This window comes from Plecotus auritus (assembly GCF_963455305.1).
Source record: "Plecotus auritus genome assembly, chromosome: 7".
NCBI classification, from domain to species: domain Eukaryota; kingdom Metazoa; phylum Chordata; class Mammalia; order Chiroptera; family Vespertilionidae; genus Plecotus; species Plecotus auritus.
This window is the reverse complement of record NC_137774.1, coordinates 92,322,175-92,898,890: the sequence shown is the minus strand read 5'-3', so window position 1 is coordinate 92,898,890 and position 576,716 is coordinate 92,322,175. Positions and strand designations below refer to the sequence as shown.

At 46.6% G+C, this 576,716-nt stretch overlaps 8 protein-coding genes across 19 annotated transcripts; 5 read left to right on the top strand and 3 right to left on the bottom strand.

Moving 5' to 3' along the window:
- Nucleotides 1-90,354: 90,354 nt before the first annotated feature.
- On the top strand, nt 90,355-456,249 carry CUX1 (cut like homeobox 1). 4 transcript variants are annotated; one of them, XM_080682652.1, is made up of 24 exons: nt 90,355-90,671; nt 167,135-167,245; nt 257,451-257,498; nt 290,491-290,569; nt 310,948-311,085; nt 315,256-315,379; nt 319,983-320,059; nt 321,389-321,455; nt 353,846-353,894; nt 361,462-361,566; nt 368,486-368,668; nt 377,883-377,941; nt 381,489-381,537; nt 382,284-382,380; nt 383,372-384,040; nt 385,157-385,222; nt 386,693-386,794; nt 389,148-389,998; nt 392,189-392,354; nt 392,875-392,931; nt 416,544-416,846; nt 420,107-420,295; nt 424,988-425,252; nt 429,918-440,510. In XM_080682652.1, exons 1-24 carry the CDS (start codon nt 90,609-90,611, stop codon nt 430,582-430,584), a joined length of 4,584 nt encoding a protein of 1,527 aa, XP_080538778.1. In that variant the 5' UTR covers nt 90,355-90,608; the 3' UTR covers nt 430,585-440,510. The 4 variants fall into 4 exon arrangements, with proteins under 4 accessions (XP_080538778.1, XP_080538777.1, XP_080538776.1 ...); XM_080682651.1 differs by having other exon boundaries at nt 368,480-368,668; XM_080682650.1 differs by lacking the exons at nt 383,372-384,040; nt 385,157-385,222; nt 386,693-386,794; ... (5 more) ...; nt 424,988-425,252; nt 429,918-440,510 and adding exons at nt 447,718-447,845; nt 448,466-448,532; nt 449,248-449,360; ... (4 more) ...; nt 455,089-455,153; nt 455,462-456,249.
- On the bottom strand, nt 349,651-351,856 carry LOC308255343 (ubiquitin-ribosomal protein eS31 fusion protein-like). Its single transcript, XM_080682653.1, has one exon. The coding sequence runs from the start codon at nt 351,777-351,779 to the stop codon at nt 351,309-351,311; it is 471 nt and encodes a 156-aa protein (XP_080538779.1). The 5' UTR covers nt 351,780-351,856; the 3' UTR covers nt 349,651-351,308.
- A 1,524-nt stretch (nt 456,250-457,773) lies between the features above and the next one.
- On the top strand, nt 457,774-483,401 carry SH2B2 (SH2B adaptor protein 2). 4 transcript variants are annotated; one of them, XM_080680187.1, is made up of 10 exons: nt 459,393-459,679; nt 470,267-470,364; nt 471,766-472,487; nt 475,802-475,903; nt 477,559-477,650; nt 478,893-478,984; nt 479,091-479,252; nt 479,734-479,942; nt 482,349-482,520; nt 482,892-483,401. In XM_080680187.1, the coding sequence occupies exons 3-10, from the start codon at nt 471,795-471,797 to the stop codon at nt 483,227-483,229; spliced, it is 1,860 nt and encodes a 619-aa protein (XP_080536313.1). In that variant the 5' UTR covers nt 459,393-459,679; nt 470,267-470,364; nt 471,766-471,794; the 3' UTR covers nt 483,230-483,401. The 4 variants fall into 4 exon arrangements, with proteins under 4 accessions (XP_080536314.1, XP_080536313.1, XP_080536312.1 ...); XM_080680188.1 differs by lacking the exons at nt 459,393-459,679; nt 470,267-470,364 and adding an exon at nt 457,774-457,821; XM_080680186.1 differs by lacking the exon at nt 470,267-470,364 and having other exon boundaries at nt 459,422-459,679.
- Nucleotides 483,402-513,000: 29,599 nt separating this feature from the next.
- Nucleotides 513,001-531,889, top strand: PRKRIP1 (PRKR interacting protein 1). Of its 3 annotated transcripts, none has more exons than XM_080677176.1 (6): nt 513,001-513,179; nt 514,093-514,171; nt 514,946-515,046; nt 517,291-517,376; nt 518,572-518,639; nt 528,863-531,017. In XM_080677176.1, the coding sequence occupies exons 1-6, from the start codon at nt 513,054-513,056 to the stop codon at nt 528,898-528,900; spliced, it is 498 nt and encodes a 165-aa protein (XP_080533302.1). In that variant the 5' UTR covers nt 513,001-513,053; the 3' UTR covers nt 528,901-531,017. The 3 variants fall into 3 exon arrangements, with proteins under 3 accessions (XP_080533302.1, XP_080533301.1, XP_080533300.1); XM_080677175.1 differs by lacking the exon at nt 528,863-531,017 and adding an exon at nt 531,451-531,889 and having other exon boundaries at nt 513,002-513,179; XM_080677174.1 differs by having other exon boundaries at nt 513,010-513,179; nt 528,883-531,017.
- Nucleotides 531,890-539,763: 7,874 nt separating this feature from the next.
- Nucleotides 539,764-552,619, top strand: ORAI2 (ORAI calcium release-activated calcium modulator 2). Its single transcript, XM_080677173.1, has 3 exons — nt 539,764-539,902; nt 544,423-544,660; nt 549,284-552,619. Exons 2-3 carry the CDS (start codon nt 544,433-544,435, stop codon nt 549,821-549,823), a joined length of 768 nt encoding a protein of 255 aa, XP_080533299.1. The 5' UTR covers nt 539,764-539,902; nt 544,423-544,432; the 3' UTR covers nt 549,824-552,619.
- On the top strand, nt 539,823-570,123 carry LRWD1 (leucine rich repeats and WD repeat domain containing 1). 4 transcript variants are annotated; one of them, XM_080677171.1, is made up of 15 exons: nt 539,823-539,902; nt 564,040-564,274; nt 564,370-564,486; nt 564,932-565,072; nt 565,315-565,419; nt 565,674-565,796; nt 565,877-565,991; nt 566,211-566,320; nt 566,501-566,708; nt 567,185-567,257; nt 567,356-567,496; nt 569,137-569,228; nt 569,408-569,566; nt 569,649-569,761; nt 569,854-570,119. In XM_080677171.1, exons 2-15 carry the CDS (start codon nt 564,140-564,142, stop codon nt 569,992-569,994), a joined length of 1,773 nt encoding a protein of 590 aa, XP_080533297.1. In that variant the 5' UTR covers nt 539,823-539,902; nt 564,040-564,139; the 3' UTR covers nt 569,995-570,119. The 4 variants fall into 4 exon arrangements, with proteins under 4 accessions (XP_080533297.1, XP_080533295.1, XP_080533294.1 ...); XM_080677169.1 differs by lacking the exon at nt 539,823-539,902 and adding an exon at nt 563,356-563,577 and having other exon boundaries at nt 565,734-565,796; XM_080677168.1 differs by lacking the exon at nt 539,823-539,902 and adding an exon at nt 563,356-563,577.
- On the bottom strand, nt 555,297-563,274 carry ALKBH4 (alkB homolog 4, lysine demethylase). Its single transcript, XM_080677172.1, has 3 exons — nt 563,133-563,274; nt 559,571-559,768; nt 555,297-556,196 (listed from the first exon to the last, which is right to left on the bottom strand). Exons 1-3 carry the CDS (start codon nt 563,253-563,255, stop codon nt 555,612-555,614), a joined length of 906 nt encoding a protein of 301 aa, XP_080533298.1. The 5' UTR covers nt 563,256-563,274; the 3' UTR covers nt 555,297-555,611.
- A 334-nt stretch (nt 570,124-570,457) lies between the features above and the next one.
- Nucleotides 570,458-575,042, bottom strand: POLR2J (RNA polymerase II subunit J). Its single transcript, XM_080677177.1, has 4 exons — nt 574,840-575,042; nt 573,314-573,403; nt 571,432-571,606; nt 570,458-570,685 (listed from the first exon to the last, which is right to left on the bottom strand). The coding sequence occupies exons 1-4, from the start codon at nt 574,890-574,892 to the stop codon at nt 570,650-570,652; spliced, it is 354 nt and encodes a 117-aa protein (XP_080533303.1). The 5' UTR covers nt 574,893-575,042; the 3' UTR covers nt 570,458-570,649.
- Between the last annotated feature and the right edge of the window lie 1,674 nt (nt 575,043-576,716).

Sequence of the window (576,716 nt, the reverse complement as noted above, 5' to 3'; positions counted from 1 at the left end):
GGTTCCCACTCAATACATAATGCTTGGAGGTAGGAAATGCAGGTTAGAGTTACTGTCTCCATTTTTCAGAGGAGGACCTGGGGTCGCAGGTGGAGGTCGTGGAGGAGGGGCCTGGAAGAGCAAGCTCTGGCCCCTGTACCAGATGCTGTGCCAGTTCCTGCCACCTCCTCTCTCCCGGTTTTGTGTCACCTACTCAGAACAAGCTCCAGCTGGTCTCCGGCCCTGCTGCCGGTCCAGCCCTGACCATTCTGGTCATGCTTTAGCAGGCCTCGGGCCCCAGAGCACTGGCTGGGAAATCAGGGTTACCCAAGGAGGCCTGGGTGACAGGGGTGGGAAGTGGGGGGCATTGCCAAAGCCTCTCCACAGCCTGTCCAGCCTGAAAAGCAGGAGACCTTGGTTCTAGTATCTCCCTGTCCCTCCACAACTCACCTCAGCTTCATCCTCTGAATGAAGGGGCTTCTCCAACGAGGTGAGACCCCTTACATGCATCCTCTCTGTCTCAGGAGCAACAGCACAGCAGCCCTCTATGACTTGTTGCCCATGAAGCTGCCAAGGCCTGGGGTTGAGGGGATGGGGATTGTCATCTGAGCCCATGGAACCCTGGGTAGGCCTGGTGGGCTGCAGCGAGGCATCCAGGAAGAAATGATGGTGGCCCTTCAGCTCTTCAGAACTGAAGAAAAAGTGGAGTTCCAGGCCCTCCCCAACTTTGCAAAGCCCTCTCCCCAAGAGTGAGAAGGCCCATCTGGGGGTCCTCATGGAGCCTTGGGAGGGGCAGCAAGGCTGAGGGGTGGGGCAATGGGAAGGAGGAGACAAATCCAGCACTGAGCCCCTAAAGGGAACTAGAAAATGTCTTGGATTGATTGACACTTTACAAGAATCAAACACTTTGCACGTGGTACTGCAGGCTGCAGCCATATTATTGCCCTATAAATGAGTAAGACGTATGTTGACTGATTCACGACCAGGAATCGAGCCCAGGACAAGTAAACAGGCGATTACGATGCAGCCCAATAGATGTAGTAAGTGCTGCAGTGAGAGAAGGGAGCTCAGGGTGCTTGCTGAGCAAGTTACTAACTCTGCCCAGGGCAAGGAGGTGGCTAGGAACACTTCCTGGAGGAGGGGACCACTCCGCTAATAAACATTAGGGACACTTAGGCTGCAGTTTTCCTGATGGCAGACAGTGACTATCACCCTGAGGGGTGGACAGAGGCTGGCAGGGGGTGGGGTCGGGGAGATGGGGGCAAGCTCAGATTGCTTGGATACTTAGAGTTTTATCTTGAAATGACATTTTTTTCTAATTACTTATCACACTTGTGAGTAGGCAGACCGATGGAACAGAAAGAAAGCCCAGAAACGCATCCCAAAACACTGTAATTTAGTGTTGAGAGAGGTGGCCTCTTACATCAGGGATGTAAAGATGAAAGTTCAGGAGGGGTTTAATTTTTATGAGTTTATTTGAGCCAAGCTGATGACATATGCCAGGAAGCAAGATCGCAAATGCTCCCAAGATGAGAGTGTTAATGAATGGTTTTGGCAGAACTGGGAAACCATCTGGAGACCAGTACAGCTGGAGGCCAGGACACCAGAACACCAAACTCCAAATGGACCCAAAATTTAGATGTAGAAATTAACACTGTAAGAGAATCAGAGGAAACCATGAGGGAATCCCTGTGGGAAAGTCTTCCAATAATGACTCAAAATCCAGAAACCAGAAAGGAAAGATAATGAATGAATTAATAATACTAACAACAACAAACTCCTACATGGTAAAGAACACCGTAGACACATTCAAAAGACAAACAGGGAGAAAAATGTTTGCCACTCACATCATAGCCAAGGAGCTAATCTCCCTACAATGTAAAGGGTTCCTAGGAAACAAGAAGAAAAGGATGAACTACCCAATAGACAAGTAGACACAGGATTTGAACAGAGCACTGGGACGAAAAAGAAATCTAGGGGGCCTTAAACATATTAAAAGGTACTCTCCCTCACTCATATTAAGACTTATATGAATCAAAACGATACCAGGATACCATTTCTTACCTATCAGATAGGCAACAATCCAAAAGGATGACAACACAGCCTGCTGGTGAGGCCGCTGTGTTGGGAAACAGGCACTCTCATATGTTGCTGGTGGGAATGAAAAAAGTACAACCCCGATGAAAGATGATTTAGTCATTTCTTATCACAATTACAGACGCATTTACCCTGTGGCCCAGCAATCCCACTTCTGGGAATTCACTCGACAGATACATCTTGAGCACATGATGGATGTGCGAGTTTCTTCACCGCAGCTGTGTGTAATAGCAAAGACCTGGCAGTAACCCCAGTGTCCATCCGAAAGGACTGGTGAAATTAACGATGGTACATCCACACAGTGGAATACTATGCAGCTGTTGGAGGAGAAGGGGGAGGTGAAGAGGGAGCGGTAGGAGGAGAAGGAGGAGGAGAGGGAGGATACGCAAAAGTCTCCTGCAGGTATCACTAGGTCAAAACATGAGGAGTGGAATAGCATACATGTATGCAAATATATATCATTCCATGCATCTACATGACGAATACTGGATACACCGAAACTAGGGATCAGGGGATAGGATGGCTGGGAGATGAGTGGAAATGGGACTTCTGGAGCCTTTTGATGGCAGTTTGGATTTTGAGCCACGTGAATATATTGCACATTGAACGTTTGGTAATGACATTAAAATAAAAAACATGCCATGTAAGTAAGCATGGATGTTTATCAGGTATGTGGCTGGTGGTTTGTTTAGCCCTAAGTACCAAGGCCTAGACCTATACCAACCTGCCCTCCCTCAAATTTGGGAGAAAGGGCTATAGGCAGTGGAATCACTAACGGTTCCAAGCTGGGCAGGCACGCGGGAGCCCAGGAAAGCCCAGGGCTCAGGACCAAGAACACCTCCAGGACAAGGGGACTGTGGCCGGAGTCCCTCGGGCAGCTCTAGACCAAGGTGAGACCTTCTCGGGGCACAAGCACCTACACCCCCACATTCAATTTCTAAGCTCCCAGGAAGCAGCTTAACACCCAGCTCCTGGCTTCTCTGCCGACTGCTTTCTGCATGAGGAAGAGGATTCTCTGCTTTGGGGAGAGAGGAAGCCCAGAGTCCAGGGACTGGGCGGACTGGGCCCAGGGCCCTCAGCAGATATGATGGCAGGTGGCCAAAGAAGCAGCTCTGGTGCTCAGGGGACCGAGGGAGTGTCCCTCTCCTCCCTCCCTTTCAAAATGAAGACTTCCTTCCAACTGCAGATGAGGGATAGGCCGGGAAGAAGGGAGTCCTAGATGCTTCCCCACACCCCACCTCTTTCAGGAAGCCTTCCTGGGTCCATTGGGATGCTGGGACACCTCTTTGAAGCCCCTCTGCCAAAGCATGTCCAGCACGGGGACCCTTGGTCCTGACAGTCCGCCACCCCAGAACTGGTGCGTAGGTGTCCCAATCCGGAGCACCCAGCCCCTCACCAGTGTCGGTGGGGCTCCGTCCATAGAAACACGGAGCAGGAACACTTTGCAAACTTTAAGGGTCTCTGCACTAATAATGTCTCCCTGGGGTGGGAGGGCAGGAGAGGAGGGGCCGTCTGGCTGCGGGTCCCCACCACAGGCCCAGGTTTTACTGTCTGCATTAAATGCCACGTTTGCTCGCACCCCACCCAGCAGCCTGTACACACCTGTACACGGAAGGCTGTAATTTTTCTGCATGAGTCACAGGTAGGATCACACCCAAATTACCGGCACTCCGCTCCTTAGGGCGGGCTGGCCAGGCAGTCGCCTTTGTCTTCCAATTATGCTGTTTTTTATTGCTCTTTTAACTATAACAGAAACACCCAAAGAGACAAGGTCTGGAGGGCAATTAATGACATGCGGAAAAGCCACGCAAATCTACTGGATTGGGGCCCATAGGAAGCCCTATCTGGACCCAGCACTAGCTCCTCTAATTGGGTATAAGGAAGCTATGTGGGGTAGTGGCTAGTGAATGTGTTCTGACTTCCTACAGGATTCAGATCTTGGCTCTGGTACTAATCAGCTGTGTGACCCGCACAAGTCACTTTACCTCTCTGACCCTCCATTTATATAGAATGGAACTGCTGAGGGGATAACTAAGCTGACATTCTATCTATGCTGAGTCCTCTGCAGGCCCACAGTTGGTGCTTTTAGTTTTATAAGCATATTTATTTTTCACTCAGCTTCCTATCTTTTTCTGCAGTCCCTAACATACTGTCATGCACACAGTAGGCACACAGGATAGCTAAAAGAGCAAGAGCTTTGGAGTGCAGTTTTCACCCATCATAAATATATATATATATATATATATATATATATATATATATATATATATATATATATATGTATATATATGTATGTATATATATGTATATATATGTATATATATGTATATGTATATATGTATACATACATACTAGAGGCCCGGTGCACGAAATTCATGCACAGGTAAGGTCCCTAGGCCTGCCCGGCAATCAGGGCCAATCTGCAGGGCAACCGGTGGGGTGACCAGGGAGCCCCCACTGGCACCTGCCTTGGCCGGCCTGGCGCCGCCTGCTCACTGGCCCTAGCCCCTGCCACTGCTGCTGGTTGCCTCCCTCTGCAGGGTGACTGGTGGGGCGATCAGGAGGCCCCTGCTAGCACCCATCTTGGCTGGCCTGGGGCCTGTGGGCAGCTCCTGTATTGAGTGTCTGCCCCCTGGTAGTCAGTGCGACCAGTCATTCTGCCGTTCAGTCGATTTGCATATTAGGCGTTTATTATATAGGACTAGAGGCCCAGTGCACGAAATTCATGCACTGGTAGGGTCCCTAGCGGCTGCTGGCTGCCGGCTGGGGCCTCCCTCCCTTCCCCCAGCTGGCTCTGCCCCCTGGTCGAACTCCCAGTTGAGGGGACAATTTGCATACTATGCTTTTATTATATAGAATTTTTTATTTTTATTGATTTCCAAAAGGAAAGGAGAGGGAGACAGAGATAGACACATCAATGAGAGAGAATCATTGATCAGCTGCCTCCTGCACACCCCCTACTGGGGATGGAGCCTGCTACCTGGGCATGTGTCCTGACATGGAATCAAATCCTGACCTCCTGGGTTCATAGGTCGACACTCAGCCACTGAGCCACCGTGGCCAGGCAACCCATCATAAATATTAACTAAATACTTTGATGTGAACAGTGCTGGGGATCCAGAGATCCAATCTCTGCTCTTAAGGGGCTCATCCTCCCTGAGAGAGTGGAGACCCAGAGCAGTAACAGGCGAGACAAAGCAGGTGGCAATGACCACATCCTGGAAGCAGGAAGGCATGCCTAGAGTGGTGCATGCTTGAGCCTGAGCCGTGGATGAGGAGGCAGAGGGAGCTAGGATAGGAGAGCGTGTTCTCAGGCAGAACAATGCGTGCAAAGGTCCGGAGGCAAGATACAGCTGGAGGAGGTTGGGAACAGCTGGAGCTGGGAAGAGGACAGGGGAAGATGAGGCCTGAGGCATCACCAAAGTCATACCGGAAAGGACCTTTTCACCCAGGGTAGGAGTTTGAGCTCCATCGAAAGGACAGGAGGAGCCCTTGGAAGGATGTGAAGCTTTTTGAGGCTCTGATGTTGAGGGTGGGAGAAATGTGCATTATGAGGGTGGTGGCAGAGACAGTTCAGAAGCTACAGCCGTGATCAAGGCAAAAGATGGACAAAGCTAAATCTGGAGCAACTTTGAATCTCTCCTCAGCCATGCACTAGCTGTGAGAACTTATGCGAGTGATTTACATACTCCTGGCCATGGTTCCTCATTTCTAAATCACAGTAGCAATGCCTACTTACCAAGATAGCAAGATTTAATAGGGATTAAAAGCAGGACTACTCCACACTGATGTAAATCAATAATTGGATAAATAAATAAATGAGGAAGAAAGCACAGCTCTTCTATACAATTAACACTGTAGAAGAAAATGAAAAAGTGATCTTTAGACAAATACCAGCTAATAATTGTTGCAAATGATATACACTCGAAGGCTACTAAAATTAAGACTAAGCATGTGTTGAAGAGAAACAGGATGTGCTTAGTCTCAAGTATCACTCTCCAGATACTTATTAACTAACTAGAGGCCCAGTTCACGAAATTCTGCACCGGGGGGGGGGGTGGGGCGGGCGGGATTCTTCAGCCCAGCCTGCGCCCTCTCGCAGTCCGGAAGCCCTCAGGGGATGTCCCCCAGGGGGTGTGGGCCTAAGCTCTCAGTCTGACATCCTTAGCACTGCTGCACTCGCCAGCCATGAGCCCGGCTTCTGGCTGAGTGGCACTCCCTCTGTGGGAGTGCACTGACCACCAGAGGGCAGCTCCTGCATTGAGCATCTGCCCCCTGGTGATCAGTGCATGTCATAGTGACTGGTCGTTCTGCCATTCGGTCTATTTGCATATTAGCCTTTTATTCTATAGGACTAAGGGCCCAGTGCATAAATTCATGCACCTTGAAAGGAACTGTGGGCCCTGAGGCTGCAGTGGACACAGGGATGGGTCTCAGCCCATCCTCCATGCCCCCGTCCAGCCCCTCCTGCCATGGATCCTGGTCCCCTGTCTGCTGGCAGCCCCGCTCCCACCACCTCTGCTCCCATGCGCTGACGGCGCTTTTGGGGCCAGCGCTAGCAGCAGGTTCAAGCAGCGGCTCTGGCGCCAGCAGTGGGTGCGAGTGGGGCCGGTGCCAGAAGCAGGTGTGAGCACCAGGTGGGACCGTGGCATGCGGGAGCAAAGAATTTTCAGTAACCACCAGAGGCTCGCCCTGATGACAGCAACCAGTGCCCCACCTTGGTCTGGTGCCCCTGCTCACCTGCTCCACCATCCTGCCGCAGCTGACATCCGCCATGTTCCACGCTCTGCTGCCTGCTGTCGACACCTGCCATGTTCCGTGCGGGCCCCCTGGTGGTCAGCACACGTCATAGCGACCGGTTGTTTGGTTGTTCAGTTGTTCCACCATTTGGTCTATTTGCATATTAGCCTTTTATTCTATAGGATTATATAGGATAAGGGGAGGAGAACTGTAACTTCACAGGGAGAAACCTGGCGGACACACGTTAGCCAAATGATCAAGGCTATGGCAGTAAGTCGTATTTCTATGATGAACCTACCAGGACACAACATTGTGGCATTCTCACCCAAAACGTATAACCTCACTCTAACCATGAGAAAACACAGGACAAATTAAAGTTGAGGAAAATTCGACAAAATAACTGATCAGTATTTTTCAAAAGTGGCAAGGTTATGAAAGATAAAGCAAGAACATGGACTTGTTAGCAACTAGAGTGAGGAAAAATTACAATGAAAGGCAGTGTGGGATCCTAGATAGCATTCTGGGACCGGAAGAGGATGGTAATGGAAAATCAAGGTAAATTCAAGTAAGATCTGGAGCTTACTTAATAGTATTGTCCCTATGTCGATCTCTTGCTTTTCATGATTGTTCTGTGGTTATAGAAGATGCTAAGTTTAGGGGAAGCTAGGGAGGGATATATAGGAACTCTATTTTTGCAATTTTCAATAAATCTAAAATTAGCTTAAAATAAAAAGTGTGGGTTTTTTTGTTTTGTTTTGTTTTGTTATTTCTTCAAGGACCATATCAGTGGTTCTTAACCTTTGAGACACACTTGAATTAGATAAAGATTTTTAATGATGATGCCCAGGCCACTGCTCAGACCAGTTGGACCAGCATCTCTAGGTGGGGGACTAGTCTTTGAAAGTCCTCAGGTGACGCCAATGGCAGTCCTGGTGGAGGGTGCCCTCTCTGAAAGTCACTTGGCCCATAGTAGGCCTTCAATAAGTCATCATTCCTCGGCATAACTGACACCTTTGTGCATTCAACAAATATTGTTGAGTACCTGCTAATGTGCAAGGCACAGCAGGGATGAACAAGAAAGACAAGATCTTTATATTCCAGTGGGGGAGTCAAATAATAAATACGTGAGATTACACGTATGACAGGGATTTTAAAAGAAACAAGTGGATACAGTAGGGGGAGTAACTGGAGGGGTGGGAGCTCCATTAAATAGAGTAATTCAGAAGGGCAGCCCTGAGGATTTGACATTTAAGGGGACATTTCAACTGGAAAGATGGAGCCAGGGGAAGGGATGGGGGTGAGCGAGTACATGATACAAAAAGGACAGCCAGAGTCCTGAGGCAGCCTGGTAGCCATAGAGAGGGAGGGGGCATGGGAGACGGGCCATGAGGAGGAGTCTGGATTTCACTTCAGGTGCAATGGAAAGACTTCAGGAAAGGCTTAAGCAAGGTGGAGTGGGGGGACGTTCTTTTATCTGATTTAGGATTTTAAGAGATCTCTGGAAAACAAAAAGATTACTCTGGTGGCCTGTGGAGACTGATCAGTAGGGGACCCATCAGGAGATGACTAGCTCTGTTTGGGAGAGAGATGATGGTGGCCTGGACCAGGGAGATGACAACAGAGGAGGTGAGAGGCCAACCCATTGAAACAGGCCTCTGTGTTGAACCCAGGTTTGGGGTAAACAGTCCCCTGGCTGCCCAGCTCTCCCCTCCAGCCCCTTTGCTGGACAGCTGAGCCAGTGTTCCTTCCAGAGTCAGCCAGCACCTACTGTTAGAGCCCTACTGTCCCCCAGGCCAGCACTGTCATGGCCACGAGATCCCTTCCTTCGGAGGAAGCCACACATCACATCCCATATTAACCCCCTAGGTCAGTCGCATCTCTTTGAGTCCCTTAAACTGATAGGGAAAGTGAAACTCAGAGAGAAAAAGGCATTTACTCAACATCACACAGCACATGGAACCCAGGACAGACTGTCCCACTGGCCAGACTGGGTCCCTGATTGGAGTTCACCTCTTCCTCGGAGCCAGAAGGATGGGTGGAGTTATTGGCAGAGAGCTGCCCCTGTGCTCTTGGCAAACAAGGCAAAACTAACAGCTCAAACCAGGCTGGGTCCGCACAGCCTGCAGATGGCAGCATGACAGCCCAGAGATGGAGCTCCAGGCTGCTCCCTGGATTCCTTGACACCCTAGCCCAGAGAGACTAAGCTCCCAGGAAAGTCATTCTCACTAAGGTGTGAATGACTGATAGCTTGTCCTTTCCTGAGAGAGAGAGATAGCATGGGGGACATACACTGTGTTCCAGAAGCAGGAGAAAGGGAAGGCACTAAATATAAAAACTTTGCATCTCCCCCCCCCACCACCACCACAACACACACACACAGTTGTATTCTCTTGGCAGCTGTAGGCCCTTGGGGCTCAGTTACTAGCTGCAAACTCCTCCACTTAATTTCCCAAATCAACAACAGATGCCAGAGCTCTGTGCTCATCCACCCCCACCAGTGCTGGAGTCCCCTCCACGGTTGGTGGCTGTCCCTCCCCTGGCTTTGGATGCCGCCAGTGCCAGGGTCTTGTGCTTATCAAGGGAGCTTATGCCATATGACAACAACTACTAGAGAAGTCCCTTTGTACAGGTGTGCAACAGGGAGGGAGGGATTAAAAAACTATAGGAGGATCTATTATTTTCCCGTTTATAGATTAGGAAACTGAGGCACTGGGAGGCAAAGGGTTGCCCACATCACACAGAACAGAATGGAGCTGGGATGCAAACCCAGGCCAGAGGCCTGACTCCTGGAAGCTCTCTAGCAGGTGGCCTGAGAGGTCCAGCCCTGGCCTGCTTGCCCCATCATTAGCAATCCCTTTGGTCAAAGTTCTCCCAAGACCTGGCCAGTGTGGCTCAGTTGGTTGAGCATAGTCCCATGCACCTAGAGCTTTACAGTTCAATTCCAGTCGGGGTACATGCCCAGGTTGTGGGCTCGATTCCTAGCAGGGTGCGACCGATTGGTGTTTCTCTCTCTCATGGGTGTTTCTCTCTTTCCCTCTTCCTTCCTCTCTTTCTAGAATCAATAAAAACATATTTTTTTTAAACGTGTTTTCCCAAAAGCCATGGTGAGGTTGCGGGGGTGGGGGGCGGGGGGCGGGAAGGGTGGCATGATGACGGCACAGGCCTCATAGTCACAGGCCCAATTCAAAGAGGAGACGAGGCAGGGATGGGGGCCTCAGAATATCACTTCACCTCTCTGAGCCGCATTCCTTTTTCTTTTTTTAAATATATTTTTATTGATTTCAGAGAAGAAGGGAGAGGGAGAGAGAGATAGAAACATTGATGATGAGAGAGAATCATTGATTGGCTGCCTGCTGCACGCCCCCCACTGGGGATCGAGCCTGCAAACCGGGCATGTGCCCTTGACCGGAATTGAACATGGAACCCTTCAGTCAGCAAGCTGACGCTCTATCCACTGAGGCAAACCAGCTAGGGCTCTGAGCCACATTCTGAGCAAAGTGGGGCCCATAGGCCTGGCTCCCCGTGATCCAGGCAGAACATTCCTTCCCAAGCCCTCCCACCATGCAGAGTACACACAGGTTCTCTGGTGGTGATTAGGGGACTCTGGAATGAAGGGATGGCAGAGACCAGCCTCACCTCCTCATCGGGAGGCCCTGTCTCCCCTCTGCCTGTTCCCACATTCCTCCAAGGCTCACCCACCTCCTGCCTTGTTCTCCTGGGACTCAGGCCCCAGCCCCATCCTCCCACCCAGGCACAGCTACCTCAACCCAGGCCCCCTCCCTCCTTGAAAAAGGCTGTGAATGCTTCTGAGGGCTGGAACATCTGGCTAATGACGGGGAAAGTGCTGAGACGACAGGTTATTTCAACACTGTCATCATCCGTTGGGTATTTCAACACTCAGTGCTTGTGCAAGAGACATAATGGGACCTGTCATAAACTCACGCTGTCTCGAAGCTCAGGCACGTCGCGGCGGGGCTGATGGGGAGTTGTTGGGGTTTAGCAATAGGCGCTGTCTTGGGGCCTGCAGCCTCCTTAGGGTTATTTTGGCTCCACTGTGGAAGGCCCCAGAGAGGAATCTCAAGGTGTCAGAGAAAACCCAGAGCAATTACCACTGGGGTAATTAGATGGTGGCAGAGATAGATAGCCCACCTTCCTGCCTTCCCGCTTCCCTCTGCCTGCCAGGGAGCCAGAAAGGGGAGGACCAGCCACCCCATCCCACTGGGCCAGCTCCCACCCAGCCAGCCCCGTGCTTGTGGGGAGGAGGCTGAAGATGACCTCATGGCAGCAGCAGCTGTGAATCACGGCCCTGACCACATTCCCACTTCCCTGGGGGTGGGCAAGCCTGTGGGTGCTCAGAGGTGCAGCTCAACACCCACAGCTGTGAGGAGGCTCCAGGAACCCACCGAACTCTCCACAGCAGACCAGCGTCAGGGCTGGGCTTAGAGTCCTTGATTCCGCTCATCCCGATCCAAGATTTCATCTGAATCCTGATCACCCCTTCAGGAGGCTAAGTAGAAGGTGGAGGGTAGTGCAGCACTAGCTGCGGCAGGGAGGTGAGGTCCAGAGCAGGGCCCGCCAACCACACGGAACAGCAGTAGTGGGGAGCAATGCTGGTTCCCCCCACCACACGGGACAACAGAGCCACTGCCCCGAGCTGACAAAGCTGGAGAGATGAGTGACCAGAGACCCCCAAAGCCAAGTGAAGCCCAAGCAGAGCACATCCAGGCTGAGAGCCAGCCCGCATCCTCACCCTGCCCTCCACCCATGCCCACCTCACCCCAATGCACGTCTCCAGAGTATCCGGGAGAGATAGTTCCAGGTGGGGACCTGGCGAGAGCTCATGGAGAATGGGCTGGGATGGGAGCTTAGGATGTTCACCCCTGGAGATGAGGTGTGGGAGGTGTCAGAAGAGAACGCCCAGGGAGAGGGAAGAGTGTGGAGAAGAAAATGGGGTCTGGAACACATGATGCAGGCCATGTGGGTAACACAGACTGAGCCAAGGCAGGGAGGCCCAGGAGCCTGCATTCCTCCGAGAGGAAGCCATAGGTCTTTGACCACAGGAGTTCCACATGCTCCGCAGTGCATGGAGCCTCTTCTTAGGCTCTGTCTGGCAGCAAGAAGCAGGTGGAGAGTTCTGGGGAGGGAAGAGGAAGGTGAGAGGCAGAGCATGACCATTAGGCCAGACCATAACCAGCTGGAGACAGTGGCCAGAATGAGGGGTGGAAGAGAAGGCAGGCGCCCGGTGTAGGCCTGAGGATGTGGGAGTAGATCCCAGGATTAAGTTCCATGCTGGGAGGACTAGGATGATGAGGGGCCCTTCTCAGAAACATGCCAAGGAGGTGGAGAGGGTTCACAAGGGACTCTGGGCCCTTCTCAGAAACATACCAAGGTGGTGGAGAGGGTTCACAAGGGACTCTGGGTCTTCGTGGACATTGGCCCCAGCCAGTGACACCCCTCCACCAGCAAGGTTCTGATTCTCTGCTTGATCAAAACTTTTTTTAAAATATATTTTATTGATTTTTTACAGTAAGAAAGGGAGAGGGACAGAGAGTTAGAAACATTGATGGGAGAGAAGCATCTATCAGCTGCCTCCTGCATGCCCCCCACTGGGGATGTGCCCACAACCAAGATACATGACCTTGACCGGAATCGAACCTGGGACCCTTCAGTCCGCAGGCCGACGCTCCATCCACTGAGCCAAACCAGTCAGGGCTTGATCAGAACTTTTAAGAGACAGTCAAATATTCTCCCAGGACACATTATCCAAGAAAGTGATCCTGTATGGCTCTTGGCTCATGCTCTAGGAAGCAGACTCCTTCCCTGCAAACTCCTCCCCTGATCCCACCTCCTGGCCTGTCTCCTCTTTCTCCAGTGTTCCCTCCTTGGCCTCTCCCGGACTTCATTCAAGGTCACCCATAGGGTCACCAGGACAGCCCTCCCCAGCGTGCCAACCGCCCCCCCCCCCAGCTGAACCCCACTGAGTCCTCAACACGCCCGTGCCTGTCCCTCCACTGGTGTGCCCACTGCTCGGCCCCCACCAGCCCCCACCTCCTACCTGGACTCCCACTGCAGCCTCTCCTTGTCCTCCCCTGGCTGAGCTGCAGCCCAGTCCCCCCACCTCCAGGCCTCCCCCTCTGTCCTCTCCCAGCTCCCCTGCAGGAAGCTAGTCATCCAGCCCTCAACCAGGCATCCGCTGCCTGTCCTTGGGGCAAGGACCTGTCAGCAGGTCTGTGCATCCCCTCTGCCAGAGGCCCTTTTCCAAGTGCTATTTTTACAGGAGGCAGTCACCACCTTCAGACATACAAAGGCTGGGTAGAGGGACGGTTTTCCCTGACTGGCGCCCAGGTCTCAGTGATGCTCACGCCTGTCCTATGTGGCCGGCACCATCGTCATTCCACAGGTGAGGAGCCAGCCGCCCCTCCTTTGTTTCCTGGGCAGGCAGCCACCCAGGCCCTGCCCTCCCCAGCACCTCAGCCTGGCTTCCTTTCAGGGACCTGCCGCCCCTCCAATGCCCAACACTACCCTTGCCCATGTTCACGGGCCCACAATCAAGACCCTGGCCTTGGGGTTAGCAGTCCCAGTTCCACCCTAGTTTTTTGCTTCATCATTTGGGGAAGTTTTTAAGCATTACTGGGCTTTTGAAACCCCCCCCCCCTTCAAAAGGAGGCAGTGGTCTCTGCTTCTCTGGCCAAGTTCATGGCTTGGTGAAGAACACCTCTGAGCACAGGCTGGCCGGTGGGGTAGGGTCCAGCTCTGTCTCTTGGAGCTGGGCCACCTCACTGCGCTGGGCCTTGTTTTCTCATCTGTAAATGGGGTATAATAACTTCTCTTTCTTTCAAAGCCCAGGAAGGTGTGATGGGTGCTGTGTCATGTTTTCCCTCTGGTGGTCAAGGTTCCATCTGGCTCTAGAGCCATCTGCTGTTCCTTGACAGATCACTTCCCTGGGGAGAGCTCTGTAGCTCCGAGGCTGGACCACCAACCACTCGACAAATGGGTCTGTGGTCTCAGTAAAGGCACCGCTGCAAACCCAGAAATGAGCCCATTTCCCATCAGCCTCCAGAGAGCTGCTGGGGCCAAGCCAAGGAGCTCCACACCCCTGAGGCTGGGCAAGGACTCCGGGGGCACCCCAAGCCCCTGCCCACCTAGTGCAGCAGACCAACTCCAACACACTCTCTCAGTCTCACTCACTGTCTTCCCTCCTCCCCTCTCCCCCAATGAGTGCCCCATTTAGGAACCTTCTCTGAACATGACCTATGCCCTCTCAATGTAAGGCGCCTTTGAGGCTGGTTCACATGATGACAGGGTAACCAAATGCTAGGACCTCAGGATGGGGATGAGAGAGGGGAAGTCAGCTCCACACAAGGGTTGGGATGGAGGTGGACAGGAATGGCCACACTCCCTCCTGCCTGCTCCATGCCAGGTTGCACACTGGGCCCTGGTGTCAGAGATCCCTGCTCCCCCAGCCCCAGAAGACATTCTTAGCCCAGAGGGGGCTGCACACAATATAGAAGAGGCCTCCAGCCCCATCAGAATGGGGCCCGCAGGGCAACCATGGTGCTGTGGGAGCCTAAGGAGGGCGTCCAGGCTGCCCTGATTCCCGGGGCACAGGGGCAGCCTCGCTGCCCAGCCTCCTGCTTCTCCAGAGGCAGCCGAGATGCTGTCGGTGGTCCAGGCTATGGGCCTCCCATTGTCACTTCCCCCACTGCTCTGCCGGATGGCACCGTCTCCTAATGCATCTGCCTGTTTACATTCCCCCAACGAAAAGCAGCTTTGTTTATGGAAAAAAGCTATTTTGGTTCCACGTTTTCTCTCTCAACTCCTCCGACTCCCAGGCAGAATGGCTGCTGCTCTCTTGGGGAGCTGAGGCGCCATGGAGGCCATCTCCACCTCCTTGAGGAAGTGCCTTAGGGGTCCCTCATCTGTAAATGGGGTATAATAGAGACCCAGGACAGGGGACTAGGGCACAGTGCCATCTTCTCCCACCAAGGCTCTAGGGAAAGGACCAATGTGAGAGCACAGGGCAGACAAATGTTCCTGGAGGGCAGAACAGGAGCTTGGGACACCACCCCCTCGGTGCACCACACCAGCCCTGGGCTCATCAAACAGGCACATCTCCCCTGCCGGGTAAGTAATATTATCCCCATTATACAGATGAGAAACTGAGACTCCCAGAGGTGAAGTGGCATCTCCCAAGTCTCAAAGCTAGTGAGACCCAGGGGTTTCCCTCCAGATCTCATGCCAGTTCCCCAACATGTGCCCTGGGATGGAGGGATATGTGCATATCTAATGGGGGAGTCCATGGCCATGACCATTTCTATAAAAAGCCACAGCAAACATTTCATTCCGGGCTCAGGAAAGAGTGAGCTAAGCGTGAGCAGGCATAATCAAGTCCTGTGACATGGGCACTCCTCCAGAGGGAAGCTGCCATTTTCCAGATGGGAACCCCCAAGCCCGGCAGCAGTAAGAAAAAACCAGTCATGCCATCCTTCTGAGAAAAAAACAAGAGGCGGGTTCCCTGTGCACAGTGCACCTGCCCCAGGCAGGAGACAGGGAGACGGTGTGTGTGTGGTGGCGGGGGGGGGGGGGGGGGGGGGGGGGGCTGGAGGGCACGGCGGCAGCGGCGGCAGGGGGCTCTACTGAATGCTCACTGCACTCCATGCAGGATGCCTCCCCATCCTCCTACCTCATGGCCATGCTCCCTTCCTCTGTGGAATTTGTAATTTCTGGTGCATGCACATTACCTGGACTGCCAAAGCAGGTCAACAGCTGTCACCATGACAACAAAGCAAAAGGAAAAGAAAAGCTGACAGAGGTGGAACACCCCCTACAGAGACTGCAGGACACCTTCCCTGGCCCTAAGTCCCCTACCCCAAGATGGGGAGCCCACATGGGGAGGCAGGGACAGATGACTGGGCCCCCTCCCCACGCTCGGGATGGCAATCAGGGAATGATTAGAGAACTTAAAAGTTCTCAAACCAGAAGCTGGATATGCTCATAGCCCTGTGCAGGGCCTCCCTTCGTCCTCAGGGGGGCTCAGCACGTGGCTAGAGCAGTGATGTAGGCCTGGGGTCATCTGTTCTAGAATAAAGCAATAGGCTCTAAGCCTTGAGGGGACACTGCTTCCCTCAAGGCCTTTTGCCCTGGGTTCCTCTCGCCCTGCCTTGCCCACGGAACCACATGAAAAACCACAAAGGAAACTTCCAGACCCTCAGTGGAGGAATATACAGCACCAGGGGATCTTGTTCCTTGGGCAGACAGGTGTCCACTTCACAAAGGTGCCTGGAAGCCACCCTCACACCAAAGCAGTGCTGCCCTAGATGCCTTTTCTCCATCCTCTGGTTAATCGCAGAAGGGAGAAGAGTTGCAAATCAGCATGACACGCCCCCTCCCCCCCCCCCGCTCCCCACCCCAACCCCCACCCCCACCCACCCACCCCCACCCACCCCCGCTTCCCGGGCAGAGGGCAAGCATGGAGGGGAACTTCTGTGCTCATCCGAGGGGCAGTCAGGGCTTCCTCAGTTGGACCTCAGGAGGTCACTATGGCTGAGTCAGCACCCAGGGCCCTTCTTAGAGCATCTTTTTATTTTAATATTATTTGTTGATTTGAGAGAGAGAGAAACATCGATTTGTTGCACTTATCTATGCATTCATAGGTTGCTTCTTGTATGTGTCCTGACTGGAGATTGAACCCGCAGGCGTATCAGGATGAGGCTGAAATCAACTGAGCTTCCCAGCCAGGCCAGCGTGTCTTCCAGAAGAGGAAAATGTGGCCACTTGGCCTAGTGGCCTCATGCCCCAGACTGTCTCCCCAACAGTGAATTTTTTTCCCCAGTCTAATAATAGGAACGGCCGACTTGAACTAGGCCTTCCCTGCTCCCTGGAAAGCACTGTGATTGGCTGATAGCAATAGTTTATAAAATACAGTCACAGCCTCAGCCTGCCACTGCCCTCGTCTTGCATCACCACACTTGGGAAGAAGTCCTGTGACCTGGGAGGCGCTGGGGCTCAGCCACACGCCATGGGCCCAGGGCCTGGGTTCAAAGGACCCCTCACACTTGAGTACAGTCCTGTACAGTTTACAGAAGGCTTTCCCCTGCCTCATCCCAATTCACCCTTTGAGGTGGACAAGGAAACAGAGAAGGGATGTCACACACCTAGAAAGCACAGTGCCAGAACCCAGCCCTCTTCTTTCTTCACCTCAGCTCACAAGCAAGTGCTCAATTGCCCACTCTGTGCCTAGCACTGGGTGGTAGAGGCCTGGGATGGGTGTGGACCTGGCCCTGCTCCTGGCCTCAGCCCGTGACATCCAGCCCTCCATCAGCAGAGGGTCCTGACCAAATCCAGATCAAATCCTACCCTGCCTGGCCTGCCCAGAGCCTGCAATAATAGTTCCTGCCGCCTAGATCAGTGGTCAGCAAACTGCGGTTCGTGAGCCACATGCGGCTCTTTGGCCCCTTGAGTGTGGCTCTTCCACAAAATACCACGGCCTGGGCGAGTCTATTTTGAAGAAGTGGCGTTAGAAGAAGTTTAAGTTTAAAAAATTTGGCTCTCAAAAGAAATTTCAATCGTTGTACTGTTGATATTTGGCTCTGTTGACTAATGAGTTTGCCGACCACTGGCCTAGATGATCAACCCAGTCCTCGACCTGATGTGTTGAGACCCAGTACAAAATCGTCTCTGTCTGCCTCCGCCTCTCTAATTCCCTCTTCATCACTTCGCACTCTCTTTGTTTTGGCCAAATAGACCCAATTCTTCCTTCCTGAAAATTGCTGACATATGGCAAGCACACCCTATTTCCTGTCCACGGGGACTATATTAAGCTACCAGAACGCTCCCTATGCACACTCAGTGTGGCCCCTCCAGGCCTTTGCCTTGGGTTTCATGTTCCCCCATCCATCCACATGCACTTCAATGCCTGGTTCAAATTCTACCCTCCACAAAGTCACCCCACAAAGAAGTGACCACTGCCCTGTATCAGAGCTGAAGCAGGTCACTCTGCCTGGCATCAGAGTTGCAGGCCTGTCTCTTATTCCTTCCACCAGATGGTGAGTTTCTGGGTTGGGGTGGGGGTCTGCAATGAAGAATGTGACTCCTCTCAGAGACCCTAGTACCGAGCACAGTATCCCTCAGAACACAAGAACTGCTATTGATGATTGTCCGAATGAATGAATGAGCAAAAGGACAAATGAAAGAAGAGGACGTAGAGTGGCTTGTGGCAGGCCTTTGGGGTGTCCATCATGCTCAGAGCATGCTGGACAGCGGGCTCCCCGCTCTGTGTTATAGACCTCCTGTGCATCATTCGTTTGCCTGAGAAAAGCCTCTGAACGCTTCCCCAACGCCTGGAGAATTCCCCACTTTATGAGTTTCCATCTTCCCTCACAGAAGCCACTCATCCCCCTTCTGGCCTCGCTTGCAGCTGGGGTTAATCGTGTGCCCTGGCCTCCACAAGTCACAACAGACTCAGGATGGGGAGGGGTGACCCAGGAAACAGATGCCACGTGGAACTCATCCTGACTGGCAGGGGTCAGCTCCCATGTCCAGTTTCCAAGGCAATGCCATGACTAGTGTGGGAGGGCATGGAGGCCAGCCGGGTCTGCCCACACAGCAGTCCTGTAGGGAGATTTGGGCCCGCTCCTGGTTCTGGTATTCTAGCTTTCCTGAAAATTTCGTGCTATGGCGTATCCTTGGATAAATTTCTTATCTGCCTAACCTGGACAGAGTTGGCTTCTGTGTCTGAAATTCCAGACCCTGGCGTGTTCACTTCACAATGATGAAAGTGCCCAGGAAGCCTCCACTGAGCCCAGCTTAGACAGGCATCTGTGCATGAGAAAGCTGTCCAGCCAGGCCCTGTGCGGGGCCTTGTGGGGGCAGCAGGCTGAGAGAGGGACAAAGGTGCACCAGGTCAGGCCCTCCTGGCCTGTAGGTGCCTACCCACCAAAGTGAGATCAGGATACGTTGTGAGAGGTGTTGCCAGAGGTCCTGACGTTGCCCCTTCACCCCTGCTCTTGTTTCTGCCTATCAATCCTCTCAACCTCTGCTAACTCCTTCTCATTACCCTATATAATAAAACGGTAATATGCAAATTGACCCTTGCACCCTCACATCACAAGATGGCCACAGGGGAGGGCAGTTGGGGGTGGCCAGGCCTGCAGGGGAGGGCAGTTGGGGGTGACCAGGCCTGCAGGGGAGGGCAGTTGGGGGTGATCGGGCTGGCAGGGGAGCAGTTAGGTGTCAATCAGGCCGGCAGGGGAGCAGTTAGGGGCAATTAGGCAGCCAGCAGTCCCTGATTGTGAGGGGGATGTCCTAGATTGGAGAGGGTGCAGTTTGGGCTGAGGGACAACCCCCCCAGTGCACAAATTTTGTGCACCAGGCCTCTAGTCTTTTAATACTCAGCTTCTCATCATCTCCTTCAGGAAGCTTCCAGCTCCACCTCTTCTGGGCTAGGTGCCTCCTCAGTGGTCCCAGAGCCCCCAGCCAAACCTGCCAGTGCCCTTCCACACTGTATAACTGTCCATGGCCACGTCCATCTGTGTTCTTACTGGATGGTGACCCCCAGAGGGCAGGGGTCATGTCTGGTCCATTTTGAGAAGTCTACACCAAGAGTAGTCCTGGCGCATAGGAGATGCTCAGGGAATGTTTGCTGAGTGACAGAGTGAGTGACTGCATGAGTGACTGAGTGAGTGAGTGAACATGCTCACCTGTGGAGAAGTGAGAGGACTCTGAGCTCAGTGAGACTGGAAGAGAGGCAGTTGCCCAGGTGGCCCTGGGGCTTGGTGGGTGCGCCCATCCCTACTTGACCCCCAGACCAGTGATAACCTGCTTGGCTTGTGTCTGTGTAGAGGAAATATGCAGGGCTGGCCAATGCTGTCTGGCCATTGCCTGCTACTCAAGCTACCATGCATTTCTTAGCAAATCCAATGGAAACATATTTTCCAAACCCCCTTATCCCACATTATTTGTACCTTATAAGTTTAAACCTTTCCATTTGTTTGCTTGGGACCTTTGTCAAGCAGATGTCAAGGAAAAAGGCAGCAATAGCAGTTTCCTGGACAGCTGTGAGTAGAAGTCAACCCTTTGGAATAGCTCTTCCTCCTCTGACATGGGCAGGTGGGGGAAGTTCCCAAGGGGCTCCTCGGGAGGCATCAGACCACTCCATCCCACCAGCCCTGCTGCCACGGTCAGCACAAGGGTTCAAGTTCGAGGGGACTGACGCCCTGCTGTTGCAGGCTGGGGTCAGCAAGGTCATGCTGACATTGCAAGGCTGCACCAGAATGACTCGCAGCCCAGCCTGTGGATGGTGGAAGACTCTGAACCCTTTCCCAGGATGTCTTTGGAGTCTTCAGGTGGGAGCAAGACTGGTCACATCTCACAGCTGCTCGTGACCTGTAACCCTGCCTCCACGGCATTTCAGTTTGGGGACAGTTTCAGCTTCTTGCTTAAGATGGCTTAGTCCTCCACCACAGCCATGCACGTGTGCAAATCCTTTTCCACCAGGCACTTGTTTGGGTAGAGGTTTACTGCAGTTGGAGAGACAGAAAGATCTCATTTGCAATTATATGAATCTTTCTTCCTCCTTGTCTCTCTGCTGTCTCTGCCCTGGCACCTCCCTTCTTCATCCTTCAAATCATGTCTACTGTCTACTGTCGTCTACTGTCTACTGTCTACTGTCAAAGTAGAGTTGTCCAGCCCCTGTTTTCTCCCATAGAGAGTCTAATCAATTTTCCAAAACAGGAACAACTCATTCCTAAGGGGAATTTGGTGCCGGTTAATAAAACAATGGAATTTTATCCCACTACGCTGGCACTGGACTCACCGTCTCAACAGACACAGTTCCTGGCACCTCTTGCATTCCCGGGACCCAGAACTGAGTGGAGCAGAGATCCAGACCTCACAGAGTCCAGGCAGCAGGGAGGGAAGCCCTAAGGAGACCATGGTAGGGTAGGCAGGAGATGCTGGGAAAGGGCAAGCACAACACAGACTCAGAGAGGACACATGAGGGGCAGCTCCTTCTACCAGGAGGAGCCAGAAACGGCTTCACTGAAGAGGTGATGGGAACAACAGCCTTAAAGGGGTTTCATGAGGGGAGGAGGCAGCTGGAACAGAATCACCATCAATACCTCTCTGAGATGCACCGCTCAGGCTGGGCTATAATCGTCAGTTCTTGTGTCTGCCTCCCCATCAGACCGGGAGCTCCTGGAAGGTGATCTCCTTCCAAAGCCAAGTTCAATCAACCTCAGCCTGGGAGGAAGAAAGGGAGGAAGACAAGTAGGGGTGGGAGCCCTGGCAGCAGCAAAGAATCCCTGGGCACCCAAAGCCACAGGACCCCTGACACTATGGCAGAGACAAGAGGCAGAATTGGTTGGATTTGCAGCCTACACACGGCCGTGGACACGATCACTTCAAACTGAAAGTGAGCAGGATAGGGGGTTGCGGGTCCTTGGGCCACTCCTATGAGAGGCCTTCCCATCAAGTACTTGTGAGCCACCAATAATCCCATCACAGCCCTGACAAGAGCCACGAGCTCACATCTGCCCAGCACTCTAGTTAGAAAGATGTTTTAAAGCCCATGAGCTCGGTGCAATCAAGGTGTGGACCCTACAGTCCACCTATGACCCCACAGAACTGAGGGAGGAGAGGAGAGGAAACACTGTGTGCTGTGCGGGATTATTAGTCAGTAGGTTCTCTGGTCCCCTCACCTCCCTGTTCCTGGAACTTCCAAAGTAGAGAGAGTGGGCAGCTCTCGGTGTGACAGTTAATTACGGGTTGCCTTGCATTGTTCTCTAATCACTGTGTCAGGCTTGGGAGGCGCCTCACCTGCACTGGATCCTCCAGCACAAAGGATGTGCCTCCTGCATCTTCTCTGTGCCCACCAGCCCCCCGCAGTGCCAGCCCCGAATCAGGTCCATGCACAACCTCTGATTCCTCAGCTGATTCCTCCACCTTGTTATCATTTGGGAGGTTGATAAAATATTGATGCCCAAGTCCCACCAAGGAGACTGACTTAACTGGTCTAAAGTGGTGCTTGGGCACCAGTATTTTATTAAAACTAAAATGATCAGTTTGATGTGCAATGAGGGCTGAGAGCCTCTGCTGTTACATTTGCTGCAACAAATGCAGCAAATGCCACTGGAAAGTGTGTACCTGGAAGACTGTCTCTTGATACTAGGTTTCATGCCTTTTCATATCTCTCCTACATCAATGGTTTCAAACCCCCCCCACCACACACACACACACACACTATATCAGATGACACACACACTGTATCAGATGACTCCTAAACCTCAGTGTCCAGCCAGAGAGACTTTAGGCTCCAAAATACAACCCCACAGTGACAGAGCTCCATCGTACTAGGACCTGGGTGAATAGCACCACCAGCACTGTGATGAACAGCTGCATCCTTAAGGCTATCAGTGATAGGAAACCAACGTGAACTAGTGTGGGTGTATTAGTTAGGAACCTGGTAAGAAACAGATCTGGCGCTCAAATGAAGAAATTTAATAAGGAGACTAATTACAAAGGGGAGAGCTAAAAGAATCAACAAGGGATGGTGAGGCACCCAAGGATTAGCTGTTACACCCCCCTCTCTGGGCATGAAAGGGCGCGGGGAGGCCAGCAAGAGCAGCAGCACAGGAGAGGGCTGCCCAACTAACCACGGTCTTAGTTGAACAAATGCAGCCACTGCCAAACTTGGAAGAGTAGGCATTGGGGGGATACCGAGTCTCTCTCTCTGCCTGTTTTCTGATCTCCTGCTGACCTCTCATGGACTGACCATAACTGGAAGCCAGTGAGAGCACAAGGGATGCAACCCATGGTGGTCAGCCTTCCAGGCAGAGAGCAGGTGGAGAAGCATGGAGAATGCAGCTGAAGGAACAAATGGGAAACATCCGCGCATTGGGCAGTCACCCAAGTGGAATCTGTTCTCTGGCCTCCAGTTTCCCAGCGGCAGTAACTTTTAAGTCACTCCTGCTCCCCGCATTGTTCTTCTACCATGTTCCATCACTAAGTCCTACTGAGGTCACCTCCCAAACATTTCTGGAGTCTGTTCCTTCCTCTGTCTTTATTCCTTCTCCCTTGGACTATTGCAAATTATTTCTCAACTGGCTTCTTTCTCTATGTCCAACCAAATCCACCCACCAAGATGCGATTGACTTGACCATGACCTTTCTTAGCTAATATCCTTCCGGGGGCCCCCACTGCCTTCAAGATAACGGGCAGCCTCACCCTCTGCTACAGAGCTACCCACCTGCACGAAGTGGGTTGGAGAAAGATCATCAAGGTTGGTGGCAACCTGGCTAAGGAACTGGGTCTCCTTCCTTAGGCCAGTGGTTGGCAAACCATGGCTCGCGAGCCGCAGTTTGCCGCTCTGTTGACTAATGAGTTTGCCGACCACTGCCTTAGGCAAATGGGAAACTAAAGAAGCTTTGATAGGATTTTGTTGTTGTTCTTGTTGTCAATTTTCATTTTGAAATAATTTCAGACTTCCCAAAAAGTTGCAAAAATGGTACAAAGAATTCCCATATACCCTTTGTCCAGATTATCTAAATGTTAATATCTTACACAGTACAATGTTCAAAATCAGGAGATAGTATTACCTAACTTATAAACCTTACTTGAATTTCCCAGGTAGTCCCACTGATGGATCAACTTGCTTTTAGTTGTCATGAGTCTTTAGACCCCTTTAACCTGGAACAGTTTCTAGTCTTTGTCTTTCGTGTCCTTGACACTTGTAAACAGTACTAGTCTGTTGTTTTCTAGAACGCCCCTCCACTTAGTTCTGTCTGATGTTTCCTCATTAATAAATTCAGAGTATTCATTTTTGGTAAGAAAACCACAGAAGTGCAGTTATCTCTTTCTCATACCAGGAGGCTCGTGATGTCAGTTTTCCTTGGTACTGTTGATAATAATTTTGACTATTTGATTGAGACGTTGCCTGCCAAGTTTCTGCAGTGTAAAGTTGCTATTTCCCCCTTTGTTATTAATAAGTCTTGTGGGGGAATCTATATACTTTTTGCCCACTGATTTTAACATCGTTTAATGATTCTTACCTGAAACAATTCTTACTATGGAATTTGCCAAATGGTGATTTTCAAGTCCATCATTTCTTCTACATTTATTAGTTGAAATTCCACTGTAAGGAGAAAAAAAAGGCAAGATATCTACCAAACAAAAGATGATTTCCAGGGATCAAAACAGCCTGCTCAATATATTGCAAATCATATGCCTGATAATGGACTTGTATCTAGAATATATAAAGGACCCCTACAATTCAATAATAAAAGGCAAATAACCCAATTTTAAAATGAGCAAATGATCTAAAGAGACATTTCTCAAAAAAAAAAAAAAAATTTACAAGTGACCAATAAGCACATGTAAAGATTTTCAACATAATTAGGCATTAGAGAAATGAAAATGAAAACCAGTGAGATGTTACTTGGTACCCAACTGGATAGCGATAAAAAAAAAAAAAAAAAAAAAGCCACACATATAATAAGAAGTGTGGGGGGTAGGCAGTAAAGGGTAAAGGGGTCAGCTACATGGTGACAGAAGGACATTGGACTTTGGGTGGTGAACACACAACACGATATACAGATGATGTATCATAGAATGGCCTTGAAAACTATATAATTCTATTAACCACTGTCATTAATGTAAAAATATTTTTCTCTTTTCCGTGTCCAGCGCGGCTAGAGAGCAGGTCCAGTTCCTGAGTAGAGGAGCTGGGGATTGAGAAATTAAAGAAAGAAAGAGACAAGACACAAAATGGAAGGAAAAAGCTGGGAACCGGGTGGGACCGCAGCCCTCTTCTGCTGGAGAGACAGTGACCCAGAGCCCATGCAGCATGTTTATTTTATACCCCAAACACCAAGAAGTTTCACCAAAAGTCAAGAAAAAGGAGATGGTTTGCATTCTTGAGTAGGCCCAAGCATTCCTGGTGCTTGACTGGATTTACATATCAAAACCCACTACGCGACACCTGGGCTGAAATGAAGGTCAAGCTGATAACACCCTTGCCTTTTTGGCAAAGCATGTTCCCAGGGCGTGGCTTTGCCTGTCGCCTTGGGTTCAGCTGACAATTTAAAGAAATGCCCATGTGCCTTCCCAGGCGCTCTCTACAGTCATCCCAATAATTTTTTTAAAAAATAAGTGTTGGTGAGGATGTGGTGAAATTGGAACCCTCATATGCTGCTGGTAGGAATGTAAATGATGCAGTTGCTTTGGAAAACAGCCTTTCCTCAAAAGGTTTAATATTGAGTTCCCATATGACCCAGAAACTCTCCTCCTCAGTATGTACCCAAGGGAAATAAAAGCATACGTCCACACAAAAACGTGTACACAAATGGTCCTAGCAGCATTATTCATGCCAAAAAGTGGAAACAATCCAATGTCCATCAAGTGATAAATGGATAGATAAGATGTGGCCTACCCATACAATGGAATAGTATTCTGCAATATAAAGAAATGACATACTAGCACATGTGACAACATAGATGATCCTTGAAAGCATTATGCTCAGTGAAAGAAGCCAGTCTCAAAGGACCACGTGTTGAATGATCCCATTTATGAAATGTCCAGATTAAGCAAATTTATAAAGATAACTAGATTAGTGGGGGAGGGAAAGGGGAACGATGCTCATGGGTATGGGGTTTCTTTTGGGGGGTGATGAAAATGTTTTAAAATTGTGGAAATAGTTGCACAACTCTGTGAATATACTGAAAGCCATGAAATTGTGCACTTATATGGGTGGTATGTGAGTTATAGCTCAAAAATGTTGTTATTCTTTAAAAAGCACACACACACACACCAGCAACAACCCTCCCATATCCACACCCATCCTGATCCTGAGTTCCTGCCTCTGGCTCTTCTCATGCTAAGGTGCTTGCACCCAACAAATTAGGCAGAAAAACAGCATTCTTGCAAGTCAGGCAAACCCAAAGCCAACCTGACAGAGTTGCCTGTGATTAAGATGGAGAGATCCGTGGCTGCATTATGACCTGTGATCTCTTGACTCCCCAGTGAAATATACTGAGCCAGACTGTGGTTTTGTTTTGAAGTCCTAGGCCATGAATCAACATAATCTACTTATCAAGACAAAAGGCTGTGGTCACTATGCATGTAAAAGGAACAAGTCACACTTCTTGGCGCCTTCATGCCAGAGGGCTGGGCTGCACCCTGATTGCCCATTGCGAGCTATGGCCATGGATCCTGCTGGACTGACCACATGCCACCCCGGCGATACCTTTCCCACAGCTCTTATGTGCGGCTTGGAGCCTGGCAGTCTGACTTCCCACTGCTCAGTCAGTGGCTCCTGGTAAGTTAGCCAGGCCCGGCCTGGCTCATGCTGGATCCTCTGGCTCCAGTTTTCTTGTTCTCATTTACATCATGCTGTAAAACATGACTCCAATGGGGGGAGGGGGTAGCAGAATGTAAGAAAGGGGTTAAAAAGTACAAATTCCCAGCTATAAAATGAGTGCTAGGGATGTGATATACAGCATGGTGACTATCCTATATAATAAAAGGCTAATATGCAAATCGACCGAACGGCAGAATGACCGGTCGCTATGATGCACACTGACCACCAGGGGGCAGATACTCAGTGCAGGAGCTGCCCCTGATGGTCAGTGCACTCCCACAGGGGGAGTGCTGCTCAGCCAGAAGCCGGGCTCTTGGCTGGCGAGTGCAGCGGCGGTGGCAGGAGCCTCTCCCGCCTCTGCAGCAGTGCTAAGGATGTCTGACTGATGGCTTAGGCCCGCTCCGCATGGGGAGTGGGTCTAAGCCAGGGGTGGGCAAACTTTTTGACTCAAGGGCCACAATGGGTTCTTAAACTGGACCGGAGGGCCGGAACAAAAGCATGGATGGAATGTTTGTGTGAACTAATATAAATTCAAAGTAAAGGAGCAGAGGGGAGAGCAAGAGAACCCTCCGCTCTTTCGGCTCCGCGGGCCGGATAGAACAGCCAAACGGGCCGGATCTGGCCCGCGGGCCGTAGTTTGCCCACGGCTGGTCTAAGCCATCAGTCAGACATCCCTGATGGCTCCTGGGGTGTAAGAGGGCACAGGCCGGGCTGAGGGACCCACCCCCGAGTGCAGAAATTTCATGCACCAGGCCTCTAGTCTTACCTAATCATAGACAAACATGTAAATTGACTGTACCTCCACTACACCAACAGCCAATCAGGAGTGATATGCAAATTAACCCAACAAAAATGGAAGTTAATTTGCATACACAGGTGCCGAGTGACGGGGGGACGATGCAGGCGTTCTGCCCCACCCCCGGTCTCTCAGGGCCTCTGGGCAGCGTGGGAAGGCGGGGCCGGAGCGGCAAGAGGCGGCTCCCAGAGTGGCAAGAGGCGGCTCCAGGGACTGAGCGGAAAGGGGCTGGGCTGGAGTAGAAAGGCGGTACCGGCAGTCAGGGAAAGGAAAGCCCATTCTAGCACGAATCTTCGTGCATCGGGCTTCTAGTAGTTAATGATACTGTATTGTAAGTTTGAGAGACGCTAAAAGAGTAGATCTTAAAAGTTTTCATCACAAGAAAAAAATTTTGTAACTATGTGTGGTAGTGGAAGTTAACTAGATTTATTATGGTGACCATTTCACAATATATACAAATATTGAATCATGTTATACATATAGACATAATATGTCAATTATATTTAAAAACACACAAAAAAAAATACAACTCCACTCAGGGGGCCTTCCTTTGGCTGAAAGCCTTCCCAGGATAATGACAGCTCCTAACCCTGGCCGTGCCCTCACCAAGCCTTCGTCAGCTCAGGTCACCATGGTGCCCTTACTCTCAACCACACTGGCCTTATTTCCACTCCTTTGTCTCTCACCTCCAGGCCTCTGACCAACCTCCCCGTGTTTTTCTTATACCCAGTTAATTACCTCACTGTGTCTTGAGATCTCTGCTGAAACCCATCCTTGAAGGAAGCCTTCCCTGATTCCCAGGACTCTTGCACGTCTCTTTCCAGCACTGGTCAGCGTGTCACTGTTGGTGACGTCACTGAATTAATGTCTGCCTCCGCATCCAGCTCATGCACCCCCTGAGGACAGGAGCCTATCTGCTTCACTTATACTGATACCTCCCAGAGCTGGCCCAGAGCCTGGTACACAGCACACAATGAAAAAACTTTATAGATAGAATGAAAGAATGTTGCTCTGAAGTCTCACTAGAGCCCATTCCTGTGTTCAGCTTCCTGAATCATCCCATCTTCCCCAACATAAATCAGAGCATGGCCTCCTCTGCCTAGAACCCTCCAAGAACTTCCCCTGTGGTTATAATAAAATCCAAACTCTGGCAGGGCCTGGTCCCTGCACCTCTCTCTCCTGTCAGCCTGGGAAGTGCCTGGAGGGTTATAAGCAGAGAAAGGCCTTGCCTTCTGAGCTGCCACTCTGACCTCTTGGTGTCCCCAGGCTTCTCTGAGTTCATTTCCATGTCAACCTTGTGCAGTTAAGATAGAAATCAATCAGAAAGGCAGGCCTGCACTAAGCACAAGCTGAAGAGTCACCTGTAGCTGCTCAGGGACCTGCACCCCCGAGACATAGCAAGAGGCGGCCCGTGGGTACCTGCTATCCCAGTGCGCCAAGTGTCTTATCACTGACATGGTTTAAAATTGCTGGCACACGGTGATCATATGAGCAGGCTGAGTCTGAGTCAGTTTGTTATTGTTATTAAATTCCTTATGGTGATGTGCCCCTTACCACCGCCTGCACCCGGGTAGGACCATTCACACAACCCGCCCACCACCACCACCTGGCACATTTCTGCTCTGCAGGACAGTGTCCATTGGTTACTCCCCTCTTGGTCAAGTATAGGATGCAACCTCATGTTCACCCCTTGGGGGCTCCCTGATATAGGTGAGGCAGGCACAGGGGGCTCCCTGATATAGGTTAGTCAGGACAGTCATTTCCTGCCAGGGAGGGTAGTGGGGACTGTCACTTTGTCACACTGCAGGAATTCAAGCAGTCTTCACACGACAAGCTTTCTGGATTGGAACTTGGGACAGTCATCCACAAAGGATCTGTTGGCTTTCTCTGTGATAAGTATGGGCATTCTAGATGCTTCCTGAGTCCTTGTAGAGATTAGGCTGCTGGGAGGCCACAGGAGATGCTGTTGATGGGGTAGGGGGCAGGAAGAGCCTCTGAACATTCTTCCTGGCTGTTCCTTCTGCTCGGCCCTCTCCTCGCCCTCAACCTACCCATATCTCTCCCTTGTATCAGGGAGGCTGAGTTCTCTGCTTTTTTTAGATAAGTAAACTGGGGCCATAGCCCCTGGGGAATAGCTGGTCAGACTCCAGAGGGGGTCAGTGCAGTTTGCCCAACTGCCCCCACCAGGGCCTGCCTCTGTCTCTGTCCCCCACCTCCAACAACAGAGAGGGAATGAATGACAGCAGGAAGAAGAGGCAGGATCGGGGTCCTATTCTCAGAAGGGACCAAACAAAGTCCTGCTTAACAACCAGTCAGTCGGGCAGTGGAAATCCCTGTGTATCGTAACATTGCCACAGAAACGCCAGGGACAGAAACTTTGGCCAAGTAGGCAGAGAAACCTTGGCCAGGACAACAGCCTCTCTGTTCCACTTTCCGCAGCGGGTTTCAAGAGAGATTTGGCTGCTCACATCCATCCCTTGTTAGGGTCCTGCCACTATCCCAAGCATTAGCATCCACATCATGATTCATTTTGTCCTTCCAGAAACGCTTGGGGGAGGATGAATTATGCCCATTTTACAGGTGATGGTACTGAGTCTCAGAGAAAGGCAGTAACTATGTAAGGAAGCCAGGCTCTCTGCCTTCTGGGAAACTAAACCTTAATCTCCCTACCCACCTCCTCTCTCCCCTCTGGCTCCTGGCACAAGCCCACAAGTCTTCCCTGCCTCACCCATCTGCCTACAGGCCTGTGACTGGCCACTCACTGCAGGAGGAATTTCAGGCCCCATCCCTGAATATTTTGTGAGAAGAGAGCTGCCAGAACTTTGGGCCCAACATGAAGGACATTAGTAGGTGTTAGAAAAAATATTCAAGTGTGAAATGAATTCCTGCAACCTCCCGGGCATACTGAGAACCTTCATTTCGCCATCTGACAATCCCACAGCTAATAACTCAAACAGGGAGGCCAGGGCTGAAATGACCAGAGCAGAGCTGGGGCCAGATCCACACAGAGCCACCCAAGGGCCAGAGGGACGTCGCTGGCTGCCATCCTCTCCTCTTTATCTCCAGCTCCCTGAGCTTTCTGAGTTGGAGGCCTTGCTCTCCCAGGTAAACCTAGGATCTGGACAGCCAGGGTTAGGGGCCATCAGATGTTACCCCTGCCTCCTAGAAACTTGCAGTGAAAAACAGAAAAGACTGCCTGAGGTGCTGTGTCCAACCTTGTATAAAAACAGCCTCCTTGACCGGCCAGTGTGGCTCAGTGGTTGAGCATCGACCTGTGAACCAGGAGGTCACGGCTCGATTGATTCCCATTCCGGCCACATGCCCAGGTTGCAAACTCGATCCCCAGTGCAGGGCATGCAGGAGGCAGCCAATTGATGATTCTCTCGCATCATTGTTGTTTCTGTTTTTCTCTCCCTCTCCCTTCCTCTCTGAAATCAACTAAAACAACAACAGTCTCCTAGCTAAGCACTTAGAAATACTACTACCTACCTCACAGGGTAGTGTGTGAGCAATCATTATAAAAATACAGACAGAATGATGTGATTTAAGCATGGCATGCAGTAAACAATCAATACAATCTGGCTCCTGCAGTTATTATATGTGTGACCTTGGACAAATCCCTTGCCCTCTATGAACTTTAGCTTCTCCACCTGCATAATCTGTGCAATAAACAGCACCCAGAGAGGTGGGTTTTATGAGGGTCCTATGGGGGAAAGTGTGAAGTTCTTTACAATGTGTTCAGCTCAGGGCAACGACAGAGGGTTGGGATTCTCCCCTATGCCCTACAGCAGTGGTAGGGAAAAACACTTAAAAAACATTTTAATAATGTACTAATGTCTTTAACCTGAAGTCAAAACTTCTGGGTAAGGGTAATGCCTTACAGCAGTAGTTGGCAAACTCATTAATCAACAGAGCGACAAACCGCGGCTCATGAGCCGCATGTGGCTCACGAGCCGCAGTTTGCCGACCACTGCCGTACACTATTGGTCTGCTTCAGAGAAGGCCAGATAGACAGCCTGGTAAGTAAGGGTGATTCTGGTGCTCAGAGCATTGTAACTTTTGCTGGGCGCTCTGTGTCACTCCACTTTCCAGCCTGGAAACGCCAGCAGACAGGAGAGCCCTCTGATTCACCTCGGTTTCCCCAAAGGAGAGTGGGACCTGGCGCCAAGGAGGGGCTGGATAAATATCTGTGAGATGACTGAGTGTAGGAGTGAGCGTGTCAGTAAAGAGTTAGACCCACACATATTTACTGAGTGCCTATCATGTGCCAGGCATTTTGAAGTGAGAAGTGAGTGAAAATGGCCTGTCCTTGCCCTCATGGAGCTTACAGTCTGCTGGGGTAGGATATGAAACCACACAAATAGATACAGTATCATGGAAGGCCTTCTTGTCTATGGCAAGGAATTCAGATTTCATCTTGAATCTAACTGAAAGCTATTAGAAAGTTCTAGGCAAGGAAAAACGTGATCTGATTGACATTTTTGAAAATTACTCTGGCTACTCTGTGGAGAAGGGATGGAAGGTGGATAGGTGCTGAGGCTAGTACAGGTGTCCAGACAATGGAGGATGGCAGCTCAGATGGGGTAGTGGCCATGGAAATGGTGAGGGTGCATCTTGGAGCTGGAAGGTGAGGGTGAGGGAGGTGTCAAGGATTCCCAGGTTTCTGGCCTGAGCAAGGGCGTGGAGTGTGGTGACATTTCCTGAGAGGACTGAGAGTTGAGTATGAAATCTGGGGAGTTGGGCATGCCCCGCAGACGTCCAAGCAGAGGTGTTGCAGCAGGTATGTGGGATCTGGTGCTCAGGGGTAAGTGCCAGTGGTAGAAAAGATGAATGAAGGTGAGTGACAGTAGGTGGAGAGGGGCCTGCCGTCCTTGGATCAGCTCTTCAGAGGACTAGGAGGTGATACTCTCCAGCTAGGGAGCCCTGGGTAGCCCCCACCCTTCCTCCCACATCCCACTCCTCACAAGTCTAGAACTCTGGAGCCCACTGAGGACGTTATTACCATGGTGGCACGGTCCTGCAGATTCAGGCAGAGAAAAGGCACTGACTGGAAGGAAGACACTGTGGGGCCAACTCCAGGAGCAGAGGGAGGAGAAAGGGCATGAAGTGGGTGTGGAAACCCCTTCCTCAGTCTGTTTCCATAGCTGTCCAGGCCTATAGCTTGCACTTCACTCCCTTTAGCTCCAGGGGAGGGCAATGTGGTGACACTGGCCCTGAGAACCCTCCTCTCTCCCCTGCTTCTCTGAGCCCCTCCCACTGGTTCCAGTCCCCCATCAGACAGCGAGCAGCTGAGGACACGTCCTGGATAGCTCTGCCATCTTATGAACCTCTCATCCCGCACACACTCGGTGCTTCATGAATGCTGGTGAATTGAATTAAAAGTGCTTGACCCATACTTCTCTAGTTATGATTAAGATACTCCCATCGTCTCTCTCTAATGAAATAGATGGTGTTCAGGTTGGGGGCCTGCTCAGTTTTTTCTCGCCAGATTCCAGGTCTGCAAAATGCACCAACTAGCTTGTCTCCAGCCCCCAAGCTTCACTCAGCCTCGGCTGAAAAGGATAGCAGATGCCCTTTATTGGGCGCTCATGGTATGGCCAGAGCTGTGCTAAGCTCTGCACCTGCATATCTTGGTGAGTCCCCTCAACAACCTCATGATGTGAACACTCTTATCACCACTGCACGGTTTAGGAGGTGCATGTAGAAAGGTCAGGGGACTCAGGAGAGCCAAGTGACTCCCCGAGGGCACTCAGCCATTTCACTGTGAGCCTGTCTGACCTGGTAATGTTGCCTCCAGACTGCCTGCCCCTCAGGAGAGGCCAGGTAAGGGGATCTTGGCAGGACCCAGAGGATCACAGGAGGAAATTGCATCACCTGGTGATTCCGCTCCCAGGTGCACAGAGATCTGCCCTGTGACCCCCCCACCACCACGACAGCCCGGGAGCTCAAGGCACAGCCTCTCTTGCCTGGGAAACAGACGCAACCATCACATCAGTGCCAGTAACGGTTTACCCACTTGGCTTCCTGTTAGGTTTTTTCTTCCTTCCCGCAGGGGTATCTCTTATCTTAAGCTTCTTAGAGGGGTGGGGGTTGTGCTGGGCTGTTTACCATTTGGTGACCGTTGGTGCCAGAACCAGCCTAATGGGAAAAGTGAGGTGAAGAAAAGCAAGCCCAGGTGGGCCCACAGTCATCCACACAGCTCAGGGTCCAGACTGGATGGGACAAGTAGGCCCCAGGCAGTCAATGCCAAAGTCAGGTCCAGCTGTCCTGCCAGTGTCAGGCTCCATCCCACATAGGGCCTAGTTAGGCAAGTGGAAGGGAGTTGGCTTGTCCTGAGCTCCTCTGACTGTGGGGAAGGGACAGGGAGCTGCAAATAATTCACCAAATAGGTAACCAAGGGGTGGCTAGGTCCGCTGGGCTAAGGGGCTTGTGTTGGTCCCTGAATTAGGAACTCTAGGTTGTTCATGACTAATGCAAAGTGAGAGAATCTGCTATAGAAATGGACCCTGCCTCATCCTCCCCCTCAGTTAAAGACCTCCTGCTGCTCCGTCTGATCTGTGGCCCAGTTCTACGTGTCCTGCTTCCTCCTGGGCGCTAAAGAGCCCTGGGCCCACATCACCCTAGGTCCCACCTTGCCCTTGTTAACCTGCTCAGGACCCTTGGCAGTTTGGGGCCCTGTCCATACTTGACCGTCCTTGCCCCTCCCAAACACCAGAGCCCCATCCTCAGCTTCATTCAATGCTAGGTATCTTGTCCCTCCTCCCATCTGCTCCTGCCCCCAGATACCCAGCTAGGTGAGGAACCACTTCCTGACCAAATATTACTCTCCATCTCACTCTAGGAGGGCTAGAGCCTGGAGTCCTAATCGGTAATCCTATATAATAAAGGGCTAATATGCAAATCGACTGAACGGCAGAAAGACCAGTCGCTATGATGCGCACTGACCACCAGGGGGCAGATGCTCAATGCAGGAGCTGCCCCCTGGTGGTCAGTGCGCTCCCACAGGGGGCATACCACTCAGCCAGAAGCCAGGCTCACAGCTGGGGAGCACAGTGGCGGTGGCAGGACCCTCTCTGTGGCAGTGCTAAGGACCCCTCGGGGGGATGTCCGTCTGCCGGCCTAGGCCCACTCCCTGGGGTCCTGATCTGCAAGAGGGTGCAGGCCGGGCTGAGGGACCCTTCCCTTCCCACCACTCCCCTTCCCCCGGTGCACGAATGTGGTGCTGGGCCTCTAGTCATATATAAGCCAGCCAGCCCCTCGCCATCCCTGTGGGCCTGTCCAGAGTCCAGGAGTTCAAGGCTGACCCAGATCTAACTAACCCTGAACTTCTGTCCAGCCCTCCCAACCTATGCAGCTTCTGGGCTACGTAAGGAGCAGATGCAATGAACAGAGGCGTAGCTGACTTGGGTGTAACTGAGAGAAATTCTCCAACAGCAACTAGGGATGACGATGGCCTAGGGCTGTGTTGGCCAAACTCTGACCAGATATGGAAAGAGATGCTCTCATCTGGTTACCCACAAACAGGATTCTCACAACCAGGTGGGACAAAGAAAGCCGGACCCTTGGATCCCCAACTTTAGTGGCAGTGCAACCAAAATTCAGGAAAATGGGTCAGATGAAATGCCAAGAACCTTACTAACCCACCAGACTGGAACTCCGAGATCTAGGAAAGAAGTCAGCACTGACGGGTCATGAAATCTCTCAGACCCTGCCTCACATCATGGTCACGGGGAAGGCGAGGTACACATGAAAAGCAGCACCTGAGGAGGGAAGAGAAGGTTTGAGAGCCCCAATAGGCTGTCCCTTTGTGCCTCAGCTGCCTGGCTGCCGCCACAACCAGGCAGGTTAGTGCTATCCAGGAGGTAACTGAGGGAGGTCTGAGAAACGCAAGGGAAAGAGAGAGACAGCTGAAAACGCAGAGGTGGGTGTTCACAAACCACCACTGTGAAGACACACATGGGATCGCATGTGCCCAGGGTCATGGGTAAGATGAGGACACCTAGGTGCCAGCGAGTGGGAGGAAATCGGGCATGTATTAAAGCCTCTGAAGTCACTCATTTTCCCATTCCTTCCTTCCAATATTTATTGAGCACTTTCTAGGTATACAGTACAGTGCAGAAATAAGAGCACAGATTCTAGGGCTAAATGACCCAAGTTCAAATCCTTGCTCTGCTTCTATTTTTTCAAAAAAAATTTATGGCAAAATACATATAACATAAAATTTGCCATCTTAACTATTTTGAAGTGAACACCTGACCACAATCTGTGACAGTCTGTGCTTCTGGCTCCACCTAACCATACATATCCCAGTGCTCTGTGTCTCCTGGTGGGCAAAGGCTGGGAACCACATAATATTATGGGTAGAAATCCTGGGCCTTGGGAGTGCGCCAGCTCTGCCCCACTCTTGGGCAAGTGGGGTAGTGAGCGTGGTGTGTGTGTGTGTGTGTGTGTGTGTGTGTAGATACCAGTGGGAGAAGTCCCTGCACTTCATTCCTAAGTCTCTCCAGCCCTCCACAGCCCACTTAGCTTTTTAAAAGTTCTAATACTTGCAGTACTTTGCATGAACTGAGCACTGACTGTTCAGGAAGGTGGATTTGGCCTCGTTCAGGAAACAAACGCTCCCCCAGAAGACGTCACTGGCTCTGGAATGTAGAGAGAGGGCTGTGGAGGCAATGACAGGGGCCAGGCAACCACAGGACAGGAGGGCTCCTCCCTGCCAGTTTCCCACCCAAGGGCTGGTCCTCTCCTTCCATCAGGGACACGGATAGAAGGAGAGCAGAGGGACTCTTAGAATGTCCCCAATGGAAGGGCCCTTAAAATTCAGCCACCTCTTTATACAGACTGGGAAACAGACTTGGAGAGTTGGCACCCACCCCCTTACCCATCCCGCACCACCCAGCTCGTGTCCCCGCTCCGCCCGCGCCAGGCAGGGGGCGCCCTTCCCCGCAGTCCGGGCCCGCGGCCGCCTGCACCAGGCCGGTCCCCTAAGGAAAACCTCTTAAAGAGTTTTTCCTTTCACGTGAACTCACCGCCTCCATCCAGCCGCGCGGTCTCAAAGGTGAACATCACATAAATGCGTTACAGATGTGCTTCCTCCCATTTTGGGCTACCGCGGCGCTGCGCGCCAGGAGCGTCGGCGGCGGCCACAGCGTGATCCAGGCCGTGTTTTCCATCCCGCCCGCCAACTTTTCCAGGCTGTAGTTATTTGATAATGATTTTTTTTTTTTTAACCTCTCCCAATAATTGTTATCCAACCCGCCGGTGCAGCTCAGGTGATGGCACAGACTGCAGACACCTCCTCCTTCGGGTGCCTGGCTGCCGCCCTGGGGTAAAAAGCCACAGCCTAGGCAGGAGGACTCCCAACCGCCCCCCCATGAGGCCTCTGCACAACATCCCTCAACCCCCACCAGGCCACCTCTCCAAACCGCACTCTCCAGGGGCCATGGCTGTCTGATGAATGAGTGAACAGAGAGGGTGTGCTGGCACAGAGTTCCACACTGCATTTATTAGGCACCTACTGTATTTCCAGGCCCTGAGCAAAGTGATGACCTCAAAAATAAGGCAGAACAGCTACTGCCCTCAGGACTCCCAGTTGGGAGGAGACTAGGGCCACACGCCCATTATCTGGGAAGTTGAGAGTGGCTTCCAGCTCGGATTCTGGACAAAAGCTGCTCAAAGTGACAGGGCTGGACAAGAGGGGCTTGGCTCACCGCAGGCCCATTGCAAAGCTCTCTCCCACCACCATAATCTTCACCTTTCCTCTAGCCCTTGCCAAGGGTCACTGCCAGCCTGAATCAAGGCTCCTAGAGCCTCATAAAACACTACAGAACTCAGAAAACTGGGTCCAGGTTGCTGGGGTCTCTGAAGCCGCTCTAGCAGATGGCTGAGAGGCAGGCCGCCAACAGAAGCACTAAATCCCATTTGGAGTTCACCCCACAAGGGGGGTGGGGACGGACTGGTGAGCAGCCAGGTGAGCTCCTGCTTCCTACCTGAGGATCATGTGTGTTAGAGGGAGCAGAGCCCTTTGTGGGGTGAAATGAGTCAACCCTCAGCTTGGTTACACTCCCAGAAAGCCCAAAATTCTTTAGTTAAACCTGAATTAATTTTAATATTTTAAATTAATACATTTGAGGTGGAATTTGGGCAGCCAGCAGCAGGGGGTGAAGGAGGAAGAAGCGAAAGATTAAGAAGGTGGAGGGGTAGCGTTGGGCATGCTAGGAAGAACCAGGAGCTCACAGTTTAATTCCTGGTCAGGGCTCATGCCCGGGTTGCAGGCTAGATCCCCAGTAGGGAGCGTGCAGGAGGAAGCCAAACAATGATTCTCTTGCATCATTGATGTTTTTCTATCTCCCCTCTCCCTTCCTCTCTGAAATCAAGAAAAAATATATTTTTAAAAAAGAAAAGAGCATCCCTGATAGAATCCAGAGGGTCCTGTTCCCCCACCCCTCTCACCACTGACTCTGACACAAGCCCCCCAACCTCTTAAGGAATGGTGCCCACCATTCCCCCTTCCAATGGCCTGGCTCAGAGATACAATGTCCTCAAGAGAGACCAGCCAATCCCAGTGCATGCAGGGGTAGCTGGGGAACATGATGGGAGGTGTGGCAGCAGCCCCAGTGATCACTGTGGATCACTGAGGCCCCCTGGAAGGACCTCAGCTTGCTAATTGATGGCTCCTCATCCATCACTAGATAAATCCAATGCGGTTTCATAGGTGCCTCTTCCATCTGTCCCTTAGACCTGTGTCAGCCCCTGCCTGTCAGTGCAGAGTAATAGAGTCCCTGTCCTGGAGTCACACTGGATTCAAGAAAGACCATAGAGTTACAAGAGCCAGTTACCACCAGAGTGGCACCTTCTTCCTGGGCACACCTTCATCATCACCTACCTCCAGGCAACCAGAACTCCAGCCACAAGAAGCTATTGCCAGCTCTAACACTCCCTGTGGTGCATTTTCTCAGGATATTCTGTGGAATGCCCTACACATACACACACTCACACACATACCTACACTCACTCACCTTTACAGCACAGAGTTTCCACTCAACCAGTATTGGACACATATCTGATCATTTGCACATGGTGCCAGCAGAATAAAAATAAATAAATAAATAAATAAATAAACAAACAAACAAACAACCGCAAAGATAGTAAGTTTCACTGATGAGTTTATCCAAAGTTCCAATCACAAAACCTAGAAAGTACTCTACATTTTGGTATATAAGTTTTATGACTTAGGATTTAGTATCCTTTTCTATTTTTAATTCTCTATGGGAAAAGCATACCATGTGGCCAGTGTAGGGCCTGCACAAGTCCAGATCGGGGCTACCTCATCCAGGAAGCTTTCCAGGCCACCCAGGCTGGGTCAGGTCCTCTCTGCCATGCTCTCACAGTCCCCCGGCTTCCACTGTTGCCACCCCAGCCACAGTATGGGGATTGTCTGTTTGCCCATCCCTCTCCCTCACTCCTGAGCCTGTAGCAGCAGGAAGAAAGTCTCATTCCTCCCTGTGTTCCCAGCAGTGTTAGTGCACTGTCAGGGACTGTTTGTGAAACTGAGCCTGATAACCAGGCTGGCCTACGTGATTGCCACTTGCTCCAGCTTGTGCCCTCCAGTCTTTCTGGGATAAGGCGTGCCCAGCTGGCCCTTTCACAGCCTGCCAACTCCCCCAAGAGTGGTGGCATCCTCTTCAGAGCCTTAGAGAAGCCCCTTTCTTCCTGTCTCCCTGGTTCCAGCTGTGGCCCTCACTGCCCTCCAAGAGGGGGCTCCCGGAGATGCCCCCCCTTCCAGTCCTGCCTGGACGAGTGGGATCAGATGCTGGGCTGGAGGCCCCTTGTCTGCGCAGAGGCAGGATTTATCTCAGTTTGGGGAGGTCCAGGGTCCCGGAGCCCTAGATCATCATTAGTTCCATCAAAGAGGCGGCTATGATCTGAAGGGGCAAGATGCATGGTGTCCAAATTGGAAACAGCCTAGTAGGCTGCAGGGCAGGAGCCGGGCGGGAGAGGGCTCAGCCGCCCCAGGGGAGCCCTCGGACACTGGAGGAGTCCCATAGACAGTGCACAGGAAGGGGAGGAGGAGGAGGAGGAGGAGAAGGAGGAGGGAAGAGAAAACATTCCACTCAGGCTCCAGGGAAGGAAGCCGTGTGCGGTGGAGTGAAGCCAAGTCTGCAAGTCAACATGACCTCCCCAGGGAGGCCGGTGGAGAAGGAGGCCAATCCCGTTCACGACACAAAGGGCCTCCCATGTCTGGCCCCATGCCACACACCTGCGTGCACCCTGTCTCACCTCCCACAGAAATAGAAATCATTCCCTTTCCTTTACAGATGGGGAAACTGAGGCTGGGAGGGGAGAACTGATGTGCCCAAGGGTACCTGGCCTGGAGCTGGGGCTCCAGCCCAGATGCCTTGATCTCCAGGATTTCACCACCTCCTTGAAAAGGCAGAGAGAGCAAAAGGAATATTGAACAGCTTGTAAGGCCCTCCATCCTTTCTCTCCCTGTCTACACCCAGCATGTAGGCAGTGGTTCGATTTTAAACTCCAGGTTTAACATAGAGATAGAGAAACAAGACAGAAATGTCTTCTAGATATCAGGAAATGGCAATCCTAGAGGGCAGAAATGGAATTTAAAGGACATATTCAACTATAAGAACAAATTTAAAAGATCTCTCCCACCCTACTGTTCTAGACACTCCAGAGGATGTCCTCTAAGCCCTATAGCTACACAGGCCTCCAGACAGCTGGGGGCCCCACTCTCCACATCAAGCCCCTCTCTCCAAGGGACAGAGAGCAGCTGTGCCATAATCCCCAGCACTACCTGTGGGTCACCTGGGTGCTGCCCTGTCCCTTCCTAGGCTCCAGTGCCCCACTTGAGAGGGAGGGACTCTGCCTTAGTGAGTTCATCCTCCAGCTCCAAAGGGGCCCAAGAGGAAGCCCAGGAAGGACATGAAAATGTCTGCAAGGCGGGGTGATGATTCTTTAATGGGAGATACAGCCAGAGAAATGTTCGGGCGAGGGGATGAGTGACAAGACTTCTGACCAAGGGTGTTCCAGAGCTTTATTTATAGTGGCGAAAATGGACTGGGGCCAGTTTTATAAAACAACCATAACAATAAAAATTTCATAGGAAAAGGCAGGAAGGAAATACAACAAAACATTGTTGAGTTGTGAGATTGGAGGTTTGGGAATTCATTTTTCTGTATTTTCCAATTTTTCTATAATGAGTGGATTTTTAAAATTCATTTTAATTAGTTACATTTTCCCCAACATTTTCTTATGAACAATTTCAAACATACAGCAAAGTTGAAATGGTGTTATAGGGAACACACACACACATATATACATACCTATTCCTAGATTCTACCACTAACATTTTATTATACTTTATCACATACCCATCTATTCATCCCTCCCTCCCTCCCGCCATCCATAAACCCACCTTTACTTCTTTATGCAATTGCAGACAGCAGTAGACTAGTACTTCCCCCTCTAAATACTTCAACATGCATGGGAGGGAACATTTTTTTACTAGTCATCTGGAGGATGGAGCCTGGCCTTACCTCTGAGAAAAGTAGCCCCCAAGCCCACCCTCCTTGCAGCAGGCTGGTCAGGAGCAGTGGGGCTGGTGTGGAGTGGGGCCCCGCCCTCCTGCCTTACTCGAAGCGTGAGCTGGTCAGTCTCTGGAGCCCTGTGGTTTCTCCCCACCCAAGACAGGGGTACTGAATGTAAGTAAACCTCTCCTCTCCCAATCACCTGAGGGTGTGGTGAAAGTTACCTGAGATAAGGCCTGTACTCACCTTAGGCTTCTTGCAGGGATAAGAGTGTCAGCTTTAGAAAATAAAAATACAGGACACCTGGTGAAATTTGAATTTCAGATAAACAACACATTTTTTTAGTATAAGTATGTCCCAGGCAATGTTAGGGACATACTTATACTAAAATATTATTTAGTCTGTATTTTATCTGGCAACCCTATGCAAGACAGGGGAAATGAAAGCCCCAGGAAGGGAAGCGAATCAGAAGTACAGTCTCCCACTGTGCTGTACTTTACAAAGTGGTTTCTTGTCTGTCATCTCACTGGAGACCCACTCTTACCCTCCAATAGAATATTGTTTTATTCCCATTTTGGAGTTAAAGAAACTGAGGCTCAAGAAAGTCCAGGGTCCCCAGCCAGCTGACAAGGTGCAGAGTTAGAGCTCAGCCTTCAGGAGAGGCTCATCCCCCACCCTCCTTAACCCCTTCCTCTCCCCTGCCCCCCACCAGTTCCTCTCTTTGAGACCTCAGCAAACCACGAATTTCCATACTAAAACCTGCCAGGACTGGCCTGCAAGCCTGCAGCTCCAGTGCCAAGGGTCTACCATCTCTGTGATAGTTAATTGTATGTGTGAACCTGGCTGGGATTTGGGGTACCCAGATATTTGGCTAAGGGTTATTTCTGGGCGTGTCTGTGAGGGTGTTTCTAGATGAGATTAGCATTTGATTAATAGACTGAGTAAAGCAACTTGCCCTCCCCAAGGTAGGTGGGCCTCATTCAATCCATTGAGAGACCCAAGAGAACAAAAAGGTGGAGGAAAAAAGAACTGGCTCTCTCCTTGACTACCTGAGCTGGGACATCGGTCTTCTCAAGCACTCAGACTGGGGCTTACACCACTGGCTCCCCTGTTCTCAGGCTTTGGACTCAGACTGAAGCTATACCATGGCTCTCCTGGACCTCTGGCTTGCAGACAGCAGATCGTGGGACTTCTCAACTTCCATAATCACATGAGCCAATTCCTATACTAAATCTCTTTTTAAATCTTTATATATGCACCCTATTGGTTCTGTTTCTCTGGACAACCCTAACTAATACAATCTCTCTCTGAGGGAGGGAAGGAGGTCTCTGGGGACTGGCTGCAGGCCCCACCCTAGGGAGCTAGGAGGAACAGCTGTGAGTTAACACCATCCAGCAGAGGCCTTGACAGGTCACATGCCACATGCTGGGGCTGAGGCTCCAGAGGTCATGGGGCTAGGCTACAGCAGGATAGAGGCCGCACAAGGCTTCCCATGTCATCAACACTATGTTCAGGGCACCCACGTGGATTCTGGGGGAGGACACAGCTAGAGGGAGTGGCAATGTGGAGTGAGAGGAGCTACATGCCAAGGGCATGTGAGCAGGCACTGCAAATGGAAAAGTGGGTATCCCTCAGATGACAAGTCCTTCTGAGTCCTCCTTTTAACTCCCCAAACCTGCCCTGTCTCATCCAATGGTCACTACCTAGAGCCCAATGCAACATTGTCGAAGGAATCAGACCCAAAATGCTGGGTCTGTGGCAAGGAAGCTAGGCCAGTCCTGCCCTGCTACTGACTCTCCTCCTGGGCCTAGGCTCTTTGGTCTCCAACTTACCAGTCCTTTCTGCCTGCCTGCAGCCATCCAAGAGATTTCCCATTCATTCATTCATTCATTCATTCAGTAGAATTTGTGTTTGACAAGCAGAGAATGACCATTAACTTGCAGACAGTGATAACGACCTCTCCACCAGTGAACCTAAGCAAGAGGTCAACAAGATATCTATTAATATCTTGTATTATAATCTGTAAACATTTTCACAAAATAATGTGGTGACTTCTATTATATCATTCCTACAATCACACCTCGTTCACATGAAACTGGGGCAGTCAGTTTGAGGAACTGTGAGTTAAGGCTTATTTTATTTTATTTTATTTTATTTTATTTTGTGAGTTAAGGTTTAAAGCAGAGGTGGGGAACCTTTTTTCTGCCAAGGGCCATTGGAATATCTATAACATCATTTTTGGGCCATACAAAATTATCCCAACTTAAAAATTAGCCTACTATATTTGGTCAAACATTTAATTAAGTTATTGCTAATGCCTTGGCAGGGGCAGACCAAATGATTTCTTAGGGCTTATACGGCCTGCAGGCTTACCACCTCTGGTTTAAAGGATAAAATAAGAAAAATGTCCCCTTTCAGGGCCAGCTTCCCAGAGGTGAGACGGAACTCATGAAGCCCATCCACCTCTTAGACAGTTCCATAAAGTTCTCTGAGGCACCACAGAGCTCCCTGACTTCCCTCGTTTTGGTATAGGCTCCTGGCCAGCTGTTCTCAGTGTCAGCTACCAGCTCTAACAGGTTGAAAATGAGCATCCTCACCTGCCGCAGGGCTTGGTCAAGCCAGGCCAAGTGCAGAGCCGAGATGCAGGCATAACTGGGGTGATGGTGTTGACCCCCAGCCCAGATGAGCCATCACGGCACGGGCTGAGTTCTGTGCAGCTCTGGCGAGACTCAAGCTTCAGGGTCTTTCTTACATCAGGTCTGCAAATGGATCCCATATGTCTGGTTAACTGCATTTAAACAGTTATTTAAAATATAATTTATTTTACTATAATCATTTGCTGAAAAGCATACATTTAAATGTAGTAATACAGTAACCAAACATTTATGGGTTGAATATTGTTGGATACTGTCCTGACAAAGTAGAGAAAAATTCACTATCTGAATTTCCATGATCTCTCCCCTGCCACACACACACACACACACACACACACACACACACACACACACACACTGCCTCACACCAGAATTTTTCTTCTCTGAAGGGAAGGTTTTTTTGTTTGGTTTTGTTTTTACTTTAAACCCCTGAGATTAGTTTTTGGCAAGTTTCCTTTGCTGTCTACCCAATGGTTTTCAAATAGTCATCATTTCTCTAAGATGATAAACAGTGAAGATTGCTTTTACTTTTGAACGCAATGAAAATATGTCTATGGTTTCACTTTGAAGCTCATCAGGAAAAAACAACTCCTGTAACATTTAGCACGTGTACAGGAATCCTCGATTCATGGGCCACCTGTGTATCTGATAGTCGTTAAATGCTGCTTCCGAAGTTTCAATAATCACTGGAAGCCACTCAGTCACAGCAGATAAAGCCTCGTGATGTACGACCCAATGTGACTTCAGCAAACTACCCGGCGTCCTGTGTGCTGCTTCACCACTCCTGTGACATGCGTTTTGGGTAATCGCCAGTCTTTTCACTGATGAATGGATAACGTTGAACAAAGCATTGAACACAGTGAAAGCCCTTTGTGATGTTTTCATTTTTCTGCAAAGGCCTCAACACCACAAAGTCCAACCGGTGGGCACGACAATATGCCTAAACAGCTTTGGCTCTTCCTCCTTATGCCATACTGCTGTGTGGTCAAATGTTCCCCACATTTGTCAAGCCTTCAGCTGTGGATTTGACCACCTGTGTTATGAACCCCGCTCTGATTTGCTGCAGATGGCTTTATGACCATATAGAAGTTGATCTTAATCATTTTTTTCAATACTAGCAAAATCTATGAATCTCTATCTTGGTAATAGTGATTGGAGTTTTTCTTACCTAAATGTACTATGGTTCTTTCACTGCCTTGTCACAGGTTATTTAATCAGGAAACATAGATTTCATCTGGTGTGCCATATAACATTTCAGATTTTATTTTTATAGTGACTTCATTTTAAACTAGTGGCCCGGTGCACGAAATTCGTGCACATTAAAAGGGGATTAATTAGAGGAAATAATTTAATATTGCTATTCACCCTTTCTCTATAATAGAAGTGTCAGAGATGAAAGAAAATTAGTAAAATGTATATAAAAACCTTCCTCCTGTCAGAGTCTGGGGCACACCACGGAACCCAGAGTCAAGTCCCCACCTACCCACATGCACCTCAAAATTGCGTGAGACCCAGACCCAGCTGCCCCCCCCCTCATTTGGATAGAACCAGACCTGGCTAGTCCCACCCTTGTCAAGCCCCAACAGGCAGGGAACGTAGCCTCAGGTCCCCTGGCCTGGTGCCAGAATTGGGGGACATGGCCTGAGGTCCCCCAGCCCAGATCGGGGTGGGAGGGCATGCCTTGAGGTACCCCATCAAGCCCCGCCAGGTGGGGGACATGGCCCGAGATCCCCTGTCAAGCCCCGCTGGGTGGGGGACATGGCCTAAGGTCCCCCGTCAAGCCCCACCAGGCAGGGGACGTGCAGCCTCAGGTCCCCTGGCCCAGCACCGGAAGGGGGGAACAGCCTCAGGTCCCCTGTCAAGCCCCATCGGCAGGGGGGGTGCAGCCTCAGGACCCCCTGGGTGGGGGGCGCAGCCTAAGTTCCCCCAACCCAGCACTGGGGGTGCACTTGAGGTCCCCTGTCAAGCCCCACCAGATAGGGGGGTGCAGCCTCAGGTCCCCTGGCTTGGTGCTGGGGCAGGGGGTGCGGCCTGAGGTCCCCCGGCCTGGTGCAGGAGTGGGATGCGTGGCCTGAAGTCCCCTGTCAAGCCCCACCTGGTGGGGGGCGTGGCCTGAGGTCCCCTAGCCCAGCACCAGGACGGGAAGTGCACCTTGAGGTCCCCCGTCAAGTCCTGCTGGGTGGGGGCGTGGCCTGAGGTCCCCTGTCAAGCCCTGCCAGGTGGGCGGGTGCGGCCTGAGGTCCCCTGGCCTGGCACTGGGGTTGGGGGAGCAGCCTGAGGTCCCCTAGCCCAGCACCAGGATGGGAAGCTCACCTTGAGGTCCCCCGTCAAGCCCCACCAGGTGGGGGTGTGTGGCCTGAGGTCCCCTGGCCTGGCACTGGGGTGGGGGGATCAGCCTGAGGTCCCCTAGCCCAGCACCAGTACAGGAAGCGCACCATGAGGTCCCCTGTCAAGCCCCACGGGGGCGGGGGAGGGCATAGCCTCAGGTCCCTGCTGATTGCTTGTTAAGGCTCCTTATGAGAACTTGGCCTCAGCTGTGGGTGCAGCCATCTTTGTGATGGAGTGATGGTTAATTAGCATATTCCCTCTTTATTAGATAGGATTTTCTATCTTCTACAGGCATCAATGGATTCATAAGTTATAATACTTTGTTTTCTCTCTTCCAGCAACTCCCTCCAAATTGCCTTTATTCACAGATGAAATATACTTGTCATGACTTCTTAATGATAAACACTGTTTTCCAAGGAATAAAATATGTTTAACTCTGAATTTCAGGTATGTTCTAGTTTCCTCAAGCTGTTATGAGTGAGAAGATAATAACTTGTTGGTGACAGTTTCCCCAGGAAATCAATATTCTCTGCCCCCCACCCCCATTGCAATGATTTCAGATGCATTTTATGTCTCCTGTGTTTTCAGAATTTTTACAGAAATTTTTCTCTTTTTCCCCCGAACAGAACCTCCTTGTGCGATGTGAATGATTTTCCTCTGCAGGTGTATTTTGTTGACAAAACATTGGCATGAGTAAGAGCATGCTCTATCACCCATTTCCTACTCTTGCAAATCCAAATGCCAGGAGTTTTCAAAATTTCCAGATTTGCCTTAAATTTTTCATACTTAGAAATCACAAATTTCAAGCTACATGTGGTCTTCTAGCTTGAACCCATGTTGGCATCATTTGTTTATAAATTAATTATTGCTGATAAGGAACTTGAAGCACTGGATCCCACCATTTTGACTCCATCATTAAAGAATAAAACAAACATATAATATATTATTTGTATTCCTAAGCAAGGGTCAATACCCTCAAAGTACTCATTGGAGCCACATTTCAACTATACGCATGATTTTTAGATTGCCCGAGCTGAACTCTTAGAAATATGAACACAGACTCTGATTTTCACATCTTTTTCCAATAATCGCACTTACCAAGAAAGAAACCGTAGCTGACCATGACCAATATACCCAATAATTGAAGGAGAGTAAGACATTTGTCTTCCCGGCAACACAAAGCTATGCACTTGTCAACATGAACTCGGGGTTTACTTGAGTGAGCGGGCAGAGTATTTGCCGAGAGAGAGGGCATAATTGATGGATTCTGCGGCCGTGCATGTGCCGGTGTTAGCTTTCATCTTCTATCTTGATGAGAAGATTACTATTTTTTTTATATGACTACAGCATAAAGGGAAGCATGAATTGTGTTTCACGTAGATGTAGCTGATTCCATGTCTTTTTGACTCTTCTCTGTCACATTTCTGACAGTTCAAGCAGTTTTTTCGTCTCTCTCTTTGGGAAGTTGGGGGGGCCTCCGTCCATTCTCTTACTCCTTGGGCTTTCACAAAGCACCCCCATGCCAGGCCCACAGCTAGGCCCTGAACATGCAGATGAACCATCCATCTCATGTCCTGGGAGAGCTCAGAGAGCAAGACAGATGGTGATGATTCTAAACTATTCTTACTTACAACCCTGACACCAAATGGGTGTGTATAGATGGCTCCCCGCCCCCCAACACACACAGACACACACACACACACACACACACACACACACACACACACACACACCAACCAGTTCTTTCACTTTGTGGACACCAACTGGGTGTCCTATAATTCAGTTCAATTCTGACAGTAATTACCTGGAGTTAAGGCAGACGCCACAGGTTAAGGGCTCAGTCCCACAAGACGGCCCCATTTCAGATGTCAATTGTAAGTTTTGGGTGCCCAAGGTACCTACACTTCTGTCTGACTGGGCTACAAAGGCAGGGGCTCTCATGACCCCCTCCTTGGATTCAATAATTTGTTGAAAGGACCTTATTATGAATAACAAAAAAAAGGTCCTATCTCATCTATCACTCAGGAAATTCCAAAGGTGTTAAAAGCCCTGCATTAGGTATTGAATACTGTATATTTCTTACTGTATCGTGATAACTGCAGAAGACAGGTGAGTCATTTCCTCCCTGGCTCCAGTGAGGAAGGAAGAATGAGCCAAGGCTTCACGGAAGTGACTGGCAGTGTGGTCATCCGCAATCCCTACCAAGACCCCCCAAAACCTACAACTTAAGTAAAAGGAACATGCACATTCCGTGTCAAGACAAGTTCCCAGTCCCTCCTCCCAACCAGATTTTGGCTCTCAAGTCTCCCCCCAGATAGAAATGGGTTGGGGGGGAGGGTGGTGACTATCTTTCTCAGGATCTTCTGCCACTGTTGGGGAGAGACGGGTTCCTTGCTGGCGCTAGGAAGGTGCTAGTGTCAGCCAATGCCATCCTTCACATCCAGAGAGGACCTCCTGACCCCCAGCCTGCAAGGGAGGCCTTGGCTGACCCAAGGCCTTGGAAGCCATTTAACAAACACCTGGCCCGTCCAGGGCTCAGACACAGCAACAGGATCTCTGGGCATGGGACCTAGGTATCCACACTTTAAACAACTGCCTGGTTACACGTTATACCAACCAAATATGAAAAACTCTGCACAATACATTCTGTTTGGAAAAGAAGGGAGGGGTTCTCTGGGAAGGCCCTGGACTGCCACTTAGCATGAGTGATGGCGTTAAGGGAGAGTCTTTGCACATCAGTGGGAAAGACCTCGCAACAAGAGAGATGAGATAGAAGAGATAGGAAGAAAATGTAGGAGCAAAGCCTTTGAGAAGGTTGGCTTGGGGGAAGGGTTCAACAGCAAAAGGGCCTGAGGGAATCTTAGGGGATTGTGGAAGAATCTAGAACCCAATTTGGGGAAAGTTCTAGAACTTGATAAGGGTGATGGGTACATGAGTGTATACAACTGTTAAGATGCACTTAAAATGGGTATGTTTTATTGTATATAAATTATATGTCAATAAAGTTGGATTTAAAAAATGTTTTTGAGAGGAAAAGAATGATGGTGGTGCTTATCAGCACTGTGGGGAACAGAGGTGAAGGGCAGGAGGGGTGTGGAAGGTTCTAACATGTTAAGTTTCAGGTTCCAAAGTCTTGGACTAAAAGAGTGGTCCCTGGGCCTGGAGCATCGGTATCACCCAGTGACAAAGATTCTATCCTTGACCGAAGTCTACTCAAGCTCCCCTGAACTCTTTTTTAAGTAGGCCCCAACTTTTGGACTTCCATGTTTATTTTCTCCATGTCCAATATTAGCAGGAATCCTGCTAAGTCAGTTTAACCAGAATCCCGAGTCCTCCATATCTGACCCCCTCCATAGCTGTCCAAATTCCTCATGCTCTACCACCTCTAGGCAATGCCTGCCTTCAGCAAGAACCCTTTTGGGTTAGTTGAGCCAGAACTCCTTGCCCCTGGTGTTCCCTCTCAATAATTTTCCATCCACTGACCCTTCCCTGTTTCTTGGTGATAAATTCCCACTTTTCTTTGTTGTATTAGGAGTTGAGCCTAATCTCTCTCTCCTACTGCAAGACCCCACGGCAGTGGTCTCTACACCTAGCTCAATAGTACCCCCTTGTATACAGTCTTTCTTATTGTCTTTAACAAGTGTCACCTAATAATTTTTCTTTAACACTGGGGAGCTCTTTGGAAATTGGGGATCTCAGGCGCCACCCCAGGCCTGCGGAACCAGAGTGCTTACGGTAATGAGATCCCGGGTGATTCACACACACGTTAAAGTCTGAGAAGCGCTGAGTTAATGGGCCTGGAATGACTCCTTAAAGTGAAATGCACACAGCTATGAAGATTAAAGGCCACAAGAAAAGCAAAAGGAATGGCAGGGTGGCAGGCCTACATGGGCACCCAGCCCTTACGTGGCAGCCTGGTCAAAGGGAGAGGGCAGAGTACAGAGCCCAGGACCCCGATTTGGGTCCTGTTCATTTTCCCAGTGAAAACCAAGCTGGGCATAGGACTGTTAAGTTCACCAAGGGCTCTCCACATGCGTGGTCTCATCTGAGTCCGGCTTAATCCTGCAAGACCAGAAGGAGCCTGTTGTCAACTTTATAGATGAAGACGCTTCAGCCCTGAGCATAGGGACTTCCTCACAAATGCCCTGTCAGGGAGGCCAGATGCTTTGCTGCAAAAGCTGAGAGGCTGGGCCAAGTGGTCCTCATTAGCAAGGGCAAGAGTGCCCTGAAAGGAGGGGACCAGTCCTGGCATGGAGGGCCTCCCTGGAACAAGCCCTTGCTTGCCCAGTTGCCTTGCTGCAGCTGGCTGAATTTCCAGGAAAACCAGGGCAGTTCCCGCAACCCCCACTCAGACCCAGAAGGCTGGTATCAGGCCTGATCCAAGCAAATGGCCAGCCACCTGGATGTGTGGGGCACCTGGGGGAGCTTTACTTCAGCTGCCAATGCCTGTTTTGATGCCTGTCCCTGCAGCAGCTGAAACTGGGGAGAGAGAGGACTGGAGCCAGGGGCCCCCTGGGCATCCCTGTGGCTGCTGAGCACAAGAGCCCATTGCAGCCTCAGCAAGGGCTACTCCCCTCCACTTCCAATCCTCACACACCACAGTTCCGTTTGCTGGTCTCCAGATTCCAAGTCACGCATGTTAGAACCCACCCTTGGAGCTCAGGATGCCCCTTCAATGTGCAGAGAGAGAAACAGTGCCCAGAAGGTAAAGGAAGTGTCTTTGTCACACAGCAAGCTGGTGGCAGAGCCAGCCTGGCACCCAAGCTTTCCCTTTCATGGCTTTAATCTGCATGTGTGCCCCAACCTGGGCACAGCCAGAGCCTCCCTCACAGGAAACACTTCCTGAGTGTGTGGGTGACAGCAATGTGTCCCTTCTCCAAACCAAACGCCTGCCTCAAGGCCCCCGAACCTGTTGTTCCCTCTATGTGGGAGGCTCTCAGCATCCCCAGGGCTTATTTTCTCAGGACACACAGGTCTCTGCTCACAAAGTCAGCTCATCAGAGAGGCCCATCCTCACCCTGTTCTGCTGTTCTTTACATCTGAACTTTCCTTGATAATACCTTCTATAGTAATTGTTTCATTTTGTTTATTTTCAGTCTTCCCTGACCTGAATATAAAAGCCAGAGTGGCGGGGACTTTGTTTTGTTAATTGCTGTATCCCCAGTGCCTGAACAGTACTTAACATTTAAGAGGTGCTTACTAAATATTTGTCCAATGACTAAATGAATTCAACCCACGCTGTCAGGGTCTGAGGGTAGCGAGGAATTCCCTCCCTGTTGTGTCAGGAGATCTGTGAACACATCCTCACTTCCACCTCCATCTCCTCTGTGGTTTGCAGATTCTGCCTCTCACACCTCACTGTTCCCAGGGAAGTGCATGAGGGAGACGAGGCTATGTCTTTATTCTGCCCTCAGATGGCTGGTCTCTCCCTTCCCCATGTGGCCCTGACCATCAGTACTACCACCATCCCCGGGATTCTTTTAATTAATTACTCATCGGAGATTGTCCTTCCCGTCCACCCCTCCCAAACCCTCCCCAGTGAAATGGCAGACAGTTTATAATTCCATCTTATTGCCTATTTAATCCTCACAACCACCCAAGGAGGCAGACACAATTACACTCAGAACCTGAGGCTCAGAAAGGTTAAATAACTTCCCTGAGGCCACACAGCTAGTAAAGAGCAGGGTGGAATCTCAAACCTAAGGCCCCTGATTCTGAGTTATGTTGTCTCTCCTTGTCTATGCTCGCTCTGGGATCTGGCACGGAGGAAAGAAGGCACACTGAATTATCACTGGATAATAAAAGTGAAGTGCCTAGCAAGTGGTTGGTGCTCAGTGAGGACCTGAGAACCCAGACAGGGCTCTGCTCCTAGAGTCTGTTCTCTTGGAATGTTGTCTGGCAGGTCTGGCAACTCTCTTCAGCCCCTTTTAGAACACCCACCAGGGGCAGGTGGGACACAGGGAAGCACTTGGCAGGAGCTTACACCACACTGGATGCTGCCCTCCTGGTTCTGTAGATGATTCCAATGGTCAGCAGTAGAGGGGGTTGGCTGGGTGACCAAGCAATCCAAGTGGGGGCCACTCTGCCGTCCTGAGCAGCTTACCTCCCTGGGTCCTGATGCTGCAAAGAGGAGCTCCTGCCACACCTCCATGACAAGTCTGTCCTCAGCCTCTCCAGAGCAAGCAGTGACAGACAACTCATTACCCCATCACATTTCCCCACAGCTTGGTGAGAAGAATGCTCTTCCTTTTATTGAACTGAAGTCCTCCTTCCTGGAAGTTATGCCCATTGGCCCGCCCTTTGTGGCCTCACAGAATAATCTTTCTACAGGGAAAGGAGGGTCTCCTGCCCACCAAGTTTTCTCCCAGTGAAATAATTGTGGTCCCCTGACCATTCCATACATGACAGAGCTTCCTCTTCAATCTGCTTTTTCTCTGAAAACACAAGTACTCTAGAGAACAGGACTGCCACCTTCCTTTTTATGGAAACTAGGCCTCTAGAAATGCAGCCTAAATTCACATTTGGGCAGCCATCTCCTAGACCCTGAACAGTGTGAGCTGAGCTTTGAAGAATGACAGGATCTTAATCCAGTATCCAACACAGTGGTGAGCAGGTAGTTGGCTCCAAATGGCATAGAAAATAGGCAGAGAGGAGAATGGTATGGCCGAAGCTGTGAAGTTGGGAATGACCATGGCCTATTTGGAGGAAAAGTAGGTCTGGCTGAGACAAGGGTTCATGACCGAGGCCCCAGTTTGCAGAGGGAAGTTGGGATCAATCATGCAAAGCCTTGAATGACAGGTTCAAGGGTTTGGACTCCTAACAGGCTTGGGGATGTGACTAAAGGTTTGATATCATGGCCCTTGATTCAGGGAATTTATGGGATGGACTGTGGGGATGGGTAGAGGAGAAAGGGAGCCCACATTAGGAGGCTGTCCCACCATCCAAGTGGAAGGTAAGAAATCATAGAATGCCACCCCGGGAGATGATCTATGTCTTCCTTCATCCAGAGGTGAGAAAACCAGGGCCCAGAGAGAGAAAGTGACTTGCCCAAGGTCACACAGTGAGCAAGGAACAGAACATGGGCCAGATTTGATTTAAAAAATTTTTTCAGCCCAGATGTCTTGCTGTTATATTTGGCCTTCAGATCTTGGCACCCAGTAGGGGGTTAAAAAATAAATGTGGGCTTGGTTCCATGTGAGCCTAGGTTGGTGGCAATAAGGAGGCATTACAGAATAGGCAGCAATGAGAAGAGGTCAGGGCAGGGTTTCACTTGTCCCATATAAGGTGAACTCATTCCAGGGGGTCTTCTCCAGGGATCAAGCCACCAAGAGCCCCTGTGGGTCCAAATGGCCTCAGAGACCTCCCTTGCCCATAGGGCCAGGATGTGGCCACACAAGGGGACATCTGCCTGACCTCTAGAAGGAGGCAATATACATGCTCCCTGGAGGGCCTGTAGAGGGACATCCCAGGGCATTTGCAATTCTCCCTCCGTGGTGGGGCTTCCACCAACTAAGCCAGTGGCTCTCCTGGTGATCTTGAGTTAATCACTGACCCTCTTTGCGTCTTGGCTTTCTCATCCATGAAATGGGGATGATGATACTTACCTACCTCATCGCCGAGTTATGAGAATTAATTAATGTTTATAAAGGACTTGGAGATCCACAGATGAAAGGCGCTATAGAACTACAAAGTATCATTACTGTAATTACATTACACTATTATATCTCGGGCCAAGGGCCCTCTGCAGCTTCGCTTTATTACTGAGAATGGGCGATGGAGTGCAGATAAAACCCAATCTCCCCCAACCATCGCTCCAAACTCCAACTAAACTTCATCTAGATCTAAACTCCTGGAGATTCCATCAGGCTTGGAAGACATGACAAGCGTCTCCAGCCCCAGAATTCCCCCAGGGCTGAGAGACATCGAGAAAGTCTGTCTTCTGAGTCTCCTCCTGAAAACAACAATTCTGGGGGGTCTCTGAATTCATACAGAGGCTGTATCCCACCAGCCAGTCTGACCCTGGGTCATCAGGCCCGGTTTCTGTGTTTTGAGGGGCCTTTTTTGTGCTAAACTGGTGCCCCTATGGGGTCCCATCCCACGGTTCCCTCGCCTCAAATAAGACCTGACTTCCAGACCAAATAAATAAATAAATAAATAAATAAATAGGGAGTCCACCTGGCTGTGGACGTCAAGCTCCCCTTGTTTATTGAACCAAACCTCCAACAATTCCTGTGCTCACCCATCATCACTCATTTCACAATATCCCAGCCCGACCGAGTAGGCGAAAGCTAGATCAGAAAGAAATATAATTACCTTTTTATGAGCTTATGACATGGTTGCACCCTCCTTGCCTGCCAGCTTGTCCAGTCACTCACAAATGATGATATACATACTATAAATTATATCATTATCGACCTATAATTACAGGCAACATATATATGAATCCCCCTGAAGGAGACCCAGCCTCCAAGATTATGTACCCTCACCCCTCGGTCCCTTGGGAAAAAGCCGGCTGCCAGGAGGGGAGATGATTTCCAAATTTCAAAGATGCTTAGTTAAAACAACAGAGGCGCCCCCTCCCATCTTCATGCACAACCCGCGCCCCCCCCCCCCCCGCCTCCCCGGCTCCCCCAGAACGTATCAGCTCTCCCCATAGCACTTGAGGCATTGGCATGAACAAATCTGGACATGTGAGGGCAAACTCTCAGGGGGAGAGTGAGAGCAGAAGTGCCGGGCTCAGGGAGCTCCAGGGAGGGCCTGGCGTCCATACAGCAGGAGGAGACCCCAGGACACTCCAGCTGTGTGGCCTGGAGGCCTGTCCCTCCCCTCAGGTCTTGGAGGACACCTTCAAGGACACCTCTGGCTCCCAGGACTAGCTGAGCACTTGTGCCCTCAGAGATGTCCTCACTCTACTGGAGCGATTCCCGGCCTGGCAATGGTCTGGCAACACCCACATCCATTCAGGGTGGCCAGGGCTAGACCTGGCTGAGCTGGGCTATCGACCCTCCTGGCCCCTCCACTGATGGCAAGGAGCTAAGAGTCATTGAGCCCGGCTGTTTCTCATGGGACCGCTGGGTGGGAGGGAGATAATAAGCTGGGTGTGGGAAGGAGACAAGGACTGCTCCTCTAGGCCAGACCCTCAGCTCCCCACCAGGTGCTGGAGCCACCTATCCACTCCTGTCTCCCTCCCTCCCTCCCTCCCTCCCTCCCTCCCTCCCTCCCTCCCTTCCTTCCTTCCTTCCTTCCTTCCTTCCTTCCTTCCTTCCTTCCTTCCTTCCTTCTTTCCTTTCCTCCGCAGGCCTCTGCAGCTCTGGGCCAGGCTCTGGGGAAGACATGAAAAGGACCCAGGCCCATCCTTAAGGAGCTCAGAGAGACTCAGTGAGAGAGGCTTGTGGCCAAAGGAGTACCTACACAGAAATAAACATGATCCCAGAGCCCCTGGACAGGACTCAGGGGCAGGACAGGAGAGGTGGGCAGGACTTGTCAGGGGAGGCAGAGCCTGGGATTTGAGATCAGTAGGAATTTTCCAGGTGGGAAGGAAATTTTGAAGAGAGAGAACATCCCCCATAAAAGCGTGGAGGGATGAATGAAACAGGATGGTGTGTTTAGGCATCAGGGAAAATTCCTGCAGGACTCACAGGACAAGCAGGGGAGTGGTGAGAGGGGAGGGTAGATCCTCGTGCCAGGCCCACCACATTGCACCTTCCCACCTCCTCTTCTTCATGTAAACTTGCACGTGGCCAACCTGACCCCTTAGCGTCCCCCTTATACTCCATTGGTCATTCCTCCTTCCTCCTCCTGCCAAGCCAGGTCTGTGGCCTCTTCAGGCCCCAGTTCAGGGACCCCTCCTCTGTGACATCCCTTCCTCCAGGACCCCCTTGCATGTCTGGTCAACTTGGTTGTGAGGCCTTGGGTGGTTATCTACCCTGATTTGCAAATAGCTGGGTTCTGGTCAGCTCCTGGAACCAGCCTCCAACCCCACCCACCCACAGCAAGGAGCTGGCGACAGCAGGGCTTTGCTGGATCACAAGTGGCAGGCTCAGAGCAACTGAGAGCCTCCTCCATCTGGATGGCAGGAGACCCCAACTGTGGCTCGTCCTTGAATCACATCTTGTAAAAAATCATTTGCACATTTGAATTCAAAGCCTCTCAAAACAGTATAAACACCACCATTCTGAGTACCATAAAAACCACGTTGAGCATTTATGGAAACTAAAACATGTGTATTAACATATGGCAAAAATTTCACTTACTGCATCTTTTTAGCATTGGACTGATGCATGAGGCATCTGTGCTAAAAACATTTGAATGGAAGCTTCAGAAAAGAGCAGAACGAGAAAAAGGCTGTCGCAAAGCTGGGCTGTTGGCAGGACTGCAGGGAAGCCCGAGAATTGGTTCCTGGCGAGGGCTGGGGGCTTTGGCAGAGAGGCAGGGGGTCGGCCCACCAAGAGGCTGGCCTGGCTACACACAATATGGTTTGTTCACCCCAAACCCTCCAGGGCAGGTTCCCACCTCTCCTGCCCACCCTCCTTCCTCTTTCTCTTCTCTCACTTTCCTCTCCTCCCACCTCAGAAAGCAGATGGGTCTGAGGGGAGAGGGTGGTCAGAGTTGGGAACAGGAGAGGAAAGCTCTCCTGGTTCTTTTCTCCCACCTCAGGTCCCAGCAGGAGAGAACTGAGTCTTCCCGTGCCCCCACCCCCAGATCCAACTCTGATGGGAGTCCCAGAGCAGGGCTTTTCATCAGCTTCCTTGCAGCCTCCCTGGTTACCCCATGTCAATGGCCGGTCATGAGCATCCCACTTGTTGCTTAAAGGAGTGTTCAGGGTTCTAAGGAACATGGAGTCCCATTCACCAGGCCCAAACTCCTCATGGTGGGCACTGTTCCCAGGTGTGGCAGATCCAGGTCAGAATGCCAAGGCCCTTACAGAACCCAACATTGAGCATCCCCCCACTCCGGCTTCAGCCTCAACCTGGCAATTGGGGGCACCACCAGCCTCAAAAATGGAGCTCTGACCTGATTCCCCAGGCCAGCATGTGGGCAGGGATGCTGTGGTCAGGGATGTGCTGATCCTTCCAAATTGCTTTGGTAGAACAAGCCACCCTTATAAATAGCTACTGGCCCAGAGTGAGCTATGGCTGCGATAAGACAATGTTTAAAATTTGCTTTGATTTATTTTGTTACTATCTGTCTGTGAGAAGAGGTCAGGTGGGCTTTCTAGTTCCCTCTAAATGAGAGGGAGGATGCAAAGAGCATTCCCATGTGGCTGGGGAGCATGTGTGCTACGGGCTTTACAGCAGGTTGACTGTTCTAATTACATGAACCTCAAGCATGGAGGTCCTGGAACCGCGGCACCTCAGGTTTAGGCCTGGAGATGGCTCTCTGCCATCTGATCGCCATCTCTCTTTATTTGGGAGCGGGGAGGCTGCGAGTGAAAAGCTATGTTCCTGGTAACAAGTTGGAGCATGATGACCATTTCATATAGCTGCCAAAAAGGGCCCCTTCGACGTGGCTGTCAATGGGCCCTTGGGTTTTCTGTCCAGGGCTGAGCAAGTCTGTCTCTCTTTCAGGCAACAAGGTCACAGCCTAAGGCTGTGGGGTAACCAAGCCAGTCTGATTCTTCATGATGGCAGCTTTCCAGGTCCACCCTAATGATTTGCTCTACGCTGGTGTTCTGTTTGTCAATTGATGGGATAGATAGAAGACTGCTGGCAAGATACCCAGTACCTGTCCAAGGACACAGAGTCCCAGCCTTACAGGGACAGAAGGAAATGAATTCATTGCCCTCATACCCATGAGAACACTCCTAGCTGCACCCACACATGTAGTTGGCAAAGTTTTACACACGTGGCCATAGTTGAGATGTGCAACCACCCTATGAGGAAGGCATCCTGATGATCATCGCTTTCTTACATATGAGGAAAATAAGAATCAGAGAATTGGAGTGACCTGCTTAAGGCTACATGGTTGATGGGTGGTTGGGGGACAGTACTCAGAAATGCAAACATTGTGTGACCCCTAGCCCATGGGCCCCTCTCTCCACAGATGACCCCCAGTCAGGAAATCTTAACTCAACATTGAAAGCCTATTTCCAGAGAGTGGACTTCACTCCCCCTTTCTTGCACAGTGGGTGCTAGCTGGATGCTTGCTAACTCCTCACCAGAAAGTGGCCTCTCATAGTCAGCTCGATTGCCTGATGCTCCATCTCTTTAACCATCAGAACCTGACATTGAGACAAAATATTTAGCTTTTCTTCCTTGCTTCAATAAAGATTAAAGCCCCCAAAGCAATGTCAAAGAGATCACCAATTCTCACCCTGAGCCAGCATTCTGAATTTGGGGTTTACCCCAGCCCTATGGGGTCTCAGGCCAGGCAAAAGAGACACAGGACTGCCCAGCTCATTCTCTCCCTTCCTCTCTCTCTCTCCCTCTCTCTCTCTCCCTCTCTCTCTCTCCCTCTCTCTCTCTCTCTCTCTCTCTCTCTCTCTCTCTCTCTCCTCAGAGAGAGAGAGAGAGAGAGAGAGAGAGAGAGAGATCAGTCTGGGGAGAGAGAGAGAGAGAGAGAGAGAGAGAGAGAGAGAGAGATCAGTCTGGGGCATAAGCAAGCTGTAAGGAGATAAGATGACACCCTCTTGTCATCCTCCTGGTATTTTGATGTCCAGAGATGGCGGCCCAGTGCTTACATTGGCAAGGAAAGTGGGGTAATTGATCTCCCTTACGACATCTTTCAGAATGTGCTCCTCCCTGCTTTAATTTCAGCCTCAAGGTGTGGAGAAGCAGATTGCTCACCGAAAAACAAGAAAAACACATCCTACCGTTAACCAGTGTACAAAACGGCAGCTGGCCTTTCTCACGCCTACAACCTGAGAGGGCTCCTAAGAGTCCCCAGCTTGACCAGGGGACTTTTCAACAGGTTCTGTCCCAGATTCTTCCTGTTGGGTGCTTTGTCCAGAGTAGCCAAGGAAAGCCATGTTGTGGCCTCTGGAATGAAGGTCCAAGACAAATGCATGGGAAGTGAAAAACAACTGTGGGATGGGGAGGAGTAGGGGGTTGCTGTGTTGCTGGCATTTAATGTCCCCTGTGATGGGAAGACACATCAGGAAATCAGGGAGGATCCCCCCTCCTGATTTCTGACGGAAACTTTGTGTGGCCTCATTGGAAGCAGGCATGCAGGCGTCCAATGGGTGTTTGCCAAGAGAACTGCATGAGGCAGAGACTGGACCTGGCGTGCAGGAAGTGCTTTCTGGGGTATTCATGTTGGAAAAGGGGTGCTTTACAGAGCCTAGGAGGGCTGGAGGACCTACTTGAAACATTTAGTCCACATTGTCCCAGTCCACAGATGTAATGTGATGGGGAAAAGCCACATTAAGAACCTGACCACCACTGGCTGGGTGACCGAATGCCAGCAGGTTGGGTCTCTGGCTTCAGTGACCTGCTCTGTAATAAGAGATGATAACTGACCTTCCAGAATTCATAGGAAGCCCAAGTGTGGTGATAGGCCTGCAGGAGACTTACACACTGTGAAGCCCTCTCCAAAAGTCAGGAGGAAGCCAGGGTGAATCGACGTTGATCAAGCCTGGAGTGCTATATCTGAAGTTCCTTTGAAGATCCACCCCCATCAGCAATCCTTTGGGAAGAGCATATGTCTTAGGGCAGTCATTGAGATGTGGACGGGAGAGGGCACATTTATAATGTTCAGAGGAAAAAACAAGAATTGTCTGCTCTGGCTGGCTCATGGTCACACAAAACTTCTGGGTCCTTCCCAAGAAATGACATTTGGTAACCCATTGTCTGCTATCTGCAGGGAAGAAAGTGTTAGACACGAGGGGCAGATGGAGTTTGCCTAACGTGTCTGTTCTCTTCTTTGCTGCCTTTTCAACTCTTCTTGGGAATGTGGCAAAATAGCAGCTGTTCATAATTTCATGAATAAAGAACTATGTAAATTTCAACTATGAAAATGTGTTGCATCTCTTGTGGGCAAAGTGTGGTAAATGCTCCCGCGCCGTCTCTATTTCCATCTCGTGTGCATCTTGGAATTGATCTAAACTGCATTCTCTGAGCAACCACTCAATTTCAGAATCAGTCTTGGCTAGTTGATGACAAAAGACATCACTACCTCTCCCTACCAGCCAGAGCTAGAAGCTTGTAGGCCAGGCTTCTCAGTTCCAATTCACACTCCATCACCTCTGAGTGGGGTGTCAATCTCTATGCTTTGTTTTTTTATTGATCTGTAAAATGGGTATAATAACATTTCTCTCTTTCACAGAACACTTGCATAATAATTATGTACTTGTGAACTAACTTACAGCAACCTTTGGATGGGGAAGCCAAATATGTTTACAGTTTTCTTCTAAATACCTGCACGAGGCCAAACTTGCCAGCAAAGGATTCCAGCCCTGTTTGTGCAAAGCCTTGACTGAGTCTAAACAGGTACATGCAGCTCTTGAACTGTCTCCCACTCCATTTCCTCTTCTCCTGGGGGTTCCCGGGAAGACTCCAGACACTGTACTTACACTAGATTTCTGAGTAACATGCTGCACCCTTTAGGAACACTCTTACCAGCTCATCCCTAAAATGGCAGGAGGGTCTTGCTCTGTTTGATGGGTGTCATATAGCAGAGATATGGAGCTTATCGTGGATGGACCTAAGGTGTGGAGTTAGGACCCATGGTGGAAGCTGTAGTGAATTCCATTTCAGCTCCTTAGAAGGGGAGATTTCTGGTAGTGTGTCCTAGAAGAGGGACTGGGCTACTCTGGAAGGATGAGGGCAGAGGCCGGATGGCAAGAGTACTGTATGGAAGTACTTGACCTTCAGTGTGTACACAAATCACCTGGGGACCTTGTTAAAATGCAGATTCTGATTAATCAGGTCCAAGATAGGGCCTGAGACTCTGCATTTCTACCCAGGTCCCAAGTGATGCACATGTTGCTGGTCCTGGGACCACACTTAGGATCTTTCACATCTCTTCTAGCCCCACCTTCTTACACTTCTGTAGTTCTATGATCAGGTGACCACTGAGTTAATTCCTGGGTGGAGGGGGTGGTGGTTCCTGGTGGCTTGGGCATGGGGAGGCAGAAACAGGGAGTTAGAGGGCCTCCCTCCGCAAGGTGTTCCTTCTAGCACCTCCCATGTATATTCTCTTAGACAGTGGCTTTCTGTGTGGTGATTAACAGAAGAACACCAGTTGCTTCTGACCTTCCTTGCTGAGACCATCTGGGGATATTTGGGAATGCTTTGGGAAGCTCAGCCCCAAAAGGTTTCCACCAAGGCTAGGGCTGGTGTGGTTAGTCCACTTCAGAGAATGCAGACAAAAGTCCTTTCGACTGTCAAGGTGAACAAAAGAGAATGAATTACAAGAATGTCATTGTGCCTACAGGTAACTGGCTGGCTGGGCCAAGAGACTTTGTGAACAAGACCTTGTTTTTCCCAGTTGTCCTTTGTTGCTTGAGGCTCTTCCATTCTCCAAGGCTGGCGCACTCCTGCCCACACTTCATCAACATTGAACTTCATCACATTAGTTGAAGCCAGCATTTTCCAAAGGTTTCCCTCCTCTGCCAGGTACCGGGTCTGTGCAAGGAGCACAGAGGTGGGCCAAGCACAGGACTTCTTGTCATGTTGTACCACAAAGACAAAGCAACCAGAAAGAGAGAGGAAGATCCTTGTGGACTGGAATAATCAGGGAGGACTTCCCAGAGGAGATGAGATTTCAGGTGGAGCTTAAGGATAATAAAAATAAAGATCATTGGAAATGGGTCAGAGGTGAGGATAGGAAGGGGGTGAAGAATGCACATCCCAGAAAGATCCCCACAGGACAAGCCAATTCAGGAAACATGAGGATTATACTATTGGTGGGAACATCAAATGGTTTAGAAAACAATCTGCAGTTCCTCAGAAGGTTAAACAGAGTTAACCTAAGACCCAGCAATTCCACTCCTAGGTATGCATCCAAGAGAAAAGTTTCTGGTCCCACATAAACATATACACAAATGTTCATAGTAGCATTATTTACAATAGCCAAACAGTGAAGATAACCCAAATGTCCATCACCTAAGGAATGGATAAACAAAATGTATATCTATGCAATGGAATATTATTTAGCTATAAAAAGTAATGAAGAGAGGCAAAATGGTGGCAGAATAGTTGGACATGTTCTGAGCCTTGTCCCCTGAGCAAATAGAGTGAGTGGCTGAAACGAGTGGAATTCAGCCCGAATTGGCGAAGGAGACGCAGCTGCCCAGGGCACTGCAACTACGTGAACAGCAGACACATGAGCAGCCCACTCCTGTCCAAGGAGCATCAGCCCCGCGAGCAATCTGCTACAGGCCTAAGAGCAGCAGCTTCATGTGGCCTGCCTGCCCCTGTCCAAGGAGCAGCAGCTGTGTGAGCAGCCAGTTCCCCTATCTGAGGAGAAGCAACCACACGAGCAGCTCACCCCATCCGAGGAGCAGCAGCCGCTTGAGCAGCCCACCCACTACTGAGGAGCGGCAGCCCCACGCAGCCAGCCCCCCTCTGAGGAGCAGCAGCTGCCCTCAGCCCACACCCTGCACCTGTCCAAAGAGCAGCAGCTGTGCCGCATGAGCAGCCAGCCGCCTTCCAAGGTAGCAGCAGCTGTGTGAGTAGACCGTCCCTTTCCCAGGAACAGCAGCCGCACGGACCGCCTGCCCCCATCTGAGGAGCCGCAGTTGTGTGAGCCACCTGCTCCCATCTGAGGAGCAGCACCTGTGTGAGCAGCCCACCCCCATCTGAGGAGCAGCAGTTGTGTGAGCCACCTGCCCCCATCTGAGGAGCAGCAGCTGTGTGAGCAGTCCGCCCACATCCAAGGAGCAGCAGCTGTGTGAGCAGCCCACCCCCTACTGAGGAGCAGCAGCCACATGAGCAGCCTCCCCCCATCTGAGGAGCAGCAGCCACATAAGCAGACCGCCCACATCCAAGGAGTAGCAGCCCCGTGCAGTCCACACTGGTCCGAGGAGCAGCACCCACACGCAGCCTGCACCTGTCCAACAAGAAGGAGCGGGTGAGAGGCCCATCCCTGCCCGAGGAAAATCAACAGCACGAGCAGCTCACTCCCACGTGAGGAGCAGCAGCCACATGAGCAGACCACCCCCTGTCCGATGAGAAGCAGCTGCATGAGCAACCCGCACTCATACAAGGAGCAGCAGCCCTGCAAGCAACCTGAACCTGTCCAAGGAGCAGCAGCATCACGAGTAGCCTGTTCCATCTGAGGAACAGCAGCAGCACACAGCCAGCCCCCATCTAAAGAACAGCAGCCACGTAAGCAGTCTGCCCCTGCCCAAGGAGCAGCAGCCACGTGAGCAGCTGGCCCCCATGCAAGGAGCAGTGGACATGAGCAACCCATCCCCATCCAAGGAGCAGCAACCTCATAATCAGCCCACCCCAGTCCAAGGAACAGTAGCTATACGAGCAGCCTCCCCCACCAGCCAGAGGAGGCACCACTGCTGCGAACAGTACCCACCAGAGGAGCTGCTGCCAACTAAAAAGCAGCTGCTACTGTAACCACCCGAGGAGCAACCGCAGCCAGAGAAGCCACTGCCACCCAAGGAGCAGCCCCTCCACAGCTCGACATCTAGATCAGTCGGTGAGACCAAAAATGGGTAGACAAAGATACCCGCAAAGGAAAAAAAAGAAGGAATCACCAGGAAAGCAGCTAAGTGAAACAGAGGCATGCAATATGTCAGAAAAAGAATTCAGAATAAGGGTCATAGAGTTCATAAACTGGATGGAAGAAAAAATCAACACCTTATGTAAGAATCAAGAAGAAATGGATGAAAAAATCAACAACTTATGTAAGAATCAAGAAGAAATGAAGAGTGATATATCTGCAATAAAAAACACCATGGAAAGTTTCAACAGTAGACTAGGAGAAGCAGAGGACCGAATTAGTGAACTAGAAGACAGGGAAGCAAAACACAGCCAAACTGAATTGAAACTGGAGAAAAAAATTAAAAGACAGGAGGAGAGCCTAAGGGAGCTATGGGACAACATGAAACGAAGCAACATACGAATAATAGGGGTGCCAGAACAACAGGAAGAGGAACAAGGGTCAGAAGAACTATTTGAAGAAATAATGTCAGAAAACTTCCCTGATGTGGCAAAGAAAAAAGTCACACAAGCACAGAGAGTCCCAAACAGGATGAACCCGAAAAGACCCACACCAAGACACATCATAATTACAATGGCAAATATTCAGGACAAAGAGAGAATCTTAAAGGCTGCAAGAGAGAGACAGAAAGTTACATACAAGGGAGCTCCCATTAGATTATCAAATTATTTCTCAACAGAAACACATCAGGCCAGAAAAGAATGGAAGGAAATTTACAAAGTGATGCAAACCAAGGGACTGAATCCAAGAATACTCTATCCAGCAAGGTTATCATTCAAAATTGAAGGGGAAATAAGGAGCTTCACAGACAAAAAAATGCTAAGGGAGTTTATCACTACCAAGCCAGCAATGCAAGAAATGCTAAAGGGACTGGTGTAAAAAGAAGAAATAAAAAGGTAAGAAGGAACACAGACACAAAAAAATAAAAATGGCTACAAACAATTACCTTTCAATAATAACTTTAAACGTAAACAAACTAAATGCTCCAATCAAGACATCGAGTGGCTGAACGGATAAAAAAACACGACCCATATATATGCTGTCTACAAGAGACCCACCTCAGAAAAAGGGACTCATACAGACTGAAAGTGAAGGGATGGAAAAACATCTTTTAGGCAAATGGAAATGAAAAAAAAGCTGGGGTAGGAGTACTTATTTCTGACAAAATAGACCTCAAAGTAAAGGCCATAACAAGAGATAAGGAAGGCCACTTCATAATAATAAAGGGATCAATACAACAAGAGAATATAACCCTGTTATATGCACCCAATGCAGGAGCACCCAAATACATAAAAAAACTCCTGGAAGATATCAAGGGAGAGATCTACAACAATACAATCATAGTAGGGGACTTTAATACACCACTGACATCACTGGATAAATCCTCTGGACAAAAAAATCAGCAAAGAAACAGCAATTCTAAATGACTCACTAAATCAGATGGACCTAATTGACATCTTCAGAGCATTTCACCCCAAAGCCACGGAATATATGTTCTTCTCAAGTGCACATGGGACATTTTCAAAAATAGACCACATATTGGGTCACAAACAAAGTCTCCCCAAATTTAAAAAGACTGAAATTATATCAAGCATTTTCTCAGACCACAATGGCATAATATTAGAAATAAACTACGATAAAAACATTCCAAAAAATTCAAACACTTGGAAGTTGAATAGCATGCTATTAAACAATGATTGGGTTATCAATGAGATCAAAGAAGAAATTAAAAATATCCTGGAGACTAATGACAATAAAAACACAACAAAGCAAATACTATGGGACACAATGAAAGCAGCCCTGAGAGGGAAGTTTATAGCTCTACAGGCCTACCTTAAAAAAAAGAAAAAATGGTAATAAATCATCTAACTCAACAACTCAAAGAATTAGAAAGAGAGCAACAAGAAAAGCCCACAGTGAGCAGAAGGAAGGAAATAATAAAGATCAGAGCAGAAATGAATGACATAGAGACCAAAAAAAAACAAAAAAAAAACAAAAACCAATACAAAAGATCAATGAAACCAAGAGCTGGTTCTTTGAAAGGATAAACAAGATTGATGAACCTCTAACCAGGCTCACCAAGAAGCAAAAAGAGAGGACCCAAATAAATAAAATCAGAAATGAAAGAGGAGAAATAACAACAGACCCCACAGAAATACAAAGGATTATTAAAAAATACTATGAATAACTCTATTCTAACAAACTAGACAACCTGGAGGAAATGGACACATTCCTAGAAAAATACAACCTTCCAAAACTTACTCAGGAAGATACTAAAAATCTCAATAGGCTGATAACTATGGAAGAAATTGAAGCAGTCATCAAAAAGCTTCCAGCAAACAAAAGCCCGGGGCCAGACGGCTTCACAGGGGAGTTTTACCAAACATTCAAGGAAGAACTAAAACCTATCCTCCTCAGACTATTCCAGAAAATTCAAGAGGAAGGAACACTTCCAAGCTCCTTCTATGAAGCCAGCATCACCCTAATACCAAAACCAGATAAAGATAACACAATGAAAGAGAATTACAGACCAATTTCCCTCATGAACATAGATGCCAAAATCCTCAAGAAAATTCTAGCAAATCAGATCCAGCAGTACATCAGAAAGATCATACACCATGACCAAGTAGGATTTATCCTGGGGATGCAAGGATGGTACAATATCCACAAGTCAATAAACGTGATACATCACATAAACAAATTGAGAGATAAAAATCACATAGTCATACCAATTGATGCAGAAAAAGCATTTGACAAAATCCAACACCCTTTCTTGATAAAAACTCTCAGCAAGGTGGGAATAGAAGGATCATACCTCAACATAATAAAAGCCATATATGACAAACCCACAGCCAACATCATACTCAATGGGCAAAAACTAAAACTATTTCCCCTAAGAACAGGAACAAGACAGGGATGCCCACTCTCACCACTCCTGTTCAACATAGTGCTGGAAGTACTAGCCATTGCAATCAGACAAGAAGAAGAAATAAAAGGCATCCAACTTGGAAAAGAAGAAGTAAAACTGTCCTTATTTGCAGATGACATGATACTGTACATAGAAAACCCTAAAGACTCGATCAAAAAATTATTAGACTTAATAAATGAATCTGGCAAGGTAGCAGGATACAAAATTAAATGCCAAGAAATCTATGGCATTTCTATACACCAATAATGAATTTACAGAAAGAGAAACTAAAAAAGCAATCCCATTTACCATCGCACCAAAAAAATTAAGATATCTACTGTGTTTCCCAGAAAATAAGACAGTGTCTTATATTAATTTTTGCCCCCAAAGACACGCTAGGTCTTATTTTCAGGGGATGTCTTATTTTTCCATGAAGAAGAATACGGTACACATTTATTGTTAAATGAAAATAAAGGAAATTTATTACCTGTATACGGTACAGTAGTACGGTAGCTGTCAACACAAACCAGACAAACTGTGAATCCTACAGTATCAAGAATTTACTCATTTATTCAATGACAATCATGTCATCATCTTCTGGAACATCATCATAACAATCCAATTCCTGAATTTCCTGGTGAATTTCTTGTGACTCCATTTCTTTCAGAATCAGTGGACCAAATCTCTCATGTTTAGCAATAGCACTGTCTTTAAATGAGTACTTCTTGTCAAGGTAGCCTGCTCACAGTGCATGTGCAATGCAACAGTCAGTGATTTTCTCCCATGAATTCTTCACCCAAGTCACAACTTCTTGCAGTTTAGGTTTCACAAAGTTTCCACGCTGATTTCTCTCCATTCTATTTTCAATGTAGTCATTAATTTCCATGCGCAAATTGTCTTTGAATGGCTTGTTTATTGCAATATCAAGAGTCTGAAGATAGGCCGTCATTCCTGCGGGAATCATTATCTGATCTATTTTTCTTTCGTGAAGAAATGTCTTCATGTCTTTAGCGCGGTGAGTGCTGGCTGCATCCCAGACTAGCAGACCTCTTTGGCTCCCTCGCATAACAAGCGGCAGCATTAAATCGACCCACTTCCTTATAACTGCTTGTGTGGCCCAGGCTTTTTCAGTTTCAAGAATAAAAACACCCAAAACACGTTCAATCTTTTCCTTCTTGACCTTAGAAATGATTAAAGGTGGGATTTTAGTGCCATCCAGACGAATTGTCAAAATACAGGAAACACGTGCACTTTCGTAAGCAGTGGAGGGAATGTACGCCAAGGAGGCACCCCGCTGTTCAATTGTTGTTTGAGATGATTGGCCCATAAACACTGCAGTTTCATCCATAGCAATCATGTTAGAAAGATTGTATTTAGAGAAGTCAGCATCATCAATAAAGGACTTGAATGCAAGTGCTCGCTTAATAACTTGAGTATCTTCCAACCTAAACAATGTTGTAGATCTTCTTAAAGACAGTTCACTTCGCTGAAGGAAATTATCCAGCCAGTGTTGTGATGCTTTGAAGTCTTCGGGTGCTATGTCAAACTGTGGTGCCATTGCAAGGGCAAATTCTTGAATCTGAGCCCTATTCACAACCAAAGCCTTTGCTCTCCTGTCAACAACCCATTCACAGATCAGGTCTTCCAGCTCGGAAAATAATGGTTGCCGACCTGATCCACACTTGCGCTTTTTAGCATTTCCTTTGTCCACTTGTTCAATGAGGTTACCATACTCTGCTTGCCATTTTCGGACCAATCGAATACTCAACATCTTCTCTTTGCAGAAAGCAGTAAGATTTTGGCCCCAAGAGTCTTCCACGATTCCTTTCTTGTACTCCACGGAGTAGCTTTTTCTTTTTGCGCTCATTTCTAGGGGTAAAAAAAAAGGAATTGGGGTATCAAGGTGGGGGGGAGGGGGATCACTCAAAATGACACAGGGGGGATCAGAGGGGGGAATCAAAATGGCACAGGAGAATCAGAGGGGGGATTACCATTTTAGTAACCCCTTTTGATCCTCCTGAGTCATTTTGATTGTCCCCTCTGATCCTCCTGTGTCATTTTGATTGTCCCCTCTGATCCTCCTGTGTCATTTTGATTGTCCCCTCTGATCTTCCTGTGTCATTTTGATTGCCCCCTCTGATCCTCCTGTGTCATTTTAAGTGATCCCCCTCCCCCCACCCCTGTGCCACTGAACACCTTCACCAGTATCCCCCCTACCCCTTTATCAGACATTTACCCCCTGGGGCCTGCCTGGGGACTGTCACTGGGCTTGCTGGGGCCTGGATCTGGGCTGGAGCAGGGTCTGCCACTGACCGAGAACCTTCAGTCATCATGAAGGTGGCCGCGAGCATCAGGTAGTGTCACCAGAGACAGACCAGCACTCACCACCTTCGCCGCGTCCCGTCTGCTCTAATCCTTCTGTTCTTCTACACGCATCTGCGAAAGTCTCCTCCTCTCTCCTGCCCCATGCTCACCGCTCACTCCGACCTCCGCTCCGCCTCCACACAGCAGTGACGTCAGGACTCCGTGTAACGTCACTGGTTGCTAGACGCCAGTCGGGGCGGCCCTAGCGACCAGTTTACGGTAACTTAATTTTCATTCTGAGACAGAGCCTGGGGCCTTATTTTCGGGGGATGCCTTATATTTCACTCAGAAGGAAACCTGTAAGTAGGTCTTATTTTCGGAGGATGTATTATTTTCGGGGAAACACGGTAGGAATAAACTTAACTAAGGAGGTAAAAGACCTATACGCGGAAAACTACATGACACTGAAAAAAGAGATAGAGGAAGATGTAAACAGATGGAAGAACATACCATGTTCATGGATTAGTAGAATCAACATCATCAAAATGTCCATACTACCCAAAGCAATCTATAAATTCTATGCACTCCCCATTAAAATACCAATGGCATATTTCACAGACCTAGAAAGAACTCTCCAAAAATTCATCTGGAATAAAAAAAGACCCCGAATAGCCACAGCATTCCTGAGAAAGAAGAACAAAGTAGGTGGGATCTCAATACCAGATATCAAGCTGTATTACAAAGCCACTGTTCTCAAAACTGCCTGGTACTGGCACAAGAACAGACATATAGACCAATGGAATAGAATAGAGAACCCAGATATCGACCCAAACCACTATGCTCAATTAATATTTGACAAAGGAGGCATGAACATACAATGGAGTCAAGACAGTCTCTTCAATAAATGGTGTTGGGAAAATTGGACAGATACATGCAAAAAAATGAAACTAGACCCACTAACTTACACCATACACAAAAATAAACTCAAAATGGATCAAGGACTTAAACATATGACAGGAAACCATAAAAATGCTAGAGGAATCCACAGGCAGAAAAATATCTGACATATGCCAAAGCAATTTCTTCACTGATACTGCTCCTAGGGCAATAGAAACTAAAGGGAAAATAAACAAACAGGACTACATCAAAATAAAAAGCTTTTGCACAGCAAAGGAAACCATCAATAAAACAACAAGAAAGCCCACTGCATGGGAGAACATATTTGCCAATGATATCAACGATAAGGGTTTAATCTCCAACATTTACAGGGAACTCATGGAGCTTAACAAAAAGAAGATAAACAACACAATCAAAAAATGGGCAATTGATCTAAATAGACACTTTTCGAAAGAAGACAGAAGGAAGGCCAAGAGACATATGAAAACTTGCTCAAAGTCACTAATCATCAGAGAGATGCAAATCAAAACAATAATGTGGTACCATCTTACACCTGTTAGAATGGCTATTATCAACAAGTCACCAAATGACAAGTGCTGGTGAGGATGGGGAGAAAAAGGAACCCTGGTGCACTGCTGATGGGAATGCAGACTGGTACAGCCACTGTGGAGAACAGTATGGAGTTTCCTCAAAAAACTAAAAATGGAACTCCCATTTGACCCAGTGATCCCACTTCTAGGAATATATCCCAAGAAACTAGAAACACGAATCAGAAAGGATATATGTACCCCTATGTTCATAGCAGCACAATTCACCATAGCTAAGATTTGGAAACAGCCTAAGTGCCCATCAGCAGATGAGTGGATTAAAAGTGTGGTACATCTACACAATGGAATACTACGCTGCAGTAAAAAAGGAGTTCTTACCATTTGCAACAACATGGATGGAGATGGGGAGCATTATGCTAAGTGAAATAAGCCAGGCAGAGAAAGATAAATATCACATGATCTCACTCATTTGTGGAATATAATGAACAACATAAACTGATGAACAAAAATAGATCCAGAGACAGAGAAACATCAATCAGAACATCAAACCTCAGGGAAGGTAGGGGACAGTGGGGGAAAAGGGGAGAGATCAACCAAAGGACTTATATGCATGCATATAAGCCTAATCAATGGACACAGACAACACGGGGGTGGAGGCATAAATGGGAGGTGGGGGGTAATGGGGGAATAAGGACACATATATAATACCTTAATCAATAAAGAAATTTAAAAAAAAGTAATGAAGTATTCATACAAGCTACAACATGGATGAAGGTTGAAAACATTGCCAAGTCATAGAAGCCAGATACCAAGGACCATGTATTGTATGATTCTACTTATACGAAATGCCCAGAATAGGCAACTCCATAGAGACAAAATGTAGGTTAGTGGTTGCCAAGGGCTGGGGCAAGGGGCTGGGGTTGAGTAGGTGTAGGGAGTGACTGCTAATTTGTATGGGGTTTCTTTGGGGGGCTATGAAAATGTTTTAATGCCAACTGAAGTAATGGTTGAGTAACTCAGTGAGCATGCCAAAAACCACTGAATGGCACAATCTAAATGGGTAGATTCTATGGTACATGAATTGTATCTCAATAAAGAAGAAGAAGAAGAAGAAGAAGAAGAAGAAGAAGAAGAAGAAGAAGAAGAAGAAGAAGAAGAAGAAGAAGAAGAACAACAACAACAACAACAACAACAACAACAACAACAACATAGTTCTTAGCCCAAGAGTCATTAGTTGTGTTCTTAGAGCTTTACTTTTTGACAAGCACATTTGTCCCCTCAGCAGCCAGGTCCCAATCACATCCCCTCCTGCCTCCCTGCTTGTAGGTCAGGTTTCCCGGGAAGCAGACTGAGGCAGAGATTTGTGTGCAGAAAGCCTATTGGGAATGGATCAATATTTTAAAGGAAAGCAGGCTTAAGTAGGGGAAAAGATTGAGCATGATGCAGTCACAAAAAGGTCTCAGCCAATCCCATAGGGGCCTCTGGAACTTGGATGACCAATCAGAGTTGTCCTGTGTTGAAGCAAGGGGGCTGACCTTCTACATTGACCAGCCCTGGGATAGGGGCTGGCCCCCATAGAAGGTCATGACCTTGAGCAAGGTGGCTATTTTGGGGAAAGGGCAGTCTTGGGATAGAATTCAGCTGAGTCCTGTTGGCCACCAGCACTCCCAGCAGCATGGGGATGGAGGTGTCAATCCTAAAGGGAGGATCAGGGCAGTGTTCCCCACCATTTACCACAATGCTCTCCCTATAGCCTGGCTGAGCCACTCTCTTCACCTATGAGGAGTGAACCTCTATGGCCTCACAGAACAAATAAAACAAAAGAAAGCAAACTTGTTTTGAAAGAACTATAATAGGGATATTCTTTAAAAGAGATGCATTAGAGGACATTTCTGGGATCCAATCCTTGAATTCTTTCCAGTTTCTCCATTTTTTTTTAATCTTTTTCTTAAATTTTTAAAAATTGAGATAAAATCCACACAACATAAAAATTCATTCCTTCTTGTTTTCAAATCTTTTATTTTCTCCCCTTCTGCTCTTTGAGGCATTTTGGCACAAGGCTCACCCTTGAAGCAGCAGCAACTTTGACAGTAAGAAATAAGGATCAATGGAGAGTTTTAAGATGACAATAATAATGACACAAGGAGCCATCTTGCTACTACTGGAGAATTGAAGTCACTCTTTATCCAAAGAGATGAGATGCTCAGCAAAGTTATGATATGTCCCTTATGAGTTATGTTCATAAGCCACTGAAAAACATCGATGTAAATGAAAAAGAGATATCTTTGTATATTCTTTCAGAAGAAAAGAGGGGAAACTGACTTTAGGATATTGCTGCAACTTGAAAAAAATAATACATGATGTTTGTTCCACAAATGAAAGCAAATTGGATCATTAAATTGCCTGAGTCACATGAGAAACCACAATTTAATGCCATCTTTTAATACTCAGGGTTCTTATCTCCAAGTCAAATTAAGTAGAAAAACAAGTTTAAAAAATCCTTAAATAATTATGGAAGTGGGCAGAGGTTTTTGTGTGATCAAAATGGTTGATAATGCTTGTATAAGGAGTGAAAACATCTCATATAAAATTTTAATCTGAGTGTTTTTGTTGTTAAAAATCTCATGTGAATCATGAATTATGAAAAACATGACTGAGGAAAGCTGTGAACAAGTTGATTCAAGTATCTCAGGCATCTGATGATCTCACGCCGCAGTCCAGTTGGCTTCTGGGACTGTCAGGATTTTATCAGGTTCAGAGCTTGCTGATGGCCTAATGCTGGCTCCGGGCCTCGCCCGGCTCCTTTAGCACCGGCGCCAGATGTTTGGAAAGAGCTCAGGAAGTTGTGGAAAGCCAGAGCTGGGGCTGGTCACCAGTGAACGCAGTGGGCAGTGGCTGGTATCACTCTTCCATTCTTTAATAAAAAGAAAGAGCGGTTCTGAAAATGAAGGACACAGCAAGATCGACTTAGACCTCATGACTCTTGACCTTTGACTCTTAACTGAGGAGTGAACCTGACTCCTTCCTTCCTTCATCAAAATTTATTAACTACCTACTATGCACCAGGCCTATAGATCACCCAGATTGATAGGTATGCCAAGAGAAATAAGACAAGGTCTCTATCTTCAAATGGCTCAGTTCAGTGGGAGAAATGAAAAATAACTGAAATATGGCCAGACAAACATATTGCAGGTAACTTTCAATTCTAAGATGCAATCTGTGTGATCTGCATTGGGTGCCAAAGGATGGCTTTGACCTTGAAACTGGGACCTCCTGCCTGCCCCCACCCCCACCCCCACCCCCACCCCCCAGAGTGGCTGGCAAACTGCCATGTGAAAGGGGAGGGAAAACTTATCTGCCCCTTACAGGGTGCTGGTTAAATTCTGGGCAAAGAAAGAAGTCACTGACAAATCTAGTGCCTCGTGTTAGAAAACTCTACAAACTAGCTAATCAGAATAGATGGACCCTGACCAATCAGAGTGGACGCTGGCCATTACAGAACCATCAGTACCATATTGGTGTGTAGTTGGGGAAGCAGGGAAGAGTGTGGTGTGGCTGAAGGGTTGTCTACAGGACAGGGAAGGTAGGACAAAATCTGGGATGATTGATGGGGGCTGAGAATTTTAACCTCCAGGAAAACGGGGAAGAGCCTGAAAGATTAGCAGGAGAGAGGCCAGATAAAAGTGTTTCAGTATGCTCACCTAAGTGGACCTGTGGAGTGTCAAGTGGATAATTTGGTCACTATGTCCTGTGTAATTGAGAATGAATATAAAAGCCAAGATTGAGGGAATGAAGGACATGAAAAGTAGAGGACCAGGGCCATCAGTCCCCATCTTCCTCTTTTTCTGATGCAAATTCAGCTTCCAGCCACTTGATGTCCACTTCTATCACATCACCCTTGGCCATGACCTAGAGCCAAAAGCAAGAGCAAGGCCCATGCAGATCTGATTTCTGCATCACATTCTAATCCCTTTTTTCCAGCCCCACCTAACACCTGGTGTAGCCCAGCCCAGCTGGAGGAGAAGTCCACAGTTACTCTGCCCTCTGGGGGATGCTGCCTTTTCGAAGCCTGGCCTCCTTTAAGAGTTTGTCCAGAGAGCTTGAGACAGCCCCCAGCACCTGGTGAGCAGACATCAAAGTGGAATCATAATGATAAGTCCTAGTTCCAAGAATTTGAACTTCCACTATGCTCAATTATTTCCTCCACTACATAGTGGCATCATCCCCTACACCAAATGTCACATGTTTAATTCCTGGTAAGAGCACATGCCCAGATTTCTGCTCAATCCCTGGTAGGTACGGGGCTCATGGAGGCAGCCAATTGATGTTCTGCTCTTACATGGATGTTTCTCTTTCTCTCTCCCTCTCCCTTCCTCTCTCTCTAAAAATCAATAAAAATATATATTTTGAAAAAACACACAAAAACAAAGTCACAAGATATACTGTAGCATACTCGAAATGGGTACACAGTGTGAGTGGAGCCCAAGAAGGATGCTGGACCATATGCTAGATAACTCTTTGGCAAAGTGACCAGCTCCTGTGCATTTGCCTGCTGGCATCCAGCAAAACTGCAAATTAGCACAGATCACAGAGCTTCAGGGTTAGTCCCAAATCCTGGAACCCACAAACATGAAGTCACCGGTGCTGAGGGTTTATGGCAGTGGTCGGCAAACTCATTAGTCAACAGAGCCAAATATCAACAGTACAACGATTGAAATTTCTTTTGAGAGCCAAATTTTTTAAACTTAAACTTCTTCTAATGCCACTTCTTCAAAATAGACTCGCCCAGGCCGTGGTATTTTGTGGAAAAGCCACACTCAAGGGGCCAAAGAGCCGCATGTGGCTCGCGAGCCGCATTTTGCCGACCACAGGTTTATAGCTAAGGAGACTTTATCGCCACTTTATAGATAAGGAGACTTCCACTGGTGTCAGCAACATGGGTGCGGTCACCCAGTTGGACAGTGGTGGGTCCAGGTTCATATTAGTCTTTTCAGTGGTGACCACGTACTTGAGTGATCTTGAATTCCAAGATTTAAGGTGAATGAAATCTCACAGGAGCTGAGTTGCTACTGTTTTTCTCCTTCAAGAGGGGCCATTAAAGTTCAATTTGACCAAGTTCCTTCTGTGAACAGAGAGCTCACACATGCCTCATCTTCAGATCAACGCTTCTAGGCTAAGTGCTATTACCCCACTCACTCTTCTAGTAGAGAATCTGAAGATCCCCCAGCTGGCTACTGGGCTTCCTTCTCCCTGTCACAGTTTCCTGTGATGGGGAAGTTCATGCACTCCACCCCTAGTCCTGTGTAGGACCTTAGCTACAGCCTTACTTTGCAGAATATCTTTCTCAATCACCAGGCAGGCTCAGAAACCACAAGCCTCTCTGGAGAGCAGGGGAGCTTCTGTAAGACTTCCCAGTGTACCTTGTGGGCCATTTGCAAGCATGTATAATTCTTAACTGCCCTTTTTTTCTTTCTATGCTTCAGGAAACAGGGTCAAACTGTCTCACCCTTCAAGCACATTGCCTTCCCGGCTTCTCCCTTAATCCTCAGAGCTAAATGCTCTCGGATCAGAACTGCAAAGGGCCATTGCCTCAGCCCAGCAAGAGATGGTGCTTTGAATGAAACCAGGCATTGATGCCTTCATTCATTCAACACATCATTATTGATAGAGCCAGGCCCTGGAGACAAACCAGTGAGGGCAAGGAAGACAGATCTGGTCTCTTACTCACCACTCTTAGAGGTTAGCAGAGAAGATAAGCCAACCAGGGGTGCTTTAAGAACTTGATGTTATACATACTGACAGCAGGACAAAAATGAACCAAATCTTAACTGAATTCCACTTTCCAGAGTTGCATACGTGTTCTCTTTATTCATTTTCATTCACTTAGATGTAAATTAAATATATATTTTGAAATTTCTGCTGTATCAGTTAGGGGCCGAGCAGGAAATAAGAATCAATTTTAGATAATTCAAGAGAAGTTAAGGAGGGGCTGGGTATGAGGTATGGCCAAAACTGAGGGAGCCAATCAGGGATGTTGAAGCCCCCTAAAATGAGCAACAGTGGAAAGCTGGTACTACCTCTAGGCCTGAGGGCAGGGAGGGGCTGTACAGCTGGAGCCACAGTAAAGGGAGGGATGACTTAGTGAGGGGATGGCCTGGTAGAAGCCATATTGTGGGAGAATGCAGACTCCAGAGGTAAAGCAGGAGAGAGTGGGAAAGCAAAACCTCAGCCTCTCCTTCCACTCTAAAATCTTCTACGAAACAGGAACCTCATTAGCCTACCAGTGGTCGGCAAACCGCGGCTCGCGAGCCACATGCGGCTCTTTGGCCCCTTGAGTGTTCTAATGCCACTTCTTCAAAATAGACTCACCCAGGCCGAAAACCGACTTCTGCGCATGGGCCACGAAGTTTCAATCGCACTGTATGTGCGCGCCCACACGTGGTATTTTGTGGAAGAGCCACACTCAAGGGGCCAAAGAGCCGCATGTGGCTCGCGAGCCGCGGTTTGCCGGCCACTGGCCTAACCCAATGGAAAGCCAGAGTGCAAAGGAGCCTGGCAAAGTGGCCACCCTGAGGCCCAGAGCAGGGGAATAAAGGATGGAGAGCGACGGTCAGGGTGGAGGGAGGGAAATGAGAACAACTATGACCTGTGCAAGGGGTGGAGGAGGGACTTCTCAGGGAAATAAGCAAAAGGGTCCAGGAGCTCATGTGCCAGGGTGAAATCATTCTTCTTAAGTAAATGCTGCTGAGAAGGTGGCAGTGTTGATGAAGAGACTTAGCACAGGAGGAAAAGCAAAGTTAGGGTAGCTGGTTAACCCATGCTGTTTAGGTAGTCAGAGTGAACTAGTCTCAAAATGGGAGAAATTGGGAGGGTAGGGTGGTGGTTCCTCCCCTTCCTGTCTGTATTGACCAATTAAACCAATAACTGCCAGCTGTCCCATCCCATCCTTTGTGCTGTGAATTCACAACCATAATGTGTGTGCATCTGGCCCTTAGTGAGAGTTCATGGAGGCTCAGTAATGTTTGGAGAAAAAAATTCTTGCATTCAGCAATATGATCTTAGGCAATCAACAGCTGGTGATAGAAGAGCTTTCAATCTCTTATTCTGTCTCAGGCTGAGCAGCTAAGTCGGGTGGTTAGCTGTATTTTGTGTTGATTTACAAAATGACAAAGAAAATTCCAAAGCTGTCAACACACAATACATTTATGAAATGAAGTTATATTTCATTGCAATTTATGCTTTCTTCCTCATCTATTATGGATATTTCATTAGTGATTAGTCAGAAATATTTGAAGCTAGCTTAGGAGTTTGTCATATAGAGTTTTCATATCCATTTCCTTAAAACACAAGAAGTAACATTCCTATAAATAAAGCAAAAGGCTAAGTATGTAGACAGTTAATGCAATTCGGAAAGGAAAACATAATTTCCAAACATATGCAATTATGAGAAACAGAATAACAAAGTAGGCAATGTTTCAAATTAAGTTCCTAAATGTACATTTCATTTAAGCTTAATAAAATACCACTTATATTGCAGTAATACCATTTAATTATTAAAAATCCTATCCAACCAGATTAATAACTATGTAAAAGATGCTTGTCTAGATTCTAAATTTTTCCTCTCAGCAGTCCCTCATTATGAAGACTGTCTCTCATTTTAGAAAGTATTTTCTTCCGTCCCTCAAAGACCTGCTGTTAACTCACTTTTAATGCTGTAAATTATTTACAATGCAAAGCAAAATAGAGATGTCATGGATGCATCATTTTATGTTCATTTTTCACCTACTATATCTTCTTGGACTCAAGAGAGAATCATTGATCGGCTGCCTCCTGCACACACCCTACTAGGGGTTGAGCCCGAAATTCGGGCATGTGCCCTTGACCTGAATCGAACCCGGGACCCTTCAGTTTGCAGGCCAACATTCTATTCACTGAGTCAAACCACCTAGGGCAGGCTCAGGCAAATTTTAAAGAAACATCATTCATAAAGATCTAAAACCTTGTTTTAAGGAAGGAAACCAGCCTGTGCTGGTACTTGTGCTAGGCACCTTCCCAGATGTAGAACATGTTTTATCGGAAACACTCTTTGCAATAAGTCTGTGAGGCAAGTATTGCCCCAAGAGAGGCTTGAGGAGGTCACACAGCCAGTCAGTAGCACAGTCTGCTCTGACCCCACATATTCTGCTTCACCATTTTGTGCTCTCTTTCATAAATCACACTGCTAAGGCAACTTGTAATAATTACCTACCATAATTTCCAACATTGCTGTTCACATCACCTCCATTGCCTTATATTTGGCTTTTTGCTGGATCATTAGCAATTTTAGCACCTGGTAACAGCAGTGGGGCCAATCCCCTTCCATGACACACTATGTGAGTATATCTAAATTGATGGTTTTATTAATCAGTCACATGCCATGGAAATTTCAGTCTCACAGGGTAAGAGTTTGGGAACTAGGCAACTAGACAGGATGTGCTGGGGAAGTTTCTGTCTGTGTTTAAAATAAGTTTTTGAAGTTTCTGCTGTCCTTTTGTGTTTGCTTTTTACTCTGTATGGTTATTGTAATCTTGGCCTCAGGACACTAGACCATCAGACCTCAGTTGCTCAGAGGGATATGCATTGGGTGGGAAGGCTGTTTTTATTTTCTAAAAGTCATTCTTTATTATTTATGTTTTTTATTGATTTCAGAAAGGAAGGGAGAGGGAGAGAGATATAGAAATATCAGTGATGAGAATCATGGATTGGCTGCCTTCTGCATGACTCCCACTGGGGATCAAGCCCGCAACCCAGGCATGTGCCCTGACTGGGAATTGAATTGTGACCTTCTGGTTCATAGGTCGATGCTCAACCACTGAGCAACACCAGCCGGGTGGGAAAGCTGTTTTTATTTCATGGGATCCATTGCTTCTTTCATTGAGTTTGGGCTTCGAACCTTTGGACTCAGAGAGAAACCTCAGAGATTCACTCGACCACTACACCATGTCTAGCAAGTCAGAATGATGAGGCCAGTGGCTCAAGGGTAGAGGCCCAAAGCCTGGGAAAGAAAAGTCCAGTACCATGGTTACTGCAGAGCCCAGGACAGGAAAAGTATGTGTTGATGGGGAATGAAGGATGGGAAATGACAGTCAGTGACAAGAAGATAAGGGTTATCCACTCCCAATATTATTTACTCCAGAACTTATGACATTAAAGGCACCTTGATCCAGAGACCCCCGACCAGGCCCTAAGAATGCCTTCTGTCTGGGTTCACTACCTCCAGGGACAAAACTGGCTTATTGTAGTCCATTAGCATATGACCTAAGGACAAGATAACAGTAGTTAATTTCAAGTCATTTATGAAGGGATGCTGTCACTTCCTGGCTGCTGGTATTATTTGTGAGTGTGTTGGAAGGGGCAGAGGCATGCAAAAGCACCTGCTTTTCTTTTAAAAAAAAATAATATGCCGTATTTTTTTGAAGTTTTAGATGTACAGAAAAATTGAGCAGGTAGTACAGATAATTCTCACAGCCCCCACAGTTTCCCCTATCATTAACATCTTTCCGTAGTAAGGTACATTTGATACAATTAATGACCCATATTGATGTGTCATTATTAACCAAAGTCCATAGTTTACATTAGGTTTCACTCTCTGTGCTGCATATTGTATGGATTTGGAGAAATGCATAATGTCATATAAATACTATTATATAGAGAATGGTTTCCCCACCCTAAAACTGCCTCCCTATGGATCCATTCCTCAGGCATTTTCATCATCCTGAAGCTAAGCAAAAAAACAAAAAACCAGACTCCTGGCCTGGCTAGGTGGTTCAGTTGGTAGCAGTGTCGTCCTGTACACCAAAAGGTGGTGGGTTTGATTTCCGGTCAGGGCACATACCCAAGTTAAGGGTTCCATCCCAGGTTGGACGCATATGGAGACAACCCATCAATGTTTCTCTCTCATCTCTCTCTCTCTAAAATTAATGAACATATCCTTGGGTGAGGATTAAAAAAACAAAAACACAAAAATCAGATTCCTGGAATGAGAAAGTCTGAGCAAATATTATACTCCCAGTGGGCTATGGATTTGGGCTGCTGAACAAAACTGTGATCGTTATGAAAAGAGTTAGACAGAAGAGTGTAAAACAGAGTGGTTGAGAGAGTGGGGCCAACGATTCCTTCTGGAGTGGGGAATAAGGAAGAGGAAGAAGAAAATCTTCACTGAGTGATGTCCGAGCCCAAGTCTAATGCTCTCTGTGTATTAACTCTTTCATCCTACAAGGTAGACACAATAATTACTCTATTTCACAGGTGAGGAAGTGCAGGCACAGAGTTTAAGCAATTTAAGCCCAACGACACAGAGAAAGAAGGTGTTGGAACTATGATTTGAACCCAGGCAACCTGGAATCAGGGAATATACTCTTAACCTCCATCATTAGGCAGGAGTTTGCAACATCATTTCATCTTATTTTCACCACAACTCTATGCAACAAGTTATTTATAGTTCAGAGGTAGAGCTTCAGAGAGGTTAATTAACCAGCTCAAAGCTACCCAGCTTCATAGCTGCCTAGGTTTGCACATAGGTCTGTCTGGTCTGATGTTCACACCTGTGACCTTTTCTGCCCCAGGGCCCCATCTCCTTTGAGACAAGGGTGGGTTCCTTTCTTCTTCTATAGAGTGGCTCTTGCGATTGTTCCAGGGAACGTGAGTGAGGCAGTTTTTAAGAGAAGCAGAGACAGGAAATTTGGTCTATTGTTTGAGACAAGAGGTGCAAACAAGTCTCCGCTTTGAAGTGCTGAATAACAAATTCCACCGGGAATGGAAAGGCGAGAAGCTACAAGATTCTTGAGCTGGTGTCAAATGCGCCCATGGAGGGCAGGAGGGGAAGAAGGGCCCTCAAGAAACTGGGACAGGATTTGTTTGAAGAGAACGTGTCTTAAATAGATCAGGCTACAGAGGACACGAGGAGAGCCAGGGAGTCATTTCTTTTTGTTTTCTAAGGGAGCCCGTTTTGACGGAAAACACAGCATCTAAAGGTGGGGGTGGAAGTAACTGGCTCAACAGTAAAGCAGAGCAGTTCCAAAGGAAAACAAAACCAAACCCCACCACCTGGTCCGACTTGGTTGGTAATAAAATGCTATCAGAGGAGCTTGTGTAAACGAATCTCACCTCCCACTCACAAGTCAGTATTAAATTTAGGAATGAGAGAGGATAAGATACTGAACTGGGAATGGTTTGTGATCGCTTTATTAAACTGCACGCCTTAGACTAATCACGAATCCATGACCCCACCCTCCCAGGCAGACTTGTAGCCAGAATGTGATTGTTAATCAGATACTTCCCCAGACAGTCCATTAGACCAGACTCCCCTAAAGTGAAGAAGGAAGAACCCTGGGCAATTAATTAGCAAGGAGATTCCCAATGATGACTAGGAAAACACATCCTTCTCCAACTGCTTAGATCGCCAAACATATCATCTGCCTGTACTTAAGGGGGACTCGTACTTTGTAGACTCCCCACAGTCTCTCATTTGCAATCGATGTCTTATTCAAGACCAAGGTCAGGTTATCAATCTTCATTGTAGATGCACTGGAACAGGGTGTCTGGAGCCTCCACTGTTGCAGAGAAATGTCTGGAGACAAAACCTCTACCGGGAAGGATGGCTGGGGAGCAAGCTGCTGCAAGGTAAGATGGAGGGATCCCTCCTAAGCTGGCAATACCCAGAACTTCCTGAAGGGGTGAAAGAGAGGCTACCTGTGCCATGTCCCAGGTAGGTTCTGATCAGGTTGGTGCCCAGGTGCAACAGAACAGCTGCATGTAGGTCTAGGGCAGTGCAGAAAGCCTAGATTTGGCTTAGCTGTGAGCAAGTTCCATTAGAGAAGTCTCTACCTCTCTGAGCCTAAGTCTTCTTATATGTAAAAGGGGGATAATGCTTCCTGCCTTGGAAACCTGCTGCTAGGTTAACAGATAATGCTCTATAAAGCACAGGGCAGGTGCTCAGTGGATCGTAATTGTTGTTATTAGGTGGTTTTGCAGACAGAGGTGACTCTTGCTGTGTTGTGACTTTTAATCTGACCTTTGAATGTATCCCATGACTCTCTTCCCAATTATCTTCCATAGTTGCTTTATTTGTGGGACACTTGACCTCAGAAGTCCACAGAGGGGAAAGAAGTATAAGGGAGGTCCCACTGAGTCAGATGGTGCCTTGGCTCTTGATGTCTCAAGTGCAGAATCAACCAGCTAGAGCGATGGACCTGCGTGCGGTTGGGGCTCATCGGGTCTTTACCTCCATCACATGTTGTTTTCTTGTTGACATCAAATCACTTATAGGATGAAACCAAGTATGTTTCAAAAATCTTCTCAGCCAGTTAAAACTCTCTTCAGGACAGGGGACAAACAGACTGAGGTTCATTTTATTTGGCTCTATTTCCACCATACCACCTCATCTTGCCCCCAGTACTTGTGCACATGCACACCCCCTCCCCTGTCCCAGGCTCTGGGAGCAGTTGCAGATTTGAGTTGACTTTATTTCCCATTGCATTTGGGAAAACAGGAAACATTGCTTCTCTCTATGTGGCTCTGGTCTCAGCCCCGATTTCTGAAATAAAAGGTCCCGGATAAAAGGCCTGGAAGCTGAATGTGAGAATAGTCTTTTCCAAGGTCAGACCTACCAAAGATTTCATTCTGGTAATAAGTGCTTATGTTGCCAAAACAAAGAAGGCTGAAGGATTACAATGCTCTGTGGCATGAAGAATGTATTTCAGGGAGGTGAACGGCATTTAATAACCAGCAGTGACATGGCACAGGAAGAGAAGGCCATGAGGGACGTTCTCCTCTCACTCTGAGATTTCTTCCCATACTGCTCGGCAGGCTCCAAACCTGGCACAGAGTAAGACTTTAGTAAATAATTGTTGGAGGAAGAAGTAAATAAAAGCATCAATTGTTTCAGATAGGCATTTGGGAGAGGGCAGCTGAGATAATATCATTAAGGTGGTCAGAAAATGGAGCAGGTGTTTGGCAGCCTGGGTGAGAAAGCGACTTTTTGGTGCCTCTGATTCTGACTGCTTGTCTGGAAAATGGTATGAAAATATCAGTAAGAATGCAGAGAAGCAAAGTTAGGGTATGTGGATATAATACAGTTGAATGAGATTAAATAACAGCTGACTTTTATGGGCGTTTATGCAGGTAGCTATGGAAGCATTTTATGCGAATTTTCTTGTTTAATTCTCACTGCACACGATGAGGTGCAGACTTCTGTTGTGGAAACTGAGACTCAGCGGGGTTAGCTACCATGCTCAAAGTCAAACTGTTCTTCACCAGAATTTGAACCCATATCTCTCTCCGTGGTTGTGTGCTGTTTAAATGCGGACTGGACGAATAAGGCCAGGGTCCTTTCTGACACAGTGAGTTAGAAATGGGCGCTGACATAGGAATGGGTCATCTGCAGGACCTGCACATCACTGGCAGCACGTGGCACATTGTCCAGAATGCCAATCTCTCACTCTCCCCTTCACAGATGCCACCAGCATCTTCCCATCTAACCAGCCTTTAAGGTGCCAGCCTGCTCTCAACCCCTGGGCTCCCAACTCTACAGCCCACTCACTGTGTCCCTTCTTGTATGGGTTTATTCTGTGCGGCATTGTGCATGCTTTTCCTGGTCCACACTTTCCTTTCCACATCTTACATCCTACCCTGTCCAAGACCCCATCATTTCTGAAATCTTTTGCTCATCTAAACTGACAACAAATCTCAGTTCATTGCTCAGATCAACACTAATGATATGGCATGCATTGGCATTTCGTCAGTTTCTTTCCTGGATACTGTTTGCCTTGTGCTTAAGTTGAATCCCCCCCTCTCATCCCCACATGTACTTGCCCTATTCCCAACAAAATTGTAAGCGTCTAAGGGCAGGGACATTGTTTACTGCTGCTGTGTTTCTTTATAGTGTCTGACACAGCACTTTGCTCAAGATAAAGAGTCTAGTGATTGGACAGTGGAGGTTCCAACATTATCTGCTCCCCCAAAAACCATTTTAAAGAACACAAGGATCCCACACAGTCACGGTTTGGCATTTGGCATTGTACCCCCTATGCCTTCCTCCACTAGACCATAATGACCTCAATTTCTCTCAAATGCCTTTGTATTTTATATTCACTTCAATTACTTTATAACACAACACTTTGCACCTTTATAGCATCTTTGTTGGAGAGCTCAAAAGCATTTTACAAGAAAGTATTAATTATTCCCATTTTATAGGCAGGAAACAGAGGCAAAGTCAAACAGTGAGTCAGTCACAAAATTAGGACATGATTTTCCCTCTCTGTTTTCAATTGTCTATTGTAATTACTAGATCATGCTACTCCTTCTAGGTTAGAGTTAAATTACTATTTAAAGATGATATAGGCTTTTTCATATCCTTACTTTAAGTGATATCTGCTTTTTTCCTACATTATAAAATAGCATATGCTCATGTAGCTATCATATAAAATACAGAAATGTTAAATAAGATATAACTTACCCATAAATTCATCATTCAGAGACACCCATTTTTAATATTTTAATGTGTTTTTTTGGCATTCTATATGTATATAGAATATGCTATTCTTTGTAGTGGAGCTCATATCATGTCCCATTTTCCTCTTATAATAAACATTTCCCCATGTCACTATATATTTTACTAAATGTAATTTATAATGGAGACACACTATTTCCTCATTTAATAATTTCTATATTGTTGGGCATTAGGTCATTCCATTTTTTTAATTTGCTTGGATTGTTATCAGAAATACCTCTGTGCCGAAACCAGTTTGGCTCAGTGGATAGAGCGTCGGCTTGCGGACTGAAAGGTCCCAGGTTCGATTCTGGTCAAGGGCACGTACCTTGGTTGCGGGCACAACCCCAGTAAGGGGTGTGCAGGAGGCAGCTGATCGATGTTTCTAACTCACTATCCCTTTCCCTTCCTCTCTGTATAAAATCAATAAAATATATTTAAAAAAAAAAGAAATACCTCTGTGATAAAAATGTTTGCATTTTATTCCTTTATATAACATTTATGTTTTTCAGATTTTATGTGTGAATATTTTAATAATTAAAAAAAGTTGCTAGATTAGAGGCCCACTTTCCTGGCTCCTTCCTTCTATCTCATACACAAACAAAATTTTGATATCTGATGAGATTCTGCTAGCTATTTAAACCTCTAAAGATATTGTAATACAGATTCTTGAAAACTGACACTAAATCAAATATTTAACATGAGTGAAACTTGAGGGAATGAAAAAAGTCTTCTATTCACTGCTAGAAATATTAGCTTTCTTATTTTCCATTGGAATAAGCTTTCAATATCTTACAAATCACACTTACCCAGGAAAAAAATAATATACAAATTTGACAGTGCTTATGACTAAAGAAAATCTAATTACATTTCTTGAAAACAAATCTTCATTCAACTCCAACTATACAACTGCAGAGATGTGTCATAAAAGATCTTGTGAAGAAACAAAACAATATTTTACTTAATGCTTTGAATACAATTTTAAAAAACAATGTGTCTGCTCTCTATGTCCTGCCATCAGGGACATGGTTGTATATTTAAAATATTGGATGGCAAACTGATATTGTAAGGGCAATATTAATAATGAAAGGTCAATATAAATAAAATGTATACGGCTCATATCTATTGGGAGCAAAGAAAAGGAATTAATATAAGGTCTCAGCACAGAACTTGAACTTTACATTAAACACAAAAATAATATTTATATAGTACTTTACACATTTCAAGCCCTTTCAAGCTACTGATGATATATACTATTAATTTCCAGTGATTCAGCAATGATATAAGTGAGAGTCATACAAAATGGCATTTATTTCAATAGTGCACAGGAAGTATGTAATATAATATTTACAAGGGCATCTTAGGATGAGTAAGAGATAAAAGGGGGGAAATGAGATGTGATATTCCAATAAACTTTACATTTCAAGATAATTGATATTAGATTATAAGTTTGTTAAAAGAGACTGGGGTGGGTGGCTGTGGCTGGTGGGGTGGGGTTTGGGAACTTGTGGGGTGATGAGAAGCCCCAGGTCCCTCTTAGGGGTTTGAAAGTCCCAAAGCGGTGAGCAGTTGAGTCCATTTAGCTAGATGTATTTTCTAAGTGTGAGCCACCTCCATCTGAAGGGCTGAGCTGCAAGTTTTCTTGTTTAAGACAAGCGGAGGAGAACAGAACATAATCATTAGAGGTGTAGAAAGATAGCTAGAGAGAGCTAGTGGCATCGACATATGCCGTCCAGAAGTGGAAGGCAGAGTTAAATGGTGGGCCAGAAATTAAAGTCTTTGAAGATTCCAAAAAGGGTCTTAGAGAGTGAGAGATGCTGTCACCAGAGAGAGGCTGAGAGGGTGGTGAATAGGAGAGTCTACTGTTCAGAAATCATTATAGTTTGTTCTTACAAGTTTGGCAGGTTCTTGGTACAATTATATAACTACACATACATTTGGCGTATAGAGATGAATTATGTACTATGCATGTAATTACATGTAGCAAAATGTGTACTTTTATTTGGTGGGTATTTACATAGTACAGTGAATAGTGTACTTAGAAATAATTAACATAAAGTATTATTTAAAAAACAAAACAATTAAAAGTAGTTTGGTTTGCTTGAGTGCCAGAGAGAGAGAGAAAGAGAGAGACAGAGAGACTCTGGAATCTTCCTTTTATTTATTCCAGTAGTCTATGCCAAATTGTTCTGGAAGGCAGTCACCAAAGACAATGTATAATCTTTTGATTTAAGGCAAAGACCTTTTATATTTAAAGTGTCTCAAAACTTCTGTCTGGCGTTAGCTATTCCTAAATTTAAAACATGTACAAATTCAGTCAACTTGAATGAATACCTTGATATAATTTTCAATTTCTATATTTGTAAAATTGAGATTCCTGTATTACTTATTAGGAATATGACTCATTTTTACCATGTGTCAAAAAGTAGCCATGACTTTATCTGTATGATGTAAACATTCAGCATTATGTATTGTACCTGGTTAAATGTTTCTTGTTGAAAACTATTCAAAACCAGTCTAATTTGAATAAAAAAATATTCAGAAAGTGAATCAAGGTCTTAGAACGAATCTTCAGTTTTTTAAAAGCATATTATATGGGATTCAGTTTTCTGATTTTTTTCATTATTCTTGGATTGAGGTTAAAAACTCCAGATTATTCTCCAACTTTTTCTGGAGATAAAGTTTCTAGGTGAAACTTAGTTTTATGAGTCCATTATAAATAAGATTTCAGAATATAATGAGTCTTTTGTGGGGGAATAAAACAATCTTCTTTTTTTTTAATGATGCCCTACATTATAAGACATTTTTCAGTTTGGAAGAAATTCTTGATGGTTAATTCCTTCAAGGAATTAGGTTAAGTATATCAGAATAATTACTAAATTAGAATCTTTAGAAAACAAGGTAATATATTTTCCTTTCTTGAGGCTACCAAAGGAGGACCAATTTAGTAATAATCAACTCATATGATATTTTAGAGAATTTTCCAATTTTCACCTTAATGGATTTAATCAACTATATGTAGATGTTGGGAGACAGGAGGCTCCACAAAATGCTAGGAAGATAGGAATGTGTGAACTTCTAAAAGTACCTGGCAATTTTCTGTAAGTTATATTCATTAGTATTATCACATCCCAATATGGCCACCAAACTTTGCTTAGGCAAAATAAAATGAGTCAGAAAAGTAACTTAGGAATTCTGGGCTCATATATTAGTTATTTAGTTGCCATATTTGGTGCTACATTGTATTTCATTTAAAGGTGTCAGGAACCTTATCTGATATTTGGGATATGATATTTTGGAATTTGAGGAAGTTAGTCATATACTTGAGAACTGGGAGTTTTCTATCCCTACAGGGAGAACCTGAACATAAAAAGTGAAAAGAATGCCTCTGGATTGCTTTTCTTGTGCTTAATTCTAACATCAATTTTGATCAAGGTGCTTTTTGGTACTGGGCCAGTCATCTTGCTAACCTGCCTCTTTCTCACACTTTGTTCTGGGTGATTATAGCAATTATTCTATTGTCCTTGTAGGTGTTAATGGAGATTTAGGTTCTAAAATCTTTCCATTTCCTGAATATTTTATACAGTAAAAAGCTTTGTAGACCCACTATACTTGGATGGCAGTGGGTCCTCCTGATTTTCCACAATGATGAGAATGAAAGTCAATCTGGAAACTAAAAAGCCTCTAAAAACAGATATCATTTGTTCCTATTCTGTCTGTACTGAAGAAAAATAAACGTACTTTAAAAATTTTTTTAGGTCCCTGTTGATTATTTCACTGAGTTAAGTAAGATAATTTTTGATCAGTGGTTTATCTTCACGCCATTTTAAAGTGGTAACATTTTGAGATGCTGGCAAAGTTATTAGAAGCTGTCCCCCCACTCCTGCCCCGCCCCCATAGAGAGCAAGAAGCCTTGTATAACCCAAAACTTTGGTAGAAGAAATTAAATTTTATGTAAATAAAGCTTAACCTCTGGAACATTCAATGTACTGTTTTTCTAAGTCAAGTTAGCATGCAAATAATGTAAATATAACCAGAAATGTAACAAGGGTATTTAATACTCATCAAATTTATTTCTAAAATATTGCAGTGGATTATTTGGAACCCTGAATTCCAACCTGATGTACTTCTGGAGTATTACACAGGTCATATATATTTCACTTTTTTGGTTCAAACCCAGGGGATTGACACGATAATTAGATTGAGAACATCTGCACCAAATCAAAACAATTTCCCTGATCCTTCCTTGAGCCTTCTCCAGGGAGTGTGTGTGTGTGTGTGTGTGTGTGTGTGTGTGTGTGTGTGTGTGTAAGTCCCTGCACATTTTATTTGTTGAGTCATCTCGAGGGCAATCCCGAGGTCTCCTCTGCCTGCCACTGCACAAACAGGAGGGGCGGGCATCGGCACCCGTTAGTATGGAATTGGGGAGGAATCCTCAGATACGGCATTTCGTCGGGACAGGAATCACCAGAGGTGGCAATGCCGTTTCCCGCCAGAGGCCTGACTCTGGGACAGGGCGTAGCCAGGCGCGCGGGTGGGCACGTGCGCGGGGACCCGAGGACTCGAGTGTCAGGGCGCCGCTGCCCTCTACTGGGCGGCGCTATCGGAGCTACAGCGCGGCCGCCGGCGGACTGCGCGCGGCTGGGGCGCACTACACCAAGGCAGGCGGCCCTTGGCGTCGGAGGTCGGGAGTGCCCTGCTCGGCGCGGCGTGGTGGCATCTGAGTCCGAGGCTCTCGAGCCCCCTCCCCCTCCCCGCCCCCCGTAACCCCTTGGCGGCCCCGGCGCGCTCTCACACACCTGATTCCTGCCCCTTCTGGTGGTGAAAAATGCGACGGAGACGCACAGAGAACTCCCCTCCAGACCTGAGGAATCGCGCGTTGACTCAACTGAAGCTCTCGGTCAGCAGTGCGAGACCAGGGGGCTCTAAGTCCTGCGCACTTCCATTTCCATTCCCCTCATTCAAAAATGCTCAGTACTCCAATGATCAGCTCCAGACCTTCGAACTCAGTTGAACAGCAATTATATCTCATTTACACGTTTCATTTTGTATTCCACACAAATTTTATTTACATATAAATTTCAAGATTAAGGAGTTTGGGGATTTTTAAAAAACTACACGTTAAATGAAGTGCGGGAGAGTAAAAGTACAGTATTTCTACTGGAAACTAAAACTAACACGTGTATATAATCAATTAAAGATGACGAACATAAAACGTGTGCTTTTGCCAGGTTTTTGCGAAGAAAAAAAAATCAAGAGAATTGACTTTTTGGTTTAAATTTTAGCATTTGTGTAAATTAAGGACCATGCTTTCTGTTATAAGTGCTTCCACACTTTCCAAGTTTCTGCACCCAAAGGAGTGAAAACCGAGGTGCCTGAACTACAGGAAGTTTCTAGGGCTGTTCCGCTGAAGCGGTGCGGGGGGAATACAGAGCTGTGCTCCAAGATTTTTCCTGTCGTGGCCTAGCTGGCGCAGCTCCGGCGAATAGGGGCCGCTCGGACCGCTGGCCACCCGGCTGCGGTGCGGTGATGTGCGGCGCGGGGACCGTGCTGACACTGTGCGGGGGCATTAATTTGTGCGGCTACGTGAGGGTCAGGGGTGGTTTCCCTTAAATCTACTCCCCCCACCATGAAACGCTGTCCCTGGCGGGCTTAATCTCTGAGTCGGCTGGGGTGTAGGGAGTGGGTGTGCGGCCAGCGCGCCCCGCACAGGCCAGCCGCCGTGGCGGCGCCGAGTGGGGGCCTGGGCAGGTGGTCGCGGCAGCTCGGCGCGCTCTGCACCCCACAGGAGGGCGAGCGAAAGCGGCACAGTTTCCGCGCCAGCCCTTACGCGGCCGCACCCCCCAACCTAAGACACTGAAGGGGCGGCGCTGGGCCAACGACCGCGACCCCCGGGGGCCCAACCCACGCCCCAGGTGAGCCCGGTTCGGGGACTCCAGCCGGGGCCCGGAGTACCCTTTCCGCTGCCCTCCAGCGCCCCCTCGGGGCGGGGCCGGGCCGGCGGCCGCGCCTGCTGGGGCTGGGGCTGGGGGCCCGGGAGGGGCGGGGGTCGCGGGCCCCGGGCTGACATGGGGGGAGGGGACAGGGACCGCACGCGCCAGGCCCGGCGGCGGCCGCCGCGCCCTCGGGCTCCGACTCCGGCTCCGACTCGGGCTCGCCGTGGCTGCGGCGGCGCCGTGAGGAGGAGTCCGCGTCCTCGGTGGAGGCGGTAGCGGCCGGCTCCAGGCCGGGTTTTGGCGCCGCCCGCCTGCTGCCTCCTGGCGGCTCCTGAACTCCAGCCCCCTCTCTATCAGCCTCTCACTCCGTCTCAATATGTCTCAAGATGGCGGCCAATGTGGGATCGATGTTTCAATATTGGAAGCGCTTTGATTTACAGCAGCTGCAGGTCAGGCTTCTCCGCGCTCGGCCTCTCGCCCCGGGGTGGGGGCTGCGGGCGGTCGCGGCCTCCCCTGGGGCCCCGGGCTGCCCGGTCGCCGGGGGGCCGCGGCGGCGGGGAGGAGGGGGTGCCGGGGAAAGCCGGGCCGAGTCGGGGACAAGTCCCTCTCTCTCCCCGGCCCCCATTGATAACTCGCTTGATCAGAAATTGATCCTCTTTGTTCAATTCATCGATCAGCCCAAGATGGCGCCGGGAGCCGCCGCCGCCACCGCTGCCCCCGGGGTCGGCCCCCACCCCGGGCGCCCCCCCGGCCCTGCGCCGCCACCACTGCCGCTGCCGCCGCGGGACCGGGGAGGGGGCGGCCCCGGCGGTCCGCGGGGTGCGCGCGCGAGCGGGGAGCGGGCTGCGGCGGCGGCGCAGCGCCGCGCCGGGAGGGGGCTGCGGCCGGTCGGTGGCGCCTGGCCGCGCGCCCCGCGCCCCCGGCCCGCCGTATTCCTGGGGAAAGTTTGTGGGGAGTTGCTGTGGGGGGTGAAGCGCCTTGCCTCTCCAGGAGGAGCCGCCGCCGCCACTGCCGCCGGCGCGGCGGAGCTGGGCTGGTGGCGCTGTGGTGCCGCCGGCTCGGGGGAGGGTCAGAGCGGCCACCGGCGGCGGCGCGGCCCGGCTCCGGCCAGGCGGGCGGGTGGCCGGGCGGGCCGGCGGGCGTCCGAGTTCCCCGGCCCGGTCGGCGCGGGCTTCGGCCGCTGCCCCCAGCTGTCAGCGGGCGGGGCCGCGCCGCTGCTCCCGCATTTGGTGTCGGGCTCCTAACGGGGACCCCAGGGTTTGTTTACGTCTGGGCGGGAGCCCCGGGGCCACCGCAGACCCCGCAGCGCCCCGCTCTTTTGTGTGCCTATGCAAGTGGCGCCGTCGGCTTCTCCGCGGCCGGGGACCCGGCTAGGGGCGCTTTGAGGAAACTTGCGAGGTGTGGTGGGGTCGCCCCGCGCGTGGAGCCTGGGTGTTAGGGCGCCCAGGAGCGCTCAGCGGTCGGCTGTGCGGGCGCGTGCGGGGGCTGCAACTTTCTCCAAGCGCAGGCCCTGCGCTGAGTCTCCCCGCGCGCTGTCTCACTGGGCGGGGGGCGCCGCCACCCCGCCGCCTGTCCCGGCGGTCCTCGCCGGCGCCCAGGATTTCCCGCGGCCCCTAGTAATCCTTCCACTCCCCTTTGGCCCTCTCTTCCCGGACTCTGCCTTCCCAGCTGGGTCCGGGGGTGCAATGGAGCGCGCCCCGGGTCGGCTCCGAAATGCCTTCTCGGGTTGTGTTTTCGAAAGCAGAACCCCCGGGGGCCCGCCGAACCGTGGCGTGCGGGGCCGTGGTCCGCGCGCCGAGCCCGGGGCGCCGGGTGGTGATAGCGCCGGGGCTCCCCATCCGGCTCCAAAGCTGCCGCCTTGCCCAGGGGGTGCGTTCTTGCAGTCCACCTCCCACCCAGACGAGCGGCGCGCCCTCGGGGTCCGCCCCGAACCTGCCAGCTCCACGCTCGCCGCGCCTGGACAGCCTCGGGACTCTGCCAGGTGGATGTTGTGCGTAGCGGGAGCCAAGTTGAAGGTGAGCGGCAGCGGCGTGTGGGCCAGAAGCTCTGAGAGCGCTGGGGACCCCCTGCGGCTTAAAAGAGCCCAGGGCGCCCTGGCGCTCCAGGGGTCCCTCAGCGTCCCCGAGGGCCAGCTACTGCTCCCAACTGTAAGGTGTGTGTGAAGGTAAACTTGGCCGAACTTTCCTAACCCGGAGGACTGGTTATTGTGACCTACAATACTTTTAGGAGGAAAGCAAATGAAATCCAGATGCAGGCTTCTATGAAATAAAGCAGATTGGATTAAAACATATATAAATGGAGCCTGACAACTTTAATTGTATATGCTTGTTTTTGCCCTTGCCTACGTAAGAACTTGGTAATGCAGACTCATCGTCGTTATGAAATTTCTTCAAATGTCTCGCTTAACTGGAAAGAAGACTATGTGAAATATGTATTTCCGATAAGATTAAAACTTAAAGGAGTTTGAGTATTTATTGACTAAAATAGATTACTCCAAAGTGTCTATTGTGTAAATTAAATTCCTGAATGTAATGAACACAGCCAAATGGCATTTTTGATAAATTGGTCTACCCTGTTTTAGTAAAAATAGCTCCTTTTTACCATAATTTAATTCCTGTGCTTATTGTAAAACCCGTTGTGGAGTTTTGAGACAAGCCTTAATTTTCTTTTTTATTTTTTTATTTTCTTGTCTTCCTGAATGTGACATTCTTTTTTAAGCATCCTGGAAAAACTGCTTGGGAAATGCATTTGGCTTCTAGAGCGTTATTAGATCTTATGAAGTCTTTGAGGTCACCCTCTCTCCCCCCAGTGATTAGCTACTTGTTCAGGATATCGTGAGGACACTTAACTGTGTAACTCTAGGATTCTATTGAAAGTTTCCCTGTCAGTTTATGTGAATGAGCCATTAGATGTTGATCTTGAATTTAAAAAAGCATCTTTCTCTTTCCTGAGCACCAGTTGGCTTTTGATGGTAGATATGATTTGGCCTTGGATGATTTCCTATTGCCGCTTTTTCACATGTTTGAAAAACTTCAGTTGACTGACTATGGACTACCAAAGTTCAAAGTATAAGGCTCAACTGGTTCTTTCTCTGGGCCCTGAAGAGGCCTTTTGAGTTGATATCTAGTTTAGTGTCATCTCTATTCCCACAGACAGTAAGTGACCCAATGAGACTGCAGTTTGAGAAGAGAGAATTCATTAGTTTCAGATTCTTCTCATCTTCCCAGAACCCCTTCCATTGAGATCAGGTTGCCTGCAGAGCCCAGTGTGAGTTGTGGCATTGATACCTGAGGGTGAAGAGGCTGGTCTCAGCTAGACCCAGATCCAGGTTAGAGACTTCAGTGGGTCCCTGCTAGATAAAGCAGTTTAGTTGTGGCCTCTCTCACAACCAGTTAGCCAGGGCTGTGTTCTTGTCCCTCTGCTTGGTCAGTCTTGATTCAAGACTCTATGTCTTGAAGCTGTCTTGGGACTTAGAGTGCCCGGGAAGAGAGTTTCTGAAGATTGAGCTCTATTTTGTTTCCTTTTTAGTCCCCAAAGCTTGTGGTATGGAAGTTTCAGTGCTCTGGCATTGCTAAGACTAGTTGGACAAGTTTTTATCCTATCCCACACTTGTAAAAACCAGGCTTTTTTTTTTTTTTTTAAATGAGAAAAACACCACTGTATAAATTTGCCTTTTAAATACATGCTTGAAAAGAGGACACTTTCTAAAACAAGCTCATGTAACTCTGTATGTTAGCACAACTTTTGGGATGGAGCCTGCCAGTGACTTGCTTTCCTTGGGGGCATTATTCCTATTTGGTGACTGATGTTCCTCTTTAAAGAACATCTATAAGTAAACTTTAAACATTTACTTCTTTTTTTAAAACAAGAAAGCAATTTCAGTTTTGCTGTAAGTCCATTTTCTGGTTGCTTTTATTTTGTTTTCTCCGTTAAGGAAGTGTGTATGTTACCTGTCATCTAGTACTATTCCCATAAGAAGTATATTATTTTGACTGAAATATGTGTCCCATTGAGTACCCTTTATGAAGTAATGAGTAAACAAATCAAGGGTTTCCATGCTGTTGCTTTCTTTATTTTCTTGGTTCTTTTAATATCGGTGTCTTTGAGATTGGGTATGGGGAGCAGTCATTATCAGTTGAAGTTTTTTGTTTTTTTTCTGTGTGAAATTATGTGTATGGTTTTTTTGTTTGTTTTGGTGCAAGTCAGTGAAGGGATGAAGTTATACAACAACTTCTCATACCGTTTGGGTCCATAGAGACCCCCTTCACCTGCTTCCCCAATTTTACCCATCTCCTACCAGTAGTTAGCTACATGAGAAAGTTAGAAAGGGAAAGGGAACAGATTGCCAATTCCCTTAGGAATTATTCTCTCCTAAACCACTGAGCTAACCTTAAAAATGCTGTCTGGTGAGCTGATTGACCTCAAGACCTTTAATGGCTGTTGAAAAAGTCATCCCCTCAGTTGTGTACAATTAAAACAAACCCACCAGGTTTTATGTGGGAGCTGTGCAGAAACAATAGCCTGTGCTCCTGTAAGATCTCCCCACTCCTGCCCCCCCCCCCCCCCCACCCAAGTCTACAGCAGTCTATAGTCAAAACTCCTTAAGGCTGTGCTCACAGGCTGTGTTTTAGGAGAGAAAACAGGCATACAGTAGAAAAAGCCATATTCATTTCAGCTCATTTATAAAGCCCAAGGAACATTCACAGTGGAATGAAGGAAGAACAAATTTGTTGGAGGAAACCGTGTCCTTTTTTTAAAAAGAGAAAGTCAATATGTGAAAAAATCTTACATAGCTAGGCCACATTCTTCCTTGTGCTTCCATTGTATAGTTCACAGATTTGGCCTCATGTAAATTCACATGAGTGTATCTGATGACTATCTGATGACTGTAACACAAATGTTACCTAAAGTTTTTATAGAAGTTATTCTAACATATAGGATCATACATAATTTTAGAGATTATTTTGAAACCTACTTAAAACTAATGTACAGCCCAGCTGGTGTGGCTCAGTGGTTGAGCCTGGACCTATGAACCAGGAGGTCAGGGTTGGATTCCCAATCAGGGCACATGTCTGGGTTTTCGGCTCGATCCCCAATAGGGGGCGTGCAGGAGGCAGCCGATTGATGACTCTCATCATTGATGTTTCTATTTCATTCTCCCTCTCCATTCCTCTCTGAAATCAATAAAAATATATATTTAAAAAAACACTAATGTATAACTTAAAAATATAATTGTTTTCCCTATGAAAGATCTGATTTTTACAAGTAATCATCAAAGATAGACAGTCACATATCTTGTCCTGTTGTTTTGTCTGAAGCTCTGCATTATGGCTGCAGAGAGATAGTTTTGGTTTCAATTGAAATTCCCCTGCCTCGGATTGTTTAAACGAGACCCTTAATCTTATTTTAACATACTTAAAATGTTCAAAAAAACCCGGAAGAATTGTTTTGTATAAGTAGCAAGTGAATGTAGTTTAAACACTCAAGCAATTCTGCTATCTAATTGGAAACAGGTGGAATTCTTGGAATCCTGTGTTTAAATGTTATTATAGCAAAGCATAGAGACACTTTTTACTTAAGGCCATTGGTTTTGTTGAAACTATTGGAAGAGGAGCCCATGACCTCTCATTTTGCCCACTACTGTTACCCTGGATGTTCCAGTCCTGCTGGGCATTTTAGGAACTGGATACCAGGATACCTGAGAGAGACCCGCATGTGTAGAGCATGGAGCAAAAAGAAACTTTAATGACATAATTAGACGAGTGATTTAATATCTGTATTATATAACTTATATAGCAAAAAGGTTGTGAATTCATTTGTGACTTCTAATTTAATAAACATTTATTGTCATGAGCATTTGGGTACGTTTATTATACCTTGATAATGATTTCGAATTCAGACAGAAACTACTTTCCCTAAATTTCTACATTTAGAAATATAAGCTTAAATAGTAGCCTGCCCTGGACAAGTACAAGTACAAGTGCAAGCCAGTACAAGTGCACAATATATACTCTGATTTATACAACAAGTATACAAATCAGCGTTAGGTCCAACATCACCATTATGGAATACATTTCTAGGAGACAGAAATACACTGAAAATATTTTAAAGTATTTCAATTAGTATTACAATATTAGAAGGAGCAGTGATTTCTCTGCACTATCAGCTGCTCCTGTGTTTGCTGTTCTGTGCATTTGCCTTAGAAGATAGATGCTCACTTTCAACAGGCACATTTAATAATACCATTAACTTTTTGGGTTTATAATTCAGACATAAAGTGTCAGTAATTTCTCCTCTAAGCAACTTCATACCTGGGATTTATAGGTTAGGTCAATGGTCGGCAAACCGTGGCTTGCAAGCCATATGCGGCTCTTTGGTCCCTTGAGTGTGGCTCTTCCACAAAATACCATGGCCTGGGCGAGTCTATTTTGAAGAAGTGGCGTTAAAAAGAAGTTTAAGTTTAAAAAATTTGGCTCTCAAAAGAAATTTCAGTCGTTGTGCTGTTGATATTTGGCTCTGTTGACTAATGAGTTTGCCGACCACTGGGTTAGGTAAATCTCAAAAATGGTTAGGGGGACATTTCAGTAATAAAGGTGGAGCCCTCTGAATTGTATAAGTCATTTTTTTCTATTCTAGTTTTCAAAGCCAGCAAATAGTCTTGGTTTTGCTTTATGTTTAAGAACTAAGTTTTTGTTGGTGTTTGGGTATTGATTTTACTGAAGAGGATGACTAAGATTTGTATTAAGCTCTTGGTTTTGCCACACTTTTGGGTTTGCTGAGCTATAATCAGTCCTGCTTTTCAGCTGTCTTCTGAGAAAGTTGGTAGAGGAGAGTAGTTTTGGCTGGGCAGGAAATGGCCCTGCAGGAAGTTACTTGGGATTGAGGAGGAACCAGCGGCATTGCACTCATTTGTGCCACACCTGAAACAGCTTTGAAGCACCTGGGTTAATGTACCTGGCCTGTGACTTAAAGATTTTTTAAGCGTGGGTGTGCTGTCCTATTCACATAATGTGACACAGTTAAAAAAAGCAATGAGGGTGAACAACTCTTTCTGGAAGACATGTAATTTATTGCAAAACCCATCAAGAATCTTTTCTTTGAAAAGTAAACAACTATCTACACTAATAAAAGAGAAACATGCAAATTAACCATCACTCCGCTACACCCACCAGCCAATCAGGAGGGAATATGCAAATTAGAAGGAGAAAGATGGTGGCCGCCCAGCTGCTCCAGGTAGGGAGTGGCAGGGGCGGGGGGGGGGGGGGCAGGGGGTGGAGGGGGGCACGACGCCTGCTATGAGAAGGAGGGTGGGGGAGGGGGCGAAGGAATCTACAGGAGCGGCACTTTGGCCACAGCAAAGATGAAGACTGCAGACTCCGGAGTCTACAGTGAAGACTAAGACAGCAGACTCTGGCCGGAGTCTGCAGCAAAGGCAGCAGACTCCGGCCGGAGCGAAGGCCTGGGTCCTGGGTGCTGGAGGAAAACCAGTGCTGGAAGCCAAGGGAAGGAAGGCCTATTGCACAAATTCTTCGTGCAACGGGCCTCTAGTAATAAAAATAATTCTAACTCTTGGTTTAATTAAATTCCGATAGAATGATGTTAAATTCCGTTAGTGCACACAATAAATGTCATTTTCTTCACTTGCATCTGAAGGCTTTTTACTGCAGGAGGCCCAGAGCAGAATTTTTGTTTACTAGAGCCTTGTGGCATGGACAGCCTGGGAAGTTCCTCAAACATGACTGGTGTGGGTTCTTCAGAGGAACCAAACCCCTCTCTCCCTCCTCAGAAACACCATCAGACAGGTGACTGGAAAGGCATGAGGTTGGGAGTTTCATTCTTCCCAAGAATTTACCTAACACCTGGGAGCAACAGGGAAAATAGCCAGGTATGAGATTCACATAAAATTGACTAGATTTTTCAACAGAGTGGCCCTGTACCTTTATAAAACACAAAAGGACAGGACAGGCCTACTGGGTCTTGTTCATGACCTGAGGGACTTAGCTGACAATTGAAATCCTGAATGCTTTTGACTCTGAATGATGAAGTTAATGTCCGAGGAAATAAACAGAGCTTACTCTGAAGCTTGTTCTTTATTAGCATTACCCTGAGTATATCAGCATGGAGCTGTTTTCTTAACGACATTTTTCTAGTTGGTTGTGTTTGGTCAATAATGTTTTTTTTAAGTTATATATGGTTTTGAGTTTGGTTAAAGGAAAAACAAATTGACAAATTAGTTCTTAAGTGAATATTGTGAAATTGAGAGAAATAGAATGCCATTCCTACTGTCATTAAAATTTTATTTGGGTGTTGGCAGCTTTTTGCTAAATGTAAGATGTTCAGATCCTGTCCATCTAGTTTTTTTTAAAAAAATTCTAAGGCTTCTTCCCAATTTCCTCCTAAATGCAAGACAGGCTTTCTTACATTGGGTCTTTCCCTCCAATTGTTAATATTTTATTTTCTAATATAATTTTATGTGTTAGAAACTGAAAAGAATGTGAATTCATTATAGGAACCTTGGTTTAGTTGTTATTTTGGAGTTGTTAGGGTCTTTGGTTTATTGCCACTTTGCTGGTTTTTGCAGAGAAACTGCTACTTAGATAAAAAAAATTTGATTAAAGCTAGCAAATGACACCAAAGGTAAATCCTTGTCTTGAAAAGCCTGAAGCTGCAAATGTAAGCAAGGCCAGTGGGTTGTTGGTAAAAGAAGAGCCTCTATGGAACCACCCTCAGCCTGGATGCTGCCCAGCCCCAAGTGCCTGCTGTCACCACTGCCTGCCATTTCTTGCCCCACTTCTGAGCTCCTGCCCTGCCAAGCCTGTCCCCTCCGTTGTTGTGACTTTAAAAAAAATATTTGTGGAGCACCATTATTTTGAGATTCTTGGACGAAAGATACTATGTAAAGGAAAAATAAAAATCTTGCTGGAGGGAATTGTACATTTAATTTTTGATTAGATTTGGAAAAAAACTTCCTTACTCGGAAAATAGGAACAGTCTGTTGCTCCTATCACCATTTTTGCTTCATTCTAAAAGATGCGGCAGATAATGGTGAAACTGTCCTTTATTTTCTGTTTTTCACCACAGTAGTTGACCTAGAACTTGAACCCATGCAGGTCTGTGTACAGTGAATTATTTCTGTGTCACATTGTTCTTCTCTGCTCTCATTGAGCATGTAGATAGCATTTGCGCATAGAACATAAACCTTTTAAAGGGAAAAGATTTTGAGTTACCAACATAACAATTACAACAAAAATTATAAGTAGATTTGCAAATCAAGTCTTCTGTTCACACAGCAAAACTGTTATAAATTGTACAATTTTGAAACAAAACTGAGTATAGGGGCATTCATGTAAATCAGTATAGAAACATTAATTTACTGGAATTGCTTCATTTTAGCTGTACCTCAACTCTTTGCTTACATAATGCCACATGCTGTCACATCATTCAGCCAAGTGGGAAATGAGGTCAGGTTTGTAGGCACGAGTGGGACCTAGGAGCCAGACAGAAACTCAGGCTATTGCAAGGTGCCTGTCCAGACGACTTGGTCCACCACATGCCTCAGTCACAGGCAAGCACAGAGGATCAGTGAGGTGGTCAGGGCCTGGTGAGCACTTATCTTGGAGAGCAGTGGTACGCAATCAGGTTGTCCCCATCTGGAGCTGGCCATCCTAGAGGGAATGCTGTCATCTCTCTTCTCCCCTACCCACTTCTCATCCCTGCATTCCAACTTGGCAGCATAGATGTGGCATTGGAAGAGGTAGGATATTGCCAGTTATGGTTGACTGTCATTGTTAGGGGACTATGAAGTGGTTTGCTATGTCTTACATTGCTCTGTGTTGGTATATAATTATGCCGTCATTTAAAAATTAACTGATACTTTAATAAATTTGTGTGTGTGTGTGTGTAGATTTAGTTTTGGGGGCTGCTTCTATGTGAGAGCCAAATCTAACACACAAGAGCTGAGTGTGTAGGCTTTACTTGTTTCAAAATTGTCCATTCAATACAGTTTGCAATCCATTATAGGGGTGGCTGCCAGATTAATCTTCCCAACCCATTGATTTCATCATGTCATTCCTCTCCTTGGATACCCACAGAGGCTCAGTTTAGCACAGAATGGAGACCACATTCCTCAGGCCAGCCGACAAAGTTCCTGATAGTTGTCTCTACCTTTATCTAAACCTTGCCCCACTTAGAAGGATTCCGGATTCACTATCCTTCCTGTGCACATCTGAGTATCAAGCCTTATTTCACCCACTCCTTTCCTTCATTTTAAAACCAGTGCTGCTGGAGAGATCCTGTGTGCCAGGCACCTCGATTCAGGGTAGCATGGCAGCCTCCTATGGGCAGAGGTGGATGGAGCAGCTGGGAAAATATGGCTATGTGCTTGGAGCTGTGTGCCTGAGATATCGAAGGGCCGCAGAGGAAGGGCATCAAAATGGGGGATAGGGCTGGGTTTGGTGGGTCAAGAAAGTGCCCAGAAGGGAGGGAAAGCTTGAGTTGATTTCTATGCACGTGGGGAAATGTGGGAGTGAGGACCTTCCAGCAGAATAGTTGGGGAGTGGCCGTTGGTCTCTGAGACCTCCCCTCAGAGCTCTGGCTTCCTTCTTGGTTATTTCTTCCCACTTGTACCTTATACCTTCCAGCCATCCTTACCACTCAAGCTCTTGCTTTCTACCTTATGTTATGCACCTGCTGTTTCACCCTGCCCTTGGTACCCCAAAAATCCTGCTGCATGAGAACTGTGGGCCTTGTTTCAGGGCATAGTCCCATGTGTTCTGATTTAGGACTCATTCAGCTAGTTAACTAAGGAATGCAAATGGAATTCTTTTTAGGATTATCAGAGGTGGGTAGGTTGTATTAAAATGGCTGTGTTTTGACAGCCACTGATAGGCACACATTGGTAGAACATAGATTTCTTTAAAAAAATGTTTATATGTTTTTATTGATTTTCATGAGAAAGGAACTGAGGATGAGAGAGATAGAAACATCGATGAAAAACATCAACATTGATTGGCTGCCTCCTGCACACCCCCTGCTGGGGATCGAGCCTGCAACCTGGGCATGTGCCCTTGCTGGTAATTGACCTCCTGATGCATGGTTCGATGCTCAACCACTGAGCCACACTGGCCGGGGCTAGATTTCTTTTTGATTCCTTTACAAGGTGACATACACATTGGTTGAAATACACATAATTGTATTTGTGGCTCATAAAACAAAAAATTCACATTTCTAAAATTAGAATTGGGCAGAACAATTCTTTGACAGATTTATCCTTTGACTCTGCTCACAGCCTAAATGGGAATAGACTTCCCCGTATTAACAGAGAAAATGTGTATTGAAATGATCAGAACCTACCTGATGCAAGAGAAAGTGAGTAGGCAGGAACAGGAAGGCCTGGGTGTCAGCACTAGAGAATTGTCTGTGTGCGCTCATCCCCCAGCTGCCCGAGGTTCTGGCATGTGTCTGGGCAGAGGCTCTGGGCCAGTTTCAGAGCAGTGGCCTTCATAGCCTGCGTGCTTTCTCTGCTTCTTCATTTACAAAGAAAGTACCTAGGATATTTTTGTAGAGGTGATGTCACTGTCTGGCTGCATGATCATTTGCATGGATTTGGGGAAGTAAGGGCTGCTGGGACTGCACTGAGAGGGGGGAGCTGAGATGAGCCACTGCCCCACCTCCAGCATGGGTGGGGGTGGAGCCTGAGATCCATAGGACAGGAAGGAGGAAGAAGAGCCATAGAGGGAGCATGAGTCCCAACCAGGACTTTTTTTTCTGAGACACTGGGCCTGAAGCTGGTGCTGGGAACAATTTGCTGTTAGATACTATGTGTACTTAGCCTCTTGATGGCCAAAATCTCTACTCTCTCAGCACCTGAGAGTCTAGTTGATTTAGTCACTGCAGTGATACTGGATTCAAACCCATGTACATCACCTAGAAGCACCAACTACACAGGGTTTTTTTCTCTGTTACACATGAAGGCGGAGTTGGGTGAGTTCAGTAGGAGACTGGCTTTCTAAGGGGTCTGTGGGTGGGCATTTGTTCAGAGAGAAGAGGCCTGGTCAGATGACACTCCTTAGATCTTAGCTTATGTTCCTCAAGGAAGTCTCATGGAAAAATTGAACTTTTAGGATTCAGATGATGTTTTTGCATGCCTGATTTTTTGTGATGATGCAGCTTGTTTTGTAATAAAATTACAAATGAAAAGAAATTTGTAAAAAGGTGCGTTGGTCTGGGAAATAATGCACATTTGAGTGAAGTTGTTTGCAGTTATTTGTTTTTTGAGCAACTCATTTTTTTTTTTTTTTTTTTTAATAAACTGCTGGGGCAGTTCATTCATTCATTCATTCATTCATCCATCAATCAAGTCTCCATGGTGCCTGATTACTGTACTTGTTCCTATTTAAGCCTCTGTGGTACCAAGACGAGTAGGTCTCTGGCCCTGCTGGTCAGAGAACTGCAGGATACACAGTATCCCAGGCATTAGTTAATAAGGGCTGGGGTGTCTGTGTAGAGAAGGCAGGGCAGGGATGGGGAAAAATGGGCCTGGGCCATCTTGCTCTGTTGACTTACGTCATCTCCATTGGGCCAGGCACAGTTCTAGCACAGCGTTATAGTGATCTGAGCAGCAGGAAATCCCTGCCCACAAGGAACTTACATTCTAGCAGGAGAGACAGAAAGTAAATATAGGAATAAGTCAGTTACAGAGTGCCAGTGCCCAGGGACTGTGCAAAGCCCCATGGAGTCATTTCTGGTTCTGAAGGTCCTGAGAAATAACTGCTTTTTAAATTAAAGAGAGACAGTTCAGTCCTCAGGTTTGTGTTTAGGAAGGTCCTTCCAGGATCCCTATATGAAAGGCTGGTCAGAATGTGGAGGAAGGGATGGTAAAGAATGGATTTGGAGGGTGTGGCACTCAAAGTCCAGTAAGAGATGGAGAGGGACTGGGCCAGGAGAGAAGATACCAGACCGAATGCTGGGGGGTGATGGCAAAGGAGGTGCTCTGGCCCTGGCATTTCTGGGAGGGCCCCTGGGATCGAAGTGGCTGTGGCAGAGATGGGGCTGGGAGAGTGGCATTTAGACAGGCCACCTGTGGGAGAGGCCTCAGTGGAGGAAACAGGCTGGGGAAAGCTGCTGTGGAAGAGGCAGGGAGCAGTGCACTGAACGAGTGGTCTTCAGGGTCCAGTTGACGCTGAGCATCCAGCAGGGTAGTGTCACTTGGTGCTGGCCCTTCCAGAGGCAGCTGGTGCACATGGCTGCCTAGCTGGGCCCCACAGGTTTATTAAAAGCAGGTGGGGTGACTGCCCTGTACATGAGCATTGGGTGACTCAGATATGCATGGAGTCAGCCTCGGGTTTCTTTCTCCATCCCTATTTGCTTTTTTGGTTGGTAATCCTTTTTAATTCCCCAATTTCATGATGTAATTTTAACGGACTTAAACTTGAACACTTCAAAATTATGTAATTAATTACCTTGGGCTTCAATTACAACTAATTATAGTGCGATATTTGTGGCAAGTCAGGTGCCTACTGGTGTGTGGGGGGGGTTGAGGTTCAGGACTGCCACTTTCTGTTCAGCAGCTCGGGACTACACCTGGGTCAGGCTGGCTGCCCTCTGGGGTTGCCCAGGAGGCTCCTTCTTATCCTGCCTCAGCAGGAGCAGCTCCCTGGGGGCATGCCAAGGTGTGGGGTGAGTGGGAAGTGCAGGGAAGGAAAGAGAGAGAGGATGATAGTGTACATTCCCGAAGGAAGGGTTGTTTTAGAGTGCAGAGACTGGAACTCTTTGCAAGTTGGAGAGAAGGTCTCATACTAGGAAAGTGAGTTTGGGGTGGCTGGAGGAAAGCTGAGGGCAGAGTGTGTGATTCTTCTATTTTTTCTGGGATATGGGAGGGAGGTTGCCTTCAAGTGAAAGTGAAGGCTTCAGGAATGGGAAACACTGTTTATGGAGTGAGGAAAAGGTGTGAAAACCACCTTGGGGTGAAAGAGGAAGGTGGACGCCAGCTTAAAAATATTTGTGTGCTGTATTATTCCAGGAGATCAGGGTACAGGGCTTCTGGGACCAGAAAACTGAGCCTCAGACCCCAGGATAGAGCTTTATGTTTCTAGGCTTCCTCTATGCAAATAGCGGTGGTTTTATTTTGTATTAGGAGGAGGTGGGGGTCTTGCTAAGAAATCTTCACCCCAATTGACCATTGCCACTTCCGTCTCCTGCTGATGGGGGTCACACAGCCCATCTCAGAATGGGGGGGCTGGGTTCTCAGTAGGCTCCAGTAGTCTGAGCCTCCTGTCCTGCCCCACTTACCCTGGAATAAGGAAGGGAGACACACCTGCCATCTAACTGTTGCTTGGAAGCTTCTTGGAATGGACTTTAATCCGTGGTGCCCACGTGTGGCGTTCAGTGTCCAATGTTCTGTTTCTGTGAGATACCTGCTATTTTATTTGAGAGGCCCAGGGCATCTTTTCCAAAGCTGGTCCTTACGTCCCAAACTAGAGAGGTTTTCTTAATGCTCCATGGGTTTTCCACAGTGTTTCCCTGTTGAATGTACAGAGCAAACTGCTCTGGCAAAAGAGCCCCAGCTTTTGAAGCACAAGCTGAGGTAAATGGAGTTAGGTCCATGAAGATGCCTAATAGTCTTACTGACTTTACATTTTTCAAGGGAGAGTAGGACTTGAAAACATTTGAGTGTACAACTAGTTTTAAATTGGGGGTTGGGAGAGAGTATGATGGTGCAGAGCACTATGGGAAAATTTTTTTCTGTTAAGCATGCTGCTTGTTGTCTTGGTACAAAGAGCTGCTGTCATGCTCGATACCTCTGTTCTGTTACTTTCTATTTTTTTTAGATAAAATTCACCATTTTCACCTTTTTAAAGTGTACAATTCATCGGTTGTCAGTACATTCACAATGTTGTGTAACCAGTTTGTCCTAGAACATTTCTAGCACCCCAACAAGAAACCTCATACATGTTAGCAGTCACCCCCTCTCCCACCTTCTGTCTCTATGAATTTGCCTATTCTGGATACTTCACATAAAAATGGAATCATACAATATGTGGCTTTTTAAATGTCTGGCTTCTTTTCACTTAGCGTGATGTTTTCCAGGTTCAGCTATGTTGTAGCATGTGTCAGTACTTCATTCCTTTTTATGGCTGAATAATATCCCATGGTAGGTAATGCAGCATTTTGTTTATTCTTTTATAATTTGAGGGGCATTTTGGGTTGTTTCTGTTTTGGAGCTAGTATGAATAATGCTGGTGTGAGCATCTGTTTTTGTGTGAAGGTATGTTTTCAATCTTCTTAGGTATGTACTTAGGAGTGGAATTGCTGGGACATATATAGTAACTTTATGTTTAATTTTTTGAGTTTGTTACTTTCTGACCTCCAATGTGCCCATTTTAACATCAGGTGGTGGGTCCATTTTCTTTTCTTCCTCTTAATTCCTCCATAGGTTCCTCACATGGTGAGTAGCTCCCCTTTGGAATGAGTGTTATTTACAATTGGATTTTTGAAAGGCCTCGGAGTAAGAGCAGATGCTGTTGGTTGCCCACCCAGGATCTCTCCCATCCTCACCTTCCTTCCTTGCTAACCAGCAAGGGTCCAGTCCTCTCCTCTGCTGAGGACGAAGCTTGAAGTTTGTTTGAACTAATTCTGGTATCCTGGTATTCCCTCCTCCCCACCAGGTGTGGTGGGCATTTCACTGTTTTGGCTGGAGAAACAGGGAATGTCTGGTAGAGTTGCTTATGAGAAAGAGCTGCTTCTCTGATAAAAGTTAATGAGCCAGGACAAACTGTCATTTTCTGCCTGTGAACACTCTTGTGCGGGAGGAGGCTGTCCAGGCCTGCTACCATCGTCTTAGCCATGTAGGGTGGACCCAAGAAAGTGCAACTGCAGAGAATGCAGAGTAAAAATGTAAGGAACCTGGCCCTCAGTCCAGCAGTCACCATGCCCCCAGGTTTCTGTGCCATGGAACAAGACCATCACAGTTAAAATCCAGATCATAGAAAGTTTCTCATCACAGTTAAAATCCAGATCATAGAAATAGAAAGTTTCTCTTAACTGCTTTGACTTGGTGTGAATTACAAGTAATGTTTTTGAGATGTACCAGTCCTGGGTGAATGTAGACTTCAGAATGTGAGAAGAATATGAATGCTCTAAGCTCTCATCTAATAGCAAGCAGAATTCCATTTGCCAAGCCAGATGTCCCTCAGTACTTTAGATCTAGCCAATAAAGCATTAAGCAATTAGAATGGTTAATACTCAGTTAAGTATAATTAGAAGCTGGGGTAAATTGTGAATGAAATGGACAGATTCCATAAGTTACAGTAAAATACAAAATCTTATTCAGTTGTATATGTGTGTCTATGTAGGTCTGTCAATTCAGATAGGTATATTATTCCTTAGTGGAATAGAAATGAGGGGCCGTTACCAACTAGTTCACTATAAATTTGAAAATTTAGGAACATTTTGCCAGTTTTATCATGTTAAAGATCAAAATCCTTAAGTCAAATTGTAGAGTTTAAAAACTCATTTCTACCCTTTGGTCAGGAAATACCAAATCTCAATTTTCTGCTTGCCTTCAGGGTGTGATTGTGTTGTGTTTATGCATACATGTGGGTCTCACCCTGCATGAGTTGCATTAATCACTCTTCAAGTTCACAGCATATCATTATTCATCTGATTACATTTTTCTCTTTTATGCTCATCTCCATTTCTAGTCCCCTCCTATCCTCAGTCTAATGTGTTTAATGTGCTTTTATATGGGTGTAAAAATATGTGGCCTCTTTTGTTTGTGTAATTTTAATTCATAAGTAAATTCATAAGTAATTAATTTAATTCATAAGTAATTTTAATTCTTAAGATTCCATCTTAAGAATCTACTTATCTTAGTTAGCTTGAGCTGCTGTAACAAATACCACAGACTGGGTGGCGTAAACAACAGACATTTATTGCTAACTAGAGGTCCAGTGCATGGATTCGTGCACTGGTAAGGTCTCTCGGCCTGGCTTGTGGAGATGGGCCGAAACTGGCTCTCCGACATCCCCCAAGGGGTCCCAGATTGCAAGAGGGTGGTTCTCAGGTGATGCAACCCAGAATCGGGCTCCCTCGAGAACTACAGCTGCCAAGTCACCGCAGGTCAGCGGCTCCTGCATTGAGCATCTGCCCCCTGGTGGTCAGTGTGTGTCAAGCTACGGGTCTGACAGTTGAACATTTGGACAGTCGCTTAGGCTTAGATAGATAGATAGATAGATAGATAGATAGTTTTGGAGGATAAGAAGTCCAAGATCAAGCTGCCTGCAGACTCTCTTCCTAGCAAGGACTTTTTCCTAACTTGTAGACAGTAATCTTTTTGCTGTATCCTCATATGATGGAGGGTATTGAGAGGGAGTGTGGGAGGTCTCTGGCATCTCTTCTTATAAGAGCACTAATCTCATCATGAGGGGCCCATCCTTATGACCCCATCAAAACCTAAATGCCTCCTAAAGGCCCCACCTCCAAATACCATCATGCTGGGGATAGGACTTCAACATATGAATTTGAGGGGACACAATTTAGTTCATAGCACCACCTTAGCTCACATATCCATTTCCCTGGGGATGGCCTCCCTCAGTGGCCTCTAACATCCCAGTGTCTCCCACTTCTTCAATCTCTTGACTGATGTCAGGACTGGATTGTTGAGTTCCAGGATGACATTGTTCTTAATTCACTAAGGACTGCCAGATTGCTTCCTAAAGTGTCCGTGTTACTTTACTCTCCCCACAATCTCATCTGCACTCCCTAGAGACTTTTTTCCATTCTTGTTTTAAAGTGGCACTTCAACGATGTGCACTTTTTCTCTGATCACTGGTAAGGTTTATGCTTGTTATAAATCTTATTTTTATACTTGTTAGAGTTTGCAGATTTCCCCTTTTGTAAGGTGTCTGGTTGTATATTTTGTACTTTTTTTTTTTAATCGTTTACCATCTTTTTATTGATTTGTAAGAGTTCCTTGTATGTTTTACATGCTAATCCTTTGTTGGTTTCACTGTTGGAAATATATTTTCCCAGTCCCTCCCTTGTTTGTTCACTGCAGTTTCCCTTCATAAATAGAAATTTTAATTTTGATGAAGTCAGATCTGTCAATTTTTATACTCATGTTTTGTGGCATTTCTGTCTTGTTCAAGAAAATCTTTCCCCACTCAGGATCACAAAGATATTTATAGTTTGATAGCCATATAGATTTGTCTTCCACATTTAGGTCTTTAGTTTAGGTTGGATTTGATTTTTGTATCCAATGTGAGGTAGTCAGGTTTTCCAGCACCTTGCTGAGCAGGCCCATGTCCTACCTGCTGATTTGGGAAGAGGTCCCCATATGTATGTGGGTATGTTTCTGAGGTCATTCTTTTGTTCTGCTACCCTATTTGTTTCTTCTTGGACAGGTACCACCCATTTTCATTTCTATGGTTTAAACCGATTATTTCTGATTGGGTGAATTTATCCTTTTTGCTTTTCTTTTTAAAAATATCTTAGCTACTCAAGGTTCATTATTCATTCATGCACATTTCTGTCAATTTCTCCATAAGTACTGCTGGAATTTTTACTGTATTTGGATTAAAATGCAGATTGATTTGGGGGAGATTAATAAATTTAAATTGTCCCATCCTTGAACAAGGATATTTCTCCATTTATGTAGGTCTTGTTTTTCTCCATAAAGGTTTTGTGAGTTCTTTATTGGATTAATTTCTAGTTCTTTACATTTTTTGTAGTATTGTGAATAGTGCTTTATGTTTAAAATTTATTTCTAATTGATTATTGTGTTACAGAGTAAAACAGTTGGCTTTGTTTACTGATTTTGTAACTGGCAAGCTTGCTTTGCTGAATCTCTTATTAGTTTTACTGGTTAACTTGATTCTGTTGTATTTCTCAGGAAACAATAACATGCAAAAAAGTGACACTTCTTTTTTGTCCTTTTCCTTCCACTCCTTATACTGGAGTGACTTGCTTTGTCTGCCAGGACCTCAAGGACTCGGCTGCATAGTGGTGGTGATGGCCTGCCTTTTCTTTCCTTGTCTTAAAGGTAATGTGCTAAAAGGCATTTTTTTTTTTGGTAGCAGCTTTAATCAGGTTAAGGAACTACCGTAAGTCCATTTCCCCCCAATTTTCTCAGAGATTTTATTATAAGTAGAAGTTAACCCTCAGCAAATGCTTTTCTTTGAAATCTATTCATGTCCATGCAATTTTTATCCCTCAGTCTATGAATATGGTAAAAATACATTAATTGATTCTGTGATGTTGAATCATCCTTGCATTCTGGGATAAACTCTTCATTGTCTTGTATTTAAAAAATATTGTTGGATTTGATACATGTTTTGACAACTGTGCTACTACATGAAATTGTCCATAATTTTCTTATCCAGTTAATTGAGGCTATACTAGTCTCACAATGGGTTAAAATTGTTTTGGAATCATTTGTGTAAGATGAGGATTACTAGTATCTGTATCTTAAATTTGATAGGGCTTACCTGTAAAGCCATCAGGCCTGAGACAGAGTGGGCTGGAAGGTGTTTACCATTTCACTTTTCTTTGTTATTGGTCTATCCAAGTTTTCTATTCTTAGGCCAGTTTTGGCATTTTATAATTTTCTAAAATATACCCATTTCATCTAGGTTTTAAAATTTGTATGATTGTTCATATTTTTATTATTTTTGTAAATCTGTTTTTAGCTCTAGCTATTTCTCATTTTCTTTCTACATTCTGTATTTCTGAATTTGTCTAAAATGTTTTTATTTTCAGTCTCATGTAGAGTTTTGTTTACCTTATTAATATTAAAAAAACAGCTTTTTCTCTTTCAGTCTCATTGCCTTTGGGTTTTTGTTGGTTTTTTAGTTGTGTTCCATACATTTTGACATGTAGTGCTTTCATTTTTATTCAGTTTGTAATTTTGTAATTTCCCTTATAATTTTCTCTTTAACCTAAAGGTGATTTAATAGTATATATATTTTAGACTTTTGACATTTTTCTTTAATGACTTTTCTTATGTTATTGATATCTATTTTTATTACTTATGGTCAGAGAACATAGTTAACATGCTGTCAATTCTTTGGAATATATGAGACTTTTTAGTGCATTGCACTAAATGTTCTCAAAAAGAAGGTGCTAAAAAGAATGTTATTTGGGCATATATTTTTCTCTGTGTGTATTATTTTGAGTGTATTCATGTCACATAATTCTTCTATGTCTTTGCTAATGTTCTTCCAGTAGTTTTAACAGTCATTACATTATGTTAATATTATATTATTGGATGAATATACGATCATCATCTTTTATATCTTCCTGATTTTCATTCCTTTTCTGTTGTGTAGATATATATTCATTCTTTCTTTATTGTTTATGCTGTTTTTCCACTTTAAATTTTATTTGTTTTGATGTTAAAATTATTCTCCTGTTGTTTTTTCTTTTTGCTTTGGCTTCTGTTTGCCTGATGCTTTTTCTCTTCCATTATTTCTAATTTATCTATATCCTTTGCTATCAGTGTTCTATTTTAGATATGTGATACAGGATCTTGTTTTTTAAACTCAGATTGAGAGTCTGATGAGTGAATTTAACTGGTATATATTTATGCTAATTATGATTATATTAGGACTTATGTAATTTTATTTTGTTTTCCTTTTACCATTACTTTTTGGGGGGTATCTTTTTTTTTTTTTAAATATATTTTATTGATTTTTTACAGAGAGGAAGGAAGAGGGATAGATAGTCAGAAACATCGATGAGAGAGAAACATCGATCAGTTGCCTCTTGCACACCTCCTACTGGGGATGTGCCCGCAACCAAGTTACATGCCCCTGACCGGAATCGAACCTGGGACCTTTCAGTCCGCAGGCTGACACTCTATCCACTGAGCCAAACCGGTTTTGGCGAGGAGGGGGGTATCTTTTTGTGTGAGGTTTTACTGGATTGGCTTTTCCTCTGCTGGATTTTAAAATTCTGAAATCTAGTTTATTCTTCTGGAATTCAGAATCTGGATTATTCCTGAAATTATTAAGACCCATTATGTGTTTATTTTTCCCTACCAGTTTCTAAACTTCGTCAATATCTCTGTCCTATTTCCTGTTTCCATCAGCCTCTCTCTTCTTTCTTCTGGTTTTTATTGTGTTCAGTCCAGGTCCATTAACTCTTCCTTTCTCTGTGCAGGTTTTTGGGCTAGTTTGTCCGCTATTCTAGTATTTGCTCTCCTGGCTAATTTTGCTGTGACCTGTGTGGTCACCTAGTCACTAGACCCCAAGGTATCAGCTGATCACTTATCCCTGGGAGTGGCTGAGGTGGGCAGCGGAGGGGGGGAGTTAAGGCCGCAGCTAATATCAGTCCAGGAGTTTGGTGGAGAGGGGCAGTGTTAGGATAGGGGGCTTAGGTACGGGCTGATGGATGCGATAAGCCCTTCAGGGAACCTCCTGGTGCCTTGCTCCAGTCACACCTGTTCTCCCAGGGCTACCTATTTCTGATGTTATTTCCCATTGTTACAACCCTCATTGCATTTCAGGACTCTCTAGAGTTGGGGGAGTCACCCTAAGATTCTAATTCTGTTCATCTGGGATGGGCATTGGTATATTTTAAAACCTCCTTATGATGGGAGCGGAGTAGGTATAGACTGCCATGAACTCATAATTGTTGAAGCTGGGAGATGGTACTTAGGGGTTCATTCTACTGTTTGTGTACATGTGAAGTACTAACTGTGTATAGCTAAAATTTTGGTTACCTCCTGGCTAAGACCCACTGGCCCTATCTAGTCTGTGGTATAGGGACAGAGGTGGGACATATATTCTAATTCTATAGGACAGAGGTATTCTAATCTAGAATATTGCTACTCAAAGTGGTCCATGAACCACACATGACCTGGGAGCTTGTTAGAAATGCAGAATCTTCGGCTCCAGTCCGACTGAGTCAGACTCTGCATTTTTATGAGATTCCCAGGTGATTCATATGCACATTAAAGTTTGAGAAGCACTGGTCTAGATCCTTTTTAACGAGATGATTTGTTTTATTTAATTCACATATTAATAGAGCCACTCTTCCCGTATCTTGCAAGTTGAACTTTCCAGAAGATGGTTAACATCCAGTGGGCTGAGCTGCTAGTTAGGGAGGGAATGGCACACACAGTTTGTCATTTTGTATTTACTGTGTGGGTATATAAGGGAGGTGCCTGTGCCCTCTCCCAAGCCTATTTTAAACCTAGCTCTTTTTTACACACAGTTCTTATAGTATCGATTATCTGCTTTTCAAGGACCTAACACATTAAAACAACAAATTGGAAGAAGACAAGGGAAGTTCTAGAGGCAGGACTAGCTGTCAGCTTGAGAGCAGGAGAACAGAAAGTCACCAGAATTGCAGACTGGGGCTGTTTGAACATGTAGGTTGTTGAGGAATGTAGGGATTCGCTGTAGATTTCAGCATTGACCTTCATTCTCAGTACCCTGAGCCACTAAGAAATGACTAAATTATGTGCTGATTATAAACCTACTACAGCCACCCCAGGGGGAAGGTAGTATTTTCACCAGTGCCTTAGCAAATGTCAGGGCAAAGACTGAAGATAAACACTTGTTTGGAAAATGAACTTTTGGGAGCTTCATTGTGCTGAATCCATAATATATTGTCACCTGGAAATGGCAGCTCTCTGTGTGTGAGAACATAGGGTTTTCTCGATGGCCTGCCTTTGGAGGTGCCCAGAACCAGTCAGCTGCCCGCTGACTGACTGACTAGCTAAGGGCACTTCCATCTGACTTGGAAGGAATCTTTTCTCTCCCTTTTATTAGCTATGTGACTTTGGGTACTTAACCTGCTTCCTCTAATGGTGATAATAACGCTACTTGCTTTATAGGGGCTTTGCTAAGACTCAGCTTAGGACAGTGCCTGATATACTATCCCAAATGTTTTTTAGCCTCAAAATGAAAAAGTCATGGAAAGTATTGTGGTGTTGGCAGCTCACCAAAAGAGTCTGCCTTATAGTAAAAGAATAATAGCAGTAGTAATCCATACTGAGATGTCATATGTCATAGTGTCAGTACTGACCCCTGGGTCGTCTGGGTCACTGGGTACATATTGATGTATTGTTTACTATTTTATTTCTTGTATGCTTTTCCTTAGAGATTTCCCCTCTTATATGATTAAAAAAAACTGCTTACATGTTAAACCCAACTCAGTTTGAAATGTTTATTTTTTAAGGCAAACACCTACTTCTGGGTGTAACTTCCACATCAAATGTTCAGTGGGTAAATGAAAAATGTGAGTCATGCAGTACTTGGCACCTTCAGCTTTTAATATTTGGTGGCAAACTTCCGATAGGAGGGATTTCAAAATGAAGACCTTTCAGATCTAGGTGGCAGAAGATTTCTTCAGATGAAGTATCTTCATTCTTAATGTTGATTAGGACCAGTAATTGTTTGAATTTTCTCCTCCTATTTTCTCAGCCCTGTTAGACCTCCATGGGGGCCAAATTTAGTTCAGAATTTACCACTTTTGTGCAGAGTGAACCTCTGCTTATGGGATGTGCTCAGATCTAAGGAGAAGAATAATTTCTAGTAGCCTATTAAACTCACAGCAAATAGAAGACAAAATGTGTGTAGGCCAACAGAATACTTGCAAGGCGTCTTTCTGCCCATTAGGAGAGCTTGGTTTGCTCTCTGCAGTGATCGTTGACAGCCATGAACAGGATACAGCGATTGTGCCATGTGATATACATGTCTGAGTTTTGTTTTCTTGGCCAGGATCTTGAAGACTGTGTCCAAAATAGGTGTTTCTTCCTTGGCAGCAGATTTGGGTTATGTTGTCAGCCCTGTCTTTTTATGAAGTGGAGTTGAGCTGGGGGTTTGGGAGCGAGGCAGAGTGGCTAACATTAGCATTCCTTCCTATAGCACATAATTTTGAATGGAGTGGAACTATTGCCTGAATTGCAAATGCAGGAAATGCTTATAAAACATACTTGTATCTGATTTTTAGATATATAAGGGAGAGAAATAGGAAATTTGGAGGACATGGTAAAGTAGTTGTATAGAATATGCATCAGTGAGGATTTCAGAAGCAAAGTCAAATTTCATTGGTAAAATATCTTGGATAACAAGGAAAAAAAGAAATCAGTGTTTGGTAAGGGCTTGATGGTTCCTTGCAGCACTGGTGCTTCCGGGTGCCCAGATGGGCCCAGGTATGCTAGGCCGCCTGGGCTGCGCTGTTAGTCCCAGCAGCTGCAGGCAGTCTCTGTGGAGGCCTGAGGGCAGGAGCCTCCCAGAGTCAGCCATGAGAAATGTTCATGGGTGTCCTGGCCAGATGGCTTGGTTGATCGGAACATTGTCCCATGTACCAAAAGGTTGTGCATTCAATCCCTGGTCAGGGCACATACCTACCAAGGTTGTGGGTTCCATCCCTGGTTGGGACGTGTACAGAAGGCAACCGATAGATGTTTCTCTCTCTTTCTCTCTCCCTTCCTCTCTTTCTAAAAATCAATAAACATATGTTAAGGTGAGGCTCAAGAAAAAAAAATGTTCATGGATGAGAGAGGCTTATAAATAAAACAGTTATAAGGCAGAATAAACACTTTTCCATGTGGTCCTTATGGTTATCATCATTTGGAAATTGTTCCAGAAACCAAAATTAAAAGAAAAAAGACAATTGTATATCTTAAGTATATTTTATTTTAAAATAAAAATTGTCTAAAGGTAGTCACTATTTTCAATGTATTTTTTCTTTCAAAAGACTTTATTTTCATTTTGAATAAAGAATATAAGGCTTTCTGTTAAAGAACCAGCCCTTGACAAACAGAGCAGCCTGTTTGTCTAAGTAGCAGGATTATGCACCTAGTTCCTTGGGTTTCCAGTGCGAGGCATTACTCACTGACGTGGAACTGTGGGACTTGCATGGGGAGGAAGGCCTCCTCCTTCCCTTTTTTTCTGAGTAGTCATATTTCTCCTCTTGGCTCAATCTATTTTAAGTGTTCAGCATTTGGATAGCTGTGACAATGTAAATATTAGTTTTCTGTGCATATTATCTCATCTATTCCTAAATTCCCTTCCAGCAATATATATCTTAAAACATGGGAACCTATCAGATAGTTAGATTTTCTTTTCTTGGCAACATCCCTCCTGGCCCCTCACTTTCCTGCTCTATCCAGGACTGGCTGCTGCCAGGCTCAGGGCCCAGCTGCCCTGTGGTCTCCTTCCCTATCATTTGAGGCCTCCCTTCTCTCCTGCTTTGAGTCCCCATCTTTCTTGGTTAATCTCTCATTTGGGGAGATAATCTCCAATAGCTTCCTGATAAAGAGTGTTCATACCTGTGGATCTGACAAGGTCTTCATTCTGGTCTCCTATGGTTGTTTCCAAGCGTAAAATCTCAGATTGGAAAGCAGTGCTCTCCAACTGGAAATACACGACATCCGGGGCTCACCTTCTTGCGCACGTTCTAGTTTCCTGACCTGTGCTGTTTCTCTCTAACACCTTCTAGAGTCGATGTCTCATTCTTGTTCTCAGGTTTGAAAATGTGCCTTGGCGTGTGTCTTGCCTCTGTTTTCTGCCTTCTGGAACTGATTATTCAGATGTTAGGCCTCAGGGATGCATCTGCTGATTTTTCTCACCTTTCATTTTTCATGTCTCTGTCTTTTTTGATGTGTTCTCTGGGAGATTTTTCAACCTTTGAATCTTTCTGATATTTTATCTGTTGTATTTTTAACTTCTGAGTTTCCTTTCTTGTTCTCTGAATGTTCCATTCTGACCTGTTCTTGTTTCATTGATGCAATGTCTTCTTTATCTCACTACCTATATTTGCCACACTTTTTTTTAAGTTTTCTTCTGTTCCCTGCATTGACTTCTCTTTGATTTTACTTTTTAAAATCTTTAAGAAAATGCATTATTTAATATATGTAAAACAATTGTATGTAACACATTTTGGTTATAAAGAGTAATAATGTAACTAGTACTCCCCTCAGCCCAACCTCAATCTAAGAACCAGAATGTTACCAATAATTTGCATTAGCCTGTACTATATTCCCCCCACCCCCAATCCCATTTTTCTGCTTCCCTATCCAGGACAGGTAACTATTGTCCTAAATTTTGTATTTATTGTATCATAGCCTTAAAATAATGTTTTTATCACAGTTGTATACAGGGTGGGGTATGAAAAAGAATACAACAATAAATAATACAAGAATAAGGTCTGTTTCGTGTACTCACAACTGTAAACCTACTTTTGCCCCACCCTGTATATGCTTAAATACTATTATTATTTACACTTGCTTGGTTTTGATCTCTATAAAAGTGATATTATCATTCTGTGTAGACTTCCAGAACTTGCTTTTTTGACTCAGTTTTTGTTACAGAGATTCATCTATGATGTTGTAGTAAACCTGATCTGTATTTTCTCTGATGTTGATGCCCAGCTGTGTGACTAGACCAGTTTTATTTATCTTTTCTCCTGTTAGTTTGTTTGTTTTTTTTTTCCTCTTTTTGTTTTAGTTCCATTTACAGGTTTCCTTTAAATGCTGACATTTCATTGTTTGTCCAGGTCTAATAGCATGCTTATATGGAAGGTGTGTGTGTGTGTGTGTGTGTGTGTGTGTGTGTGTGTGTGATGTTTTGGGGGGCAGTCTATTAGTGGCCTTCACTGTAAGTGATCAGTCCAGGTGTTTTCTTGAGGGGAGTCCCCCAGGTGTCAGTAACAGGTGGCTCTTTTCTCTTGGTCTGACAGTTTCTCTAGTGAGAAGCCCTCAGTTTCCCTGCTGGGAGGAGCTATATGACCACCTATCTTCTAGGAGCCAGGCTGGGGAAGGTCACTCAGTCCCCTGCATGTGACTTAGAGAAACCCCATGTTCTTTCTACCATGGGGGAGGGGGTACCTTGGCTGCAAGAGGTGGGGGAGGGGTGTGATTGCTCCTGTTATTGGCATTTTGCTTACTTTGCAACCCTCCTCCCCCCCCCACCCCCTTCTGAAGTCCCTGTTGTTCCTCCTTCCTGAGCCTTTCTAAATTCTGTGGCATGAATTAGCTGGCTGTGTGTGGGTGTCCCATCTTGAGGCTGGGCTATGAGCCTCTCATCTGTGAAGGCTGCTATGGCTGGTGCAGCAGCTTTCTAGTTTCTAAGATTTAGTGGGTTTTTCCTTTACCCTTGTTTTTCTCTTTGTCCTGTGAGTTTAGGCTTTGCTGTTCTGGAGGGAGCAGAACTCGAAGTCACACATTTTTAAAATGCCTAAATTTATGTATGGGGTAAGGCTATATATGATGACACCGGTTTTATAGCTAACACCTTAGTTTTGTCTTTCAAAGCAATCTTTTGGGAGCTCCTTCCAACCAGGCTGCCAGTGAATGACACATGATTAACACATGTTGGGATCATCTTCAGAGTAACTTCATGAAACACCAGGAACACTGGTCTCATTGGTTTGGGAACCTTGATTGTGATGGGAAGAAGAAACAGCATGGGCTTTGGAACTTGAGACCAGTGTACAAATGCTGTCTCCATCACTGAGTGGTTGGATGTCTCCACTCTTTCATCTGCAAAAGGCGAGACTTTCCTAACTGGGTTGTTATAAACACACAATGAGGGAATAGATGTGAGGTGCCTGTGGGTAGCTGCTCTGTAATGGGAGCTATTATTAACTGTAACATCTTTGGACTAAGAAATGACCCCCATCTCACATTTATGTGGTACCTCATTCTCAGTAGTGGTTCTCCCACCCGTTTTTACTCTCTCTCAAAGGACTAAAAACAGACAACTTGGATTGCAATGATCTGCTATAATGGTTACATACCTCCCACTCTGTATTTTATCTCCTGCCCTCTTGCTTGCTATCTTCCCCAACACTTTGAGGTCTAATTTCCTGCCTCAGAACTCACTCTTCTGTCCCTTGGAGCCTGCACCTCAGGCCGTGCCTCCCTCAGAAACCGTCTCTGCCTGCCCAGCCCCAGGAGCCGCATCTTCTCTGAAACCCCACAGCCTTCGCAGCAACCTGTGTCCTCTGTGGGGCTTCTGAATCCCATTAATCTGGCCTGGTGGTCTTGCCTGCCAGGGACCATCCTGGGCTGAGGGACCACGCCTGCTGCATGTGGTCTCTTTTCACCATAGTGTCTGGCTACTTCTCATCGAAAAATAGCAAACAGGGCTTAGGATTTTACCTGAATTTACAGGTAGCACAGTAGAAGAGTCATCAGGGTTTTGCAGGTGGTTTTATCACTTAGTCACAACATTCAGTCTGGCACTCTTTCTGTGTTCTCCCCTTGTGTTAAGAAACAGTTTGGGTCAGCTGGAAGTGTGCAAGTAAGGCATGCGTTAGTCCTCACTGATATGTACTGACCAGAATGTTATTCCACAGTTGCAGTGTTTACTTCATTAGCATTGTGTCTTCATCCATTCTCCTCCCTAACCTTAATTGTTTCTCTGAGCTGGTGTTTTCCATTCTGTAATTAAAGGCTCTAAAAATGGGCCTGTCACGAAGCCTGGTGGATGTGGAAATGAAGTGGGCTTCACAGAGAGATGGCACGAGCAGACGGTTTTTGTTCCCCCTAGATGGAAACCCCAGAGGGCTGTGCCTCTCCCAGCCAGGACAGACACAGCGACGCAATCTGTTTCCTGCAGGCCTGAAGGAATGCTTCCTCCTTGTGGTTAGTGACTTCAAAAGCTGCCCCAGTTAGACGTAGTTCAACTGTTTCTCCAATTCTGACAGCGCTGGGGCAGCCAGTTGCTGCTGTGCCGCTGTTGCTTGTGCATTTGAGGAAAAACCTCCTCTTGACCCCCATGAGGCGTCTACAAGGTTTCCTCTTCTCTCTGGTTCCCTCTTCATCATTAATTGAAACTGCTTTCTTGAAGCCAAATTAATTCTGTGATCCCTCCCTGGGCCTCATCCTCACTGACCGGTCCCTGTAACCTCTTTCTGCTGCTTGCTGCCGCCTCCTGGACTCCCACAAGTGCCAACCATACCAGGCCCTGAGCCCTGCCCCCTCAGTCACACTGCTGTAGAGCAGACTCACTCTGTGCCTTCTGCCTGGAGCACCCTCTCTCTTTATCCTTCTCCCTTGGCCTCTGAAGTCTTGCCCAGTTCAAGTTCCTGTTTCTGTGTGAAGGAAGCCCTTCAGATCCCCTCCAGCAATGGAATCTGTCCTCCTCTGAACCCCCCGGCACACACTGGGCCTGCCCTATATTTCTGCCCTCACCGCACCTAGTATTTCAGTCATCTGGGTCCTGGTTTTGTCCCTCTTCCAGGTGGTCAGCTTATCAGCACAGGGATTGTGCTTAAATCTTGAAACTCCAGCACCTCCCACAGTGCCTTGCATATAAAAGGAATAGCATTCAATAAATGTCATATTTTTAAAATATCTGTAGAAATAAAAAGAAATGCTTTTTTTTAGGAGTCAAAATGCATGGCTTTCATCCACTTTCAATACATAAAAGATGTTTTCAACACAGAAAGGCCTTTCACCACTCTGACTTAGTAGTCGGCTTTCGGAATGATGTGGACTAGAATGAAAAATGAGGATGAGCGCCTCTGAAATCAGCTGTTTTGAATTAAAGCCAAATGAGGTTGGACTCAGGTGAAGCAAGAGGATGGGATTTAACCAGTGGAGGATTAATATGCTGGGCTCCTTTAAACTCTGAGGACTGTTTCCCCATAAATGAGCAGGAAGGGGTGGACAGAGCTTTTCTGGCCCCCACTCTGTCCTTACAAGGCTGGTGTTCCCCCTCCTCCCCTTACCTTGACTTAGCTCACAATGACTTAGCCCTCCTGTGGCTTTGCATATTTGCAAGGAGGTTTTATTTATTTTTTTCTTAGCTGTTCTGGTGATTTTCGGAGATCATCTTCAGGTTTACTTAACAGTAAGCACGCCGAGGCCAGGGAACGGATTGTCCTAACAGTGAGGTTGCATGAACCCACTCGGAAGCCCTGGCTGCTCCATGGACGCCTTTACTGACATTGGGTGAATGTGTGGTCACCCAGTGCTCTCAGTTTGCCTGCTTGCTCCTCAGTGATCATGTGGCTTGGATATTCTGCGTATAGCAGTGCCCCAGCCACTATGCAGTAGCCAGCTTTGCAGAGAGATTGTATATTCAGCTAGCCACGTGAAAGCTTACTAAAACGGAATGTGAAGCAAACCCTACCAAGTCCTTACAAGACATGCTGAACTGACCTCTATCCTAGTGGGGTCTTGGGGGCCCTAGTCTAACTATGAGGGAAGTGGAGGTGATTTTTCTGTGCCCGAGGCAAGTGCTGTTGGGGTTCTGATTTCCATTCTGGCTGTGGACAAGACAAACATTTGGCCAGCTGATGGAACTAACCATGGTTAATTTTGATCAATTGTAATGAATTGTATGGACATTGGGGCAGCTGAATTTGTTCCCATATGTTTTCTCTGGTTAGCCTTGCCCTTTTGGGCTGTGGGCACTGGGTGCTGGCAGTTCTTACAGGAGCTCAGTTGTTCCCCTTGGAGCCATCTATTCCTTGGGCTCTGCCTGGACAATCACTCAAGGCCATTCCAGATAGTTGGTCCAATACAGACCACATCACGCATCAGTGACCCCAGGCTGAGGTTTAACTGAATGTCAAGAGCACAGCCCAGGTGCTCTCCTCAGCACAGTGCTGATGCCAGAACAAATAGTATTTTGAAAATCAGACACTGTATTTCATTTGTTACTGAGGAGTAGTAACAAATTCATTACCAGGCAGCTTGATTTAAAAAAAAAAGAAAGTGATATCTAGATTCCTCAAGGTTATGAAAAAGCTAAAGCAGCTTGTAACCAAGCAAATAGACAAAAATGTTGCAATAAGCGTTTTCAGTTTCTGTTTTGGGGGGTGGTGGTGAGGGGTCCATTGTAGCCACTGACTTTGGTTTGCTTTAGTTGGTTTTACTTCCCTCAGGTCTCAGCTCAGAGGTCCCGGACCTTCCCACCCCATATGAAATAGAACCTGCTCCCGGCCACTCTCGCCCCTCTCCCAGACTTTTTCAGTGACTTATCACATGAGCCACTATAAAACTGTCCTCCCCTAGCCCTCATGTGAACTGTGGTGCCTTAATAAAAGGTACACTTTTTGCCTTTAGGATGGGAATGGCCTTTTAATCACCAGAACGCCTTCCTATTTATTCATAAATTGTGAAAACCAGAGCACTAATACCTTTTTGTTGTTGAAGAAATCCAGTAACATTAAGCTTTCTAGATTCAAAGTAGGTCAGATGGCTAATGATTGAAAATGGATTGGCATCCAGAGTGTCTTTGGAAACATAAAGCTAGACTTGAGGCTGTAATTTTGTTTATCCTCTTTGTCATTAAAGTGACTCCAATGGAAGCTGACTTGCAGTTGCTGAGGCAGGGGTTGTGAAACTAAGTTGAGGCCTTCTTCCCTCCACCTGACCTGGGGGTAAGGGGGTTTATGATTAACTCAGCAATGTTTTAAATGCAATTTCTGGGGGCTGAAAACATTAACTTTTAAAAAATGATTTAAAATTACCAATTGACCATATCCGGGGCTGAACCTGCATGATTCAGCTCCTTTTAAAAATATCTTTTCTCAACAAATTGCTTCCTTAACATTTTAATTTGTTGATCATAAAGGAAGCTTGCCAAATATTAGCCGTTCTTTTCCATTTCCTACAGCTTCGAGCTTTCCTTATTTGGCATATTTCAGTGGAACTGTAAGGTCACTCCCTATTTTTCTTCCCAAATAACTATATTTATTACTGTCAAGTATTGGCGGGTTTGATCCAGCTGTCATCAGAATGTTTGGAAATATTGTTTTTTGCCAGAATGCTGATTTAATGATCTAATACTGACAAGGCTTGTTTTCTCCGCTGACTTGATAACTTGTTCAATAAGCCCCCCTCCGAGTGAGCCACACTGCTTTTCTTTTGCCCCCTGCCTTAGCTTTATAGTGTTTTAAAGACAGTAGTGGAAGGCTGCTTTTTTTCCTCCTTCCTTCCCTCCTGCTTCCTCTCTCTCTCTCCTTCCTCATAATCTTTTCCTTCCTTTTTATTTTTTTTGGAGGGGAGAAGACCTAGATGGTAACAAGGACTTCTTGAAGAAACTAGCATTGCTGCTGCTTGGTATCTTGAAAAGTACTTAAGAAAAAATTTTCCTTATGAAATATTTCAAACATACATCAAATTAGAGAGATGGCTGTAACAACCCCCCATGTATCATCACCAGCTTTACCAGTTATCAGCTCATGGCCAATCTACCCCAACTTGCTTCTGGAATTTTGAAAAGGACATCATATTTTATTAATAAATATTACAATATCCTATATAATAAAAGCCTAACATGCAAATTGTCCCTTCGGGCCGTCCTTCTACTCGGAGACCGGGAGTTCAACTGCTTGCTATGATGTGCGCTGACCACCAGGGGGTGGTGTGGAACATGGCCGGTGTCGTTGGCAACGCAGCGCTGGCAGTGGGCGGCAGTGAAGGCAATGCCAGCCCTGATGGGCCCCAATGAGAGCGGTACTGTGGCGGGATGGTGGAGCAGGTGAGCAGGCGGTGCCAGGCCAAGGCGGGTGAGAGCAGGAACTTGATCACCCTGCCAATTGCCCCACAGATGGCAACCAGCAGCAGTGCGGGGGCGGGGGCGTGCGTGGGGCCGCTGCCCGGCTCCCAGGCGTGCTGAGGGAGCTGAGTGGGGGGGGGGCGGATAGGGGAGCCCCCTGGGTGGGGTGGTACCCCAGATCTGATCGATCGCCCTGCAGGTGGGATGGTGGAGCAGGTGAGGGGGCAGCACCAGGCCAAGGTGGGGTGCGAGGCAGGGCTGTGGGGCTGTAAGGCTGGGGGTGTGAGCTGGGACCTGATCTCCGCAGGCCACCCCGAGGGACCCCACCTGTGCACAAATTCGTGCACTGGGCCTCTAATGTATCTATAAAAGATATTGTCTCTATTTGTAAAAAACACCATAATATCATTATCACACCTAAAAAAATAAATGAACAACATGAAGAAAGAGTTTGTACCGTGTGGCACAGTGGTGAGGACAGTCTGTGGTGTCACTGGGGAGCAGTGGCTTGACGTAGAACTCTGCCCCAGGCCCAGGTCTGCTTTTGCTCTTTCTGAGCCCCCATTTCTTCATCTCTAGAACCGGGGAGTTGCATTAGTTCTGACTCTCAAACCTTGAGACTCTGAATGTGTGAGGAGTTGACTTAGAAGTGGTCTGTCTCTCAGCCTGGTGGAGGAGGTGGGCATGTGTTTTGTGTTGACTGTGTCAGGTTCCCAAAGGCCATGTTGGCATCATTCCTGCTGGGTGTGGAAGTTTGAATGTTTTACTTCAGCTGCATCCACTTGGTAGTTGGGCAGGTACTCCTGGTCATCTTTCATATTCTGGCAGATTGTTTCATGTGCCACAGACTTGTGCCGATCATCTGAAACTCTGCATAATAGTTGATTCTCTAAGTGCAAGATCGGGTTCCATATTTAGTAGTTAGCTGTTAAGGGTCAGTGACAGATGCCAAATTTGCAACCCATTTTTGCCCCAATCTTTCAGAACTGAAATGTTTCAGTCATTTGAATTTAACAAGTGGCCTGACACTGCACCAGATGCTGGGGCTACAAAGCTTCTTCACAGCTGGCTGGATCTCCAGGAGCTCCCATATGGCAGGAAGGGAGGATGACAAAAGTCCAGCACCTTAACTACAGTGGGGCTGGACCAGGTGTGGGACTGGGGGCTCAGTGCTGGGAGCTGGGAGGAGGAAAGGGGTGGAGAACAGACTAGTCCTGATTAGGTGGTAATGGGAAGCATGAGTGGGATTTTATTCTGTCCAGGTGGTGGGTGATGGCAGGTAGTCATATGTTAATCACCTGTAATCCTACTCAAAGAGTTATAATCACTGTTAAGTTTGTGATTAATTTCCTTTGTATATTTTTCTCTGGACATACAGCTTTTTGATAGCTGTTCATTTAGTTAGTGACTCAAAAAGCACATAAAGATCATCTTGCCACGTGCCAGACATTCTTGTTGGTTCTGAGATTGGCCAGGAGAGGTGAAGATAATTCTTACCCTCAAGGAGCTGACATTCTTGTAGGTTTATATAGTAAGTTATATTGTATGGTAGATGATGTTAGTGTTCTTTTTAGTTCACTCTACAAATTACACCAGCTTATCCATGGAATTATTAGCCTGCCATTCCAGCCTCTGATGATGGGCCTTCAGCTTGACAGAGAACAGCTGCCTGTGAAATGTGACCCTCTCAATGCCAGCCCCTAACACAGGTTCAGAGGTGTTCAGAGAAGGTTTTTCAGAGGTGTTCAGAGAAGGTTTTTCGCTGGGCTGGCTCTTTCCCTTTGAGTTGCCTGTAAAAGGGTGGGCACTTCCTCTTTTTGAGTAATTATATTGACCTAATTTGCATTGGGGACATCCTGGTATACTAGTAATATGCAGGTATGCCCTTAAATTGTTTCATTCCAGATTTGGTGTAGGGGCAATTGTTGTGTTGATTTTTTTACAATTTATAAGTGCTCACTATGTGTTTAGAAATGTCAAACCTGAAGTTTAAAGTTCAGAAAGGATAAAGACCTTTTATTGTTCAGTGTATCTAGAATATGTGGCTCCCGATTCAATTATATACCCAACAGAAGAGTTTAATGAATCCTTTTGTACCTGTTACCCAGCTTCAATAATTACTTGCTTATAGCTAACCTTGTTTTAGCTGCACTTTCTCATTCCCCACCCCAACTTAATTTTGAAACAAATCCCAGACAGCATATCTTATTTCATGCATAAATATTTCAGTATCTCTAAGATAATGGCTTTTTTTTAAAAACACAACCACAATACCATCCTCTCCCCCCACGTCTCCAGGACAAAAATTTACTAATATCAGCTATCTAGTCAGTACTCAAATTTCCATTTTCCATAAATATCATAATTTTAAAAAATTTGTTTGAATCGGAATCCAAGATCCTCACATTGTGATTGGTTCATATATATTTTAGTCTTTTAAATCATTGGTATTAAGTACATTCACATTGTTGTGCAACCATTAGCACCATCCATCCACAGTACTCTTTTCATCTTCCCAAACCAAAATTCTATACCCATTAGACACTAACTTTCCATTCTCCCTTTCCCCAGCCCCTGGCAACCACTGTTCTACTTTCTGTCTCTACGAATTTGACTACTCTAAGTACCTCATGAGTGGAATCATGCAGTATTTGTCTTTTTGTAACTGGCTTATTTTGCTCAATATAATGTCCTTGAAGGTTCAGTCATATTGTAGTATATGTCAGAATGCCCTTCTTTTTTAAGGCTGAATAATATTCCATTATATGGATAGACCACATTTTGTTTATCCATTCATCTGTGATGGATACTTGAGTTGCTTCCATGTTTTAGCTATTGTGAAAAATGCTGCTGTGAACTAATCAATTCTTCTGAGTATATACCTAGAAGTGGAATTGCTAGGTCATATGGTAGTTCTAACTAATTTGAATGTTTTGAGGAGCTGCCATACTGTTTTCCACAGCAGCTGTGTCAGATTATATTCCCATCAATGGTGCACAAGGGTTCTGATTCCTCACCAATACTTGTTTTCTGTTTGTTTGTTTGTTTGTTTGATAGAACCCATTCTAATGGGTATGATGTAGTATTTCATTATAGTTTTGATGTACATTTTCCTAGCAATGGTAGTTATTTTTAATAACTTATTTCAAGTTTATATTATTTCTAGGGGCGCTTCAAGAGGAATATATTTAGTGAACCACCTTAATTCTTTTTAAAATGGGAAATACTATTTTCCTTACAGTGCCACAATGTATATCATTTGTTTGAAATGTTTTGTAGAATCACCAAAATTAGACCAGTCCTCTCAATTACGAAGAAACTGACACCCAGAGAGGTCAAGTCTTTGCTCATGTCCTTAACTCTGTGAGATAAAAGTGGAGGCTGGGGCCCAAGTTCCTGGGATCCGAGGTCTGAGTCTCCTCCTGGATGTGGCTGCCTTTGACCTTCCACCCCATTTCCAGTCCCCACTGTGGTACTTCAGTGGGGAAGTCCAGGTGCACAAAGCCCTGTTTGTTTGACTGAACATGCCCACCAGCAGTTGTTCTAATTACAGAGTGGTTATTCTTATTTGTCATGAAACCCAGAACAACTGTTTTTATTCTTCACAGTGGATGCTTATGCACATGACCTTTTGAGAACATATTTCTGGATCCTGTAGAGGCACTAATGTTCATGTAGATTAGCTAAGTTAAATCTTTATTTCCTTCAGCTGAAGTTGCCTCTCTGTTTCTTTAAGCATTTCACTTTGTAGAGTTATTGTGTTTCTCATGCTGTTAAATGTTTATTAGTAATGCTGTATAATTTAATGTATTATTTTCAGATGACAGAAGAGCCCCTTGGCAGAGAGTGATATTAAAGTCTGATGTTAGTTAAAGCTTTTCCTCCTTGTCACAGTTGGTGATGTGTGGTGCTGGGTGTCTAATGCACATGGGCAGGACGGGACGGAGTGGAGTCTGACAGTCCAACTGCAAGCATCCATGTAGCATGTGTCATGTGCTTGTCCTGGGGGCAGCCGGCATCCATTTACTCTCTTGTATGTAGTCTGTAAACACAGATGTTTATGAATGTAGGAAGTGTGTGCATACAGTTTACAAATTCAGAGGTGTGGTGAGCACTGTTTTTGATGGACATGATTGAAGGTTTAATCACTCACTTGTTATGCTAAACTTTATTGTTAGTTTAGTAAGGGCCAGGCACAATGCTAGTTACTGGAGATTATGACAGCCTGTGCCCTCATGGGACTTCCATTTTAATGGTTCAAGGGAAAGCAAAACTTGTTTTTGAGAGACCTTGGCAAAGTAGATGTCCTTGAAATCTACCAAAGGATTAGATACTTAGAATGCTTGTTTTCTAGACTCCAGACAAAAGAATCATATCAAACCCTTTATTGTAGACATGAACATTTATTTTAAGCATTCAAATTAAACTAGAGTAGATAATGAGCAGGCATAGTTGTTTGCTGATCATTCATGATTGATATAGTGAATAACTCATTAAATTGTTGGTAACAAATGAAATCATAAGAACTTTAACCCTGAGACACTCTAAATGAGGCAAGCCATAACCATTGAGTTAAAGGTGATTCTACTTTGTCCTCTAAGCATTTGATTGACTTCAAAGTTCGTAGTGAAGACACCACTGGAACTGGGGAAATTGCTATATAAAAAGGTTCATGAAAGTTATATTTGAAATTTAGTGTGATTTGATTTTCCTTGATGATAATTGGTGTTGCTGTAAAATCACAGCGTTTTACTTCTGTTTTCTTCTGTATGCTTAATTTTATAAGGTGGAGAAGAGTCAACAACCATGGATTAAATGATGTTTCTTTATACAGAGGTACTTTCCAGAACATGAGTGATGGAGCCAGCTTAGGCAGCAGCATCCTGGTTGTTTAGGAGGCTCTTTGGATGTTCAGGTTTTTTTGTTTTGTTTTTGTTTTTTAATTGATTTCAGAGAGGAAGGAAGAGGGATAGAGAAATAGAAACATCAATGATGAGAGAGAATCATGGATCGACTGTCTCCTGCATGCCCTCTACTGGGGATTGAACCTGCAACCCAGGCATGTGCCCTTGGCCGGAATTGAACCTGGGGTCCGCAGGCCGATGCTCTATCCATTGAGCCAAACCAGCTAAGGCTGGATGCTCAGTTTTAATGGCAGACTATATCAGGTCTGGCCAACAAGTGGTGAGTCCCATAACCAGAGCCACAGAGACGCCCTGCTCATTCTATGGTGCTGGCAGTGACCAGGATGAAGTCACAGCCAGTGGCAAGACTTTGGCAGACCTAAGGCTCTGTCTCTGGGCAGAAAGAGTGAGGCAGGGAATGAGGACAGGTATGTAGTGCACTGTGTTCAGCAGTGTCTGACACTTGGGTTTGGGGGCATCACGGGAGCCAGCAGGTGCGTCAGCTGACCAATATTTAATCTGACTTTTCCGTTTGTTTCTTACATCTCTGGGTGCCTCCAAAAGCCCAGACTTAAGATAATTTGCTCTTTTCTTTTTAAGCCAACTTCTGTGTGCAACCATTCACTTGCAGCTTTCATCGTCGCCTCCATGTCCAGGCGTCAGCAGTCCAGTTCCGCTGAACTTGGTCACTTGGTGGCCTAACTTTCCTTCAGTCCAGTTGAGACCAGTCTCCTCTGTTTGCATTCCCTTTGTAGAGCTGGCTTCTGTCCTCCTGCTTGCTTTAGCCTTGTTATGGCCTGCCATCTCCTCTGCCATTTCCCTCTTTCCCTCTAGTCCAGGCAGCTCTCCCTGTTGCAGGCAGACCATCTCCCTTCTTGGTCTGTCTTGCACTGAGGACATGCGAGCTGTTGATGCTCCCAAGGTGGAGCACTTACTGGATACAAAGCACTGTGATCCATGACTGCAATCCTGTCCCACTCTTCAGGGAATCCCTCAGTTAACTGGGCAATGGGACATTTATGGGAAAACTTAGCTGTGTAGAACTTGGTGTACGTTAACTATAGGAAATATCATGAGCAGCACAGAACTCAGAGCAGGCTGACGGTACGTAAGTGCTGTAGGAATCTACAGCAGAAGGGTCATTGTGCACTAAAGGATCTAGATTGTCTCTAATCTGGAAGGGAATAAAGGAGAGAGGGCTGAAAGCGTTAGTAGGAGTAGGAGAGGAAAGGGCCTGAAGTACCAAGCACAGCGGGTTAGGTCTGACCCACTAAGGTGCCACTGGAGATTTTTTCTGCAGTAACATGTTATGGCTCCTGTGATGTGTCAGGAAGACCTTCCGCTTGCAGAGAGCTCAGTGGGTAGAGGGTCTAGAGCCTGTACTCCAGGGTTATGAGGGCCTGTGGCAGGTGTCAAGGATGAGAAGGAGTAAGAAGAACTCCACCCTGGACTTGGTAACTGTAATTTGGGTACAGGGGATGGAAGAGACTAGGATGAGCCCAGTTGTGCACTTGGGCATTACTGGAAGGTGAATCGAGTTCTTGTTCAAAACCCTAAATGGCGGGAGGGACAGCAGTGTAGGGAGAATGTGCTGCCTTTCAGACATCCTAAATAAATAGGACAGGGTGGGTCTGTGTTCAGCCATGTCTGACACTTAGTAGGTGCTTAATAAGTGCATGGACAAAATGCATAAGGTTGAGGGCAACTCAGAACTGGCCACAGGTCTTCCTAATGCCTGGCAGAGTTCCTTCATTGACACAGGTAAAAGAATGAGTTCCCTGAGGGATAGAATTTAATGGGCAAGGTTGCCAAGGGCTGAGTGCTGCCACGGGAGAGCTGCAGTTAAGAGCTCATTGGAGGGAGAGACATCAGCAAAGGGGGCAGGAAGGAAATGAGCAGTGGTAGGAGGGAAGCCACACGGGATAAGGGCAGCCAAGGTCAAAAGGTTCCTGGGAGGTGGTGGTTTCTGTGCACAAGGGAAGCCTTGGGTTCTGGCTCAGGGAGTCTTAATATCCTCACTGTGGAGAAGGTGGACAAGTGAGCAGGCCAGGGAGGTGGGGTAAAGGCTTATCAGGCAGCGGCATGACTGGAAGGCTATACCTTGTTCAGGTTTCTAGTTGTTTCCCCCTTCTAGTGTTCAGACCTCTGTAGATCTGAACTCTCTTGCTAGGGTCCCATGTAACCTTTCTCCTCCACTGCCTCATTTTCCACTTCTATTTAGGGACACTGCTTCATGGCCTGCAGTGGACTGTCCACCCCCTCTGTGTACACCCACCAGCCTCACACTCCACCCCCAGGACCACCACCACCTGGGAGGCCGGGTCCTCATCCTGCCTGGCTTAGGCCCACTCCCACTCTCTCTGAGCCCAAACCCAGATGGCAATGCTGGCCAAAGGCTGCATTGCCTGCCCTTCTCTTTGCCCTGTGGCCCTCTTGAGCACCTTGTTGTCTTTGGATCCCTGTGTGCTCATCCTCTTAGAGCACCTTGTGAGGTCATGGAGGCATGGAACAGCTGCCCAGTCTTCAAGATTAGTTTCACAGATGGGATCGTGTTGTCCTCTTACCTCTGGGCCTAAAAGTAGGGTATTCCAGTAAATGGAAAGTGTGCTAATTCATTCAAAGCTACTTCTTCACTGACTTTCATAAAACTCCCATCTAAAAGTTAGTGGGTGAGAGAATCTAGGGAATCTTGTCAGGTTATTTCTTGAGGAATCCTCCAGAATACATCTTAAAGGGAAACATCACTGCAATCTTGATGCGGCTGTAGGTTGGTAAATACCTTAACCTTAAGTGGCAGAACTGGCTTAACAAGATTTTTCTAACTTTGTGGTATGGGGTTTTCATTTTTTTCCTCTTTTAAAGTTGTTCAGATAAAGCTGTGAGGGTAGTTAGTATAAAGTTTTGCATTTTTAAAAGTTGGTAATGAGTAATTTGGGGGTAGATGCTTATGAATTCTATAAATAATTTTTAAAAACCCTTGCCTAATGCCATGCACATATCCATTTTATAAATATTTAGGTAGCTGGACTCACCTGTCTGTGCTTTGGGAAGGCCTGAGATACCCCGGTGTGGGTGTCACTGAGTCGGGCGGAAGCCCAGTGTTCTCTCTCTGACATTTTCTTCTTGGAAACTTGCAGCACGTCATCATTGCAGGTGTTCTCTGAGCTCCCCTTTTTTGTTTGTTTTAGTATCTGATGATAGCATCCAAGCTTAGGGATATTGTGGGGTGAATCCTCCTGCATTCTGACTTGCTGACACTCTTAGGGCATACCGGACTCATCAACAGAATATAGACCTTAGATCAACTTAATTTGGTCCAATAGTGAGGATTAAGAGGGGATGTTCTCAGTTATATGATGGCTTTCAAAAGTAAAAGCCTGTTTTTTGTTTTACACCCATCAAAGTGGCAAGATTTTAAGTCTGACTATGTCAGGGGTTTGCAATGTGAACTCTGTGTCCTGTTGGTGGACGTGCAAGCCAGAACGACCACTTCGGTGAGCAATTGTTGACAGTGCCTGCAGGAGGATGACGCAGGCTCCCTCCTAGATGCAATCAGTGTGATCTTAGAGATGTTTTTGGACATGTGTACAGGGAGACATGTACAGGAACATTCATTGCAGTGTACTCTACAGGAGTAAACAACTGGGAAGAATGTGAAGGTCCATGGGGGAGCGTGGCCATCGGGGAGTTCTAGGAGTAGGCAAGCCACATCTCCCACGTGTGGCTGGATTTCGCAGACATGGTAGAGCAGGAAAGGCCAGCTGAAGGGTATGTAATCCTATTCAGATGGAGTTAAGTATGCACAACTATATCTTATGTTGTTAATGGCACCATAAAGGGCTAGTAATTATAGAAAGATTTTTTGGAAAAGGAAACTGCCAAATTCTGGAAAGTGATTATGGGGGAGGGGAGAAAATGGGACAGAAGAAAATAACAAATATGACAGGAAAAGTTTGATGAAGCTGGATGGTAGGTTCATAGGATTCTATGATTTTATGTATGCTTGAAAAGTATCATTATGTAAAAAACAGTATCTACTATCTAAGCATATATATTAATAGGCTTTAGTACTCTGTTGTACTATAGCCTAACTTTTTCAAGACTAGGTTGTTTTATCATGTATATCTTACTTTTTTCTGCTCATTTACAGGATACTGGCCAGCGTAGCTCAGTAGCTCAGAAGCTCAGAGGAAGGAAGTATTTATGATGTGTCGCCTTGGTGCTGGGTTGTATATTGGGAACTCTTAGGATTGTGATCTCTTTTGATCCTGAGAACAGTTCTGCAAGGTGATCAGTGGTGTTATCCTGGGGTCTCACAGAGATATCCTATGAACCAGGAGGTCACGGTTCAATTCCTGGTCAGGGCACATGCCCAGGCTTTGGGCTCGATCCCCAGTGTGGGGCATGAAGGAGGCAGCTGATCAATGATTTTTTTCTCATCATTGATGTTTCTCTCCCCACCCCTCTCTCTCCCTCTTCCTATCTGAAATCAATAAAAATATATTTTTTTTTAAAAAAGAAAAATTTAAGTTGTATTTTCTCCTTTGGATTATGCCTTTTGATAGAAAAATAAGTCCTTGCCTATTTCTGTTCAATAACAGTGAATTTTCTGCAGAAAAACAAGGACAGGAGAACTGCTGACATGAAAAGATCTGAAATGTCTGCATATCCCTATGTAGTCCTTAGGATATTCAGGATGTTTTGGCAAAGGTTAAACTATAAGTTATATTCAATATTATCCAGGCCATGAATCTGGAATGGTTTCATATTGTCCCTGAAACAAGAGATGCTTCCAGAATGAGATTCTGGTTTAATTGAATTAGGATTATTGCAGTCAGGATGGGAGTGAAATGGTACATTCCTTTCATTCCAGTTGTGGGGGATATTATTAAAGCAGGCCGTTGATAGAATAATATCCTGTACTTAACTCGGTGTCTCTCTCTGAGGAAATAAGAGCTTAATATGCCCCATTCAATTAATCCTGACAACATCCTTAAAGGTGAATAGAAGGCAGATAGTATTATCTCCATTTTACTTAAAGAAGCAGCTAAAACATGCGGAGTCTGAGCTTTCCTGAGTACTGGTCAGCAGCACATTAACTCCACCCGGAGCTGAGAGGAAAAAGAATCATGAAGAGGAAGGAAGTATTTATGATATGTCTTCTTGGTGTCGGACTGTATATTGGGAACTCTTAGGACTGTGATCTCTTTTGAACCTGAGAACAGTTCTGCAAAGTGATCGGTGTTGTTATCCCGGGGTCTCACAGAGAAGTCCAGTCATTGGCTCAAGCCCCCAAGCTGGTCAGTAACAGGCTTGGCTCTGACCCACCAGACTCTTCAGTTCCCACCTTCTCACCTGGCCATGCATCCATTGGTGGTGTGAAAAACTCTTGGGATCTGTGGTTGTAGAAGACAAAGGTTCAGTGTATTTGAAGCAATCTTGACACATTCAGTTGTGGATGCCCATTAAAAACAATTTTACCTAAATGAAATAATTTGGGATCATTGGGTAGAGTTCCAGGGCATTTGAACTCACACTCTTGACACCTGCAGAGGTGTCCACCTCAGAGCTTCACAAACAGGTGCTTCTTTCATAGAATCCGTTGAGAGATTTTATTGTGTCACTTTAATAGGGTCCTACTGTGTGCCAGGGGCTAGATGACATTATTTTCTAGCAATTCTTTTGATGACAGGGAAAGGTCACCAAGAGGAAATAAAGCTAATAGGGACCTGTTGTGGTCTTTGTGTCCTGGTTTCCTGCTCAGGGCCTTATAAACATCTTGCTTTACAGGCAAGAAAAGGTAGGGTTAGGAAAATGAACTTGTCCAGAACTAAGATCCAAACCCAGTCCTCAATGATTACAAAGTTCACCCTCTTTCAGATACAATAAACTGTGTTATGCCTTTGGTGAGCTGATATTTTTTTATTGTTTTTAAAAAATATTGCCAATCACTCATAAGAAATAACGATGAGGGCTTAGATTTGAGTTGTTTTAAATTAGACAATGATTTCTTTTATTAAAAGCAGAGCTTTTTATTAACCAAAAACACTTGGCTGTTAGACATGGTATTTAATTGCTGTTAGAATGTATTTTTGTTACACTGCCCTATAATAAGCCAAGGAACTATCTGTGCCAAACTTAGAAGGGAGGATGAAAACCTTTCTCAGCTCCCTTTTGAGCCCGTGGTGGTGTTTGCTATTTTGGTTCTGGTTTCTGTTTACCACTTCTACCTTGCATGGAAAGAACACCTGGCCTGGAGGCTGGTCAGGACCAGTGAGGGGTGAGGGAGACCCTCCCCATTATGCTCAGGTGTGCTTTAGTGGTGTGCTCTTCATTATCTGGCTTAAGAGGTTTGTTTTATTCTTTATTGTGCAGGCCTTAACATTTTGTCTAATAAAGGAAAATATTTTGTCTATGATTTGGCCTTTTTCCCCCCTAAAAAAATGGAAATGACCTTATCTCTGATTTTTAAAAAGTAGGAAATACAAGTAAAATTAAGAAACTACAAAGAAGTATAATGAAGGAAATAAAAATCACCACTAATCCTCTTACTGTTAACATTTGGGTATATGTACTTCAGTATCTACCTCTCCCCACCCCAGGTGGGGTGGGAGATGGGTCTGAGATAACACTTTGGATACTGTTTTGTAACAATCTTTCCCATAGTAAACCTAGAGTTTACTATGTTATTAAGAACTAGAGGCCCAGTGCACAAATTCATGCACCAGTGGGGTCCCTTGGCCTGACCTGCGGGATTGGGCTGAAACCAGCCCTGTGACATCCCCCGAGGGGTCCCGGATTGCGAGAGGGCTAAGGCCAGGCCAAGGGACCCCACAGGTGCATGATCGGGGCTGGGGAGAGATGCGGGGGGTTGGCCAGCTGGGGAGGGACTCCAGGGCATGTCCAGGCTGTCATGCTCAGTCCCGATTGGCCGGAGCTCAGCAGCAAGCTAACCTACCCGTCGAAGCATCTGCCCCCTGGTGGTCAGTGCACATCATAGCAACTGGTCGACCGGTCAACTGTTGGCCCCCTGGTGGTCAGTGCACATCATAGCGAGCGGTTGAGTGGCATATCATTAGCATATTACGTTTTGATTGGTTGAATGGCTGACTGGTCAACCGGACACTTAGCATCTTAGGTTTTTATTATATAGGATACCTTTCATTGTTACTTTAAAAAATTAAATATGCTATTTATTGAGGTTATGTGTTACATAGTATTCCACTGTATTATTTCCTATATTTCATAAGCTTGATCTTCTTGTTTTCATCTTTTTACTACTTGAGACTACATTGGAATGAATGTCCTTGCACACATATGAATGTTTTTTATGATTACTTTTAAAGTCTGATTATGTCCTTAGGTTAAATTTCTAAAAGTGTTGAGTAAACAGTGTGTATATTTTTAAGACATATTACCCATATTTTTAGAAAAGATGGGCCAATAGCAGCAATTGCACCAGAATATTTCTGAATAAGTAATGTAATTTGGTGGTTTACCCTACTCCTCCAAAAAAGGCATAAAGAGAAGTCTCCTATTACCTCCCCTACCACCACTAATGCTATTATGCTTTTTTGTGTACCCTTCCAGTTTATCTACACACAGAAACGAATACAAATATGTCATTTATCCCTTATATACACATAGTCTAGCATGCTATGCATGCTTTTCTGCACCTTGCTTAAATTTTTTTTAGACTTTCCTAAATCAGTACATGAAAGCTTAAAATTCTTATTCTCTCTACTACTCCCCCCCCCTTACACACACACACACACACACACACACACACACACACACACACAGAATGACAGGATATTCCATGGTGTGGATGGCCATGTTTGATGAACCCAGTTTCCCATTGATAAATATTTGAGTTGCTTCTTAATTTTTGCTCTTACAACAATGCCACCTTGAAGAATTTGGTACCTTTATACATATACCACTGGATACTGGTAACGAATATCTGCAGGATACATTCCTGCAAGGAGTGTTGTGGGTCCATCGATATGTGTGTTTGTGAGTGTGATAGGTACAGCCAACTTCCCCTCACTATCCATTTAGACTCCTCCAGCATCGATGGAATGAGTCTGTTCTCCACAGCCCTAACATGGAGTCCACTTTTAGTTCTAATTCTTTCTAGATCACTCTAGTTGTGCAACATGTACATAAGGAATGCGGAAAACAAAGCAAAACCAACCACCCTCTCTTGTAGGCTTGTGTGTAGGTGCCCCTTGAAACAAGGAATCAGAAGAGAGAATAAAATCGGTTACCATGGGTCACCCCCCCCCCCGGACCCCCCCCAACCCCCCACACACATTTGGGATCTACCTCTCTACCCTCCTCTCCAACCTGAAATAACGCCACTTCCTTTCATGAAACAGGCAGTGGCTCTCAGTGTGTGCAACCAGAAAAGCAGTGAGTCCTTTTAGAGATTGACCTCACAACTAGCTAGCAACAAACTACAGCTTCACTAAGTGGTATTTGAAGTAAACCTTCCGCCAAGGAAAGGCATGAGGAACCAAAATGATTGCAGCTAAAACTGACAAAATGTAGGTGGGGCCAATGAAGAAAAGTCTGGGCCTCCAGTTTGGCTGCAGCTGTAGCCCCAGGTGAGCCAGGGGCTGCAGCTAGCTTGGCAGTTGCCTGGAGAGTCAGTGATGCAGCTCTAGACAGGATTTGGGTGGACTAGACAAGCCAGACTTCTTGCAGTTTTGTTCCGAATAATGTGGCTCTGAAACCACAAAAACAAACTACTACTTTTGAATACAATGTGATTAAAAAAAATTTATTAAGAAAGATAAAAGATGAAGAAACTATTTTCTTCAAAATACTGCTAGAGTAAAAAGCTTGATAACATTGTGATGGGGGCTCCTGCCCCTGTATATCCAGTTTTTGTAATTTTCTGTAGTGATGCAAGCTGGAATTGTTGCATTTCAGGGCTTTTTAAAACTATAGGCGACTAAGTGGGGCTGACTGGAGCCCAGGAGGAGTTTCTGGGTCTGCCCTTGGGGGTGGAGTGCTGGGAATGTAGGGCATCAGTGGTAGCTTTGGTGACTTTGACTCTCTCTCTGTCCCTCCCCATGTCCCTTTCTGCTGGCTTTAACATATACATATTTATAAGTCATCCTCTCTGCAGGAGTGGTCTCCTCTAAACACTTTGAAATTAGGGTGGATCCCTTCTTTCTCCCTGTTTTGTTTCTTGTTTCTAGCTGTTTAACATTTTGCTTCATTTTTCTAGATAAATATATTCTATTAGTGTTTCAAAGTTTCTTTCTTAGGGGCGAAGTAAGTGTCAGCCATTTCTTGAATGGGGCTGGTCTTACCTGAGGAGGCTGGTCTTACTATGGCTCTGATGGTGTTCAGCATTCTTCTTGGGCTCTAAGCTCTAGAGGCAGAATCAGCCAGCAGTCTCCTCAGGCAGTGTGACCCCCACAGTGGGCTCACCTAGCCTCCTGAGGGGTAGTATGCTTTATTCTGAGACCTGCTGTGGTTCACTTCTTCCAGACCTAGCCTTGCTGGGAAATGAAAGTGGGCTCACTGGGTACTTAGTGGGCTGCATGCAGGGTCCCTGGTAGAGTTCCATTTGAAGACATTTATTCATCTATGCAGGGGTCCTCAAACTTTTTAAACAGGCGGCCAGCTCACTGTCCCTCAGACCGTTGGAGGGCCGGACTATAGTTTAAAAAAAAAACTATGAACAAATTCCTATGCGCACTGCGGGCCCGGGACGAGTCGGCTGCTAAGCAGGACAGGCAGCGGCACCCGGCGGGCCGGATAAATGTCCTTGGCGGACCGCAGTTTGAGGACGCCTGAATCTGTGACTGCACAGAAGCACCATTGTGGCTCCATGGAAGGCATCTAGTTGGGTGAGCAGTGGTCACTTGTGGTCAGTAAGTGCAAGCCAGACTGCTTTCTCCTGGGAATGTGTGTGTGTGTGTGTGTGTGTGTCACACGTGTGTGTGGGCATGTGTGTATGTTTGCAGTACTACAGGATCAGTCAGGGGCTAGAAGGGAAAGGCGACTTTGCTGTGGAAGGAGAGGATGTGTTTCTGGACTGCAGTGCACACCTTGTTCAGAATTGTATAAAAACCTACAACAAAAGGCTTGCTTTTAAAAAAACAACTAAAGTCACATAAGATTCAAAGCACGAGAACATCCAGAATGCATTATATAATGTGCTCCTCTGGGGGAAAAAAAACACCAGTCTGAACAAACTTAGGAAAAAGACTTTTAAAAATGGCTTTCATAAAAATATTCCTTGGAATGGGTCATGGGGTTTGGAGAACCTGCCTTCAGAAAGCTCCATTCCTGTGTGCTGATTGTTGGTTGAAACTTGTTTTGGAGCGTTCAGAAGTCCCTATTTCTTAGAAACATCCACGCTGGGCATGACTGCACAGTGAGTATAGAGGAGGGTGTGCGTCTCCCACAAGAATGGGCTTTGGGGGGCTGTTCCCCTTATCACACATCTCCCAGACCCCTCTCCCTGGCCTCATAAAGAAACAGATGGCGAACCAGAAATAGCCCAGAAATCACATTGGTTCCTGGCTATATAAAGGGAAAGGACTAGGACTATAAAAATTTGAAATCTCCCAGGAAAGGAAATTATTCCCTCAATGAAATATCGATGTAAGGGGAGCATTTAAAAACAAAAATAATGAACCCAGATTCAAGTTGAGCCAGTTACTATACTTTAACCTTTTTGAGAATTGTTCATATAAAAGCAAATAGGATGAAATATAGACTATAAAAGCAAATTAAGTCATTTTATGCTTCTCACCTTCCCATTAATTTATGTCACACAGTGCAAAAGAGCTCATAGAAGAGTAGGCTTTGGAATGAGGACCAGGGCGGGTCATGTCAGATCGCACACAGGCTATGACCCTTTAGGAAGAGGAGAGAAATGAGCTAAAGGGCCTGGAGTTGGGAGCTCCGAAGATCCAAAGAGGCCTCCGGAATGGAATTCCCTGTTAAGAACATTTTGTTGAGCAGAAATTGCCTATCTCAGGTCCGACCAGAGGGAACAGATTATTTGTTTAAGAAAGGTGTCTTTGTCTGATTGATTTGGGGGAGCCCCAGCAGTGGATGTTTTATGTGGAGGTGGGGGAAGCTGGGCCATGTTACATGTATCTACCTGCAGGAATAAACAATTCTTTTGAAACATCACTTGGGGGGCGGTCGAGGGGGGGGGGGGCGGGAAGCAGCTTGAGAATTATCTGAAAAGGAAGTGGGGAAGTTAAAGTTGCTGGAGATCTCATTACTGTCTGTCTCGCTAACCGTAATTAAAAAATGCCTGAATGATCTTAATAACACATGATTCAGCTGACAAGCGCTAATTGCCCTGTATCAGGCCAAGAGAAGATGAATGTTGTCAAGAAAACCACAAGTCAGACAAGCTGATTCTCTCTTAGTCTGACACCGTGTTCCCTTGTACAGACCAGTTTTTACTGGAGGCCTTCCAGCATCCAACGAAGCTCCTCACCTTCCCATTAATTTCATTGCTGGCAGGCCCGAGTTGTTTGTGACGCACTGTTCTCATTACTCCTGCTCGCCTGCTCCAGATCTCGGGTCTGCAGACAAAATGTAAATATGTTTCTTGCTCTTATCTTGGTCCTTTTTTAAGGAAAGAAATCCGTTCCCATTCAATACTAATGCCCCTGTGGGCTTGTCAGTGAATTACATGGCATTTGGGAATTGATTTTCTGACGCCGCCGATTTGTCAAGAATTTCTTCTGCCTTTTCAGCAATTTGACAGAACCTGTTGGGCCACCGAATCATGTGATTGGGTATTCTCCCTGCAAAGAAAAGGAAACCAACAACTCTGTGATGCTTGGGTATCCAGAAACCTCCTTGAAGGGGGTGATTTTGGGGAAGGAAGGGAGGAATGTTGGTATTGGCTTCATCTCACACGTCTATAGGATGGCTGAGTCATTTTGTCATGGTAAATCATAGTCTGAATATAATATTGAAACTCGGCTCCAAAAAAGAGGGCTGGGTGCTTCTATGCCCTGGGCAGTGTGCTTGTGGGAGAAAGGACAGCAGTGATATTAAGGCCCTGCTGGCCCTGATTGTCCACCATAAACTTTCACACTTGTGTGCCTCAGTCTCTGTGCTGTTGGGAGGCTCCCTACAACAGGGAGGGAGATGGACACAGCACCTGCCCTCCCTGGGGAGGTGGACCTCTGCAGGAGAAAACAGTGGCAGAGGGTACTAAGTTAAGACCAGCATCTTTTGTGACAGCCTGTCCCTGTCCTCTTGAAAGGCAGGCCAACTGGGAATGGATAGAAAGGTTGGCTCTGAAACCTTGCAGGGCTCTGACTGGGGCTAAGGAGCTACTAGGGTTCTCAACATCTTGAGCTAGTGTCCTTGCCTGAGAGAGGACCTCCTAAGGCAGTGGTTCTCAACCTTCCTAATGCCGCGACCCTTTAATACAGTTCCTCATGTTGTGGTGACCCCCAACCATAAAATTATTTTCGTTGCTACTTCATAATTGTAATTTTGCTACTGTTATGAATCGTAATGTAAATATCTGTGTTTTCTGATGGTCTTAGGCTCTACAGCAGCGGCTCTCAACCTGTGGGTCGCGACCCACAGGTTGAGAATAGCTAGCAGGGTCTTCTAAGACCATTGGAAAACACAGATATTTACATTACGATTCATTAACAGTAGCAAAATTACAGTTATGAAGTAGCAACGAAAATAATTTTATGGTTGGGGGTCACCACAACATGAGGAACTGTATTAAAGGGTTGCGGCATTAGGAAGGTTGAGAACCACTGTCCTAAGGCCTATCAGAATGCTCATTGTACTGCTGCTTAGCACAATGCTTGGTACACGATGGGGCAGTCAATGTTTGGGGAATTAGAGGAGAGGGTTCAAGTTATCTACTACATTAAGTTGTACATTAGGAACACAGTAAATTGCTGAAAAAGGAACATCTTCTAGTAGAAAGAGGCTGATAAGGCCAGCAAATAAATAAGCATAACGCAGTAAGTTTGTCCACTAATTCGGTAAGTTGAGGGTGACTAGTCACTGAGTGTTTCCTGCTGGAAGGGCAATGGCCATGCCATCTGACAGGAGCACTGTCGAGCCACCCCCTGCACAGCTTTTGGTTTAGCCTAGTTAGCAAAAGTGTCTCTTTTCAGAGACCTATTTTCCTGAAATTAGAATAAAGGGAAAATTTGTGATCATTAGTAAATACTGGCAACGGGACTTTGTTGTAGAAGGAAGTATCATAAAGGAAGCTGTGCATGGAAATAAAGCCAGGATGCCCTTTTTGGTCTCCCATTCAGAACCTGTGTACGGTGGCCTCTCTCATTACCTTTTGACTTTGAAACCCAGGGCCTTGCACAGTGCCCCACACCCGTGTGGCAGCCGTTACTGCACATGTCTCAGGAAGAATCAACAAAGAAATTTGCATGTGGGTCCCTGCTCTGAGCTGTACTCCTGATGGGAATCTTCCTTTTCTGATGACCTGGTGACCTCCAGAGTCACTGGAGGGCTGGGCTCCCACACAAGCGGTGGACTGGCCAGCTTCTGTTTCCCGCCCCCTCAGTTTGTCCTGGGAATTGAAAATCAGGGATAAGTCTATGCAGGCTTCTCAGGGCCCACTGGTTCTGCGTATTCTCACTAGCAGTTCCTCGGTGTGGTGGTATGCCACCTTTGTGGTTTAATTTATGAATAGCCCTGAGTCCCTGGAAACAGGGACTACAGAATTCAGATCAGTGATTGATTCCAAACATCAACTTTGCTGGCTCCATTTTTAAATTTTAGGCTGTGATGGGGATGGTTGTTCATTTAATCTTCATATTTTGCTGATGTTTTTAATATTATTTATTTGATGGGGCAAACCTGTCACACAGTCTGAATGTGGAATGTTGCTGTCCTTTTAATCAGAATCCTGCCAGTAATTTCTGTTTACAACAGAGCTATTGAAATTTATATTGGGATGAAACTAATATAACATAGAAATTGTTGGCTTGTGTGAATTTTTATAATATGTACATAAAGACAAAGTTGGCTTTAGTTCAGAAGGCTATTTCTATTTATTAGTTGTGCTTTTATTAGCTAATGTGATAGAGCCCCCATGGCATGCCAGATGCTATTGAGAAATACCGGGAGTGGAGTCCATGGCCATGGGCCTCGCCATCTCTTGTCTTATCTGTAGAGTCCTCCAGGTGGATTCCCAGAAATACTTGATTCCAGAACTCCTTTCTCTGTTCCCATAGTTCTATACGTGCTTTTCTCCCTGGTAATTGCTGAAGTACTAGTTTGTAGATGGGGTGGAAAGGCAGTGTGCCAGTGGGGCCTCATCCCAAAGGCCCAGTGCTGTTTGGACAGGCCGTTGTTTAAGCCCCCTGCCGGTAGGTGAGTGTTAAACTCCCCTCTCCACCCTGGGAAAGCAGGCTTCTCTAAGAGAGTAGAATAGTAGTAGGTGGGGCTTTGAGACAGAAATACCTGTGATTATCAATTTTATGGATTATAGTTAATACTGTTTAATGTTCTTTTTTTTTTCTTTTTTGCAGAGTCCTGTGAATGATAGTATGTTGATTTTAGTTAGCATAGAAGTGCTTAATACTTGATTTGGCACTTTAATGGATATTTACACAGTGACACCACAAATGTTGGATAAACAGGGGATTTGTCCTAATGGGATCTTCAGTGATTCAAAGCCACGCCCCTTCCTCCCTTCTGGAATCCTGGGCTCCACTTGTGCCTGGTTTTGATGGTGCTTTTGCAACCAGAACACTTCTCTGGAGCACTCCACTCACTCCTCATTTCCTCATTTCCTCATTGGGTTTCAGGCTCTTTGAAGCACTCACTTCCTCCCCTTTCTCTCTCTACCCTCTACAGCGCCTATTTCTGTGATTTGCATGTAGCGGAAATATTTGTTGAACTGAATTATTTTTACACCAGCCTTTTCATGTGGCCAGCATTTTGAGGTCTGTTTCCTTTGGCTGGAGGCTGGGAGAGATCTGCTCACTGAGGAGTGTTGAGAGCTTCAGGTACAGAGGTGCCCTGCTCTGGGCTGGATGCACCCTCTTCTTGCCCAAGGGATTTTCAGCCAGGGAAGGGATGAGGGATGTTCCCCCACACTACCCCCACCCCCATCCCCAAGTGTTTAGGTGGAGATGAGTGTGACTCCCTAATAGTGACAGTCCAGTAGGGAGGTCTAGAAGGCCATGGATTGACACTGTTAGAGGGGCAGGTTCCTCCTGCAGGCCAGGGCTGGAGGAGGGAAGAGAAAGGGAATCTGCCCAGGGAACCCCAGACCTGCTGTCCCCAAAGACCCAGCTTAGTGCTGTCAAGATTTCCTCTTTGCATCTTGTAAATTAGTAAAAAAACATTCATGTTTTTCAAATATACTTAGTCTGCCCTTTTCTGATGAGGCTGTTGGCTTTAAAGAATAATAGCAATAGTTTCCGCTTATGGAATATTTATTCTGTGCCAGGCCCTGAGGGGGTCCCCTGACAGGGCAGAATCCATACCTGCTATATGGTACAACCCAGTGAAATGGTGTTCTCTGATGGGATTTGTTCTGTGGCACTTCTTGTCCTCAGTATCCAGAGATTGAAAAGCCAAATCCTGAAGCTGTATCTGATAATGAAAATGACCTTAATTTTGCCTAGAAAATGACCTTAAGCTTGCAATTCTCAGGTGTCTTTTGGTTTGTGTGCAGCTCAGTGCTCATGGAGATCTTTGTATGCTTCTCCAGAACATATCCAATACCAGGAAACTCTGACATGTAAAGTTAAAGTTAGGAACTTCCAGGATAAAGCTCAATGAGGACCAATAAGTTGAATAAACATTTTCAAGTGTTTTCCTTGTGCCTGGTATTGTGCTGTATCTCATTTAATTCCATTGGATAATAAATTCATATTTGTTTCTAGATGTATATATCTGCAAACTCATTTACTTGTAAATACATTTATTTAATATATTGGTGTTTTGCTTCTTCTTATCTGTATAGTCAGCTTGAATATCTTGTTCACTGAATAAACTGCATGCATGAATAAACGAATGAGTAAATGAATGAATCAGGCTCATTCTGTGATTTCTTCCCTGGATCTGGCACATAGGAGGTGGTCATTAAAGTTTGCTGAATTTATTTAATCAGTCCTCACAAAACCCTACCAAGTTGGTATCACTCTTATTTTGTAGATTAGAAAACTAATGCGCAGAGAAAAAACTTCCCATTCCTTTAGGTCCAGTGACTTTTTCCCCCACACCACAAGTTTGTCTCCAGGTGCACATTAGTTTTGTTTTTTTTTTCTTTCGCTCCTTTGGTTTTATATGTACTTAAACTTTAAAGCATTCATCAAATAGACTTGAAAAGAATAAGGCAGGTTTGTTTTTTCTTCTAAAATATCCAGTGCATGTGAAGTGTTCAGGAAATAATTTTTTAGAAGAAGGAGCTCTGCAACTGCAAATACAATATTTTTGCTGGTTGAACACAGGGTACTGGAACTTTTCTTTAATCCACATGATCGGAGATGCTCTGTTTTCTGGAAACTGAAGCTTTCCCACCCTTGTTTAACTTAGCCAGGGTTCCAGGGTCTTTGGAGTGGAGACTCAGCTGCCCTGAAAGATGAACCATTCCTGCTGGTGTGTGGTGGGATGACCCCAAGGATTTGGGGAGAGGGGAATGAGTGACAAACCCATTCGGAGAAGATAATACTAGAAAAAGCATAAGATCACAGATCAACATGTGTTATAGGGATGGGCTCATGTGGGAAAGGAGACAGGCTTGACATTGTTCAGAGAGGCTGATGGGGAGTCTGTCGGCTCAGAGCAGGAGTACCAATCTGAGGGTACTGGTCAGAGAAGGGGAGGGCATCATTTCCAGAGGTACCAGAGGTTTTGAAATCTTAGGCAGTTTACAGAAGGGCTCCTCTCTATCCCCATCGTCTCCCTCTTCCCCTCCACCTCTCCCTCCTGCCTTAGGTTGGAACTGGCTGGACAGCCAGCCCTGCTGACTGTCCTGGGCAGAGTGCCCTGCATAGCCCTCCATTAGGTTATTTTTGAGATCACAATGAAACTCCCGCCTTATGTTTTTAAGCTGCTGCTTTTGTGGGTCAGCAAGGGACAAAATGATGGGTCTCTTCTATAAAACATATAAAGGTTGGTTGGAAAAATAGCTTTATTCTACTTGTGTATATTCACTTACTGTGAGGACACAAATATACCTTTCTACTTTCTGAATTTACTTATTGGAACTATCATTTAATCATTATGTACTTTATGAATCAAACAGGTTAACCTTGAACCTTTCATGGCTGTGGTTATTACCACCTACCCCTTCTCACTTTACATGCTAACAAGATCTTTTTTTATTTCTGAAGTGTGGTTTGACATTGTTTAAGCTGTTGCTTGCTTCTTATTTTTGACTTTTTTTGTCACTTAAGTAAGATATCTTAATTCTTATTTAGTGTTAGATCATTTAGCAGAATTTTTTTTGCTTACTTTTTTTTTTTTACTTATTAATAAGTTTTTGTATTGTGTTTTGAACACTTTCCTATGGAGGTATCTTTTAGAATTACTATAGATCCTGTAATTCTGTTCTCAAAGGTGTTTATTAATATAGTTACCCAAACCACTTTCTTTAACGAGTTTATTTAGAACTACAATCCAGGGGAGTTGGCTGTTTGCAGTGAGCTGGAGTCTGAGACTGGATCGTCCGAGAAGACAGAGCAGAAATGGAATCACACTTACTGATCTGGGTGGACTTCCAACCTGCTTTAGGTGCTGTGGGGAATCCACAGATAAGTAAGACAGCCTCTGTGTTTTAGGAGCTGTGCTGTAGTAGGGTCAGGAAGGTCCACTAATAACTGAAAACTACGTAGAATTTGACACGTGCTCCAGAGTGCAGGGAAGGGAGAGAGAGTTCTGACTGGGGTGGGAGAACAGGGAAGGATTCATGGAGATGGTGGTATTTGAAGTCCATATTTGGAGTTGTTGGATTCATATATTAATTTGGGGGCTGGAGTTCTCTACTCTCCTTCCCCCAACTCACAGAAATTGTGACATTTTGATTTTTAAACCACTTAGCATGGGTGTTGAATTTCTGTATGGAGAATGTCTGCTAATTTTTTTTGTTGTCTCCTCCATTGCATAGTGTCAATAAATGTTAAATTGAATTACTTTTAAGGCTTTGCTGTTGTTGCTGCTAATTATCTGGGTTGCTCTATTTTGTTTTACATACACTATAGACTGGAAGATCCGGGTGGGTAGGTGCGACGCTCATTTTGGTTTTTTGTTCCCATAAACCAACCCATCAGAGGTGGGGACTCACTAAATGCTTGTTGAATGAGTCAGATCTGGGAACATGTTTTTTTAGTTTGTCTCCATTCTATACCTCTCCTTGTTCTTAACTAGCTGGTAGCAAGTTGAAGACAGTTGAGCTTCTTAAGAAAACTGCATCTAAAAGCAATTTGTTGGTCACATTCTTTTAATTTTAGGTCTAGTATTGTTCCTTTTTCTTCCATTTGGTGAAGTGGTGTAATGCTTTAGCACATTTTAAATAAGATTACACAAGCTGCTGTTAGTTGGCATCAAGTGTCTTTTAATCTGGAGAGAAAATGTTACCTCCTTCATTTGCATAACAGAGTGTTTCTGGCACCATATTTCAGAGTGTCTTCTGGTTGCTCGGTTTTTCAAAACTTACTGGGCTTCTAATTACCCTCATTTAGTCGTCCAGGGCAGAAATTGCCACTTTAAGAAGAAAATTTTGTAATGAGCTAGAGGAAATGGGCTTGTCATTACTATTTTATACGCAACCTAAAAAATCTATGTGGATTTTTACTTCATGAGAATGTGATGTTTTAATTGGAAAACGTTGTTAAAATGTCCTGCATTTCCTTCCCATCAGTCTATTGTTAATGCTTATATATCCTAGCTAGAGTCAGTTAACATTGATGCCCTTTGCCAAAATACTTTTTTATTTTTTGTGCAGAATTTTGTGATGCTAGATCTATTTTTGTTTAATTAGGCCCTGGAAGAAATTGAAAGAGAGCTGTATTTAAATTTTCAGGCCTTTAAAGCCTCTAAAACTATCCTAGATGAAAGACACAAAAATTAACTTTAATATTTATTATATGAATTAAACCAATAGGGAAAGTATTTTCAGGAACTCCTTTTCCTTCTTCAGACGACTGGCTAAGATTAATAGGTTGAAAGCAGGTGTGTTTACTACTTTTTCTTGTTTTGTTATTAGGAAATAACTAAGAGGGAATATAAACTCTCAGTCTTGTATTTTGGGGTCAGGTTATAAACTTTTTGTAACTCGCTAATATAGTAAAATGTTGATAAAATAATCATATTTTGCTCTCTGATAGAATAGTTCTCTAATTTCTACTTTAGTTGGGATTCCTTTTAAAATTTTAATCTTGAAGACAAAATTATGTGCAAAAATACTAGCCTCATAAACAGAAAGTTCTTAAAACACCAGTTCTAGGGCTATGGAATCAAGCTGGCTGGCTACTGGCCCAAGAGGAGGCATGTTTTGGGCACTGCCTGTGAATGACTTTCATCTTTTGAGATGCCAAACCCCATTTGGGCTGTGGGTTAGCTGAAGACTCTTATAGAAAAACTAGAAGCCCGGTACACCAATTTGTGCATGGGTGGGGTCCCATGGGGTGGCCTGCGGGGATTGGGCCCCAGCTTGCGCCCCCAGCCTCGCAGCCCCGCAGCCTCGCCTGGCACCATGACGTGGCCTGGTGCCACCCCCTCACCTGCTCCACCATCCCACCTGCAGGGCTATCGGTCGGGGCCCTGGCTCCCTCAGTGCCTGGGAGCCGGGTGGCGGCCCCACCCCCCCGCCACCGCCGCTGGTCCCAGTCTGCGCAGTGATCGGGCCCCTGCTTGCACCCGCCTTGGCCTGGCGCCGCCCGCTCACTTGCTCCCCCATCCCGCTCTCATCGGGGCCCATAAGGGTCAGCAGCTCCTCCACTGCCACTTGCTGCCAGTGCGGTGTTGCCAACGTCCGCCATGTTCTGCGCCACCCCCTGGTGGTCAGCGCACATCATAGCGAGCGGTCAAACTCCCGGTCTCTCGGTTGAATGACTGCCCGAGGGGATAATTTGCATATTAGGCTTTTATTATATAGGGATGGACAGACTTAGTTGCATCAAATGAAGATGATGGGCAGAAAGAAGGGCAGATCTCCTCCTAGCTCGAGCACTAGTATTTCTCTTGTACGTGTGATTTCCCAAATTGGATTGGCTGTTGTGATGGAGGAGATTGTCAGCACTATGTAAATGAGAAGTGAAAGTGCATCTCATGCAGATAATTTCTATGTAGATAATTTGCCATAAAAATTTATATTGCAGTCCTTAAAACCTTCAGAGATTTAGTCTGTCTAGGGAAAGGTGATTTATATGGTATTAAAACACTTTTTATGTTCCAGTCCTTTAGATTTAATGTTTATTGCCTATAAAAATGAAATCTTCTTGTGGATATTTAAAAGTTTTGGTACTGTGTGAAATATATATTCAGGTTTGAATCTGACACGCTTTGGAGATGTAAATAAGTGGCAAATTCTTTGCTCTGAAGTTCGTGCTGCCATTGGGGCCTGTGTTTCTGCTTTGCACACTTAGGAGATTGCACAGGTACATGTCATATCACCATGGTGATGTTGCCAGGTAGGAAAATGTCTTATGTGGGGATTATGTTTCTTTTTTTTTTTTAATTTAAATTAGCAAACAAATCTAGAAGTATTATAATTCCATAGGAAGTTATGCACAGTATGGCCAGAATTTCTTTGGAATCTGTAGAGCTGCATAAATTATGGCCCAGGTTTTAAAGAATGGAAGTGCTTTGGCAGTGCAGTATCAAGTGCAGAGCAGTTTGGGGACTTTTACAAGCCCTCAGATTCATAAGCAATGGTGTGCTTTAATGCCTGTTTTAAATAAAACTCTTATGGAGAAATCCATTGGGAGCAGTGCTGCTGGGGAGGGGAACCATTTAAACATTTTTGGGGCTCCTGAAGGATGGCTCTTGAGCTGATTGCCCTGAAGACGAGGACCTGGTTTGATTGTGAAGTAAAACATAGCTTCTGAAGCCTGAGAGTGCGCTTTGCTGGGCTGTCCCGTCTGATGCCATCTGGCTAGCCACCAGAGTGCAGGGATTATGGCCTTGCTGAACCTTATGACCCCAGCGCCCATCCCAGGTTGAGCCCTGGTCAGCTTCCCAAATTGCTTAGACACTGGACATTTCAGAAATTATGTGGGAAATGTTTTTCCTGGAGGTTTGCAGGAAAAGGTAGAGCTAATTCTAATTAGCAAGGCCACCCCATTATAGACACAGTGGGAATTCCAACTGCATGGTCATTGGAAAACTGGGCCCAGTAGTTGGGGTGAGCCTGCCTGGGGTAAGACACTGGTTGTAGAGACTTTGGTTGGGCTTCCAGGTTGGATACTATTGGCAGTAGCGGAACTTGAGATTTTGAAATTGCTGTGATGGGATGGGGAATATTCATCCATGGGTGGGGGCGTCAGTAAGCTCCAGGCTGTTCCATAGACGGGTTTGGCTCATCCTCCAAGGGCAAAGGAACCTACATTCTTAAAGAACTCTAGGTATGATAGACTGAGAGAGCCACAGAAATTCTGGCCCCTCAAGATGGAACTCAATTAGTTTTTTGCAGTAATCTGATAGTCAAAGCCTGTCCTCTAAGAGATGTCACAGTAACGAGCTTTCACAGAGAACCCGTCAAAAGGTGATGACTGTTGCTTAACTATTATAATCGTGAAACTGGTGGCAGTATGTAAGGGGACGGATTACTGATGACTCGGGCCACATTTTCTTGGATCACAAGTAAAATGAAGCAAGTTATATACCTCAGGGAGGCAGACTACAATCCACAGCTTCCCGACTTTCAACTTGCCTTAACCTACATAGGTGGCTTTCTGGGCCAGGCAGCTTAGTTTGTGATAGGTGAGGTTGGAGAAGGGGATCAGTGAGGAAGCAGGTGTAAAGATAACCAACAGACACCTGGGAACAATCCTAACTAGAGACGGTGTGTAATCAATGTGCATTTGTTGAGAGGTAAATGTGTGTGTGCATGTATGCAGTGGCAGTCACTTCCCTGAGTAGGGAGGGGACGAATCAACACCGTAGTCAGTTCTGTGTAAAAACGGCCGATGACCAGATTGCTAGCATTGCTTCCGACAGCTCTGTGTGCTCCTCAAAAAGGAATCATGAGCTCACCAACTTGGGAACACTTCTTTGTCGGTGTGAACTATACTGTCTGCAAGGAATTCAAACATGCAGACTTTCGGTGACAGTGTGTGAAGTGAGGCCAGTTACACAGCTACATCTCCTAATATTTTTGGTATAAAGCAGTTGCTAAAATTAATTCCAGTCTGAAACTTGATGGATTCTCAGTGATGGTATTAACAGGTTTCAAATGGGGGCAGGGGGAGGAAGAGCTGGATTAAAAATAAATGTTTATGTGGGAAATTTGAAGCCTGCCCCTAACAAACTGAATACAAAGTTTTCTGTTTCAGAAGATTTGTTTGCCTTTTTGTATTCACAGGAAAAGTGCATATTCATGCCAGAAATGTATAGACCACCCCCAACAATCTCTTAAGAGCAGTCAGTATTGTCCTTTCATGTCTCAGGCCAGCTGTCAGCTACATGCCCTTTGGTTCCTGGGCCTCTGAGCTGACTTCGATGGTCAGTAAGTCATGCCCCTATTACTACGTATGAAGTGCACAGTACACATGAGGGTGGCCTCCTTTCAGCCAGCACATACAGTGCTCGTCTTATTAGGCCTTCCTCTGTATTTATATCAGGTAAGCTATTTAGGACACCTATATGTGTTTCATTTTGTTTTTTAATGAGGTTTCAATCTACCTCTCCTCATCTCTGTTCTCTCATTGACAGCACAGAATTTTACATTGATATTAGACATTTGTGGTTTCATACCCTTAGAAGGCTTCGCCACTCCTAGGTGTGTTGGGTTAACATATAAGAACCAGGGGCTCTTTATTAGGAATTTGGAGAATAACACCCAGAATGTAGCATGACCAGCCCACTATCATCCCCAAATCGCAACAGGTTTAACTGCAGGAATTGAAAATTGAGCAACCAGATTTATTTTAGTATGTGTGCTTTTCAAGAGAAACTTATATTTCTGGATTCATTTAAGTAGTAATAGCTGGATTTTATCAGTAATTTTTCCTCCCAAATTCGTACCCAGGTGTCACTGTAGTGCCAGTGCTATGAAATATACAGCTGTGAGATCCAGTAGCACACCCTGGGGGATCTGCCCCATCAGGCAGTTCTGGCAGCCAGTGGCCAGTTTAGGGATCCAGCAGGGTGAGGTCACTGGGCAGATGTACTGGGAGGGGAAAGCCCATTCCCCGCTTTCAACCACAAATGTCTTTTGATAAGTAGTAAAATTGGCAAGCGGAATGATTGAAAACATGTGAGAGGTAACTGGATCTAAGTTTCAAGTAGTACATATTTGAAAAGTTTTCCCCAATGTGAAAGTTACTCTTTAAGAGCCTTAACATAATAAAAACAAGGAAATTCCATGTTATGGCTGCCACTTGGCCTTCCCATATTTATTCCAGCAGTCAGATTTGACAGGTCCAATGCTGATTGGTCTGGGACCCCTGCGAGCATTTAAAGCAGGGGGGATTCAAGCAAAAGCTGGCAACAGCTGGGATGGAGAAAGTCTCTACCGCTTTCAATGCCAGGCTTATAATTCCATTTTAGTATATCCTATTTTCTCTTCATGTGGCTGCTTCCTGTATTTATTCACTGAAGTGGATTCAAGATTCTTTCAGAGACAAGTCTTGTTTCTCTCCTTTCCTTTTTCTTGTTCTCATTGCAGATTTTACTGAGTGGTTACCTTTTTGTCAGGTTAAGGCTGGACCTCTCTTCCTTGTCCTGTGGCTTTGCTGAAATGCTGAATTGCATGGCCTACTCTTAGCCTCTCCTCCCTCTAATTAATTCTTCCTGTGGCTGCCAGAATGATCTTTCTAAAGATCTGCAGTGATGGTCAGTAGCCTGGAGATTCAACACAGAGTCACCTGCACCTTCAAAGCTTTGATTAGATCTACCTCTAGTTTCTTAGTGACCCAACAAATAATAAGTAACTTTGGCCTTGGAGACCCCACAGTCTTGCCTTTTTTCAAAGCAGAGCTGGCACCAGCCACCTGATGGAACCGCCCCTACCCTGGTGAGGAGGAAAGAGAGAGGGGATACAGAAAAAGCTGGAGGATATGAAGACCAACTTCACCTGTTCCACAGCTAAGATATAATCACAGAAGCTTAGAAGAGGAAGGAACCCTAGAGTTCTTTCTCCCTGTGCTCCTGGAGCCCACTGTCCCCATGTCAACCCCAAGCCTTTGCACTTTTGAGAGCATTCTTTTGTAGTGGAGGGAGCAGATTTAAGTGCAGAAAATAGCCTTCTAAATCTCACTTCATAAATGTGTGATATGGTCAGGTTGGCTTTACCTCTGAACCTATGTCCTCGCTCATTGGTGGACACATTAACATTGTTATGGCAATTAACGACAAAAGTTGTAAAGCACGAGTCAGTAAACTAGCTGTAGTGGTTTTTATTACCTCTGCTCATTCTCCTCCTGGAACACTCCTTCCCCCACATGAAATTTCACCTATCCTTTAAGGCCATCTCTTCCTACCTTCCCTAGGAAGTCTTCCCTGACCTCACAACAGAAAGTCATCTCTCTTCCTCTCAACTCCCAGTAATCTTACTAATAGTATCTCTCCTGTAGCATCCTGCCTTACAGTCGTCCAATTATTTTACCAAGTCGTAAGCTTTTTGAGCACCAGTGCACTTTGTTGTCCCTTTTATGCCCTGTCTGGAACTGTTCCCCATAATAAGCCCAGGAGGAGGATCACACTGATGAGTGGACAGTAAGTTGACCCAGGACTGAGTGGTAGAGGAGCATTTGGGCTTCATGGCTGTCCCCTGGAGTGAAGCCTTGGGTGTCCTTTGGCCGTAGATGCACATAGGTGCCAAACGTAGGCCATAGCTTTTCTTCTGAGAGTCTTTGGGATGCAAGTGAATTCTTCATGATCCCATTGGGCCTCTATAACTTAAGTGTTCCCACTGTAGCTGAACTTTTGCTCTTGCAGTTTATTTCGTATAATACAAGTGCATAGAAATCCAGTAATATCCATTGAGCAGACACTTAAGGATGGGGATATAGCTAGGAGTAAACTAGTGAATCATTATTTGTCTCAGCTTTTGTTGAAAAATCTTGATGAAATAAAATATGCTGTGCTTTTTTTTACTAGACATAATTGATTGTTTTTGATGATTGAAGATCTTGATTATCATTTTAGATCTATGGCAATAGTTTCTTTATATTTACATTAGTTTGACAGAATCAAATATTCGCTGGCATAGAAGACAGTACTGCTGCTTGTACAAACTGCCTGTGGCATCCTGCCTGTGACAGAATGACATGGGCAGAGAAATAGCTGGCCATTGTAACCAAAGCTGCTTGGCCAGCATTGCTTCCTGATGCCACAGGGGCCGTGTCCCGGGATCTAGGCCCCTGGCTGGTATTGCTGAGAGGGTGATGGGGTGGGTAGGAGGTGTCCCTTTGTAGATCACACTCTACTGGGAGCTGCCTTTTCCCCAAACCAGATTAGAATTCTCTCTTCTCCCTTACCCCTCGAGAAGTCACAAGAGGACAAACATAGAGTACCAAGAACGGAGGGTATAGAGAAATGTCATTCCTGGGCCAAGACAAGTGACGTCATTTTGCTGCGTTTGATAGAGGAAAATCTCCTTGATATCTGTATATTTAAGAAATAACCTGTAGCGTTAGGGAAAAACAGGTGAGACAAACCTGAACTTGGAGCAGTCACAGAGAGATTAAGAATGCTTTGTAATTAATCATTAATTTTCTGCCTCAAGAACTACCTCCCCACCTCCATGCCTTCCCCTATGGGGCTCCAGGGACACCATGGAGTCAAGATCCGGATGAATGGGGGCTGTCCCTGCTGGGAGAGAGCTTGGAGGGTGTTGGGAGCTATACTGGCTGAGGGCGCTGGTTGCAAATGAATATCTGAACCCCATTATATAGTTGGTAGCAGTTTGTTGTTACTGTGCTTGTCATTTGTGTTCTCACCCGTCAGTGTGAGTTTAGATAGCAATAGCTCTTCAGCTGGCTTTATAAAGTCTGAGTTAAAGAGCCCCTCCAACGATGTTTTAGAAAACCCCTTGGACAAGGTGGAGTGTAGCTATCAACTGGAGTCACCATTCCAGTGCCCAGAGTGGGCAGGTTGGTAGCAGCACTTTCCAGGGCAGCTCACGAAGCAATCCCTTTTCCTCCCTGGTGTCCCTCACATCTAGTATAGCTAAAGGTGAAACTCTTTTGAGGATTTAAGTGGGCCCTTTAAAATCACATTTCTGTTCTTGGCACTAGGAGCCCTCACGTAGTGTCACCTGTTGGCAACCAGCACCCAGGTTTCCTGATAGCGGCCAGCAACACTGGTGCCAGGAGAGAGTGAAGGAATCACAGGCGGCATTCACATTCCCTACCATATGAGTGTCATTCTGCTGGGCCATCTGGCTGGCAGCAGCGCTCAGCCAATGGCAGGATGTTATAAACGATGCTCGCTGAACACCCAAAATCTTGAAAATTAACTGCAAAAATAAAATCAAACCTGGCTCAGAGATGGAGTCTCTTGGCCTGACATAAGCTCAAATAAACCTGCTCATTGTTGTTTATAGATGGCTGTTACTGGCTTGACTTTTTTCCCAGCACCTACTCAGCATATTTTGACTTTTACTTACAAATTCCAGTCAAAAACATTTGGAGAGCTTTTGGGAGTTTTTATTTGCTAATTAAAATGTGAGAAGGAAATGCAGCTACAGGTAGAGTTCTAGTGCAAGCCACAGCTGTGATTTAAAAAAAAACACCACACAAAACCTGACAGTCTCAAAATGAAGTTATTAGCACTTCACCTGTAACTGTGATAGCTTTTAACTTTCATGATCTGTCTCTTAGTGCCCCAACCCTCAGAGTATACAAAAAAGGAGCTAAGTGAGGAAATTGAAGGATACCTTATCTTTGCAGAAGAAAAGAACTATTCCTGTGGAATTTTTTTTTTTAACTTATAAGAACTTTTCTTATTCTTTATGTCATGCAGTTTTCCAAGAACCCTGTGAGCCAGGGTAGGTGATATATTTTATAAAGACTCAGGGCGTCTTGGTGACTTGTCCAAATTCCTGTAGCCAGGATGGAGCTGGATCTTCCCAAACTTCTGCTGCCTGCTTTCTAGACTTCACTAATACCAGAAGAGACAGGGCTGTCTGAAAAATCACCTAATATTATGTCACAGGTCTACTACTTACAAAACTATTAATAAAATATACTATGATCCTGAAAAATCACAGTCAGTAGATTGCCCACCAAGCCCAGTCCTATATTCCTAATAACACCAGCGCGTCTCTGTCCCAGCACAGGCACTATTGGTTGGCCTGATTCGCAGCCCTGGCTGTGCTGGCAGATGTTTGTGGCTGGGATAGCCCAAACAGAGCGAGGGAGCTGCTGGGTGGTGGATAGTTTTGCTGCCAAGCGTTTTCCCAGAGAAGTGGAAGGGAACCTTTGCCAGAGTGGCTGGTGCCCTGACAAATTGATTCCTGCCAAACAATAGAAATAAATATTTTCAACTGACAGAAATTTTGGCTCCAAAAGTATTCAAATTAAAGGCTTATTTCTGAAACAAATACTTTAGGAGGAAAACATTTACCAGTGTAGATGAGATCAGAGTTATTCCTCCCACCCTCACCCTGAATATCTGCCCCTACTCCCTGCCTCATTTTTAGCCTCCATTTTCCTGGGGAAAGTCAAGTGTGTTAAACTGGAGTAAGGAAAAGAGGAGTCGGTGTGGTTTACTGCAAAGAGCCTCTGCTTCCACAGTGCTGGTTATCCAGATCTGGATTGGGATCCTGGCTCTTCTCCTTCATGGAGTGTTTTGGGCAGAGCTGATTAGCTTCTCATCAGTTCCCTCAGTTTGTGAAATGGGGCAGCAGTGTCTGCTTTGTAACAGTTAATGCCACCCTCGGAACCTGGAGAATCTATGTAGATCAGCACTGTCCAGTAGAACTTCCTATGTTGGTGGATTGGTCTATATCTGCTCCATCAAATATAGTTGTCACTAGCCCTCCAAATGTGGATACTGCAAAGGAGAAACTGAATTTAAATTTACATAACATATGTGGCTGGTGGCTACCATCTTGAATAATGCAATTCTCATTCATTCCCCTCATTTAATTAATTGGTCCCCGGTTCCAGTTAATTGTTTGACAGGTCAGCCCAAGCCCACTAAAGATCTCTCGAGTCTCTCTCTTTCCCCATTCCGAATGCAAATGTGTGGGGGGGGTAGGTGTACCGGTTAATAATGCAGATTTTTTTCAATAGATGGAGTTACACATATGTTGATATATATGCAATTTAATATGTATGCTATTTTGTTGTATTGAAAAAAGCTTCAAAACTTCATATGTGAAATTTTCTGAAGGTGTTAACATCATAGATATTTTTATGCTTAAAAATGTCGAATTTTGTGCCAAAAAAAGAGCATTTGCGGGAAGTTTTAATTCATTACTTTATTTTGAAGAAAAGTGCTGCTGGATACTTGGGGAAGCTTATGGTGAACATGCTTCATCTCAAGGTACCTGTGAACACTGGTTTAAACGCTTTAAAAGTGATGATTTCGGTGTGAAAGACAAAGAATGTCCAGGTCAACCGAAAAAGTTTAAAGACCAACAATTACAAGCATTATTGGATGAAGATGCGTGTCAAACTCAAAAACAACTTGCAGAAAGATTAAACATTGCTCAGCAAACAATTTCCAGTTATTTACAAGCAATGGGAAAGATTTTAAAGGAAGGAAAATGGGTGCCACATCAACTGAATGAAAGACAAATGGAAAACCGAAAAGTCATCAGTAAAATGTTGCTTCAACGGCACAAAAGAAAGTCTTTTTTGCATCGAATTGTGACTGGCAATGAAAAGTGGACTTATTTTGAGAATCCCAAAGGCACAAAATCATGGGTTGATCCAGGTCAACCATCAACATCGACTCCAAGGCCAAATCGCTTTGGAAAGAAGACAATGCTCTGCGTTTGGTGGGATCAGGAAGGTGTGGAGTATTATGAGCTTCTAAAACCAGGTGAAAACCATTAATACTGATTGCTACCGACAACAAATAATCAAATTGAACCACACTTTGATTGTGAAACAACCAGAATGTGCCAGAAGACACGGCAAAGTAATTTTGCTTCATGATGACGCACCATCACACACTTCAAAGCCAGTTAAAGACACGTTAAAAGATCTTGCCTGGGAAGCATTCACCAGACCTTGCTTCTTCAGATTACCACTTGTTCCAGTCGATGGCACATGCACTTTCTGAGCAGCACTTCAAAACATATGAAGAAGTGGAAAATTGGGTCTCTGAATGGTTTGCCTCAAAACAAGAAAAGTTCTATTGGGACGGTATCCACAAATTACCTGAAAGATGGGGGAAATGTGTAGCTAGCGATGGACATTACATTGAATAAAGCACTTTTGATGTCTTTCTTGAAATCATTGTGTTTTCTTTGATTACAAAATCCGCATTATTAACCGGTACACCTGGTATCTGTTCTCTCTGGCATCCATCTCCTGTCCTGCTGCAAGGGCAGTGGAGCAGTTCCATTGAGCGAGGCAAGAGAATGAATATTTAAGCCACAGACAACTGCCCACCTAGCATCAACCTTCATGGATATGTAAAAATTTTAACAAGTTCCCATTTGGTTTTAAGATTTGTCTCATAATGTATACTAAGTATAAAGAAGAATGATAAACAGTCCTAGCTGGTTTGGCTCAGTGGATAGAGCATCAGCCTGCAGACTGAAGGGTCCCGGTTTGATTCCCAGTCAAAGGCACATGCCAGGGTTGTGGGTTCGATCCCCAGTAGGGGGTGTGCAGGAGGCAGCCAATCAATGATTCTCATCATTGATGTTTTTGTCTCTCTCTCCCTCTCCCTTCCTCTCTCAAGTCAACAAAAATAAAAAATTAAAAAAAAAAAGGAATGAAAAACACCATGGAGTCAAGGGACCTATTATTCCCTGGGCATTTGTTAGCAGATAAATCATGTATGTGCCCAACCTTGGTTTCCTCATTTGTGACATGGGACTAGCAAAGCTCCTGTGGCCATTTTTCTCCCAAGTTCATCCCGAGGCCCATAGGATTGTTAGTACCAACAGGTCAGACCTCGGCAGCTTCTTCCTGGTCCCCAGTGTGGGTCCTGCAGGTGAAAGTGGAGTCTGTGGCCTCGGGGAACACAATTGAAGCAAAAGACAAGAGATCCAGCCAATAGGCTCTCACTTCAACCCAGGAACAAGACAGAGAAGAAAGAGATAGAGAGCTCCGGCAAATGAGGATAGCCAGACAGCAAAGACCAACCCAGATGGCATGGTGGGGGCTCATCAGAGGAGGGAGAGTCTTTTGGGCTCCTGGGAGAAGTACAAGATCAGAGAGGGGTGAGACACTCCTGCCATTTGGAACCGTGCAGTGTCTGAAAGGCTGTGGCTGGCAGGCAAATTTAATTTTGTTTTGTGATCCAGGCAGAGCAGTAAAGAATGCTACTTAGGGAGCAGACATTTTTGTAGCTCAAAACTGGGCAGATGTCAACAATTTCATATGGTTCAATTAATATGTAAAGCAGAATTCTTTCATTAGGGTTAAAAGACGCCTTTTCCTCTTCCTGGGCTGTGTGTGCCTACTCTCAGTGACACCGGTCTCTATCCCCCCATACTCCATTATGCATCACCCAGACACGTCTCTCACATCTCCCTGTTGAAATGAGAGTCTGGCAAGTACTATGTGTAGTGCAGTGCTTGTTGGATACATCTGGTATTTTTGTCTTTGCATATTGGGTTTTCTACGGGGTAAAAATCTTGCTTTATTGAAATTTCTTTAATACTGAGGAATTCACGAAAAGGCTATATGGAAACTTTGTGCTCGTAGCTTTTGTTAGGCCAGTTTATTTTTATTCAGTTTTATTTTCTGAGCATGCCTTCACTTGATCCAAAATCAAAATTATATTAAAAAAATATACTGAGAAACCTGCCCCCACCTCCGTCCCTTCCTATCTGCACCATCATCCAGTGATGCAGCCTTTAGCTAGAAAGGCCACAGGGAGCAAGTATATGTTGTAGTAATTGTTTCACTTGAATTTCCTAGATTGAAAATTAATATCAAGTCATCCTTCAGAATCACGAAATACTGAGTGCATATTAGACTCACACCGGTTTAAGAGTTAAATGGGTATGAGAAAATAATCTTTATTGGAGGTGAGGCCAGGTTGAATAGCAAGAGGAAAACGAAACTAACATCATCACTCATGGCACCAGCATTTGATCTTATCTAATCCTCATAACAGCTCTAGGAGTCATGTATTTGTGTCCGCATTGTAGGTTAGGCTGCTGTACTGGTCACAGAGCTGACAGGTAGTGAGAGCCCATATGCACACGGGTCTCCCTCTACACTGTCCTGTAGCCAACCCCCCCCCCCCCCGCCCCCCGCCCAATTCCTGGTCCCAAACATTCTCTCCTTTCTCTGGGCTCCTGGGGAACAAGACCCACCTTCATGCTATAAATACAGTCACTATGATCTGTGCCCTGTGAGATCTGGCCAGGAGGTTACGTGGTTGCGTTCCTATCATTTCACTCTAATTGCCAAGATAGGGGAAGATGGCTGGTTGTGTTGTACAGATTTCAGCAAGGCTGAAACACACAGTGTTTCTGATTAAACCCCTGGATAACTAGAAACTTGAACTCTAGGCAGTCTCTTGCTCACACACCCATGTTTTTGTTCCCTGAGTCAGAGAACCACAGGGAGTGATTAACCCAGAGAGGTCACTTCTTGTCCACCCAGTTAAGCCAGCATTTACTGAGCACCTACTATGTGTTGGGCTCTGTGCTGGCACCCCAGGAACCTCACTTTCCCTGCTCTGGGAAAAGCACTCCTTCCCTGAATATCCCCTATTGGTATCTGCAGTTGGGGGCACAGAAATGAAGCAGAGGTGGCCCATCTAACAGGGGAAGAGCTTCAACAGCGAACCTCATGTATGCTCTGCTGCTCCCTGTTTTCCTAAAAGCCCAGTTGAAATGGACTTTTCCTATTCCTGTCTCTTTCCCCCATTCTTACAGTAGAGCTGTGATGAAAGTTACTTCCGAGGCTGCTTAGAGAGTTTGCCTGGCTATTTCTCCTCTAGTATCCACAGAAGGCTGGGTCTACTCCTTTCCTTCAGACCCTCAGCACAGGCCGTTTCCTCTGCCTGAAAGCCTTTCCTTTCTCTCTTCCATTAAACTGTTAGATCTCCAATCAAATACCACTTCCAAGGGCTCCTAAGCAGGGAGGAGCCCCTCTTAGCAATATACTTCTAATTCTTACAAAAGTAGTACCATTCTACAACTTTACCCAGGATCCTTTGAGGATGAGTGAGAGGGGGTGTGGTTCTCCTCCAGGTTCCCCTTCCCTCTTCCTCAGCCATTCTTGCCTTCAAGAGCCAGTTCTGCCAGCATTTCCTCTTCCTCCTCAGCCCCCCAGAGCCTCCTGAACTGTTCCAGACTATTCTCTGCCATTCAGGACTTCAGTGCTTGGGTTAGCGCCCCCCCCCCATCCCCCCTTTATTTTTCTGCGCAGCCATCTCTCTTTCCTACTGGAAGCCTTGCCAGCCTTCAGAGTTCTTAAATGTATCTCCTCTCTCCTTATAATGGATATTGGTGCCTCTGCCAGAGTATATCCCTGCCAGCCTGCAGGCTCTTCCTCGAGGTGCTATTATTTTCATGAAGCTCCTTCTAATTTTCTCCCAAGGAGAAGCAATCTCTCCTCCTTTGAGCCCTTGAGCACTTTTTCTTGGGACTTATGTTATAGCATTTACTTTCTTTTGCCTTTTTTTTTAAGCTTATTCTTTCATTTATCAGATTTTGACTACCCACCTGTGATGTGCCCCAGCTGCACATCAAGTGCTGAGAATCCCGTAGTGAGCAACACACAGGCCTTGCCAGAGCTTATAACCCACTGGCTGGACGTTAACCAGGCACCTACCCACACAAATGCAGAATTGCAAACTAGGCTCTCTGCCAGAGGCACAGTTCAGGGAGTGGGGCACATACCTCGCAATCTCTTCTGGGCAGGGTAGAGGAGGATGAAGGGATAGGAGAAGGGGTATTTTGAGCAGAGATCAGGCGGTTTCACTGAAGAGAGCTAAAGGAAAGGCTTTCAAGCAAAGGAAACAGTCTGTGCTGAGGGTCTGAGGGAAAGGAGTAGACCCAGCCTTCTGCGGACACTAGAGGAGGACCAACGTGCCAGTGTAGGAGCCCGGGGGCCCTCAGTGGTCTCATCCCAAGTCCTCTGGGAAGCCACTGAACACTTTTGAGTAAGAATGACAAACTCAGATTTGGGCTATGTCATGGCATGTCCCCTTTCTTGCAGGGTATATGTGTATATCCAGTCACCTTTACAGTTGTGTGGTAATTTATGCCCATGAGGGAATGAAGGATGCCTTAATCTTGCATCAGACTGAACTCCTTGAATCTCCCTGAACCTACTCCAATACCTCCTGCCTTTAGTCAGTGCTGTTTTTCTCCATTCAGTTTGCTTTTTCCTCTCCTTGCCTTCTGTTGAGATTCTCCTGGGCTGCATGCAGGGAGGGGTGGGAAGCTCACAGTTCAGGGCGGGGTGGGTGGGTCTCTCCCTCTGTTCCATCTGTTCCATCTTTGCCGCTTGTCCACTAGGGTCCCTGTTGGAGATCCATCTAATGCTGTAGAAACTACAGCTTCCTGAGTGGAAAGGCTCACTGCTGGCTCATGTGACTGACATCACATGACAACATTGTAGCCATAATTCAGAGTTTTGCATTACCTGGTCCTGAATCAGAGTGTGTGAGTGGAAAAGTGGGAACGATTAAGTGTCTGAAAAAAACACTTGGGAAATATGGGGTCAGATTTGGTTCCCTATAAAGTAAGTGAAAACATGAACATTGACTTTGGGAATTCTGCAAGGTTCTCCTTTAAATAGAGATCATTGTCACATACGCATGAACAGAACACTGTCCTTCCTGTAGTACCACGTAGGAGCACTTTTCTGGGAATGAGGCGTTCATAGGTCCTTATCAGTCCTTCAAAACCTATGTTGTCTCGTTATAGAGGGAAAAGAGATTTTAATATATAAATGTTTACTTTTTAGGAGTAGTCATTACATTTACATGCTCAAAATTAAAAATGTACAAATAGATAGATGGTGAAAGGACCTCCTCCCAGGCCCCCACCTGTTCATTTTCCTCCCTAGGATAGGGAATGGCAGCAGCATCTTTTATTTGTGGAGTCTTCTAGAGAGAGCCTGTGTGTAAGCACATTACCTATGCGTGTAGATCTGTGTACTCACAGTGGCTGTCCTGATCACTGTTTGGGGACATGTCTGGGGAGTGGCTTTTACATTTCTAATTGTACATAGTTATTTTCACATTGGTACCAGCCTGCCTCCTAGCAGTTCCTGTCACTACTTCCATGCCCAAGCAAGGCTGGCCTCTGCTTACTGATGACAGTTTCCTGTCATGTGCCCCTACACCATCCCCACCCATACCCTGGGGGGACCTGAACAGGTTCCTGGTTCTTCTGAGTCCTGTTCTGGACCTGTGACAGCACCTACTCCACATACTCAATGAGCCCCACATAAAGAGGAGGAGGGTGATGGGGACTGAGCCAGTCTCGCCCACAGGTCCAAGGCAAGATGGACATCTTTCACAAAAACTTGAAGAGCTTTCTTGCTGGCAGTATGTTCTTCCTTTTCTACCTCTACTTCTGCTTTTGTTCCACCAGCCTGGTCCCTCTGTCTTGTCACTCTTCCTTGCCTGCCTAGTTTCTTTGGCTGGACTGTGGGTACCTGGAAGTCAGTTCAGGGTCAGGTTCCAATTCATCTGTGCAGCCCAGGTGCCTCCAGCCTAATTGGGGATGCTGGTGGCAGAATGAATTGAGGCCTAAATCAAGTGCATGGCTCTGACAGTACAGAAAAAGTTACCTTGATGGAGCACTTGACATGCGTTATCGTCATTATCTCCAGAGAGGGAATGTTATTTGACCAAAACTACACAGGTTACAGCAGAGATGGAGCCTGGTTTTCAAGCCAGGATTCTCCGAGGCCACTGCCTGAGGGTTATGAGATATTCTGTGTAGGGGGCTGGGATGGGTATGACAAGAAGGAGGCCGATGTTAGGTGGGCTTGGGCCCTTCACTCCTTTCTAGTCAGAGCAGCTCCCATTTGTCCAAATGATTCTGTTGCTGGAAATGAAATAGGACATGTCATGAGGACTACCTGGTGCAGAAACACAGAAACTGCGGTTGGTATTTTCCTTTTTGCACAAGTATTCTTTGTTTTCACTAATAAAGCCATTTAAAATTCTTATATAGGATTTGCTGTTTGATTAGTTTAGCAGGTAGACACTAAAGAAACACCAGGTGAACTTTCTGGTTTAAAATTAGTGACCATAAAAAGACAATACTTGCATTGCTGATGCAGTTGGCCCGGTGATTTCTCTGTTAGCCCAGGATGCTCACGGCCACAGGGGCCTCCTCCACAGGCCTGGCCTGGGGCCTAGGAAGAGAGAGTCTCACAAAAGTGGGACTTGTTTTATTTGGGAAATATTTTCCCCACAGTTTCTTTTAAATAGGCAGGTTTGTGGTTGCTGTTTATTGTTTATGTTTAATAAATCTTTAGTCCTTGGCTGAGAGGCTGGGGTTCAGGCAGAAAGAAACTTAAAATGTTAGGAGCTTGGTCCTTTTAGGATCAGTCAGAAATGGAGAAAAAGCATGCCAGAAGTTATAATCCAGAGGAAAAAAATGATTGCAGCCATCCACAGCTCTTCGGCAGTACCCTCGTTTCATAGAGTCAGATGCACTGAACCCTTGGTCCCACAGCCAGAGGTCTTTCCCTGACGCTGTCGCCTCCTGATATTAGCCATCTCTTGGTCACTTAGAAAAAAAACCCCACAGCTTCTCCAGGTGCCATCCTTGCAAGACCCTTTCCCAGGACTTTCTCCAGCTCTTTCAGCCTAGTTGGAAGGGCCTCTGTGTTAAGAGCCCGTGGGTTTGCTCCCAACCCTGCCAGCTTCCCATCGCCTCAGATCTGGGGCTGTCGGTGTTTCCAGCAGGAGAAGAGTTCTAAATAGTTCTGAGGGGACAACCTCATCTGTCCTTCCTCTGGGAAGTCTGGCCACCGCCTCCTCATTCATAAGCCCTGAGACTGGCCAGTGTGCAGTGCGTTGGGCAAGAAACAGCTGTTGTCTTGACAAAGGATGTGCTTGCCTCACTTTTTGCATCACCAGTGAGTCAGGAGGCCATTGCCGACCCTAGGCAGGTGGACCCGCAGACCATGAACTCATATATGGGGTGCATTATGTAAAATACGTTCCTATAATCATATGCCTATTTTTTCACATTAGCAGTACTTTAAAAAATTAAGATATATTGCAGTTTTTCCTAGTAGGTAATCCATGCACATAGCAAAATAGCCAAAAGATATATATTGAAGAGCAAGTCCCTCCTCCCTGGTGGCTCCTCAAAGCCAAGGACAGTTACAGTTGTCGCCTGTACCTTTCTAGAGATAGTTGAAACTTAGGTAAGCATATGTATAGAAACTCTCTTAAATAGTGTCAGCGTTGTTTTGCACATTGCTTTTTTCATTTAAATATATCTTGAAGATCACTCCATCTTATATAGTGCATGTAGGACTGTATTTTTTTCTTTTTTAACCATTGCAGAATAACCCTAAGTAGATATGCCAGTCTGCTATTGTTGGATATTTAGGTTGGTTTTCAGTTTTTTGTTTTTTTCTCTTTGCAAGTTTTTAATGCCTGTGGGGACTCTACATTCGATCTCACTTGTGACCAGTGACTCAGGGGCTAAGGGTTCTGTATTTTAGGCCACCTCCCCTAAACACATTAAATTCCCTTGTTAATGTGTCATTATATTTGACACTTTGAGTGTTGGCAGGCTGGGTAGATAATAAAACAGTATTTGGCTTATGTTTAATAACTTTCTCCTCCCTTTGTGTTGTCCCCACAGCCTGGGAAAGCCTTGGTGTCCTTTAGAAGGGTTCGGTGGTGTTATTTCAAGGGATTCAATCAAAGATTGTGAGGCTTAAATCTGACCAACCAAACTTGGGGAGGTGACAGCAGCTGCCCCGCCCCTTGCAATCTGTGAACGTTCAGTCTTTTCTCCTTGCTGTGCCAATCTGTTTTCCTGGTGGCGGGTGGCAGCACGGTATTATATTTGGAGACCCCCGTTGGTTTCTCATGTGGACCTGCATATGTCTGCACGGGTGGGGAAGGGAGTGTGGCAGGCCCCCGGGGGGTCCCCAACTGCCAGCAGCAGGTCTCCTCAGGCTCGCTGGCCCTGCAGCCCTGTGGTAAAGGTGGGTTTGCCTTCCATCAAGTGACCTGTCCCAGGCTCAGCCCTTCTCAGTCTGGCTCTCTAATGGATCTGCCTGGAAGGCTTGTGGGGAACCTCGGGGATTAGAGGGTCTCATAGATCGTGTGCTCTTCCAAAGCACCCCACCCCCAATCCCACTGTCTCCAAGCTCTTCCCTCTAGTGAGCCTGCAGCATCCAGCATTGGGCCACAGAAGTCACCAAATACTGCTGATTTTGTGCCCTCTACCCCCCAGCTCTGGAAGTAGGGTCTTAGTTGAAAGCAGTCAAGGGCTCTCTGTTTTTCTGTAAGTTTTCTGCATCTGTGTGTGATTGGAACGAAACATCAACTTTACTTTTTTTGTCATATTTCAATATTGGCTTCTTTCCCCCTTCTTGAAGTCTCCCTTTATAACTTCTGCTGCTGCTGCTTAAATATAGATGTCTAAGTTCTCCTTACCAGATTGTTTATATTTTTGAAGAGCCTTCTGCTTATCTGCGATTGCTCTCTCTTCTCTATCTCCATCCCCACGTTACCACATTGCTTTCGGTTGCTCTTTTTTTCTGCCTTCACTTGACTGGGATGTGTTTCAAATGTGGTCTATCAAAATGTGCAGTGTTTCCCTCTTTGCTGCAGTAGCTTTGACATCTGTTCTTGAATTCTAGCCCACGTTATTCTTTTGGACTTGTTTGCCCAAGATTTGCTGTAATGCCAGAATCACTAAAGGGAAGAGTGTGGTGTGGTATTCTCTCCCCCTCCAGTCCCCGCCCCCCTTTTAAACTGTCCAGTTTCCAAGTCGACAGCACACTGGATGTTTGTTCCAGCACTCTGTCGTCTCGTCTGGCAGTGGCCCACCCGTAGTGGTACGAGTGAAGTGTTCACCAGCAGGGCTTACAGACTACTTCAGTATTTCCACCAAAAAGGAAAGCAGGTGGAACTTCATGAGGTGGGTGGAGGGTAGGTGGAGAAACTCTCACCTGCTTCCTGGATGGCTCTGGATGGATTTTCATTTTTATTTTACTTGCCTTTCAGCCTTTGATGGGGTCCTTGCTCTGTTGTGCCTGTGCCTGGGAGGAATAGTCCAGACCATTGAGAAGCCACTTGGAACAGCCACTTTAATCCTAAGCAGAATGTGCTAGTGTGTGTCTTTAAAATGGGCCTCTCGGTGGCTATGGGAACGTGTCCTTGAGCTCCTGCTGTCAGCCAGGAACACCATTCTGGGCCCATCTGCTGTAGGCTTGTTTGAAACTGATCCTTTTGGTGGCTGCTCCCAGAATTCCTGAGGTCAGGGCACAGGTTCTCTGCTGCTTTGAGTATCAGTTTGTTGTGTATAGCAGAGCCCATAGCCCTTAGCTTTTGACAGGTCCTCTTACAGGGAACCCATTCCTGGTGTTTCTCAGAGTCCCAGTACCAGTGAAATAGTTTGAGAATAACCAATAAGCCTTATTTCTGAATGTTTATAAGATATTGGAAATCATTAGTCTTGGAATTTACCTTATAAAGGTCCCTCTTGAAAACAAGTAACAGGTTAAATGATGTCTAGCCTGTAGTAAGCCCCACAATAAATATTTGTTGAATGAAAGCAATGAAGCATCGTTACAAAAGATTCCGGATCCACACTGTTGAAGGATAGCCAAACAGAATGCCCTGATGAGAAGTGCAGAGCGAATCCAAAGGACCGAGCACAGAGACGTGATGAGAAGAAACACTTGTTAAGAACAGAAGAAGCGAGTGACTCCAGGGAGGGATGCCCTTTAGGCATTGGCCTGACTCTGATTTTAGCAAAAAGAAAAAAAAGTATCTGTATGTACTATTACAGAAACAGTCATTTGTGAGGTGGTGTCAATACACACATTAAAGCTGAGCGAGTTTGGTTTTCTCAAACTAGCGCATGGGGCTGGATGGGAACCGTGTGATCGTGTCTCTTTCCCTGTCCACAGCCCCCAGTGTCGCCTCTGTCGAGGAGTTGACAGTCCCTGGAGCACCGGGGCTGTCCCCAGTGTTCTGGTCAAATGCAAATATGATCCCCTCTGGTACAAACTGCAATTACAATCTTGTCTTCCCTTTTTTTTTTTTTTTTTTTTTTGTCTCTCTTGACAGAGGGAACTCGATGCCACCGCAACAGTATTGGCAAACCGGCAAGATGAAAGTGAGCAGTCTAGAAAGCGGCTCATTGAACAGAGCCGAGAATTCAAGAAGAACACTCCAGAGGTGAGGCAGCATTCCGGCCAGGTCTCTTTGCAGGGGTCTCACTATCCTGTACATAATCAGAAGATATGTTGTAAGCATTTAATTTCTATCAGACAGACAGTCTGCCTTCTTTTGATTGCCCTCAGCCCTGTACCAGCAGACTGCATGCTTCCACGAGGGCTGGAGAATGCGGGCATTGACAGGTTGTCTGAGCAAATTAAAAGCATGAGCTAATTGAAGATGCAGACACTGCAGTCTGGGTCTTCGAGAATACGTGGCCAGGTCAGACCCTTGAGCCCATCCTGGCCTCTGGTCCCTGCCCTTCATGCCCACACTACCCCCAAGTCCGTGGAGGATCATTGAGTGTGAGGCGGTAGATGGTGGAGGGCAGGCAGGGTATCTGAGGACTGCCCACATCTCAGGATGCATATGCCAGTACTTCTTGTAAATCAGACATTTAGTCTGGGAAGGCCTTTTAAATGCCTCTGTTTCCTGAAATATGCTTTAAAGGGCACTGGAAATGTGCTCTTTATGTGCTCCTGTGTGTGTGTGTGTGTAAGTTTGTGTTCGGAGGACAGTGTTTGGAGTAGTTAGGTCAGCAGCTTTGGCCCCATCTCCCAGGCCTCCAGATTCTTCCTTGGAGGACAAAGGGACAGGCCTGGAAGAATAGCTGCTTTCTGGGAGGGTGCCTTTAACTTTCACAATATACCTCATTTACAATATACAGAAATCCTGAAAAATGGTACGTGAATTGACTTTTTAAAAGTGGACTTGTTTTAAGTGTTCCAAGGAGATTGCTACTATTTAAGTGAGTACTATTGTGAATCATTTGGGGAAACAAATAATTAACCCTCTGTTTTCAGAATAAATATGTTGGGAGAAAACATAATAACTCAGGGGAAAGAGAAAGGGTTCTAGGGGCAGACCTACCTAAAGGCTTTTAATTTGAGACCCACGATTTACCCTCTCCACCCCACCCTGCCCTGTGTGGATCTGCCATATTTTGACAGACCAAAAATGCAGATCAGAGTAATTCATGGGGGTTGCTGCCCTCTGCAGTTTCGGGGGAGCCTCTATTCTCCATGTTCCATCCTGTCCCGAGTAAAGATAGGAGCAAAGAAAGGAACTAAGGATAGGACCCTTCTGTTGCCTCCTCTCTTGGGCTACTTCAGGGTAGGTCTTCCTAGAGAGTCTTACAGTAGGGTTTCCCAAACTCTCGTCCTTGACTTTGTTTCCCCCACCAAACTCTGCCATGCCTGTCTCTCGAGCCACTCTCAACACTGTTCAGTAAGCAACTATCATCTGCTGTCCTGTGTTCTTACTGCCCTCCCTTGGGGTCTATATGTCCAGCAGTGACCATAGAAAAAAGAAGGTTAGACAACCTTAAGTAAACCTAATCTGTCATACGACCATGAGGAAGCAGAGAACTGGATTCTTGGGTGTTCCTCTGGACCCCAGATTCCTGTTAGCTGCCGAGGGCCTGTTCCGGCGAGGAGGGGCATGTTTCACCCGGCCACCTAGTGCTGCACTCAGTTGATAAATGTTGATTGTACTGAACTGGGCCCAATTCCTCCATTGATGTCTAAATGGGCCTTGTTTTGCAGGAACTGGGGACCAGCTCACACGGTTTGTGTTGCATCCCATGCCAGTTACTTGAAAAAACCTAACCTTAAACTGCATTTAATCTCCTAATCCCAATACACAGAAGAGGCTTGGGAAGGAAGCAGCCTGATTGGTAAATGCCATTTGGGGCACTTTTTTTCAGGGCACAGTTTTAAACATTGTCTTCTGTGGAGAAAAGGACCAAGAAACTCTCCTGTAAGAGGATGGAAGTTGCCATCCCACATGTTTCTGGCCTCTGCTAGTTGGTCGAGGCTGATACCCACTCGGGCTGCTTCCACTGCAGTAGGGAGAGTCTGGCTGCAGCACGAATCTCAGCAAGTGTAGAAGGGTGAAGCTGCTTGCAGGCTTCTGCCCCCACTGCTCCCCTTGCATTTTCCTATCCCAGGTTCATCCTGGAAACCTGTACGGGGTCCCTGTGGGAACCCTGAGGCAAAACTGATAGAGATGACTGGCAGATTCACTTATGCCACCAACCAGAATCTTCTCTTTGAAAATTTGAAGCCACTTAAGCCCATGGTGGGAGTGGGTAGCTGCATCTGGGGTTCTCTGGGGTACACAGAAGGAAGGGGGTATGTGGGACTGGTGGGGGCTCTGGTGAGTATGGGGCCTGGGATCTAGAGGGGATATTGGATTGTCACTTTGGGGTTTCAGATCAGAGGATCCCAACTTCTCTTGGACATTAGTCACTTCTGATTCTACCACTGGACAGATTATTAAACAAGGGAGGAAACAGATTGCCACTTACTATAGAGGGAACGTGCTAGAAGATGGACCTGTGAAAATGAAGGTTGCTTAGAACTTTGTTGGTTTGCTGGTAGGAAAGGTATCTTTTCATGTGGATACAGACTAGGATCCTCATGTTTCACTTGGTTGGCTGAGTGAGGCCCAGGCCTTGTTCCGGGGGGCCACTGAGGCAGACCAGGGCCAGTGGTATTCTTGCTGGTGTTGCACCGAGTGTGTTGATTCTCAGTGAAAAAAAGCTGGCATTCCTCTTTGTTCTGGGTAAGAAGGAAATATTCTCCCAGTGTTTGTTGAATATCCAATAAGTTCAATATGTAGGATTAGGCACCAGGGTGAAGGCAGAGGTGAGTAAGGTTGTCCCTCGACAGGGAATTTGTATTTTCCTGGGCTGGCCCTGTCCAAGGGCAACTGGGAAACCTCAAGTCCAGAGGGACAGGTGGGCTTTAATAGGAGGCTTCAGGAAAGGCAGGTGGAGCCTGACAGGCTGGATCACTCCCCCGGGACAAGCCACAGGAACACAGAGAGGCAGGCGCCGGGGTGGCCAGAGCCTTGAATATCTTTTGTTTAGAATTCTTTTTTTTTTTTAAGTTTCAGTTTTATGTCATTAGATTAATACCTTTACAGTCAGTTGATATTATTGCTTATGTCTTTTTACCCTCAGAATTGTAGTTAATTTGTAGGAGGTTGCAATGACTCTGCAAATAAAGTTTTATGCATTTCTTTGATTCCAAAAATGAGTTCCTTTCAAAGAAAAACATTTTTAATTTTGTAACTAAACATTCATTTCCTACTGAATTAATAATTGGGAGTTGAACATAAAAGACGGGATATTTCCAGGTTGTATAGTTTTCCATATTATTTTTGCAGGTGACTTACTGGCTGTTGCCATTGGGCAAATTACTTAACCTCCCAAAGTCTCAGTTTCATCATCTATAAAAAGTGTAATGACAGGGCCCAGCTCACAGGATTGATAGGTGTGTGTGTGGAGGCTCTGCACAGACCTGGCACCTGGCGTCCAGTCTGTGTCTGTTACTAGTATTAACTTAGAATGAGTACCTTGGAATGCATGAGATGAAGCTGATTTCTGCTCCTCAAAGCTAGTTCAGGGAACTTTAAAAAACACACAACAAATACAGATAATTTCAGCCCAAAGTGTTCCAAAAGCTGGTTTGTGATAACAGTTTATCATTTTACAAGATACCTTTTGAACATCTTCCATGTGCCAGACAGTTTGGCCCTGGGGGTAAAACCCTGTCCCCTTTCTTACAAAGCTTATCTTCCTACCTTGCACATAGAACATCCTGACACTGCGTATTCAGTGCTAGGATAGTATAACTGGAACCTCCTGCATATAGACTTTCACCCAGAAACACTCACATATCCATGGTGGGAAGGATCTAAGCCACAAGCACCTCAGTAACTCTTATTGTAGGTAGACAGGGCTTCCTTTTAAGCCTTGCTTCTCAACCTTTGCAATATTGGTGAATGTTAAGGACTCACTCCCCTGAGAAATGCATGTATTTCCATAGAGTTTCTCTTGGACTCTGAAACTCATCTGGACCCCTGACTTAGAGAACAGCTCTGGGCACACATGGGCAGTCTCGGCATGCCACTCTGGGAACATCTTGTATGACTCCTCCTTCATCCTCCTTCTAGTTGTGCCCAGGGTAGGAGGGATGAAAGGAGGGGCAGGGGCTGTGTGAGGGATCACTGCCAAGGCCCTGACCTCTGGGCAGAGGCCACTGTGCTCCAGCCTCTAAGCTGGGCACTAAGGTGGTGGAACCGGGCCACCTCTGGTTGGATTGGAGCCCCACAGGCTGGCAGCAGGCACAGACACCTCTGTGTTGGATGAAGTTTTGCTCCTGCCTGAGGCTGCTGAAGGGCAAGGCCAGCCAGGTGGCAGTGTGTGCAGGGGAGGGGGAAGCAGTAGCTGTCTCAAGGCCTAGTAGTGTTAGAACTCTGTGCAGTGTAGGCCAACCCTCTTGCCTTCTGCTTTTCTGAGGCACAGGCGAGCCAGGATTACCTTTGATGCCCCAAATGGCATCTGTATTGATAAAGTTGACTGCAGATTGGATCAGTGGCGACATAGAAGCATGTAGGTGCTACCACCCAGAAACCCCTAGGGCACTGGGCCAATTCCTCACTTCTGGAAACTGAGTTATTTTCTGTTGGGTACCATGAAAGGGACAACACTAGAATTTCATGATTCTGCCTAGGAATTGCTTTTTTCTTGCTTTTCCACTTGGTTAATTTTTATGTCCACTCCCCCCCCGCACCCCGCCCCAGACTAAAGTTTGACTTGAGGTTGCCACAGCTACTGCTCAGCCAAGCTGAGACTTGAACTCAGGCAGTATGGACCCAGAGTCGATTCTCTTAACTGTGAGCTGTGCTGTCCGCCGACAGGCCCAGAAGCTGGAGCAAACACAGCTCTGTGCAGTGCAGGCCCTAAGGTGAGGACACAGGATGTTTGCAGGGGTAGAGTTCAGCTCACCGGCCTGTGCTCTTAGAATGAGATGCTTGGTTGTCAGAAGAGAAGTCTTCAGTGTTGGACTTGCTTACAGAAAGAGCACAGGGATGCTTTTTATTTTATTACAATTCTTTTCAGTACGGGCAGGACCATCCTTTATGAGGGTGAGAGGAGGAGACCCGCAGACCCGAGATGCAGTGATTTTTATTATAATCCATGCTCAGGGTTTGTTTTTGTGCTGTCATTGTGTCCAGCTCCTACCCTATCATGTGTCTTAGGTGTCTCTCTCTCTGACTTTGCAAGGTTCATTTATATTTCCTGTAGAAGGGGCCACATCTCTTCTGTGAGATTTAAAAGTGAGCTTCAATTCCGGAGCTCTCATTGGTCAATTTCCCTCTGATGTATTTTTGTCTAAACATCTCTTCTCTAGAGTGTTAATCCTCATGACACCTGGTCTACCATGCTTACATTCCAGATCTGTTCTCTACATCTGTCCTGCCCAATGCATATGGTTTCTTTCCATGTCACCATTTCTTGTTTCTGCTGTCAACAACAGAGCAACCCTCAGCCCTGACCTTTTGGGACACAGTTCCGCAGGGTCAGCACTGCGACTGACCACCCCTTCTTCAATCGCTGTTCCCACCAGGGCAGGTGGCTCTGGACCTGATACCAGCTGCAGCCTCACAGCCCTGCCTCCTGATCTGGTCAGCATGCCTAACTGTGACAGGGAATGTTCTTTTTACTGCTGACATAACTGCCTGTTCACTGGCGTTCATTTCCTGAGCGCCAGAATCTTAATTTGCCCTTTCTGTCTCAGGTTAGAGTGTTTTCTGAGTTTTACATTCTTGGGAAACTGTTGTAAAAAATCAGGAGTCACCTTCAGCTATGACTTGGAAAGCAATCTTGCACCATCATTGAAATGAACTCGATTAGTGGATTCTTTCAGGACTCTGGCAGGTGGAGGGTGGGGGGCGGGGGGCAGTGAGTGTCTTCTTTAGGAGAGCCACAGTCATCTTTTCCCTGATGAGGATGGATATGAAATCACATGCCCAAACACAGTTCCTTCACACATAAGTCACCTGCTCCCTTTTTGCCGATGTGAGGAAGACAAAAGGATGGAAAGATGCTGCAAAGTTTCAACTCCTTTTTCACTCCCTGTGAGAAAAGGAGTCAGCAGGCTGGGGGAGGACGGGGGGTGGGGGAAGTAATATATAGTTGTGGCCCAGGCCCAAATACATTTAGTCACTGCCTCTACAGCCTTTATATAGACACTGCAGGGAGTGACTCAGCCTGGAAAAAGAGAGTCACTTAAAAATAAAGTCGCGACTCAAATGGACCCGTCCTGCACAGGCTGCCTTGAGAAATTGTGGCTGGAGCTTGATTAGAAGCCTGGGGGGCGTCTTTGCTCTGCAGGACCCAGCTGGGGTCCCCCGTGAGTCAGGTAGCTAAGGAGGATGAAAGGAGCTTTCTAAACTCTAAAACAGCATTCAGACGTTTTAGCTGCGATGGGACACGGTTGTGTGTAGGGTAGCAACTGAACTCTAACTCTTACCTTATTTTAAACAAATTGACGGCTATGGAAGCCAGTATGGCTCTCCAGTTTACCACTCAGCTTTTGTTTTTGCTTCCATGCTCATAGGAATCTAAAATCAGTGAACACGAAAGACACCAGCATTATGTTTCTTGTATCTCATTGGACACTCAAATGGATTTATTGAAGCCCATAGCACTGATTTGACAAATCTGACTTTTAAAGAGGAGAGCAGGCAGACATGCCCCTAGGCACATGGACACTTTAGGAAGGGCAGTGACGGGAGGGAGGCCTACAAGCTAAGAAGATCAGGGGCACAGGTTGGACACCAGCTAGGAATACGAGTATCCCCATCATCCAACAAATTGCTCATGTTGGGGGTCCAGGAATCTAGCCACAGCTCTGTAGCCGAATCTGCAGCTCTGGTACAATTCCTTTCTTCCATTTGTAAAGGGTCAGGACCTTATGGCAGGAGCTGTGCCTCCATTGCGTTTTCATTTAGTTGTGGACCTCCATGGACACTTTATGGTGATTGTAGTATGAAAGGTCCTGTCAAATCTACAGCATGCATTTAGAAACCTTTCCTTTACAAAACAGAGGTTTTAAAAATGTTAATTACATCACTGTACGATTGGTTTCTCAAATAGGCAAATAATAAAGCTTTGACACAAATTTTATTTTATTTTTTTCTACAGAATTAAATAAAAAGAATTCAAGAAATGCCTCTTTTTTTTTTTTTTTTTTTTTTAGCAATTCTTTAAAAAGTTAAATATAGAGTTACCTTATGACCTTACATGTCCACTCCTAGGTATATATCCAAAAGAACTGAAAACACATTCACACAAAAACTTGTATATGAATGTTCATGACAGCATTATTCAAGATAACCACAAAGTAGAAGCAACCCAATTGTCCATCGATGGATGAATTGATAAATACAATGTGGTCTGTCCATACAATGGAATATTATTATTCAGCAATAAAAAGGAATGAAGCTGTTACGTGCTACAATATGGATGAACTTTGAAAATAATATGCCAAGTGAAAGAAGCCAGACACAAAAAGACCACATATTATATGATTTCATCTATATGAACTGTCTAGTTCTATAAAGACAGAAAGTATACTAGTAACTGGGTTGCTAGGGGCTGGGGTGAAAAATAGGTAATGACTGCTAATGCTTTGGGGGTTCCTTTTGAGCAGGGGTCCTCAAACTACAGCCCGCGGGCCACATGCGGCCCGCCAAGGACATTTATCCGGCCCGCCGGGTGCCGCTGCCTGTCCAGCTTAGCAGCCGACTCGTCCCGGGCCCGCAGTGCGCATAGGAATTTGTTCATAGTTTTTTTTTTTAAACTATAGTCCGGCCCTCCAACGGTCTGAGGGACAGTGAACTGGCCCCCTGTTTAAAAAGTTTGAGGACCCCTGCTTTTGAGGATGATGAAAATGCCCTGGAATTAGTAAGTGGTGATAGTTGCACAAATGTCTCTCTTGTGGGGGGTGTGGGAAATCCCTGCATAGGTTTTTTTTATGCAGTTGTGCTCTTAGACTGAAGAAAATCATGTGAATTTTCATTTCGGCAGTAGCAACTTAGTGTTAAAAAGGCTACTCCGGTATTTGGTAAAATTATAAAGCCCAAATAATCAACTTGTATGTTAATCATTCTAGAATTACCCACCGTTAAGTTATAATAAGATTTTAACTAGAAAAAGTTTAAAAATTAAAAGTGAACTTTTAACTGTTACCAATTAAACTCTTTAAGCCAATATATCAACCCAGGAGGTTACTTACTTGTTTCTTTTGGGTTCCTAGGAGAGAAAACCTGCCTCCAGTGTGATAGTGAATGTAACTTTAACCCTCATTCAGCCCCAAGTCAGTAAGAGCTGGCCACATTATCCCCCCACATTCCAGAGACCCTGCAGCATGCTCCAAGGCATCATGGAGGCCTGTAGAGCAGAGGAATTTCCTTGGTCTTGGGCAGACTGAACCAAGTCCTAGTAGCTCCCTGGTTCACTAGCATTGGGACAGAGACTTAACCTCAGTTCCGTTACCTGCTAAACTGTATTCCACCTACTTCAGGGGGTCATGATGAGGAGTGGATGAGATTCCTGGAAGGTAAATGTGTACAGTCCAGGACCGGGGGTGGAGTGGAGAGATAGTAAGTGGTGACATGGATGTTTGGGCTGAGTGACCTTGAGGGAGGTCACTAAACATTCTGAGAGTTGGACCCTATATATAAAAATAAGCAGAACCAAAAATGAATGTCCCAGCTACTAGGCAGGAAATGAATTCATGTACACAGAGGGTATAGTAGGTGCTCAATCAACACTTTTCTTCTCTGTTTTCTCCTCCTTCCGTTCCCTTCCATCTACAAGTAGTTCTGCACCCATCCAGGGGCAATGGGCAATTTGAGGTGCTGAGATACATCAGGCACTGAGAGAGAAGCTTCCAGTTTTCAAAGAGGAGCAGGCAGGCAGTGACTAACTAAGTAAACAATTGACATGTAAGATAATTTCAGGTGGTGATAAGAACTAAAGCAGGACAATATGGCAGTGAGTGAGTGTGGATGGGTGGAGGTTCTTTGGGATGTTAAGGGAAGTTTTTTGAATCAAAAAATGGAAAATGTCCCTTTGCACAGACCGCCCCCTTGATGAATTTAACAGGTTTTTAGCACTGGGGTCCGTAAATGCCTTTCCGGTAAAGGCCTGCTTTATCTTTGTTTGCTCTTATCACCCAATTACTTTCAGGCATCAGATCCAGTCCCTCTACTTTCTAAGACCAGGGACACTGTTTAATTTGGACATTAGAAAGTTAAGGAACATTTGAGTTAGAGGGAGACCTTACTGAAAAGTGAATTCTTAGGCAATCAGTGAAGAGTTAATCTCTCAATTCCTGTGTTCCGTGACTGAGTGAGAACTGTGTGTGGAGCCCTGACTTAGGGGCAGCAGGGTGGCCTCTCGAGCCCCAGGCCACACTTTCTGAGAGTGCTAAAAGGCAGTCTGTCCAAACTCGCTGAAATGTCGACACAGGACCGACATTCCCTTTCCTTCCTGAGCCCATGTGTTGCTTCCTTCGTGTGTCTAGCAGCTTTTAAAGGGCTATTTTAAGTATAACAGACAAAGTATTTGAGAGTTTAATAACTGTCCAAAGGAAAAGACTGTAATTAGATTGGTGTGGTGTGTAACTTTAGTCGAGACCTTGTTGAGTTGTATAATCTCTCGGAGCCTCCATTTTCTCACTCAGTAAATGGGAGTGATGACAACTATTTTGGAGTTATTGTGACTCTGACAGAATGTTATAGAATATCCAGAATAACCGTGGTGAATAATAGAAGCTCAATAAATGGCACGTTATGTTATGTTATTAATATCTAATCTTTTAAAAGGAGAAATTGTACTATTCATGAATGGATTTTAAAGTTACAAATGAACACTAAAATTTAAAAAATACTCTTAAAGCATAGAGGAGACCAGTAGGTCTATAAACTATAAACTATAAAACTAGTTTCTACTGCAGACTTGAATAGAGTCAGTAAAATAAAAATGTGTTCCTTCCATGTGCCTAGATGGTCATTTCTCTCCCTTTGCATTAGCTTTACTGTTTGTAGAGTGGAAATATTTGCCATTGGACTCTCTTTGGAAGCTGTTCTTTGAGAGTAGCCAAAAACTTATCTTTCTGGTCAGTAACCTAATCTGCCATGCATTTTGAATGGAGAATGCCATGCTATGTAGGATGCAATAACAATTTGGATGCGGAAAGGATCTCACAGCCTCTTCTCAATAAATATCCTTGTAGGGCATAATGGCTAAATGTGAAAGCCATAAAATTTGGTTGAAATCGTGGTGAACTGTTATTTATTAATATTTATTGAGTACTTACTAAGAGCCAAACATTATGCTAAATGCCTCACAAACATTTCAGTGCCCCTTTCAGTTACCCCAGGAAGTGGGTGTCATTAGTGTCACATTAGAGTGTTAACCACCTGCCTACCAGGCAGACAGACTCCCATGAACCAGGCCATGACCACTGTACCAAACTGTCTCCTTTTAGCTTCTGGAAGTCAATTTTTATTCATTTAATTATAAGCGGTTTCTCTTCTTTTTGTTTAAAAAAATGATTTTTAGTATTGCTTTGAAGTGACATCCATTTAAAGGATTTTGTGTGTTGGGGGGTGCATTTAGTGGGAGTATACCCAGGGAGGAGCAATTAGGCTAAACTCTAACATTTACTTGGGAATTATTATAAGCCAAAGCACAGGAAGATCTTCCCTTTAATTTTGAGATTATGTTAGTCAAGAAAGAGACAACGGGATGACAGGTACCACTGATCCTGAGATTTGTTGGCTTAGATTTTTCTTTCTTTGGCCAGGGGCCTGTGGGTGGGGTTAATCATTGAATATTGATTATTGACTAATGTTGGTTCTTGGTTTTAACTTGCAAATATGAGTTGCATAAAAAGTAAGTTTACAAGGAGCATTATATGTCTGCCAAGCAGAGTATAATAATTTTGTTTGTGGCCCAGTATTTTAACAGGAAGATATATACCTGGTAGAGTTGATATAATTAAAAGAGTGTTGTATTGGGAATCTGGACACTTGGATTTCTGCTCCTGGCTCTGCCACTGACTGGATTTGAGATCTGAGCAAGCCAGGTGCCACTGTTGTTTGAGAAAGGAGGTGGTGATGCAATATGTGTGGCTGAGAATTGAGGGCTATGGAGTTTGGCCCTCTCCCTCCTCAAGCTCTCTTGGATTCATCCTCCCCATTGGCCAAGATGTAGGTGTTGCCCTTTCTTCTTAGTAGGCCTCACCTAATTTACCTCTTGGGGTTTTTCTATTCAGAATTCATTATACGTACAGCAAGCAGTTATGGTGATACGATTGTGTGTGAAACAGGGTGTACCAGGGCCACTCTGTGTTGAGGGCTCTGGTCACTGCAGGAACACAGGAATAGCAACAGCTGAAACTTACTTAGCACTGTGTGCCCTGAATGCCTATGAAATAGGTACAATATTTATCTCCATTTTAAAGAGAAGGAAACTGAGGCCAGAGAGGAGAGAGTCCCCTAGGATGTCACAGCCAATGACCAGTGGCACTGGCTGGAGGTTTCAAATCCAGGCCAATCAGCTGCAGGTCTGTGCCAGAGTGGCTCTATGGGGAATACTAACAGTTCTGGCGGCCACCGTCCAGGCTTGCAAAGCCTGCTTCTGCCCCAGAGGGGTCCGGCCACATGCAGACACCCTCCCTGCCAGTCTCCCCAGCAGATAGAATTTCCCGTGCATTCAGGGGAGAGAACAGTCTGGATTACTTCTCCAGGGAACAATTTACATCCTGAGCAACTTTCAGCTACGGGACCCCATCTTGGTGCTTCCCTGCTTTACAATGGAAAGGTCACCATTTTAATTCAGAAAGCTAATTGGGGCCCCGATTTGACCCCATATTTATTTATTTACTGACTTCTATACTGGGGACACTTTAAAGAGGGCTGGCTGCGAAGAGGTCTGTGATCAAGTATCCTGAGATTGGACAGTTGACAACAGTTCAGCTTTTCCCAGGGTCTCTGCCTTGTGGGGGTGGGTGCGACCTCAGTGCCTGGTACCTCCCACACTGCCTTCCCTGTTGTGCCATTAGAACATTGCATTTGTAAGGTGTAAGGGATACCTTTCAGCCCTGAGAAAGATTTGCATCAACCAGATCCTGTTCTTAACCTAGGGAGCAGCTCAGGCAGAAAGACTCAGAAGGTTCAGCCACCTCTGCCTCTCCTGCGTCCCACTCAAGCCTCACTCAGGATTTTACCTGCAGTAGTTCTTTTATACATGAAGCATGAAACTGGGGTTAATTTTTTTTAATATGAAATAATTTCTAGCATTCTGGAAAATATAGAAAACAAAACAAAGCCTTTCCTGTCCTTCATAAAGATTAGGTAGATGTTTACATTTTGCCCATTTGCTTCCGATGCTTCTTTTTTCAAATAGAAATAAAAGATTACAGTGAAAACCCCATTTCCATGTCTCTCCCTTCCATTCTTCCTCAGATATGAACCCCATTGTAAAACCAATACTTAATTTCCATGTGCTTTTTTGCACTCATTACAATGTTTACATCCTCATAAACAATAGATATTATTTTAGATATCCATATATTTTACTATTTATATAAATGGGTTTATGCAAAGGGATATGTATGTATATGCAAAGGGATATGTATATATATATCCCTTGACACTTTGCCTTTTTCACCTAGTATTACCTTTTAGAGATGTAGCTGAGTGTGTACATGCATCTAGTTTATTCTTTTAAGTTGGGACACACTATTCCACTGTGTGCACGAACCACGGAAGATGTATCCATTGCCCTGTTGAGATGGCAAGTGGATTTTTGATGGTTGACACTTTATTAATACACGTGTCCTAGGGAGTGAGCTCAAGAGTTCCCTGGGGTGGACACCCAGAAGTGCAGTCTCTGGTCACAGCTGCACCAGGTAGTTGCTCTCCAGGGTAGTGGCATGCTGTTATTCCCCCACTGGCCAGCTCCTGCTACCTATTCTGGCGTCTAATGTGGGTGAAGATACCTTTTGTACAAAGAATAGCCTATACAGTTTCCTTTGTTATGTCTTAACTGTTCATATTCTTTGCCCATTTTTTTACTGTACTGTTTTGCTGTTTTTCTTGTAGGAAATTTCAATATTTGGAATCTGGGTCCTTTGTGCAAGTGTACTTTGCTGATGTCGCCTGCCAGACCTATCCTTTCGCTATGTTTGTGGGGCAATTGTCACCTGGAAAATTTTAATTTTAATCTTTCTAATTTTTCCAGTTTTTGATATAACGTTTATATTTTAAGTTTAATCTTATCTCAGAAATTGTCCCTATGCTGACGTCACAAAGACAGTCTCTCGTGTTTTCTTGCTGTAGTTTTTTGGTTTTGCTTTTCACTTTAGGCCTGTAAAGCTTTTGTGTGGGTGGTGAGGATCCAATTTATCTTTGTCCATCGAGAGCCTTTCATCCCCAAACCATTACCATCCAGTCCACCTTTCCCCCAGTGAGTTTTGCCTTTAGTACCTCTGTCAGGTGCGATGCCCCCTTCTAGGCTCCTGGCCCATCCCTGTTGTCTGCTTGTGTGTTCCTGCACCAACCCTATACTGTTCTGGTGATTATTACTGTGTAATTACCACAGTTATTTTCATAGCATTCCTAAGTCTTGCTTTCTGGTAGGGGAAGGCCCCCACCCTCATTGCTCTTCAAAATTATCTAGACTATTCTTTCATATGTCTTTTAGAATCATTTATTTGGTTCCATTTTTAAAATTCTGGGGTTTTATTGGAATTTCATTGAATTTGTAGGTTAATATGGAGAGACTTTATAAAGTGTTTAGAGTTTTGATGGAGTTATTTTAGATCTTATTCTTGGATGAATTTCATTCCATGTATGACTCCAGGGATCCATGAAAACTATACACTCTTACTTACTCTAGTTCACTGTGTGGATACAAAATAGTCAAAATTGAAGGATTGATCATTGTAGTCTGGAGCCAGGCATAAAAATAAACCCCACTCTGTTATCATAGGTGGCTGTGATTAAGATCAGGGGAAAGGTCAGCTGTGGGCCTCCTAACATTGACAGTTTCCTTCAGAAGATTAAGTGGTTCTTCATTTTTGGCCCAGGTCATCAGTAGCTTAAAGCCATTACTGTCTATTGGCTGTTTGGTTTGTCTGAAATATGGGGCTGGTCTCAGCCTATTTCCCTGGGGTCAGGTGTGTTCACATAATCAAAGTGCCAGCAACTCATATCGTGTGTGTGTGTGTGTGTGTGTGTGTGTACGAATTAGCTTTTTGGGGAAGAATGCATTGCCAAAATTCAGAGGTGTTCTTTTGTACCTTTGCATTTTAAAATGTGTATTCTTTCCTATTAGAGTGTTTTCAAGCTTATTTTTGAGATAAGCTTGTTCAGCCACACACACAGTTCTATGTGCTTTCAAAAACGACCATTTATGAAACTGTCTACCATTGGTTAAATGAAGAAAAAGAAAGATTCATTTTCTGTCGATTTGTGTTCAGGGATTTTCTGCAGCCCAGTACAGTTCCCATGACTATTTAGAGAAGGGTGATAGCTTCTCTTTCCTTTAATTAAAAGTTGACAACAAGGAAATGTTTATTTATTTTGTTAATGTATAAACAACCCATGAAAAGTATTTCATATATATTTAAATGATTACTTTGCCAAGATAAAGAAAAAAGTACTGGTTCCAACAACAATACCCCACCTACCCCATCACACCTCGAAATAAAATGACCCGTGAATAGGAATGAAGGGATTAAAGTAAAAAATATGATCTGGGCAGGTTGGCTAATATAGTGAAGAATAGAACTTGTGGTTTAGCTCTTTTTGCTGCTGTAAGATAAGGGAAATATATCTATTTCTTTCAAATCCATTTGTACTTGAAACTAGATTAAACGTTTTAATCTGGTTTATTATAGATTATAACTGTGGGAAATGAGTTGTGTGGAAACCCTTCTTAAGTAAATGAACTGATATGTTAGAACCAGAAGAGCTGAGAGTAATTTTTATTTTAAAATTCTTTTTGCATTAGCACATCTGCAGTGTTGAGGAATATATGGAAAATTGAAATAGTGCTTCTATCCTGCCGTGTCTCCAGCATGTCAATAAATCACCTTTTTTTCCTTTTAAAATGTCTGGCCTTGTAATTTATGTTTGCATAACCCATTACTAAATTCATAGTAGGTGTTTTAGTTGGCAGGCATTAGCCCAGGGGTTCTGAGGATCTTTTAAAAAAAATATAGAACCTTTGTTAGTATTTATATTTAAGTGGACATTTTCCTTTAAGAAAATAATGAATTGAATTTTTAAAATAGAATTTGGAGCTAGCTATTTACCTTTTTCCTAAACAAACAATATTAAGTCCATATTCCCACATTACCAATTGTCACGGAGTTCTTAATAGACTTGATGGTTTTCCTTTTTAAAATTCAGAAGAAAATTATTCTGATGATAAGATCATACTAATTTCTATATGATTTTCACTGTTTCATAGAAAATACAAATTTCTGTTTTAGTAATTTTTTATTTTGTAAATGCAGGTGACTGTTTTAGTTATAAAGTAAAGATGAATATATTCATTTACTGCCAGCACTATTTGGTGCTTGAACAGAAATAGAAATGTTCAGTGTTACTCCACACGTTTGTGGCTTACCTTTGAGACTTTCTAATTTTTAACCAGACATTTAAAAATAATCATCATGTCTTCTAGCCTTAAATTAGAAAAAATTTTTAAAGCTTTACATTGAAATTATGAAAAAAAAAAGTTACTTCTGTTTTCTGTTGTAAAATGTTTAAGTTATTTTTATGGTAGTTAGAAAGCTGGAAGGGCCATTTATGGTTTTCTGAAGAAGTTCACTTTATTTGATCATCCCTTCTCTTCAGCCCCATCAGCTGGTTAATAATGTTTTCAACATAAAACATGTATCTCAGCCCATTGAATCACAGTAGCCAATCAGAAGAGGACTTGTTTCTCCCTCAGGGAGCTTTAATATATTTATCAGGAAGTCTGTAGCCTCCTCAGTGTCTTTGTGAACTAGAATGCATGTTATTGTTCAAAGGATACTGGTATGTTTAAAAATTCAGAATTTAACGTGTCCAAAGTGTGATCTCAAAGTCCAGTTGTGCTGTACAAGTTTGACAGTCTCTCTGGCTTCCTCCTACTTAAGTTAGGGAGTAAAAGAAATGACAGTTTTCTTTTATTTTTAAAAACATAGCTAATTTGACATTTTTAAAGTGCCTATTTGCATTATAATATTTCATTATCAGAGATGTTTATTCTGTTGTATTGCTCTGACAACCTTATACATTTACAGAATAATTTCTGTGGAGTTCAAAAGGTGCCTTTTCTATTTCTGCATTTATTTCTGGGAACTTTGGGGGTATTATTCTCTCTTCCTAGCGAGGGGCAGGGTTTCGAAAATCTCTCTGACTTTTAACAACTCAGCTCCCAGACCTGAGCATCTTCTGACTCTTACAAGAACCATGGAAGTAGATTACAGAAGTGGTATCGCAGCTTTCAGAAGCCGGGAACCACATTTTATGGCTTCAGTTAAGTTTTCTTCTCCCTGTCTATCCTCCTTGGAGTTGGTGGCCCCTTAGTCATGAGCCTTGTGGTTGTTTCCCAGAAAGCGTTTCCACTAGAGGAAGGTGCTGTGCCAGAAGCTGGAAGAAAGGAAGAAGGAGGTGTTTATCGTCTCGAAGATGTCTTCCAACTTTTACTGTTAACTCCCATCCAAAGTAAACTTTCGGGTTTGTTTCAAGTCACTTCTGGCCAAAGTGCAGTTGGGTTAGCAGTGTCCTCTAGCAGTAGAAGGGAAACAGCATCACCCTGGGTGAGGGGGCAGGCAGAGATCGTTCACTGAGTGAGTGACAGCTATGGGACAGTTTTGACTTGAGAGGCATGAATGACTGAGGCCCATCTCAGTGAGCTTTTCACAGTTCTGTGCTGTGTAGTTGTCTGGGACCTAGGCCCTCTGAGAGACACTGGGGTATCCAGAGCTCCCCTGAGGCCCTCATGCCCCAATAGGAGATTGGCAAGGATATAGTGTTTTGATAAAGAGTAGTAAATGACAAAATGGAGAGGGCTATGCCAAGCGAATGCCTAGAGCAAAGAGAAGGGGGTCAAGGGGAGATACAGGAGCCTGGAGTGAACAGTCCATGGGGGTGGGGTGGGGCTGCCATGGTGGCAAGGCTCAGGCCCCCGCTGGAGAAGTAGAGAGCAAGGCTGAGGAACTTGGACATTAGTCTGCATAAGGCCCTACCAAAGACCACAGGGTGAGTGGTTAGGGCTGACCTGGCCTGGCTTACACCTCACATATTGGTGCTGCACGCTGTGGTGTGGAGCAGGGATGTCCCAGGACAAAGGTGGAGCCAGAATGGCTGGAGCCTGCTAGAGGGGGCTAGGTGAGAATAAGCAAGTGGTGGTATATTATTCAACAAACACCTGTTGTGCACCTTCTCTGGGCCAGGCACTGTTCTAGACCCTGAGGACATAGCAGTGAACAGAATAGCAAAAAACTGCGCCCTCCCTTTGCTTACATTCGAGTGGAAGAGATACAACAAATCAAAAGATAAGAACAAGTTCCAGGGGATGCGGACATGGAATTCTGATCATGGAATTAGGGAAGTAGAGACATGAACTCTAAAAATGCTTGGCTGCGGTCAGGAAAGAGACAGGGTGGTAGCCAGAGAAGGATAAGGTTTAAGAGGGCAGTTCCCCTGCTGAGGGGGACCTTGCCCCAACCCCAGCCCATGCTGACCACTTACCTGTTTTTTGTTCCCATAGTTTTGCATTTTCCAGAATGCCATCTATAATAATAAAAGTGTAATATGCAAATCGACTGAATAGCAGAACAACCATCCAGACTACCACACTATGACACCCACTGGCTCCAGGCCAGCCAAGATGGGTGCGATTGATCGCAGAGCCCTGCGATCAATCGCCCCACAGAGGGAGGCTCAGGCTACCTGGCCGGCAGCACTGCAGTGTGTGGGTGGGGCCTCCCTCTACAGGGTGATTGATCATGGGGCTCCCGCACTGTGAGAGGGCTCAGGCCGGGCTGAAGGACTGCCCCCCGCCAGTGCACGAATTTCGTGCACCAGGCCTCTAGAATGGATCATAAAGCTTTGGAGTCTGGCTTCTTTCCTTCAGCACAATGCTTTTAAAATTCACCATGCAGCTGCGTGTTATCAGTGGTTCCCTTTTTAGTGCCAAGTAGAGTTCCCTTGTCTGGATGCACCCCAGTGGAGAAGGATTTGTAAAACTGGTCAGGCTGCACTTACCAGGATCCCTAATATCCAGTCCCCCGGGACTTAAAAGCTGCACACTGCTGATACCCTGATTGATTTAAATAGGCAGGCTGGCAAGTGTGCTTTCCATTTTTACCAAGAATAATCATGTGTGAAGCTCTGCCATTTCTCCTCACACCCTCTTTCTGAATGTGAATGGTATTCCTTGAAGTGGTTAGGTTACCCTGGGTAAAACTGACTGATTTCTGGTCCTGTGTCCCAAAGGAAAAAAGGATTTGAGTGTGGTTGGGAACAAACTCACCCAGAGATGCAGTCCCTGAAGATTTCAGGCCCCCTACTCCAACCCACCCCCCATGGTGAGGCCAGGAGGATTACCTGCTCTGAGCACACAGGTGTGGCCAGATGGAAGGTTGCAGTCTCTTAGTAGTGACTTGGAATAGCAGCACTACAGTGAACCAGAAGGCTAGCTAGCGCCCTTTGTTCTTTGAATTGTAGGTGTCTTGCTAATATTTCCTTAGATTGTTATTTAATACCTCTGCCCTTTAACTCCTGTGAATGTGCTTTCTCCTCCTTAGGTTGTGAGCTCTGGGAAGATAGGAGCAAATACCTGGGATCCGCTTTAATTTTGTTTGGAGTTGTTAATTGGTCCATTGATTGAATGCTGTGATGCATATGTATATTGAGCCAGAAAGATACTGTCGCAGCTGGGGTTGGGGTGGGCAGACTTAGCAATCTGTAGCCCACCCTGTACATTCCTCAGGAGAAAACTAAGGACCAGAGAGGGGCACTGACTTGTACAGAGTCACATGGATACACATGGGAAGGGTCTGCTTTCTCTGCAGTCAGCCGCTCTGTACGTGTCTCATCTTCATGCTATAAATTTGAAAGTCAGAAGGAAAAGGGCACTGTGCTGGGCTTCCTTGAGGCAGGTGGCTCTTTTAAAGCTGGGGATTATTGCCAATCTGACCTTGTTTCCATGGAAGCAGCCAGCAGGGCAGCTTGTTCCTGTCAACTGAGGCCTGCTGGAGCCTCAACCCCCGGTGGGCTCTTCGCCAACTCTCTCGGAGGAGGGGGGGCCTGGGAGCCCTCCTAGATTCCTTTCCTGCTTACTATTTGCTACAGGAGTTCAGTTTGACAGGAAAGTCAGTGAATTGCTAGTCCCAACCTACACTTTCCCCCAAACTTACATGGCATGGTGGCCTTCAACGTTACACTGGGGAATCTCTTCTTTGAGGTCCCTGCTAAGTATTGGGGTATCCCTGTTGACTATGTGGCTTTCCTCACTGCTCCTGGAGGACCTTAAAGATGAAAATAGAAGAAATATCTAGCATCTCTGTGTTGTATTGCAAGCGAATTCTTAAGAAAACAAAAACACCTAAATATCTGAGTAGAATCTATTCCTTAAAATTTCAAGCTACTGGATCTTCTTTCTCGCTGTGATTGCAGTTCGGCATTTTGTGTTTGATAACCCAGTGGTGAGAGTAGACTTGTCTCCTCTCTTGTCCGGTAGTTTTAATGTCTTGGCGTTCTTGAACTTGGTCTGCTTCATTTCATGCTGGATCACAACTCAGTAATGAAGCCTTTATTATATTAAATAGTCAACAGATACATTCTTTGAAGAATTCTGACTTTTTAACTACTCCACTTAAGCCTTTGGCCACATTGGTTCAGAGGGGCATTTTTTTTGCCTTGCTAAATTCCAGAGTTAATTGCAAACCTTAAAAGACTAGAAAACGCTGAGAACAACTTGTTAAATCACACACCAGGGAAAGGTCCCCATTCCTCCTGGTCCCTTCCCCCTCCTCCTGTTTTTCAGTCTTTTGGGTGGTTGGTGGTGTAAGCACAGTTTTATCAGACATGCCAGCACACATTGTTTCCCAGGTCTGTTTCTGCACTAGTTTGGGTAGAAATGTATCCAACTTCTGTTCCAGTAGGTGGGGGAAAATGCTTAAATCCTAGAAGCACGCTCACCTACCTTTTTAGGGTATTGCAGGTTTGGCTCGAGGGCTGGAAGACTTCCAAAAAAGTATGACTAAGGGAGAAAAAGACTACTCCCAAAGCGAACAGGGTGGAGTATCCCGGCCAGGACAGGAAAATTCCCAGCAGGGAAACTGCATGTCTGTAGCACAGACATATTGGGTCATAGATTTGCTTTCACAGAATAAGTGAAATGGAACAAGAGTTTTTTGATTTCTCATTCCAAAAGGTCTAGTTTCTTCAGGTGTGTCTTTCGGTCTCAACTTGTATTCAGTATTATTTCAAAGGATTTTCATTTAAGACAGTATCTGCTCCAAACCAGATAGCTGTCTGAGAAAGGGAGACATTCTGTCTCCCAATCACTCTGCCAACTACCTGCCTTAGAGCAGCATCTTTCCCTAAAGATCCCGGCCACCTGACTGTTCTTTCCCCTGCTGTTGTTTCTTCTTTGCCTGTTAGCAGCCGACGACAATGCAACCATGGCTCTCTGAGAAGCCAACACATGTTGTATGTTTTGTGTGACTTTGGAGCAACACAGACCTAGATTCAAATCTTGCCTCCACTGACTGTATATCACTTCTCTGCCCCTCAGTTCAACTGGGGTAGGAATCTGTCCTTCTTTGGGCTGTGATTAAATCATCGAGCCCACATCCATGGTCATCATATCTTAGCACCTGCACAGAGGTGTCTGGTGAACGTCACTTTCCTTCCCAGCCTAGTATATACTGACATGCTGAGTTGCAGAAAAGGAACAATTCATCTAAATTGGAGCAAGTAGGTAGATGCTTTGCTACACACGTATGACTGAACGCAGCCTGTTTTTGAACATCTTTTGTCTCAGTTTTAGTGTTTTCGCTCAAGTTGGCTCTTTTCAGTATCATGTGTAGGCAGGCTGTAGTGTGAAGAGCCAGGCTCAGAGATATTGGGAGTTAAAGAAGTAGCAGGGCCAGAAGTAGGGAGGGAACAATGTTCCTTAATAGTATGATTTTTTTTTTAAGGTAGTGATTAAGTTTGTGGGCACCTTTTGGCTTTTAGAAGTTCAGATTATAGTTTTGGTCACTGTCATATACACAGCCTAATTCCTGCTACATAGACATTTAATAAATATTGTTAAATAAATGAAGAAGTAACTTAAGAAAATAGTGTTGTTGCTCTTGCATTTGCACAGAGGCAGACCTAATTGCAACTCTGTTGATTATATCTTTGTTGCACTTATTCCTGTGCTGTCCTGAGTGATATATAAAATCTGTCTGCATATAGCATCAGCATTCTAAAAATGGGGGAAAAAGCATTGCTGTTTTCTCAGTATTAAAATAATATGGGTTAGTTGTAAAACATTTAATCAAGAAACAAAGTCACTTGAAATTTGAAAAATGTTAACCATTGTAAAACATTTTCAAACAGCCTTTCTGATATCTCTGTATATTTAAATGCATATATAGGCTCAGTTATGTTCAGTATTATTGAAAAGTATCTGCTATGTGCTAAGGACTTAGGGGTCATACACATACATGCACTTTGTGAGCTTGTGCATCAGGGACATCTGGTCAGTCAGTCTGTACTGGTCTGGCCTGGCCTGTATTTTTCATTGCTGTATATTATGCCAGTGTTTGGCTTGCCCTGGTGCATTTAGCCAATTCTTTCTTTCTTCTGTTTTGGAATATATTTTAAATCGATTTCAGAGATGAAGGGAAAGGGAGAGAGGGAAACATCAATGAGGAGAATCATTGATTGGCTGCCTCCTACACATCCCCTACTGGGGATCAAGCTTGCAACCTGGGCATATGCCCTGACTGGGAATTGAACTGTGACCTCCTGGTTCATAGATCTATGCTCAACCACTGAGCTACACTGGCTGGGCTAGCCAGTCCTTTCTTGATGGAAGTTCAAGTTGCTTGTTATTTTAAGTAAACCATGTCTAGTCAAACAATACAACAACTTGAGCCATGCACAGGTTCTTGCCAAACCGTCCATTAGTGCTGTGACTCAGGACAGAAAACTTGTTTTTTCTTTAGTTACTTGACTCAGCTATTCCCATGTGTGGGGGCAGGTAATTGACTTGTCAGAGGCATGGAAGGGACCCCTGTCTCCACTGCCCAGCCCCTCCACTATGGCTCTTTCCAGAAAGGAGGCTGTGGACAGTGGGGCAGCCGTATCGAGAGTCTTACGTGGTAGAGTGGGACAAGGCCTGCAAAGCCCGCTGGTCTATAGCTCCAGCCTTTCGTCAACCCCAGCATGATGGAAACACAAGTAGGAGGATGTTGCTAAGTTGATTGGGTGGCATCAACTGTAAGTGATGTACCCCAGCAGTTTTGATGGTATTAAATGCTAGGTGTGATGGTCCCAGCTCACTCACCAAAGGAGCCAGGATTATGGGTTCTCTAGGCAGATGGACCCCGTGGAGCCGAGGAGAGTGACTGCTTGTCACTGTGAGGAGCAATCTGGTCTGCTCAGACGCACCTCTGTTTTCCAGGGGCTGCCAGTGAACTCCCAGTGAGACCTATGACGGGGTCCACCCTTCTCATTCCACAGATAGGGAAATGGACCTATCATGGTTGCAGTTCAGAGAGTTATCACATGAGTCTAATAGCTGGTCCTGGATCTTTCCACTGCGCTCCCACTACTAGGGTGGTGTTTGTATATCTCCTCTGCCTTTCATTTGGCATGCTGTGTCTGCCTGTTGGTGATTCTGTTTTTGTTTTTAATAAAACCCTGTGCCTTTTGGTTGGTGCTCTTATTCTTCAAGGGTCCCACTAGCCTCTAGCAGACACCTCAGCCTACCCAGAGAGAAGGTGGCCATATCCAGCTTGCCCCTGGGAGACCTAGAGTCCCACATTGCCACATGGGTGCAGACATGCCCACACTCTTGCCTGCCAGGTGTGAGATAAGAGAGATTCTTTTCTGGTGCAAGGTGCTGCGGTTTTGCCTGGGGCAGCGCATGTGGGTCAGGATCAGCCCTGTTGTTTCTGATACCCAGTGTTAAGACCCAGTGCCATGAGAGTGAGAAAACAAGAGAGCATTTTACTTTTCCCAAAGTGCTGTCACTCCTGGGTCCACCCCCACGCCCTGAGCCCACTTTGGGACTTCCCCGTTGTCCAGGGACTAAGGAGCCTCTGGGGCAAGTGCCAGGTGTGTACTGGGAGTGGGGTCTTCATGGGATCTCCTGAACACGCAGGGCAGAGCCATCGAAGGCCTTGGACCGCAGCCCACTCCAACCCAGGCTGGGCCCCTCTTCTGCAAGTTTGTCTTCAGGATATGTTTGTTTTCAATATATCTTCTATCATTTAGATACAAAGCATAACATGGCTGAAACTGATCAGTGGAATTTGGAGTTCATGGTCAGGAAAATAAAATAGTTATTAATATTTAAATTGTGAGTAAATGCTCTCTCTGTTGCACTTTGTAAATTATATGTAGGAGTTAATTTATTGCTATTTAAAATTGTACAAGGACTCATGGAAACTGTCGTTTTGGAATGTCCTCTCTGTGCCAGGTGCTGTGCTCGGGGCTGGGGTACAGAGGGAATGGCCTTGCCTTATAGAGTTAATGTTCTATGTGGGAGTAGACTCCCTGGGAGCTACAAGTGCTTAGGGGAGTAGCTGGGTGGTGGCAGAAGCAGGGGTAGAATCCATAGTATTCTGAACTCCGGGCTTTGGGCCAGAGGGAGGAGCTGAAAGTGCTGGCCTGGGACAGGCTCAAGGGTTCAGCGTGTCCGAGTGTCCTGTTTCTGTGGTCCAGAACCACCTGTGTACAGCAGAATGGTTCTGACTCTGAAAGTTGTGCCTGGGGTATTGCCTTTTTTCCTTCCCTTCACCTATGGGTCTAAGTGACAGGAAGACTATTGGCTCTGTCACCTGAGACTGGGACTCTGGGAATACCAAGAGGCAAAGGACTTGGTTTGGGAGTTAAGATGAGGCATTTGCTTATTTAAAGAATGAGTTCCAGATGTTTCCCCATGGGTCTATAGCCAGGGGAAAAGGCTTGGAGGAGGGCAAACTAGAGTTGTGGGTTTGGAAGGGGATGGCATGAGAGGCCCCAGACAAAGCCCGTTGTTGGGGACTGGAGAGGTGCTGGCATTCTCTAGCTTAGAGTATAGACTGGCTAGCAGTGCAAGAACCAGAGACCAGCTGTGAAGTGGCTGATGGAAGTGCTCTGAGGCTGAGTTGGTTAGGAAGAGGAGGTTTTTAAGAGGGCTTCCAGTGCCACCAGTGCTGGGAATGTTGCATTTAGAGTTTTGAGAACCCTTGGGGAGCGGGGGGTGAAGCCAGACTTCAGTGCAAAGGGGCAAGGGAAGGAAGATCGCTCAGTTACTGAACACCAAAGCCAAGGGCTTGCTAAACCTATTGCATGTGTTCCCCCATGGTCACCCGAGGTAGGCCCTGGCGTCTTAACGTTAGAGATGAGGAAAACCAAGAGATTGTGCCCCGGGCCCTCAGCTGGAATCCAGACTTGACTAGTCTGACCCAATGTTGGTGCCCACTCCCCTGGGGAGGGCGGGGCAAGTGTCACCCAAGAACCAGAGCCCTGGACCAGTCTCTCCCCAGGCTTGGTGGTGAATAGAAGAAGATGCAGAGCAAAGGGAGCCTTGAAAGCATTGGGATGTATTGTCTACATTTTCAGTTGGGGGATGATACTGGTGAGGGAAGGAAGATGGAAGCAGGTCTGAAGAGCAAGAAAGCAGTGACAGGCCTGTATTTGAAACACTCAGATGACAATTTAAAACTTCACTAACTCCACTTCAAAATAATTTGACTATCCCAGGAATGACTCCAGCTTGAGTATTTTTCTGTAAATCTGTAAGTTAGTTCCTTGGTTTCATAACGAAAGGAGCTGCTCAGTATAGGGCATGCTGATATATCAGCTAGGCAGTTACTTAGACATAGGGTGGAAAGAATTCAATCTTAAATTAGAAAGTACACACTAAAATCTCTAAAATTAAAGAAAAAGCCTGCAGTGAAATAATTGTCTCAGTCTGTGGATATAGCTAATTTGGGTAGAATCATGATTTTGATTTCTGGAATTTTATTAAAGGAAACTTTTAAGCAATAGATAAAATATTTTTGGATGTAAAGTGATTTACTTAGCTGTTACATCAACAACATGAAAGGTATGAACACAATTTTTGGGTTAGCAAGGGCACCTCCAAAAAGATTGGCTTCTGCAGATTGTTGACCCCTAGCAATAAAATGTCTGTATTTTCTTAGGGCCACTGCTAAAGAAACTTAGAATAATGTCTTCTGTGCCAGGTCTCTAAAAACATTCATATTTTGCCTCATCGGCAGAGAGACCTGAGCTGAGTTTTATCTCTGCGTCTTTTTGCTAAGTGTTCCCGTTCTATTAACAGAGCTATAATTAACTCACAGGACGCCAGGCAGCCAGATTCAGCCAGGCGCCAAGAAATCAGTCCCAATTACTATATTCACATTGTCAGTAATGCCCACTTCACAGCTTCTGCTAATTTGAAATGGCAAGTTCCAACTTTCCATAGTAAAATTACCATTCTTACACTATTGTATTACATGGTGATATCTGTCCATTATTTTGGCTATGTAAACTTGGTATTATAATGACAATTAGTTGTTGAGGATTTTCTAAAATGATTTGCAATAACATCTTAAATGAAAACTCATGTCTGTTCTGTTGGAGTAGGCAGTACCCTCTGTGCTATAGGTACTACTTTAGGAATCAGCTTCCATAGGAGAATGGAATGCCCTGGGTTTTATAAAAAAGTGAGCATTTAAAACAAGGGGTGTTGTCTGTTTTGTAGCTTTTCAGTGGTAGAGTTGTCTGAGCTCTTATGGTAGAGGAGTGTCCCTGCCCCTCTGTCCCCTTGAGGTCCCTCAGGGCTGATGCTCCGGTTGCTTAGCTGGGCCCACTCGACCCTGCTGCACTCACCAACCCAACCACTGTGGTCTGATCTGTGCCCTAGACAGAGGTGGACGGGGTGCACAGTGTCTCTTCTCTGGCATTGCTGACTCCCACCCTGCTGTGGTGTAGTGGTAGCAGGCGGCTGGCTGCACAGGAAGGTCTCCAGTTTTCCAGAGAGGTTTGTCCCTGGGGAATCAGGCTTCCTGGCCTGGTTGGGCTGTACATTTTGCTCTGTTTTCAGCTGAGAAACTTCAGGAAGCATGATCTAGGCCAGTGTGCCACTCAAAGTGTGTCAGAGTGCAGCCAGAGGACCAGTAAACCGGTTATTACTGGCCTGCAGTGCCCAGGAGTTCAGAGCAGGCATTTTACAGTGACATGCAAGTGGCATTTTTATTGTATTTTATAAAAATACCAGTCCACAGGAGATTGGAAATTTATAAATCCCTGGAGTGACCTTCCCTACAGATTGCTTGGGAGGCATTGATCATTATTGAACTCCTAATCTCTGTTTGGATTTCATAAGAATAATGTACTTTGGATTAGGCAGAATATTTTCTTTTTCTGCTGGGCAGCGGTTTGCAGGACACAGTTCCTAAGGGAGAAGCTTCCAAAAAGAAGCAGGAATCCTCAGACACAGGCAGGGGCCCTAGGGAAAGGCCAACGACCCTGAGTGGCTGGCAGCCCACAGTGTGGGTCTCCCTGGGGGTGCTGGCATCTCCCGAGGTTGTCTAACAGGACCTGGCCTTTTTGTACAGGCTTCCCTCGTGAACCCTAGACTGTTCCTTTCACATGGTGGCTGGGCATCTCGACCCCACTTGCTTACCTGCCTAACCTGCCTGTATGCCTGCCTGCCAGCCATTCTGTAATCCCTTCCACAATTCTCAGACCCCGATGGGGAGAATGGGGCAAAAGCCCAGATTCCTCCCTCTCCTTCAGGCAGTCAGTCACCAATGCCTGATTTGAGCTCCTGACTGGCTCTTGCATCTGCTCCCTCCTCTTTATGCCCTTTGCCCTAGTGCAGGTATCAGCAAGCCACGTACAGCCTGCAGGCCACCATCCACCATCTACCATCATACCCCACAGCTAAGTATGGTGTTTACATTTTTAAATAGTTAAAAGAAACAAAATTTTGATACATGAAAATTATATGAAACTCAAATTTCAGTGTCCACAAATGAAGGTGTTTATTTTTATAGTGGTAAATATACTCAGCAAAATTTACCATGTTAACCATTTCTTTTTAATCCTCATCCAAGGATATGTGTGTTTTTTTTTTATTTTAAAAAATATATTTTATTGATTTTTTTACAGAGAGGAAGGGAGAGGGATAGCGAGTTAGAAACATCGATGAGAGAGAAACATTGATCAGCTGCCTCCTGCACACCCCCTACTGGGGATGTACCCGCAACCAAGGTACATGCCCGTGAATGGAATCGAACCCGGGACCTTTCAGTCCACAGTCTGACATTCTATCCACTGAGCCAAACCGGTCAGGGCAAGATATGTTGTTTTTTAATTGATTTTAGAGAGAGAAAGAGAGAGAGAAAGAAAGAGAAACATTGATGTGAGAGAGAAACATTGATCAATTGCCTTACATACACACCCCAACCGGGGATCAAACCTGCAACCTAGGTATGTGCCCTGACCAGGAATTGAACCTGCAACCTTTTGATGTATGGGATGACACTCCAACCAACTGAGCCACCCAGCCAGGGCTCCCATGTTAACCATTTTTGAGTGTATCATTTGGTGGCATTAAGAACATTCACATTGTTGTGCATCCCTCACCACATCCATCATCCCACACCGAAACTCTGTAAATAAAGTTTTATTGGAGCATGGCCATACTCATTTGCTTACCTGTTCTATTCCTGCTTTTGTGTTGTTAGGGTAGAGCTGAGTACTTGCAACAGAGACCAAATGGCCTGCAAAGCCAAAAATATATACTATCTGGTCCTTTCCAGAAAAAGTGTGTTGACCACTACCCTAGTGCACATTCTTGTCAGGTCCTGTGTTACCATAGTAACCATCTAACTAACCAGTCTCCTTACTTCCACTCTATTCATTTCCAGTCTTTCTGCCCCTAGAGTGATTTTCCTAAAGCACAATTCTATCAATGAACTCATCGGTTAAAATCCTTTAGTGTCATTGCATAGACTAATGTGTTCCTGGGACACAGAATAATAACATTAGTTATTAAAGGCTCTGAAAAGTCCTACAGTTAGGGAAAGCACTATTTTTTTCAGCTCACTCATGGTTATCCTATAGCAAGGGTTGGCAAACTTCCACTGTAAAGGGCCAGATAGTAAAATACTCTAGGCTTTGCGGACCATACCTTCTCTTTTGCAATTACTCACCTCTGCTATAAAGTAGCCATAGACAACACGAATAGTGGGCATATTCCAAAAAATTTTATTGAGAAAAGTAAAACAGGCCATGGGGCAGATTTGGTGTGCTGGCCCCTGTTACGGTAACAGTGGTTCTCAAAGTGTGGTCCCAGACCAGCAGAAGCACATCATGGTAACCTCTTAGAAGTGCAAATTCTTGGATCCACTTCAGACCTACGGAATCAGAAGCTCTGGGAGTGGCCCAGCATGTGTTGTCTTACCCAGCCCTACCTACCTGCTAAGGTGTGAGAACCCCTGCAGTAGAACCACAGAGCACACTTCAGGGAATCTGAACCTCAAGACTGATGGCCTTTTAAGATCTGGTCTTTGACCAATTTCCCGCCCTCATTTAGCAGATACTATACTCAGGCTGAACTACTTGTAGGTTCCAGAACATGCCGTCCTTTTCCCAGCACATGTACAGGTGTCCTTTTTACAGAATGGCTCCCTTCTATTGCCATCACCTGGATGTAACCTAACTTCTGCTGGCCATTTGATTCAGCTCAGGTGTTAACTGTCAAGGAAGTATGTTTGGAGCTTCCCATCCCCACCACTACCTCTGCCTGTTGGGTTTCCCTCCTCTGCACTTGGGTAGCTGCTGTTGCATCCCTGAGCAGGGCAAGTCTCATGTGGGTGGCACTGCAGTTATTGGTTTTTCTGTCTGCCTTTCCTGCTTGGATGTGGACGCCTCAGAAGGGGCCATTCAACTCATCTCTGTATTCCTGGTGCACATGGGCCATCCCAGAATGCTTGCTGGGGACTTCAGTGAATGTGCGAAGGAACACTACTTTTAGCGTAACGCCCAGTTTCTGGTCAAAATGCCTGGTCTTCGTGTGTGAGGAGATGGGGAAGTCGAGTCAGCACCTGGGGTTCCTGGCTTTCTGTGGTTCTGGAGGTGGGAGGCTCCCCAGTAGTTTCCTCTTCTCGACCCCTCTGACTCACTGATTGATGGATGTTTGGAAATGGTGACTCATCTCGTTAGAGAAGGAAAGGGAAATTTTGTCCTCCCCATTCTCCCTCCCTTTCAAATCAGTAATAAAAGTAGCTGACATTCCACTTGGTGCAATAAGAAGCATTTTAAATGCATTTCTGGTTTTCATAATTGGTAGCTTCTTGTAGAAAAGTGCTCATTAGAAGAAAAAAACTTTTCTTGTGTATTTGTTTTCAGCCTTCTCATCTGTAAAATCAGAAAGTGAGCTGGTATGGGAAATGGCCCTTGCTCTCTTTAAAGATATTTGTGGCAGTTCACGTTTTAACAGTGGAGAGTTAAGCAACTTCTCTTTTAGTAAGAAATGTGAGGTGTACCCTCTCCGCCTTCAGAGTTTCAAAATGAGTTCAACAGGGTGGTGAGTAATGATGTCTTAAGCTGGTTTATTGAATGTGAAAGAATAAGATGTTCTAGGTTGACATCATGTACCAAATATAGATAAGGTCCGGATCAGCTGGACTCTAGGCCTGGGTCTCATGCTGGTGCCAAAACACAGTGGAATCTGGTGATGTCTGTTCTATCTCCTGACATTGACGATTGAAGTGGATACAGTGTTTTGCCTTTTAAGAATCTTCTGGGAAATGCAAAAAAAAAGTGTTAGTTCACTTATCACTGTAATATTGGAATTAGAGCTTGGCATTTCACATTGGCCTTGCATTTTCTTCATGTTCAGCATGTTCTAAATGTGTTAGGCTCTTGGCTCTGGAAATCTTACCAATGAATTCAACCTCTTTTCAAATTGTAACTCTGTTAAGGGCTTAATACATGTTAGCCATTATAATTATTTTATTATCACCATCCTTATTATTTGCCAGACATAATGCCTAGTGTGTTAGGTACCTTTGTGTATTGTCTGATTAAGGTATTCAACAGCCTTATGATATAGGTGCCATGCGGACTTTCAGAATCACGTGCTTCCAATCACACAGTTGTTCGCAGGTGAAGCCAGGACTTACACCTGGGTTTGTATGCTGTGCTCACGATCAATCAGTAACCAGCTCCATACCACTGATGTTTCCCTTGTGGTGGTATCTGGAGTCTCACCAAGTACAAAATGCAGCGCAAATAAGTATTTTTACTGGGAAGCTGTTTAAATGCAGGTTCCAGGAAGGAAGATGACGACTTGGCGTCCGCTCTTTGCTTTCTCCCTGATGGGTCCGCTTTTCCCACTCGTTCTGCTACCTGAAGCTGTGAGGGAAGAGGAACCTCTCACTTCTCAGCAATAACCTTGGCGAGTCTTTGCTGAGCATTTTACATTTATTCTCTTATTTAATCCTTAGAACTCTCCACGAGATAGGCATAATATCATGCCTATTTTATTAGAGGAGGAAACTGAGGAGCTTGCTCACACCACTCAGCTGGTGACCAACAGAGTTAGGGTTCTACCCAGGTCGGTCTGCTCCCAGGGCCAGTGTGCTTAACCCTCGAGTCGCCCACCTCCACAGCCTGGTTTGTCCTATGTTTGGCCTTCCCTGAAGTCCAGGACTGCATCTTTACTGCTGGCCCAGTTGCCCGGCCCACCTTGCCACAGGGCTGAGAGCTGGGTTGGACTGGGAGGTAGGCCAAGGAGCCGTTTCCAGTAAAAAGAAGTCAAATAAGGGAACTTGGTGAGAATACAGGCCCAAGGCCTGGACCTGGGGATGTGCAGCTGCCCACTTGAGGCCAGTGTGTGACAGAGATAAGAGTCACGACTTGTGCCCTGACCGGTTTGGCTCAGTGGATAGAGCATTAGCCTGCGGACTAAAGGGTCCCAGGTTCGATTCCGGTCAAGGGCATGTGTTTTGGTTGCGGGCACATCCCCAGTGGGGGGTGTGCAAGGAGGCAGCTGATTGATGTTTCTCTCTCATCGATGTTTCTAACTCTATCCCTTTCCCTTCCTCTCTGTAAAAAATCAATAAAATATATTTTTTAAAAAAAGAGTCATGACTTGTATCCTCTCCTGTAAAGCAATCTAATATTTGCCAAGCCTTGTTTCTAAAGGAAAAGACAGCAGCTTTGGAGGAAAGTCAGCACCGCCATCTGTCCACATGGTACAGAAGGGATGGAATGCACACAGCCACGTTCAACATGAGAGCGGCAGTGCCTCCGTCACATCGTGCTCTCGACGGTGCCAGGCTTAGGTCATTTCCATTTCTGTGTTGGGAATGGCCTTTTGCAGATACTGGTTATATTTATCACCAGCTAACTTATCAGCATATGACACCAGATACACAAAATTGTAATCTGACTCATGGAAGAATAGATAGTTCATGACTCTGATAAAGTAAATCAGTTTTAGAAAATCAAATGGATCATTGAATGGAATCAACTTTCCCTCAGAAAACTTTCTGTAATAAATGGTGTAAGAGTAGGTCAGACCTTTCTGAAAACAGCTACCTTAAAAATGTTTATACTCCATTGACCCAACAGTTCCATTTTTAAGCATCCATCTCAGGAAAAAAAATTAGAAATGTAGTCAAAGCTTTAAGGGCAAGAATGTTTGGTACAGTGTTATTTATAAAACTAAAGAAAAGGGGGGGGGGTCAACCTAATGTTCAATGTAGGGAAATAGTTACATTCATTCATTAAAAATAATTATGTAACTGATATTATTTTCCAAGAATATTTAATAACATGAAAAATGATCATGATATTACCCAAAGTAGAAAGAATTACAGATGCTGTATTAGCCTAATTTTATGAAAGAAAAAGACACAGAAATATAACACAACATATACATGCAAATACTATCATGTAAACACTTACATGCTAGTGTATGTAAGTAGATAGAAAAAAGACTGGGAGAAAATAAGTCTAGGTCTTAGCAGGGATCATTTCTGGATGGTGTGAGATAGTTTGATTTTTTAAAAATTTCTTTCCTATGCTTTCCAATAAAATTTTCTAATTTTTTTTATAATGAGCATTACTCTTTTTTAAAATAATACATTTTTGTTGATTTCAGAGAGGAAGGGAGAGAGAGATAGAAACACCAATTATGAGAATCATTGATTGGCTGCCTCTTGCATGCCCCCTACTGGGGATCGAGCTGCAATCCTGGCATGTGGCCTGACTGGGAATCGAACTGTGACCTCCTGGTTCATAAGTTGAAGCTCAACCATTGAGCCACACCGGCCGGGTGTGAACATTACTCTTTAATCTGAAAACAATAATTAAGAACATGTTCAACTTTGCAAAAGAAAAAAGAGTCTCTTTGAAAGGCTCTGGGTATTTTTTAATATTTTCACCAGGCATTTTTAAGTGAGAAACAGAGGTGAAGTCCAACAGAGGGGAATCCTAGCCTGTTCTTTACATGCTGTGGTCCCCAGACGAGTAATTCAGCCTCTCTAAATCTCAGTGTCCCCATCTGTAAAATTGGGGGAGCCTTAGCACCACCAATTAAATGAGAGAAGGGATGTGAGCCCCTGGCTGGGGCCTGTGTCTGGAACATCTGCTATTATTACTCCTACTATTGTTGTTGTGATTAATAAAGTCCCAGGCATGTGCCAGACTCCTTGTGAAGTGTGAGGAGGAATATTACAGAGGGTAAAAATAGTCCTGCTCCTCCAGGAACCTCCGCTTTGGAGAGGTGGTAATGGGCACTGAAGTCTGGTAGGTGCTCTGTAAGTTAGGACATGTATACCAAAACCTGGGGGGCCCAGGGATAAAAATGGGGGTGTCATGTGAACTGGGCCATCATCGAGGGGTGAGAGCTTGTAGGAAAGCCAACTGAGGGTCCTTCTGAGGCACAGCAAGATTTGAGAGCATTTAGGAGAATGAAGAATCTAGAGAACTTGGTTTAGTGGGAGGGATGATCAAAAGTGTGTCTAGGGTGACACTAAGGTTTTAAATGGAGCCTCTCCAAGAGAGTTGTCTTTACATCATAAAATAAAATACCTTTATTTTAAGGAAAAATAGACTCTTTTTTCAGAGCATTCAACACACAGCCTAGGACTGTTTGATACTCCTTCCTTTCCTCCCATCCTGTCTAAGAAGAATCTTATTCTATTCTCCTGAGCACCTTGCTTTTCTAGCCATTCATTATTTGGCAAGACCAGAGGGCACAGAGGCTGGGGAGTTCTGCCTCCTCAGGAGCCATCAGGAGGTTCTTTCTGCTTTTTAGAGCAGTGTGAAGAAATCATGGAGCCCAAGTGAGATCTCTAATTATTTCTGTTGAAACTGATTCTATTGAGGGTGGAGTGCATTGCTTTTAATTTCTTTGTGTGCATGTATTATTTTTTCCTTCACAAGAAGTATATTCTTTTCTTTCCTGTTTGTTCCAGCTTGATTTGGGGAGGCTGCTGTTTTCATTGCCTAATTAATGGGAAAACGTCCTGTTGAGGATTTCATCGTGTACGTGTTCTCTGTTTGAACATGGTATAACCTGTGTGGACCCTTTAAAACAGTTACATGCTTGACACTTTATAGGGCAATAACTAGATTAATTTTGCAATGCTTTTCAAAATACCATTGTTCTTTTTAAGAGGATAAGTTTGCTGTTTTAATAAGACTTAAATGCCATTAAGACGCCTTAAATTGGCACAGTTGCTTTATAATAGCATGGTACCTTAAAATGAATTTTAGAGAACGTTTTATGCCTGCCTGGTTGTTTTAGACTGCCTCAGCTAGGTGCTTCTTCCGCCCTAGACCAGTTACTAATTGTGTTTTATCCTAATGTTCTTTTCAATTGCATCATTCACTATCTTTTAGCTTATAGCAAGGTTCATTGTGTTTGTCGTGCCCCATTCCAGGTTTCACTAATGAGATTCATTTTGCAAAGGGGAATTGAAAATTAATTGGATGATTAATTGCAAGATTCTTGTTCTTACTAAGGAAAGCTATAGAAGTTCTGGTTTCAGATAAAATTCTCAATGAGCCCTTTATATGCACTTTTTTGTTTGTTATTTTTAACAGCCTGATCTTGTAAAGGGAATGAGAAGGAAGGTTTTTTCCTGTGCATTTGCCCCCACTTTAATTCTGTTTAAGGCAGTTTGTTGTTGTAACAGAGTAAAGTGTATGGAGTCCGAGGATTCCACCTTCTCTCCCAATGTCCATTAAAGGTCTCTTCTTTGCCAGTTGCTGTGCCCTTTGATAGAAGGATGAGCTCAAACAAGGCCTTTTCTCTTAATGGGAACTGAGCCTTGGGAATGGCTAGATGTAGGGGTGAGGGAGGAGCAGGAACAGGAGCAATGAGCTTTCTGTCTAGAGCTGCTGTGGGTGGTGCTGTTAAGTGAGAATTCAAAAGGGATTAATTTGGAGTTCTGTGAAGAATGAGATCGGTGTTCAGAGAGTTTGAAATAGTAGCGGGATTCTAGATATAGATAAATGGATCTATAGCAATATTGAGATACTAGTGAGATCTCTCCAAGATACCTCCAAGCGGAGTTGTCCAGTAAATTGGCTGGCCCTGAGGAGAGTGGTATAGATAGGGGAACCATTGACCTGCGGACAGGTCCCATCTCTCATGACCTGTGTCACTTGCCACAGTGTGATCATAGGAAAATCATTTAACCTCTAATCCTTGGTTTTCTCGGTAAACTAGATATAGAATAACTTCTATACAAGGTTGCTGTGAGGATTGAATGAGCTTAATGCCCACAGAAATGCTTTGTAAACTCTTAACCTAGCAATAAATATTAGTTATTATAGTTATTATCATTCTTGTGTTAAAATATAATTTGCGAACCATTTGGGAAGCATTGCACACTATAGCCTCACATGGAGATTTGTAGTGCATGTTATTATCTGTTTGTTCAGTTGTTTGTTCATTCAGTCAAAATATTGGTTAGTAAAAGAACAACTAAAGCAGTATATTTCAAAAGCAACAGGAGCAGTCATTTATGTTCACAGACAGAGAGTTTGTAATGTCTGGGCAGGCTTAACACAAGCAGTTTTTAGGAGGTATATATAGAGTATTATTACATTTATAAAAGAAACAAAAAATATTAGAAGGAACTATGCCAAAATAATGAGTACAGGCATACCTCATTTTATTGTGCTTCACTCTATTGCACTTCACAGATGTTGCATTTTTTACAGATTGAAGGCAAGACCCTTCACTAGCAAAACGATTACAACTCAATTGTAGTGGTCTGGAACCGAACCTGCACTATCTCTAGGGTATGCCTTTGCTTTAAGATAAAGAGGTGGGACTTGGAGTAATCTTTCTTCTATATTATACTTTTCTATGCTTTAAGCATACATTACCATAGCATTTATTACTTGTGTAATCAGAAAAATAAATTAACAATAGCAACAGCAGTTCCCTCCTCCAAAAAGAAATTCAGATGAGAATTAGGTATTTGAAGAACTGAAAGGACAAATGTATTGATTTTAGCCTTTTAATATTCTCCTGTGTTCATCTTGCTTTAAATACAATTTTTCATCTGGCAGTGAAAACATGAATTTGACTACACAGAAACTGTAGGAACAAAATCGAAGATCCCTAAGCAGAGTCTCGAATTACTCTGCCCTTTTGGGATCTCCTATTTAAATATTTTTTATAATGAAATTTGATCTTGATTCAGCTAAATCTATTGTGTATTAATATAACATTTCTGTTTAGTGAATGTTTTCAGCAGCCTGTAGAGACCAGAGATAATGAGTTGTTATTTATCTTTTGTTTTGCCTGTAAGTGCCATAGAATTCGTTTTGCAGGCATATATAATGGATGTGTTTATGTGTGCCCCTATCATGCATAGGAAGATGGTAGAAGTATGCTGAATATTCTTTTCTGGGAGAATTAGATTTCTCCAGTGTTTTCATAATTCTTGACTCCTTTCTTTCATTATGAGGATACAGTATTTATCAATCTCAGATTTTTCATTTGGCCCAAGGCACTTACTATTAAGGTGTAGCTGTAATTTTTGCTGCTTTTCTGTGTTTGGGGTCTCCTAGTTCATCCCTTTCCAGGACTCTTGCCTCTGCTTTTGTTGTTGCCACCAGCATCTTCTGTTCTACTACTGATGCCTGCTCTGTGCCACCTGCTACCTTCTCCAAAATCTCAAAGAAAAATTTCCCTTCACTCTATTGCACTTCACATAGTCCTCACTCCTGCCACTAATTTTTGTGCCCTCCTCTCTATATTTGGACAGCCAGTCTTCCTTGTAACTGGTATTTTGCTGCTAATTGGGAGGGGGTCCTGTTGGTTTATTAATCTACTAGTAGCCCTGCGCACGAATCCATGTGCCAGTAGCTCTCTGCGGGGCCTGGCCACTCTGCACCCGCTGCCCAGAGGCTCTCTGCGGCCGGGCGCAGAACACATGCATCGTCACCAGGGTGACGAAGCAAGCATTCTGCCAGACCGCTCACACTGCCCACTCTCAGTGGCCGCCCTCCCACCACCTGGGGATTGGGGGACTCTGGGAGGGCTGAGAGGACTGGGCACCGCCATCTTGTGGCTATGGGCACTATCATCTTTGTAATGATTAATTTGCATATTACTCTTTGATTAGGATTACTTGCATACCATGAAGGGGCTCACATTGTGGATGTGGGTAGTGAACAAGAGAGACATAGACCTTGTCCCCCCGCCCCCCTCATCCCATGTTGGGCCCAGGGTTTCATCCCTGGATCTAGGGATCAGCCTTCATTCCTTCCCCTCACCTCTTCCCATTCTTCAGAGGTGATTGCTGTTCTTCATGGGGTGGAAAGCAGAAGCAGGAGGGCATTACATGGAGGAGAGGAAAAGCAAGGCTCAGGATGAAGCAGCACACCTGAGTCTAGTCCCAATCAGCCACTAATGTGCCAGGGTCCCCACCTGAAATGGCATAATAACCGTGGTAATGCTACTAGTTATTACCGATGAGCATAGGCCAGTATTTTAACAGGCCATTTGCCTCAACAACCCCTTGACATAGGTTGACTGTTCTTGTCCCTATTTCACATACAGAAAACCTGAAGCTCAAAGACATATCATGAAATGATAGAGCAAGAATTTGGATCTGGGTTTGGTGACCAGACACCAAAGCCTGCACTCTTTTCATTACACTAAATAGATTGACTTAAATGATCATTTCCCAAAGCAGGTTGCAAAGAGCACAAGTTGCAGGGCATTCCTGGGAAAAAAGGCTTAAGGACCAGTTGACTTTTAAGAAACACTGACTTCCCCCAAGTTTTATGTCCATGATAGTGTTACTCCTTCACTTGGCGCTTCTTCCTCCCATTCGGCACATATTTCTAGGCACACTAGAGGTGTGCATAGTTGTGGTTAAAGGGTGCAAGTGGGCACCAGACCACTTAGGTGAGGGCTCTGGCCCCACCACTTACTGTGTAACCTTGAGCAAGCCACTTAACCCCTCTGTGTCTCAGCCATCTCTACTGTGAAGACCCTACTTCATTGGGTTGCTATGAGAATTAGATGAGTTAATACAAATAACATACTCAGAACAGCTGGCAACTAGTAAATGCCTTGTGTGTTGGCTGTTGTTATTGCTGGTGTTGGCTCAGAGCTTAGAATGATGCGAAACACATCCAGGTTAGGAGAAGTCAAAAGAGAAAGCTGGCTCTGTTTTATCTGGTGTTTCCTGTTCTCTTTTGCCACTATACACTTTTGATCACAAAAACGCCCACCTGATCCTGGAAACCGTGGCTTCGTGGGACACTTTGGAAATACTGGTTCAGATGGTTTCAGTGGCTTTGCACAGATTCAGAGTCTAGTATGCCAACCTCAGTGCTTTCAAACCATCTCCAGTCAGTGGAATGTCATCGTGTCAGAGTTGAAAGGAGCTGCATCAGGCTGCCGGCCCACCCTGTGGTTCCAGGACTCATGTGGAAGACAGTTATATTTGGACTAGAGCAGAGGAGGACATCTCTTTCCTATAAGCCTAGAAATGAAATAGGGCTTGTGAAGCAGGCCCTTATCTAATCACCACTGAATCTCATATCACAAGAGAGGGGGTCTTTCCTTTCCGTGTGTGTGTGTGTGTGTGTGTGTGTGTGTGTGTGTGTGTGTATTACCGGCGATGGTAGATTTCAGCAGAGCCCTCATCACCTTTTGTTCTGTACAAGCCTAACTCAGAGAGCACCTGACAATGACAAACCTATTTCCAGCCAAATAGAAAAGTCATTTTGTGCTTTTGCTTCTGCGCATCCTCAGAAATGGCAGATCTGTGCCTGAGGGATTGGACATTCCTCAAACAGCAGCATGTGGTTAGGGTTGCTTTCCTGACTCAGCTTTGTGGATCTCACCAAAAAAATATTATGAGAAGCAGAGCTGGGACATCCACTAAACCTCCACAGTAGCCTGAAATAATCAACTCATGTTCTGAGTTCATGAAAATGGGCATCAGTGTTGTGTCCACAGTGATTACCCAGTGGCCCGTGATGAGCTATCAATTTTAAATGGAATCCACAAAGAATACCACTTTAATGCATCACAATTGTGACCTAAAATAGATCTATTGGAACCGAATAAATATTACATATTTAATCATGTTAGAAGCTGTCTTAGAGTTTTGAAGTGTCAGTGCTCTCAAATGCCCAAGAAGAGAATATCTCTGTATTCCTTAAGCAGTGGAGATACAAGGTAACTGTTCTAGCTTTTAACATGTTTGCAAAATTGGCATCATCCTTGGTGTCATTCTGATGCTGTGAAGAAGGACCTGTCTGTGAGCAAGAGTTTATACCACCTGGTTTTATTGGGATGTTCTGGGCATTGGCGAGGGCACAGACCTGGCACTCCGAGGGCACGTGGTGCTACTCGGTCGGGCACGACGGGCCAGCTCACCTGGGTTTGCACCGGCTCCAGCACTTCCACTAACCTGTGATTTGGGCCTCGGTGTCCTCAGTCGCTGTGCCTTAGTGTCCTCAACTGAAAAATGGGGTGAATAGGATGTCGTGTGCTTTCATTTTTTAAAGAAAGATTTTTGAAATTGGTAATGAGAGAGAGGAAGGGAGAGGGAGAGAGAGAAGCATCAATGCAAGGGTGAAACATCAATCGCCTGCCTCCTGCATACCTTCCACTGGGGATTGAACCCAAAACCCAGGCATGTGCCCCACCTGGGAATTGAACTGGCAGCCTTTCAGTGCATGGAACAACGTCCAACCAGCTGAACCACACCAGCCAGGGCAGTTGTCGTGTGCTTTTAATGGGTTAGTATAGGTAAAGTGTTTAGAACAGAGTGTAACACCAAGTAAGGCAGGTAAGCATTGGTTACTAATGTGGTAGAGGCTTGATGTAGCATTAGCCTAGCTCCCAGGTAACCAGAGGCAGCTGTGAGGATGTGCAGGGAGGATGTGCTCTGGCTCATGTGTTCTGAAGTCCCTACTCAGACAGGGTTGAGAGGGGTGGCTCTTTGTGGTAACCCAGGTTACCTATGCTCTCTGAGGGCTCAGTTACCCACCAGTCCCTGGTCTCTACCTATTTTAATCTGTAATCCTACGTGGCTCCCCTCTGAACAGGTCATCGTGATCCCCTGGGTCGAGCAGATCTGCCAGGGTAATGATCGAGGGTGGGCTTGATGAGCAAGCAGAGGGCGTCTTTACAGAAGGACAAGGACATGGACCATTTCTTGAGCATTTACTTTGTGCTAGGACATTCCTGCCTATCCGAGAGGGACTTGATAAGTCCATCCAAGAACCAACACCCAGCCCCATGACTTGGGTCCCAGCTGCCTTTAGAAAGGGACTATTTGGAATCTTTTTCAATTTAACACATTTGCGACTTAGCTAAGTGTCTTTTTCAGAGACTAATAAAGCCTTAACAGCTTCTGAAACACCATACTAGACCTGATAGTAGCTGACAATTTGGATTCTGTCTCCAGTGGGAATGTTTAAAAACTGCAGGTTTTAGAGGCTTTTAAAAGCTGCTTGTAGGTGTAATGTTCATTAAACACAAATTCTTTTGCAAATAACGGTCTGCAACTGCTTTAAAGAAATAAACTCCATTTGTTTGGCTAGGGTATGTATCTGTCAGTGGTAAAACCACAAGCACACATTCTATTAGCTGAATTGTTTAATTAAACCACATCCTTGAAATGATCCGCACCATATGAAGAGACAATATGCGTCCCACACTTTCTGAAAAGATATGTAAAGGGTCCCCAGAAACAAATAATTAGAATTTATCCTAGGCAAGTCATTTCTTCTCTCCAGACATATTTTCTCATCTGTAAAATGAGGTGATAGTCCTAGGATGCCCACCAAGTCCTTGTGCTAATGCAGTTTGAAGATTACTTGAAGTAATTGTAATGTCTTAGGGTTTTATCCACTTTGCCCATCTATCTTCACATAGGAATTAAATGGTAGGGGATTCCCATATCAAACAGACATTTAAATATGAGACTTAAGAGGCCAACACTATGGCCTAAGTGGATCTTCTCATCAACCCTGTTCAGGCTCGCTCTTGCTTTTAATGAGGCTTATAACCCTGGGCATGTGGGTAGTAAGGGCACAGGAAAAATGTAAACTCCTTCAGCCCTTTCCTGGATGTTCCTGCTGCCCCAATGGGAGAGAAGAGTTGGGGAGGGAGGCTATGAGCTGAGGAGGAGCAGACCCCCAGGCTGACCCTGCTCTGCAACCAACCTGCCAGCTGTGTAGCCTTGGGCCTCCCTGAGCCCTACTTTCCTCGGAGATAACAAGGACTGGCAAGGTCACCTAATGGGCTAATGCTGAGAATTCATGGAGACAGAGCTTCAGTGTTAGAGTGAGCACCTAGCAATTGAGGCTATTATTACCCTAAGGACATTAGACTACCAATATTGAGTTAAATAGGTACCCCGATATTCCTGAGCCTTAAAGAGAGAAAGCATATGTTTAGATTACTCACAAAAATGACCAAATCATGCTTTTTGAAGTTTCAACCCCTTTTTTACAAAACTTGGATCCTCACAATAAAGAAAACTCTGATGTCAAGTTAGTCATGAATTTTACAGCTTTTCCAACATGTGGGCTTATAGATTCATACGCTGTCAGTGGTTTAGAGGAACTTAAGATGTGCCAGTTATTTCAAAGTTGTAAAGCGGAGACTAAAATAGTTTGAAGCTGAATTTTAAGCCTCTTTTGGCCGGATCAAAGAAACCCAAACTTCTAAAAATACCGAATTAGCTTTTTAAGCATAGTTTCTATCTTTAGTTGAAAAATGTGTGCAGTGTGTGCTCCTGGAGCCTACTTAAATGTATCCATTGAAATTAGCATTTATCTTGAAAAATGAAGCCTTTAGCCTGCACTAATAAAGTCACTTTCTCTGCCCTTGACCTCCTCTCTCCCTGTGTCAGGATTCCTCGGTACAGACCAGAGCCTCCTCCCTGCTCCTTTCTTAGTTCATCCCAGTCTTCTCACTGGAGTTAGTTGTGGTATAAGTCATACTATTGAAAACCAAGATAAATGAATATGGAATAGAGCTTTCAATTTACCCATCATAAATTGAAATGTAGGTTCCAACATGGGTCAGAATCTGAAATATTTGTATTTCGGTTTCAAATGTGTCACATGATGCTCTTTGCAGCAGCATGGCCTTTCTAATTGCTGTGCTTGTTAAAATTCAAATTAGTCTTTACTTTCCTAGCAGATACTGACTGACAGTCACAAAAAGTGGCCCAGAATCCTCTTGCATGATGGGGGCCAGGCAGCCTAGGGTAGCAAACATGGGACTGACCATTCACAGAGACACAGTTAGACCTGACTTCCAGTACTTCCACTGTAGATACATTAGAGACAGAGTGCCTTGCCATATCTAGTTGGCCATGGGGGAAGCAGTTCTCCCTTTGCTATCATTGATGGAAACACTATTTCAGATATGTTTCATGTGGGAGGCCAGACCCCACCCAGGTTGGGTATAAGAGTGTCAGCAGGGGGCCACATTCCCAGGATTGCAGAGCCTAATCTCCAGGAGTGGGCAGGGTCTCCCCAGGCCTGTGCTGACTATTCCAGACCTTAACATTCCTCGTCAGGAATGACCTTTGGGGTGTAGAGGTGTCTGGGGCTACCTGGGGACTCTGAGTAGGATCTCTGCCAGTTTTGCCTTGTTAAAAGGAGTGGGGACAAGAGAAGCAGTACGGTGGAAAGAAGGGGAAATTATTTTTCTTAAGCACCTACTTTGTGCAAAGCATCAAGCTAATTCACATTCACACAAATCAGCCAATTAAATCCTCACAACAACCCTGAAAATATACTTTACCCATTTGCATCTAAGGAGACTGAGGCTCTATACTAGGTGTACCAGTTAATAAGGTGGATTTTTTTCAATAGATGGAGTTACACATATGTTGATATATATGCGATTTGATATGTATGCTATTTTGTTGTATTGACAACAAGCTTCAAAACTTCATACGTCAAATTTTCTGAAGGTGTTAACATCATAGATATTTTTACACTTAAAAATGTCGAATTTCATGCCCCCGCCCCCCCCCACAAAAGAGCATTTGCGGGAAGTTTTAATTCATTACTTTATTTTGAAGAAAAGTGCTGCTCTATACTTTGGGAAGCTTATGGTGAACATGCTTCATCTCAAGGTACCTGTGAACGCTGGTTTAAACACTTTAAAAGTGATGATTTCGATGTGAAAGACAAAGAATGTCCAGGTCAACCGAAAAAGTTTAAAGACCAACAATTACAAGCATTATTGGACGAAGATACATGTCAAACTCAAAAACAGCTTGCAGAAAGATTAAACGTTGCTCAGCAAACCATTTCTGACCATTTACAAGCAATGGGAAAGATTTTAAAGGAAGGAAAATGGGTGCCACATCAACTGAATGAAAGACAAATGGAAAACCGAAAAGTCATCAGTAAAATGTTGCTTCAATAGCATAAAAGAAAGTCTTTTTTGCATCGAATGGTGACTGGTGATGAAAAGTGGACTTATTTTGAGAATCCCAAATGCACAAAATCATGGGTTGGTCCAGGTCAACCATCAACATCGACTGCAAGGCCAAATCACTTTGGAAAGAAGACAGTGCTCTGTGTTGGTGGGATCAGAAAGGTGTGGTGTATTCTGAGCTTCTAAAAACAGGTGAAACCATTAATACTGATCGCTACTGACAACAGATAATCAATTTGAATCACGCTTTGATCGTGAAACGATCAGAATGTGCCAGAAGACACAGCAAAGTAATTTTGCTTCATGATGATGCACCATCACACACTTCAAAACCAGTTAAAGACACGTTAAAAGATCTTGCCTGGGAAGTATTAACCCACCAGCTGTATTCACCAGACCTTGCTCCTTCAGATTACCACTTCTTCTGATCGATGGCACACGCACTTTCTGAGCAGCACTTCAAAACATACGAAGAAGTGGAAAATTGGATCTCTGAATGGTTTGCCTCAAAACAAGAAAAGTTCTATTGGGATGGTATCCACAAATTACCTGAAAGATGGGGGAAATGTGTAGCTAGCTATGGACATTACTTTGAATAAAGCACTTGTGATGTTTCTCTTGAAATTATTGTGTTTTCTTTGATTACAAAATCTGCACTATTAACCGGTCCAGGCTTATCTGATCTCATAACCATGCTCTTGCCACTATGCCATCCCTGCCCTATTGGCTGGTTGTGTTCTGTCTACTTCCAAAAACATTTTACATGGCTTGCAAAGGTATGACAAGCAAGGCAATGAGACCGGGAGCTAGTGGGAAGGAAGAAGAAATAAAGGAGGAAAAACGATAATTAGATCCAGAGTTGGGTGATTGTCCAAAGTTATGCTCCCCAGATCCTGAACATTTCATAATGATGATACTCAGACTTGATTGTGAGCTTTGTAGCACCCAATGCAAAGAGGGCAACAAGATGAATTATAGCATGCACACACACACACACACACACACACACACACACACAAACAAACCTAAAATCAAAGAATTTGTTTAGGAAAAGCACGGAACCTCTGGTGTTGATAAAAGTCCTCAAGATCCTCATAAAGATGATTTTTATGCTTGGTTTTATTGCTTACAAGTTTCTGGCAACATAGTGCCACTGGCATGTATCTTCCAGGTTAATAGAGGTAGCATTACATTATCTAAAAGAAGAAAATAAAATTGCAGGCCCATTGTTTAGAGGGTACACTTATTTCTAAAGGTAGAACTTCTGTCTGCATTTATGAGGTGTGGATAACACATTTTTATTTCAGATACAGATCATTAAAAGCAGAGCACACAACCCCACCCCCTAAATCTGCTTGGTTCCCTCTTGGGATGCATACTGTTTTGGGACAAGGAAGTCTATATAGGGATCTTCTTGGCTACAAGTAACAGCCTCTGATGCTGGCTGTGTTAAGATGATCTGTTTCAGGGAGGGGTAGCCGATGTAGCCCATGCTGCACACAGCCTGGGAGAGGGCCTAGAGCTCAGCTGCTCTCCATGACTCTCCCTTGACTTGCTCTGCCAGTGGCCTGTTCTACTGGATTCATGTGGTGGAACATGCCCTCAGCATGTCCTGTGTATTCATGCACTTGGGTGCAGCCACGGAGATGGGGGAGGTGCCTTACTCCTCACAATCCTTAGTTCCATTTCCAAAATTTCAGTGAAGGCTCCTGGCTCAGTGCAAGTTTGATGTCTCCTTTAGACCAGGGTGCTCTCACCAGTGGAAAGGTCAAGTGCTGATGTGGTGGGAGGAGGCAGGTCCCAGAGAGGAAAGCCCCAGTGACCCAGGACCCCTCCTAGGCACTGTCTATAGAAGTGTTGGTGTCAGGAGGGTTCCAGGAGCCTGTTGTGTAGTGACCAATAGACACCGTCCCATCTCCACATTCATAGATTCTGCCTGATGCCTTCATGGAGTCATGACTTCCTGTCACCACTGACCCGACAGGGTTCTAATCAGTGACCTTATGGTGAAAAGCTCCAGATCTTATTACTGACCAGTCCAGCCAGCCACCACCTTCCTTTATTTGATTCTAAAAATGATACTTGGGTTTTAGAGGATTGCTTTTCAGGCAGCTGAAATCACTGCTTACTCATTCTGGTACATTCCAGGAGAGAAGAATCAGGTTGCTTCATTTTATCCTGGGCCAGGCACTCAAATCCATCAGAGTGCCTTCAGGTTTCAGCAAAACCGGGCCTGCCCCTCAGCAGAGGCTGGGCACCTGGGTTTCCTTGTAGCCTGAACTCACCTCCCAGCCCTTCCCTGCTCAACACACATGGCCCCTGGATGACCTGGCCCACTCTCCATGGCTCCATGACCTCAGCAGGACTCGCCTCACACTCCTATCACAGACCCTAGAAGGAACATGTTTTCCATGAGACCCTCTCCCTCCCCATTAAGCCAGGATGCAGTCTGCTCTTGGGAGAATTGGGTACAGGAAGGAATAGTTCTTTTTTTGCTTTCACCACTTGAATGAAGTTTGATATGCCCACAGTCAGTTTTCCCAATTGAACTCATCCCTATCACCAACACCCAGATCAAGAACATGACCAGCACCCCAAGAGGCTCTCCTCTCAGGATCCCCGGAATTGGAAAAAAGTTTTAAAGAAAGAGGGAAAGCAAAACAACATTGACTAATTCGCTTTTATGTGACAGTCTTTTTGCATATTTTTCACATGGCTCCAAATCCTCATTTTAAAGATTAAAAGTCAGATCAGACCCAAAAGGGTGAAAGACTTGACCGAGGCCAAGGCCCCAGAACCAGGTCTCCTGAAATCTCCATTCAGTGCTCTTTCATCTAAGCCATGCTGTTGGGTTTCATTTTCTCTATATTTTATAGATTTTTAGGAAATGAAATACTGTATTAATATTTTCAAAACTTCTTATGAAATTTGAAGTGTTGTATAATGATTGAAACTAGGAAACGAGAGCTTTTAATCCTGGCTTACAGGAAATTCTAACTAGTAGGAAATCTAATTCAGGCAGGCCTGGGAAACATCACACGCTCTGAGATGAAAGTCAGCTAAATTGGGATCTAATTCTATAATCTAAATATAGATATAGATATATTACAGGTTGGCCTTTTCAGCTTGGGAGAGGATCATTCACTCTAAAAAGCGCCTTTTGTGTCATAGAGAAGAGCAGCTAACTGGCTGTGGTGACAGCTCAGAATGTCAAAGAAGGAATTTCACTTTTTTGTTCCTTAGTCTTTATTTTCTTAAACTCTATAATAAGAATGTATTTGTGTATTACAGGTATAATAAACAAGTTGAAAGGACAGGATGGAAGATAGATCAGTGAGTGTTTTCAATGTGGCTGGGGGAGGTTTGCGAGTGGTGCTTGCCTTTCCTGGTCATTTTGCCTTCAGTGACAGTGACCATGGAGGATGAAAGTCGTCAGCCGCTGCCCTGATCCTCTGGACAGAGACCCTTCTTGGGTTGGCCTTTTCATGGCAATTGCTCTGTTATTTAAAAAAATGTTTTATTACCAGATTTATACAGTAGTCTCCTCATCCTTGGGGGGATACATTTTAAGCCCACCTCTCCCTCCCGTGGATGCCTAAACAAAACACAGATAGTTCTAAACCCTGCATATACTATGTTTTTCTTATACATACATACTGTGCCTAATTTATAAAGTTTAATTTATAAATTAGACACAGTAAGAGAATAAAACAACTCATAAAATAGAGCAATTATGACAATATACTGTAATTAATCTCTCAAAATATCTTGTACTGTACATCCAGCATGGATACAGGTGGGCAAAGAGACGATTCATGTCCCGGGCAAGATTGGGATAGCATGAGATTTCATCATGTTACTTAGAATGGTGCACAATTTTAAGTTTATGGTTTGTTTATTTCTGGAATTTTCCATTTAATATTTTCGGATTACAGTTGACTGTGGGTAACTAAAACCACGGAAAAGGGAGAACTACTGTATGCTCATAAAAATTAAACCACTTCAGACATGCATAACATTAAAAAAAATTAGGGTTCCTTCTCCCACATTTCAGAGGTCACCACTATAAATTACATAGCATATAATTAATTTTTATTATTGTTTTTTTCCCTATTAGGATGTAAGGACAGGACTCTCTACCTGTTTTGTTCACTGATGTATCTCAAGCCCCGAGAACAGTATTGTAATGTACGTGGTGCATAAATGTCTGTGGAGCATAAATGTCTGTGTACTGGATGAATGCTACAGTGGAGATCTCTGCACATGAGTCCTTGACATTGGTGCAGGTATTACTGTAAGGTGGGTTCTTAGGTGTGAAATTGCTGGGCCAAACAGTATGTACATGTTTTCCTTTTGCTGGTTCTGCCAATGTGGCATCAGAAATGGTGACCTCAGTTGTCACTCCTCACCAGGTGACAGAAAGGGCCAGAGAACTGTCCTTTTCTTTACAACCTTGCCAGCACTTGATAAGTCAGTTGTTATATCTTCCATGGGTATAAAGTACATTGCTTTAGTTTACATTTCCTCAATTAACAATAAGGTTGGAGGTCCTTTCGCATGTTTATTAGCCAATAGTATCCCTTGTGTAATTTTCTTTTCACATCTTTTGCCCATTTTCTCATGGGTTGCTTGCCTTGTCTTAAATGTTTTTCTGTGTCCTCTTATAGTAATTGAGGCTTTCTGGTTTTTCATTTGATTTTTTAAAATCTGACAGCTAGTGCATATAGTGTGAGGTATATGGATCTAACTTTATTCCCCAAGTGGATAGCAAATTTTCTCAGTGCAGTATTCTTTTAAATACTCTGAATAAAAGAGAATAAAAATTTTGTCTTTGAGAGATGGGGATTCTGAACTAAAAGCATGCATAGCGATTTTTATTTAAAAACCCAGACTGGGAACAGGAGTTTGAAATAAATTTCCCCTAAAAGCCAAAACGTATAGAAGTGGTAGCCTGAGGGCTTCCCGGCTCCCTGGAATTGAATGTTTCTACCATTAGCCTTCCCTCTTTCCCTTGCTTTTTTGGAGCAGCCATTAAGGCTCTGATGACTTGTGTGAATGTGGCAGCACTCTGGCATTTAGGATGGTGGCATAATCACACATATTGAAATCTCTAAATTTTCATTGGCTGGTCTGTTGTGTCTCCTTATACTGGAGGTGTAAAAACCTCAGGCACCCCTGTACAGTTGTCCTGCTGTCTCACAGTTCAGGGGAAACAAAAGTAACTATAACTCACATTACAGAGAATTATTTAAATTAGACTTTATTCCATTTAGTTGGTACTGAAACAGGAATTTGAGTGTCCTATTCCTTTTTTCTCCTTTTCGCTTCCCCTTAATGAATGCAGTTCAGAGCAGACAGCCACCTAGCCTATACCCCAGGTGCCTTCCTGCCTGACCCAGGAGGCAGGGCCCCTCCAGCCCAGTCAGTGTGTCTGTGCCCTGAGATTCCTCTCCACTCCCCCTTCTCCCCCCCGGCATGTCCCATCCCAATCTAAGGACATTATCCTGTGCTGGCATACGGTATCTAATGTGCTGTTTCTCCTTCTCTGCATGTCTGTCCCTACTAGAATGTTAGTCTCAGGAGAGCAGAGAACCTTACTGGTCATTTCATGGCTGTACCTCCAATTCCTGGCACAGAGTCTGGGACTCAATAGATGCTCAGTAAATATCTGTTGACTGGCTGGCTAGATATTCTTGTGGGTGGAATAATGACCAGTGATCACAAGTTACACAGTGGGGCTGCCCGCCCTTTCCCATAAAGCTGGGAGTGTCCATTTAATCTTTGAGGAACTTAACTCCTGGACAAGCTGTACAGATGTAAGCTCTCAGAAGAACATTTTTACTTCAGGGAGAACCGTTCCACTGACGGACCCCAGCCTGTGAGGCTGGAAATGGGTTCTGGACTGGGAAAGCAGGTTTCCTGTGGAGCAGGCTGGTATAAGGGCCCTGAAGCAGAAGACGGGCTTTGATGGAGGAGGCCCCCGGGGCTCTCACCCTGGAGCAGGATATCACACACAGAGGCAGAGTCAAGTTTGAATTCAGTAATGCTTACGAGTTAGAATTTTGCGGCAAAAGCCCAAGTTAATGAGATAGCATAGAAAGTTGATATTATGAGATTTTGAATTATAATTAGACTAACGTAACTAATTATTGGTATACTGTTATAAATCAAACATTAGGTGAAAAGGATCACCCCTAGGATTTTACCCATATAAGAGTAACTCAGAAACAACCCCAGGTAAAAGAGAACTTGGAATTGACCTCCCAGTGGCCCCTAATGTAATAAGCCTCTGACTTTGGACAGATAGCCCCCCTCACTGGGCTCAGGTTTCTTATGTCTTCATTCACTTGTTCATGCAGGACCTGTGTTGTGAGCATGTGGATGTCAGGCCCAGTGGAAGGTGCTGGAGTGCAGTAAGCAGGGCCTCTCTGGGGAGCTGCTATGTGGAGGGCTTCTGCGCAGCGCTAAGCTAACAAAGCAGGGTCACTCCGGCTCAGGGAGTTTGTGATAAATAATGTGATAAAGAAGAGGGCTTCCCAGGCCAGTGGTGTAAGAACAAGATCCTACAAAGTAAGAACGTTTAAATTAACAGATCTGACCAGTTCTCCACCTGGCACCTGAGCAGAAAATGACAATACAAGGAAGTTGTAGATTGGCTCCCAGGCCTCTTCCTGCTCTTACTCAGCTTTTTACTGTTTATGTTCCCCAGCCAGCTAGTCCTCAGAATAACTCTGTGATTCTCAAGATCCCAGAAGCTGTGGCTCTCTCCCCAAGACAGGCCCTTTCTCTTCTGTCTGAATCCAGCCTTTGCATCCAATTTCCTAGGTAATTAACTCTAGAGAGTCTTTTTTTTTTTTTTTTAATTTACCCACCAAGTTAAATGCTGTATCTTTTGGAATTTTGAAAGTAAAAGGAAAGTTGATGTGTGAACATCAGACTTGTTTTAGGGAGCACTACAAACACAGTGCTGAGCAGAGATGGGTCTGTGACATGAAGGCCCCCTCCCCTTCATTTCACCAATCCTGACCCAGGACTATGCACCTTACCTCTACACACATCCCCTTTACTTTGCTGTATTTTCTCCACAGCACTTACTGTCTTCTGACACATGCTCTGTCTGTTTGTCACCTATCCTTTGCCATTAGCATATAAATTCCATGAATATTACACTGTTTCATTTCCATAGCCACCATAGTGGCTGGCATATAGTAAGCATTGGCATAATCGTTTAATGAGCGATGGCTATCCATTCAGAGCACTGAGAGTTAGTGGCTGAATGCAGGTGGTGATCCATTCCCAGGAGGGACTCTCAGTCACTCTCCTTGACAGATAGATGTTTATTAAAATTACCTAAAGGGTTTTGAATGGTATTTAAATTGTGAATGCAAACACCAGAGACTCTGAACTTTTAAGTATTGACTTGACTGAAACCAGGGAGCTTTCACTTGGTCACACACACTCAGTAGGAAAAGTCAGCTATTGTTTTTTTTATTCACCAGGATGACCTGACCACTCCAGACCTTAACATAACAAAGTAGCGAAGGAAAGAAAGAAAACCCCAAACCCTGTGTGGTTGTGCAAGTATATCTTTGCAGGTGTCTTCGGGCCTGTTGATTACTGGATTTTTCTCTTTTAGCATTTCAGGCTAAAAGGTATGACTCAACTATGGCCAATGAGACACCAATAAAAATAGTTTACCCTTAGAAGAGCTTTTTCTCCTCCCATGGTTGGAAGTAGACAGTGTTACAGTCAATTGGGTTGGCTCTGGCCATCTCCTTTTTCTCACTGAGGTATTGTGGGCTCGAGGAGGTTGGGGGAGGCCTGCAGCCTAGGCTGTGGTGGCTGTGTGCCCTTGGCCTACTCTGCACTTCTGGGTGCAGGAGCCCATACCCAGTAGCTGTTGGCCTTCTCCTTCTCTTCCATCATCACCTCACCCCAGCACCAGCACCACAGTCCCCGAAAATGCTCCCATTTCCTAGACAGCTCTGGGATTAGTGTCAGGACAAGGGAGGAAAAGTCCCATGGCTTCCTGAGTTTCCTCATTTGCAAACAGGAATAGTGTTAATCCCCTTCCTGGGCGGCGACAGAGCACCCACAGAGGCATGTGTCTGAGCATTTAGTGGGTGTCAGTGTGCTGAGCCCAAGTAAAGCACTTGTCAGTTGGTCAATTCATTCATTCAACCAATATTTATTGACAGCCCCCCTAACAAGAAGGAATATTACATAGCCACTAAAAACTAAAATCATGAATACTGTTTAGAAACATGGCGACAGTTACGTTAGCAATAACAAGGTGGGGCCACTTTGTTGGCAGGAGGTCAAGGACTATGAGCTCTGCTAGGGATTCTAGATGGGTTATGGGTGATCTGAATATAAAATCTTTCTTTAATGCTGTTATATATGTTTTCCTTGAAATAACTATCCTTAGTGTGGCAACCTGTATCTTAGAAATTAAACCTCCAGAAAGGGGGAAATCTTGATATTTGCCTAAAACTCAGCCCAGGTTCAGTCTTCTCCCCCAGGGGTCCTCCCTGACACCCCATCAGCAATTATTCCTCCTCTCTCTGAGGGGTAAGTCCTTTCCTCTGTGCCCCTGATACTGGTACTGCTTACTGCTCTCAACAGTTACTAATGTAATCGAAGCCAGCATGTAAAGTGTTGGAGATGGGTGCTGTGTCTTATTTATCTTTATTTCATTGTTGGTTAGCACATAGGTGCACCTCCTAGGGAAAGGATAGGGTGACTCACCTTCTAAACCTTTTTTCTGATCTATAAAGAGTACTGACCCTGCCGGATTGCTGCAAAATGATGCATATAAAAAGCTCAGTACAGGTCCTAATACACAAAAGGCACTCAATACTAGGGTAAAAGTCTCTTTCATCTTTTGTGGCTTTCATTTTCGAATACTCAGATTGTTCTAAAAAAATAAATTGCTTGTAACAAGAGTCTGCCCTGCACTGTATCAGGCTATTTTTACTTAACTGTTTTGTGAGTGTCCCATGGGACTGGATTTTGAAGGCCATGCACTCTCTGAGCTGCACTTTCAAAATGCCACCCCCCTGGCACAGCACCCCCCCCCTCCCCCCCCCCCCCCCGCAGGAGATGGCTTCAGCCTGGGAAAACTAGATGTCAGTGAAAAATGCTGGAGGTGGTTGGCATCTGCAAAAGCTGCTCATAAAACCAGTGCTTTCTCAGTACAAAATGAGCACTGTTAAAAATAAAACGTACAAGAAGAAATATATTTTAATATGAGGGCAATGCAAACAGTTTCGCAAGGTATTAAGATCACATTCATCTTAATTTTATTATATATTAAAGTTTCTAACTTTTCAAATAATGCAATTTTCGTTGTTTTAAAATGTCTGAGAATTATAGAGCTATTTGGTTGTGGCTGTCAGGCAAGGACTCCTGCCATTTATTGGGGCCCTGGTTTTATTTAATAGCCAGATGAATGGAACAGTTAATAAAAGAAATATTGCTTTATTCCCTGACATTTATGTCCTTGGTTTCCAATAAAGAATTGAAATTATGAATAGTTGATGGTTTAAATTGATGTTTTATGTTGAACGCTAGCTATAATTTGCCCTCTGAGGATTGTAATACCGAGAAACAGATGGTTTTTCACAGTAACAAATTGCTGTGTGTATACAGTCTATAGTCTTGGCTTTCAGATACTTTTACCTTCAGTTCTGAGCTGCCTGGTTGCTGGCAGGCTGGGCGAGCCACAGCGTCTCTTAAAGGGGGTTCCTATGCTGGGGGCAACCCCAGTCAACCCCCCAGGGTTCAAGTTGAGGTTCAGATCAGAATATTGGGAAGTGCTGTGCACCAGACACAGCTGGCACCTGCAGTTCAGACCCAGAATTGGGAATGGGGGCCAAGAGGAGCAGTCTGTTTTTGGAAGCAACTCACTAAAGTCACGGTGGTGGCTGTGAGGCAGCGCCCACAGCATTGCTGCATGTGACACTCAGAGAAATGCAATGGAGATGAGTTGTTGTATTCTGTGGACATCTTGCAATAGAGAGATTGGGAGCTTGGGCTCTGGAGCCAGATGGCCTGAGCCTCTGGCCAACTAGGCAACCTTGGGGAGGTTTCCTGAGAGCCCCATTTCACTTTCTTCATCTGTTAATGACAGCGGATTGAATGAGATGATCCCGTAAAACAGCACTTAGCACAGGACAGGGACAAACTACCAGGCCCAGTAAATGGCGGTGATGGTGTTGAGCGCGAATTATAGAGCAGATTGATGTGGCGTGATTCTTAGGGTTACAAAAACTTTTTTGTCTTCAGGGCAAATTCCCATGGGGGTTCTTTAAACAGCTACGCATTATGGCTGCAGAAATGTACTTTCCAGAGCCTTTTAAAGGAACATGGCTTCCATGGAGCAGTGACACTCTAATGTGTCTCTGTTATGTTGGCCTCTGGGGCGCCTTCTTGAGAGAAGGACCTGGGCTGTCCTGGGCCTGAGAGCTACTAACGCTGATGCATCTCCAACATAAGCTTGGAGCTTCTTAAACTGTTGCTATGTGGACCAGAGCCCCTGGCTGACAGTTCAGGAACACTTACAGTTAGAAAATGGTGCCTGGTTTTAGGTGTAATTTTGCACAAGTGATAATAATACTTGGTAATTGGAATTAGTAATGATGCACTTGGGGTTAGCTCTTAATATCTTTGTAAAATTTCATCAGTTGAGATTAGTGCTTCTATCTTTTCCAAGAAGAATGTTGAATTTAATGTTTTTTTCTTGTTTAGGTTGCAATCCAAAAGCTTGTTTTCAAGGCATTTACTTACTACTTATAATATAAATCTCTTTTCCATAAGGAAATAAAATATTGTCAAAGTGTTTGAGCTCTTAGTTGATGAATAAAAATCCTATTTATCTCATGACTCACTTGGGAGAGAGCTAACAGCATTTCCTGAACACGTAGCGTGTGCTGCATGCACTTTATCCTTTTACTTAATCCCTGAGGTGGATGAGAGGCAGGGCCCTTCCTGAGGTCTCATCACTGTGCTGGTATGTGACAGAGCCGGGATCGGAACCGGTCTCTGCTGCCAGAGCCCATGCTTACACTCTGCCTCCCCTGCCTCCTTAAAGGACCCCAGGGATGAGCTGTGGAGGCCACCCTTATGGGCACCATCGCCTAAAGCATGCCTTTAGCTTGGCTTCCAGCTCTAGCACAGAACTGGGTGAATGGTCGTTACTGTCTAGATTCCTGTGAACTGGTATTGGGTTGGTATAAGGAAACCAGCCTCAACTCTGGACCCTATTACTTTAGAGCAGTGGTTCTCAACTTTTTTAATGCCGGGACCCTTTAATACAGTTCCTCATGTTGTGGTGACCCCCAACCATAAAATTATTTCGTTGCTACTTCATAACTGTAATTTTTGCTACTGTTAATGAATCGTAATGTAAATATCTGTGTTTTCCGATGGCCTTAGGCTCCACAGCAGCGGTTCTCAACCTGTGGGTCGTGACAGGACAGCCCAGGTCCTTCTCTCAAGAAGGCGCCCCAGAGGCCAACATAACAGGGACACATTGGAGTGTCACTGCTCCAACCTGTCGCGACCCACAGGTTGAGAACCGCTGCTGTAGAGCCTAAGACCATCGGAAAACACAGATATTTACATTATGATTCATTAACAGTAGCAAAAATTACAGTTATGAAGTAGCAACGAAAATAATTTTATGGTTGGGGGTCACCACAACATGAGGAACTGTATTAAAGGGTCGCGGCATTAAAAAGGTTGAGAACCACTGCTCTAGAGCATATACCTTTCTGGACATCTTCCCCATGTGTGACATGAGGTTATTGATCTAGAATGCTCTTCCTTCAGCACTAAGCTGATCCTCTCAGGGCCCCTGCTTCAGATCTCTTAGCATCTCCCTGCAGCCTAAAGGAAGAGCCAGGCCCTTCCCCGGAGCCATGGAGACATGCCCTAGCCTGACTCCAGCCTTCCTGACCTTGGTGGAATCCCAAGTTTGTCCCTCTGTGCTTGTCCTCTGCCCCAGCCATCCCTTCCCTGCCCCCACTTTCCTTTGCTCACCGCTCAGCTGGGACTCTTCTGGGACTCCTTCCCGGCTGGGCCTGATGCTGCTGAGGAATGCCTGGGCATTTCAAACCTCTGTTTACTCTCAGGTCAACTCCACCTCATCCAAACATGGGGCGCAGCACATAGCAGACACCATACATGTAGAATGGATGTGTGTGCAAATGTACTCATGTAAACCATTGTGATGGGCCAAGAGGTGCTTCTTTTATCCTAATCCTGAGACTAAAAAGGCAGGGCAAGGTGTGCACATGGCCTGCTGTTCAGTCATGGCTCAGATACTCGGTGAGCACAATCATTTACTGGCAGTAGTTACTAATAGATTTTCATATCTTCAAGTGGAAGCAATGATAAATGTAGGTCCACTGCTTGTTTTGAAATTTGCTATAGAGTTATGTTTCAAAGCTTTTGATTTTTTTTTTCTTAAAAAGGAACTTGTTTCATGAGTTGAGTGTTAAGAGCCTTTATTGTCATTTCTCTGTGTGCCAGCGGAGACCCTCACGAGAAGCAGGAGCAGGGGTGGTGTCTCTGGGTCACTTTAATGCATGGACACAGGGGGCTCTTGGAGGCCCAGGAGTGTTGGTCTGACCAGAAAGGACAAATTAATAGAATCAGTCTGGCTCTACACTAGTTCTTATACTGAATAAAAACAAGTATACAGTACATTTTATACTGAAAATAGGTCTAAATTAACCATTGACGAGAAAAACCAACGTCAGAAAAGGTAAGGGTCTTTGTGGCAGAAGCTATTCCCTGTGGGTCAACCCTACTGACTACTAAGCATCCCTTCTATTCCTCACAGCTTGTATCATCCCAGGATGGGGGCTGGGGTGAGTGGTGAGAAATCCAGGCTGAGCCCTGAGGTTCTCGGTGAGCTGCGAAGAAAGTGGCACCTCTCCCTGGCTGTGAAAGCTCAAAGCGCTATTTGTGGTGGCCACACCAAGAGTTTTTAAAAACTCTTTCTCATTAGCTGCTGTCCTCTCAGATGAGTCAGCACCAACTTTTCCTCCCCTTTCTCCCTGCCTCTGCTCTCTCCCCAAACTCTCCTGTCTCTCTACTGCCTTTCTTTCATTCTCGAGTCCACAGCCCTGCGAGGTTTCCAATCTCGTATGGCCTATTTTGATGCCTTTTGAGAGCCTCTCCGAGTCTGGGACATGGCCTGGCCAGCCCTTTCCATCACCATTGTCCTCAGGATCTCCTGGCTTCCCAGGGCATTTGGAATGAAACCTCCACCCTGACACACACTCCAGTGCTCTTTGTGATGGGTCCCACTCGGTGGTACAGACAGATACAGCCTTTGCCTAAACGCTTCAGACATTCTGTCCTCAGGATGTTGAGATCCCCTCTGGAAGTGAGAGCTTCCATGTTCTGGGGCCTGCGGGCTTATTCGTCCTTCTCTTTTTGCCTGTCAATATCCTGCTCACCTTCCAAGACCCCTCTGTGAACCTTCCCAGGCCCTCTTCCCTCTCACAGCACCTTCCTCACTTCGTCCTGTCTCTCTGCGTGGCACAGGCCCCACTCCACCAAACTGCAGAACTACAGCTCCCAGGTGGTGTCTGATCCCACATGTTGTCCCCATTGGTACCTCCCTAGAACTTTGCAAGCTCTGAGCAATGATAACAATGGCAATAAACAGGAATGGCTACCTTTATAGTTAGACCCAGTGCTCAGCTGTCTACAGCCATTTCTTCATTTAACCTCACAGCACCCAGTGGGCTAGGTAATCGTATCTTGTTCCACAGATGGGAAAACACAGCCTCAGAAGCATTAAGAAATTTTTCAGGCTCTCACAGGTTACAGAGCTGCCAAGGGGCAGAGACCAAACCCAAACCTGGCTGTGCATGGCATTAATTTTAGTGAATTTTAGGAGATTGAGTTTGAAGGCACTTTGGAGGTGATGTGACTCAGTTTGATGGAAGCTAACGTATGGTTCTCAGTGAGTTGGGGTTAAAGCTAGAAGGCAGGTGAGAATGTCCTGATCCCAACGCAGCTTCCTCCAGCTAGTCTAAATTCTCAATTCCTGCCCCATCCTCTGTCATCCCCACTATACAGATTAGATCAGGAGGGCAGTGACATGAGTAGAGTGGGGCAGGGATGTGACCCCCTCCCCCCAGAGAGACTTGTCATGTCTCTCTGCATACGCTCTGGGGCCATAATTTATATGTGGGTTCTTGGGCTCTGAAGAATGATGGCCTTACCATAGTGGAGACAGGAATTGATGGCGGGGGGCGGGGGAGGCTGAGGGGTGGAAGGCAGCCATCTTCATCAAGGATTCTTGCAGCCTCAGCCATGCCAGGAAGAGCAGGTACAAGTAGCAATTATTTAAGTTTCATTATGCATGCATTCCCGCTGATCTGCCCCATAACTTCTCCAAGCACATACTGGTCTGTACCCTTTGACAGTTGAGGAACTCTGAGGCTTCATCAGGCCCAGGGCCATATAGTGAGAAGAAAAACCTGTTTGGCTGATGGCTCTGGTTCTTCCTTTTTTGTAGATGTACTTGGTACATCTATAGGAGACAAATGCTGGAGTAAAAGGTTTTGTGTTAGAATAGCGCCTGCATACAAATAAGAGTCAATGGGGTAACTAGAAAAAATGAACTTGAAACAAGACCAGATAAGTAAAGTAGCTGCTAAGTGTAAGAACCATGGTTTCCTTGTGTCTGGTTGGGGAGGACCACTTGGCTGTATTTCTTCTGTCATTATCCCCCAGCTCCTAGCCTTTGCACCCAAAACTGCTGTTGAGGTCCTAGGTGGAAAGTGCTGGGGAGAGGGTGGCTGGTTATAGTAATAGGATAAAGGCCACAGGAGGATTTCAAAATTGCCTTTTCCTTTCAGTATGTGTATTTTCATCATTACTGAATCTAGTGAACATTTTTTAAACCTCCCATTGCTATGAACTAATATACGAAGAGATAGGTAGTTTGTCAAGCCGTCCAGGTACTATTGAGGCAGCCCCCTGAATCCCTATCCCCCGGGTTATAAAGGGGAGCACTTCCCTGGTGGCTCACAAGATCTAGTTCTAGTTGTACTTCATTAAGAACACAGCATAAAAGAAAAAGACTGTCAAAACACAAGCCATGTTGGAAACAAACATTGGGTTCCTGAGCACCACCATAGGCAAAAGTGTTCCAGAATGCCAGCTAAAATGTTGTGTCCAAAAATATTACAATATCAGGCACCTGAGCCATGTGGCCGAGCCTATGGCTGAGATCACAGTTGAGTTCTCACATAAGTATAGTCAGAGCCACAAGGTTGGGGCAGAAAGGATAATACTACATATATAGTACTATATGTAATATATTATTATTTTTATATATGTATAACATCTCTCTGGTCTTCAGACCTGGGAAACCTCTCTGGCACCCCTCTCCTCCCACCCCCCCTCCAAGGCGGTCCTGGACTCACCATGCCAACCATGTCCAGTTCAGGGTTTCATCTGCCTGGGCTTCAGCTTTTCCCATTTGAGAAGAAGGGCTTGGCCTCAATCCTTATCTTTTCCAACATTTTCTGACTTCTGTGCATGGTGGCTGGTAGTAAGAAAGATGATCTGGAGAACATAGTTGGCTGTCCAGTGCAGGTATCAAGGGATGCTAAGACAAGGTCACAGGTCAGAGTCAGCCATGTGCTGTCGGGAGGTGGGGGCTGAGAGTTGCAGCTGCTCCAATGGGGGTCTCGAGAGTGTTTAGGAACCTCTGGGGGTGGTTCCCAGGGGAGCATGTACTCTCCCATTTATAGTAAGTCAGAGAACCGCTGATGCAAGAAAGAAGCAAATTGCCACTCAGACTGTGTGGTATGTTTATTAATCAATATATTCATCCCTTCTGCACACCCATGGCAGATTAGAAGGAGCAGCTACTCCACTTCTTAGCTGTGTGGCCCACAAAGCTGAGAAGTTTGGACAGAGCAGTTTGAATGGGGCTGGCTTCCTGGCTGTCATTCTCGCCATACTGCCCACTCTTTCCCCAGTCCCTTCCATCTGGCCTCAGCTGCTTTGTCTCTAACTGCAGAAGGCTCTCTTAGGCCTCGTCTTAATCACTCCTTCATATGTAAATGTATTCCTCCCTTGGCTTCTGAGGCCACTTCAGAGCCTCCCTGGCTTCTTGGCTACCCTCTTTCCATCACCATGGTGCTCTTGTGTCACTACACTGGCCCTTTACACCCTCATTCTCTGTTCAGGAGGCCAGGTCGTTCTCAGAGCTCCATTTATTTTCTCTGTCCTTTCAGCTCCCAGCCCAACCAGCTCAGCTGCCCGGTGCATCCAATATAATGTGTTCAAAGCCAATCTGGTGATCTCCAATTGCTCAGGCTTTTCTTGGTGGTGGCCCCTTTGTCTACTGAGCTGCTCTAGTCTGCACTCTGGGAGTGACCACCTGACAATCCTTATCAACACATCACCAAGACCTTCCAATTTTATCTCCTAAGTACTTGGGTTTATTCATTTTCTCCCCATTATACCTTAGGAATTGCCATTCTTTCTCTCCTAGGTCTCTGCTAGTATTACCTTGGCAATCTCTATGGGACATCTTGGCCAGCCTTATCTATAATAATAAAAGCATAATATGCTAATTAGACCGGACAGCCGAACAACCTTCCGGACGAAGCTGGGGCTGCGAGGGCAGAGGCAAGCCATGCGGCTGCAAGGGCCAAGCCCCTTGCACAAATTTCGTGCATCGGGCCTCTAGTATATCTATAATTGGCTTTCTCTGCCAAGATACTTGCATTTGGATCTGGGCTAAAGGCTTCAGCTTCTCTGATGTTGCATTCAAGAACCTACTTGTTATCCACCTTCCAAGAATATTACAGAAGGTCTTAGTTTCTTTTTGGAGGGCTTTCGAGAACTCAAGAGTTGTCTCATTTGTCCAGAAGAAAAACTGTGAAATGCCTGTGGACCATTACTGGGACTCACTGGGGGTTGGGGTCTCCAGGCACACCTTCCTCAGCTCCCATCACTTTGCCTGGATGGCTTGGAACTCCTCCTCATATTCTCCTGAGAAGGCCCTTAAAGCAACCCCGGCTTAGTTATTCCTGCCACATGGACGTCAGAAAATGTCCTTTATAGAAACCATGCACAGTGACAGAGCATATTACTTACCTCATCAGGTTCTTCCTGTTCTTTTTGTCATTCTTTTAAAACTTAATGAGTCGGGATCCCTCTGTATAAGATACCATCTAAACCTGCTTGGCTTAACCTATGGCCTCATGCCTTTTGATTAAATGACCTTACTCAGATATCTGTGAGGGAAGGGTCATTTATGTTAAACATTGTCAGAACTTCAGGTGACAGTTTACTTGGCAAATAATTTTTATCACAAATAGCAAAACAAGTATAAAAGTAATCCTGCAGACTACTATAAAATGTCTCTAGACAGTAGTCACAGAGATTAGATTTTCTTGCACAAAGCTCTTGTTGATGTTTAAAAATCACATTGGTCTGGCCCTGGTCCCATAGGCAAGATGACACCCTGGTGAATACAGAGCAATTTGTGTTTATGGGGACTTAGCAGACTGGTGGGTAGTTTGCAGTAAGCTTGGCAGTGCTTGTTCATATTTATCCAAGAGATGCAGGGCCATCTGCCTATTTTACATTTGGTAGAGATGTCTGACCTTCTGATGGAGGAGAACTCCCAGGGAGGCTGTACACGTGATGATGGCTGGAAGGTGACTGTGGGGCACTTTCTAAGTCACTGTCCTCTGTTCTAGGTCAGCAGTGCACAAGGGGGAAGGCTGCGCAGACTTGGGTCCCATGGTCTCGAGCCTCGCTGACCCTCCAGGCCTTAGGAGTGGACAGCAGCCCATGCCTCTAGGCAGCAGGCCCAGCTGCTCAGACATATTGTAGCAAGTCTTTTTTTCTGGCTTATCTCTGCCCAGCTTGCTGTGAGCAAGCCTAGAGGAACCTGTAGGAGCAGTGTGGCTTTCTAGGGAGAAAGTGAAATGATGATCCCCAAATGCAAGGCTTTAATTATTACTCCCTCCCTCTTATCCCTTTTTTTCCATCTTTCTTTCTGTGCCTTATCGATATGGCCCCCTTGCTGCCTTCTATTTCTCCTCTGCTATGGCCCTGTCCTTACTTTGCCATCTGATGTCCGCCATAAGTCATGGAACCCCTTCAGTGTTCCTGTCTAAAGCAGCCTCCTGTAGAAACTTGTCTGAACATTTACCCAGATGGACTGCCCCCAGGGATCTCTCCTCAGCACACCTTGTGCACTTCCGCCCTGCCCTTGGCACTTGTCTTATTTTCTCCCCATTTTACAGACTGTCATCTAGCCCGGGAGTGGAGGCACCTGGCTGAGCACAGCTCAGGGCCCATGCTCTGGGGCAAGGCTTCCTGTCCTCAGGCTCCTTCCTGGGATGAGGATCTCGGGGAGGATTCACTGTGGGTCAATGTCCAGTCATAAGGACCCTAGGCTACTTCCTACCCCCTACCCAACCCAGTGCCACTGGGCTATGCTGGCACCTACTAATCAATTCTCACTGGCCTAACTTCTGTCCCCCAATCTCAGGGACTTCCGTGCCACAGGAACACAGGCTGCCCAGGTGTCAGTCATTTGGCTCAGTATCTTAAACCGGGTACCTGTAGGAGGACTCCTACTTGGGGCTGTGTGCCCTCCTGCCCCAACCCTAGGACCTATCACAGAGCCAAGTACTGTGCTATCATGGGCTTCAGCAAAGATCACCCTCTGCTTCACCACATTTCCTGGGCATTGTGCCCATTGCAGATGAATCTGGGATGCAGAGGTGAGGTGGCTAGGCTCTGCACCTGTGGGTGAGAGGGACCAACCCAGCACAAGACATATCCAAGGTTCACCCACGGTTGCCTGAAAGACATCCGTCATCCTAACCTACTGTAAACGCTGCCAGTCATGAGAGAAACAGTTTTTCCACATCCCACTTAGGCCTGTAGGATTTCAGGAAGGACAGGAAGGGAGGGGGTTGGCCTCCCCAACTTCAGTCTTCCTGAAAGTGAACCCATCACTGGTGAAAGATTGGCCTTTTGGAAGGAAGAGAGTGACCTCGGCATCTGGTCCCCAAGCAGGCCCTGGTAGGGGGAGGGCCACTTCCCAGTAGGCTCTGCAATGTGTGTGTGGGCAGGGAGCCGTTTCCTTGTCTAAACATCAATGTCCAGCTTTCTTCCTCCCTTTCATAAGCAGAGTTATGTCAAGAGCACTATCCAGAAAGGCCCCTGTCCTCTCAGGTTTATGGTGAGGCTTTGAAGTGTGTTTCTTCTTGGCCCTCAGGCCACACCTCTGTGGGGGTGCCTCTCGCAGCATTTCCCTCCTCCAGAGCCTGACATGCCCAAGGAGAGCCCACCAGCTTCCTCCAAGTTCTGCAGACAGGCAGGAAAGACACTTTGGCCTTCATCATGCCACCCAGTCCTGCACCTTAGAGCATCTGCTGTCCCTGTGTCAGCTAGAGGCAGGGTGACCTGACTGTTGGGATATGGGAAGGGGTTCAGTTCCTAGGTCCCCATTTATTACCTCGTCTGCTTTCCTGAGAAGCAGCTCTTACCTCCTCTCAGGATTTTCATCTCCTTCGGCCTCATCACCTACACATGGCCGTTTTAACTTCATTGGTGACAAACATTAGAAGATTACTTTGAAATCTCAATTCTCTGGCAGACACAGCAACTTTGGGAGCTGCCTTTCCTTTGATTTATGTTGGCTACATTCAGACAGCAGCATTGCCACCACTCCCAGAGAGCACCCCACAATTAGAGGGTTGGAGTGTGGTTTCTGCTCCGCCGAGGCTGGTGACAGATTGCCTGAGAAGACCCCCTGACAGAGCGTGGTGTGTTCTTCTGCAGCAGGGCCACTTGTGGGCCAATTGCTTCCAAGATTAAACTTTCCCAAGGGGTCTGTACTGCTGTGCAAGTGGTCTGGCTGCCTGGTTTAAGATTACTGACAAATGTATTGAATTGGATCATGTTTAAAAATATATAGGTTTTGAAGTATTTAGGTTTGGTAAGAAAATGACATTTTTTTATTCCAACCCGGGACCTGTTGGTTTTGTCGGTGTTGTGTGTGCATGTTTTAGAGTCTCTATTTTGAGCTGTTTGGAAAAGCAGCTGCCCTGACTGAGACACACGTGTCTTAAGCTTGTTTCCCGATGTTAGCACTAAAATAGAAATCAGACTCTGCAGCATCTCTTGCAGGCAACTTGTCAATGAAACCACTTCCAAATGTTTTTCCAGACCCGCTGGGTTGACCCAGCTTCTTTCTTATCTACCTTATGTGGGAGATAACATTTTTAGTCCTAAAGAGTTTTAAACAGTTTTAGACCTGGAAAGCAACATGTATTCTGTATACATTGAAATTTTCAAATATTCTTGTATAGTCAGTCACCCTTATCCTGCGTTAGACTCCTCCAGAAATAACCAGGTTGTGGGCACGTAAAGACTGAAGCAGAGTGAGTAGCCTTGCCTTACACGCATCTGATTTTCTCCTTCATACATTTATCTGCACTTTAGCAAACTGCTTATTTGGCTGGGTGTATGCAGTTTTTCAATGCTGACAGAATGGTCAAGTGTTCATCAGTATTTAGGGGAATTTATTTTTAAACATTATTTACTTTTGACCCATGTCCTGCAGCCTTCACTTGGAGAATTCACAGGATAGCTCAGGACCTTCTAAAAAGGACGGAGCTGCTCCCCAACCAGACTCATGCTGGAGGGCCCTGAGAACATTGATCCTAGGTGCTGACAAGAGCTCCAGTGACCTCTCCCTCTTAAACAAAATCATGTTTAATTTTTGGTTTCTTGTCTTTTTACTGAAAAGTTCTTATCTATTTAGCTGTGAGTGGGGGAAAGGTGGGGAGTGGAAATGCTTTCTCTCCCTTTAAGTTCTTTAATAAACATCCTCCTATCTAATAAAAGAGTAATATGCAAATTAACCATCACTCTGCTACACCCACAAGCCACGCCCATAAAGCCAATCAGGAGTGAGTATGCAAATTAACCCAACCAAGATGGCTGCGGCCACGGAGAGAGCAGGAAGGAGGCTTGGGTTTCCCCGGTGATGGAGGAAGCCAAGCTTTCCGCACACTCTGGCTGGCCCAGGCCTCCGCTTAAGGCTACAAAGTTTCAATTATAGAAGATAAATTAATCCCAACAAAAATGGCGGCAGCCATGGAGCTGGAGAGAGCAAGAGGCTAGGGTTGCCCCCGGCGATGGAGGAAGCCAAGTTTCCACAGCCCTGGCCTGCTTTGGCCTCCGCTTAAGGCTACAAAGTTTCAATTGTAGAAGATAAATAAATCCCAGATACCAGGGCCTCCTCTTCGGTCACCGGGGGGCGTGGCTGGCCTGCAAACCACCATAGGCCCCTCGCCCAGGCCACCCCACGCCCCAAGGGAACCCCCACCCTGATCCGGGACACCCTTCAGGGCAAACCAGCTGGTCCCCACCCATGCACCAGGCCTCTATCCTATCTAATAAAAGAGTAATATGCAGATTGACCATCACTCCAACACAAGATTGCTGCCCCCATGTGGTCAAAGATCCTGCCCCCTTGTGGACACAAGATGGCCAGCAGGGGAGGGCAGTTGGGAGGGACCTGGCCTGCAAGGGAGGGCAGTTGGGGGGGACAAGGCCTGCAGGGGAGGGCAGTTAGGGGTGACAAGGCAAGCAGAGGAGGGAAGTTGGGGGCAAACAGGCTGGCAGGGGAGCAATTAGACATCAATCAGGCTGGCAGGGGAGTGGTTAGGGGGTGATCAGGCTGGCAGGCAGAAGCGGTTAGGGGCAATCAGGAAGGCAGGCAGGTGAGCAGTTTGGAGCCAACAGTCCTGGATTGTGAGAGGGATGTCCGACTGCCCGTTTAGGCCCGATCCCACCGGGATCAGGTCTAAACGGGCAGTCGGACATCCCTCGCGGGGTCCCAGATTGGAGAGAGTGCAGGCTGGGCTGAGGGACACCCCCGCCCCATGCACGAATTTCGTGCACCAAGCCTTTAGTTTATAATAAACGTGTCCTATTTGCCAGGCCTTGTGCTGGGAACAGAAGCATCAGTAAAGCATGGCCCCACCTATAGGGAACTCTTAGCGGGTCTCAGACCTGTAAACACGTTTTCTTAGGTGTTGGGGACACTGGGCCAGCACTCAGTTCTCCCTGGGGTGGGGAGGTGTTGGGTGGGCTTCATGTAGGTGATGATCTAGAGCAGCCCAGTATTCTAATACCTGCTTTCCTCTAAACTCTGTATGTGTCTTGGACATACTCCTGTTTTGCCTTTTTTCATGCTATATTGCCATTATTTGATAATACTTCTTCTTGAGGGATTCCATCTTAAGAGACCTGGACAATCTTCCTGGCCATGTAAGGACAGGGCACACAGCAGGCACTCAGTAAGTGTGTACTAAGCAAAAGCCACTCCTTCCTTCTGGAGAGAGTGATCACAGGTTCGCCTGAAGCCACAGCCCTTGCCCCTGCTCAGAAGCACCTACTTACTGTTTTTACTGGATGTACTGAAGTTTGAGACATCACTATTCATTTTTCAGTTATGCCAATATAAAAATATGATTAATTTACAAAAATTTGACCAAAAGGACGGTCAGAGAACTATTATATAAAATGAGGTAAAATGGTGTGTGGTTGCGACTTTTGCATGTCACCTTGAGTTCTGCATCACCTAGAGTTAGGGGGTGGAGATTTGGTTTGGTCCCTTCCCTCTTGTACCAAAGTCCATGAGATTTGGGTTGGTTCTTTTGCTCCATGGCACATTCCACCTCATGTTTTCTTGCAGGTTTTACCCCATTGGGGTTCTCAGGTCTCATCTGACTCTTACTAGCATGAGCAGGATTCCAGGATGCCTTGCTGTTGGGCCACAGCCCTGCGGGACCTCAGCTCCCCTCGTTGCTTGAAGTCTGCTTGGGTGTTTTGAGTGAGGCTCCCTATTGTCAAAGAACCTAAGTGTGTTTGCAGGCCTCCAGGAATATGGGCATGCTCTGTGCATTTGAGAACAGATCTGGGCCATCCTAGCCTCCTCCACCTGTAGCAACTTATTATTAAGAGTGTGTCCCTTGGGGAGGGTTCTTTCACTCCTTGGAAGGGAAGTCTTAGCTGCTGCCACCTATTGAGGGACTCTGTAGAGAGGGTCCTTTGATCCTTTAAGGGAGTGTCTCTGTCCCACCCCACCCCACCAGACCCACCAACAGGGGCGGAGTCCCCAGACAAAAATGGCTGGCATGCATCTCCCTACTGCTCCAGGCTCCAGTTCCTAGTGACTGTGGGAAGCTATCATAATAAAGGAGGTTATTTCTGAGCTGCCCAGAAAGTGACCTGAGAGGGATGGACCACCAGCCTTGTATCTGCAAATAACAACCTGATTGCCTTACTGAAAGGTGTTTGGGGTTGGAGGGAAGGGGCTTTCATGCTGTGGACAGAGCTGGGCCCTTCCTGGAGTCAGAGGCCTGGGTTCCATGCCAATGTCAGGTTGCCAGGATTTTTAAGCCCCAGATTCCTCATCCTCAGAGTGGCATACTTGTCTGCCTCATAAGCCATTGGTCAGCAAACTCATTAGTCAACAGAGCCAAATATCAATAGTACAACGATTGAAATTTCTTTTGAGAGTCAAATTTTTTAAACTTAAACTTCTTCTAATGCCACTTCTTCAAAATAGACTCGCCCAGGCCGTGGTATTTTGTGGAAGAGCCACACTCAAGGGGCCAAAGAGCTGCATGTGGCTTGCGAGCCACAGTTTGCCGACCACTGTCATAAGCCATTAAATGATAGGGATTCATGAGGTATTAGGGTCACCACTATTATCACTTAAGTTAAACTTAATTTGGGACCCTATTTTAGAATGACCTCAATGTGAAATATCACCCTTGTCACAGAATTACTCCATGCTTTGTGTTTATGTAGTCTTGAGTTTCCTAAAAAGTACGGCTTAATCTTTGTCACCATTCACATACATCTGAATGTAGAGTTAGAAAGATTTTCCAAATGGCAGAGTGCAGACTGGGTGAGCTGTCTCCAGCAGGCCAGCAGCTTCTCCCCCAGGCTGATGCGTTTATTGAGATATGAGCTGGGAGGTTAGCCTGACCTGGTAATGAAATTGGATCATGAGAGCACAAGTTAGACTGCTCAGGTCATCTGTTTGGCAGTTGAGCAAGTCCCCCCACGCCTCCAGTATTCCTGTGGACTAGAAGAGAATGTCAGGCTTCAACGCTTACGAGAAAAGAAAATAAATTTTGGTGGATAAATCAACTCATAAATAACCACAAATGACAAACTTTCATCCCCAAAGTGTTCTAAACTTTTGAAGAAGTAGATTAATATCCTATATCTCATTTGATGTTGATAGCAACCTTTTAGCTTGAGTTATTCCCAGGTGGGGAAACTGAGGCTTGGCAAGTGATTCCTGCCCAGCTTCACAGCTGGAGAGTGCTGAGGCTCTGGTCCTGGCTCCTACACTTGGCCTAATTTCCCACATGTGAAGCAGCACCCAATCTTCTCACAGGTACACATACTTGTGACAGGGGAATGTGAGGAGAGACAAAGAGGAAAAGAACGAGTTATTAGATCAAGGTGGCCCCAAACTTTCTCTTAAAGGGCCAGATACCTAACATTTTAGGCCTGGCCTGCCAAGAGGCAAAATCAGTTATTAGGTAGGTACTTATCTACTCATTTAAAATCTAACCCTCTAAAAATGTAAAACCATTCCTAACTCACAGGTCATAAAAAACACTGGCAGGCACTGGATTGGTCAGGCCGGCTGTAGTTTATGACTCCGGGGTAGATGGTCTATTGCTTGTCACAGGTGGAATTCTGCAGGTTGTGTTCTCCTTATACCCCTTCTTTGCCTCCTGCAGAAGGCTTCTGACCAGAAGTCACTGGCAGTTCATGTAGTTTCCCTGTTTCATGGAGAATTTGGCCTTTGATAGAGTAAGGAAGGACCCATGGAAAACTCCTTTGGATGCATTAAAAATAATCTCCTTCTGGTGTTCCTCACTGACGTTATTGTTTTCTCCTCATGAGCCTGGCTGCTCTGCCCGTTGCTGGGCCCCAAAGCCCCAAGTCCAGAGTCACATACTTCTAGAAAGAAGGGCTATTTTGATCATTTTGCCAGACTGTGCCATCCTTTTTGGTTCTTTGTTCTCTTCTAAGCTCAGTGCTGCCCTGGCCTGTGGAGCCACCTTTGCACCATTTAAAGCCTGTATCTGGGCTGTTGGCCTTTTTCCTCTTGAGGTAGTTTTTCTGCCATGTGGTTTCCAAAGTTCTGCCCCCATCAATTCTGGGTCCATCTCCTCTCCTCTCTGCTCCATCTATTGTAGACCCTCAGCCCACCTTCTGACTGAGGTTGGGGAAGCTCGAGGAGACACTCAGCAGCACAGCCTATGGGAAGCACAGAGATCATTTTGCGTTCTGGAAGGATCATGTCCCTTTTGGAATCTGCTCCTGGAGTTGCAGGTTGTGCAATTTCTATTAGGCCCTTTCTCTGATTTTTTTTTTTCCCTTTTCTCTTTGGGTCCCTAAAGAGAAAAGCAGTGAGGAATGGGTGGGCATTTAGGTGAGTTTAGCCAGACAGTCAGTTTTTGGAGATGATAGAATATTAGCTTGGAAAGATAAGGTCACAGGAGTTTAAGTTGGTAGTTCTTAGCCGTGGAGCTCAGAAAGCAAGGTTTCCAGGTGGACCTGCAGCCTTTCAGCAAGAAAACCATCTGTATTTTGTCCCAGTCTTCTTCCTTTTAACCTGGGAATGAAGAGGAAACGATTGGCAGGGGTTAACTGGTGTATAGGTCGATCTCGTTGGACCTGCTCTGGAGGCTCCAGTTGGTAGCCTGTTTTTTAATGACCAGGCCAGTTGTCTAGTTGCTGTTTTGGGATGGAGTTTGTTTGTTTGTTTGTTTGTTTGTTTGCATTTTGTCTAGTTACTGTTTAAACAGGGAAGCCGCATTAAAAATCTCTTGACTGCTCAACACACCACACTGGTCCTTTAAAGGAGAACCCTGGAGTGCCAGTACCATTAGAACCCAGGTAGAATGGATTTTTGTGGGGGTTTTTTTCTGGGGAAAATAAGGTTTACAGTGAATGAGTTTGAGTGTTCATCTTTAGGAACTGATTTGATCTAGAACGAGATGCCTGTGGCAGGAGTGAAAATTGCTCAATGCATCAGATTAAGCATCATTGCAGCTACCATGGCAAGAAAGCATGCATGTTGGAGGCACAAGAGCAATGAGAAGTGGCCCCAGCCCTGCCAGTGTAAACTAGGCTGCAGTGGGAAACCTTTGCTTTTCCAGATTTCCATGTGTAAAGTGTTTCTTATTGATCTCGTTGTCATCATCCTCAGGGCAGTGGCTCTTAGGTAGCTGCCTTTGGTCGCTCTTTCCCTCTGCTACTGACCTCTATGCACGAGATACAGGCTTTAAATGGTGCAAAGGTGGCTCCACAGGCCAGGGCAGCTCTTTCCCTCTGCTACTGACCTCTATGCACGAGCCTTATTAGTTGCCCCCTCAGTCTGAAATGTTTTAAGTCAAGTTGGTGTTAATCTCTGCTCTCTCTCACGTTATACTACTCACCAAGGCCTTTGGCATTTTCATAGTTCTTATCCTGTTGTCCCTTTCACTCCTTTTACAAAGTAGTACCTGTAACTTTTCTATCCCGTGTCCACTTTCTGACTCCTGATACGTGGATGTCCTTCAAGGACTCTGTGCATAGGACCCTCCACACCGCCCACCCCTGGTCCCAAACCCCCAGTCCCAGCACCTCATTTCTCCAGATCATGATTGCCTTTTGGAAAGTTGTGCTAGTTCCTAGTATTTTCAGAAGCAGGTTTATCATGGTCATCACTATTCCAGGTCTGATCCCACCTTCTGCTTCTCATGCCTGTCTGGAGGGCCACTGGCCCCGTCACGCTGGCTTAAACCTCCACATTGACTTCATCTCTGCCATCTCTTCTGTCTTCACATTACCGCCCTTGCCACATCCTGCTTGTCTTGGTTCTGGAGAACACCATGTTCCTTCTCCCTCTCCATTGCCGTTGCCCCAGTTCTGGTTTTATCACCTTTGCCTAGAATTTATTTCCCAATCAGTGGCCTCATGCTTTCTCCCCTCTGGCTCATCCTATAAACTACTCTCAGGTGAACCTTCATAAAGCAAGTCCTGATCTGATTCTGCATTACTTTGCCACAGGCAGTGGCTCTCCTTAACTCTTAGGCTGTGTCTGTGTCCTCCAAGTGGCCCAGATGGCCCTTGGGGGCCTGGCTCAGCTGGCTTTGTCTCCCACACACCTCACCCCATGTTGGTTTTCTTTGACTATACCTTTGGCTCACTTCTTTCTTTCCTTTGGTTATGCCATTACCTTTTACTAGAAAGTATCCTCTCTACCCAACCTCACATGCCCCCTCCTCCTCATATGCTTCCTTGATCCAACAAGAAAGGCCTTCTCTCACTTGAGCATCCATCATATTTTACCTGTGCCTTTCTTTCATCCCTTCCTGTGTCGTTATTTGCATGCACATCTCTGCAAGGTTTTTGTTTTGTTTTTGCTAATCCTCACCAGAGGATGTTTTTTCCATTGATTTTAAGAGGGGGTAAGAGGAGAGAAAGAGAGGAGACAGATTGATGTGAGAGAGACTCATTGATTAGTTGCCTCCCACATGTACTATGACCAGGGCTGGGGATTGAACCTGCAACCCAGGGATGTGCCTTTGACCGGGAATTGAACCCACAACCCTCTGGTCCCTGGGCTGATGCTCTAACCATTGAGTGCACTGGCCAGGGCTCTGTGCAAGGTTTGAAGTGAATGAGCAGGCTCCACACACACACTTTTGTGGTTGGAGTGACCATCTCAGTCACCATTTGCCAGGAGCCTGAATGCCAATTCTCACTCTGTCCTGCTCTGTTGTGAACATGCATGTCTGGGTCAAGGTCCCTTTCCTTACCTTGAGTAGGATAAGACATGTGTAGGAACGTAACAATAACAAATTGCACATTTAAGGTGAACAAAAAAGTGTTTTCAAGCACAGAGACACAGGTACAGTTATGTGAAACCATGACTTTGCATGATTTCAAGACAGGCCCTTTATCAGGATTTTTCTATTTTTTTTCTGGTGAACACAGGTTCATGTGTAGTACATCAGACATATACTGGGTTCTTGATCACTCACTCGTCAGAAGTGAGCTCAGGGTTCCAGATGACCTGGAAAGGAAGCAGGCACAGGGAATCCTTGACCACAGTGCTCTGGCAGGTCCCTGTGAGTCACATGATTGTAGCATCCGAAGACTTGGCCCACCACCTGTGGCAGTTTCAGATAAAATATAGCTTAGGAGACAGCATAGTGTAGTAGCTTTGTTGTGAGCGGGCCCCTGAGTTTGCATCATGGCCAGATAATCTTAGATGAAACACTGCCTCGCCCAGCCCCAGATTTTCTATTTACACAGTAAGGACACTCACCTGAGGGGCTGTTCTGACATACACAGGAGATACCATAGTATAGCACCTGCCATGATGCAGGCCACATGAATGATGCCCTTAGAATTCCTCTTGGGATGGGACCAGGTGTCACCCATCACCCTAAAGTACCTGCTACAGGAACGCCTGTGGGGGCAGCAGAGCAGCTCAGTACTGAGAAAGCTGAGGAAATGGCTCAGTCCAGACCAGGGAGCCGAACCTCTGTCCACAAGTGAAGCAATTGAAGTGTTAGGGCCCAGGTCAGATCTCTAACTCTGCCCTTTGCTCTTCTCCGTCCACCCCTTCTCTCTTACCACAGGGTCTTTGTGCTTCTCTACACCAGGGGAGGGGTAGTTTGGCCTTAGCCAGCCTTCTTGAACTTCTTTATCTCTAATATGTGTTTCTGTAAATTTAAAGTTTCTCAGTTGGGTAAAAGCTTTGGAATTACTAAGATTCCTTTTGTATTGCACAATGTTCTTGCCATTTAAAAGATTAGCAGGCATAATTTCAGTGAGCCTTCATGAATGGCATGCTTCACTGAGCTTACTCTCTCTTTGCTGCATGTTAAAACACATAAGGAGCATCTCTAGCACATGTGGGGAGCTTGATGAAAGGTCACCCTCTGACCTCTCAGAACAGCGGACTTCTTAAGAAGAAAAAAACATAATGAGCAGCTTCCCTTGCTGTCAGTGACAGATTCCCTGATATAAAAATGCCAGGTGCCCGCAGCTTGGGCATAGGAAGTCATACCCACGTCATTTGGGAGACGAGGGGCAAGGCACTGAGTTTAGGATAACAGTGGAGGAAACCAGTGACATTAATGGACCTTCCCTGGCTGCAAACTAGCAGGCCGAGCTCACCCTTGAAAAAGTGTGTTTGGGAAAAGCCCTCTCTGTCAAAACATGAACTGAGTTTGGCAGCCTGAGGGACAGAGAAGAGAAGAGCTTGAGAGGGCTTATTGAGAGCTGCTGCTGCTGGACATTGAGAGCCTTGAGCGAGCAGGGCCCAGGAAGAAATAACAGCTCTGCTGTCAATCAGGTGAGATATCTGAATGCCTACCTGTAACAAAGGAGCACTTTGCAGACTGCGTAGGTAAAAGGCATAGAGCTTTAGGGGCACTGAGTAGTGCGTATATAGATGGATATAATGTCATGGTCATCTTCGTCACTGTCACGGTAACAGCTACAATAAGGACCTACTGTGTTCATTCATTCCACAATACGTACTGGATGCTTACTGTGTGGCGGGCATTGTTCTTACAAGGCTAGTAACATTATTCCTAACTAAGAGCAGAGAAAACTGAGGTTCAGAAAGGTGAATGTTTAAGAAAGCAGCCTAATTCACACAGAACTGGGATTTCAACTCAGTTCAATTTGAATTTTTTATAAGAATGACTCTGCAGGTGTGCTTACATGAGAAAGGGAGATTTACAGCGACTGAACCATACACAGCATTTTTTGAATCAAATCTATATTCAGGTAATATGTGTGTATTGGGTGTCAGTTATAAGGCCCCACAGGGTAGCATGTAGTCTAGAAGCAGGGGAAGGACACCAGTAGAGATGGGGCTGTTTCTTGTCCTGTGTCTGTGTGTCTGCCTATGTGCATGCACATTTACATGATTAAAAAGTATCTGGAAGAGTCTCAGGTGAAGTGCTGATGGAGATCAGAGGGAGTCCTGTGTGCACACCACTGACTTACTGACTGTTCCAAGCGATGCCAGTCAGAGGCTTTCCATTTACATTGCCCAGCTCAAAGCATGCATTATAATTTAATTTATTGAACTTTATTTCTACAACCCCTCAACAGAATATTTTGTTTGGAAGAAGCCCTCTCTGGATATATTGTTTTATAGTATATATCCATGCTGCCATCTATTTTCATAGCATTCCTACCAAGTAGTGGGAATCAGATAAGAGCCTCATGTTACAAAGAATCATAAGAGGGCGATGCGTCAAAGCACTGCCCAGCCCGGGACTTGACATGCAGGGAACATTTGGAGAAGGTGTATTGGATTCCGCAGTTCTCTGACTGGCAGAAGCCACTCATTCCCCTAAACTCTTTCCCCATGACCACCAAGAAGTGCCTTTGTGGAGTGGTTTGCCATTCTCCTAGGGTGGTGATGGTATTTGGGAGACGGTCTCTTCTGCCTTTGTGAACTCCCTCTGAGTAAGTTGTGATCACCTTGTGGAGATGGTACCCAACCAGGGCAGGGGGACTAAGTTTGCTCCCTCATTCAAGGGAGAGTTTTTATTGTTTTACCTAGACCCTTGAATTTAAAACACACACTTTGTTACAGATAATTTTGGACTACAGAAAGGACTCTTTTAAAGAGTATTCCAAAATAATTTCATCAAATGAAGTTGTAAGTATAGGTTGCCATGTTGTTGATATCGCATTATTTGTTTTTATAAATGGGGCTTCCAGTGGTCCCAGTCCTAGAGTATATGAACATTCCCAGCAAATGGAAGCGATTATGTGTCATAGGCTAGTGTGCACATCTGCAGGTGAATCCTTTCAGCCTCAGGTTGGACAGCTGGATGTGTGAACCCCGGGCTCTAGAGCCAGTTTTTCCCCCTACTTATCTTTTGTGGGCCTTCAGCATCTTTTAAAGGTTATACCTGCAGACTTTGCACTTCCCACAAGGGAAATATGAAAGTAAAAGGAGAAGACAGACTGATAACTGTACTTTACCCTGCAGCCTCTCTGGCTGGACTCTCTGAAGGTATTGTCTGGGGTCATGAAGAGGCCAGCTCCTGGCTGCCTTCAGCAGCATGCAGACCCTGCTGCCTAGGAGGACCACCTAGCTCATGTCATTCCTCTGGCAGCTACAGCGACCTCACTGTCCCTTCCACAGCCTTCCCTGCACTGGTGCCTTGTTTCCTCTCCATGCCCTCCTCCATTTTTTTCACTCAAAGCCCCACTAAACTTACATCACCCCAGCCCCAACCAAAGCCATCTCTCTGAAACAAAGCACTCTGTCCCCCTCCCTATGTGTCCTGCTCCCACTCTGTTCTCGGGAGTGGGACAGACCTGGGGCCATTCATCCTCACATCTTCTAAACTTGACTTTTAGTACATAGTTCCTGAGTGAGTGAATGAATGAATGAATGCAGTAAGCATTCTCCAGAGAATTCTTAAACTGTCTTAGCCAGTCATGAACTTTCCCTGCAGTCAGCTTTAAGAAGCCTGAAATCTTTTTGGTATTTATCTCTTTAAAAAATATATATTTAAAAATTAACACCAACCACTGTTTTTTTTTTTTTTAGCTAATGTCCTATATGTGTGATAAGAAACATGATTCATGGACTGGCCAGCTTGGCTCAGTGGTTGAGTGTTGACCTATGAAATGGGAGGTCATGGTTCAAATGCCAGTTGGGGCACATGCCCGGGTTGCAGGCTCATTCCCTGGTGTGGGGCAGCCAATCAGTGGTTCTCTCTCATCATCGATGTTTCTGTCTCTCTCTCCCTCTCCCTTCTTCTCTGAAATCAATAAAAAATATATTTTAAAAAAAAAAGAAAGAAACATGATTCCTTGGGCAAGGAAACTTGCTTAGGTTAAACTGTTGTTGCTCAGGTAAGCTATAGGAAGAACCTAAATAAATAGATACTCTGACCTTCCTCAAATATTTACCGATGTAAAACATGCTGTCCTCATACAAAAAGAAAACCAAAACAGGACACCCCCGCCTGGGGTTATGAATGTCAGCACTGTTGTTGGGTGTACTCTCTATGTGGCTGACTCATAGGTTAAAAGACATTTTTAAGAAAAGCAATAAGGTAAGAAAAACACTAAAGTTCAAGTTAAGATGATTAGAGATAAATAGATCTATATTTTCCATATATGGTAAGAAAAGAAAAGTCTGTGCAAGCCTCGACATTTATGGACTTCTCTATGATTCATTTAGCAAGACCAGCAGCTCAGGCCAAAGATATAGAATTTGTTAAACTGTATCTCTTTCCTGAATTGTTTCACTACAAAGAAGCCATGCTGTGTATTCAAAAGAAAATTCCAGGACTGCAAAAGTTAGTATTTGGTAAACGGCCTGAGAAAGATTATTAGAGGAATTCCAAAAGTATTTTAAAGCATTTGTTTACCAAAAACACAGAATAATTCTCCCAGCATTAGCAGTTTTCTACAGACCCACGTTCACATATCCAGTGTACTAGTAGTTTCTATGGCTAGTTACTCTCCCTGCCTCACCAGAAATCAAGAGAGAGAGGTCTGTGCTTTTTTAATTGAGTTGCTCACATACACTCTTGTCACTTTAGTCTGTTACGGAGTTACGTGTAATTCGTTGTAATTCAAGGTTCCATTTCCAGGGACAGGATTAAAAATGAACACCCAGCCCTCTGCTTCCCTAAGTCCAGTGTTTGCAAGCTGTGATGGGTTCTTGCCATCCAGGTCTGGGCACTCACGGGCAGCAGGCTCAGAAGAGACCAGTGTCGATGGACTTCACAGTGGGTTGCTGTTATAAGTGCCTTTAGAAGTTTCATTTATGGCATCCCAGAAGGACACTTAGGATGCGCTTCACGCGCACCACAAGCCACCCTTCCCTACCTAGGATTTCCCATGAAATGTGCTACCGTGTTTCCCCGAAAATAAGACAGTGTCTTATATTAATTTTTGCCCCCAAAGACACGCTAGGTCTTATTTTCAGGGGATGTCTTACTTTTCCATGAAGAAGAATACGGTACACATTTATTGTTAAATGAAAATAAAGGAAATTTATTACCTGTATACGGTACGGTAGTACAGTAGTTGTCAACACAAACCAGACAAACTGAATCCTACAGTATCAAGAATTTACTCATTCAATGACAATCATGTCATCATCTTCTGGAACATCATCATAACAATCCAATTCCTGAATTTCCTGGTGAATTTCTTGTGACTCCACTTCTTTCAGAATCAGTGGACCAAATCTCTCATGTTTAGCAATAGCACTGTCTTTAAATGAGTACTTCTTGTCAAGGTAGCCTGCTCACAGTGCATTAGCAATGCAACTGTCAGTGATTTTCTCCCATGAATTCTTCATCCAAGTCACAACTTCTTGCAGTTTAGGTTTCACAAAGTTTCCACGCTGATTTCTCTCCATTCTATTTTCAATGTAGTCATTAATTTCCATGCGCAAATTGTCTTTGAATGGCTTGTTTATTGCAATATCAAGAGTCTGGAGATAGGCCGTCATTCCTGCGGGAATCATTATCTGATCTATTTTTCTTTCGTGAAGAAATGTCTTCATGTCTTTAGCGCGGTGAGTGCTGGCTGCATCCCAGACTAGCAGACCTCTTTGGCTCCCTCGCATAACAAGCAGCAGCATTAAATCGACCCACTTCCTTATAACTGCTTGTGTGGCCCAGGCTTTTTCAGTTTCAAGAATAAAAACGCCCAAAACACGTTCAATCTTTTCCTTCTTGCCCTTAGAAATGATTAAAGGTGGGATTTTAGTGCCATCCAGACGAATTGTCAAAATACAGGGAACACGTGCCCTTTCGTAAGCAGTGGAGGGAATGTACGCTAAGGAGGCACCCCGCTGTTCAATTGTTGTTTGAGATGATTGGCCCATAAACACTGCAGTTTCATCCATAGCAATCATGTTGGAAAGATTGTATTTAGAGAAGTCAGCATCATCAATAAAGGACTTGAATGCAAGTGCTTGCTTAATAACTTGAGTATCTTCCAACCTAAACAATGTTGTAGATCTTCTTAAAGACAGTTCACTTCGCTGAAGGGAATTATCCAGCCAGTGTTGTGATGCTTTGAAGTCTTCGGGTGCTATGTCAAACTGTGGTGCCATTGCAAGGGCAAATTCTTGAATCTGAGCCCTATTCACAACCAAAGCCTTTGCTCTCCTGTCAACAACCCATTCACAGATCAGTTCTTTGGTTGCCGACCTGATCCACACTTGCACTTTTTAGCATTTCCCTTGTCCACTTGTTCAATGAGGTTATCATACTCTGCTCGCCATTTTCGGACCAATCGGATACTCAACATCTCTTTGCAGAAAGCAGTAAGATTTTGGCCCCAAGAGTCTTCCACGATTCCTTTCTTGTACTCCACGGAGTAGCTTTTTCTTTTTGCGCTCATTTCTAGGGGTAAAAAAAAAAAGGAATTGGGGTATCAAGGTGGGGGGAGGGGGATCACTCAAAATGACACAGGGGGGATCAGAAGGGGGAATCAAAATGGCACAGGAGAATCAGAGGGGGGATTACCATTTTAGTAACCCCTTTTGATCCTCCTGTGTCATTTTGATTGTCCCCTCTGATCCTCCTGTGTCATTTTGATTGCCCCCTCTGATCCTCCTGTGTCATTTTAAGTGATCCCCCTCCCCCCATCCCTGTGCCACTTAACACCTTCACCAGACAGCCCCCCTACCCCTTTATCAGACATTTACCCCCTGGGGCCTGCCTGGGGACTGTCACTGGGCTTGCTGGGGCCTGGATCTGGGCTGGAGCAGGGTCTGCCACTGACTGAGAACCTTCAGTCATCATGAAGGCGGCCGCGAGCATCAGGTAGTGTCACCAGAGACAGACCAGCACTCACCACCTTTGCCGCGTCCCGTCCGCTCTAATCCTCCTGTTCTTCTACACGCATCTGCGAAAGTCTCCTCCTCTCTCCTGCCCCGCGCTCACTGCTCACTCTGACCTCCGCTTCGCCTCCACACAGCAGTGACGTCAGGACTCCGCGTAACATCACTGGTTGCTAGACGCCAGTCGGGGCGGCCCTAGCGACCAGTTTACGGTAAATTAATTTTCATTCTGAGACAGAGCCTGGGCCTTATTTTCGGGGGATGCCTTATATTTCACTCAGAAGGAAACCTGTGAGTAGGTCTTATTTTCGGATGATGTCTTATTTTCGGGGAAACACGGTAATTTTGAAATGGCATGCATACTTTGAACTGCGAAGTTGGGTATACTCATCAATACTAAGGCTTCTTTGCAGACATAATCCTTGAGCTATGCAGACTAACAAGAGTAAAAAGTCAGTGAATGAAGCATCTTTTGGATCTGGAGGCCACAGCATAACCAGCATGATGAGTAACTCACTTTTTCTACCCACACTTGTGGGGTATCATGAACCGCTCATCCTTGACCTCGAGGATCTCCTGGGACCTGCTGGATGAGACCGGATAAAGCTAAGGAGGTGATTCCTAGTGCCCTGAGATGGACTTCCTTTGGTGCGATGGGGTTGGGTGCCCTTCCCAGCAGCGTGCTAGTCTGCTGTCTGGGATGCTAAAGTGGACGAGGACCAGGAAGCCTTTCTTTGGCCTGGAAGCTTTTGTTTCTTCTGAATTGCTAGGTTGAGGTAATCCACAGGGAAGCCTCTGAGTGTCTTTAAACATAAAATCTGGCCCTGGCTGGTTTTGCTCAGTGGATAGAGCGTCGGCCTGCGGACTGAAAGGTCCCAGGTTCGATTCCAGACAAGGGCACATGCTAGGGTTGTGGGCTCCATCCCCAGTAGGGAGCGTGCAGGAGGCAGCCGATCAGTGATTCTCTCTCATCATTGATGTTTCTATCTCTCTCTCCCTCTCCCTTCGTCTCTGAAATCAATAAAGAAATATATATTTTTTAAAAAATAAACATAAAATCTGATTCCAAAGGTTTAGATTCCCTAGTAGCCCAGTGAGTCACATGTTTCTTAGACTTGGTTTCCAACCATATGGTATACATAATTCCATTTAGGAATTAAGAAATTATGGTCTACCTTTCATATTCCCATTGTTCTATAGTATTTTCCAAAAGAGAAAATGTGTGTAAAAATTCTAAGATCCATGTTTGGATCCCACGTAGGGTCTTCTGGTTGCTCAGGGGTCACCAGGTCCTTTGTTCTAGTAAAGTTAGGACCCTGCCGATAAGGACCGGCCTCTGTTTCCATTTGTGCATTTGATGAATGAGTGTCTAAGAAAACACTTTTACAGCATGCTCTGCATCTACGAGTAGATTTTCCCATTGATTATTAATTATTCCTCTCAGCATCTCTGCAAGCGAGTAAATATTAATAAACAATATGTGCTGATTCTTTAGCTAAGCTGAAGGTATGTCTTTTCCACACTGCTTAATTTTAAGTAAGCTAGTTGCACACAAATGATAAATAAACTTGAGGTAAGGCCTCCGGGTGGGGAAACAAAGAAAACTGAGACCAAGACTGGGAAGGAACACGTTTGAGATCTGATTTTAATCTTCTCTATCTCCTTGGCAAAGTCTTTCCTTGTTTTGTGATTTGCCTGCCGAGCCCAACATCTCCTGTGGGATCTGTGTGTGGGCTGTCTCTGCCCTTTGGTGGTGGTTTGGGATGATATTTTAAGTCTCCCCAACATTGTCTGAGATCTGTGACTTTGTCCTCTGGTTGTACAAAGTATGAATGCTTGTTATAGGAATTTGCATATAGCATAAAGAAGATCTAGACAGAAATGTTAGCATGTTGTCTTAGATCTTTAATATTTTTTTTTGTTCATAAATAGTAAAGATTATGCTGTACATACTGTTTGCTGGCATGGTTCCCCTCCTCCCCCAACCTTAATATTTTATAAAAATGAAAAAATATAAAACAAATGATTGCCTAATAGGTTTCCTGCTAACACTTGTACGTATAAAATAATTTTTCTTTGGAGAAATAAGCATAGTTTAGCTAGGCATTATAAGTACAGTACTTATTTTCTTTGCGGGCCGTACATAGACTGAAGTAATGCCTGGCTACTTAGTTGGCCTTGGGGACGTCACCATGTCTGGAGATTCTGTCACCAAAAAGCTGCAGGAGGGTCACCCAGTTGTTCTGTAAACCTTAAAAAGTCATCTTGCTTTTTAAAATGATTACTTGATCCCCATCCTCAGTTTTCAAAAGAATGTTCTTGATGTTCAAAGGATACAGCTTACTTAAAGACAGAGAAATGAAAAATAGGTCATAACTCCATTCATCTACCATTTAACACTCTTTCCATTCTTGTCCAAACACATATGTATGTTTATTCATTTTTACAATGTGGGAGTCATACTCTAAACCCGTTTTGTAGGTGGTGGCTTCTTTTTCTCTGGCTTCTTTTTCTCTCTTCCTCCCCTTTAACCTGTACTCATACTCCAGATGTGGGGTCAGGTGCCTCTTCCTCAGGGGAGCCCTCCCTGCTGTCCTGGGCCAGGTCTGCCTCATCAATGCTCTCCCAGCACCACATGTGTTCTCTTCATGGCTCTAACCACATGGAGTGTTCTTCTGTGGGTGGTGACTTGATTAATATCTCTCATCCCACTGAAAGGAGAGCCTGTAACAGTGCCTGGGGGTCTGAAATAGCTACCCAACAAATACTTGTTGAATAAATGGCAACCATATGTATTAATCCATGGTATTAGCTACCCTTTGGAAATAATCTTACTGACTACCTAATATGCCATTGTATTGCTTTACTAAATTTATTTAATTCAGTAAACAGTTATCCCCTACTGTTGATGTCTATATTATTTCTCATTTTTCTCTCTGATAAATACAGTGTTATTATGCATAAATTTCTGCCTACATCTCTGGTCATCCTTATGGGTAAACTCCTAGAAGTAGAAGCTAAACTGGAGGACTAATCTGCAGTCTAATTTGAAATAGACTATTTGTCTGAATGTTAAGAAGGCCTAAGGTCTGGAGTGAATTGCACAGGTGTGTGGTGAAGTAGGAGTTATACTCACTTGTTCCTTTCAGAAAGTCCCAGGGTAAAAAGGCAGCATGTGCCTCATCTAGCACATGAATCCCCTTTGCAGCAGTTCCCATAAAGGGTCAGCTTGCTGATGAGTCTGGGAAGAGCATATACTCACTCATTCAGTTCACAAGTACTTACTGAATGTCTACTATGGACTGAGCACCATCAGTGGTCCCAGGAAGGCCCCTCAACAGCCTACCAGGAGTCCAGCTTTGGTTTATCGTTCACACTAGGATATAAGCCCCCTGAGGGCAGGGGACCGAGACTTAGCTCATTCACTGCATTTAGTAAATATGCAAATGATTGTGTAATAAATTATGTGTATACTATGTCATTCCTTTGACAAACTCAAAACCTGTGGATGTGTAGAAAGAAATCACAGCAGTATTTTCAAAGTTCTGAAATAAAACTAAAGGTTTAGACATAAGGATTTATTCAGAAAGTGACCTAAAGAATATTTTGAAATGAGACTTAAAGGCAAGTCAGATGTATTTAGAAAATTCGTCCAAGGAAGCCCTGGCGCCCACCAAGCAGGGATGATGCCAGCCCAAGCTCTGAGAACCCTCAGCCCCCGGTCTCCTCGAGGCTCTGGGGGAGGGGCCCACAGGAGACTGCTAGCGATCTTGGCTGCTTCCGGGATACTGGCAGGTCATCAGTGGACCAACTAACAGCCTTGACGTCCTGACAATTGGGTGCTGTTCTCTGCTCCAAGACCAGAAACCTTTAGAGCTGCCATTTCTCTAACATTCTGGTCTCTTAAAAATTAAGACTCCAGAGAGCTTTTGTATCTGTGTGTGTCTGTCAGTACTGACAGAAATTAAAGCAGACTTTTTAAAGCATAAGAATACCCAGGCACATAATGGTATCATCACATGTCACATGGCACCTGAAAAATGTCACCGTACATCTGTGAGAGAATGAGAGCAGAAAAAACAAATAAGCAAAACCAGTTTTGACCTTGTGGACTGGAAGGATCTGAGGGAGCCAGGAGTCTCACCGCCAGGAACCCCCTGCCCGGGTCCTGCACACACTCCCCTTTGCTCCCACCTTCTTCCAGCTGCACAAACCCAGGCCTTCCCATTACACAGTTTTATTAGACACAGTGCTAAAGGCACATCCATCAGTATTAGAGACTTTCTGCCAACAAACAGAACATGTTTTAAATAGAGCAAAGAAATTTAAATGGGAAGAAATTATAGCATGAGTGAGTTTATCCCTTTCAAGATAATCTTATTTAATAACCAAAAAACTCACAAAGATGTGCATTTTATCCAGCTACAAAGGCAGCATGGTAGGTTATATATTGTGGTAATTATATGTTTGGGGTTTCATTCCTTCTTTAAACTAGATTTCTATTATTTCAGAAAATCAACCGTTGTAGAAAAAGACTATTCATTTATTTCATTGCTGGGTGGCCCATACACTGTAAAAATAGGTCAAGAACAGTAATCTAAATTGACTGCTGATAAATAATTAAAGCTAATGGAATTTTCTCAAATCTGTGAACTAAAGTCTTTTGAGAAATTGCCAGGACATACTTACTGTCTGCTGTTGTATATAGAAAGATATTTTTTATTTAACGCTTCAGTTTAAAGTTTCTCTTTTCTGTCACAAAGACTGGAAGGTGTATGAGCTCATCTATAAAAGTGGCCAACAGTGTGGCGCTCCATTGATAGCTGTATGTTTCATCCTCAGATGAGATGGGAAGCAGAGGTTTCAGGCCCCTGGAACAAAGAGAAACTTCACTTTTCACTCAACTGTATTTTTAAGTCGAGCTCTATACTTTGTGTATCATATAATGTTTCTTGTGACTTGTTTTTAAAAACACACCTGGTCTGTGCTCCTGTGTACACGGTAAGGGAGAATTCTAGCTCTCCTAAATGACATCCAGGGAAATAAGAACCAAGAACAATCTTTCTTTTATAGATAATTATGATTATCGCATTGGTGCCACTAGGACCTTACTCCACTTGACAAATAGACTTATTTTTAGAAGAGATGGCTTATCAGTAAGAAAACAAATTGTTATATTGCATACAGTCAATAAGACTAGCTTTAGATACTGTGTACTGTGTAGGTTTTTCTTTAATAATAAGGATAACTCAGCCATCATCAGGATATTTTAGAATTCTAAAGACCTTAGAGAAATCACTAGCTAGATGCTTTTGAACAATTTGTCTTCAGTATTTTGGCTTTAAGTTGTAGAAAAGAGATCATTTTCTCATTTCAGTTTGATTAAATATCTTGGTTGAAAAAAATCACTAATTTACTATTACTTTTTAGAAAAGTTGTCATTTTTAAACTGCACTACTTCTAGCTAATTGAATGTTGTATTTATTATGTTTAAATAAATTTATAAATGATGACTTTCTGAAACTAAAATTGTTTGTATTTTACTTTAAGAAAATACTCTACATAGCCCTAGCCGGTTTGGCTCAGTGGATAGAGTGTCGGCCTGCAGACTGAAGGGTCCCGGGTTCGATTCTGTTCAAGGGCATGTACCTCGGTTGCAAGCTCCTCCCCAGCCCGGGCCCTGGTCAGGGCACAGTTAGGAGGCAACCAGTCGATGTGTTTGTGACTTGTTTTTTAAAACTCCATACCTGGTCTGTGCTCTTGTGTACACGATAAAGGAGGATTCTAGCTCTCTTAAATGACATCCAGGGAAATAAGAACCAAGAACAATCTTTCTCTCTGTCTTGCCCTCTCTCTTCCACTCTCTCTCTGAAAATCAAAGGAAAAATATACTCGGATGACGATTTAAAAAAAAAAAAGAAAGAAAGAAAATACCAGGTGTACCGGTAAACAATGCGGATTTTGTAATCAAAACACGATAATTTCAAGAGAAACATCAAAAGTGTTTTATTCAAAGTAATGTTCATCGCTAGCTACACATTTCTCCCATCTTCCAGGTAATTTGTGGATACCGTCACAATAGAACTTTTCTTGTTTTGAGGCAAGCCATTCAGAGACCCAATTTTCTACTACTTTGTATGTTTTGAAGTGCTACTCAGAAAGTGTGTGTGCCATCCATCGGAACAAGTGGTAATCTGAAGGAGCAAGGTCTGGTGAATACAGTGGGTGGGTTAATACTTCCCAGGCAAGATCTTTTAACGTGTCTTTAACTGGTTTTGAAGTGCGTGATGGTTTGTTAATCATGAAGCAAAATTACTTTGCCGTGTCTTCTGGCACATTCTGGTCGTTTCATGATCAAAGCGTGGTTCAAATTGATTATTTGTTGTTGGTAGCAATCAGTATTAACAGTTTCACCTGGTTTTAGAAGCTCATAATACACCACACCTTCCTGATCCCACCAAACGCAGAGCATTGTCTTCTTTCTGAAGTGATTTGGCCTTGCTGTTGGTGTTGATGGTTGACCTGGATCAACCCATGATTTTGTGCCTTTGGGATTCTCAAAATAAGTCCACTTTTCATCATCAGTCACAATTCGATGCAAAAAAGACTTTTTTTTGTGCCATTGAAGCAACATTTTACTGATGACTTTTCAGTTTTCCATTTGGCTTTCGTTCAGTTGATGTGGCACCCATTTTCCTTCCTTTAAAATCTTTCCCATTGCTTGTAAATAACTGGAAATTGTTTGCTGAGCAATGTTTAATCTTTCTGCAAGTTGTTTTTGAGTTTGACACGCATCTTCATCCAATAATGCTTGTAATTGTTGGTCTTTAAACTTTTTCGGTTGACCTGGACGTTCTTTGTCTTTCACATCAAAATCATCACTTTTAAACCAGCGTTCACAAGTATCTTGGAGCATGTTCACCATAAGCTTCCCCAAGTATCCAGCAGCACTTTTCTTCAAAATAAAGTAATGAATTAAAACTTCCCGCAAATGCTCTTTCTTTGGCACGAAATTCGACATTTTTAAGTGTAAAAATATCTATGATGTTAACACCTTCAAAAAATTTGACATATGAAGTTTTGAAGCTTGTTGTCAATACAACAAAATAGCATACATATCAAATTGCATATATATCAACATATGTGTAACTCCATCTATTGAAAAATATCCACATTATTAACCAGTACACCTAGTACTCTATATAGAAAGTTCTTTAAAAAGAAATTATTTCTTTCAGATTGTCCCTATCTAGCATCAATATAATCTGGAGTCTGAGTAGTTGTATTTTGTGTGTTTTTTTTTAATATCCTCATCTGAGGATATTTTTTCCATTGCTTTTTAGAGAGAGGGAGGAGAAGAGAGAGAAAATTCGATGTGAGAGACACATCAACTGGTTGCCTCCTGCACACATTCCAACTCACTGAGGGTGGGAGCAAACCTGAACCCAGGTATACGCTCTTCTTTTTTTTTTTTCTTCAGGTATATGCTCTTGAACGGGAATCGAAACCATGACCCTTCAGTTGCCTGACAATGCTCTAACCATAGAGCCACACCAGCCAGGGTTGTAGTTTGTATTTTTAAAGATCTTTAGAATTCTTTATTTGGGGCAACTCAGATAGGAGGGTAGAGGTAGTGGATATTTTCAATGGCTCTTAAAATCCCATGCCTTTCTTTTCTAGAACTTTGTTCCAATACAAATGCACAATGCAAATCTTGAGAGTAGAATCTTGGCATTAGAGACACTGACAAGGACTTAGAACAACTAACAGATTCTGTGTCTAGAGTGAGAGCGGGACACGGGACTTGGAGTAGCCCAAGGAGCAAGGAGCCCAGGCAGGAGGGCTTTGCCTAACAGTGGTAGGCAAACTGCGGCTCGCGAGCCACATGCGGCTCTTTGGCCCCTTGAGTGTGGCTCTTCCACAAAATACCAAAAGTGGGCGCGCACATACAGTGCGATTGAAACTTCGTGGCCCTTGCGCAGAAGTTGGTTTTTGGCTCTCAAAAGAAATTTCAATCGTTGTATTGTTGATATTTGGCTCTGTTGACTAATGAGTTTGCCGACCACTGGCCTAGAATGTCACAGGAATGGGTGGAGTGGTATTTGTTCCAGATAGAAGACAGGTGGAGAGGAAGGTGCATGGAGAGATGAGCAGGGTTCTCAGATACTTAAGAAGGGCCGAAGGGAGAGCTGAACTCTACCTGCCAGGCATAGTCAGAGAGCAGGCCTGGGCCCGGGAGAGCAGAGGTTCAGCCATTCTCTGCTCCCATGGCAGATCCAGGTCATTGCTTTGTCAATCTCCCACTCAAGAAAAGAGAGTGAGAGTGGAATCACTTCCAATCTGCTCCCACTTTTTTTTTCTCCCACTTTTTTAAAGTAAAATATTCACCAATGAAGAATAACATTACTTGTGCCTGTGTGCGGATAGCTTTCCTCCAAATACCCGCATTTGCTGGTAGCACTGGTAGCAGTGTTTGAAAACTCCTGATCCGAGATGAGCTGCCTTCTATGTCAGGCCTTGAGAAGGCAAGCCATGTGACCAGGACACCACAGTGAGGTCTCCTACCTTGTGCTGGCGATTGGACCAGATGACCCTTAGATTTCCAGGTTAACTTGATGAAGATGACAGTTAACTAGTTGGTAGGTTGTAATTTAAGAGAGAGAGTCCCTCACCCCAGTCTCATAATTCTTTCTTTGCCTGTTCTGCGTGACCCGTCAGCTGAAGGCTTTGTGTATCTCAGTGAAATATAGTGTCTTAAAAACATTTTATATTTCAAACACACACGAGATAGGGTGAGTACAATGAACCCCTGTGTTCCATTATCCATCTGTAACAAACATCAACCCATCGACACACTTATTTTGTCCTTATTCTTCCCTATTACCCCTCCACATTAAGTTATTTTGAAACAAAAATCATATTTAATCTATAAATATTTTAGTACATATCTCTAAAAGATAAGTCCCCTTTTTAAAATCAACTGTCACTACAGCTTAAAAATAAAACAACCTTGGTCCTATTGTTTTAACTTTAATTAATTTTGTGGTGTGCCTTATCGATTATAATACATACAGTTTACACATATTATCATCTTCAGTATGAATCTTAAAATCAATGATATCACAGCTTAATAAATGGCATTTGTTTTTCAAATGTAGCATAAGATAATGACACATCTCACATTTGACAATATCAAATTTAATGAAAATGTTGTATTACAAAATGGTTTTCTTTGAATATATACCTAAAACATTTCATGTTACAATTTTCTTGCTTTGAGGCCTGAGTAATGAGGGGACAGCCAAGGGTTAGTAAGTTCATTTGGAGATAATCTTTTTTAACACTGGATGGGTGTGTAACACAGAACCTCTTTGTCTGTAAACATTTCCTAGGGTTTTTAGTGCAAGCCAGTCTTTTGTCTTTGCCTGGCCCCTATCAAGGGTTAAACCCCATTCGCACCCTTTCACTACCAGACACAATTAAGAAAATGTGAACTAAGACAAGGGGAGAGTTGAGAGTACCTGGGCTGAGGCAGTTCTAAAATAGAAGCTGAAGGGGTGAAGCCACTGCTACCAATACCAAGGGGCTGGGTCCCTAAGATTCCTGTGACCACACTAGGGGTAGGGGTGTTGGCAGCCCTGTGAGAGTCACCGAGGGGAGCCTTTGAGAGGTGACCTAGTGCAGCCCCTCCACTGCCCCAACCCTGCCCCTTGAAAAGGCCATGTTGTCCCCAAAGAAGACAGAGGGTGAGGCACCACCAACAGCTGCAGCCAGACAGCTGTGCGTCTTAACTGTAGGTGTCATCCCATAGAAGCGCATGTGAGCTACTGTGAAGCAAAAGTAAAATTGTAAAACAGTAAAACAGCCTGAAAAATCAGGATTACAAAATATTTCAAAAATAGAGATCATTTTATAACTTCAAAGATGCATTTGTAATTCATAGCCTCCTTTTGTTTTCTAATATTTTTTTAAAATTATATTTCAGAGAGGAATGGAGAGGGAGAGAGAGATAGAAACATCAATGATGAGAGAGAATTATTGATCAGCTGCCTCCTGCACACCCCCAACCCGCAACCTGGGCATGTGCCCTTCATTGGGATCAAACCCGGGACCCTTCAGTCTGCAGGCTGATGCCCTATCCACTGAGCCAAACAGCCAGGGCCATAGCCTCCTTTTGTTTACGGGTAATGCCAGGGTTGTTTCCAGCATCTGCTTGTCCTTCTAAACCTAAACAGCCATGTCCTGGGTGCCACTCTGACCTAGATAACACCACACATCTCAGTGGCCACCAGCTCTGCATTCGTGGTACGAGATTCTGTGATGCCTAGCCCTGGCATTGTGTGCGTGTGTGGAGTGGGAGAGGTATCATGGGGTGTTGTGAGTACCACACCCCAAAGTGGGAACCAAGCCTTCCAGACCACCCAAGTGCCCCAAATGGGCTGAAAGCCTAAGATTCATACCCTGTGCGTCCAGGGGATATTTTGGAATGTTTCCTGCTTATACTTCACAGGTGCAGCTGAGCATTGCATGGTGATTTTGTATTTTTCTGTTTTGCCTCCCCTCCTACCTCCAATTATTTGTTTATTTATTGATTTTAGAGAGGGAGAAGGGGGAGAGAGAGACAGACGTCAATTTGTTGTTCCACTTATTTATGCATTCGTTAGTTGCTTCTTGTTTGTGTCCTGACTGGAGATCAAAACCACAACCTTGGTGTATCAGGATAATGATCTAACCAACTGAGGTACCTGGCCAGAGCGAACTGTTTTGCTTTTAAATCAGAATGGTTTTCTCCCGAAACTATCATTACATAGAAAATTCCTCACCAGTATTTTCCTGTTCAGTTTTCTGATCTGTAAAGTGAGTTGTGAATCAGTGGTTTGGAGAATAATGAAAATTCATTTCACATAGAAACATCTCTGTAAACATTGCTTATTATTTGCATTACACTCAAGGGGGAGGAGGTTGAAATGCACTATTGTGGCTTTACCAACAGACCTTGATATTAATAATCTCAAAGACATCGCTTCTGTGTGTTAAGATATTTGTTGCTTTTTGCTCAATAAATTATACTGTATGAAGTAAATTTAAAATAGTGTTGGAAAACCTGTTACTGAATTAATTGTGTAACCAGGTTATTAGGTTTTGTAATTTTGCGTTACATCCCTAATTGTAGTTTGCACCAATATGGTTTTGATTGGCCTGGACCCTGCTCTCTTCAGTTTGAGGTTGCACATGGTGGCTGGGGTGGCAGCACCTGCAGCCATGGTGCTGCCCAGACAGCAAAGGCCACTCTGTTCTAAAGGGCAGTGGATTGTGCATGTCCTCTCTAATTGGCAGTGCAGTGGCCCAGGGGTCAGAAGTGAGTGTCCTAGGTTCTAGCTCTTTAGTTTAGTACTAAACCATGTAATATTTGCAGATAGAAGAATCGGATGAGGAATTTCCCAAACTGCCAAAAATAAATTTGGAATGGGTAATTTTTTAGCTGGTGACTTGAAATACATATATATCAGTGTGTGTGTGTGCACGCTAAAGAGTTATTTTAGCAGGTCTGTCATGAGACATGAAAATGCCCAAAGAAATGACTTATAAAATATATAGTGGATTGGTTATAGCAGGAACAGCAGAGGGGAGTTTATTTACAATCATTATGAGAGGTGTGGTTCTTCTGCCTTCCTTGATGCTATAATCGAAAGTACTTTTGTCATCTCCTATACTCTCCAAGCTGCTGTTCTCGGGAGGCTGATCCTGTGCCAGTTGGCAGGGATGAGCCTAGTAAGATAAGAGGCACTGTTTTGTGGGCTGAACTCCAGAGCACCTGGGTCTTGTACCTGCACCCATGCATCCCCCACTCATACTGTCCCTCCTCTTCTGTTTTCCAAAGTGGTTTCAAATGCCTTGGCCCCACTGCACATTTGAAATGAGATGTATTTAACCAGGATTTAGTAGAAACAAATGTAATGATATTCTTGAGTTCATGGGCACCAGTTGGCATTATGTTGTATGAATCAAGGCATGAAACAGGTGAGGGACAAAGGATTGCTTAATATAATGATCATCACTAAATTCAAACTGTTTTTAGGAGGCCTTAATGAATGTTTCCCTTCTCTTTCCTTCTCAAATGGCTGTTTCCTGACCCATCCCTCTTGCTCCAGGATTTACGCAAGCAGGTAGCGCCGCTGCTGAAGAGCTTCCAAGGGGAGGTAAGCGTTTATATTTATTTTATATCCTGAGCCACCCTTCATAGTTTATTGCACTTTCTTTTTATTTTCATTAAGTAAAAGCCATTAACAGAAGGTGCTTCTCCAGCCAGAGCTCTCCTAGCTGCACCGACCCAATGTCGTGCAGAGTTTACGCTTCCCAATGTGATGTTTCCACTGGGTGGATTGAGCTTGTTTGGACCACAGCCTGTGAGAGCTGAACTTCCTCAAGCTCACTGGGTCCCTGAGCTGTCAGGGGCCACAGCCAGGAGGCCTCCTGTGTGGAAGGGACAGAGTAGGGCAACCTGGTACTCTGATGTGCAGCCGTCAGGGGAAGAGGAATTTCATATAATTGATTCTTAAAAAAAAGACCAACAGGCAGAAGTCACGAGGAATAAGTTTGAGCTCAGTATAAGGAAAAATTTTCTAATCTTTGCTTCCAGAGAAGGACTGGGCAAGATGGTGGGCGGGCTGCCAGTCATCTGAGAGGTGTGCTCTAGCCACCGTAGAGTAATATCCACAGATAGGACAGGTGGTGGAGTTGGCCAACACTCCAGCTCCTACTCTACCTTTTGGGTAGAGACGTGGTGGGTTTTAGAAGGCCAGACATTTTGTTATTGGTGTGGACTTATTCACTTGGCCCTTGGCTGCTCCTGTTAGGATTATGAAAGTAGTAATACTACTGAGGAAAGGCAGAGAGACTTCCTTAAAGTCTTCTAAAGAACCCGTAGTGGAGGATGTTAGGAATTCAGAGAGAACAGGGAGAAGGAGCAGGATTCAGGGAGGTGAGGTGGCAAGTTCAGGAGTGATGTGAGGCTGTGGGGTGCCTCCTGGGACACAACGCTAAGGAGGCTGGACTCCTTGGCTAGTTCCTCAGCATGCTGGTGACAGCAGAGGGCAAGGGAATGAATGAGGTTAGGAAGATGGCAGTGGGATGCATGAGAGGAGATTCCAGCACAGTGAGGGACTTGTGTAGGAAGACAAAGCAGCAGTGACGGCTAGTGAGCACTGACGATTTTAGAACAGTGCGTGGTGCCATTCTCTGTTCATAACTCCTGGCTGCTGGAAGCCCCTGAACCTGGCTCTGTAAGGTGTGGGGGATGTCACCATCCCAGGTCTGGGAAGGGCATGAAGTAAGTGCCTTTCCCTCAGAAGTACATCTCCGAGCCCTCATTCTATGAGTAAAACTGTCACCTTACACCGACCCACATTTGATCTGATCTCTTTCTTTTACCTGTTCAGCAGCTTTTGTGAGGCCCACTGGCTTAGTGTTTCTCTACCTGAAATAGCTCCATTTGATGTTTTCGTTTACTTGTTTTTCTTTCTTTTTGAAAAAGCTCAAGTCTACATAAAAGTAAAAATATTAGTATAATGAATACATGTACACCCTTTACCCAGACTCACCACTTGTTAACATTTTGCCACATTTGCTCCCCACTCTGTTGTTAAACATTAGGAAGTAAATTGCAGATAACACAGCACTGTACCCTTAAACATACATGTGTATCTCCTAAAGTAAGGATATTCCCTGACATTTCCACAATAACCCCGAGTATGCCACCTGGGAAAATTAACACTAATTCCATGATATCCAATATTCAGTCCAAAAATAAAATTTCCCCAGTTATCCCCAAATTGTGTCTTAAAACTGCCCTGCCCCCAACCACGTTTCAGTCAGGTTCATGTATTGCATTTGGTATATATATAAAATATATATTTCTTTTTTATTCCATAACTACCCCCCATACCCACCTCCACCCACCCAACCCCCCATAATCACCACACTGTTGTCCGTGTCCATGAGTTCTTTTTTTTTCTTCTCTCTCTCTAACAGAGAATGCTCTCTCCACTACCTCTTACCTTTGTTATTATTTTTTGTTCTAGATAGGGTAATGGGTTTGGTTCTAGATAGTAAATTTGAAATGCCTGAGAAACATCAAGGCTTCCTATTTGGCTATATTTTAAAGGCTATTTATAAAGTAAACATTTTTATAGTACTACTAATATTTAGTAAACCTTTGCTAATTATACCATTAATATCTAGGAAGCCTTTGCTAATTACTACATATATATATTACTACATATACATATACATATACATATACATATACACATACACATACACATACATATATATATATATATATATATATATATATATATATATATATATATAATCTGTGTTGTTAGCATGCTGATCGTAGTGGAAAGGGCTAAATCCTGCTTGTTTCTGAAGAATGGACTTTTATGCAGAGGGCAGCTGCAGATGGGGACCACACGTGCAGGGTTGGTTTTCTGCTGAGCGAGGCCAGAAAGCAGCCTGTCTTGGTGCTTTGCTGGAGCAGGACCCATTCAGCTTGCTTTTCTAAAATGCTGCCTTCTCTGATCATTAGTACCCTTCATTAGTGTTTGCTGAGTGCAGTTTTATTTATTGGATATATTATTTGAGTCATCCCAAGGTGCTTGAGTTCCCCTTGGAAAAATGTATGGTATTAGAAAAAAACATGTTCTTTGCCTCAGAATTCATATAGATTACTTCTCTATTTGAGATCCCCAAAAGAAAAGAACAAAATAAAGCCTTCAGACAGCAATAAATTCACACAAGACTTCAGTGTTCTTGCAAGAAACACATGTGTAGTGTGTTATAAAGTCAGGGGAAACATGAACCTCACTGGGCACCACTTTTAGGCCCCTCAGTGTTTTCTTGTTCTCAGGGTAAATCCAGGCACCTTCTTTCCTGTGGTTTATGAGACATACATGATGGTAACTGCTTGCCTTTCTAGATTTTTCTTACTAGAAAGTCCATCACACAGCCATTCTGAATTTCTACGAGGCCCTTATGCGTTGAGTGTCCTCACCAGCTTCCAAGCCTTTGAATGGGCTGACCTCTTCCTGAGACACTCCTTCCTTCTTTCACATCTCCTGCCTCACTTCTGCTTGATGTCACTTCCTCAAGAATAGCCTTTTCTGAACCTCAGTGATAGGCCAGGTCCCCTGTACTGAGTGCTCCCATTGCACGCCCACACTATTTGTAACGCATTTGTCATCATTCCTGAGAGCTGCCTGTGACTTTGTCTCTGTTCCCCAGGAGTCTGTAAATGTGTGAAGTTAACCTCTATGTCCTGTCTTGGCCATTTGTATTCCCAGCACCTGGCATAGCATTAGGAACTAAAGTATTGGGCTCTCAGAAATAGTTACTGAATAAATGCTTGAACAGTGAGGTTCCTCGGGAGGCAGATTTTAAAACATTTGCCTTTATCTTTTCTTCAGGTTATGTGCTGCTAATAAGGTGAAAGAGACCCCAGAATATATGCTTGGGAAATCCATTAGAAAAAAACTAGTAAATAACTGTATTTGTTGTCCTTGATTAAAAAGTTTGGAATACTGGACTCAAAACAATTACTTATAATTATTAGAGCAAAGTCATCAAATTTAACTTACATTGAAATTAGAATTATTTATTTCTCTAAGTTTGTGTTTAACAAGCCCAGCCAACTGATCAGTGGGGATAGGAGGAGTAACCTAAATGGTCAATGCAATTTATGGCAGATTTTAGTTCAGTAATTTAGACAATCCCTTCAATGAAATGACACTCACACTCTCTAGACCAGGGGTGGGCAAACTTTTTGACTCGAGGGCCAAAATGGGTTCTTAAACTGGACCGGAGGGCCGGAACAAAAGCATGGATGGAGTGTTTGTGTGAACTAATATAAATTCAAAGTAAACATAATTACATAAAAGGGTACGGTCTTTTTTTTTTTTTTTTCAATAGTTTTATTCATTTCAAACATTTTAACAAGAAGAATGTAAACACTAATTATTATAATTTGAAACTTCAAAAAATGGAGGAATCATAGCACAATAACATACCTTATATTGAAGATGGCAAAGGCAAAATAAAATTGCCTAACAAAGGAAAGGTACAAAAGCCTTTCAAATTAAACTTAAATATAATAAAATAATTTAAAACTAAAACAAATAGAAAAGAACAAAATGTGTAAACAGTAAATTAAACATTTTCTTTAGTGCAACTTCCAAATTATGCCCGGGACGTAGATGTAGATGGCAATGTAGACTGGGTTGAAAGGTTTTTTTGGTCTTTAAAACATCAACTTCAGTGGGAACAGTGTTGTTGGTCTCCTTTTTAGCTAATGCTCTGATACTGTGCTCTCCAGGGGCGTGTCTCCCTACATCACCACGATAACGTGTCTACGCATTCCTATGGTGATGTCGGGGGATGCGTTTGGGGGCATTACAAGGAGCCTCTGGAAGATTGAGAGGTTGTTCCTTCTACTGAATGGGCGGATATAAATCCGCCCACTCAGAAGAAGGAGCTGCGGCTGTGTTTCCCGATGTTGCCATGTTAACACTGCTGCTGGTGAAGGAGCGGAGGGGAGAGCAAGAGAACCCTCCGCTCTTTCGGCTCCGTGGGCTGGATAGAACAGCTGAACGGGCCGGATCCGGCCCGAGGGCCATAGTTTGCCCACGGCTGCTCTAGACAATCCCTTCAATGAAATGACACTCACGCTCTCTTAAGTCTTTCAAATTGTCTCCCTCTCTCCTGGCTTCTCTCCCTGAGAAGGGTCAGGTAAGGAGGGTTGAGGGGATCAGGAGTTGGTAGGAGAGCAAGTTGCTTAAACCAAGTGTCCTCAGGGAGGAAAATCTCCTCTTAAATAACTTAGGCACTTATATTAGAGAGGAAATAAAAGACTGAAAAATTGATTAGCTTAGCATCCAGCTTAAATAATCATAACAGTACAACGGAAGAAGCTCAAAGAAAATAGAAAGAACTAGTCAAAAAAATTTAATAATAAAAACATATAAGAATGAAAATGAATGAGAAAGAAAACAAAGAGCCAAGAGGGAAATAGCCCCAAAGTTGGTTCTTTGAAAAGACTACTACAATAGACAAACTACCTTCCTAATTAAGAAAATAAAATGTAGGAGTGATAATGGAGATAACTTTGCAGCAGAGATTAAAAAGCATCACATGATCTCACTCACTTGTGGAATATAATGAACAGCATAAACTGATGAACAAAAACAGTTCCAGAGACAGAGAAACATTGATCAGACCATCAAACCTCGGAGGGAAGGTAGGGGAGGGTGGGGGTAAGGGGGAGAGATCAACCAAAGGACTTGTATGCATGCATATGGGCCTAACCAGTGGACACAGACACCAGGGGGGTGAGGACATGAGTGGGGGGGATGGGAGGGGTAATGGTTGAAGAAGGACACATATGTAACACCTTAATCAATAAAGAAATTTTAAAAAGATAACAGGGGAATGTTATAGTCAATTTTATGCCAATAAATTTTAAACCCTTGACAAATAGGGCAAATTTTTAGAATACTATAACATCAAAGCTGATTAAAGACGAAGTAGAAAACCTGAATAGCCTTACAGCTATTACAAAAATATTTCCACAAGGTCTAGAAATTTTTATGAGAGAATTCTACCAATCATTCATAAAATAGACAGTTCTGATCTTTTTCAAACTCCTTCAGAAAATAGAAAAAGAGAGAGCGACTAGTGTAACCTTGATGTCAAAACTAGACAAGAACAGTATAAGGAAGGAATATTGAAGCAGTTTTATTTATTTATTTATTTATTTATTTATTTATTTATTTATTGACAACACTAATTTATTATTTTATAAGTTTGAAGATCAGAGGTCCAAGTGGATCATCTGTGCTGCAATCCTTCCAAAGACTCTAGGCATGGAATTTATTTCCTTGCTTTCTCCAGCTTCCCAAGGTGGCTCATATTCCTTGGCTCATGGTCCAGCATTACTCTAACTTCCGCTTTTGCTTTTTGTTTTGTTTTGTTTTGTTTTAAATAATTGTTTATTGTTGAAAGGATTACATATGTCCCCATTTTTCCCCCATTGACCCTCTATAGCCCGCCCCTGCCTCCCCCCCCCACCTTCAGCACCCTATTGTCTGTGTCCATGGGTTATGCATATATGCATACAAGGTCTTTGATTGATTACCTCCTATCCACCCATTCTCCCCTGTCCTCCCTCTGAGATTTCACAGTGTTCCATGTCTCTGGATCCACTTTGTTCGTCAGTTTATTTTGTTACTTAGATTCCACACATGGAGTGCGATCCTGTGATACTTATCTTTCTCTGACTGACTTACTTCACTTAGCATGATATTCTCCAGGTCCCTCCATGCTGTCTCAAAGGGTAAGAGATTCTTATTTTTTACTGTTGCATAGAATTCCATGGTATAAATATACCACAGCTTTTTAATCCACTCATCTACTGATGGGCACTTGGGCTGCTTCCAGATCTCAGCTATCGTAAATTGTGCGAAGCAGTCTAATTTATGAATAGATACATAGAAGTCTTTTAAAAAGTACTGGTAAATCCATCAAGCTCTCTGTATCCCAAGAATGCTATTTGGTTTAATAATAGAAAAATATATTTGTGCAAATTAATATCACTAGCACATTAAAGAGGAAAATATTATCTCAATAGTTATTGGGAAAGAATTTGATAAAATTTAACATTCATTCATGATAGAAACTACCAGCAAACTAGGAATAGAGGTGAACTTTAACCTGGGTAAAGGTTATCAAAAACCTGCTTCAATCATCATACTCAATGATGTTGATAACTTTCCCTTTAAAATCAGGAAAGTGATTTGACTTTGGATGGTGGGCACACAGTGCCATATATAGTCTTGTAACAGAAATCTGCACCTTGAAACCATTAACCAATGTCACCCCAATAAATTTAATTTTAAAAGTTATAAACATACACACACACACACACACACACACACACACGAAAATAAGGAAGGAGACACATAAATACTACATTTATTTAACATTGTACTAGAAGTCTTAGCATGGAAGATAAGAAAAAGAAACAAAGTACACATATTGTAACAGAAGAAATAGAACTCATTTTCCACATGAGCCTTAATTATTTTAACAAGGTTGCTAGATATAAAATCAATATACAAAACTAAATACATACTTCTACATCAACAGCAAACTGAGGAAGGATAAGACTGGAAATACCAACAAAAAATAAAGAAACATAGATATAAATATAGCAATGCATAGAAACTTTCTGGAAAAAAGAATATCATTTATATTGAAGGATATTAAAGATTTAAATGGAGAGAGGTAAGGTATTCAATAATAGAAATTCCCACTATTATTAAAGATATCAGTTTTCCCAAAATTGATATGTAGTGAGTCATTGTAACGCTAATAAAAATTCCAACACGATTTTTCATGAAACTTGAAAAGCTGATTCCAGAATTTATATGAGGCTGATAATTGTGAAAATAATATTAAATCAGAACAATATACAGGATTTGACCTTCCAGATTATCCAAGCCATAGTAATTGGCACAGGGATAGATAAATACACCCATGGAACATAATAAAAATCAGAACTGACCTATGCACACATAGGAGCCAGATACATTGCAAAGATAGCATTACAGATCACTGAGGAAAGGGTGGGCTTATCAGTAAACGGTCCTTTGACAACTTATGATCCTTATGAAATTAAATGAAATTAGACCCCTACCTCAAACCTTATGGAAGCACAAATTATAGATAAAGACTTAAGGCAAAACTTGAAATCTTTTTGAAGAAAATACAGAATATTATAACTTTGAATAAGATTGGATTTCTGAAATAGGATACCATAAAGTAAGAAATTGTTACATTCATCTACATTAAAATTTAAAAGTAAAAGCTTGCCCCACCCCCTCTTGGAAAGACATCCCTGAGAAAATGAAGAGATAATTCCAAGGCACTGCTAGCTCCGTTTTACCTTTGTGTGAGCTAGTAAAAGACTCTACTTTTCTCAAGACTTTTTGCATCATCTGTTGGAAACCTGTCATAATAAAGATTCCAACGTATTTGAATCTTTTTCCTAATAAAGATTCACATGCCTCTGATGTGAATGGTGTACCCTAAGGCCATACTATGAGCCAATCATATGTTGGGTAACCTTGGCCAAAAGTCACAAACCTGAAGGAGACAGTTGCCACTCACATAGTTGACAAAGGGTTCATTTTCAGAAAATATGAAAAACATTTACCTATTAGTAAGAGAAAGACAAGCATCTCAGTAGGAAAATGCGCAAAAGCCATGTATGGCATTCTCAGAAGAGAAACTCAGAATGGTCAATAAATACATGAAAAGATGCTCAACCTCATAACCAAGGAAACACAAATCAAAATAATTTAAGTGCAACTTACTCATGTCTACCAGGCTAGCCAAAATTCAAAAGTCAAGGGAGGAGTGTGAATTCTAATCTGTCATGAGATACTAAAGCTAAAGAAGAACATAAACCTTGACAGAGCAGTTTCAGTCCTAAGTATATACCCTGAATAAACTTAAACATGGGTCCCAGGAAACAAGTTCAGGAATGTTTGAAAGTAATAAGTGGAAACAACCCATTTCCATCAGCAGTAGAAAGAATAAGTAAAGAGTGGTGTGATCATACAGTGGAATACAACATAGCAGGGGAGAGTGAATGAAATGCAAACCTGCAATACTGAGCTGATACTGTTTAGGGGATAAATATAGATTTTAATTATATACTAAAACCATAAAGAAAAGGTGAAACAGGAAATTCAGAATAGAGTTTATCACCAATAAGCACAAAGGAGGTTTCTAATGCTGTGGGAATGCCCCTATTCACAGGTGTTTCTTTTGTTATTTTATAAGTATGAACTATTTTCAAAAAGAAATAAATCATGCTTACAAGGCAGTAGCTATATAATTCTATTTTTGCATGTCAGAAGCCGAATATTATCTTCCCCCTTCTCTTCGCATTTCATCTGTGGTAGATTTTAATCTCCAGGCAATTAAGGCCAGTGAGGCCATGCACTTGAACAGGTGAGGGGGGTAGTAGCACACTTGTAGTAATGCTCAAAATGGCATCTGGGGGACACTTGGCAAGTGTGAGCGCTGTGCTAGGTGATTTTCAAGTGCATGCCCACCCAGCCTTCACAATACTGTAAAGTAGCTGCTGCTTCTCCCTTCCTGTCACCAGACCTCCAAAGCGGTATCTGTCTTATCCATTGGCTTTCACTGTGGGAGGAAGTGCCCCTTCCTCAGACTCTAGTCCCTTCCACATGGGTCCTGGAGCCTACTCTCTCAGGAACCATAGCCCTGCAGCTGTCCCCTCTCAGCGTCTTCAGTCTCGGTAGTTACTGGATTCTTCTCATCTACATTTCTACAAGCGCTAGTGTGTTCCATTTGGAGACAGAGAGAGACGCCAACCGTCCTTTGTCCCCCAGCCTACTTAGCCAAGCTTCTCTAAAGAGCCATCCCGATCCTGTGTGTGAACATCAACCCACCCCAACCTGGTGTCTACCCCATTCTCCCTTGACCTTTTCAGTCCCCTCTCTCTCACTTCAGAGACATGCAGCACACCTGTCCACCCCTCTCTACTGATAGGTTCTCTTCTCTAGACAGCCCATGACATTTGCCCTTGGGCTCTCCCTTCACAATTGCCCCTGGCTATTGATTTTTAGTCTCATTGGGCAGTTCCTTCTTTTCCTTCAAACACTCTGAATCACAGCATTCTTTGCTCTACAATCTCTTCATATCTACATGCTGAAAACTCAGATTTCTCTCTGTAACTTGGTCTTCTCTGATGAGTTCCAGACTCATCTAAGACGACCAGTTTATCACCTTTTAAGTATTCCACAGGAAATAGTTCATAACCCACAACCACCTCCCCTTCTCCAACTTCCACACTTACTGAAATGTCCTTCTCTTCCACCCTTTCCCTTCTTAGGAATAACTACCCAGTCCACCTAGTTTCCTCAGCTGGAAATCTAGTTCACCCTCATCTCTCCAGACCCCTACATCTCCTCCATCCTTCCTCTGAGTGTACGCAAATCTGCCCGATTCTTTCCATCCTCCCACCTATGCTTGTCCAAAGCCACCATGTGTCACCGAGGCCATTGCAGTGGTTCCCTAACTGGTCTCTGTTCCAGCTCTTATGAGCCCACACCTACCTTTCCTCCATGCATCAGCCAGGATCAGGTCACTTCCTTGCTCACAGCCTTTCAATGCCCTGATGTCAGTGCCCTGACCCCAGTGCCCTGACCTCAGCCTTCAGAGTGCATGGACGGGCCATAGCCTGCCTCCCTCTGCCCCACCCTGTTCCCCCACCCCCTGCCCGGCCCTCCTACTCAACCTTTAGGTTCACCTCAGTTGTCATGCCCTCAAAGAGATCTCTGACCCTCAGTCCAAACCAAGGCCCTCTTACTATTTCTCTTGTAGCACCTTGTCCTTTTGTTCAGAGTACTTTCCTCATTGTGTTTTTGAGTTTGTTATGTCTACCCTCTCTACAGATTCTCTATGTATATATTGGCTTCCTCTGTATGCCCAGTATCTGGCTGGCCCTAGTGAACATGCAGTAGGTGTCCATTGGATGGGTGGGGGAAGCAGCAGCCCATTTTACAGATGAAGAAACTAAGCCCAGGGAGGGTAAGTAGATTGCCCAAAGTCACATAAAGTGACAGTGGCAGGCCTGGGGCTGTCTGGCACCACGGGCATGTTTATTAATGTTAGTGCACTCGATAGTGCTTGGGGAGCAGGGAGAACCCGTTCCACCCCTCCATCATCTCAGTTAACCTCCCCAGCCTTGGATAGGACCATTGATGTTCATTTTGTGTAAAGTGCTGGGCAAACACAGCTTCAGGCTCCCCTCCCCTTCTAAACAGTCCCTCCTGTATCAGATCTGGCTTTCCACACCTTGTCCCGCATAAATATCCATAACTGTGTGTACACCTTTTACCACAACCTTCACCTCTTGGAGGAGTGGGGCCCAGGTTAACTGCAAACTGTGACTTTATCCCATTATCACCTGCCGATGTGGCCCACGTGAGGGGCCAAGTGATTATTTGCAGTTTCCCTTTGTACTGAAGGTCTAGTGAAGGTGTAACATGCCAACAATATTCAGAGCCGCAGTCAGGCCATTTGAGCCCCCACATTGCCTCTAATGCTGGGTTTTACTCTGATCTTCGTTCAGTTTTTTTATTCAGTGAAGCCCTGAGAGCCAACCGTGTGTAGCTCTGGACCAAATAGGAACTGAGGATGTAGCCATGGATACGGTGGACAAGGCCCCTGCTGTCTTGAAGCCTGTGTCCTAGTGAAGAGAAAGAGATAATAAACATAAGGAGTAATGTCAGATGGTGACAAGAGCTGTGAGGAAAATAGATGGGAAAGAGGAGAAGAGTGCGAGGAGCAGGGCAGCTTCTACAGAGATAGTTGTCCAATGGGAGGCCTCTCTCAGGAGGTGATGTTTGAGGTAAGACCTGAATGATGAGACAAACCAGCCAAGCACAGAGCTGGGGATATTGTCAGGCAGAGCAGGGCAAGTGCCAAGGTTCTGAGGAGAGACAGTGTTCACAATGACCAGAAGCCAGAAAGAGGGCCAGGGCTGGGGCTGAAGGAATGAGCAAGGAAGGAGTGGGCGGGCCAGGTCTGGTGGGCCATGGTGTTAAGTTGCTTTGAAAGGCTCTAGTCCAAAGGAGAGGTCTGAGTGCAGTGGATAGCAAGGCCCCATGCACACTTGACGGATTTTAATCAAATAATAGATGAAATGTATTAAGCTGGGTAAATATTCCATGAATTAGTTGAAAGTGACTAAGAGTTTCAAGGATGTCCTGTGGCCTATATCTGTTGCACTGTAACATATTTAAGTGTTCAGATCTAAAGGCCATGTCTAAATAAAGCCAGGGTGTCCAAGTGCTTTACTTGAAAGAACATTTCACAGGGCGTTAGAAGACCTGGGAGCCTGCCCAGGCACTGCCACTCACTCTTCTGTGACCTCGGACCTCTTTCTGCCTGACTTTGCTCATCGGTACAATGAGTGGATAAGCGAGATAGTCGGCATGGAGCCCCATAGCTCTGAAGTCCAGTATGAGTCAGTGGACTAATACTTGGGTTGACTGTCATCAGCAGACAGAAGGGACTTTTCCCGCAATTAGGGCTGTTCAAAACTGGAATGAGCTGCCATTGAAGGTAGTGAGTTTCCCATTACTGCTGGTGCTCAAACAGGGGCCAGAGGACCACCTTTTGGAGATGTGGTCAACTCTTACCTATTCTTTTTCAAGGCCCAATCCAAATGCTGTATCCCTCAGGGCAGCAGTCGCCAACCTTTCGGACCTCACGGATCACCAGTGGTCCGCAGACCACTGATGGGCAACCGCTGCTCCAGGGTATCCCCAAATACTTACCACAAACAAACTCTTTCCCTTCTCATCTCTGATAGGGCTCCATTTGTATCTCTCTTTTGATTTTGAGCCTGAAAACATTGTGCTTTCTATTTTAGTTATTGGAACATAGTTTAACTTGCCTTATACTTAGCCTTAAGTGTCTGAAATCTAGAGGGTAGGAACTATGTGTGTGCATGTGCATGTACACATGTTTATGTCCCCATCATACCTGTACTTAGCAAGTACTGCATTAAGTGTCATGGTATTAGAGAAGATTGAACCAGATCCGTGGTTCCTAAAGCTGGTATTCAGAGGGCCAACTGGCTGGCTGCATGGGAATCAACCATGTTTCCAGAAACTCAGCTCCCTGTGCAACCCCCTTCCCGGAGGTTGATTCATCAAGCCTGGGGTGGGGCCTAAGCATCAAATTTTACAAAGTCCATCCTGATTCTCATTAGCAGCTGATTGTAGGAACCGCTGGGCTAGGTTCCCTCCAAGGGAAATTCCTCTAGGTCATATTCTGTGATTCTGTATGACTCTAGTCTAGTACCTTGTATGGAACGTAAGGAGCTCTGTGATTTAGTTTAAAATGTATTTCCAGGTGACACATCCTTGACTTCTGCTCCCACCAGGCTGGTCTGTTTACTGTACCCTGAACATTCCTTGTGGTTTCCTGCCTCTGACCTTTTCCTAAAGCCATGGCCTCCGTTATTATAACCTGTTGCTCTTCCTCACCTGTAAAAATAATTTCCATCCTTTAAGACCTAACTGAAAGTTTACCTCCCTTGTTCCTTTTTCTTACCATCTCAGCCTGTTTCTAATTTTCTTTTGAGAGTCTGCATTATCTCTTAGACTTTCTTTCACCTTCTCCCTTCTGAGCTGTTTAGTAAGATGTTCTCAGCTGAATTTCTCTCTCCCTCTTGCCTTCTCCTTCATCAGTAAGAACTCCTTGAGTGTACAAGGTACTGCACTAGGTTCCTGGTGATCCACAAGAAATACAAGGCTATTTCCCCTGCCGGGGGCATCAAAGGTATCTGCAAGCTTGGGACCCAGTGTCCCTCACAGGTGAGTATGGACCAGGCACTGAGGACACTGACTGGAGGATGGAGGAGGCTTCACAAGAACCCCAGCGTAGGCTGTTGTCCTGGCCCCTTTCCTGGCGGGGACTTTCTTCATTCTCACCCGACACAGCCGTCTTCAGACACTCAGGCCTTTTCACACTTGATAGTTGAGGTGACGGTGGTGGCAGTTGTGGTGGTGATGGTGTGTTTTAATTATCTTACAGTAAAATCCGAAGGCCTGGTGATATAGTGTCTATCTGGAGGCTTGCTCCATGATGGCTCAATTAGGGGAGCAGTAGGACTGTGGTTCAATATTCAGGCCAGCTTCCTAATTGAAAACACATTTTCTTCTCCAAGCTGCAGCTGGTTTGGTTCTGCTCATGCAGAAAAGGATATAACCTTGCATAACATAGGAAATGAACGGTTGAGAGAGAAGCCAAATTCAATTTCAGTCAGATATGTTGAGGCTAAGCCCATGATCTATGGAAGCAGGGGAGCGAGCCGTGTGCATGTGGAAAGGGGTGCACTCAGCAGTCTATTAATCACGGCCGCCCGCCCGGCGCTGCCGCCACCGCCGGTGCCACCGCGCCAGCGCCGCTCCTCCGGGCTGGAGAGCAGCCAAGCACTCCAGAAGTTAACCTCTTAAAGACCCAGAGCTGCTTTCTGTTGAATAAATGTAATTTTGTGGTCAGAAATAAATGCTTGTGATATAGCAGGAGCTTTGAAAACAACAGAGAGCCAAAGCTATTACAAATTGCTTCGTGTTGTGGAAGTCAACAGCATACATCAAAATTCCAAGTGTACAGCAAATTGATTTCGGCCCAGAGCTCTGCAGCTATTCAATAAAAGTCCTATTAAGCCATTGTATGTAATGAACAATCCAGAGCAAATCTAATATTTTCAGTAGATAATGATTTTTAACATCCTCTCAGTAACCATCGCAGGAGTTCTTGGATGTTTACAGCGCATGGCCACGTGTGGTGGGCCCCCCTCGGCTTTCATGTGCCTCTGCTGCAGGACCTGTGTCAGGCACCCCCAGACATGGGCTCCTGAGGGTTCAGCAGCAGACCCTGCTCCTGAGGAAGGGCACAGAGGGCTCTGATGTCCTAGTGTCTAGTACACAGTCGGTGCCTGGGAAGTGTTTGCTGCATTGAAATGAACGGAGTTGAAATTCAGAAAAGAGAATGCAAAGAGCTCTAGAATCAGTAAGTAAAATGAGATGTTGGCAGAGTTGACCTGAGGCTCTAAAAACTAGAGGGTCACAAGTAAGGGATTCAAGGTCCCACATGACAAAGAGACTGGTACCAATGCCCAGGGCAAGCCCCAGGACTCCCCCATTGCACCTTGACAGCTCAGGAAACAGACCGTGTCAGGGAACCTGTGCTGATGGAGCCACCAAAGTGACCTTGTGGCCAACTGACTGGGAGTCACCTCAGCAGGGGCCACCATGCCCTCCTCAGCGGCTCCACTGCTCTGCTCACAGCCATGCTGTGACGACCCTGGTCAGGCTGAATTATGCCCCACTCTTCATTTCAGTCTGCCCTTCCAGATCATAAGCTTTCGGAGGACAAGGTTTACTCATTCGTTCTTTCATTCAGTATTTACTGAACATCTACTGCGTGCCAGGCTGGACCTGAACTAGACACTGGCATGCAGTAGTGAATAATTTAACATAGACACTGCTCTCATGGAGCTTAACAGTAGAGCAGGATCTTTATTCCCATGTGGTACATAGCAGGCCTTCAATAAATATGGATGGGTGGGTGGGTGGATGGATGGATGGATGGATGGATTGATGGGGATGGATGGATGGATGGATAGATGGGATGGGCAGGTGTGGGGATGGATGGAGATGGATAGATGGTTAACAATGTCAGTGTATAAATAAAATGCATTCTCTATCAGTAAAAAAGGCCCTGTTCTGTCTACTTACACTCCAAGCCCCATTCAGGGAATCATGTGATACCAGGAGGCAGTTGTGATATGAAGGTAAGAATACTGGACCTAGACTTAGTAGGCCTAGGTTTGAGGCCTTACTTGCCTCAAGTCAGTGACCTTGATCTTCACCAAGTCATCTGATCTCTCAGTGCTTCTGTTTTTTTATATAATAAATATGATGGTTTGAGGGAATAGATTTGAATGAGGATTAGAGGTAGTATTTGTAAAAATAGACTAACTCTAGTAGGGTTGTTTTTTTTTTTCCTGGACTAAAATTATTCAACTTGTAATGTTCAGTCATATAGTATTTACTTGAATATTGTGGAATTTACATTACTAGGGTATTTTATTTTCTGCATATTCCACTTCCCTTAGAAAAACTCAATCTGGATGTTAATTAGGTTTTACTACTGTTCCATCAATTTAATGCAGTGATTTCTTAAATGAAACTGACACCAAGGACCAGATGGTCAAAAGGAGGATTGTGAACGTATGTGTGACTCTGGAGGGAGCATAGGGACACTGGTGGTAGCTGAGAACCCAGAGGGGTTTTGTTGCTTGCATGTGGATAGTCCATATTCTACCACCACCCCCCACTCTGTTTCAGACTGCTCCCCTGCTCTCTTTGCGAATAATTATTTGCACAGAATTTTACATCTGAAAGTCACCATGTCTATGATTTTATGCAGCCTTCCCCAACATCCTGTGCTAGAATGTTATCACTACCCAGAGTGACTGGGTGGGAGGGTAGTCATGAGTTTGAAGAGCAGAGTGGGCGCCTGGAGGTGAGGTCTGTGCTCCCAGTTCCAGGCTCTTGGCTCCCTCGAGCCTCATTAAGCCCAAGCAAATGCCACCCTCTTGTCACTACATACTCACCACCTCCAGCAAGTGTTCCCAGACTGAAGGAGCCCACCCCTCAGTAACCTTCAGTGATGCATTGGTTAGCCACCTGCACAGATAAGCCTGGAAACAACGCTTGATACCAGAAGTGGACTGAGCAGGGTCATGGGTTTGGACTTGTCGAATACTTACTTGTCCCAGGTGTTTGGATTTGTCGAGTACTTACTCCACTCACCTCCGTGGAAGGGGACATGACCACTGATAATTTAAAAATTCAGTCCTGGCACTGTGGCTCAGTTGGAGCGTTGTCTCATACACCTAAAAGGTTGCGTGTTCAATTCCCAGTCAGGGCACGTACCCAGATTGCTGGTTTGATCTCCAGTCAGGGCCTATGCAAGAGGCAACCAATCGATTTCTCTCTCTCTTTTTCCTTCCTTGCTAAAGTCAGTGGAAACATGTGCAAGTGGGGATTTAAAAAATAATAATAATAAAATAAAAATTCAGGCTTGGAATCTGTTTCATCTGTGCTCCTCTCTAAGTACAACTTCCAGAGCCTTCTAAGTTGCCAGCCAGGAAAAAGCAACCTGGCCTGGTGGGCCAGCAGCCTCCCAGCTCCCTTCTTCACCTGTGGCTGGAACAGACTTCGCCCTCTTGTTCTGCCACTGCTTGGGGATGCTCCTTGGCCTCGTCCCCTGCCCCCCCTCCCAGGCCATCTGTGAGAACCAAAGTGGCAGGACAGGAAGTAAGACCAGGCCCTCTCGTAGGGAATGGAAACTAAGCTGGAACATGGCAGACTCTGCATGCAGCCCTTCGGGAGATGAAGGAGAACGTCATGCCGGCTCCAGCTGTGTGCCAGAAGCTCCACATGTTATCTTCTTTAGTCCGTACAGCAGCTCAGTCCTGAGAGCTTTTATGATCACTTTTATAGAAAGGATAAAATGGACCCAGGAAATCAAGTAACTTGTCTGAATCAGCACAGCTCATCAGCCTTAGAGCTGAGACTTGAACGCCAATGTCTGACTCAAGCCCGAAAGCTTGAGAAGCGTCTTGAAATTGCTTCAGACGCAGGAGAAGAGGGGTAGATCTGTGAGATCACACTTTCTTTTCCAGCGTATCAAGAAGAGAGAAACCTACCAGATTACAGTAGGTGCATGAAAAGGACATAGACCGATTTCTAGGGCTGTTTGGGGAAGGAGCCTGGGTACCTACCTGGGCAGAGCTGTGCTCCTCAGTGAGCCCTCCAGCTCCTGGTTCAGAGCCCACCCCATTCTCAGCCCCCAAGCCCCAAGCCCCATTCATCCTCAGGCCTGAGACCATTGGGAACTTGAGAAAGCAAGTCTGACCCAAGACACATGGCCTGGCATCCTCCCTGGCAAACTGTGTGTGTTCTCTTAAAAAGCAGCAGACCAAAATAGATCCAGGGACAGAGAAGCATCGATCAGACCATCATACCTCAGACGGAAGGTAGGGGAGGGTGCGGGTAAGGGGGAGAGATCAACCAAGGGACTTGTATGCATGCATATAAGCCTAACTAATGGACACAGACACCAGGGAGGTGAGGGCATGAGTGGGGGGTGGGGGTGGAGGGGCAATGGGGGGATAAGGACACATGTAATACCTTAATCAGTAAAGAAAAAAATATTTTTTTTTAAAAAGGCAGCAGACCTTGGAGCACAGTTGCATCCTGTGGTGGGCACGCGGGGATGCCTGGGAGCACCTTCCAGCGTTCGTGTTGGGCCCAGCACCTTCAGGGTTGTGGAGCAGACTCCAGGGCATAGGCACATACACTGCTCCTTCCTCCTTTACTTTCTTTCCTGGTTTCTCTCCGGTGTTCCCGCCTGCCCCTTCTGTGGCTCCTTCCTGGGGAGGCAGCTTAGAGTAACAGAGAAAACCAAGCAGACAAATCACAGGTTTTGAAACCAGACAGATCTAGATTTGAATCCTGACATCATCATTTACCAGTGTGACCTTGAATGAGTCATTTAGCTTCTGTGCCTCATCCTTGTAATAAAAAATCTGCCCTGCAGAGTAGAGACATTACATGTATATATTTGAAGATCATGCTGTAGAGCAATGCTGGATAACAGTAGTTCTAGTTCGACCTCTTAAATACTAGTGCTCCCCAGGAATCAGCCCCAGCCTTCGGGCTGTCGCTGCACACCTCTCCATCCCTGTTCCCCGAATAACTTCATCAGGACCACTTGATAGTTCCAAACTTTTGTCTTAGGTTGGGTCTCTCTTCTAACTTCAGGTCCCCCTGGAGCTCCCCCTTTGGGCCTCTCACAAACTTAAAACTTTCACCTACCCCCAATTATACTCACCTCTGCATTCCCCACCTCAAGGAAGGTGACCAGTCCCCAGTCACCTTGGCCAGAACTCTGGGAGGACCTCTTCTGCCTTCAAATCCTGTGAATTCTGCTTTCCTTGCCTCACTAGGATTGGCTCCCTCCTTCCTGACACACAGATTTTGCATCTTCTTTCCCTTCCTGTCACTACCAACCTTTCACCATCTCCCAACATCCCGTGGAGATGCCTTCCCATCCAGAGTGATCATTTCATGTCGCTGCTAACTGACATTGTCAGGACTCCCGATAGCTTTCCATGTAAAGCTGCTACCTCCTGGCTTAGCCATCCAGCCTCTGCCTGCTCTTCAGCCACCTGTCTGCCGCTCGGCTCCTCTGCTCCAGGCACAGCAGACCTGCACGTCTCTGAACAGGCCATTTCTGTTTCAACATGCCTTTGTCTTTGGTCGGACTCCCCTTCCCACCATGAAGAAAGCCTCGACCCCTCCCACCACAAAAGAAGTTGATCTTCTGTCATCTTTAAAACTCCCTTAAGTGTGCACAACACACCATGCAGAACAGTATCTATAATATTCTACCATTCATGTGTGTTTTTAAGGAAGACTGTGTACACAGATGCTTACAATTGCATCAAGTATTTCTGGAAGGGTACAGAAGAGAATTTTTGCCTATAATCCAGGCAGCTGTGAGACAGGTGGACATGATAGGAAGGAGACCTGCTTTTCACTATATACTTGTACTTTTGGGGGTCAGGTATTTTTATTTTCTTTTTAATATTAAATAGTTTTTGGTATATTCACAAAGTTGCACAGCCATCACTACTATCTAATTCCAGAACATTTTTATCTTCTCAAAAAGAAAACCCATACCCATTAGTAGTCACTCCCCATTCACCCTACCCACCCCTTTGCAACCACTAATATACTTACTTTCCATCTCTGTAGATGTAATCATTCTCAACATCCTATATAACAAAAGCAAATTGCCCCCTCGACCAGGAATTGTCTGGGAGTTCGACCAGAGGGCGGGGCTGGCCAGGGCAAGGGAGGGAGGCCCCGGCCAGTGGTTGGCAGGGGTGGCAGCAGGCATCCGGGTGAAGGGAGGGAGTCCCCAGCCAGCAGCCACTAGGAATGCTACCAGTACATGCATTTTGTGCACTGGGCCTCTAGTCCATATAATAAAAGCCTAAGCGACGGGTTAGGGCAGAATGACCAGAACAACCAGTCGCTCTGATGCACACTGACCACCAGGGGGCAGACGCTCAACGCAAGAGCTGTCCCCTAGTGGTCAGTGTGCACCCACAGGGGGAGCGCCACTCAGCCAGAAGCCGGGCTCACGGCTAGTGAGCGCAGCGGCGGTGGCATGAGCCTCTCCCACTTTCGCAGCAGCGCTAAGGAGCAGTGAGCAGGCAGGCAGTAAGGAGCGAGGGCTCCCAGACTGCAAGAGGGCACAGGCTGGGCTGAGGGACTCCCCCTAGTGCACAAATTCATGCACCAAGCCTCTAGTTTTCATATAAATGAAATCATACAATCTGTGGTATTTTGTGAGTGATTTCTTTCACTAAGCATATTGTTTTCAAGATTTATCGATGTTGTAACATGTATCAGTACTTCACTTCTTTTTATGGCTGAAAAATAATCCATTGTAAAAGTATGCCACATTTATTCATCCATTATCAGTTGATGGCCATTTGGGTTTTGCCACCTTTGACTATCCTATATAATAAAAGCATAATATGCAAATCGGCCGAATGGCCAAACAGCGGAACGACCATCCGGATGACCATCCAGGACCACGCTATGACACCCACTGGCACCATGCCAGCCTAGGCGGGTGCAAGCAATTGGTTGGGGGCCCAGCCATCACCCCATGATTTGCCCTGCAGAGGGAGGCCCAGGCCACCAGCCATCGGGCTGCAGCTGGGTGCTGGCGGCTGGAGGGAAGCCCAGGTTCCGGCAGCCGGGGAAAGGAAGGTCTACTCTTGCATGAATTTCATGCATCGGGCCTCTAGTTATGAATAATGCTGCTGTGAACATTCATATACAATTTTATGCACAGATATATTTTTATTTTTATGTACTTACTAGAGGCCCTGCTCTCCAACATCCCCCAAGGGATCCAGGCCAAGGGACCCCACCGGTGCACAATCGGGGCTAGGGAGGGACGGTGGGAGGTTGGCCAGCCAGGGAAGGACCGCAAGAGGGCTCCAGGGTGTGTCCAGCCTATCTCACTCAGTCCTGATCAGCCAGACCCCAGCAGCCAGCTAACCTACCAGTCGGAGCGTCTTCCCCCTGGTGGTCAGTGCATGTCATAGCAAGTGGTTGAGCAGCCTTAGCATGTCATTAGCATATTTTGCTTTGATTGATTGAATGGACAACTGGACGACCTGATACTTAGCATATTAGGCTTTTATTATATAGAATTGGCCATTGTATGTCTTCTTTGGAGAAATGTGTATTCAAATTCTTTATCTATTTTTAATTAGTTATTTGTCTTTTTATTGTTGAGTTGCAAGAGATTTTTATGTATTCTGGATACTAATCCCTTATCAGATATATGATTTGCAGAAATTTTCTTCCATTCTGTGGGTTGTCTTTTTTCATTTCCTTGATGGTGTCTTTTGGAACACAAAAGTTTTAAATTTGATGAAATCTAATTATCAATTTTATTTCTATTGTTTGTGATTTTGGTGTCATATCTAAAGTCATGAAGATTCACATCTGTGTTCCCTTTTAAGAATTTTGTACTTTTGGCTCTTACATTTTTATATTCAATTCATTTTGAGTTAATTTTTACATACAGTGTGAGGTATGGGGTTCCAACCAGGTTCTTTTGCATGTGGATGACCAGTTGTCCCAGCATTGTCTGTTGAAAGATTGTTCTTTCCTCCATTGAATTGTATTTTTAACCTTATCAGAAATCAGTTAACTATAATGTGAGGGTTTATTTCTGAGCTCACTATTCCATTGATTTATTTGTCTGTCCTTATGTCAGTGCCATAGTTTGGTTAATGTAGCTTTGTACTAACTTTTGAAATTGTTAAGTGTGAGTCTTCAACTTTGTTTTTCTTTTTGAAGTTTGTTTTGGCTATTTTGGATTCCTTGAATTTTCATCTGAATCTTAGGATAAGCTTACTAATTTTTGCAATGAAGCCAGCCGGGATTTTAATAGACATTACATTGAATCTATAGACCAATTTGGGACTTTTGCCATCTTAACAATATAAAGTCTTCCAATCCATGAACATTTCTTAATTTCACTTTCAGATGGTGTATGGCTGGTGTATAGAGAGACAGTTTAAATTGTATATTGATCCTGTATTGTGCAACCTGCATGTTGTATATGTTTTTATACCTTTAAACTTTTCTACCATTTACATATATTGTAGTGTTTAAAAAATCTTAGATAGGCATTCATCATCTGTGGTTTACCTGTGGAGGGGTTGGGGTAGCACCACCCATCCTGAAGCGTCCTGGGAGTAGAAGTGGGAAGCTCTGGCCCCAGATGATAGGGTAGCACACTGCCGGGCACATTTTAGCTACTCCTCAAACAATTTATTGACCAAGTGAAGGAATGAACGCTCTAGTGAGACAGGCAGGCAGCATGTACCACCTCTAAAGCACTCTGCTGTTTGCAGGGAGTTTCCTGCTTTGAAGCTGTGATCTGCCTTCCTGTAGATTCTACTTGTTGATTCTGGTTTTCCATTCTGGGGAGGGAGAAGATAGGTAATCCTTCTTCCACAAAAGGACCCTTTATATATATGTTGACAGCCAGAATGGCAGATGTAATGAAAGGGCTTTGTAACCTGGAAAAGAAGGTAGACATACTTCTTGCTGTTTTTACTGTCTTTGCTATTATTGTCATAGTGTCCTCTGCCACAGGTGTTTTCTCCATGACCTCACATCCTCATCTCCCCACTCATTCTGCATGGCACTGTCTTCTTCTGGACTTCTCCAGTTTTCTTTTCATAGAGACTTATTGGAGGGTGGGGGCAGTTAAGGAATATTTCTGTCAGTGTTTATAAGATGCAATTTTGTGGCATTACCCCAATCTACATTGCATTGCCTTTTTAAAAATTATTGATTTTAGAAAGAGAAAAATACCATTTTGTTATTCTGCTTATTTGTGCATTCATTGGTTGATTCTTGTATGTGCCCTGACTGGGGATCAAACCCACAACCCTGGTGTATCAGGACGACGCTCTAACCAACTTAGCTGTCTGGCCAGGGCCTACGCTGCATTGCCTTTATAACCAAAACTTTCCTGTGGAATTGGTCCTCTCTGCTTTGAGCAGTGAGGGATTTCCAGTAAGTTCTGTTCAGTTCTCTGTGATGGGGAGTATCATGGACATGATTCTTCCTCACTGAACTCCATCTGAGTGTCACAAATCACAAAGGAATCTGACTTTAAGAAACAAAGCCAGTGATGAGTGGGCTCCCCTGCCCGTTAGCAGCCTCTATTCTCTACGTTGTTCCAGAGGTGACCAGGGTGCTGGGAGAGGGGCTCCCTCTACACCGGGTCTTCTCTGCTTTCCCCATAGGCTCTCACAGTGGCAGGACGACTACTTGCCAAAGGTTAAGTAAACCTATACTTAGAGGAGAATTACTGGCTCTGCTACTGTGATCTTCCTACAGAAAATATGCCTGTTCCTTTTACACGTCTGTATTCGGTTAAAATTAGAACTCCAAAGCTGTGGCCGCGTCTGCATCTGTTTTGGACAGGACCTTGATCATTCTTTGTTGACTTCTAGTATTCCACGTGGCTCTTCAAGTCATGTTTTGCTCTTGAAAGAATTCTGCAGCCAGACAGTGAGACAAAACTTCTCTCATATCCTTGCAGCTCTTGCTGATCCTTATTGGCCTGTAGTCCAGCAGAGTGCATCGATTTGAAAATTCTGTTAATGGGCTGTGTTTATTTCTAAATCATTAGCTTGTAAATTCCCAGAGCATAGTGGATTGTTGATTGCACCATTGCCACCGTGGTATCTTAAATGTTGTTTAAGTGTCTGTCCCCCAAGACTTTAATCATTTTGGCTTTCTGCTTGTTTGATAGCAAAGGGGAACAATTTATGGTGTCATGGAAAGAGAATGCTGGATTGGATTTTTTGAGGAAGGTTACTGATGTTTTACTCAGTCTCTATAGACTCCATACTGTATTGAATACTTGATATGGGAGGTTCTCCATTTTATTTTCATGACACCTCAGCATGAATTCCCACCTCAGAGGGAATTACCAAACTGATGAAGACACCAAGGCATGAAGAGTTTAAGTAACCCACCTTCAGGTCATTCAGCAAGCAGGGCTGGATTCAAACCCAAGCCTGTGTTCCTTCAAAGCACACGTTATTTCCACTGACCGCATAGCCTCAGGTCCTATGCCCAGCCTCAATGCAGTGTGCCGGGCATCATCATATCCTTGGTGGGGGCTTCTTTTCCTTGCTTAGGGGCCTGGTTCTGAGTAAATTGGTCGGTTTCTACATCTGAGAGGTGGTGTTGCCATATGGCAGCTCCTTCACCATTCACAGCAACCAAGATATGTTCTCCCCACTTGCAGACAAAGAAATTGAGGTACAGAGAGGTTAATTCAGTGGCTGAGATACTATTCCTATGTTTGTGCTGGAGCTGGGACTCAAGCCCGCTTTTCCGACATTGTATCCAGGCTCTTGGCCCTGAGTGGCACTGCCCTGCCTGTGCCTGGCAAGGCTCAGGCAACTCCCTGGAAAGATGAGCCTTTCCCATTTCAGGGTACATAGCAGTATGACAGGACCAGTCTTCCTGTGTCATATGTTTTTGGTGATTCCAGAGCCTTTGGAAGAAGTCCCACTATTGTCTGTATCTGTGCCTCACAGCTGGTGTGACAAGGCACTCTGTGTGTGGCCTGTGGGCCTAGACTAGCTGGGCAGCGCTGGGGCCCCTGCAGCAGCCTGCTTGGTGTACCTCAGTGTGCAAATGAAAGATCCTTTCATTGTGAACTGGGTGTGCAATATTTGTGGCACACAGACCGGGGTCACCCTCAGGGAGGCTTTGGAGTCACCAGTGTACAAACAGCATTCAGTAGTAAAAGCTGCTGCAAGGATAGTCCCTGCCCACCAAGTGCTAGGCCCAGTTGTAGGCACTTTGCACACATTTCTTTTTAATACAGAAGTCCCCCTTTATCTGCCATTTCACTTTCTATGGTTTCAATTACCTGAGGTCATCCACAATAAAAACAAAGACTAGCCCTGGCCTGCGTGGCTCAGTGGATAGAGCGTCAGCCTGCGGACTGAAGGGTCCCAGGTTCGATTCCGGTCAAGGGCATGTGGCTTGATTGCGGGCACATCCCCAGTGGGGGGTGTGCGGAGGGCAGCTGATCGATGTTCCTCTCTCATCGATGTTTCTAACTCTCTCCCCCTCTCCCTTCCTCTCTCTGTAAAAAATCAATAAAATATATTTTTTAAAAAATATCAAATGAAAAAGTGCAGAAATAAACAATTAGTAAGTTTTAAATTTTTCGCCCTTCAAATAGCATGCGCATCATCCTGCTCCATCCCGCCCTAGCCTTGGATCATCCCTTTGTCCAGCATCTGCTATAGATGCCCCACCCGTTACGTTAGTCACTTAGTAGCTGTCTTGGTTATCAGCTCAACTGTCGCAGAATCTCGGTGCTTGTGTTCAAGTAAACCTTATTTGACTTATCAGAACACATTCACATAACTTTTACTACAGTGTATTGTTAACAATTGTTCTATTTTACTATTAGTTGTTGTTGGTAATACCTTACTTGCCTAATTTATATATTAAACTTACCATAGGTATGTATATATAGGAAAAAAGCATGGTGTATATGGGGTTCGGCACTATTCACCGTTTCAGACATCCACTGAGGGTCTTGGAACATACCCCCGAGAATATGGGGTGGGGGGGGAGAGATACTTACCAAAAGCCCATGAAGAGGTCTTATTTTTCTCCACTTTAGAGATTACATCACCTGGCTAGTTCATCCCCAGCCCCAAAGCCCCTCCCTTCTCTCTCCCCTGCTAATGCTGCCTTGCCAGAGTTCTCTTATTCTGACAAGAGCAGTTTGCTCTTCCCTAAACTAGATCAGAACTTGGTTGTCATGACTTCCCACTTTTCAGACTAGACTAAACTCTGGTGGGTAGTAAAAGCTTTTTGTAAAGCTTTTAATTATAGGAAACTGCCTTTTCCACTCTGATCTTCTAAAGTAATCAATGTTACAGAATTCAACAATGAGTTTCAAGGAATTCCTTGGCCTAGGCAGCCTTCTCTGCCTGGAAACCCAACCTTGCTCATTCATAGACATTTCCCAGACAGCCTCCTGTGCTAGTTAAGACCTGGGTGCTGGGGACAGAGAGAAAGGAAGGTGCCGCTGCCCTGGCCTGGAACAGACCACAGAGATGTTGAGAAGAAGCTTGTGGACATGAGTCATCATCGTGCAATGTGAGAAGTGGGCAAAGAGGGATTTCCAAAGTGCTCAGGCGGCACAAGGATCAAGTGACCAGCGGTGCCTGGGGAAGTCTGGGGGACACAACAAAAGAAGCATCCCCTAGACTGACTCATAAAGGGAGAACGGGATTCCCTGTGCTTGGGGTGAAGGGTAGAGGACCTAGGGCATAAAGCCCTGGAGGCATGAGGAGCATGGCGTGTTGAGGGGACCAAGACTTGGAGTAGAAAAGCATGGTCAGTTGTCAGCGTAAGCAAGGGCCATGTGGGGAAGGGTTCTGGAACCCCAGCCTAAGGATGTGGCTTGTAGTCTGGGAGTGTCTAAAGTCGTTAGAGCCCTAATGACCGGGGCCACTGTGAAAGACACATGTGCTCTGTGGTAAGGAGAGGCTACAGTTAGAGAGATCCACTGGGTCCTGGTCTGTAGTGTCCACAGTGGAAATCCTGGGGATCTTCAATTAAGGCTGAAGCATCAAAGAAGGGAAAGAGATTTTAATTCTGAAATCTGATTTCCCTTAGCCAAACAAGCAGGATTTCTTGGTTGATTGGTGGTTAGGGCTGGGGGGAAAAGAGGATTTACACATCTGTAAATATTATACTACTTTGTCCTTATTTCAGTTCTAAGCAAAATCTCTTCCAGTTAAAATTCAGGCTTGTACCTGTTCTCCCCTCATTTCCTTCCTCTGCAGAAAACTGGACACTCTTATTGAAAATTCGAATAACAACCCCCACAGCCTCAAACCCAGTCATGCTCTGAGTTATAGGTGGGTGAGGGGTTTTCTGCAGGGAATATCATTTTAAGACATAAGTGTACCCCTAAAAAATTGTAACAACCCATTGTAAATCCTGTTTAAGAGACAGTCTTATTAACAGGTTAATTCTTTTAAAAATGGCAGTTTCTTTTGTTCAATAGCTGATGCTTTGACTGGATTCTCCTCTAACTGACCCTCTGAAATTTTGATGCTTAATTTAGACATATTTGCATGATGTTTCTCCTAAATACATCATAGGTCAATAATTATTCCAACACTGAAAACTAGCTCATGAATAGCTCCGCACTATTGTCACATCTTCTGTCTCATGCAATTCTCCCAGGGTTCCTACAAGGCAAGCATTCTTGTCATTCCCTTTCTCTAGACATAGAAAATAAAATTCAGAGAGACAGAGGGTACATAGCAGTATTTGAAAATGCATGATGGAGCCATGTCTTAAATCCAGTCTTCTGATTTCCAACCCTGTGCCCTTTTCACTTTGTCATGCCATCTTCCCCCTGCCCTGCCCTTGGCAAAAGTAATCAAGCTATAAAACAAACAAAAATCCTTTGGCCTTCATGATATTGGTTGTTTATTCTTCATTTTTCCTTTGTGCTTTCTTCTTAGAGATGTGACTGTCTCTTAGGATTTGAATTAGACTCCTTTACTAGATCGTGCTGCAGTAACAAGCAACCCCAATCTCAGTGACCTATGGCAATGAAAGATTATTACACATTCATATTACATGTGGCTGTGGATTGAGGGCAACAGCTCTGGGCCCATGTCTTGTCTTCATTCCAGAGCTCAGTGGAAGAAGAAGCTCCTATCAGGTCGTGCTGTTCTCGCAGCAGAGAGAGAAAATTCAATGGCTGAACCACACAGTCATTCTTAAATCTTAAACTCAGACGTGGCATATGGCACGGTCACTTGTACTCCATTGATCAAAGCAATTCACGCAATCAGGCCTGATATCAGTGGGGCAGGAAAGCACCCATATGTAAAGTGCTGTAAACACCACAAGTCACATGGTAGTGGACAGAGATGTGCAATGCCTCCTACAGGGAGGGTGGACAGTTATTGGGAGCAGTAATTCAACGTTACACATGACTCCCCAAACTCCACAGTGCAACTCTGCTGGCACCCAAATGGTTGGGCACTTTCTTACCCCTTCTAAATCTCAGGAGTCTTGCAATTTATTTCCATGAACTTGGTCTCCAAACACAGCCTCTGAATTTTCATACCACTGTAATCAAATATTGATTGAGATTTAGAACCTTTATATAGACCTTTATTTTTTCATTTAATTGATGTTATAGAAAAACCAAACTCAGGATTATAATGTGATGTTGCTGGACGGGTAAGTATTGGATCCAGGAAACTTGCAGTAGAAACCCCTGGGCATCTTGCTAGAATAAGGACATAGCTTACCACACAGAGTCACCTCCCCCTCCCACCGCCCCCCCCTCCTCCAGGTGTGTGCCTTGTGCTGGCTCCAGCCAAGTGGCTGTTGTCATATCAGCACATGAAACAATTGCTTACTGAACAAAGGACTCTTTACATAGTAAGCATTTTCATAAAGATTTAAAACTGGATACCTTAACCATTTGCTCACTTGTTGACCAATTTAGATGAATTTTTATTCACACATAAAAATATAGTGAACACCCACTATGTACTAGTCTTTGGGAAGTAAGGCCATTGAGGCAAAAGCATAGTTTGGGCTTTCAAGGAATTTACGATCTCCTAAGGGAGCATTATCTGCATTTCTGGAGCAATCCCATATGGTGATGGGAGTGGCAGCAGCAGAGAGATGGATCAGCTGAGCCTCAAGGATCAGAGGAACATTCCTAGGAGGCGCCTTCCAGGCTGTGGGGAAATTGCTCATGTATTCAGGGAATTGGGAGTAACCCAGGTGTGGCTGGAGTGTGAGGTGTGGCAGGAGGAGAGGCTGATCCTTGGAGCAGAACAGGTTTTATCCAGGGCCAGTGCCTGAGCAGTCAGAGCTTCTCCAGATCTGTCCTAGTCCTGCCACCTGTCCTTGCCCTTTTTCAAAATGGCTTTAAGGGAGGGGGAATGGTAAGCAGAATGTCTACCTGAAGCTATCTTTGCACATTAAATAGCCAGAATGTCTAACTTCAGGTCCTACTTTTAACCACCTGTGCCTTAAAACCTCACCCCAAACCTCTTTCCCTCATATGAGGGGCTGTCAGGATGAGCCCTGGCTTACCATCTCAAAGGCAGGCAACACATGGGCCCAAGCACCTAGCACAGGGAGGTGTAGAGGGTGGAGGGCATAAAGATGTGGATGATACTCCATTTCCACCTAATTCACAGACTGATAAGGGGACAGACACAGGGCTCTACTTCCCAGGCTTCACCAGAGGAGAGCTCTTGCACATGACAGAGTCACTTCCTTGTCCAAGCTATGAGTTCATCTAACCACCCAGCCCTGGGAGGCAGGTGCAGCCAATCTGCCTAGCTCCAGAATCCACCTTCCTCCCTCCAAACTCAGAACCCTGCCAGCAGGAGGAAACCTGGCACACACATTCTGGGAGAGGTGGGGCTCACACTGGGCCTCAAAACATGGATAGGTCTTCAACAGGCAGAGATGCAAGTGAAGGGCATTCAAGTAAATGAACACGCAGAAGTAGGACGTCCCAGGTGACAGCAAGGGAAATCCCACCACAGAGAAGAGGGAGCTGACGGAGATAGACCAAAACCCAAACTCCAAGGCCTGGGCCTGGACATGGGGAGGAGTCAAAAGAGTGAACAAGCATAGAAAGTATCAAATTCCCAGAATCAAATACTTCTGGGTTTGAAAATCTTATAAGGGGGATGGAGGGACCTCATCAAGTAGAACCTCAACCACAGAGTACTCATCACCTCTCTTAAGAAACCTCATAGTCCAGTTGCTTAATGAATTAATTAAACTCATTGGCCCAACCCAGTGGTCGGCAAACTGCGGCTCGCGAGCCACATGCAGCTCTTTGGCCCCTTGAGTGTGGCTCTTCCACAAAATACCACGGCCTGGGCGAGTCTATTTTGAAGAAGTGGTGTTAGAAGAAGTTTAAGTTTTAAAAATTTGGCTCTCAAAAGAAATTTCAATCGTTGTACTGTTGATATTTGGCTCTGTTGACTAATGAGTTTGCCAACCACTGGCCTAGCCTTGTTCTCTCAGAATTGGGTTTGAATTTTCTTACATTTGTGAAAAAGGGAACAGGAAGAGGGCTCAGAATCATGGTCCCTGTATTAATTTGCTAGGGCTGCTGTAACAAGGTACCACAAAGTGAGTGACTTAAAAACAGACATTTATGTCTCACAGTTCTGGAAACCAGAAGGCCAAGATCAAGGTGTTGGTCTGATTGGGTCATTCTGAGTACTGTGAGGGGGAATCTGTTTCAAGCCTGATCTTTGGTGGTCCCTGACTTGTGTACACATCACCCCAATCTCTGCCTTCATGTTCACATAGAGTTTTCCCTGTGTGAGTGATGGTCTCCGTGTCTAAATTTCCCCTTTTTATAAAGACACAGTCATATTGGATTAGGGCCCATCCTAATAACCTCATTTTAAACTTGATCACCTGCAAATACCCTTTTTCCAAATAAGGTTACATTCGTGGGTATTGGGCGGAGGCACAGTTAAACCCATAACAGTTCCCAAATGTGCTGTGTAGATTGCCAATCCCCTCCTTCATGTCCCATCAACAACACAGACAGGAAATTGAAGATAGCGTTTCAGGATCCTTCCAGATCCCATCCTTTGTCCACCACAGAGGGGCAATCACCCTTTGTATACTCAGTCAGAATCCCTGGGTAGTGAGGGCCTCTGTGTCGAGAGATACGGAGAGCAGCCAGAGCATCTGGCCTGCTTTCTGGGCAGACACTCTGCTCCCCATGGGCATACGCTCTCAGGTGAGAGAAAGACCCAGCACACTGGTGTGTTCCAGACATCTGGAGAGGCAGCTCCTTATCCATTATTACTCACAACATCTACAAGGGTAGGCAAAAGCAGGTTTACAGTTGTTCATGTGGAAAAAGACATGGAGGTTATGATTATTACAATAGCTCACAGCTGTAAACCTACTTTTGCCCACCCCTGTGTGTGTATATGGTGGTTAACTACAGTTGAAATAGTACTCTTAAGACATTTTCCAAAATTTGTAATAGATATTGTAAAAGATTTATGATACATTAGTGAAAGAAAGCACAATATGAAATTTTGCATATGGTAAGATTTCAAACACACACACGTTTTTAACAGCTTTATTGAGATATAACTCACATATGTAAAGTCTGCAGTTCATTGACTTTTACTATTTTCATGAAGTTGTGCAACCATCATCACAATCAGTTGTAGAATATTTCACTACTCCAAAAAAAAACCCTGTACCCCTTAGCTGTCATCCTCCCTGCCCCAGCCCTAGACAACCACTAACCTACCTTCTGTCTCTATAGTTTTCCTCTATACCTACATTTCATACAACTGTATGTATATTTTAATTAGAAAAAAAAAATAGAAGGGAACTGCAGACCAGACAGGGGATAACTTTTACCAGTGAATAGCAGAATTACAATTTTAATTTTCTTCCCTTTATTTTGGGTATTTTTCTAATTACACAATGAGCATGAATTGCTAATCAAAGGGGAAACATTTTATTTTTAAAATAAAGAGAACTAATCCTATTTAAGTAGTCCTCATGGATTATTCTGAAAACTTGACCTAAATCATAATCTTATTTTACGGGGACAAATGTGTCCAAGTTCCAAACAACTGACTTCAAATAGCAAATTTGGAGAACAGTTGTTAGAAATGGAAATGTTGCATTGCACTGGTTTGCTCTGCACTGGATTTCCTAAGACCCGGCCCCCGGTAGCCTTGCATCCCACTCCTCAGGGTCTTCCCATCCTTAATCAGGTGATCTCTCTCAGCCTTCAACAAATTGTTGCTTGTCTCAGGTGAGAGACCCTGTAATTAAACCACATCCTTTTACCTCTTTAATAACATTGGAGACAGAGAGTATAATTCTGTGAGGGGATGGAAGGAATATATAATTTAGTGTCCTTTTCCTGAGCCAGAATGAACTTCATGCATGTAGCGTCTTGCATGCTTCAGGTGTAAAAAGTGATCTGTTGTCTCAGCAAGTGCGTTATGTGAGCAAAATACATACTGAATCCATCTAACAGTCAGAGGCTCTTTGGATATGTGTCTAGCATACTTGGTATTTCCAGATTCACCTTTCTTTGATGAATAGACTTTACGCTGGAGGGAAATAAGCTTAGCTGGGTGACGTTCATGAGACAAATTGGTCCTAGCCACCATCACAGAAACTCATCTGTTGCCTTAGCTAGAAACCTGGGCTTCATCCTTGACTCACCTGGTTCCTCTGTGCCTCACATCAACTCATTGAGACCCTAATCTTTCTAATTGGCCTCCTCTCCTTCAATCCCCACCCCAACTGCCCTGTACATTACTCATCTGGGCAAAGGCAGTAGCCTCTGAATGGTTGCCTCCTTTCTGCCCCTTCCTGACCAGACAATGAAGTTAATCCTCCACATGCTCCGATGGTACTTCATGATCTGACCCCCTCACCTGTCCGGTCTTGCCACCCAGCAGTCCTCCCCATGTGTGCATGTTCCCACCTCAGCAGACCCCCATATTCCCTGGCATATTAGAGCCCCATCATGGGTTCTTAACCTGGATTCCATGGACAGGATATGTGAGTGTCCTAAAATAGAATGCATAATTGTGTTTGGTGTGTGTGTGTGTACAGGGGGAGGGGTGATATATTTCTAGGAGGACAATCCTTGGCTTTCATAAAATTCTTAAAGATGATCTATGAATCCCCCAATTTAAGAACTGTATTCTGGGTGTTTGAACATGTTCTTCCCCTTTCACGTAGTATCTCACCTTTCCACCCTGGTGGACAGCTCCCGAGGACCACGCAAACACCACCTACTTTCCTACTTGATGTCCCTTTCTTGTGGCCCCATGGCTCTGCTTACCCAGCACTTTCCCGGCTGGGATTTCATTGCTTGTTTACATACTTGCTGTCCCTTTCTGCCCTGCCTCCAGCACAATGTCCAACACAATGTCCAGTCAACTCTTAGTAAATACTGGCAGAAGAAGGAAAGAGACCAGAAAGGGCACTGGGCTGTTTTCCCTATGGAAAGCCCACAATCAGTTGGGTGATGGACAGTGTTGCTAATGGCTTCATCTCGGAGCGCTGCCCCTGACTTGTGTACCCTCAGGAGGTGAGCCCATGGATTTGTCCTCTTTGGTATGCTTACAGACATTTCCTCTAAGAGACTGTAGGCCCAGCTGTCAGGCATCTACATGGAGAAATCTGACTTCCATTTGCCGTGAGAATTTACTAGATGAGTAATGATTTTTAAATTACCTCTTGACAAATTTTGAGCTCTTTGTTTTTCTTTTCTTCCATTCCCTTTCAGATTGATGCACTGAGTAAACGAAGCAAAGAAGCTGAGGCAGCCTTCTTGAATGTCTACAAAAGATTGATTGATGTTCCAGGTAAGTCCATGCACTGATAACCCCCCCACAGTGGGCATTGTGTCTGGAGAGTTGATGGGTTTCGGGCTTATTCTTCTCAGCTTTCCTAAGAGAATTACACCATCAATGGCAAGAAACCAATGAGTTCTGGGAATTCTCCAAAACCCAGACTTTGGGTAGGTATGGAAATTAGATACACTTGTGTTAAAGTCATCACATAACCTCTAGTGAATACTTTTGCAAATACGGAAACTCAAATCAGTGGGGCCACCTTTAGCTTTGGTATAAAATGCTGCACAACTTACAGAGAAGAAATAGAACCTGTGGAGTGCTGTGCAGACGTCGTGGATGTTCGTGCTTCTGGGCTGGTTGATTCCACATTCAGGAATAGCCCTAATAGGGTACCTCGAATACCTCATTCCCCTCTCAGGTCATCCAGGGAGCCAGTAACCTCTGGCCACATTTTTCACTTAAAGTTTATAGCCAAGGGCAAGTGGTAGCCCAATTAGCTACAACCAAGTACTGTATATGGATTACTAACATGACTAGAACTACTTTAACAAAGCAAAACAGCTACAGGTCTTCTTTATATCTGAACTTGCATTCTAATTCAGGTCTCCTGTGGGCTTTACTGTACCATTTGGGAGCTGGGATTAAAGAGGTCACCCCAAGCAAGGGGCAGCAGAAAGCACTTTGGACAAGAAGTAGGGAGATTCACATTTTCTTGCCAGAGCCTTGTTGTAAGGTCTTTGTCACATTCCTTTTCCTGTCTGGACCTCAGTTTTCTCATCTTTGAAATAGAAGAGTGTAAGGGAACAGCCTCGTGGTAGAGAATGGTTTTCTTTGTTCTAAACTTTTGCTGTCATAGGAGCTTATCCAACACTTAGTTCCAAATTCTGGCTTTTTTACTTTCTGCAAGAGTTTGTAACCAACTGAGGGTTCCCTAAAGACTGGCCGAGGCTCATGAAAAGGCTTCTTCACAGCAAATGGGTCATTGGATGCCTATGGTGTGGCCTTTTCTCAGGTACTGGCACCTCAGTGGTCCCACTGGCATGATCTTATGCAAATGCAAGTTTTGTGTTGATGACTTAGTTGAAAGGAGTCTGGCTTGTTTCATCTTTGCCAAAGACCCAGAGCCTTTTGCTGCTGTTTTCTAAATAACCTACACTCTCCTTTTTTAAAGTCCAGCTTTTACTTAGGTTTTTCCTTAGTGAAGTTTCTCAGATGGGCAGCCACTTTAACAAATCGTTGGGTTTCTTTTTCTGCCATTATTTTTCATCCTAATTTCTCATAGAAAAAAAAAAATGAGAACATATTTTTCATCAATGATCTCCACCTGAGCAGACCTTATTCATGTCCGTATATTATTTTTATAGAATTTTTATCATACTCTGAGCACATATTTACATTCTGCTTTTTTCACTTAACATTATACCATTAGCATTTTTCCCATTGGTGATATTCTTTGTAATTATCATCTTTGGCTGCAGAATTAAAGTTTGCAGTTTCAACTTAAGATGATGGGAGCAAATAATGTTTGATGTTTTCTGTAATAAAAGTCAATCAAGTCCATCTGCATGCCACATAGATCACTTTTACCCACATCCCAGGTATTTCTTTCTTACACCTGCTGTGGTCTGACAGTTCTCACAAGTTCCTTGAGAAGCATGAGTGGAGATGGGAGCACTCTACCTGTGTTTTGAAGTCCTGCTGCTCAGATGAAGTAATCTTGCGGCTGAGCTTTACAGGAAAGGCTTGGTCAATAGTGTTGCATTTACTGACAGTCACGCAGTTGTGGGGAGTCAGATGCCTTAACTGTCTGTGCTTCAGGCTTCAGTCCCGCCAAACCCAGAAATATTGGTGGGGTGCATTAAGTCTTCTAGTTTCAAGAAACATCAACTCACACTATTTCAGAAAACTACAGGAAGCTCTTGGGAATAATGAGACTGGTATTTCAGGTTTGTGCCATGTGGCCCAGCTCCAGGAGCCAGGAAGAGCCAACCAGCCACCCCAGGAAGAGGCAGAGCCAGAGTCCCAGGCCTTGGAGACTGGCACAGTAACCTGACTGAACCAGTCCCCACTTGCCACCTCTTCCAGAAATTTTATTTATTTGTGAGTTTTCTTGTTTCTTATCTGCTGGTCCTACTCGAATGAAAGCTCCTTGAGGAAAGCTTGGCTTTTCACTCTAGGCCAGGGGTGGGCAAACTTTTTGACTCGAGTGCCACAATGGGTTCTTAAACTGGACTGGAGGGCCGGAACAAAAGCATGGATGGAGTGTTTGTGTGAACTAATATAAATTCAAAGTAAAGGAGCGGAGGGGAGAGCAAGAGAACCGGATAGAACAGCCGGATCCGGCCCGTGGGCCATAGTTTGCCCACGGCTGCTCTAGGCCCAGCACCTGGAGCATGGCCTGGCATACCACAGGTGTGACATGTTGAAGGACACAATGAGTCCATCAACCCAGGGCCACACTGGAGTCCTCCAGAGCCGAATTGGCAAAAGGTCACATCAGTAGCTCTGAAAGTTTTATCTCTGTCCAGTTCTCCCTTTTGCATGTCAGCTTGCATATCCAGCAGCCTCCTGGACATATTCTCTAGGGTGGCTGATGGGTACCCTGAAACCACCCAGTGTGTTCAGAGGAAACCTTCTTACTGAGTTCCTTCTCTTGGGGAGCTGCACCATCTTCTACCCAGCTGCACATGGCAAGCACTGAGTCACCAAGTTCCAGCCATTCTTCCTTCAGAATGTTCTCGACTCCATCCATTTCTCTCCATCCCAAGTTCTGCCCTCCACTTGCAATTCAGGCCTCCCCCCGCATGTCTACAGTATTGTGACGCCAGGCTTCGTGCTTGCAGGGTTGCCTCCTTCTATCTAGCCCATTCTCCAGACAGCCGGCAAGCCAGGCCCCTTCTCAGCTCAACTCATCTCACTCCTGAGGTGAACTTGTTGAGACACTGCTTCCTGACCTCCCAGGTTTGGCTCAGGTGTGCCCTTCTCACACACACATGCCCCGCTCCCAGCAGCCTGTGTTTGCTCTGTTACAATTACTTGGGACTCAGCTCTTTTCCTTTCTGGCTGGGCAGAGTGACTGGGGCAACGTGGTCTTATCCCTAATTGTTTCTCTAGTGTCTACCCCAGTGCCTGCCATGTAGCAGAAACTCCATAAATATTTGTCAAATGAATTAATGGATCAAATTATTTATTCAAATGTTTTCTGAGGTTTTTTGGTCTCAGGCCTTAATTGTGAAGTTGACACTTTCCACCGACGGAGAGCACGCTGGAGCATTCTAATGACCTCAATGGCAAGAGAACAGAATGTATCTTTCCTTGACTTGGGGCCGTTTAATAATTTTTTGAACTCTCATTTTGCTTCATGTCACTCTATAAAGATTACCTGCCTGCACAGACATTTATATGACACTTAGCATTTGGGGTTCATCATACCAGCATATGCACTTCAGAAGCCTTGGGCTTTGTGGCTGGTACTGACATCCAAAAGCTGTGTTTGGTTCAGTAGCTGTCCTGATGGCATCCCAAGCTTTAAACACTCAGCACAAAGCATGGGATCTCCCTCCACTCCCACCCATTCCCGCCTGCCTCCTCTCCTTCAGTGGTGTGACTCAGCTCTTCCCTCTTCTTCATCGTCCACAGTCAGTATCCCAAAGTTATTTTTTCTCTCAAAAGCTCCTTATTAAAGACACTTAATCAACATTTAAATACACACTCATCCTGATGAGTCCTCTGAATAGTTAAACTAGTTAAGATCTGATGTATGTGTTCTTTCTCATTTGCTACCAGATTGCTCTGCATTCCGTAATTAATTTCAGAGTATTTTAAGATGCTTTTTATTATAAATATTCTGCTACTTTAGCCAAAGCACACTCTCCTTCCACACTGCTCTTACCCTTGTTCCCTGGAATTTCTTTTTTTTTTAATAAATAAATAAATCTATATTGTTCAGATTATTACAAGTGTTCCTCTTCCCCCCCCCCCATAGCTCCCCTCCACCTGATTCCCCACCCCACCCCATGCCCTTACCCCCGCCACTGTCTTCATCCATAGGTGTAAGATTTTTGTCCAATCTCTTCCCGCACCCCTCACACCCCCTCCCCCCTGAGAATTGTCAGTCCACTCCCTTTCTATGTCCCTGATTCTATTATATTCATCAGTCCATTCTGTTCTTCAGATTTTTTATTCACTTGATTTTTAGATTCACTTGTTGGTAGGTATGTATTTGATGTCATTTTGTTGTTCATAATTTTTATCTTTACCTTTTTCTTCTTCTTCCTCTTCTTAAAGAATACCCTTCAGCATTTCATGTAATCCTGGTTTGGTGGTGATGAACTCCTTTAGCTTTTTCTTGTCTGTGAAGCTCTTTGTCTGACCTTCAATTCTGAATGATAGCTTTGCTGGGGAGAGTAATCTTGGTTGTAGGTTCTTGCTGTTCATCACTTTGAATATTTCTTGCCACTCCCTTTTGGCCTGCATAGTTTCTGTTGAGAAATCAGCTGACAGTCGTAGGGTGCTCCCTTGTAGGTAACTAACTGTTTTTCTCTTGCTGCTTTCAAGATTCTCTCTTTGTCTTTTGCCCTTGGCATTTTAATTATGATGTGTCTTGGTGTGGTCATCTTTGGATTCCTCTTTTTTGGGGTTCTCTGCGCTTCCTGAACTTGTAAGTCTATTTCTTTCACCAGGTAGGGAAAGTTTTCTGTCATTATTTCTTCTAATAGGTTTTCAATATTTTGCTCCCTCTCTTCTTCTGGCACCCCAAAAATTCAGATGTTGGTACGCTTAAAGTTGTCCCAGAGGCTCCTTACACTATCTTCATATTTTTGGATTCTTTTTTCTTTTTGTTTTTCTGGTTGGGTGTTTTTTGTTTCCTCATATTTCAGATCTTTGGTTTGATTCTTGGGGTCCTTTGATCTACAGTTGAATTTCTGTATATTCTTTATTTCAGACAGTGTATGCTTAATTTCTGACTGGTCCTTTTCCATTTTTTTGGCATTCTCATTAAGGTCCTTGAAGGTCTCACTAAGCTCCTCAGAGGTCTCAAGTTTCTCGGCTGTTTTTAGAAGATTTTTGAGTAACCTTATAAATGTGGTTTTGAATTCTATGTCCAGTAGTTTGCTTTTCTACATTCCTTTCATTCGTGACATGTTTCTTTGTCTCTGCATTTTGCTGCTTCCCTGTGTTGATGGAGTGGTTTTCTGTGGTAGGTGACCAGTGGTTCAGCCTATCACCTGAGGTGGACACCCCTTTGTGGGCTGAGTGCAAAGTCTTGGTGTAGTTAAGCCTTGATTGCTGTTGGTACACTGGGAGGAATTGACCTCCAGGCCAATTGGCTGTGAGGACCCGCTGTGTCTATAATGGAAGAACTGCTGTGGTGGAGATACACTTATGGGGCAGGACTTGCTTCAGTGGGGCTTTGGTGCTCACTGAGTCTGCCTCTTGAATGTGTCACTTATGGATGTGAGTAGTTGAAATCTGGTGTCATCTCACACTGACCACTAGATACACTGGCTTCTGGATCTCCATTGGGGTGCAGGTCAGCTACTGTCTGAGGCCACCCAGCAGGAGCTACAGCGAGAACTACAGTTTTCTCCTCTTTGCTTGGGGTTTGGAGGTTTTGGAGCTGTCTGACCAGAGCTGCAGTTTGTTAGGTTAAGCTGTGATAGGGCAGACCATTTATATGCAAAAGCCGCTGCGTGGAGCTTGGGTGGGTTTGTAGATTGTGCGGGGCGGGGTCTCAGGGCGTCACTAGGCTAGGGCATGGCAAACATCGATGGCTGCCAGTCAGCCATCTCTGCGTCTCAGAGTTTCCAAGTCTCCGCGTCCCACACCCCAGCACAGTAAACAATGATTGCTGGGCGCACCTCTGCAAGAAAGCCACCCTCACTTTCCAACCCAATGGCAGACAGTCCAGCTTCTCCCCGTAGGAGTTTGGGTCCCCAGTGTCTCCCCAGAGAGTGGAGTTCAGAGTAATTGGGAGCTTGTCTCCCTTCGGGTTGAAAAAAGCAGCGCACCCAGTCGCCTGCCACCAGCCCGATTCGTGCGCCTCCGTACCTCAGCTTTTCAGCGCTTGTGCACGTCTCAATGGTCTTTTGTCTTTCCTTCTAGTTGTAGAACTTCCACTCAGCCAGCTTTCCCGTGGTTCTGGGTGATAGACGCTTTGTCTTTTAGTTGTAGTTTTGAAATTGTTGTGCGAGGCAGCAGTTTAGGTGTTTACCTATGCCGCCATCTTGGATCAGATCTCCCTGGAATTTCTTAGTCGGCACCTTAGAGACCGTCCCCTTGCTATGTCTCTGAGTTACAGCACTAGAGCAGTGAGCAAAGCAATCAGATAGCTTCCTCTACTCGTGGACTTTAGAGTCTGGTGGGAATGTGGGCATTAAAAAGTAATTACACAAGTAATTATTGAATTTTAGATGTGGTAAGTGCTTGGAAGGCAGAGCCCATTGGACATAAGAGTGTAGAATGGGTAGGATTGGGCAGGCTCAAAGGCAGATGCCCTGGAGCAGTGAGCTTGTGAACAAGAAGAGGAGAGGGCAGTAAGGAGTGGCCATGCACTACATTGTCCAAACGAAGACACTGTCAGTAGTCAATAGTTACACCTGAGTAAAGGGCATACACCAGTGTGGTCACCCAGCTGCAAAGGCAGGTAGAGGCCTTGTAAATTATGTGAAGGGTTCTGTACTTCAACAGACAAACTATTAATGAGTTTTAAGCAGAGCAGTAACATGATCATGTCTGTATAATAAAAAAGTCATCCTGACTGCAATTTGCACAACAGATTTGGAAAGAAGTCCAAGGTGATGTGGGAAGAGAGAGATGAGGTCACTAGGTTTCAGGTGGCAGGAGTGAAGTTGGAGAGAAATGGATGGATGTCAGCTATATGTAGAAGGTAGAGAGGATGGTTGAAAAGTGATGAGGGCAGCTTTAGCCCAGAACTCAGTTAACACAGTGTTATTTCCTCCATCTGTGGGTAACAATACTTCTTTATGTGGTTTACTTGTTTACATGTCTTTCAAAATTAAAAGGAAGACCAATAAAACGTTTGGAGAATTAGCCTCCCATTTCTAATTCTAATTGAAAATTAGTATTGTTTTAATGGAAAATGTTCTTTGACTTTATTATCAGCATCATAGCAGTAAGAGGGAAGTTTTGAATTCATAAATAAGTTATAATTTTATGCCTTTAATCTAGATGGCTTCACCTGTCCATTTTATCTCAGACTAGATTTTTATATCATAACTAGAGGCCCGGTGCACAGATTCATGCACCAGTGGGGTCCCTCGGCCTGGCCTGCACCCTCTCACAATCCGGGACCCCTTGGGGGCTGTCAGACTGCCAGTTTCGGCTTGATCCCCACAGGCCAGGCTGAGGGACCCCATTGGTGCACGAATTATTGCACCAGGCCTCTAGTATGCATATAAGATCTTTGGTTAATCTCTTCCTGCCCTCCTTCCTTCCCTCTGAGATTCCATGCCTGTGTATTGAGCGTTTGCCCCCTGGTGGTCAGTGCATGTCATAGCTATTGGTCAAGCGGTCAAAATGGTCACTTAGGCCTTTATATAGAGAGATGTATATGATCAGCAGGGATAGCTTGAACTTGCAAATATTTAAATTTCTTACTTTAATACACCTCTGGTTGAGATTTATACTTATTTTGCTAACAATTAGTCATGAGGTAAAGTATTCTAGCCATCTTCCAACAGCATGCCTTAATAAGGACACTTGGGTGAAGCACGCCTTTCCCCACTACCCTCCTAGATGGGGAGTTCCTCTAATCAGGAGGCCAGTGTCTTGATTTGGAATCTATATTTGTGGGTGAGAGCAGAGTTCATTGACTATCTGTTAACAACAGTGATGCAAGAAAGGATTCAAAGTGTGTTGTTTAATTAGTCATTTTCACGCATTCCCTGGGCCAGCACTTGCCTGCAGTTCATTGTGTGCCAGGCACTGGACTGTGCACTTAAGATACAAATGTAGATGAAACTTGGCCCCAGCCTTCCCTCAGCTGGCTTCTATTTGGGTACTATACTTTTGAGAAAATATTCCATAATTAAACAGGTTAAAAAAGCAGCTTCCATCCCTTACTGTAATTAAATAAGGAATAAATATCTCTACTCTTAAAATGTGACCCTCTCAGATAGCTGGAAATATTCTGGAATGACCTCCTTAAAGACTCTTGCATAGCTGAAATTTTACTGTGCTTTGAGCATAGTTATGATGGCATGCATAATCTGCCAGAAATTAACCTTGTGTGGGTGACTTACTCTTGCTTCTTGATACTTTTCAGATTTTTTACAATGAGCATGCATTTATTTCAACAATTGAGGGAAGAGCTTAAATAAGGAAAATACTCAGCTTGCCATCTTAGTTTCTGAATAGGCCTTATTAATGGATTGCAGATAACTTAAGCAGTGGTCATTTGAGTATTTGTCCATATTTAGTAATCTCTATAAATTATTTGTACCAGAAACATCTCAGTAATCGTTTTTGTTTGTCTGTTTTTACGTTCCTAGAAAGGAGAAAAAGAGACAAAGTTGGTGGAGCTTCCACCTGTGCATTGGTATTGCAGAACTCTGCTTTGGTTGCAGCATTCATGGAAGAACCTCTTTGCAAGTTCTCCTGGCCTCTGTCTGTGCCTCTTCTACCCCCCGCCCCCATATACAGAGAGTCATCTTTCACTCCTTGCTAAGATGTGGTTTACGTCCTACAGACACAAACCCTTCAAACGTGAAGGCAGTGCCTGGAAGAGTTTATTTTAAGATTTAAATCTTAGGAAGAACATTACCAGTGGTATAAAATATTCATTGACTCATGCATGCAACACTACTAGAACTCAGTGTTTCATGACTGATTCCCTCACTTTATGTCCGTAGAGTAACTGGCCTGCGATCGACGGTAGGTGGTGTTCATTTCCAGAAGTCCTGGAAGAGAACTGGCTTTGGGAGCCCATTTTGTAGGACATTCCTTTTTCAGAACCACTTGCAAATGCCCCTGCTCTGAGGTGCTCCTGGGGCCACGTTTTGGTGTGTATTTAGGAAACTCTTCTCTCCTGGTGAATATCCCTATTAGTGTAGCATTTGAGAATCCAGAAATAAAGTGGAACATCATTTTTGAGAACTGCTTTTTAATGCTCCTTCATAAGGATAAAATAGTAATCCAGGCTTTTGTACTCCTCACCCTGGTTTCAAGTGAGAACACAATATGGGTTATAATTAGAAAACACTGTTCTTTTCATTCTTCTTTCTTCTTCCCTGTCTGTCTCTCATTCAGGGATCCCATAGCAAGACTCCTGGAAAAAAGTGTCAAAATCTTGGGATTTGGCCCTGGCCAGCATGACTCAGTTGGTTAAGCGGCATCCCGTGCACCCAAAGTTTGTTGGTTTGATTCCCCTTCAGAACATATGCCCAGGTTTCGGACTTGATTCCCAGCAGAGAGCTTTCAGGAGGCAGCAATCAATGTTTCACTCTGACATTCATGTCTGTCTGTCTGTCTCTCTCTCTCTCTCTCTCTCTCTCTCTCTCTCTCCCTCCCTCCCTCCTTCTCTCCCTCCTTCCCTCCCTTCCTCTCTTTTTCACTCCCTCCTTCCCTCCCTCCCGCCCTCCCTCTCCCTTTTCTTTTCTCTCTCTAAAAATCAATTTAAAAACTTTTTTTTAACTCTTAGGATTTGGTTAGAAATACCCCTTGCTTCTTCTACCAAGATTTTAATTGATGGACCTCTTGGTAGCATTTTTGAAGGCTGTGGAAATATGGCTGCTCCAGCTGGATCCTGTAAGGCTAGTCCAGTCCATGTATTCTACGTCTCCTGGTGTTAGCAGAGGAGCCAATGCCCAGGCCCCTTCAGAGAACTCTATAACCTCAGGTGCCCAGATGGCAGGATTCCCTTTACACATTCTCAGTTTGCCTTCACGAAACATTTTCATTCTAAGAATCAACCACCAGCACCATAACGGGACCGAGGCAGAACCAGGGCTGCAGCCTCCGAACAAAGGTGTGGGCTGCTGATGCCCTCCTGCCTCCTCCCCGGGTGCAGGGCTGAGCTGCTCCGAAGCAGCCAAGGGGACTAGAGGATGGACATTATGTTCTACCCAACACTGGAACCCAGACAAGGAGGCAACTTTTCTCACCCTCCTTGGACAGGTTAAAACAAATTTGGAACCTGATCAGCTTCTTCATTTTGTACACCATATGTCTGCAGGCTGAGGAAATAGCTATAAACATTATAAAGAAAGGCAAATGTGACAAGATGGGTGTCTGAATTGCTTGTCGCTGCTTTTGTACGCGGGCCCATTTCAGGGCTCTCCCTCTGTCCCTCGACACTGGGCTGTCATGTAAGGGCTCACTAGCTGAGACGGGGAATCCTTGGTTCACTTGCGTGGGGCAGTGTGTCACCTCTATCCCCCCTTGCCATAACTGGGGTGGTCCTGGCACACTTGATATCTAGACAGCTTTTCATCAGTTGCTCATCAGCATGCTAATTGCTGTATGACTAATTATGCCCTGAATTCCAGTTGATTTTCTTAATGAGACAGCTGGGTTAATTATGTAATCGTATGATTACATTAGCCTAGAGTGCCCTGGCAAAAAGTAACGTCTGCTGCACTGTGATGTCATCGCAGGGATGGCACTCACTAGGGCCACATTCACCCTCTGGCTGATGGCAGGGACAGCCCCACTGCCTGCAGAGCCCTCTGCTCAAGCAGGGCATTGGATTGTGTGAGGTTGTTCTTCTCATTCCTCATAACATAAGGAAAAGCAGCTCACCACTGGCCTGGCTTTCTCCAACACACCATGCTCCCGCCCCTCCCCAGCACACCTCGGACCCACCTGATCACCCCACCTAATTGGAAGCCCTGCTTTTTTCAGCCTATGTTCTCCATGAAGTCAGCAGTGTCCTCTTCCTTCTTCAGGACTTGTCTGCACCAATACAGTGGGGCTTATCAGGGTGTGATAGTGACAGGGAATCCAAAACAGAATGTGCCCGAGTCCCTGGAGAACCACAGTAAGTTAGTTTCCATAGAGTCTACACAGCATAGACTGGCCCCAACCTTATGCCCACTGACCATACTTGTACTATTTCAGACCTTCTCTTCACTCTGATCTCTATACACATCATATTTTTGGTCAGACAAGGATGACATCTTCCAGCCACTGGCAGGCTTTCTACTTACTCCCCATCATAGCAAAGTCCTCTGAGAGCCAATATGCCTGCTGAACCCACCTTCACCTGGTTATACTCCTCCTTCTCTGACTTTCATGGATACCTCTCTTCCTCTGCAGGACTTTCAGTCTTTTTCTTTTCTCTACTTACATTCTCCCCCTAGGTGACTTCTGATATCTGTTAGGCTCTCAAACTCCACATGACCGCAAGAGAACAGGTTTCCCCCCAGGCCCTCCCAGGAAGGTAAATGGTATCACCATTCATGCAGTGGCTTAGCCCACAAATGGCAGGAGTCAGCCTGAATTCCTTTCCCTCACACCTTATAGCCAATCTATCAGTAAGTCCTGTTGACCCAGCCTCCAGAATATACCCCAAATTCGGCCACTCATCACATTATCTACTGCCAATCTCATCCAAGCCACCATTACCTCTTGGCTCACCACCTTCACTCCACCTCCTCCCATCCATCCTTTGCACAGCAGCCAAAGGGGTCTAAGTCAGTGGTCTGCAAACTGCTTTTACTCATATATCCCAACATATGCACCTCAGAGCAGGGGCATTTTTAGTGACGTTTGTTAGTATTATCTTTTACCTTTAGGCCTATGATGCATTCTGAGTTAATTTTGATGTATGGTATAGTGTAAGGGTCAAGTTTCATTGAAAAATTAATGGATGGTATATGTGTGAGGGTTTTTTTCTGGACTCTCTTTTATTTCATTGATCTGTATATCTATCCTTTCCTGTAGCTTTATAATCATTCTGAAATTAGGTAATGCAAATCCTTTATCTTCTATCTTGTTTTTCAAATTTGTTTTGGCTAGTTGAGTTTCTGTATACATTTTAGATTTAGCTTGTCAATCTAATTATACTATTAATTAGAGTGAACAGAGTTTTGGAATCTTTATTGTGAACTTTTCTTTTTCTTCTTTCAGTTCTGTTAGTTTTTAATTCATGTTTTTTAAAGCTTTAAACAGCTATGTCTTGTTTTTTAATTCTGTCTGACAATCTTCCTTTTAAGTGAAATGTTTGATTTTTTACATTTAACATAATTGTGTATATAGATGGGTTTAAGTCTACCATCTTCCTGTTTGTTTTCTAATTGCCTTACCTGTTTTTTGTTTTATTTTTTCTGCTTTATTTTGATTATTTTTTATGATCTTATTCTATTTCCCCACTTGTCTTACTAGCTATAACTCTTTGTTTTATTTTCTCAGTGGTTACTTTAAGGTTTACATTAAGCATCTTTAATTTATCACATTATACCTTCAAATAATAGAATACTACTTCACATACAATGTGAGAATGTTATAATACACTTTCATTTTCTCCCTCCTGTCCTTTGTGTACTGTTATTTATTTAACTTCTAAATACGTTTTAACACTACAATACATTATACTATTTTTGCTTTTAAATAGTCAGTTATCTTGTAATGAAATTTAAAATGAGAAAAATAGTATTATACCCATATATTTACTATTTGGGTGTTGTTTATTCCTTTGTGTAGCTCTGGGTTTCCATCTAGCAGCATTCTCTTTTAAAATCATTTCCTTTAAAATTTCTTATAGTGTACTACTAGGTACACTGGCAGTGCATTCTGCCAGCTTTTGTTCAATTGAAACAGAAAAATCTCTACCTTGTCCTCATATTGGGAGGCTATATTTTGTTGGGTATAAAATTGTATGTTGGTAGTTTTTTTTGTTTGTTTGTTTTCTTTTTCCTCTCGGACAGGAGGTCTCCAGTTAATCTTTTTTTTCCCCCCCTATATATAATGACTAGAGGCCCAGTGCATGGAATTTGGTAAAAGCTATAAATCTAAAATTCTGTCTTGTTTTTCAAATTTGTTTTGGCTAGTTGAGTTTCTATATACATTTTAGATTACCCCTCAGCCAAGCCTGCACCCTCTCCAATCCGGGACCACTCAGGGAATGTTCAACTGCCGGTTTAGGCCCTGGACCGCTGGCTCCTAATCGCTCACCTGCCTGCCTGCCTGGTTGCCTCTAACTCCCCCCCCCCCCCTGCCAGCCTGGTTGCCCCTAACTGCCCCCCCACTGCCAGCCTGTTTGTCCCCAACTGCCTCCCCTGACAGCCTGGTTGCCCCTCATGTCCCCCCACCCCCACCCCCCGCCAGCCTAGTCACCCCATGCAACCTGCTGTTCAGTCATTTGGTCATCCCTCACTAAACCCCTTCCAGCCTGGTCGCCCCATGCAGCCTGCTGTTCAGTCGTTTGGTTGTCCCTCACTAACCCCCCTTCCGGCCTGGTCGCCCCACGCAGCCTGCTGTTCAGTCGTTTGGTCGTCCCTCACTAACACCCCTGCCGGCCTGGTCACCCCACGCAGCCTACTTATTCAGTTGTTTGGTCGTCCTTCACTAATCCCCCTGCCAGCCTGGTCATAGGCAGCCATCTTGTGAGGGTGTGAGTGTTAATTTGCATATTACCTCTTTATTATATAGGATTCTTCTTTTCTCTGGCTTTTAAGATTTTCTCTTTATTCTTGTTTTCAGCAATTAGATTTTGCTTATCTGCATTCTTTGTGCTTAACCTGCTTGGATTTTGTTGAATTCCTTGGATTTTTAGATTTTTAGCTTTTACCAAATTTGGAAATTTCACCAGGGTTTCTCCAAATACACTTCTAGTACCTTTCTGGGACATGTATATTAGATAGTTTTATGTTGTTTCACAGGTTGCTGAGGTTTTAGTAACTTTTTTCTCTAGTCTCTTCTCTATGCCTCTGTTCAGACAGTTTCTATGACTCTCTTTGAATTCACTATTTTTTTTTTTTTTGCAGTGTCTAAGCCAGTCTAGGGAGGTTTTTTTGTTTGTTTGTTTTTTTCATTTTAGATACTGTATTTTAAGCCCCAGAATTTCATTTGACTGTTCTTTATATCCTCTTTCCTTACTGTGTTTTTCTTTAAATCCTTGAGTATGCTATAGTAGCTGTTTTCATCTTTGTCAATCACTCCCATTATCTCTTGTCATTTCTGGTTTTGTTTTTATTAACCGCCCCCACCCCCATTATCCGTCTTTGCATGTGTAGTAATTTTTGATTGGATGTTGGACATTGTAATTGTTAACTGGATTTTTTTTACTTTCTTAAGAGTGTTGAAATTTGTTTTGCCAAGCAGTTAAATTACTTTGCAGATCAGCTTGATCATTCTAAGGCTTATTTTTAAGCTTTTAGGGGATGGATCTGGAGTAGCCTTTACTTTAGGGTTAATTTAGACCTTCATTTTGGTGTGGACCTTCTGGTGTCTCTGCTAAATTCCTTGCTGTTCAATGAGTCTTTCCACTGTGGCTGGTTACAACTCAAAAATCTCTTAACCCTCTGTGAACTCTGGGCTTGTTCACTTAGGCCTTCCTTGTAGTTCTTTGCCCAGCCTTGGGTAGTTTCACCCTGTCTTTTAGCAACAGTCTCTTGATTACTCCTCTGCAGATTCCTCTAGCTCTGCATATCTTCTCCTTTCCATTACTATGCCCTACAGATTCCAGATACCTCAGCCTCCCAATCTTCTGTTCTCTATCTTCTCAACTCAGAAAGACCCATGCTGCCCTAGCCGTTTTATCTCAATAGTTAGAGCGTCAGCCCTCAGCCTGAAGAGTGGCAGGTTCGAGTCTAGTCAAGGGAGGTGCCTCGGTTGCAGGCTCAATCCCTAGCCCCGGGTCGGGGTGCATGCAGGAGGCAACCAATGTGTCTCTCTGACATCGATGTTTCTCTGTCTCCTCCACTCTCTCTAAAATATCAATGGAAAAAATATCCTCATGTAAGGATTAACAACAACAACAACAACAAAAAGGACTTACGCTGTGCTTGGGTTCCCCCTTCCCTGTGCTGCAGTGTAGAAAGTGTTTCCTGGCAGAAAGTCAGGATAGTCATAGGCTCACCTCATTTGTTTCCCTTCTCTCAGGGATCACTGTCCTGCTTTGCCAATTGTCCAATAACAAAAATGGTTATTTCATAGTTTGCCTAGTATTCTTCTAATAGTTGTTTATGGCCAGAGGGCAAGTCCAATACTGGCTAATTTGTCATGACCAGAAACAGAAGTTTCCAAGTTTTGTTATTTTTATTCTTGATTTTAATGGATGTCATAAATGGCTGGAAAAGATAACTCACAAAGATACATAGATCCAACAAAAGCAGTGCATTATTGGCTATCTTTATAAAAAGTTGGTTTATACTCTTGAAACCTGTGTACCAGTTATAAGGTACTATTTGTTGAAATTCAACTGGTACATTTTGATTTTTCCTGATATTCAATTTTTCTTGCCAACTAGTCAGAAGATACTGTATTTTTCATATTAGTAATAAATTATTTGAAACTCCTTTTGCCAAATATTTCATCAGGTTTGAGTTGGTTGGTAATAGGTAACATTTATTGAGTGTTAACTCCATGCCTGGAAGTTTTCGAAGTGTATGCACGTATTATCTTTTGTAATTAAGTATTAAGTAACTTGTCTAAGGTTGTACAACCAGTTAAATGGCAGAGCTGGGATTTGAACACATGCAATCTGCCCCATACTCTAAACCAGTGGTCGGCAAACTGCGGCTCGCGAGCCGCGGTTTGCCGCTCTGTTGACTAATGAGTTTGCCGACCACTGCTCTAAACCATTATGCATACTCTCATATAAGAGACATAGAGACATTTTTGAAGAGGATGTTGTCTTTGCTCATAAGTTTATATAATGATGGGAAATTTTCCAAATGTCCACTTTTAGAATGTTCTTAGTATAGATGAATTTCTTTCAAGAAGTAATAATTTTCCCACTAAGTATTAAAACATCACATGGACTTCAAAGACAGAGTTTATGTTGGTGTGTTGTTGTTGTTTTAATGTTGTCAGACAACATATGACTGATAATCATCTGCTGTCACAGAATGGGCAGCTAATTTGGAACACTTAATTTTTTAAAAGAAAATTGTATAACTTATCTTTAAGCTTAAAACTCTTAAATACTTTACAACTAGAAAACCAACAGACTTTTTGTGGTTCAAAGAATTGCAGTTTTTCTTTCTCATGCCCCAGTCACTCATCTTGCCCCAGTCCTATTCTCTGATGGTTTTTCCCATCAGGAGTAGAATTGAATCCAGACTCTGTCCTCTGGCTTTCTTCAGCATTGTATTTTTATGAGACTGATGTGCTGCTACCTACTGCACTAACAGGATACCTCAGATAATGTATTTTCAGCTCTAGGATTCTATTTTATTCTTCTTCACATATTCTATTTCTCTCCTTGATTGTGCTCATATTTTTGTTTAATCTTTGAGCATGGGCCTTCCTCCCTGACCACTTGTGCTTTGCCACACTCCTTCCCTTTGTTGCAGCCTTACCAGCTTCTCTCTACCTTGAATATCCACATTCACATCCCTTTGCAATGCTGTCTCCTCTGCCCAGGATCTTCCTGTATCTCCCCTTCACCATCCAGATCCCCATTCAGTGTCATCTCCTCCAAGAGACCCTCCCTGTCAGCCTGTCTCCAGTACCCATTCCCCACTCTCCACACCCTGTTTTCTCTCTTCCTCATGCTTGGCAGTCCTTAAAAGTATTTTTTTTTTATTTTGCTTTTTATCCATATCTCTCACTTCAGAATGTCAAGTCTTTGAGAGCAAGGTTTTGTCTTGTTCACCATCATGTCCCCCCAGCACCTAGAATAGTCCTGATGTCACAGAATGTGTCCTTGAGTGCCAGCAGTAGACTGCACTGTGCCTGGCACTTCCCTGCTCCTTTTTCCCCTAAATGCTGCATCTTCTTCATGGACTGACTGCCACACAGTCCCCAGGGGTCTGAACTCTTTGTCTCCTATTTTTAAAAATAAAGTCTACTTTTCCCAGTTTCTCTATCTGGAATGAGTCATTTACTCGTGTGGTACATCCTGTTTTACCATTGATATTCGTGAACATGGTTTATCTCTACGGTGAAGCTGGTACCGGCTGACATAGCCGAGTGTCCATCCCAGTGCCTCACTTGGGCCTTACCCAGAGCAGAAAGATGCTTAGGAAATACTTGTTAAATTAGGACTTGAAGAAACCAAATAATTCAGTTGGCTACTAGTTCAGGAAGCAGAAATCTTCATTAGAATTTTGCATACTTGTTTGCCTCACTGACTTCTCTCCTCTCCCTGTTTCTTGGGTGAGGAGCCAGCACCAGACATATTGCAGAGCCACCTCCCCCAACCCGGACTGGGATGTCTGGAATTAATGAGGTAATGTTACATGTACTTAGGAGAAGGTGCTGAATGAATACAGGTGACTGTGTTATTGTTCATTGTAATTACGTTCTTTGGGTCCTGTGTTGCATAATGAGCTCTATAGTGCCTCGATGGGTGTTTTAGGAATTAACTATTAGATGATTGTAAAACAAATTGCAAGTTTGTCATATTGGGTGGATGGAACTGGCAATAAAGCCTGTTGAATTGGAGGAGACAGGTGAGGGTTTTGTGTGTTCCTGTTCCACATATGGGTGTGTTCTCTTGCCTCCCCCAGACAATTCTCTAATTGAGCTGCTGAGATCGGAGGCTTGTGATGCTCAGAATAAGGCCTAACAATACTTGTGTGGGGTTTAAATAGCATTGGAAATCATTAACGAGACTAAAAAGCTATGATTTCCCCTAGATTAACATGCAGGTTGGGGTTTGGCATGCCGAAAATCGTTGTTTTGGTCTCTAGTCCAAACACGCTAGAGTCATTATATTGTCATGTGGTAATTAGCTGTTCCTTTAATGCAGGTAATAAAAATTAAGCCTAAGAGGTACTTTAGCAATGCCTTTTACATAATCCAAAACAAGATTCAAATGCTGCAGGCGTTTAGTCATTCAACTGTACTGTAGTAAAGTTTGAAGTTTAATGCATAGAGATGTTTGAACATTCAGTTCATTCTTTATTCTGTGACCAGTTTTGCTACTTAGGCATTAACCTTTAATAGTGTTAAATTAAATATACATGCCATAATGAATAATTATGAGATTGCCAGAATTTTCATTTACAATATAATGCTTTGAAATTTTCTCTAAAGGTCTAGTTACTATTCACTTGATAATATGCATGTTATTTTTATATGTCACTGAATTCCTTGCCGAATCAAATGAGGAAAGCTATTTTTTATTCAAAGCAGACACAGTGGGTCCTGGATTTTTTTTTTTTTTATTTTTTTTTAAGGAATGGACTGGAAAAGTTGTCGACAGAAATTTTAGGGATGGATTGCAGTATACTAGCTTAGCTCTCTAAAGATATAATTTGTACTGGCAGTTGTGCTGGAAAGCCTACATGAACGAACACTAATAGAATTTTATACAGAGCAGCGGCTCTCCTCCTCAGTCCTTCCCTGACCTCTGTATCAAGTTCAGATTGTAGTTCTATGTAAAGGGGGCCGTGAAGGCATACAGTTTGTTTCCTTCAGGCCACTTGCCCAGTATGAGGTCATAGAGGAAGGGGGTCTAGTGGGGTGGTACCCTGGAAAATACTGAAATTTAAAAAAAAACAAAACCCTACACCTGGAATGTTCTGAGTAATTCAGTCTTTACTGTTGTTTACGATTTCTACTTATAAAGAACTATCTTCCCTAAATAGCTTTTGAAATCTAATTTAATATAAATATTTTAATGCTGATTAAAATAATAATGAAAAGCCACAAATAAGGAAGTGATGTAGTCATAAACTATATACACACACAGAATAAATGCCCGGCAGCCAGAGGTTTCACATGATGGACAGCGTTGGCATTAAACCCCACGCACAGGTCCACCATTGTGCTGGACACATCCCAGTGCTCGCCTTTTGTAAACTCTGTGAAGACGTTGGCATCTCCGAGAGCTCCTGGCTCCTGGCAGACGCATCGACTGAAACATGTGGGTCTAGCCCTCATTTCCAGGAACCAGGGGTGGTCTGAAAAATTAATGACTCTGGTATTTGAAAATTAAGTGAGCTCTTGAATATATACCCTTGTTGATCTGCTGTGCTCGATGTTTAGCATTCCTCAACCGGAGACTAAATCCTTGCAGCCATTTCACAAGTGATGCTGGCGTCCATACCAGAAATATCTTCAATAATCTTTTCTGAGCCCAGCGGACTTGGGTATTCTACTCTGATGGAGCAAGCGTTCCAGAGGAAGTGCTCCGCTGGTGCCAGCAGGTGGATTATGCGTGCCTTTTAGGCAGACGACGAAAAAATAAAGATAGAATGAATGCCAGAAGAATGTTTAATGTCTCTCCATTTTGTGCCAACAGTCAGTACATAAATTCCGTGTCTGCAATCTAATTTTAGATTAAAATCTAGTTTTTTGTAAGTAAATCTGATGGCAGATAATATATTGAATTGGCCACAAGACCTCACATAACTGGCCCAGGTGCCATCTCCTGCTGTTTATACTATAATTAGAGTGTGGTGGTCTCCTGGCTACCTGGCCCAGTGGCCCAGGACGGGTCACCGTCACCTCGGGTTGGCTCCCCAGCTCACCTGACTCTTGTGAGTGTCCTTGGTTAGTAAAGGAGGATTGTGACGGAAAGTGAGCATGTCCTACTTATTAACTCCACTACATCAGGGGATCTTCCTTGGAACAACAGTCACTTGGAGTTAACAGACTTGGGTTCGAGTTCTCTGTCCACTAGCCGGGAAACCATGACAGGTCACTTGGCTTCCTGAGCTTTAGTTTTCACTTCTGTGAAAGGAACTAATACACATCTTGCACTTCTTTTCCAGTATTATTGTGAGACTCTAAGGAGAAAACGTCTGTAAAAGTGCTCTGTGACAGTGAGACACTCTCAGAGTATTAGGTGTTATTTCAACTTCATAAGAATTACTGTAAACTTGTGGCTTAGGCACCTCCCCACACACCATCGATCCTCCCATGCAGCTCTAGGTGCATGGATGATCTCCCAGGGTGCCTCTGCTTGCTGCCGCCACATGTGTCTCTCTTCCTATCAGCTCAAAGGTTCAGTGTCACACTATGCCAGAGCAGTGGGCATATCCCAGTGAGTCGATGGCCATTTCACCCTATTTGCTTTGGGGGCCCGGGGTTGAGTCTGTATACGCACACATCCTCTATAGCAACAGAGAAGTGGCCCTAACCCAGCCATGGTGCTCCCAGGGACTCTGAAGGAGGTGACAAGGCCCCATGTGCCCCAACTTTTGGCAAGTGGTAGCAGCCACAGGCTGGAGGTCTGCCTGAGCCTCGGTGTGACCATGAAGATAGCTTGTCTGGGTCCAGAGTGGGCTGATGTGTGTTAACCTCTCGTGTAGATCCCGTGCCAGCCCTGGATCTCGGGCAGCAGCTCCAGCTCAAAGTGCAGCGCCTGCACGACATTGAAACAGAGAACCAGAAACTTAGGGAAACACTCGAGGAATACAACAAGGAATTTGCTGAAGTAAAAAATCAAGGTTGGTGGAAGATGTGTCTTTGCTTGGTATTTTCTTGTCTTTTCTTTTTTTTAAATTGCCTTCCCCATCCTGTTGGGACTAGCTCTAATTGTAATATACGTCATAAAGTCAGGGTGGGGTAAGAACCATAATGGTTAAAGAGAGATAATAATAATGCTTAGCTATTTGGAAGTAAAACTTTTCCTCTGCACAGTAACTACATCTGATTTTATTGCCCTGTGACGGGACTGATCAGGATTCTTTTAAAATTCTTCCTGTATCATCATGTGATAGGATCTGCCTTTTACAAGAATGATGCGTTGCCTGCGGGCGACACCTGTCAGAGATCCAGCTTATGATCAAAGGGTCACATACAGTAAGTCATTTAATAATTGCTGCCGATACATTAAGGCTTTAGCCACATCCTACAAGGCTGCATGCTTAAGCACTACAGTTTCCTTGTCAGCATCACCTATTCATTACGAATTTAATGAAAGAAAACGGCCTCTTGGTGTGGTTGCCCTGCCATCAACAAGACAAAAAGGGCAAAAATTGCCTGGCTTTTCCTGTCAGGGAAGAAGAAAGAAATCACTTCTGCACCTAAAATCCAGATGTGCTCAGATTCAGGGAGCCCTATGACGTCCTCTTCTTGACAAAAAAGCACAGCCCTGTCTGATGGGAGCTGCAGGTTTTTCAGGCAGCTCCAAGGAGACATGCAGTCTGTTGGTTTTTGTCTGGGGTTTGGGTGAGCAGGAGCTAGAAAGGAAAGTTAAACCACTTTGGTGACCTCCTCCGAGTGGCCTTCTGTTTAATATTCTCCAAGAGTTGGATAAAGAATTAACTGATGAAGATTTTTTTAAAGTGTCCTTGGGCTTTGAGCGCATTGAAGACAGGCTTGCAAGAAGGGCTTGTCCACGAAAAGGATCCAGGAAAAGACTGTGATGAGCAGCTAGAAGGTACAGGCCTGGGCAGTGTGGGCAGCAGTCCCATGGGTCCTCTTCCTCGGGCGACTAGAGGTGGGAGACAGCTAAGATACCCCCCCCCCCGACACACACACACACACACACACACACACACCAACCCTCACCCCCATCTGGTGCCACGGGGAGCAGTGAGTCATTAAGACTCAGGGACAGCTTTGTCCTGCTGGGAAGTGAGTTGTTGGACTTACTAAGCTGGGATCTGGGTGGGAGAAGGTGCTGCCTTTCCCCAGCAGGAGTTGTTTCTTTTCAGAACCACCCAAATGTTCAGGTGAAAGATAATCTGTGTAAAAAAAAAAGAAGAAGAAAAGAAAGATTCAGCAGGGGTGGGACAGGATGGAAACTTTACAAAGGGGTACAAGAAACTGTTGGGATGATGGAAAAGCTAATTATTTTGATTGTGATGATGGTTTCAGGGGTATATACAAATGTCAAAATTAAATAGAAGAGAAAGAAAGATAACCTGTAAATGAACACACCTGGGTTCCTCTGTAGCCCTACCCAAAAGGAATGAACATTGTTTTTTCCCATCCAATGACCTCTAGCATCTTACTCTTGGTGTTTATTTTCATTCTGTTTTGTTGGAGGATGGTGAGGTGCTGGTATCCTTGCCCCCAGCCTTGCTTTCGTCAGTGCCTCCATGCCCAGCAAGGACGGCAACTGAAAGTGAAATGTTCTGCTCCCCAAAGGCCCCACCTGATGGGTGTTTGTAAATGAAATAGTATATTATTTAGTCAGAGACTTAAGGACAAAGGCACTGGGGGCGTACAGGCCAGGTTTGAGTCCCTTCATTGCCACTACTTAGCTGTGTGACCTTGAACAAGGGATCTCACCTTGTGATAAGCCTCATTTTCTTGGGTGGGGGATTCTCACACTAATCGCATACGATTGTTATAAGTAAAATGAGGTGCTGGTGAGACACTTAGCACTGTTCCTGGCTCTCAGTAAAGATCAGCTGCTCTTATGGAGCACTGTTGTTGTTTTTCTAGAAATCCCCCCTTCTTTATTTATTGATATAGTAACAGATTTTCCAACCTCCAGAAAAAATGTTAAGTTCCTCTCTTTACTTCCCAATATAAAAATTATTTTAATTTGGAAGGGTTGGGGTGCATGTCACTTGTTTTAGTCATCACAGCCATATTGTAGATTGGTAAAAAGTTAGAGCAGGATGGGAATTTATTATGTGCTATAATTCTTCCTCGCATTTAAAGATGAGTAAGTTGGGGCCTCGGCCATAGCCAATGAGAACAGAGCACTTCAGTGCCCTTTCTGCCACACTATTCTCTCTCCTCACCTGCTCACATGCAGGGGGTCCTGCTGGGCACACTCAGGAGCATGTTCTGGAGCCAGACCTGTATACAGGAGGAGGACCAGAGTCAGAGGCTCCAGAACAACTCAGCCCTGGACTTAGGCTCAGCCGATCAGTGAGCTGCCCACCTGGGGTTGGGGAATAGCAAAGAGACCTCATTAGACAGAGTGGGAGCCCTCAGCCAGTGCTCCAGTGTCACCTGGAAGGAGCATAGATGTGCCACAGTGAGAAACCCATTGGCATAAGCACTGGGGTCCAGGGGCTGAACAGATATTTCCAACCAATTGTTAGAGGCAGAAATTCTATATGTTTGCATAGACCATTGACTTACAGAATGTGCAAGTATTTTCAGAGGTGACTTTGGCCCTGTCGGTGTGGCTTGACAGTAATGGGAACCACTAACCATAGTGCTCATGGAACATTTCTTTCAGGCCCGGAATAACCAGTCCAAAAGGCAGAGAGCCCCCTGTTCTTCTTTCAAATGCCCTGACAGGATCACTAGTTTTAACTCCCTCTCTCTTCCTCTAAGGAGAACCATCTGGCTTCCACTTAATAAAAACGGCCAATTTCTTCTTTTAACCAAAGAGCCTTTAGCTTTTACCTACTAAGCCACATAAATACTAAATGCCCAGTTGATGCACTGCTGCCTTGCCCAGCATGTCTGTGCTGCTCAGGCAGTAAAGAGGTACATGAGTTACCACCTGAAGGAACAGGGGCCACCAAGCAAGCTGTTACTTGGGCAAAGATCTGGCAGGTGGCATTATCCCATGAGCCTGGAGCCCCATTGGCACAAGCCCTGTCTGGGCCTCACCCTGTTGGCCCAGCCTCAGCTCCTTCATTCATTATGTTTCAGCCATTTCCAGAGCCTCGGCTTTTCCTTCTAAGAGATGGGTTCATGCAAGAGCTCCATTCTCCTTGGAGTCGGGACCACAGTGCTCTACCAGGGACTGTTCAGCACACAGGGAGGAGATATCTGTGGGAGGGAGCATGTGGAATGGTCCTGCCCTAGAGCCACCACTGCTCTGAGTTAGGACCCTGCCCCATTCATTACATCTACTTTGGTGTTCCCATTTTGTGTAACTGAAGTGACAGCTGTAAACATGGCATCCCTGGTGGGGGATCCCTCATGGCATCCCTGGCCTGAGCTTTCCAGGGCTAGTCTGCCCTCCCAGGGAGGCCTATGTCCTGAGCCTGGCACTGCAGGGCTCCTTTTTTGCCAAACACTACTACCCACACCCTTGATCCTCACCCTCCCTCCAGTGTAGCTCCCCCAGGCCCTGTTTGTCTGCTCTGCACACACAGCCTTAGTCTGTCAGACTCTGGCCTCGGTGGAGGGTGCCCTCTGCACCCAAGCTGCAAGGTGAGTCCTTTCCAGCCAAGGAGATGCATGTTGTATCTACTTAGCACACTCCATGTTTCATCACTGTGACATGGCAAAGGTGTGCCCACAGCCAGGCGGGCCTGCAGACATAGTGACTTCGGCTAAGATGGCATCTTCCAAAATGTGCACATAATTATGAACTGTTTTCTTTGTAAGAAAGTACTAAAACCCACAGTAAAACATTATTAATTTTCCTCAGTAGAGGACTAATTTAAGACTCATCAATAAGATGTTATATTTTACCATTGATTCCACCCTCCTTTTTTTTAAGTTGTATTAGAGAAACCATAGCTCTTCTTCCCAGCAAAATCCATTGATCCTCCTCAACCTAAACGTTTAAAGTTCAATTTAACATTTAGGGAGTAAAAGGTCTCTGAAGGGACTCATAACCATTGATTTTGTGTCAGAGTTGAAGAGCTAAAGTTTAAAACACACCAATCCTACTCGGTTACGAAAGCTTGTATATATAGCCACACAGAACTATGCTTCTCTTACTGTAGTTCCTTTCTTTCTTTCTGCAGAGGTTACGATAAAAGCACTTAAAGAGAAAATCCGAGAATATGAACAGACTCTGAAGAACCAAGCTGAGACTATAGCTCTCGAAAAGGAACAAAAGTTACAAAATGATTTTGCAGAAAAGGAGAGGTGAGCATGTGTTGGGGTTTGCAGGTACTGACATAATGTTTTACATCTAAACTTCACATGACAAGACAGTTTTTAAAATGTACCTGCCCAGGAGTAAACCAAAATCCTAGGGTCTCTAGGGAAAATTATTTGAAAACTAAAGGTGTCTTTTATTCTGTAATGGGTGAGACTACCTTGAGTGAAATATATCAGTCTTTTCCCACTGGGGGACCGTCTCAGTCAGTGTGTCTGTCCAGGCCATGCATGAACTGTGTGTGGTTGGCAAATGGCGATTGTACATCTTTTCATTACCTCATAGTGCTTTGTAGATCAAGGAGCTGATGTCAGTAAAATATGTTCATAAACTATCCAACTGCTGTGAGTTTTAGATCTCAGATCGCCTACTTCACCCAAAACATTTCTACCAGTAGTGAGCTGGTTGTCACTATTGTGATGATTTAATGAAAGCTAGATTTCTTATAAAAACTGTAATAGGACATAAGTTGGAGTTTTAGAACTCTGGTGAAATATAGATTTTCTATTTTAAAACTATCATGAAATGAGTGTATCCATTAACAAGAGGGAGTAAATGTGTGGTTTTAAGTGAGAATCCCGGCCTAATGTTGTGTCCGGTTGACTTTGAGCACAGGTTCTTGCACTTGCATACAGTGGGCTCAATGAAGATGGGTATCACTGAGGACTCTGGAGTACTATTAAGCTGGCTTCATTTAGGAAAGAAGAATGCCCACTCCACTTTCCTAGTGCCTGCTCTGCACCCACCAGGCCCTCTTGGAACATATTGCTGAGTCCAGAACAGACCTGCAAAGTGGGCATCTCATTTTACAGATGGAGAAACTAGGCCTCAGCTTAGCTGCTCTCCCACCTAGTCAACCTGAGGTGGGACCAGGGCCTGATCCACACTGCAGGCCTGGCCTCCCTGTGCTCAGACTGGCTTCAAAATCCTCACTTCAGGGCCAAGGCCAAGCCCAACTCTATACAGGGATGCTGCACCCACACTGCTGGGAGATCAGGGCTGGGTGCAGCCCCAGAGAAGTCGGGGCTCTCAGAGATGAGTGGACTCTTAATGCCTCCTAGCAAAGCACTTTTTGCCCAAAGAAATAGCTCACCATGTTATTGGTAATGGGGGAAGGCAGGGTGTAAGCAATTGAAATGCTCGCCAATGAGAAGTGGGTCAGTAAAAGATGGGCCATCCCTAACTGGAACATTATGCAGCTATTAAAATAATAGTTACATAGAATTTGTAATAACAGAAATATATCCAGCATAATATAAAGTGAAAAATGCATGATAAAATATTATGGACAGTGTGAGCCCATCTGCATAGAGCAAACTTATATATTACAAAAGTATGGAAATAAACTTAATATGGCAATTTAATATTTTTACATTGACTTTTCAAATTAGGTAAAAGGATTTATTCTCTTAAAAGATGTGAATAACTGACGGACCACTGAGGGTGGAGGACAAAGCTAGATCTTTACCTCATTCTTCACATGAAAAAAATTGAAACGGATCTAGGATTTAAATAATAATGATTAAATCATTTGCATATTGGAAGAAAGCTTGGACAAATATTTTGTTTTTAATAATTTTGGAGTGGGGAGATCTCTGTAAGCATAAAAGGAAAATTAGGAAGTATGTGAAAATGTGAGCAATCCATTTTCATTACTTAAAATTTAAAACCTTTTTAAAAACAAATACCAATAGACAGCATTTTTCAAGCATCAGGAGACTGGGAAGAGGTATTAGCACCACATAAGAAAAAGGACTAATTTTCTTTATATACAAAGAATTAATAAAAAAGCAGCACCACAAAAAATGGGCAAAGGCGATAAGCAGACAGTTCATACAAACAGAAATGCTCAGCTTTACTCAGCAGTAAAATTACATTTAGTTTTATTCAGTGTTGGCATAAGAAAACAGACTCTCACTATTGAAGGGTGTTTACTTGGTGAGGTTTGTTTTGTTGGGAAGTTTCTTGACATCTATCTAAACAAAAAAAAATTTGCACATACCTTTTGATCATTATTATCTAACAGTTGCCCTCTCAGAATTATGCAACAAATCTACCTGATGATCACTGCAGAATTATTTGGTGGGAAATAAAACATAAACAATCTAAATGTTTTTAGGGACTTGCTTACGTCAATCCTATCTAATAAAAGAGTAATATTCAAATTGATTGTACCTCTGCTACACCCACAAGCCACACCCACAAGCCACGCCCACAAGCCAGTCAGGAGCGAATATGCAAATAAACCCAACCAAGATGGCTACGGCCACAGAGAGCAGGAGGGAGGCTTGGGTTTCCCTGGCGATGGAGGAAGCCAAGCTTTCCGCCTGCCCTTGCCGGCCTAGGCCTCCACTCAAGGCTACAAAGTTTCAATGATAGAAGATACATAAATCCAAACAGAAATGGCGGCAGCCACGGAGCTGGAAAGAGCAGGAGGCTAGGGTTGTCCACGGCGATAGAGGAAGCCAAGCTTCTGCAGCCCTGGCTGGCCCAGGCCTCTGCTTAAGGCTACGAAGTTTCAATTATAGAAGATACATAAATCCCAATAGAAATGGCTGCCGCCTCGGAGCAAGCAGAAGGCTTGGCTCCGCTCCAGGCTACAAAGTTTCAATTGTAGAAGATAAATAAACCCCAGATACCAGGGCCTCCACTTGGGTTGCCAGGGGGCATGGCCGGCCTGCAAACCACCACAGACCCCTCGCCCAGGCCACCCCTCGCCCCAAGGGAACCCCCACCCTGATCCAGGACACCCTTCAGGGCAAACCAGCTGGCCCCCACCCGTGCACCAGGCCTCTATCCCATCTAATGAAAGAGTAATATGCAGATTGACCATCACTCCAACACACAAGATGGCTGCCCCCATGTGGTCAAAGATCCTGCCCCATGTGGACACAAGATAGCCACGACAAGATGGCCAGCAGGGGAGGGCAGTTGGGAGGGACCAGGCCTGCAAGGGAGGGCAGTTGTGGGCGATCAGGCCAGCAGGGGAGGGCAGTTGGGAGGGACCAGACCTGCAAGGGAGGGCAGTTAGGGGCAAACAGGCTGGCAGGGGAGCAGTTAGGCATCAATCAGGCTGGCAGGGGAGTGGTTAGGGGGTGATCAGGCTGGCAGGCAGAAGTGGTTAGGGGCAATCAGGAAGGCAGGCAGGTGAGCAGTTGGGAGCCAGCAGTCCTGGATTGTGATAGGGCAGTCAGACATCCTTCGAGGGGTCCCAGATTGGAGAGGGTGCAGGCTGGGCTGAGGGACACCCCCCCCCCCCGTGCACGAATTTCATGCACCAGGCCTCTAGTTACTTAATAAGAATAAAGAAGAACTATATATGTTGGCGTAGAATATCTCCAAAGTATGGAGATAGGTAAAAAAGCAAGCTTCAGAATACCCTATGTGCTGTCATCCCTTTTGTCCTAAAAGAAGGGGCAGGCAGTGTATGTAATATACACTGCAGTATACTACATGTGAGTGCATATCAAACTATAGTATATTACATACGAGTTTATATTTCAAAATATTAGATATGAGTGTATATCACACTACAGTATATAACATGTAAATATATATTACACTATAGTATATTACATATGAGTATATATTACACTGCAGTATATTGCATATGAGTTTGCATTATACTATAGTAAATTACATCAGTGTATATTACTTTAGAGTATATTGTATATTTCTGTAAACGCAGAAAAATTTTAGAAGGCTGTGAAAGAACTCTATATGAGGAAGAAATAGAACTAAGGAAGGAAAAGGGCATTTTACCTTCCATGCTCTTATAATATTCATGTTTTGGATTTTTTGTTTGTTTTTAACTCAGGGCATATATTAATTTTATAATTGAAGTATGTGAAAATATGAGCAATCCATTTCCATAGGTGATGGAAATTTGGGTGCTTTTTTAAAACTGTCATTTCTACTTCTCTGTATTCCCAGATTTATTATTATGAGAGCATGTGTTATATTCATATGATATAAAAATAATCAACTTATTTTTGGAGAATTTTCTGTAGATTAGGAGGAAGGAATGTTATTTATTGACCAGGGAATTCATTTGGAGATCATGGGAAATGTAAATATGTGGAATGTAGTTTAAAACATTCAGTATTTCCCATTAGGTATTGCAGTTGCATTCGCATTCCATTATAACAAAAATGGAACAGCTGTCACATCTATTTAGTACATCCTTTATTCCAACAAATTCCTTCATTGTGTCAGCAAAATGTAGATGTATCATTCTTCTTGGGCTAACTTCAGAAAACAATGAGTGCATGATGATGATTTTTTTTAATATCTGGCATTTCAGAACCAATTACATTTAGGATAACCTTCTACATTAGTTACCACCCATCAAGTCCCACAGGATGCACACTTCACTTTATGTAACATGTGGGTATAAAGTTGGGTAGTAGAAGATCATCAGTAAGTGAGCTCCTTAGTGCTCATGGCATGACAAGTGATACCTGATCATGTGCCTGTCGCTGGCTGTATGTGTTATGGTGAAGATAGCTGATCATCTTCGCTCCAAAACACACAAGGTGTTTATGTTAGTAAACAAGATGACCAATTTGGCTTTCTTCTCTTCCTTTTCAGAAAGCTGCAAGAGACACAGATGTCCACCACCTCAAAGCTGGAAGAAGCAGAACATAAAGTTCAGACTCTGCAAACAGGTGTGATATTCTTCATGCTTGTCAAGTTGATGCAGGGAAGACTGACATGGGGGAAGTTTGGTCGATCTCCAGGTCTCTCCAGGCCCCCTCTGCTATCTGTTGCCCTGCTGTGGTGAGCCTGGAGGAGGAAGGGAACCCACGCTCTAGAATTCCACGTAGAGCCCCAGCTTCTCCACCTTGACTTCTGTTAATCACCCACACTGAGTTGTTAATGTCGAGGTGGGAGGATCTGAATTACATTTTCATCCTTTCCACAAGCCATTCTTTCTTCCTGCTCTTTTTCCAACAAACTCATCTAAATCACCAAACTGTCAAGGACTGACATTTCATTTGGAACAATATTAGGAAAAGAAAAACTTATTTCTACCCTAGTGAAGTTAAGGAGAACAGAAATAACAGAACTTTAAAATGTAAAAGATAGCAAAAAATGTTATGCTAAATTTTTTATTACTTTTTTTCTTTTTTTTTTTATTCTGAGGGAAACAGCACTATATGTTTAATTTAAATGGGAAAATAATCACAACAAACTTAGCAGACAATGAATAAAACTCAAAATATATAAAGACTACCTACAAATCATAAAAGTAGATAAACAGTCAGTAGGATGTGAACAGGCAATTTGCAGAATAAATACACATGGCTGATACACGTGAAAAAATGTTAACAATTTTTAATAGTCTGGGATATGCTAATTAAATCAGTGAATGATTATTTTGCCTAGCAGACTGTCAAACAAATTTTTAATTGATAGTCTTTGGTGTTGGTGAGCATATAGAAAAATAGTCACACTCAGAGTATTTGTGGGAATGTAATTTGCCTGTTGGGAGGCCAGCTGGTGGTATTGATCTGCAGTTGGAACGTCAAAGCTCCTTACCCCAGCCCCTCACTTCTAGGCATGCTACCCGAGCTAATTGTTACTGATAAAGGCAAGTCTCAGGAAGTACTTGTATCATCCTATTTTGGGGGGATGAAAAATAGATACATGTACAACAAGCATGTCAAACACGGGCCAAATAAATGAGGCATGTGGCCCACGGGCCATGAGTTTGACAAGCTTGATGTACAATGATATATGGGAATATTTTTAAATAACAAAATATATTTAAAGGGAGGAAATCTAAACACTAATATAACCAGTGGTGATCTCTGAGGAGGTGCATGGGATGAGATGAGGTGGAAGTGAAAGTCGATTTTCTATTCCATTCTAAATACTTTTGTAATTTTTTACTCTTTTGAAATGAGAATCTGTTACTTGTATACTGTTCCTTTTTAAACTTAATTTAAACAATTAGTGTCTTATATTATGGTTTTACATCTTCTTCCTTTCAGCCCTGGAAAAAACTCAAACAGAATTATTTGACCTGAAAACCAAATATGATGAAGAAATTACTGCTAAGTAAGTCTCTGCCTGGCTTCCTCCATATGCTCGTTTGGTCAGGTCTCACCTGATTTTGCCAATCCATGAAGGCTTTCCCCTCTTCTCCCTTCTGTCTGTTGTCTTAGCAGAGTGGTTCAGGGTTTAGAAGGTGCTTGGCCTCTGGAACTGCTGTAAGGAATGCAGTGTTATTCCCATGAGTTGCTTGTGTCAGTTTAATACCCAAGCTCTGGTGCTCGCAGAACAATCCTACCACTTGAAACTTTTTTCCTTGATTTTTGTGAAGCCTGGTTAACACTGTGCCTTTTTCTCAGAAATTTTGGGACAAAACACATCACCTTTTACCTTTGCCAGAGTCCTTCATTCCCACACAGGTTTATTTGTTCAAGTCACACCTACAACTCCGGGTGTCCCTTTGCAGACACATACATAGTGAATGTGTATATTTGGGCATGTATATCACACAAGGCTCTGTGAGAAGGAAATCAGTGTCTGCCATAGGATCACTTCTTGGTAGCCCACCCTCCATGCAGAACACCAGAAAAGAAGAAATAATTTTGACATAAATCAAGAAAGGTGAAGAAGTCATAGATTGTTCCTCTACTTGGAAGTCTAGACAGACAATGCCAGGCTAGAGTTGAAACCACCTTTTCCTACTCTGGGAACCTCTTAGAAAAAGGCATCTCCTGCAAAAGCCCATGTGCCCCTGGCTATGTCTCCCAGGTGGCCTATTCTGGGAAGAAAGTTCTGCTGTGCTCACTCACACAGACCCTAGTGGGCTGGGGAAGGTGGCGGGGGAAGAGGGGGGTGCTAAATAAAACACAGTTACTCCTGTGGATCTCAACCATTTTGAAAAACATTGCTTTGAGAGCATTAGAAAAGTTCAACTTCCAGCCTTGGCTGGTGTGGCTCAGTTAGTTGCGTGTCATCCCATGTACTGAAAGGCTGCCAGTTTGATTCCCAGTCAGGGCACATGCGGGGGTTGCAGGCTCAATTCCCAGTAGAGGGCATGCAGGAATACTGTCCCTGGTTTAGATTCATCTTTTTTTTTTCCTTATTGGGCTTCCAAAAGGCTGCATGGAAAATTTGTGTCCACCTGATTGGTTTGTTTTAGGGACTGAGGAAGAAACAGAGAACAGTCACCCAGTAAAGACTTAAATTTCCCTCTACTCTAAGGTTTTCATCTTCCCTGGGTAGGGAACAAGGTGGCTGGGGAAGTGACTGGGAGACAGAATCAGAGAAGGGATGTCGTAGCCCCTGTCCCCATCCTCTTCTGGCCTCACTAGAGGCCAGGCTAATGCTGGGGGGTAATTCACTTCTCTCAACCAGAACCAGAAAACTGTATCACAATGTATGGGGGTCAATTGCTCATCATGAAAATACTTTGCTTTGGGACTGGCTGTTGTCACAAACTGCAGACAGGGTCATGAGTGCTCCTGGTGTGTGTTCCCTCCTGTGATCATTGCAGGAAATTCTCCAGTGATGAATAGGGAGGCAGGGTGTGGTATGCACATGTGCACGTGTGCACGTGGAGAGAACAAGCCTGACAGAAACACAATATGCGTGACTCAAAAATAACAGGTCCGCTCATTAGTCCAGCAGACATTCCTGAAGGCCTCCTTTGTGCCTAGACCAGTGCTGGGCTCTGGAAAGCCTGGGATGAAAGGCTCAAGAGAGAGAAAAGCCTTTGCAATCCAGTGTGATCACTGCTGAAATAGAAAGAACATTAATTATGACGGGCACCTGTGCCAGTCAGGGTCTCTGCAGAAGACAGGCAGCACATTCCAACTAGGGTAATCAGAGAGAGTTTAATAACAGCTGGACTGTTCGCTGTGGCATGTGCCAGGAAGGGGGCGGGACACAGAATGCAGCATCCGTAGTGAGCACTGGCTGGAGTCTGCCATGCCCAGGTTTGAAGGGACCACCTTGAGAGGAATTCGTGGCCTTTGGGAGGGTTGAGAAATCGGGGGTGACACCAGCACCCCATGGATGTACCCTCCTCCCTTTCCCTGCCAGGAATCCTCGTGGCAAACTTAGAAGCCAGAGGGCAGCCCCTGGGAGATGGGGGAGAGGGAACTGGAAATGAGAATGGCAAGTGTCCACAGCACAGGTCCAGCAAGAGCGAAAGGAAAGAATTGTCAAGGAAGCCTTCCTGAAGGGAGTGACATGTGATTTGAGGTTGGAAGATGAGTCAAGATGAGGAGCTCCTGGAGGCCAAAGGAGATAGTTCCTGGAGGCAGTTTGTGAAAACAGGCCAGCAAGGTTGCTCTTGGGAGGACCATCCTGAAGTCCCAAATGGCTTCTCTGCAGAGTCAAGGTGGGCATGATGGGTGCTTGAGGGCTGGACTCAGGCTCACACAGGGACCCCGCATTTCCCAAATCAGAAATGGACAACTACTAACAAAAGGCAGCCTGGGGCCAAACACTTACTGTAAATGGTTCCCAGAGTAAGTAATCCACAAAAAATGTAGAGAATGGACTGAGATAATAATTGCTACTTTCTTTTAACTTTGGAGGCAATTGCTTCAGTCTTGGAGATCCCACGTGAAGCTTCCCCCTCCGCATTCCTCTCCCCTTCTATTTTCTGGGAAAGGTTTGTCACTCTACCATCTGCTTCAGCCCCAACCTATGTATATTTTATTAGACTAGACAGCTTTTCGTTAATACATGTGAATATAAGCTCTCAAGGGGCAAATCTTTCACAAATGGTCTTAAAACATTTCGGAACAATTCATTGTATCTCTTGGAAAGGAAGGATTCTTATGTATTTGTTGACAGAAAACGTAGGAAGGGGGTTGAGGAGGCATAGGGGAACGTGGGCTTTGGAGCACACTGATCTGGGAGTGGTTCACACAGGGCCACTACTCACTCTCCCTCTGTGACCTTGGACAAGCTCACTGACCTCTACATCTCTCTTTTCTCACCTGTACAATGGGTATAATAGTAGTCAAGGCATGGGGTGGTGGTGACGAGTTATGAGAAGGTGTGTGTGCAGCATCTAGCACACAGTGACAGCACCATCAGCAGTAGAAGCTATTCCTAGCAATCTTGCCGGAGGGCTTGGGGTGCTTTTCTGAAATTAGCAGACCTTAGAGAACACTGACCTTGCTGGCATCATCTTGCCCATGAGATTTAAAGAGCATGGGTTGCCTCTGCCTCTGTGTCGCTGGAAGATGTCACTGGTGTGACCATCTCTCACCCCTATTTTGTAAAGAAGCCTGCAGGTCGAAGGCACCAGGGCTGTTCCAAGACCCCTGTTTATTGTGTACAGTCATCACCCTGCGTCAGCTGGGACAGCACGGGCTGACTGTGACGGCCACCACAGCAGTAAAGTTTTCCATGTGTAGGCTTGAAGCAAAATGTAATTAGCCTTTATGTGCAGAACAAGGACCCATTGATGAATACAGCTGGTCTTTGTTTGGTCCTGTCATTGAGAGTGGGAGGTAAAAGTGTTCTTCTTCATGTTTATTAATGCAAGATTCCTTAGACAAATGGCAAGCACAGTTTAATATTTGTTGGAACATAGCGGCGTTTGCCAGAACAGTTGTTGTGTAATGGGTTTGCAGGGTTTTAGATTATAACCATTTCTGGGTTAAATAAATGAATTATTTCTCTGCCTCCCTCCCCCTTTATTTTTAGTTTAAAAAGTACCTCCTTCTCAGGTGGTCACCCTGTGTACAGATCTTCCCACTTCTCTTAGAAAATAGAGAATTAGTACCTAATGACTTTAACTTGGAGATTCTAGCAAAGCAGAGTGGTATGGAGTGGTTCCGGGTGGACTTGGAGGTGGAGAGAGGCCTGGCACCATCACGCAGGCCCTCGTCTCTGCGCCTGTCTTTCGCAGCTGTTCACTGGTGCTTAGACTTAGGTTGCTGCTGCAACTGCAGAAGGAATGCAGCTCTCCTAGCCAAGACACTAGCGTTCTGAGCAAAAGTGCAGAAATTCCCATTTCAGCTCAAGTCCACGGCCACCTCTTTGCTTCGTCTCCCAGAATCCTGGTTGCAAAAGGAGCTTCAGTTGTAACACACACCGTCAGCTTATTACATTCCTCTTAACTTGTGGGCTGCGGCTCTGAGCCTCTGATGAAAGAAAATAGTGAATTGCACTGAAAAACTACATTTTTTTATAGCTAATGTTAGTCTTAGGAGAATTTGCACCTCCCAAACCTTTCCTGCCAGTAAAATTTGTTTCTTAAGGTAACACATGTTGTATTCCTTGCCTATATGCTTTTTAAAAAGAGCCACATTGTATATGCATGTACTTACACACTACATTACAAAAGAGACATTTATGAGGAACTTCACTTTGGTTAATTTTATAGTGTTTTCTTTATTTCAAGTATATAACCAGTATTTTATCACAATATACAATATGCTCTGAGAAAGCAGAAAAGTTTCCCACTTGCGCTTGACTTACAGTTTTACTGAAATTGTTTCGGGGAACCTGTGCCCGCATTGTGGAGATGGGGGATTCCATGCCCATCAGTGGGGCCTGGAGGACCTGAAATGCGATTTGAAAAGGTGACAAAAAACGACAGCTCAAGACAGGACTCCCAGGAGGGAGATGCCACCAGTGTGTCATAGAATGGAGGTGGGGTAGGTGCCTTCCCTGCATACAGATCACTCTGGACTTTTCGCGGTGGTTTCTTACACGGTATCTTATTTACTCTTTTTAACAATCATCGAGAAAGCTTTTATTGTGCTCACTGCATGGACAGGGAAACAGTCCCAGGACATGCAGTCAGGCCCCAGATCTAGTCCTTTGGACTTGAAATGCAGTGCTGTTGGCACACTACACGGTGGCCTATACGGCCCTTGTGGTGCTGCCTCCTTAGGGGAGCAGTGTTGCCTGTGTGACAGGCTCCCTGAAGGGTTTCAGTTCTCTGTCCCTATCCCACAAGCCCCATTGGATCTACCGTAGCAGACTGATTTCTCTTTTATTTATCTTTTTACAGCTCCACATGCAAGACTCAGGCAACTGGGCCTGATAGAGCCCAGGTGACGAAGCCTGAGGCTCGCACACTATTTTGATAATCCTCTAGGCCAATTTTGCTCCCCCTGATTGAACTTGTAAAGACCACCTTCACTGTCCTGAAATGGAGTCTATCTGCTGTACCTTTAAGAATGGAAAATTTTCTATTTCCTGTCCTTTTGATTAGTCATCAATTTCCAGTATGGGTTGCTGTAATTATCCTGGCTAGATTAATTTCCCTAAAAATAGTGAAGCAGCTACTTTTATGGTTTCCAGGGCATAGGCTTGAATAAAGAACCTACTGTCCCTTAAACCTTAGAAAGAACTGAAGCAGATCAAAGGGGGAACACTTGATGTCTTTTTCTTCTATATCTTATCTCCAAAAGAGTGTGTGCATTTTGTAAAATTCCTGGGATTTTTTCCCTGTACAAGTATTGTGCTCCACACCTAAAATCCAGAGCCTGGGTGAGCCCTAAAGGGCTTTCCTTGACTTTTGCACCGATGGCAGCTGTTTTGTTTCCTCTAAGCAATGCAGCCCTGATCTGGAGTTTTCTCTAGTCCAGGAGGCTGTGCAGAAAGAAGGGGGTGGCTTTATATTTTCAAATCCAAGTAGAAATTCCTTTGACTGCCAAGGATTCTTCACCTGTTCTGTGGACTCCACACAGGTCTAGAAATTAATGGCATCCATGAGATTCGGAAACCTTTACTCCTCCCTTCAGCTAATCCTGCTAAAGGTCCATGTTGAAATGGTGCTAGACCTGCAGAGTAAAGAGGGCAGGCTAGTGACAGGTGTGATGTGCACATGGACACAGGCTCTGCACACAAAACCACATGCATATGTAGCTGTCCTGTATGTGTGGGCATAAACGTGTTTATGAATATAGAGATAACAATTATTCATCTAGCATTCTTGAAGAGGGTATTGTAAAGAAAAGCATTTTTCATGGACTGTCACCTGAGTTTGGCATGGTTCTATAAAAATTTTGCTTTTTTTAGAGATCCTCAAGGTTTTTCTGATTCACTATAAAGGTAAGTCTTGGGGAAGTCACAGTTTGAAGCTAAAGGAGATAAAGGGGCTGTTGGAAGAAAACATCAATTTGTAGAAGATCATCACACATCTAGTGACCTGTAAAATGGGCATTAAAATGTATGCCTTCTTGCTTCCCACACTGTGGGGTCTGTGAGAATGGGAGTGTTTCTGCAGACTGCATCGTGTTGACAAATGCCAGCTGAACTTCCTCAGAAGGATCCTGTCTTATTCTCTGTGTACCACCACTTGCACATTAGCATGGTTGCTGGTACATCATCTATTTTTGTTGACTTAATAAATCAGCATGAGCCTTTGCTGTGAAGACAGGTGGATCAGGGGTACAGCTGAGGTGAATGACCAGTGAGGCTGTGTGCTCTCTAGAAGGGCAAACCAAGGAAGCTGTTGTCTTCTAAGAAGAAAGCAGGAGCCATCTGAACCTTTAAAGTGCTTTAAGAAGTAAGAATTGGGCTGGAGGCCCAGGCTGGAATGTTCACACCACCTTCTGCCCCCAGTGAAATTCCTTCAAAAGCCATGTGTTTCTGACTCACCACAGGGACCTGGCTACTGCTGAGGGCTGTGGCCCCGCAGGTCATCGTGACGCAGCACCTCTTCTCCTTTGCTTCCGATGTGGCAGAGGGCACACACTGACAAGTCGGGCCCTTTTGCAGGGAGGCAGGAAGACTGACAGAAGTGAGAAACTGTCCTTGCCATGGAATAGCCCCAAATCAATGAAGACTTTTATATGACCTTTATTATTTTTAATTTAAAATGTCATGTTTAGTATACAAAATTTAGAAAATTCTAAAATATTTTAAGAAGCAGGATCATCACTCATTTCACAACACAGAGATAACTGATGTTAACCTTTTGGCATATTTCCTCTGGTTTTTTTCTATACAGTGATTTTTGTTTTTTTCACAAGTGGCATCAAATTGATAGGCAATTTTCATTTCTATTTTTTATTGGCATGTAAATATTTCTTTCGTGTCATGAATGGTTCTTCAGAAACAGCACATGCTGCACCCTGTACCATCCAATAGGTGTACGTTAGGAGGGTTGCCTATTGGTTTTCTTGTTTGGGACCTGATGTATTGTTACCCTGCTGTCCTTGCCTTACAGGCTTTAAACTAGGAAGCTTCACACTTGCTCTTTCTCTTGTATGTGTGTTTATATTTTGCCAGTGGCTATGGCATCTTTAGGGACTTCCCTTGTGACATCATTAAACTATCTTCTAATGACGAATGCCTGGCACAGGATCTGCACACACACACCTTCAATTTGTGGGGCCTCCATTGCTGCTGTTGTCTGCAAAGCACGTTGCATCTTCCTTGGCCCACTTTAAAAATGTTGGTTCACTTCCCCAGTGTAAGGTCTGTTTCAACTCTAAAGAATCCCCTCGTTTTCCATGTTGAATTTGTGATAATCAGTCCGTCTGTGTCGCAGCATACTGCAGCTATTAAAGAGTGTCGCATCATCTTCCCAGGGACTCTAACTAGTTGCCACTTGGGTGCAAAAATTTCAGCGTACACACCATTGTGGAGTTGTTAATGCTTTAATAAATGGATCAGCACTGGAGGTTAATAACCACAGAGTAACGGTCTTCTGAAATCTAAATGCCACGTGTGTGCAGGACCCATTTTCTAAAGTGAGACAGGTTGTTCAGTGTGTGGTCCCCTCCAGCCCCACATCAGGGTGACTTGTAGAGTTCAGGAGAGAGCTGGCTACATCTGGCTGAGAGAATTTGGGGCTCTCTGGGCTGGTGTAAAACAAATTAAGAGAGGTGTCAAACATCTGGGCACTAGCAAGGATGGCCAGGGCTCTTGTTCTGAGATATCATAAAGAAACTTTTTGAACCAGCCTTAAGAATGAAAAGTTTGCTGTAGGAAAGCAAGAAAGAGCTAGCTAATTGAACTCATTGATTTCCTTCACGGCTTGTTTGCCCTTTCATTCTCTTCCTGAGGTGCTGTTTGTTGAGGAATGTCTCCAATTGCCAGAAAGACAGTGGGGTGTCTCATATTTCCCCTCCAGCTCTCCTTCCAGCCAGAGCCAAGTTCTGAGGCAAGCTTGCAATATGAATTTTTAATGCAGAACTTTATAGCATCACTCTTGCAGCCTGGCTGCATTGCTCTCCTGAGTTTTCAGATTTAATGCTCTGATGAGCAGAGCAAAGACTCCAGGCATTCAACATCAGTGAGACTTAACCCCCAAATGACTGCATGTGTGCCGTCTAATTTCTCTCAAGGAGTTGGGAGGAAAATTTAAATTATGTGCTGTTTGGAATGTTATCAAAATAGCCTGGAGCACAAAAGCAGAGCATGTTCTTGAAATTTTATTGGATGGCATATATTTTTACCTTTGCATTTATCTTTTTGTTTGACTCTTTTCACATTAATGCATTTCTGTGATCTTTCTCCCTTTAAAAGGCTGTACAATTTGTAGGAACTTCAGAATGTAAAGATTAATGGATACTCTCCATTTTCCATGGAATGCCCAAATGTAGTTAGAATTCTAGAATTTGTCATTGATAATGGTAAATGGACCCATTTGTTAAGTGGTTAATTCTATGTGTAGACATATGGTTGATTGGGTTTTTTTTCTTCTGTATTTTCACCTCTGGTTTTTTCTGTATTTTTTTAAGGAGGAAAAGTTGAGTAAAAGATGTATATAAAAATTGCTTTAGTTTAAATAAGTTATATAAAAATTGCTTGAATTTAAATAAGTTAGAGAACTATGAAGTCTTCTATAAGTGGTGCTACAATAATTAACTGCCTCATGCAAAATAAAGTCTAGATGTCTTAAATATTTAAATGTAAAAAAACAAAATCATAAAAATACTAAGAGAAATTTTAGATGGACACTTACATAATGTGGGGGTAGAAAATTTTTTCTAAGCAAGATGCTAAGGTAGAAATCACAAAGGGAAATTCACAGCTTTCAAGTGATTGCTGGATGGATGGATGGATGGATGGATGGATGGATGGATGGATGGATGGACTGGCAAACATATTCGCATTGTATATAAAGAGCCCTTACAAAGCAATAAGGGAAAGTTTAGTGCCCCAATAGAGAAAGCTTTGTATTTTCGACTCCTTACTAGACAGTTCTACCATAGGCATCTCAAACCCAAGTGAACTCATTATTCTTCATAATCTCCTTCTTCCTACAGACCCCTTTCCTTCAATTTTTCTCTCCCTCAGACAGAGTCTTTTCTGAGTCTTATTACCCCTCCTGTCTAATCCATATTAATTCCACCTCCTTGAAACATTCTGCATCCCTCGCTTCTCTGGTCTCCACTGCCACTACCGTAATTTGGCTCTTTTTATCTCTTAGCCTGGATGCTTTAGTATCTTTCCACCAGATCTCTCTGCTGCCAGTTTCTCCCTGGACTGATCCATTCTCCAAGCATGCTAAAAGTATCTTTCTAAAATACAAACCTGATTCTCTGAAAATCTGTCCTCCTTAAAATAAAGTATTTCCATGATTCTTTCTTCCATTGAAAAATCATCGCATAGCACACAGGGCACTTTCATGATGCAGCTCTGCCTTCTTATCCTCATTTTATACCAGATCTAATTACTGCCATGGAATCATGGGCCTTTCCCAAGCTCCCTGTCCCCTAAAACACAGTTCATAGTTAACAACCTTTTTTCAACAATCCCTCCGTGCTCCGTTCCTACACCAACACTTACCTGCACAAGCCACTGCGTGCATGTGAGAGGGCTCCGGCTCTCCCATTCCATGGTCAGAATTTAAGGGCGGTCATGAATTTGAACTTGGAAAACATGTCTTTATTTTCACCAAAGTCTGACTGTGATGTAACATTTTCTTCTGTTACAAATGAAGTCAACAAATCAGAATAAGAACAGACCTGTGATTCCGTTGCAAGGGAAATCAGAGATATTTTCACATCACATTATTATAATTGTTGCAAATACTCAATTACTGTGTATACTTATCGCTACTTCAAAATGTCAGTACAGTTCTTAGACATATCATTAGTTTGTTACTTAGTGCATCATTAAAGAACATGTGTTCCTATATAACAAATTTGAGATTTTTAGTATTATAATACCTGCTCTTCAAAATAATTGTTTCCCTTATGTATTTAAAACATTCTTCTAGGAAGAGGTCCATATTCTTCACCAGGCCGCCGAAAAGGACCATGGCACAGAAAGCTTAAGTGCCCACATTAGGTCGGCAGCATCATGGCAGCCGAGACCTTCCTAACTTTTTGCCCTACCACTTTGCATAGTGCTCACCACATTACATATCCTATCTAATAAAAGGGTAATATGCAAATTAACCATCACTCTGCTACACCCACAAGCCACACCCACAAGCCAATCAGGAGCGAATATACAAATAAACCCAACCAAGATGACTACGGCCACAGAGAGCAGGAGGGAGGCTTGGGTTTCCCTGGCAATGGAGGAAGCCAAGCTTTCCGCCTGCCCTTGCTGGCCTAGGCCTCCACTCAAGGCTACAAAGTTTCAATGAGAGAAGATACATAAATCCAAACAGAAATGGCAGCAGCCACGGAGCTGGAAAGAGCAGGAGGCTAGGGTTGCCCCCGGTGATGGAGGAAGCCAAGCTTTCCGCACACCCTGGCCGGCCCAGGCCTCGCCTAAGGCTACAAAGTTTCAATTATAGAAGATACATAAATCCCAATAGAAATGGCTGCCACCATGGAGCAAGCAGAAGGCTTGGCTCTGCTCCAGGCTACAAAGTTTCAATTGTAGAAGATAAATAAACCCCAGATACCAGGGCCTCTGTTTGGGTCACCAGGGAGTGTGGCCGGCCTGCAAACCACCACAGGCCCCTCGCCCAGGCCGCCCCACACCCCAAGGGAACCCCCACCCTGATCCAGGACACCCTTCAGGGCAAACCAGCTGACCCCACCCGTGCACCAGGCCTCTATCCTATCTAATAAAAGAGTAATATGCAGATTGACCATCACTCCAACACACAAGATGGCTGCCCCCATGTGGACACAAGATAATGGCCACAAGATGGCCAGCAGGGGAGGGCAGTTGAGAGGGACCAGGCCTGCAAGGGAGGGCAGTTGTGGGCGATCAGGCCAGCAGGGGAGGGCAGTTGGGAGGGACCAGGCCTGCAAGGGAGGGCAGTTAGGGGCGACCAAGCCGGAAGAGGAGGGAAGTTGGGGGCAACCAGGCCTACAGAGGAGAGCAGTTGGGGGGGACCAGGCCTGCAGGGGAGGGCAGTTAGGGGTGACCAGGCCTGCAGGGGAGGGCAGTTGGGAGGGGGACCCAGGCCTGCAGGGGAGAGCAGTTGGGGGGGACAAGGCCTGCAGGGGAGGGCAGTTAGGGGTGACCAAGCCGGAAGAGGAGGGAAGTTGGGGGCAACCAGGCCTGCAGGGAAAGGCAGTTGGGAGGGACCCAGGCCTGCAGGGGAGGGCAGTTAGGGGTGACCAGGCCTGCAGGGGAGGGCACTTGTGGGGGACCAGGCCTGCAGGGGAGGGCAGTTGGGGGGGGGACCCAGGCCTGCAGGGGAGAGCAGTTGGGGGGGACAAGGCCTGCAGGGGAGGGCAGTTAGGGGTGACCAGGCCTGCAGGGGAGGGCAGTTAGGGGAAAACAGGCTGGCAGGGGATTGGTTAGGGGGTGATCAGGCTGGCAGGCAGAAGCGGTTAGGGGCAATCAGGAAGGCAGGCAGGCGAGCAGTTGGGAGCCAGCAGTCCTGGATTGTGAGAGGGATCCCAGATTGGAGAGGGTGCAGGCTGGACTGAGGGACACACACCCCCATGCACGAATTTCGTGCACCGGGCCTCTAGTGTTTTTAATAATAGCTTACTTATATGGTTTTCCTAAAGTCCACCTCTTCTGGATATAAAACATTTGGAGCTGGGGCTAGGCAGGGGCAAGTATTGTCCAGAACTGGATGTGCACTGATGTAATTGGTCGCTGCCAATTATACCCTTCGGCCTGGGAAGAAGACACTGCTTGTCCCTTTGGGTCTGTACCTCCCACACCTAGACACCCGTTTAAAGCAATGTGGGAACTTAGGTTTCAACCTGGTAAAGCCCATTATGTTGAGCAGTATATGCTATTACCATAGCACAGGGCATGACTTTAAGTATACCAGAGTAAAAGAATCAATATCCAGAAATCTGTCTGATTTTGATAATGAACATAAAGCATACATGTACTTTCAGTCTAAGCAAAGGGACATTTCTCCTTTCATAAAGATGGAGGTAGTGCCACCTATGTCGGGTTAATTTGAACATTCATTCATGCATTCATTCATTCAGCATCTTCTGAGTGCCTGCGGTGTGTTTGCAACTGTTGTGGACACTGGTGGTGCCACAGTGCCTCCGGCCCCGTCTTTGTACTTGCTCACCTCAGTCCCTAGGAGGTTCACTCGCCGCCAAAACTTTCAGTTCCTCTCTGGGCTGAGGACTCCCACAGTTGTGTCTCCAGCCCAGGCCTCCCCCCTCACCACCAGCCCTCCTTAAGACCTCTCAAGCTTCACCCAGACAGGACCCAACTTCTGATATTTCCCATCAACCCTAGCAAAACAGCAGTCAAGGTGAACCCCTCACTTTCTAAGCTGTTTCCTCACGGAACCCTGAAGTGGCTGCCACTTCTCTGGGAATCAAAGGCAGAACCCATGCAATGGCCCTCAGCTCGCTGTGCAGTTGGCCTCCTCCTCCCAGCTCTCTCTCTCCTCTTTTCCCACTTAATGTTTTCCTTAACACACCCTGTGTTTCCTGATTTGCTGATCTCTCTCCACCCACTAGAATCTAAGTTCCATGAGTCTTACCTCGTTCACCGCTGTATCCTCAGTGCCTAGAATAGGGGAAACAGAAAATGGTCCTGGAATGAAGGAAAACAAAGTCCCTGGCCTCCTGGAGGCAGCCTTTAGGGCAGACAAGCAGATTGCCATATCATAAAAGTTCAGGTAGTGTCATGCTGCCAAGAAAATTAAAGCAAATTAAAGGAAGGGGGAGGGAGAGGAAGAGAGTTGCTGACTTAGATGGGTGGTCAGGGAAAGCCACTTGGTTGAAAATTAAATATAAAAGCCTATAGCAGGGCCTCTGTTCTGTATGGTTATTAAATCAAACCTATATGGGCTTACTCTGCTATTTGTCTTATGAGAGTTTACTCATAGATTAATTTATATGAGAGGGAACCTTGGACCAGTCCCTCTATGAGAAGGTTCATGCTGAAATCTAGAACTCCCCTAATTTATTTCGATCAGAAAATATAGAGTAGTTCCAGATGTCTTCTCGGAGGGCCAGGACATCTTGTGCAAGGGGGAAGCTAAGCACATCTGTAATTTCGGACACTTTAAAATGACCAGTTCTCCTAGCTCCAGTCCCAGCTCCAGGAGCAGTGGAACTGGATAAATTGCCCCTTATCACCAGGTTGGTGACTCCTGAACTTGAGTGGGATTCCTCAGAGCATTGGTTAAAAATGAGTTCCCTTGCCAAGTTAGTCCGCCCTCATTTATTACTCTTTTAAAGATGAATACAAAAGCTCCTTATGTTAACGGTATGGAAAGATTTTCAACATATGTAATTAAGTGAAAAAAGCAAGATTCAGAATTGTGTATGCTATGTCTGCTTGTAAATTTTATTAAACAGCAATCTCTGGGGACAGGCTAGAGAGGGGCTCTTTCTTTCACTGTAACCATTTTTGAATTTTGAAGATCAGATTAAACTAGAACTTATTTAGTGCTTCTGTAGCCTTTACATTGATGAATCCGACGTAGCCTCGCCGGCCATCAGGATCCACCTCTTTGCAGGAAGTTTCCCACACTCTGTGGAATCACTCATGTTAAATAGTTCCCATCTCTCTCTAGCTCAGTCACCAGGATTAAACAAAAAAGCACTGTTGAGCCTTCTTTGTAAATGTGTGTATCTTTAAAGCAGTTTGTACTTCTGTGCTGAGTTGTTAGTTAAACATACCTTCAAACTCCAGGGAGAGGAGGTAAAGTGTACAGAGCCAAATCCGGGGGCTTACCTGATTCTACTTTCCATTGAACAGCAGACCTTCGGGCAAATCAGTTAACTCCTCTGGCCTAGATGTGTGTTCTGTAATCATATCTGCCTCCACATGATTTCCAAGGAGTTAATAGGCGTGAAGTGCTCCATGATACCTGTGCCAGGGTTCAGGCAACGTCTCCACCATCCTCATCATTCATATCTCTGATACCCTCTAGTCTGGCTCCTGTTTGAAAGCTAGCAGCTACCAAGAAAGCAAGTGAACTTCCACTAAATCTGTCTCTGTTGTTTGCTGTATCTTTATAGTAAAAAATAAAATGAGACATTTATTGTCACCACCTAGCCAGTTTTATTGTCAAGATCACACATTTATACGTCTTTCAGATGTGAACGGCTGTGCGCACATGTGTCACGTAGCTGTGCACACGTTGCTGTTCCTGCTGAGCATGTCAGGACAGTCCACTTTGTGTGCTGTGCTTTGTTCTTTTGGCGTGACATGATTTCATGCAGTTTTTACACCTGCTTATCTGCTGAATTGTCATTTTGATGGCAAAATCTTATTTTCTTCTCTTGATGAATTAGAGTTTACATAATCATTCTTTATTTGTGGGCATTTGGTTATTTTGGTTTCTCACAATGAATTTTTGTTTAGAAAAACAATTCCTTAAAATATTTTTTAGGAGGAGAGATCAGTAAAGCAAAAGAAATGCTATTTCAAGTCTCCTTAGCATGTTGCTTTGCAGTGGGGTGAACCTGTTACAGTAACAGCAGTGGAGTCTCTCTCCCAGCCTCCACCCCATTTCAGAGATTAAACCCAGGGCCAACTCCAGGTCTGCCCTGGGAACAAATTTGCCTCCAACTTTCTGTGCCAAATCCAGATGGTGGGGGGTAGATTGTGGCTATTGCTATTGTTCCCTCAGCCATGCTGGGTGAAACCTCATATGTTTAACTTTGTATTTGTTAGCATAAAAACTCACCATTTGCCCATCTGCTTATTTAGTCTCTATGTTTCCTCATGTCCTGTGAACATGGTATAGTGAGAACTCAGTAGTAATTCTACATATGTTCTGGATTTTAATTATCCACTCACACTTATCATTGCTTTTACTTATCAATTGCTCTTCTTTTCATATGCGTTTTAGTGGTTTTCATTGCCTAGAAGTATTATATGTGTGTAATTATATTATTACTAGAGGGCCGGTGCATGAAATTCATGCACTCCGGGGTGAGGAGGGGTTCCTCAGCTTGGCCTGTGCCCTCTTGCAGTCTGGGAGCCCTCAGGGCATGTCCCTCTCCGGGAAGCGGGCCTAAGCCATCAGTCAGACATCCTTATCACTGCTGCGGAGGTGGGAGAGGCTCCCGCCACTGCCATTGTGCCCGGCTTTGAGCCCAGCTTCTGGCTGAGAGGTGCTCCTGCATTGAGCGTCTGCCCCTTGGTGGTCAGTGCACGTCATAGCGACCGGTCATTCTGCCATTTGGTTGATTTGCATATTAGTCTTTTATTTCATAGGATATATATACACTAGGGGCCCAGTGCACGAATTCATGCACCTTGAAAGGAACTGTGGGCCACGAGGCTGGGGTGGGTCTTGGCCCATCCTCCGTGCCCCCACCTGGCCCCTCCCACGATAGCCCCGGTCCCCTGTCTGCTGGCAGCCCTGCTCCTGCTGCCTCCACTCCCACATGCTGATGGCACCAGCCCCACTCACACCTGCTACTGCACGAAGTGATTGGAGCCAGTGCCAGCAGCGGGTGCAAGCGGGGCCAGCACTGTTAGCGTGTGCAAGTGGCGGCTGCTGCCCCAATCACCCCTCAGGAGCAGGGGGAGGTGGAGAAGCCCTCAGGGGCGATCAGAGCCAGCAGCGGCTCCAGCACCAGCAACAGGTGTGAGCATTGGGCGGGACTGTGGCACGCAGGAACAAAGAATTTTCAGTAACCACCAGAGGCTCACCCCAATTACAGCGACCGGCACCCCGCCTTGGTCTAGCACCCCTGCTCACCTGCTCCACCATCCCACCATGGCCAACGCCCGCCATGTTCCTTGCTCTGCCACCTGCTGCCAACACCCACCATGGTCTGCATGCGCCCCCTGGTGGTCAGCGCACGTCATAGCAACTGGTTGTTCAGTTGTTCCACCATTTGGTCTATTTGCATATTAACCTTTTATTATATAGGATGATAGGCCCCATCAATCTCATTATTAATCATTTTTAATATGGTCTCAATAATGAAAAGTGGTCTTTCCTTCCAAATCCATTTTCTTATTTTTTATGATTTATTATATCTTTAACCTGTCTGGAATTTATGATAGCATATAAGGTAAGGTATGTATCTATATATTATTCTTCACATAAATATACAGTTTGCCCAAAAGTATTGATGATTCCTTCCTTTACTATTTAACATTTGACATCAGATGTAAATAATTACATATATCTCTGGATTTCTCTCTGGAAATTCATTCCATTGATCTAACTTTACATTTTACTAAGTATCATACTGTTGTGGTAATCTCTCTTTGTTTTCTATTTTGGTATCTTATACAACCAGATTACTGTTGTTGGCGGTTTTTTTTGTTTGTTTGCTTATTTTACAAAGAAAAAATGCTTTGGTATTTTGGTCACCTGATTTGCCTTTATACATCTTGTCACCAAGTTTTATAAGTCAACTTGGGAAATAAATTTATATTTATTTATCTTTAATACAACTGCAAATTTAAAAAATGTTATCATTAGCTTTTTTTGCCACTAGCATTTTATAATTCATCTAGAGGCCCGGTGCATGAAATTCATGCATGGGGGGGTGGTGTCCCTCGGTCTAGCCTGCACCCTCTCCCATCTGGGACCCCACGAGGGATGTCCGACTGCCCATTTAGGCCTGATCCCAGTAGGTGGGATCCCAACTGCTCACCTGCCTGCCTTCCTGATTGCCCCTAACCGCTTCTGCCTGCCAGCCTGATCACCCCCTAACCACTCCCCTGCCAGCCTGATTGATGCCTAACTGCTCCCCTGCCAGCCTGATTGCTCCTAACTGCCCTCCCCTGCAGGCCTGGTCACCCAAACTGCCCTCCCCTGCAGGCCCAGTCGCCCCCAACTTCCCTCCTCTGCCAGCCTGGTCACCCCTAATGCCCTCCCCTGCAAGCCTGGTTCCTCCCAACTGCCCTCCCCTGCTGGCCATCTTGTGACAGCCATCTTGTGTCCACATGGGGGCAGCCATCTTGTGTGTTGGAGTGATGGTCGATTTGCATATTACTCTTTTATTAGATAGGATTTTCTATAGCTGGAATTTATACCATGTTATTTTAATTCCTGCATGTTTAATATTTAGGTCCCTTTTGTAGATGAGATAGATATTATATTTCATTCTCTAGATATTTATTGGTACATGCGAGTTTATTGCTTTCATGTCTTTACCAAAACTATGGGTCTTTGCTGAATTCATGGGTCATCTTTGCTCATGTGAAACTCTTGAATTTGGTGAGCATGAGACCATATTTCCTACAAGTAATGGAGTTGGCCCTTTTGTGACAGCCAGAACATCTGATCCTCTTCTTTTACTCCTGTTTTTATTTTTATTTTTATTAATTTATTGTTGACAGTATTACAGATGTCCCTCACTTTTCCCCCTTTACCCCTCATCCACCATGCTCCTACCCACTTCAAGCCTTTAGCTTTCTATTGTCTGTGTCCATGGGTTATGCATAAACACATAGAAGTTATTTGATTAATCTCTTCCTACCCTCCCTCCCATCTTCTCTCTGAGATCTGTCCGTTTGTTCCATGCTTCCATGTTTATGGTCTTGTTTTGTTCGTCATTTTATTTTGTTCATTAGATTCCACAAATAAGTGAGATCATGTGATACGTGTCTTTCTCTGACTGGCTTATTTTGCTTAGCATAGTAATCTCCAAGTCCACCCTGCCTGAAAGGGTAAGAGATTCTTTTTTACAGCTACATAGTATTCCGTGATGTAAATGTACCACAACCTTTTTATCCACTCGTCTACTGATGGGCACTTGGGCTATTTCCAGATCTTAGCTATTGTAAATTGCACCGCTATGAACAAAGGGGTGCATATATTCTTTCTGATTGGTGTTTTGGGATTCTTAGGGTATATTCTCAGAAGTGGGATCACTGGATCAAACAGCGGTTCCATTTTTTATTTTTTCAGGAAACCCCACACTGTTTTCCATAGTGGTTGCACCAGGCTGCATTCCCACCAGCAGTGTACTAAGGGTTTCCTTTTCTCCACATCCTCTCTAGCACTTGTTGTTTGTTGATTTACTAGTATTGATAGTAGTCATTCTGGTAGGTATGAAACGAAACCTCATTGTGGTTTTAATTTGCCTCTCTCTTATGATTAGTGACATTGAACATCTTTTCATATGTCTATTGGCCAACTGTATGTCCACTTTGGAGAAGTGTCTATTCGGGGCCTTTGCTCATTTTTAATTGGATTATTTGTCTTCCTCTTGTTGAGTTGTATGAGTTCCTTATATATTTTGGAAATTAACCTCTTATCAGATATATCATTGGTGAATATGTTCTCACTCCTGTTTTTAGAAAAAGCATCTCTCTTGTTTCTCTGTGAAAAATAATGGTGGTTCTAAGTGTCTGTCCTATTCCTGTTAACCAAGCGCTCTAGTCATTTCCGCCCTTTAAATTCAACTGCAGCCTGATTTTCAGATTCCATGTGATTGGAACCCCTTAAACTTACGTTCTCCGAGTGGTGTAGCATGTTTTCTAGTAGGATTATACTTCTGTATATTGCATTTCTTTTTACTTTTGTATTACATATCTTATAAATTTTCTTGCCTTGGGATTTAAGACAACTTCAAGCTTGCTGTGCTTTATTATTTACTGTGCCTCTTAGTATGACTTATTTCTCCATAATGTCGTTTTGTTATATATTATATTGTATAGTATGGCTTAAAACCTTTCCTTAACCTTTTAAAAAATTGAGTCAATCTTAGCCTTTGAAGTGTGTTTCTACTACATTTTGTTAGATTTAAGGTTTTCTTCAAATAATGCATTTTATTTTTATAGGTGAACTTGGCCTGGTTACATTTACTGATATAACTCTTCTCTTAACCTGTATTTTTCTTCATTGTTGATACCTTTTTTCTAATTCACAGTATCTCTGTCATAAACTTTCTGATCTATTTAAGGAATACAGACCAAAAGGCTTAATTGACTCTGACTCTGCTGATTCTCCAGTCCAGCCCTGCCCTATCTCCTCTCATTACTGAAACTCACTGTCAGATGCAGAACCATTGAGCCCTCTGACAGCTTTAAAGAAACCATGTATTTATTTTAAATTCTCTCACCATAATGTACTGTTAATACATTATATGTCAAGCATAGCAGCAAGTTATAATTCCTTATACTTTTTTTTAATCCTCACCCAAGAATGTGTTTATTGATTTGAAAGCGAGAAACAAAGACAAAGAAAGGTGAGAGAGAACATCGATTGGTTGCCTTGCATACATGCCAGACTGGGGTTTGAACCTGAAACTTGAATATGTGCCCTGACTGGGAATCGAACCTGCAACCTTTCAGGGTACAGGACAGTGCTCCAACTAACTGAGCCACACCAGCCAGGGCTTCCTTACTTTTTTTTATTTTTTATTATTTTTTTTGAGAATTTTTGTAAGAGTTTATTTGAGCCCTGGCTGGCTTGCTCAGTGGTTAGAGCGTCAGCCCACAGACCAAAGGGTCACGGGTTCAATTCCCAGTCAAGGGCATGTACCTCAGTTGCAGGTTTGATCCCCTGCATGTGCAGGGAGCAACCAATTGGTGTATCTCTCTTCACCGATGTTTCTCTCCCTCTAACCCCCTCCTCCATCCCATTCACTCTCTCTAAAAATCAATGGAAAAAATATCCTTCAGTGAGGATTAAAAAAAAAAAAGTTCATTTGAGACAGAACTGAAAATAATTGTTGTGGAGCAATATCTCAAATGCTCTCTTCCCTACATTATTAACCTTGCCACTTCCCTACCCTCTTCAGTGAGACCCAGTGCTTTAAAGACTACTCTGAACCTACAAATTCCCACTGGTGACTTCTTTAAAGTTATTTGGATGTCTAACAATTGTATTCTGCCTTCACAAAACATCTACTCTTTAGCAGGATTATTAACTAGTGATGGGTTCTTTATTCCCTAGCATGTGATAAATATATTTTACACACGTGAGGTATGCTCTGTAGATCCTAATGGGTGGCACACATAGACTACGACGTTCTTGTCATCACATCGTTTAACTTTTACTAAACTGAGAAATGTATTGCCTGGATATCCAAAGTCCTTCTCTAAGGGTTAAACCTGGGGAGTACCCTCTCCTGTCATTTGAAAAGTGACCGAATCCAATTTCCTCTCCAGAATTACAACATTATACGTCGATAATCACAAGCAGGCTGAGCTCTAGGGCAGTTACCTGCTGTATGTGTCTTTCCAATGGAGGGGCATCAAGATGGTATCAGCTAACATTTTCCAGCCATGAACATATAAAAGAGGGTTTGGCTTGTTTAGTAAGTGAATTGAATTCTCCCAAAATGAATTCTGTAATCAAACCAAGAAGGTGGTTTGTTTAACTTAAACTTTTCATCACACCTATCTCCAAAAAGTATTCTAGGTGTCTCAATACAAGGCACAGACTCAGTCGGATTCCTAGAGATGGATCCTGGGAGTTCAAAGGTAGAGCTCCATAAGGAAGATACTTTTAAGGCTTGGGTTTGAATAGAAAGCTCAACTACATAATAACCTGATGTGACTAAGACATTCCATACATAGGGTTTTTAAAGAGAGTTATATTATTATGATGCCCTGATATACTTACTGTTTGCTTGGCTACGAGGGAAAACTTGATGTTGCAATTAACCTATTTTTTTCCCTCTGTCTGAGTATTGTGAACTTCCTTTGTGGTATTTTAGTGATTAGACAGGATGGAGGGTGTTCTTAAACATTCATGGCCAAGTCGGATGATGTCAGAATGAAGGGAAGGGATGGTCTTTATGGGGCCAGCAAGTCTGGCCCCATCTGAATTGTTTGTCTAACACTCCACAAGTAGAATAGGAACCACTGAATTATTCATTTTCAAGTTGCCCTAAAAAAGGCACTTATGCTGCCGAAATGCAGACTTTTGGTGCCAGTGAGAGGAAGAGGAAGGATGCTGTCTTTCCTCTGAATGTGCTGCTGCCCTCACTGCCTTGTTCTCCAGTTTCACTTCCCAGCCTGCAGGGTGAAGGAAACCACCAGCTCACTTAAGTGCAGGGCCATGGCGGGGGCAGGGGATTGTGGGCAATACAATGAGTGCCTCAGAAGCCACAGGTGAGCTGAGCATTTAATTTGCTGGAGAAAGTCCAGGTGGAGGGGAAGGAGCTTTAGGTTTATGGGGAGCTGTGTCGTCAGAAAGCCTCTGGGTGTGGGTGTGGTGGGAGAACAGCCTGAGTCTGTAGATTGGGGCCCAGGGCCCAGGAAGTCGCCTTGGGCTTGGGCTTGGGCTTGGAGGTAATGAGGAGAAGGGAGCTGAGAGTAGTAATAACTGGTATGCAATCAGAGATCTTTTTTTATTCTTAGTGTTAGCTGCTCTGTCACCAAACCTTTCCTTAACAGTTCCTACCAAGTAGTACTTAGGGGAGAAAGGGAGTAATTAGAATCCCTTACATTTGGAAGGGAAAAGCAGGGTTCTTAACGCTAGACCAGCTGCTCATGGTGGCCTTGAGCTTCTTGTCACTACTCGGCCCTGGGCCTCAGTTTCCCCACCTATGATACCAGAGCAGATTCTTGGGGAACGCCAGAGGTGCAGCCTCTGCATGCTGCAGGAGACGGTGAGAGACACAGGTGCGATGCTAGGAATCACATGATTCTCTTGCAGTCGGTCGCCTGATCAGTACCTGTTGGCTGTAGGCAGGGTGTTTATAGGGTAAAGCAAACAGAGGAAGGGAAACAAAATCTGAAAGGCGCTTCCAAGAGAGTGAACACTCAGATCAGGCAAGCAGTGCTCCAACCTCTGGAAAGATGTGCTAACAAATTTTACACTAAATTCATGAAGGAGACTTTAAATACATATATATTTATAGATGGTATAACATCAGCCCTGCCAAAACCTTTTGTTAAATGTAATGAAGCAGCAAGCTCAGTCCTGCTGGTGCTGTTCTCAGCCCAAGATTCCTGGCACAGTCTGTGCGGGCTCCCTGGGCACAGAGGCACTTGGTGAAAGGTGGGAGGGCCTCCGTTTCCTCCATTGCCCATGTGGAAGCTGCTCCTGAAAACCCCTTTTCTTGTGGGATGAAGGATGGGACGTGGGTGTCCCCTCCAGAATCCTTTCTCCTCCCATACTCTGTTCTTAGCAAACAATCTTTTTCTATATAAAGAAAAACACCCACATGTGATTTTTCAATCACATTCTTCTTACAGAGAGGTGCTTTTCATGTATACGTTTTCCTCCCCTTTGATGAGTGGGTAAATTGATATTCAAAGAGGTTAACTGTCTTGACTAAAATTTGTCAAATACCGAGTCTCAGGCAGAGCTGGATTCCAGCACCGGACGCCCCCCCTCCAATCGGTATTCCTTCCCAGAGGCCTCACTGCAGCCTCCTCCCAGGCACTATTCTGCTTATCACCTCATTTCTGTGCAAACAGACTATAGCAGTCAGCATCAGCACAGACTGGATAGTTGACGCGTGGTGATGGAAGGATGCAAAACTACTATGACACCTTTGTTTTTGTTTTTATCATCTTGTACTTTTTTGTTTGCTTTTTATTATGTTAAATTTCCAACATACAATAGAGGGCAGGATCCCAGGTGCCTCTTGTGTGGTTCCTACCATTTCATTCATAGCTGATCCTGTCTCACCTGTCCCCTCCCCACCTCAGTTTTATCTTGAAGCTACTTTCAGAATCCTTTTATTTTACCTCTGAATGTTCTAGCATGTGGATCTTCACAATAAGACTCTTCCTTTTTAATATAGCCACAATACTATTATCACATCAAAAACTGATTTCTTAATATCATCAATATTTAAATTTCTAACCACCCCTACACATCATAAATGGTTTTATTTTTTAATTTGTTCAAATCAGAAGCCCTGGCCGGGTGGCTTAGTTGGTTGGAGTGTCATCCCATACACCAGTGGTCGGCAAACTGCGGCTCATGAGCCGTGGTTTGCCGCTCTGTTGACTAATGAGTTTGTTGACCACTGCCATACACCAAAAGGTTGCGGGTTTGATCCCTGGTCTGGCTGCGTAACGGAGGCAACCAATTGATGTTTCTCTCTCTCTCCTTTACTCTCTCTCTCTCTAAAAATCAACAAAAAAACATATCCTCAGGTGAGAATTTAAAAATAAATAAATTTGTTCAAATCAGGATCCAGGCAAGATTCACATATTGTAATTGGTTGGTATGCCTTTAAGTCCCATTCATTTTAAAGATTCCTCTCCATCTCTTTCTTTTCCTTGTGATTTATTTGTGTATGAAACTGGGTCATTTGTCCTGAAGAGTTTCCCACAGTCTGGGTTTGCCAACAGCATCCCAAGATGTAGTTGACCATGTTCCTCTGTCCTCTGTGATTCCTGTAAGTTTGTAGTTGAATCTAGAGGCCTGATCAGATTCAGCCTGGAAATTTTTGGCAAAGGCTACTTCATGGTTGGTTATGGTTACCTTCTAATGGTCTCAGGTATTGAAAATCAGCTCTGACCAGAAGAGAAAGGTCTTGATTTTCACGTGTGGCAATAATAATGAATATGCACATGGGTCTTTGTGGTTTACAAAGTCCTATTCTCCTCCATCAATGTTCTTATTTTGTCCTCATGCCAGTTTCTTTGAGAAAAGCTGTTTTTCTCATCCCATGCACGTGGCTATCGAGCTCTAAGGTCTGCTCAAGGTCAGATGACTAAAAGGCAGTGGGGGAGAATTCAGGTCTGTTTGCTCTGCAAGCCACGCTCTTGCGGTTCTCTAGACCAGCAGTCGGCAACCGGTGGTCCACGGACCACTGGTGGTCCGCGAGGTCCGAAAGGTTGGTGACCGCGCTGCTCTAGACCACAATTTCCTTAATTTCACCTCCAGTCACTCCATCCTACTTGTTACCCGGAGGCACTTGGTTTAAGGAAAGAATAAGATTTTCACATCCAACTTTCACCTCGTTTTTTAGAGCAGCAGTGTTAGAACTGTGGAGAAATGGCAAGAAGCATCTGAAGATTAACCCAGACACTTAACCCAAAAGGCTTTGGGTGGTCTCAGTAGCAAAATGAATTATGCAATCTCATGAGCTCATTCTCTGGCCACAGCTGTCCCATGTCCCTGACCAGGGAAGACTGAGGCCTGAGTGACGGTCACAGGCTCAGACTGAGGGTCATATTCTGGTGAGTGACTGACCTCCTGGAGCTGCCCTGCTGGTTGGCACAGGAGGAAAGTTAACTCCATGTGGGCTGTCAAAGACAACTTGGTTGTCAGCTAGACTCAGATAAACTAAAGGAGAGCATTATTTATATCATTTCATATAAATAAGTCAGCTAAATAAATTGCTAGGCAAAAAGAGAAATATATTTTCCCATTTGAGATTGAAAAGATTAGAGTTAACTAAAATTGATTATAATTGTTACTGTTGTATCATTTAAATTGGCATAAATATAAACAAATTGTGGTTAATTTCTAAGCAGGTAAAAGTGACATCCTGGCCATTTAACTGTCTCTTGACACGGTTTCATTTCCAACAAGAATAAAAACCATAATTTCCAGAAGGTTATCCCTATGGGTCAAGCTCTTGCACTGTCTCGCTGGTGTGATCAGGGAGGGGTGGATCCACTCTGGAGTGACACGTTAAATGGGGGGCTTGGAAGGATGCCAGACAGCTTTACCTCTGCCCTCCACCCCTAACAACACAGAGGTGCCTTAACGCAGGTGGGAAATGAAAGATAGGACTGGTCATACAGATAAGGGTTGTCACAAAAACCTTTCCCCAGATAATGCTTGCTCCTCCTCACCTCCCTCCTAACCCTCCCAATTAGAGTTTGCTGAGACCTAGTTTGTGTCCAGCTCTGTGTTGGGCATGAGGATACAGGTGAGCCAGACCAACTGCCCTGCCCTCCAGGACCTCACATTTGGACAAAAGGAAGCCTAACTCTTGGTCTTTATATATTTTTCTCCCTAAGGCAGTTGTTGCCTTCTTTTTCAAAGGCTGTTAAAAGTGGTAAGAAAGTGAATTATTTTCCTTCTGCAAAAACAACTTAGAGACTCTTTCCTTGAAAGTCATATTTACAATTTGACAAAATACCCCTGCCTACTTTTTGCTCTTTAAAATACCAGACAGTGAATTGTTGCTTGTCCAGAGCAGAGTGGACTTCGGGTGTCACAGATGTTAGTTTGCATATTTGATTAACCAGTATTTAATGGGCGGCTGCTTTGTTCTCTGGGATTATAACAGTAAATCAACAAGTAATCAATATACAAACAAGACTTTGAGACAGGAATAATAGGGCAATAAAAATAAAGCGAGTGGATGATGGGGAGTGAGGCTGCCAGGAGACCTTTCAGAGGATGGCCACAAGCGCTGAGACCTGGATGGTGACAGCAGCTGCCGTGGAGACCTCAACAGAGAGATAGCCATGGGGACAAGCATGGTGGCTTCAGGGAACAGAGTAGGACTCAAGAGACTGTGAAGAATGTTGATTGAACTACAGAAGGAAATTTACACGGGATGCGTATTACTAATAGGCTGTAAAAAACACATCTACAAGAAACAAAATAAACCTCAGTACAATGGCTCTGATGAGAAAGCAGTTCTGCACTTAGATTTCTTTGTTGGGAAGGCTAGATTGTTTGACACGTGGGAAATAAAGCTGGAAAAGGAGGTGTTTAGGGGAGGTAATTCTGTAATCAGCTGTTGACCTTCTGCTTCCTGCAGAATCCCGGCCCACAGTGAGAATGAGAGGATCTTGACCCAAAAGCACTTTGGGTCTGACTGGGAGGGAGGGAGCCAAAAGAAGTTCCTGGAATCCACCAGCCCATCTAGGGCAGACTGGACTTGAACACTAACCCCCATGGGAATGCATCCGAGGGAAGGATTAGTCCATGCAGAAGAGGCCACAGACCTCATGGGAGAGGAAGTGTTGAGAGATGCAGGGGGGCTGGCAGAGGCAGCCTTGGGGAGCTCCCCCGGGTGCAAACGCCAAAGGGCTGGCCTGCCAGGCGGTGGGATTTAGATTGTACAGGTGGGATATAGGTGTAGGGTTGTTGTTTTTTTAAGAGTAATATTGTCAAATCTGTGATAGCTCACTTTGTCTACAAAGAGAAGGAAATGCTATAAAAAGTGTTTTTGTATGACTTCGCCTGACAAAGATAAGACAAATAAGGTCAATCCCATATATAAATATTTATGAAAAAATACTAAATAAAATATTAGCAAATAGAATTCAAGAGGACATTAAATGTGTAATACACCACAACCAAATGGGAGCAGATAACTGTCTGTATAATTTACCACTTTAGTGGGTCAGAGGAGAAAAACCATTTAATTAGCTCCATAAATGCTTAAAAGGTACTTAATGAGATCAATATCCATCTTTTATTAAAGAGTCTTAATAAAATAGGAACAGTTGGATACTTCATTAACAAAATAGGAACATAGATATTTAAAGTCCAAAATCAGGAACATGCTTAACGGTGAAATTTCCGATGCATCGCCATTGAAGCCAGACATCAGGCAGGGATCCCCTGTGTCACTCTTGCTGTGATGTGGTCTGGAGGAGCTGATCAGTGCCATCATCCAGGAGAAAGAAATCGGAGGCATGAAAGGGGCAGGAAGAGACCAGCCTGTCGTGTGCAGATGTGGGCACAGGGTACCATGAAAGCCCAAGAGAGCAACCACAAAGCTGTTACAGTGTTTAAAGGAACCCACCACGGCATGATTTCTTTGTCTAGAAGGTTGTTGCTCTCTCAGCCCCGCTATTCTCTGCCCAACAAACTTGTCTTCATCCTCCAGGATACAGACCATGTCCTCTCCTCCACAACACTCTCCCTCCTCATGTTTGCAAAGCCCTTAGGATGTGCAGGTATATGGTCAGTGTACTAGTAATAAGGCAAATACCAGTGCTACTAAGTAAGCACTGCTGTCTCCACTTGGGACATTTGCTTCCCCATCAACTATGGCATATAGTAGGTGCTCAGTAGGCATTGAGCAGAGACTGCCCCTCATCCCCAGCCTAGTCTGTGACCCACACCCGTTGGGGCGGGTCAGTGCCTGTGCACGAGAAGGGCACAGTGCCACCTCCTCCGGGTAGAGGCCTGCCTGGCTCTCACATGTGACTCAGAGCAGCCTTTCCTTGTGGTGAGATCAGACTTCTGCACTGTGCCCAGCTCCTCATCTGTGTGCCCAGGCGGGACAGAGAGAGATGGCCTTTCCTGAGGACGCCCACCCCCATTAAGGGGATTCTAGACCCACAGCCACGAAACCTTCCTCACTGCCTGACCCTCTGGCCACCTCCTTTTCATACTGCTCTTTCTGATGCTGGTCCAGTGAACCCACTGTGTCTCCTCTACCTCCTTTTACTAAGAGAGCCTGGCCTGGTGTGCAACTTGTCAGGAAAGCGATCACCTTCCTGACAGCTGAGGCTATCAAACGCAGCATCCAGGTGGAAGGGGAAGATCTCACTTTATTGCACATACTGGAGCTTTTTGTTTTTTAATTTTTAAAGCAGAGAAGATTAATCTTTAGCTATTTCTTCTTTTGATGCTCAAGAACTTTATAATCTAGTATTGAGACTTTTGACTTGGGTCCAAGAAGACACACTGATCTTTGAAGGCCACCAAGGACACTTCTCTAACTGCTTGTAGATGTACATGGTCTTAACAGATCCTGATGACAGTATGAGTGTTCAGGTATTGAAATATGTACCAGGCTTGCCTTGGTGCCATCCCTTGGCACTTGGGGCTAGTGTGAAAGTAAACACAGAGTTCCTAGTGTGGATATAATCTCCCTTCCATCCACCTTGACCACGTCCTTTCGAGTTCCTCATAAAAATGGTGTGCTAGTGCAGAGAATACCCTGAAGTGATCCATAGGGAACTGACTGAATGAACCAAATATTCTAGGCCAAGCTGAAATTACCCTCTCTTTGAAGTCGGAGTGGAACGTAATGCCGTAATGCCGTGCAGGTTAATGGATCAGTGAGAGCTGTTTTGTCAGCTCGTAAAAAGGAGAGAGAACTAAATTTTTATAATAAATAGTTTTGCTGAGCAAACAATATGTGCTGTTATTATGGACTTTGGAAAATAAATGATTTTAGACTAATGTCAGGCTCCAGATCCTGATGTGGTATTTGGGCCTTCAAAATGAAAAGAATGAAAAACCTTCAGAATATTGTTGACACTCACTCTATGAAAGCACATGGCATTTAATTCATTACTGCACTTTTCAGATAACATAGTTGTAGTATTAACCTCTGGGTATTTTCGTGTTACTTACTAGTATTGAGGGCAGTTTGTCTGAGAGGATTCATTTTGTTGGGAGGGCAGGGGCCACAGTTTGGAGAGGAGTGCTTTGCACAGACTCAGTGGTGGGTGTGTTCTAAGATGGGACCAGCGCAAACGATCTCGGTCCTCGTCTACAAGTGCCAGCGGCTGCACTTCCTATCTTTAAAACCCCAATCGCACCGAAATACCTGGCTAGATGTATTTTTGATCTTTCAAAAAGCATGCCCCTTGAAAAATTAATCACAAGCCTACAGACTTTTAAAATAATAGTTTGGCGTTTTCTTTGCCCACTGCTCCCTGGTTCCTTCCATTGTCTCCTCCTGTGGCTTCTGGTCCATTCTGTGAATGGGAGCTGCAGCCCCTGGGGCCCTGCTGTCATCAGGATACCTGGTGCTGAATAGCCCTGCCTTTTAACAGCAGAGCTCAGTGTCATTATCATGTGAAAGCTTTGGAAATCTGAGAGTTGCTCTTGTAATGAAAGGTAAGTGCAATAGTTGTTATCACATTCAATATTTTGGTCAGTTTAGTGGTTGCTTAGTAACTAAAGTTAAACTAACCACAAGATGGAAAAACTTGAAATTCACTTCCAGGGATTGCCTCAGACTGCCGAGAAGGCACCTTTCTATTTAATTGTGACTAATTCTTTATAAGGGAATTGAAACCTTTTGGAAATAGTGCATTGTTTTCTGGATATTAGGCATACTAATGAGCATCCAAAACCACTCACTATCTGAGGAGGCTCTCAAGCCCATCCAAGTCCCCTAAATCTGGTAGAATTTGTCCCCACGGGTTCCAGCCTTGCTGCCAGCTCTAGGTAAAACCAGTCCCCTCGGAACCCCTCCCTTCTCTAGCCTCAGCTTGTGTCTGACCCTATACTGGCCCCTTAGCCAATGGCAGAGCCAGGCAAGGATTGAGTAGTGGATAAAAACAGGCAGCCACACCTCTCCCCCTTATCTCCAGATCCAGGATTGGGAATTCCCAGAGAATTAAAGGTGAAGCTCTGGCCAGAGGATCTTCCTGGCGGAGGGGAGTTATCAGTGATTCCTCTGGGTCCTGGAGTCATCCCTCTCTCCTTCTTTCTTCACTCAGCAAAATACATTGAACACCTGCTGTGTGTCTTTCTCCTTCACTTCATCCCGAGAGACACAGCAGGGCCTGCCTCTCTGTCCTCCTCCCATATACACTGCCAGAAATAGTAGCGGTACCCCCAAGGAAAGCCAAGCCCCAGAAGAAAACATCCCTCTGTAGGACAGACCTCCCCCCCGCAAAAAAAAAAAACAAACAAAAACACAACCAACTGTATGTGTGATCTGACAGGAGTACAAAATAAAGCATGAGAAATATACTCAAGAATAGAAGGGAAGATAATAGCAACATAAAGCAAAAACAAGGAATAATTTTTTTTTTTTTTTTTTTTTTAGTTCGTGTCTTTTATTAACCCAAATACAATTACTTGTCTTCTGGTTTGTTGAAGCAATAGGTCAGACAACATTTGCCACAATAATGTCTGTCAAAGTGGCTGGCCATAAAAACTCCAGCACCACATTCATCTGAAGGGCACTCTCGACGAAGGCGACTGATTTTGCCATTCTCATCCACTTTGTAGTATTTCAGGACAGCCAGCTTAACCTTCTTTCTCTTATGCTTGTTCTTCTTGGGAGTGGTGTAAGACTTCTTCTTCCTTTTCTTGGCACCACCACAAAGTCTCAACACAAGATGAAGCGTGGACTCCTTTTGAATGTTGTAGTCAGACAAAGTACGCCCGTCTTCCAGTTGCTTGCCAGCAAAGATCAGTCTTTGCTGATCAGGAGGAATTCCTTCCTTATCCTGGATCTTGGCCTTTACATTTTCTATGGTATTCGAGGGTTCAACCTCGAGAGTGATGGTCTTCCCCGTGAGGGTTTTCACAAAAATCTGCATCTTGGCGGCGACTCCACCACAGATGGCGGATCGGAAAGCAAGGAATAATTTTTTAGAAAGTGAATAAAGTAGGAATAGGTATGAAAAACAGAATAATTAAACTAAAGAACAAAAGAAACAAGGTAAATTACAGGACAAATACAGCTACAATTGGATCAAATTGAAGAACCACCCCAAAAGCATCAAGAAAGGATAAGGAAAGGTTGAATGATGTGGAGGACAGAAGTAGATGTGCAACCAAATCCAAATAATAGTTCCAAACAAAGCAGAAGAAATATTTCAATGACAGATAAGTTAGCCAGAATTAAAGGAAGATGAACGTGCTCATTGAGGACCCAACAGGAGTGGTTAGGAAAAAACCTTTGCCAAGGCCCACGCTCAGGATCTCTGCTCCCTCAGCCAGGCCCTTCCCCACCCAGTGGCCGGGTCCTGCAGCCAGTTCCCCTCATCTGCTCAAGAGACGTGAGACACCACCTATAAAGTTTTTTCAGGTATTCAGCAGCTACGTGTTTCCATCCTTCTCTTGTAAAAACATGGTACTGGCAAGATCTGCAGGAGCCACGGCTATATGTGCCCTTCCCGTAGCCCTGCCCAGGGCCAGGAAACTTGTAGGTGTCGAAAATGTTCATGGCACGAGAGTGAATGAATGAATGATTCCAGTAGCCAGGGAAATTTGCTAGGTATATCTGGACTTTGTAAATACATATGAATAACTCTTTGATTAAAGTACAAAACTGTGTTTAAAAGTTATGATTTGCCTTAAGAAGAGTTTGTTCACTTTTTATTTCATCTTGTACCCAGTGGAATTGGCACTTTATCAGCAGGTTGTCAAGATAGCAGCTTTCTGTACTGACTGTCAGGTATCTTTTTCTGTCCTGTTTTAGACCCTTCACACCTTTAATTATTTTTTTATCCTTTGTCGTCATTAGACTATCTTTTCTTAGGCAGAGCAGTTTTTCTGAAATCTTGGAGGTTTCCGTTTCAGATGATGCGGTGAGATGTTTAGTAATTTAAGCTGCACGCCCCCCCAACCCATCCCCTTCCACCTAGTATTTTCACCCAAGAGGCCCAGTTGGGGTGTTTGTCTTCCAAAGACACTGCCTTCTTCACGAAGTCATCCTAAAAATAACTGCACTTAACTAGGACATTTTATGAATTGTTTCAGACTTTTCTCAGACCAGTCTGAAAGCAGGATACTATTTCAAACAGATACAGTGAGCCTTGAACCTGATCACACACAAGGCATCTGTTACCCTGTCCGAACTGCGGGGAGTTGATAAGATTGCCTCAAATCGCAGTGTGCGGGTAAAGGCTAAAAAAGCTTTGGGTGCAGCAAACAGCAAAACCAACCAGCCAGGGACTGAATATAGAAGTTTGGGGCAATGACTTGCCAGGGTGCCTAATTCTAACCTCCCATAGACTTTTGAAATTGACCATACCCTTCTCAATAGGATTCTCAGCATTATTTTCTCTCTCATGATTTTATATGTTGGAACCATGTTATTGCCTTCAAATTACTCAAGGAAGTACTTTCAAAACACGAAAAAAAGCACCTGGAACTCCCTGTGTGTGAGCAGGCCAGATGATGGTGGTGAACCCAGGTGGTTTGTAGAGCAGACTGCAGAGTCCCCGACCTGCATTCCTATCCTTCCCTCCACTTCTCGTGGTTCTCTCAGTCCTAGCAAACTTCTACTCATCCTGCAAAACCCAGTTCACATTTGACCTCCTCCGAAGCCTTTTCAGATTCCCTCTCCCAAGGAGAATTCATTTCTTGTTTTTCCAGACTACTCTGTTCAGAGTTCTATTCAATCTTTTGGCAGGACACTGTACTTTATCTTTTTATGGTTCTCTCCCTGACAAGACCAGGAGCACCTCAAGGGCAGGCCCACCTCCTCCCAGTGAGCAGCAGTGCCCAATCACAGGACTGCATGGCTACTCTCTCCCCCTACACTGGGGTCTCTGCCTGGAATGTGTACCTAAAAGTAATTCTGCCAAGTCCAGAGCTGTGGGCACCCCGGAGCCTGGCTGGCTACTAACTAACACGCTCTCTTCCTCTCATCCCCTAGGGCCGATGAAATTGAAATGATCATGACGGACCTTGAAAGAGCAAACCAGGTAGGATGCTTGATGGCTTCAGGGATAAAATCATATTAGCATAGCTATTTGTCGTCATGGAAGATGCTTCTCTCTAAGTTAGAAGCCAGTTATTCTTGTATTTTTTTACATACAGCTATCAATCTTAACACTTTTCCTGATGTCATAGAAATGCATGAAAAGTCACAGGCAAAGTCTTTGATGTGACCCAAGCATCCCAGACACCCCCTGGTTGGTGATGGTCCACTGGGAAGTGGCTCATACCCGCCTCTGTCCGTGTGGCAGCCATTGTGCTGCAGAGAAGTCCTTATCACTCCCCTCCGCTGGGTGAAGCTGCTTGTCTGGAGAGAGCCTTCAGCGGTCAGCCCCCTTTTGGCTGGTACTTAGTTGGCACAGGTGCCTTTCAGGAAGTCCTCAACAGTGTCTGGCACAAAATAGGCATACATATTGGGTGGCTCTAAATGCTTAGCTGCCTGGAGAATTTGGCCATCTGTAGAACCCCTTCCTTCTCTGAGGACTCCGTAGAACAATAAAATATTTTTACTCAGCAAATGGTGCTGCTGCTTTGGAAAGAAAGGGCTCTCCCCATTTATATTCTCTATTTGTGGGGAGAAATAGTCAAAGCCATGTTATTTCTCAGCCCTAGACTGCAGAGGCCATGGCCTCCCTCCACACTCAGTTGGACAGCTGGGCAGCTGCAGCACAGGAAAGCATAGTGCTGTGCCTCCATGGCCAGCAAGCACAGCCCCCACAGGGTGAAAGTCCTTTCTGGGTCTGTGGTCGCTGTTCCCCACCGTCCGCAAGTTCCACAGGGTGCCCGCCCCTTGGCTGGCATTGCTTACTCAGACCAATAAAATCATCCTTAACTGTGATTAAAATGTGAAGGTCATTTTATGCATAAGAATAATCCCAGGATGTGTGAATTTCTTCTTTCTTAAAGGAAAACTTTGTGGGTTCTGTATTGTATCCCCAGAATCACCACTGAGGACCTTGGGCCTGGCCCATAGAAGGCGCTCAGTAGAGATGCGTGGAATGAAGCGCCTGAGATAGCGTTATTACATGTAGTTATCCTGGTAATAGTAGAAAGAGCTGCCAATTCCTGAGTAACTTATTCTGTGCTACGTTGCCTGGCTCTGTTCTAAGCACCTCACATGAACGGAGTCACTTAAACCTCACTGCAGCCCACTAAGATCAGTGCTGTTATGATCCCCATTTTACAGATGAGAAAACCGAGGTCAGTGGCTGCTCATTGCAGAGCCAGGCCTGGAGCCTGTACTCTTCACCAGCACACTAGGGAACAGGCCATAGAACAAGGGCCCCCTTTGCCTTTCTTTCAAATGGTCTTGTTTCCCAAGTGCACCCATTCACACAGCTCCTGTAAAAGCACTGCTTCTGCTTCACCTCCCAAAAGTGCTTAAGTATTTATTTACCTTTACTTACGAAGCTAATCGACTTTGGGTCTCTGTTTTCACTCAGCACCACTCACCTTTGCAGAGACCTTAACTCAAAAGTAGTTACTGGAAGGTTCACCTTCTCTGTCACAGGATTGCCATTTGCGTTTCTCAAATTCCCACCCATCCACTCTCCCCAGTCTGGGGGTGCCTCCTCTTTTGATGGCACTTTGGGGTAAGCTCTGATTTGTGCAGCAGATAACCATATTCTGTGAATGTCAAATGCAGTCTCTGAGGCAGTCCCCAGGTACTACAGAAGTTTGGCCAAGTTGATGCAATTCTCAAAGGGCTGATGCCACCCGGGTAAGTCTCAGTCCTAGAAGACAGCAGGCAGGGCAATAGAGAGAAGGGTGCCACCTCCAAAGGGACACTTGGTTCATTTCCCAACTCAGTACTTCCTGCCTGTGTAGCCTCAAACAAGTCTCTTAGCTATGACTTGCATTTCTCTTCTTTTTTTTTTTAAAGAAAAAATATGAACTTTGAGGACATTATTCTAAAAAGTCATAAAAAGACAAACACTATGATCCCACTTACATGAAGTCCCTGAAGTAGTCACATTCATAGAGTTTAGGGTAGTGGGTGCCAGGCACTGGGGGAACAGGATGGGGAGTTGTTTAATGGGTACAGAGTTTCAGTTTGGGAAGATGAAAAGGTAATGGGGATTGGTTGCCCAACAGTGTAAATGTGCTTAACATACTAAACTATATGCTTAACAATGGTTACGATGGTAAATTTCATGTTATCTGTATTTTACCATAATTAAAATTTTAAGAAATTTTTAAGTGAGAGGAAGGGGAGGAGGGAATGCTAACTAGTACTTGCTTTGCAAGATTGTTTTGAAGATTAAAGGTAAAATGCCTGGGTCAGAAGTAGGTGTTTACATAAAGATTCATCCTATAGTTGCTAAAGAAGCACAGGTTTGGTGGGAGAATTATAAAGCCTGTTCTGGGGAAATCCTAGCATGGTGGGGTGGGGAGAGGCATAGGAGAGCTCTAACCAACAACTCAGGGTGAGTTACTAACCTGATGTGGCTTCCAGAAGAAATCATTGCAGCCTCAGGCTACATTAATAGAAATAGTTTCTAGAATGAAGGAGGTGGTGATTCTACACCACCTGCAACAATTAGTTCATCCCCAGGGAATAAGAATTTATCCTGGAAATCACACTGTAAGGAAAGCAGGTGCATGGAGTTCATTCAGAGTCCCCTCTGTGGCCAGGACAGGGAAGGGACCCTAACACAAAAGACACTAGGAGGTTTGGGGATATTCCTGATCTTTGGGGAGCAGAGACAACAGAGGGACTCAACACCAAGCTCCAGAGGAATAATTTCAGGAATGTGGGATGCTGAAAGATTACACAGGGAAAGGCCTAGTCTGGGGACATGGTAAGTTGTGTCCTTGTAGCTTCTCAGGGCTGGCCAGGAGAAGGGGTGTGGCTGTTTAATGGCTGAGTTCAGAGGCTGGTGGAAGGGAGTGAGCTCCCTGTCACCAGAATTGTGCAGGCCAATGCTGGCCAACCGTCACTGAGAATATGAGATGGGCCATCAGACAGAGTATGAATGGACAGAGGGATTGAACTAGGTGGCTCAATGGGTAGACAAGAACGACTCACAAGGAGAAAAACTCTGCAAGGAGGCATGAGGACACATACAGGCAGGCGAGGAGGGACATGATGAGCTCTGGGTGTTTAGGCCATTCCATAAGCCAGAACCAGAGGTTCAGAGAGGGAGAATGGGCCTATAGCAAGGGATCCAGCCAGGTGTGTGGAGGACCTCATCCTGAAAGCAGTGCAGAATCATGGGTGGAAGTAAGATATCAGATGAATCCTAGAAGGATCACTCTGGCTATACATTGGAGAATGAATGGGAGTAGAAAGACCAGAAGCCAGGGGAGCAGTAAGCAGCTGTTGTGATAGGTCAGGGCAGAGAAGACATGGGCCTGAAGTGCGGCGGTCCCAGTGGAGCTGAGTGGAGGTAGGCTAGGCAGGAGGAGGTCTACAGAGGGCCACACACCAGCATGGGCACAGCCAGACATCTGGTTCAGCCGCCTTTCCTATCCCCATCAGGGGAAACCCCCAGGAGGAGCAGTTTACTAGTTCATTGACATATAACGTTATTTTTGCTCAAGCTTTATAGTCACAGTGTTCTACTAAGACCTGAAGCTCTATTTTATTGCTGAAGTGCTTTTGTGTCTGGTGTGGAGAAGTAGAAGAGGGTCCACTACCGACCATCAGTTAGGTCCCGGTCTCATTTGCACCTGTTTGTTAAACTTCAAGGCACTTGCATTAATACTGTCGTAATTGGTGGCAATAAAGGTTCAGAACCTTTGAGGCTTCCTAGGAAATAAGAAACCACAACTGTGTACTCTCCAACCACATGAAACGCTGTCTGTGAGCCTAGTGACTGGGTCGGCTTCTCTGGCTGTGCCTCCACCTGCCTCTCCTTTCAGAGCAGCCACAGCAGGGTGGGAGGACGTTCTCTCAGTGAGTGCTCCCCCTCCTGCCCATCTGCCTGATGGTTAAGGAGGAGACTACTACCCTAACAGAAGACCCTCAGGTGGTGGTTCAGTTGGGAACCACAGTTTAACTTCATTAAGGAGGAGGAGTCAAGATTGAGAGAAATGCAAAGAGCAAAAAGAACTCAGTGCAAGGCGTGGCATTTTCTTTGACCAAGGTTTCCGTGTTCTGATGGGGAGTTTGAATCCCAGATCTCCCCATTTCCCACCCATGTGGCCTTGAGCAAATCCCCAGTCTCCCAGCACATGCTTCCCCACCTATAGATTGAGGTAATCATTCACACCTCTGAGAGAGCCCCCTCTCGTCAAACCCCCATTCATACAACAAATAGTTTTGAGCACCTGCTGCGAGCAGGCCCTGTTGGAGGTGCTGGCTTCATCTGGGCTCTTTGCCAGTAAGTTAGCCATGTGTGCACCCTTGGTCATTCCTTGGGTCTCCTGGGAACATTGGTTTCTTCGTATGATAAATTGGGCTTCCAGCCCAGGTCAGGTGGGCCTCAAGGCCTGGGGAGAGAGTCCCTGGGGCAGGAGGAAATAGGGAAATTGGCTCCTCTGGCTTTCCTGAAATTGTGATTCAGGCTATGACAAGTAAGATTTACATGGGTGGCCTTGGTGTAGTTCCAGTGTTCAGCCTGGCTGACCTGAGAAAGAAATCCAAACTGATACGCACTGAATCCTGGAAACATGGGCAGAAGGTCTGTCTGGGGACTTTGGTTGCCAGTGTAGGGCTAGTTTGGGACACATGGCAATAAATTTCTCAGTAGAGCTTCCTGAGCTCTCTCCAATGGAATCACTGAAGTGGGGTCGCCTCAGGGCTCTAGCTCCTCTTTTACTTCCAGCATTTACTCTCACTTCTCAGAAAAGTAAAGAAAGTAAGCAAGAGCCAGCAAGCGAAATCTCCCGGGAGAGCAGCTCAGGCAAGGCGCTATTCTTATCATGAGGTGGCTACTAAATCACACCCAGGGCTGTTGCCAGTTGCCTGTGGGAGCCCTGGCATTGGTCCCCAGACTCTGCCTCTGGAGAGACAGGGGAGGAGGGACCCCACCAGTGGAAACAGAATGGAGTGTCTGTCTCATAGCAGCCACATCTCTGTGTCTAGGGTTCCAGATCAGAAAACAGCACCGAAGTTTTCCATCTCCTGCCATTGATTCCAGTTCTAGAAACAACCAGACTTTATCTGATAGGTCTGTGGACATTGGGAAGATGGGAGACCCCAGAAACAAGTGGCACCACGGTGCTGACCCAGCATAGTACCCCTTTCTGCCTCAGGTGCCAAAGATGGGACTAAATTTACAACTATTGAATCTCCCTCTCTCAGCTGCTCTCAGTCCTGTTTTATTTTCAATTGCTCAGCTTTGTCCATGTTTGGCTGCACAAACCACCTCAGTTCATTTTTGTTGTTGTTTTGTTTTTTTATGTACTCAAGGTATAAAGCCTAAATAAATAATATATATCCTAAACAATCACAAAGCTGCAGTGGAGTAACCAGGCCCCAAGCCAAATGTGATTAGTGGCTGTGACCGTCATGGAAAGATCACAGAGCCACTCTGTACATGAACTTGGAAACGGAATAAAGTACAGCAGCTCTGGAGAAATTATGTAAACCGAGGGTGAAATCATTAACAGCTAGATCCCTGTTCTGTGAGCCACTGGCCTTTGATGAGACAGCACTCTGCTCTGAGCAGCTAAATGCTTGCATGAGATCCTGGTTGGCGACCTCCTGCCCAGGCTGCCGAGCGCTGGTGGTTCCGGAGCCAGCGTTGCCAGGCAGGTGGGCAGTGGTGCTGCCGCCTCGCTGCTACCAGAACACCTCCTCCACCAGGCTAAGAAATAGTTTTCCTAGGCAAAGAGACTAGAACTGTGTCAAAATGCACCTTATTCCTGGCAAAGTCATGGAGACATTATGCCCAAGTTTAGCTAACTAGAAAGCAAAGAGTAAACTTTCCGTAATAGGACATGTTTATCAGAAGAAACTTGGAGTGGCACATTTAGATATGACCTTGGGGAAATCTTTCTCACTGAAAAGACTTTCCTGCAGTTAGCATGAACTAGAAACCACCTTGCCATCTTCGCCACATGGTCACATTGCTGCCTTTCCTGGTGGGGGCTTCTAGAGGCTCTGGAGCAGAGAGGGAGGGAGGCGACTCCTGAGCACAGACAGACCAGGCACTGTGTGAATTAGATTGAATGCAATTCCAAGAGTTCCTGGAGAAGCAGGGCAGGCGGCCACCAGCACCACCCTGGCAGAAGTAACTGCTCTTGGGAATATCCTAATTTGTCTGTAGGCAGAACAGATAGATTTGTGCTGCCGTCACATGATGGGATAAAGCTGCCGGCCTGTTCTTATATAGCAAGATTGATCAGCGAGTACTGGGGCAGGCTAACTTCTTGTTTCTCTTTTTCAGTCTTTCTTAGCAATTAGTAGACACATAACGTCACACCACAAAATGAGAAAACACATGAAATAGCCCTGCTCAGCCAGGCTTTTCTCGTTAATCTTTTCTATTAGCAGAATGTAAGTCTGGTAGAAAGAATGAGCATGGTATTTCTCAGCCTGCGTGTCCAATGTGAATTAGCTACCGTTTCTCACCCACCTTAGAGTTTCATCTCATTGTAATTGTAAAATCAGGACAAGCCCATTAATAAAACCTTTCTGAATGAGCTCTGTGTACCGTACACTTCTGCAGATGTTAATACTTGCGAGGTCTCTGAGAGCGTGGCGGCGTTTCCATTTTGGAGGTGGGAAGGTGGAAGCTTAGTTAGGTAACTGTCCCTGGTCCCTCTCTCCCCAAATGCCCAACCTCTGCCCACTGCACCACAGTGCCCTCTCCCGTGGCGGACACCAGGGTGACCTATTCTTGCTATTCAGTGGGAAATCCTGATTGGCTATCCAGTGGCATTGATTTCCTTGGCTGGGAATTACATGCAAATGATAGAAGTGTTGACTCATTTCTCTTTGAACCTCCTTCCTGTAGTCAGCTCTGTTCCTCCCCACCCCCAGTGAGCCTGGGCCACCCTCCTGCCTCTGGCCCCAAATTGGCTTGCTGGCTGGAATGGCAGCATCGGCATTAGAAAACTTTGTCAGGTGAAGGGTTAAATGTGTTGAAATAAGCCTGGCCCTCACAAAAGAAGTGGCATTTACACCCTGTACATTTATGGAAATACTTGCCGAAGGAAAACAACCACAACATTGTGCATGTTTTTAGGAAGAGAATGGCCAGAGTGTCTTTAATTCACTGTTTACCCATGAGAATTACTCCCAGGAGTAATCCTGCAATAAAATCTTCTTGGTCTATGAGAAGAGAAAGAAATTGAATCAAAAGACTCCATTTCCTCTTGTATTTATTCAGTCTGGGAAATTCAGTGGGCCGGAGCATTACTATCAGCAGGGGATTCCTTGCTCCTAGCGTTAAATTACTGTCATAATCGCTCAATTATTTCTTCCTTGTACTGTTTAAAATAAAAATCCATCACATTCTATGTTTTTTTCTAGCATTTATTAGGTTGAGTGTTTAGGAAAATCAATTATAGTCAGTCAGGCATGAATTGATGAATGTTCTTGTAATAATTGTCAGTTGTTAAACTGAATGTACTTTCTCTTCTCACCCTTTTCATTTCCTTCAGAGGGCAGAGGTGGCTCAGAGAGAGGCGGAGACCTTAAGAGAGCAGCTCTCGTCAGCCAACCACTCTCTCCAGCTGGCCTCGCAGATCCAGAAGGCGCCGGACGTGGTGGGTAGCTGGGCCCTGTGGGGACTCTGTCTGCCTGGCATCTGTACTTCTGTTACAGCTGCTTTCTTCCTTTGCTTTTTAACGTCCCTTTTTTGGACTGTTTTAAGCAATACTGCTGCCTTGGTGGGGAATGCTTTTAACAATTTGGGGATGGAACTTGTTATAGAGTCGAAGGAAGTTTTGCTGATTCTGCGTCGATGCTCTGTGGTCAGCGTGACGCCCGCCCAGCATGGAGGTGGAGACAGATCCCATCACCAAAGGGAACGTTTTCCCAGCTAGGCTTGTGGGGTGGCGGCTGGCAGATGGGTGGAGATCTGAAACTGGAGCTTTGCCAAAATTATACAGGAAAATTGGCGGTTTGGTCTTCTCCTGAGTGTGTCCTTCCAGAGTGAGAAAAATTTCATGATGAGCTGGGAAAGCCAAGGAGATAATAAGGTAACACCCACTCTGAGTCAAATCCCCCAAATCTTGCCTGAAGTGTAGGCATTCAGGAAGAGTACGGCACTCATCCCAGTGCTTTCACCTCTTGGTTTTTCTAATATTGATAAAAATTTCTCTTAACTGGAACTTTCCCAGCTTGATCGAGGCGGCTTACAGCTATCAGATTCCAGACTCTTTCCTTCAGTGCTGAGCAGTTATATGGAGCAGCATCTAGTAAAGACCTGGATATGGGAGCTACGCCCCTGGGCTCAGACCCCACCTCTGTGACTTTGTGCAAGTCATTTAACCTCCCTGAGTCTCAATTTCATCATCCGTAAAATGGGTTTTTACAAGGGTTTCAGAAATCTGAGCAAAGCACACTGGCACATAATAAGTCCTCGGAAACCTTAGCAATTGCTTTTATGTGGTTGGCATCATTATCTGTGATTCAGGAGCCCTGGTTTTGAAGCTCAGTTCTGTCACTTTTTGTACAACTCCGGGGAGTTAAACTTCCTATCCCTCAGAGTTCCTGTGTGTAGAGTGAGGAATAAGTGATCCTGAGGTACCTTCAGCTCTGACAGCCTATGATGAGTGAACTGCACTCACAGGTGTCCTTTTCCTTAACACAGAGTTACAGAGCCCTTGCTGTGTGTGGGCCCATAGTGGGCACTGGGAGAGCAAGCCAGGCTCTTCCCGAGAGCATGATCGAATCAGGAAGGCTTGCTATTGTAGTGAGCATGTGTCAGTTGGGCACAAGTCAGTTTGACAGCCATTATTCCACCTACCCCGTAAGTGGGGTTTTGTTATTTCTTTATGGAGGTGAGGAAATGGAAGCTCCATGAATATAAGCCCCAGCTCCAGAGTGCGCGGACCCAGTGGCCACGCCAGGATTCAAGGGTGGGGGAGCTTCTGCCACCTTAGACTAGGACTTTTAAATTATTCCTCAGGAATGAGTCTAAAGCAGAGTTTTAGTTCAGGACCTCTTTTTAGAATGGATTTTTTTTCTTTCTTTACATTAACATTCAATAAAACATGATTTAAGTATCTCAGGGTATGGAGTAAAGTTCTCCAATTTAGGGACCATTACATCCTTCATGCTTCATGGATTCTGTTTCTAATTTTACCTGAAATGGCCCTTGGCTTGTTAACATCCCCTCCTCCAAGTTTACGTGGACTGGCCCCAGTGTCACAGTGAGGAAGCCCTCGAAGACGGAGTCAGTGTGGCTTCTCCTGGCCTGCATGGTGAATGCTGGTCCTCAGGAGAAAGCCGTCCGTCCCAATGTGTCCACACAGGGCTCCTGAGCTCAGTGCCTTGATTGAAAGCATTTCTGGCACTATCCTGGACTGTAGCAACCAAAACATTTCAGAAGGGAATGAATGTTTTTGCAGGTAGAGTAAGTTGTGGATCCTAGGGGTGCTTAAACACTTCATCATCGGCTAAGTGCAGTGTTTACATGGCACAGGTTCAGTCTTCCAGGAGCGGCCCTGCCAGGCTCCCTCGGGTGTGCATTCCCACAGTCAGCTCAGCCAGCCAGGGAGCAAGCACCGGAAACTGGGCCAGCAGGGGAATGTCTGTTGGGCTTGGCTGGCAGGACTCAGAAGAGAAACAGTAGACTCTATAGATCTAGCAAAGGCCCAAACCGATCTGCTGGGTGTCGTACTGGAATTGCCAGTTTTGGAAGGTGAGCTACCACTCAGAGTGCCTGCTCTGCGTGAGGGGCCCTGCTGGGGCTTTGTGCAGTTGCTTCATTGCTACCTCATGACACCGGGTCTTTCAAGGCAGGTTTTAGTATCCTCATACCACAGGGAAGGGAACTGAGAGGCTCAGAGGAGTTAAGTAATTTGCCAGACGTCACACAGCTAGAAAATGATCTAACTGGCATTTGATCATAAGTTTGTCCTCCAAAATCTACTCTTTTCCCCACATCCAGTACCCCTTCATGTGCATTAAATGAAATAGTATACTTGCAGGTCCTTTGTCAGGTAGTTACAAGACAAATATTATTTGTTCACTTTCTTAAACCTAAACAAACCATAATATTAGGAAGTATACCTGTCTGTCTCCCAGGTGAGTCTATCAGGTGCACACACTGCATAGACCCAGCCTACCTCAGCCGCTTGACGTTGGCAGGAATGGAGGTGGCAGTGAGAAAGAAGCAGCTGAGGTTCCCCTTCTCTCATCTTTCCCACTGGAGCAAATAGAGCTACGATCAGCCTCGACTCCAAGGATCTGTCTCACAGGCTAGGGTCCTAGGTGCACCATCATTTCACAATTCGGTTTTCCTCAATTAAGTAGCACTCCTGCATCTCATTCATGTTTAATATGAAAATGGCTGCAGGATAAAAGATGATTATCTAGCTTATTTCAACCTCGATGTTCTAATCTCAGTAGGAGGACTCACTAGACCATTGCACAACTTGTGATATTTCACACAAGCAGGTTGGGAGAGAGGAGGCGAATGGGTTCAAAGGGACAAAATTAAATGGACTACTGCGTCAGTAACTTCTGTTTTCTTGTTAGTTTTCCCTTTGGAAATACCACACACACACACACACACACACACACACACACACACACACACACTATCATCATCTTAAGCCCTTCCTTTTTTTATAATGTTCTTAGACTCTACAGAGCATTCCCATATATCCTCTCCTGGCTCCTGAGCCATCAGTGCCTTCCACTCCTGAGACCCAGCCCCCATGAGGAATGTAGGGGCCCTCACAGGCCTTGGAAGCCTGGGGTCATGGGACTATCTCTGCTGGGACAGACTCTCATGACCTCACTCTGGTGCCCACAGGGGCCTCTTGTCACACTTCCTTTAGAGGCTACAGTCCAAGCCAGGGTTCTGACCCCAAACCCTACCAGAATCACCAGGGAGTCCCAGGCCCTACTCCAGACCCTCTGAACCATGGTTTCCAGGGTGAGGCCCAGAACCCATATGTTTTCTAAAGCCCCCAAGTGGTTCAGGTGCAGCTGGTTAGAGGCCTGTATGGACACAAGGGAACCTATGGTCCTGGGCCTCCTCAAATCCTCTCAGTAATTATCTCAGCAGCATCCAAGCCGCCTGGCACCAACCTCTCTGCAGCTGTAAAGGCACCCTTCCTCTCAGCCCCTGTTCACCCTGTCATACAACTTCCTTTCTAGCTATGTCCTCAGACTGAGAGGCCCCAGCTTTGTCATCCAGGCGCAGGCCTCTCCTCCACCTGCAGCCTGTGGATCATTTCCTGCGACCTTGTTAATTTCTTTCTTAGTTTCCCGTGTGTCTTCACAGTGAGACAATAAGGATGTTCCTAGTGTGTGGGAGGAGAGTGAGCCACATTTGGGCTTGGAGTAGGGTGATCTTTTCTATCTGATTTCCAAGGCTTTACTGCTTTGGGGTATATCACCTCATCTCATTTAGTTTATGCAAGGCACAATGGTTTTTGCTATGTTATAAATGAGGAATCTGTGGCCCAGGTTCCTGAGTTAGTTCACACAGTCAGCTTGTGGCCAGGCCACACTGGGCCTCAGGAGTTTAGCAGATGGTCCTCTGGGACTGCCTATGCCAGGTTCCCATCCTGGGCCCAGGTTCAACACCGAGAGCTGCCGTTTTTACATGTACAGGGTGTGGCAAAAGTAGGTCTACAGTTGTTCATATAGAAAATAATAATATAAGTATAAACTCTGTGTTTCATATATTCACAACTATAAACCTATTTTTGCCCACCCTGTATTGTTTGAACCACTTGCCCCTGATATAGTAACTTGCTTGCCTGCTGAAAAGCCCAGATCACCTTTAGGCTTGTTTTACAGACTCTTCCCCTAAGAGCACTTGAAACAGTTTTTATGCTGGCATCCCTCAGGTTGGAAAATTGATAAATAAGTTAAATTAGATAACATGGTTCATTCTACCCACCCTGAGACCAACCTCCCTGAATGTCACTGCCATTGTGCCACTCATTTCCCTCACCAGTCCAGGCAGCTCTGGCACCTGCTGATTCTCCCAGGCAGAATCACCAACATGCCCTTTTCTGAGCTGGCCTCTCAGCATCAGTCCCTCCTTGTGCCAGCTTCGTGTCCTTTCCAACCTCTGTGCCCACCTGTGGTATCTACTCTGGAATGGAGCCCCTCTTCTGATGAGATCCACCAGCCCTTTCCCACTGTTGGGGTTCACCTCCGCATGCTTCTTTCACTGTTCTAGATGCTAACCCCTGGCACTGCCAGAGGACTTGTCTTAGGCCCCTGACCTTGATCTGCCCAGTGTGATCAAGGATGGTACTCCCCTAACTCTGTGGTAGAGGAGAGTTTTGTTTTTATTTTTTAATTTCCAATTGATATTATACAAATCAAAGAAACAGGAAAGAATCATTTCTTTGCACATAAAACTTTACATTCTTAAATGGTAAGGGCCTTAGTTTCCCAGGAGGGAGATGTGCAAAATTATTTCCCTGGGTGACTTGCTGTCCCCAAATGTGAAAACCCCGTAACAAGCACATCATGCATAGAGTGGCATGGCTGTCCCTGCCAACTGGGCTGCAACTGCCGTTTTCTTTTTGTTTTTCTTCTTTTTTTAATCCTCACCCGAGGATATTTTTCCACTGATTTTTTTTTTTTTTTTTTTTTTTTTTTTTTTTTTTTTTAGAGAGCAGGAAAGACAGAGAAATATTGATGTGAGAGAAACACATCGATTGGTTGCCTCCTGCACAAGCCCTGACCAGGGCCCTGGCCGGGGAGGAGCCTTCAACTGAGGTATGTGCCCTTGATCGGAATCGAACCTGGGACCCTTCGGTCCACGGGCCGACACTATCCACTGAGCCAAACAGGCTAGGGCGCAGCTGCTGTTTTCTACCCCAGTATAGGCAAGATCAAGGAGTGAAGTGAGCCCAGGCCTGGTATCTCAGTTGGTTAGAGCACTGTCTCAATATGCCCAGGTTGCAGGTTCAATCCCTAGTCAGGGACATGCAGCAGATGACAGCGAGGATGATGGCATTCATTCTACACTGCAGTGTGAGCTGCCCTGAGTCTCTGCTGTCACATACAGATTTATCCTCCCCATTCCCGTTGCCATGCCCCAAAGTATATCCACCCTGCAGAAAAGCTTCCAGAATCATTCAGGAGCCATCATTACTTTGAAAACGTACTACATTGGCCAAAACCGGTTTGGCTCAGTGGATAGAGCGTCAGCCTGCGGGCTGAAAGGTCCCAGGTTCGATTCCGGTCAAGGGCATGTACCTTGGTTGCAGGCACGTCCCCAGTGGGGGGTGTGCAGGAGGCAGCTGATCAATGTTTCTCTCTCGTTGATGTTTCTAACTCTCTATCCCTCTACCTTCCTCTCTGTAAAAAATCAATAAAATATATTTTTTAAAAAAAAAAGGAAAAAAAAAAAGAAAACGTACTACATTGGTCCTTAGGAAGTGGAATTACAGATTTAATTTTTCTCTTTTTTTTTTTTTAATACCTTTTCCCTGTTTTACATATTTTTCACAATGAACAAATTGAGGAAGGGGGTAAGTTTTTTAAAAAATCAATCATCATACCCTAGCCAGTTTGGCTTAGTGGATAGAGTGTCAGCCTGCAGACCAAAGGGTCCTGAGTTCAGTTCCAGTCAAGGGCACATACCTTAGTTGCAGGCTCCTCCCTGGCCCGGGCCCTGGTCGGTGCTCGTGCAGGAGGCAACCAGTCGATGTGTTTCTCTCATATCAATATTTCTCTCTTCTACTTTCTCTAAAAAAATCAATGAAAAAATATCCTCAGGTGCGGATTGAAAAAAAAAAATTAATCATCATAAGAATTTATAAGCAAAGGAGTCCCAAATGTGCATCTTCCACATCTTTTAAGTCTTATTAAAATGCTGAGTCTAAAATTCAATTTGTCAAACAACATAGCATCTAGATAGCTCTGTAAGGAACTGAAAGACATTGAGTCCTGTCTGGTGAGAGAGATCTGAATGCTTTGGAGCATTCCAGAGCCTTCCCATTTGTCATTCCCCTGGCTGAAGCACTCATCCCCAGCCACCAGCATGGCCCTTTCTGTTGCCTTCTTTAGATCTTTGCACAGATATCACCATCTCATGAGGCTTTTACTGACCATCTTATTAAAACCCCAACTGCCTCTCTCAAGTCTGACCCCATGACCTCTTCTTGCTTCAGCTTTTCTCTGGCACTTTATGCTGCTAATAAATTCATTTAGTGCACTTACCCACCCACCCATCCCACTGACTAGAAGCCCCGTGAAGAAAGGGATGTCCACCCTTAGTCCACTGCTGTGTGCCTGATACTCATAAATGCTTGTTGAATGGACAAACCCGGTGGATGGCAGCAGAAAGGATGGAAGGGTGGTGTGGGGAAAGCAGTCAGTAGGTCCTTCCATGCAGAGGCAAGAAGTAATGTCTTACCATGAGCTCACCGTCCACATCCTCCCATCTGCCTGTTTTTGCCGCAGTTGCCAGCACAGCTAACCCCACACCTGCCTGAGCTGGTGCAGTTTTGTCATTTCCTTTCTCCTTCCCAGGAGCAGGCCATAGAGGTGCTGACCCGCTCCAGCCTCGAAGTTGAGTTGGCCGCCAAAGAGCGAGAAATCGCCCAGCTAGTGGAGGACGTGCAGAGACTGCAGGCTAGCCTCACCAAGCTGCGGGAGAACTCCGCCAGCCAGATCTCCCAGCTCGAGCAGCAGCTGAGTGCCAAGAACAGCACACTCAAAGTAAGGGCACCATGGGGGCCGACGGGCAAGGGAGGGCTGGATGTGCACTTGCGTACCCTTTGCCTTCCTCCACACACGGCCCTAGAGGGAGCTTGGGATTGGCCTGCATGATGGTTCTGGCTTCCCACCGACACCCTGAGAGCTCTTCAATGGATGCTTCTGCCCAGCGTCTGGGACGCCCAGTGGGTGTAGTGATCATGGCAGGAGGCCTTGTCTCAGAAGCTGCCTTCTTGGCCCTGCCTTGATTGCACAGGTATTCTTATTTTAGTGGTCTGCAAAGGCAATGGTTAAAATTCTCTCTTTTAAAAGCAAAAGTGACTGCATGGATATTTCTTAGTCTGAGCTCCAACCATCAACAAGCTTTTCCCTCCAGTCAGAACAGATAACAAGGCATGAGGCTCCCTGGAGCACCTCAGTCAGAAGCATGGGTGTCTAAATTCCATCAGAGTTCTTTTTTGGAAGGCATCACATCTGGAATTGTCAACAAATATGGCAACCTTGAACCTCTGTGAAGCAGCTAGAAGCAGAGTCCTGGCACCCAAGGCAGGGAGATGGGCTTTGAATCCCTCTGCCAGCTCCAGCCTGGGCAGCACCTTCAGCACTTGGTGGAAACCCCATCCTCAGTGCCCGCCCACCCACGGCACTACTTTTCCACCTGAGAGCTGCAGCTGGCAGTGCTGGACCTGGAGGCTCTGTGTGCTTCTTGGGTGGGTAAGAGTGGCTGTCAAGTTCGCAGGCCGTCTGCATAAACATGCCATTAGTCCACTCCACTGGGCTGCCCAGGCACACTGAAATGTGAGCTCTGCCTGTGCCCAGATGAAATGAAAGCAAGAGGTACCCTGAGCCCCCTGGGCCATACTCTCAAGCTGCAAGATCATTTTTTGTCCCTCAGGCCTGGGCCGTACCACAGCAGCCCAAAATGTGTTACTTCAATACAGCTCACACAGTCGGCCTCTTTCCTCCCAGGCAGAATCCCAGCAGCCCAGACAAAAGCTAGATCCTCGTGGGGTTTCTCATAACTTTGTGTCCCAAATGCAGAACCTGGAATCTTTTTCATTATATTGAAATATATATACTTTACTTAAGCTATTTCCTATCATTTGAAGTTACTTAGTGTAATTTGAAGATAGTCCTGGGACCCTAGATTCTTAGCATGTCGGAGCCAGAGAGCCTCCTCAGAGTATCTTACCAGCACAGGCTCAGCCCCTGCTCCCAGGCCAGACTTTCCCCTTCCCCACTCTGCTGTCCCTCCATGAGGCCCACTTGGGCTTCCTCCTGCCCCCACTCAGCATCCATTTGTGGGATTCGTGATCGAATGAATGGATGAATGCCAAGTATAATCATTGTATGCTAAATAAGTGGATCAAGCTTAATTATAAAAATGTCAGGACAACTTTTTCTTATATATATAGAGTAATTCTGGAATGTAGTTTAGAGCCATCTTGATTTTTTTTCTATTGAAAGTTTTCTTCTTGACACATGACCATGTTTCTGACCCAGAGCTAAGTTCCCAACAAGTTTGTCCTCATGGCAACTTGCTGGTACTGGCAGAACCCACAGCCCGAGAAACTGCCAGGTGCCTGGGCTCCTTGGGGAAGATAGTCCTGTGACTGGGAAGATGTTTGAGACCTAGTCACATTTGTCATCAACCATGGCATTTATTTCTTCATGGTGTCTTTTTCTCTCATCAGCCTGCTCAGTGAGTACTAGTGCTCATTTTTTATTTCTAGATTAAATCTAATTTTCTCGTTACAGCCATTTCTGTCCCTAGCATTGGCATTATTATTAGATAATTTGCCTTTCTCTCCTCTGTTACCATTAAAGGGTTTGACTCAAATGCATTCTGCATTGGACTACATAAGAGGGAAGCTGTAGACCTTGCATTTTTTATTCTAGAGCAATTTCTTCTAAACCAGTTAAGGTTTTAATGTTTGCCTTCACAAAAAATGAAACACAGTTTTCACAAATGAATGTTCTTTATCCATATCTTGGGGGAAATCTTTAATACTGTGCAGTTAATGAAACAATTCGGCAATACTTCTTCCAAAATTATTGCTCCCTTATCTTCATCTGATCTAATAATCAAAACATATCCTCTAGTAACAAGACCTCTCTGGTTTTAATTATCTTAACCCCTTCTCGCCAGGAGTGAAGACCTCCCCAATATCGAACTGCACACAAAAGGCATTAGCCTTCCCCTAAGGAGTAAGGTTAATTGAATGAGATACCTTCCCAGGGCTCTTTCCCCCCCTAATGTGTATAATTTATAGTCTCAAATCTAAACTAAGCAGCAGTACAATTATTAGGAAAATATTTTATGAATGAGGCCTGTCAAATTGACAGCCCGATGCTTTTGCAACAGGGGTTTGTGACCCAGCGGTGGTGGCCGCACAGAAGCAGCAGCAAGCCGTCCTGAACTCCCCGGGGCTCTCCTCTCCTCCTCCCTCCCCCACTCCTTTCCTCCCTCCCCCCGCCCCCAGCCCTTTCCTTCTTGGACCATGTTGTCCAGCTTTGGGGACACTGTGTGGGGCTCAAATTGGGATCAGTTTGAGGATGCGGCAGCTTCCAGCCACCTAAGCATCTTGGAGTTGTGGGTGCTTTGCCATGAACATTAACAATGGCCTTTGAGGCAAATGCTAATGACAGTCACAGGTGGAATGTGGGAAGTTGGTCTCACAAGGGCAGATGGCTTAAGGGCAGAATCTTTAGACTATTGAGATTACTGAGAGTCTTTTGTCTCTCTCGGCACACTCTGTGGTAGCTCTCTGTAATGGAATGAATCTGGGGGCTAATTGGTCACCTGCTCTAGCACCTTGAAGCTCACAATCTCTGTGAATGAGATTTCTTTCCTTCACTTAGACAACTGATTTGTAATGTTTTGAAGCTAAATTGACAGTTGGATGTTTACCAGTCTTTCCCTCCCCGTGTTTCGCTTTTTCAAGCCAAGTTCACCATAAACGCATCACTCTCCATATACAGTGGTACGTCCTCCAGCCTTCAAATAGACGTGGAAATAGACTCAGAAGCGGGAGATGTTTCCTCCTGCCTCGCCTACCAGTGCTCAAGCACAGTGCTACTTGTAACATACAATTCTGTATTCGTAATTAATGAGATAACCCACTGCTGTTAGAGGGCTGCTATTTTTGATAACTCTATTCTGTGGTCTTCTGTTGGGATACTTTAAAACAGAGGCAGTATAGCCCTGGACGGTGTGCTCCGTGGTAAGAGCATCAGCCTGCGTGCACACCAGAGGGTCGAGGTTTCAATTCAGGTCAAGGGCACATACCTAGGTTGCAGGTTCATTCCCCACCCCCAGGGCATGTGTGGGAGGCAACGGTTAATGTGCCTCTCCCTTCCACTCTCTGTAGAGGATCAATAGAAAAAATATTCTCACTCCTTGGGTGAAGATAAAAATAAAATAAAATTTTAAAAACTAGAGGCAGTATAATTAGGCAGTCACCTACATTATGCTCACTATAGCACAGAAAACATTGCTACCAAAAGCTTCCATTTAAAATTATATTTATAAGAAAAGATAGCTAAAAGGATGCCAGTCTCCCATAGGGAGAAATTACATCTTTGGGCAGGTGTATTACAGTGACCTGCAGGACTGCCTCTAGGCTGCGCATGCCTCCCCAACCCTCTGGGCCCCTCACCCCACCTCCTGATGTGCTGGTGGTCCTCTTGAGCCACTGTAGAGCATGCTGTGTCCCTTAGGAAGTTGGGATGGGAACAAAAGACTGATTACTGCTTCTCTACAGTCATTCCATGCCTTTAATTCTGAACGCTGCCTCTTTGATTACATAAGTTTCCTCACCAGGCAGTGTGTTGACTCTGCATAAAAGATGCCCTCTATAATGTTTTAACAAGCATCTTAGCAACATCGCAGTGTATAAAGCTCTAACATCCACATCTCATTTACACTCACTAGGCAAGCAGTCATGATGAGCGCTGCTTTGTGGAGGAGGTCACTACGGCTAGGAGAGGCCAGGCCCTGTAGTTTCTAGCCTGGCGCTGTATATGGGAGACCCATGCATATGCCTCCACTGCACCCACCCACCACCATAGGGGAGACTTGCCCTGGATGGCACAAGCATCTGCATCCTGAAAGCAGAGGAGCCTAGGACCGACCTCCCAGAGCCTCGCCCTGGTTGGGTCTTGAAGGCACTGTGAGCAGATTGGAGGAAAGGTCAGTGAGCTTTCCATGGGGAGGAGGAAGGCAAAGATGGTACCACTCAGAGAGAGCAGTGGTGAGGCCCGGGGAAAGCAATCTCCAGAAACCAGAAGGGCTGTGCTAGGATCGATATGGGGCTGGAGGTTTCAGTGGTGTCCTGTAAATCGCTGTGAACCAGAGGGTGTTACTGAAGATGCATCAGGGAGCTCATTGTGGGAATCTACAATGAATCCTCTTAGAACGATGCATGTGCTCTCGTCACTTGGTGAGTAAATCCAGATGTTTCACTTGCATAGTCCCCAGCTTGCAGCACCCTTAGCTGACCATGACTACAATGTCCAGATGGCCTGTATTGGGCCAGGACCCTCCTGCTGTGTGATGACACCATTCCACCCTGTACCTGGGTCACACCTAGATCACAGCTCGAGGAAGTTGGAGGTGACCTGTGACAGGGTTACCATAGAAGGGCTCCTCTTTTATCCAGAGCCACCCTTCTCCTGCCTGCAGCAAGCGCTCCAACATAACCGTCACTCTCTCCGCCAACCCCCTATCTGGCTGCGGTCTCCTCTTTTCATCTCGAATTCTCAGCATCCATGTGTGCACAGCACCCACCCAGCCATCCCTGGGCTTCTCCCCTTGCCCAGCATCAGTAGATCCTACCTCTCACCAAGGAACAGTGGGGACTGGAGGGGGTCCCCATTTAGGTGAAAAGGAGGCACACACTGCCTAGTCCTTGACCCCAGAAAATCTGTATCAACCCCAGGAGCTCTGCCTCAGACCCCTGCCCTGGACCAGGGAACCCAGTCACACTTGCTCAGCTCCGACTGGTGGCCCCTCAGCCCAGGGTTCCAGGTGAGTACCAGGCGTCTCACACCGACACCTGAACTGCCAGTCTTCAGACAGCACTGCTAAGAGCCTGGCTCTGATCATCCTGGAGGAGGAAGGTGGAGCTGTCTGCAAACTGCACCATAGTCACCTCTCTGGCCCACAGTCTGTTTTATTGCAAAGAGGGACTGCTATCTTGACCCCTCGCTGTGCGGCCTAGAAGATGAGGCCTTTCCCAGGTTCTTTGTATTTGTCTCCTGTGCCAGGGGCCCCTTAAGTTGGTAGCCCCAGAGCATGGAAAGCCCTGTGGTATAACTTGACTAAGACAGATATCGTTTATAAGTGTAGTGCCTAATTTGCTACACACCAAAATACTTTGCATTTTAAATTAAATTTTCTTATATTTGAGTCTTAGCCAGGAATTTAAGAACTTCATATAGCACCCTCTCCCCTACAGGAATCCCGTGCCATTGTCTCCCCCTTTCATTCTCCGACAGGCCTACATCTCCTAAACTCTAAGTAACCCCACAAGATTTGCAACCAGGGGAGCAATGAGCAGCACAGCTCATCCCGGGCTAACCCCCTTTCTCTGACTTCCCAGTGAACTGAAGCAACCCAGCCTAGGCTCTCCTATTACTTCTTCTATGTCCTTCTTCATTTCACTATCCCAAGTGTGTTCGCTGCGGCCAGTACATGCTTGCTTGCTTGCTAAGCCCATCACTCAAGGGCACAACTCAGCCAGGCTGGAACTGGGCTAGCAACCTGTTTCTGACATGTGGCCATTTCTCACCTGTCTGTGTAAAGCCCATGTGTGTTGCTTAGATAAGTACCTTTTCAGGAAGATAATCTGGCTCCCAAATTCTGCATTCATGGAACTGGATATAGGGCTGCCTTTCCTGCCATCAGCATTTAAGAGCCAGAATCTCTCCGGGCACCTGTGTTCCTTCCCCATGGATCTGCCACAGAACAATGGGGACATTGAGAGATGACATTGGGATGTGGAGAACGTCATAAACAGAGCCCCTGGATTCAGAACCACAGAGCCTCTTCAGAAACAATTTAGTCACATTCAAGGGTAAAATAATAATAGCTAGGGTAACAATAATAACTGCCATTGCCGAGTGCTTTACCATGTGCCACGCACTGCACTAAGCACTTAATACGCATTATTTGATTGAAACCTCACAGCAGCATGATACTGTGTGCATCACTGCCCCCATTTATGAACAAACTGAGGCCTAGAGAACTTAAGTGTCTTGTGAAGGTCTCCCTGCATCTGCGAGGTGCCGCCCAGCCTGTGAGGCTCAGCGTAGCCTTGCAGGAGGCTCTGCCTGGCCTCAGCACACCAGCCTTTCACTTCCTCCCAGAGTTGCTGCAGGCGGGCAGGGTGGCCTCCGCTCTGACAAGGTCTGATTGTAGAACTCAGTGATTCTTTTTCTTCCTTTGGTCAGACAGATAGATGCCTCTGCAGGGTGTTGCAACAATTAAGTAAGATAGCGGGATGCAGAACCAAGCATAGAACTGGGCCTACCTGGTGAACATTAGCAATTCTGAGAGAGGAATCTTTGTCCAGCGAGAACGGCAGACTAAAGCACCTGTTGCCCTTTCCAAATTGAGTCTTGGAAGTAGACTTTCCAGGTACTCAGCAAGGAGTTTCTGGTCAAAGAACTGAAATGAGGACGTTTGGTCTTTTTTCCATGATGGGCATTTACGGTGTCAGAGGCCAGTGTTCAGCCCCAACCTATGCTTCCTGGCACTCTGTGGAGACTTCTGTGAGGACAGGCTGAAGTTCTCACAGGTCAGGACAAGCTTGGTCAGACCTCCATCCATTTGCCCAACGAGCAGAGACATCGTCAGAGCTTTTATAGACGTGGTCTTGGGTTCTTAATTAAGCTGGTGGGAGAAATTTCAGTGGAAGCTGTTTAGTTCTCAGTGAATGCTTATACCCAACCAAATTACAGACTCCAGTCCTAGAGCCTTCTGATCAGGGCCAACCTCAGGTCTGCAAAAAAAGACCTGCAATTGTGCTCTCAGAAAAATGGACTGGGACTTGGCGACGGTAATGGTCCCACATCCAAGGCCCACCGTGCCAACATTTGCACCCTGTCCTTGTCTTTGTGCCCCTTAGCTAAACCCTTTAAGGTCATTGCTGCTATCCCATTCTACAGACCAGAAGTTTATTAACATGTCCAACGTCACCCAGGTTGCAAGAGACAGAACTGACTCCAGGTTCACTGACATGCTGGGTTCTAAAGTGCTCCATGTTTTCCCCTCTCACTGCCTTTCTTTCTTTCTCCTGATCTCTGAACATGACCATGTTTTATGTGTATCGTATCCAGTGTCAGTGAATTCCTCAATCTGAAAAGTGTTTCTGTATCCCAGCAGCACCGGATAATCTTTTGTTTGGGAGGGTTGGCACATTAGTGCTTCCTGCTATTCCACCATAAAGAGAAGAATGAAGTAATCATTTTTTCATGAGCACCTTCTGAGAATCTTTTGTCAGAAAATGAGTGCATGCTACCCCCTGCTTGATTATGGCTGAGAAACCATTATAAACATAACGTTGGCAAGAGGTCTTATAAAGAAACTAGGGCAGCACAATTTTACGCAATGGAAAATACACCAAACTGCCAGTAAATGCAGTGGAAAAGTGGACTAAATGACTTTTGTTTACAGAACACCTGAATTCTTGAAACAGCGAGCAGGGTGGGATTCAGGCAAATGTCCAAACTGATGGCCACATGAGCATCTCCTCCTTCAACTCCAGCATGTTCCCAGTTGGCTTTAAACTGAGATTGTAGTTGTGGCTGATCAAGCCAAAGGCGAATGGAAGCTCTGGAGATGGGGAGGTGCTTTGATTCAGGCCCAGGAATTGGTTCACCCCAAGTTTGGGAACATGCTAAGTCGTTAGAACCCTTCCCCGCAACCTGGGTCTTTGTGTTTTTATTAAGCTGCTTATTTCCCCTACAGAGCTTCCTAATGGGGAGAAAAAAGCAAACTAGTCCAAAACACCTTCATAGAGGGAAGCGCCGCTGCTGACCTCCCTATGCCAAAGGCCTTCCTGGCAAGAAAGCCTGTCAAGCTCTATGCTGAAACCATCAGTGAATGCCCAGCGAGCACACAGACACTCTTGGAGCCTATTAGAACATCGCCCTGCTTGGGAAATGTGCTGTCACTCCCCTATACCCCTGGACAGAGCCCCTCACCTTTCCTCTGAAGGGCCATCAGGGGATCTGCTGTGGCCCTGCTGGCTAGGGCACCTTCGGAGGGCCCTCCCCACAGGGTTCAGAACTATCAGGGAAACACTGACCACCCAGCTGAACAGGCCTCTGCTCCTAAGAGCCCCTGCAAGTGCTTTTTCCTGATGCCTATCTGATAACAGCCTCAACAACAAAGGGGCTGTATCTTTGGTTTGCAGGGTCCATTAAGGGTGTTGACAACTGTATGTAGCAGCTAGCCAAACATGGTTTGTAAAAAGCCACTTGCTGTTTTTACAATACTAGGAGAGCATCTCTTCATTCTGTTTGTCATTTCATGGTATTCGTACAAAATGGCCTTTTCCTTACTGTTTTCCAAATTTTATGTTACAGCCTTATATTGACGTGTGTGTGTGTGTGTGTGTGTGTGTGTGTGTGTGTGTGTGAATGCCTCTGTCCACTAACATACGTGCTCACACCAGACCACAGAGTGAAGAACAAGAGATGACACCATACATTATCAACTTTCATTTGTACGTTTTTGTGTTGCCTCTCAGGGACCGCTGGATGTTTTACAGGCAATGTAGTCAGTGAAATCTGTTTAGTCCATCTGGGCTGCCAGAACAGAACACCATAGGCTGGGGGACTTATAAACAATAAACACGTATTTCTCTCCATCCTGGAGGCTAGGAAATCCAAGATCAAGGCACTGGCAAATTTGGTGTCTGGTGAGAGCTCCCTCCTGACTCCCTGCTTCTCTCTGTGTCTGCGCAGGGCAGAATAGAATAGGCGAGGGAGCTCTCTGGGCCACTTTTATAAGGCCACTAATCCCATTCATGAGGGCTCCACCCTCATGACCTAATCACCATCTCCAGATCCATCACAGTGGGAGTTAGGATCTCAACATATATGCATTGCCAGGAAGCGGGGAGGGTGGCAGAAAGACACAAACAGTTTATAGCAGAGTCCATTGACCTATTTCAGACATGGCGACTAATAAAATCCTCTCTCTTTTTAGCAACTGGAAGAAAAACTCAAAGGACAGGCTGACTATGAAGAGGTGAAGAAAGAACTCAAGTAAGTGTGAGATGCCTGCTCAGCCACTCAAGAGCCAGAGCTCACTGGGGACATTTGCTAAAAAACACCATGGTCTTAACTGGTTTGGCTCAGTGGATAGAGCGTCGGCCTGTGGACTGAAAGGTCCCCGGTTTGATTCCGGTCAAGGGCATGTACCTTGGTTGCAGGCACATTCCCAGTAGGAGGTGTGCAGGAGGCAGCTGATCGATGTTTCTCTCTCATCGATGTTTCTAACTCTCTATCCCTCTCCCTTCCTCTCTGTAAAAAAATCAATAAAATACATTAAAAAAAAAAAAAAAAAAAAAAACACTATGGCCGTGAGTGGGCAGCCTCAGATCCTTGGTTGCGACATCAGCAGATGCTGCACCACAGGACCGTGTTCTGGGCCGCCCTGGGTGTTTGCCCTGAGGCCTGTGCCTGAATTATTGGGCTTTTTATAAAACTGTGCATTTTAAGTAGACCAGTATGCACAGAATTGGAAGTTATTACCATTTTAGGCATTATAAAATAAGAGCTTGTTTTCCAGTTATAAATCCCAAGCAGAAGCAGAACATGGAAACTTTTCCAACTGAAAGAGTACACCTGGCCTCCCACTTCCCTGGCTGCCTAGACTCCAGGACTTTTGTCTCCCAACCTCCAGTTCCCCACCCGAGAGACAGCATCTGAGAGTGTTGTCCCTTCTGTGCTAGTACTACATTCTCAAGCTCAGACATTCCCTCCTCAGAGCCCACCACCCAGCCTGGCCCTCCTGCCTCAGACTCTTTTCCCCGGACCTACTGTTGGCCCTCCTGCAGCTCCCAGGCTCTGGGCCCTATCCTGTCCCCCAATTCTAGCACCCTCTGAGCTCACAACCTCCTCCCCTAGCCTGCAGCTCATTATCCTCCTGCCTGGCCTCACAGAGTCTACCCTGGGCTTCCCCTGCCTCCATGGCCAGGTCATCAAATCCTGGTAGGAAGTCACTGTAGTATGTGAGCCAGGTCCCTGCAGGCTGTGTTCTCTCCACTGCTGCCTTGGCTCTGCGCTGCCCAGGGACCCTGTTTTGTCCCCACCTGGGCCCTCAGCAGACACCCTGGTGCTCTGCCCTGCAGAGGAAACAGACATCCCGCATCTTCCCCCTTTGCCTTGAAATCACTCCTGTCACAGCTTCTCCTATCTCTCCAGGCTGACCCCTCAACCTGGACCCTGGCTCCCTTCCTTCCTACTCCTTCCTGCTCTTCTATCAGCTCCTTTCTCTTGCTGACTTTTTCAGTTTCTCCATTTAAAATAAGTATATACAATTCGCCATGCTGTTCTTTGTGTTCTTATTCCCATTCCTCGGGTCTGCTAGGAAAGCCCATTAGGCCTCTTCGACCTTCTCGCCACCACATCCAGGAGCCGTCCCTCAGCCATGACCCCAGCCTCCCTGGTGAGGTGCCTCCAGGTTCTCTGCTCAATCCTGCGCAGCCTCACTCCCTCTGCCACACAGCCTTTGCTAGGACCTTCTTGGCCGACCCCTAACCCTCTCTACAGCTCTAGCTTCTTCAAGCCCTGTACTCTTCCCTCACCCCGTTTCCAACTCAGGCATATGTATTTTTTTATCAGGTTGACCTTCTGTACCTGCCTTCCTATCCAGTCTTCCCTTCCTTTCCCTCTTCTTCCCTCCTCAAAAGAAAGAAAATGTGCTCCTTTTCCTAGTGTTGAATCAGAGGAACTGATGTGAAGGCCTTCACCCAAGACCCCATCCTCCCAGGCTGAGATCAGTCCCACACCCCCACTCCGACTGCCTCCATTCCCAGGAATCAAGGCTCCTTGACTCCAGCCTGTAGCTCATCCCTGGTCTGTCCCTCCCATCTGCCCACCTGCCTCAATGGCCCTCACTCCTCCCAGAGCACCCTTCCACCTTCCTGCCAGCCCTCTTGTTGCATCTGCACACCACAGCCCCCACCACCACGTCAGCATCCGACAGCCACCCCACTTGGTGGCTTTCCTGATAAAATGTGTCCTTGGCCTCCCACTTCCTAGTGATTTCAGTGCTTTTTCAGAAACATGCTCACGTTTTCTTCCCATCTATGCCGGTGTTTCCACCCCCTGCTGTGGCCTCTAAAGCATCCTGTTCCTTCAAGGCCCATCTCAGACTCTTAACTCCTCAACGGACAGACCTTGCCTCCAGCCTGATGAGGTCTCTCCTGCCAAGGGCCCCACAGGTTTTCTCTTTCCCGTGCTCTTTGGATTTTGTCTTCCCTGAAAGAGCCCATAATGTTCGTGAGGATGAGGAGAGAAGTGGTTCTGATTCTCCAGTGTTGGGCACATAAGTCCTCGGTAAATATCTGTTAACTCCATAAAGAGACACCAGTGTTTCACTATGAACTTGGAGACTCCATCTTCTCTTACGTGGTCCTGAGGAAGCTCTCAGGCGAGCATATAGCTGTGAGCAACCTGATGGCCACCGAGAAAGAGCAAGTTCCAGGCATCTGTCTGGTGGGTGGGGCTGAGTCCTTTAGTGTTTCCTACAGCACTCCATGAACTAAAACTACACGGCCTGCCACATCAGCTCCTCTCATGCTGTTCTGTTAGCTTACATGACAATGGCCACCGCAAAGGTACAACCAGAGGGAAACTAAGAGCAGTCGGCTGCTTGCTGAACCTCATGGTGGCTTGGCAGAAAGTGGTCTCCCGGGACCCTTGGCATTTTTACGCACTGCTCTCCTGGTGACACTTCCATGGAGCTTAAAGAGGGCAAAAGCTGACGTCATGGCTTCGAGAACGCTGGCAGAACTCAGGTGGCCAGTGCCTGAGATGCACAGCCCGCCCTCATTACCGCCTTCCCTCCTTGTGTGTGAGGAGAGCACCCACGTGGACTCATTTGCCCTTTCCTCCACAGTAGACTCACAGAAAGAAAGCAATGTCCATGTTAAAGAGACACTGGAAACAGCTGTTCTGGCCACCTGACCTCACTCAGCTCTCGGGCTTGTTGAAAAAGGCTAGCCACTAGAGACTGGTGTGATTTCAATGATAAGGAGAAATAAACCTGCTCTCCCACATCTTTGCAATGATTCTCCTTCCCCAGCCCAGGGCTGCAGAGAAGGTCTGTGCCAGCTTTTGAGCCACCCAGGTGTGGGGCCATGCTCTTTGCCCATTTCCCTGTGCCCAGATGCCAGCTACCACTTGAGCATGTAGGGTGACAGCCCTATACAGTGCTGAGATTTCTCTCTCTCTCTCTGTCTCTGGCTTCCTTGTACCAACGCTTTCATTCCCACTAAGCTTTACAAATACATTCCACTTGCATCAATGTTATGCCTGTGTTCAACTTTAAAATTATACTCTGAACAGACCTGGTGTGATTCCATATGGAATGATTTACATGCCGGGCAAGAAACTTTTGCTGGCCAACTGCTAGTTGAGTAGTTATTCTAGAGACATTATCAGATTATAATGCTGCCAGGGAAGTTGTTAAAGTTGTCAGATCCTCTGGTCCCGGAGAGCAGGAAACTGTGATGTCGATGCTCATTAGTATGGCTGTGAACAAAGGTCAGAGTAGGAAATAACCGCCCTGTCTTGCTCTTCGCAGTATTCTGAAGTCCATGGAGTTTGCACCGTCCGAGGGAGCTGGGACACAGGTATATGGTCTCACTTTGCTTTTAGTGTGTATGAGTGTCAGCATGGCCATGTCACTGTTTGTCTCTAGGCGAGCTTCACTATCTCGATATTTCTGTGAGACCTCTCGCCCTTAGCTGGCCAATCATGCCTCAAGAACACTTAACCAAGTTAAAGCAATTTGTCTTTATTTAAAAAGAAAAGTTAGTGTTTTCCAAACTGGTAACTCAATTTCGGTGAAATTGTGATTTAAGTTGGTACTAAGAACTTGAATAAAAACAATTTCAGATTGTGTTAAAGATCAGCCCAGAAAGGCTGGCTTGGGAGCTTTTATTATCTACTGAGGCAAGGTGACAATAGCACTTGATAATCTGGTAGCCAATTAAAATTTAAGTAATCTCATGGAATCCTGCTGCTGATGCCCATAAAACAGCTGACTCTTTGTGGCTGGCACCTTTACAATGACTTTCTGACAGGTGTATGGCTCTGCAGCCAATACTATTGCCAGATGAGACATAGGTTTAGACCACTTGAATTTGGGGACAAAATAGAGAATAGTTGTCTAGAAGAAGAAAAATTATTTCAACTGGAATGAATTATTTTGGAAAGGAACCTGAGTATTTTCCATGCGTGTGTCAGTCACCATCGGGAGAAGTCATATTTCTGTAACATGTTGGGTGGGAAGCTGTGGAGCAGTGTGGTCGCAGGGTCTGAGGCCTGAGGAGTGGAGGGTGGCCGCCCGCAGTGAGCCCCACTCTGCCCTGTCTAGGACGCATCCAAGCCCCTGGAGGTGCTGCTGCTGGAGAAGAACCGCTCGCTGCAGTCCGAGAATGCCTCTCTGCGCATCTCCAACAGCGACCTGAGCGGTAGGTTGACAGGCTCTCACGAGCCCTGCTCGGTCCCTTCCGGGGATCGAGGAAGAGGAAGGTGAACCGTGAGTCTGGGCCGATGCATGACGGGAACATCACCAGTTGATGAGAACCTTGACTAATAAGTGTTTGGTCTCCTCGTCCTCCTCACTGCTCCTCTCCTCCCCCACCCCCGCCTGCTTAAAGACGGTCAAAGTGAGACATGTGGCTGCAGAGTGTCTGTGGAGGTCAGTTAGGGCCTGTGTTGCAGATCACAGGAGGGACACTCAAAGGATGTTGGCTTTCTGATCTTTGCCTAGTTGTGTGGCCTCTCTCTCGTGGTGTTCCGGGGCCTGCGGACAAGGTTAGCCCTGCCCTTCCAGGCTCAGTGGAGCCTTTCTTCCTTCGTCAGGTTTTTCTTGGGAACACATCCCCCATCCTTAGCCTTTCTTTGCTCATCCCAAAATGGTGGCGTCACTGACTGCTTCTGGTTTTGGCAGCTGGTAAACCATTTAAAAGTGTCTCGGGCTCCGATGATATTTCATTCTTAAAATGTGCGTGCCTTCGATTGAGTGAACTCGGTGCAGTGCATTCGCCTCCGAGCAAGTGGTGTGAGAGAATCTGTTGGTCCCAAAATGTCAGTGTTTGCTGTTCCTCAGGTGGGGCTCTCCTGGTAATAGTTCGAATGCCAGAGGCCCTCGACTTGTCAACTCTTTACTGTGTGTGGTACCGGCTCCTTGTCACTTTAGGAGTTTGAATCTATGTCAAGGGGACTCTCCAGGCTGCAACGTACAAGAAAGGTGCAAACATGAAATGCATGTTGCTTGTTTCCGGGGGGCCTTGTTTGGCTGATTTAAAAATTCAATTGAAAAACAAACCAACACTGCTCATTGGCCCTTGTAAAATATGCACTTTTTTTCCCTTATGTGGGGCAAACTTTGCATTTTGGTCTTGGTTTTTTTTCCCTTTTGAATCCCCCATAATGCATTATGTTTGCCCTTCCTTGTAGGGTCAGCCAGGAGAAAAGGGAAAGACCAGCCTGAGAGTCGGCGTCCTGGACCTTTGCCGGCGCCCCCTCCTCAGTTGCCCCGCAACATGGGGGAGCAGGCTTCCAATACTAATGGTACACACCAGTTCTCACCAGCGGGGTTAACTCAAGACTTTTTCAGCTCATCCCTGGCAAGCCCCAGCCTACCCCTGGCTTCTACGGGAAAATTTGCACTAAACTCTCTCCTCCAACGACAGCTAATGCAATCCTTCTACTCCAAGGCCATGCAGGAAGCAGGAAGCACAAGCATGATTTTTTCAACAGGTCCATACAGCACAAACTCCATATCTTCCCAAAGTCCATTACAACAAAGCCCAGATGTAAATGGCATGGCCCCGTCTCCCAGCCAGTCAGAAAGTGCTGGGAGCGTCTCCGAGGGCGAGGAGATAGACACTGCAGAAATCGCCCGGCAGGTGAAAGAGCAGTTGATCAAGCACAATATCGGACAGCGCATTTTTGGACATTATGTCTTGGGACTGTCTCAAGGGTCCGTGAGCGAGATTCTGGCCCGGCCCAAACCATGGAATAAACTGACCGTTCGCGGCAAGGAGCCTTTTCACAAGATGAAGCAGTTCCTCTCAGATGAGCAGAACATCTTGGCTCTTCGCAGCATCCAAGGCAGACAAAGAGGTGAGAGACTTTCATGGGTTGGCACCAGCGTGTGAGCCTGTCACAGAGTGCTGTCTGTGTGTCTGTGTGTGATGAAATATTTGTGCATCACATCACGTAAAATTCTCTTCAGCTCTGCACTTTCCAGAGTTCAAGGTCAACTGGCAAGAGTAAAAGTTGTTAGATTTGGGAGATCCAGCCTCTGAAACCCGCTCATCACCTCACATGTAGTAAACTCAATATTTTAGTACTGTGCATTGAATCGGTAGAATTACATTACGTACAATATCTCGGCGTGTTTAGTGTCCAGTGATCAATTGGCCTTGGGTGCTGGCCTCACATGAGGAGGAGTCCTTGAGGTACCAACCAGCCCTAGAGCAGCAGCAGCAGCTGGGGTCCATCCTCACACACAGCTGCTTCCGTCAAGAGAGTGTGTCCTCTCTTCCGCCACACAGAAGGGAGTGTGTCCTGTGGCCAACTCGCTCCCAGTGCTTATGTTCTATTAAGTGATTTATTTAGCATTATAAGCAAAACACGCCTGCCTTGAGTTCAATACATGAAAGTTTCATTAAAACACCCTTCCTACCCTGCCCTCCATAAAAAGATAAAAAGTCAGTGTGGCCCCTAATTGAAAGAATTCCTTCCCTTTCTAACAGCAGGGGATCATTCTGCTAAACCAACAGTGATAGAGAGAGGTAAACTTAGACACGTTTGAAAAACATTGAAATTTAGGCTCAAAACAAATCAAAGGGAGACATTCAAACAGCATCAATTTGCACAAAGCACATCGAGGTTTTTATGGCGATGTTAACTGTCTTTGGATGATTAATGTGAGCTTTGTCCCGGGGGCTGGTGGGCGAGTCACTTGGCGGCAGTGCTCCCTCTGTTTGCCCTGGTGGCGTTGGTGCCACAGGCCGCCGGTGCGTCTGATCTCCTTTTGCAGCAGAGGCATGGCCTCTGAGGCCCATCAGCCAGGGAAGGGCCTCTCAGAAGTTTCTAGTAGCTCCCAAATTGCACAGGAAACCCCGAGCCCTCTCAGTAGTTACAGGTGACTCAGATTTCATGTCACGCAGCCCATATCGTCAACACCACCATCCCCCTGATTGTTTTGTTCTTACCACACTTGTTTTTCAACAGAGAATCCAGGCCAGAGCCTGAACAGACTATTTCAGGAAGTACCGAAACGAAGAAATGGGTCTGAAGGTATGTTGCAGGCAGGTGTTTTTCTTTGCAGTTAGTAACCTAGGAAGCAGCATGTCCTTAGCTGTATATTTGGGTTAAAACTGTGCAGTGTGATTCTGGCCTGGAACCTGATGGAAAAACAGATAGTAAGTATAAAACAAAGCACGGGTTCAAGTACACAAGGCCCCTTCCTTCTGAGCTGCTTGCACTCCACCGAGTGCAGAAGAGGTGGCCTCCACCACTAAGATTTAGTCCCCAAATAAGAATCCCAAATCCCGTTAGATTCAAATTATACCTTTTCCATTTTCTCAGAAGCAGGTGAAAGAATAACAGTTGTTGCTCTGAGAAAAATCAGGTGACTAAGTCAAATGAGATATTGCTGCTTCCTTGTACTGTCTTTTAATTCTGAAATACGTTGAAGATGCTACAGAGTGGACAAATTCCAATCATAATCAGTTTTCCTGCGGGCCCTGGCTAGCCAACCCCGACCACACTCCTTGGAGTGGCATCTTTAATGGGGCTTGGTCCCAGTGGTATGTGGGTTTTAAATGGTTTGGTGTGGCAGTTTATATTTAATAAGGTAGTGAAAAATTGTGGATGGCTTCCAGAAAGAACTGGGGCCAGCCCCCGGGCCGTAGTAGCTTCAGTACATCTGTATTGTGGCTACTCTGCAAAGCATCACTGTGTAACCAAAAGACTGAATTCTTGTCCTTTAGGGATTTCTGTAGGCTCCTCTCCTCATTCATAAATTAAAAAAAAAAAATTATTATTGATTTTAGAGAGAAGAAGGGAGAGGGAAAGATTGATAGAAACATTGATGGGAGAAAAACATCGATCAGCTGCCTCCTGCACACCGTCTACTGGGGACCAAGCCCACAACCCGGACATGTGCCTTGACCAGGAATCGAACCAGTGACCTCTTGGTGCATGGGACGATGCTCAGTCCACTGAGCCACACGGGCTGGGCTCATTCGTAAATTTTTAAAAGACAGGATGTGATAATAGAAAATTTTAAATTAAGCCTTTAGCCTCTTTACTTTGTACATCCAAATGATTAATAGGTAATCAGCCTCAACCTTTTACCCTTCTTTTCCATTTTTCCTTTTGGGATACCACCCTCAAATACACGTACAGAACCTTGAACATAGCCCCATGTCAAAGCAGTTATTGGAGTTGCTTTTAAATGATTTTGTCTCAGTGGTCCCAACACATGGGTGTCCAGCTTGAGTAAATGTGAGAGCTTATCCCACTGGCCGAATAGCATTCAGCGTCAGGTAGATTCAGCACGAAGCCCTTCATGCATGGGGTCACGGTACCTGCTGTGAATTTGCATGCACAGCAGGTACAGATAAATGGGAGGCCATATCTGCCTCCTTACCACCACCAGCCTCAACTTCTGTGAGATCTATTGATCAGAATGACATCTTTGTGCAGCACTGGTTCTTGTTCCAGGTGTGGGTTTGATGTCATTGGTGTGGCTTCTCCTTGCAGGTAACATCACCACCCGGATCCGAGCCTCAGAGACCGGGTCCGATGAAGCAATCAAGTCTATCCTGGAACAAGCCAAAAGGGAACTGCAAGTGCAAAAAACTGGTATGGATTCTACTGTTTTCCAAACTTAATTAGAATATTGTCTTGGGCATTCTGGTCAGCAGTAGTTAACTTTTCGATTTAAAAAAAGTCAGAATGTATGTTTTCAAGTATTTAGGCAAGTGCAGTAGGTCTTTTGCTATTAGTTACCATTCTTTTTCTGTCATTCTTGAACATTGAGTCACTAAGGTACCCATAGGATCTTGTTGACTTACTTTAGTAGTTCTTTTTTAAATGCAATATAGCCTTTTTGTTATTTGGATATATATTTAACCAAACACTACCAAAAAAGAATGGGTGAGAAATAAATTCTTAACAGCTGCTTTATGGAATGAATGTTGCTAGGAAGAGCAGGGGGTTTTAATGGACGGATGTCCTCCTGCGGTCCAGATCTAGTCTGCCTTAGGAATTGGCCCCGAGCTTCCTGAGAGCTGCCTCCTCTAAGAGGAAAGAACTCCCACATTTCGGCATTTCTCTGCTTGAGTTTTGAATGAGAAGCGCGCCATGCCATAGATTCAGCTCACACCGCTGGAGAGGAAACTGGGAGCCTGAGTTATCTTAGGCATGAAGCCCTGCTCTGCAGAGCCCCTCCTGCTCCTGCTAGGCCTGGCTTCGGGCAGCTGTGGCAACTGAGGACCGGCCACCCCCATGATCAGGAGGTCCTCTCCCCAGGCTGCCCACTCCCACATTGCTTGTTCAACGGGTGAGCTCAGTGCTCCCTCTGGGAAGCAGGCCTGGGCTGGGCATTTTTAGCTACCTTAACCTAGGTCTTCAAACCAGTTCCTCACAACAACCCTGGAAAATAGATTTTGTTATCCTATTATTCCTGATTAGTACGCTGAAAGTTAGAATAATTTGCCCAAACTCATTAACTGATAGACTCTGGATGGAAAACTGGATCTCTCAACTCCTGTCCCAGCACTTTGCCCTCTGTTGCCACTTGCCTCCTTCCAGATATCCCAGAGTAGTAGGAAATGACTCCTGTGGGATCAAGCCTGCCAATGGATAGAGCTTTCAATTTAGTATGTTCTCACCCTCAAGGCCAGAGTTGAGGTTTAAGCCAGTCCCTCCTCTGGGTGGCAGAACAAACAGAAAGCTTGGCAGGGCACCCCGGGCAGCATAGGAGATACCCCCGAAAAAAAAGGCCCACCTCGAGGTGTATCATCTTCTCTCCTGAAGATGTGGTACTGCCCTCACCCGGAGGATGCTGTGAGGGTCATGTGAGTTGGAAAAGGGAAGGCCCTCTGTTAACCAGTAAAGTTGAGTCCTCAAGAGGCATTAAAGGTTGTCACTGTTGTTTGAGGCATATTTCAGCGTCATTTAAAGGAGAAGAGCCAGTTTGTATGACTTCCTCCCCCAAATATGAAGGCACATTACAGAGCTGGCTCAGCCAGAGGGAGCGTTCAGCCCAGCACCTCTCAACCAGGGCCTCCCTCCACAGTTCCCTGGGAGCTGGTTGAAAATGCAGGTGCTGGTCCAGCCCCACACTTGCTTCTCAATCACACACTGCAGGGCTGGGGCCTGGGTGTGTGCATCTTAAGCGCAGCTGGTGATTCTGGTGCACAGCTCGAGTTAAGAATCCTTGATCTAGTCCAGTGGTTGGCAAACGGCGGTTCGCGAGCCACATGCAGCTCTTTGGCCCCTTGAGGGTGGCTCTTCCACAAAATACCACGCCATGGTAATAGACGGCGAGTCTATTTTGAAGAAGTGGCGTTAGAAGAAGTTTAAGTTTAAAAAATTTGGCTCTCAAAAGAAATTTCAATCATTGTACTGTTGATATTTGGCTCTGTTGACTAATGAGTTTGCCGACCACTGATCTAGTCCATTACCCATCCCAAATTTACAGATGGAAATCCTGAAACCCAGTGATGCCTTGTGATTCCCCCAGGATCACAGCCCGGGATCCCTGCCCATTGCCCCTCATTGTGGGGTTCGGGTTGCTGGCCACACAACAGTCACCCACCCAGAAGAGAATCTGGGCTAACCCAAATACGGTCACTTACACTGGGAGACTGGTCTCTCATCAATATTGTTAACACTGTTTCTAAAGTTTGACAAAACCACTAGAATTTTAGAATATAGAAAAACCACAAGAATTGTTTTAAATCATCAGGGAAAGAAAGTCCAGGATGAGTGTCACTGACTATTTGCGTACTCCATCTCTCTTATCACACAAGATGCACGAATGTCTCACTGATGGGGCACATGCTAGACAAATAGAGCTATGCAGTTCTCCCAAGTAATCCGCACTTTGTGGCAGGTCAAGTTAGGAAGAAGTGGAGTGAAAGAAGCATGCCTCCCTGGAGAGGTGGCGGCTGGGCCACCGTCTAATCTCCTCTGTGTTTGTTCCATGCAGCAGAGCCCACCCAGCCTTCTTCCACATCCGGCAGTGGGAATTCCGATGACGCCATCCGTTCCATCCTGCAGCAAGCCCGCCGAGAAATGGAGGCCCAACAAGCTGCCCTCGACCCCGCCTTAAAACAAACACCACTGACACAGACTGACATTGCCATCCTGACCCCCAAGTTAATATCCACCTCGCCCATGTCCTCAGTATCCAGCTACCCTCCTCTAGCCATCTCCTTGAAAAAGCCTGCCTCCGCCTCCGCCCCTGCCCCCGATTCCAGCACCCCCACTCTGCCCAACCCCCCAGCCCTCAAAAAGGAGTCCCAGGACGCACCTGGACTGGACCTCCAAGGAACCACCGACTGTACACCGGGTGTCCTGCGACACGTGAAGAACGAGCTGGGCCGCAGTGGCGGGTGGAAGGACCACTGGTGGAGCACTGTGCAGCCGGAAAGAAAGAACAACCCTCCTTCCGAGGAAACAAAGGCCGAAGAATCCAGCAGCGGGAAAGAAAAAGGTGGCAGCAGTCAGGCGAGGGCCGAACGCAGCCAGCTCCAGGGACCCTCTTCCTCCTCCTCCTCTGAATACTGGAAAGAATGGCCCAGCGCCGAATCACCGTACTCCCAGAGCTCAGAGCTGAGCCTGACCGGAGCCAGCCGCAGCGAGACACCCCAGAACAGCCCCCTCCCCTCCTCCCCCATCGTACCCCTGTCCAAGCCCACCAAGCCCTCTGTCCCTCCACTGACGCCTGAGCAGTATGAGATCTACATGTACCAGGAGGTGGACACCATCGAGCTCACCCGGCAGGTGAAAGAGAAGCTGGCCAAGAATGGCATTTGTCAGCGGATCTTCGGGGAAAAGGTAAGGAATTCGATTTGGGGGCTTGTGTTTTCCCATCTGTTTTCATTGCTTAGAACTAAGTATCTAGAGGACATTGCTGTCACCCATTGCATTAACCAACGAGTATAATGGGTTGTCCACTCCCAAACTTCTGGAAAGGCTGGCTGGTGAATGTTCCCTTTGCTGCATCCCGTTGGGGACCAGGATCTGGGCTAGACCCTCTCACCAACTGTGCTCCTTTAGACCACTTAATCACACTGTGAGTGGGATGGTAAAGTTGCCATTGAACAGCCAAGGAAACCGAGGCTCAGGGAAGTTAACTGATTACGTGCCGCAAGCTGACAGGTGACTGAATTAAAGGCCTGCCTCTGCTGCCAAGTGCAGCCCAGAGGCACCTCTGCAGGCTTCTTTGGCCAAAAAGGGATCTGACAACAAAGAAAGACGACCAGCGTGCAGAGAACACCAAGGCTATGTAAAGCATAATTGCACCTTTCTCATGATTCAGAGGGCACTGAGGTACTGTCCAGCAGGGATTAAGTGACTTGCCCAGGAATGCATGGCTGGAGATGGTCCGGGCAGGGCTGCCCAGGGTCCTGGAAGCCCTTGTTTCCACACCATCCTTCCCTGGCTCACAGTGGCTTGTGGATGAGCTCCCAGACCCTTTCTGTTCTTGGCACTTCCTGGTAACCAGATTCTGGATAATGGGGATTTACCAGGCCTGTAAATCCTCCTATATAATAAAAGGCTAATATGCAAATTGACTGAACGGCAGAACGACTGGTTGCTGTGATGTGCACTGATCACCAGGGGGCAGACGCTAAATGCAGGAGCTGCCCCCTGGTGGTCAGTGCATTCCCACAGGGGGAGCGCCTCTCAGCCAGAAGCCGGGCTCATGGCTGGCGAGCACAACAGTGGTGGCGGGAGCCTCTCCGGCCTCCGCAGGCATTGCTAAGGATGTTTGACTGACGGCTTAGGCCCGCTCCCTACGGACATCCCCCGAGGGCTCCCGGACTACAAGAGGGCGCAGGCCAGGCTAAGGAACCCCCTCCTATACCCCCACCAGGCCTCTAGTATAAGATAAACATAATACCCCAGGATCATTTTAGATCAAGTAATAAATGCTGAGCATAATGAGAAGTGCTTCATTCCCCTAAAAGGCAGCCTCCCTGAAGGGTGTGTGGCTGGGTCAGCAGTAGCCTTCAAGGGGCCTACCCAACCACCCCTACCCCCACACTGTCCTGCCTTCACTTCAATGGTTGCAGTGTGGTGCTATGAATCCTTGCAATATCTGATTGTGATCTCTTTGTCCTGATTTTTTTAAAGGTGATGGGGGAATAGAAATGAGGATGAAAATTTAAAGTCCCTTGAAATTTCTAGTTCAGTGTTGTAAAAATATCATTTGAGAACATTTAAATAGACATTTGTGCTCATGCCTTAAATTTAGCAAACTTAATAGTGTTGAACTTGTTTGGCCCACAAGTGCAGTTTATTCTGAAACTTGAGAACTTTTCAAAAGACTGATCGGATGCAGCCCCTAAATATCCCTGGGCTGCATCTGTGTCCTGTGGCGGGTGTTTGTGCCCATACATATGTATGGCCATATGTGAGCATAAGAAAACCCAGGAATGTATGTGCAACTCGCTGATTGTCTACAGCGTCTTCCTCCCAGAATGGCTCCCCCGTTGCTACCATCTCACCTCTGGGCCCCTACCGTAGAGCAGGATGGGATCAGAGAGAGCAAATCTTTCTAAATGCCAACTTGGCCCAGCACCAGCAAAAGAGACTGGCAAGTATCTGCTGCTTCTGCCTCTAAAGGGGTACTTGGCTTTAGCACCTCAGCCTTTCCTGGTGCCACCAAGCGAAGAGCAAGATGATTGCAATGTTTCCTCTTGGGTTGTCAAGACAACGACCCTGCAGCCTTGGCAGGATGAAGACCCCACCCCTCCCTTTTCCAGCCTGCCTCTCCCTGGGAGATAAAAGCTGTGACTATAACTATGGCTTCTCATGCCAGGGCAGCAGCCCACTGGTGACCTTGAAAAGTATTCCCCACTCCAGGCTATCCCCATTCTCCAAGCACTGGCTTTCTGCTCCTCCCAGAAGCATCCTCTGTCTCTGTCACACCTCCCAGTGTCCATGCATATCACTACAGCATTTTGCGGCCTCACGCTCACCCCTGAGTGCTGATGCAATGGTCTTTGTCTGCCACTCCAGGTGCTGGGCCTGTCCCAGGGCAGTGTCAGTGACATGCTGTCCCGGCCGAAGCCATGGAGCAAGCTGACCCAGAAAGGCCGCGAACCCTTCATCCGGATGCAGCTCTGGCTAAATGGCGAGCTGGGCCAGGGCGTCCTGCCAGTCCAAGGACAGCAGCAGGGGCCAGGTGAGGGTAGCCCTGGGCTGCTGCAGGGAGGGAGAAGGGGCATCTGGGCACAAGGCGGCCAGCCACTTGGCACGCAAGAAGAGAACTGCCCCCCTTCCTGCACCACCTGTTGCTATGGACTCACTTCACTTTTTAGGAGAGAGAAGATTGTGCCTAGCTAATTTTATAAGCAGCAGAAAATGAGTTACCAATTAAGGAAATGCTGTTTATACATAAATATAGGTAAAAGTCAAGTAGCTAAATCAGGGGATCAGGAAAGATCAGCCAAAGGCATGGAAGTGAAAGCTGTGATGGGCGACAGCCTCCACTTGTTCCCCAGCCAGGGTTCTACCTTCTACCAGCAGCACTTTGCCTGCCTGTGTGGACCCTGCATTCTGGCCTCTCCCATAAGGAGTGGGGAACCCTCCCTTAGGCCTTTGGGACTTTATGCTGTCCCCCCTCTGCTAAACTCAGTTCATTAGAAAGCTTTAAACCCCTGGACTTATTTCCTCATTTAATTGTATTCCTTTTTCTTATTTAGTCCTCCATTCTGTGACGTCACTACAGGACCCTCTGCAGCAGGGCTGTGTGAGCTCAGGTAACTAGCTGATTCCTCTTGTTTTATATGAAATATTTCCCTGCCACATGTTTTCCTGTCCTCTGGTCGGGAACAGGGAGACTCAAAGGGCCCCTCATTCTGGATATGGGAGCTGAAAACATGGTAGGCTGTTGGCAAACTGTGTCCTCGTGGTTGTAGTTTCTGATGGGGAGAGAGAGGATCGGCAGCTGAGTACAGAGTTCCTGCAGCCTTTTCTTGCTCCTTGCCACATTCTCTCATCAGTGTGTCTGTCTAGGTGTAAAGCCTTGTGTTCATGGCTGGGGGCTGTGGTTCAAGTCAGGACAGATAATGTGCTTGGGACTTCCATTGATAGGAGGGTACAAGGAATGGGCATGCATCGCTCCCAGTGGGGTCATGGTAAGGGGCAGTCAAGTTCCTCTGGAAGATTCTAGGCTGCCTTCAAGCAAGAGGAAAATGAAGGCAGGAAGAGTCGCAGTTCAGCATGTGACTGGATAGAGAGCCAGGGACACAGCAGAGTGGGGCTGAGGCCAGGGATCCAGCCTGGGAGTAGGTGATGGAGGGCCTGTGATACGGGCAGAGATGGCATCTGAGATCTGTAAGGTCCTTGAGGTGGCACCTCTGCTGTGCACCCGAGGGCTGGCCCACGTGCCCATGCTCCTAGACCCCCTTCCGGGTCCTTCCTGCCCAGCTTTTCTCACCCAGCTTTCAGGAACAGCCAGCATCACGAGCTGTTCTTTTTTCCTTTCTTTATTTTTCTAAACATCTTGATTAGTCTCCATATCCCATTGATTCATTGAAAACACAAACAAAGCTAAGTGAGGAGCGTGAAGTCCGCCAGCCTGCTGGAAGTTTTACGAGGGAAAACATGTGTAGTGAGGGAACAGCTGGGCGGCAGCGGCCGCTACCACTGCAAGATGCCAAACCCACACACAGATGTAGCCCCAGCACGTAGGTTGCAGCGAAGTTCCCGGTTGGGTTTTTTGTTTGTTTTAGGTATCCCATCTGATTTTGACCAAAATGGAGGTTGGAAGGCTGCATCTTGCCCGAGCTGTAGGCTTCTTGGCTGGTTATCTAAATGGAGTGGTTGTCCATCTGAAGAAGGATCAGGTGGACCTTCCTCTCCCTTCATTTCTGGGCTGGCCCAGTACTGGAGAACTTAGGCAGTACTGGCTCACATTCAACATTCATCAGGGAAAATAATGGGCATAGTTGTTTGTGCTAAAGTTTGCGGACGTTTGCATGGAAAATCAGCCTTGCCTCTTGCTCTAACAGAAAGTTGGCCTCCTCTTAAACTCTCCAGAGCCTTTGCTACCCCATCAGTGTCAGGACTGAACTTGGCAGAATGTGACTAACATTTCTTAGATCAAAACCCCCTGTTCCTAAATAAAACAGGAAATCTCCTGCAGTTCCAAGTTGGTTATGATCGATGCCAAAACCTTCTCTGTGTCCGAAGAAATCTTGGAAGAATGGCTTTTTGCTTTTTGTTGTATAGCAGGTAATCGCTACCGTGCTGGAACATTCATACAGCAGTCACATTTCCAATGTAGGAAAACACACAGGGCTCCTAAGAGGAATGTAAATGATATTTGTAAGCTATCAAATTGCTTTATAAAATAAAGTGATATAAAACTCTTGGGGAGTCTGCAGATTGGAAGAGGGAGGAAGGGGGAGGCAGTGAGCCTCTTGATAAAAGAAAGCATCATAGAACTTCCCAGTGTCTTCTGTAAAGAAGTGGCAGGCGGGCCTCTCCCTGTGTCATCTCAGTAAGACAGGAAATGGATTGCAGATCACTTACCCAGTGCACCCATGGTCGGTCAGCAGTAGGGAAGCCATCCATACAAACAGTGATGGTGATGACTAGAGAAATATGGAAAAATATTTCTCATATCCTAGGAAAATACAAACTTTCAAGTATTATGGTAGCTATGCAAAAATACTTTTCTAGATCAAGAAAGCTAGAAAGTGCTTCAAAATGGGAAGAAAGATCTTTGCACAGTGGCAGGATTGTGGCTGGTAGTTTTCCTTGTTTGAAATTTCTTTACTATCAGTGTTATGCTTTAAGATTGTTTCAAAGAATTAAAGTAGTTGTGCTTTTCAGTATGTGGCATTTAGATTCAAAAAACAGAATTACAATGATGGAAATCATTGGGATGAATGCCTATAGAAGACTCCAGAATCTTCTTGACAGCTTAAAAGAGCAGTGTCTCTGAGGAAACATTCAACATTGCTCCCCCAGAACAGGGGAGTGAGGCCTCTGATCCTAGGATTTCTCCAGGATTCTGAGTCCCTGTTCTCACCATGGCTACCTCAGAATCCTTCCAAGAGACTCCAGACCCAGAAGGATGCTCTGCCTTGGTGGTGGCTCCATGAGGTCTCTACCCCAGGGCAGCTTTGCTCCAGGAAGGTAATTCCAACCCTGAGTTGGTTTATACCTGAATATTGGTGAGAATTCAGGCTGCCAAACTAGCCTGGAGGTCAGATTAGCCTCCCAGGTGCAGGACTTTGGAAGACTTGCCTTCTGTTCATAGCCCTTCAGTAAGAGCTATAGTTTTATTGCCAAGATGGTATGGACCCAATGTGTGGCTCTGTGCTTAGTTACCATGGCGATAGGGTGCCCCAGGAGTGGAATGGCCTCACTCATCTAAACAGGAAACTGCTGACACAGGAATCTGTTTTCCTCACTAAAGAATTCCTGTCTGCCTCTTTCTGCCTAACTCTGTTGCCTCTCAGCATCTCTATTTTCCTTAATGATTTGTATGTCAAACTTGCTAATCAGTGTTATGAGAAGAAGAAACAATGATTGCATCATTTTTTTCCCTCTTGGTGGTTATAACCATTTCTGAATGCTCCTTTGATGATCTGAGCGTTGGGGTGATAGCCTTGGATATTAAGGGAAGTTGTGCCATTTTCAGCTAGTAACCTGTGCTTTTTGTTGAAGACTAAGGAGTGCAGAAGGTTCTATGCCAATCATATGAGTTACCTGTTCATATATTTCCTGGTAGTCTAGTTTTCTACAAACATTTTTGTATTGTCTTCTTGCAAATCCCCCATGTCCAGTGTCATGGGAAGGTGGGGCAGTGGTTATATATAGGGATTCTGATCTAATATGGCAAACCTATTTGAAGGTAGAATTGCAGGTAGTCCTTTGGAATTGATTCTCTAAGTCTCCCTTTTGTTTGTCTTCCACCCCAGGTATCACCCATTAGCTTCCCGATTAGGGCTTTAGCAATAGCAATGCAGGGGGTGGGGCAGAAGGGAGGAACACTTATGTAGAAGGAGAGAGAGGGGTCTAGCAAGACCGTGTTCTTTGCCTGTGGCATGCAGTTATTGCTTACCAGTTAGCAGTGCGTTTAAAGGGAAGAAAGCCTTGAACTGTAATGAAGGGTATGTGTGTGGGCAGGGGTGGGGGTGTCTTTGTAGGTAGTTACATAGATAGGTAGATATGATGTAGTAAACCATTGGATTTTTTTTCTTTTTTATTCCTTAAAGCTCTTCATAGTCACAGTCTCTTGGTGTGATTAATCTTTTTGCCCCTAGGGAAGAAGAAGAAAGAAGACAACTCTAAAGGGGAGGAGGGGTGAGAGGAGGAACGGATTTTCCTGGCTGCCACCTTAGTCATTACATACAGAAATCTGATAGAGGATTGTTGCCCAGTGCATTTGGCTTTATAACTTTTTAATATGGGAGTGTTGCAGCGTTGTAGCTAACAATCATCCACCCCAGTTTCAGATGGATTATTGCAAGCTGTACAAGCAAAAGGATGGCCCATTCTCCTCAGATTAATCACAAAATATCCGGCTTTTTCCCAGTGTGTCGGTCAGGAACTGCGGGTTCCAAGTCTTCCCCACCCATGACAAATTCTGTGGCTCATGTTGTTATTTTCTATCAGCAGAATATCAGTTGCCTCTTGAGAAGACAGCTGCTGTAGTCCGTCTCTAACGTGGGTGGTCCCATGTGTACCCCCTCCCTGACATGATGACCACGGAGCTGTGTGCTGTACATGGCCTTCCACAGCCAGGAGATTTACTGGCCACAACCCCTTGTTAGGGACAGGTCCTTTTAATATGCACTATCTCTTGCTTTGTGCCCATGAGATGACCAGGAAAATATGCCCAGGATTTTTTAACTCAGCAGTAGGATTTGATGCAGCTTCCTTGAATAAGCAATCAGTTCCTCAGTTTTAATGACTAAATCAGGGTGGGGCATTTGTAGGCAATAATAGGAAGAGGATGGGCTAGTTGCACCCCCAGAAAATCCATGGCACTTTCTAAAGCAGGCAGAACCCCATTCACTGCCTTAGACTGGATCTGATTTGATTTTTTTCTCTCTTCTTTTTCATCAGAATAAATCAGTGAAAGTAACTGTTGGTTCTCTCCAAAAAGAATTATTATGACCCTTGTTTTTTGAATAGCAGAAAAGGCTTGACTGTAACTAACTTATACATAACCATAGACAACAGAACAAAAAACAGAAAAAATTCTGGAAAGTGCATGTAAACTAGAAAATGCCCCTCCCGACGCAGGTGGCCACTACGCATCATTTGGCTGGGGGTTCAGCCTTCTACACCCACTGGATATGGTGGCCAAGAGAACTAAGTGCCCCTTCATTTCTTTCTTTCTTTCTTTCTTGGTTGTAACCTGCATTAGGACTTTTTTTTTTTTTCTTTTTAATCAAGAGTGCCATAATAAGGGAATTTTCTACTCTGAGGTCAGAAAGACAGGTTTCTGGATTCAAACACAACCTACCTTCCTGTTGTCTGTTATCGGTTATGTATAGCTGCGGGTGTGTGGTGGGCCCCGTGGCGCTGAGGGAGCCCAGAGGAGGGCAGTGGGTCGTGAAGGGCGAAGGAGTCAGGGAGGAGAACATTCGAGGTGCAGAGCTCTGCAGAACATTCTAGGTGGAGAGGCTCTGCACGTCAAAAAGGGAACTTTTGAAAAAGATGAAAGCATTAGAGGCCCCTAATTCAGAGGCCCTATATTTTTCTTTTAAAGTGACAGTAGGAAAATGGATTGTGGGTGAATTTGTCTTTATGTAGAATACTGTTGCTATTGCTGCCCTAAGGCTTGTATAATAAGAAAGGTGTACATCACGGGATAGAAGGGAGGGTCTTTGCTCTTTGAAGGTAACCTTAATGGCCTGCCCCTTTGGTGGCATTGGCTCACCCAAAACCACATATCACCCCAGTGGTGGCTCCTTTCCCCTGTGGTGGCTCTTTCTTGAGAGGAGGTGAGCCTTGGCCAGTGATTGGTGGCACAGTTCACCAAGGTTCTCACCAGTCCCGTTCTGAAGAAGGCAGGACAGAAGCTAGAGGCTGAAGAGGGTATTTGGAGTTCAGAGGTGAAACCCCTTGCCTAAGACCTTAGCAGGTGGACTACCAAGGGCCAAATTTGTGTCCAGGGAAAGAGCTTCCTCTGCTTGATCTCCACAATCGGAGGCAAGTGTCTCAAGACAACAGCAGCAGCATGGCCTCCAGTGTGGAGTGTGAGTACTGCCTGGCACCTGAGGTGGTACCAACAGCTGCTGAATATGCCCCAGGCAAGCTGGACAGTTCAAAGAGAAATTGTCTAATGCTGCAGGGTAGGGCTTGTGAGGCTCAGAAAACCTTCGTAGAGAAGCAAAGATAACACATGGGGAAAGACGCATACTAGTCAGTGGGCTATGATGGCCCAGCGCTCACAGGGCAGGTCCTTCATCCCCATGGAGAGAAAGACCCTGTTCAAATGGGGGGAGAGATGCGGAGGCTGGCGGTCGGTCGGTCGGAGTATGTGCCCTGGAACCTTCGGCTGAGGCAGGGGTTAGAGCACATCCCCCTGGGTCTAGGTCTAGGAGGTCCTTACCTTGGGTGCCGTGTGGTGTCTTGCTCTGCCATCAGGAAGGCGTCTCCCCCGTGCCTGCCAAAATGGTCTAGAAACTGTACTCTGTGTATTTATTTCTCACCAATGCCTTTTAAGTGATTTTTACCTTATCTTGACTGAGTTAAGGTAAAAAGGGGTTTGGTTGTCTGCAGCTAACTCTTCAAGAGCGATGAGAGGCAGGCTGTGCAGCTCAGCGCCCCTACGAGCAGCCTCAGAGGAGGGCGAGGCAGTGCAGGGGCAGTCCTCACCCGCCTGCAAGCTGCAAGAGAGGAGGATGCACTTCTCACAGTTCCTTTGAAAGGTGATTGGTCATGATGAGCTCCCTGTATTCCCTGTGTGTGGACACTGCTTTGTCAGCTTTCCCAGCCATCCCCAGCATTTGGTGGATTCACAGTGGGGACTGGTCAGGTGATCCTGAAACAGCGCCCTGCAACATTAACACAGGAGGGCAGAGGGACTGTGGAGGCCCTTCCACGCCTGTAACACAGGGGTGGGACAAGCCGAGCCCACCCCGCCCAGCCTGTCCTCCCCTAGAGCACAGTGCACCTGCAGACCCTGCACAGGCATGCCGGGTGGCCACTAAGCGAGATAGCAACTCTGTTTCATCTCAAAGCAGCACATGTCCCTGGGAAAGGCTGCTCCAGCATAAATTAGCCCCCAGAGTTATCTGCTCCAAGAGTGGGATTTGTCGCTGTGCCTCTCCAAAAAAGGAGGAGAGAGTTAAAGTAAGAGATTTATTTCAATGTTTTTCCTATTATGGGGGGAGGGGAAGGGAAATAAGTAAAGTGTACCATTTTTACAAAATTTAAGATTTAAAAGGGCTTCCACCTTTTTAAAAACTAAGTCACCCTCCCTCATCCCCCAGCCCCAGATGCCCTCCCCAGACATGATCATGTTCCCAGTTTCCTGCAGAGAACCCATGCATTAGATATATTTTCCCCTCAGAAGGGCAGGACTCAGGCACTGGGCTTTGCTTTCTCATCTAGCAATACATGGTGGAGACTACTAGGTTAGTACATAAAGTTCCCTCTTTTTACAGCTGTAGGGAATTTCTGTATCGGGATATATCATATTTTATTTAACCAATTACTAGTGAGAGGTGTTTAGATTGATTTCTACAGCAAAACATAAACTATCTTGCAGTAGCCAGCACACATAAGCAGCAGTATGCCAGCAGGCTCAGAGCACACGGCCGAGGGCTCACCCTGCCTCTGCCACTGATGACTGGGTGGCTTTGTGCAAGTGACTTGACCTCTTCTGTAAAATAGGAAAAATAAAGTACCTATGCCTGAGACTGTTGGGAGGTTTAAGTGAGTTTGTGTATAAAAGCCTCCAGAACAGCAGCTGCCACTGCAGCTACTGCCATTATATGTTGTCTGTGTGCACAGATAGCTGTAGAATAATGTATCTGCACACATGAAATGTCATGACTTTGAAACAGAAAAGAAGTCCAGCCACTCATTCCTTGGATGGAAATTATCAAGTGTGAACATTGCTGGGTGGCAGCCAGCACCAGGGTCCACTGAAGGAGGATCTACATGCAGCTCTTCGATTCTTGGTTTCTCTGAAGTGCCATCCATCTTTCGACATTGTCCCTCTGTCTACCATTCCTTGAAGTTGGCCCAAAATCTTGAGCTTTAAGAGTAAGACTGCAGGTCATCACACAGGCCATTTGGGGCAAACCAGTGCTGAACCAGGCCTTCTTGTCTGGACATAGGGTGACTCTTAGCATGGGTGAGTGGCAGAACCTTCCCCATCAAGTTCTCTCAGTTGCTTTGCCTGAATCTTCCGTGCTGGCATGTCCTAACTCCCTTTTTGGAGGAAGCCCCAGCAGGCCCTCATCACAGGTCTCTAGACACATCTCCTTTCTCTCCCTTGTAGACTTTCTTTGGAAAATCGAATTTACAGTACATTGATCATTGAGTACAAGAGGCAAAAATAGGTCATAGGAGCAAAATAGGACTTCAGTTTTCAGTGGTTTAGTTCTAGGGAAGGATGAAGAAGCTTAAATGCCTAAAAATCCTCAGGTAACTTTAAAAAAGTAATTGAAATAAAATGGGGAAACTGGCATATTTGCATCATTTGTGTGCCCTGCACAATGCTAATGCCTTTAATCCTTGATCATGGACGTGATTTCCCCTGTCTTCTGGATTGAGAAAACCAAGGCTCTGGCCAGGGCTCGGGGATGAGAGGCATTCTGCCCCCAGTCAAGAAGGAGGTGGAAGAAGCACACGTGGCCCTGCAGCCAACGGCCTCTCTGCCCTGGAAATGCCGCAGGGCGCCCAGTTCAGGCAGGCTGTCACTCAGCCCTAAGGACTTGATCCCTCCACGATGGGAGCTACACTCAAAAGTCAAGGCCGTGTTGCAAAACAGGAACAAAATTGGGTTTAAATTACAAATGGACAAATATCAAAAATCAAATCTAGGACAAAACCAAAAATGAATAGAAAGTCAGATACCTCAGTTACCCTGGGATGTATCCTGGTGTGTCTTCTGGGGAATCAACAGGAGAAAGGGAAGGAACCTAGCACAAATCATTGGCAAAGTCAGACTATCAAGTTTTGCAACAGAAGGTATTTAATTCACGTGGTCTGTGATGCAGGTCCATGCTGCTTTGAAACCCCTTCCCACCTAAATTCAAGAAAAAATACACAGTGGCCTGAGGGCCTTTCTCTACCAAAGGATTGCCTTACCCTTAAGCTGTCATGTCCTCTCCCTCTCTGTGGCTTCAACCCCTTACGGACTGGCCCTGGGGCCACACTCAGACTCCTCTTGAGGAGTGAGGAGGGGCCCAGATAGATCGGAGCAGCCGGGAGGCTCCCTCGCTGACTTCATCTTGATTTTGTTTCCTTCTTCCCTTTGGAACTGGATTCCTAAATATAGCCAGAGTCTGAATTGGCAGATGTTGCGTTTGTCCTTTACAAGAGGGCCAAAATTAGTCTGTCATTTGGCACCTAAATAAAGCAGCCAAACTGCCTTTGTACCAACTTCATGAGGAGAGACTGAAGTTGTAGCATTTCATTCCCTAAGGGAACTTACCAGAAGCCAGAGCAGCACCTCCAGACCCAAAGGGCTGAGGACAGAGGACACTCAGAGTCCAGAGGGACATGCCATCCTCCGGCTAGACCCTCTCATTCCTGAGTTACCTCAGTTTTGTTCCCCGTGGTTTAAATACCTCACGAAATTGGGAGAGAGGATCAACACTCCTCAGAAATGGCACACAGAGAGTAGCAGTGGCTCCTCTGACTTGGGGAGGAAAAGAACAGTCTGTCCAGAGTGCCTGGAGCTGGGGTAGCAGAGGGGCTCCCCAGGGGCAGCAGAAAGATGTTATAATCAATTACCACATCATAACACTGATGTGTGATAATTACTGAGTGTTTCTCCTGAGATAGTGCAGCATTTGGCTGGGATGCAGTTCTTTCATGGTCCACTGCCTGATTAATATGCAAATAATAGGCTGATTGCATGATGAATGCAGAAAATGAGTTCGCTGATAACGTGAGCACTGAAGCGGGAAGATGATAAATTACTTTTACTGACTGTCCTACATTAAGTACCCTTTCGCAACAATTTCATCACAAATTAAGTAAAGCAGTATGGAGAGACTGGGAGGATGTGTAAAATAATGTACCTTAATAGCTTTTCTAATACCATCGCAGACGACAAAACGTCACTTGGTTCTGCTCTGCACGGCCTCGGCCCTTGTGGGGCCAGATAAGTTCCCTCACCTACCTATTGTTGGGATGCCGGGAAACAGCCCACCTCAGCTGTAGTCAGCCATGCATTCTCTAAGGAACATTCCATCACAGCCCAGACATCATCACCCGCACGCCAGGCTGCCTGGCTGTGTTATTGAGAGGGGATAGGCTGCTCTAGGGGCCGGTGCTAGAGCCTCTGCACAGATGGCACTTTGAAGCCTGCTATCTGCCGTGTTTTTGAGGGTTTCTGAGGGGCAGGCCTAGAAGGCTCAGAAAGAAAACCACCCCTTAGCTCCTCCAACTCTTAGAAATCTGGGAAAATTTATTCTGCTATTAGAATGGAAGTGCAAGCTGCCTGCCAGAGAGTGTAACTATTAGTGAAGGATAGGCAGGTTTGCCCAAAGCCAGAAAGGAACCCTGAAGAAAAAGAGAGGACACAAACATGAGCCCGCACACACAGGCACACACTCACACAGTAATTAATCTTTGATTACAGCAAAGCAATTTAACTAGAGGGTTTGTTTTTTCCCACCTCAGTAATATATATTTAGACTTTGTATGACATACATTTTCTCTGAATGCACAGGGACGCATTGCTAAGTGTTCATACACACAGCTGGTTCGGTAATAAGGTTATCGAAAGTAATTTGAAGGTATTATTTCTAAATCACTACGGATCTGAAGAAGCCAAGATGGCGGCATAGGTAAACAACTGAACTGCTGCCTCGCCCAATAATATTAAAACTACAACAAAAAGACAAAACGGACACCATCCAGAACTACAGGAAAGCTGGCTGAGTGGAAATTCTACAACTAGAAGGAAAGAGGAAAGCACATTGAGACTCAGAGGAGCTGCAAAAGACTGAGGTACGGAGACGCGCGCACACGGAGAGCACGGGCGGCTGAGTGCACGGCTGGCTTCCTAAAGCAGGAGGGATACGGAAGCTCCCAACTGCACTGAACTCCAGTTCCGGGAGAGTTTCTGGGAACCCAGACTCATTCGGGGAGAAACTGGACTGTCTGGCAGCGGGCGAAACTCGAGGGCAGCTTTCTCTCAGAGGTGCTTGCAGCGATTACCGAGGGACACTGAGACCCAGGGGCCTCATAGGGCAGGGCTGACGGGAAGCCAAGGCTGTCTGCTCTGCCCTGAGACTCCACCCCATCCAAGCTGAGCACAGAGGCTTTTGCAATTTTGCAAGTCTTGTCTAATAAGGGTGTCTCCAGCACAGAAGTTCTCCAAGCATAGACACAGCTGATCCTTACGGCCAATTGGCCTGGAGGTCAATTCCTCCTAGTGATACCAACAACAATCAAGAATTAACTACAACAAGGCTGTGCACACAGCCCACAAAGGGGTGCACCAAAAGTGTCCACCTCAGGTAACTGGGGGAGGCTGAGCCACTGGGCCCTATAGGACACCTACCACACAAAGCTACTCTACCAACTCAGGGAAGCAGCGAAAATGTGGAGACAAAGAAACAGATCACAAACGAAAGAAATGGAGGAAAACAAACGACTGGATATAGAATTCAAAACCACGGTTATAAGGTTTTTCAAGAATTTCCTAGAAAAAGCCGATAAATTTAACGAGACCCTCGAGGATATGAAAAAGGACCAACTAGAAATTAAACATACACTGACTGAAATAAAAAATATTATACAGACACCTAACAGCAGACTAGAGGACCGCAAGAATCAAGTCAAAGATTTGAAATACAAAGAAGCAAAAAACACTCAACCGGAAAAGAAAAAAGAATCCAAAAATATGAAGATAGTGTAAGGAGCCTCTGGGACAACCTCAAGCGTACCAACATCCGAATTATGGGGGTGCCAGAAGAAGAGAGAGAGCAAGATACTGAAAACCTATTTGAAGAAATAATGACCGAAAACTTCCCCCACCTGGTGAAAGAAATAGACTTACAAGTCCAGGAAGCCTACAGAACCCCAAACAAAAGGAATCCAAAGAGGACCACACCAAGACACATCATAATTAAAATGCCAAGAGCAAAAGACAAAGAGAGAATATTAAAAGCAGCAAGAGAAAAACAGTTAATTACCTACAAGGGAGCACCCATACGATTGTCAGCTGATTTCTCAACAGAAACTATGCAGGCCAGACAGGAGTGGCAAGAAATATTCAAAGTGATGAATAGCAAGAACCTACAACCAAGATTACTCTACCCAGCAAAGCTATCATTCAGAATTGAAGGGCAGATAAAGAGCTTCACAGATAAGAAAAAGCTAAAGGAGTTCATCACTGCCAAACCAGTATTATATGAAATGCTGAAAGGTATTCTTTAAGAAGAGGAAGAAGAAGAAAAAGGTAAAGATAAAAATTATGAACAACAAATGTCTATCAACAAGTGAATCTAAAAATCAAGTGAATAAAAAATCTGATGAACAGAATAAACTGGTGAATATAATAGAATCAGGGGCATAGAAAGGGAGTGGAATGACAATTCTTGGGGGGAAAGGGGTGTGGGGGTGTGGGAAGAGACTGGACAAAAATCGTACACCTATGGATGAGGACAGTGGGAGGGAGGTAAGGGCAGAGGATGGGGTGGGAACCGGGTGGAGGAGAGCTATGGGAGGGAAAAGAACAATTGTAATAATCTGAACAATAAAGATTTATTAAATTTTTTTAAAAATAAAGAAAAGTAAATAAATCACTACGGATCTATAGAAAAGCTCGGAATAGGGTGAGCTATGTGCTCCTGAAGCAGGACTGCCTCTGTCACCCTGGGTCACTTCTGCGGCCTTGCCAGACTCCATTCATGGCGGGAGTTGAATTGTAACTTAATTTTGAATGTTCCCAAACTCTCCTTTTGACATGGGTATTTCCATAAGAGCTGATAAAAGATACACAAGAAAAATAACTAAGCCTGCGGGGGAGCAAATATACATCCTGAATCCCTGCAGTGCCCCACCCCACGGGCCAGTTCCCGCTCAGCTCAGGCCCGAGGTGCAGCCACGGGACCACAGCACCCCGGCAGCATCGCTAGGTGTCTTAAGTCAGCGCAGATTTGCTAAGATCATTTTCTCCCCCGTGTACTTTCCCAGTTTGGGGAGAAAACAGGTAAATGGAAAATAATCCTGAGTGAGAGAAGCACCAGGTGGCACAAGATGGTTTATGATGGCAGTTGCCGAGTATCTGTAGATCTCTGAGCGACTTTGCAGCAACACAGCGGCCAGCATCTCCTGCACCCCTGTTCTGCACACCAGGCCAAGGTGACCAGCCAAGGACAGCTGGTCCAGGGTCCTCCCTTGGTGTTCAGACCTCCCGCAAGACCCATGTATTCATCACCCCCTCCAATGAAATGCCCAAAAATTGAGTTCAGCCTGTCTCTCCAGAACAGCTCTCCCTCTGGCATTCCTGGACTCATGCAAGCTCCCCTGTCCCCAAGCAGCCCACCTCCATTTTCTTTCCCTCTTACACCTTCTTCCCCACCCCCCACCCCCAAAATACACACACACTGTCAGATTTTTCTTTTTTCAATTTCCATAGCCCCAGCCCTAGCTCAAGCCTCGAGTCATTTTTTTATCTACAGTACTACAGGTAAAACCCTACTTCCAGATCACATGTCCAGCTGGGCCACTCCCCTACCACAGCCTGTTCCCTAGAGCTAAAGTCTCACCTCCTTAGTGTGTGGCCAGCCCCCGTCTCTTCTTTCCCCCCACCTCAGGCCTTGGCACACCTCCATGCCCAATCCCAGCCTCATCCTTCAATGCCACAGTGTGTGAGCACACACTACCCCTATACATCCCTGGCCTAGCCCTCGTTGCAGGGTCTTTGTAACAGTAACTTGCTTGATGATATCTTCCTGGTCCACCACTGTCTGACCCCCAGCACTTAGAGGGTCCCTTTTTGAATGAAAGACACAGGCCCTATCTTCAAGTGGCTTAGAAGTCAAGTTTAGGGAGATAAGCTATAAATGGCATGAGTTAAATAGAAACCTTGCTTTTATTAAACAGGTTTTCTGTTAGTAAAATATGTTGGCTTTTGTGTCACTGTAAGAGTTCCTTGTGTGTTACGTGCCATTGAGTTGGCTCCGACTCCAGGCGACACTGTGAATGAGTGATGTGCACAGTGTCCTGTCCTGAGCAGCACTGCTCAGCTCCAGTAGACACATGCCCAGGGCTTTTTTTGTGAAGTCAATCCATCTCATATTTGGTCTTCCTTCCTTCCTGCTGCCTTCCATTTTCCCAGCAGTATTGTCTTTTCCGAAGAAGAGTTCCTTAGGCAGACTTTTAAAAATGTGTTGTTCACACACACCAGCACCTGTGTGCCAAGGGCTTTATCTCATCTTACCTAACCTTACTTCAGCCCTGGCAGGGGGTTAGGATGTGTGCAGGAGAGAAATCATTGCTCTTCCCTTTTACAGAAGAAAGTAGAAGGGACGGCTACCCTTCCTGGGACAGTAGAGGGTCCCACCAGCCCCTCTGGCTCCTCCCAGGTCTTCCCTCCAGGCCTTTCTTAGGTTACTCTTTTCTGCTATTGGGGGGGGGGGGGGGGGAGGGTGATTTGGTAGCATTGCTGAGATTTTTGGTGATTTACAGCAATGCCCAGGCTGACTGAAGGCCAAGAGTATTGCTAACCCCAGGCGGCAAGAAGGGGTGGCTCCAGCCTGGGTGTGCTCTGATGTTTGGTGTCATTTGGGAATGGACCTTACCCTGAGGTTAAGGAGCCTCTCCCCAACCCCCTGGAGCCCACAGGAGTGGGACCTGAGGCAGTGAGACCCCTCCCTTCTCTCCCCGAGGCATCAGGTGCAGGCCCTGGGAAGGAGGCTGTTTTGTCGTGTGGCACTGCGGGGGCTTCTGATAGACCTTACTGTGTTGTCAGATTACTTCTGTTTCTCTCCCCTGTGGTAGGAGGGGTGTGGAAGGCTCCTGTATGTCTGTGACATCTATTAAAGTATCCAGGTATTTTGTTTCAAATTCCTGCTAATCAGTCAAAATACCACTCATATGCAAAAGCAGAAACCTCCATGTTTCCATATTGGCTGTGTCTAACGAAGATATGTGACTGTAGAAGTAGGGTGGCCGTGAGTGTCAGCTGAGAGCCCCAGAAGCGGGGTTCAGGCTGCCACTGCCACCAAGGAAAGGTCTGGTGTTCGGAGATGTTGGAACTTGTCATTGAGAGGGTCTTGCAATCCTGGATGGCACAGGTCTGACCAGTTTGTGACTAAATTAGGTGGCTTTCCACCTTTAAAGCAGAGAGCCTGAAGCAGAGAACCTCATTATTTTAAAGAGACTGTTTAGCTAAAACACCTCTGGTGGTGGGTCTCTTCAGAGAAGAACCGTGGGAGGCTGTGATCAAGTCCCCGCCTTTCGGCACAGGGTTAGTGTCTCCATCTCAGTCTCTACATCTGAACTCCGCTGGGAAGCATTCCAGCCTGGTGGTTACCCTGTTGTGGCCTTTGAAGCTGTCAGCACTGTCAGCTGGAAAGGCCCTCAAGCTGGGCAAGGTCCTTCCAGGCCACCGGGGCTCCTATTGGACAGAGGATGCCAGCACCGGGCACTCAGAACCTTCTGCACTTCCTGGCACTATCGTGCCACTTGCAGCTGCCAAGTCTCCTGTCCCTTCTGGCTCCATCTTTCTCTCTGCCTCTCCTTGCACTCCCTTTCCTCTTGTCCTTAATTTCCTCCCTCATTCACATTTACATGTGCCCGGCCAGGACCATGCTGCTTCCCCTCTCTGTTCTCTAACCCCTCTCTGGCCCCAGCCTTCATCCTTTCTCCCATCTTTCCATCCTTGTCTGTCTTTATAGGCACTTGGAATTTCCTGGTTTGGCACAGGCTCAAAGCCTAAACTATGGACATAATGAAAAGTGGTGCATCAGACCAGCCGCCAGTTAAATAATGTTTGGGTTCTTGTCAGAATGTCACAGAGTACCCTGTCATTTTGTTTCAGCAACTTGTCCTTCTGAATGCACAGTTCGCCTTATGGCATGCCAGCAGTAAAAATGTCACTTACAATAATTACTTTTTTGGTGAAAATGCTTGCTGACTTCCTACCTTCAAGCTGTTTTTTACACAGTGGGGAGATAATAAGAAATGACTTTATCCTGACTGCTCAAATGAACACTAAATGGAATTTGGGTTATTATTACTGCAGATAGAGGGCTGAGTATGGAAATTTAAACAGTGGGTCGGATAAACTGCAGAGAGATTTGCCTCTGAAAATTATGGTGGGTGTGTGTTTTCAGTTGGCTTCTATTGAAAACTTAAGGCAGCTGTTGTTTGCCTGCTGTTTTTGGAATATAATATTTTTCATAATCCTTTTATAGTTTCTGAATGGCTTGTGTATTTCAGAGGGCAAGTCACTGTCTCTACTTTCTGTGTCTTACTAACCAAGCAACTCTTAGGAAGATTTGAAGCCTTGCAAAAAGAAATGAATCCACACAGATCACTTTTTAAATGTAACACTTTGCTATTGCTGTCAAAATTGGATAGGTGGACCATTAGCTGGGCTTTTCAAATATGCAAATTACCCGTTTTCTGTTGTTCCAGTCCTGCAGGCTGCAGACTCTTTGAAAGCAAGGTTTGTGTCTAATTTATCTTCACTGCCTAGCAGAGTCCATGACACAAAGTAGGTACTTTAAAAAGGTTTGAGTGAGTGAGTGAGTGAGTGAGTGAGTGAGCGAAGAGAATGCAGGAGGCTGTCATGGTACTTCAGTGAGTGGCAGACAGGATGGATAGGAACATGGAGGCTTTCCTCTTCTGATCTGGTTCAGATCCTTCAAAGGCCACAACAGGGTAACCACCAGGCTGGAATGCTTCCCAGCTGAGTTCAGATCTGGTTAAGTCCATTTGACCTGGGCCAAGTCCTGTTGCCTCTCTGAACTTCAGTCTCCTCACCTGGAGTGCAGGGTTTATATTTCTGCCTCAGGACTGACATGAGAATTGAATGAAACAGTATGTGAGTGGATTGGCTTTTTGTGGCTCATCATCATGTTTTTTAGGCTCATGCACATTGATATGTGGAGTGTAGAGAAACCATGTCTGGTCACTCCGCCACTAACGGCCACACAGGTGCAGGCATCATCCAACTGTACAGGTGGGATGCTTAGAAAATGGAACATTTGACTAGTTTCTGGCTGTGCAGCTCTGGGCACAATATCTTATGTCTGTCAAAAGAGGGAAGTGGATATGCCTGCCTCACATAGTGAGGTGGTAGTGAGGATTGAATTAGTTCATTCCCATGAGCCTTTGCACAGTGCCTGGCACACAGTGAGTGCACAGGAAATCTTAGCTTAAATACTAGCTGCTGTCACAAATGATGTCTTCCTTCCCAAGACACCCCTGCTGCAGTGCAGCCTCTCCCAGAATGGCACCCCGCATACCCAGTTTTGCAGGCCCCAATGTAGAAAGCACCAATTTTCTCCCCCTTCCTCAGCCCTCTCCCTGCAGACACTCAGTCCCCAAGTCCTGATGAAGCTACCTCCTTAACCTCTCTTGAACCTATATACCTCTCCCCATTCCACTCCCTGCCCTCCTCCAAGCCACCAACCACTGTGTCCAGACAACACTACAGCCTCCTCAGGACCTCCTGCCCCAACCTTGGTATTGGCAAGTTCATTCTCTACTGAAGTGACAATGAGCTTATTTGCTTTCTGACTTTTTTATGTTAGGTCTATAATATTTGAAACATAAAATTCCAGAATAATGTAATGAATGCCCATGTACTCATCATCACCCAACTTTAACCTTATCTTTTGGTTCTAATTGAATCCTATATTTTTAAAAGAAGTAAAACATTAAAGGTAGAGCCGAAGCCCCATCCCAAATTCATCCCTCCTAGAAGTCAGCTACGGTCTATCCCTCCTTGCTCTTTATCATTCCTGTGCATCACTTGACATCCTTGTATGTTCCAGGCAGACACCACAACATACAGTACAGGCAAACGGCCAGCATGCGTGCTAACGTTCTGCTCTGTTTTGTTCTACACCTTGCTCTGTGGGCTCACCGCTGTGCTTTGGATGCATGTGGCCCCAGTCCTGACATTCTCACTGCTGTTTATAGCACACAGTGTATTGTATAAGTATGCCACAATCTGGAGAGCGAGTCTTCTAGTGATAGACACTATTTCCAGTTTTTTGCTCTTTCAGACAAGGCCTCAGTACATATTTTAGTGCCCTTTTGTGTCCCCAGAAGCAAAGCATTGCCAGGGTGAAGGACCTTTCCCTGGCTCCCCAGTACAGGACCCTAATTCAGAGGCTCTGCCCCTGGAGTATCTCTTTGCCTTGTGTTCTTTGTTGTTGTTGTTCTTTTTTTTTTTCTCCAAGTTCTGCAGACTGAGAAGTCCAAGATCAAGATGCCAATAGGTTCTGTGTCTGATGAGTCAGCTTCCTGGTTCATAGATGGCCTTCTCTTCCCTGTGTTCTCACATGGCGTGAGCTGCCTTGTGTTCTTTTTTTTTTTTTTTTAATATATTTTATTGATGTTTTTACAGAGAGGAAGAGAGAGTTAGAAACATTGATGAGAGAGAAACATCAATCAGCTGCCTCCTGCACACCCCCCACTGGGGATGTGCCCGCAACCAAGGTACATGCCCTTGACTGGAATCGAACCTGGGACCCTTGAGTCCACAGGCTGACACTCTATCCACTGAGCCAAACCGGTCAGGGCTGCCTTCTGTTCTTGCTGACCAAACTCATGTGTCAAACCAATCACATGTCTGGAACAATCTACCTCTTTCTTTGCCACTCTTACTCTTCCTGACTTACCTGGATGCTTCCTGTTCATGTCTGATGTCTACCTGAAATGTTACTCTACCAGTAGGTCTCTCTGATCCCTAGGCCACAGCTGTATGCTTCCCCCATCTGTCTCCCATCAAGACATTCATGCCCTGTAGTTACTTCTATTTAATGACCACCTTCTATATGGGTGTGAGCTCCAACAAGGCAGGGCCACGTTTGCCCATTCACTGCCATATTCCCAAATGCCTAACTCAGTGGTCGGCAAACTCATTAGTCAACAGAGCCAAATGTCAACAGTAAACGATTGAAATTTATTTTGAGAGCCAAATTTTTTAAACTTAAACTTCTTCTAACGCCACTTCTTCAAAATAGACTCGCCCAGGCTGTGGTATTTTGTGGAAGAGCCACACTCAAGGGGTCAAAGAGCCGCATGTGGCTCGCGAGCCGCAGTTTGCCAACCACTGGCCTAACTCAATAGACTTAGGGAATGAGTGAAAGAATGGATGGAATGACACATCTTCATTTATTCTTTCCACCAGCACTTTTTTCCTAACTTTATATTGAAGTATAACTTACAAGAATTTTGGCAACCAAGATATAGAATAATTCCATCTTCCCCCAGAATTCCCTCATGCCCCTTTGTAGTCAACTCCTGCCCCTCACCCCTAGCAACCACTGATCTGTTTTCTGTCCCTATAGTTTTACCTTTTCCAGAATGTCATCTAAATGGTATCATATACAATGTAGCCTTTGAGTCTACCACCAGCATCTCAGTCTTGTGCCAGGCACTGTGGAACAAATAGTAATAAATCATGAGGTGATTTGTGTTGAATGTAAGGGACCTTTATATAAACAAATACATTTAATAACTGCTCTTTTTCTTAACATCAAATTCAGATTGTGTTTCATAGCAACAACTCTGTGGCAGGCTAGTTCCTCAATACAATGCTGTCTGCATTTTTCAGTCACGGAAACCAGGATGTTCCAAGAAGTGAAGAATCCTATTCAAGTTAACGTAGCTGGCTCGTAGAGGTAGCTTTCATCCCCAAGTTCAGTGTGTTAATGCCAAGCCTAGGATTCCTCGTTTTTCTTCTTAATTATTTTTAAGCACATGTTGTGAAGCAAAGCCTTATTCTTTAAAAAAAAAAAAAAAAAAAAAAAAGTATTGTTTTAATCAGAGGGATCCATTTGCTAATTTTTTGAAAAGAAAAGAAAGTAAAATTTTTTCTTTTCTGTTGAGTTAGGTTTCTTATCTGTGATGATGGTGAGTCAGACAAGCAAGCACCTGTCCTCCCCAGACCCAGGGGCCTGGCCACCTTGCCAGGGGCTGTGGGAGCTCATTAATGGTTTTGTAGTGCCAGTCCTGCCTCAGGAGCTGTGTGCTTACTAGAAATAGCTTTCTAAAGAATGACTCTTCCTTTCCGTGATGCTCTGGGCGTGTGGATTCCTTGGTATCTCCAATGGATGTTTGCTGTTTCAATCTGTCTGTGCCTATCCAAAAATGTGGTCCAGATTCTGCTTTCTGTGACCTGCACCGGCGTCTGTGGGCACGTGTATCTGTCGGTGAGTAATTGTTCCCCAGAAAGCTCACTCAGCTTCAAGTTGTCTGTTACATTTTAGACACAGACTCAGAATGGAGGTGCAGACACAAGATGGCCCAGTACATTTCCAGGCCCACATGAGGTTTTGATCTTGGGGGTTTGTCTTTGTCTGTAGCCACGAGCCGGTCACATGTGGTGAGTGCCTCTGTTCTCTTAAGGGTTCTTTATGGCAAAAAATGCATGTGAACAGCTTGCGGAGAATGCCTGGGAGAAGGGACTGCACTGCCGCTTGAGTTATTCAGGGAGCTCTGCCTCAGCCAGCACCCAGAACAAAATGGGGAGAGCACTAGGGCACTGGCACCATGCTGTTTGTTAGCCAGGCAGCCATGATTTTGACCTTGCTGTGGGTTAAAGGACACAAACCTGAGAAGAAATCTGTTTATCATGTGGGGAATTCATGCCATCCTTGACAGTATACAGTGAGCAAGATGGATGATCTGCCAAATTGGTCCCTCGCATGGGTGAATCAGGGCAAATTTACAGTACAATTCCTTTGCTGCTTCAGATACAAAAATAACATTTGCTGGGTTTTATATCCAGTTGTCTGATGACCTGGAGGTGAGCAGAGAGAAGAAATCCGATTTGTAGGATTCATATTGCCTTAAAGATTTATATGGACCATTTCTGCCGTTATGTCTGCCTCTTTTACATCTTTCATAAAACAGTGTTGTTATTTTTTAACCTGATTTTCCAGATTGAGGACATAGGTTTATGCACTGGTGGAATTCTGTACCAGTCTAGGACAATAATCGGGTTTGTTGGTTGAATTGCAGTTGTTTTATTTGAGATTTTAGCCTTCTAAGTATTTATACAAAATATCACTTGTATTTAGAATACATTTTTTATTTTGTTGGGTTCAAAATAGGTTAGTATCCTGTATATAATATGTCTATCAAAGGATACTCCAGTTATATGATCAACTGTAATTTATTTATTGCTTAGTGTTACATTTTGTTTAGTGAGGTAGCAAGTATTTGGGGGGCACCTATATGTGCTGACGTTCACTGAGTGGCCTGGCCTCATGAGCTATCATCTCTCTGAGGCCATAGCACCCACATGACAATGCCTGTCCTGGCCCCTCCCACATGGCTCTGTGGGGGTCTCACCATGTGCCATGCTCAGTGTGGGTGGGGGAAGAGAAAGCGCCAAAACACGGAGCCAAAGGCAGATTTTACCTTGTGGATAAGACAGCAGTGCAGTGTCACTTTGTATTTTCCACCTGGACACAGTCTTTCTCTATATTTGAAAACTAGAGGCCCAGTACATGAAAACTCATGCACTGGAGCGGGGGTCCCTCAGCCCAGCCGGCCCTCTCTCACAGTCTGGGAGCCTTCAGGGGTGGGAGGCGACCCAGCTATCAGGGGAAGGCAATGTCCCCATCACACCTCTGCTGCTGCCACTGCTGGCAGCACAAGCCTTGGCTGCCCCTGGTTACCTGAGCCTCAGGCCGGTCCTGGGCTGCTGGGCAGCCACCATCCAAGGCTTGCCTGCGCCTCGGGCCAGCCCTGGGGGGCTGAGGGGACTGGGGGACACCAGAGGCAGGCACACGGAGCAGCCGGACCCATCTGGGGGCGGGCCCGACCGTGCTGCACATCTGCCACCTCGGTGGGGCTGAGGGGACGGGTGCCACTGTCTTTGAGGGTGTGGTAGTCAATTAGCATATTCCCTCCTTATTGGCTGTGGGCACCGCCATATTTTTTAGAGTGTGATGGTCAATTAGCATATTCCCTCTTTATTAGATAAGATTAGGAAATGGCCAAAGCCTTTATTCCAGACATCCCAAAACTAGAATAAATGCCTGGTGTAATGGGTAATCCTAACAGAGAGGCCAGAAGGGACTACCCTCCACAGAGCACAAGGTGGCACTCCCCATTGGGCACATGCAAAAACAAGACAGAGGTCCTCCTCAAGAAAGGAACGCATGACCCCATCTCTCCTGGTGTTCATGTCAGTGTGGCACAAAGCTTGGTTTTCAGAAACACCTGTGGTTTGACAGAAAATGGGGGGAGGGGGGTGCTCCTCTTCTGTCATTTCTCTCCAGTCTGGGTGCCTGGAGCCTTCTGGGATTATAGTGAGAACCAGCCTGGGTTCCTGAGACTCAGCCCTGGGCTTCCAAGGGCCAGCTAGGGCTTTAGGTCTCCTTATCAAGGGTCATCACTGTGGTGGCCACACATCATGGCAGCCCTCATTTAAAATAATACATCCATTTGATTTGTTCTGGAAATTATGGACAAAATTAGTATGTGAATCATAATCTAGGTAAGGTACTTCTGAATTATAGAATTACTAGAGGCCCAGTGCACAGATCCGTACACCAGTGGGGTCCCTTGGCCTGGCCTGTGGGGATCAGGCTGAAATAGGTTCTCCAACATCCCCCAGAGGGTCCCGGATTGAGAGATAGTGCAGGCCAGGCCAAGGGACCCCACCAGTGCATGATCGGGGCCGGGGAGGGATCTCAGGAGGGCTCCTGGGCGTATCTGGCCCATCTCACCCAATCCCAATCTGCTGGACCCCAGCAGCAAGCTAACCTACTGATCGATCGTCTTCCCCCTGGTGGTCAGTGCACGTCATAGCAACTGGTCAAATGGTCACACAAAGGGTCGGACACTTAGCATATTAGGCTTTTATTACATAAGACTAGAGGCCTGGTGCATGGATTCATGCACGGGTGGGGTCCCTCAGCCTGGCCTGTTCCCTCTCGCAATCCGGGACCCCTCGTGGGGATGTTGGACTGCCAAAGTGGCAGGCGGCTAGGGAGGAGCCCAAGCCGGGGCCAGGCGCAACTCCACTGCAGCTCATCCCAGCCCCGCTGAGACTCCCACCACAGCAACTGCACCTGCCAGCCATGAAGCCCGGCTTCTGGCTGAGCAGCGCTCCCGCTGTGGGAGCACACTGACCACCAGGGGGCAGCTCCTGCATTGAGCGTCTGCCCCCTGGTGGTCAGTGAACATCATAGCAACTGGTCGTTCCATTTGGTCATAACGGTTGCTTAGGCCTTTATATATATAAATAGGGAACCATTAGGAGAAATCATGACAATGATAGCACATGATTAATATGACATTTTAAAAATGTTTTTATTTATTTCAGAAAGGAAGGGAGAGATAGAAACATCAATGATGAGAGAGAATCATTGATTGGCTGCTTTCTGCACGCCCCTCACTGGGGATCAAGCCTGCAACCTGGGCATATGCCCTGACAGGGAATCAAATCATAACCTCCTGGTTCATAGACTGACGCTCAACCACTGAGCCACGCCAGCGGGGCAATATGACATTTTTTTTTAACAGAATGGCCCTTGTACTGAGTCTTCAGAAACCTCTTATTTAAACCTATAGTTTTTCTTCTATTGCTATTATTCTTTTTAAATATGTGTTTATTGATTTTAGAGAGATAGGAAAGAAGAGGGAGAAAGAAAGAAATATCCATGAGAGAGAAACATCAATCAGCCTCTTCCTGCACAACCTCTACTGGGTATTGAGCCTGCAATCAGGCATGTGCCCTGGCCAGGAATTGAACCGGCAACCTCTTGGTGCATGGGATGAAGCTCAACCAACTGAGCCATACTGGCCGGGCTATTTTTTTATTTTTTTAATACCAAAAATGAGTGGTTACTCTCAGTCAAAAAACTATACGACAATTAAAGTAGATTCATAGACTGCCATGCTGTATCCTTCTTATACAGGGCATTTACTTACTGTCCTAGGTAAGGAAAATAGATGTACATGGTGAAAGATGGCTGTTTCAGCCTCATTTTTCTGTGTGCTTTAATTACAGAAAGCACGCCAAAGACCTCTGCCAGCTGCAGCCCTGCACCAGAATCACCAATGAGCTCGAGTGAATCGGTGAAGAGTTTGACTGAACTGGTCCAGCAGCCCTGTCCCCCCATTGAAACAAGTAAGGATGGCAAACCACCAGAACCCAGCGACCCGCCTGCTACCGACTCCCAGCCCACCACCCCACTGCCTCTCTCTGGACACTCGGCCCTCAGCATTCAAGAGTTGGTAGCCATGTCTCCAGAGCTGGACACCTACGGTATAACCAAGAGGGTCAAGGAGGTGCTGACTGACAACAACCTTGGTAAGTTCCCTCCAGAGCTGCTATTCCAGAGGTGGCAGGTCGCTTCCTGTGGAGTTCTTAGGAAGAATGGGTGGAGGGGCCTCAGGCTGAGCCAGCCAGAGGTTTTAAATGTTTACAAAACGTTCCACAGTTGTGAACACTTAAGGGGCTTATAAGGGTGCTAGAGGTCTCCGGTTCAATCCCAGCTGTGCCCACTCTGGGACCTCTTAAAAGATATGCATTTAGGGTTGCAGCCTACTCAGACCGTCCCCTCCAACCACCCTGTAGCATGCCCAGTAGGGCTCTAAACCCTGTGGGCACCAGAGCTGGGCAGGATCAGCATCAGCCCAGCAGCATCTGGATGGCACAGAGGAAGAGTGTGACAGACTGAATTCAAATCCCAACTCTCCTTCTTACTGTCTGTGCTACTGAGCAAGCTACTCTCTGAGACTCCTCAATAAAACTGGAATAACAATGCCTACCATGGGGCTGTGAGTAGCAGCCTTGCTAGCACTCTGCCTGGCATTCCTCTGCCTCATGAAGCCTCCTCCATTCCCCAGGCCTACCCACTGAGCTTCACACCAAGGCTGTTTACCTCAAAAGTGCCACAGGCCCCTCTCCCCACCCCTCTTGTGCTCTGTTTGAGGGGGCTCTCACTGAGGGCTCTATGGCACCACTGATCAAATGGCTGCAGCTATAAGAATATTAGGGTGTTCAGTCGTTCAAACCACTGTGCTCCTGCAGGATAGTATTGGACCAAGTGGGGTTCTAGTTTAGGCATCCCGAGAATGGAAACAGCCACTCCCAAACACTTATAGCCTTCTTATTACCCGGGAGTAGTCAATTAAAAGAGCATTGTTTTCTGACAAAATTTCCGGTTCCTATGTCATATATGAAAATTAATACCTTTTAATTTTTAAATGTTTTTAACCAAGATTTACTTATAATTAAATTATGAGGTTAAAGAAAAAAAGAGCCTTGTTCTCTTCTGTGCATGTTAAAATGACACCAAAGAGTTTTTGGAATTTGCCCAGTACCTTCAGAAGGGACCTGTGTATCTGTTTTTCCCAGGGGACAGGAAAAGAAGGGAGTAGCAGTGAAGTGCGTTCCAGGAAAGTTTGCATAGTGACCTCACACCCTGGGGATGAGGCCAGCTTGTCTGCTTGAAGCCTTCCACTTAACTGCTTGTGCAAAACAGAACAAGAGAAAAGTAATAGCCACTGAGAACATTTTTAATTAATTCATAAAAATAAAAATTTAGCTGTTGACTTAAAAATGGCTAATTCCCCTATGACCATCAATTAGTAAAATGTGCAAGGATCCCTAGACTTGTGTCATCCCCTACCTTACAGTCTTATGACAAATCCAAGGAAGTGGACCTGATATATTATTGCTGTTCCCTCCCTTATAGGAAGTATCATTTTATATAAATGTTGAAAATCAGCTGAAGAAAACTCTCATTTTCTAAACTGATAAGTTGCAAGATCACAGCTATGAGATTTTGAACCTTAAAATCTCATCCTAGGCCTTACCATTCATGTCACCATCGGCAATAGAGCTGTAGCTGATGATGTTCATGTGCAGACATAGCAGAATCCCACTGGTTTCTGGAACTTTGTTTCAGATATCGTGAAACACGAATCAGTGCTCTGAGCGGTGAAACTTTTCACTCCAGATAACTTATGCCTCTGAGCAGGAACCGCCAGAAGGCTCCATAGCAGTGTCACCCTGGACTTAGAGAGAAGAAGAAGTCTTCATGGTTGCTCTCAAAGGTCTCAGCTTCTCCAGGAAACGTGCTGCCTCCCCTATGGGCATCTCTCAGTGGATTAATGAACATAGAGGGGGCCAAATTCCAGCTGAATTAGACAGCACAAATGGCCCTTAATTGAGACTCAACTAAGGCAGTGTCTTAACCTTTGGCCTGGGATCTTGGGGTATTTGTGCATCAATCTCTTGAAATCATATGCAGAATGTGTACGTGCACATTTCATCAGGTGAAGGTCTGTAGCTTTCTTCGGGTTCTCAAATAGATCTGGGACCCAAAATGATTGGGAGTCACTACTATGAAACCTCTAGTAATACAGATCATTTTCTCAGACTAGTCGCTTGATTTTCCTCCCATACAACTAGGTGGATCAGCAAAAAGCAACTAGCTGTTTATGTATGTCACTTTCCTGAACATAGTAAGCTTCTCAGAATGAAATAAGATTTATTTGCCAAATTAGAATGAGGTAAAACTTACTTTAAACAACCACAACAAAAAATGGCTAAAAACTTGGTAGGCTAAACTAAGAATTTGAAAAGCAGAGAAGCCACAAGTTTACAAAATCAGTAAATGCATCTAAGGCAGCACTCTGCCATTTCTCACAACTACCCTGTGAGCACAGTGACAGTGTTTCCCTGTCACAGATGGAGGACGTGAGGTACGGCAGCAGTAGCCAGTCATCCACAGTCACCTCTGTCTCAGGTATTGTGTTCCGTGCACTTTGATACCAAACACTGGCCTCTCTGAGCCCAGTCTCCATTTCTTCCTAATAAGTCCTGTTCACTGAAGTTGTTCAGGTTGTGCCTGATTCTCATTTGTACCTTTAAAAGTGGTGGCGGCCCCTCTTAACCTGCAGCTTAATGGCTCTCAAAGTGTTGTCCAGAGCGATGTGCCCTCTGAGAAGCCTGGGGAGCAGGCTGCCCACCACGGCCCCAGGGAAGAGGCATCAAGAAAAGGCCCTTTGAGCTCCAGTGGGCAGAGGCAGCTTAGACTGCAGAAATGGACTTTCAAGTTGGAAATGGCCTGCTTTTCAGAAAAATATAGCTGAGGAGCTCTTTCTCCTTCTCTTTCCTGCTGTGACCTTGGGTCAAGTGGCCTGTTTTCTCACCAAGACCTGATAACCTTGCAAATCATGAAAGGAGTTCAAGTTTGAGGTTGTACAAGAGAGATCTCCCTGTGTGCTACTTAACCTCCTGAGCTCGGGTTTGGGACTAACCACCTCTGATAAATGCAGCAGGTGTTATTATCCAGGCCTCAGTTCATCCAGAGCTTGAAGGCTTGACAGAAACGTTGTGTATAAGCAGAATGCAGGAGTAAAACTGACTGTCTCCAGTGAAGTTTGTCACAAGTCTGGCTGAAGAAATGCATTATAGAGTGCTTGCTCCAAGCCAGGACCCAGCTGACCAGACTCTGGGCCTTTAAACCCCATGTCTGATTATAACCTTGATACATACTTATCCTTCCAGACCCCAAGGTCTCAGTGATGACATCTCTCTTGGTTCTATTTTCTCTCTAGGTCAGCGCTTATTTGGGGAGACCATCTTAGGGCTCACCCAAGGCTCTGTCTCCGACCTCCTCGCTCGCCCGAAGCCCTGGCACAAGCTCAGTCTGAAGGGACGGGAGCCCTTTGTCCGAATGCAGCTATGGCTGAATGACCCCAACAACGTGGAGAAGCTGATGGATATGAAACGAATGGAAAAGAAAGGTAACTGCCCCGGCCAGTTGCTTTCACATTTCTAAATGTGCTATTTCTTTTAAAGCCTCATGCAGAGCTGATGAGGAACATGGATCTATAACCAAGGGGCTATAAGGCGGGGCTATAAGGCAGGGCAAAGGATTTTTTTAGCACCATCCACCAAGGATGGGAAGATTTGTGTCTTTTTCTACTTAGCAGCCTAAACTCAAGGGCATTTTAGCACTGGGGAGCATTTTGACAATTCCTGATGGTCACCCTGGTGGTCAGTGTATCCTTTTTCTTCCTTTGGGAGAGTAAGGCCACCAAGAAATGTGTACCACAGCGCTTAGTGGTGGCTTGTGTTTGTTGTCTTTTGTCTTGTTTGGTGAGTGCAATATTACACTTATTGCACATGCACCACATGCCAGGGACTTCCATATATTATCTTATTGGAGAGAGCATTAATCAGTGCTCTTGTAGATAAATACACTCAGATTCAAAGAAGTTAGGTGCCTGGAAAATGGCAGAGCAAATTCCTGCCGGACAGCGCTCCTGCTTTGAGGGGCCTAGGGGCCTGTGGAGGCTGCGGCCTCCTAGAGGGCTCTGTGCAGCACTTTCCTCCAACTCAAATGTTGGTCAGCATTCTCCTTGTACGCTGGAGGCTACACCATGGGATAAATCCTAAAGGATTTCCTTGGTGATGGAAAGTAATGCCTATTCCATCTCATGGTTTGCACTCCTACATGCTGCTTCTCATTAGTGAGTCCTCCGTTCAGAGGGGACAGTCCTGGGTCACTGACCTGCAGTATGAGCTCACTCGGTGGCTGAATTCAAATCCTTTAGATGTGGAGATCCGGTACAGCTGCTGGCCTGGCCATAAGAAGCTGTGACCGCCCTCCTTAAATCAGCCTTTGCCGAGAAACTCATCCAGAGAGTACAGATGACAGCCACCAATGTGGCTGTCCCTGGCCCCAACCCCAGCTCATCTGAGCCCAGGTTTATATCATATGAATTCACCAAGAGAGGCTGCTGTTCACCGCCAGCCCAGCATCACTGTCTCATCCCCCCAGGGAAGGACTGGAGCTCCAGAAAGGAGCAAGAGTCTCTGATGCCTCCCCCAGGAGCTCGTGGGGCTGGCTGTTGTATCACATAGACTCTTCAGTTCCTGAGCGCCTATTTGCCAGGCACTTAATCCACACAGAGACTTCCCTTCATCCACACAGCTCCATCCCATACAGATGGCGTTATCCAGAAAGATGAGTCTCTGGCATTATGAAACTTACGTGATTTCAAAAGCTGGCATAAGTAAGGAGCAGGAATCCAAACTCATTCAAAGCTGCTGCTCTCAGCTGTGTGCGCTCTGCCTTGAGCTGAGTGCCTGCCACACTGGGACTGTGCCCAGGCGGCCCTCCACCCCACAGGGGGCCCTCCAGTGGGCTCCTGCCCACCCTCGGGAGTGTAGACCAAGGCTCTGACACAGGCCACATCCTCTTGGGCACCTCCAGACCAGCAGTTGCCAACCTTTCAGACCTCACGGACCACCAGTGGCCCACAGACACCAGTTGACAACCACTGCTCTAGACAGTGCTACAACCTCCAGAGGCCTGGTGCCACATCACCACCCAAGTTTTTAAATTTTTTTTAAATTATAGGAAATTTCAAATATAAAAACAGAAAGAATGATACCATGAATCCAGTATATCCATTACCAAGTTTCAGCAATTATCAATGCTCACCCAAGCAATTTAAAATTTTCTGCCCTCTGTCAAAAGGCAGTGTCCTCCTCCTTGTGCTTGCTAAGTGCAGGAGCTCCCTCATCCAGTGGCAGGTCTGAAGGTCCGGGCCAGTCTTGTAGACATCAGCAGAGAGGCAAGCCCTGGTTCTAACACTCCCTGATGTATTTCTCCTCCTGGGCCAGTGGAAGAGGGCCTTAGCCCCCCGAAATAGATTTGAGGGGGAGGGTGGCAGGAAGGGTCCTTCTACTCCTTTCTACATGGGCTCTGGGCGCCATCTTGTGTTACAAAAGAGTTACTGTTTCAGTGGGGCCCCTCCTCACATCCCAAGGTCCCTGAGCGATGTGGCCCCGCTGTCTTCTCTCCCTAGTAGAGATGCTCACTAGATAAACCTTCACCAGCCCCAGTGGGAGACCAAGGCACCTGTTCCATCAGTACTTCTGTGATCTCCATAGGCTGCTTGTCAACCGCCCAACAGGATGGGGCTGGCGGGACAGACCAGGCTCATTTCTTTCTGGCCTCTTAACTCTATCATATTAATGAGGGTGGGGAGTGAGGAAAAGAGATTGGCCTTCTCAATTGTTTCCTAGTTCTAATCATAAAATGGCAAGTTAAGTAGCCTAAATTCGGCATTTGTAAAATGAGGGTAATAATGTTAACCTTTTCAGGTGTGAGGATTAAAAAGAATGTACCCAGTATAATAAGCAGCACACATAAGTGCTCAGTAAGTGATAGTTACTAAAATAATATGTATTCCTTCAAAATCAATGAAAATAAATTGTGCTACCAGGCCAGCGTAGGTTAAAAAGTCTGCACCAGGTAATCCACACTAGGATTCACATGGACACTATGCTTCCTTCTCTTTCATAAAGCCTTTCTTCTCCCTTTAGCGCAAATCTTTTATTGCTCTTTCTTCCTTCTAAACCTTTCTCTACCTCAGTCTGCCTTCTGCTTTTTGTTACCTTCATAAGATGGCCCTTCACCCAACACACAGTCACAGCACCTAGACACACACATATATGCAGCCTCTGCCAGCTCATGGGCGAGGGTCCTCTCCCTGGAGGCCACAGATGCACCTTGACAGTCCATACTCTACTTCTGTGGCTCCCATGGACACAACCTCGGACCCTGCTCCCATGCTGTGGCCAGATGGGGCCACCATTGGGCAGGGCAGCCAGTGCTGCCCAGAACAGACATCAGTTCTGTCACTTCCTACCTGTGTGACCTCAGGAAAATCATTCAGCCTCTCTAAGCTTCAGTTTCTTCCTCTGTACAAAGGGCTGATAATAGTCTCTCCCCTTGTGGGACTGAGGATCAATGATAAATGTTAGCTGCTGATGATGATGATACTGCTACAACTAATACTACATGCCATTTGAATTAAATATTTCTCATCTTCCATCAGTTTTAAGAAGTTTTAAAGACTTTTCAGACCGTATTTCAAACTAGTTCACTAGAAAGATCACTATGGAGGATTCATTTGCTCAAGAAGCTTAGTGGTTAGTGACGCATAATAATCAGAGTTGCAAATGAAGCACAGACAACACTAATAAAACTGAGAGAACCTAAAAGCCAGGAATCGCCTTCCATTTATCTCACAGTCCATTCGGCACATCCCCAAGTGACAGTCACACTCTTCAGTCCCTGAGCCTTGCAGCCAGCCCACTCCCCACTGCTCCTCCTAAGCCCTATCCCACGTAAAAACAAATATCTGCACATGTACTCCCCTATTTTCCAGCTTCTGTGCCATTCTCCTCTTCTACTGCCCTTTCCAGGGCAGGCCACATGTCTCCCCAAGCTCTGAGCCTATGCCAGCCACTTCTCCACTCCTGGGTTGCTCCTGCCTCCTCAAAGCTCATTCCAGCAGGCTTTAAGTCCCCTTCTCATCATCATCCAGCTTCCTGCTCACTCACTACACTTCCTCAAGACTGTGGCCCAGGATCACTGTCTTCCTCCATGTTCATATCCTACCTCGCCCAGGGAGATTTTCTGACCCATCTGACCCATACATCACTTGGCTCTGACGTTTTTTGACCTCCTCAACCCTTGGCTGTTCCCCAAATCTTGTTATCACCCATTACTCTATCTCTCAAAGTCTAAATTCAGGTATCCCACTCACTGACCACATTCTACCATCCTTCCATCTTTCCATGTTTCTCTGTTCATTCCCCTTTACCAAAGATGGCCCCCAGATATCCTCTGCCCATCTGTCCAGCCTTATGTCTGACAGCTCCTCCTACACGACTGCCCCTTTTGCATGCACACACACACACAACACACTTTAACCATGCTGTTGTGTAGCTCTGTGTCTCTGCTCATGCTGTTCCCACTTTCTGGAGCAGACTCCTACCATAGTCTACCTCATCACCTATTTTTTCTGATTAATCCCTCTTTGTCCTTCAAAATTCAGTTAAACATCATCTCCTGGGAAGCCTTCCCTGACCTCTCCCCAGGCTGACCTGAGTTAATTTCCCTCTGTGCCCTCCACTAAACTAGTCATGCAGGGACCAACAGGAACCTCCCATTATAACAGAGCAGGTCCTTGATGAATGTGTGTTAGGTTTCAGAATGGTTCTAGTTCAAGTGTTTTGAGATGTTCTTGTGAGAGGAGAGCAGATCAGCCTGATGCCACAACCCACACAAAAGTAATCTCAATCAACCCTGGCCAGGTGGCTCAGTTGGTTGGAGTGTCATCCTGTACACCAAAGGGTTGCGGGTTCTATTCCTGGTCAGGGCACATATGTAGGTTGCAGGTTTGATTCCCAGTTGGGACACATAGGAGAGGCAACCGATCTATGTTTCTCATGTCAGTGTTTCTCACTCTCTCCCCCTTCTTCTCGAAAATCAATAAAACATATCCTCGAGTAAGGATTTTTAAAAAGTGATCTCAATCCAATTGTATACCATGTACTGTACTATGAGGGTCAGGGACTTGGGCAGATGTCACATCTGGGCCTGCCCCTCAGTCTGACTTCTCTCCCTTCCCCAGCCTACATGAAGCGGCGGCACAGCTCAGTCAGCGACAGCCAGCCCTGCGAGCCACCCTCCGTTGGCATTGACTATAGCCAAGGCGCAAGCCCCCAGCCCCAGCACCAGCTGAAGAAACCCCGTGTGGTGCTGGCTCCTGAAGAGAAAGAAGCTCTGAAACGAGCATATCAGCAAAAGCCATACCCGTCACCAAAAACCATCGAAGAACTCGCCACCCAGCTCAACTTGAAAACCAGCACTGTCATCAACTGGTTCCACAATTACAGGTACGGTCCAGCTCTCAGCCCAGTAAATCATGGCTCCGAGAGAACATGCTTCAGCCCTTGGGCAGAGGTTGATCTGTACCATAGAGTGGCCATTAATGGTACACAAGAAGGATCTTCAGTGTGCCCCCCAGCATACTGGGGTCTCAGAACTTGGTTAGTTCTCAGTAATTTGGCCAGTTAGGTGTTTTTTTATGTTTTATTGGCATTCTTAACTCCAAAGATATAGTGTCATATAGTTACAAACAGTCCACATCCATGACAAGGAAAAAAATTTCCTCTAATATGTATCATTTAATAAGGGAAAGCGTAGGCATTCATGATTCCATAGTAATGAATGTTCTTAAGTGATTTCTGCATGCTTTCTCTGGGTCATTTATGGTATTGTTTTCCAAATTAGTTTGATTGGTTTTGTAATTAAATTCAGTAGTATAAAACCCTTTTTTGGGGGAAAGTTCATGAGTTAATGAAGATTCACTGAGCATCTACTAGACTTCCAGACACTGAGCTAAGTGTTTTAACCAACACTGTATCACTCTCTCCTCACAACATATGATGGATATAGTATTATCTGCCTTCTACAGATGAAAAATATAAAACCAGAGCAAGAAAAGGCTGAGTGATCTCCTTGTAGAGCAAAGTAAACTGAGGTGACGTTTGATTAGATAGCGGAAATTCATTGAAAGATAATGAGTTGTTGATCATAGCTGTAACGAAGACTTCCTACTGCTGGAAACCAAGAATTTCCAGTGGCCTGGTGGAAACTCCTGCTTTTTTCATTTCTTATAAGGGATTGCAAGTTCTCATCAGAACATCATTTTCTATAGGGCTCAATAAAACTAGGGTCAGTACTCCTATGTAGCTAGTGTGGGTAGGGCCCTCACAGTTATCTGAAACAAGTGGCAGGCAAGAGATCACAGCAGGTCAAGGGCTAGAGGGAGGAGTTGTGTCTCTAACTGGGCCCTGTGTCTGATAGGTTCTGCTGGACTTTCGGAAGGAGCCCAATAAACCTCCCAGCTTCTGAACAAATTGGAAATTTTTTAAATATTAGATGGGAGCCAAAATAGCATCTTTATTGCTGATAAAGGCTAAGTTAACAGATGTAGCTTAGTGTGAGAGCTAAATAGACCTGCTACCTGACCCCGAGAACCTTACCCACAGAGCTTCATACAAGGACTGGCACACAGTAGTACTCATGGCAGCACTGGCCCAGGCTAGCTCCAATGAGGACAAAGAATTTATAGGAGCTGAGTACAAACAGCTTAATCATCCTAATTTACCAATCAGATAAAAACAGGTAAAGTGAGGCCTCCTACCATATTCTACCTCAATAATGGAGCTCCCTCCACATGGAAGGGAACTTTGACAGTAGTAAATAAGTGATGGGGAGAGAATGATTCAAAATATGGGCCTAGGTACGCCGGATCCTCTCCTTGCCAGGTGTTATGTCATCCCATTTCACTTTCTAGACACAAAGGAGCATTTGAATATGTACTTTCAAGTCTTCAAGTTAGGTCCATTTTAATGCAAGTATTATAACTCTGGACAGCAGTGCATGAAGCTATAGATTACTGAGTATCTAGTTAAAGGTGCTACTAATGACACAGAATATCTTCAAAATCATTTTCCCTGGTCCTATTGGGGCCAACTTTTCTCCAGATCTTGTTCAGGCCTCAGCTGAGTGTCAATCACTACCTCCTGGCCAGAGCACACACTCTCCAGGTTCTCAGCTGTCATCACTCAACTTTCTGGTCTCCTGACTACCATGGTGGTCAACTGGTCATTGTGGAGATGCAAATTCAATTATACACCCTGGACAAAAATAGAGAAGAAGGAGAGAGGAAGAATAGCAATAACACCTCATGGCTTAATAAATGAGCTCAGGTCTGGATCTAGAGTAGATGCTTCATAAATGCTTTCTTTCAAAAATAACTCCATATCAAAACAGGCGGGGCTATGGGAGAGCAAAGGGCAGAGATTAGTTTTAGCTATAGAGATCTGGAAAAATATCTGGGAGGTATGAGATATACAAGGTCATGAAAGAAGGACAAGAACGTTATACTCCATAAAATAGGCCACCTTACCCACAGAGCTTCATACAAGGACTTGCACACAGTAGTACTCAGCACACATCACTGAATGTGTTTAATTCCTAAGCGAGAAAGCAGTTTCTTCCATTCTTTCTGCGGGAGTTAAACAGCAGTATTGATTTTATTTTCTCCTGCCCCCCTGGAACCTTCAGGGAATACTGCTTGGATCAGTTTTTGCCCCCATTCAAAAAATAAAACTTTACTTCTTCTTACCCTTTCACCCTAAGGAAATTAGAAGTATCTTAGAGTGACCATTTACCTAGGAATGTGACCAGGAATGCCAGAACAACATACCACAGAATGCCTGGTCTCCTGGAAGAGCAGGTCCACCCAGTAAAAACTCTTTCAAACCTAAAAGCCATGGTGGCCTGTGAACCTTGCATGACACACCTGAAAACCAGATCTGTTCCTGGGACCTGGTCTTCCTAGACCAGAAGACAATATTCCTCTTAGACATGGAGACAATTCTAGGCCAAGAAGGATGATGTCTTATATCTGTTGAGCACAGAATATAGGGTGGGGCAATGGTAGGTTTACAGTTGTTTGTGGGAAATAATACAGTAATTAATAAATAGTACAAATATAAACTTTGTTTCATGTATTCACAATTGTAAATCTACTTTTGCCCCACCCTGTATGTGCCAGACACTGAGCCAAGAGCTTTATAAGTGTTACCTTATTAGATCCTCCAATCAGCAGTTGAGTGTAGTGCTACCAGCCCCATTTTACAGAGAAAGGTTATACACACTGAGCTGGTAAGGCTGGCAGCCTGGAACCCATGCCCCCAGGCATGAAGCTGCCCCTGCCCTCCCCCCAGCCCATCTACCTTAGCTTTAGCACGTGTAATTCTGTCATTCAAAAGGCAGCTGCATGAAGCTCCTTTCTTTTTTGTCTACTTTGTGCCCTAAATGATAGATTAACATTTTATTTAATCTTCACATCAAGCTCAAAAAGGTTAAGGAAATTATCCAAGTTGCACAGGTAGTAAGTGACAAAGCCAGATTTTAAACCCAGGATTGCCGGTTCTAAAAAGCCTGTGCCTTGTGCTGGGCCAGTCTGCCCCTGAGACTCAGAGTTAGTATTTGGGCCTGTGACCTGGCTAAACCTTTAGCTGCCCTTCTAGCCTCCCACCTCCCCAACAAGGGGGGGCGGGTAGGATTAGGTGTTCACCCCAACTAGCATTTTCAGCTGCCAACGGGCTTTAAAGCCAGTAAAGCCAGTTTGCCCTCCCAGCATAGTGCCCAGGAACCTGTTGATAAGAACTGCCATTTCTCAGGCTCCCACGGTAGCCCCAGGGAAGGAGGAAAGTCTTCTGTGACCCCTGGGAAGACTTCAGGACCTCACCCTACACCTCAGGCTCAGAAATTGTCTTCAGAACAAGAGTCAGAGCTCACCCTCTGCTGGGAACAAATAATTATGTAGCAGATAGCTGCCACCAGCGCTGACACACTGGACTGAACTACAGCCAGATTCTCCCTGGCTCCAACACTTCCCACATCCAACACAGGACCTGACATATACTGAGGTCTCAAAAAACATTACCTTTATTGAATTATATTTACTGCAGAAAATATTTTCCTGCATTCCTCACCCAAGGGCTTTCTGCAGGACACTGGACTTGGTCATTTACCTGAAGATCCTTTTCCACTAACGGCTGGCTTTTTCAGCTCTTTGGAATACACCCCTAGAGAGACTTGTGATTGAGCCTAGTACTGTCAGCATCATGGGAGGAGAAAATCTGGCACAAAAAGGCTTAATAAGAGCCCTTCATGGTGTCTCCAAGGCCTCGGAAACAGAGAAGGCCAGAGCCCGTTATTTCCTTCAGACTCAACAAAGTGATGGAGCACATTATCCACTGTCAGCTACACGCATCTCGATTAAAACATGCTTGGGGCACATGTTTGGTCTCCTTCCTGCTTGATCAAAGTGACCCTTCCCTGGTCTTCTCCTTTCAGAGGAGGAAATTAGTTGAAACATAATTTGATGGAATCCCACTTAAGCCTTGACCAGAGCCCCTGACCTGTGGCTCAGAGAAAGGTTATGGATGCTGAAGGTTTCACTCTGGACATTGTCCCATAATTGGTTCTCTCTCTCTTGAAGCCCTGACGTCCTGTATGTCCATTTATTCCTGTAGACCAGTAGGCATCATGCTAGGCCTGGGGTATGCAGAGAGTAAATTGGAACTGGCCATTCCCCGCCGAGTTAGAGGTGGGGTGGGATGGAGCCGGAGATGCCATTAGATAAGTAACATTGGCGCTCCATCCCAGAGGAGAAAGACTGGCATTGCCACCAAGGGGCAGGACAGCTTATGCCAAGGCACAGAGTTTGGGAAACGAAGTGAGGGCTCTGCTCAGGCTCCTGGCTAGGCCAGGGGTCGGCAGTGACTGGCCAACGGGCAGCTGAGGAGCTCAGGCTCTGCCTTGCGGGTGGCAGGGCCTTTGGGCGACAGGGTGAGGGTGAGGGTGTGGGGATGCGGAGAGCTGTGGGGCGCGGAGGGCAGGAGCCCCAGGCTCCCCGGGAGGGCCGTGTCCACCTGTGCACAGCAGTTCACGGCGCCCTCCCTGCTTGTGTCTCGTAGGTCTCGGATCCGCAGAGAACTGTTCATTGAGGAGATTCAGGCCGGGAGCCAGGGCCAGGCCGGGGCCAGCGACTCCCCGTCGGCCCGCAGCAGCCGGCCGGCGCCCAGCTCCGAGGGCGACAGCTGTGACGGCGTGGAGGCCGCCGAGGGCCCGGGCGCCGCGGACGCTGAGGAGTCGGGCGGCGCCGCGGCCGCCACCAAGTCTCAGGGAGGGCCCGCCGAGGCCGCCGCCCCAGAGGAGCAAAAAGAGGAGGCGCCGCGGCCGGCGGAGAAGGCGGAGCCGCCGCCCTCGGGGACTCCGGCCCCGCAGGACGCCGACGAGGGCCGACCCCGGGCACCGCTGCCGCCCGAAGGCCCCGCGGACGGCCCGCGGCCTGTGCCAAACCCCGCGGCCGCCACCGGGGAGGACGCCGCTACCTCAGCCGCCCCGGGAGAGGGCCCCACCCGGGCCCGGGACGCCGCCCCGAGTTCCGCTTTGCCAAGCACCAGCGCGCCGGCCGCCCGCAGGCCCAGCTCGCTGCAGAGCCTCTTCGGCCTCCCCGAGGCGGCGGGCAAGGACTCGCGAGACAACCCCTTGAGGAAGAAGAAGGCCGCGAACTTGAACAGCATAATCCACCGCCTGGAGAAGGCCGCCAGCCGCGAGGAGCCCATCGAATGGGAGTTCTGAAGGCGCCGCCTGCCCGTCCGCCTGGCCGGCTGCTGGGAGCCGCGCGGGGCGGGGCGGGACGGGGCGCGCAGAGGGCGGCGCCGACTCCACGGCCTGGACCGTGTTGCGCACTTACTGCCCTGCGGGCCACAGGGCAAAATCGCCATAGGCCAAGGTGCATATAGAAAACAAAGGAGCATTAAGCCCAATCTTTGTCGTGTTTTCAAGGAAGAAAACGGAAATGTGTAGTCGAGCTTTTTTGTACCCTGAAGTGTTTTTTTTATTGCCCTAAGTGATTTCCACAGGTTCTGGAATAACTCTTACAGCTTTGCCTTGCGCCCTCCTCTTTCGTGTGGGCTTTAAAAAAAAAATCAAACCCACATATTAAAAGGGGGCTTTTTATCTGCCATCTAATGGCTTCAGAGCGATAATACACTATTATCTTCTTAAACCAGGAAAGGGGGAGGGGGGATTTTTCAGAAAAATTAAAAAAGAAAGTTTTTGTAGCTGTTCAGTTGCCACTAAGAGATTGCACAGTCAAACCGACTCTAAACACACTAGTTTGGATTCCTAAATATTTTCAAGTAAAGAATCTTCTCGTTTGAAACTTTGAATTAAAATAAAACACATTTACTCCACATATTTTTTAACAAAAAGAAAAGTCACATCAGGAAAATAACTGATTTTGTGGTAGCTGATGTAGTGTTTTATTGTACGTGAATAGAATCCTGACATGTAGTGCACATTGATCCATAGCTTTAACTGACTCTGGGCTTTTGCTGGCCAGGGTCTGTTTAATACACTCCATTCTAGGCCAAATCAGGACAAAAAGAAAAGATCCGAATCTAGGTATTTTATAATCTGCTTTTTAACCTCTAACCGCAGAGCACGCTGATCAGACCTCATATCTCGGAGGTTTAGGAGACAAGTTAGAACTGTAGCATGTACCCGTTCATTTCGTTTAATTTATGGTGTCTACGTCTGTGTTAGTGCGTCTGCACATATGTGAGCATTTAAAGAAAGGAGGAAAGCGTAGGCCACTAAAGTTCCGGGGCCAAACGGCCCACCCCTCGTAGACAGCAGTCTTTCCTTGGCACAGAAGGCACCACACCTCACACCACTCTCCCAGGCGCCTGATGGACTGAGCCCCACCAGGGGACGCCGCTCCCTGGGCCTGGGCAGGGCTCTCGCGCACTCTCTCTTTCCCTTTCTTCCCACCACAAGCACTGATGACTGTTGAAGTCGTGGGAAGCTTCCTTCCCTGCAGAAGAGAGAACGTAGCAATCTGGGCTCTGCTCCCAACCCCGTAGAGATGGCCCAAACTGACACCAAAACGTAGATGCTCTTCACTTCCAGACCGTTGACCCTCCATTCATTTTGCTCTTGGAGCGTTCTTTTATGCAGTCTTTTACTTAGTCTTTTAGGGCAGTCTAAGTACAAATCAAAAGTCTAACTTGTCTCTGATTCCTCCTGTTGTCTATGTGTATATGCGTGAGAATAGAGGTGGATGAGAGTGTGCGTGTGTGCGTGTGTGCAATTTTATACGTCTGTGTATTTTCTTAAGTACCTGTGCACACATAGAGTGCATTACTGCCACCTTTTTTCAATAAGCTGTTTTATCAGTTATGGCTTCTACAAGTTTGCTAATTTAGACTCCTTTATTGCCATATCTTTAAACTAACAATAGATGATTTCGGTATATATATATATTTTTTTTTGCTTATTTATAGGTGCTGTATTTTATTATCTGATTGTTAGGAAGGGATGAAAGGGGCAAATATTCTTTAGAGGGATAGACTGCCGGCAGTATTGGGTATAATTTACAAGATGTAGTTGTCATACTGTATATTACTGATTGAAAACTTTTTGACCGTATTGTGTATCATTGAAACCTTTGTCTTAGGTCAACATCTTTGGATGACATTTTAATGGTGCATTCATTATTTCTTAAGTTTAATTAATATTATCTTTTTTTGATTTGGGGGTGGGAGGGAGTTATAATTTTAGAGGTATGCTCCCGCTATTACACCTCAGTGTGCTTGTATTAATTAACTTGTAGGACTTTGACTGTAAGATGTGAAACCACATTTCTTGCATGATGTTTTAGAAATTATATATTTCATTTACAGTCTTTTAACCTGCAGCTGCAGCACTTAGTTCAAGTTTTCACAAATTTAAGAGTCACTACACTAAAGACAATGCCTTTTCATGAATAAGAAGTTTTCAGACGGCTCTAGGAGGCTATGAGGCAGGCCATTTGTCTTTTGATAGTTGCATCATCTCTGAACTTGAAATCTGGTTCAGTGAGAAGAGAATTCAAAATGGAGCAGCTTAAGGGGAAATAGATTAACATCTGGCTCAATTCAGGTGCATTAAGAAGAGCGAATTTGCATTAGTGACCCTTAGGACAGTGAGTAGCAGAGCCCCTGACAGTACTGTGGTGTCCTCTCCACAAAAACCTTGAGGGAATTTTGTCATCATGTGTGATGAATCACTAAATATCTGATTTTCATCAGAATCAAAAGCAGGGAGTTAACAGGAAATATTAGGGTAGTGTTAATTTTAAAGGCATGACTGTTATATATGGAGGTATTAAATCTGAAGAAATTGAAAAATTGTAAATTTGTTAATTCTTGTGGCCAAATAGTAACAGTCTAAAACAGCCACTTTGGCTCTTCCAAGCAATTTAGTCATTTTTGTTATTGTGTTTTTTGTGGGGGTTTTTTTTTAAGTAGGTTATTGTTTATTTCCATTCTGTCTTTTTTGCCAGACTTACATCTGGGTGCTTGATACAATCAGTTGGTTAAATTTTGCTTGCAGTTCTGTATTTGTATTTTTTTCTTTATTTATTGTTTTTATTGTGATCCCAACCCTATGCTCTTTTGTGTTTAAGCTATCACCGCCTGTAATACTTCTAAGAGCCGCCACTAAATAACAGAAACCTGTCAGCACAGGAAGTGTCCCCCTCTTCACTGCGCCCCTCATTTTGAGTCTAAGGGTTGATCTTTCATCTTGATAAGCAATATTCAAGTGCCTTGAACAGCATCTTCTCCGTGGGGTTTCACCTTCAGCTGGCTGGCGTTCCAAGCAGTGGCTCCCACAGGCAGCTGACCTCCTCCTCTTTACGCTCCATCAGTTTAAAAAGCTGATTTGTACCTCTCCCCTGGGGAAAACAGTTCCATACAAAACACTAACACTTCATTACAAGCTCCATTATACCATTTTAAACGGCTTCTTTTTGTTAATTGGAGGCAGTGTTCATAACTTAAGGTTTTTGCCATTACTTAGCTGGCTAAGTGGAGGCTCAGCATAAAATCAGTGTTCACATCAGCCTCTTGCCCCTTGGTTCCTGCCCATGCTCTCCCGTGGTGTCTGAGGTGCAGGGTGTGTGGGTTCTGGCCTGGACCCATCCACCGCCCGGCTCCCAAGTGACTTTCCTTGAACCTCCAGATCAGTCGGGATGTCTGTGATTTCTGTCCACCAGACCACTTTTCTTGAGAAAGAATAACCACAGCCATTAGCTCAATTTAATTATTCTCAGAGCTGACCTGCCTGAGGAACATCACAACCCGAGGTGGCTCATGATCAGCACACTGCCCTGGGATGCAGGCTTGGGAGAAGTCTCCAGGAAATGCCAGGATCTTGACTCGTATGACTACTCTCAGACCCTGGCCATTGTATCTGGGAAAGTGACTGAGGCAAGAAGGTAACCATTCATGGCCTCCCTGTACTTCCAGTGCACAAATGCCTCCCTGTCCAGTTTCCTTCCTGTTGGCATCTTTGTTTTCTCCCCATTTAAAATCCATCCTGTCCAATATGGACGTCCAGGTCTCCTGGTTGGTGGTCCAGACCCAGAGGGCTACGGAGCTTTGGGTTAAGTGTTCCTCTGTGCTCTCTCTGGCACGCGAGTCCCCCACCCCGGGTCCAGCTGGCGAGCTCCAGGAGGAAGGCAACACCCCACCTGCCTCCTTGGCCAGGGCACATCAGTCAGGAGCAAACCTAGCAGCAGGCAGGTTGTGCTTTAATCCACGGGAGCGCTCCAGTGTCGGCTGACTCCCCTAAGATCATGCAGCAGGCACGCTCTAAGAGACTGGAGTGAGAATCACCAGGCATCGCGGGCTGCAGGAGGGTGCCTTCCCAGCTAATGTTGGACTGGGTTTCTCTCTTTCTCCTGAACGCATGTTCTTTCATGCAGGAGTAATCAATGAACTCTATTGACATTCTGTGCAATGTTTTTCACTCCTCTGATTTTAGAAAAACAAACCTTTCTGAAAATAGCAGAGGAGCAGGGTGAGTATATGCACATCCTGGGATTAGCACAAAGTGGAACAGTGATAGTGACTTAGGAGAGCTGGAGCTGGGGGACCATAGCCTTTACCTTAAATGCACTATGACAGCCGCCTCTCAACAGGCCTATGAAAACAAGAGTCTGCTTGTGGCTATCCCAAGCCCCTGCTTTTGGAGGCCAGAAAGCCAGCTGTGAGGGGAGATGTAACAAGGCGAGGTTCTGGCATGTGGTGGGCTGTTCGCCGCATCCCTTCAGGCTGGAGGTTTGGCTCCTTCCCTGGATGTCCTCCCTTGTCACAGCCCTCATTTATCCCCGTCTACCTCACTAGCCTATGCTCCCATTTGACATCCCTCCTCACCCACACCCCTTGGAACCGTGCAGCAAGTGGGCTGCGGGGAGAGAAAAAGCTAGAAGGGTGGCATCCATGATCTAGGCCTAGTGGGCAGGCATCTTCTCTCTCTTGTGAGCAGAACATGACAGACAGCTGTGCTCTGTGAGGCACATGGATTTTTCTCTTGACTTCCACCTGTTCTTAAAGATCTGTCAGCTGTTTCCTTGGCAGGCAGGGACAGTCTCAGGCCTCAAAGGGCCTTGTCTTTGGCCTGCCTTTTCTTTCTGCCCATTTCTGCTCAGCTGTTAAGATCCATCACAGTCATTTTCCTTGCCCTGGGCTGCCCCTAAATGGCCACATGAGGACACTTCCCTAGGGTTCCTACCTGGCATTGGGGAACTCTATCTATTCTCTCTGGCACTGGGAGGTTGGGACTTCAGCTCCACTGTCACACTCCTTTGGAAACATCTCAAAGATAGCATCCTCCAGCCCACTCACCTAGTCTTCAGTCACATGGCTCTTTCTTCCCAAGAATATGCCAATCTCCACCCAGTGCTAAAGGAAACCAGCTCCCAGGGCTGTTGGTTGGATGTGGATCCATCCACCCTGGTGGCCAAAGTGTTCTCCTGATGGAAAGAATTTGGAAGTGGGAGCGTAAGATTTGTGCCGTCATCATGTACTTGAGCATTTACCGGTAAAAGCTCACATGTAAAAATGCCCCCAGTCCTTCTGCAGTTTCATCTGGGCCTTGATGGCAGGTCAGCCTTTGTGACCCACAAGGCAGAGCTCCTGCCCTGAGTGGCAAGGTGGTGGCCTGGGACTCCAACGTGATGTAGTTCCATTTCCCGGTCCATTGAATGGCAGGCTGGCCAGCTCGCTTGCTTGCTAAGAGATTGGTCAAATTTGACAATACCATTCCCATTCCCATCAGTTTCTGCCTTTTGATAGAGGAAACCTACTGGGGGAAGAGAGGAAGAAACATGTTTCCAATTAAAGTTCCAAAAAGATCCAGCTCTAAGACCCTTAGAGCAATGGTCACCAACTGGTGGTCCGTGAGGTCCGAAAGGTTGGCGACCGCTGCCTTAGAGGGGTGCTGAAGTTGATGCCAGAGCCCTCTGGGTGAATCAAGACAGCAGAGGACAGGGTGTGGGGAGCAGCCAGCTGAGCGAAATGGGCCCCATCCCAGAGTTCCTGCCCCAGCAGCCTGTGAGCCTCCTGCCTGGCCAGGGAATAAAGGGAAATGCAGTCCCCCCTCACCAGTCCCACTTGCAGGAACTGCCCCACTGACCAGGCCGGGCTGCCACCTTTCCACCACCTCCTCCCCTCCAAAGATCCTGTGTCCACGCTTAGAGTGGCATCATCTCCATTTTCGTTTTTGGATGAAGTGACATTTAGCTTTAACAAGACATTTCCAAAGCGCCTAGTCTCCTCAAAAATGCTGACTTTAAAAGTTGGGCATGTAGACAAAGAACCCTAAAAAAAGATTAGTGAGAGAAAGACATTAGGCTATCCATAAATGTGCGCTTTCCCCATCCCCGTCCCTAAACTTTTAAAACACCTTTGAGTTGCTTTTATGGTCATTTTATCCAGTACTGTTAAGAAGTGTAGCCTGTGTTACTGTAATTTCTGTAGTGTTTAGGCTTTAGTTTCTACCACAAAATATGCTATTTGCTATGTATCAAGCTTTCTGTGGTCAGAAAGGAAAGGTGCCTTATATCCCAATGTCACGGCTACATCCCTATGGAAAATAATCAGAAGCACAGTGTGTATGGAAGCATTGGGACTTCCGTTGGTGAAACCAGACCCATCAGCAAGACACATGGAAGTGGCACGGGGCTGCTTTTGTTCTATAGTTCCTTTTTTCTCCTTTTTTATTTTCCTTTTTTTTCCTTTTTTTTTCTTTTTTTTTTTAGTTTGCTTTAAACAGAAAGCACTTAAATAGATGACTATATGTAAAAGCTCTGTGCAATAGAAATCATTTTTCTTCATTTTTAAGAGATAATGTATTGCACACCAAATGAACTCAAAGTAAGCTTTAGACCAAGACGATTCAGGTTGTGGATGAGTATGTTCACTGTAGTTCCGTTTATTCATGAACTGAAGGGAAACAGGCTTCCCTCCCCGCCTGCTCCCGGCCTGCCCATTGCTGACCACCAAGCTAGGCCTGCAGGGCGCTTGGCCAGAACCGCTGTGGGGGTGTTTGTGACTCAGCAGCTGAGAACCTCCCTTCCAGCACTTAACCTTTTCTTGTTGAGATGGATTGACTGCTACTGACCTGCCAGCGTGCGTGAGGATAATTATAAAAGGATGTTTCCTTGAGGAAAAAAAAAATTATTTCTATCCTCTTCTATTTATTATTAGGTTAATCATTTAAGTACTTATCAGGAGTATATTGTTGTTTTGTGTTGTTGTTGTTGTTATAAATGCTTTTTGCTATCACTCCAGTGGTTACTGTCTTCTGCCTCCTGCCCTCCCCATCCCATCCCCAAAAAAGAACCGAAGGGCCTGGGGATTTGACTGGGGACAGAGACTTCTGCCTCCAGAGCAGCCACTCAAAAACTGGTGGTCTTCACGTGTCTTTTTAAATGAGAGTTGATGAACAAAAATCTACCCGTGTGAGGAAATGCCGAGTTGAAGAACACTCGTGTGAGGAGCTGCAGAGGAGACTTAGAAAAGCAAGGTTGAGTTCCCCAACGCCTCCTAGAGCCTCTGTACGACTTCTGGGTTCATGAAGTTTCAGCGAGGAGCCCTGGTCAGAGAGGGCGCGGCGGCCTGGCCAAGGCTATGACTTCCGAGGGAGAGAATGGTTTCTTGCAAGGCTCACGTGGGTTGACATGTTTTAGTTGGCTGTTGTTGCTGTTGCTGTTGCTGCTGTTGTTGTTTTTCTTGCATACGAATTTGGTCAAAACCATCTGTTGAAGCAACAGTGTTCTTAGTTTGGCTGTGGCTTGAGGACCCACACCAAGGAGGTCATGGGGGAGCCCCTCTCCCCCTTACTGTGGTTAAGTGTGTAGGGAAGTTAGATGTGGGCAGAGCTTTCTGAGGTAGAAGCACAGCCAACAAGACACCCAGTTGCTTGCAAAGGGGTGTGAGGGCGAAGTGGGTCTGGCCTCAGGCCTGTGGGCTCACGCTTATGGGCACAAGAGAAGGAAGCTCCCCCAGGCCAAAGCAGGGGTTGAAAGGCACCTCGAGAATTGCCAACCCCAGCTGGAGCCAGACCGCTGTCTCTGCTCCTATCCACCGACCCCCGACTCACTTTCCATGTCATGACTTTTCCCCTTCTCTGAAGTCATTTGGAGGTCCTGGTTTTGTTCTCATCTCTCAAAGAATGCCCTCCAATGAAATAACTGTCCTCATCCCCTCCCCAAAGGGTTTCCATTTCTCTCTAGTCTATGTATGTCTATCTCTTGAGCCGTTTTCTGCCTCTTGAGAAAACGGGCATCTCATGTCCCACCATCTGAGACCCTTCAGAAAATGCTGTGCATTTTGGAGATGTGAGGATTCGTTCAAAATTTTTAAAGCATTTGAGAATAGTTGTTATAAAATAAAAGTGGGAAAAGAAAAGGTTTTCCCACGTCCCTTTCCACTGAGTAAGACCTAGCTCTTTGCAATTGTGCAATAACTACTTGCCTACGAGCGGGTAGCCACGCTCCTGTCCAGACTACTACACAGCACAAGCCAGGCGCACTCATGGAGTGGCGACTTCTTCCGGAGAATTCTTAATAAGCTCAGCTCCCCCCCCCCCCCACAGTGTATCGTGGTGTCTTACATTTTAGCAGTATTTTATATTTTCTGTAATGCACTAAGTCTTAGATGTTTTTAGAGCTTGTTTGTTAATACTCACAATCACAGACTTTTTTAAAAGATCCTCACAGAGACCCAATTGACCAAAAAAAAATTTTTTTAAAGGCATCATTTATTTGTACAAATAGCTTTGAGAAGCCTCTGCTGTGTTGCTGTGACCCATCTCTGGTAACATTTTATTTCTTGCTATTTGTTTTCAACATTAAGAGTCAAAAGTTGCTCCGGCTGGCATGGGGGTGGGGGAGGCACCCGTCAGACCCTCGGCCTTGTCCCTTCTGTCTTTGGTTAGCCATACGATGTTTGTTCTCAGCACTGTACAACGGTCCCTATATGATATGGAGAAGCAATATCACTGTATGAAACTCACACCATGTATTATTATTCACTAGCACCCTAGGTGTGATAATTGAAGTAAATATCTTTTATACAAACACAAGAATGTGTGGGTCGTTTTTATTTAAAGTGCTCTGGCCTGAGAAGCAGCAAACACTGTCATTCTGGGTTGAAAGGCACCTGGAGAATTGCCAACCAAGGCAGCCCTTCCTCCACCTTTCCATGCTTCCGGTGGTGTGTGGCGTCCTGGCAGGTGTCAGCAGAAACCTGGGCCTGGGTCAGATGCAAAGGCCTCACTGTCCAGTTTCCCATGCAGACATGGTACCTGCTCCATAATGGCCTTTGTCCCTGCTCGCTGTTGTCACCCTTATTGTTTGGGTGCCCTTGACGCACTGACCTTCCTAGCATCCACTTTATTGTCTGTGAAAAGGTGGCCAACAGTGCTGGGCCCGGCACTGGGCTGATGGTAGCTTGGTTGCCCAAGGCCATGGACAGGCACCTCTGCCTGGCCTCAGCCTGCGCTGTAGGGTCTCGCGTTGTGTCCCTGACTCCTGATGTGAAGAAGGAGCAGCCGAGGGCACCTGTTAATGCAGGCCAGTGAGTTCCCACTCAGAAAAAAGGAAACGGTGTGGTGTGGGTTTCTGGAATGATTTGGCTCCTGAGAAGGGGCCTGTCTCTCCAGCCAGTCTCGGGGCTGGAGGTGGGAGAGCTCTGAGAGTTGGCTGCTAGGTGGTCCAAATGCTTGTGACAGCTGTTTCTCATCTTGAGATCTACAGGGTTGGAAGAGAGTCGCCATCCTTACTGATGTAGGACTGATTGGGAGGTGTTTGTTCGTTGTGCGTTAAGCTGTACTTTTCAGAATGTGAAGCTCCTGTATGTGACACAGAAACATGAGTTAAACGGGACTCGAACCTCATGTGCGAGACCCCGGAGCCTGGGACAGTCTCGCATCAGTGCCAGGTGCTCCCGGCAGCCCCAGGTTTCATCTGGTCACTCAAGGACATGGGTATGTCTAAAGCTGCCCCCAAATCTCTGCCCCCTTCCCCTCAGATGGGAGAATTAGCGTAAAACCACTAGAGCTCTACCAGTTTGACAAAGTCAAGTCTAGCTCAGCTAACGTTCTGCTGTTTTTGTTTGCTAGTTTAGGTATGCCCCGGTTTTTAAAGATCCACTAGCTAAATTAAAATGTAAAATGTTAAAAAAAAAAAAAAAAAACCAGCACAAAGTCCTTTTACCCCTAAAATCTCCCCAAGTGCTTTTAAAGTGAGATTTAATTAAGCAAAACGGCAGTTGCACATGGTTTTGCAGGCCCGACTCTGCTTGTCTAACTGCCAGTTCCAGAGGCAGCCGAGGAAGCAAGATTTCATGTTGTGGCTGCAAGCGGGCGGTGCCCCCGCCCCAGGCAGAGCGCTTAGCCTCCCTGTGTGTGGCCTTTCTCCTTGCCCTGTAGTTAAGTGGGTCTGAATGAAATAATGTGCCTTATTTGATGCCCCAAGGAAACACAATTGCAGATGTACAGGGAATGGCAACAAGATGATATAATTATTGGAAGGAGGGAGGGAGTCGTCTGCCATGATCCCGCCTGCTGTGTTTAAAAGGGCCTCTAGCCCCGGCCCATTGGCTCCGTTGTTTAGAGCATTGTCCCGTGCACCAGGAGGTTTCAGGTTCAATTCCTGGTCAGGGCACTTACTGCAGGCAACCAATCAATGTTTCTCTCTCACATGATGTTTCTCTCTCCCTACCTTCTTTAAAATCAATTAATGGGTGAGGGTTTTAAAAACGGGGCCTCCAAGTGGCTATCTTGGGACCTGGTTGCTTCTTCCTCCGTGGCTCTTGGATGGCGGCTCGGGGGTCACTGCTTCCGCATAGGCACAGCATTGGTTCCTGTAGGGTGGTGAGAACCGGATTGTGACGTTGGGGTGCGGTGGGGCTGGTCTTCAAGTTCTTGATGGGAGTCTGCCCCCCCCCCCCCAGCGTGAAATGAGCTGCGTTCATGGACGTGGGAGATACAGCCCAAGCCCAGTTTGGGTAGACATTCATGAGTTCCTGCCTCTTCCAAGAAGCTTGGGTTCTCAGAATGTCGGTAGAACGCACCTTTATTTTTCCCAAGCAAAATGGTTTGTGGACAGGTAAAGCAGAGCTGCTCTGTTTGGGGCGCGGTGGGGGTGCTCCAGGGAGTTAGATTTGAGGACCCCACTTATTGTACAGGGGGCCTTCGGGCCATTCCTTGTGGTCAGGGGGCACTGCGTTGGAGCTGGAGACCCAGCATCTTCTCTTAACAGCTGGTGTGACATTGGGCAAGTCTTAGATCGTGCTCAGGAAATCTTTTCTGAAAGAATGAATGAATTTAACTTCTTTGAGCTTCTCTTTCCATCTCTGGCAAGGGAATATAATAATGCCAGACTCACAGGGCTGCTGAGACGATTGAGTGATAATACCTGCACACTGCTCAGCATGGCGCCTGTGCCCATGGCGGGCACTCAGTGCATGTTCGTGGCTGTCGACCAGGGTGATAGACAGGGCATCAAATACGGCACATTTGGTTGCTAGAGCAGCTGCCTGCAGTCAAAGTTGTTTCTTCCTTGGGCCAGAGCAGGAAGGGCCCCTGCTCAGGGCAGGGCTCTCCGCAGGTTAGCCAGAGCACCAGCAGCTGCTAGCCTCAGCTCGCCGGTGGTGATGCCTGTGATATACCAATCGGCACCAAGGTGAGGCAGCAGAGTCCTCCACACCCAGCAGCTCTCCAGCCCCTGATGAAAACTCAAGTCTCAGTGTCCTTGAATGTCGTAGGCTGCCACCACTGGACTCAGTCACAAACAGGAAGGAGGACCCTCCCTGCTCCCCACTCTTGTGGAGAAAGGGCTGCGCCCTCCACAGAGGCGGCTTCCTCTTAGAGACCCACCTAACTTAAGCATCTGTCAAAGCTGATCCCCATCCAGTTACAACCAAACCCAGAAGCCTCCCATGTTTGAGGAGACTAGATCCTCTGGGGCCCTGGTTCCCAACTGAAGGTGACTGTATCCCTGGGACACTTGGCAATGCCTGGAGATGTTTGGGGCTGTCACAGTGGGTGGGGATGCTACTAGGAACTACAGCCGTGATTTTCAACCGGTGTACTGCAAGAATTTTTAAAATGTCAGGGGCACTGACCACTTTTCCCTTAGATTGTCAAATTTTTTTTTAAATGACAACAGCCAACACAACAATAGCCATCCTGTGTGACTGAATCAAAATTGTACCTATTTTTTTTCTGTCAGATTGGCCAAAAAAAAACACATATTTTTTGGTGTGCACAGAATTTTAGTAATTAGTTTATGTGTGCCATGAGATTTTTAAAAGGTTGAAAATTGCTGTTCTAGAGGATGCCAGACACGCTGATAAACATCCTACGATGCATAAGAACAGTCCTCCCACGCCCACAAACAATGGCCTGGCCCCAAACATCGCTGGTGCTAAGCTCTAGCATGGCAGAGTTCCTCCTCTGATACATGGAGCTGATTGACAGTCGCTGAGGACTGCTCTGGGCCAGCGATGTGCTCCAAGCTAGGTGTCCAGTGGCCTCAAGTCGCTCACAGCCCAAAGGGGAGACAGACCAGGTGCTGAACCACAGCCTAGGCTGGTCTTGTCATTGGCACTGAGGGGCATCTGAGTGGCAACTTGGGAAAGGGCAGACTTCACAGGGAGCGGCCTTGAAACAGGAGGAGGCACTTCTGGTAAGCAGGCCAGGACAGTACACCAACTGGGGGGCGGCACATGCACAGAGGCAACAGTGTCAGAGGGACAGAGAGCGCTGTGCTAGGGAAGGTGCACCGGGCGGGAGGAGTGACCACATTGATAAACACAAAGCCAGTCTGGAGGTGAGCCAGCTCTAGGTGAGGCTGTTCTTTCCACCCGACATCTAGAAGGACTCGGGTGTCACCGAGAGCATCTGCAGCCGTGCTGGGGTGCAGGGGTCCCAGCTGGGGAGAAAGTGTCCCCAACCCCTCCACCAAGTGTGCACACATTAGCAAGGTGCGGGGTCACCCTGGGGCTTCGTGCTGGCACATGTGCAGTCTCAATGCCAGGGCCAGTTTGTACCCGTTAAGTTTGAGTTGCACATCTAAGTAGAGAATGCGCCCCGCAAAGGGGTGTCCTGGAGATATACTGGTACATCGAGCATCATCAGCTTACCAATGGACTCCAGGCGGCCAGAGTGAACGAGCAGAAAGAGAAAGGTGTGTTCTCAGCTTAGCAAGGGGGAGAACGAGCAAAGGAGACTGAGGAGGAGCGGCCAGCAGGACAGGAAGCCCAGGAGGGTACAGTGACCTGGGAACCAGGTGCCGATGGGTCAGTAAGACGAGGGCTGAGCACAAAGAGATGTGTGACCTTGGTAAGGACAGTTGACATAGTGAGTATCTGAGTCTGATGGGAAAGGTTTAGGAAAGTGAACACTTGGAATAGAAGACTTCTAGCTGGAGGGGGCATTGAAGTCAAGAGGAGAGAGAGAGTTGGAGCGGGGGGAGAGGAGAGGAGAGAGAGAATCAGATGGGGGAACATGCTCTGTAGTTGTGGAAAGGAGAAGCAAGAGCTGGTGCTGCAGGAGAGGGAGGACACTGGCCGGGGATGGGAGCCCTTGCACAGGAGTGAGGGGCTGGCACCTGCAGCACAGGGAGTGCTCAGCACTCATCTCTGGCCACCTGGGGACAGACAGGTGCAGAGGCGGCAAGAGGGTGGATGTGTGAGCTGCTCGGCTCCCCTCAGAGCTCCCCACGCAGAGAGATTTGTGCCTTTAGCAGCCCCAGAGCGCCTACCTGGCTTGCAGGTGGCTGGCTGAATAACACAGAGTCCCCCACACACCCCGCAAAGAAAGTGGTAGACACAACATCCCAGGCCTTGCCATCCGGCTCCAGTTGTGATAAGGTTCTGCATTTAATCAGTGTGCAGTCAGAAGTCATTCTTGACCTTAAGTCATACTCCAGCCTCCTTAAGTTTTGACCTTGACCTTGCTTTGCTGTTTCTCCCCTCTGGTGGTCCGTGAGGTCCGAAAGGTTGGCGACCGCTGCTCTAGGAAGCCTTCTTAGATTCCCCCAGAAAGATGTGGTTTTAGGAACTTGCATGAGGGTAGGAGGCTGCCTTGGGCCCATCTCACAGGGGCTTCTGCCACCTTGCAGAGGCAAAGAGTTCTCTCCACCCTCCCTCCCGCTCCCCGCACACTCATCTATCGCCACTCTCTCCTAGATGCAGGTGTCTCCCCCAGCTGCAGATACTCCGTTTTGCATGCTCCATACTCCTGAATACCCTCTCTCAAGCACATCCCCTCACACAGTGTCTGCCCATCGTGCTGCCCCATCTGGCATCTGTCCAGAGTGGTGCCCAGGTCCCTCCGCCACACCCCTGCTGCTCCCCGCTGCACTACTGTTGGACCAAGCTCTCCCAGCGGTTCACTCCAGCCCTCACCCCCACAGCCTTTCTTGCGACACCAGTGATCCCTCCTTACCCGTTGATGCCCCCTATTCAGCTTGGTGCCTTAACACGCGTTCTCTTGTCCATCCTGCCTCCTGCTTCCTCTTCTCCGGGTCCTTCCCAGGACACCTCTGAAAATGTCAGCGTCCCGGGAGGCCCTGGCCATTCTCACCGCAGTGCTCTCTGGACTCCCACGTCTGCTGCTGGGGCTCAGCCAGCCCTGGGCCCTGAGCTCTCGCCAGCCTGCATCTCTCACCTCAGGCCCAGGGGTCCAGCTTCTCACACAGAGGTCCCCTTAGCTATTCACTAGCATATCATGGGCAGTAGAGCCAAACCACACTGCTGCTCACCCATTCCCCATGTCGGGGCCAGTTCTAGGCATGGAGGAGGCACGCCCCTCCTTCAGGGATACCAACGTGGTCAGTCTCCTGGCCTTATCCCTCCAGTGCAGAATGACAGGTCCATCCATGGGGCTCCCAGACAATGTCCAGGTCCTGCCACTGCAGCCTCAGGTCTGTGCCCCTGCTTAGGGCCTTCATTCAGTCTGATCCCATCACCTGCACTGCCCAGCCTTGCCCAGCCTCTTCCCTGGGGCTCCCGGGCAGCCAACCTCCATGTCTGCTGTGAGCATGCAGCCAGCCCTAAGTTTCACACACAGCCACCTCTTCACTCAGCCTTGCACCCCCAGAGATCAACTTAGTGGCTAACCCAGTGTCTGGGTGTGTTTGCAGCAGTGGCAGGCTGTCCAGGCCAGTTTAAGAAAGCGCCCTGGCGCCGCAAGCTGGGGCTGCCTGGGATGAAGGGTTGCTGTCAGGGCCCTCACACATTCACAGTGTCACGTGTGTGCTCGGGCAGGGATCTGTGTGCCCAACCCTGTAGCAGCAAGCACAGACACAAATACACAGGAACACCCGCCTAGGGACCCCACATCTCCCCCGTGCACACAGATGGCTCCAGAAGCTGCAAGTCGCTCCTACCCCAGGGTCCTGGCTGAGACCAGGCTGGATGGCCACAGGCTGGTGACAAACAAAATATGCAGTCCACGGGATCATCTCACTGGCATTTTATCCAGCCCTCATGTCATGCTTCCCTCTGCACCATGCTGCGTGCACACCTCCAGGGACACGGGCTCGCTCTGCTGGGCAGCAGTCCGCCGCTCCACAGGTTCCCCCACCTCTGCCCTGTCTCTTCTGTCCCCCGGGCCCTCATCCCTGAAAATGGGATGCTCCTCACCTAGCCTTCTCGGGCTCCACACCTCCATGCGTGCTGGGGCCTGTCTGCCCACCCCCACGGTCAGTCGCAACACCATTTTTGGATGTGCTCCTGATGTGCCTGTCCTTATGGATGCCCCGTGGCCCGAGCGTTCCCTCTCACAGCTCCTCTCTCCCATCTCACCATGACTTCTGTCCACCTCACCTCCTAAGCATGTGGTGCAGCAAGGTGACGCTGCTCTTCAGTCCCATCCTGCGTGTCTGAGACCAGAGGACCCCACCTCCAGGTCAGCGGGTCATGGCATTGGGGGTCTCTCTGGGCCTGTTGCCCATGGGGTCTGCTTAAAGCTCTCGTAGGCCATCCAGGACCTACAGGATTCCAACCCTGCATCCACAGGCCTCCCTCTTTAAGTTGGCCCTGCCCTCGGGTTCGATCTCTTCCCCCAGCCCCACCTTGGACCCTCACTTCCACCACCACCACTTACCTGCCAGGTACAAAGAGGTATCAGTAATGTCTAAAGGAAGAAATCTATTCAGGATCTGAACCATTTGGGTCTTCCCCCATGTGGGGAAGGGCTTAGACATAGCCCGGGTGGACACCCTGGGGTTGGCCTCAGGCTGGGAAGCCTCTGTTCATCTGTTCTGGCTGACTGGACTGGGGTGAGGTGTGTAAAGGGTTTGGCATACAGTGGTCACCTAAGAGATGGAGCAGGTGGGGGTGAAGGAGGATTCACAGTAAAGGAATCACCTGGAAGGCACAGGGGCCCTGCTGGTATTGCAAAGCCTGGGGCCTTTGGGCATTTCTGAGACCACAGTGCCCCCTAGTGGCCATGCAGTCCTTCCAAAGGACAGCACTGTGTGCCTCAGGGCTTGAGCCTCCCTCTCTGGGGAGGTTTGTTGTCACCATTTTACAGATGAGGCCCAGACCAGGTGGTTCAGCTGCCCAGAGTCACACAGCCAGCCAGAAGTAGGGCCAGAACTCAAACTTGGGTCTGCCTGGCTGCCAAGCCACCACTGTCCGCCCTGCCAGCGGCTGCTGAAGGTTCCCATGGGGCTTGGGCTGGGAGAACACCCCCACATTTCCCACCTTCCAAAAGGGCAGGGACGTGGATTTGCCTGTTGGGAAAGACACTGTACACTTGGATGGAGGAGAAAGGGACAGGGGATTCCTGGGTCCCCCCCATCCCCACCACTGTACTGGAGCCTGTTGGGTGAGGGGTTACGGGTGTCAGCTCCAGAGTTGGGGCCCCTCACTCCCCCAGCCCTTACTTGGTCTGAAGGAGGCCTGCCCACCCCGCACTGCACCTCAGTACCTTTCTCCACCACTGCTACCCCCGAGGCCCCTTCTGGTCACTGACCCAGGGCAGCAGCCCTGGAAGAAACTTGGGGCTCCTTGTGTTCAGCCTCCTTGCCCTGCTTGACAGGGCAGGGGGTGGCCAGGCTCACCCAGCTGGTCATGGCAGAGCCAGGGTGGACCGTGTTTCCTAAGTCCTGGACCTGGACTCCTTCCCTTACCCGGGGGTTTCATGAGCACAGAGTGTTCTTGGGGCCAGGAGTGCCCCTGATCCTGCTGGCTGCTCCGATGGCAGTCCTTTAGGCAGAAGAAGGTGAGGAGGGAGCAGCCAGCACTCCGCTGTGGCCCCCAGGAAGTCCTGCTTACGGACTGGTGGTTGGAGAGGCAGGGAGGGGACAGGCACCCTGGGTCCCACCAGGCTCCCTCTGATGACCGTGTCTTCCTTTGGCTACAGGGCGCTGTGCAGAGCTGCAGGTCCACGTCACGGAGGCCATGGCCATGGTGACTGAGCAGAGGGAGCTGATTGCCCGCCTGGAGCAGGATCTCAGCACCATCCAGTCCATCCAGCGGCCAGATGCCGAGGTGAGCCCCCTCTACTCCCTCCCCCCTCACCACTAAGGGCTCTCTCTCTGGGTTTTGCCTGTTCACTTCACCTGGAGGCCCAATTCGGACAGAGGCAGGCCTCCTCCACCTGGCACAAGCACCCTCAGGCACTGGTGTGGACCCCTGCCCTGGGAGCTCTGGGCAGGAGCAAGGCCAGGATTTACCCACCCATCTCACAACTAGAGGACCGGAGGCCCAAAGATCATGGGAGGCTGGAGTCCAAGGGCCCTTGGAGGTCATCACATGACCCCCTCATTTTATAAATGAAGAAATGGGGCTCAGGAGAAACCGGGCTGGCCCAGGGCACACAGCAGACTGGCTGGCAGGACCAGGGATGCCAGCCGCTGTTGGCCATCAGGGCTAAGTGGCCAGGTGAGAGCCCTGCCCGGCTCCAGCTTCTGGGGTAAACTCGGTGGGCCCCGCCCTCTTTTTCCTGGCCATGAGAGGTGGCCTCTCCAGGACCTCCTGTGGCCACTGTGTACCTGCCCCTGCTGCCAGTCTACTCTAACTGCTCCTTGCCCCCCATTTGCTTGGCACCTGAAAGACTGTGTTCAATGCCGCATGTGAAGGTACCTCCCCGCCTCTCCTCTCACCTGCAGGGTGCAGCCGAGCACGGCCTGGAGAAGATCCCAGAGCCCATCAAGGAGGCCACCGCCCTGTTCTATGGTGAGGAGGGGCCGACCTGACCCCCCAGGGCAGCCATCGGCCAGTAGGGAGCAGGGAAGGGAGAAGAGGTGATGCAGCCAGAGCCCTGGTTCCAAAGAGCATGCCCCCTGCCCCAAAGAAAGTCAGGGCCCCCATCCCAGCAATGCAGCAGCAACATTAAGGAGGGGTGAGCTCCCCACTTGCCCTTGTAGGCCTTAGTCTGTAATGCCCCCTTGAGGTCTTGACCCCTGTGGCCCTGCCAGTGGCCTGTAGAGGGCTGATGGGTGGTGGTCAGCTCCCTGGGGAGGACTTGGCATGGAAATGCAGCCAGAGAGCTCCCAGCGCTGATGGAGAGGTGGCCTCCTCCAGGGTGGAGGCCAGAACCTGGGAGGGGATACTCGTGGCTTCCAGCGAGATCAGTGGTCCTTCACTTCCCCTGGAGCTGGAGTCTGACAGATGCAGGGGTCTTGGATCCAAGTACAGAGTAATGGGGTGGGGCCTGGCCTTCAGACTATGGCAGGACCTCCCCTCCCAGGGCCCCTATTCTCATGTCATACCCCTCCCCTTTCCCCAGGCCACCCTTCCCCGACCTCTCATCACCTTGTGCTTAGACACCCAGTGCCTTCCACCCATGGCACTTGGCCAGAGCTCCCTTGGGGCTGGAACCACCCAACCTGAGGGCCCACTGCTAGGCTCTGACTCCTTCCACCCCAAGCCACTCTCCCCTACTTCCTAGGACCCATGGCACCAGCCAGCAGCACCCTCCCCGAGGGCCAGGTAGACTCACTGCTGTCCATCATCTCCAGTCAGAGGGAGCGTTTCCGGACCCGGAACCAGGAGCTGGAGGCTGTGAGTCACATGCGTCCCTCCCCTACACTCCTTGGACCTGAGGACAGTGGGGGACACTCAGGCTTGGGGGAGAAAGATGTGTCACAGACCCTAAATTGCAGAGGGATTAGATTTGCTCTTTGCGGTCAAGGAGGGATTCCTAGAGGAGGCCGTGCCATGCTGGGCTTTGAAAGAGGAATCAGACACCCAGGGTAGAGGAGATTACGTGAGCAGAGACACGGGGACAATACGCCAGAAGGGAGTGCAGGTCATTCCAGGGCTACCGTAAGAACACAGCGTTGCCAGGCGAGTGCCCCATAGCCAGGTTGGAGACCAGCAAAGGATTTCAGCAGGGGAGCAACACTGCCGGGCTGGAGGGCAAGAAGGGTCACTTGGGCAGCTAATTCAGGACAGAAGGCTGGGAGTGGTCACCGTCATCCAGGAGGAAACATGCAAAGCAGGTGGGAGACTTGGAGAAGCAGGGGCAGGCTGGAGGGAGGAGGGTCTTTGAGATCGATAGAGATGCACAGTCTAGGAATGTTGCAGTGCTCTGTGAGGTCCGAGAGAGCCGACTGGCTGCTAAGCACCTGGCTGGGGGCCTTCCTGGAGGAGCACCATGAGGAAGGTGACTGGTCCAGGTGCGTCTGGGCCTCTGATGTGAGGTGCCTCCACGTGGGCACTGTTGATACATGGATGGTGACGGTAGCGCCAGCAGGAGGGCTGTGGTCTTGGAAGGGTAGGGAGCAGGACCCGAGTGAGTGAGGACGGAGTAAAAGCAGGAGCACGCTGTTTCTTTTAAAGCCTCCAGATGTCCCCACAGAGGGAGTAGATACTGGATCCAGAGTGCAGAGGACCCAGTGACAGACCAGGGGAGCACCCAGAGTGGCACCATCCTGGCTCTGGGGACTCTGCAGACCGCCCCCCCCCCATCCCATAGAGCCAAGCCCCCCCCCCACCTGCCCCCCTGATCGCTCTCCAAGGAAGAATAGGAGCCAGGAAGGTTTCCATCCTTTTCAGAGAGCCACTGCTTGAGCTGATGATGGAATGTCTGGACTCTTCCTCTCCAAACACACAGTTCCCCCATGGGTTTCCAAGCTCAGACCAGGGAAGGCAGACATTCACTGAGCACCCACTGCAGGCCAGGCCCCGTCTGGTCCAATGACAAGAGTGGGCCAGATCCAATGGGACCCTCTGTGATCCAGGCTCATGAGGCTTCAAAAGAGGGATGTTAGGGAGGCTTCCCTCACCACTGCGTGCACGGGCAGTGGACTGGGAACAGCCACATGCCCGCCAGGGACTGGGACAGCCACACTGTGGAATGCTATGCAGCCCTCAAAAGAAGGCCTTCAGAATAAATTACATGGGAGAGAAAAAGTGTTAAGTATTCTACCTTTTGCTTTGAAAATCTAGACTTTTTATCATGTACTTTTTAAAACTTATGGCAAAACACACACAACATAAAATTTACCATCTTAACCATTTTTAACTGTACAGTTCAGTGGCATTAAATACACTCACCACCATCCATCTCTAGGACTCTTCATCTTCCCAAACTAAAGCTCTATACCCATTAAACACTAACTCCCCATCCCGCCCCCCCCCCCCAAGCCCATTCTACTCCCTGTTTCTGTGAATGACTATTCTAAGTACCTCATGTGAGCAGGATCATCCAGTGTTTGTTCTTTGTGACTGGCTTATTTCACTTAGCATAATGTCCTCAAGCTTCCTCCGTGTTGTAGCATGTGCCAGAATTTTCTTCTTTTTTATGGCTGGATCTTATTCCATTGTATGGATAGACTACATTTGTTTAGCCATTCATCTGTTGATGAACACTTGGGTTACCCATCTTTGGCTACTGTGAATAATGCTGCTAGGAATGTGGGTGTGCAAATAGCTCTGAGTCTCTGCTTTTAATTCTTTGGGGTGTATCCCCAGAAGTGGAATTGCTGCATCATTTGGTAATTCTGTGTTTACTACCATGTCCTTTTTAGTGCTGTTTGAATTGTTAACAATATGAAGAAAACACCTACTTAAGCATTTGAATAAAATTGAAAAATGAGGTCCCATTTCACCTTGCCCCTAGATTGGCAGACATTAAAATCACGTGGTATAGGATTCCATTTACATGAAATGTCCAGAATAGGCAAATTAATTGAGACAGAAAGTAGATTAGTGGTTGTCAGGGGGGTAGGGGAAAAGGGAATGGGGAGTGACTACCAACAGGTTATTGGGGTGATAAGATGCTTTGGAATTAGTGGGGATAGAATTGTGAAGATTTTTTTAAAAACTGAATTGTAAACTTTAAAATGGTGATGTTTATGTTATATGAATTATGTCTCGATAATAATTTTTAAAGGCTGATAATACCATAAACAACTAAAACATGATGACACCTGACCCAAGAACTGTGACTTCTGCCTGAGGCAAGGTCACAGGAGGAAAAGGGACGCTTCCCAGAGCCGGAGAAGGGTCTTAGTAGGTCAAAGAGGCCGCAGGTAGCGGAGCAGTAGCCTTGCCAGCATGGAGGCCTCTCCCCCACCCCCTCCCCGCTGGCCCTGCTGCCCACCCACCACTGCCTGCCCACAGGAGCACCGCATGGCCCAGCACACCATCCAAGCCCTGCAGAGTGAGCTGGACAGCCTGCGCGCCGACAACATCAAGCTCTTCGAGAAAATCAAGTTCCTGCAGAACTACTCTGGCCGGGTGAGTGCCCTCCCCCGTTTCTACCCCAGTTGTACCAGGCAGGGAGAGAGGTAGTGCGGACACTCCAAGGCAGGAGGGGCGGAGGCAGTGACCTGCTGGGCAGCACTGGGCTATCTGGCCCCCTCTGCCTGTCAGCTGTCCTCCCTAAGCTGGGGAGAGCCCCCCCACACAGGGCCCTAATGGAGGCTCATGCATCAGCTTCATTCAGGAGGTGGTGAGGTACAGCAAGAGGCAGGAAACACAAGCTTACGTTTGTTTAAAACCAGAATTTGGTCCAACATCCCCAAAACAAGAGAACAGAGCGGGCCCTGGCAAGTGTTCCAAGTGGTCACAGTGTCAGCCCAGCACCAAAGGTTCTGGTCAAGGGAACATACCTGGGCTGCGGGTTCGATGCCCAGCCTGGTTGGTATGTATGCAGGAGGCATCCAATCGATGTGCGTGTGTCTCTCTCTGTGTCTCTCTCTCATTCTTTCTCTGTCCCCTCTCTTTCCGTCCTTCCACTCTCTCTAAAAATCAATGAAAAAAATACCCTCAGTGAGGATTAACAAAAAGAGAGAACAGAGTGGAAACCTACTCACTTGGTTCTGGGCCCAGGAGGGCTGCTGGCTTCTCTCAACCCTCAGGCTTCACAGGGGACCACCTCATGCGAGGAAACCCTTCTGTGACTGTGGAGAAACAGAATGGGCGGTGACACTTCTGATGGGGGCCTCCCTGAGACATGACCCTTAGCCACTAGCCACCCATTCCACCATTGGAGCTGTTCTTGGGCCACCAGAGGGCGCCCAGACTCTGTGCAAACCAGGAACACACACCTGGTGGCTGGCTGGGGTTTCTCTGCCTGCTCCCACAGCCACCCCACACACTCCCAACGAACACCTTCTAAATCCACCTCCTTGCATGGGTCCCAGCCCTGTTTGTCATTCCAGCCCTTGTCTGGGCCTTCGTTCCCCATACCTGCCCTGAGGCACAGAGGCCCTGACCTCATGGGAGACCTCCGACCCTGGGCAGCGCCCCTGGACACGTGGCACCAGCCACATTCTCACCGTCACTGTGGGCCCCCTTCCCCACCTTTGCTGTGCTCCTGAGGCTCCCTTGTGATTCTGCCAGCCTTCCCTCAGCCCAGGCCTTCCTGTTGAGCCCCCATGACGGTCTCCTTTCTCCCCACACAGGGCGGTGGCAGCGATGACACGGAGCTGCGGTACTCGTCCCAGTATGAGGAGCGCCTGGACCCCTTCTCCTCCTTCAGCAAGCGGGTGTGTGAGCCTGGCCTCAGGGCCAGGCAGGGCAGGGACATCTGCAAAACCCACCCCCTCACCTGGCCTCAGCCCTCCCTTACTCCCCACTGCACCAGACCACCAGGGCCCCCTGCACGCCCACTTTGGTGCCATGGAGGCCCAGGGTCCACCCTGGGTGGGCCCACAGCACCCAGAACACCTGCCTGATGGCTCTGTGAGAATGTGACAGTGAATGGATTAACCCCACGTGTACACTTGGGGGTGGGGGGCAGGCAGACAGGCAAAGAGCTCCCAGTGTCAAGTGACCTATAGTACCCCCCCATCTGTGTAACTCCCTCCCCCACCTCCCAGGCCACAGAAGTCCTGCCCATAAAGACTCCCATAGGCAGAATGGGCCACCACAGAGAGCAGGAGGCAGATATCCCTGGGAGGAGCCTGGGGCATCACACAGAATAAGACTGGGCACCAGGGCGGCCCCTGGCATTCTGCAGGAACAGCGGGGCAGGGTCTCTTTCTGCAGCGAGCTTGGCTGGGCCGGTGGGGTCCTTAGGGGCCCTCTCATTATCCCTCCCACTTCAGGAGCGGCAGCGGAAGTACCTGAGCCTGAGCCCCTGGGACAAGGCTACACTCAGCATGGTGAGTCCCCACCTGGGAGCCCACCTGCTCTGGGCCATCAGAGACACTAACCCTGACAGGCCACCTCACCACCTGCCATCCAGTCTGGAGAAGCCCCCAGGACCCCCCTGACCTCTCACAGGCCCTACCAAGAGTGGCTGTGTGACCCAGAACAGGGTCCCCTCCCCCCTCTGGGACAGCTCTTCTTGTGGTAGATTCTGGAATCCTGCTGCCGGGAATGCCATTCTTTAGGATTCCTGTGGCCCAGATTCCTGGCCTGTACAGTGGAACAGGAGCCAACTGCCTGCCCCTCCCTCCCCTTGCTGCCCTGGAGCCTACCCTGCAGGAGCCCAGGGCAGCCCTGCGGGGGTGGTGAGGCCTGTCCCACTCCCACTCCACACCTTGCTTTCTCCTCAGGGGCGGCTGGTTCTCTCCAACAAGATGGCGCGCACCATCGGCTTCTTCTACACACTGTTCCTGCATTGCTTGGTCTTCCTGGTGGGTGCCTAGGCGGTGGTCAGGGCTGCATTCATCATGCTCCCCTCACCTCCAGGGCAGAAGGGACCCAGGCCATCCCCAAGCCCCACCCTCTGCTCTTGGCCACTTCACTCCCCTTTGAGGGCTTAGCCCAGCCTGGGGATGACAAGCCCACCTCCTGGGCCCTCTGGGAGAGGCCTGGCGGCTCCATCCAGGCCTGGTCCTGGACGGGCTTGGTGAAGGGAAGGGCTGCTGTGGGAGTCTGGGGAAGGCAGGAAAGAGGGCCTTACTAACTCTACTAAGGGTCAACCAGGTGGGCTGCACACCGAAGGGACATCCTGTTAGTGGCACAGCACACAGGCCTCATGATGCCTGCATGTCCACTGTGTCGGGGAGAGGAGAATATGGGGTGTGCCTATGGAGGGCCCGGCCTCAGACCCCACCCCCATTGAGGCCACAGTCCAAATGGCCCCTATCTGAAGTCCACTCTGACCCAGGGCCCGGCAGGTCCTGGCCTTGCCAGTGGTATACCCAGCATGTTAGGGGTGATACTTCCATGTCCAGGCCTGTCTGACCATCTTGGAAACAGGTGGGCACAGAAGCATCTCTAAGGCCCACCAACCTGGGGTCTGGGCCCTGAGCACTGCCCAGGGCTGGAGGTGGATGCAGGAGTGCCTGTGCGGCAGGACGGGCAGCTCATGGTGTCTCTGCCTGGCCAGGTTCTCTACAAGCTGGCGTGGAGTGAGAGCATGGAGAGGGACTGTGCCACCTTCTGCGCCAAGAAGTGAGGATGCCCTGAGCCCCCACCCCCCCCCCATGGCCCCACACTGAGCCCCGCAGCACCACTGAGCTCCTCCTCTGTTCCCTGTCCCCCCCCCAGCCTTCCACCATTGCCCCCCACTCTGGTTCACCTCACAGCCCCCCAACATGCCTGCTGCCCTCAGCCCCCACCCCATCACATGGTGCTTGACCCTGGAGATTTCTATGCCTCCCCCTCGCACCCCCCTCCCCCCCCCCCCCCCCCCGCCACCGCACGCACACACTTATCTCCTTTTTACACGCAGCCACAGCAAAGGTTTCTGTGTCCCACAGGTTTGCTGATCACCTGCACAAGTTCCACGAGAATGACAATGGGGCAGCGGCCGGTGACTTGTGGCAGTGATGTCTTGGAACCACCCTGCTCACAACAGCGATGACTGCATTCCCCACCTCTGCTTATTCAGCTGCTTCTAATGACTTAGGCTCCCCTAGGAATTACCCCATGGAAACTGCCCTTGCCCTCCACCCAACAGTACCAGAGGTCCTAAGTCCCCTTGGGCTCCCTTAAAAGAATATCTCAGCCACTTCAAGCCTCCTAGGTCCAGAAAGTTCCATGGCCCAGCCAGGCTGAGCCACATGGGTCTCTCAGCCCCATCTCAGGCTGGTGATCTGGCCTGGGCCCTGCCCACAGCTTGACCTCTAGCCCTGGTAGCAGGGATGCTGTGACACTGCATTCCACTGTTTCCGGCCACGGTTAAACCAGTTAGGATCCCCTGGGATCCCTCACCACCTCCCAAGATGTAGGGGACCCTTCCTTACAGGCCAGGAGTCTTTGAGTCCATCCCCCTAGCCTACCTTTGTCACACTCTACCCCACCCCAGACCCACCATGATTTTTGCTTTATTAGTTAGCAAGGTATTCTGGCTTCTAGGTGAGGAGTCTGCAGTGAGCACACCCCATGCCAGGGGCTCTTCAGACCTAAGGACTGGTCTGAGGGGCTCAGGTGCTTCTTGGCCAAGCAGAACATCCTAGCATGGCCACCTTGGGCCACTGACAGATCTTCCTACATTAAATTTGCACTTGCGTGTTCAGCTTTGAATAAACATATGGTTGCAGCCACACTGGTGCCCGTGCCCTGTGACTGGGGATATGAGAGTCTGGTGGGTGTCTGGCACTGCCCCTGACACACAGAAGGTCTCTCCCCCTTTTTCTGTCCTGGAATTCCATGATTGGGTTCAGAGCTTTGCTGAAACCCAAACCCACAGTGTCTGAGTTCTCTTGAGCAGACCAGTAACCCAATCAAAAAGAGAAATCCATTCGTTTAAAAAAAGAAGCAAAAACAAACAAACAAACAAACAACTCGTTGGTGGGTGTGGTCCAGTAATTAGAATGTCAGCTCCCACACTGAGGAGTCTCGGGTTCGATTCCCGGTCAAGGGCATGTAACTGGGTTGCAGGTTCAATCCCTAGCCCCTGTCAGGGTGCATGCAGGAGGCAACCAATTGATCTCTCACTCTCTCTCTCTCTCTCTCTCTCTCTCTCTCTCTTTCTCTTTCTCTCTTTCTCTCTCTCTCTCTCTCTCTCTCTCTCTCTCTCTCTCTCTCTCCCCCCCTCCCTCCCTCCCTTTCACTCTCTCTAAAAAAAGCAATGGAAAAAATATCCTCTGGTGAGGATTAACAAAAAATCAGACTGTGGTTGAATGTGTGACGTGTGTTGGATGTGTGACATCAGCTCCTGGGGAACCACTGCTTCCTTCTGTGTGCCCTGGAGCCCTGCTCTCGTGTCACTTCATGTCTCTCCCTGTCCCTTTCCCTTGGGGCCCTGCTTGCCATACAACTGTGGAGCCCATGCCCACCAAGCCCCCCGAGTGCCAGCGTTGCATAGGGACACCTCTGAGCCATAGGTTCTGGGATGCCAGGCCCCCACCCCAGCCCCACTCATGAGGGTCCCACCCACCCACACTAGGAGCTTCCTCTTAGTCTGTGGTGATTGGCATTCACTCACTGGCCAGGTGGCCTGAAATGCTGGCTCCATACCCAGCTCTGCAGCCCACCTGGGCAGAGTCCCCTGCACTATCCCTGTCTCAGTCCTGAACACTCTAGAACAGGGGTCCTCAAACTTTTTAAACAGGGGGCCAGTTCACTGTCCCTCAGACCGTTGGAGGGCCAGACTATAGTTTAAAAAAAAACTATGAACAAATTCCTATGCGCACTGCGGGCCCGGGACGAGTCGGGTGCTAAGCAAGACAGGCAGCGGCACCCGGCGGGCCGGATAAATGTGGCCTGCGGGCCATAGTTTGAGGACGCCTGCTCTAGAACTTGTACATCCAGGGTCCCCACTTTGGGATCCTACCCCAAAACCCCTCATCATCTGCCCCATCACAACTTCGTCCAAGGCCCCAAAGCCTCCTGCCCTCAGGGACCCCAGATAGACCTATCCTGCCTAACCCTCATTCCTGTCCCCAGGACAAAGATGCTCTTGACCAGTCAGCCTCTCCCCTCCTCCCCTCCTCCTTACCCCAGTCACTTCCACATTTCCCACTACTAGTTCCTCCTTGTACGTCAGAGTCACTAAACGGCTGGCTCCTCCTCCCTGGGGATCAGACTTATTGTCCTGCCCAGGGTTCCATACCCCAGGACCCTTTCTGGCCAAGGACAGCCCATCAGTGGATCTCAGCCCACTACTCAGAACCAGGTTAGTCCACTGGGGGCCAGGTTCTCCCATCTCCCAGGAGGGGGGGTCCACAGCACCATCACCCACTTATCCTTTGACAGGCAATCATCCTCCCACCCTTCTCATTCCCACACCCTCCCAGCCTCATTCCTAGGTCTCCTGATTCCCAGCCAGGCCTCCAGGCCAGTGTGCAGCTACAGTGCATGGCTGGCCCACACCTAAGCTTTCATTAAATATTTTCTGGCCATATCCTGCCGAGAGAGCAGCTGGTATGTGTGTGGAAGGGAAGGGGCTAGATTCCAGGGCCTCAGACAAGACCTGCCCTGCTTCAGAGCCCATGTGGAGGGCAGCCCAGGGCTGGTGGGCAGGAGGTCCAGGCAGGGCTCCAGGCTAGTCTCCACCTTCTCCAACCCACTGTTCCTCTCTAGGCCCCATCCTTTCCATCCACAAGACTGAGATTTTAAAAAAACAAAAACAAAAAACCTTCCCTGCCTGTCCTGTTTCCTGGGAAATTAGATATGAAATGGCTTTGGGAAAGGTTAAGGGCCCGCTACAAGTCAGAGGTCCCTAAGGGTGGGAGAGAGCAACAGATGGAGGCACTCCCTGGCAGGCCACAGAACTGCGAGAGGTAGGGCTGCAGTGAGGGCCGGGAAAAGCTGATATGCCTATAGAGGCTGAGGGCTGGGGGCAGGAGGGAGAAGAGGAGAGAAGGGGCTGGGGCACCCCCCGCCCCCGACGCCCCAGGAGCAAGCACTTCACTTCCATACTTCTGTTTACATGGATTGATGCCTCCCTTCTCTTCTCAGACCCCTTCCAGGCCTTCTAAAGTCTCTCCACCTCTTCTGGGAGGTCTCCTGAAGGCCCCCAAGGGTCAGCCCACAAGTGCCCACAAAGGCTAGCAGGAGTCTTTGTTTTCTTAGCCAGTCTGGTCTCTGCCCTAACCTAAGAAGCTCTGGTTCGGGGGCTGTGGAGCCCTATCAGCCCCGTAAGACGACGTGCGACGGGGTGGGGCAGGGACAGGGAGAGGTGAGGACCCGCTCACATCTCCCCTGCCCTAGCCTCCGGCGATTTCCGGCAGCCCGAGGGGGCGTGGTGCTCACCCTCGGGATTTATGAGAAGTAGACGTCAACTTCCCCGGTTGTGACATCTGGGCCTCCTCGAGGCTCCTATTGTCCTGAAGGCTGAGGGTCGGGCAATAGCAACCTCCGCCGGTTGACTGTCACCAAAGGGCGTCCACGTCCCAGGGGCCCCACCGGGCAGGCCACCCACCCGGCCCCCACTCGCCACGCTCCCGGAGCCACCACTCCAGGCTCCGAGGGACGCTTCCACGCCGGGGAGATCCCGACGCCTGGCCTGGGGCCGACTCCGTGAGACAAGGCGGTCGCGGACTCTCGCCCCAAATGGGACGGCTGCAGGCCCTTTCCTAACCCCTCTGGGCCCCAGGACCGCGCCGCCTTGCCACTGCTGCTGCCCGAAGTAAGTGAGCACCAGCCACGGGTACTGCTCTGGCTTCGCCAGGGGGCGGGGGCGGGGCCGGGGGCGGGGCCGGGGGCGGGGCCGGGGAGGCGGGCGGGGGGCCCGAGGGGGAGAGTGGGAGAGGGGGAGCGGGCGGGGCGCGCGGCGCGAAGCTGGGCTCCGAGTGCGCGGGGCTTGGCCGCCGGGAGATCCGAGCCGAGGCCGCGCTGGGCCCGAGAGGAGCGCACGAACCGTGGAGGTTGTGGACGAGGGAGAGAGGAGCCACCGCCAGCGCCGGCTGTCGCCCGGAGGGAGCATACACCCGCCGCAGGCCATGAGCCGCGGGGCCCCGGGAGCCCGACCGCGGTCCGGGCAGCGCTCTGCCGGCGCCCCGGCCCGCCCGGCCGCAGCTGCGCGCCTGTAGGTACGGCCTGCTCGTCCTCAGTTCCCTCGCCCCCCGTGCGTCACCCCGAACCCCAGGGGTCCCTGAGGGCGTGCGTGTGTGTGAGCGCCGCTGCCCCGAGGAGCGCGGCCGCACGCGCCCCGGTCCGCGTGTGTAGTCTTTGTGTGCGCGGGTGGGAGGGAGCTTGACGGAGGAGATGCGCCCCCTGCGGGGATCGGCTCCCCGACCCCCATCCCGGGCGGAGCGGGAGTAACGGGAGGGGCCGAGCCGCCTCCGGAGCAGCTGTGCCTCCGCCCCCTCCTAGGTCCCGGGCCAGCGGGAAGGGGGGGTGGTGAGGGCAGCGGCCCCCTAGAGGAGGGTCCCTGGCTGGGGTGGAGGGCGCCCGGCCTTTTCCCTGGGCTGTGGGGGCGGGGAGGGCCAGCCTGGAATAAGGGTGTCCCACCGGCGGGACACCTTCCAGACCACAGTGGCGGCCGGCACGCCCTCCATTCGGCACAGGCCTTCTTTCTCATGGTCCCCGTTCTCGACCCGCCCACCCCGAGAGCTCTCGGCCGCCCGGGATAGTGGGGAGGACCGCTGAGGGTGCCCGAGGCCGGCGCCTTTAAGAAGGGGCGGTTCGTGCCCTCCATTCAGGCCTTTCGGCCTTGGCCATTGATGAACCTGCGGGCTGCGCGGGGCCCGGAACCGCGCCAGCCCGTCGGCCAAGGCAAGCAGAGACAGGGACCCGTCCGACACCAGCAGCCCACGAAGTGAGGTCTTCAAGGGGAGAAGTGCACCGGGACTGGCCCCTGGGGAGCTGCGCGGGGGGTGGGGGGGCGGGCGAGGGGGACCGGGCAGCCTCAGGAGTGACTGTGAACATGTTAAACCAGAATCTGTGTTCACACCGAGCTGGTGCAGGGGAGAGCCCCTAGGTCTGGAGTCAAATCTGGGTTGAACCCTACCCCTGCCCTTTGAGCCTTCATTATCTACTCTGTAAAATGGGAACGGTGCTGCCTGCATCCTAGCTGGGTGACCAGCAAGAATTGCCCCCTGCAACACAGGTCACTGAGTAGGAGGTGAATGAGCACCTCTGCCAGGGCAGGAGGAGCAGGGGTGGTTATCCTAAGAGGCTTTGGCTGGCTCTGTTGGGGGTGTAATATGAACCCCCTCCTACTCTGCCCCCCACTTTGAACAAATCGCTTTCCTCCCAGCCACCCTACTCCATCCAGAAGGCCATTGGTTGGGGACTGACCTAGAACCTTTCAGCTCTAGAAACTTTGAGAACGGCCAGGCAGTGCGGTTAAGCTGGTGTGGGTCACAGCATTTTGTTAGGGTCTCAAAGGCAGTTTCCCACAAGCTGCTTTCTTCTACTCCTCTCACCCTGGGGTGGTGAATGATGGTGGGCAAGAGTTCTGGAGCCGGTTAGTTGAATAGCTCTAAGTAATGGAGAGTTAATGCATTTCTTCTTATCCTTATGGTGAAAAACCTGTCTAAAGTTTCTAAACCCTCCTCCCTATTTAGTGAGTCTCCCTTGTACTCACACCCAAGGGTGGGCTTTTCTAGGGAATGTTCGAGGGAAGATACCCCCCCTCTTGCTTGGTGGAACCTGGGCACCCCCAAGGCTGAGCATTTGGTTTCAAGACGACTCCTGCCAGGCTAAGGGCATCATGCTGTTTCTCATGTAATCTCCACAACAACCCCGTGGGTTTCGTACTATTATTATCCCATTTTACAGAGAAGGAAAGAGATTCAAGGAGGTGAAATGACTTGCCCAAAGTCACTCAACCAACAAGCCAGGCCTCCAAACTACTTCTCTCTGACAAGAGCCTGGTTCTTACCTCTTGCACTGTCTACCTATCCTGGATTGTAGGGAATTGTGGGTTTAGGTGTCTCTTGGCTGCTGGTCCAGTCTTGAAGCCTATCTCACTTTCTGTGCCTTACTGTCCACATGGGACTTGGAAGGGTGGTAGCAGCTTTGGAGTCTGGGGAAGTTTTTGTGGCTGTACTCTGTCCCAGGGGAGAGCAGATGTGACTTCTCAGCATTTGGAGGAGGTCACAGCCGGCACCTGTTTGGGCACAGGTAGACAGGGCATCAGTATGTGGGAGTACAGCATCTTTTGGCTCCACTGGGTGAAGCAGGGTTTGGGCTCCATTTGCCAGATACCTCCAATCCTCTGTATGTAGGGCCCACCTGGGTCCTATGGTGGGTATAACACTCATCTGGAGACTCATGGTCTGGTGAAGACAAGCCACAGCAATGTGGCATTGTGGAGGGGTTGGAGGTGGGGGGAAGTGGAGGCAGGGACAGTATAAAGGGGGCGTTCCCAAGGCCTCTGTGGACTTGGAGCCTGCCAACTATTAGGGCAGAGAAGTGGAGCAGGTGGGGCAATGGTTACTAAAAGACTCAGCTGAGGACAAGCAGGGGCTGGAGGAAGAGGATGTGTTAGAACTTGGATGTGGGGAGTTTGAGGTGCTGGGTATCAACCAGGCAGGGAGTTTGATTGCTCAGAGAAGGGTCCAGGGAACCTTTACAATCATCCACAATACCAGAGTTCTGGGATACTCAGAATACAGGGGAGGCATGGTACCTGTGTTATGAAAAAGTCAGAAGGCAGGCTGGTGGGCTGAGTAGTAGGGGTTGAGGGTGGCGTTCTGCAAGTTTGGGGGGCTGAGTCAGGGGCTAGGGAGGTCTGGGAGGAGTATGAATCAAGGCCAAAGTGAGATCCATGACACTGGGAGAGAGGGAGAGGCTGCAAGGCTCAAGCCAAGGCTGGAGAGGGGGTGCCTCTGCTCTGCAACCCCAGGAGGGCAAGGCTAGTGCAGCTAGAGCCATGCCAACCTGCGCTCACTCCATCTGCAGAGCCTGCCCAGGAACTGTCCAGCACCAGGTGCTCCTGAAGGAAGATGGGATTTCCTCCTAAGCCCCCAGGCCCTGGTGCAGTTTATTGTCCTGAACCCCACTCGTGCTTATATGACATCTAATTCCTGCAGGGCCCAGTTCTGGATTGTCCTGCCTGTCAGAGAGCCCTCTCCTCTGAGCCTAGACATCTCTATTCCTGAGTCAGGGGCTAGGTAACCCAATTGTTGTCCTCAGAGGGAGAGCTCTCCAGGGCTCTATTTGGCCTAGCATCTGCTACAGAAGGGGCAGATCTGAACCTGGCTCCACATTCCCCTCTCATCTGTCTGTGACCCTGGACCTGCCAGCATGGCTCCTGACACACAGTGGGAGCCCAATGTAAATCCAGTGAAAGATGGGCCAGTCACCTCCCTTGCCAGAACCCTCTCTTCCTGGCATGGAAGATGTGAGAGGAAAGGGGCTTTAAATAGGGGCATAGCCAATTACTGGTAGATGTGGGTTCCAGCAAGATGGCCTTGGCTACGCTATGGAGCCTGGATGTGTCAGGGGATTGCGGGGGGAGGGGGGACAATAGAAGCAGAGATGAGGCCTCTGTGACCCTCTGCCCAGAGCAATAGGAGGAAAAGAGGGAATGAATGCAAGACATTTAGGAACTAGGAGCAGAAGAACTTTACTTTTAAACAATTACTTATTTGATCCTCATGAGGGCCCTTCGATAACAGTCAGTGCTGGTATCACCCTCTGTTTTAACAGATGAGGAAACGGAAGCCCCAGGAAGCTGAGTCACGTACCCACAGTGACACAGCTAGGAAGCAGAGGAGCTAGGATTCAAACCCAGGAGGTCTGGCTCTAGATTTCAGGCTTTTAACCACTCCACTGTCCCAGTGAGTCAAGTGACCAGAAGTGGAGATAGGGAGATAGCAGGCAGTGGCCCCTCTGATGGGAACATCTGTTGGATGCAGCTGTGGGGCCCCCTAGGATTGGAAGTTTGCAGGTCCAAGCCAGCAGGGCCTGTCAAGGTTCAAGATGTCAGTGAAAGCTGGAGGTCTTCCACTCCCGCAGTGACAAAGGCTGGGGGTCCTGTGGAAGGTGTGAGCTGCTCTCCCAGCTTTTACAGCTACCTCCTAACGATGCTCTTCATGCTCCTCAGCATGGCCTTGGATCAGGAATAATCTGTGTGGGAGAGCAGAGTGGTCCTACTTTACAGTTAGGGAAACTGATGCTCAGAAAAGCTGGGACCCCTGAGTGCCCCTCTCCCACTCACTCAAGGCAAAGTCCCAAGGACTCTTAACCTGTCCCAGTCACTAGTCAGAGTGTCCTCCCACACACACTCTGCATCAAAGTCCCAGCAGGTTCAAGGGTGTTAAGACCAAAATCATACCTACTTCTGCCTTCAGGCAGGGTCATGGGGTGAGCACAGATGTTCTGGGTAGGAAAGGTTGGGGAATTCCAGCCACACCTCACTCTCACAGGAAGCCTTGGTTCAGAACTTGCCCCATGGGGACACTTCAGGAGGAGGCGGTCAGGATAAGGTGGGGAGTAAACTTGAGAACTGACACCCAAGTAGCCAACCGTGAAACAGAGAATGTGCCTGCCCTGTCTATTCTGTGCCTCCATCTGCAGCGGGGAGTCAGGCGGCAGCAGGCAGAAGGCACTCCTGGCTGATGGAACAACCTGCCCAAAGGTTGTCTGTCCTGCAGTGGGAGAGATGGAGAGAGGGGGCTGGAGGGGACTGTTCCACAGAGGCCAGGAGGGCAGCTGCAAGAACAGTAGGAAGGAGAACCGAAGGAGCCTTGTGAGTGCTAGGCTGGACCGGCCAGGCCAGGCCAGTGGTCCTGCGAAGCCCAGAGGAGAGGACATCAGTGGGCATTGTTAGGGCCAGCTTCCCAGGGAAGAGCCAAGTGAGGCTTGTCTCCTCTTCTTGTATTGGGGGACCCCAAGAAGAAGCCTCAGTCTCCCCATCATGAATGCTTTATGGGGGTGGGCACTCTTAGTTCTGACCCCACCCTTAGTTCTGACCCTTACCATCCCTTCCTGCACCTGGGTGAATTGGGTGCAGGAGAAGGAGTGGGGGGAGGTCTTGGTGGTGCAGGATGCTGCCCAGGTCCTGCCTAGGTGTAGCCTTTCAAGGCAGCCTTTCTGAGTGCTGCCAGTTTGCACTGCTGGGCCTCCTTCCCTTCCCAGGGAAGGGGGTGAGGGGTCAGTTGTCTTCTGTGGTAGGGAGGCCAGTTCCAGCTGGCGCTCCCCAGAAACACTGCTGCAGAGGGGTGGGGGAGAGGGGAAGCCTTCGGTGGGCCCGGCAGTCCCGCCCCCCCCACCAGGCAGCCACCCTGTGTGGTGGATGGATTGGTCCTCTGTGCATTAGCGGGGGCGGCTAAGATGCCTCATCAATATTTTAAGGAATGACCTGGCCGTGGGATCCGGAACTGCGTGCTGCGGGGGTTGACAACTGGTCTTCTTTTTCTTTTCCAATTGTCAGCGCTATTTTTACCACCGGAAGGCCAGCCGCCCCCTCTCACAGGCCTCTACTCACAGGGGTGGGGGATGGTCTCTTGTCTGATTCCTGTCGGAGGGGTTAGGAGAGTCTGCGCTTGGAAAGCAGAGATTCTTAGGCTTCCCCTGCCCGGCCTCCCTGAAGCCCCATCCCGTCCTGCTCCAGCCCTGGCGAGATGGGAACAAAAAACATTTATCCAGGAGGAGAAGCCAGAAAGCCCAGCTGAGCCTGGAAAAAATAAACACAAAGCCCGGGTAATGATCGAGGGAGGGTGGTCTGGCCGCCCAAGGCCCCTGGGGAGCCAGCACCTGATGCCCAGACCCCATGGGCTCCCTTTGTCTCCAGCCCCAATCCTCAAAGAAGCCTGTGAAGGTGAGAGGAGGCCCCCCGCCTGCCCCTGGTCCCAGTGGAGTGATAGAAGGGCCCCAGTAAAAAATGTCCAAGAGCCATCAGCGTCAGGGGCCACTAGAGCCACTGCTCCAGCACCCCATTTTATTGATGGGAAGCTGAGGCCTGGGGAGGCCCATCCTGCACTGTCCTGCCCTGACTCACAGGTCTCTTCCGGCCCTCTGGGGCCATAGGAGGAGCCATTCACCCGGAGAGCAGTCTGGTCAGGCCTTGAGCCCAGGTCAGCCAAGAACTGGGGTGAGACCATGTGCAGGAGGTCTCAGTTCTGGCCCAGTTCTGGCCCACAGCACACCCTTGCCCCTGCTGGGTCCGAGTCCTCTTCCATGTGACTTGCAGCCTCCCCTTTGCAGAGAGGCATGTCTGGGCCCCAGTCTCCCCATCTGTAATTAAGTATGGGGCTTCCTGCTGGCCCTGCTGCTTATGACTTTTGTCTTTGGCTGCTCAACCCCTGCCACTTCTATGTAGCCTCGGCTGGACCCAGGGGACACTGAGGGCTGCTGTGCCGGGCATCAGGCCTATAGACCGCTGGCCAGCAACAAGGTGGGTGGGGAAGGTCAAGCTAGGACCATTCTCCCAGGCCAGTCCCTCCTGAGGACGCGACCACAGCCACCATATCCTTAGCAAATTCCTCTCCAAGTGCCACCCCTACCTCTAGTGAGGGCGAGCTAGGGCCCCCCTGTGAAAGCCTGTCTCCAGGGCTCTGTCTCTACTCTGCCCCCTCTTGCCAAGCATATTGTCAGCCAGCAGGAAGAGCAGGAGGAACAGGGATTAATGCCAGAGGATGGGGAACAGGGACTGACTTCCTCCCTGCCCCACCTGCCCCGTGTGGGAGGTGGGAGCAAAATTGTGTCAAACAGGGGCATCCACACTTGGTGATGGCTCCAGTGCTGGCCCTTCCAGGCGCCATGTCATCCAGTCTGGCCATTCTGGTGGTCTCAGTGGTATAGCGGAGAGGTGGTCACTTTGGGGAGCTGCCCTGCTGGGTAAAATGGATGGGCTTGGAGCATGGGGACAGGTCCTCATGGTCTTAGCTGCAGGGCTTTCTCCCCACGCCCACCCCCCAAAACACCCCTCTCCTCGGGGCAGGCTGAGGCCTCAGCTCTCCGCCTTCTCTGGAGGCCTTGGTGGTGGTGGCAGGTGCATTTCTGCCTCTACTTCCATTATTGACATGACTCGGGCCTGCCTTATTTTTTTTTTTTATTAATAAATATTTATTGTTCAGATTATTACAGGTGTTCCTCTTTTTTTTTCCCCCATAGCTCCCCTCCACCTGATTCCCCACCCCACCCCATGCCCTTACCCCCCCGCCACTGTCTTCATCCATAGGTGTAAGATTTTTGTCCAATCTCTTCCCGCACCCCTCACACCCCCCTTCCCCCTGAGAATTGTCAGTCCTCTCCCTTTCTATGTCCCTGATTCTATTATATTCACCAGTCCATTCTGTTCTTCAGATTTTTTATTCACTTGATTTTTAGATTCACTTGTTGGTAGGTATGTGTTTGATGTCATTTTGTTGTTCATAATTTTTATCTTTACCTTTTTCTTCTTCTTCCTCTTGTTAAAGAATACCCTTCAGCATTTCATGTAATCCTGGTTTGGTGGTGATGAACTTCTTTAGCTTTTTCTTATCTGTGAAACTCTTTATCTGACCTTCAATTCTGAATGATAGCTTTGCTGGGTAGAGTAATCTTGGTTGTAGGTTCTTGCTGTTCATCACTTTGAATATTTCTTGCCACTCCCTTCTGGCCTGCATAGTTTCTGCCGAGAAATCAGCTGACAGTCGTATGGGTACTCCCTTGTAGGTGACGAACCGTTTTTCTCTTGCTGCTTTCAAGATTCTCTCTTTGTCTTTTGCCCTTGGCATTTTAATTATGATGTGTCTTAGTGTGGTCATCTTTGGATTCCTCTTGTATGGGGTTCTGTGTGCTTCCTGAACTTGTAAGTCTATTTCTTTCACCAGGTAAGGAAAGTTTTCTGTCATTATTTCTTCTAATAGGTTTTCAATATTTTGCTCTCTCTCTTCTTCTGGCACCCCAAAAATTCGGATGTTGGTACGCTTAAAGTTGTCCCAGAGGCTCCTTACACTATCTTCATATTTTTGGATTCTTTTTTCTTTTTGTTTTTCTGGTTGGGTGTTTTTTGTTTCCTCATATTTCAGATCTTTGGTTTGATTCTTGGGGTACGTTGATCTACAGTTGAGTTTCTGTATATTCTTTACTTTAGACAGTGTATGCTTAATTTCTGACTGGTCCTTTTCCATTTTTTTGGCATTCTCATTAAGATCTTTAAAGGTCACACTAAGTTCCTCAGCAGTTTTTAGAAGATTCTTGAGTAACCTTATAAATGTGGTTCTGAACTCTATGTCATCCAGTAGTTTGCTTTCCTCCATTTCTTTCATTCGTGACATGTTTCTTTGTCTCCGCATTTTGCTGCTTCCCTGTGTTGATGGAGTGGCTTTGTGTGGTAGGTGACCTATAGGGGCCAGTAGCTCAGCCTCCCCAATCACCTGAGGTGGACGCTCTTGGTACACCCCTTTGTGGGCTGAGTGCCAAGTCTTGGTGTAGTTAAGCCTTGATTGCTGTCGGTACACTGGGAGGAATTTACCTCCAGGCCAATTGGCTGTGAGGACCTGCTGTGTCTAAAATGGAAGAACTGCTGCACTGGAGACACGCTTATGTTGCAGGACTTGCTTCAGTGGGGCTTTGGTGCTCACTGAGTCTGCCTCTTGAATGTGTCACTTATGGATGTGAGGAGTTGAAATCTGGTGTCTCACACTGACCACTAGGTACACTGGCTTCTGGATCGCCAATGGGGTGCAGGTCAGCTACTGTCTGAGGCCACCCAGCAGGAGCTACAGCGAGAACTACAGTTTTCTCCTCTTTGCTTGGGGTTTGGAGGTTTTGGAGCTGTCTGACCTGGGCTGCAAGTTTGCTAGGTTAAGCTGCGATAGGGCAGGCCATTCATATGCTAAAGCCGCTGCTTGGAGCTTGGGTGGGTTTGCAGGTTGTGCGGGGCGGGGTCTCAGGGCGTCACTAGGCTAGGGCATGGCAAACAGCGATGACTGCCAGTAAGCCGGCTCTGCGTCTCCGACCGTGTCCCCGTGTCCCGCGCCCCAGCTCAGTAAACAATTATTCCTGCGCGCAGCCCTGCAAGCAAGCCACCCTCACTTTCCGACCCGATGGCAGACAGTCCAGCTTCTCCCCGCAGGAGTTTGGGTCCCCCACGTCTCCCCAGAAACTGGAGTTCGGAGTAATTGGGAGCTTGTCTCCCTTAGGGTTGAAAAAAGCAGGGCTCCCAGTCGCCCGCCGCCAGCCCGATTCGCGCACCTCCGTGCCTCGGCTTTTCAGTGCTTGTGCACGTCTTAATGCTCTTTTCTCTTTCCTTCTAGTTGTAGAACTTCCACTCAGCCAGCTTTCCGGTGGTTCTGGGTGATAGACGTTTTGTCTTTTAGTTGTAGTTTTGAAATTGTTGTGCGAGGCAGCAGTTTAGGTGTTTACCTACGCTGCCATCTTGGATCCTCCTCAGGCCTGCCTTCTGCCTCCAAAGAGTGCCTGTGCCAGATGAGAAGGAGAGACATGGAAACATATCTGGAGCACCCTGCAATTTACACCTTGCTAGAGGGATGTATAGGAGGGGATTGTGAGAGCTCAGAGGAGACACTCATGCCACCTGGCAGGGAGAGGTCAGGGAAGGCTTCCTGGAGGAAGTGTCCCTGGATTAATTATTGAAGGGTGTGGGATTTAGCCAGATAAAGAAAGGTGGAAGAGCAGGGTATTAAAAAGGCTCAGTATGAGCCAAGCTCATGGGTGCCTCAGTCCCACTCCTCCCAGGTATCGCTCAGGCCTACGGGGAGGGCTGTCATTCTCTTCAAGCCAGGAAGCCCAAAGTAGGCCCGCCTCCTCTAGGAAATCTTCTAGCTCCCTGTTGCCTCTCCCCTAATACTAGGGCAGGAGACCTGCTGGTTTAGAAAACGGTCCTCTATGCTAAGTGGTATCATCAAGTGGCCTGTTTTCTCCCTGGGGCTGTCCTGTGGTTATTGACTGCAGATCGATAGCCAGAGGTGCCCCAAAGTGAGAGGGAATTCCCACAGTGCCCTATGGCCCAGAGGCCCTGCACATGATCTCACAGAAGTGGGGCAGCTATTTTTACCTGGCTTTAATTACAGAGTTTGGATCCCAGAGAAGAGATGAGATGGTACTCCCAAGAGCTTCGAGGGCTATGCCAGGAAATGTGGGATCCTGGGAGGGCAGCTGAGGGCATGACCCTCTATCTTAGTTCCCCTAACACTGGGCTGGCCCCCTCGAATGGGGTCCCCAAGGCTCACCCTCTTCTCCATTGGTAAATTCACCCTAGCCCTTCCTAGGGAGAGAGGGTTGCATAAACACAATGGGCTGTGCCTATGTCCCAGGGCTGATGGCCATATTGGGACACAAGGAGGCAAAGCCCCCAAATACCAAGTAGTTTGGCAAACCAGAATAATGAGGGATGGGGGGCCTGGGAATAAGGAGGAGGGAGCTGGGTGAGGAGACAGCTGGGATTCCCGGATTGGAGCCTCTTCAAGAGGTTGGATGTGGATGGGCGCTCTGGAGGCAACAGGTCTCCAGGAGGTGGGAACACAAGTACAGCATGCAGGCCACTGTGCTGGAAAGAAGTCTGAGGAGGCAGTACCCTCAATGCCAGCATGAACAATTAGCCACACTTGATCCACACTAGGAGGTGGCCCCCAAGCCCTGGAGTTGGGGTGAGAATCCCAGGCCTGTCATTAACAAGCTGTGTGTCCCCAGGCCCTATGGGACGGTTTAGGTGGTGACAGCTGTGACATGCCCAGTAACCAAACACATTCACTTAATCATTCATTCATTGTTTACAGGGTACCTATCATGTGCCAAGCACTGGGGACACAGCCACTTATAAGACTTAGAATACCTGCCTCGTGGAGCTGGCATTCACCAAGCGAGTGAATAAGTGGTATGTTGGACGAGGGTAAACATTATGGAGAAAAGTAAGCAGGCAAAGGGCAGGAGATGCCAGTGCTGGGTGGAGTGGGAGCATTTCTTATTCTCAGTAGAGTGGTGGTCAGGGAAGGTTATCAGACAAGATGGTATTGGAGCAGAAACCTGAAGGCGGTGAGGGAATGTGGAGGAAAGAACATTCCAGGGAAGTGCAAAGGGCCTGAGGTAGAAATATGACTGCCATGCTTCCGCAATGACAGGAGGCAGGTGTGGCCAGAGCAGAATGGGCAAGAAGAGTGGCAGGAGGTAAGCTCAGGCAGGTAAGTGGAGGCAGATCGTGTGAGGTCTTCGGGGCCAAGAGTAGGACTTTGGCTTTTACTCTGAGTGGAATGGGAGCCATTGCAGATTTTGAGCAGAGGAGGGACCTGATCTGTCTTATGTTTTAGAAATGATGACTGGGTTCCAGTGCGGGGAACAGACCTATAGAGTGAGGTCAGTTTCTGGAGGAGAGGCTGCTAAAGTGCTGCCTACAAGAGAAGAGGTTCTGTGGGCCCCTGGGCACAACCTGGACGGCAATGAGGGGAGGAGAGGCTGGGTTCCCCGCATATTTCAAAAGTAGAGCCCAAAGGATTGCACATGACTTCTTGTCCACGGGGCTTTGGGAGCCCTCGGAAGAGCTTTGGGGAAGTGAGGTCACTGAGGCTCACGGGGACCCCACTTCAAGGCACCTGTTATCCCAGCCTCCTTTTTCTGCCCCAGGGATGACCTTGGGGTCCCTGACTGAGGCTGCTGTTTGAAGAGACAGTAAATGGGGTCTCCCCTCCTGCAGACACTACCTTGTACCTCCCTGGTGGTCCTCTTCACACATCGGCGCTACTCAGAAAGGCTGCCTGTTGTAGAACCGCCCCTCACCCGCCCAACACACACAGGCTGTTAGAAACGCTCAACGGGGTTGCTGGGATGAGACAAACACTCAAAACTGGATTGGCAAAGCCGATTTTCTTCAGCAGAGGGTGCAGTTGCGGCTGAAAATCATGGCCAAAGCACACCAAATGGGAAGACCCTTTGGGTTTCATTTCTTGCCCCCGGGTCTGCCGGGGCCCCTCGCTCTGACTCTGACTTGAATTGGTCAGGGCTCCAAGCTCGGGTTCACATTATTGTGCGATTGGCTAATTCAGAGGAAGGGAAGGCGGAACCTAAGATGGCGCCCCCTGAGAATCTGAAGGTCATAGCAAAATGGGGAACCTAAGATGGCGGCCAGCTCCTTTCTTTGACAGAAAAGATGCTGGTTCACTCTCACAGACACCCCCACCCCTCCACCCCCTGCGCGAGCCTTGGGGGAGCAGGGCCAGAGCGGGGACAGGCGGGCACTCGGGTCAGAGGTCACAAAGTCACCAAGAGCTCTTCTCACCCGCAGCTGCAGAGGGCTGCGATGGGACGGAAGCCATGAATGGTGCCGCCTCTGGCCCCGCCACCCCCGCCGCCCCGGTCCCTGTCCCGGACTGGCGGCAGTTCTGCGAGCTGCATGCACAGGCGGCAGCCGTGGACTTCGCGCACAAGTTCTGCCGTTTCCTGCGGGACAACCCGGCCTACGACACCCCGGACGCCGGGGCCTCCTTCTCCCGCCACTTCGCCGCCAACTTCCTGGACGTCTTCAGCGAGGAGGTGCGCCGCGTGCTGGTGGCCGAGCACCCGGACGCCATGGAGCCCCAGCCGGCTGCGCTCAAGGCGGCGGCGTGCGGCCACTCGCGGAGCTCCGAGGACGTGTCGGCGCACGCAGCGGCCAAGGCGCGAGTCCGCAAGGGCTTCTCGCTGCGCAACATGAGCCTGTGCGTGGTGGATGGCGTGCGCGACATGTGGCACCGGCGCGCCTCGCCCGAGCCCGACGCGACCCCGCGGGCCCCTGAGCCCCCGGCCGAGGCACGCGACAAATGGACACGGCGCTGGCGGCTGTCGCGGACGCTCGCGGCCAAGGTGGAGCTGGTGGACATCCAGCGGGAGGGCGCACTGCGCTTCATGGTGGCGGACGATGCGGCCGCGGGCCCCGGTGGGGCTGCCCAGTGGCAGAAGTGCCGCCTGCTCCTGCGCAGGGCCGTGGCCGGCGAGCGCTTCCGCCTGGAGTTCTTCGTGCCGCCCAAGGTGAGCGCCCTGCCCCGCCTGAGAGAGGGTGGGTGCTGGGCATGGCCTGGGCTGAGTGTCAGGGTCCTGGGATGTGGCCCGACCTCCTCGCCCACTCGTCACCCCCCAAGGCCTCTGCACCTGTGAGATGTCGGAGGGGCTCTCCGGCGACAGGACAGGCGCTGGGTGCTGTGCTTCGTGCTGCTGGGGCGCCGGGCGCCCTGCCCTCTTCCTTCCCTGGGACCCTGGGTGGCTGGAGCCGCCGAGAGGAGGCCTGCAGGATGAGGGCAGGCAGTGTCCGGCACCCTCTGAGGCCCCGGAAGGGCTGCTCCGTCCTGGTGGGAACCCCGGCCGCCAGGCTGCGGCTCAGCCCCTGCCCGGGTGGCCCTTTTGTGGCCTCGGGTTTCGAAGGCTTAGCGCCAGCTGCTGCCTCCATTGCTGCTCAACTGAGTGCGCTGCCCCCCGTACCTTCTTGGGGGCTCACCAAAAGCAACCTGGCCACAGCCGTGGGTCTCCTCCAGGGTGGCAGACCTGCAGTGTTTGGAAAGGGGAATGACGGTAACAATCGTGCTCATTCCTGAGAGCCGGCCGTGTGCCCAGCCGGTGGGCAGCCTCCTCCTCCCTGCACTCCACAAGGTGGGCCCCATGGTCTCAAGGTCACAGAAGAGAAAAATTAAAATCGGGGTCAGGGGGTGGAGGTGGCCTGCCCAAAGCACATAGCTTGTGGGTGGCAGCGCTGGGCGACCTATGCCCACTGCCCTGGTGGTCCCTGCAATGAAGGAGCGGGGAGGTGGGAGCGCCGTGTGCACTGGGAGGTTCAGGAAGGTGGCGGTCGTGCTGGTGCAGCAGCTGGCGGCACCCCAAAGCCCCCAGGGCTGCCACTGACCTTGCCCACTCTGTCCTCAGTGCTGTAGTCACCCTGCGTCTCGCCTCTGTCCCCATCTCCCTGGTTGTTGGAGCCGTGGGTTCCATTGGAGGGGCAGGGGATGGACTACCCAGGGGCATCCTCACTGTCTGAAGAGCTTTGTTCCCAAGTCCTGGGACACACACACCCACATCCCCCCGCCCCCAGACTACCCCAGGGCTGTGTTCTCACCAAGGCCCCCACGGTGCCTTCCCAGAGAAAAATTATAGACGAAGAAGCCCAACTCCCCCCACCCCCTTGTAAGACACAGAGACCAGGCCCCAGTGAGGGTGGGGAGTGAGGTGGGGCTTGCTCAGGGTCACCCAAAGGGCAGAGGCAGAGGCAGAGGCCCGGCCTCCAGGCCCTGAGTGGCAGGCACAGCTGCCCTGCTGTCAATGGCAGCGACTGCCGCCTTGGGGGTGGGGGGTTCAGCAGCTGGTGCCTTGGCTGTCCCACTAAGCCCACTACCCACCACTGGCAGAGGGCAGGGTCACTTCCCCACCTCTGAGGAAGGCAGGCGGTTTCCTTCCCCCCAACCCTTGGTTTTTGGGGAAGAGGTATATTTATATATATATATATATATATATATATATATATATATATATATATATATATAGTTTTTATTTCTTTTTACTTCAGAGAGGGAGAGAGATGGAAAACATCAATGATGAGAAAGAATCACTGATCAGCTGCCTCCTACACGCCCCCAGTGGGGATCGAGTCCCCAACCCGGGCATGTCCCCTGACCAGAAATCGAACTGTGACCTCCTGGTTCATAGGTCGATGCTCAACCTCTGAGCCATGCCATCCAGGCCAACCCTTTGTTTTTCATGCAAATGTTTGGGAATTCAGCTGGTAGGAAGGTGGATCATACCATGGTAAGGGCTCAAGTCCGGTTTCCCAAATGTATGCCCCAGGGAGACCCTGCTGATATGCCCCACTGTCTTTTAGTCCTAGAGACCTAGCTGCACCCCTGGAGTGGACAGGAGCTCATGCTGGGGGGCTGTTTCCTGGGACCCTACGACTTACCTCTCACACAGCCCCATGAATCAAGCCTCTGGCCTCCCTCCCCTCAGAGCCCAGTGTAAGGCTGACACCCTGCCATTGTGGAGCCACCAGGAGACCGGTATTTGCAGGACTGGATGGTAAACCTCAGTGGGGTGAGCACTGGATGCTCCAGGGGTCTCAAGGTGGTGAAGCTCAGGCTGCATAAGTGCTCCCCAAGCAGCAGAGCCCCAGGACAGGAATTTTCCAGAGGCACAAGCTATAAATAAGTGATGGTCTGGAGTCATGAAACAGCCTATGGCTCTGTCCAGAGAACAGTGAGGTGTGGCTGGATCAGGGGGCAAGGCCTCTGGGCCAGGACAGATAGGCCTCAAATGTCAGGCAGAGGAATGAGTACCTCCCGCCAGCGGGAGCCCAGCTGAGGTCACCAGTCCAGGCCTTCACTGCGGACCTCTGTCTGTTCCATGCACTTCGGTGGCCCCTACCCCAGTGGCTGGCACAGTGGCCTGCCATGGTCAGCCGAGCCCCTCCATCACCACTCCAAGCCCAGCCCTGCACCCACTGGATGGTAGCCAGTGCTGCCAGGAATTCCCATTTGCCTGCCTCACCCTCCACCACCCCCCCCCCAACACACACACGTGGTCCTTCCCTTTCCTCCTGAGAAAGTCCCTGTCCCAGAGGCCAAGCCCTGCCAGGAATCTGTCTCAAGCCACCCCAGGGGGCTTTCGGGTCATGGCCAGGAGCTTTGGGGCAAAGTAGGGAGGGCCAGGCACAGAGTAGCCCTCCCTGGGAGTCCTGCCAGCTCACCTTGGTTGAACCCCACACTGGTCCCTTTTCCTCCACCGGAAGGTCCGGCCCTGCCCAGTTCCAGGAACCCTGCCTGAGTTGGGCTCCAGATCTGTGCTCTGGGAAGTCTAATTTGAAGGAGGAGACATGCATTATTTTTAAATGGACTAGAATAAAATAGAAAATATCACACTCCATCACACACTTAGGGTAAATAATGTCTGCTAAAACATTTATTTCAGAGATATTTTTACCTGTGTGTGTACTGGGTCACAGTGTCAAATGTATTTCTTACTACGAATCAAGGTAAAAAATGTGAAAACCACAGACCTGGTGGTGCAACGGGCAGAAAGGCAGCCCTGACGCAGTTCACACTGCAGGGCTCAAAGGTGGGAGACTCCGATGCCAGTCCAGCCCTGTCCCTCACTTGCTGTGTGACTATATGAGGAGGTGGTCCCTTTGTTTCCCAGAGACTCCCTCAACTTACCTGTCTGTGAAATGGGGATTGGAACACCTTTGTGCCACTGCTGCTATGGCATCCTAAGCTGGGGGCTGCTCTGACACCTGGGAAGTGGGGAATATAGAGAGGGTTCAGAAGGCCCTGTGGTGACTCTCACTGCCCCTTCCTCTGGCGTCCCAGGCCTCCAGGCCCAAGGTCAGCATCCCTCTCTCAGCCATTATCGAGGTCCGTACCACCATGCCCCTGGAGATGCCCGAGAAGGACAACACGTTTGTGCTCAAGGTGAGTCTCACCCTTAGCCCTATGGGTCCTCTGGCTGCCCCAGACTACCTCCCTCGTGGGCCGCTCAGCTTGTGGCCATTGCAGGGGGAGGGTCCCAGTTGGGTGGGTCTTAGGACCCTACACAGATGTCAGGCACTCGCAACGACTTGAATCTAGGCCCGGGCTTTAGAACCAAGTGCCTTGGGTGTCACCCTCAATCTGGGGCCCCCTGTTCTTATTTCCTCCTGGGCCCCGGTGAAGCTCCTGAGTTTCACTTCCTCCCTTCTCCCTCACTCCCCGCCCCCCACACACAACACACACACACTGGAGCCAGCACATACCCACCCCGTGGGCAGGCAAACTGGTAGCCAGACTGCAGCAGTTACACAAATGCCCCTGTCACAGAGCACTGGAGTGTGGGAACCCACATGGTCCCACAGAGGGCACAGAGGCACGAAAGGTGGGCAGGGAGGCACCCCAGTGGGTGGGGTGCAATTCGTCCTTTTTTTAGGACCCATGTCACTGGGGTAGCCTGCTCGGGGTGCTGAGGACAGGGCTCCAGGCTGCCAGGGCTGTGCCCTGTGCCTCCTCAGAGGAATAAAGGATGTTTGGAGACCTGGTTCTACCCACCCCAAGCTGCATGGAGCCCCCACCCTCTTCTCCAGACTCCTGGTTGGGTTTATGCTTTTGTTCTCCCCTGTTTGTTCAGTCACGAACTCCCTTTTTCACTTAGCAAACATTTGCCAACCCCATAGCCTGAGTCACCTCAGCTGAGGGCTGAGGATACAGCCCCTCCCTGCGTGGCATTCCCATCTGCTGGGTGAGACAGGTCCAGAGCATCACTCCCAGCAGCTGAGTGGCCACTGTGCTGCTGACTGTGCTCAGGAGCCCTGAGGCTAAGCCTGCCCCACTGTGGGCCTCCGTTTCCTCATATATTCAGAAAAGGACCCTCCCAGCTCTGGGATGCTGGGAGCCCAACAACTGCGCTGTCACTGAGGCACACAGGAAGCTGAGAGCACGCAGCCTCGGCATCATAGAGACCTGGGTTCACGTCCTAGCACTACTAGAGTGCTGGTGGGGCTTTAAGCAAGTTACCTGGCCTCTCTGAACCTCAGACTTCTCATCTGTGCAATGGGGGAAGCACATTGCCTCCCTCCCAGGGCTGTTGGGAAGAGTTCACCACATAATGAATGTGCAGGATGGCACTCTGGGCCTGGCCCACAGCAAGGGTTTGCCCCTCCTCTTCCCCCTATGGAGGCTGCTTATCCCAGGGTGTGACCTCAGAGGTAGAGGTCCAGCCACTGAGGCAGGTGAGTTCCTCAACCCGGGGTGCTGAGCCAGCTGGCCCCTTGGCTAACTTGAGGGTTGTGGGTCCTTTCACCTCAACTCCAGGGTGCCAGCCCAGCCTTCCCCAGGCAGCATGGTCTCCCGAACATCATTCCTGCCATCCCCAAGGGCTGCTGAGAGTGTGGGAGGAGGCTCTACCCCAGGACCTAGGCCCGGGTTTGGGGTGGTGATTGATGGTGACCCCACTGTCTTCCCTAATGCTCACACCAGTGAGCCACCATGGGGAAGGGAAGGATGAGCCATTTGTCCTGGGGTCTGGAGCCCCCTGCTGAGAATGGTGGAGGTTAGGGTACTGACTACTGTCTGGACTCCTGGCACCCCTTCCCCAGGTGGAGAATGGAGCAGAGTACATCCTGGAGACCATCGACTCCCTGCAGAAACACTCATGGGTGGCTGACATCCAGGGCTGCGTGGACCCTGGGTGAGTGCCCAAGTGGCACTAGGACAGGTGGGCAGGTTGGAGGTAGCTATCTGGTGCTGAGCTCCAGAAATGGACTTTTCTCATGGCAGTTCTATCCAGGTTGGTGCCGGCCATTCATCCATACCCCTACCCCTATCCCCAGGAGGCTTTTTGAGGCCTGCTCTGCAGGGCCAGGGCCTGGGGACCTAGGAGGAAATTGGATCAAGTCTTCTTCTCACCCCAGGGGAGCCTGAGACCACTAGGAGAAGGGCAGTGGTGATTGGTGGAGAGGGGAGGCAGCCCAAAGGTACAGGGGTGGGGGAATAGAGAGGAGGTCCCTAACCCAGCCTGGGGCTCAGATAAGGCACGCTGGTAGAGGTGCTCACCATCTCAGAGGCTTAAAGAAAGAGTGGATCTGAGCCAGGCAGAAGGGGCTGGGGTAGGGGAGGGCAGAGAGAACAGCCCGGCAAAAGGTGTGGAGGTGTGTGTGAGCCTTAACTTGCAGGGAACATTGAGGCCTTCAGGTTGTTAGAATTAGAGCTGGTGAGGAGGGGACTTTGATGAGAGCCCGAGAAGCTGTTAAGTCAGGGCCAGTGGGGAGCCATGGGTGGTGGTAAACAGGGGCAGCTGCTGTCAGCTGTGCACAGGAAGAGCAACAGGGAGGCTGGCTGCATCATCTAGGAGAGATCCTGAGGCTGGGAGTAGGAGGGGCAGGCAGAGCATTTGGCAACAGCTCTTCTGGCTAATGGGGTGAGCCAAACCCCAGAGGGGAGGGGCTGCTGCTTTCTAATTAACAGCTTCATTTAAGGAAGCACAATTAAAGTCCTGAGTGCCACCCAGGCCCCCAATCCCCAAAGTGGTTACAATCCATCCCCTGCCACCCTTCCAACCATCTGTCCTGCAAACTCTTTCCTCAGACCCTGTGAAGGTGAACCTTGTGGTATTTTATAGCTGGCAGGGGCACAAATGGGAAGACAAAGGCCTGAGGCAGGGAAGGCAGCTGCCCAGGCCCCGCCCACTGCCAGGTCCTGCCACCATTTGTGGGTTAGTAGGCAGGGGTCATGTGACCTCAAGGAGGACTGTCCCCACCTGGAGACCTCTCTCATATGCCCCAGTCACACATAGTAGCCAAAGAGCAAGCTGAGAGTGTGACAGAGGGACATGGAGGCACAGGGACCTCAGGTGAGCCACTGCCTGGTTCAGTGAGCAGTCCAGGGTCCAAATCCCACGACAGAACAGGGCTATACTTTCTTGCCTTCACAGGGACAGCGAGGAAGACGCAGAGCTGTCCTGTGCCCGAGGAGGCTGTCTGGCCAGCCGCGTGGCCTCCTGCAGCTGTGAGCTCCTCACGGAGGGTAGGCGGGGGCAGAGCTGGCTGGAGTAGTGGATGGCAGGGTTGGGGGGGTGGTCACTCCGAGATGGCCAGACAGATGTGCTTCTTACCTGCCACTTCTCCCACAGTGGACCTGCCCCGGCTCCCAGAGACAACCGCAGCCGTGGTGACAGCCCCACACAGCCGAGCTCGAGATGCCATCAGCGAGTCCCTGGTCCATGTCCCACTGGAGACTTTCCTGGAGACTCTGGAATCCCCAGGCGGTAGCGGTGGTGACAGCAATAACACAGGTGCAGTGGAGCAGCCTGCTCTCCTAGCCCCTCCTTCCTCCACTGCCAGCCTAAGGCTCGGGCTCCCTCCACAGCCTTTCTGAGCCTCAGAAGTTGTAACATTTCATCCCACCTAGTCCTCTGCACAGCAGCTCAGAGTGCTAGCATTTGTAGGCCAGTCCAGATCACAACCTCCCACAGGCCCTGGTTTCAATAGAAAATGCTCTCAGAAGGAGTGCAGAGGGTCAGAACCAGGGGTAAGGGACAAGGAAATTTGATTTGTTCCCACGTTTGTTGCTGACTGAAAGACTGCCCCAGGTAGTCCTTCTCCTCTCTGTGCCTCAGTTGACCTCATATGCTTAACTAATGGATGGGGTCAGCTCCTGGCCTTGTTCTAAAATTATCCAAACAGTGTTTTACAGGTAAAAACTCAACAAGATGTTGCATCTCTTCTCTCATGCATTTGCCCCCTACTATCCCCTCACTCTGTCATCCTCTACAGGGGAAGAGGGAGCAGAGCCAGAGCCCGAGGTGGCACCTGAGCTGGAGCTGTCTGACTACCCCTGGTTCCACGGGACACTGTCAAGGGTCAAGGCAGCTCAGCTGGTGCTGGCAGGCGGGCCCCGGAGCCATGGCCTCTTCGTGATCCGCCAGAGTGAGACTCGGCCTGGGGAATATGTACTGACTTTCAACTTCCAAGGCAAGGCCAAGGCAAGTGTGCAGGGGGACTATGGGCAGAGTGGCCAGCCCTGGGCGAGGGGGCCGAATGAGCCCTGGTCCTGAGCCTGCGCCCATACCCCAGGAGGAGGTTCGGTGGGTGTAGGTGTGGCATGACTTTCCATGGGCCAGGCCTACCCCTCGCCACACTCTTGGAACCACCTGGATCCCTCTCACACCTCTCTGGGGTGTTACAAGTCTGCCCCAGATATGGCTTCTCCATTATCCAGATGGGAATTCCCCTCCTGTGGCTGAGCACTCAGGAGGCCAGGCCTCCTAAGGACTTAACTTTGACCCTGTGTATTAGGGATCACATAGCACTGGGGCTCCAGAGGGTCTCTACCAAGAGCCACCTCAGTACAGGACTAGGTTCAACCAAGGCCCTCCTGCCCCACCCACTCCTAAATAGCCCTGCCTCTTGCCTCCTCAGGTCAGTTCACCACCCCTTCCTGGGCCCCAGGCCAAGGGACATGGAAGGGAACCACACACAGGTGGTTCCTAGAGGACCAAAGTGGAGAGGAGAAGGTGGGCCCAGCAGGAGGGCTGTGCTGGGGCTGGAGGGCTGGAGTAGGAGCAGACCTTGACCTGGGATGTGCAGGGGAGGGAAGTGAAGGGGGAAGGGTGATCCAGGTACAGCAAAGGTGTGACAGTGCTCCCAAAGTGGACTCTCGAGGTGCTAATATAAGGACCTAAGGTGCTAATATAAGGACCTAAGGTGCTAATATAAGGACCTACGGTGCAAAGGAAAATATGTCTGAAAAGTCAATTGACTGTGAGGGGTTACAGTGTGACCAGAATAGGCAGAAACCTTAACCTTTGCCCCTCTCCCCCCCACACAATCCTGGTTTCTGATAAGGAAACAGACCCAGCAGGCTCCTCCCAGGACTTGGTTCCTGTCAGTCCTGCTGGAGGAGAGTTCACCCAGCACTCCTGCTCCAGGCCTGCACTGGTGGTCAGTGTCCCAACCCCCAACTGGCCTGGGGCAAGCCCTCCCCTGGCTCCCTGGGCCTTTGTCCTTGGCAGTGTTGTCAATATGTGGATGAGGCAGCACCTCCCCAGGGACACCTCCTTGGAAAGCAGCTGCCCTTACCAGTTCCTCTGACAACCAGGCACTTAATGCCATCCCTGGCAGCCCCAAGTTTATTCCTTGGCCAGCACTGCCCCAGGCAGCCTCCCTGAAGGGCCTGGATCTGACTCATGCCCAAGCCAGAGGCTAGAATGGTGCCCAGGCAATGCAGGGCATGGGGGCCAAAGTGGGGAGAAGAAAGAGCTGAACGCTCCTCTCCTCCCAGGAGAAAGACCCCGCATTGAACTCCTGCCGCTCCTGCCCTGTCAGGGCAGGGTGGCTGCCCAGGGTGAGATAAGTTAGTGGTGGGCTACAACCCCGCCTCCGGCTTACACTCCTCCGGGGGGAGGAGGACTTCTCCATCTGAGGCAGCTCTTTTCACCTCAGATAATAAACATCTGAAAGGTTTTCCCAAAGACAGATGCACCCACCTTGCTTCAGGCCCTGCCCTGGACCTCGGCCCCCATAGGCCCTGAGCAGATTTGAAGCAGTTCCTCTGGGACAAGGCCCTGCCCTGGGTGCCATTACTGCTCCCCAGGTTTGCTCACTGTTCTGGCCCTACTGATGGGCAGAATTCACTCAGGGAACCATCCCCACCACCCCACCCCCTGGGCTTCTGTCCTGCAGGTAGGTGGTTAGGCCATATGCATATCCTGAAACCCTCCTTTCATCTTCCTTCTTGCTATACACACCCAGTGACAGCCACTCTTCCTCCTGTGGGATGCATACTGAGCTAAAGCCAGAGACTGCTCACTGTTAGAACCCACAGGCTTGTGGCTCCTCTCCCTGGGGCATCCGCCCCACACGGGCCTGGGAGGCACCAGCTGCTTCCCGTGCTCCAGGTGCTTCCACTGCAGCACCGCTGAGAGGTGCAGTCACTCCCTGCCAGCCTCCCGTGGTTTCCAACCCTCTGGGCTTTGACTCTGTGGGGAGCAGGGTAGGAGAATCACACAAACAGGAGTCTGTGCCTTGTGACTGGGTGAGTCGCTCCTGCGCTGTGCCTCAGTCTCCCATCTCTAAAACGGGGCTGTAATCTCTACCTGCTAGGGCTTTTGGAGACCTGAGATAGGGAATGTGAGGGCATGATGTGGGTGCTCCCAACATAGGGACACATGTCTGCTCCCTTCAGTTCCAGCCTGGCTCTGTTGCCCACCCATTCCAACCCCCACCACAGGAGTGACTCCCCACCCCCACCCCCAGGTGGGACTCATGTGGTAGGAGCCAGCTCTGACACAGCCCCAGGGGCTTCTATGAGACTTGGTCCTCCCAATGACCCCCAAAGGCATTTGCCAGTCCAGGACCTCACCACTAACCATGCGGATCTGTGCCCATAGCACCTGCGCTTGTCCCTGAATGGCCACGGGCAGTGCCACGTTCAGCACCTGTGGTTCCAGTCGGTGCTTGACATGCTGCGTCACTTCCACACCCACCCTATCCCGCTGGAGTCAGGGGGCTCCGCAGACATCACCCTACGCAGCTACGTGCGGGTCCAAGGCCCCCCGCCTGGTAAGACGCCCCACCTGGTAGGTGTAATGGCTCAAGAAACAGACAAGTGGGCAGTGGGAGGAGGGAGTCACTTAGGCCGCATCCCAGCTTAGCTAACTCTAGTGGGATGAAGGCGAGGACCGGGGCGGCTGTAAGCAATCGGGGCCATTAGGATTGGAGGGCGAGTGGCAGGCCCGTCGGCGTGGCCTGAGTGATTCCTTGCAAAGGGAAGGGGTGCTCAGAAGCAGCACCGGGCATTCCCTAGACACAGGTGAGACTGTGACCCTAGGCCACCCCATCCCTCCGTGTCTCTGGTCCCAGCCTGACCACTGGGACTGGGGAAGGGGACTAGGGAACCAAGCTGGGCACTGACGCGCTGGGTCCTGTTGCAGACCCGGGGTCCCCGCCCAGCGCCGCGCCTGCGCCCCCCGCCTGCTGGAGCGAGCCGGCCGGCCAGCACTACTTCTCCAGCCTCGCTGCCGCCTGCCCGCCCGCCTCTCCCTCCGAGGCAGGCGGCGCCTCGTCCTCTTCCGCCTCCTCGTCCTCGGCTGCCTCCCTGCCCGCCGCCCCGCGCACCCCCGCCGAGAGCCTGCTGAGCACTCGCAGCCGCAGCAACAGCGCGGAGCGGCTGCTGGAAGCGAGTGGTGCCGAGGAGCCCCCAGAGGCCGTGCCGGGCGAGGGATCCCGCGGCCGCACGCGCGCGGTGGAGAACCAGTACTCCTTCTACTAGCCCGACGCCAAGGCCCTGGGGCCACTGGACCCGCCTTGCAATCGCCCTCGTGTCCATCCGTCCAGCGGACCCTGCTTTCCTGCAGGTGTCAGCCAGTCCAGCGCTGGGTGGGAAAAGCGAAGCTCTTCAATGAAGACATAAATGTTATTAAAGAGCCTGTTTTAGGGACTGCACCTGGCTCTCCTGTCGTCCTTTCTTCTGTCCTGGCCAATGGGTACCGCTCCTTCTGAGACTGCAGCGGAGGAGGGGGTACCTCATATGGGACCCCCTATTAAGCCCACCGTGTCCTGGCGCCTGTCAGGCCCCCACCCAGCTCTGAATTAGGGGACCCAACTCCTCATTTGGCTGAGGAGACAGCTGGCAGAACCTAAATGAGGCACAGAGATAAAACGCTGGACCAAAGAGCAGGGCTCAGGGAGACTGCCCAGGGGGGAGAGACGGGAAGGGGCTTTATAGTGGAGCTATGAGAGAGGGCTTTAGGGAGAGGTGCTGTGAGCAGGGGCAAGAATGAAAGAGGGTAGGGGAAGGAGGGAGGGGGCCCCTGGATGAGGTACAGGGTAAAGGATGGGTAGGAGGGGGCAAATCCTGGGCCTTGAATACCAGGATGAGGAGTTGGACCCTAGCTAGGAGACAGAAGTGTCCTTGGGCAGGTGAGGAGGGAGGGAAGCAGGATTTCTGCACATTAGCCCATTGGGGGATGAACAGTGGGAGAGGCTGGTTTGCCAACTTTGACCTAGACTCAAACTTGGAAGTGGCCTAGAGGGCCCTCCTGCATTCACCTTCACCCCTACCACTAACCCCTGCTTCCCTGCAGGTGGAGGCTCAGCTGCAGCTCCGTGTCCCCATGCCCTGGAGACACAGCCTGCTCAAGGTCCCAGCTCTCCAACCCACAGGTAGTGCTCCCTCGGAGGAGGATCTTGTTCCTGCTGAACCAAAGTTCACCTTCTCCTCCATAATCCAAACTCTGCCTCCCCACCCGGGCACAGACCCATGGTTCCCCGGCCATGAGTGAGTGTCCTTGCAGGGTCTGCATCTGTGATGTGATGTCAGATCCCCAGACAGCTGATCCTCCCAGGACTGCACCTGGGTTCCCACATGCCCATCCCCCATGTGAGGGCACTAGCACTCTCAGTGGCTCCCAGGGCTTTGCTGCTTCAGCTACCCAGCCCTGACTCACAAAATGACCGGGAAGTCACTGAGCAGTGCTTCTGCTGCCACCACGGAGAGCAGCCGGTACCCCAGCTTCCGGCATCTCCATCCGTGTGGCTGGATTCCCTCCACACTGTAGATCCTGTGGCCTGGTGGTTTGGGGTCTATGCCAGGTCAAGTGCAAGCCCCAATCCCACCCTGATAAGAGGAGAGGAGGGTCTGGGCAGAGGCCAGGGGCTGGTGAAAGCTCTATTTGGCTGCCTCTGCCTCTGTCAGCTGAACTGCAGACATCACCCCCAAACCTAAGGCTTCATCCTTTCTCCCTTGGTGGATTTGCCCCTTAGAATAGTTCAGGGTGGCCTCAAGGGTGGGGTTAAGACTTGACCCACAAAGCATCTCATCATTCCAGCCCTACTGTTCCCTCCTAACAGCCACAGTGGAGGTCACTTTACCTGCCAAGTGCCAAAGCAGGAATGTAGGCATGGAAGTAGGCGAGGCACTGACAGCTGTCACTTTGCTGAACTGGGGGTCCAGAGTATGAGAATGTTGGAGGGGGTCTGCACCAAACCTAAGGGTGGCAGCCAAGCATTGTTTCTAAGATATTCCCAGGTTAAAATGAATCCAGGGGAGAATAAAAGAGGAGATGACGTCCACCATCTGGGGCTCCCCCAAGGGATGTTGCACTAAAACCCAGCAGCAGGTGGTCAAGTGAAAAGCAGGCTCTCTCCAGTGTGGTCCCACAAGGAAACCCTCAGGCCTGTCACTCAAAGTGGTGCTTCCAGAAAGCCAGACGCAGTAGGACCCTGGAGAAACCACAGCCGTTGCACAGATGGCAGCAGCATTTTCAGGGGCTTCCTTTGCTCCTCTGCAAGCATTTCAGGTGCCTGCTCTGTGTACCAGGCCAGGCACATGGGGAGCTGGGCAGGCAGCCAGGCAGGTCCATCACATTTTGATGGGCAGCCACAGAGGGTGGGGGACTGCAAATGCAAGGGTCAGGGAGAGGGACACAGACCAGCAAGGCTGAAAGGGCCTGAGTATCAGACCAGAATTCAAGGGCTTTTAGTGAGCAGAGCTAGTTTGAAATGGGGTCAGGTTTGTGTTTTAGACAGATCATTCTGGGGCCAGGTTAGGGGTGGGAGGATAGATGGGAAGGGAGAAAAATGCAGCCAGGGATCCAGGGAGTCTGCAGTAAGTCTGGAGGAGGGACAATGAGCTGGGCCAGGGCTGAAGAGGAAGAGAATGGTGATGGAGGAAAGATCATCCAAGGCTGATGGAAGGACTGGGGAAAGATGGGGGAGCTCTGGCTTGAGGCTTGGAGAACAGTACGTCTGCTGCTAGAGGCTCCACCTGAGAAGGGCTGTGGAGAATGTGGAATTCAATAGAAGATACAGACATCTTGCTATCTCCAGCAAGGGCCTCCCAGGAACTGTCAGTCTCTGTCTAGCCCAAAACCACACCAACCAACACTTTGCTGTCAGATCTCCCAGCTCTTTCTTCGAATAAGAGATGGGATTAGGTATCTCCTACCTGAGCCACAGAAGGGTGATTTTGACTACCGGAAGTCTCCAAGATGAAGAGCTCAGAGCCATGAAGAGGTAAGCCAGTGCCACTGATACACCCTGCCGGGGGTGGGGGGGTATGAGGTGGTCCTCAACCCAGAGGCAGGTCCACAGTGAGGCTAGGTCTTGAGATTGACTAAGGGTGACCTGGTCTCCGAGGGGTACAGGGTAAACCAGGGGTGCACAGTCTCCCTGGGAGGGTGCCCAGGCCTGACCACATGAATGGGTTTCCCTTCCTCAGCCCACCAGCCAGACCAAGAAATGGGAATATGCTCTGGGTCCTGCTTCCAGTCATGAAGCTGAACTTGCTCCCAGGAGGTCACTGCCCTGGGGATGGAGGTATGTGTGCTGGGGGAGGGCGGAGTTTCACACCTGTGTCTGCCCCATCAAATGCAAAGCCAGGTATTTTAGGGCCCTGAAGGTGAACACCCCTCCAGAAATAGAATTGATGTACCAGTAATGATTCAAATAAATTATTTCAAATAAATGGTTTAAATAGACAGTTTCTTCTGGCAGGTGCTCCTAACTCAAGCTAGTCTGAGACCCTTTGGGGTAGAAATAAAACTCCTGGGACCTAGAGGGGTTATTATATGCTTAGTATTAAGAGACAGTAAAGCAGCACTAATACAAATTTTTGGTAATAAATCTCAATCATTCTTCCGCAATCTTTTAAAAATGGGGAAAATAAAGGTGCATCTGGCCAAGCCTGGGCAGAGAGTTGCTGCAGGGCAGGAGTTCTTAATCTCTTTTGTGCCTCAGACCTCTTGGCAGTCTGGTGAAGCTTGGGGACCTCACTCAGGATAAGTTTTAAAACTCATGAAATAAGCCCTAGCCAGTTTGGCTCAGTCAATAGAGCATCGGCCTGTGGACCGAAGGGTCCCGGTTTTGATTCCAGTCAATGTCACATGCCTCGCTTGCAGGCTCCTCCCCAGCTTGGGCCCTGGTTGGGGTGCATGCAGGAGGCAACCAATCGATGTGTCTCACATCGATATTTCTCTCTCTTTCCCTCTCTCTTCCATTCTCTTTGAAAATCAATGGAAAGATATCCTCAGGTAAGGATTTAAAAAAAAACAAACTCATGAAATAAAATACTAGACTTGCTAAGGAAACCTCTGTAAGTCAATCAAAATATTGAGTATAATAAAAGTAATTAAAATATATTTTCAAAGTTGTGATGTGGTGATACATTCTGTATTAACACTTGAAATAACAAGCTTTAGCAGCAGCTCTAATAACTAGCATAATTTCAAAGACTGATGAGTGTAAATAACACTTCAATGTTTTTGCAACAACCAAGATGTGATGTGAAAATATCCCTGATTTCTACTCATGGCAAAGTGACAGGTACTTCTAATACTACTGTGGTTTCTCTTTAAATAAGAGAAATACCATTTTTAGTAAGGAGTTAATTAAAAATAAAGATCCCACTCAAGTTAATGAACTTAGTGAATGGTTTATCCATGAACCATCTCAGGACTTCAGGTTAACAAGCCTGCTCTAAAGAGCGAGGGCAAATGGCCTGTATTTGGAATAGAATGTTCAGAAATGGCAGAGACAATGGTGTGATGCCCACTATCCAAAAGCCTTCAGCTGGTCCCCAACCTGACAGTGAATTGCAGCACAAATTAATCTCCTGAATTACTTTTACATGATCAAGAATATTGATCTCGAAAAATAAAATGCACAAGGACCCAGCTTTTAGTGACGAGAGGAAGGTTGTGTGGTTCTGGAAAATTCTCTATTACTGACCTTATTCTCCCTATTTTGTACTGGTTGGAGAGAACTAATTAAAAGAAAAAAAATTAAAGGTTTTATGCCCATGTAGATTTATGCATTATAACTTTCAACTTGGATTGTCAGTTAGAAAGATGTTTTGTAACTTAATTGAGATTAAAGTTTGGTGCTTGGGAGCTTTTTTAAAAAAAAAAAATTATTGATTTCAGAGAGGGAGAGAGAGATAGAAACATCAATGATGAGAAAGAATCGTTGATCAGCTGCTTCCTGCATGCCCCCTACTAAGGGCCCCATGTGCCTTGGCCAGGAATCGAACCTTGACCTTCTGGTTCATAGGTCGATGTTCAAACACTGAGCTACACTGGCCAGGCAGTGCTTGGGAGCTTTAAAGAACACCGTGAAATTCACAGAGACTGAAAGCAGATTACAGGTTACTAGGGGCTCTGGGGGAAAGGGATTGAAGAGTTACTGCTTAATGGGTACAGAATTTCTATGTGGGGTGATAAAAAAGTTTTGGAAATAGATATGGTGATGGTTGCATAACATTGTGAATGTTACTAATGCCACTGAATTATATGCTTAAAATAGTTAAAATGGCAAGTTTTACATTATTTATATTTTTGCGCGCGCGCACACACACACACACCCCAAACAAATTACCATCTACACAGAACAGATTGGCAAAAATTAAAGTCATTCAATATTTTGGCCAAATTGAATCAATGAGAACTTCTAGTGGAATAGAAGAGGTATAGATTGATATGGCCACTGTGAAAAGCTTTTGGCATTAAGCAGTGATGTTGAAGAAATGCTTCCCTTTTATCCAGAAGTTTCATACATATATTAAAGGATGATTTAAACACTAGTCTCTCTTGCCCTGACCGGTTTGGCCCAGTGGATAGCGCGTTGGCCTGTGGACTGAAGGGTCCCGGGTTCGATTCTGGTCAAGGGCATGTACCTTGGTTGCGGGTACATCCCCAGTGGGGGGTGTGCAGGAGGCAGCTGATCAATGTTTCTCTCTCATTGATGTTTCTAACTCTCTATCCCTCTCCCTTCCTCTCTGTAAAAAATCAATAAAATATATTTAAAAAATAAAAAAAAATAAAAAATAAACACAAGTCTCTCTTTTATTACTGTACTAATTTGAGCACCTAATTAGGTACATTAAACCTTTCCATTTTCTGGTGTCCCTTTAGGGGAAAACTAGAATTTCTTTTTGTAACTATTTTCTCTGTTTTCCGCGTCCAGCGTGGCTAGAGAGCGGGTCCAGTTCCTGAGTAGAGGAGCTGGGGATTGAGAAATAAAAGAAAGAAAAAGACAAGACACAAAATGGAAGGAAAAAGCTGGGAACCGGGTGGGACCACTGACCTCTTCTGCTGGAGAGACAGTGACCCAGAGCCAATCCAGCGAGTTTATTTTATACCCCCACATACCAGGAAGTTTCACCAAAAGTCAAGACAAAGGAAATTATTTGCATTCTTGAGTAGGCCCAAGCATTCCTGGTGTTTGACTGGATTTACACATCAAAAACCCACTACCCGACACCTGGGCAAAGGTAAGAGTCAGTGCTGATAACACATCTGCCTTTTTGGTAAATGTGTATCCAAGACGCGGCTTTGCCTGTCGCCTTGGGTTCAGCTGACAATAATTAAAGAAATGCCCATGTGCCTTCCCAAGCGCTGTCTATATCTTTTTCTTTCCAAATAACAAACTATAGACTTATATGCTGTAAATCTTATTCCAGAATATTTAGGCTAAAAATAAAAGCCATAACACACACACACACACACACACTGTGTGAATTCAACCCAAATATTAGATCACATCAGTTCTTTTAAAGTTTAAAATAAAATGATAGATAGATGAAAGGACAAAGTTAAGGGTCTAGACTTATGCTTCCATCAAGATGGGTAACATGGACCAAATATACCCTCCATCCTGAAATAATGGCATTCAAAAAACTGGACATGGGGCACTGAAGAATCGTGATGTCTGAGAGGCAGGAAGCAAATGAGGTGAGCCCTGCAACTATCCCAGCTGACTGCCTGGAGAAAGTTCCCGGGCTGTGGTGCAGGGATGGGAGACCCAGGATGAGCCCAGCAGTCTCTCCAGGTTGAGTAGACATAACCAGAAGTGTAGGAAGTCAAAATGGCTAGAGTTTGCAGGGCAAGTTACAGAAAGAGAAGAGCTGCCGAGTGAGAGGACTCTGGCAGAGGAATCTCCCTGAGTATTCAGTTGAGGATTTTGAATGCACTTGTAGGACGTGCATGTGAAGAAACTACTGGAGGCCTGGGAAAGGACCACCCGAGAGGATGGGAGCAATGCCCAGGGCCTCCAGTAGCCACAGTGGGAAACCTCAAATTCAGAGAATATCAATTTAGTGTATGAAGAAGGGTCTTGCCTCCGTAGTGAGGAGAATTAGACAAAACAGCTCTGGTTCCACTTGACAAAGTGTGAAAGCAAAACCTGAAAGAAATAAAATTCTCCAAGTAACCTAAATGTGTCCCATAACAAAACTCAAGGATATTTAGAAGAATATAAAAATATCCAGCATCCAACAAGGTAAAAGTCACAAGGTCTGGCATCCAATTAAAAATTACCAGGCATAAATTTTAAAAAGAAGAAGAAAAAAGAAAAAAATTACCAGGCCAGTGTGGCTCAGTGGTAGAGCATTGGTCAAAGGCACATACCTGGGTTGCAGGTCGATCCAGGCCCTGGTCAGGGTGTGTGCGGGAGGCAACCAATCAATGTGTCTCTCTCTCACGTGGATGTTTCTCTCCCCCTCCCTCCTTTCTACTCTCTCTAAAAATCAATGGGAAAAATATCCTTGGGCGAGGATTAACAACAACAAAAAATTACCAGGCATGTGAAGAAAAAGGAAATATAACCCATAATAAGGAGAAAAATCATCAACCAAACTGACCCAGAAATGACACTGATGATAGAGTCATTATCAAGGACATTAAAATAGTTGTTATAACCATATTGCATATGTTCAAAAAGCTAGAGGAAGGATGGGACTTATTAAGTAGAAATGTGGAAGACATAGCAAAGTGCCTAAATCAAGTTTCTAGAGACAAAAACTACAATGACTGAAAAGTAAAATACCCAAGATCAGATTAATGGCAGTTGGGCACTGCTGAAGAAAAGATTAGTGAACTTGAAGGTATAGCAATAGAAACTATCCAGAGTGAAACACAGAAAAAAAGAAAAAGATTGGCTAAAAGTGAACAGACTGAGCACAAAAGGACAAATATTGTATGATTCCATTTACATGAAATATCTAGAATAGGCAAATACACAGAGACAGAAAGTAGATTGGAGATTACTAGGGGAGGAGGGAATGGGAGTTTTTGCTTAATGGTTGCTGAGTTTCTGTTTGGGATGTAAAAAATTTTTGGAAATGAATAATGGTGATAGTTGCACAACATTGTGAATGTAAATAATGCCACTGAATTATTCATTAAAAATCGTTAAGATGGCAAATTTTATAATATATATTCACAATTTAAAAATCAATGAAATTAAATAAGATAAGCTGTTTTAAAAATAAGCAGAGCAAAAAATAAAAATAAACAGAACAGCACTGGCCAGAGTGGCTCAGTTGGTTAAATGTCGGCCCATGCACCAAAAGGTCACTGGTTCGATTTCAGGTCAGAGCACATGCCCAGGTTGTAGGTTCAACAGGAAGCGAGGCAGCCTATTGATGTATCTCTCACTTCTATGTTTCTCTCTCCCTCTCCCTTCAATAAAATCAATAAAAACATTTTAAAAAATAAACAGAGCATCAGTGAACTGAGGGTAACTTCAAGCAGCTAAATATATATATAATTGGAGTCTCCAAAGGAGGGGAGAGAAGGGAACCAAAAATTTGAAAAAAATCATGGCTAAAAATTTTCCAAATTTGATACAAACTGTAAAACTACAGATTCAAGAAACTCAACAAATCTTAAGTGCAAGAAACATGAAGAAAAGTATATCAAGACACTTCAAAATCAAATTGCATGAAGTCAATAACAAAGAGAAAAATCTTAAAAGCAGCCATAAGGAAAAAGACATCAGATATACAGGAACAGAAGTAAGGTGGAAACAACCCAAGTGTCCATCAAGAGATGAATGGATAAACAAAATCTATACAATGGAACGTTATTCAGCCTTTTTAAATTCTGACACATGCTGCAACATGGATGAACCTTGAAACATTATGCTAAGTGAAATAAGGCAGACACAAAAATATATGATTCCGCTTGTATGAGGTGTCTAGACTAGGTAAAGGCATAGACACAAAGTAGAATACCAAGCACTGGGGGGTGGGGTGGGGTGGGCCTGGAGAGGGAATGGGGAATTATTGTTTAATGGTTTATGTTGGGGATGATGCACAAGTTTTGAATATATATAGTGGTGTTGGGTACACACATTGGGAATATATTTAATGACACTGAATTGTACTTACAAATGGTTAAAATGATAGATATTATGTTATGTATATTCTACCACAATTCTTAAAAGGCAAAATAAATTTTTTTCAGACATATTAAAACTAAAATAATTCATCATCAGCATCTCCACACTACATGAAATATTAAAGAATGTTCTTTGAGCAGAAGGAAAATGATACTTGGAAACCTGGATCTACAGCTACACAAAGAAATGAAGAACATAAAAAATGGTAATTATGTAAATACAAAGATTTTTTATCATTATTATTTAAAGCTCTTTAAAAGATCACCAACTATATAAAGCAAACATAATAATTCATTATGGAGTTTATAACAGATGTAGAACATTGGCTAGGAGGTGAAAAACAGAAGAACACTGTTGTAAAGTTCTTAGACTATATGGGATGTAATATAATATCACTGGAAGGCTGACTGTGATAGGTTATATCCCAAAACAACCACTAAAATAACAAAGCAGTCATATCTAATAAGCCAGGAAAGGAGATAGAAGAGAATAATGAAAAATACTCAATCCAAAAAAGGAGAAAACAAATTAAAAGACTCATATCAGCACAAGAAAGGGCTTAGTAAATTAGAATTAAGTTAAATATCTATATAAATTTGTTATCTTTTTTGTTTTTAAATAAAATGTGTTTTTTTTTATTGTTGTTCTGTTATCCTGCAATGCCCCCAGTACTAATACAAACCAATAAAAATTAGCATTTCTATGGCCCAGATTCTAAAGTCTCAAATACAGTGTTTGAATATCCAGGGCCAAGGTTCCTTGGAAAGAGTAGCTGATTCCATGTTTGGGGCAGAACACCTCAGACTGGGCCTAAAACATCTTACTGTCAGAAAGCAAGAATGCATTCAAGGCTAACTGAGGACACATCACCACAAAGAACTAAGAGGCAGCTTAAAGGGACAGCCACTGGCCAAAGAGTGGCAATTGCAGATCAAACACAAAAATTAAATTATGGTCAATGAAGTAAGTTGAGTTTGTAAAAGACCATGAGTCTATTTATTCAAAAAAAGACAAATATTTTAGGATGTGAGTAGCATGATGTTAAAAATTTCCACTGAGACTCAAAATTGTGATAGATGTGAAATTCCAGAGGCAGATTTTGTCAACTACAGGATTTACAAAGGAAATGGTCACGGGCTGATTCTGTGTCTCCTAAGTCCATTGAAAGATTTGAGAGGGGAAAAAAGGGGGATGGGGGCCCTAACTGCGCCTAGTTCCTCCCAAGGAGGCAGGGCTGAGGGTTGAGGATGGTGCTCTCCACATCCCCTGTGGTTGAGGAAGAGTGGACTGTTCTCCTCATGTCTGAAAAGGGCCTGTGGGCTCAGGATAGAGGAGGCTGCTCTTCTGGAGTTCCTCTGGGAAGACAAACAGGATATTTTCTGTGGGTCACATCACAGAAAGTGCCTCCGAGAGACCCATGGATCCTCAGAAGGACACAAGAAAGTGCCAACAAGAGGAGTCACCTCTAGACTTTGGCCAGACTAAAAAAATGCCATGGCTACATAGGAACCATCTCCTTGCTTTACAGTACATCTCCCACCTCCTATCTTTTTTTTTTTTAACCTTACCAGGGTCAAAACAGTAGCTTACAAGTGGGGAAGGATGTAAGCAAGGAAATGGGGCAGAATCCACCCACAATCTCCTACCTGGACTGAAGACTCTCTCCAGCTGGCCTGAGCTGGGGAAGGAAGAGAAGTCTTAACACTTGGAAGGGAAATGGCTCCTCCAAGGTGCCCTGGTGACCATGCAGGTCTCTACATGGGCCATGTAGGCAAGGCTTAACCACAGCCGGCCTGAACCTTGGCAGAATGGCCTGTGGCCCTCCCAGGACATAAGAACATAGGAATATTGTGAGCTGCTGCCTGAGTCAGATTTTCATCCCCCGACCAGGGTTCTAATGAAGTCTGAGGTTTTCTGCCTCATCCATCTCAAGGTTCAGCTGCAGGTAATGGAACTGCCGGGTTGGAGCATGGACTTGGCTCCTCGGTGACAGGGTACCTCACCCTCCTGCTGCACTGTCATGGTTTATTTTGGTGTCATCCTGTTGAACAAGGGATGCAGGAAGCTGACACCTTTGCTGATCTTAATTTTGCTCTCTATGTAAATAAGAAACTGTCTGAATCTAAAAAGGTCCTGTTGTTTCTTTACCAACCAAATCTTGCTTGATACCCCTCAGTGAGTTTGAGGTTGAGTCATAACTTGGTCTAAATTGAGACTGTGTTTTGTGACTTACAAAGACAAGAGGACCCTTTAGGGGCAAACAGGAAAATGGCACCTGCTTAAGTTTTCATCCTGTGGCCGGGGAAAGATTACCTACCAGATAAGTTTTTATCATTCAACTCTGTTATCAGCTCTGCTTGAGTCCCTCCTTGGAAAACAAAAACAATGTTAAATGTTTCAGAAAGTTTATGTTCTCAGACAAAGCACAGTAGTTTTGTTTTGTTCTATTGTGCACAGTAGTTTTGATTCAGAATTGTGTTTAGGCTGATGTTAAATTCTCCTCCAGAACTCCATCAACCACCTTCACTGCCCACCTCAGAGGAGCCTTGCCTCTAGAAGAGGAAGTCTTAGGAGGGCACAGCGGAAGCTTGATTGACATTGATTGGAAAGAGCTTCCTTTGTGAACTGAGAGTTAAAAGGCTCCTTCAGCAAGCACCTCAGGCTACCAGTTTAAGTCTGTTATCTATTTCCCTGGAAAGCCAAGAAAAAGAAAAATGCTAGAGAGCAATTCCTAAAAGTGGACACACAAAAAAATGAAACAAATACCCTAACTATATGTCAAGCCAGTGGCCTAATTAAACACAGTAATTTGCTAGCACATTCCCAGAGGACTCTATCTTAGGGATAAAAGAAGTAAAAAGAACTCTTAAGCAGCACTAGGTAATCATAGTAATAATATTGATATTACAATTTTGAATTTATTTTACATATAGTATAGAGAACAAAAAAAGTAATTGTGTTAATGTTATTAGGAACCAAGGTAAGGGGAGATACAAATATTAAATCAAAGAAATTATGTTAAAACTTTATGACTAAATTTAAATGGAAAATATCAGTATGTGCCCATGGTTTGTTTTCCACTTTCTAAAATACTTATTTTCCAGCTCCACCCACTGAAAAGTTTCAGAAACTAAGACAACAGTTCAGTAGCAATAGCATCCTCCTGCCTGACTATGGTCTCTAAATACCATTTCCCACTTAAAAGAACTAGAGCCCTCTGGAGAAATGACTCCAGGTTTGTGGTAGGAAATGTAGAAGATAAGCCTAGAAAAATTGTGTCATGTCAGAAAGCAAAGATGGAATTAAAGACTACTAGGGTCTTTGCAAAAGAACACAGGAGCCAGCTCACAGGTGGAAAATCGCTGGTGTAGAACATGCCTGTATTAATAACTTTGTTATTAATATAACCACCCCAGTTTTCTTAGAATTGATATTTGTTGGGTATGTCTTTTTGTATAGTTATATTTTCAATCTCTCTGTCTTTATACCAAAAATGTGTCATTTGTAAAAAAACATAGAATTGGTTTGTTATTGTTTTTTCCATTTTTTATTCTTTTTAAGTTTTATAGAATTCATTTTCTAAATTTTTATTTATTGATTTCAGAGAGAAAGAGAGAGAGATTTGTTCCACTTTTTATGCATTCATTGGTTGATTTTTGTATGCGCCCTGACTGGGGATGATGCTCAAACCAACTAAGTAACTCACCAGGACTATAGTATTCATTTTTAATGCACTTTTCTATTTTTCAATTACAGTTGAAATACAATATTATATTAGTTTTAGGTGTACAACATAGTCATTAGATATTTATATGGCTTACAAAGTGATCACCCCGGTAAGTCTAGTCTCCATCTGACACCATACATAATTATCACAATATTATTGACTAAGTTCCCTATTGTTGTTGATTTTTTTAAAAAATCCAATCAGCCAAAACCGGTTTGGCTCAGTGGATAGAGCGTCGGCCTGTGGACTGAAAGGTCCCAGGTTCGATTCCGGTCAAGGGCACGTAACTTGGTTGCGGGCACATCCCCAGTAGGAGGTGTGCAGGAGGCAGCTGATCGATGTTTCTAACTCTCTATCCCTCTTCCTTCCTCTCTGTAAAAAAGCAATAAAATATATTTTTTAAAATAAAAAAAATAAAAATAAAAATAAAAATAAAAATCCAATCAATCTCTGTCTCTTAGAGATTAGAGTGTTTAGGACACTGAATTTAATGTGATTGTCTATCATCTTGTTACTTGTTCTGTTTTCTGTTTGTTCCATCTGTTTTTTGTTTTTCCTTTCCTTTAATGTTTTGGTTTAACCAAATATTATTTTTGTTATCCTACTTTATCTCCTCTGTGGCATTTTGGTTATACTATTTTGTATTTTTTTCTCCTGATTAATCTGGAGATTATGATATGCCTTTTACTTGTTATAATATACCTTAAATTATTTTTTTACCACTTCAGGAAAGACTTTACAACAAATAATTCCATTTACACCTTTTCCCCCTGACCCTTTGTGTTGTCATATAATTTACTTCTACATATGTTAGAAACCTCAGTATCACTATTGTTATTATTGCCTTAAACAGTTAATAGTCTTTTAAATATTTTTATTGTGGTAAAATATACAAAACATAAGATTTACCACATTAACCACTTTAAATGTACAATTCAGAGGTATGAAGTACATTGGTATTGTTCTGCAACCATCATCACCATCAAGTTCCAAAACTTTTTTATCTTCCCAAAGTGAAACTCTACACCCATTGAACACTAACTTTCCATTCCCCACTCCCCCCACCACTGCTCCCCCAGCCCCTGACAACCACCATTCTACTTTCTGTCTCTGGATTTGACTATTAGACATAAGTAGAATCTTGCAATATTTGTCTTTTGTGTCTGCCTTATTTTATTAGTATAATGTCTTTAAGATTTATCCATGTTGTTACATGTGGTAAACCTTCCTTTATAAAGCTGAATACTTCACTGTATGTATATAGCACATTTGTTTATCCATTTATCTGTCGATGGACTTTTAGGTGGTCTCCACTTTGACTATATTGAATAATAGCTGCTGCTATGAACATTGGTGTTCAAGTGTCTGTCCAAGTCCCTGCTTTCAGTTCTTTTAGGTAAAAACCCAAAGTTGAATAACTGGATTATACAGTAATTTTGTTTAATTTTTTTTTGAGAACCCATCATGCTGTTTTCTACATCTTTTTAAATTGCTCCCACGTATTTACCCATTCCAGGTTTCTTCCTTCCTTCTTGAAGATCCAAGCTAAGATTTGGGATTATTTTCCTTCAGCCTGGGGATCTCATAGTACAGATCTGCTGGAAACAAAGTCACTCAGCAATAATTTTGACCTTAATTTTTGAAGAATATTTTCACTGGGGATAAATTTCTAAGTTAACAGAATTTTCTCCTTTCATCACTTTAAATTTGTCATTCCATTTTTTCTTGACTTCTATGATTACTTTTAAGAAGTAAGCCTCTAGTATTCTATTGTTCCCATGATTTTAGTGTTGTTTTTTTCTCTGACTGTTTCAGAATTTTCTCTTTATTTTTTTGGCTTTCAGAAATTTAACTCTGGTGTGCCAGGTATGGTTTTTTGTTGTTGTTGTTGTTGTTGTTTGTATTATCTGTTTAAGGTTTACTAAATTTCTTAAATATGTAGATTCATGTCTTTCATCAATTTTAGACATTTCTCAGCCATTATTTCTTCAAATATTACTTTGTTGCTTTCTCTCTATCCTCTCCTGCTGGGTCTGCTTTTCAGAGAGTCTTTTTAGGTGCTGCCATGTAGGCATTCTTTTGGTACTGGATTTTGTTGGCTGCCCTGAGCCTGTTATTCTCTTTCTTCATGTTTTCTAGTTTGCCAGGCAACTCCACAACTCATATAATTGCCGTTACCCCCGTATCTTTCAAGATCTAAGGCTATAACATAAGTAAGATTCTTGGTAACTAAGATGCTATATCCAGGCAATTAGAAAAACCTGGGAACTTGTGGGTAACTCTCAGTGTATGTGGTGAACTCAAAAGTAGGCCAAGGAAATGTGGATTTTGACATCAATAGCATCTTTTACACAGGATAACCAAATGGATAATGAGGAAAGCCCTTCAGAGGAAAATACCAGCTAATAAATGTATAAGGAGTGATAAAATTAGAAATTTAACATTTTGTAGCACTCAGTGAAATGAATGGATCCAAGAACAACCATTACAGGCTGCAAAACCCATTAAGCAAGGTTTTTGGAGCTTTATAATGGATGGATTAGCCAACTTCCAACCCCTTCAACACTAACATGCCTGAAAGCAAGACAGCCTGTCACAATGGCGATCCTCAGGTGAGAAAATAAAAAAAAAAAACAGCCCCTCTTATGAAACAAACAAAAATGAAACCTGAATTTAACCAACTCTAGCTCTTATTATTGATAATAATAAAAGGATAAATGAATATGTCAAAGGAACTAAAAATTACATGTGACCAAATCCAGAACTGAGGAGTTTTAGAGAAAAAAAAAAAAAAAAACAACTCTGTTTCTTCAATAAATAAGTGTCATGAAAAGAAACCAGAGGGGAGGGGAACTAATATAGATAAGACATAGGCACTAAGTGTAATAACCCAAATGTAAAATAATTTTTGAGATCATTGAGAAAATTACAACATTGACTAGGTATTGGATGATACTGAGTAATTATTGTTAATTTTTAGGTGGTATTATGTATTTCTCAAGCTTCATATTTGTTAGGGATACATCCAGAAGTGTTTACAGATGAAACACTATGATATCTGGAATTTACTTTACAGTACTCCAGCAGGGGCAGGAGGCAAATGAAAAATATTGATAATTATTAAAGTTAGGTGATGGGTATGTGGAATCACTTTGTAGTCTGTCTCCTTAATATTATTTTTATATCCATAATTTAAAATGTTTCAAAAGCAGAAAATTGATGGTAAAGGGAAGGAGAATACCTGAAGAAGAATGTAGAGTCTGGGAAGATGGACCATGTCTATGTGTTGAAGGAGAGAGTGAGAATACCCAAAAGAAGAAGAAGAAATTGTTGGTGGAGCCAGTCCTGGAGGGTCCTGGGAAATAGGATGCAGAGCTCAGGTGGTAGGCTTGGCCATGCAAAGGTGATAATCATATGCCAGCTTCCATCTGTTGAATTCCAGCTTGTGTTCTGCTCACACATTTCTTTTTTTAATATACTTTTATTAATTTCAGAGAAGAAGGGAGAGGGAGAGAGGGACAGAAACATCAATGATGAGAGAGAATCATTGATCGGCTGCCTCCTGCATGCCCCCCACTGGAGATCGAGCCCGCAACCCAGGCATGTGCCTTTGATGGGAATCGAACCCAGGACCTTTCAGTCCACAGGCCAACACTCTATCCACTGAGCAAAACAGGTTAGGGCCACACATTTGTTCTTAATTGGCCCTTACAACCATTCCATGAGGTAAGTATCATTATCCCCATTTCAGAGATAAGAAATTAAGGCCCAGAAAGATTGATGACTCACTCAGGGTCAAATAACGTGTCAATGGCAGCTCCAGTATTTAAACCAAAGTTGCTGTACTTCCAAAGCTTGTGGTCTCTATAGTTGTGAAACAGGATAGAAGAGGGCTGATGAAATGTCACCATTGGACGGGAAACAGGGGGGCAACATAAGCAGCCTTCATGACTGATGGCCTCTTTTCCTTATGAAGTTGGATGGGAGGCCCTTAAGGACAGTGATGCAGGCCCTGTTGATCCCACTGGGGCTGCCAGGGAGCTGAAGAGGAGTGAGTCACATTTCTGGTCCAAGATTATCTGGGCCAACCAGTGAGAAAGAGGTGTCCTGACAAGGAAATTCAACCAAGAGAATTATCAGGTCCCTCACGTTGCCCCCTCCCACTCTGCAGCAGCTTCAAAAGACATAGATGCAAGGAGACATATGCAATACTTTCAACAATAAGGAATTATTTTTAAAATTATGTTTAGCATATCTTTGATTTCCCTTACAGTTTTACCTCATATGTACGCATTTCTAAACAATACATCATTAAATTATGAATGTATCCCAACTCTAAAAAAAAAAAAAAAGGCATAGATGCAATTACAGACAGTGTGAGTTGACCCAAGCTGCATATGAGTCAGCAAAGGGTGGAAGGCTTCCAAATAAAGCTCGTGCAAACTCAGCTGCTACTCAGAGCCTCATAAGGGGAAGCGATGTCTAAGCCTGCCCCATCTCATTGCACCTGAACTTCTGTTCCCTGCACAAGTCTGCCCTGCCCCTGGGTAGAGGCCTGCATGAAAGGAAATGAGGCCAAAGGAATAGCCAAAGAGGCATGGCAGTTCTGTGGGAGCCCTGGGCATTAGAGAAGGGAGAGGTGAGGCAAGCTGCAGGGAAGAAGTAGAGCCCAATGCATCAAGAACGGTAAGCCAAAGAGTTGGCATAAAAATGAAGAACAGAGGCTTGGGGTCAGACTCTATGTTGTTATCCCAGTCCCATCATGTACTGCAATGTGATCTTGGGCAAATATTTAACTTTTTTGAATCTGGTTTCTTTATCTAAAAAAGGGAGATAAAAAATAGTATTTATTACTAAGATTTTTATTGCTGGTAATGACATATTTCCTGCAACCAACCTACCCAATAAGGAAGTTAGAAAAGCTGGCCAAAATATTTTTTAAATCTGCTTGAAGCATTAGAGTGGTAAGGGGGTAGGGAAGAATAATGAGGCTAAGGTCTGGGAAACATCAGAAATCCAGAGGTGATCCCAGCATTTCAAGCCCAGCATTTTCCTAAAGTTGTCTGCCAATTTGGAAGCAAAGGATGAATGTCTGAGAGCCCGAGGAGCTCTTTGACAGCCTTGCTGGTCCAGGGAACAATTATTTGAATACGGATAGGGCCCACTAAGACAGGAGTTGCTAATAAAGTCTCTGTGCTTTGGAGTGAAAACCACAGAGGGCTACATATTCAGAGTCAGAGTGAACCAGAAATAAACTAGTTCTCACACGGACTATAGTCCAGCTTCCAATTATCTTAATTCCTGAAATTGAATTATAATAATCATGGACTGCTAGAACTCTCAAGCACTAGCAATGTGTATCCTGACAGAAGCAAATTTAAATCCTCTCTGGAGGTAGTGAACATAATCCTAAATATTCATTTAAAAATGCCAAGGCATACTAGGAGATAAAATGTCATGGAAGAAATCCAGAAGAAACAACAGGTAATAGAAACAGATGCATGGGAACTTCAGATATTGGAATTATCAGCACACACAAAAAGTTTTAATATGCTATGTAAGATGAAATAAAAAACTTCAGCAGATAACTGGACACTATTAAAAGGTAATAGCAAATATGAAAAAGAACCATGCAGAGCCTCGGTTGGTGTGGCTTAGTGGTTCCGTGGTTGAGCGTCAACGTATGAACTGGGAGGTCACAGTTCAATTCCCGGTCAGGGCACATGCCCAGGTTGCTGGCTCGATCCCCATTAGGGGGTGTGCAAGAGGCAGCCAATCATAGGAAGAGTATTAGTAATCATGTTACTATTGCATCCAAGAGTCATCACCAACTCACTTACCCCCAGCAGAGGTGTCCTTACTGTAGCCTGACTAGTGAATGATCCAGCCCCATAATCCCATCCTGAGGGACTGCTTTCTTGAGTCACTTCCAAGTACCAACTATCTCAGCCTGGGTTCCCTCCAGAAGTGTGAGTAATTTATTTTTGGGAAGTGATCCCAAGGGAACAGAAAACAGAAGACTAGGAAGATTGAAACAGGGAAGCCCGGCCGGCGTGGTTCAGTGGTTGAGCGTTGACCTATGAATCAGGAAGTCACGGTTCTATTCCCAGTCAGGGCACATGCCTGGGTTGTGGGCTTGATCCCAAGTGTGGGGCATGCAGGAGGCAGACGATCAATGATTCTCTCTCATCATTATGTTTCTATCCCTCTCTCTCCCTCTCCCTTCTCTGAAGTGTGTGTGTGTGTGTGTGTGTGTGTGTGTGTGTGTGTGTGGAGAGAGAGGGGGAGAGAGAGAGAGAGAGAGAGAGAGAGAGAATTGCTTTTTTTAAAAAAAAAAAATTGAGGCATTTCCATACACCAATAGTGAACTTACAGAAAGAGACACTAAAAAAGCAATCCCATTTATCATTGCACCAAAAAAATTAAGATACCGAGGAATAAACTTAACTAAGGAGGCAAAAGACCTATACGTGGAAAACTACAGGACACTGAAAAAAGAGATAGAGGAAGACATAAACAGATGGAAGAACATACCATGTTCATGGATTGGTAGAATCAACATCATTAAAATGTCCATACTACCCAAAGCAATCTATAGATTCAATGCACTCCCCATTAAAATACCAATGGCATATTTCACAGACCTAGAAAGAACTCTCCAAAAATTCATCTGGAATAAAAAAAGACCCCAAATAGCTACAGCAATCCTGAGAAAGAAGAACAAAGTAGGTAGGATCTCAATACCAGATTTCAAGCTACATTACAAAGCCACTGTTCTCAAAACAGCCTGGTACTGGCACAAGAACAGACATATAGATCAATGGAATAGAATAGAGAACCCAGATATCGACCCAAACCACTATGCTCAATTAATATTTGACAAAGGAGGCATGAACATACAATGGAGTCAAGTCAGTCTCTTCAATAAATGGTGTTGAGAAAATTGGACAGATACATGCAAAAAAAGAAAATGAAACTAGACCACCAACTTACACCAGACACAAAAATAAACTCAAAATGGTTAAAGGACTTAAACATAAGATAGGAAACCATAAAAATACTAGAGGAGCCGAAACCGGTTTGGCTCAGTGGATAGAGCGTCGGCCTGCAGACTGAAGGGTCCCAGGTTCGATTCCGGTCAAGGGCATGTACCTTGGTTGCGGGCACATCCCCAGTGGGGGGTGTGCAGGAGGCAGCTGATCGATGTTTCTCTCTCATCGATGTTTCTGACTATCTATCACTCTTCCTTCCTCTCTGTAAAAAATCAATAAAAATATATTTAAAAAAAAAATACTAGAGGAATCCACAGGCAGAGAAATCTCAGACATATGCCGAAGCAATTTCTTCACAGATACCACTCCTAGGGCAATGGAAACTAAAGAGAAAATAAACAAATGGGACTACATCAAAATAAAAAGCTTTTGCACAGCAAAAGAAACCATCAATAAAACAACAAGAAAGCCCACTGTATGGGAAAACATATTTGCAAATGTTATCACTGATAAAGGTTTAATCTCCAACATTTACAGGGAACTCATACAACTTAATAAAAGGAAGATAAATAATCCAATAAAAAAATGGGCAACGGACCTAAATAGAAACTTTTCGAAAGAAGACAGAAGGAAGGCCAAGAGACATATGAAAACATGCTCAAAGTCACTAATTATCCGAGAGATGCAAATCAAAATGACAATGCAGTACCATCTCACACCTGTCAGAATGGCTATCATCAACAAATTAACAAATGACAAGTGCTGGCAAGGATGCGGAGAAAAAGGAACCCTCCTGCACTGCTGGTGGGAATGCAGACTGGTGCAGCCACTGTGGAGAACAGTATGGAGTTTCCTCAAAAAACTAAAAATGGAACTCCCATTTGACCCAGTAATCCCACTTCTAGGAATATATCCCAAGAAACTAGAAACACGAATCAGAAAGGATATATGCACCCCTATGTTCATAGCAGCGCAGTTCACCATAGCTAAGATTTGGAAACAGCCTAAATGCCCATCAGCAGATGAGTGGATTAGAAAACTGTGGTACATCTACACAATGGAATACTATGCTGCTATAAAAAAGAAGGAATTCTTACCATTTGCAGCAGCATGGATGGATCTGGAGAGCATTATATTAAGTGAAATAAGCCACTTAATGAAAGAAAAATACCACATGATCTCACTCATTTATGGAAAATAAAGAACATTATAACCTGATGAACAAAAAGATAGATACAGAGGCAGTAAAGCATCGAACAGACTGTCAAATTACAGCGGGAAGGCTGGGGAGTGTTGGGGAGGGGGGGAAAGAGATTAACCAAAGGACTTGTATGCATGCATATAAGCACACCAATGGACACAAGACACTGGTGGGGTGGGATGAGGGCATGCGACAGGGGGTAGGGGAGGCTGGGGGAAGGTCAATGGTGGGGGGAAGGAGATATATGTACTACTAGATGTAATACTTTAAACAATAAAAATATATACAGATATATTTTTTAAAAATGAAAAAAGTAAGTCATTAAAAAAAATAAAAATAAAAAAATATTAGTTAAAAAAAAAAGATTGAAACAGGGAAGGGGAAAAATGCCACTACAAGAAGGAATTATTGAGCTGGTCACTGCCACGAGCATTCTGGGGCTCAAGCCAACTAAGACCCTTTGAGAAGCCATGTAGAATATGTTTCAGAATTTTCACACAGGGAGGGGGAGAGAGAAGTATTCCTGTGCCCATTGGTTAAGCACTCCACATGTAATGCTTACTCCCTTGCATGTCCAGTTCTGGATATGTGAGAGGACCAAGTGTATCCCAGGTCATAATGCAAGAGGTGTACAGTGCACCTGAAACAAGTTGCTGTTACAAATGCCCAGAATAAAAGTTGTGTTGAGAAGATTTTAAGTGAAGCACAAGAGTAGTGATGAAAGGCAATTTTTTTTTTTTTAAATCTCCAGGTTCTTTTTTTTTTTTTTTTTTTAATATATTTTATTGCTTTTTTACAGAGAGGAAGGGAGAGGGATAGAGAGTTAGAAACATCGATGAGAGAGAAACATCGATCAGCTGCCTCCTGCACACCTCCTACTGGGGATGTGCCCGCAACCAAGGTACATGCCCTTGACCGGAATCGAACCCGGGACCCTTCAGTCCACAGGCCGACGCTCTATCCACTGAGCCAAACTGGTTAGGGCAGGCAATTTTTAAAATAAATAGTTGTGGGAAAATTAGATACTGATACCGAAAAAAATGAAATTAGGCCCTTACTTTACACCAAACTCCCAAACAACTGAAGGTAAATTGTACATCTTTATAAACTTGGGGTAAGAAAAAAGGGATATATATATATATATATATATATATATATATATATATATATATAAATATATATATATATAAATATATATATATATATTTTTATATATATATATTTATATATATATAGTATCTAATAAAGAGGGAATATGCTAATTGACCCTCATGCCATCGCAAAGATGACAGCGCCCACAGCCAGTCAGGAGGGAATATGTTAATTGACTGCCCCACCCTCAAAGATGGCGGTGCCCACAGTCACAAGATGGTGGCGCCCAGTCCCCTCAGCCCCGCCTGCCACCCAGGGCCGGCCCAAGGCACAGGCAAGCCTCAGATGTCAGCTGCCCAGCCACCCAGGGCTGGCTTAAGGTGCAGGCAATCCTTGGATGATGGCTTCCAGCAGCCCAGGGCTGCCCGAGGCTCAGGTAACCAGGGCCAGCCAAGGGCCGGTGCATGAAAATTCATGCACTGGAGGGGGGTCCCTCAGCCCAGCCTGCCCCCCTCTCACAGTTGGGGAGCCCTCAGGGCGGGAGGTGACCTGGTGATCAGGTGAAGGCAACACCTCATCACACCTCTGCTGCTGCCACTGCCGGCAGTGCAAGCCTTGGCCGGCCCTGGTTACCTGAGCCTCGGGCGGCCCTGGGCGGCTGGGCAGCCACCATCTGAGGCTTGCCTGGGGGCAGGCCCGGGCTTGCTGAACATGTGCTGCCCCAGTGGGGCTGAAAGGACTGGGTGCTGCCATCTTGTGGCTGTGGGCGCCACCATCTTTGAGGGTGGGACAATCAATTAGCATATTCCCTCTTTATTCGATAGGATGTTTGTTGTTAATCCTCACCCAAGGATATTTTTCCACTGATTTTTACAGAGAAAGAAACATGGACACATCGATTGGTTGCCTCCCACACCTGCCCCAACCAGGGCTGGAAATAGAGTCTGCAACCGCGGTACATGCCCTTGACTGTAATCAAGCCCAGGACCCTTCAGTCTACAGACTGACACTCTATCCACTGAGCCAAACCGGCCAGGGCAGAAAATATATTTTTTTAATAAGATACAAAAAGCCCTAAACAAAGAAAATAGTGATACATTTGATTACATTCAAATGAAGAGCTTCTTTTTGAGGACAGATTCTAGTAAGAGAGTAAACAAGTGAGCCACAGAGTAAAAGGGAAATATTTAAAATGCATTGTGATTGAGTCTATAGAGTCTATTAAGTATATAGAGTTCCAAAAACAGGACAAACTAAATGAGCATTAGAGATGCATGGTTAGGCGATAAACATATAACAGTATAAAGGAAAGCAAGGGAGCGGGTACCATTCCGGCCAGGAGAGAGATCCCTCTGGAGGAAAAGCACAGAGGAGTTATTTGGAGGGTCAGGAGTGGGCTCTGGGGGCTGTCCATGTTTCATTTCTTGGCCAGAATGGTTTTACACAGGTGTTTGCTTGTGGTCATTCATTGAGCTATATGCTTCTGTACATTTTTTGTATGTATATTTTATTTCATGATGTAAAAATTTAAAATGGTATCTAATAAGATTCTTGTGAGATCATGCATAGGATCCAGTTGCAAAGAGCCTGGCATATCAAAAGTGCCCACTAAAGTTAGTGACTCTGATTATCATTGGATTGGGCATCTTGGGTGTGACCTGCTCATGCATGTGGAACTCAGCTGAGGATTTGTGGGTGGTCCACATATTCATAAGAGGTCACCCTTGGAAGGTGTGTGAGGCACAGGTGGGGTGGACAATGTCAGGGACTGAGAGATCATGGGCCAGCCTGGACAGGGCGATGCATTTCTCCTACTGGGTCTTTTTTTTTTTTAATTTATTTAAAATTGTTATTGTTTAAAGTATTACATAAGTCTTTTTCCCCCCATTGACCTCTCCCCGGCTGCTCCCACCCGCAGCACGTGCCCTCACCTCCCTACTGTCTGTGTCCATTGGTTATGCTTATATGCATGCATACAAGTCCTTTGGTTGATCTCTTACCCTCACTCCCCATCCTCCCCTGCCTTCCCTCTGTTCCATGCTTCTATGCTTCTGTATAGATGTACCACAGGTTTTTAATCCACTCATCTGCTGATGGGTATTTAGGCTGTTTCCAAATCTTAGCTATTGTAAATTGTGCTGCAATGAACATAGGGGTGCATATGTCCTTTCTGATTGTTGTTTCTGATTTCTGCACAGCAAAAGAAACCATTAACAAAACAACAAGAGAGCCTACTACATGGGAGAACATATTTGCCAATATTATATCTGATAAGGGTTTAATCTCCAAAATTTATAGGGAACTCATATAACTTAAAAGGAAGATTAAGCAATCCAATCAAAAAATGGGCAAAGGACCTAAATAGACACTTTTCGAAAGTGAACATACAGAAGGCCAAGAGACATATGAATACATGCTCAAAGTCACTAATAATCAGAGAGATGCAAATCAAAACAACAATGAGGAACCATCTCACACCTGTCAGAACAGCTAATCATCAACAAACGACAAGTGTTGGTGAGGATGCGGAGAAAAAGGAACCGTCTTGCACTGCTGGTGGGAATGCAGATTGGTGCAGCCACTGTGGAGAACAGTATGGAGTTTCCTCAAAAAAATTAAAAATGGAACTCCCATTTGACCCAGTAATCCCACTTCTAGGAATATATCCCACTGGGTCTTTCAGCCAACAGACCACAGAGTCCCCCTACCATGGGGGTCAAAGTTCAGGGATAGGAAGGTACTTTAGTGAGTCAGACGGAGAGCTCTGGAGGATGGGGTCATGCCAGTTGTAGTTCTAAGCACCTCCTACCATTACTCAGTGAGGTCTGGTTCAGAAAGAGCCCCTGGCCTGTGAGTGCTAATCAGCCTTGGCCAGAACAGCCAGGACTCTGTTGTGTGGGGTCCAGAGGCAGAAGTGTGGGGACTTCATCCACATTAACCTCTAGGCTTCAGAAAGCCTCTTCCTACCACCCCACCCTTTTGCCCCACACTGGACAGGGCAGGGAAGATTTACAGGGTGTAAGCTGCCTCAGGGAGGCAGAATGGGCCAAAGGTTGGCAGTGCTCCCCAAAACCACCCAGACAATGGGGGTTGGCTCCCCTGTAACCTGGCAAGGCAACCTTTATTATGTCAAGTGTATTGAGATATAATCTTTATACAATTAAATTCACCCTTTTTAAGCATATAGTTCAATGAGTTTGGCAAATGTGTATGTCCATATAGTAAAAGAAACCACAATCCAGATGTACATGTCTGTCACCCCAAAATTTCCCTTGGCCCTTTAAAGTAAAACCTCTCTTCCTACCCCTCCTGAGTGACCAGCTGTCCAAAACTGCTGATCTGTGTTCTGTCCCTATCATTTTGTCTTTCCCAGAATGTCAAGTAATGGAATCATTCAGGTTGTAGCCTTTTGAATCTGGCTTCATTCACTGACCATAATGCTTTTGAGACTCATCTGTGTGGTTGCAAGTATCAATAATTCCTTTCTTTTTATTGCTGAGTAGTGTATCACTGTTTGGATATATCATAACTAGGTGGACATTTGGGTTGTTTCCAGTTTTGACAATTATGAATCAAGCTGCTTTTGCATTCACATACAGGTCTTTCAGTGGACACATATTTTCATTTCTATAGGATAAGTACCCAGGAGTGAGATTGCTGGGTTGTATGGTACATGTGTGTTTATCTTTATAGGACACTCACAAACTCTTTACCAAAGTTGGTATTCTCCATCTTTGTTTTTGTTCCCATTGGTGGAACTGTTCTCTCATCATCAACAGCAGGACCACTGTGGAAAGACCACTAATTCAGTGAGAAACTCAAGTTATTGAATAGTTGTAAAAAGTTTTGCTGTGTTAGTTCCCTTAAGTGCCAACCACAACTCTAAGGATTGAGGTAGGAGTGACTATTCCTCCATAGGGACCAACTGTCCTGGTTTACCCAAGAGTCTCCAGGTTTTAGCACTGAAAGTCTTATGTCCTGGGACACCCTTAGTCCTAGGATTAAACTGGGACAGGTGCTGTGCCAGGCACTGTATATCCATCACATCATTTTATCCACAAGTCAGTATCAAGGGTAGGTTTGCTTGTCCCATCCTTAGCATAAGGAAATAGACTTTGGGAGGTTAAGTTGACTTTCTAGCCCACACTCCAGAGAAAGTGGAGCCAAACATTGGCAACAGGCCCACCAGACTCCAAAGCACTGGTGTCTTCCTGAGCAGGAGACCTCATTCCCAAGGTCCGGCTCGCGAGCCACATGCGGCTCTTTGGCCCCTTGAGTGTGGCTCTTCCAGAAAATACCACGGCCTGGCGAGTCTATTTTGAAGAAGTGGCGTTAGAAGAAGTTTAAGTTTAAGAAATTTGGCTCTCAAAAGAAATTTCAATTGTACTGTTGATATTTGGTTCTGTTGACTAATGAGTTTGCCGACCACTGCCCTAGGTGCTGAGATTTGGGCCCCTGGAGTACAGGCCAGCAGGTGGGCCGGGTGGAGCTTTGCTGCCCTCTGGTGGCAGATATGGTGGCGCTCTAGGTTTGAGTCCACTTTTATGGGGCAGAGAGACTGGTAAGGCACCCTTTTCTCCCAGGGAGCAGGACCTCAAATCTGGCCTCAGCCCTGGAAGGGTGGCCCTCACCAGTATCTGCTGGGGGCCTTGGTCCAGCCATCCATGAGTATGTGATCATTTAAGGCCCCGCAGACCCAGGGCCAGACTGCTGGGTTTGAGTCCCTGTGACCTGAGCCAGTCACTCACCCCTCTGGGCCTTACTTAGTTCCTTATCTATAAATCAGGATGATAAACATGTCAATACACTTAGACTAGACTTAGACTGAGGTTATTATTACCAGCTCCTTCACACCCACATGCTTAACTTTCCCACCTTTGTACACTCATTCACTTCATTCATTCACTTCACTTTCATCCAGCAGTTATCTACCAAGCACCAGCTCTGTGCCAGACCCTGAGCCAGGGGTGCCAGGGATATGGCTCCCTCCTGGCTTTGTAATTTTCCACTGTCTCATGTCTTCCTTCCTTCCTTCCTTCCTTCCTTCCTTCCTTCCTTCCTTCCTTTCTTCCTTCCTTCCTTTCTTCCTTCCTTCCTTCCTTCCTCCCTTCCTTCCTTCCTTCCCTCATTCACTCACTATGGTGTATCCATTCATTTATTGTGTTCATTTTTTTTCAATTACAATTGACATTCAATATTATTTTATAGAGTGTTCATCCATTTTTCTCATATTTTCACTCATTTAACTTCCTTATTCATTCACCCATCCACCCATCACTTGATCATCTCGTTTACATGTTCATTCTTTATTTGTTCAAGCAGTTGTGACTCCCTCCTTTCTCTCCCCTCATTCCCCTGTTCTGCAAGCATTCTGGAAGCACCACTCTACTCTAGGCCAGGATTCTGGCTCAGCTCTCCCCGCAGACTTGTGAGTGGAGAGATGGTGAGGACATAATGTGGTACCTACCCTGCCAGACATTGGGACCCAGAGCAGGGGAAACACCAAGAAGAAAGCAACTGTCCGCCTGGAGGAGAGGACTGGGAGCAGTCATAGGTTTCCCGGAGGAAGTAGCATTTAAGCCAAGCTAAGAAGGGTGTATGGAAGTTCTCCAGGGAGGAAATGACACTCCAGTAAACTCGTGTGTGTGTGTGTGTGTGTGTGTGTGTGTGTGTGTTGGTGTGTTTGGGGAAAAGTGAGGTGCTTGGATGGCTGGAGTGTGTGATGTAGGGCCAAGTGTCCCTGACCATACCCAGGCCAAGCCCTCCCTAGGTTCCAGTGACAGACTTGGGCCATTCAAGAACTTCCCCTAATTCATCACTCTTGGCCCCTGGAAAACCACCCACTATCAGGCAGCCAAGAATGGCCTGATAGTGTTAATACAGGACCCTGTCACAGGAGCCACCTGTCTAACCCCTGGACACTCAGTGGACAAGCTATCCTGGGCTGAGTAGGCTGAGCAGACAGCAGTAGTGGGAGTATCTGAGGTACCTAGCCCCCAAGATCCCATGGTCATCCAGCAAATCTTTGAGTGCCTTACTGTAAGCCAGGCCTTACCCCAGACACTGGGCATACAGCAGTGAACAAGACAGAACTTCTACTGTCTAGCAGGCAATAAATAATAAATGAGAAAACCAACAATTGTGAAGACCACCATGAACATACCTGTAGCTGAACAAGTTGGGTTTATTACCTCTCTAAAAGTAAGTCTGCGCTTACCTCAGCAAGAGAGTAGGTGTTAAAGAGGACTTATAGGATTTAAGTTTAGGCTAAGTGATTTGGGGAAGGGTTCACGTATGTGGGCTTCTACTCTGGATTAGATGTTTTCAGGAAGCAGAGACAATTCTGATTGGATGTCTTAAATATTTAAAGTGGGAGGAATGACTTGAGAGGCCAATGCTGTAAAGAAGCAGCAGTTACTCATATTAGTGAGAATGGCAAAAATGTTCAGTCTTTTTCTGGTTCCAAAGATATTCATGTTTTTCAATCAAAAATGATTACAAAGAGCATCCCTTCTAACAACTGCCCTGTTCATGAATTGCTTAATAAAGCCAATTAGATCTTAGAAAAATACAAACATGAATACAAAGCATTCTTGTTTATTCTTGCTCCATCACGGTCACTGAATGGCCTAGTGCAGTGGTCAGCAAACCGCGGCTCGCAAGCCACATTCGGCTCTTTGGCCCCTTGAGTGTGGCTCTTCCACAAAATACCACGTGCGGGCACGCACGTACAGTGCGATTGAAACTTCGTGGCCCATGCGCAAAAGTCGGTTTTCGACCTGGGCGAGTCTATTTTGAAGAAGTGGCATTAGAAGAAGTTTAAGTTTAAAAAATTTGGCTCTCAAAAGAAATTTCAATAGTTGTACTGTTGATATTTGGCTCTGTTGACTAATGAGTTTGCCGACCACTGGCCTAGTGTGATGTTGGTGCTCTGGGAAATTGATGTCCAACAGGAGAGCACCAACGCCTAGCTTGTGAGTGCCAGGCCAGCTCCAGATGTGAGGGGCAGTTTTCTCTTCTTGGTAAGATAGTCTCATTCACTCTCATTCACTCGGCTGAGGTATATTTGCTGGATGCCAGGAGCAGAGTAATTCGAGGTGGGCAAAAGAGGGAGGTCCCAGTCCTTAGAAAGCTGTTTGTGCAATCTTAAATAAACAGGTTGTCAGAAATGGGTAGGGTTGTCAGAGAAAGATAAATATCACATGATCTCACTCATTTGTGGATTATAATGAACAAGATAAACTGATGAACAAAAACAGATCCAGAGACAGAGAAGCATCGATCAGATGCTGAAACCTCAGAGGGAAGGTAGGGGAGGGTGAGGGTAAGAGGGAGAGATCAACCAAAGGACTTGTATGCACGCATATAAGCATAAGCGATGGACACAGACACCAGGGGGGTGAAGGCATGAACGGGAGTGGGTTGGGGGGAGGCAATGAGGGGATAAGGACACATATATATTACCTTAATCAATAAAGAAAAAAAAGAATTATAAAAGAAAGAAAGAAATGGGTAGGGGGTGTGAACCAGACCCAAGGAAGAGTCAGGACAAAGGCTCAGGGCGGGAGGGGAGGCTGAGAGCCATTAGCAAGCAGAACTGCCAGCGGAGCCGTGAGGCGCACGACTGGAGAGGTCGGCAGGGGCAGAACCCTAGGGCACGCTGGACTCCACTCCCCAGGGACGGGACGCTCAGCTACCGGGATTTACCCAGAAACAGGAAATGAAATCAAGCAGTTTTGATCAAAACAACCCGCCCGGTCTCGGGTTCATGAATATTCAGCAGCTGGCGACTCCGCCCCAGTTCCGCCCAGCTGGGAGACTGCGCTTGCGTCGCTGGCGCGCATCTCTGTCGTCAGACGTGCGCGCCGCCGCCGCCGCCGCTAGCTAGGGAAGCCGGAGAACTGCCATGGCGAGTCCAGCCGCGTCCTCGGTGCGACCGCCGAGGCCCAAGAAAGAGCCGCAAGCGCTCGTCATCCCCAAGAATGCGGCGGAAGAGCAGAAGCTTAAGCTGGAGCGGCTCATGAAGAATCCGGTAAGACGAAGCTTGGGCTCGTCCGCCCTCCGAGTCCCACCCCCTTTCCTTCCGGTGCCTCTGGGGGCCCAAGGGCCCACTTCCCCCGCCTCCAAATTCAGGAATTCATAACCCGAACCCCAGCGCCAGTCCCTTAGTAAGGAGTAGGCTGCTTCAGAGATAGTGAGCTTTCTTCTGCCCTTACGTTACAGCCCAGCCAGGACGGGGGCGCTGTGGGGCGGCTTTCCGTGCTCCAAGACCTTCTCCAGTTTAACTTTTTGTAAACAGAAGCGTTAGACTGTAAAGATAGAGCCTGTGGGTTAGCACAAGGGTTATGTTCTTCTAAACTGTACCTCGTTAGCCAAGCCGGTGTGGTTCAGTGGGTGAGCGTCGACCCACGAACTGTGAGGTCACGGTTTGATTCCGGGTCAGGGCACATGCCCATTTTGTGGGCTGCAGCTAGTGGACGATTCTCTCCCTTTCCCTTCCTCTCTCTCAAACCAATAAAAACATTTTTTTAAATAAACTACCTCGTTAGAGGCATGGGGCAAGTCGCTCACCCTCTCCAGGCCTCAGGCCCCTCAGTCATAAAAACAATTGGATGAGCCGGTCTCATAGATCTTAGACTAGAAAAGGTTGACTCTCTTGTGCAGTGTAGGGTAAAAGTTGGAGGCTTCCAGCCATACATGGTGACTTACGTTTCTGAGTTCTCCTCTGGAAAGTTTAGAATAGCCTTGATGAGCCTGTGGGCTGTGATAGACCCCAAAATATACAGGATGAAGTAAAGCTAAGACAGAGGGAAGAAATCAGCTTTAAGTCCAAGGAGCAAAGCAGCCTTATTTCATTACTCTAGTTAAAATCCTTTGGTTATAAGAGATGTGACTTTGTCAGCAGGTTTATACTTAATAAATGCTTTCCTGTTTAAATATTTCAGGACAAAGCAGTTCCAATTCCAGAAAAAATGAGTGAATGGGCACCTCGACCTCCCCCAGAATTTGTCCGAGATGTAATGGGTAATGTCTTTTGGGGAGTGTGTGTGCGTGTAAATATAATCTTTGAAGTATAAATATAAAAACCCTGCCGTTAGTATATGTTAGTTAGATTTCTAATAGGAAAAAACAATGTCCACTGGTCCAATATTTTGCTCTTAGAACAAAGGGGTTTGGCATCAGATAATTTTCTTATGCGTTGTTTTTAATAATGCCTCTTATTGGTTATTGATCCATGGAATAGTTTTATTTTGTTGGGTTGTAAATTAACATAATTAAAAAGAAAAAGAATAGAAGTATTTAAAAAGTTTGAACCACCTGTAATTTCATCGTTCCACTTGTAACATTCTGATATAGCCTTCCAAACCTCTTTATAGACAAAACCACTGCTGATTAAGAAAAAACTGTTTTTAGAAAAATGTGGTTGGTCTACACATACTATTTGGTAACCAACTTTTTTTCATTTAATAGACCATGGATATATTTTTAGCTCAGAAATATAACATGTGAAATCACCTGGTGGAGAGGGAAAGGTCATAGGCTCTCTTCTAGGTTTCCCGGTCACTGAATTGCATTGTTTCTCCTCTTAATACTGCATTAGAGTGGACTTTTTAGTGAATTCTACATTCGCCGTTCATGCAACAAATATTTTTGAAGGATGTGCTAGATTCTGCAGTATAGTGGGGAGTAGGACAGGCCGTCCCTTCCATTATTTTCTTTCTTTGATCACTGTTAATTAAAGGTAGCCTGTGTTGATAACTGGAGCTCATCAAGAACTCTGAACTATCCTGGCTATAGGTTCAAGCGCTGGCGCAGGCAGTGGAGAGTTCCATGTGTATAGGCATCTGCGCCGGAGAGAATATCAGCGACAGGACTACATGGATGCCATGGCTGAGAAGGTCAGTGAGCAAGGAGGCTGACTGAGCCCTTGGGTATGAACAGTGTGCACTTAATAACTTTTAGAAAAAAGCTTTTGAAACAGAGTAGATACACCTGATTTGTGTAAGGATTACCTTTTAAAGTCAGCACCAGAAACAGACATCAAGTAGAGCCCAGTAATCCTAGGTCAGACTTAGCGCAGTAAGATAATCACCTGTGTATTCTAGTAGACGGGCACAGCCCTTCAGGCCATTGCCATGAATTTGATAGAAAGCAGAATCTCCCACACCACTTGAGCTATTCTTTCTCTCTCATTCTCTCTCTTTTTGGCTGAATACCTATAATTCCAGTTAAGGTGTGTTTTCTGTGAATACCAGTGTGCTTCTATGTGTCTGCTTCTTTTAGTTTTCTAGCTTGGTGGCTGGCAACTCATGACAAGTGTCAAATAATAATTGATTAAAAATTAAGAATTGCTTTAGAAATTTTACTGTTAAGCATTACTTGACTAGAAGGGCCAGAAGTTTCTCTCCTATTTAAAAAATAATCTTTTGAACATATCACTTGTTTTATATTTTTAATTAAAAATTTGGAGTTATTTTATCCACACCGAAAGTCTTGCTGGATTTTTCACTAGAGTTGAATATATAACTTAATTTGAATGAGAATGGATGTTACAGTGTCAGTCATCCCTCAAGAAACTATGTTTTTTCACTTGTTTAAATTTTTTTGTATCTCTCTGATGATTTGTGGAGATTTTGCATATATCTCACCACATTTGTTCAAAGATATTTTAAGTTTTTTTATTGCAGTGATGCTAGCTGGTCCTCTATTTTATTACTTGATATTACTGAGATGCAGAAAAAAAAAATACTTTCATATAGTGCTCCTAATTTGCCCACCATACTATTTTTAAAAATCAAATATTTGGCTGTTTCTTTGTGGTTTTCCAAATCTGATTTCTCCTCTTAACATTGTACATGACGCCCTAGCCAATTTTGCTTAATTATTAGAGCATCGGCCTGTGGACCGAAGGGTCTCAGGTCATGAGTTCGATTCCTGGTCAAGGGCACATACCTCAGTTGCAGGTTTCCCAACCCTGGTAGGGCACATGTGGGAGGCAACCAATCGATGTGTCTCTCTCACATCAGTGTCTCCCTCTCCCCGCTCTCCCCGCTCTCCCCCTCTCCCTCTTTCTCTTTTTCTTCCCCCACCCCCTCCACTCTCTGGAAAAAAGTATCCTTGGGTGAGGATTAAAAACAGAAAAACAAAAAATAAAACATTGTGCATGAGAGATTGTCCCTTGTTCTTAATCTTACAACACGCACTAGGAAAGTCCTTTTCCTCAGTCTTCTCATAATGGCTATTATTTCATGGAATACATGTATACATTTTGAGAGATTCAGATACTTTAAAACTATTAGTCTGCTTTTTATGAAAGAGGAAACTACCCAATAATATTTCATTTTTCAATAATTTGATTTAAAAAGTTAGATTTAGCCCTAGCTGGTTTTTTCATTGGCCCACAGACTGAAGGGTTGAGGGTTTGATTCCAGTCAAGGGCATATTAACATCAATTGCAGATTCAATCCCGGCCCAGTTGTCTCTCTCATGTCAATGTTTCTGTTTCTCTCTCTCTCTCTCTCTCTCTCTCTCTCTCTCTCTCTCTCTCTCTCTCTTCCTCTCTTTCTCTTCCTTCCCCCCTTTCCCTCTCCCTCTTCGTCTCCCCCTCTCTCTCCCCCTCTCCCTCTCCCCCTCCCCCACCTCCTCCACTCTCTTAAAAATATTAATGGGAAAAATATCCTTGGGTAAGGATTTAAAAAAATAAAATAATTGTACAATGGGATCTGGGGTCACTTTCTGGCTAGTTTTACCTTTATCTTGGATTAGTCTGGCTCTAATTGTTTTTTTTCTGGCTTCCTGACTATGGTGATTTAAACCATCTGCTCTTAAGCATCTTCAATTAGGGAGGTTAGGGTCTTGTGATTTATTATCTAGCTGTTAATTGCTCAGCTGTTCCCCCATCCTTTGTCTCAGTTTCCTCATTCCACTTTCCAGAGAATTTTCCTAGTTTCTTACTACCCTGCTTCAGTATCTTAGTGACTTCACCGTCATAGAGTCCTGTATTGATTTCCCACCCCCTCTGTGGGGCGACCACTTAAAGATGAAAGTGGCCCTGGAGATCTAGATATGCTTGTAGCACCCCCACTGGTGTGACTTTTGGAGCTCTCATATCTTGTGTCTAAATGATGTGGGGTTTTTTGCAGCAAAAATTGGATGTAGAGTTTCAGAAGAGACTGGAAAGGAATAAAATTGCTGCAGAGGAGCAGACTGCAAAGCGTCGAAAAAAACGGTAAGGGCTTTGTGGCATCTCATAACTAATGAGACTTAAGGGCAGGAAATGGAAAGTAGATGCATGGTTGGTGAATGAGTCCTTGCAGTCAAAAGTTTACCTGTATAACCTTTAAGGTCTTGGGTGTTTAACCCACCATGGAGCAACCCAGTAGAGGAATGACTTTTCTTCAAATCCTCCAGGAGAGATTAAGACATTTACTGTGCCCCTCCCCCAGCTGGTTACAACTTCTTCAAAGCTTGGAGGTCAGCATTTCCGTGATCTTAGGGATTTCTCTTCTTCACTTCTGTATTTTAACCTCAGGTTTAACTAGGTGCTATGAGTGAACTTCTCATTTAGCTTCTTCCTTAAATTAGGGCCTGTGATCTCCCTAAGTGACTATATAAGTATATAGGTTGCATGTGTGTATGGTTTAATAAATACTCCCTTATCAATGTAAGAAATGTCTAAACCTGTAGGGAATTTTTTAAGAATTTATTTGAGCCAAACTGAGGGCAGCTGCTGGGAATCAAAATCTTAAATACTTGCAGGCTCCGTCTCAGACCCCAATTGGAGTTTTGGAGGCAACCAATCAATGTGAGAGACAGAATGGCAGTTTGCAGCTTCTTTTATGCATTTGAAATTGAGGGAAGTAAGGAAGGTTACATGAAGGTAGAGAAAGTAAGACTGAAACTGGATTACAGGATAGTTGAACAGATTAGTGCTCTCTTGAAGGAGGTTACTTCTGAAAAGACATTTTCAAAGTTCTGTTAACCTAGATGCACTAAAACAATGGCCTGCTTAAGGGAAAGATAAACCTTTTACAAAAGTTATATGCCTGGGGCGTGTCTGCCCATCATGACCTGCCCAATTAGGAATTTATGATCAGGTCACCCTATGAGGTTACTTTCAGTAGAAACCCACTTTTAGAGTGCTGAACAAGATTTTTAAAGTGGTCCCTAAATATCTTGGGATGAAGAACCATCTCCATTGTTTCTGAGATTGCTTTAATCACCTCAGGAGGATTTCTCTTGATTTGTGAAGAAAAACGGCTTGATAATGTTGATGATGGAGTAGCAGAATCATAAAGTATTCTTTCATTTTATTAGTGTAGTGTTTGTGTGATTATAACATTTTTAAAGGTCCTATAAGTAGATATTTCTAACATACACAATAAGGTAGCTAAGGGATTAATGTATTTATATTACATTTGTAGCCAAAAGTTAAAAGAGAAGAAATTATTGGCAAAGAAGATGAAACTTGAACAGAGGAAACAAAAAGAAGGTGAGTAGTACCCACTTTTCTTGATTGTGATCTTTCATGGTGTTGCACAGAAGCTGACCTGCCAAGAATGAGATTTAGAGTTTGGAACTGATTGGCTGACCAGTGAAGAAATTAGGGCTTATTTCAATTAGTTAGGGCTCATTTAATTGCAAGTGTCAGAAAGCCAAACTGGATTAAGCACAAAAGGAACATACTAGCTCATGTTAAGTCCAGGACAAACCTTCCTTCAGTCATGACTAGTAAAAGAGCTTCGAGTTGTTATTGGCATTCACTGTTTCCCTCTGTCCCTTAGCATCCTGTCCTCAGGCAGGCTTATGTCATCCCTGTGGTTGTAAGGTTCCTGAGGCTGTACCCTGCCTCATTCTTGTCCAGTAGGAAAGATTGAGATGTCCCACCAAAGGTGTTTTTGTGTTCCTTTGTCTCTGATTGAATCACTTAGCAAGTCAGTTAAGAATACTTTTGGCACCACCCTGGCCAGTTTGGCGCAGGGGTGGGCAAACTTTTTGACTCGAGGGCCACAGTGGGTTCTTAAATTGGACTGGAGGGCCGGAACAAAAGCATGGATGGAGTGTTTGTGTGAACTAATATAAATTCAAAGTAAAGGAGCGGAGGGGAGAGCAAGAGAACCGGATAGAACAGCCGGATCCGGCCCGCGGACCGTAGTTTGCCCACGGCTGGGTTAGAGCATCAGTCTCTGGTCCCAGGTTCGATTCTGGTCAAGGGCATGTACCTCAGTTGCAGGCTCCATCTCAGACCCCAGCTGGGGTGTTGGAGGCAACCAATCAATGTGAGAAGACACATCGATGTTTCTCTTTCTCTGTCTTTCCCCCATCTTCTACTCTCTCTAAAAATCAGTGGAGAAATATCCTCAGGCAAGGATTAAAAACAAAAAAAAGAAGAGTAAAAATTGTTGCCTGGCCAGCATGGCTAACAGCATATGCCCGGGTTGTGGACTCGATCCCCATTGTGGGGTGTGCAGAAGGCAGCTGATTAAGGATTCTCTCTCATCATTGATGTTTCTATTTTTCTCTCTCTCACCTTTCCTCTCTGAAATCAATACAAATATATTTTTAAAAAAGAATAGTTTTGGCACCCTGGCCGGGTGGCCCAGTTGCTTAGTGTCATCCCATACACCAAAAAAGGTTGCGGGTTAAATGCCGAGTCAGGGCACCTATGAGAGGCAACCAACTGATATTTCTCTCCCCCTTCCTCACTCTCTAAAAAAATCAATGAAACATAGCCTCAGGTTATGATTTTTTTTTTAAAGAGTGCTTTTGGCTGCAAGAAAACAGTCTCAACAGCAGTAGTTAAACAAAGAAGAATTCATTTTTCTTACATAACAGGAAACCTGGTGATAGGTGGCAGCCTTTTATGGTTCAGTAGTTCAATAGTGTCAGACCCAACATCCCTGCAGTTCTTTTGGCCTTTGTCCTATGGGCATGATATGGCTATTGCAGCTTCTGGCATCATTCCTATGTTCAAAGCAGGAAGAAGAGGGAAAAGAGTGCTACTTGTCTGGTGTGTTTTTTGTGTGTGTTTTTTCTGTAACTGAAAAGCAAAACTTCCCCTAGAAATGCTCAGCTGTTGTCATCTTATATGTCCTTGATCGGTACTAGGTTACTTTGACATCTCTTGCTGCCATCAGGCTAGATGAATAGATAAAAGAATTGTCATGACCATCTTTAACCTCTCATGATCCATCATTGAGAGCTGGATACATGGCATCCCTAGATAGAATTGAGTTTGTTAACGAGGAATAGGAGGTGAGTAATGTGTCAACATACCACAGTGCTGCCAGTCTTGCCTACCTTTGAAACCATCACAAGGCCAGAAGTACCAACCACTCCCCTCGGAGCCCCTGAGCTGAGAGTCAGGGACAGGGGATCCCAAATAGGAAGGAAGGACCAAGGATGGTAAGAAACAAAAAAAATTGCAATTCTCCATAACATTACTGAATCTGTGGCAATGCCCTGATTGACTAGGCATATTTCCTGATTGGACAGTTTTGATTTTTGTTCTTATGATAAAGTCAGACTTTCACTGGCATATTGCAATGTGATTGGACCCTTCAAGGACCAGTTTCCTTCTGAGTTATAAAAGTACTGAGACACACTATATATGATATGGTTTTTGACTAGAAGAAATTCTTTTATGATGCCTGGCGAAGAGGCTGTTTTCTGCTGAGTCAGATTGAATGAAGATAATCCTTGCAAATGTAAGTTTTCAGGGAGCTGCCAGACAGGTCACATAAGGACAGACTTCTGTGTGTGGAACTTCTGAGGCACTCCCAATGCAACTTACCTCCTCCAGTGGTTTGTAGGCTGGTACTTTTCATAGCTACTGGGATTATGCGGCTGTTGGCTTTGGTGACTATGGAGAGGGTAGGGAATAGGACAGGCTAAAACACCACAAAGCTTGCTGTTCTGACCAGGATTCAGCCATTTTTCTCAAAATAATCCAAGGAACATTTCCAGAGTGAGCGTTAGGACCCTTTACTCACTGGATCATGAAATCATTTTAGAGGTTGCAGCTATTATTTTCTCAAACATGAATAAAAGAGACAAGAAGCCATCAGAGTCCATTACACTCAGAATAAATACTTTGTGAATCTTTCCATTTCTATGTGGGCTATGGGCTATGGGCTTCAAATTTGAAAATCATTGTTATAGTACATGGCCCTGCCTGTTCTTATACTTAATAGTGAAGTTAATACCTATACATATTTAAAAATGATTAGTGATCACACATAGTTGAGCAAGATAGGGAATGCTGTAGGGATAACTGTCAAAAATGGTTTATGTGCTTTTTATCTCACCTCAGTTTCCTTTTGTGAAAGAGAAAATAGATTTTCCAGCTATCTGTTTGAAATGAACAGAAACTTAAATGTTGTGATATTCCATTGTGCCATAAGGTGGCTTCTAGGTACTGCTGGGTTCTTGATGGACTTGGAGTAAATCATAAATCACTCAAGCTCTTCTCCTAAAAGGCAGTAAGGGGCAGCTGGCTAGGAGTTCCGTTCTGTTGTTGGAGAGGAAGTATCCCTGCTTGTTGTCTGTGCTGGTCCAGTAATTTAATGAAGACACCATGCAGTGTGGGACTCCAATCTGAATGACACCATGGGATTGCATTAAGCCAATTTGGATTATTATGAAGTCACTAGAGGCCCGTTGCATGAAATTCGTGCATGGGGTGGGGGGGTCCCTTCAGCCCAGCCTGCATCCTCTCGTAGTTCAGGACCCCTCGCTCCTTACCACCTGCCTGCTTGCTGCTCCTTAGCGCTGTGGTGGAGATGGGAGAGGCTCCTGCCACCGCCGCTGCACTCGCCAGCCATGAGCCCAGCTTCTGGCTGAGTCGCACTCCCCCTGTGGGAGTGTACTCACCACCAGGGGGCAGCTCCTGTGTTGAGCATCTACCCCCTGGTGGTCAGTGCACATCATAGCGACTGGTCTTTTCACTGTAACGGTCACTTAGGCTTTTATTATATAGACTAGAGGCCTGGTGCACGAATTCATGCACCAGTGGGATCCCTCAGCCTAACCTGCAGGATTGGGCCGAAACTGGCTCTCCAACATCCCCCGAGGGATTCTGGATTGCGAGAGAGCACAGGCCAGGCCGAGGGACCCCACCGGTGCATGATTGGGACTGGGGAGTGACGTGGGAGGTTGGCCAACCCGGGAGGGATTGTGGAGGGCTCCAGGTTGTGTGTCCGGCCCTCTTGCTCAACCCCAATTGGCCGGACCCCAGCAGCAAGCTAACCTACCAGTCAGAGTGTCTGCCCCCTGGTGGTCAGTGCACATCATAGCAACTGATCGATCAGTTGATTGTCTGCCCCCTGGTGGTCAGTGAACGTCATAGCAAGTGGTTCATTAGCATATCATTAGCATATTATGCTTTGATTGGTTGAAAGGACAACCAGACAGCATATTAGGCTTTATTATATAAGATGAACTCCCAATATAATGTTTTCTAATACTAGTCTTACTATCCTAACATAGGCCTGCCTATCAAAGAAACCCAGGGTGACCCTTAAGGTGATTTGTTACTAGGTACCTTGAGAGAAGTTTCCCAATCTCAGCATTAATGAATGACATTTTGGGCCAGATTATTATTTGCTGTGAAGGCTATATCCTGTTCATTATAGGATGTTTAATAACATCCTGGCCTCTGTCCACTAGATACCAGTAGCACCCATCCTCCCCTCAGTCACTGACATGCAAAAATATCTTCAGACATTGCCAAATGATCTCTCGTGGGAAAGGGGGAAAAAATTAACCCCAGTTAAAACTCAACTAGTATCTAGAGTTCAGAAAGCACTCAATATATGTTTTGAATAGAACTGTTTGTTTCAATGCCAAAATTCTTATACATGTGTTGGAAAACCATATCTTTTGAGAATAAAGGTAATAATGGTCACTAGAATTTTTTGGAATATGAAGAAAATAAAAATTATCCTCACTGGGGATTGAGCCACAATTGGGCATATGCCCTGGTTGGGAATCAAACCGTGACCTCCTGGTTCATAGGTCAATGTTCAAGCACTCAGCCACAGTGGAAACATAGATTGGATTCTCATTTGCTCTTCTGCTTATGTAATAACAATAGCTAACATTTGTTGAAGATGTATTATGTACCCCAGTTCTACATGTTTTGCTGGTATTAAGTAACACATCCTTCACAGTGGCCCTGTGATAGGCAATAGTGTTATCCCATTTTACAATTGAGGGACCTTAGGCACAAAGCGGGGATGGCACTTGCGGAGCTAGAGGGGGCGAGTGACGGGGTGGGATTTGATCCCAGGTAATTTGTCCCCACTGGCTATGGGCTTACCCACGAGGTGATCCTGCTTGAACCTAGTCAGCAGTCCTTACAGTTTTCTCTTTTTGTGAAGCCTTTCCTGACCTCCCTCCCCACCTCAACCAATCTGATCTAGCTTTTCCCTCCATCTTGCTCCCAAAGATCTTATTAAAGAATCTGCTAAATCACATAACATTCTTATCTCTTCAGCTCTAATCTCAGTTCCATGAGAGTAAGACAGTGTCTTTTTTTAATTAAAAAAAAACACACACAACCTTTGTTTTAGATTTATAGAAAAATTCTGAAGATAGCATAGTACAAAGAATTCCCATATACCCTGTTACCCCTGTTGTTAATATCCTATATAATAAAAGTTTAGTATGCAAATTGACCAAAAGGCAGAACGACCGGTCGCTATGATGTACTGACCACCAGGGGCAGACACTCAACGCAGGAGCTGCCTCCAGCCCACAGGCCCCAGGCCAGCCAAGGCAGGTGTGAGTGGGGGGCCCCCAATCACCCCACCAGTTGCCCCACAGATCAGCCCTGATCGCTGGCCAGGCCTAGGGACCCTACCCATGTACGAATTTCATGCACCAGGCCTCTAGTCTTAAGTTAATATGGTTCGTTTGTCACAATAATGAACCATTTTGATACATGTATTAGCTAAAGTTAGGTTTTCTTAGTTTTTACCTAATGCCTTGTTCTTGTTTCAGAATCCCATCCAGGATATCACATTACATTTAATCATCATTTCTCCTTAGGCTCCTGTTAGCTGACAGTTTCTTAGATTTTGTTCGTTTTTGATGATCTTGAGCATTTTGAGGATCAGGTGTTATGTAGAATGTCCCTCGGTTGGGATTTGTCAGATGTTTTTGTATCATGATTACATAATTATAATAAATTAGATATTTATTTTTGGGATGAAGACCACAGAGATGAAGTACTATAGTTGATCATATCAAGGCTGTATACTTCAAGATGATTTGTCACTATTGATGTTGACCTTGATCACCTCACTAAGAGTGCTCATCAGGGAGGGATATCTACTGAAATTTTTCTACACAGATTTGTTTCTTCCCTGTTTATTTACTAAAGGCCTGGTGCACAGATTTGTTTACCAGTGGGGTTCCTCAGCCTGGCCTGCAGGGATCGGGCCAAAACTGGCTCTCCGATATCCCCCGAGGTGTCCCAGATTGGGAGAGGGTGCAGGCCAGGCCGAGGGACCCCACAGGTGCACAATCGGGGCCTGGGAGGGACCGCGGAAGGGCTCCAGGGCATGTCCAACCTGTCTCACCCAGTCCCAATTGGCCTGACCCCAGCAGCAAGCTAACCTGGTCGGAGCGTCTGCCCTGTGGTGGTCAGTGCACATCATAGCAACTGGTCGAACGGTCAGACACTTAGCATATTGGGCTTTTGTATATGTAGATTTTATATATGTATATATCAGTATGGATATATGGTTATTTATACTTTAGGTTTAATCTAATACTACTTTTTTTTTTTAAATAAATCTTTATTCAGATTATTACAATTATTTCTCCTTTTTTCCCCCATAGCTCCCCTCCTGCCATTTCCCACCTAATACTACTTTATTTATTCTAGCTAGGATATTGGATGCTCTTTCATTTGGCTCCTTTGTCCCTTTTACATACTACCATTATTAGGGGGTTTTGAGGTGTGTGTGTGTCTGTCTCTGTCTCTGTCTTTGTCTTGTGGGGGGTGGGGGGGAGGGAGAGGTTATTTTTGTTGTTGTTGGTTTTTTTTTTTAGCACTTCCTTACTCCAGCAGTACAAGATATTCCAGACTTACCTTGTATGTTTTCTGACCCAGATCTAGAAATAGCCATTTCTCCAAGAAGTCTTGGTTCCTTTTATTGGAGAATATTAGAAACCAAGATCTGGGGACTAGGTATGCTCTTTACTACTAGGGTGTTGTTATTTTTAGCCCCTCTTAACTGATAGAGCAAGGAAGTATATATGTGTTTACTAAAGAGTATGTATACATATATGTATAGGTATTCCTACATGTAACCATCTATATCTGTGTTAAGCTAAACATGAGTTCATACTGATGTCTCCAACTCTAATCCATTGCCACATGTATTCTAGCCTTTTCAGCTTGTTTGCCAGTAACTTTCCACTCTAACAATGAGTAACTTAACTCTCACCATCCACTATCCTTTTATTTAATTTTTCAGTTTCAGTATACACGTATAGTGGTTTCAGAATTGTTAACCTGTTATCTGTGGGAAACAACTTTATCAACTAGAATACAGTGCAATGTACAGTTCTTTTTTCTTTTTTTTTAATATATTTTATTGATTTTTACAGACAGGAAGGGAGAGGGATAGAGTTAGAAACATCGATGAGAGAGAATCATTGATCAGCTGCCTCCTGCACACCCCCTACTGGGGATGTGCCCGCAACCAAGGTACATGCCCTTGACTGGAATCGAACCTGGGACCCTTCAGTCCGCAGGCCGACGCTCTATCCACTGAGCCAAACCAGCTAGAGCTGTACAGTTCTTTTTGCCTTTAGTCTTACAGATCCTGCTATTTCCAAAATTATTTAGGTCAATATCTTTCCTTCATCCCCTTCACAGAGGTTTCATCCATTTGTAATATAGTTGAATTCATATTTCACATTTCATCTTGGGATGCTTGACATCCTGAAATTTGCATACAGTGAAGTTTATTCTTTATGCTGTAAAGTTCTGTGAATTTTGACAAATGCATAGTATCATGTACCCACCATTGCAATATTATGTAGAATAGTTTTCCAGTCTTAAAAAATTCCCTGTGCTTCATTATTCAACCTCCTCCCCACCCTCAATCCCTGGCAACCACTGATCTGTTTACCATCCCTATAGTTTTGCCTTTGTCATTTGGTTGGAATCATGCAGGATGTAGCCTTTTCAGGCTGGCTTCTTTCATATAGCAGAATGCATTTAAGATCCATCCATGTCTGCATGGATTTTAGCTCATTCCTTTTTATTGTTGAATAGTATTTTATTGTATTGGATATACCACAGTGTGTTTATCCATTCATCTATTGAGGGACATCTTGGTCATATCCAGTTTATAGAGATTCTGAATAAAGCTGCTACAAACATTTATGTGATGGTTTTTGTGTGGATATAAGTTTCCAAATCTGTTGAATATATATCTAGGAAGATGATTGCTGGATCATATGATTAGCAGGCGTCCTCAAACTACGGCCCGTGGGCCACACGCGGCCCGCCGAGGACATTTATCTGGCCCGCTGGGTGCTGCTGCCTGGACTGCTTAGCAGCTGACTCGTCCCGGGCCCGCAGTGCGCATAGGAATTTGTTCATAGTTGTTTTTTTAAACTATAGTCCGGCCCTCCAACGGTCTGAGGGACAGTGAATTGGCCCCCTGTTTAAAAAGTTTGAGGACCCCTGGATTAGAGTAAGTTTAGCTTTGTAAGAAACTGTCAAACTGTCTTCCAAAGTGGCTGTATCATTTTGCATTTCCATCAACAATGAATGAGAATTCCTGTTGCTCCACATCCTTTCCAGCAATTGGTATTGTTAACTTTTCGAATTTTAGCCATATTTATATGTGTGTTGTGGTAGCTCGTTATAATTTGTGAGAGCATTTTTAAAATTCCTATGCCCTCAACATTAAGCATAGTAGTAATAAGCGCTTCATTATTTATTATTTATTTACGTTGAAAGAATGAATGGGTAAAATAATGATGCTGAATTACCAAATGATTTGAATGGTCATTAGATTTCTCCTCTTTGAGAAGGATACTTCTAGGCCCTGACAACATGTTTCCCACACACAGGAATCAATTGTGTTTACTGTTGAGGTACTACATTTTTAGAGGCTTTTTAATCACAATGAATGCTTTGAGCCCTTCTGTTAATCAGCATCTCAAGCATCCAAAACCCCCATTTCACAAACATCCAGGTTGATCAGTATTTTACTCTTTCTGTTTTTTGTTTGTTTGTTTTTGTTTGTTTGTTGTTTTTGATGGAGAGAGAGAGAAGAGGGAGAGAAAGAAACAGATTTGTTGGTCCAGTTATTTATGCATTCATTGATGGATTCTTGTATATGCCCAAACCAGGGATCGAGCCTGCAATCTTGGCGTATCAGGATGACGCTCTAACCAGTTGAACTACCCAGCCAGGGCTTTATGTTTCTTTAAGATTAGAATTAAAGATCAAATTCTGTGCTCTGGTCCTCCTATGGTCAGACCTGTGCAGGTGTGGTTGATGGTTCTTAAAGAGGCTGAGACAGAATATGCTAAGTTATGGAATAAAACAAATAATCAGCAGTTTCAGCCTTAGAGCCCAAGTTCTAGAACAGAACTCCACAGCTGGCATATGGGTCAATGGGCTGCAAGAGGTGAGACCTTGACCCCCACCCCACCCCCCGCCTCGGCCTTCAGGGTGGGTAAAGGCTGAGTGAAGGCCTTGGACCGGTTGCACTATGTGCCATAGAATTATTATCCTTTTCCATGTGTGCCATGACATGAGAGAGCCTGGGGAGTACTACCCTGAGTCCAGGGAGCTCGGAGCTAGGTTTTTTATTCCTCTCTAGTTTTTCCCTCAATCTCTCTAGTGTGCGTATGTGTGTGTGTGTGTGTGTGTGTGTGTGTGTGTGTGTGTGTGTGTGTGTGTGTGGCGGGGGGCGGGAGGGCAGGACGAGTAGAATACATATAAAATTTACCATCTTAACCATTTGAAGTGCACAGTTCATTGGTATTGAATACATTCAAATCATTTTGCTACCATTTCCACCATGAATCCCCATAACTCTTTTCATCTTCTAAAATGGAAACTATGCCTATTAAACTATAACTCCTATTTCTCCTCCCCCAGTCCCTGGCAACCACATTTTACTTTCTGTCTCTGATTTTCACTATTCAAGATACCTCATATAAAATATTCCATCAAGAATATTTGTCTTTCTATGACTGGCCTGTTTCACTTAATGTCTTCAAGTTCCATCCATGTTTTAGCATGCGTTAGAATAATATTCCATTGTATGGCTAGACCATAGTTTGCTTATCCATTCAGTATGCTCACCTCACTCCTGTCTCGACCTTGTTTTCCTTTTGCCCGAGTTTCCTTACACATTTCTTCAGACAAGGTTGTTAGAGGTCTAGAGAGTTAAATAGTTCAGGTCTGAATCCTGAATCCTTGTTTTACGATTATGAGACCTTCGTAGCAAATTAACTTCTCTGAGCTTTATTCCTCATCTGTAAAATGGGTATATGGTAGGTATTTAGAGTTAAACAAGACAGTAAAGAATTGGCACAGTGCCTGGCACATAATAGTTGTTCAACAAATATTAGTTATTAAAACATGCTCACCATTTGTACTTTTGAAATTACTCATTCTTTTTGGCATGAGGTTGAGGAGGAGGAATATCCTAAATTTATTAAATTAAATCTTAGAGATGGCTTCCTCTCGCCAGGCGTCCTCGTGGGAGTGACATCGTCTTTAAACCCTGCGTGGCAATCCCTGACGCACCGCCGTGATGCCCAGGGAAGACAGGGCGACCTGGAAGTCCAACTACTTCCTTAAGATCATCCAGCTTCTGGATGATTATCCAAAATGCTTCATTGTGGGAGCAGACAATGTGGGCTCCAAGCAGATGCAGCAGATCCGCATGTCCCTCCGCGGGAAGGCTGTGGTGCTGATGGGCAAGAACACCATGATGCGCAAGGCCATCCGAGGACATCTGGAAAACAACCCAGCTCTGGAGAAACTGCTGCCTCATATCCGGGGGAATGTGGGCTTTGTGTTCACCAAGGAGGACCTCACTGAGATCAGGGACATGCTGCTGGCCAATAAGGTGCCAGCTGCTGCCCATGCTGGTGCCATTGCCCCGTGTGAAGTCACTGTGCCAGCCCAGAACACTGGTCTGGGGCCAGAGAAGACCTCCTTCTTCCAGGCTTTAGGCATCACCACTAAAATCTCCAGGGGCACCATTGAAATCCTGAGTGATGTACAGCTGATTAAGACTGGAGACAAGCCGAAACCGGTTTGGCTCAGTGGATAGAGCGTCGGCCTGCGGACTGAAAGGTACCGGGTTCGATTCCGATCAAGGGCATGTACCTTGGTTGCGGGCACATCCTCAGTGGGAGGTGTGCAGGAGGCAGCTGATCGATGTTTCTAGCTCTCTATCCCTCTCCCTTCCTCTCTGTGAAATATCAATAAAATATATTTAAAAAAAAAAAAAAAAGACTGGAGACAAAGTGGGAGCCAGCGAAGCCACACTGCTGAACATCTCCCCCTTCTCCTTTGAGCTGATCATCCAGCAGGTGTTTGACAATGGCAGCATCTACAACCCGGAAGTGCTTGACATCACAGAGGAAACTCTGCATTCCCGCTTCTTGGAGGGTGTCCGCAATGTTGCCAGCGTATGCCTTTGGATTGGTTATCCAACTGTTGCGTCAGTACCCCATTCAATCATCAATGGGTACAAGCGAGTTCTGGCTTTGTCTGTGGAGACTGATTACACCTTCCCACTTGGCTGAAAAGGTCAAGTCCTTCTTGGCTGATCCATCTGCTTTTGTGGCTGCTGCCCCTGTGGCCGCCGCCACCGCTGCTGCTCCTGCTGCTGCTGCAGCCCCAGCCAAGGTTGAAGCAAAGAAAGAGTCGGAGGAGTCAGACGAGGATATGGGATTTGGTCTCTTTGATTAATTACCAAAAAGCAACCAGCTCAGCCAACTCTATTTGAGAAACAAGGAAATAAAGGCTTACTTCTCTTAAAACAAACAAAAAAACAAACAAACAAAATAAATCTTAGAGATGATTTTAACCCATTGCCATGAGTATTTTTAAGTGTCTCATCCTAGGGTGTGAAGGTGATTTTTAGACTATACAATGCCTGGGCACCCCAAGGTTTCCTGCTTTGAAGCTCTTTGGCCCTGTGATGACAGCAGGAGCAAATCTCTAGGTGCCTGTGGGCTCTGGGGGTGCTGGAATTCCTGCACATCCGCAGGGAGGAGGCCCATTGATGGGCCTGGTTGAGCCCACTGTGCCTGCAAGTGGCCACCTGGGCTGGGCTGAGCTGGAGGACTGGTGCTGCCTCTGAGGGCTCTGTCCCTGCCTTGTTCTGTCTTTCACCCACTCCTCTACTCTCAAAAAGAGGGAGGAGGAGTTGGGAACACATTGTCTTTATGCTCTGCTTTTGGCCAACTCGGTGGCACTGTGGGTGCTGGCAGTCATGCCAGGGAAAACACTGGAATTCAGAGCTGCACATGGAGTATCAAGAGAGGGTTTCTAAGTCTGTGGGAAGAGCCAGGAAGCTGGCATATTTGTGTGGGCAGAGCCCTCTGCTACACAGTTTTTTAAAATCCCTTTGCTCCTGGCCAGTGTGGTTGACTGTCCCCCCTACACCAAAGATTGCAGGTTCTATTACTGGTCAGGGCACATGCCATGGTTTCAGGCTCCATCCCCAGTAGAGGGCATTCAGGAGGCAGCCAGTTGATGTTTCTCTCCCTCTCCCCCGCTCTCCCCTTTCTCTCCTCCCTCCCCCCTCCCTTCTCCCTCTTTCTAAAATCAATTTAAAAAACATTTTTAAAAAGCAACCTTCCGATCACTTTAGGGAAGAAAAAAAAAAAATCCTTTTGCAGACTGCAGTGTGAGAGCTTGAGACAACAACAGCAGTATTGTCAGTATTAAATGCTAAATGTTAAAGGGCTGGTTGGGGATGTTGCCCTGGCAAAGTGGTGGTGAGGACCATATAAAAACAGTGAGGCTTGATGCATGGCGCATCAGGCTCTTGTGTATGCTGCTAGATCTTTTTAATAAGGATGAGATCTACCCACCAGCAGTGGTAGATCAGTTCTGTGATGCACCCTTTTATACTGGGCAGTGGAGGTGAGGACTGACAGGTGAGAGGACCTCTTCTGGCTCACTTGTCTGTCCAGGAATGACCAGTTCCTAATGTCTCCACAGCACTTCTTTTTCTAAAGCACCCTGGATTATCTGAGTGAGTTTGGACATCTCTAATCCGAATGTCATGTGATTACAGGATCCAGTCAGAACCAAGAGCAGCCATCCAGTAGTTCTGAGGAGACATCTGGGACAGAGGAAGAGAAAGAGGAAGAGCCCAGCTTCATCATGGGACGATGACAGTGTTGGCCACAGTGGCTTTCTGGAGCCCAGGGCCTCAGAAAAGCCTCCACATGACCCAAGGAGAAAGGAGGCTGTTTGAACTGTTTCTCTCCCAAGGCCTCGCTGGATAGAAGCAAGTGGAAGCCATCCTGACTGCTTGTGGCCCTGCCAGTGGAGACAGAGAACTGTATCCTGGGCACTCAAGGGCATTGCCAAGAAGAGTTCATGTTCCCGCTAAGGGGGTGAAATGTATAACCTTCTGCCCCTGCTGTCTGTTCTCACATATCTGGACAGTGATGAGTTTTGGGCTGGTATCTGTGAAAGGAATGTTTATTTATTAAAGAACAGAAAAACTTGAGGTTTTTGATTGGACCTGTGAAGTGTCGAAGTGTAGGGAAGGCTGTGAAATTAGGTGATAGGGATGAGGCCTTACACCAGCCTGTTCCCTGACTCATTGAGGGAAATGGCCTTGGTTCTGGAGCTGACTTGCACTGCAGGGCACCTGACCGCCGTTTCCTTCAGCTGAGGGTGCAGACTGCACCTCAGAATACGTGCTCCTGCCCAGCTGCTCCCAGTACACAGGTGTGTTTTGGGAAGCCTTGGGCATATGCAAAGGGAGATGTGGGATGTAACCAGGGAAAACAATTGGAGACTAATAAAGAAGCAGGTGGAGAATCCAGGCTAGGATGAAACAGAGTAGAGAGCATGGGGAATTTTAGCCAAACTGGAAGGGGGAGGAGGGGGGAATCCATGGCCCAAAACTGTTTTCATCCTGAGGTCAAGGGGGTTCTAATCAGAAAATTTGAGGTTGCCTTTCAGGTAACGGGAAGGACAGAGATGGTTTCTAATTAGAGCCTTTGCTCACTTTTTGGATTATCTCCAATTCCAAATTTCTAAGAATATGGCTTTTATGGAATTGGATGGAATTAAGGATCATGGTTTTGCATGAATGTTTTCTTTCACTTTTATAGTATTGATTTCCCTGGCCCTGCCCTGAGCCAGGTGACATTTGTGATCACTTCTGCCCTTTCAGCAATTCAAGTCACAGGAATTTTTTTTTTTTTTTACACTTCCCTATTTTATTGTAATACATAGTCTGGTTAATAAGTGATTCACAGGAATTTTTCTTTTGCCAGGAGCTGAAATGGAAAGTCAACCCTACAAATTAACACACACACCCTGGCCATACGTTTTGAAATCCATGTTTCTCTCTTCAGGGACTGGCTGGTTGGTTTTCCTTATCCCCCATCACCCCCACCCCCACCCCCACAGGGTGTGTGTCACAACTCTTGCTTTGAATCCAGCCTGGATCTCGTGGGTGTTGTCTTTCACTGGAGACTATGGAGTTGGAAGACTTGGGTTTAAGCCCTGACCCTGCCTCTGATGAGACCGGGAAATCTGGGCAAGTCACTTCCTACCTCTGGTGCACCTGGCCAAGAGTTTAGTTTAGTGTTGGACAGATGGCTGGAAAACTAAACAAATAGGATACCAGGCAGGTGTTTATGTTTTACACCTTTACCAGATTTCGAAGATGATGTTTAGGTAGAATGTTTCTGACAGTTTTTAAGGGATCATTTATACCTTAGGTTGAATGACTTCATTTTTTTTCTTCAGGGTATTGCTTATTTGGGAAAGAGGAACAATTAGATGTCATAAGTGAGAAAGAAGGGGGCGATGCTGAGAGGATAACCCTACTCTCCCCCCAAAAAGCCATGATTGGGGAGAATCATTAAGTAATGCCCTATGATTAGCTTGTGGATAGGGAGAAATTAACAAAGGTATATGTAACTTGGCTGTCTTGTGTAAGAATTCTGATTTATCAAACATTAGACCTTCGTTCACTCACCAAATATTTATTGAGCACTCAGTGGCAGCCCTAAGCTAGGAGGCCTAGTTATTGGTATTAGAATACTGTATGCCCTTTTATTAGAAGTCCCATATAGATTTACCAAACAAGATTTAAGAACAGAGAAGTCTGGAAACCAGCCCAGGTCACCCAGCAAATAAGTGGTGGAGCTGGCCTTTGGACCCACATAGTGTGACTCAAGAGTCCATCACCCTAGCCCTACACCACAGCACTGTGCTGCCCTGGGAAAGAAGCTGTGCAGAGCCCTGACCTGTCTGGTGCCAGGGCTGTAGGCTATAGGACCCTCCTTTAATAAGCCCCCTGGTGCGTTTGTGTGCATAGTAATACAGGATATCACTATGTCATAGTTTTAAATATAATTCTCGTTTTTTTTCACAAGTTCTATGTTTATGAATTCACCAAAATTTATTTGTAATCCCAAAATTAATACTCATGTTTTTGTGGTCATTTGCAGACATTCACAGAACGGCAAAATTTTGAGTTGCCCAATGCACACATTCCCAACTGAGGTTAAACAAGGTAGTGCTCTGCCTTCTTGTTTCAGCGCAGACTTAATAACAGGTTTTTTACATTTATTGCTTATTGGTGGTGGTTTCTGTTTAAAATGGCCCCCAAATGTAGTGCTGAAGTGCAGTCTGGTGTTCTTGTTTATTTTGTTACTCCTCACCTGAGGATATTTTTCCATTGATTTTTAGAGAGAGTAGAAGGGAGTGGGGAGAGACAGAGAGAGAAACATCGATGTGAGAGAGACACATCAATTGGTTGCCTCTGGGAATGCCCCAACCAGGGCCTGGGATCAAGCCTGTAACTAAAGTACATGCCCTTGACCAGAATCAAACCTGGGATGCTTCAGTCTGCGGGCAGATGCTCTATCCACTGAGCCAAACTGGCTAGTGTTCTTAAGCACAAGAAGGCTGTGAAGAGCCTTAGATAGCCTTCATTCAGGCATGAGTTATAGCACTGTTGGCTATGAGTTCAATGTTAAGGAATCAGTAATATATATTGATAAAGGTGTCATTAAACAAAAACACATAAGGTTATGTGTTGATCAGCTGATGTCATCAGGGGCTCACAGGAACCCAACCCTCTACTTCCTGATCAACAATAGAAGGGACTGGTTGGGCATGGTTCAGTGGTTGAGCATCGACCTATGAACCAGGAGGTCACAGTTTTGATTCCTGGTCTGGGGATGTGCCTGGGTTGCAGGCTTGATCCCGGCGGGGGGCGGAGCGGGGGTGTGCAGGAGGCAGCTGATCAATTATTCTCACCATTGATGGTTCTTTCTCTCCCTCTCCTTTCCTCTCTGAAATCAAGAAAGATATTTTAAAAATAATTTAAAAAAAGCTAACATACTCTTTAAATAAACAAAACAATGGAAGGGAGGAGACAGGTGGGGAGTTCTTGGAATAATGTAAAAAAAAGCTAACATACTCTTTAAATAAACAAAACAATGGAAGGGAGGAGACAGGTGGGGAGTTCTTGGAATAATGTAGGCTGTTGGTAATGATGGCCTGAATTAGTACAGAGGCCATGGGGACAGGGGGAAGTGGTGGAAATTCCAGAGACATTTAGGTGGGAGAATTGACAGCACTTGATGGGGAGGGGAGGAGTCAGGAATGAATAGTGTCACTAGCTGGGTGGATGGTCACACAGCCCCGGAGACAGGTGATCCAGGAAGTAGAGCAAGTATGTAAGGGAAAGGAGGAATTCAGTTCTGGACATGGTGAAGTTTTTCCTGCCAGGCTGGAAAACTCAGGGCTAGAGGTGATGATTTAAGGCTCCTGAAATGGGCAGTGGGAGAGACCAGAAAGTATAGAAAGGGAGACCCAGACAACACTGAGAAACACCCGCATCTAGGAGACAGAGCGGAGCATCCTGCACAGGGGGAAAAAGTCAGGTGGGGTCCCCAGAGCAAAAGAGGAGAGTGTTTCCAGATGGGGCGGAGCGGGGGTGTACCCAATGACAGACAAGACAATGGCTGAAATACCTTTTGGATGTAGCAATACAATGTCAGTGAACCTCGGAAGGCTGAGGAGGAAATGAAGGAAGTGATGATGACAGCTCTCTTACCAAGTTTGGCATGAAGTGGGAAAAGATGGTAGCAGGAAGGGGTCAAGCTGAAGAGGAAAGAAGGTTGAGAGGGAGAAAGTGGGTCCCAGCAGGTCAAGGAGGAGAGGCAGTGGTTTGAAAACTAAGAGTTAGAAAGCGGGATATTTGAATGTAAGATTTCACAGAGGGTGATGACAAGGAATAGGCCATAAGAGTGAATGGCGCCCTAGCCACTTTGGCTCAGTGGATAGAGAGCCTGTGGACTGAAGGGTCCTGGGTTCGATTCTGGTCAAGGGCACATGCCCGGGTTGTGGGCTCAATCCCCAGTGTGGGATGTATAGGAAGGCAGCCTATCAGTGATTCTCTTTCATCATTGATGTTTCTATCTCTCTCCCTCTCCCTTCCTCTCTCTCTAAAAACCAATAAACAAAACAACAACAACAAAAAAGGAGCCCTAGCCAGTTTGGCTCAGTGGCTAGAGCATTGGCCTGCGGACTGAAGGGTCCCAGGTTTGATTCTGGTCAAGGGCATGTACCTTGGTTGTGGGCACATCCCCAATAGGGGGCATGCAAGGAGGCAGCTGATCCTTGTTTCTCTCTCATCGATGTTTCTAACTCTCTATCCCTCTCCCTTCCTCTGTAAAAAATCAATAAAATGTTTTTTTTTTTTAAAAAGAGAGGATGACTAATGTGTCATGGGACACATTGTTTATACCAGCTGAGTGGCCATGCTTGATTTTAAGATCTGGTGTGGAGAAGAAAGTAGGGACCACAGTCTTCACTGAATGAGGGGCATCTGTTGAAGAGGAAAACTAGCATAAGGTTGACCCCAGAGGTATGCCTCAAAGAATTGGCCTTTTTGGGTAACTTAGGCCTTGGGGGAGGAAGCAACTTGCCAAGGTCAAGCAGCTAGGAAAATAGCCCAAACTGTAGCCCAAACATCTGCTGGGTAGCTGGTACTTGTGGACCTTAAACTGAACCTCCTAACTCCTCCGTGTAACTCCCATTCAACTACCTGGGCATCTAAGGAGCCCTCCAACGATTAGTACTGTGATCATTCAGTCTCCTTCCAGCCCAGCCGGTGTGGCTCAGCGGTTGAATGTAATCTATGAACCAGGAGGTCATGGTCCAATTCCTGGTCAGGGCACATGCCAGGGTGGCCAACTCGATCCTCAGTGTGAGCACATGCAGAAGGCAACCAATTGATGAGTCTCTCTCATCATTGCTGTTTCTATGTCTCTCTCCCTCTTCCTTCCTCTCTGAAATCAATAAATTATATAGAGGCCTGGTGCACGAAATTCATGCACAGGGGCAAGAGGGCCCTCAGCCCTCTTATAATCCGGGACCCCTTGGGAGGTGTCTGCCTGCCTGATTCCCCTAACCCCTCTGCCTGCCTGTCTAATCACCCCTAACCACTCGCCTGCCTGCCTGATCACCCCTAACCACTCTGCCTGCCTGTCTGATCACCCTTAACTACTCGCCTACCTGCCTGATTGCCCCTAACTGCCCCTGCCTTGGCCCCCACCACCATGGCTTCGTCTAGAAGGATGTTCAGAATGACGTCCGGAAGGTCGTTTGGCTGTCCGGTCTAATTAGCATATTATGCTTTTATTATTATTACTAGAGGCCCGGTGCACAAAATTCATGCACTCGGGGCTGGGAGGGGTGGTCCCCCAGCCTGGCCTGTACCCTCTCACAGTGTGGGAACCCTGCGGTCAATCGCCCCAAAGAGGTAGGCCCAACCCACCCATCCAGGGCTCCTCGATGGATTGCCCCAAAGAGCTAGGCTGGAGCCGGGGGTCCCACGGCAGGACCCCCAGGCCTGGCCATGCGGAGTGGCTGCCGGGCCCTGCCTCCATGCCGCACACGCAGCGTCAAGTCCCTGCCCACACGCAGCCTCCTGGTGATGGCTTGTGGTATTGTGATGGCGTGAGGGCATCTCAGCGTAAGGGTGTGACAACCACCTAGGCTATTATTAGTATGTGTGTGTGTATATGTGTGTGTGTGTGTGTGTGTGTGTGGCCTGAATTTGCCCGGTGCACAAATTCGTGCACGGGTGGGGTCCCTTTGGGTGGCCTACAGGGATCAGGCCGAAATCTGCAGTCCAACGCCGCCTGCAGCTCCTACGTGCTGCTCCTGCTCATCCCAGCCCCTCTGTGCCTGCCGTGGGCTCGCACCCAATCAGTCCCTATTGGGAGAGGCTCGCACTGTCGCAGCAGCACTTGCCAGCCATGAGCCCTGCATCTGGCGCCCTCCCAAGGGGAGTGGTCTGTGGGATAGGGCTGAAACCGGCTCTCCGACATCCCGTGGGGTCCTGGATTGAGAGAGGGCGCAGGCCAGGCTGAGGGACCCCACCGGTGCACAATGGCCGGAGAGGGACCACGTGAGGGCTCCAGGGCGTGTCTGGCCCATTTCGCTCAGTCCTGATTGGCCTGACTGCAGCAGCAGCAGCAAGCTAACTTACTGGTTGGAGCATCTGCCCCCTGGTGGTCAGTGCACATCATAGTGAGCAGTTGAGCAGCCTTAGCATATCATTAGCATATTATGCTTTGATTGGTGTTTGGTTGTTCTGCCATTCGGTCTATTTGCATAATACCCTTTTATTATATAGGATTTTATATATATATATAATTTAAAATCTTTCAACCTGGTGCATTCATCTTCCTCAATCTTTGGGGGAGGGGCAAGGAAAACCCATTTTCTGTGTTTGGTAGCAAACTAACTCTGAAAAACACTGGTAATTATGACACATTTTGCTTCTGTCCAGTCATGCTGGATTAATGTGCTTGGGGTGGAGGCATCACTGACTAGCATAGGAATCTTTGCAAAGGATGTGCACTGAGAACTCAACAAGCAAATGACTCTGTTGCTGAAAGAATTCTCATCTATGACACAACTACTGTAGTTTAGTGTTTTTCTTCCTGTTTTCTTTCCAGGTCATTTTATGAAGAGCTTTGAGGTTTGAAAGCCACAGTATGGTTGCATTTTGAGGATTTTGCCCCTTTCCTGTAATCATGGAAGCAGGGCAGTATATCAGTCCCCAGGATTTTCCTATAACCTTTGTCAGGTCAATAACCAGAGGGGGAACTGGCTTAATTTGTTTTGTAAGTGTCCTACTGGACCAAAAGATATCATTTTTTGGATAAGTGTGTCACGGTTCAGTGCTGTGTGACAGATGGAAAAATCCTATGTAGGGCATGGAGGAAGGACTCTGAGGGGCCCTCTGGCAAGGCAGGCTGATATGAACCCATCTCGTCTGGTGGTAAATCATTCATGTGCACTTCCTGAAAAGAACGGTCCTGTTTGAATATCTACCTAGATTGTAAAATCGGAGAGTTCACCATTGCGGATGAGAGGTTCCCTGCAGCAGCGGATGGAAGTGGCTGGGTCAACGCAGAGACATTTTCAACCCAGGTGCCTTACATCTGAGAACATTAGATTAGCTCTCCGCGCGTGGTCACCAGGGTTAGAATCCCGAGCGTGCGGCACCCGGGCTAGGTCCTCGCGGGTTTCACAGGGTCTGGGAGACCGGGGGTGGGGGAGGGTAGATAGGGGTGGGGGTGCGCTTTTGGTGGCCACCTGACAGCTCCAGTCCGCGATCTGCGTATGCCACCGTCCACCCAGGCAAACTCACGCGTGGCTGTCTGGGCCCTTCCCAGTCTGCCCTTCCACCCGTTTCCCCCACGTTCTCCCCCTCACTCCTGCCCGCCCTGTAGTCACATAACGGGATCCCTGTTCCCTCTCTTTGCAGGATGCGCCCTTTTGGCCTCTCCCCATCCTCCTTACGGCCAACGATCGGTCCTGGGCACCCTCCGGGACTGACCCTGGAAACCATGTGGTCCCATTCTGCGCTTAGACCCACACACCGCGGGCAAGGCAGGCCCCACCCTGCCCTGGACTTGCTGGCCAGACCAAGGGTCAGATAGCGCAGCCTTATTGTCCTGTCACTGGGGCTCAGGGAGGCTGGCCATGGGGCGGGAGAGCGAGGGATGCCCGGGCTTCCGGCTCGCCTAGCTGCCGCTGCGCCAATCCCTGTCCACTGCTACCCGAGGCGCGCCCGGGGACCAGAGAGATGCGCTCCCTCTGAGGGTATTCGGGCCTGGGCGGGAACAGAGTCCTGCGGGCAGGGCTCCCTGGGACCCCCAAGGAGGGGCCGCGAGCTCCGCCTCTCCGGGGCCACAGGGTCACGTGGCCCGCCGCTCCCCCGAGGGCGGGTCACGTGACGCTAGCGCGCCGTTGCCCAGGCAGCCGCTGCGGCGGCCGGCGGGGGCGGGACAGCCGGCGAGGCGGGGCAGAGGGGGACCCCGCGGGACCGGCGGAAGGAGGCAGGGGCCGCGCTCTGCGCCCTGGCCAGGCCACGGGGCCATAGGGACACAGGGTTAAGCCGGAGCCGCCGCCGGCCGCGAGCCGGAGCCAAACCGGAGCCGAGCGGGCAAGACGGGCAGAGCAGCTCGGTGAGTGCGCGTCGCTGGGGGTCTGGAGGAGGTAGCTGGGTCCTCGCCCGTCTGCGGGACCGGAATTGCACCAGGGGAGGGACGGGCTTTCTCCTGGGCAGGCTCGGAATGCGGTGGGGTGGCGGCCAGGTGACCCTAACTCCGCGGATCCCTGGGCGGGTTGCGGCGCCGAAAGGACTGGGAAGTCGGGGTCGCTGGCCGAGTTCGGTTTTGCGGCGTCTGGGGATTCCCCGGGGGAAGGACGGAGATGCAGATGGACTCTTCTGGGAGACCCCTGTGGGGACTGCTGGGCCTCCGTCCCCCGCAGGTGTGACAAAGAGAGAATGAGAAACACGTTTCTGCGGGCACTCACCATTGCTCACGCCCCAGATGCTTAAAGGAAGTTAAGATGGGCAAACCCCAAACCCACCCCCTGGATGTGTTTCAAACAGGCCTGCCAAGGAGGGTAGCTAATGTAGAGAGAGTCCCAGTTAGTGTACCAAACCTCCTTTTCTGACTTCCCTTATATAGAAATAAACAAAAACCCTTCCAGGTTCCACCAGGAGAGCATCCTTTGGAGCCCCTGACACCTGACTGAAATGTCGGGCTCCATCTTGCCCCACCCTACCCCCTGTCCCAGTTGAGTGTGAGGACCAGACTCTGCCCCCCCCCCCCCCTCGGGCAGGGGACACCTGGTGTAAGGGAGGACAGTGGGGCTGGCAGGGATAGGATGGATTTGAATGAGGTCTGGGCTGCTCCCTTTGCAGGAAGTGGCTTCTCTATCTTCAGGACCCAGACTCCAAGCAGACAGCCCTTCCTTCCCACCCCTGCCACTCTGAGGATGATCATAGGGCTGCTGGGACTGCCCTGACCATTCCCAGGAGGCCACCATCTCCACTCTAGAACTTGAGCCCAGCCCCTGCTCACGGATGGCCCCAGAACTTCCCTCTTCTTCACCCCATACTTCTGTGTTTTTGGAGGTTACCAGGCCCTCCTGCCATTTCATTTGGCACACAAATCAGGCTGATACTAGATTGTTTCCCTTATTGGCTTCTTCCATGATCCATACTGTGCCCTGCCAGAGAAAGCCCAGCAGTCACACTGCCTGGGCTGCCTTGAGCTCCAGTACTCCCTGCATCCTGCCCCTCCCCCCATTTCCTTGACAGCCCCCCCCCCCCCCCCCCCTCTGCAGCCAGTCTTCCTGCCATGTTCCCTGCCTCTCAGAGCCCTCCCATGTGGGTAGCATTTTGTCTTTGAGGGAGAGTCTTTGCCAATATTGCCTTCACTACCTATGTCCTTATCCCCTATCCTTGCTTCCTAGAAGGAACCTTCTCCCTGCCCAAAGCTGAGGCAGCCAGCACCTCCTCTGCTCCCTAGGCCCTCTCACCCCCTCCACTAAAGCATTTAGCTCATCGAATGAGAATCACCCCTTATCTTGTTCCCCACTGGGCACAGGAACTCACAGGTTCTTGCCTTTTTCATCTTTGATGCCTAAATACCAAATGCTGTCTTACTTTAGGGCCCAGTAAATATCTCTGTGATGCAGGATGTTGGATGGAGAGACGGATACTCTGAGGGGGGCAAAGGTTGTGCCTTCTACCCCTCCACATGCAGTACACTGTCTTTATCATATTTTTAGGCCCACTTCTGTTACATATAGAAAAATGAAAGAAAAAGTGCATTTCCAAATGATGCCATCCTAAATTATTTGGAGCTAGCCAAGGGATTGGTTAGTAAGCAACATTCCTCTGAATTCTCCCTCAGGGAAGGGACCTTCCAGTTATTAAAGTACTTGAAAGTAGTGCTGCTGGCTGCAGACGGGGGCAAGGGGGCTGCGATATTCGATGCTTCCAAGTAGGCATTCCTAGTAATTGACATCTCTTGCAGGAATAGAAGAGTACAGAACTGTTCCCCAGGGTCCTATTGGCCAGTAAAAGCTGGTCTCCATAGCCTGGCAGTGAACAAAGAGGAAGGCACCCCAAAACAGAGCTCTTCCAACTTCCAGGACCTTCCCATGGAACCCTTTTAGAGATTGGCATGGATGGATCAGGTTTGGGGCATTTTCTCAGTTGCTGACACTTGGTAAACACCCTTGACTCCCCCACCCCCCATCCCAGCCATGCTCCCTGGGATCCAGAAACCCTTATCTGTTTGTAATCGCCTTAAGTAGGCTTTTCATGAGGCCTATCAGGGCCTAAATGTCCAAGTTAATATCTGATGCTAACTGAGCTGTGAGGTGCCTGTGTCCTTGAAACTTGCCCTACAGATTAATTAGAGCTGATCCCAGCATGCTGCCAAACAGGCCAGCCCCTTGGACCACAGGAGACCACCAATCCCTATTTGGATTAGTGGAGATTTGGTTTAAATTCACAAATCTTGACAGATCAGTCCTTCTGATCTTCATTCTGTGTTATTGTCACACCAAATGTCTTCCTGGGATAACTCCAGGGGTCTCCATTCTCCATCCTATATCATAAAATGCTAATATGCAAATTGCCCCCTCCACTGGGAGTTCGACTGGGAGCTCCACCAGGGGGCGGGGCCCCCACCCGTGCACGAATTCGTGCGCTGGGCCTCTAGTTTCTTTATAAAACACTAGAGGCCCAGTGCACGAATTCATGCACAGGTGGGCCCAGCAGGCCCAGCCCCAATCGGGGCGGATTTGGCAGGAGGTTGGCCAGCCGGCCCGCCCTGATTGGGACCGATCAGGACCAGGCTGGCTGGGTGGAGGGGCTGCCCCTGATTGGGGTTGGGGGACCGATTGGGGGTGTGGCCAGCCATGGGGAGGGGCGGTGGACCGGCCATCCCCGCCCCCAAATGGGGGCCAGCGGCCTAGGGGAGGGACCATGGGTGGTTGGCTGGCGGGCCCTGCCCCTGATTGGGTGAGGGGGCCCATCTGGGGTGGGGCCAGGCAGGGGGAGGGGCTGCAGGAGGTTGGGTGGCCAGCCCTGCCCCCTATTCGGGAGAGGGCTGCAATCAGGGGTGGGGCAGCTAGGGGGAGGGGCTGTAGGAGATTGGCCAGCGGCCCCACCTCCTATTGGGGTTGGGGGTGCGATCAGGGCCAGCTTGGGGGAGGGGCTTTGGGCCTAACATGGTGGGGTGGGCCGGTTGGGGGCGGGGCTGGCCAAGGGGAAGGTGGTGGGGCGTTTGGCCTGCCAGCCCCACCCTGGGAGAGTCCGGTAGTGGGCAGTACTTATTAAAGGATACTTTTGAGAACAGTAACTGGGAAGAATGGGAAAAGAGCAGGTTTGAGCAGAGAAATAAGTAAAGCTGCAATGCTGGCCAGGGATCAGCCTCAGCAAACCACATAGAGAGCTCTTGGGTCAATGGGGAAAAAAGAGACATATGTACCTGATCAGGCCGGTTTGCTGGCCACAGTGGGCGTCATAGCGACCGGTTGTTAGGGTGTTACTGTCGCTGGCTTTTTATATATACAGATTCAGTTGGATTTAATTTTTCATTTTGTTAAATGTTTCCATTGCAGCCTGGATGTGTCTGTACTTTAGGTATATAAACCAAGTATTTTTGGGGTGAAACGTGCTGATTAACATTAAGTTGGAACTGCCAGTTTAGACATTTGGTGTATGGGCTTGGCGAAGGAGCCAGTGAGCCATCTGAGGGATTGACTAACCTCTAAGTGAATCCTGCCCAGGCAGAATGATAGCCAGCTCCTCCAAGCCTCGTTTGCCCTCCCATAGCTGGTCCCCCAGCAGCCACATGGGCACCCAGCTGGCTGCTGTGGGATGGGGTCCTGTGGGGAGAGCCCCTCCTCGGGTGAAATGGGGCACAGCCAGAAAGGGGGCTGCCTTCTTGCCCAGCATGCAACGCACGTTGTACATTGTTCCTGACCTGCTTCTGGGTGGGAGTTTTGTATATAGCAGAGCAGCTCCTTCGCTTTGATCTATTGAAAGTCAGCCCCCCGCAGGAGGGTTTATAAAAGAAGAAAAAGAAAATTTAAGTTGGATTTATAGCAGCTGCTTGGAAAAGTGTATTTCACATTGACACCTGGACATTGAAAAGCAGTTGAGTCTGCAGGTCCTGTATCTTGTTCAAGAGCCCTGTAGGGTGGGGATGTCCTCATTTGAAGATGATGGACGTCAGCAAGGTCAGGTGTCATGTTCAACATCACACAGTTGGGTCAAATCCAGACTTGGTAACTTGAGGTCCTAGGATCTTTCTAAATGCTACAGCTCCTTACTCCCTAAAGATAGGTGCAACTTGGAGGAGGTTGTTAGGTGCTCTTGGCCAACCTTGGAATTCCATTCACCCAGAGCCACACTCAACGGGAACCCTTCTGAGCTCGGATGGCGGGAACAATGATGAACACTGTGGTGGTTCTTGGAAATGCACTCCTGAGCCTCCTCTCCTAGAAATGGTCCACATGTGAGGACTGCATCAGAGACCAGGGCCCCCCACTCACATACCACTGGCCCCCATGGCACTAGTGTAGGGTGTATACAGGGGCCCCAGAGAAGATAAACTGGGTTTTCCAGGCCCCAGGAACCCTTTGGGATACCTGAGTGTGTCTCTCTTGCCCCCAGCCTGGCTCCCATGATGAGTGCTGAGCTCAATGTGCCTGTGGACCCCTCCACCCCCGCCTGCCCTGAGCCTGGCCACAAGGGCATGGATTACCGGGACTGGGTCCGCCGCAGCTACCTAGAACTGGTCACCTCCAACCACCACTCCGTGCAGGCCCTCTCCTGGAGGAAGCTCTACCTGAGCAGGGCCAAACTGAAAGCCTCCAGCCGCACCTCCGCTCTCCTCTCAGGCTTTGCCATGGTGAGTGCAAACACTTGGTGGGAACATAGCTTGCAAAATGGGCTCTGGCACTCCCACTGGGCCCTACTGGCAGCCAGGATGGACCATTAGGAAGTTTCCCCACATCCCATCTCTTCCAAGGTGACTGTGACTGCTCTGTCAACTAGAGGGGCTGCTGGGGCATACAGGGGAGTTCCCAGCCTCAGAGCCCACAGAAAGAGCCACTCCCACATTCACAGAAGTATTTGCCTGGCAAGGAAGTTAGGGTGGTAATTAAAATAGCTTTAGAGTACAGATTTCCTGGAGAAAAGTACCCATATCTGCCCATCTCAGGGACCACCCAAGAGTTTGGAAATTTCAAGGACTTGAGCAGGAACTGTGGATTGATTTGGGTTTATGCAGTGTAGCCCAGTTGCCCAGCCAATGCCCCCAAATGTGGCCTCCAGGGTGACTAATCAGAGCCTCTCGCCTCACTCCCAGCTGCCCACCTGTGGCTTTCCTTCTGAGTCATCCCCGAGACAAGAGAGGACAAGAGTCCATCTCAGGCAAAACTGAGGGCACTGTTGACTCCAAAGCCTCAACCCACATCCCTTTAGGGAACTGTCCTGAGGATGCAGATGTCAGGAGTCAGACTACTGGGGCTGTGGCAACCTCTCTCTCTGTTGTATGTTCAGAGGTCCTATTGGGCCGGAAGCAGGGGGTTTATTTTTTATGTAAAGACAGTTGTTTTTTTGTAGTCCAGAGCCTCATTTGTCAAATTGGTAGTGCAGAAAATAAAAAGCTGTCAGAGTGAGCCACTGTGGTCATTCCTCTGACAAGGGCATGTTTGGTCATCAGTAGGGCCACCTTTGGAAAAAAGACACCCTACACAGTCAGGGCATGACTTCATACAGGGTGAGGCAGAGGTCACCAAACTGAGAGGCAGTAAATTTGGGTTTAGGTCTACTTTAAAGCAAAGGCTTATTTAGGTCTTGTGTTTTTGTTTTCTTAAACATAATTACAAAAGTGTGCAATTGCATGGTGCACAACTTTGGCTCATAGTGATTTTCTTCCTGTGGTTTCCATCACATTAAAAAGACGATTTTGCCCAGCTACTGTAGCTCAGTGATTGAGCCTTGACCCATGAACCAGGTCACGGCACAATCAGGTCAGGGCACGATCCCCAGTAGAGGGAGTGCAGGAGGCAATCCATCATTGCTTCTCTCTCATCATTGATTTTTTTTAAAAATATATTTTTATTGATTTCAGAGAGAAAGGGAGACGGGGAGAGAGATAGAAACATCAATGATGAGGGAGAACCATTGATCAGCTGACTCCTGCATGCCCCATACTGGGGATTGAGCCTGCAACCCGGGCATGTGCCCTTGACCGGAATCGAACCTGGGACCTTTCAGTCCGCAGGTCGACACTAGCCACTGAACCAAACCAGCTAGGGCTCATTATTTTTTTTTTTTAAATATATTTTATTGATATTTCACAGAGAGGAAGGGAGAGGGATAGAGTGCTAGAAACATCGATGAGAGAGAAACATCGATCAGCCGCCTCCTGCACACCTCATACTGAGGATGTGCCCGCAACCAAGGTACATGCCCTTGACCGGAATCGAACCCGGGACCCTTCAGTCCGCAGGCCGACGCTCTATCCACTGAGCCAAACCGGTTTCGGCTAGGGCTCATTATTGATGTTTCTATCCTTCTCCCTTCCTCTCTCTGAATTCAATTAAAAAAAATTTTTTTAAAAAGACAGAATTTTCTCAAGCTTAATTTTAAGGAATGTGTGAGAAGTTTAAACATCACTATTAAAATTAGAACTTGTTTTCTACACCACAGAAGAAATACAGTATTGCATTATATTTTGCTCACCTATACTTATTTAACTTTGGGAAATGAACTCTGGGAAGTATTGCACGACATAATGCAGAGAGACAGTTTCCTTTCTGTGTGGGGCCTGGGTCTGGGAGATTGCTTCCTGTCTGCAGCTGTCTTTTTAGACCCTGGCCTTCCAAACATTTGGATTTCCAAATTTAGGGCAGCTTTCCTGTTTTCCAGCCAACAAAATGCTCATCCAAGTTGAAGGCTTTAAAACCACTCATTCAGAATTTGAAAACTAGCCCTTGAATAAAGTTATCAAATAGAGTGACTTCTGGAGGAGGAGCTTGAGATGCTCTGGCAGCCTTCAAAGGTATGAAGTGGTCTCAGGATGAGAATAGTGGGCCCCAGAGTGCTCTCATTAGCTTGGCAATGGTGGTCATACTTCCCAGTAGTAATTCTTTCTTCAGCATTTATGGAGTATCTCCTGTGCACCAGCAAGTGCTTCATTAAGCAGCCTGGGGATACATTTTAGAAGCCACACAGTGCCCTTGCCTTCTCTTCTAGAAGGTCCCTCTCAGTGAGGCTGCCTCAGCCTCACGTGCACTGAGATTCCGCCATAGCAGTGAAACAGCATGGAGCCAAGTCAAGGGCAGATTAATGACCAGTAAATCAGACAACCATTCAGACTGTGGTGCAGCTTGGGAGAAAGAAGTGACCAATACAGATCCTCAGATAGCATTTTGGCCATGGCCAAATAAGGGCAGGGACATGGACAAATGAAAATAGGCAGTTTGCTAGGTGGAGTCCCCTCTTTATCCTATGTATTCCCTAATTAGAATTGCAAAACAGTAAGTACTATGCCCAACCTTAAGCTTATTTCTTCATGTTTATTCTTCTAACACAGAGAACCAGTGATCTGAAACCTCCTCTTTATATAAACAAAATGAAAAATGGCCTTTTGGCTTTTTCTCCTCTTGAGGCAGAATACAACTGCTTCCTTGTAGGCCTTTTAATCATCTGTTTCTTATCTCGGTGCCCTCTGTGGTTTACAACATCCTTTTGTTGGGCCAGAGCCTACCCAGGCCACAGGGGCACTGAGAAAAGAGCACCCTTCAACTTCTGTCATGGGCTACTGTCTTTTTGGAGCAGTATTTACTGCTGGGTTTCTGTTCGGGTCCACTAGGACTGCTGTATCTTCTTAACTACCAAATGTTCCATCCCCACTGAGGGGATGGGGTGCCCACTCTAAGAGGTGGTAGTTGCTAGAAGTTGTGACATCCTTCTTGTTAATTAACATATATATTTTATTGATTTCAGGGAGGGAGAGGGAAAGATAGAAACATCAAAGATGAGAGAGAATCATTGATCGGCTGCCGCCTGTACACCCCCTATTGGGGATTGAGCCCATAACCCGGGTATGGGTCCTGACTGAGAATTGAATCGTGACCTCCTGGTTCATAGGTTGATGCTCAACCACTGAGCCACACCAGCTGGGCTCTTTTAATTTTTAAAAACAGGGATGACTCAGCTCTAGGAGGCAAACACAGTGGGTGGAAAAACCTTCCTCTGGCTTTTCTCTTTCTGCCCCACCCCACCCCACCCCCTTCCTGGTCTGATTTCTTACTCTCGGGTACCTGGGAGAAGGCCCTTGGTGAGCCCCAGAGCCTTACTGGGCCTGGACTAAACCCTCCACTGGGGAGGTCCGAAGTGCTGAGTGCTGGGATGGTGGGGTGGTAGGGTGCTGGGCCTCAGAGGGAGCTATTCTGAAAGGATGGGGTCTGACCTGGCAGGGGCAGAGGCAGGAGTGTTGCTCAGTCTGTAGTTTGAAAGCCATGTAGGGCCTGGGTGAGCATGTACTACCTAAATGGCTATAAGCATTCACTGCTACAGAGATAAGCTGGGCTTCTTCTGGTTCCCTCTGTCTGTTTTTTCCCTTTCATTTAAAAAATAATTTTTATCATTTATTACATGTACATAGTTTAGAAATTAAATACAGTTGACCCTTGAACATGGGTTTGAACCGCACAAGTCCACTTACACATGGTGGGTGTGCCCAACACTCCCATGCTGCTCAAGGGCCAGCTATACTGTCGACTCAGAACAATCCCAGCAGACCCACCCGTACTCTCCACTCCCAGAGGCGGCCTCTTGCAGCTTTCTGTCTTCGTGGTTCCAAATGACATTTGGAGACTGCTGTTTCTTTATCCATTTTGGATGTTACCTATTGGCATCCAGTGACTGTGGATGATGATTCAGCTCACTCTTCCCAGCCCACCCTCCTTCCCACAGCTGCCCCTCCTCGCATGGCCCTCATGTCCTGGCCTTTAAATATATATGCAGTTTCTCTCTCTGGCTTTTGGTGTCAGCTGAGAGATGCACCCTGTGGTCTGTGTGAGGCTGTCTGGGTTTGCAGCTCTGAGTCTGGGCACCATCAGGAACCTCTATTCTTTTTTTTTTTTTTAACCTTTTAAAAGGTTCATTTTTATTTTTAAAACAACAGGGTTTTTTGCAGCTAAGCCACACTGCAGCCTGGCTCTGATATCAATAGCAAAGCCACATGTTCCCAGGGAAGTTTGGCCTCTGCCCTGGCTCATAGCTTGGCACCTCAGATACACCGTACATTCCATGTCTGGGAAGGCACCTGGAGGGTGACTCGCACTGCTTGGTGCTTCTTTAGTCTCTTCTGTACTTTTAGATTTTTTCTCAGTGAGATCTTTAGTTAATCAGAAAAAAGGCAAATTCAAAACAGTTGAGCAGCGAAGAGGGTGTCCTGTGCTCTGCAAGGGCCTGGAAGGTGCTTGCCCAGCCCAGCAGCATCCGCTCTGCCTTGCAGGTGGCCATGGTGGAGGTGCAGCTGGAGACGCAGTACCAGTATCCACCACCCCTGCTCATCGCCTTCAGTGCCTGCACCACGGTGCTGGTGGCCGTGCACCTCTTCGCCCTGCTCATCAGCACGTGCATCCTGCCCAACGTGGAGGCCGTGAGCAACATCCACAACCTCAACTCCATCAGCGAGTCGCCGCATGAGCGTATGCACCCCTACATTGAGCTAGCCTGGGGCTTCTCCACCGTACTCGGCATCCTCCTCTTCCTGGCTGAGGTTGTGCTGCTCTGCTGGATCAAGTTCCTGCCTGTGGATGCACGCCATCAGCCGGGCCCTGCACCCGGCCCCGGTGGCCACACAGGCTGGCAGGCCGCCCTCGTGTCCACCATCATCATGGTGCCCGTGGGTCTCATCTTCGTGGTCTTCACCATCCACTTCTACCGCTCGCTGGTGCGCCACAAGACCGAGCGGCACAACCGCGAGATCGAGGAGCTGCACAAGCTCAAGGTGCAGCTGGATGGGCATGAGCGCAGCCTGCAGGTCGTGTAAGGGTGCAACTCCCCTGGGGGCTGGGAGCCAGCAGAAACAGCCTGCTTTTGAGGGAATTTTAAAAACGTAAATTGCCACGAGGCTGCCTAGACACTGCCAGATAGTTCAACACCAAAGTTTTACTCCTGTCTTAATGCCGTAAAACCTGGCTCATTTCCCCTCAGAAAATGGAAATCCTTAAACGAGAGACTGATTCTGTTGCTAAGAGCTTAGGGCAAAGAAAGGCTGAGTCCTTGGCCCTGGGACTCAGGCCGGACTCCAGCACTGTGGTCATCCAGAGATGTGGAAGGAGTGGCCAGCAGAGCAGGGAGCCTGGCGGAGGCCCGGAGAGTCAGGGTAGGTAGGGCTGGGAGTTCAGAGGATTGCCCATGACTCCTCAGGTGCACTGCCTGGCAGCCGGGTGGCACATTTGATAGTACCAGCCTGCTGTGATTAGGTGGGAATTGTGGCAATTAGATGGGCACAGGATGACTGCTGGGCCTGGTGCTTCCCTCCCCTGCTCTGCACGGGGTTGGGTGGCCTGGCTTGAGGGCAAGGCAGGAGCCTGGGGCACATGTCAGCCCAGCAGGTATGGGTACTCCAGGAGGAGGCAGACTTGTCAGGGCCCGGGGGAGACTTCCACAAGTGGAGGCCTGGCAGAGTTGGGGAGGCATGTCTGGGGGCAGCCTACTTGAGGAGGCTGTTAACTAGGGGTACTCCAAAGCACACTGGGCTCAAATTCTTTCTTCCCAGCCAGCCTGGAGAGCCGTGGCCACATTGACCCAGCAAGGCTACCAGGTTGGGAAGAGCCCGCAGTCCAGAGGCCTACATCTCTTGGCCACAGAATGCCCTCTGAGCCTGATCCTCCAGGCTCTGGTCCCAAAAGGCCAGGGGCATTTGCTCAGGTGGCAGAGCCTGCCCATCTCCCTGCTGCCCATGGTGCCTGGCAGCAGAGGGGCAGCTTGGGGGACTTCCTGTCTAGACAAGGCTGTTGGCCTGGTCTGGTCGAGGGGTGGTAGCACCAAGGGCCAGCCCTGGCCAAATGTGGGTCTTGCTCAAGAGATGGAACAAATGCAGAGAATGCACAACCCCACATATGCTTCCCCCTGGGCCCCCAGGCCTCTCAGCCACAGCCGGCTTATTTATTGCCGTGCACAGCATGGGATCTGGTTGCCCTAGCTCGTGTTCTTTGGCTGTTCACATACAGGCTACAGCTCAGCTTACGTGTGGGCATGCTATACCCCAGGCTGCTTCTAAAAACCACCTTTACCACATTGGCTGGCAGCCACCTGGAGAAGGAGGCCATTTCCTCATTGGACTTCATGCTCTGATGGCATTTCTATCAACAGCCTAATATCTCTGTGGGATCTGGGTGGCCTGGCTGAAGTTTCTGGGAATGTGAGCTACTGGTGAGAACATAAACCTCAACCTGTAACTCTGAAATGCTGATGGTGACACTTATGGGGAGCCTGGACATGGTGTCCCTCCAGGCCAGAGAAGTGCGCTGGCGTCTTCTAAAGGGCGTGTCCCTTGTACCTTCTGCAAACATCTGTCATGACTTGCTTGCTCTCCAGTGCATGTTTCCTCTTTCCCACAGCCTTGTTGAAAAGGCTTAATTGGTTTAATGTGTTTGCTTTGCAAAAGAATGTCAGCATCACTGACAGACAGCCACTTAGTGACCTGGCAGTGACAAAACTAGCTGGCTCTTCCTCACAGCTAGGAGCAGGCAGCAAGCTCTTACTTTGGCCTGAGCCTTTTGAGGGGTCATGCTGAGCTCACTCCTGCTGCCACTTTCCTGGGCCATTGGTACCCCTGCCCCAAGTGTGCCAGGTCCACAGAGTCCCATGTTCCCCAGACTAGAAAGCACACCCCCAGTGCCAGTGGGGGCCCATTACGCCTGATCCATGGGCAGAGCTTTTGGCCTGACTGCAACAAGGTCAGATACGAGGTGCGCAATGACAGTGCACATGAATAGGAAAGGTGCCACATACCACGTTAAAACAGTGGGAGAGTAACGTTCCTGTAATTTCCTGTTCTCATCCAGAGTGCTTTCCCAGCTCCAGCCTTTCTAGAGACATGAAGCAAAGAATTTATGTGGGAACAGAGATGACTGTGAGTGTGGGGACTGGTGGCAGTGAGTCTGATGGGCGGGGAGGGGGAAGGACAACCTCAGGGTAGCGGTGGAGCTTGTCTGGAGATGGAGGATAAGCTGCTCATTGGAGCTGCAGGAACAACTCTGCAGGGCAGTTTAGGGGAGGGGCTGGCAAATTACAGGTTAGAGATTGGGATTCCGGAGGTTTAACCAGATTGTGGACTGTTCCAGTACAGGCCTCTCCATGGTGAGGCGCCATGAGCCACCCCAGGACCAGCGTGGGCTTGCCCTATTTCCCTCTGAGCAGAGCCTTCCTGGTGCTCATAAAACAAATGCCTGCAAATACTTGAGGCCCATTCCAAAGTGGAACACAGTCTCCACTTAGTACCTGACCAGAAGTATCAAAACTGAAGTGTTTCTATTTTAGAAACTGTGGGGGCAGAACACATTTTAGTGTCTTCTAGGAAGGTCTGTGGAGGAGAAAATCATAGAAGCCTGAGCGGACGGGGGTTCATCTGTAGTCCTTATCTGTCTTGTGCTGATTAGTTCATTATGCATGACACTGTGTAGGTCATGTACGGTGTACAGACCACAGTCCTGGATATGGATTTTTAAAAGTTGCCCTGGATTGAACTGAATAAACAAGCTATACACTGCTCTTTCTGTTCGGGGTGGAATGCCATGATAGCTGCTGGTCCTTCCCTGGTGTCTGCTGCATCCTGGATCCTTAAGCCCCTCCTGCCTCCTATTTGGTGATCACCGGCCAGTGTCCTAATAAGCTTCCCAGGTCAGAGACTTCTCTGGAATAGACAGACAGGGGACTTGGACCCAGACATGCCACAAGGCTCCCACAGCTTCTCTTCCCTTTCCAGAAACACCGCAAGGGGCAGCCCCAAGTATAGCTGAGTGCCAGCAGAGCCATCTGGACAGGGTCAGCTTGAAGTCCTCCAGAAGAGCCACTGAAGCGCTGGTCCCTCTGGGCTTTCTCCAACCCCAGGAACCTGTGGCTCTGGGCTGAGACAGGTGTCCAGCTGGGCAGCAGTAATGCAGAGCCCTCCCTTGGCCTGGTGGCAGGTGGCACTCACGAGGAAGCTCCCAGATTTTCTGTTTTGTAATAGTTGCCCAATGAGGTAGATGCTCTTCTAGGAAAGACTTTCTGTCCGTCATTAATTTTCTGGCACTTTAAGCCAGAGAGTCCTAGGAATTAGGTGTGCAAAGCAGATGACACCACTATATGGAAAAGTTCTGCCAATACAGGGGGCCAGACTGCCTCTGCAGCCCAGAGGGAGGACTCCTCAGGCTCTGAGGCACCAAAGGCCTGGGCTCAGGGCCAGCAAACTGACTCTGTAGACATTTCCCTAGCAAGCCCGTGGCCAGGCCCACTTACCGTTTGGCTGACCTGCTGAGAGAAGACTCATTCCTGACTCAGATGCTTCCAGAAGGTTGAGGGGTGGCATCCACAGAGCCCTGGACAGGGCCCAGCAAGGTAAGGTGGGACAGGACTGAGCCTAGACTCTGCTCAAGGCCCATTTAAAACATGCAGACTTGTACAGGCAGTTTCTGCACAAGTCTCAGCAGAAATAACCGAGGGTCCTCCCTGGACTGAGCTCAGCCCCGTTAGGACCAACCTGGGCCTCACTACCGGACCCTGCGAACAGGAACCAGCCCCAAGTTTCCTCAACAGTGCAGGCTGAGAAATGTCAGTAGACTCCCCCAACTTACCCTGGAAGAGGGCACTGTAGGAACCCCCTTTGGACTGGATGCTCCCGTATTAGTATCTTCCCACAGGCTCCTGCCTTCTAGTCTGAGACTGCAAGAGCATTAGCACAGACAAGCATCTGGTGCTGAAGGAAAGCAGGAACAGCTACCTAAAATATGGGGGTGAAGCAGACGTTGTGCCCCAGGCTGTGGCTGCTGGGATCAGCCCTTCAGAAACACAGGACAGCAGTTGCAGTGGTGCCCAAGAGCAGCTCTGGAGGAAGCACCCAAGCCTGGCCAGACCCCAGCCCCATCCCATGGGCAGTGGGTGGCTTAGGTGAGACGGTAAGCACCTGGGGCCTGAAGGTCTTCACATAGCAGCTTCAAGGACAGACTTAACTCGGATCACCAACTTTACTACGTGATGAAGCATTCCCTAACGTGCTCTGCAGGATTGTAGTAAGGGCCAAATGTTAAACATCTGGCAAGCACTAGGAGATTCCAGGAGAAACAGGCTTCTCCATTGAGCGACTCCCCAGCCTTAACAGGTCTCTGCCTGACGGGTCTTGGGGTGCAACATTTCCCAAACATCCATTCCCACCTTTACTGGCAGAGCACCTTGCAGGCTCCATCCAGGGGTGGGATACTCTTAAGGCCTCTCAGGGCAGAGGCTCCCCACTGGGCGCCATGGAGCAGCCTACCAGGCCTGCAGGCCTGCTTGGTGGCTCAGATGCAGCAAGATGGGTTCCAGCTGGGCTTGTATCTATTAGTAAATGCTCAGTGTTAGGTCTATAAGGGCTGGCATGGAGATTACAGACCTAGGAAGAAGCTGTCCTTCACCCTCCTGAGTGAGCTGACCCAGGAAGCAGCAGTTAAGGCACCTGGGAGCTCACCGACCCCCACTCAGTAGCCACTAGAAGCCCACACAGCCTGTCCAGTGCGTCTTCACAGCATTCTCCAGTCCAAGCCAGTGGCTCAGCAACTATGACACCACTTCATGGGCACCGCGGTGGCCAGTGCCTCTCCCAACCTTCCTGCTCTCAAAAGCTCCTGAGTGACCATGAAGACCAGTGCCGAGCATGAAACTTTCCAGGCTGTGAGGGGGCACTGGTCCTTCAAGGCTGGATCCCAGCATGTGGCGGGTGAGCTGAGTCTATTTTGTCACATAAGCAACAGGAGAGAGGGTTGGCCAAGCAGACCCAGGGAACATTGCCATCTCACTCCACCTCCACAGCCAGCACGCCCGGCCACAGGTGCAGCCACCCATCCAGGTGAGCACAACACACAGCTCTACCACCAGCCAGTAAGCCACCTGTGCTATCCTGGGAGTTGAAGAGAACTTTTTAACATCATTACATGGGGTGGAGGTGGGTTGGGCTATGAGGAAAATCTGGGAGCTTCCTCATGAGTGCCACCAGGCCGAGGGAGGGCTCTGCATTACTGCTGTCCAGCTGGACACCGGCCCACCCCCATATTTTAAGTAGCTGTTCCTGCTTTCCTATGTGTGGGCTAAATCTCTCAGATTTCCCTGTCCTTGCTGCATCCTGCACCCCAAGTCTGGGTCAAGCAAACTGTCACCAGCTCTGAAATCTGAAACAGTAATAGCCTCAGATCTTCTACCAATTCCATTCTCTGATCTGGCATGCTACCCAAATGGAGGGACTGCAGGGTAGGGCACCAGGAAACCTCGCTGAGACAAATGGATAAAGGAGAAAATGGTTTTAACTGATTCCAAAGTTTTTCAAACTCAAATTATGCCACTTCCCTCAAACTGTGACACATTAATCCAAACAAGTGGCCACAGTGCAGCTCAAAGGGGACTGACCTGAGACACATCCCCATTAAAACCAGTTCCCGGCAGGGCTTGCGCTGCCATGGCGTCAGGGTGTCAGCAGTCTTCTCTGAAAATATAATGAGCTGGGAAGGAAGACCCTTGTGCTGGGCTCCCCCTTCAATCCTGGCAAAGGGTCAAGTCTGGAGCTGGCACCCCGGGCCAGCTCCTGGCCCCAGGAAGGCGGCTCACATGGGTCTCCCCTGAAAGGAGAGAGAGATTTGCAGGAGCTCCTGCCCAAGTTCTTGCTGCCTCCCACCAGGACAGAATTCAGCCGACAGCTCCCTGAAGGTGGCACACACACGGCGGGCCTCGACGTGTCTGCGGTGGATGGCATGCTTCCACTGGTGCCGTGCAGCTCCGGTGAGCACAAGCAGAGAGCGGCAGGGTAAGGGGACGGCCACCTCCACCTCCTGGCACAGGACGGACCTACTAGGGGCCATCACACCTTCCAAAGCTTCCGGGAAGCCGGATGGGGCCAGGCAGAGCAGTAGGCTGCCGGGCGCCTCCCGGGACATGGACAGCACGGTGGGGGACAGGAGGTTGAGGCTCACTAGCCGCTCCCCCCACAGCCAGGTGTCATCCAAGTGGGGATCAATGGCTGAGCCCCGTTCTGGGCAGTAGTCCAGGTTACACTGCTCCACGGGCCGGAAGTCCTCCAGGATGGGGTAGAGGCCCATTCTCCGCACTATCTCCCGGCTGAAGCTGGGGAGGCCTTGGAAGCCAGCGGTCTTGAGCTTTTGTTTCCGAAAGTTGACTTTGGGACCATAGTCCTAAAGTATGAGGACAAAAAGGAAGTAGAGAAAAGTCTGAGTTTACAGAAATGTTATCACACACTAGGTCTAAAGAATTCAATCACAGTGACCAAGAAAAGAAAAATTTCTGACTTCATGGGTCTGACATTCCAGTAGGAAGAGGCCAACACCACAAAGATATACACGAACAGGAAATATCAGATGGCTGTAAATGCTAAGGGAAATAATAATGCAGGGAAGGGGACTACGAAGCATTGGGGATGTCTCTGTAGAAAGACATCCGAGAAAGCAGAGCTAGAGACAAAAGGCCCCTGTGCAGGTAGTGCATCCAGGATGTGATATTGAGAAGTTGAGATCTGAGATGAATGAACAGCAAGGGAGGGAAGGCCAATCAAGGCAGCATTATCAAGGTGGGAACACCGGGGTTCAGAACCACAAGGAAGAACAATTACGACATGGCAGTTCTACCTGGTGTATACCTAAGAGAAATGAAAACAGGTCCACACAGAAACTAGCACATGAATGCACAGCAGCACTATTCACAATGGCCAAAAAGTAGAAACAACCCTAGTGTTTACCAGCAGATGAATGGACAAACTAATGGGAGTATATCCATACAATGGAATAGAGTTTAGTCATAAAAAGCAGTAAAGCACGGGTATAGGCTGCAAAATGATGCACCCTGAAAACATTAAGCTAAGTGAAAGACACCAGACACTAAAGGTCACATATTGTATAATCCCATTTACTAGTACATGAAATGTCCAGAATAGCCAAACCCACAGAGACAGAAAAAGTAGATTAGTGGTTGCCAAGGGACAGGGGAAGAGGGAGGGACTGCTAATGAATATGGGTTTCCTTTGGGGAGATAAAAATGTTCCAGAACTAGATAGTGGTAATGGTTGCACTACCTTGCCATTGTGACTATACTAAAAACCAATCCACTGAATTGTACATTTTAGTTTTTATGTATTTTTATTGATTTCAGAGAGGAAAGGAGAGGGAGAGATAGAAACATCAATGATGAGAGAGAATCATGGATTAGCTGCCTCCTGCACGCCCCCAGTGGGATTGAGCCCACAACTCGGCCATATGCCCTTGACCAGAATTGAACTCAGGACCCTTCAAGTCCACAGGCTGATGCTCTATCCACTGATCCAAACTGGTGAGAGCTGAATTGTACATTTTAAATGGGTGAATTTTATGGTATGTAGCTTCTAAAAAAAAAAATAAATAGTGAGGAATGGTCTAGAATACGCCTCAGGTTTTTGCCTGAGGTATGAAAGAGGGGGGAGATTTGCCGACTCCTGCCCTCTCTGGTCCCCCTCCAGTGGAGGATGGCTCCGTCTGGTGGAACTCCTCCTTCCAGGTTGGGCATGTCTCCGAGTGCCTGGGTGAGTGGCTCCTGTAGTGCATCGCTAGGAGCAGCAGGCAGAGAGCCTGACATGGGAGTGCAGCGGGCAGGGCACGAGGAGCTGGAGCCTTTGAGGAAGCTGGAGGGATTGCTATGCCTGACACCCCAGAGCAGCAGTGAAAACAAAGGGGATGACTAACAGCGTGCAGAACTTCTAGAGCATTGTAAGGACTTTGTGTTTAAGGTGGGAGGCCCAGAGGGTTTGTAACAAAGTGGTGGCAAGATCTGATGAGGTGTTATTGGAGTTACTTTCCTCTCTATTGAAAACTGACTGAAGAGGGTCAGGGCTGCCCCAGGAACCCCCTGAAGGAATCCTGGGAAGGGAGGGGGGCTGGGATGCATGTGTTGGCAGTGGTGGGGAGGGTGTTCTCAGATTCAGATAGGTTTTGAAGGAAGAATGGACAGGAATTAATGAGAAAGAGAGAAACCTGGAGAGATCCACAATTCCAGCCTGCACAGGTGGAAGATGGAATGTGCCATGATGGGGACACTGCAGGGGGCCTGTGTATGGGCTAACAGCCAAAGCTCAGTTTAGGGTCTGACAAATAGAAGCCTGGGCTGGAGATATGAACATGGAAGTCCAAAATACAGCAACGGTGTGTAGGGCCATGACTCACTAAGATCAGTAAGGGGATGTCTGGAGCAGGAAGAAAAGAGGCCCAAAGACTGAGCCCTGAGAACCCGTTGCTGGGTTCAGAGCATGGAGGTGAGGGATGGAAGCAGTTTTTGAGTGGGTTAAGCAGGAATGGGAGGAGAGGAATCAAAAACAATGAGAATAAACAACTCTTGAGGAATTCTGTTGCAGAGAAATGGAGCTTACTGGGAGCTGGGGGAAAAGATCCAGTTGGAGCAAAATTCATCTTGGAGAGAGAGGGGAGCAATGCTGAACAAGGTCTTCTGAGTAGAAGGGACCAGCACACAGCTGGAGGGGGCCTTGGAGAAGCCCTGGGCACAGGTGAGAAGAGAACCACACCCACGCATGGCAGGCAGGTGTGCAGATATGTATCTTTTCTCAGAGAGGCAAGGTCCTCAATGGAAGGGAAAAGAGATTTGGAAGAAGAGCAGCAAAGTGATAACCTGGAGGAGGTAGGTATGGCTGCAGGAGCAGGACGGGCCCAGAGCCAAGGAGACCTGACAGCAGGCTGCACATGGGTGCGAGGGAGAGGGAAGCTGGACTTGACCAGGGCTGTAGTTGAGCAGAAAGAGTATGATGAAGCAAACACAAAAAGTCGAGGGATATCCAAGGAAGTAACTATAACTGGCTGTAGTACAGGGTAAGGGGAGATGATGGGAGGGGAAAAGTGAAAAGGTGGCTGGACGCCTGGCCGGTGTGGTTCAGTGGTTGAGCATCGACCTATGAACCAGGAGATCATGGTTCAATTCCTGGTCAGGGCACATGCCCAGGTTGTGGGCTCGATCCCCAGTAGAGGGTGTGCAGAAGGCAGCCAATCAATGATTCTCTCATCATTGATGTTTCTATCTTTCTCTCCCTCTCCCTCCCTGAAATCAATAAAAATATATTTTAAAAAACAAAACAAACAAACAGGTGGCTGGATGGATAGTTCACAGGTTCTGGTGGGGGCAAGGATTGCTAGAGATGAGGAATGGAAGGAGTGACCTAGACAGAGAGGAGTGGGACTGAGGAAGAGGGGGCTGAGATCCCGGACAAAGAGGGAGGTCTGGGACCTGGAGGCCCGAAAATACATGAAACTGGCGGGGAGAGAACTTAGAGACAGGAAGGCATCTGACACCTTTCAAGGAACCCTCCCTGACAGTTACCAGCACTAGGCCAGCTGGGTGAGAGCAGAAAGAGCTGAGGGTCCATCTTCCTTAGAGTCCTGGCTCACGGCATTCTCCTGGGAAGGTGGGCAGGCCAAGTAAGCTGGGCATATCCCTGGTATGGCTTACGAGGAGGGCACTGAGCAGGAGGTGAGCCAAAGGGCCCAGCAAAGTGACTGTCCTCTCTGGGCCAACCTACCTGCTTCCTCCGTCCAGACTGTGAGAGTTTCCAAGGCTCACGGTCCATCAGCTGCACCATCTCAGCTTCTTCTTCTCGGGTCACGAAGTCCTCTATCAATGTCACGCCAGGGAAGGGGAAGGCCCAGCCTTCAAAGTCAGACTCCTCAGCCCCCACAGCCCAGCCAGTGTCCGAATAGTAAATGAAACGATGTGTTTTCTATAAAAGAAAGACAGGGTCTTGGAGCCACTGGAGCGTGCCCTCCCGGAGGGCCTCTTGGGAACAGCCCCTGCCCAATGATTCATCCTCTCCTGAAGCCACTTTGGAAGGCAGCTAAAGTCTAGAGAGGCCAAACCCCTGCTTGGGGTTGCCTCCTGGAAAGACCCTCTCACTTTCCTCATCCATAAAAGGAAAGAGAATCTGCGTAACCATTTTTTGTTGTTGCTGTTCTCCATTTTATAGATGAGGTGACCAAGGTTCAGCAAAGTTAAGGAACTAGCCAGAGGCTGGGGATCAGCCTGCGAGTCCAGTTTCTGGGTCATAGTAGGGTATCTTCTGTCCTCAGCCTTGTGAGAATTAAAGAAGATGGTGTGAAAAGATCCAGCCCAGATCAGAAGTTTGAGAAATATGCTATCCCTAAAGCTGGGGTCCTGGGGCTGTCCAGGGGTGAGCAGCACATGCTAGAAGTCCAGAGGGGAGAAGCCCTCTACAGTCCAGGTGGGGATGTCTTTGGGCTCTGCCATCCTTTGTGGCAGCCAGAGGCACGGCCTGAATTTCCCTTCAAAAAAGAACAGAACTTGCCAGCCATCGAGAGGACAGCTGGGCTGACAATCTCCTGCTGTAGTGTCTCCGGTACCTGCCTTGGTTTTGAGCAGAGGCCATCTGCATCCTTCGCAGCTTCCAGCCAGTGACCCAGCACGGACCTGGCCATTTCTGCCCAACATGGACTTCCTCTAATGGGCAGTCTTTGCTCTGGAGCTCCCGAATGGGTTGACCATGATTTTATCAGATCTACATGGCAGTCTGAGGTCCTCCCTAACCAATCAATTCTGCCTCCTCCCCCTTTATGTTCCATAGGCATTGCTACCACCCATCTTGAACCACCATGTCCTCTGTCTCTGGCGCCTCATATTGGACATGTTAAAAGTGGGAGTCATCCTAGACATCTTGCTCATCCCCCAGCCATCATGTTGGGAAGATGCTACCCCCAGAGTGTCAGTCCCGGACATAGTTCAGACCTTTGGTGCTTTCTAAAAAAAAGTTTTGTGGTAATATATAAAAAACACAAAATTTACCATCCTATATAATAAAGAATATGCAAATTGACCATCACTCCAACACACAAGATGGCCGCCCCCATGTGGACACCAGATGGCCACCACAAGATGTCCAGCAGGGGAGGGCAGTTGGGGGCAATCAGGCCTGCAGGGGAGGACAGTTAGGGGCGATGAGGCCAGCAGGGGAGGGCAGTTGGGGGTGACCAGGCCTGCAGGGGAGGGCAGTTAGGGGTGACCAGAATGGCAGGGGAGGGCAGTTAGGGGCAATCGGGCTGGCGGGGAGGGCAGTTAGGGGCAATTAGGCTGGCAGGGGAGCAGTTAGGCATCGATCAGGCTGGCAGGGGAGTGGTTAGGGGGTGATCAGGCTGGCAGGCAGAAGCGGTTAGGGGCAATCAGGCAGGCAGGTGAGCGGTTGGTAGCTAGCAGTCCTGGATTGTGAGAGGGATGCAGGCTGGGCTGAGGGACACACACCTCCCCCTCCCCCCCCCCCCCCGCTCTGTGCACGAATTTCATGTACCAGGCCTCTAGTCTTTAATAATTTTTTCACTGTACAGTTCAGTGTGTTAAGTACATTCACTCTGTTGTGCAATCTATCTCCAGAACTTTTTCACCTTGCAAAACTAAAATCATGTACCCATTAAACAACTCCCCTTTTTCCTTTCCCCAGCCCCTGGCTACCACCATTTTACTTTCTGTCTATGATTTTGACTAACTAATGTAAGTGGAATCATACAGCATTTGTCCTTTTGTGACTGGCTTATTTCACTTAGCATAATGTTTTCAAGGTTCATCCATGTTGTAACATATATCAGACTTTCCTTCCTTTTTAAAGCTGAATAACATTCTATTGTATGTGTGTATTCCTTTTTGTTTATCCATTTATCCATCAATGACACAGGTTGCTTCCACCACGGCATGCAAATATTTCTTCGATACCCTGCTTTCAACTCTTGTGGTTATATCCCCAGAATTATTGGGTCATATGGTAATTCAACTTTTAATTTTCTGAGAAACCTTCATACTGTTTTCTAAAGGATCTTCCACACTTTTACCAGGGACACTGCAGTTTCTTCACTGGCTTCCCAGCCTCAATACCTTCCTATTAGGTCTCAGTGAGAGAAATTAGCTTGAAACGCAGGTAGACAGGGCAGGGGTCCAATGTAAAACAAAGGCAGGTGGAACATAGGCAGGGACAAGCACATCAGTTTGAGGAAGCCTAACCACAGGAACCAACCATGCTGAAATAACAGAATGTTTTTGGACACAGAGCGGAAGCATGGGAAACCAAGGGAGGGCCTGCAGCAACAAGGTGTACTAAAGCATAGAAACAGGGAAAGTTCAGGTCCGTTGCTGGGCAAGAACAATAAGGGAATCAATCAGGTGAGGACATGGGTAGTGATAGAGCAGGCTTGTAGCAAATATATACCTCTGGACTATAAGACTTTGGGGGCAGCCCATTATTGTCCTCCCTCCACCCCCAACCCCTCTGTGCAGGGAGTCTGAATCTGCTTGTAATAAATTTTCCACACTTTTGCTTAAGTCTTCTGGTCCCCGGAGCTCATTCTTCTGTGTAGGGAGACACGACCCCAGAAAAAAACCTCAGCTCATCGTTCTGGTTACCACCAGGATTGTTCTACAATTTACATGCAATTTCCTTTAAAACCCTTCAGGGGCTCTCCAAGGCCCCCAGGACAAGTCCAGCCTGGCCAGTGGCCACACACAGGGCCCTCTGTGGTCAGGACCCTCGGACCTCATCTTCCTCACCTGAAGCATCACCCATCTTCCAAGCACACGCCTCTACCCCAGGCCTATATTCAAGCATTTTCCCCGGATGGAACGCCCTATCAACCAACTAAAATACTTCCAGGCCCAGTTCAAAAGCTGAGTCGTTTTTCGTTAATTAACTGGAATTAATTTCCTCCTTGCTCATTTCCATCCAAGGCCTTATGGGCACTTTTGCCCTTGTTTGCGGCAACCGCTACTCTTTCCATATCATCTCCCCGCGGGCCCGTGAAACTCCCAGGCCCCGACGAGAGGGGTGGGGGTGGGGTGAGGGTAGGGTGGGGGGTTGTTACGTGGAGGTTTGCTGTCAGACTCCCGCCAGGTCCCAGAGGTGAGCTGTGGTCGGACTGCACCCACGTCCCAATCCTTTCCCCACTCCTCAAAGCCTGCATCTCCTCACCCCTACAACATCCCACTGCGAGGACCCCTAACAAGGTTTGATCCGGGACGGTCAGTCGGGGCCTCAGTTTCCCCAATATGAAGAATAAAGTAAAGTTGTAGGCGCCTCCTCTCCCAGCCTTTACCTGTGGGGAGTGCTGCCAGGGTGGGTCACCTCCCCGCTGCCGCTCGCAGATTAGACAGGTCCGGATGCCCTTACAGCCGCATTCCCGAAGTACTTCGGGGGCCGCCACCACCGCAGCCGCCATCGCTGCGTACCGGCGGCCAGGGCGCAGGCGCAGGGTTGCAGGGACCGCTGGGACTTGTAGTCCATACGCGGGGCACGAGGCCCGCGGAACTGCTTCCTTCCGGTCATCTCCGGTGAGGGGCTAGCGCGGCGCCACCTCCTGGGCTCCGCCAGCTGCGGGCGCCAGCAGCCGACTCCGGAGTCGCGGGCTCCGCCGAACGCAGACGCCGCCAATACTGCCAGCGCCGGCCGCGCCTCTTCGCCATGGGCCCCCTCTCCCCGCGGCTGCTGATGGAGCGGGGGCGACCCAAGAGCGGCCGACTGGGGAGGATCCGGAGCCTGGAGTAAGAGGCGGGCCGGGGACGACGGGGGGTTCGGAAGCGAGGCCCGGACCCTTACCGGGCCCCGTTATCACCATGTCGGTTGGGCGGAGTCTCTAATCACTCGGGCCAGATGCCATCCTCTCGTCAGGAGATGGGCCGGTGTGCCCGAGTGGCCTCACCCCTGAAGAGGGCCCGGGCTGCTAAGAACAGTCGTGCAGAAAGAGAATTGAGAACCTGTTGCGATAATTACAGAGGGCCTGGGGAACAGAGAGAGAGTCCCCTACAGAGGCCCAGGAAAAGCATCCTGGAGGGGGCCAGCTGCCCTGAGTTTTAAAGTAGTTACAAGATTTTTAAAAATAGGTTGTTGGAGAGAGGCTGTGTGTACACAACAAATGCCAGGTGACAAAGCCTTCAGAGGCTGCCATAGGTGCGGGGCTGGAGGCTTGCCTGCCCTGAGCACACTCTGTCTGCTCTTCACCCCAGCTTGTCAGGACTGAAGCTGCTCTCAGAGCACTTGGACCCCAAGCTCCTGAGCCGTCTGAAGCAGCTGCAGGAGCTGGACCTCTCCAACAACCAATTGGAGATGCTGCCGGACAACCTGGGCCTGTCCCACCTGCGCATCCTCCGCTGCTGCAACAACCAGCTGGGGGATGTCACTGCCTTGTGCCAGTTCCCGCAGCTTGAGGAGCTCAGCCTGGAGGGCAACCCCTTCCTGACAGTAAGTGGCTTCGCCCAGAGGCCCCAAGCCTGGGGCCAGCACTCTGTTGGGCTTGGGCTCAGCAGCCCTCAAGCCATTCTTCCCTCATTCCCCAGGTCAACGACAACCTGAAAGTCTCCTTTCTCCTGCCCAAGCTGCGTAAGGTCAATGGCAAAGATGCTTCCTCCACTTCCTCTCAGGTGGAGAACCTGAACCGGGAGCTGACCAGCAGAGTAAGGGGACTGAGAGGTGTCTCCAGGGCTTGGGAACGGTTGGTGGCCTTGAGGATCGAGCGACATTTGTTGGACGCTGAGGGAGGTTACAGGGGCTCTCATCCCTGACACCCAGTGGCCCTTAGTCCCTAGACTGACATGCTCTGAACCTGGTTGTGGTGCTTGGCCTCTTGTCCTTGGGTGGTGTCTTGCCCTCCAGGTGGGCAGGGCCCCGGGGGGAGGCTGAGAGATTTTCACAGTAACTTACCCCTGGACAGACCACTTTCTCCCTCTGGGGCTGTGTGTGTTGCTTAGATTTGTGTAACATGTAGCTAAGAAGGCTGTGGTTAGGGAGGCTTCCAGGAGGCAGTGAGGTTGCAATACCTGTGGCCCTGAGATTGGGGGTAGAGGGGCCATGGAGGGTCCAGGGATGAGCTGGGCCTGGATCTGGTCCCTCTTGTACCAGGTCACAGCTCACTGGGAGAAGTTCATGGCCTCACTGAGCCCTGAGGAGGAGGCTGAGAAGGCCCAGGCGGACTTCGTGAGGTCTGCTGTCAGGGATGTGCACTACGGGCCCGAGTCCCTCAGCGAGTTCACCCGCTGGCGGGTATGTCCTCACCCCATTGTACAGAGTCTGTTCTCCCAGCTCCTTGCTGGCTCCCATGTCCTGAGCTGCCCTGGAGGTCTCTGACCATGAGGCACTGTGGGCAGTGGGACAGGTCAGGAAAGGCATCATTCTCGGCTAGAAAGGCCCTTTCCCAACTCAGGAGGCACAAGCTCCCTCTGACTGGATGTCTGAGGAACGGCTGAGGGGCTGTGCCCAGCTTCTTGATGCCCTGGCTCCACCAGGTGCGGATGATATCTGAGGAGCTGGTGGCCTCTGGTGGGACCCAGGTCCATGAGGCAGACATCCCAGAGAAGTCCCCAAAAGCCACAGCTATCCAGGAGCCCAGGGTGAGTATGGTTCTTTGGGGCTCCCTGGGCTATGAGGGCCTGCCTTGGCCCTTCCTTCCCAGGGAGGCTACAGGGAAGCAGGGGGTTCTGGAAATGAGCCCAGGAGACAGTCTCTCCAATGCCCCAGCTAATTCTCTCTGACCCTGGGCCAGTCCTTACCTCCTACACCCATGGGAGGGTGCGGCCCAGCCTGATAGAAAGGAAAGACCTGGGTAGGTGGTCACCAGACTCTCAGCCACCCTTCCCCCACACAGGCCAGGCCAGTGGCCTGCAAACGGCCAGATGATGTCCCACTCAATCTTTCTCCCTACAAGCGGGTATGCACTTCCCCATTGGCCCAGGTGGAGGGCCGCCCCACGGGCTCTGATGGCAGCCAGGTAAGTTATAGCAGGGTGGCAGGGAGTGTGTGGCTGGGAGCAAGGATTGGGGCAGCTATAACCCCCTTCTGCCCCTACAGCCTACCCTGAAGCTGGAGCCCCTGTACTTCCTACAGTGCCACAGCAAGAACAACAGCCCCCAGGACCTGAACACCCAGCTCTGGGCCTGCGCCTTCGAGCCGGCCTGCGAGGAGGGTACATCCTTGGTGGGCAGGCAGGCAGGGCAAGGGCCACAGGGTACCAACAAAAGAAGCTTTCTGGGTGGGGGTGTGAGAATGCCACCTGGAGTGGGGCTGCCTGGGCCATGGGGGAATTAGGATAGACAGCTTAAAAAATGTCAAGGCCAAGAGGAGGGAACTGCAGGGGATAACTTTACAGATGTTTTTACTAGGCTGACCTGACCCCTCAAAACAGGGCATACAGGGGCCACATCCCAGTCTGTGGCCACATGTGGCGGAGAAGCTGTGTGTGTGATAGACTGCCAGACGGGCATCGTTCTACACAAGTACAAGGCACCTGGCGAGGTGAGTGCCAGGGCCCTGCTCCTGTAGGGCAGCGGGCAGAGCCCTGGGAGCAGAAGTGCCACCTATTCATCAGGTGACTTTTTCTTTGATGCTGGGCCTGTTTCCCAGATTTGATCCTGCATGCATGTGCACACATGTAGCTCTGCCCCTTGGTGACTGCTCCACTCCCCCATCCCCCAGGAGTTCTTCTCCGTGGCCTGGACAGCCCTGACGGTGGTCACACAGGCAGGCCACAAGAAGCGCTGGAACGTGCTGGCGGCTGCAGGCCTACGGGGCCAGGTCCGGCTGCTGCATGTGCGTGCTGGCTTCTGCTGTGGCGTCATCCGGGCCCATAAGAAGGCCATCGCCACCCTCTGTTTCAGCCCCACCCACGAGACCCACCTCTTCAGTAAGACCTTCTGCCCATACCTCCAGGGCTCCCCCATTACCCCTGTCCTGCAGCCCAATGCCTCAGTGCTCCCTGTGGCTGGCAGTCTCATTCCAGGCTGCCAAGGTTGGCTCCAATCATGATAGAAGCAATGTGGCTTTGTGGACAACTGACTGGGCTTCAGATCCTGGCTTTTCCCCCAACCTGTTTTGTGGCCTTGAAGCTTTCTGACAACCTGGGCCACTCTGTGACCTGGGGGATACTCCTGGGCTCAGTTGTGGTGAGCCCAATGAGGGTGATGTGTGAGCAGAGGCCTACAAAAGATGGCCGCCTGGTGTGGCCCATGTTAGGTTAGAGTAAGACAGGGCTTGTAGGCCATGGCCCGCCCTCCCTGCTTCAGAGGGGCAGGCCTTGGGAGTCACACTCTCAGCCTTGGATGCAGCCTGCAGGAGGAAGCTGGGCCTCCTCAGAGCCACCTCTCCCTATCCCCTCCTCAGCGGCCTCCTATGACAAGCGGATCATCCTCTGGGACATTGGGGTTCCCAATGAAGATTACACATTCCAGGCCAGGTGATGATTTGTGCAGAGCTGGTGTGAGGAGGGCTGGCTGCCAGGCTGGTGGACATCTGGATCAGTGGCCTCATGCTTTCCCTCTCACCCACCGGCAGCCAACTGCTCACACTTGATACCGCCTCCACCCCCCTGCGCCTCTGCCCCGTTGCCTCCTGCCCAGATGCCTATCTGCTGGCTGGCTGTGAGGGTGGCTGCTGCTGCTGGGACGTGCGACTGGACCAACCTCAAAAGAGAAGGTGAGCTGGATGGGGATGCCTTGAAAGCCAAGCCTCAAAGCTGGGGCAGCTGCCAGTCCAGATGTCTGGCCCAGGCACATCTGCCAGAGGTGATACCCAAACCATGCATGCTGCCCTGGGCAGCCACAGAGGCTGTCTTCACAGAGCTGGCCTGTTCCCACCTTCTGCTGGTTTTCCATGAGTAGCCACTTCACTTGAGTAAAGGTCCTTGTGACTCTTTCCTTCCCTGGTGTTTGGCAATGGGACTTGGGTTGGGTTAGTTCCCTTTCTGAGCTGGGATCACTTCACCTGCAACCTGAGGCCTACCACCCATGTCCTGCCACTTACCAGCAATGTGACCTTCCTGCCCTAGCATAATTTGCTCGTCTGTAAAGTTGGGACAGTAACTTGCATCCTAGGGCTATTGGAGGACAAGGGAGATGGTGTCTGGGCAGGGATGAGGCCCTAGAAAGTAGGGCCAGGTTGAGGCTTGTGGCTCATCTGTGCCAACTGGAAGGCCCAAGACAGTGCTCAGCATGGAGTCCCAGCCCTCTTGGGGCCCATAAGCCTAGTAGATGCATTAAACAAAGGTGGCCAATTAAAATCCCACGAAGTATGATGTCAACTATGACGGAAAGAGAATCAGGTGCTTTGAGAGGGGAATAGGAAGGCCAAGGGGACTCTGAAGAAGTGACCAGTGGCAGATGGGTAAGTTTTCAGACTCATGCTCTCCACATGAGCCCTATGACTCAGATGGGTAGAAGGAGGGAAGGTGCATACACAGGAGGAACAACATGTACAAAGGGCCAGTTGTAGGGAGAGCTGTTTATCAGGGAGGCCTGGTCACAGCTTGGAAAACCAGAGGAAATGGTGCAAGATAAGGTGGCAAGGTTGATTGGGCCAGGGTACACTGGGTTTGTTGGCCATGGTAAGGTTTTGAATTTCACTTTAAGTGCAATGAATAGCCTGGGAAGAATTTTAGGATTAGGTGGCAGGAGTGAAGTAGTGGAAGCCTCAGTAGACTGTGGCAGTTGTTCAGCCAGTGTGGGTGGTGGCCCTGTACCACATCTGGGAATGAAGCCCTGGGCCAGCCTCCTCCCTCCTTCCCTGCCCATTCACATCTGCCTGGTACCCAAGTCCTGTGGCATCTCTTCCCCACATCTTAGATAAGTCTCTTCCTCCTCATAGTTAGTACTTGGCTGCCTTTCTTGCTTCCAGGTGTCCTCTCCAGGAATCTACATCTGCTGGGTGGCCCAAGCAATGTGACCCTACACACTCTCAGCTTAGAAACATTCAGCCACTCCCCATCCTCTGGGTCACAGCACACCCCTCCTCTCTCCCTTCTCAGGCCCTCAGCTGGAAATACCTTCCTCCTGCTCATCTCTCAGTCCCAGAGGCGCTGCCTCTCTCCAGAACCCTCCCTGGCCATACCACCCCCCATCCTGGACGAACCAGGCCCTCATGTCACCTATGACTCAGTATACTCACTTCCAGGGTAAAGTTTAACCCCTCCAGGACTCAGAACAGATAGTCTTGGTTGCATCTTCTGACCTCCACACTGGGCAGGGTCCAGAGTAGGGGCCCAATGAATGGTTCTCATTGAATGCATGAGAAATTGTATATGCAAGGAATAGTTACCAGCATCTCCTATGGTCCCACAGGGTGTGTGAAGTGGAGTTCATCTTCTCTGAGGGCTCCCAGGCATCTGGCCAGAGAGTGGACGGGCTGGCGTTTGTGAATGAGGATGTCGTGGGTGAGAGCCCTGCTCGGGAGTCTGGCCTCCTGGGACCCAGCTAGGCCCTGATAAGGCCTTCATGGGTTGCTTCTCCCTGGGTTGGGGTTTAGGTCTGAGAACTTCTGAGGGGTCCCCACTGTGGAACAAGAAATGCCTGGAGAGGGCCCCTAGGCACAGTTCTCCATTATTCCTCACAGCCTCCAAGGGGAATGGTGGCCTGGGCACCATCTGCCTGTGGAGCTGGAGTCAGACCTGGGTGAGCCGGGGCAGCCAGTCCACAGTGGCAGTGGTGGTCCTGGCTCGTCTGCAGTGGTCACCAACTGAGTTGGCCTACTTCTCACTCAGCACCTGTCCTGGTGAGCCCACCACACACTCCACCCTGCTTTCCACCCCATGGAGCTCTGCCCCACCTTAGTTCCCATTTCTCTGTCCTGGCAGACAAGGGCATTGTGCTCTGTGGGGATGAGGAGGGCAGCGTGTGGATCTACGATGTCAGGCATATCTTGATGCAGCAGCCTCCACTGCCAGCAACCCTGCAGGCCCCCACACAGGTATGCAGCTTGCTCCTCTCCCTGCTGGGATGATGCAGCATGGGGGGCTGGCATCTAGGAAGGAACCCAGCCCCTCTCTCTCTCCCTACCAGATCCTTAAGTGGCCCCAACCCCGGGCCCTCAGCCAGACAGTGACCAGGACCATGGTGAACACAGTGGTGGCCAACCCCACCTTTACCTACCTCACCGCTCTGACAGACTCCAACATTGTAGCCATCTGGGAGAGATACTAGCTTCCAGCAGGAGCTCCTGCCTCTATTGCAAAGTACCAGGGATACAACTTAACTTATTCGACTTTTTGGGTTAAATGGAATGGGGATCTTTCTATGAATATTTTTATTAAATTCTCCACTGTATAAGAGAAGCCTGGGAGAGCTGTTTGTGGGCCCCTTCTGGTGTTGATACTTTGAGTAAGACAGGTTGACCTGGCAGCTGGGGCTTTTACAATAGAGACTTACGGAAGTATATGGGTTTGGGCAGTTTCCTTCTGCTCAAGACTGCCTTCCCTACAGCACCCCAGGTTCCCAGGCGGTTCAGAATGCATTTGTTCCTACTACCCTCAGACAGAAATACGGATCTCTGGGCCAATCCACAATGCAGTGTGGCCCCAGAGTAGCCTTGAGACAGGTCATCTACCTCCACTGAGCCTGACAATCTATTTGCTGTTAAGTCACCTCTGCTTCAGCTCACATCGGGTCTTCTCTTACCACACTTTATTAGGAAGATGAAACAATCTATGTACAGGACACAGCGGTGTCGGGGGTGAGAGGATCTCTGAGCTATTTCCAAGGAGGCCACAGTTGGGAGAAGCTGCTCTCTTCCACTTGGTGCCTGGAAAAGGGCCCAGTGCAGGGTAGGAACTGGCCAAGCAAGACTGCTTCCAGTCCACTATTCAATTCCTTCTTGCTTGTCTTTGATGGCCACCTGAGGGAAAGGAAAGGCAGTGCACTTAGCTGGGTCAGGGTGTTGGAAACTCAGCCCTAGCATCCCTAACCAAGGTCTGCCAGGAAACTGCTTCCATGGCTCCAGAGTGCAGCACGAACTGAAAAAAAAAAAAAAAAAAAAGCAGTAAACCAGGCCCTGAACTGCTCCAGGGAGCTGGGCAGCCAGTAACCCTAGGGACTCTCTGAGCCTGCCCCACCAGCCCCATCACTTCTCTGCAGCACACATCCTGCTGCCTAGGATGGGAGTCAGGTGGAGCTGAGATGCTTTCTGGTATGTAAGCTGAAAGCTGACAGACTGGATCATTCCTAAATTGTCTAGACTTTGAAATTCCCTGCCTGAACAGCTGTGACCCCACCTTAGGATGAGCTGCCCTCTAGACAGACAAATACCCTGGACACAGACAGGCCTTACCAACCACTGAGCAGCCAGCACCAGAGAACAGACTTGGAGGAGCAGCACTAAGGGACAGTAGGCCCCTTGCTTCCACACAGACCAGAATGCAGACAGCAGGCCCCAGGCAGGCCTCAACTCCATAACCTTATTCACACTTCCTGGAGGCCATGGTGGAAGTCCCTGCTCTGTCATCACCTCCGCTCCTTCCCCCCAAATAAAAGGACACAACTCAGGGGTCAATCCTAGGTATGGGCATGAGAACCCACATTTCTGGTACATACAGGATGGCGTCCAGACCAACCCACCCCACTCCTGAACGGCTGGCTCCTCACCCGGAATCGCTCTTCCAGCAGGGAAAGTTCGCTAATGAGGTCTGTGATGGCATTAGTGAAGGCCTCCTGGGGGCTGTAGTCTGGTGTGGTCTGCACACGGATGATGATCTTGTGCTCCAAGGGGTGGGGAACTTTGTACCCAGCAAACAGCACCTGTGGGTCCTTCAACAGCTGTCTGAGAAACAGGGATGAACAGTGAAGAGGCTGAGCCTAGTGCCCTTGGAGCTCTGGGCCCTTGGAGCTTACCAGGCTTCTAGACAAGGGGTCTTCTCATTGGGCTGAGGCCTGTGAGCAAATGCAGCTGGCAGCTGACACCAGGTGTTCCTTGCCCTTGACTTCGTTGTGTGTTTTTTCCCACCCAAAACAAGTAAAACAGATACTTTGGAGAAGATATACCTATGGGAACTCCTCCCACACACACCCTCCCCCCATATCCATGAGGATCAAGAACCTTAGCTGGTAAACAAGGTTTCCAATAACCTTTTCCCTTAGGGGAAGTCAGACCCTGCAATGTGCCGAAAGAGACTTCCTTAGGCAGTAAAAATCCAGCCTAAGTAATGTTCAGTAAACCAGAACGCAAAAGCCCTATTCTCAACTCAAAAAGCATGACAGCAAATAAAGGAGCAGGGGGAGAAGGCCCCAGACTCTGAGCACTTAGGGAAATGGATGTCCTTTAGGCAACAGGTTAGCAGCTGCTGTCCATCCCCCTGCGGTCTGTTCTGTGAGGTGGTGAAGTGAAGCGGTGTTTTTTGCTGGGCACACGGGGTTTTCTCCAGAGCAGCTCAGCCAAGTGTGAGCACCTAGGGGGAGAGCCCTTGCATAGGTGAGGACAACTCATACAGCAGAGGAGCAGCAGGGCCCCAAAGGAGCCTGAGTGTACCACTGGCTTGGTTCAGGGTGGGAGTCATCCAAAAGATGGGCAACGCCACCCTCTACTTACACCAGGAGACCAGGCAGGCTTCAACCCCATCTCAAACACACAAACCTGGGGAAGGCCTCCTGCACTGATGGTACTTTTCAGTGAAATGACAAGTCCCTGGGCCAGAACATCCATTACATTGTTAACCACCTACCTGGCCAGGACTTCACTGATGTAAACAAACACCCATCAACCAATATCAGATGCCCACTAGGGGTACCGGATAACCACTGATCCCCTCTCTTACCTCTTCCTCTTATTTTACTCAGTTACAATCTCTGGATGCCAGTTACAATCTTATTTTACTCAGTTACAATCTTAGGATGCCAGGTGTCACTGAGGTCATTGTCACAAATGGGCAGGGAGGGTGGGAGCTAACCTTGACTACTTCTCAGTGCTCATTAGCACAAAACCACAAGGAGGCCTACTTTTCTGTGGCTTCCTGCATATTCACTTACTTTAGTCAGATAAATGAGCCAATGCAGAGAAATGTGTCTATGTGAACAGGTATCGGTCGGTGTCATTTTGAAGAAAAGGCACTGGAATGAGTAAACTAGCAGAGCAAGCAACCAGGACTCCATGCAGCTCAGAGAGATGAGAAAATATTTTGGCCCTGGCAGGTGTGCACAGTGGTTAGAGTGTTGGCCCATGCACTGAAGGGTTGAGGGTTTGATTCCCAGTCAAGGGCACATACCTGAGTTGCAGGTTCCATCCCCAGCCAGGTCTGGGCATGAGTGGAAGGCAACCAATAGATGTGTCTTTCTCCCTCTTTCTTACCCGCCCTCCGCCCCCGCCTGCCTTCCATTCTATTTAAAATCAGTGAAAAAATATCCTCAGGTGAGGATTAACCAAAAAAAGAAAAGAAAATCTTCTGGAACTTGTACTTTGCCTCAAAGAACACCATTAAACATAGGGGGAGGGGGGGAAGACATAGCCCCTGAGAGCCCTTGACTTGGAACTTACGATTTAATAATGTTTCCTAGTGTGTGGTCTTCTTTGTTGATGGTGAACAAACAGGCATTGGGTACTTTGGTGTCCTTGTTAATGGTGATCCTAGGAAGAGACAGAGGCAAGAGATGGGGGCAGAGCCCGTCCTCCCTGAGTCTAAGCCCCATCCTTTAAGGCAGACTCAGGTCCCACCTACTTCTAGAAGCCTTTCTCAATCTCTTCATCCTATAATGACCTCTCTGGCTCAGTGTGTCTATACTCTGACCCAAGTTATGCCCTGATTTTGTAGGACCCTCGCCTGCTTTGGATCGCTTTTTCCTAAAGCAGAGTTTCTTGGTCTTGGCACTACTGACATTTTAGGCCAGATAATTCTTTTTGGTAGAGGGCTGGCTGTACATTTTAGGATATTAGTAGTATTCCTGGCCTCTACCTACTAGATGCCAGTAGCACCCCTTTATGACAACAAAAAATGTTTGCAGACATTGCCAAAAGTCCCCTGGGGGGCAAAATGGTCCCCAGATGAGAACCTGCTCTAAAGGAAGAATGAGGTGGCTGGCAAGGGCTAGACCAGTGGTCGGCAAACTAATTAGTCAACAGAGACAAATATCAACAGTACAACGACTGAAATTTCTTTTGAGAGCCACATTTTTAAACTTAAATTTCTTCTAACGCCACTTCTTCAAAATAGACTCGCCCAGGCCGTGGTATTTTGTGGAAGAGCCACACTCAAGGGGCCAAAGAGCCGCATGTGGCTCGCGCACTGGGCTAGACCATAAAGCCCTGCATACCAGGCGAAGAGAAATTTGAAAAGCCAAATTTCTCTTTGCCTGGACTAAGCACATTACATAAATTACTTCATTTACTCTCCCCCTAGATTTACTTACTGTGATTTAATACAGTAATAAGCCCATTTTCCAGAAGAGGAAAGTAGGCCTCAGGCCGATTAAGTTACTTGAGTCACCTGCCCAAAGACATACCACACAGTCCTTAAGGCGGGGGTGCAGGAGCCAAGCCCAAGCTCTCTGACCACTAGACTACGTTTCCCTTCGCCCCGCAAGCAATGAAGAGTCTGAAGGTTTTACACGGGTGGATGGAGATCGGATATGAGACTGAGAACCATCACTCTGGTTGCAGCAAGGAGGATAACGGTGGCGGCCCAGGAGACGAGGGAGAAGGCTGCCAGAACAGGCACTCTGGGTTCCAAAACAGACCCACCACGCCCCGTGTGCCCGGGAGCTACTTACCTCTGAGTCGCAGTGTGCTCATCTGCACAGGGGAGACTCACCGCCTCGCAGGACTATCTTACGTTTGGCAGACACAGGAGCGAAATGCTTTGCGAGCGGACGCTCAAGCAAAAGCTGCTTTCCAATCCCGCCCCCACCCCCCACCCCGACACCCAATCTCTCCCCGCCGCTCCCCCGGTAGAGGAGGGCAGGGGAAGCCCCAGAATCTGCAGGAGCTGGCCACAGGCAGCTGAGGACCCGAGCCCTCGCCCGGCCCTCCCACGCCCCGGCTGGCCCCTTCTCCCTCCCCCCACTTACTTCTTCTCGCCTTCGAACAACAAGAACGACTCGAAGGCAGGAGGGGCGTTCATCCTAGCGTCGCAGCCGCCTCCAAAGTCTCCGCGGCTCCACCACAGCCTCCAGAGCACTCGAACGCAACCTCTTCCGGGTCAGCGGCTGCTACTTCTTCCGGAGCTGGCCGACAGTGCCAAGCCCGTGTGAAGACTGGCTTATTGCCCCCTATGGGAACGGAGGACCTTGCTCAGGCGCTAGAACCCAAGGGAGGGACGGAGGGAGGCTTGTGGCTCTGCGCCCGCGTGGGTTCGCTTCGTCGCGCATTCAGAGAGCTGGGAGCTACTCTGCGTATTGCGATGTCTTTGTCTAGGGCGGCTGAGGGGCAACCCTGAGCTCGACCTCTCTTTGCTCCCCACACCCCTTGATCCGTCTTTGGAAATGTGCCCTTGGAGTACACAGCAAGAGGCCACTGGATGAATGGAGCTCTGGGTTATGGGTGGGTGTGGCGGCTTGAACCTGACGTCTGTGTATGATAAGCCCCCTGCCAGAGCTGCCTGGGCAGATTGCTACAAGACCCCTTGGCTATGTTGTAACTGGTTGGCCTTGTGACCTAGTGAGCTTCTTGTTAGGGGTACAGTTGGTGAGGGCTGAGCAGTAGGCAGGTATGTATATAGGTGTGAGAGGCTCTGGGATGGATAAGTGCATCTGTCCCTGTTTTGATTGGTTGATATTCTGCAGACTACAGCTTGTATAAAGGCCCTTACCTGAGCTGTTTGAAGCAACAGGGACTGGAGTCTCAGGTTAGCTACTAGAACCCTAACAGCTTCCCAGCTGTTTCTCTAGGTCTGGGCAGCATCCAAGAAGTCCCAAAGGAAATCTGAGCTTCCACGGCCATTTTTTGTGAAGGGCCATGTCTTACTTGAGCCTCGAGCCCTGGGGCAAGGCCCCTACCAACACCTTGACTCTCCAGCTCAAGCTGGTGGGCACCTCTTTAACTGCTGAGGAATAGAAAGCAATTAAGGTAATGATGCCCTGAGGTGGTAACCCTCTCTTCTGAGTCATCCTGGCAAAGTTTGGGTCAAGGATGCTACCTTTGCCAGGGTTGCAGGGGCCTGGATGTGTCAAGACTGGCTGCCCTTAACTGAGCTAGGGTGGGGAGAGGAGTGTCAGTCAGCAGGGGCTTCACCCTCCTTGCCCCTGTGGAAGTATGCCCTGTCTTGGGGAGTTCTGCTCACACTTGCCCTTTGATTCCCAAATCAACACAAGATCCTAGGCTCCAGAAGCTGTAAGCCCCCAGAGTCTTCAGAGACTCAATTTTGGTGTGACCCAAGAGGAGGTCAAGTGACCATCCCCATCTTCTGATAAGGTAGGCCTGCCGGGCACAATTGTGAAAGAGGCTGCTGGGACAAGGGGTGTTAAGAAACATTATCCAGCCTCAGAAATAGGCGAAGGGGGCATGTTCTGTCAGTGTCATACTGCAGCATTGTTGAACAGGCCTGACTGAGCAAGGGTTATTTAATATCTAGGGCAGAGAATCTGTGAGGGCTTGCAGACCAAATCAAGCCTGTCACCTGTTTTTGTAAGTAAAGTTTTATTGGACTAAGCTAAGCCCATTTGTTTACTCATTGTCTGTAGCTGCTTTTGTGCTCTGAGAATAATTGTGACCAAAACTTGCATGCCTGGGTCTTTTCAGAAAGTTGGCCAATCCCTAATCTTGGGGAATGGACTTGGGTTTGACTTTGATATTATTCTATTAGAACCCAGACACTGAAGTTATTTATGAACTTGTGCATTTCTATCCCACAGAGAACATCACAATTTTATTCTAGCATTCTTTTCTCAGAATGCTTACTAATATGTACCTAGCTTCTCAAAATGCTCTATGAGCCAGCTTTGCCGAA

What these genes read in the sequence shown, in the direction of transcription:
- ALKBH4 (XM_080677172.1), bottom strand. Translation starts at nt 563,255, where the DNA reads ATGGCGGCTGCGGTGGTGGCGGCCCCCGAAGTACTTCGGGAATGCGGC. An exon ending in CCTGGCAGCACTCCCCACAG is followed by an intron (nt 559,769 to 563,132) that starts GTAAAGGCTGGG and finishes TTTCTTTTATAG; the next exon opens with AAAACACATCGTTTCATTTA. An exon ending in AGTCTGGACGGAGGAAGCAG is followed by an intron (nt 556,197 to 559,570) that starts GTAGGTTGGCCC and finishes CTCATACTTTAG; the next exon opens with GACTATGGTCCCAAAGTCAA.
- ORAI2 (XM_080677173.1), top strand. Translation starts at nt 544,433, where the DNA reads ATGATGAGTGCTGAGCTCAATGTGCCTGTGGACCCCTCCACCCCCGCC. An exon ending in TCCTCTCAGGCTTTGCCATG is followed by an intron (nt 544,661 to 549,283) that starts GTGAGTGCAAAC and finishes TCTGCCTTGCAG; the next exon opens with GTGGCCATGGTGGAGGTGCA.
- CUX1 (XM_080682651.1), top strand. Translation starts at nt 90,609, where the DNA reads ATGGCGGCCAATGTGGGATCGATGTTTCAATATTGGAAGCGCTTTGAT. An exon ending in TGAAGAGCTTCCAAGGGGAG is followed by an intron (nt 257,499 to 290,490) that starts GTAAGCGTTTAT and finishes ATTCCCTTTCAG; the next exon opens with ATTGATGCACTGAGTAAACG. An exon ending in GAAACGAATGGAAAAGAAAG is followed by an intron (nt 420,296 to 424,987) that starts GTAACTGCCCCG and finishes TCCCTTCCCCAG; the next exon opens with CCTACATGAAGCGGCGGCAC.
- PRKRIP1 (XM_080677174.1), top strand. Translation starts at nt 513,054, where the DNA reads ATGGCGAGTCCAGCCGCGTCCTCGGTGCGACCGCCGAGGCCCAAGAAA. An exon ending in TGGATGCCATGGCTGAGAAG is followed by an intron (nt 515,047 to 517,290) that starts GTCAGTGAGCAA and finishes GGTTTTTTGCAG; the next exon opens with CAAAAATTGGATGTAGAGTT. An exon ending in ACAGAGGAAACAAAAAGAAG is followed by an intron (nt 518,640 to 528,882) that starts GTGAGTAGTACC and finishes TCCTCTCGCCAG; the next exon opens with GCGTCCTCGTGGGAGTGACA.
- POLR2J (XM_080677177.1), bottom strand. Translation starts at nt 574,892, where the DNA reads ATGAACGCCCCTCCTGCCTTCGAGTCGTTCTTGTTGTTCGAAGGCGAG. An exon ending in CTAGGAAACATTATTAAATC is followed by an intron (nt 571,607 to 573,313) that starts GTAAGTTCCAAG and finishes CCTGTTTCTCAG; the next exon opens with ACAGCTGTTGAAGGACCCAC. An exon ending in TGCTGGAAGAGCGATTCCGG is followed by an intron (nt 570,686 to 571,431) that starts GTGAGGAGCCAG and finishes CCTTTCCCTCAG; the next exon opens with GTGGCCATCAAAGACAAGCA.
- LRWD1 (XM_080677168.1), top strand. Translation starts at nt 563,498, where the DNA reads ATGGGCCCCCTCTCCCCGCGGCTGCTGATGGAGCGGGGGCGACCCAAG. An exon ending in GCGAGTTCACCCGCTGGCGG is followed by an intron (nt 565,073 to 565,314) that starts GTATGTCCTCAC and finishes TGGCTCCACCAG; the next exon opens with GTGCGGATGATATCTGAGGA. An exon ending in TGTGAATGAGGATGTCGTGG is followed by an intron (nt 569,229 to 569,407) that starts GTGAGAGCCCTG and finishes TATTCCTCACAG; the next exon opens with CCTCCAAGGGGAATGGTGGC.
- SH2B2 (XM_080680188.1), top strand. Translation starts at nt 471,795, where the DNA reads ATGAATGGTGCCGCCTCTGGCCCCGCCACCCCCGCCGCCCCGGTCCCT. An exon ending in TGGTGACAGCAATAACACAG is followed by an intron (nt 479,253 to 479,733) that starts GTGCAGTGGAGC and finishes CATCCTCTACAG; the next exon opens with GGGAAGAGGGAGCAGAGCCA. An exon ending in ACTTCCAAGGCAAGGCCAAG is followed by an intron (nt 479,943 to 482,348) that starts GCAAGTGTGCAG and finishes CTGTGCCCATAG; the next exon opens with CACCTGCGCTTGTCCCTGAA.
- LOC308255343 (XM_080682653.1), bottom strand. Translation starts at nt 351,779, where the DNA reads ATGCAGATTTTTGTGAAAACCCTCACGGGGAAGACCATCACTCTCGAG.